This window comes from Schistocerca cancellata, chromosome 8 (genome assembly GCF_023864275.1).
Source record: "Schistocerca cancellata isolate TAMUIC-IGC-003103 chromosome 8, iqSchCanc2.1, whole genome shotgun sequence".
In the NCBI taxonomy this organism is placed as follows: Eukaryota; Metazoa; Arthropoda; class Insecta; order Orthoptera; family Acrididae; genus Schistocerca; species Schistocerca cancellata.
In genome coordinates, this window is record NC_064633.1 from 578,109,163 (window position 1) to 578,678,884 (window position 569,722).

Here is a 569,722-nt window from a genome sequence, read left to right on the forward strand (position 1 = left end):
GTATCGTTCGGACCCCGCGACTTCGATAGGCGATCATTCTTGGAAATTACCGAAGCATTATCCACGAACAACGAACCATACAAAATAGTTCTAAATACCGAAGCCTTACAAATAATTTTTAATGGTGGCTACAACTCGTTTTAAACACACAAACAACAACAAAAACTCATTTAGTAGGCAAACAAAAATCATCCAGACATAGGAAAGCCAAATACAGCAACGATGACATGGTCTATTAATTTAGACCTGTTGCTGATTTCGGTTTGCGGCTACAGAACACTTACAATGTAAATAGAAAGAAAAATCAAAGAAAGAAAGCATGTTTGAGTATTGAAACAAAGCAATAATTGTCTACTTAATTTCGTTATTATTTCTCTCGCCAGTTATTCTTGAAATACTGTTTGTTAAGCTACGCACGAAAATGCAGCAACTTAGCGTCTCCAGAATGCAAATAAGTTCTTGAACCGAGGCAAGTTTTAACATTTTCACATTACGTCGACAAAGTGTACTTCCTCGCGAACAAGTTCCACATTTTATGCTTCGTCTTTCGTTCTTTTTTTTTCGCCTTACAGTGAGACTAAGTACACGAGTAAAAAATTAAAGGCGGATTACTGTTAGAAACGTGATGGTATTTACTTACAGAATGCTGCGCTTTAGGAGCTGTAGAAATCCACTCTTGCAAACTGCTATTACAAACACGGAGGTCGATTACAAATCGCAAACACAAACGTTCATTTCATAGATTACATGTTCATTTACAGAGGCAGCGGGTCTAGTGAAGCAGGGATACAACCCGTCGGCTTTGACCAATGATGTCATACATTACTCATAAATAACGATGTCTTCACTTCCAGCCATAGATAATAAAACAGTTCTGTGTTCGGGATAAGGGCTATCATTGTACATTAAAATAATTGAATGTGATTTGAAAAGAGATCGCTACATCTTGCTCAAAATATTCTTCGTGTGCATTTATTTAAATAATTGGTTGTTTGCAATTCATTCGGTACTTAATTTCATTCTTAGTGATATTGAGGCAATTTGGACTATTAGTTTCTTATTTTAGGACAATTTTTAGTATCTCATTTTCGTTTGTAGGTATGGATTTTTCTATTCCTATGAACCTGGATGATTTGAGAGAGGCTGTGTACGTAGATATGTTGGCCAGGATTTGTTTCATACAAATTTGTGGTCTCGTTGCCTAGTATGTTCGATGTCGTGAGTGCGGCGAATATATGCGGCTCACAAATGTATCTCGTCGCCGTACTCACGACCTATTCTTATGGCGCTGCAGCAAAAATCGGTTGTGGCGGTCCATTAGACGAGGGACGTGAGTCGAAAAATCTAAGCTCGCCTTGAGATACATTATGAAAATTACGTACTGTTGGCGTCTGAGATATCCTGTGTGGCTGTGTGTCCATGAATGTCGTGTGAGTAAGCGTACAGTTGTGGATTGGTACTCTTTTTGTAAGGAAGTTTGTGGGGAATACATGAAATATAGGGGGCCGTTGGGGTAGGTGGGCGGGCGTTATGGTCGAAATTGACGAGTCGCATTTTGGCAAAAGGAAGTACAACGGGGGGGAACCTCCGGTGGGATTATGGGTTTGGGGGGCTGTAGTTTCTGGTCAAGAGTGTGACATTATAGTGTTTAAGGTAGTACCCAATTGAAGGAAGGAAGTTTTAGTCAGCTTAATTGAAGATCATGTTGCAAAGGGTTCTACTGCAATTTCAGATGGTTTTCCTTCATATAGGGATTTAGGGGAAAGGGGTTATCAGCATCACAATCACAATACTGAGTTCAGATCAGTATCCACAGGGGCCTGCACAAATAGCATAAAGGGTTATTGGTCAGGTGGTAAATCTCTTGTAGGGAAGGGGAAACGTTAGATTTCCACACTTCGAAGTCACTTAGGCGAATATTCGTGGAGGCGTAATATTCCACAAACATATTGCCCGTTCAAATGTTTTGTTACACGGGTGGGCAAATGTATCCGTCCGAAATATGTTAGCTAATTTCACATCAGAATGGGGGGGGGGGGGGTGAATGTGTGTGTCTGTGCGTGTATGTGTATGTGTGTGTGTGTGTGTTTGTGTGTATGTGTGTGTGTGTTTTCGTAATGTTTTGTGTTATGTGGGTATGTGATTTTTGTTGATGTCTGTCTAGGCGAGCTTCGGTTCTTTTAAGAAGTTCCCGTATGGTAAGTTCAGTTTTCCATTTTTTTTCTTTTACTGAATTCGACTCTTTTGACGTATTTCATTGTTGTATTACACCATTACGTATGTTTTCGTGTACTCCACTACGTAACAGAAATTTCGCAGCTGGCGTCCTATTTCGTTTCCCAGCACTCGTATCAGTACGATTTTTTCGAATCTGTACTAGCAATATTAAAGACCAAAGCGCGACACAACTAAAATTTGTATCCCGTCCTTCAGTTGACCTTTACACTGACACTACCTATTCGAAAAGAACGACATATGTAACATTGATGAGATTTACCTATACATGTCAACTGGAGAGCAGGATACAAATGTTATGTATAGGTAGATAGCTCAACTAAAGAATGGGATACCATTGTCACTGCTATGATCAAACCTAAAACTTTCAGTCGATACTATTAGCATCGAAGGCGAAAAAAAACTATACCCCATAGTGAAGTACGGGATCCAAATTGTATATGTGTCGTCTTATTGCCTCTTCACGTAGTTCAACTGAGGTACAGGTTGCAAATGTAACGTACGTCCATTTCTACGTCTTCGTTAGCCAACGGAACTACGGGATACAAATATTATGTACGTAACTCGTTCTGCCATCGGTAGTACTACTATCTACGCAAGAACAGACTTTGCAACTTAAGGTTCAAATGTTTTGCCTGCTACCTTTATTTAGAAGTTAGCATACTGTTTCAACATTACGATTTAGTAATGGAATTAAACCTACAAATGATAATTTTAGTTACTTGAAATTGTTTATCGAAAGTGTAGTCTGGTTAGTTTCGAAAATCGCTTTGGGTGGAAATATGAAACAGGCTGTTCCATATTACAAAGCCTTTTTTGTTTTGTAGGTGTCGCCATGCCAAGAAACAGGTTATGGCCTGAAAAAAGGGGAATGCGACAGAAATGGCGACCTGAAGATATGGTTCAAGCAATAATGGCTGTTAGGGATAAAACTAAAACTCTAAATGAAGCAGCAAGATGTTTCAATATACCAAAAGCTACTCTCTTTAGAAAGGTGGCTAGAAAGGATATAGATTTAAATACTTTAACACATGAAAAATTAGGTAGAAAACCTATTCTTCCCCAAGAAATTGACAAGAACCTTGTTGAGTATTGCCTATTGATGGAAAAGAAATTTTATGGACTCACTCATAATGACGTGAGGCGAACGGTTTATCAGCTGGCAGTAAGAAATGGAATCAGCAATCCGTTCACTGACGATATGGCTGGAAGTGCATGGTCCGACCTCTTCATGAACAGACACAAGAATGAGCTTTCAGTACGAAAGCCTGAAGGAACATCACTTGCTCGAGCCACTGGCTTTAACCGAGAGAGCGCCATGAAATTTTTTGATCTTCTGGAAGCCGAACACACTAAACATCGCTATCCTCCTGACCGGATCTTCAATGTTGACGAGTCTGATCTTAGTGTAGTGCAGACAAAAAATTCCACATGTAATTGGCATCAAGGGAAGAAAACAGATAGGAGCCCGCACTGCTGCACAGAGGGGAAGTCTGGTGACGATCATTGCATGTATGGGTGCAGGTGGCAACTTTGTGCCTCCAGTGATGGTTTTTCCACGCACCAATTGCACAGACAGATTAATGAAAGGTGCACCTTCTGGAGCTATTGGAAAATGTCATCCGTCAGGTTGGATACAGTCCTATTTATTCACTGAATGGTTTACCCACTTCGTTGAACATACGAAAGCTACAACTGAATCCCCAGTCTTGCTCATACTGGATGGACATTATTCTCACACCAGGAATATAGATGTCATAATAAAACAAAAGATAATCATGTGACCATTCTCTGCTTGCCACCTCATACTACACATAGACTAAAGCCCCTTGATAGGATTTCCATGTGCCCCCTAAAAACATACTACAGTGAAGAGATTAGGCAGACACTAAGAACAGGCGGTATGGACTAGAGATGTGCAAAACTGTTCTTTTCAGAGATTGGATCAGAACTGTTCACTCCCTGAAATGAATTAGCTCTTTTTCATGACTCACCACTCATTTACAATAGAAAATAAATGGAAGGCACATTGCCCTTTAAACTTGGTTTATTCCAGTACTATACCTGTATTTTCATCTTATTTGATCCTATTTTGAAGTAAAACAGATAATGAGTAAGAATTTTGTATTGTTTATTGAAATTTCCACGATATGACAAAGTTTTTGATTATTGATTTATTTTGCACTATCGTGGTTTTTTTGGTGATCGGAAAATGTTGTAACTTGAGATTTACATTAACAATATATTTGGCTATAATGTATTAAAATTTCATTAACCTCATACAAATACATCGCAAGCCATATATTTTTAAAGTGAACGTTTCCTTCCGAAGACGCCTAAAATCGCAAAATCCGTACCAGAATAAGAAAAAAATATATAAATTTGACTGTAAAACGAAAGTGCTGCATATAGCCTTACGCAGAATAAAACAAGGAAAATATTGGTGTATCACATTTTGCGTAACGTTTATCGGTTCGCTCGTAATTAAAGCGTAAATTCGAGTGCCCATAATAAAAATCCTATAGTAAGAGGAGTCATAAGGAACCTAATCTAATCAGTTTAAACAAATAAAAATAAAATAAAAACAATTGATGTATACATAACATAATAATGTAATATACATAGCGGTATTACTACGAAGAACAATATCCAGTGGGGACGAACTCTGATGCAGAGGCGCTGAGTCGAGCAGGTCGAACCGCAAGCTGTATTACTGCATGAGCTGAGACCGCAGAGACCAGAGTCACACCTGAGTCGCTTAGCTCAACGCTCTGGCTAGAGTCGAGACGGTGGGGTGAGCATTGAGTGGGCGAGTTCCGAGGGTGGGGGGAGCGGTGAACTCACCCGCTCCGAGACAAATCGTCCGTTCCCTTGCGAGCAGGTTTTTGCAAGTAGTTCCTATGTTATCCGCTAGGTGGCTCTCTGTCCTGTTGCTCGCATCAACTGCCCAGAGGGCAGGACGTGCGACTGAAACGATCGCCGACAGAGTGCGATGCGAAGTTAAGCTGCGCCAGACACTGCACACGGCAGACGACGCACAGAGACGGCACGGCATATGTGAAACACAAAATCCAATGGGGCACTGCACAATGCAGGCAGCCAAGGTAGAAGCAGGGCAGAGGCCGGCACTGGCTGTGTTGTGTGGCGTGCACTGTGCTCTGACCAGCAGAGGCGCTGCTGATATGCTCCGTCTCTCTCTCTCTCTCTCTCTCTCTCTCTCTCTCTCTCTCTCTCTCTGCCATGGGAAACGTTTGGAGCTACCGTTCTTTTTTTTCTGAATCACTGATTGTTCACTCCTTTGAAAGATTCAACTCTATGAATTAGTTCAAGAGCCGATTCCCCTGTCCATACTATGGACACCTACGACATTGCGGAGAAGTTTGGAAAGGTGTAACTCAGAGTTCAAAGTGGTGCAGTAGCAGTCAATGGATTCAAATGTACCGGCATTTATCCACTAAACAGAGGTATTTTTACAGAAGCAGATTTCATTGCAGCTGAACATGAAGCAGAAAAGGTGGCTGACAGTGGTGAAGCACTTTGTGACGATGGAGATGCCGGAGGTGACTGGAAGCAAGGCGATGGGGGGGGGGGGGGGGAGGGAAGAGCAGACAGCGGGTCCATCAACACCCGTAGGCTATGTAAAGCCACAACACATCTCTCCAGTCAAAAAAGAAGACATCAAACAGAGGTCGGAAAGCGCTTCCGGTTGGTTACTGTCCTAACCGGTTCACCCTATAAAAAGGCTTTGAAGTGTTTCATAGAAAAGAAACAAAACACTGAACTGAATCTACAGAAGAAAAAGGCATCAATTCAGGTATCTTCCTTTTATAGCCCTATAGATCAACCAGGAACCGCCAAAATATCAGACAGATCTACGAGAGCGAAGACTGTTGACACCGGTAAACGAACACTGTTCTCAACTACAAAAAGAAGTAAGGAAGAAAGCTGTAGCGAGGAAGAGGAAATAGAACTATCTTCTGGTAGTTCAAACCTGATAGAATCTCTTGCGAAAGACCTTCCCGAAAACGATGATCCAGACTGTTTGTTTCGTGGTGAGGCATTTAAAAAGTCAAAACCTGGAGAACTTTGGGTTCAATGTGTCATGTGTCAGAAATGGGCTCATATGTTGCGCAGTGGGTGTGAGACTTAAGTGTTCATTTGCGACTTTTGTTCATGAATAACTTTAAATTGTGAACCGGAATTGTTATCTATATCTCATAAAAACTATTTTACTACAGATTTTCATTGTAATTTGCGATTTTTTCCATGTAAGGTCAAAATACCATTTTATAATTTCATTAATAAAAATCTAAACTGGGACTGTATATTTTATTATTTATTTTAAATCTGTTTCATATTACCACCCTACTTCGAAGTGCTCATAATTTACAGCAAGTTAAAAAATCTATTGTAATTATTTATTATGCTCATTTTTCATCAAAATTATTATTCATCTTTTGTCATAGATATATAAACTAACACAGGTGACATTTTTGACGAAATAGCCACATTTTAAATTCAGTATTTTGCATTAAACAAAAAAGTGTTCCATATTACCACCCCTTCCCCTAGTACTAGCGAATGGGAAATAACGACATTTATAACATGCATATTCTGTACTTCAATTGACCTATGTATATCAATTGAAGAATAGTATACTAGTACTACGGAAGACGAAAATTAGCGCCACACATAACATTTATATCCTGTTCTTCAGTTCACCTATATAGGTGAATCACTTCAATGTTACATATATCGGTCTTTTCGTCTAGGTAGTATCAGTATCCCGTACTTCAGTCAACTGAAGTACGGTATACTAACTTACTTGTGTCGGTCTTTTCGCATTTAGTAGTGCTAGTATAGACCCGAAAAGTCGTAGTGCTGGGAAAGGGAAGAAGAGCAACAGCTGCCAAATTTGTATTACGTAATGCAGTTGACGAAAACATACGTAATCGTGTAATACAACAGTGAAATACGTCAAAATAGACAAATACAGTAAAACAAAAAAAATAAAAAGCTGGACTTACCACACGGAAACTTCCCCGCAAAAAAAAAAGAAAAAAACAAAGCTCGCCTAGAAAGACATCAACAAAAATCACATACCCACATACACAAGAAACACAACATTACGAAAGCACATACACACATTCGCCCCATCCCAATCTGAAATTAACTCAAAATTTTGGACGATACATCTGCCCAACACGTTTAAGAAAACACTTAAACGGGCAACATGTATCGGGTACACTATGCCTCCATGAATATTCATCTAAGTGATTCTGTAGTGTCGAAATCCGTCGTTTCCCCCTCCCTATAACAGATTTTATAGCTGACCAATATCCTTCTATGCTGTTCGTACAAGCCCCAGTGGACAAAGATCCGAATTCAATATTGTGATTAACAACAAGATGCTGATAACCCCTATTCCCCAAATCCCGATATGAAGAAAAACCATCTGAAATCACTACGTAACCCTCTGCAACATGACCTTCAATTAATGTGACCAAAACTTCTTTCGTTCGATCGGGTACTACTTTAAAAACTACATCTTCACATTCTTGACCTGAAACAGCACCCAAAACCCATAATCCCACCGGAGGTTCTCCCCCGTTGTACTTCCTTTTGCCAAAATGCGACTCGTCAATTTCGACCATAACGCCCCCCCCCCTCCCCCAACTGCCCCATATACTTTAAATATTCCCCACAAACTTCCCTACAAAAAGAGTACCAATCGACAACTGTACGCTCACTCACACGACATTAATGCACACACAGGATACCTCAAACACCAACAGTATGTAATTTTTATGATATCCCTTGTAACGGAACTGAAATGATGGTGGGCTGACAGTAATTTGGAGCCCGCGCGTCGGAAACGGGCGCGCTTGTGTGAGACTGCCAGGGAGTGCACCCTGATGCCATCTATTGGCGAAACTGGGAATTAGCGCTGTCAGACAAATCACTAAGCTCTCAGAGTCAAATGTATTCTTTTTCTTGGTAATTATAAGTTATTACTTTATAATTTAATGTTGTAAAACGCTAGTAGTAAATTATTATGACTGGTATGGACTCCAGGGTAGTAAATATAAATATTCTTAAATACTAAATGATTTCGGTAAAAAGGTGGTAGGGGAACGCCCCCACTCTTGGTGATACGAGCGTAGCTAGAGGTAGCTGGAGACCCAGGGACTGAACAATGAAATGGCCTGGGGAGTGTTGACGTGATCGGACGTGCGTAACTGTGCTCACACAAAAGTGATTGTGCAACAGAGAAGAGGCGAATATCGTCGCCGTTTTTGGAGTAAAACGCGACGAATGGTTGTTGAAGCCGCCTCTATGCCACTGGGGCTGATTGTAAGAGTTCCTGCGCCCAGATTTTATGGCGGACGTGCAGTAGCTTATACGAGTGCTACAGCTCGTAGTTCCAGCCGCCATTAAGGGCATGAGGCGTGAAGAGCTGCGTTAGCCACCGGCATCTCACCACCAGCACCGACACGTCTACCCAAGGCAAGACTGCTTGCAATTGTTAAGTCGAACTATGTATACATGTAAAAGGAGAATACCAGTTTTCTTTTATGCAAGTGCAGAGGACAGAATATAGTAATGAGTAAAATTACGACGCATGTTGTTCATTGTAAAGTGTAGTAACCTCAAACATAGTATAGTGAAATCAGACTGAGGCCACCATCGCCTCTTTCATTTACAATTCTTTTGGTTGTAGAATACTTTAGCGTATAAGAATGTTGAAAAGAGCAATGGTCACACCAGAATGAGTCGCCTATTTATAGTTACTTAGATTTTTCTGAGCAACCTTTTAAGTAAAATCACTTAACTAATTCTGTATCAATGGTCCAAAGAGTAATATCCAAAATCATTAAATAAGTTGAAGGATAGAATTTTGTTAACCGAAGTTGCATAACCTGTCTTGGTAGTAATTACCAAGCCACCTCACAGAAATTGAGAGAGTATTTGCTTTGTAGAATCATCTAGAATGATCAGAAATAGTAATATTCAGAATTAAATTTAAATTCAACTCAAGCCATTTCACTTTGAAACGAGCCCAAAAATTGATTTATTCTTTTGCTCCTTCAGAGCTGGCGACCGTAGTTATAAGTATTTTCAGGAGGATTCGACGGTAAGTCTGCTGCTCTCGTCGTGCTGATAGGATTATCCACTGCTGCTAGCAGTGGTGATTGGATACATAAGCTCACTACCAAGTTAAGTGGGTCAGGTAGGCAGTGTTACCGTGTGAACTGTAGGGCACTGTAGGCCGTGGATCGAACCCATTCAATCATCACAGCTCTTAGGGAAATAGTCCGGTTAGGAGTGTACTATTCATTAGGTAAATACTGGCGAGTAACGGTCAAAAATGTATACGCAAGTGAATTTAGCAAGGTCCACGTAGCACCTAGTTAATGTGGTGCAATGGCGAGGGTAGGAGTGGAGTAAAAGTGAGCTGAGCTTGTGGCAGCTGTGCTGGATTCAAATATTAACTACGTGAATTCACTACTGCCTCTTACCATTGGGACTGAGCTATTTACAGTTAAAATACGTAGCAGTAAGCGCAAAGGCGTGACAGCTACAAGTCCGTATTGGTTTTATACATACGGAATTGGGAAGTGGGTCATTCCGTCAGTGGAGGGGGTTAAAACAACCGAGTCAGTGGAGAACATACCCCATTTACTGATGGAAAGATTCAGCGGTTCGGTCGCATGTGGCGACCGTGACAGGACTAACCAAGTTTGTAGAATAATGGCTGCAATAAAAGTGTTTTATATAAACTTGTAGTTTCAAGAAAATTTTAAATTTAAAATTCTGTTGTAGACAAATATACCACAATTGGTAAGTTCAACACGACAACCTGCAAAGCAGCAAAAGAAAGTCCAATAGGAGGAGTTAAACAAGTAATACTTGGTTTAATAAACATTTCTATTAGGCACGAAATACAGCAGCATAAGATGGAGTCGAATAGTAACAAGCAAGACGAAAACATTACAATGTCAGACCCAGAATTAGGAACCATAGATACTGTTGTAGGGTTGGAAAATCTTATAGATGAATCCACACCCATAAGACAGGAGGAACGGGAAGTGAAACCAAAGGTAGTGAAAAGTGAACCCAATGTATCTGTGGATGCAAGTCACAAGTGAGAGGATATGGAATTAACAAGTTTGTTAAATAGGATGATGGCGCAAATTCAAGAAGGGAATGCTAGTTTGAAAGCAGAAATGGCTAGTCATATATCCCAATTGGATGAAAACCTATCTGGTAAAATAAAAGCCAATTTAGATATTTTGAATACGCAAAGCCAACGTATCACAGAGGTAAACAAATCAGTAAATAGCATTAGGGCTGAAATAACAAATGTTCAGAGAAAAGACACAGAAATAGAGAAAAGATTTGATACCAAAATTCAGAGAATAGAGAAATCAGTGGAACCTTTGGTTAGGGAAAAATTAGAACCGATAATTGAAAGTAAATTACAGGTGATAGTACCAGTTCTAAAGAAAGAGATTGTTAAAGAAACGGCAGCTGATATTGAAACACTGCGCAATACCATGTTGAGTTTTGATGCATGTGTGCAGGAGCAGGAAAATACACTGCGTAATGAGATAAAATTATTAAGTCAGCAAGTTCAGAATCAGACGTTTCTTAACTGTAGTGGTATCCCATTGGTAATGCAAAAATCGGAAATACTGAGTAGGGAGGAAAAATACGATCCTCAAAAGAAACAAGGTGGATGGCATCCAATGGATTTTATAAAAAATTGTGAACGTGTCTTACCAACAGACATGTCGGATAAAGAAAAAATTAATTTAGTAATAGACGCTTTAGCAGGTCATGCTAAACGTTGGGGATTGAATTTGGATATCGACAATTTGAAGTTTACAGACTTCAAAGAAAAGTTCCTTGAGGAATTCTGGAGCACACAACAGAGAGATAGGTTGTGGAGAGAATTCGTTGTCGCCAGAATGCCAGAACATGGGCGTGGGCTCGTGAAAGAATACTGTGAAGGATGGTTCAAGCGTTTGGAGTATCTTAAAGATCGTAGATCAGAATCGGAGATAGTGTGGGAGTTGTGGAAAGAGCTACCTGACGATTCAAAGCGTTATGTAGGAGGCACTCATCGAACATTCGATGAATTTTTAGAAAAAATCGAGAATGAAGATAGGTGGCGTGAAACTAGAGAGTTTCGAGGTTTCAGAAACCAGAATGGAATAGTAAAAGGTGGTAGGAATGAACCGCAAATTAACATGATGAGAGGAAGAGGTCAAGAAGGTAACTCTCAGCGAGGGAGAGGACACTATCAGGGAAACAGGATGCATTATCAAAATCAGGAAAACTAAATACCGCGCAGGTCAAGGGCCTAACGCGCGCGGAAAGAAAGAAATGGCCCAAATATAGGGAAGATCGGAGTAGGCAGTACTATAGTAGGATAGTGCGTCGTTCGCCTGAAGAGCAGTTACATAAACGAAACTTTGCGAAGTATAATGCAGGGATACAAACAGAAGAGAGAGAGCAGGGAGGAGTTATTAAGGGAAATGAAGTAGGAAAAGAATATCGGTCGGATGTGAAGGCTCACGTGAATGAAATAAGTACAATTCGCGGTCAGAGTGACGAATTGATGAAGGAAGAGTCAGAGAAGGCGTTGTTTGTCGGTAGGGATGGTAACTGTGCAGAGAGGCAGGGGCAAGGGAGGAGTGATGTGACTTATGGTAAAAGGTTCGTACGAATAGTCGACGAATCGCATCGAGAAGTAATTAAAGAGGAAAGGGTGGATAAGAAAAAGGGGCATAGTGCAGAGACGCATGCCGATTCAGAAATTACCTCGTATGCAGAATATGTACATCAGCTCAAAAGCCAGCCAGCACAATTAGAAAGATCTTCCACTCAAGTGATTAATTTGGACCCGAATGTGACAGTGTTAGAAAGCCATACCGATTATGATGTGTACCTAGTGACAGCAAGAGTACATGACTGTGATGAAGATTCTTTTAAAGAAATTAGAGAAAGTGTATCTAACCAAGAGAAAGAGTGTTGTGATCCCTGTAGTACTGAAGCAAATGAGTTGAGTGAGACTGGAATTCCATTAGTAGGGGAAAATAATGAAAGTAAGAGTGGCGAATGCACTATCCAACAAAGGGAAAGTATTGAAATGGATTATAATTTGCGAGAATTATTTGAACCCGAAGAAGGTCATATTTCTAAGGAGGAGGAATTATCGTCAGAATCATCAGAAAGCATCCAGGGAGAAAAAGAAATAGAGGAAGTTTCCGATTCCGCAACCGAGAGTTCAGGCATGACAGATTCGAATGAGAACGCGATGGCATTAAAGAGCCTAGACGAAGGACTATTGGAAAAAGTGGTGAAAGAATTTAGGATGAAAAGGAGAAAGAAACCTCTGGATGGAATGGTCAGTATAAAAACCGGAAAAATAATATGGCAAGACTTGGCGGTGGAAAAGGATTTATTATGGGAAGATAAAGAAAGTATGAAAGAGGACAATAGGATGCAAACAATCCTACCTATTAATGTATGTGGGTACGATTTATATGTATTGTTAGATACGGGTGCTCAAATAAGTGCTATTTCGCACGCATTTTTTGAGATGATCAAAGAGCAACGAGGAGTAGTCATGATGCCAGTAACAGGTGTTAAAGTGATAGGGGCGACAGGGAAATGTAGTAAACCTGTTAAACATCAAGTGATGATGGAATTTAAGATAAAAAACAAGCTATTTTCTAATGCATTTTTAGTAGTTCCAGAGCTCAGTGCCGAGATCATTTTAGGCATTGACTGGTTAATAAAACAAAAAGTAATTATAGATTGTGACAGAGGGATAATAGTTTGTAAAGTTGATAGTGCGGTATTAGAAATACCATTTGAATCATCTAGAGTAATGGAAGAGAACCAGCTGAGATGGGTAGAATTTAGAGATGATCATGATTCAGGAATAGGTCAAAAATTCGATTGGTTTCTGGTGAGGCAGATAGTTGAAGATGGAAATAAGGAGACACTCCTTCGAAATGTAGTGGATAAAACGGAAGGACTATCTGATGCCCAAAGGGAGGATCTATGGCAAATTCTGAAAGAAAATCAGGAGGTATTTTCGGACAAACCGGGACGAGTGATAAATTATGAGTACTGCATGGAGGTAGAGGAGCATGAACCTTTCTTTAAACCACCATATAATGTACCCTTGTCTAAGAAAGAAGCAGTTCAAAAAGAAATAGATAAAATGGTTTCATGTGGGGTCATTGAACGGAGTTCTAGCCCATATAATAACCCATTGGTGATAGTAGGTAAGAAGGATGGAAGTGTACGAATAGTGATAGATGCTCGTACTCTGAATAAAGTAGTGAAGAGGGAGTTGGATCGTCCAGAGAACATAGATAATTTATTGCAGAAGTTTAATGGTGTAAAGTACATGACTAGTTTAGACCTAACGGCAGGATACTGGCAAATCCCATTAAGTGAGGAGTCTAGGAAGTACACGGCATTTTTATTCAATGGCAAATGCTACCATTACACAGTGGTACCATTTGGCCTAAATACTTCCGTTTCAGTGTTCATTCGGGCTTTAGACAAAATTTTAGGGAGTGAACTTAGTTCGCTAATCACGGTTTATGTAGATGATTTGTTAATTGCTACAAGGACATGGGAAGAGCACATGGAGTTATGCGACAGGGTGTTCAAAGCTTTAATTAAAGGAGGAATGACCCTGAACCTGAAAAAATGCGAGTTTGTGAAGAAAGAAATAAAGTTTTTAGGTCACATAGTAACACCAGAGGGAATTGAAAAGGATCCCAACAAAGTCAAAGCAATAAGAAATTGTCCGGCTCCAAAGAATAAAAAACAACTAAAGTCGTTTATAGGACTTTGTTCCTTTTATCGTAAGTATGTGGATGATCAGGTGTTCAATAGTCCACATCTGAACAACCTACTTAAGAACAACAGTGTGTATATATGGACTGAGGAATGTGAAACAGCATTCAACTGGCTAAAAGACAATTTGGCTAAAAACATAAAGTTATGGCACCCTGACCTGTGTGAACCATTCCACATGGCAACAGATAGTTCAGATTATGGATTGGGAGTATCCATATTTCAGGAGGTAATGATAGATGGGGAAAAAACTCATAGACAAATAGCATTTGCGAGTAGAACCATGTCTAAGTACGAAAGAAACTATACAGTTTCAGAGAAGGAGGCTTTAGCTATAGTATGGGGTTTTAGGAAATTTCAACTTTTCTTATGGGGACATAAGACTGTGGTCCATACAGACCACAAAGCTTTAATATTTTTGAAGGACTGCAGATTGTTACATAACAGGTTGACCAGATGGGCGCTGTTTTTACAATTTGATATAGAGATCAAGTATGTTAAAGGGAAAGAACATGCAGTACCGGATGCTTTGTCGAGATTACCGGAAGGAGGTGAGACACTAGAAAGTGTAAAGAATAGGGAAGATGTTTTTAAGGTGAATTACTTCAAAAAAGCGGAAGGAAGAGAAAAAATTAGGGAAATATGTCGGAATATGCGAAGATATCAAAGTGATGATGATGCACTCAAGTCGGTAAAGGTCAAGTTTGACAATCTGGACGCAACTAACATAAGGGCTTCATATAAAATACATAAAGGTGTACTGTATCTTCAAAGATTAAATAATCCAGGGAAGTGGAGAGTATGTTGGCCGGAACAACACACTGAAGTGCTGATAGATTATGTTCACTTGGCATATGGCCATTGTGGTGCACGGAAGTGTACCGATAAGTTAGATGAATGCATTACCTTTAACAACATGGCACGAAGGGTAGCACAGAGGATAAGATCTTGTGATCTATGCCAAAAGGCGAAAGTAACAAATGCAACTAATCAAGGGCCCATGCAATCAATAAAACCTGATGAAGTATTAGAAATAGTAGCAGTAGATATCTTTGGACCATTACCGAAAACCATGGGGGGTTTTGTGTACATATTTGTAGCAGTTGAACTTTTCTCAAAGTATATAAAGCTTTATCCCTTGAGAAAAGCTACTACCAGAGCTGTGTATGATAAAATGGTGTGTGATTATTTTGTGAAAGTAGGGAAGCCAAAGAGAATACTATCAGATAATGGTGTTCAGTTTTGCTCAAAAATGTGGAAGGATGGGATAACTGAGAAACAGGTAGAAGTGGTACATATCTCAGCTTATCACCCATCAAGCAATCCAGCAGAAAGATATATGCGTGAGATAGGTCGGTTATTTAGGACGTACTGCCATAGTAACCACAAGAAGTGGGGCATGTATGTGAGTGAATTCGAAGAAATCATGAATTCATTAACAAACGAGAGCACTGGATTTACTCCAGAAGAAATCCTGAAAAAGACAAGAAGTAAAAGTCTAGTAGAAGACCTACTAGAATTTCCAAATAGAGTTGAATTAGATTATGATAGTAAAAAGAACTTAGTAAAAGACAAGATGAGAAAACAAGCAGATGCGAGAATTCGTCGTCACGACGAAAAAGTAAGGAATCCCAAATTCAAAATAGGTGATCTCGTTCTTGTAAAAACACATGAAAAGTCAAGTGAAATTAATAACGAGATCAGCAAATTTAAATATATATATAATGGACCATTTAAAATAGTGCCCATACCCAATGTGAATGCTTATTATTTAGAGTACCCATTAACAGGCAAACGCCTGGGAGTAAGAAACATAGTGGATCTCAAAAGGTATGAACCACGAATTCTACCAGATGGAAAATAAATATATAAATAAATATTAAAGTAAACCAATATGTAAATAGTTGTGTTTCTTTTGTTCTATGTGAAAGGTAAATGCTCACTAAAATATATTGCAGTATTCTAATGAAACTTCTAGTTTAAGTAGAGACTAAACGGACTGGGAAAGACTGAGCTTCTAAGAAAGCCTTAATAGATGTGTAAATAAGTGTTGTGGAAGAGGTAGAAAAGTGAGGAGGTAAAGTGAAAAGGACGGGCTACAAAGTAATAGGCGCATAACGTGTGTTTTACTTGCCTGAAATAAAAGAAGTGTATTTAAAACTTTGAAAAAAAAAATGTTTAAAGTGTACTGTGTTTAGAAGTAAGAAAATTGGAAAGAATATATGTAAATCATTTATGTAATGTTTAGCAGGAAAGAGAGAAAGAATTGGTGTTTAATTTTAAATATGTAATATAAGTATCGAGGTGTATCAGTAAGAAAGGGAAAACCCTTGGAAAAAGCTTATCGAACATTTCAGATTCATTATAGGAGAGACTTCTTATTGAATTATCACTGTAAGATAATTCAATAAGAAGTGGGGCATGTGTAACGGAACTGAAATGATGGTGGGCTGACAGTAATTTGGAGCCCGCGCGTCGGAAACGGGCGCGCTTGTGTGAGACTGCCAGGGAGTGCACCCTGATGCCATCTATTGGCGAAACTGGGAATTAGCGCTGTCAGACAAAGCACTAAGCTCTCAGAGTCAAATGTATTCTTTTTCTTGGTAATTATAAGTTATTACTTTATAATTTAATGTTGTAAAACGCTAGTAGTAAATTATTATGACTGGTATGGACTCCAGGGTAGTAAATATAAATATTCTTAAATACTAAATGATTTCGGTAAAAAGGTGGTAGGGGAACGCCCCCACTCTTGGTGATACGAGCGTAGCTAGAGGTAGCTGGAGACCCAGGGACTGAACAATGAAATGGCCTGGGGAGTGTTGACGTGATCGGACGTGCGTAACTGTGCTCACGCAAAAGTGATTGTGCAACAGAGAAGAGGCGAATATCGTCGCCGTTTTTGGAGTAAAACGCGACGAATGGTTGTTGAAGCCGCCTCTATGCCACTGGGGCTGATTGTAAGAGTTCCTGCGCCCAGATTTTATGGCGGACGTGCAGTAGCTTATACGAGTGCTACAGCTCGTAGTTCCAGCCGCCATTAAGGGCATGAGGCGTGAAGAGCTGCGTTAGCCACCGGCATCTCACCACCAGCACCGACACGTCTACCCAAGGCAAGACTGCTTGCAATTGTTAAGTCGAACTATGTATACATGTAAAAGGAGAATACCAGTTTTCTTTTATGCAAGTGCAGAGGACAGAATATAGTAATGAGTAAAATTACGACGCATGTTGTTCATTGTAAAGTGTAGTAACCTCAAACATAGTATAGTGAAATCAGACTGAGGCCACCATCGCCTCTTTCATTTACAATTCTTTTGGTTGTAGAATACTTTAGCGTATAAGAATGTTGAAAAGAGCAATGGTCACACCAGAATGAGTCGCCTATTTATAGTTACTTAGATTTTTCTGAGCAACCTTTTAAGTAAAATCACTTAACTAATTCTGTATCAATGGTCCAAAGAGTAATATCCAAAATCATTAAATAAGTTGAAGGATAGAATTTTGTTAACCGAAGTTGCATAACCTGTCTTGGTAGTAATTACCAAGCCACCTCACAGAAATTGAGAGAGTATTTGCTTTGTAGAATCATCTAGAATGATCAGAAATAGTAATATTCAGAATTAAATTTAAATTCAACTCAAGCCATTTCACTTTGAAACGAGCCCAAAAATTGATTTATTCTTTTGCTCCTTCAGAGCTGGCGACCGTAGTTATAAGTATTTTCAGGAGGATTCGACGGTAAGTCTGCTGCTCTCGTCGTGCTGATAGGATTATCCACTGCTGCTAGCAGTGGTGATTGGATACATAAGCTCACTACCAAGTTAAGTGGGTCAGGTAGGCAGTGTTACCGTGTGAACTGTAGGGCACTGTAGGCCGTGGATCGAACCCATTCAATCATCACAGCTCTTAGGGAAATAGTCCGGTTAGGAGTGTACTATTCATTAGGTAAATACTGGCGAGTAACGGTCAAAAATGTATACGCAAGTGAATTTAGCAAGGTCCACGTAGCACCTAGTTAATGTGGTGCAATGGCGAGGGTAGGAGTGGAGTAAAAGTGAGCTGAGCTTGTGGCAGCTGTGCTGGATTCAAATATTAACTACGTGAATTCACTACTACCTCTTACCATTGGGACTGAGCTATTTACAGTTAAAATACGTAGCAGTAAGCGCAAAGGCGTGACAGCTACAAGTCCGTATTGGTTTTATACATACGGAATTGGGAAGTGGGTCATTCCGTCAGTGGAGGGGGTTAAAACAACCGAGTCAGTGGAGAACATACCCCATTTACTGATGGAAAGATTCAGCGGTTCGGTCGCACCCTCAAGGCGAGCTTAGATTCCTCGAACCATGTTCCTCGTCTAATGGACCACCGCAACCGATCTTTGCTGCGGCGCCATACGAATAAGTCGTGAGTACAGCGATCGGACACACTTGTCAGGGGCATATGTTCGCCGCACTCACGACATCGAACGTAATCGGCAACAAGGCCAGACATTTGTAAAAATCGAATCGCGATCATCATGTCTACGCCCATAGCCTCCCTTAAATCATCCAGATTCATTGGAATAGATAAATCCAAAAATGAAAAACTAAAAATTCTCCTAAAATAAAAAACTATTAGTCCAAATTATCTCAAACTCAGTAAGAATGAAATTAAGTACCGATTGAATTGCAAACAACCAATTACTTAAATCAATGCACACGAAAAAAAATTACGCAATATCTAGCGCTGTCTTTTAAAACCACATCCAATTTTTTTAGTGTACAATGATGGCGCTTATCCGCAGGGGACAACCGATTTATAATCTACGGCTGGAAAGTAAAGACATTAACATCTATGAGCAACCTATGACGTCATAGGTAAAAGCCGACGGGTGGTATCCCGTGCTTCAGTAGACTTTAAGATAGAATAATGTACTAAATAGTTATTTAAAACATCCAAATTCCGCCTGAATTTTGGAAAAAAAACTCTGGATGCAAATTGATATGATCTCCATGGGAAGCTAGAAAGTGAATCAGTGCTTTTTTCAGATTTTGTCAGTCATCTTGTTGTTGCTGTTGTTGTTGTTGTTGTGGTCTTCAGTCCTGAGACTGGTATGATGCAGCTCTCCATGCTATCCTATCCTGTGCAAGTTTCTTCATCTCCCAGTACTTACTGCAACCTACATCCTTCTGAATCTGCTTAGTGTATTCATCTCTTGGTCTCCCTCTACGGTTTTTACCCTCCACGCTCCCCTCGATCCCTCGATGTCTCAGAACATGTTCTACCAACCGATCCCTTCTTCTAGTCAAGTTGTGCCACAAACTCCTCTTCTCCCCAATTCTGTTCAATACCTCCTCATTAGTTATGTGATCTACCCATCTAATCTTCAGAATTCTTCTGTAGCACCACATTTCGAAAGCTTCTATTCTCTTCTTGTCCAAACTATTTATCGTCCATGTTTCACTTCCATACATGCCTACACTCCATACAAATTCTTTCAGAAACGATTTCCTTACACTTAAATCGTTACTCGATGTTAACAAATTTCTCTTCTTCAGAAACGCTTTCCTTGCCATTGCCAGTCTACATTTTATATCCTCTCTACATAGACCATCATCAGTTATTTTGCTCCCCAAATAGCAAAACTCCTTTACTACTTAAAGTGTCTCATTTCCTAATCTAATTTCCTCAGCATCACCCGACTAATTCGACTACATTCCATTGCCCTCGTCTTGCTTTTGTTGATGTTCATCTTGTATCCTCCTTTCTAGACATTGTCCATTCCGTTCAACTGCTCTTCCAAGTCCTTTGCTGTCTCTGACAGAATTACAATGTCATCGGCGAACCTCGAAGTTTTTATTTCTTCTCCGTGGATTTTAATACCTACTCCGAATTTTTCTTTTGTTTCCTTTACTGCTTGCTCAATATATAGACTAAATAACATCGCCGCACGGGATTAGCCGAGCGGTCTGGGTCGCTACAGTCATGGACTGTGCGGCTGGTCCCGGCAGAGGTTCGAGTCCTCCCTCGGGCATGGGTGTGTGTGTGTGTGTGTTTGTCCTTAGGATAATTTAGGTTAAGTAGTGTGTAAGCTTAGGGGCTGATGACCTTAGCAGTTAAGTCCCATAAGATTTCACACACATTTGAACATTTGAACAAATAACATCGGGGAGAGGCTACAACCCTGTCTCACTCCCTTCACAACCACTGCTTCTCTTTCATGTCCCTCGACTCTTATAACTGCCATTTGGTTTATGTAGTCATCATGTAAGAAAAAAGTTCATAAAAATGTAAAGTTTCCTTAGGTCAGTCTTTATAAGGGCAACGGCAAAAATACCAATTTGTTACCAGGATCAGGATTTCTTGGTAGGTAGGACGCAGCATATTACTTTGGGTAGAGCGTCATCGAATGGTGTAAGAGTAACTTCAGGCGTACCTCAGGCTAGTATATTGTAAATTTTGTTGTTCATGTTTTACGTTAATCACCTAGCAGACAGTATAAACAATAACATCAGAGTTTCTACAAATGATGCGGTTTATTTATTTATCGTATCCAAGACATCACCATTTTACAACAACAACAAAATATATTACAATGCAACAGAAACAGTTATAATACAATAATACATGGTTATAAGGTAAATTAACTACAATAATATAGGAAAGTATGTAACATATAATGATAAGCGCTAAGGATGCGAAACAGAGCGATTTTCATATCCCACGTGAAGCCCAATACACTGCAGCTTGAATAGCCTTGTCATTTGCTTCAAATAGGTCTTGAGTCGAACACGGGTTGTTTAGTTTCCTGCAGACCAGTAGGTGTTGTGGGTCTCCACACTCGCAGGGCTCGTCTGCACTGATGTAGCCCCATTTTTCCAAGTTTGCTCTGCATCTTGATACGCCTGTTCGTAGTCTATTCAGGGCTTTCCAGGACGTATATGAGAGTTCAGAGCCAGCTGTGGGTTCTTCCCTGGGGCTATTCCCTGGTCTTCCTGGGTCCACATTGTACCACAGCTCTTCTCGTCATGCTCTAGGCGATAAAAGAGTTGCTTCAGTTGTTCGTAGGAAACCCTTGATTTAAGTTGGCGAGGTTGAAGATTGTATCCGAACATTGGATGCCTGGGATCTGTCTCCTGTTTATGTTTCTCGATTTCTGCGGCAGTCCTTCTTCTGATGTCTGGCGGGGCTATGCCCATGAGGTGGTACTGCTGCTTTGTGGGAGTTGGGCGAAGGCATCCTGTCACGATGCGTCCAGTCTCATTCAATGCTATATTTACTTGTTCAGCGTGGGTGGAATTTTGCCAAACGGGTGCCGAGTACTCCGCAGTGGAGAAACATAAAGCTAAAGCTGACGTGCGGAGAACTGTAGGTTGCGCTCCCCATCTGCTATTTGTTAGCTTGCGGATGATGTTGTTCCTGGCACTCACTTTCATCTTTGTGGCCAAACAGTGTTCCTTGTAGGTGAGTGCACGGTCAAGTTTAATCCCAAGATATTTTGGTGTGTCGCAGTGAGACAGATGTTGTCCCTTCCAGCTTATGTTGAGTTTCCTCCTTGCTTCCTTATTACGTAGGTGAAAAGCACAGACCTGGGTTTTTGCTGGGTTTGGTTTGAGGTGGTTATTATCATAATAGTCACCCAGCTTTTCAATCGCTAAAGTTAATTTACTTTCTACCTCTTCAAAGGTTTTTTCCTGGGTGGCAACGACTGTATCGTCTGCATAGATGAAGGAGCGAGCGTCCATGCTGATCGGTTGGTCATTGGTATAAATATTATACAGCAATGGGGCGAGGACGCTACCTTGAGGTAGGCCGTTTTTCTGGGTCCTCCATTGGCTCTTCTTCGACTGCATCGTGACATAATACCGTCTATTCTGCAACAGGCACTGGATGAATTGCGCCAGTCGGTAGTCTTTTGTGGTGTTATATATTTTTGATATTAACTTACTGTGGTTTATGGTGTCTTAAGCTGCTGTAAGGTCGATAGAGGCTGCACCTGTAATTTGTTTCCGCTCGTATCCATCTTCTATGTACTGTGTAAGGTTGAGGATTTGTCCACAGCATGACCTTCCTGGGCGGAATCCTGCTTGCTCTTTAATTATATTCTTGTCTACATGTTCTGAGATGCGGTTAAGGATCATTCTTTCTAAGACTTTATAGAGCTGACAGAGCAGGGAGATAGACCGAAAATTTTTAGGGTCTGTGGGGTTTTTTCCAGGTTTTGGTATAGCTACTATATTTGCCTTCCGCCAAGTCTTGGGGATTTTCATTTCAAGAACACATTTGTTCATCATATCTAGTAACCACCGTCTGGTAACAGGTCCGAACATTTTTATTTGTTCTGGGCGTAGATCATCTATGCCAGCGGCTTTATTAATTTTCATTATGGAGATGGAATCTTCTAATTCTTTCAGAGTAAAGGGGGTGCCTAGGTGGTCTTTTTCTTGAGTGCCTCTCTGTAGTTTCTTTCTTGGGTGCTTCCTGTTGGTTTTACCATTAAGTAGAAGTTGATTTGCTATTTGATTTGGTGTGACCTTATACAAATTTTGTGTATTAGATGAGGGGACATTATTGATGTTTTTAAGGAGTTGCCAGGCCTTTCGGCTATTCTGTTTCATGTCAAGGTTTGTGATTAGATTACACCATTTCATTGTTCTTGAGGCTGATATGGCCTGGAGGAGTTCTTCTCCCGCCATAGTTGTTTCCTCTGAAAAAGGGTTTTCTTCGAAGAGCTGTTGGTAATGTTCCAGAAGAACCTTTGAGTTTCCGTCAAGCCCAGGGATATAACTAGTTCTGCAGCCTCGGGAGATATTTCTTCGGGAGACAGCTTTAACTAATTCAATGAAAGTGTCATATTTTTCCGGGCAAGCATCAAGGTTCTGCACCTCTTTGTCAAGTTCTTCAGAGAATTTGTCCCATAGGGCACGTTTAAAATTAAAACGTCTTTGGAAATGGGAGGTTGCTGGTTTAACAACTGCTTCGACCAGACATAATATAGCTCGGTGCTGTGTATGTGGGAGGGGTTCTCCCACATCCTTCCTGGTTTGATGTGCTACGTTTTTGCTGACAAAGACGTTATCTGGATTGTATCCACGGTTCCACCTGCTGCTGTTGAAAGAATATGGGAGTTTGGGGTCGTGTATTAATTAGGCCAGTTGAGTCTGCCCAGGTTTCTAGGTCGTCCCCACTTTCGTCTGTGTGCCTGTACCCCCAGGCTGATCCATGACAGTTGAAGTCGCCCATTACTATTTTCGTTGGTTGTGAGTTGAAGTTGGTTGGCTCACTGAATCTGAACTCCCTGCTCGGTGGCTTATACAGGGTGTTTCAAAAATGACCGGTATATTTGAAACGGCAATAAAAACTAAACGAGCAGCGATAGAAATACACCGTTTGTTGCAATATGCTTGGGACAACAGTACATTTTCAGGCAGACAAACTTTCGAAATTACAGTAGTTACAATTTTCAATAACAGATGGCGCTGCGGTCTGGGAAACTCTATAGTACGATATTTTCCACATATCCACCATGCGTAGCAATAATATGGCGTAGTCTCTGAATGAAATTACCCGAAACCTTTGACAACGTGTCTGGCGGAATGGCTTCACATGCAGATGAGATGTACTGCTTCAGCTGTTCAATTGTTTCTGGATTCTGGCGGTACACCTGGTCTTTCAAGTGTCCCCACAGAAAGAAGTCACAGGGGTTCATGTCTGGCGAATAGGGAGGCCAATCCACGCCGCCTCCTGTACGTTTCGGATAGCCCAAAGCAATCACACGATCATCGAAATATTCATTCAGGAAATTAAAGACGTCGGCCGTGCGATGTGGCCGGGCACCATCTTGCATAAACCATGAGGTGTTCGCAGTGTCGTCTAAGGCAGTTTGTACCGCCACAAATTCACGAAGAATGTCCAGATAGCGTGATGCAGTAATCGTTTCGGATCTGAAAAATGGGCCAATGATTCCTTTGGAAGAAATGGCGGCCCAGACCAGTACTTTTTGAGGATGCAGGGACGATGGGACTGCAACATGGGGCTTTTCGGTTCCCCATATGCGCCAGTTCTGTTTATTGACGAAGCCGTCCAGGTAAAAACAAGATTCGTCAGTAAACCAAATGCTGCCCACATGTATATCGCCGTCATCAATCCTGTGCACTATATCGTTAGCGAATGTCTCTCGTGCAGCAATGGTAGCAGCGCTGAGGGGTTGCCGCGTTTGAATTTTGTATGGATAGAGGTGTAAACTCTGGCGCATGAGACGATACGTGGACGTTGGCGTCATTTAGACCGCAGCTGCAACATGGCGAACGGAAACCCGAGGCCGCTGTCGGATCACCTGCTGCACTAGCTGCGCGTTGCCCTCTGTGGTTGCCGTACGCGGTCGCCCTACCTTTCCAGCACGTTCATCCGTCACGTTCCCAGTCCGTTGAAATTTTTCAAACAGATCCTTTATTGTATCGCTTTTCGGTCCTTTGGTTACATTAAACCTCCGTTGAAAACTTCGTCTTGTTGCAACAACACTGTGTTCTAGGCGGTGGAATTCCAACACCAGAAAAAACCTCTGTTCTAAGGAATAAACCATGTTGTCTACAGCACACTTGCACGTTGTGAACAGCAAACGCTTACAGCAGAAAGACGACGTACAGAATGGCGCACCCACAGACTGCGTTGTCTTCTATATCTTTCACATCACTTGCAGCGCCATCTGTTGTTGAAAATTGTAACTACTGTAATTTCGAAAGTTTGTCCGCCTGAAAATGTACTGTTGTCCCAAGCATATTGCAACAAACGGTGTATTTCTATCGCTGCTTGTTTAGTTTTTATTGCCGTTTCAAATATACCGATCATTTTTGAAACACCCTGTATATAGACGTCACAGTGCAGGACTGTAGCTCTACAGTCAAGATTTCGATGTCTTCTTGAGATGTCAGTTCTGCAGATATAATACCTAAGCCCATTTTGGCGAAGATTGCGCTGCCATATTGCTCGTGTGGTCTTTCAATTACTAATTTCATTCCGTGGATCTTTGGTCTTCTATTTGTGGGGCCAATGTGGGTCTCTTGAATTAGTAAGAGATCACAGTTGTGAGTTTTACATGCTACAGCAAGTAGCACTTCTTTCTCATGAGAGAGCCCTTCAATGTTTATGGACATTATATTTAGCGCTGGCTTTGATAAAAGCCTTTTTGTGGTGTCTTGGTGTTGGTGTTGGTGTCAACACCAAGACCAAAAAAATGATGCGGTTATCCGTAATGAAATACGGTCTTAATAAAACTGCACAAATTTGCAGTAAGTTTTAATAACGTATCAAAGTGATGGAAAGATTGGCAATTGCTAAAAATGTTCAGAAATGAAAAATTGTGTGATTCACAGAACAAAGAAACTTAGCATCCTATGAATACATTGTCAATGAGTCACTAGTGGAATTAAAGAGTTCATACAAATAACTGGGTGTAACAATTTGTAGGTATATGAAATGGAATCATCATACAAATTCAGTTCTAGATAAAGCAAGTGGTAGATTCCAGTTCGGTGATAGCACAAAACGAAAATGCAATGAGTCTACAAAGTGGATTGCTTACAAACCACTCGTGCGACCCGTCCTAGAATACTGCTCGGTTGTATGGGACCCATACTAAATACGGCTTCGATTCCCGGGCGGGTCGGAGGTTTCTTTCCGTTCAGGGACTGGATGTTGGTTGTCCTCACATTATTATCGTCATAACCGACGTTGTTACTGAGATGGAGGAATGGGCACGGTCCGAAAACTAATAAATCGAAAAAATAAAGAGGCCTAGTGTTCACTACGTTGCATTGTGGCAAAGCTGCAACAACTTGTGACAATCGACATAACATGTAGCTTAATCAAAATGCAGAGTAGCTGACAGGGGCCAATGATTTTACATGGTGAACAATACTGCTTGTATACGTGAAGAACGTTTGTGATGCTTGGGGGGTTAAAAGTTACGAGAATCAGCATTTCCTATAGCGCGTGACTGTAACTGTGCGCTATTGTCACAGTGCCGTTTCATCCAAGTAGCTTAATAATAATAATAAAAAAATACTACTGCCGAGTAGACGTCTGTCGGTAACACGTCTTTCGCGGCAAAGTGTGCTTGCTACACACAGCTGCCGCCTAAACAGTTCGCTCATGGATAAGATTTTCACTCTACAGCGGAGTGTGCGCTGATATGAAACTTCCTGGCAGATGAAAACTGTGTGCAGGACCGAGACTCGAACTCGGGAACTTTGTCTTTCGCGGGCAAGTGCTCTACCAGCTGAGCTACCCAAGCACGACTCACGCCCCGTTCTCACAGCATTACTTCTGCCAGTATCTCGTCTCCTACGTTCCAAATTTTACAGAAGCTCTCCTGCGAACCCTGCAGAACTAGCACTCCTGAAAGAAAGGATATTGCGGAGACTTGGCTTAGCCACAGCCTGGGGGATGTTTCCAGAATGAGATTTTCACTCTGCAGCGGAGTGTGTGCTTGATATGAAACTGGCAGAAGGCAAAGGTCCCGAGTTCGAATCTCGGTCCGACACACAGTTTTAATCTGCCAGGAAGTTTCATATCAGCGCACACTCCGCTGCAGAGTGAAAATCTCATTCTGGAAACATCCCCCAGGCTGTGGCTAAGCCATGTCTCCGCAATATCCTTTCTTTCAGGAGTGCTAGTTCTGCAGGGTTCGTAAGAGAGCTTCTGTAAAATTTGGAAGGCAGGAGACGAGATACTGGCAGAAGTACAGCTGTGAGGACGGGGCGTGAGTCGTGCTTGGGTAGCTCAGTTGGTAGAGCACTTGCCCGCGAAAGACAAAGGTCCCGAATTTGAGTCTCGGCCCGGCACACACAGTTTTAATCTGCCAGGAAGTTTCAGTTCGCTCATGTTCAACAGGGAAGTTCTTGCTGCTTCTTCGCTACCATAATGAAGGTCGCCGAGCGGGTTCTGAAGCTATTTGGTGCCATTTGACTGAAGACTGATTTTTCTGGTTTTTGCAGACTAAGGACTGGAGGGAGATGAGACGGTGAAGGCATCAAACAAGGTAGGTGGAGAGGAAACGAAATTTATTTGACCCTCCAGCCAGTACTTTCGCTGCAACCTAGTTCTGAATCGTACGATATGCGGTACAAATAAAAAATAACTCAGGGTAGCCTTCCGCGGCTTTTAATATTATTACGAGAGTGGTTAATCGTTGTGCTTATAGACAGCTAGGCGCAGTTCATTCAACAATAAGGTGAACCCTTCTGTAAGCAAACGTATCCTCTACCATTGGTCATCGTTTGCGTTGCTCAAGCATATTTTGTAACACCAGTGGAAGTACGCCTTATTTATGTATGAGATATCCTTTGTTATTCAAAAAAATGAAAAAAAACGAAACTCCTCCCGAACAGACCATGAAGGCCCAACGGTACTGACCGGCCGCCGTGTCGTCCTCAGCACACAGGCGTCACTGGATGCGGATATGGAGGGGCATGTGGTCAGCACACCGCTCTCCCCGCCGTATGTCAGTTTCCGAGACCGGAGCCTCTACTTCTCAATCAAGTAGCTCCTCAGTTTGCCTTACAAGGACTGAGTCCACCCTGCTTGCCAACAGCACTCGGCAGACTGGATGGTCACCCATCCAAAGTGCTAGCCCAGCCCCTTTGTTATTCTAGCGAGAATTAAAGTGACACATGCTACAGCATCGAAAGCATGAAATTTCTTTGCTAACCCATGAAGTTACTAGCATTTTCACTCTGAAGCGGATTGTGCGCTGATATGAAACAGTTTTGATCTGCCAGGAAGTTTCATATCAGCGCACACTCCGTTGCAGAGTGAAAATGTCATTCTGGAAACATCCACAGGCTGTGGCTAAGCCATGTTTCCGCAATATCCTTTCTTCCTGGAGTGCTAATTTTGCAAGGTTCGCGGGAGAGCTTCTGTGAAGTTTGGAAGGTAGGAAATGAGTTCCTGGCGGAAGTACAGCTGTAACGAGCGCTCGTGAGTCGTGCTTGGGAAGCTCATTCGGTTTACGCTAAGACGAGTCGGAAGCTTCTGGCGGAAGTAGTAGGATCCAGTTAAAAATTATAAATAAAAGAGACGGTAGAGCACTTGTCCCCAAAAGGCAAAGATCCTGAGTTCGAGTCTCAATCCGCCACACAGTTTTAATCTGAATCGAAGTTCCATGTAGTTCTTGTATCAAAATTCAAGGTGAAAGCTAGCTTTTGTTTTTTAACTCTAAGTGTTGTAAAAATTTTGAATAACTTTATTTTACAGCAATTTTTCATAGCTACCCGACTCGAAATATTCAGCGTCAACGGATAAACTTTGGCAAGCTCAACGTTGATTCATTGACGTGTTCATGAAGGAAAGGTTAGTTAAAATTAGCAAGGAATTCTACAAAGGTAATGAATGCTCCGTGAAATTAGCTCCATCTTGTAGACGAACATTCGTGCAATGCAAATGTTTTTGCTATCTGTACTATCCGGACCTAAGTATCTACCAAAAATAAAACATTTAAACTAACCGTGGAGTGGAAAATATAATGTAAGATAGGAGCATAGAACGAGAACATTTCTTTTTGAATCAGAGCCGTTAATGGGATCAGTCATGAGAAGCCCAGTACTGCTCGTGAATACGCAAAGCCACTTGGTTTCATGCTCAGACAAAGAGACTGTTTAATGTACTGAAAAGACGAATACTCATTCTCTTGCAAAAATGAACAAACATTAAAGAACTTTAACTACAGGAAGGCAGCCCGGACGATTACAAACGGTCCCAGACTTTGCTTAAGAGCCATCAAATCCCTAGTTTCACAATAAGAACCGGAAGCAGTCTTTTTACTAACAGCTCTCAGAGACTGAATGCCGCGAATGCTCAAGAATGTGGGAAGCATAATTGGGCACAGTTATCTAGTGGGCCCATGTTTCCGGACCAGCAGAAGAGTCGGACAGTTTCCTCAGAATACTGCTTTTTTTTCTTTTTTAATTTCCGCAACAGGATTTCGTGAGAACCACGACGAATTCCTAGTACATATTCCCTTTTAAGTTTCTTCAGCATCTTTTCTACATTGCCGTAAGAGATACAACGATGTAAAACGATCGTTTCAGTGCTTCTCGTAATTATTTTTGTGTTCATCATCATATCTACTTGGTAAGAACACAAAACGCTAGAGCACTACTCTAGAAATTTAGAGTTAGTCGTAGTAGCGCCTTGTACGCGATTTCCATTGCAGAGCTTACTTGATCTCACCTCACAATATACATACATCAAAAAAAGTTTAGCATCACCTCGGCTCCGAGAGTTCCTGAACCTGTACAGAAAATTAGAATAGAGATCAAGATAAACATCATTTACGACCTTTTTATTGCTCATGAAAACCACACATTGCATATTATACCAACATACAGCAAGACCTTCAGAGGTGGTGGTCCACTCTGCTGTACACATCGGTACCTCTAATACCCAGTAGCACGTCCTCTTGCATTGATGCATGCCTGTATTCGTCGTGGTTTACTATCAACAAGTTCATAAAGATTGTCCCACTCCTCAACGGCGATCGGCGTAAATCCCTCAGAGTGGTTGATGGGTCACGTCGTCCATCAACAGCCCATTTCAATCTGTCCCAGGCAAGTTTGATAGGGTTCATGTCTGGAGAAAATGCTGGCCACTCTAGCCGAGCGATATCGTTATCCTGAAGGAAATCATTCGCAAGATGTGCACGATGGGGGCGCGAATTGTCGTCCATGAAGACGAATGCCTCGTCATTGTGCTGCCGATACGGTTGCACTATCGGTCGGAGGATGGCATTCACGTATCGTACAGCCATTACGGCGCCTTCCATGACCTCCAGCGGCGTACATCGGCCTCACATAATGCCACCCCAAAACATCAGGAAACCTCCACCTTGCTGCACTTGGTGGACAGTGAATCTAAGGCGTTCAGCCTGAGAAGGTTGCCTCCAAACACGACTCCGACGATTGTCTGGTTGAAGGCATATGCGACACTCATCGGTGAAGAGAACGTGATGCCAATCCTGCGCGGTCCATTCGGCATGTTGTTGGGCCAATCTGTACCGCGTTGCATGGTGTTGTGATTGCAAAGATGGACCTCGCCATGGACGTCGGGAGTGAAGTTGCGCATCATGCAGCCTACTGCGCACAGTTATTAGAGTCGTAAGACGACGTCCTGTGGCTGCACAAAAAGTATTATTCAACATGGTGGTGTTGCTGTCAGGGTTCCTCCGAGCCATAATCGGTAAGTAGCGGTCATCCACTGCAGTAGTAGCCCTTGAGCGGCCTGAACGAGGCATGACATCGACAGTCTCTCTGTATCTCCTCCATGTCCGAACAACATCGCTTTGGTTCACTCCGAGACGCCTGGACACTTCCCTTGTTGAAAGCCCTTCCTGGCACAAAGTAACAATGCGGGCGCGATCGAACTGCGGTATCGGTCGTCTAGGCATGGTCGAACTACAGACAACAGGAGTCGTGTACCTCCTTCCTGGTGGATTGACTGGAACTGATCGGCTGTCGGTCCCCCTCCGTCTAATAGGCGCTGCTCATGCATGGTTGTTTACATCTTTGGGGGGATTTAGTGATATCTCTGAAAAATCAAAGGGACTTTGTCTGTTATACAATATCCACAGTCAACGTCTATCTTCAGGATTTCTGGGAACCAGGATGATGCAAAACTTTTTTGATGTGTGTAGTTAATTTCAGTATACCGAACATCCTGACCATTTTAGAGAATAATATCTTACCGCCACAACATCTTCCATTCGAGTCCTACCCGTTCTACCACACAATTCGTACTGTCAGCGTTGAAGATGGTGTGAAAACCATCGAAATAATAAACAGTTACATACTGTATTACCTTTAACATAACTGCTTTAGGAAAGCATTTTGGAATTTAATGTGGCTATTGTAATTGTGGTTGTTAAATATTTTGTGTGATAACTTTTAAAATATTATTGCTGTTATAGAAATTTTATAATAATTCCGATGAAAGTTGCCTCTAGAAAATATAAATGAACTAGTAGATAGCACTCGACACAAAAATAAGAAAATGAACAATTTGATACCACTTCAGGAAAATAAATGAACTGACCGATAGTCCGTGAAAAAATATCTCACTCTCATGAAAACGGAAGACACACTGCGGTTTTCCGGGACGGTTGCAACAAATCTGTCTACCATTTTCGTTACCTATTACAGATTTTACCTATTAGTCTCATTTCATATCGCTTCTCAGTAATGGGTTGATGCATAGTTCATAGCGTTTTAATCGAGAAGTTTAATAAACATAACAGATACGCATAACAGAGATTTTAGTCATCAGTAATATATTCTCCTTCACTATTTGCAACAGTCTGCCAATGGTGGGATGATTTCTGGATTGAGCGACTGTAGAAATCACGTGTTTTGAGGCGAAGAACTTGTCGAGCCATGTTCAGATCGCATTTTCATCCGGAAAGGAATCTCCTTGCAGGTTGTTCGATAGAGAGCGGAAAAGGTGAAAATCTAAAGACGCAAGATCATGTGAATAAGATGGGTACGGAATGACTTCTCAATCCGACTTCTAAGTGTTTTTTTTGTTGTTTTTTTGTTTTGTTTTTAAAGACCGACAGAAATTCCGGTTTCGGCCAGTTTCGGCGAAAAACATTGCTTTCGGCCGTAATTCCGGTTTCGGCCAGAAATCAGCCGAATCTTTGGCTTGGCCGGAACTAGCTTTCGTGAACTCACAGATGAAGTTGGGTCGCGTTCGGCATGGATTCGGCCAACAATAGTCCTTAACCTCAGTTGTCGAGACACCGTTCAACTATTATGAGAGTCTTTCTGGTGTTTAAAAATTGTATTTTGTTGTTTACCACAGTATAATGTAATCGTATCTGATTGCCATATTCTTATACGAGTTGATGACAATTTAACTTACTCAGTATTTTACTTAATGGAATGGTTCATAGCACTGTTATGCTGTAAGGTGTATTAATGAGTTTTCTTGAAAGCGAGGAGCTTTTTTTTAATAACCAACATGGGTTTAGAAAACACTGATCATGTGGCACACACCTTTTCCGGTTCACTTTGCGTAAATTTATACTGAAAACAATCGTAGTGTTAGTCGGAACTGTGACGTTAATTTTTCCAACTACTTTCCGTAGCAATGACTGAAGTTAATTTACTGATTGTAACCAATATGCATTACGCAATTAGGAAAGACAAATAGGAGATATGTCAAGTTGTTTGTCGACTGCAAAACGGAAGCGAAAATGGCTATATGAAGCTAGCGCTTCCACAAAAGGAATTTTAACTGCGGTTTGTGGAAGGAAGCGAATTATTCCTTTCTGCGTGTTTTATATTGTAGTGTGATATGATATTAGACATACCCAGGCTATAGCATTTTGCAGTATGTACCCGATAGGTTTTTAGCGCGCCTGAAGAGGTGCGATACGCAGGGCTCTAACTTTTTAATATGATGTGGATTTTTTTGTTGTAGCTATATCTAGTTCTCTAACGTCCTTTAATTTCCTTAGGTATAAAATATCACAACAAAGAGAAAAGAATCGAATTTGGAAGCATTTTAATAAAAGTACCACCGATTTACCTAAAGGGCACTTGCAACAGAACACTTTCGTTGGGCAGCCAAGCACCCAAAAGGCAAACACTGTCTGGACTGAAGCAACCTTTATTAAAATTTCATGGCTCAGAATATACAAAGGTTGTAAAACGTCAGTCATAATTGGACGACACGAAAAATGGAACCAAATCAAAGCGGATGGACTCCAATGGATTCATAAGTCTTCTTGAGTACCGGTACCGAGAAGGATGAAGAGCACAGTCTAATTCAGTCAACCATTCTGAGTGTGACCATCAAATCTGTCCATTGGCCAGACGACCATGACATTACTTAAATATTATGGATTTAATAACTGTTGATATGCTGCCGTATTCTTTGATAGAGGGCAATGCTTGCCAACGGCTCAGTTTTACTGATCCACAAGCTGATCACAAATATCGGCTCAAATCTGAAAAATTCTTTAAAAAAACGTTGATGCCGCAGACCTATGACAAAGTGAAAGCCAAAGTAAATAATCTGATTGCGAAATACGAGTGGTTAAATGCCACAACCGACATCTGAATCAACGCAAGCAGTAATTGCTCATTCCGCAGCTTGACAGGTCATTTCATCATTGAACACCAATGTTTGATAGTTATAATGAGTGCAACTATGTCAGAACACGATCTTACTAGTCAGTATAGCGAACAGAGGCGGTTAATGAACAGAACGTAAGCGGCAAGATTTTTCTGATATTACGTGACAATGCACAGAATATTGTTTGTGCAGTGCATGGGCAGTATGAGTCTATAGGTCGTGTGTCACAATACGCTCCAATTGGTGATAAAACATTCCATGTTCTCAAATGAACAAACCAAAGTCATAACAAAAATTGCAGGAAAATCGTGGGTCAAAAAAATGGTTCAAATGGCTCTGAGCACTATGGGACTTGACTTCTGAGGTCATCAATCCCCTAGAACTTAGAACTACTTAAACCTAACTAGCCTAAGGACATCACATACATCCATGCCCGAGGCAGGATTCGAACCTGCGACCGTAGCGGTCGCGCCGTTCCAGACTGTAGCGCCTAGAAGCGCTCGGCCACCCTGGCCGGCAATCGTGGGTCACTTTCAGGCTGGGTAGTGTCGAGTTTACAGATAATGTATGATATTCGGAGGTGTTCAGGATGGAAGAGTAGGCTGGGGAATTTTATGACTTGGTAGTGGATGTGGGTGGGGGAGGGTAAGCGGATCCGAAAGGCCAGGCAGAATGCATGTTGTTCGAGGACCTGTAGGCGTGATAAAAAGAGAAAGAAGTGGAACCCCATGCCACATTGGCATAGCAGAGGATGGGTGGGATCAGGGCTTTAAAGGTGTGGAGGACTGTGAAAGAGTGGAATCCCCACATTCGGTCAGTTATCAGTTTTAGTAAGTTTAGTCTGTTGTTTTTCTGTCGAACGGTTAGTACATAGGTCTCCTTGTTAGTCCGAGGTATTTCTAGTGCGTTTGTTAACTGGCTAGGACGGTCGTAAATGGTAAGGCAGAAGCTGCGGGCGGTTTGGTCTATAATTGCTGCCTGCTTTTTGTTAGGGTTGATTTTGAGGACCCACTGTTTGCACCAGGAGGTGAACTGATTTGAGATGGAGCTGGAGGGATTTTGTGGAGGGTGGGATACAGAACAAGGAAGGCGGTCTCATCAGTATACTGGAGGAGATGAACAGGAAGAGGCGGCTTTGGGATATCAACAGTGTAGAGGGCATACAGGAGAGGCGAGAGGACAGAGCCTTGAGGCGCACCTGCAGTGGGATGGAAGATATGGGAATTAGTGTTGTTGATGGTGACATGAGGTGGGAGTTAGAGAGAAAGGATGCAATGAGGTGGCATAATTTATGGGAACTGAATAGGTCTGGAGCTTAAGGCCAGGCTCTCATTCAAAATAGTCGAAAATTTGATTTTTATTCTTGTATTCTTTGAAAGCTATAGGTGCCTAGTATGTTGGGACAAAAAGGTTTTTTAATCCATGTGTTACAAAAGTTTCTACAGTCCATTGTTCGAAGCAATGTCACAGCCGCCGTGGGACACATTCAATTGGAGATGCTGCAAGCTAGCCTATGGTGGCCACAGTTCTCCGTCGGCCAAATAATTAAAAAGTCGTAATCATCACAGCCAAGAGGTGCCACATTTGTTGATATCGCAAGGAAATCTGACATTAAACAGTGGTTCCTGTGTGGATCAGCCTTGAGTTGGCTAACTAGACATAAAATTAATTTAATTACTTCAAACCCACAACAAAATAAATGACATCGTAGGGAATTAGAATGGGTGTCCTTGAAAAATCAATAACAAGGACCTATGGTATCACAAAGAGATTTGAATCATGGTCAAGAGAGAGCAAAATATAAACAGAAGCTTCAACCGTGTAACATTTCATTAACACTAACTCAGGTTGGTTGGCAATGGACTTGGGAACCTAATTGGAATTTACGTGTAAATGAGACTGGCTACTGTGAGTGCAAGGATGCCAGTCTAGGCAAGCACACTCGGCTGTTTCGTTCCACTAATTGGTCTCTTGCATCAAGACACAATTAAGCATGCAATGGACACTGAGAGTGACTACTGCGAGTACAAGGCTGCTATGAAAAAAGATGGCCGTGAAAACGATTGATAGGCTTCTGAATTTGCAGAAGCTGCACAACGTTACCGATGTCGACAGAGAAAGACGAGACACCGTCGCCTGCGTCCGGATGCTGCTGAAGCATCGTACTGCGGGAGATGACCCCATGTCCGCCGGCGATTGTCTCACGCTCGTGACAATATCAAGCTACGCCTGGGTGTCCGGACAGCTTTACAACTAACTGCTCTCTCCATATAAATGGAAGAGCTCCAACGATGGTCGAGAAGCAACTCCTCCTCTCCCTTTTTCTCAAAACCTTCCGGAGAACAGCCATCCCCCCTTATGTTCTCGATAAAATCCTATCATGGCCCAGCAGTGGTTACTGTGCCAGTCATGTTTTCTGTCAAGGAGACCCGATATTCCTCAACCAATCACTGCACTGCAGTAAACATTCTGGTCTCCAAAAAGGCAGCACAAAGTGCCTGGAGGTCCTGCAACCAAGCCCCCGGCGCGTCTCACAAGATGAGAGAAGCTTCCTAGTGAAAACAAGCTCCGTCTCGTCCATAAAACGATTTATTGGGTGCCGTTTTGGCAGGGGGCGGCAGCATCTAGGAAACGCGACATCTGGAGAAATTCGTCATCCCGTCTCACAGGGTACGCTATTCCTGTAATAGACATATTAGCCGGGCACCAGCCCGACGCTGCTTTACCTGGACCCACACACGGGATAAAGAGACCAGGCTCCCACATCACGTCCAGTCACTAACAACGCAGTTAGGCCGGCTCCAGGGTTTCCGGCGCTGCCAGTTACTAAAGAAGTATCATTTCGCATTCAGCCACGGCGTTTTCACCCTCTTGCTTGGCCGCTAGCGGAACAAGGCCCACAAACCAGTCCCCTGCTAGGCCATGGTCCATTTCGGTGACTCCAAAGGAATCCTAGCAATGAGAAGTTCCCGAGAACTTGCCTGCTGCTCGGGGAAAGTTCTAAAGCTGCAATGGTCACCTCCAGCATCCAAAAATCTGTCTCTGTAGCCGAGTTTAATTCTGCTACTGCTACTCAAGTCATGCAAGTACTGTGAGATCAATTAGTAGTTTACACTAACTCTAATAGTCCTTCAGATTAATATCAATCAGGGAAAATTCCGATACACCAAAGGCGAATGAAATTGTATGATGATGACCGAAACAAAATGAAAGGGGAGGTGCTTGACAGATACTTCCATGGCAGTGGTCTGCCCGGAAGGCACCACCATCTTTCAATTCCTGGCTCAGGTAGAAAACTTGTCGTGCCGTGATGCACATTCGCAGAATAATTTATATTGCAGTATGCATGCAAACATATCCACCGAAAAAGTTCACGAACAATGTGTACAGGCTGCCGAATGCCGCATATCCACTTCAGCTAGATCGACCAAACGCAAGAAGGCCATTTGGCATCCACATGCAGCATGTGCTGGAGTCAATTGGTGTGCAGCAAGTACACCCCCAAATCCAGGATTTTAACTCAGTCACCCTCGTTACTGCTGGGGGCCAGGATAAATGTAGATTTGATGCGGTACAGGAGAGATTACACCCTGAATATTTTGTAATACATTATTTTATGACATTTTAAATGAGCACCACGACTCCACACCTGTCATTACAGATGGGTCAAAAGTGGGGGCTCTGTTGGTTGCTCTGTTGTTTCCCCAGGTCGTGTTCTTAAAATTCAGTTACCTCCAGAGTTCACTATATTTGATGCCAAACTGTCCATGATCTTCAGTGCACTGGAGCAGACGAGATGTCAATGCCTGCTACGTTCCTCGCCGGTTTCGATTCCCTGAGTGCCCTTCAGTCTCCGTAATGCTTGTATCCAGCTGATAAAGTCGTTCAGGTTATCCAGGATGCTCTCCTCCATCTGCAACAGTTGGGGAAGGAGGTGTCCTGCTGGGTGCCAGGGTACAAGGGAATTGCGGGGAACGAAAGAGCAGATGTAGCAGCCAAATGGGCGTGCCTTCATCCTCAGTAACTTCAATGTGCCATCTTCCTCCAAGCACTCGTCTTGCTGTTGAGGTACAGTGTCATGTGTTGATGGGAAGATGAGCGGCTGGAAGTGACTGTTAATAAGCTGCACACAGTAAAGCCCACTACTAGGCCATGGTGTACCTGCTTTCGACCACAAAAACAGGATAAGGTCCTGCTTACTCATCTTCACATATACCACAGTCCTATGACCAATGGCTTCTTGTTCTGGGGAGAGGATCCTCCAATGTGTGATAGTTGTCGTGTACAGATAATTATGCACCACATTTTAGTAGACTGTTTCATTTTCAGGCCTGAGGGCAGTGGCAGATTTGTTGGCAGCTCTGCCCTCTCTTTTAAGTGGCACTGATAGAAATGTGGTTAGAGTTTAAAGATTTTGAGATGTGGTTAGAGTTTAAAGATTTTGAGATGTGTCTAGCTTATCTCCAAAACTTTTGGGGAGATGCTCTTGATATGTTAACAGGGTCACCCATGTTTTTTTGCAAGTGCCCATTCAGTCACATTTTACTGTGCCTTTGTTTTAGCTCTTCTGTGGCTTTACTTGCGTTTTAAACCCAAGCACAGCACCTTTCACCCTTCCCTGTTGTATTAAGGCCTGTGAGATAGAATGATTGTGTGGATTAAAGTGAGTGAGGCGAGAATGCAGGAGAAGCTGTACTTTTATAGATTTCCTTCTCACTGTGTGACAGAAATTTTAGATGTTTTATCCACATTTATTTCTTTTGATGTAAAGCCATCCCCTCCCCCCCCCCCCCCCCCCCACACACACACACACACAACTGTTTATCCCTAGCTGCAAGGTTGTTACGTAAGTCCATAATACTGTATCTGCTCTCAGTTGTGATGCTTCAATAACCAACAATTGAACTGCCTCCTGACCAGCGACACCATACATCTGAGACTGTGTCATTGTAAACACTTAATCTTCAATGCACACTAAGTTACACAGGACACTCTCACATCAGGTCATATACTACAATACATTTACATCTTACGTCTTATAATCGAGCGTCTTGACTCTGTGTGTTGACTAGCCATTTGCTCATACCCACAATTAACGCAAATTACCATTACTGATTCTGGACACGGTGCAGGATACCCTAGTAAAATACACTAACCGGACCTCACCAGATGTAAATAATGCTACTTTTTATTTTCAGGCCAGAGGGCAGTGGCAGATTTGTTGGCAGATGCCCTGTCTTTCAAGTGATCTTCGAGAAAGATTAGCCATATCCACTTGCTGTATAAGTTTAACTATGAATTTCTGTGACTCCATACCCTCTACACGCAAAATGGGCAAAAATTCACAAAAACCAATAATCTGCTCACACACCCCACTCTGTGATGAAACTGTGTGTCGTGGGTGTGAAGCCATGCTATGTGGAGATCAGATGCACTGGCACCAGCCGCCATACAAGTTATATTGGTTATTGACACCAATTTGTTGGTACCCGGAGTGAGTGGGATCACTCAAGTAGACAAGGTGGAGTGGCAGTGTTTTCAGGTGGTAGTGCTGACCAGTGGTGGGTAGAGAAACTCAGCTGCAATGAGGAATGCCGTGGCATCACTCTGGACACGTGATGTCCGTGTCCTGCTTAACTGGCACTGTTTGCTTCACTCAGTGGGGCATGCCCCCGTTAATGTTGTGTGGCTGTGACTGAGGAGTGCTAGCGGCATGAACATCTGCTCAAATTCTTGTAGAGAGTCTTGTTACTGAAAAAAAAGCTCATCTCAGTGCAAGTGAATGGCAGTCATGCTGTCCCAGCTGTAAAGTGCTGCCCTCCAAAGCAGAAGTTGGCTCCTGCTGCTGAGTCTAGAGATGGTTTATCCATTCTACTGCTCCAATTCCATGGGTGTGAAATAAACAACGTGAGCTGGTCCGGTGGAGGTGGCTGCCAAGACTGGCATTGGCAGCTCGGTGGTCCATAATGTGATGGAGACTTGCGTGGCCCTGATGCCATGAAGGTTGCTGCCAGACTGCAGGTAACAGTGCTCCAGGAACTACAGTTAATGACCTTTGTAGCCTAATGTTGTGGAAACTCACTTCAAGTCAGTTTATATTTGCACTGCTTCCCTACGAAGTTGTCAGTATAGCACAACTCAAACTGGCTACATTGTGACAGGTAAACTTGCCCGTTTATGGAATTGTATAGCTGCACCTGTGTGATTGCCTCACATACAGCTCCAATGGAGCTGCTTTTCTCACAATAACACCCAGAATTAGTGATGGCATTACCTTATTTTCTTAGATCAGAAAGTTGTTTTCAGCTGTGCATAACAGTCACTTATTACCTGTTCATTTAGTGAATTTTTTTTTCTTAGAGCTTTTTTATCTCAGTGGCGAATTTGTTGTCAGGCAGATTGTACTGTTGCTGATCTAATTCATCCTGTTTCAACCTACGATGCTGGGAGCTCAGTAAAATTCTGTAATGACACGTTTCTCAAATAGTCGCACATGTTGACACATAGCAAACAAAAGAATCATCACATTTTTGACTGAGAAAATGATTTATACATTCTACAATCCATTGTTTGAACTTGATGGTGTAATGACGCATCAATATTGTCTTCATTGTATTGGGTTGGTAATAAGTTCGTAGTGTTTTCCCCTAAGTTTAATGAACACAACAGAGACTTTAGTCATCAGTAATATATTCTCCTTCACTATTTATAAAAGTTTTCCAACAATGGGGTAACTTTTAGATTCTGCGACTGTAGAAATCACGTGGTTTTGAGACAAAGAAATACTCAAGCCATGTTCTCATCTGAAAAGGAAATTCCTTGAAAGTTACTTGTCAAAGTGCAGATAGGGTGAAAATCGATGGTGCAAGATCAGGTGAATAGGGTGGGTGTGGAATATCTTCCCTGCCCAACTAATGTGTAGTGTTTTTTGTCAATCTAGCATAATACGGTCATGCATTAGTGTGGAGTAGCATCACTTCACACAGTCTTCCTGATTATTGTTTTTGGACTGTGTCTGCAAGACATCTCAGCTGTTGATTACAAATATCAGCATTGATGGATGCACCTTGGGGAAGAAATTCATAGTATAAAAAAATTGTTGCCGTTCCACCAGATGTATAACATTATTTTTTGTGGATGGATGCAACTTTGTACAGAGAATTGCTGCTTTGTTCAGGTTCAAACATTCCTTTATATTCCCTGTGTTAGCAAAAGGACACCATTTCTCATCACCAGTAATGATAAAGGATAGGAACAGTCAGAGTTGTTCACAAATCAACTGATGACGAGCAAGTCGAGATGTATTTATGATCATCCACTGATTTTGGCTTAGAGCCTGTGGTACCCATATGTCCAATGTATGAACCTTCCCCACTGCACACAAATATCACTCAATAGTGGAATGATCACAGTTCATCACATTTGCCAGTTTTCAAGTCGCTGACATGGATCTTCATGAAACCCCAAAGGTCTTCCTGAACTGGAAAGTCACCAATGTCAAAACAATCCATTTAAAATGCTTTTGATGCTCTGTCCAATGACATTATGCCCGTATGCAGCGCAAATATTTCTGGCTACCATCGTTGCTGTCATTCCTCTATTGAACTCAAACAGAAGAATATGTCGGAAAGATTCAGATTTTTCCTCTTGGCACTTCATTTTCTAATGTTCACAGCTTCACTCACTATCTCTAAACCGTGAAATGTGAACTCTAATAGCAACAGTCGACTACAAATAAAAAGTGACAATCGATAAATAAACCCACAGCAAACATAATACCAACATGCAAAACAAAAACGCTACGAACTTATGCACCAACTTAATACGTATGGTTCCCAAATTCATCTAGTCATAATATGTTCCAAGAAGTCCTTCGTATTATACATTTGCTTTTACAAACATGAATTTGAGCTTGTATTATTTTTGGAGTCAACAGGCACAGCACCCACGATACTCTGTTCTTTTTATATCCTAAGCTTCAATTTGCCACTTGGTGAAGTGATACGATATTGGACTTGTATGTGGAAGGATGCTGGGTCAAATTCCAGTTCTACCATCCAGATTTTTGTTTTCTGACATTTTCCTAAATGGCATAAGGTGGATGTTGGGATAGTTCCTTTCAAATGGCATGACCGCTTTCCTTCCTTAAACCAAGCCATTCATGCTAGACAGAGCCAGTTTACGTACCACAATACAGCCAATCTGAGACGTGCAATATCACAGAGAAGCAGTGCAACGATGAATTGACTTGAGCCAAGTTTCCACAACAATGGGCTACGAAGGCATTTGATTGTAGTTCCTGGAGCACTATTACATGCAATCTGGCAGCCACCACTGTGGCATCAGGGCTATGCAAATCTCCATTACATTATGGACCAACAAGCAGCCAATGCCAGTCTTGGCAACCACTTTCAAGAGACCAGCTCACTTGCTTAAGTCCACACGCGGAACCATACAATGGATAAGCAATATCCAGACTCAGCAGCAGTAGTCAACTTCTGCCTTGGAGGGCAGCAGTTTGCAGCCAGGAGAGTATGACTGCGATTCACCTGCTCTGAGACATCATTTCCTTCCAGTAATAACAACCTCTACAAGAATCTGGGTGGATGTTCGCGTTGCTAGCACTTCTCGGTCACAGTCACACAATGTTAACTGGGCATGTGTTGCTGAGTGTAGCAAACAGTGCCAGCAAAGCAGGACACGGACATCAGAAGTCCAGAATGGTGCCACGGCTTTCTGCAGCTGACGACGCAACTGGCAGACCGCGTGACTGCAGGGGACACATCTGAGGTGTCACAGCACTTCAGTCATTGTAGTACAGTACGGAATAAAGATGCTTTACCTTGCAGCTCAGTTCTCCTAGTCACCCCTGGTCAGCATTACCACCTGAAAGCCCTGCCACTCCACCATGTCTACACAATAGTGATCCCACTCACTCTGGGTACCTACAAATTGGTGTCAATAGTATTTTAGTACCAGTGGACCTAGTCTGGCAGCTGCTGCCAACAGTCAATCTCCAAAAAATACAGCTTCACAATGACAGCACCCAGTTTTGTCACAGAGTAGGGCAACTCGACAGATTATTAGTTTTTATGGATTTTTTCCTGTTTTGTGTGTAGAGGGTGTGAAGTCTAAATGTGAGATTCACACTTATATAGCAAATGGAATTGGCCGATCTTTCTCAGTTATACATTAATATAAAGTAGCATTATTTAAATCTGATGAGATCCAATAAGTGTAATTTATTAAGGTATCCTGCACTGTACCAAGAATCAGTAACGGTCATTTTTGTTAATCATCAGTATGAGCAAATGACTAGTCAATGCACAGAGTCAAGATGCTTGATGGTAAGACGTAAGATGTAAATCTATTGTAGTATCTGACCTGTTGTGAGTGCATTCTGTGTTACTTAGTGTGCATTGAAGATTAGTGTTTACAATGACACAGTCTCAGACGCATGGCGTCACTGGTCAGGAGGCAGTTCAATTGTTGGTTAACGAAGTAGCACAATTGAGAGCAGAGAAAATGGACTTGCACAACAACCTTGCAGCTAGGGATAAACAGTTTGTGTGTGTGTGTTTGTAGATTACGGTCGCTCAGTGGCGAGATCATCAGTGCCTTTACATATATTAAAAGAAATGAATGTGGAAATAACATCTAAAATTTGTGTCACACAGTGAGAAGGAAATCTATAAAAGCCATTCACGCATTCCCACCCACTCTCACTTTGATCCACACAATCACTCTATCTCAAGCTATGCCTCAGGTTAAAACAGAAGTAAAATCACAGAAGAACTAAAATAATGTCAAAGTGAAATGTGACTGGCTGACCACTTACAAAAACACAGGTGAGCCAGTCACCCACATTAAAAGCATCTCCCCAAAATTTTTGGAGATAAGCTGGTCATGTCACAAAATATTAAAGTTTAACCACATTCCTATCAGTGTCACTTAAAAGAAAGGGCAAAATCTGTCATTGCCCTCTGGCCTGAAAATGAAACACCGTCTACTAAAATGTGGTGCATAGTTATCTGTACACCACAATGATCACAAGTTGGAGGATCCTCTTCCCAGAACAAGAAGCCATGTGTCATAGAACTGTGGCCTATGTGAAGATGAGTAAGCAGGACCTCATCCCGTCTTTGTGGCTGAAAGTAGGTACACCATGGCCATGTAGTGGGCTTTACTATGTGCGGCTTATTATTAATCATTTCCAGCCACTCATCTTCTCATCAATGCATGACTCTGTACCTCAACAGTGGGACGAGTGCATGCAAGAGGATGGCACACTGAACTAGCTGAGGATCAAGACACACCTACACCTACCCTTTTGTTCCCCATAATACCCATAAATTCTGACACCCTCTTTCCTGACGAAGCAACGGTTGGTTGCGAAAGCTTGAATTTTGTGTGTTTGTTTGTGTGTCTATCGACCTGCCAGCACTTTCGTTTGGTAAGTCACATCATCTTTGCTTTTAGACGTATTTTTCCCACGTGGAATGTTTCCCTATATATATATATATATATATATATATATATATGGGAAACATTCCACGTGGGAAAAATACGTCTATCGACCTGCCAGCGCTTTTATATATATATATATATAAAATGTGACTTACCAAACGAAAGTGCTGGCAGGTCGATAGACACACAAACATACACACAAAATTCAAGCTTTCACAACCCATGGTTGCTTCATCAGGAAAGAGGGAAGGAGAGGGAAAGACGAAAGGATGTGGGTTTTAAGGGAGAGGTATTGTATACCTGTCCCTTTTTCCCCCTAAGGAAGTATTTCCGCTTCCGGGATTGGAATGACTCCTTAACCTCTCCCTTAAAACCCACATTCTTTCGTCTTTCCCTCTCCTTCCCTCTTTCCTGATGAAAGGGGGTTGCGAAAGCTTGAAATTTGTGTGTGTGTGGTTTTTATTGTGTCTATCTACCAGCGCTTTCTCGTTTGATAAGTCACAGCATTTTTTAATATATTTTTCCCATGTGGAAAAAAATATATATATACATTCAGAAAATAAATCTAATGGCATTAATGTTTATCAGTTAGTGTTTAAAACAAATTGATAAATATGTGGAAAAAATTGAACGGTGCATTTCTCATGTCTTTTCAGTATGCCTTTACAAACTGACAGATTTTTCATCAATGAGGACTTCCTTTTGTTTTTACAAAAAACAATAAAGGAACATTTGTTTGCTACAAATAATTCGTTTCTCAAAATATTTGGCTTCAAACTTGACACAATTTAACATGGGTTTGAACCAATTCCAGAAACATTTTTTCCACTCCAATATCAGTACCTCAAACAGGATTTAACAGCTTCTGAAGGAGATGTAAATTAGTGTTCATAGCCACTTTTCCCCCATATGGGAATGAAAAAAAAATGCTATGAGATAATTCACGTGAATGTAGGAAATGCTTCTATCAAATAAAAAAATTGTTTGATGTTCTGTGGGACACCTGCAATTGTCATAAAGAACAATGACAAGTCATTTTTGTTTGATTGTACTGGTTTTATTGATTACCTGTGGCAAACTAACTGTTGTTTATCATTCTGTATTAACTGTTCCTCTAAAGAAATAGTTGTAATATGTCCTGTGTAACCACAGAAACAAGCAAAAATTTTCTTGGACGTGCTTCAGAAAAAAAAAAAAAAAACATGTTTGTTAGTTTTGACTCATCTTGGAACATCTTGCTTAGTTTCTGGCACATGAAGTTTTGTCTGCTCTTGTGATGATGTATACAGATTTTGCATTACCTCAAACAAAATCTTTGAGCATTTCCTTACATCAACTTAGATGAGCTGTGCTTAAGATTCGGTTAAAACTGTGCAGTATCCATTGGGAACAAATATTTTATGAATCTGAAAGCTCACGCAAAATTGAACGTACTGCCATGTTTGATTCACTTGGTGGTACCTCATCTCACAGCAAGTCTGGTTGACCTTGTCGAAATTCATCACTGATGGAAGCATGATGACAACTAAGTTCTGCAAATTATCTGAAGGTGATTGATTATCAAATGATCAACAGAGTGATTCAATACATTGTTGACAACTTAGGTCTTGGTGGAAATAAAAATTAAAAAATAAATAAAAATTACCAAATGAAATTGTTCACAAAAAGTTCAGTTTTTAAAAAGAATTTTTGTTTAACCAACTACTCTGACAGTTAATGAGTTGCCAATGTTTGACAATAACAAATTTTGAAACAATAGTGACATATAGTGGTTGTTTATAAAGCTCAGAATGTGACACTTGTATTACCAACTGTGTTCAATAACTTCTCATAGAAAAGTCACTGGAAGAAAACAAATTTCTCAAGTATCTCTTGAAGCATCTCAAGGAAAACTGAAGTGTCTGCCCTCTCAAAGATAAGCACATAAAACAACGTACTTACAGCATAAAAACTGCTCCATACTAGTGTTGTTATCTAACTCTTCTGCCCTCTCTTGAATGAGCATGCAAAACAATGTACTGCTAGCATAAAAACTGCTCCATAGTAGTGTTGTTATCATGTTAAATCTAAAGCTCCGTTCACAGAACTTAAGTTAAGCCAGTGCTGATGTGATCTCAAAAAACAGTTGTGCTAACAGACCAGAAAGAATGGCAGTTCTCCATACATATACAACAGTTTTAAATTTGAGTTTTTAGTTTAACATGGAAAAAAGTTTATTTACAAAAATAAATGGCATAGAACTGAACTTAGCTAGAATGGTATTTACAATGTTTCATATTGGATAAAATTGTATTTCCTCTTCCACTGGACTAGGCTATGGTTTTTTTCTGTTAATGTGAAGTTCAACAGAACAGTTTTTACTGCATGCCCAGTAACATCAAATAAAAATAAGTTATGTAGATCACAGTTTCTTTTAATAATTATCAATAACAGCAATAGTAGTAGTTGTTGTTGTTGTCTTCAGTCCTGAGACTGCTTTGATGCAGCTCTCCATGCTACTCTATCCTGTGCAAGCTTCTTCATCTCCCAGTGCTTACTGCAACCTACATCCTTCTGAATCTGCTTAGTGTACTCATCTCTTGGTCTCCCTCTACGATTTTTACCCTCCACGCTGCCCTCCAATGCTAAATTTGTGATCCCTTGATGCCTCAGAATATGTCCTACCAACCAGTCCCTTCTTCTTGTCAAGTTGTGCCACAAACTCCTCTTCTCCCCAATTCTATTCAATACCTCCTCATTAGTTACATGATCTACCCATTTCAGCATTCTTCTGTAGCACCACATTTCAAAAGCTTCTATTCTCTTCTTGTCCAAACTATTTATCGTCCATGTTTCACTTCCATACATGGCTACACTCCATACAAATACTTTCAGAAACGACTTCCTGACACTTAAATCTATACCCGATGTTAACAAATTTCTCTTCTTCAGAAACGCTTTCCTTGCCGTTGCCAGTCTACATTTTATACCCTCTCTACTTCGACCATCATCAGTTATTTTGCTCCCCAAATAGCAAAACTCCTTTACTACTTTAAGTGATGTTCATCTTATATCCTCCTTTCAAGACACAGTCCATTCCGTTCAACTGCTCTTCCAAGTCATTTGCTGTCTCTGACAGAATTACAATGTCATCAGCAAACCTAAACGTTTTTATTTCTTCTCCATGGATTTTAATACCTACTCCAAATTTTTCTTTTGTTTCCTTTACTGCTTGCTCAATATACAGATTGAATAACATTGGGGACAGGCTACAGCCCTGTCTCACTCCCTTCCCAACCACTGCTTACCTTTCATGCCCCTCGACTCTTATAACTGCCATCTGGTTTTTGTACAAATTGTAAATAGCTTTTTGCTCCCTGTATTTTACCCCTGCCACCTTTAGAATTTGAAAGAGAGTATTACAGTCACCATTGTCAAAAGCTTTCTCTAAGTCTACAAATGCCAGAAATGTAGGTTTGCCTTTCCTTAATCATTCTTCTTAAGATAAGTCGTAGGGTCAGTATTGCCTCAAATGTTCCAACATTTCTGCGGAATCCAAACTGATCTTCGCCGAGGTCGGCATCTACCAGTTTTTCCATTCGTCTGTAAAGAATTCGCATTAGTATTTTGAAGCTGTGACTTATTAAACTGATAGTTCGGTAATTTTCACAGCTGTCAACACCTGCTTTCTTTGGGATTGGAATTATTATATTCTTCTTGAAGTCTGAGGGTATTTCGCCTGTCTCATACATCTTGCTCACCAGATGGTAGAGTTTTTGTCCGGACTGGCTCTCCCAAGGCCGTCAGTAGTTCTAATGGAATGTTGTCTACTCCCGGGGCCTTGTTTCGACTCAGGTCTTTCAGTGCTCTGTCAAACTCTTCATGCAGTATCATATCTCCCATTTCATCTTCATCCACATTCTCTTCCATTTCCATAATATTGTCCTCAAGTACATCGCCCTTGTGTAGACCCTCTATATACTCCTTCCACCTTTCTGCTTTTCCTTCTTTGCTTAGAACTGGCTTTCCATCTGAGCTCTTGATATTCATACAAGTGCTTCTCTTTTCTCCTAAGGTCTCTTTAACTTTCCTGTAGGCATATCTATCTTACCCCTAGTGAGGTAAGCCTCTACATCCTTACATTTGTCCTCTAGCCATCCCTGCTTAGCTATTTTACACTTCCTGTCGATCTCATTTTTGAGACGTTTGTATTCCTTTTTGCCTACCTTTCATCAAATAAATTCAATATTTCTTCTGTTACCCAAGGATTTCTACTATCCCTCGTATTTTTACCTGCTTGATCCTCTGCTGCCTTCACTACTTCATCCCTCAGAGCTACCCATTCTTATTCTACTGTATTTCTTTCCCCCATTCCTGTCAATTGTTCCCTTATGCTCACCCTGATACTCTGTACAACCTCTGGTTTAGTCAGTTTATCCAGGTCCCATCTCCTTAAATTCCCACCTGTTTGCAGTTTCTTCAGTTTTAATCTACAGTTCATAACCAACAGATTGTGGTCAGAGTCCACATCTGCCCCTAGAAATGTATTACAATTTAAAACCTGGTTCCTAAATCTCTGTCTTACCATTATATAATCTATCTGATACCTTCTAGTACCTCCAGAATTTTTCCATGTATACAACGTTTTTTCATGATTCTTGAACGAAGTGTTAGCTATGATTAAGTTACGCTCTGTGCAAAATTCTACCAGGCGGCTTCCTCTTTCATTTCTTCCCCCCAATCCATATTCACCTACTACGTTTCCTTCTCCCCCTTTTCCTACTACCGAATTCCAGTCACCCATGACTATTAAATTTTCGTCTCCCTTCACTACCTGAATAATTTCTTTTATCTCATCATACATTTCATCAATTTCTTCATCATCTGCAGAGCTAGTTGGCATATAAACTTGTACTACTGTAGTAGGCATGGGCTTCGTGTCTATCTTGGCCACAATAATGCGTTCACTATGCTGTTGGTAGTAGCTTACCCGCACTCATTTTTTATTCATTATTAAACCTACTCCTGCATTACCCCTATTTGATTTTGTATTTATAACCCTGTATTCACCTGACCAGAAGTCTTGTTCCTCCTGCCACCGAACTTCACTAATTCCCACTATATCTAACTTCAACCTATCCATTTCCCTTTTTAAATTTTCTAACGTACCTGCCCGATTAAAGGATCTGACATTCCACGCTCCGATCCGTAGAACACCAGTTTTCTTTCTCCTGATAACAGTGTAATAATAATAATAAGAAGAAGAAGAATAAATAATAAATGAGGAAGGAGGGTAGCTACTATGAATGCATATTGGATTCATTATCGTAGTCAAGACAGACACAAATCCAACAATCACCACACTAGTACAATTTATATGCCAACTAGATTTGCAGGCAGATCTTGAAAAGATGAAAGAATGTACAATCAGGTAAAACAAAGTATTTAAATAGTTAAAGGAGATGGAAACTTCATTGTGAAATGTGACTGGAGATCAGCAGTACGAAAGGGAAGAGAAGGAAAAATAGTAGAGCAATGTAGACTGGGAGAAATGAATGCAAGAAAATGGGAGAGCCCTAGGGACACTGACTGATTACATTAAGATAACGCAGAGATTTCAAAACCAGTTTTTAAACTGTTAGACACTTCCTGGGGCATTTTTGGACTCTAACCACATTGTTCTGTTTATGAACTGTAAAATAAAACTGCAGAAACATAAAATTAAAGAGAGGGCAGAAATTTAACAAATCAGGGGTGGTAGAAGGTTTCCAGAGGGAGCACTAGGCAACTCTGGACTGAAGCAGGGAAAGGAACAAAAACAGAAAATGAATGGATAGCTTTGAGAGATGAAATAGAAAAGAATCATAGGGCCATATAGATAAAATGTCAAGGTCTAGCAGAAATCCTTGGATAGCTCAGGAGGCACAGAATTTAACTGATGAAAGGAGAAGATGCAGCAAATGAACAGGTAAAAGGAATACACACACCTAAAAAATGACAGTGACAGAGAGTGCAAAATGGCTAAGCAGGAATGGCAATACGACAAGTGTAAGGCAGTAGAAACATGCGTAACTAAGGAAGAGAGAGATCTGTCTATAGGAAAATTGAAGAGGCCTTTGGAGAAAAGGTGAGCAACTGTACGATTATATCAAGAGCTCAGATGGCCGGTAGTATTAAGTGAAGAATGGAAAGCTGAAAGATGGAAGGAGTATATAGTGGGTCTATATAAGGGGCAAAAACTTGAGAACTGTATCACAGAATCTTAGAAGATAGGCTGAAGAAAGATAAATCTACATTTATATCATTTGTACATTATAGAAAGCTTTTGACAATGTGAACTAGACTGTACACTTCAGAATTTTGAAGGTAGCAGGGATAAAATACAGAGACTGAAATGTTATTTACAACTTCTACAGAAACCAGACTGCATTTATGAACTGAAAAACATGAAAGGGAAGCCACAGTTGAGAGGGGAGCGAGACATGGTTGTAGCCTATCCCAGATGTTAAATCTGTACATACAGCAAGCTGTGAAGAGATTTAAAAATTCAGGGAGAAGAAATAAAAACTTTACAGTTAGCTAATGACATTGTAATTCTGTCAGGGGTGGCTACAGACTGGAAGAGCAGCTGAAAGCATTGGACAGTGTCTTGAAAAGGGGTTACAAGATGAACATCAATGAAAGTAAAACAAGGGTAATTGAATGTAGTGAAATGATATTGGGCAGTGCTGAGGGAATTTGATTAAGAAATGAGACACAAACAGTAGTAGGTACATTTTGTTATTTGGGTAGCAAAAATAACAAATTGTGTCTGAAGTATGGATAATATAAAATGTATGCACACAATGACAAGGAAATCATTTCTGAAAAAGTGGAATTCGTTAACACCTAATATAAATTTAAGTGTTAGGAGGTCTTTTTTGAAGGTATCTATCTGGAGAGTCACCATGTATGGAAGTGAAATATGGACAATAGGCAACACAAAAAAAAAAAATAAGTTTTTCGAAATGTGGTGCCACAGAAGAATGCTGAAGCTTAAATAGGTATATCAAATAACAAATAAGGAGTTGCTCCTTGAATCATGAGCCTTCTGGCTGGTTTGACACAGCCTGCCACAGATCCCTCTCCTGCGGTAACCCTTTCATCTCAGGAGTAACACTCATACCATATGTCTTCAATTATGTGTTGTATGCATTCCAATCTCTGTCTCACCCTACAATTATTGTCCTCTATAGCTCCCTCTAGTACCATGGAGGTTATTCCCTGATGTCTTAACACTTGTTCTATCATCCTGCCTCTTCCTCTGTCAGTGTTTTCCAGACAACACTTTCTTAATTCTGAACTGCAACATAAGAAATTTTGCTATATCAAAACTATTGTATGGTTCACCCCCCCCCCCCCCCCTTTTTGTGCGTCCAGACCTGCAACCCAAACATAATACAGTAATTCAAATATTAAAATATGGAGTGGTATGAGTGGTTATTTGTGTGCATGAGTTGGAATCTAAAGGCTGGTGGGGGCGGGGGGGGGGGGGGGGGGGGGGGGGGGGCGAGGGCATTGTGATACATTTTTAAAAAATTGGGCATTGTAACATATTTACATTCTAAATGTGAGTGCAAAACAAATGTAACTTATCTGAAACAATGATACCTTAACATATCCTCTGTCACACACTGTATGATAGTTTAGGGAGTATACATGTAGGTGAAAAAAATTCTCTCTTCTAACAGGACTTGTTGCTGAATACTCAGCCACATGTAATGTAATTTGGTTTCCGTATGACACTTCCAAACAGCTGAAGACACTCTTGTTTCCTGATTTACATATGCTGAAAATCTGTGAAACAGCTTATATTCCTGTGGTAAAAGCTACCCTGCTACAAATAAAAAGAATATAATAATTCAATTTCCAGAAGCCTGGGACAAAATATTGGATGTATATGCATCAAACCTGACGGAATCAATTAATAAATACTTCCAAGGAGCACTACTTACGCCAGAGAAACAGTATATCTGTTTACAAAACAGCACTTAATATGACACTTTTTATGTACTCTGTCTACTCGGCCCCCCACCCCCCCCCCCCCCCCCATTTCAATTTTCTGCTTTTTTATGCTCACACTGTCACAGCAATTTATCTCCATATGACCATTAATGTCAAACTTTCTTCATACCACAACACGTTTGCTAAGTTTCCAGATACAGTCTACAAATGTTAGCACAGAGATTTAGCAACAGGAAATATAACAAGAAAAAAGAAAAAGGTAGACAAAGAGTTCGAATAGCTGATGCACTTCTAAAATGGATGCTTGCTTGAAGCTTTATTTCACGATTCGATGTTTCATTATTTTGCACTCTTCATATGTAAAATTGTACTTCGACATCTACAACCTGTGGTGCATGATTTTGTTAATACATTGACTTGTTGCCTACACAAGTTCCAAAGCTGAAATATCAGCACACATGAAGAAAAAAAGAAAAAATAAATAAAAAAAATAAAATAACATGCACTTCATGTACATGAAGGTACTGAAATAAAATCAGTCCACCCGAAGAAAATGAGTAACATACTTTTGTTATTAGTCATTCCTGCATTAGTGGAGCTACTAAGCTACTAGATGACGCCCAACTGCCTCAATGTATTTTGCATTTCATCTAATGGTGAATCATGCCTGCTGCTGTTGGTTGTATCTCACAATCCTTTCTCTCTTCCAGAATAAATTTTCACTCTACAGCAGTGTGTGCATCGATAAGGAATTTCCTGGCATATTAAAACTGCATTCCAGATAGGGACTCAAACCTCTGACACTGGTAGCTAACTTTTGTTGCTACCTCTGTTTGTGTCTCTGTCTGTTGGCACCTTCAAACCGGACCATTTCTGTGTCACTTCAGTATTTTAGTTTTATAGTTGTTAGAGACTTCCTACTCTGAACCACAGTTGTGAATTGAGTAGCTTTGTAGCTTTGCAAAAAATATTATCAAGAATTAAGTGCATGTTTCAGTTCAGATACAACACATACGATTTCTCAGAATCACAGAGCCAATGATATGTAATTTTGGGTATTACATCCACAGCGTTTGGATTGCACATGAAAATAAAAATCATATGCTTCAGCCTGCAATCTCGAATACCACTTTGATTAATAGGTCTAATTCACACATCAAACCACAATTTACATCTTCAGCATGTTTCCTGTTGATTGTAATCACAGTCTAATTCACAGGTAATAGCCATAAAAAGGTATGTTAATCTACATAAGTAACTTACCCGTAACTGCAGCAGTTTTCTTTTGCTTGCTACAGTTTTCTTTTGCTTCCTAGCTAGAATGAGATGGCATGCATGTTTGATTCTGATACACTATACAGCAAGAGGATAAAAAGCTTAGACAAAAAGCAGACTTTACATAACAAAGTCTGATCTACGAAGGGATTCTTTATGATAATCTTACACGAATAGAGGTGTAAGCTTCTCATTAACAATTTTAGTGTCACTGATCCATAAACTCTTTAATCATTTGCCAACATATCTAGCACAAAACCATTGTACAGACAACAGCAGACAAATACTATGGTGATACAGAAATTACATGTTACAAATCAATAAATGCAATTATTTATTTCTGAATTCTGGTGGACATTTTACAGTGCCTCTAATTTTTCTACTCTTCAATATAAAATAAATAACAGTCAATAAAAAGTACATGAGAATGTGCCAAATGCTGTGCCCACAGTAATGCTCGATTTTATGTTGCCCATGTCATACATAAACAGAAAGTCTGGGCTGTTTGAAATTTTGCGTGTTACATGACACTTGTCTACAATGCAGCCAACACATTCACATTTCCTTATGGAATGATTGTATCACATTAAACAATAACCTATGGCATTAGAATAAAACTTTTCATTGCAGAAACAAGTCATTTTAGGATTGATATATAAAGCACATATCTTTTTAATGTTTTATCGTATTTCAAGTTAGCCACAACTGACTGTATTAAAAATAACACATAATCAGTATCAGCTTTTTTCTGTGTCTTTCTTTTTTCACAAATCCTGTTGATAATACTGGTTTATAAAATGTGATCAATTGAGTTATATTTGTAATCCAGTGATAAAGTATGACACTTCTATGCCGTATGAACGCAGAACTAAGGTAACACAGTCTATCTCTCTCTCTTTCTCTTCCTTTTTACCAAACCTGGGCTGCATGTTCTTCGTTCAAGGATTTCATACAAAAGAAAGTAAAAGAACTGTAATGTCCATCAGCAAATAATTTTTTTCCATTTTGTCTGTACACATCCAAATTTTTCACAGAGCTGATAAATCCGTACACAGTACAGAAATTTTATTTGAAAGCTTATGTTCATAGCTATGTACATGACTTGTGTATCTACATTTTTCCAATAAATACTAGAAAAAGAATTGCACATCCATTTCCATGGCTACACATAACACAAATTACATAAAAAATGAGAAATAAATGGCATTTTCTGACATCCCAGGACTTTTATGTCAGTTAAATACTAAGAATGAGATGCCTGCATGCCTCTTAGGTCCACGTCATTAAGGAGGCATGAGGCATCCCGCACAGTCCAACACACACCATTCTTTTTTCACTGTTCAGCGGTTATCATAAATTATATTTCGTAAAAAAATTTCCAGTCATCGCACTAATATTATACATTCAAAGTTTTTACACAGTTATCTAGCTTCACTTTTAACAAGTCTATTATATACTCACTTTCCAAGCGTTTTAAACATTTGTACACTTCAAACATTTCACATACACCACTAAAACTCCTGCCCCACGATTAAAAAGGGAAGTATTAAAACGTGACAGCTGAGAAATGTAGAAGAGACAGTGAAGCTGGGGAAGGAAATAAATATGAGCTGAACAGATGACAGTGGAAAAGTCACATACTGCTGCTGCACTATGATGCTCCTAGATGGGTCACCTCTGGCCTGCTTGTTGATTCATGTCATACAGCACCTGTGCAATAGTTCGCGAAGATTCCACATTGCTTAGCGCTATGCCCGCAAGATGAGGCTCGTAACTGCGAAGAAACCTGTCAAAGAGACACAGCAGGAATTAAAATGATTTTGAAATACACTAAATTTATTTAGTCCCAGATTACAAAAACAATTTCGAATGTTTGAAACTTACAAGGACTATAAAATAAAAATAAACAACCATCAAAGGAGAAAACTAACAGCGAGATCAGAATTGACACACACGTCTTGTAAACTTAGGTTTCATGTATTGCAAATACAAATGGTCAAAATAATGTGCAATCTGATATGCATGTCAGTCAACATCAGAAACAATCCCCCTTTTCCTCCCTGAGGAAGAAATATATTCATTCAGAAAGTTAGGACTGTTATTTTCAACTGCAAGTGTTTCTATCAGCACTTCATCTCATGGAGGTTAGATTTAACTGGATTATCCTGTCTCCTTGTAATTTTACAGTTTAAAAGTTGTATCTGAGAGGCACAATCCAAAAGCCTTTTTCTTACTGTTGATGCCACAGGACATCACTTAATACCAATACTTCAGGTATACATGGTCAACCTGCTGTTGAATATTTCCTTTCTCAGTACCCCTTCAATCCAATGCAAATAAAAACCACACACACACACACACACACACACACACACACACACACACACACACACACACACCAATGTTTTATGACTTCAGCAAATTATTATTTCACTTTTGATGGTCAAATATAAATGTCAAGTACCGTATTTACTCGAATCTAAGCCGCACTTTTTTTCCAGTTTTTGTAATCCAAAAAACCGCCCGCGGCTTAGAATCGAGTGCAAAGCAAGCGGAAGTTCTGAAAAATGTTGGTGGGTGCCGCCACAACTAACTTATGCCGTCGAATATATGTAGCGCTACAAAGGCATGCTTTGTAGGCACAAAGATAAATACTGGGCACTAAATCCTCTGCGTCAGTAAATAAATAAAAAATAAATAAATAAATAAATAAAAAGGAAGGTGGAAGACCAGCTTTTTTTTCTCCGCCCCGAGTTTCGACCACTGCATTTTCATACATTATCCAACGAAGTAAATACAAATTCCATATTGTTCATCTTCGAATGTAGCAGCATTTCAATGTATTACGAAAATCCGACTGGCAAGACTGTTTGGGATGTTTGTCAATATGGCCAACTCTACATTCTGAATTTTTTCCTACCTATGAGAAGAGATGGTTGCTAATAGGAAATTCTATGAATTGTGAATCACATGCAGTATTCTCTTCACCATAAGAATAATAAGAATATAAACATTTTGCCATGTATTGTTATGTGTTTGTTGCTCTCTCATTTAAATCCTGTCTGCCTAATAAACTACGAAACTAGAGTGAGACAACAGCAAACGCGGAAGAATATACATATCATGTCATGTTTATATTCGTATTACTCTTATGCCTAATAGTGATACAGTCAGAAATGAAGCACAGCAATTGACTAGATTTTTAAATCTAAGATGACTCTAATTTCTGTGCAGAATGTAATGTACTAAAGAGGTGTTTGCGAAGATTTTCAAACAGAGAAGAATTTTTGCTAAACTCTCATTCAGAACATCTTCTATCATACGCAGTGTATTATTTGGTTCTTGTTGATCATTATCAAAGAAAGCAGCAGTGTAAGTAACAACAAATTGCAGTCTCTTGCCATTGTTCCGCTAATGAGACGATTCCTCTCTTTTGTTTGTTTTAATTGTAAGCAGCAGTAGTGCGCACAAAAGCAAGCCATGCCGCGAGCCGCGACAGGCCGTAAACACGCACTATCAGAATGCGACAAACAATGCATGACACAGTACAGTAATGCATTTTCAGCTTAGAGTGACGTAAACACCTATAACAAAGAAAACGGCGCTTATCAGATCAAAGAAAAGTAAGCAATCAATTCAAACCAGACGAAGCAAGTGAAAAAGGAAGGGTACCCATACAAATACGGACGGAGCGCCTGACGCATAGCAATGGCTAGCTTGGAAAAGCTAAACTGCTAAGGTTACGACTCGAACCAAACTACTGTAGCTGTATCGTCATTCAGTCGACCTAAATTGTGTCTCATATTACAATGGACCAACTTTGTTTCGATTTGGACATGCGGCCTAAAACTTTTCTCTCCCCTTGAATTTAGAGTCTCATATTTCAGGTGCGGCTTAGATTCGGGAAAATTTTTTTTCCTTGATTTTGAGTCTCATTTTTCAGGTGCGGCTTAGATTCGAGTAAATACGGTAAATGCCAATACCATCATGAAAAAGATCTCTCCAATACAAACCACTTAATGGTTCATCCAGAGTGAACTTCCTTGTAGCCCCAAAACTAACAGTATCCAGTCTAACACTTTGAGAAGTACAAACTGATCTTGAGCCCACTTCCTCAAACAGATCAACTCATCTTCTAATGTGAAATTCTAAATCCAAATTTACTTTTCTTCATGTACATGTTCACCAGTCTCATGGTTATTTTCACATACCTGTGCACACTAAGTTCATCAATAATGTTTGGTATCTTCATTGTCCCCCCACCCCCCACCCCCACCCCCACCCCCCTTGTAGTTTTAAGAACTGGTTACCATCCTTGTAGACTCGGATATTATGAGAAATAGAACTGCTTAAATGCAAACTATCAGCAAACATACTACCAACCTTGCAAATACTGTTGCATCCTGAAACTACCTCTGCACGAGCTGATGTGTAAATAGACCTCCCAACATACTCTTGCTCAAGCCAAACAAAATGTTGCCCACTAAGAATAAAATATAAATTATTCTGTTTATCATGTAACACCGTTGGAAACAACTTCATAAATTAGCTTCTATACTTAAGATATGATTTCCTCCAACTCTGCCAAAAATCCTGCAGTTGCCCCAGAGCAACCTTCCATTAGCCATTACACCCCCATTTTACACTCATCATAAATTAATCATACAAAATCACCCTATGGAAGTGCTGCCACTGCCAAACCTGCACCACACAACCAACCAGCACCACACAATGAACAATTTATTTCCTTCCATCTTTTACTTATTTATTTCTAATTTATAACATCTGATTTTGGCTCTCAAGTTTCATTCTTTGGCTAGCAAAAATCTTTAAAATCCGTATTAAATTAAAAACAGTCCCAAAGAGAAAGAGCCACATGATTGTTCAGAAACCAATCAATTTTCAATAACAGTATCTGCATAGAACTTTCATTACCTGTCAGAAATCTGTTACATTAGAGATTTCATTTTTTCCATCATGTAATCATCCTTAATACAACTGACTGAACACTTTTTGTTTCAGGCTGTGAGCCCTCAAATGCAAAGAAGAATTTCCTAGTAAAATATTATAAAAATTCTGCGATACATTATCACAAAGGAAGAAACACAAGATTAATAGAAGAAAAACCTGTTTTTATAATGAAGGTCTCATGTGATTACCTGACAGGTTATCAATGCACAATATGTATCACCCACTCAGTAGGGAGAGGTGGGAGGGAAATTGCATGAAAGCCAATTTTGTATTCTATCAATCTGAATGGTTCTTGTGCAAATACTGTTTTCAGCCAACAACAGTGAAAGCCTCTGCTTTGAATACATGTTCTTTTTCTAAATGCAGCCTCTTTCTGCTCACCTCTTGTGCCTACTTCTCAGGGGCACGGCATTTTCATTTTCTCTTATAACTATAGGAAAGACCAGGTAGCTCTTCTGCTTTTTTTTTTTTATGCTTGTCAGCAAAGCATCTCAAAATTTCTTTTCAAATTAAATTTATCAAAGAACAGCAACAAGGTAATTGCATTCTGAGAGTTGTTAAACATTTCAAGTTGAACAGTGTCTCTCTCATAGTCTTGGTACAAACTTATTTTTTTCCAATTTCAAATTTGTCTTACACAAAATACCAAATTTGGAAAGACACTTTCCCTCCTCTGACTGTACTTGTTCCAATATATTACTTCCTAGTTTTAGCAAATAAAAATTATACAATCCAGATTATAAATTAGACTCTGGTTTTACATACATTTATGATATGGATATTGCAATATTGCTGTAGTTTGTATGTTTGTTTGATTTTAGAACAATTTTCCTACATAAACATTCGTCACTCTTGTGAATTGGGAAAATGTAATTCAGGTGTTCGGATTGTATGCCAGTAGTAACAGAAAAACTGGAAGAAGATTACAAAATAATTTTACAAGCTCCTGCTGACTGATAATGGCGAGTTTTAGACCAACCCATGCAGCGTTATATCCTCGTGATGTTAGATCTTAAGAATTTTTAGCTCACTAAACTAAATCTGAAGTTAAGACACAAAAAAAGGGAAATTAAAACAAAACAATATATCACATGAACACATTGTTGACAGATGTAAAAATTACAGAACTATCAGTTTAATAAGTCACAGCTGCAAAATACTAACACGAACTCTTTACAGACGAATGGAAAAACTAGTAGAAGCTGACCTCGGGGAAGATCAGTTTGGATTCCGTAGAAATATTGGAACACGTGAGGCAATACTGACCTTACGACTTATCTTAGAAGAAAGATTAAGGAAAGGCAAACCTACGTTTCTAGCATTTGTAGACTTAGAGAAAGCTTTTGACAATGTTGACTGGAATACTCTCTTTCAAATTCTAAAGGTGGCAGGGGTAAAATACAGGGAGCGAAAGGCTATTTACAATTAGTACAGAAACCAGATGGCAGTTATAAGAGCCGAGGGACATGAAAGGGAAGCAGTGGTTGGGAAGGGACTTGTTTATTATCCAATAAGGGTTATCTGAATATTCTACTATGTTTACCCGCTGACATAACTGGAACTGGTTAACTTTCTGGAAAGTAGAAATGTTTGACTTAATTTTGTTCATAATAATCAATGTCCTTGGAAAGCCTGCTATTGTGCCACTCGTTATTTAAATAGACACACCACGTAAGTTTCGTTCATTATTTAAATAATTAAACCCCACACCATTTACGTATTTATTCACGCGTAGAATGATGCTTCACAGAATTTATTCGCTTTGCCAAGTGCCAATATTCAAGTACACATTTTGTGTGATTTTTGCATATGTGCTGAGCTGCGTCTCGTGCAATCTCGTCATCATTTTTTGCTTTCAATCACACACACACACACACACACACACACACACACTGTGTGTGTGAAACACAACACAAAATACTAATGTAAATATCAGTCTTTCAATGTTTAAACCACAAACATTTGAGAAATGCTAGGTGTCAACTAGTACTACAAGTGGCGAAACAACGACAACACGCGAAATATGCTTTTGAGCTGTCATGATGAGAGCAACAATCATGAAGTTGCACATGCACAGTTGAGACTGAAAACTGCTGTGATTGGTCATTATTCGAATGAACCTAGTTACTCCCACGAGCCACCTTGCCAGGCAGGAGTGAGCAGTGGAAGGAAATAAGGCACAAATTTTTCCCAACTTTTATCAATTCAGATTTCAGTCAAGAAACTTAAATGTGTAATGTTTGTAAACACTGCTTAAAGGGCAATGCCACATCTGTGTCATTTTATGACAATTATGTCAGCTTTTTCTCCACAAACATTATCTCATAATGATATTAAACACAAAATCTAATGCAAATTAACATTGTGAAAACAGGAAATTTGATGGGAGTGATAAAAAATTCGTAAATGTTGGGAAAACGTTAATTATGGGAACATAAAAGTGGGGTTATACTGTAGTTCTACATTTTCCTCAATTAACTTTGTGAGCTGTTATACAAAAATGAAGTAATTTGAAGCGTGGGACACACTCAATCGGAGATGCTGTAAGCTAGCCTACGGGGGCCACAGTCCTCCGTCTGCCAAGTGATTAAAAAGTTGTAATCACCACACCCAAGAGGTGCCACATTTATTGATAGCGCACGGAAATATGGCATTCCCTACTACAAGTCAGTACAATGAAACTGCAGTTTACACTTACTAGACATTCATAAAATGCCAAGGTATAAGGTACTGATTCCCAAGGTGAACAACATGATGAAATTTGCTGCCCACTCACCACACCCCTCCCCACATTAGTCTTAATTCTCAGCCTGCCTGTTGTCACAAGTTCATCCCTCCAAACCCTCCGAATTCTTCAAAATAAACAGTGCTGCGTCTGAGGATGACTAGCTGCTCAAGGAGTTTTCTTCACAGGTTGAGAAATCTCTGGTTCTGCTCAATCTTCCCAAACCCTATGATATTATGACTTCTGCTGGTACTATCTCCACAATGCGTCAAAGTGTTTTCACATATTATGGATGTATCCAAGTGTTTTCACATGCTATGGATTTTAATAATAAAAATAATCTGAAACACAGATTGCAATATCTTGTTGGGTACAGGCTGCATGTAACAACTGGTAGTAATAACTAGGCTAAATGAAAGATTGCAATCACGATTCAGCCCATTTCTCCCTTAACAGTTGCTTCTATGTTTGGAGTAATTTGCAGATGCTGTATGCAGTTCACATTATGACCAGACAGAGTTTCTCAGGTGTGTCCTACTACTTTTCATTGCAAAGAACAATTGTTCATAAACACACATGGAACTAAACACTCATATTATTGTGGCCACCTGTCTGTGGAAAGGAGAAGAACTATCCTGAGGTACGTGTCTATAGAATTCCAAGATGGTTTCATGTACTGGCATTTGTCTTTATATTTTCTATCGTACTGCAGGTCCGTAATTTCTAGGTCTAGTTACTGCAGGTCCAAAATTTCTAGTTCTAGATCAGAATGAATGAATATTTACTGAATATGGAGAGGGGAACAGATCAAAATCACTTTCTAGTGCCATCTGATCTTAGAACATCCCTTGCTCCCCACAATGCTGCACCTGCTCTGCTCACAAATACGAGCAACAGCAGTCACAAGTGCTCACACTCAAATTCTGCAGGTTGTTAAGAACTGTTTTATAGCTAACAGTGATGATTTTGGTTGTCAAATAGTATTTGATGTTGATTTATATGGAATATTTAATTTTAGTATCAGATTATGTGCTCGTAACTTAACAGTGGAATAAGAGAGATGAGAAGAGAAGAGTAAGGTCCAGTCATCCATTTAAGTTTAGAAGGTATTGTACAAACAGAAGGAAAAATTAAAAAGAAAACAAACAAAGGAATGAAAAAGCTAATTTGATGCAGAAGGTACAAGGCCTCGGATCTATATTAGGCAAAATGAGGTTGCTGCACCAATATGTATATCCAGAGGTGGCTATTGGGATACACTTTTCAGCACCACTGGCATAATGTGCCAAAAGATTACCCCACCTCGAGACTGGGAATTATCCTGGATTTACCTTTAAGATGAGCAATAGAGAGCTCAATCATAATAAGACAGATATCCTGAAATACAATCACACTGCTGCACAACTTTTTTTGCATGGAAATATTTCTATAGATTGATTGATACACATTTATTCATTCACTTTAAGACAAGATTACTGAGGGTATTTTATTTCACAATTAAACAGGGTGTATATGCGGACAGGGGGAAAAAAATCCCGGATTTTTCCAAAATACACTTTTTCCCCTGTGAAAATACACATCTTCTGTGTTAAGTGACAGTATATTCTGTTTCTGAACCATAAAACATATAAGTTGTTTGAATGGTTAAGGTTTTATACACCTGCGTAGAACTTGCCAGCACTTTAGAAAACGAAACCCAGGGGGAAGGGCATTTTGGAAAGACCTTTGATGTACAACAACATGTATGAGGCATATTTTTGTATTACAATATGCTGCTTACTTTCGCATTATGAAAGTATATATTCGAATTCCATCAAACACGGCATGTCAGTTTAAGTATTAAAAGCGAGAATGCAATGTGCTTTTGTAAGTCCATAGCTCATATCATCTCGCCAGCCGATGCCAGCAGATATTCAGAGGATAGGACACATGACGTAGTCAGCCAATAGCAAAACATGTTAAGTAGAGCAAACACACAACGAGAAAAAAATTAATGGTTTAAATGAATATACATAGTGTAGCTACAAGAAAACCTAAGCTTTCACATATAACATTGGTCTTTTCTGCGTGTGTTCCAGTTTAATATACATCAGATCAATGTGCCACAACGATTTTAAATAATCACTTAAATGACTGGTCTTCTGGGCTCGAAATTCTTCTAAGTGGCTAGCCCTCACAATGTTAAGCTTTAAATGAGAATCAAACACACTGTGATTTAAGAAATTCAAAGCACATTCGCACACGTAACATAACTTATCTTCGGAATGCAAATTGTCTTTGAGTACCAGTATTGTATTTTCTCACATTTGGTTCTTTATTATAGCATAACGCCATACGTGCCACAAGATAAAAATGTGCACTTTAAATTCAGCTAACAGTTGACACTATCCAACAGTGTTTCAAATAAACTGACTGCCTCTGCGAAAAAAACTAATAAAAGTCAAAATTTTTTTAGCAAATTGACAAAAATAATTTCACTGTTCTGCAAGACAATTAATGCCAGACTGCCAAAAACCTGGAAATAAAATAAACTGAGAAGACTGAGACAAATAACATATATTAGCCTTCCATAATTATGTGAATGTATTTTAATTCACTTGATAGCTCCTGGCCACAGAAATCTGTTTTGTTTTCATTTGACGTGAGCGCTGTAAACGAAGACAAACAACAGACTCACTAAACGTAAACACATATCACATGGAGACTACACCCCTCCCTCCCCACTATAACTCAGTCTCCTCTGCGCACCAAATTTTGCCGGGTAGCATCTGGCTGCTGGTTGCTACTGCCGATATAGCTAACATTTGCCCTTCAAGTAGCGAGAAAAGGGAGAAGGTATTGCACATACGCGACTCAACTGCGCAAGCACGTAAGCTCACTGGCAGCTGCTCAAACGAACCTAATGTAAACCGATGTAATGTCAAGCTCATTGGAAGCGGTTAGTCGTTATGAAGTATTGCGTAATCTTTGTCCTAAAGCATTTGACATATTTTGCTGTTAGCAGACGTTTGTGTGTGCACTGTGGTTTATTGTTGTAAATGGCGTATTTCCTTTGTTACCTAAGTTTTATTTTGGTTTTTTCCTCTCGTTTATATTTTACTGCTGCAGTAGTGGGATAAAGTAAAAAATGTAAATAAGAGTATCAGTTCATACCAGTCGAAACTAAAAAAAATTTAACTGAAAACTAAAACAAAGAAAAATTCCCACAATTCTAAAAAACTATCGGGTTTTTCCCAGTTTCCTCTCATTGTCCCAGGGCGTATACACCCTGGGAAACATTCACGACTACCCATTCACTAAAAGAAATGTTTTCATTGCAATCCTTTCCTCTATCTTTCAAGAGATTATATCAGAACTGCACCACAACTTTTTTTATTTTTTGAGGATAATTAGTATTGTTTCTTTGCACACTACAGTAAAATTTCTTTTTGAGGGTCTTAGCAACATCATACTGCCAAGGGGAAGAACCTCTGTGAAAAGGGCAGAACAACTCGGTGGAATAGGAGAAATCTGTCTAAGTCTAATTAAATAGGAAATCACCAAAAATTTAAAAGATGTCGAGTTTGTATTGTTGACAAAATGGAGATTAAAGGGGCTAAAGAATTATCACATTCAAATTATAAGAATATTCAAGATTTCCAAGTACTGAAAATATACTGCCACCTACAGGGGTTGGGCAAAAATATGGAAACAGTGTGAGAAATTCACACTTGAACATAACTGCAGATCCTAGCCATGGCTCTACAAGTTGCGCTATTGTATTTGACCATGGAGGGCTGCTTCACAATGTCCTAAATACATCGCGAGTGTCAGTTGTGTTCAGGACAGTGTTCCGGGTAGTTGTGAATGGATTATATCGGAGCTACTGAATTTGAACGTGGGCAAATTGCTGGTGTTTGTACAGTGAGTGCTTCCGTAACTAAGGTAGCTGAAATGTTTGGTGTTTCCAGTGATATCACATTAAAGATTTATATCACATCGGGGACAGCGGAAAAACATCATCGGCTAAGTCACAATATTGATGAAAGTGCTTTTTGAGTGATTGTGACAAACGGTCACTGAAGAGTGTTACGATGAAAAATAAGCCTCTTAACAAATGCAGAACCAGACGTTGGACTCGCAAACCCTGTCAGCACCAAGTCGGCACAAAGACAGCTCTGAAGCAGTGATTGGCAGGGAAGGCTGGAATTCCAAAAACTATCTGTCAGTGATGCATACACTTTTTAACATAAGAACTAGGTGCTGAAGCTATAAATCTGGGCTACAGAGCAGTGGAAAGAAGTTATTTGGCCGGATGAGTCTTGTTCTCACTGTTTCCAACTCCCAGGCAAGTTTAAGTCCAACGAGTAAAATACAGTGGGAGTACAGTGGCGATTTGGGCAGTCGTATCGTGGTATTCCACGGACATCATGGTTACTCTGCAAGATTATGTTACGGCCAAGGATTATGTGACCATTTTGGCTGATCAGGTCCATTCCGAGGTACAATGTTTATTCCAACATGGCAGTTGTGTGTTGCAAGATGACAGGGTCACTGATCACACAGCTCATATCATCCAGAACTAGTTTTGCGAGCACGATGACGAGTTGTCACATCTCCACAGGCAACCCCCAATCACCAGATATCAATATTATTGGGCCTTTGTGGTCAGTTTTGGAGAGCAGTGTGTAATCCTAGTCTACCTCCATCATCGTAACTTTTCACAATTTTGTATGTAGAATAGTGTAAGATTTTCCTTGAAAACCATACAAGACCTGTATTTAGCCTTAGCAAACTGACTGGAAACTGTTTTGAATGCCAAGGTTTTCATACACCTTATTATGCACGGCAATGCACTGTGTTTTTCATGTTTCAGTATTTTTGACCATCCACTATATATGGTTATTACCACAAAACAGAACAAGTTAGTCATATGATTCACAGAAAGTATCTGTTATTTACTGTGAGATCAGAGATCTACATGGGGAGATACTTTGTGTTACATATCACTCCTACATATCCTGCAAATGGAAACCATAAAATGAATTATTATAGCAGTGAGCACAAATATTTTACAGATTTTTTTACTTTATTATGTGTGAGGAGAAACGTGTTGAGGGACAGCGTATGTCCAAGATGGGATGAACTGTTAATGAAATGTAATTCTGATTCCACTACTCCTTGTACAAACTCGTGTATAGTGTTAGATATCCCAATATGACTTTTAATGTTATCTAAAGCATATTGCACAGGTTGCAGTCAATACATGGCTTGGATATACAAGATGTGTCCATGTATTTATTCAAGAAAAGCAGAACTTGCAGTGTCCACTTACTGCTAGGAAACAGAGAGCAAGGGCAAAATGCAATCTATCACCTTATCCAACCCAACAGCTGAATAACACAAGAGGTTGAGAATAACAATATAAAATCTGTATAAGTAATTCACAACTAACCTAACCAAAACAAAACAACATACAGTGCCGGACTATAGAAAAGCCCATTCTATGCATTAACATCCAAGTATGTATCCAAAGTTATATCAATACTGATTTCAAGTTTATCTTGTGTATTGGATGACAATCTTTATTGGTACATTGATAGGACTGAAATGTAAACACTATTAATAACTACCTCCTTCCGTTTGTAGAGTAGATGACTAGGTTCCGAAGAATGAGAGATGCAGTCAATCTTATGCTTTTTGTAACAGGGCCCTCATTATCATCCTGTAAAATAAAATGTCATACATTATATATGAATTTCTTGACTTTCTAGGAGGATAGCATTATACCAAAATTAAAGTTACACCTGTATCACAAGGCATAGATATTGCAATGTGACTCACTGTTTCAATATCTTGCTTTTAACCTCACTCTAAACAACAAAATATAAATGTGATTACTTGTCTGTTTACAACAATACCAATATGGGAATCTGAAGAAACATACATACTTGTCTTCTTAGTTAAAATGCACAGTTTGAACACATTCTTTCAATTCTGAATTCATGACATAATCACAATTAAATACAAGAAGTAGAAAGAACATTACCAGATGCACAAAAAGACCATAATCCCTCATACAGAACTACCACTCCTGACCAGCCAGAGAAAATTAACATACACACTGTGGTCTTCACTCAAGTTCAATAAAAGTAATGTATCAGTGCTAGCAACATGCAAGCAAGTGATACATGCACTAATATTTATAATCAATGTCAATAATGGTATGAAGTGGAAAAGTAGAATGTCTTTGCAGGCCATTCTTTGTTAGTGGACATGACATTCCTGTATGTATGAAAATAAATATTCTTGCTGTTCAGCAATAAACATAATCATGTATGTTATAATTCACATGATTATTGTTACTTATGCTGTTAATTAAATCGTCCTTCTGTGTGTTGTTGCACAATGTCTTACTGATTTCCTGATCACTGGGCACCCAAGTTCTTAACCTGCAGGAGTCAGTAGTAGTGGTCCACAATTAACATTAAAATTCTACCAAAAACTATGATGTATGTAGCATTTTAGTGATCATTACGGTACCCATCACTTATTAAGCTCATTTGTTTCTCAATATGAAAGGACATAATTCCAGATACATCAAGGGTGCTACCCGACTCTCCACTGAGATAGTTTGTTAAAGAGTGAACTGAGAAGAATAATTAACAATGCTGCCACCCAAAACATTTGAGAACAATTACTGAAAATTAAAACATCAATGAGGCACTTCTACAAAACATTTTTGCATTTTTCACTTCCATGTATGACATCTACTATCGTAAAGATGCTCAGTACAAAACACATGATGACCACCTATGTACGAAAATGGGCACATTGGAAAGCCCAAATGTGAAATAGAGTTTATCAGTTTTCAAACTGTGTGTATATAACTAATAAATGTAATCCTTGTTAACGAATATACCAGGTGTTTCAAAATAAATATCAAGGTTTTGAGGCTTTGTAGCATTTATGGCATTCAACTTACAATTATAAATAATACATCAAATAAAAGGAGCAGGTCAAAGTTTTTCTTACAAGTGTGAGCACCATTTGTCACGTCACACATCGAGTCGATGAAGATTTTCCCAAACATTAATCAGTGTGTTTCGTGTAATTGTTGAGACAACTGCTTCAATCCATTCCCGTAAGTTGGGTAGATCAGCTGGTAGTGGATGCACATACACATGATCCTTTATGATCCCTGAAATGCCAGTCCAGCAGTTGAGTTCAATGTCATTTAATCAATTACATAGTGAGTTACGCCGGTGAGGCAGTTCTCCATTCACTGCCAAATGAAGTTCGGTCGATCAGCTTGTTCCCACTGAGGAAAAGTCACAGTTCTGGTGTGTCAAGAAAAGAAACACCTGTTACAGTTGGTTCACTGGAAAAAGAAAGAAAGAAAGAAAGAAAGAAAGAAAGAACCATAGACTTTCCTGGTGTCTTGTTGCACCTGTACTATCTTGCAAGGATTTGCTGACCCCAGATGTGCACATTATGTGTGTTCACATCTCCATTTAGGTGAAACGTCAATTCATCAATAACGAGGACATGATCCAGAAAATCTTCGTTGTCATGCAGCAATATTTTGTTTGCAAAGTTGGCATGTAACCCATAGTCTGTAGGCTTTAAGCTTGTAACAAATTTACAAACAAATATCTTTGAGTTGCTCTTTCATTTGATGGATTATTTACAATTGAAACTTATATTAATAAATGCTACAAAGCCTTAAAACACTGATATTAACTTTGAATCACCCAATATTTTGAACACTATAATGCACCAAGAAAATAACATGTTTCCATTTTTACACATATGTAGTAATATGAACACATGTGTGTAGTATGTAACACAAACATTGATAGAAAATTTAATGAAACCATCTTGCTACAAAAACACGGTACAGTACATCATTAGATTTTTAATTAACAAATAAATATTAATGTTACTGAAAACATAAATATGTGATGTTCATCTTATAGCATCATAAATTACTGAACAAACAAACAACATTCAACACATTTTGCATGCAAATGGAAACAGCTGCAACACAGATTCTTCTTACCGAAAGTTACTCTCTACAGATATGCAAGAGCCACATGCAGGAAAGCACATTCGATATTCTACTTTACAAATATAAAAATAGTGTGTATGCAATAAATTACAATGTGTAATACATTAATAGGGAATAACTCATTAACTGTGTTCTAAGTGATAAGTGCATCAATATAATGCTGTCAAAATTCCCTGTCTATGATAATGGGACAAAACAACCTATTCTGCATTTCATGTGCTGTTAGGAGCGAATAAAATTGTGGACAATACAGGGAGAAACTTTATACACCTCACGCACTGCTGGTCAAGATGAAAGGTTGGTACAACTTGGGTATAAGGAAGAAACAACACATTGGTGCCCTTATGTGCAAAGCATCTTTCGGTACATTATCTTCTTCTACCATTAAACTGTTTGAATACAATATGGGAGCATTAAAACATCATCTATAAAATGGTTTGCAACATAGCATCATGCCACAATACAAACTGCCATAAGAGGACCAATTTTCACTCAATCTTTATGACAAGCTTCATAACCTAAAATATTCATTCAAGCAATTTTATCCAACTGATGTTGCAGGCAGTCGATTACGATACCTCTAATAGTTGTTAATCATACCACGTCGCTGATTAAGAGCAAAACACATCTCTACACTCGAGCCCCTGAAGTTAATCCATGTTCTTTAACAAATGTCACAACAGATAGCTTAGAAACAGAAAGTGACACAGTTTGTTATGTTTCAAACAATGACACATCATTTAAAAGGCAGGAAGAATATTTTTGTACTTTCAAATGATGAACAGAACAGATCTAGTGACTAAAAACAATTGCAGTTACATAAATTTCTCATCCTGAAGCTGGGCACTTTGCAAAACTCTTAAAACATCGATGTAAGTTGTAGCCAAAATTCTTTGCTATTTTACACAAGCAATGCCTGCATACAGAAGCGTGTGCAGCAATATACACACTGTATTTCTTTATTTGTCTCAAAAATGTAGAAAATGGGTTCCTGTAACAGTAGTGATATACTCTGATAATGAGCTTCAAGTTATTCTGGATTTCTGACTGTATGTTGTGTGACAGGACAGTTTCATGGTACCCAACAATAAATTATCCAAATTTGAAATTTCTTGGCATATTAAAAATGTCTGCTGTACCAGAACTCCAACCAAAGATGTCTATCTTATGTAGGCAATTGCTCTACTGGCTGAGCTATAAGAGCATGTATCACAACCGACCCTCACAGCCTTGCTTCTCACAGTACCTCATCTCCTACTTTCCAAACTTTGACTTATATAACTTACGGTACCATCAGTCCTAGAAGAAACAATACATGAGCTAGCCACAGCCTTCAAATTGTTTCCAGAATGAATTCTCTCTCTGCAGCAGAGTGTAAATTCATTCCGAGTCCTTAATACCCACACACAACACATGCATCCAATTTGGTACAGAAACCTATGATGAGGCATTATTAAACTGAACACAAACTTTACAGTGGAGTCCAATTAATCAACACTAAAGTACTATCAACAACTATGTGAAAAAGTTATTTATGATGAATGGTATGGGGGAAGAGAGGGGGGGGAGGGGGAGTGTTCCAGGAAATGGGAGCATCATACAGTGCCCCAGAGACAGTGACTTACTATCTATGTTGAGTGTGGATTATGTAACTATTGCTTTTTGGGTTCCCACTACTAACTTACAGTCAGCTCACAAACAGAGAAGGTACATTAAAGTGTGAAAAGAAGGACGTCTAGTAGTAGCTGTTCAGACAACAGCTACTGGTTGTCAGTTTCTCAGGTGACACCAAAAAACATTGCACATTAGAATCAACGTAAGTGGGTGAAAACATTACCAAAACAGAAGTACTGTATCAAACTATCACTGAATAATCCCAACAATAATACAAGTGTACGCTGACAGCAGTGCAATTAATTTAGGATGATCCACTTCCCCCCCCCCCCCCCAAAGTAGGTACTTCCTCACCTACCTTAACTACACATCTTATACTACAAAACATTAAAACTTTCCCGAAAGCGTAGCTTCTTCAAATGAACTTATGTAAAATGTTTCTTTTTGACTACTTCTGAATTCAAACTGCATTTACTATACTTTTATCATTCACAGTACACACACTGAAGCAACAAAAAATTGAGTGAACATGACATTTCATTTCACTTCAAGCAAAATAAAGAACAATATGACATATTGCCTTTCTTTGGGAAGGTCTGGCAAGCACTTACAAGGAAGGGGAAACAAAGGCAGAATAATACTGCAGTAACAGACTGCACAAGCTACCATGCAAACTCAGAAATTTACGTGCGAAACACAAGGAAAGAAAGATGTTGGTGGCACAGGAAAGGTTTACAAAACAAGCATTCCACGAACAAACAGATTGGGATATTCAAGGTCACACACGGGAACAATCTTACCTGCTCGGCCGGACTCGGGCCGGGTCTGGTGGGAAGCGGGACAGCTGTAGGGCCCGATCTGACAGGCCTCTGTGGAGATACAAACAGAATGCACACTCAGCTGGAGGATAATGAGGCACCAACAGTTTGGAAACGTCTCCCGTGATGTAACATATCATGGGATGAGTAATAATTAATCAACTCACAGCTGAAATGAAGGTAATGAAATCCCCATGATTCTGGCAGGATTGAAACCAAATTAGGTAAATGGCTACACAATGTAGCTGCACTTCACAGGCCACTATAAATTTTGTGGCAAAGAACACACCTGTATCATCCTTCCTACTCCTAGCACAGACTGTATGTGGAAAGAAGGGGGCTGTCTACACACATCTGTCAGATTTATGAGTCCTCTAATTTAAACATTGTGATCATTATGCACTATAGATGAGTGTGATAATACAACCCATTTCTCCTCCAAGGGGCTGTATTCTTGAAATATTCAAAAGGAAGCCTTTTGAGACCCACAACCAATTTCTCCAAAGCGGGATTATCCCGTACATCAGTGGTATCATCACTTGTAACTACACAAGCCTACAATGAACCGTGTAGTTCTTCCTCGAATCTTCTGTACCTCTTCTGTTAATTGTATTTGGTGAGGATCCCAGACAGGGAATCAAATCTGAAGAATGAGAGGGATTAGAGTTTTGGCAGCTACAGCCTTCAAAGATTAATGAAATTTTCTACACATCTTAGCATAAAATTTGGTTTTATGATCACTATATTTCTGCATCAGCACCACCTTAAATGTATTTTTGTAGATATTACAATAAACAACCCAATCGTCATATTTAGGTGCAGGGATTTGTGCTGCCACGTATACACTCTGCCTGGACTCCAACCAGACTGTGAACTATTCTCGGACTCGCACAATTATTTATAAGCAAGTTTGACCCCCAAAACCCACTATGACTTTGATTTTCTATCACAGCCCAAACTGATATTCCATAAAATGCACCATTGTGCTTAAAACAAGGAAGCCCACCATTAATAACATAAGATTTCCTTCTGCTAATATTCGCAATGTTTTTATGTTTAACAAGAAATAACACTGCGGTTAAAATAAAATACTACAGTGAACCCCCTCTTTTACACTTTTCAGTGGACTTTAAAGAAATGATGTAAATTATGGAAAATGTAAATGGTGAGAAATTACTTATTATGCACATATATTACTTTTATATTTAATGAAAACATTAGTAGTTCATACTTTTAGGTGAAAAAATCCTGAATTACATTTTTTAAATTTCTTCTGGTAATTTTTTCTACATCTTGTTTTTTAGTTCATAAATAACACTGAAAACATTTTGATCTCTACATCAAAAATTCAGAAGTTGTCCGAAAGTGATTAAAAGACGTCTATCTCTACTATTAAAAGTGCTATATGGAATGCAAGTTACTTTCTGAGTAATCCTCGTATCGTACGGAAGAAGTGCTGCCATAGGTCTTGTTTATTGTTGCAAACTTTTATTCCATTCGCACTAATACTGACACTGATGTTTCAGCCCAAAACAACACTTTGTTCAACAATGCAACTATGAACAACATACACATAGTACAATTATTGTTAGGTTGACAGGACAAAGCACTTGTGGTGCAAATTGTTCCAATTTATAACTTCCACAGATTCAGAACTACGGATTTCAATGTTACAGAGAGTTCATTGCATTATGTTTGTGAACGCTACCTGAATGACAACATCTTGTCAGAGTCATTACATCTCAATTACACGTTCTTGTTTTTGTTTCCTTCCAATCCTTGTCGAGTAAAACTTCACTGGGTAAGAGAAAATCATTTTCAGAGGAGATCATCTCCAAGAGAAGAATTACAGTATTACTTACAAGCGAAAGTGGAACAGAGTCAGTCTAGCTGTGAAAAATTCAAAACTAAGGCACACCCGTACATTAAACGATGTCAGCTTCTAATGGGAAAGCCAGAGTGGTCTTCATATAGGCAAAGTAAAAGTTGCAGTTGATCCTACTGTCTCAGCCGAAGAACTGAGAAGATACTTCACATTACCTACAATGACAATTGAGCCACAAATGAAACAGACTCATTGATTACTTCAAGGGGGTAAATGACTGTAGCCACAAAAAAATCTAGCATGTTGCTTGCAACACTGTCAAAAAAGTCATCATGTGTATCAGATCAGCATGTATTGGACACAATGGCATCACAGTCCTATGATGAAGCTTATTATTGAGCCAGTACTGCCCACTACAATAGATACCTTCCATCACTCCTTAACCACAAGTGTTTTCCGTGAGACCTGGAAACGGGGACTAGTTAAGCCACTACCTAAAAAGGACATTGCCACAGCACCCTCTGATTATCAATCTGTTTGCATTCTTCCTGCTCCATCCAAGGTTTTAGAATATGCAGTCCATGACCAGCTAACAAACTACCGAACTACAAACTGCCTACTAGATGAATACCAATCATGCTTCCATAAACATCTATCTTAATAAAGGTAACAGATGACCTGAAGCTTGTCATGGATGCACAAGAGGTAACTATCATGTGCTTCTTAAGCTTCAGCAAAGCCAGTGACACTGTTGACTTTAAAATTTTACTTGCCAAAGCAGCAGCCTAAATTTCTCGCCAAATGTAGTGCAATGGTTTTGCTCATACCTAATGTCTCACCAGCAATGCATCACACACAGCATCATAAAGTCACAATGTAAGCAGGTAGTATGAGGCATCCCCCTGGCTTTGGTACTAGGTCCTATACTCTTTTCATTGTATGTGAATGCTGTGTCCTCATTTTTGTCATACTGCAAATACCACAAGTACACCAATGACCTGTATCTGAGTGCGAAACCAACAAACCTGAACACAACTATCGAGACTCTCAATAACAACCTCTCTGCAATATCAAAAAGTGCACAAGATATAGGGTTAAAGCTCCCATCCAAAACTCAAGCAGTATTGGTTGCTCATTCTAGGCTCATTACCCAAAATATCAGGAATCATTACAGTCTTTAACTGTGTGGGACAAATATCAACTTCCCTCCTTCAGCAAAGACCTGAAAAAGAAACTTCTACAAACATTTATACTTCCAATTACTGGTTATAGCAATGTTATCCTGCAATGTCTTTCTCAGGAAAGTCCACGGCCCCTGGAACAGGTTATGAATGCCTATGTTTATCATATCTGTGATGTTTGACTTTTTGATCACATTGAATTACCACACGCACAGCTGTCCTGAGTGTGTGCAGACAAGTGCACAGACTTTCATGTCCTCTGTCTTCTTTACAGTCTTATCAATAAACATTTTCCATCATATCCCTCCTCAATCTTAACGCTCTTGTCTGAACAACATGCCAAAAGCACCCCATTCCCATCAAAGCAAAATCCTTTCTGTTTCCTTTTCAGTAGCACGAACCCGACTCTGGAAGAACCTCCCACATTATATTAGAGACTTAAATACCATCTCCAGTCTCAGAAGACAGGCAATGACATAGCTACTAAAGCAACAATGACGATTATCATTGTCCTTGTATGCACTCATTACCTTTGTACATTACTCTTTCCAACCTGATCAGCCTTATTTCCCAGCCCCCCCCCCCCCCCCCCCCCTATAGAATCTCGTTTGGCCAGAAATTGCTATATCAGAAAGCATCTATTTTGTACATCAATAAATCCTTTTCAAATCTCCCACTATCATTATTGTTATTATTGTCACATTATTATTATTATTATTATTATTATTATTATTACTACTACTGTATGTGTGAAACCTCAGTCCAATATAAGAGAGGGCATGATGGCCCTAATCAGATCAGGTTAAACAAATAAATAAATAATGTGGGCAGATCTGAAAAACTACACTTACTTGTAATTGGGAAATGTTTAAAATCATGGTGTTTTTTGAAAAAAGGAATGAACACTGCCAATCAAATGTGTGGAAAACAAAAAAGTGCAGATGGTATCCATTAAATTCAACAACTACATTAGCCATTTGAATAAGTGTTATTTTCATCACAAGAATAAAGTCGCAATTATTATTGATATTCGTTCAGAACAACCTAAATATACTTTTGCTTCCAAATTCCACTATTGTTTTACAGTCATATGATTTAGGTATTATATAAAACATGAAATTTCACTACTGAAAGCGATTTACATGGAAATATTTACTCACAAACAAAACAAAAGAATATTTCTCTGTTAGTGTATTAAATGCACTGCCTATGTTACATTCTGCTTGGAATTTCGTGGTGTTAAAGACAATCAAGACCTTGTTCTTTGGCACCTCAAGAATTGGTAGGTATTAAAACTGAGCAGACATCCAATGAACTTCAGAATGAATCATGACCCTGCAGTAGAGTGTGCACTAAAATGAAACTTCCTGGCAGATTAAAACTGTGTGAATCTGTGAAATTGTAGGAACCTCGCCAACCAGCCATGTTTGATTTTCTTCACTTTTACAGCTCTAAGGTTACTGGGCATAATTTCCCAGAGCAGTACAATGAAGTTCTCGAAAACAATCTAAGCAATCAACTTCAAAGTTATCCACGGGCTATAAATCAACTTCAAAGTTATCCACGGGCTATTAATTCCAAAACATTTCTATCAATCTAATCAAATCATGTAGCATTCTAGCCTTGTAATTATAAGATCACGGGTTCAATTCCCAAAAAATCCTATTTTTGAACATTTATTTGAATTAAATATCTGTATTACTAAGAGACTATTCCAGAGCCACATACTAATTGCAGCTTGCCTACCTACTTCTGCCAGTGGCAACAACAAATTAATTTTCAATATTTCGCACGATTATTGACCAAATGTAAAAATTTAAGATGTTGTTATAATCTACTCGCTAGAGATATAATATTACATTAAACACCTAACATAACTGGACAAGTATTACTGTAACACACTGGGTGAGTGTCTTGAGGCCATGTAAATGATAGTGGGCAAATATCTGGACTTTGTACATCCAGCGATTTAAAATGAGAGCACTTAGCAACAACCTTAAACGCAATTTCACTATTTTTCTAAACTTTTTCTCGTTTATATGCTTAATGTCAAATATTTAAACATTAACTCATTTGTAATTAGCTGACAGAAGCTGTTCGAAGCTGTTTCATACACATGATTAGATTCTTCATAGAATTAGGAGTTTACTGGTACCTATCTAACATGTAGGATAAAAATGCTTGAAATTAAGTTAGATGTTCCGCAAACAGTCATTCTCAAACATGAATTGCTGAATTTGTTATTGACTGCAAAAGTAATTAACATTGCTACATTAACTGTACACAAAGACAACATAATTCAATCTGTATCACGTACAACAATGACACACACACAACAGCAAAATAAATCTTTCTAGGGAGTAAAGGATGGTTGGGTAACTGGCTTGATTGTTTATGACACTCAACAGCAGCAATAATAATGCCCTCATTAATATTTATGAGACTTATGTATATTTAAAATAACAGACATTAATCCATAGACTGTACATTCATACTCTCCACATCATACACAAAATTACCCTCAATTCAACATGCTAAAAAGAAACGAACACTTTGGCCACTAGTGGCTTTCATTGGGGTGTATCATAATCTGATATGAAACACCATGATTGATTTCCTTAATACAATGTAATGTTTCCAACTACCCAGAAGAATATTATGAAAAAGGAAGCTATCTGGTCACAGGGCTCTGTCTTGTTCAATGACGTGTCAAGCTGACTTCATTAAGTACGGTATGAGGCACCGAAAGGCGTTTTGTCAGTGTCTTAATGTTGGCAGCGTCTTTTGTTTCATCTACTCACTCATTCATAGTCCTTTAGGATCATAACAGGTCTACTCAAAGATTTTATTACAGCATGCAGGAGTAGAGGGCACTAGCCTTCATGCCTATTTTACTGCAGTTAAGGCTGCCTTGTTCCCATATCTCCCACTACTCTATAGCAGGGCACAACCTTTTCTTGTTATTACAGCTATAGGACATGGTGGCCTTCTTTTAGTTACATGTATCAAAATGTTTGAAGTGCTGTTGAAAGTGGCATATTATGCACGCAAAAAAACTTGCCACTACTTATGTGGGCTATTGTGAACAGGTGAATCGCCAGGCATCAGCGAATGTCTCACTATAATTAGCAAAAGTACTGTTTGTAGTATCATTTATAGAAAAAACAGTAGTAATGAGATCCGCTTGTAGTTACACAAAACATTTAAGAGGTACGACTGCCAAGTGACACTTGTTTTTGTGTGAATTGGAGATTGCATACATCCACACTCAGCATCCTCTACAAAAAGTACAAAGTAGTTGTGCAGGGCATATGTGCTACTGCATGAAACAAGACAATTTACTACGAGCAAATCCCTCGAATAATTACAGTATATGTCTGCCACATGACTGCCCCCACATATTTTGTTATTTTTAAATGTTTCCCACAAGAGTAAATACAAGATACAATGCTTTAATACATTTTCCTCCAGGCTATTTCTCTGTATCAGCAATGTACATCATCTGGAAACAACAAGAGTACAGAATAGTTGTTTTTACCCACGAATAATAAAACCTTGAATACACGAGAACCACCATTTCTTTCAACACGTTCCTCGAGTAAATTTTATTCTTAATGTATTCTGACTAATCAAAATTACAATGTGTTTTGTTGTATAAAGTATCCGCCTAAAAAGCTAACATTCCATCTATTCCAAACTTATATAATTTACCGATGAAACCAATGAAAGATGAGAAAAGGGCAATGAATCTCTCTTCTTCACTCGTCACAAATTTGAGTGTTTTGTTTCCTGAATATGTGTTGTTGTTAGGCTGCTACTTAATAGCACAGCTCAAACTGCTGCAAGTGAAACAGGCAGCAATTAAATTTATAATCTTGTTTGTCGTAAATATTTGGTTGCTTCTTCCAAATATGCTGATATTTTCACATTGTGGTTAGTAAGAGACCTGAGAAAATACACATTTTTTTCTGGATATGTAGCTAATTTCACATTTATACTGATGTGAGACTGTGAAAATATTCTTTAATCTCTCACTTGCCAACATGTCGTCTGCTAACTGCTCTGTCATTGGCTGCATAGAATCAGTAGTTGATACATCCCATTTTGTTCTGTTCAGACCTTAGAGCACGTGTTGACAACATTGCTGCATGAAATATGTAAGTATTCCCCTGGTCCCTGCCTAGCCTTTCAACCATTTCCTACAAAATGTATGCTTTTGTTGTTGAGTATTTGTCCAATTTTGAAGTCAATTCATTCCCTACTACAAGTCAGTACAATGAAACTGCAGTTTACACTTATTAGACATTCATTAAATGAAAAGGTATACGGTACAGATTCCCAAGGTGAACAACATGATGAAATTTGCTGCCTATTCACCAGACCCCTCCCCACATTCATCTTAATTCTCAGCCTGCCTGGTGTCACAAGTTCATCCTTCCAAGCCCTCAGAATTCTTCAAAATAAACAGTGCTGCGTCTGAGGATGACTAGCTGCTCGAGGAGTTTTCTTCACAGATTGAGAAATCTCTGGTTCTGCTCAATCTTCCCAAAGCCTGTGATATGACAATTTCTGCTGGTACTATCTCCACAATGTGCCTAAGTGTTTTCACATACCATGGATTTTAATAATAAAAATAATCTGAAACACAGATTGCAATACCTTGTTGGGTACAGGCTGCATGTAACAACTGCTAGTAATAACTAGGCTAAATAAAAGATTGCAATCACGATTCAGCCCATTTCTAGAGTTTTTGCTCATTGAGTGATGTAGAGATGTTCGCTTTACTTAAAAGTCAGCGTAATTGTTTATGCATCCATACATGCCAGTACTTGTACAGGGCGTACACATGGACAAGTAAAAAAAATTCCCAGATTTCCCCGACATATCCTGATTAAAAGTATACTTCTTCCCAGGGTGGTAATACACTCTTTCTGTGTTAAGTGACAGTATAGTTTCCCTTGGAACCATAAAACTTATCAATCCTTTGAATGGTTAATGTTTTACACACTGTGTAGGACTTGCCTGCACTTTAGAGGGGGGGGGGGGGGGGGGGGGGGGGGGGATCACGTTTTGAAAAGTTTTGATGTACAGCAACATGTACACTGCATATTTTCGTATTGTGATATGCTGCATATTTTCGCGTTAAAAAAGTATATATTTGAGTTCCACCAAACACAACATGTTAGTTTCGGAAGCATGAAAATCGAAATTTTGATATGCTTTTGTAATCCAGTCATAGCTCACGTCACATATCGCCAGCCAATGATAGCAGATACTCATAGCGTAGTACACGTGATTTGGTCAACCAATAGCAATATCACTGTGAAGTAGAGCAAACACACAAATAGGAACAGTTAATGGTTTAAATTAATATACGTAGTGTAGCTACAAGAAAAGCTAAGCTTCCATATGTAGTACTGGTCTTTCTTGTGTATGTGTTCCGCTTTGAGATACATCAGACAAATGTGCCAGTGCAATTTTAAATAATCACATAAATGTCTGGTCTTCTGGGCTCCAAATTCTTCTAAGTGGCTGGTCCTCAAAGTGTTAAGCTTGAAATGAAAATCAAACGCTCTGTGATTTAAGAAATTCAAAGCATGTTCACACACTTAACATAGCCCATCTTGTGTAAAATGAAATTTACTTTGAAAGCAATGTTTTTCAAACCATCATTCAAATGGTTCAAATGGCTCTAAGCACTATGGGACTTAACATCTGAGGTCATCAGTCCCCTAGAACTTAGAACTACTTAAACCTAACTAACCTAAGGACATCACACACATCCATGCCCGAGGCAGGATTCGAACCTGCGACCGTAGAAACCACCATTCGCAGTGTCTTCCTGCAACCTGTTAGAATTGTTTCAGCAGTTGTCAGAGAGCGCCAGAAAATAGAAGTTACCGTGCGTGTGCAGCTACGGTGACATAGGAAGCCCGTAAGTTTGTAATTATACAGCATTAAGTGATCTTACATTACGTCATAAGCGAAACAGGACATCAGAGGATACTGCAAGAGCATCAGAATTTTGTAACCCATACTAAATTCCATAATTCAGCTTAAAGTGCACATTCATATGTCCAGAACACCAAAGAAGTACACTCCAACCTGATATTACACTTTTCAGTGAGGTTTTCAGGATGCAAATTTTCTTGGAAACCGAGTATTGAATTATCTCATGTTTCGTTCTTAATTATGGCATAATGCTCGGCAGGCCAGAAGATAAAAACGTACATTTGAAATTCAGCAAACAGTTGACACTAGCCAATAGTGTTTCAAATAAACTGACTGCCTCTGTGGAAAATATTAATAAAAGATAAATTTTTTAAGCAAATTGACAAAAATAGCTTCACTGTTCTGCAGGGCAATTAATGCCTGGCTGCCAAAAACCTGGAAATAAAATAAAATCAGAAAACTGAAACTAATAATGTATTTTAGCCTTCCAGAATTATGTGAATGTATTTTAATTCACTTGATAGCTCCCAGCCACAGAAATCCATTTATTTTCATTTGACATGAGAGCTGTAAACGAGGAGCAAACACCAAAATAACTAAACGTAACACAGGCCAAGTGGAGACTACCCCTTTCCCCTTTACAATTCGGATTGCTCTACGCAGGCATGAATCTGGCAGCTTGTTGCTACTGCTGATATTGCTAACAGCTGCACTTCAAGTAGCCAGCAGGGGGAGAAGGTACTGTTCATATGTGACTCAACTCTGCATGCAACTGAGCCCACTGGCAATTGCTCAAACGAATCTAACATGAACTGTTGTGATGTCATGCTCACTGGAAGCAGTCTGTTGTTATGAAGTATTGCACAGTCTTCGTCCTAGAGCCTTTAACACATTTTGCTGTTGGTAGATGTTTGTCCGTGCACTGTGGTTTGCTGTTGTAAATATTGCATTTCCTTTGCAACTTAAGTTTAATTTGGTTTCTTCCCCTCGTTTATGTTTTTTTGCTGCAGAATTATTCTGCAATAGTGGGCTGAACTAAAATTCTTCATTAGAGTATCAGTTCTTACCAGTCAAAACTACAAAAATTTAACTGCAAACTAAAACAATGAAAAATTGCCAAAATTCTAAAAAATTCCCAAGTTTTTCCCAGTTTGCTCCAGGATGAAAATATCCCTGGGTTTTTCCCAGTATCCCAGGGCATATACAACCTTTTGTACTATGGAAAATCATTACTGGAGATTTGTTCAATTACAATAAGAGTTTGTACAATGGTTGGAATTAATGCTATTCCCTTCTGCGTTTCATAAAACTGTCAATTTTTTAAGCAGAGTTACAGTCTCTTGTTGTGGCTAGTTCACAGTTTCTCACATAGCTGTTACACTAACACCACATGATTAAAAAGTCATGTGGTTGTTCTGGCAATACTCAATACTGCATCAAGCACTGTGGCGTATCAGGAAATATCAAGCATGTTCGAACACGAGTATCGTTTGCCTGGATCTAAAATTAAATCTGTGTGTCACCTCAACTGTCAAAGCTTCATGCACAAATGTAAGACGACCCCAAGACGACCCCTACATCAATTGATTACACAATGTAAAAATGTTCATTTCAGCAGCAATAGTTTAACCAGTGAATTTAAGATGACCGGGTTGACCACCTGGTGGCACTACATACATCTAGGCATGACACGCTCAATTTCAATGGCTGCTTCACAACCCAAGCCATCTGTATTCTTCCCTCAACCACCAGCTTCTTTGAACTATGCAGATGAGAGTTATCCTTGCAACATGCCCTTTATTCCTGTAATCATCCTGACCTCAATCTCCAGTATTCCACTGCCCCCACACACTCCATTCAACAGTTTCCCCTTCTTCTGTCCCATCACCCATTCCAATTCATATCTCCATATCATCTTCAACGTACACTCAATCCCACCAGGTCTGACACCCGTGCATCATATGCGTAGCCTGTGTACGTGTCACCCCTACCTCCCACATTCCTGTACCAAGCCAAAAAAAAGTGACGGCTGTGACAGAACTGAGATTATGCTGAGTGTCTACTTTGATTGCCAAAGGACTATGCATCATGAACACACAACTGTTGGGGAGACAGTAACAGAAACGAACTATCAACTAAAGAGACTGGAATCCACACGATCTCTTTGTGCACAGCAATCATTGAATACAGACAATGGAAGAAAGAACAGCAATCGATCATGACGACCATCTAGATCTGCTGTAATAACATGACAGATTTTACAGTCAGTTGCTGTTCTTTCCTGAATAGTCAACTATCAACTAATTCGCCACTGATTTCATGATGCTGTCTGGCATAAAATTGACCTTTGGAAACATAAACAGCTGCCAACCACATCACGACTGCCAACCACATCACAACAGTGTCCCAGTTCATTCATCACACCTGATTCAGATTTTATGGCAACAAATAGAATCGCAGTTGTTTGTTAAGTTACTCCTTCAAAAGGCGCAACCCCCTTGTTACTTCTGCTTGTTTGCAGAAGTCAAAAGATCCCACTGAAAGACTTCCACTTTACGTGCACACAGGAGATAATGCAGAAATGGCAAAACTGGAGACCACTCCAAATGACCACTTGCAGGAGTGTTTCTCCTGTAGACGAAGAACTGGTGGATTAAATGTGTCAGTACAATAAGAGACTACTTTGAGAGTGACTAACACTTAGCACACATCTGACACAATATTTTGGCAACTGCGTGAAATGGGAATGTCCAGCGACATAATATTACCTTATGCCAGTAATGATGATTTCCTGTAGTGTTGAATGTATCTACTGCAATCACTACATGATAATAGCTGCATCACTGGACAAACTCATCACTGTTGAAACCTTTGTTACACTCATCTGCTTTGTAGGTGTTAGCTGACACATGAATTATCTCTGTTTAGTGCATTTTGTGAGCTTTGGGTTGATTCCGAGTTCAAACTGAGCAGTGAAATGGGGAAATATTTGGAGCAAGTGATTTACCAAGTTTACAGATGATAAAAAAGTATTTGATGCCAATTAAAATTAGACACTGTCTGAAAATAATGGGAAAGTCCAAATCAGGCAAGGTTTGTGGTTTCCAGACTGGCAAAGGCAGTGGTATTTATTTATCGGGAGTAACCACCACAACCAAGATTTTGGAGGGGTGGGGCACAACATCACACTCTAGCTGAAAGTTTACATGCTGTATCTTCTTTCTGTTTCATAATGAACTACTAAATAACATAATAAGATGTCTTCAAGACCAAATCTGTAGATAGCATATTTATTCACCAACATCACATTTCCCGACATTTTACCACATAAAAAGACACATTCTGGAGAGAGTTTTAACACAGTGTATGTTACCTTTTCTGCATGCTTCAGGTTTTTGGTTCTAAATCTGAGACACACAATGTTTTGTGAGCACAATGTGGTATTTATGAGTTCTTATGATGAAAAATGTTTTCACGATGTCATGGGTCTTGTGTTGTGATTGGCTGACATGAGAAACTCAAGCAACCACTGTTTTACTTTACATGTCTGTAAAGCTTACATACCGGATTTGTCATGTTTAAATGTGTGCTGCTTGACATGGTCAAGTTGTTTAAATATCTCAGTATAACATTGAAAAACGAAATGAAATGGAATCAGCAAGCGAGACCTGTGGTTGGGAAGGTGAATAGTTGACTTAGTCTAAAGTAATGCTCGAGTGTTTGGGATCCATACCAGGTCAGATTTAAGGATGACTTCGAAGCAATTCAGAGGTGGGCTGCTAGATTTGTTACCGGTTAGGTTAGAACAACACATAAGTATTATGGAGATGCTTCAGGAACTCAAAATGGGAATCCCTGGAAGGAAATGCTATTGAGAAAATTCAGAGAACTGGCATCTGAAGCTGACTGCCAGCACCATACATTACATGTAAGGATTATGAAGGTAAGATATGAGAAATTACGAATCATATGGAGGCATATAGACTGTAATTTTTCCCTCACTCTATTTGCGAGTGGAACAGGAAAGGAAATAACTAGCAGTGGTACAGTGCAACCTTCGTCACACACCATATGGTGCCTTGCAGATTATCCATGTAGATGTATAGATGACGTCATCCAGTTCTGACATTAAATCTGCTAGCCCTCAAAAAACACCTGGGTTCATGGAATTTTCTGTTTCATGACAGCCCCTTAAGGCTCAAATTTGCCAAAAAATTTAATGCAATCTACCAGCTTACCTAGTATATAAGAGTCTTTTTGACACTTTTTCATTGTATGTCTTTATATTAAGGCAATAAGCACACTCTAGTTGACACACAATGTTCACTTTTGTAAATTCAATAAAACCATTTAAATGCTTTTCTCTGGAGTTGTTGGAATTGACCGAACATTGAAAGAGCCAAGTTAAAACAAGGCACCTAGAGTAGGTAACACTGCCTCGCAATTACTGAGGTCCTGCGGAAGATCAGCCATGAGAACACTACTCCGCCAGGCATGCAAGATATTTGAGACAGGTGAATTACTCTCAGGCTTCAAGAAGAGTGTAATAATTCCATCCCATAAAAAGTAGATGCTGACATGTGTTTACTTAACCAAACTTTTAATTTAGTAACTCATGGTTGCAAACTATTGAGAAATTATTTACGAAAGAATGGAAACACTGGCAGAAGTGACCTCAAGAAGGAACAGTTTCGGTTCCACGGAAATTTAAGAACATGTGAGACCATACTAACCCTACAACTTATCTTAAAAGACTGCGTCAGTTATTTCATAAATTTCAGATTCCATGGATAATTTGTATGATAAATCGTAATGGTATGGAACAAGCCACTTTACATTCATACCGCAAATTAATTTGTAAATGTGATTACATGCTGAACATTTTTTAAGTTTTTTGGATTTTTTTATTCTTTTCTATTATTATTATTATTATTATTATTATTATTATTAAATATACAGATTTGAGTTATTACACATAACAATAATTGAAATTCTTCTCCGTGTTGAGAGTTGTCAATGAGAAACTTATTTTGTTTTTGTTTTCAAATTTTATTTTGCTCTTTGTCAGACATTTTTTATCACTAGATGAATGATCAAGAAGTTTTGTTGTAGCATTGTGCAAGCTTTTTGTCCTAAAGACAGCCTTAATGTGGAGTCATGAATGTGACTTTTTTTTTCTTCTGGTATTGTAATTACAAAGCTTACACCACTGTTATTTCTGAATTGGAGTGGATTACTTACAACAAACTTAATGAAGGACTAATATACTGTGAAGACAGCATTACACAATGGTTGGCTACACAGTCAATCCCATTAAACTTCACTTTACCTAGGAGAATACTGAGATTCACACAGTCAAGCGTGTTAGGTAAGTTGCAGAAAATACCAAACAGTGCTATTTTGTTATTCAATATGCGTAAAATTTGGTGAGTGAAATCCAACACCCCATCCTGTACATTTTCTGCATGAAGCTGAGCCACTCTGTCTTTTCCTCTCCTATTTAGGTGTAGGCTGTGTCTTTTATATACCCATCTTCCAACTGTAGCAACAGGCATTGTACTCGTATGAGATTTCATTTCAGCCAGCAGCAACCTGCTCCAATGTGTTCAAATGCCTCACAGCAGTGTTAATACAGAGCTGGCCATAGTGCTGTAGGATCTCCACGGAACTCACATTTGTGTGTTTAGTTGCTACTCCCATTTCATCCAGGTCATCCCTAATGCTGAAATTACTGTCCCTAGCCAGGCTGCTCCCCACTCCACGAACCTGATCCTCTTTGTCTAAATATTTGAACAAATTCACTATGTCCTCTGTCACCCGGCTAAGGCTATCACTTGGCTTCACAATACTTGTGACCTGGAACCCTGTTCCTTATTTGCTCTGTACCATCTGGCCTTCACCCCTTCCATGGCTACTGTGACTTACAGCTGGACAAGACTCTTCACCTCCTACTTCAGGTAAAAAGTCAAATTTATTCAGTATTGTACGCTCAAAAGTTGAAGATCTGTTCCCCTTTCACTCAGCTTCTCATTTTACCTTTACCCGCCTCATGCAATCTTATACCCCCTTCAAACTGTTCCCATAATCTTTTTCCCCCTTCATCCTATCCAGTTCAAATTTGTGTTTTCTAATTCAGGCTTAAGGCCACAAATCTTTGCCTCCTATTCAGTGATTATCTTGTCTTTTTTGCAGACACTACAGTTCCAGTGGAGAGACTTGCTGAGTTCCCCATTCAGTTCCATGGATAAGGAAAGGCAAATCTACGTTAGAGCATTTGCATGGAAAGCTTTTCACAACATCTGAAATTCTGAAGGAGACAGGGATGAACTTACAGAGTTAAAAGTTATCTACAACTGGTCCAAAAACCAGACTGCTGTTACAAGAGTTGAAGGACATAGCAAAGGAGCAGCAGTAGAAAACCAAGCAGCAAAGGAAATCAAGGAGAAATTCAGAAAGTTCACAGAGGGAGAGAAAATTCAGGATTGTTGATGACAATGTAATTATTTCGGAGTTGGAAAATGACTTGGAAGATCAGCTGCAGTGTCTTGAAGATGGATTAGAAGTGAATATCAACAAAAGCAAAACAAGGCTAATGGAATGTGTTGAATTAAATCAGGTGATACTGAGGGAACTAAGATTAGAAAATGAGACACTAAAAAAGTAGTAGAAGAGTTCTGTCATTTAGGCAGCAAAATAACTGCCGATAGTCAAAAACGAAAGGATATAATATGCAGACTGCCAACAGCATGAAAAGCATTTCTGAAAAATAGAATTTTGTTAATACCGGATATAAATTAAATGTTTCCTGTCTTCTCTGAAGGTATTTGTCTGGACTGTAGCCTTGTACAGAAATGAAACATGAGCAGTAAACAGCTCAGGCAAAAAGTGGAAAGAAGTTTTTGAAAGGTGGTGTTGCAGAGGACTGCTAAAGATTAAACAGGTACATCAAGCAACTAATGAGGTGGCCAACATACACAAACAGACCACAACTTTTCCAGATTTTTGAAATCATTATACTAGCAATTGAAATTATTGTAACAATATTTTTTTCACAGAGCAATCACAACCCTGTTGGAGTGCATCAGTCAAAATGTGACAATCTGTTTTAGGAACAGATTCCTGTAAACGCAAATACAAATATACCCATACACATAAGGAACATCTTACATAAGGACAATCTAATATCAAAACAAGAGGGAATACTCAGAATTAATGAGAACACATCAAAAATTTTTAGTATCCACTGCATTTTCTATTGTAAAAGATATTACATAATTAAAGAATTTTTATAATATTGAACATAAGAACTTTACCATCATTTCCTTGGGGTTCACAAACTCAAGAGCGTGTCTCTTGATTGCATGAAAAGCTGCATTTGGGGCATAACCAGGATGAGGAGGCGGTGGTTGTGGGGGTGGAATCTCGCTGCGACCACTCTGTGATAGTTGCCGCCGCCGAACTGCCATCATACGAAGCACCTAGTACACACAACACATAAAAGAAATCCGTTTTTATCTGGTAAAGTTAATACGTAGCAAGAAATCTAGTGAGAGTAAAACTTTTAATAACAAGCAATAAATATCAACCCCTCCTCCCCCCACACTCTGATCAAATTCCTACTACGGAACGAAACTTGTTGAGTGACACACTAAACTTCTTCAAGCAGTTTACCAACTTGTATTTGTAAATGTCATCAGTTAGTGGCAAAGTTGATCACACACTCATGTCATGCAATTTAGCACATCTCTCAACCAAAGCTGCACACAGCTCACAACAACATTCTCAGTACCAAAGATCTTTCAGTTACGCTGCTGCTGGAGCAACAGCTTCTGGTGACTAAAGCTTAATGATACTACATGCCTTAAAGTCAGTGTGATGAGCTTCCACAAATGGTTCCATCCGTGCCCATACACTAAAATGACCTTTTACTGTGATTACTTGTTTCAGACTAGAGTATTAATGAAATCGACACACAATAACATATTAAATGACTTTACTACCATCTGTCAGTGGGTAGAGCCTAAACAGGCATTACGTCTGTCAATTTTCTTCTTTCTGCATTGATTCATTTGTCTTCTCTGTGCCAAAGCTAGCTAAGTTTCATATCTTTTGGTACCTTTAGTGCACTGATTTAAGTGAAGGTTTCACAGAATTATCAGTAGAAGAGTGTGAGAAGTGGCTGAGAAACTATAAGAATCAGTTACTGTCACACAACAAATGTAATTTCATGTAGTTCCACGTAGGTATTGTGTCCCTGAATGCCCTAGTACTAAATTGTTAAATAAAATATCAACTCCCCATTTAAACAGCACAGGATGTCAGGGTGTCTAGCTATTAAACATTTTCAAATTCAAGGTTTTATCAAGGGCTTTCAAGACATTTTTTTTCTGTTTTACTTTTTTAGTAAAACTGAGACTAAAACATCCTTTTTTCAAACCTCTATACTGATATAACAGAATATGCTTAATTAAGTACAAGTTATTTCTTTAGTAGTGTAAATCACAGACACAAATTAAAATATCTTTAAAATGTTAAATACTGTATTTTGATTTACAGGCAGTAAAAAAAAAATAAAAAATAAAAAATTACGAATCCTGTTTTTACAAACAGATATACAAGGTAACTCACTGACTACAGGGAACAAACTGTAGAAATTTGTCATGGTAAAAATGAATAAATCATTCCTTTAAATTTTCTATTCCCCCCCCCCCCCCCCCCCAACTTGCTTTCATTTCTTCAATAATCGCTCCTTCTTTTCCTTTCACCTTCCTTCGCCTTATGATTCATATAGTCTTACAAAATACACTCCTGGAAATTGAAATAAGAACACCATGAATTCATTGTCCCAGGAAGGGGAAACTTTATTGACACATTCCTGGGGTCAGATACATCACATGATCACACTGACAGAACCACAGGCACATAGACACAGGCAACAGAGCATGCACAATGTCGGCACTAGTACAGTGTATATCCACCTTTCGCAGCAATGCAGGCTGCTATTCTCCCATGGAGACGATCGTAGAGATGCTGGATGTAGTCCTGTGGAACGGCTTGCCATGCCATTTCCACCTGGCGCCTCAGTTGGACCACCGTTCGTGCTGGACGTGCAGACCGCGTGAGACGACGCTTCATCCAGTCCCAAACATGCTCAATGGGGGACAGATCCGGAGATCTTGCTGGCCAGGGTAGTTGACTTACACCTTCTAGAGCACGTTGGGTGGCACGGGATACATGCGGACGTGCATTGTCCTGTTGGAACAGCAAGTTCCCTTGCCGGTCTAGGAATGGTAGAACGATGGGTTCGATGACGGTTTGGATGTACCGTGCATTATTCAGTGTCCCCTCGACGATCACCAGTGGTGTACGGCCAGTGTAGGAGATCGCTCCCCACACCATGATGCCGGGTGTTGGCCCTGTGTGCCTCGGTCGTATGCAGTCCTGATTGTGGCGCTCACCTGCACGGCGCCAAACACGCATACGACCATCATTGGCACCAAGGCAGAAGCGACTCTCATCGCTGAAGACGACACGTCTCCATTCGTCCCTCCATTCACGCCTATCGCGACACCACTGGAGGCGGGCTGCACAATGTTGGGGCGTGAGCGGAAGACGGCCTAACGGTATGCTTAGCCCAGCTTCATGGAGACGGTTGCGAATGGTCCTCGCCGATACCCCAGGAGCAACAGTGTCTCTAATTTGCTGGGAAGTGGCGGTGCGGTCCCCTACGGCACTGCGTAGGATCCTACGGTCTTGGCGTGCATCCGTGCGTCGCTGCGGTCCGGTCCCAGGTCGACGGGCACGTGCACCTTCCGCCAACCACTGGCGACAACATCGATGTACTGTGGAGACCTCACGCCCCACGTGGTGAGCAATTCGGCTGTACGTCCACCCGGCCTCCCGCATGCCCACTATACACCCTCGCTCAAAGTCCGTCAACTGCACATACGGTTCACGTCCACGCTGTCGCGGCATGCTACCAGTGTTAAAGACTGCGATGGAGCTCCGTATGCCACGGCAAACTGGCTGACACTGACGGCGGCGGTGCACAAATGCTGCGCAGCTAGCGCCATTCGACGGCCAACACCACGATTCTTGGTGTGTCCGCTGTGCCGTGCGTGTGATCATTGCTTGTACAGCCCTCTCGCAGTGTCCGGAGCAAGTATGGTGGGTCTGACACACCGGTGTCAATGTGTTCTTTTTTCCATTTCCAGGAATGTATGTGCATTGCAAAAACAGCGTAGAAGACTTTTGTCAATGTTGAAATAGTCAATTCCATTTGCATCCTGGGCTGTTTCATATATGTATCTATGAGCAATATAATTCTGGAATTTACAGAAAAGCCTTGCTTGATAGAAATATTTCACGTAGGATTATTAAAATAATTTACAAAAAAAATCTAGAATTTGGACATGGATTTGAAGATAATTTGACCAAATTAACCCAGAATTTTTCAAGACTATTTTCACTTATCTTGTAGCATTTAATCTTGTCTTCAATTCTTTTTCCTCTGCAGCTCTCCACAAATTCAAGTATGACATGGTCTGCCTTTGAACTAGACATTCTTCCATCTGATACTAAAATTTCAAGACATATTGTCAACCATTTTTGAGCTACTTCCTGGTTTACTGCGATTTCTGGATTCTAGCAAGAAATCACACACGTTAACTTGTATTTGAAAGGTGATCTCTACTACGCCTGTAATGCACGTTTGTATGTTTTCTCTTAGCAACAATATTTCCTCTTTAGATACATCCTTAATTATTTTCAGCGCACTTCTTGTAGCCAGATTCAGATTGAACTGTCTTGCTGTTTGGAACTACTGCTCAGCAATGTGGTCGAACAGTATATGGCATTGTAGTAAGTAGCTATTATGCAGTGAACAGTCTCTTGTTTCAACTTGATCCGTGCAGGTGTGCAAGTGGAAAAATGATGAATGAAGAAGCTACTTCTGGCCCATCCACATCCATAACACCATCAACATAGGGTGAAGTGAGACTAATTATCATAAAGGTCATGTAATGTTGCCAACGGAAGAAAAAGCAAACAGCAGAGGATGTATTTTAAAAAACTGAATAATTACTTAATACTGATAATTGTATAAATGCTGCAAAATAAAACAATTATAAATGTCTAAAATGTCATTTGTCTCCTCCTGTTTGAATAATTGTGTTACAAGTCTTGATTTAATTTCATTGCTACTCAAAGTTATTGCCACTCCACTTGACGAAATGGCTAAGCAAGCATTCACAAGCCACAGATTTATAGGCACAAAATTGCAGATTACTCCACAGTAAAGCTGATGCCTAGCTTTAACTTCTCCATTCACAATATTATGTCAGTCTGTCGCCATCAAACAAACAGTCGTTCAGCACCACAGATCTGTCCGATACGTATCGATACACGTCATTACTCTTCACGACTGTGATGTCTTGTTTTTGACTGCTGCCAACTACAACAATCTAACAGCTGATATAGTAAAAAACCTACTCACAAAGCAGTGGCAGAGCAACAAACATATATTATAAAAAAAAGTTTTACTTGTGCAAGCTTTTGAAGCCAGTGGCTCCTCCTCCTGGCAGAAGAGTTGAAAGGGAAGGAAGAGGGATGAAGGGAAAGGAACTTGAGAGGCAGTCCCCAACAATCACTCTTTCCTTCTGATCGTATCTGGTTAAGTCTCCCCTGACCCTGTGTTCTGGTTGACTTTTCCAAACTCTAATCCCTTCCCAAACCCCTCCAGTTCCACTTCTTTCCCTTCACCACTCTTCTTCCTCCCTTCAACTCTTCTGCCTGAAGAAGGAGCCACTGGCTCCGAAAGCTTGCATACGTGAAACATTTTTTTTATACGTGTGTGTTGCCCTGCCACTGCTTGGTGTGTAGATTTTTTATCTATCCAATTACATTATATTGTCAAAAATTGATTACTTTAGTTGATATAGTAAGTATTACAACATGCTTAACATAATTTCGGACACTTTACTGAACTGGATATGAATGTCTCTATAAAATGCTATTAGGAAACTAATTTCTTTCATGTATTTCTACCACAGTAGCAGATCTGCACTTTACGCCAGAAGCAATAAGTTCTCCTGTCTCTCCCCCCTCTCACACGGTAGCACCAATCAGCTTCCTAGGATCCCTGCCTCATGTGACAGTTCGACGAGTATGAAACAGTTACGAATCACTGTGCAAACACTGGATCACCAACGGGTATTATGTGTATAATATGTAGACTACCCTTTGAATATTCGAATGGTATTTGAAATATCACACACGGCATAGCAAGTAGAAGAAAAAGTGTGCCGTCTCCGCTAGTTCGTAAGTTCCACCACGAGATGTCAGTTGCTCCGCTTGTGACCCATGGAAATACATGTTATTACGCCAAATGCTGCACACGAGCTTATTCATTCATAAAATTTATGTAATCATATGAAAAGTAGATGGATTTAATTAACTTACCTCAGTAGACATCAGATGTCAGCTAGTTTTGATAGATTCTGGGCAGTCTTGGAAGTTTTTGAAGACTTCAACTCCTTCCGAATTTGTTTAATGCCAGTGAAAAACCAGCGTTTCATATAATGAAGAATCAGCTTGGGAACGATGTCCAACATATGATCTTCACAGCATCCAATGTTAGATATTTCAACACTTATGTGGTCCAAACTATTGAGGCAATCATAAAAAATGTTGCCCCATAAAATGTCCTCACAGAGTTCTGCATAAGAACATTGAAGATGCCTTTCGATGGATGTGAGAGCAATGTCTTTTCTGTATAAGAGCCGTAATCTCTAATAGATGTAAGTAAAGAGAATGGGATGTCAGACGAATTTCCACTTAAAAGGTACAAACACTTATGGCATTTTATAGCTTTTCTTGCTTGATGCACCACGTAACCTGTCAGATGATAAACTAAACATTCCTTTCCTGTGGTTCTTTCAAGACTCTTCGGCATATGTTGTGGATTCGGATGAGCCTTTGTGAAGATATGAGGAAGACACAGCATTTTTTAAATTACATCTTCCATTTCTAGAACTCTGTCTCTGTTCTTTTGATGCAAATGTCTGGCTAAAGTCCGCATTTGGCACATATATGACATCAATGAAAATTCACATTTGTGTTCGCAGTTTCCACTGGAAGATAGGGCTAGTTTTGCAGGAATGTAAACGCACTGTAACATGTGCAAGCTCAAGAAGTCTATTACTGACGGGTGATCATTGTGACTCAGAGACCTGAATGAAATGACGTTCAAGTGGGTCCTGATTAAATTTTGCAGTCAAGACATAGCTGAAACCTTTTTCCCAAAAATATTCAGATATCTCCAATGTACTTTCAATGGTCACTCTTAGTGACTGGAGAGTTTGTTCGGAAGCAAAGCTGTTATTTTTATCGGCGAGAATGCTTTTTCATTTTATTAATGTTTTGTGAGCCTCTGAGTTTTTGTACAATTCATCCTTAGGAAACAAAGAATTAAGTGTGTCCACTAAGTTATTCATACATATAGTGAATGATTCCATTGATTCACTGCCTTTGAATCCTGTTGCTTTAATTTCCCTGAAGAGTTTTATGCCGTTGCCTACTGAGTTACTGAATAACTGCAGGGCTAATCTTACAGTCATTCATTGAAATGACACGAGTTCAAGTGGGTGGAAGTTAACTTGTAGCAAACTTTTAATCCAGCAAATCCTGGGAAATTATCTTCTTGACAGACACTGCGATAAAAAATTATAGTTGACGATCTCATAGTTAAAAAGGACTTCAGTTTTATCAAAGAAATTATTTCTTACACACTTTATTGCGTGAACAGTGTCTGAAAATGCCCAAACTCTTCTGGTTTCGTCAACAGGATTTGATATAGAGCAAGTTACATTTTTTTACATGGATAACCACTTGAATTAGTATCTGTGCAAGACGACGTCTCCTGGAGTTGCATTGCGACTTGCATACACAGCAACAGGTTGGATCCAGTTATGCAACGGAGGAACAAACATGAACACGAGAGCATGATTGGCAAGTTTATTCTTACAGTCGTATCGAGTATACGCTCCTAAATTGACAGAACCATCAACTTTCAGGGAATTGTTATCAAATTGCAGTTCTTCTTGGAGCTTTTTTCATCAAAAATCAGTACACCTAAGCGTTTGTTTTCATCTTGTTCTTTCCGAAAATAATTCTTAACGGCCTCCACAGCGCGTGTATTGATTCCATACGAGCATTTGAGACCCTTTACTAAATTTCGAAGATGTGCTTCAGAAGGAAGTGGCAACAAACCATGCTTCAAACAATGTCTGTATCCTTCGAGCAACTTAATTTTTAAGAGCTGTCCAGAAGAAACTCTTCATCATACCGCATTCCCTTAGTGCTTTTTAATTGGCATTTCTTTATCATAGTGTCTATTATTATTTTCTGTTTCTTACTCAGTTCAGAATGATCTAGGAGATTTGATTGAGCTGTCTTACACTTTTCGTCTGAAAGCTGCTTTTGCAGTAGATGGATTTCTGCATTCGCTGTTCTTAGTTTATTACGTAACTGCAAAACTTCCAGCTTCTTACACTTTAATGTTCTCTTTAGTGAAATGAATGCTGCATCCGGTACCTTCCATACAGTTTCCTCAACAGATGAAACACTGAGAAACATCAGAACTTCTTGCCGAGCGTTTTCTTTACAGCAGCTACTCTTTTGCGAGTGTTTTACTGGCGGTGGTTTTCTTTTGTGAATTATTTTCGACAGATATTTCAGTACATTTTGAAATAAATGAGGAACTGCCCCTGATTTTGTCTTGGAATTTTAACTTGTTTACCCTCGATGATAAACACGTCAGCTTTTATAATAAGTTCCTCACAGAAATGTGAATCACGTGAAACAATTGAGAGTTAGAATTGTGTTTAGCTTTACTTTCTTGGTAGCTAGATCTGCACGCTGGAACGAAACAAGTCGGCATTTTTTATCGGTCTTCAAATACAAATAACTATATCCCTAAACACCACTTATTCACCACAGACTTCAACTCTTCAACGTTCACTCACAACGCCATAAATACACTCACAAAATAAGCACAGACGATAGCAAAACACACCTTCGGATAAAGCAAAACCGCGCGAACCTGAGTCGCACGCCACCCGTCCTATGCTGCCTGTGTTAACGGGCGCGGAATCAGCACACTTTTTCTTCTACTCGCTATGCACACGGTTTAAACTGATAATATATCAATATGGGTACTGTACAGAATTTTTTTTTTGTTTAAATCAAGGCTTTTAAAGAAAATTTACGGTTTTCTCCTGTTTTCTCTCCTGATTTTGAAAATTCCTGGCCTTTTCCAGGTTTTCAAGATTTCAAGGTTCACTGGATGCCCTAAACGTATAACTCTCATTTCATCTTATGTCACTCCGTTAATTACATAAATTCTTCATGTTCACCAGCACTCCAATATATAGAGCTTAATGGACAGTAATGTAAAGCTAAAAACAGAAAAGGAGTAATAACAGTATGCTCATTGCCACCATATCTGCTTAAAGTTTTCATCAAAAAATCTGTGAAGATTTTGAAGAGGAAAACATGTGGAGCTAAAACTAAACAAAATTTCCATTCATTGGTTAAGATTCTTGGATGATGTTTCCTTAGTAGGTGAAAGTGAAACACACACACAGATTACACTTCCTGAATTTGTAGCAATTACGAAAAACTTTGAAATTAAATTTATGTAAAAATTAATACGAAAAAAAAAATCGAGACAGCAAGTAAACAAAAATGATGACTACTGGTATCAAAACTGGAAGAAGAAAGAGTTGAAAATTTTTGTTATTTAGGCACGTCAATTGTGGAAGACAACAAGAAATCGAACAAAGAATTGGTCTGTAAAGCAGTGACAGCTGGACTTAGTTGAAGAGAGACATAAAGTGCTTACAAGCAATGGAAATGTAGCTTTGGAGATGACTAAGCAGAATCAGCTGGACAAAATTAAAATCCTGTGAAGATGTATTCAAAGAAATCAATGATCAAAGGAACCAGGAACCCCTTGGCAACTATACAATAAAGGAAAACCTAAATTTTTGGATAGGAGATTCATTTAACCATAATAAGCATTTACCATATTTACTCGAATCTACGCCGCACTCGAATCTAAGCCGCACTTGAAAAATGAGATTCGAAATCAAGGAAAAAAATTTTCCCGAATCTAAGCCGCACCTGAAATTTGAGACTCAAAATTCAAGGGGGGAGAAAAGTTTTACGCCGCACCTCCAAATCAAAACAAAGTTGGTCCATTGTAATATGAGACACAATTTAGGTCGAATGAATGACGATACAGCTACAGTAGTTTGGTGCGAGTCGTAAGCTTAGCAGTTAAGCTTTACCAGATAGCCATTGCTATGCGTCAGGTGCACCGTCCGTATTTATACGGGTACCCTTCCTTTTTCACGTGCTTCGTCTGGTTTGAATTGATTGCTTATTTTTCTTTGATCTGATAAGTGCTGTTCTCTTTGTTATAGGTGTTTACGTCACTCTAAGCTGAAAATACATTATTGTACTGTGTCAAGCATTGTTATTCGCATTCTGATGAGTGTTTACGACATGCCACCGCTCGCGGCATGGCTTGCTTTTGTGCGCTACCGAGAGCTTACAATTTAAAAAAAGGAATCGTCTCATTAGCAAAACAATGGGAAGAGACTGCTATTTGTTTTCTTTGCTGCTTTCTTTGATAATGATCAACAAGAACCAAATAATAGACTGCATATGATAGAAGATGTTCTGAACGAGAGTTTAGCGAAAATTTTTCTCCGTTTGAAAATCTTTGCAGATGCCTCATTAGTACATTACATTCTGCACAGAAATTAGAGTCGTCTTAGATTTAAAAATCTAGTCAATTGCTGTGCTTCATTTCTGACTGCATCACTATTAGGCATAAGAATAATACGAATATAAACATGACACGATATGTATATTCTTCCGCGTTTGCTGTTGTCTCACTCTAGTTTCGTAGTTTATTAGGCAGACAGGATTTAAATGAGAGAGCAGCAAACACATAACAATACATGGCAAAATGTTTATATTCTTATTATTCTTATGGTGAGGAGAATACTGCATGTGATTCACAATTCATAGAAGTTCCTATTAGCAACCATCTCTTCTCACAGGTAGGAAAAAATTCAGAATGTAGAGTTGGCCATATTGACAAACATCCCAAACAGTCTTGCCAGTCAGATTTTCGTAGTACATTGAAATGCTGCCACATTCGAAGGTGAACAATACGGAATTTGTATTTACTTCGCTGGATAATGTATGAAAATGCAATGGTCGAAACTCGGGGCGGAGAAAAAAGCTAGTCTTCCACCTTTTTTTTAAATTTATTTACTGACGCAGAGGTTTTGGCTCCAGTATTTATCTTTGTGCCTGCAAAGCATGTCTGTGGAGCGCTAGATATATTCGACGGCAGAAGTTAGTTGTGGCAGCACCTACCAACATTTTTCAGAACTTCTGCTTACTTTGCACTCGATTCTAAGTTGCAGGCGGTTTTTTGGATTACAGAAACCAGAAAAAAAGTGCAGCTTAGATTCAAGTAAATACAGTAACAACTGTACCAGAAGAAAAATTCTGGTGAAAAACTTCAACTCAAGAGAAAAGAGGAGATCTGTTGAATGTAATAAAAAGTACACATTATGAAGAAATGAAGAGTATGGCACAGAATAAAGTATGGTGGCAAAGACAAGGCATACATAGCCTTTAAAGATGGAGAGCATGATGGTGGTGATGCTTAGACACCCATTTTGAACGAAATGTCCTCGCATTTACTGTCAGTAATTTAGGGAACCAACTGGAAATCAAAATCTTGTTAACTGGAAAGGGTTTGTAAGCACACTCCTCCGAGATGTGGGTCCAGTGCCTTAGGCATTGAAGCACCTTGTTCAGTTTATTTTTCAAATGTAATGAGTTTTCACAATCAGATGCTTGTCGCTGTTGCTGCTGCTGCTGTGGTCTTCAGTTTGAAGACTGGTTTGTTGTAGCTTTCTATCTTCTGCTACACACTTGCAATTTAAGTTAATTTGCTATTGGCAGTTTTTCACATCTTAAAACAGGACATCTTTGTCACTGTATCTCAAACGAAATATTGGCCTTCTTAAAACGCTGAGTATCACTTTAATTGGAAAATATAATGGAAAACAGAAATAAAAACTAATTGGTGCAGTGTAGACCTATCACAATAATAATGAAAAAAATTCATTTTGTAATTAGGATACCTGTTTTGAGTATCTTTAGATTTAAGACGAATTTAACACTGTTGTATCCTCTATTTTTTGGTTAAACTGAGCTTTACAGCAGTATTTCAAGATCACACTAGGTTCAAATGGTTCAAATGGCTCTGAGCACTATGGGACTTAACATCTGTGGTCATCAGTCCCCTAGAACTTAGAACTACTTAAACCTAACGACATCACACACATCCATGCCCGAGGCAGGATTCGAACCTGCGACCGTAGCAGCCTCGCGGTTCCGGACTGAGCGCCAGAACCGCTAGACCACCACGGCCGGCGATCACACTAGGTAATCATAATCAAAACTATAGTGAGGAATACAGATAGTGTTTCTTCATTGTTCTACCAATGGTCACAATATTGCTAAGCAGTCTTGTCATAGTTGTAAATCTACATGAAAGTAATGATGTTTCATCTAAAAACAATTAATTAAAAAGCAAATAAAGCTGCTAGCAGTTACAAAAAAGCAAATAAAGCTGCTAGCAGTTACAATGTGGTTTAGCATCTTCAAAATAACTGTGGAAGCAGTAATTTTTCTGACTAATATACAAGTGAAAGGTGTGAGACATTTTAAACAAGTGAACAGGGTAAGAGAATTAGTGTAAAAGCAAAATGATGGGAAAAAAATTGTGTTCACTAACACAGGGATGCAAAGTATTCCCCATTATTTATTTATGGGTTTTCCTATGTGTATTCAAGCTTTCAATTCTCTTTGCATATTTCCCCACCCCCTCCCGCCCTGAATGAAAATCATCTTCAGCACAAGTACAGACAATGTGGCACCAAAAACTCGAATTTCAACACATCTTGCTAAAAATACTACCAATATTGAAAATATTTTGGTTATGATGTTGAACTCAAGTTAGTAGGCGTTAATACATTCAGATTTATTCATAAATAAAAAACTAAAAGATTCTTAAGGTGTATTTTCGTAAAATTCAAACAATAAAATGTGAGTAACAAAATATGTCCCTATTTAACTGATGGAATAATAAGAACAATTATTACCTCTGCATTGCAATGCCTGTCATATAAATGAGTCATTAGTGAAAAGCGCTTCCTTTTCATGGCATCACAACGCTCCCACAAGCACTGAATTTCTTCACTGCCCTTTGGACAGTGTGCCTCACATGCATGCATGTATACTTGGTTGGCAGACTTGAAACTCCTGCAAAAATAAAGACAAAAAAATAACAAGGCTTTTATGAAATGTGCTTTACATTTAATGACATTAAAGTTATAAAGCTATAGAAATTATTGTTAGCAGGCTGCTTAGAAGAGTAAAAAATTAACACAAGAGCAACAAAATTTTTGTTTCCCTGGCTTATAATTTTTTGTGTCATAACTACCAATAATGGTATGTGGGTACACTTTCTGTCACTGTACTGTATAGAAGAAATGCTTCCTGTAACACTGTTTACATCAAAATTTATTTTGTGGCTTTCAGCTAAAAATCCAGAATCTTCACAAGTATATTAAATGAAAGCATACAAAAGTGCATAAGACATACTAGCGGACTATCAGTGTGGCTTTCAACCAGACAGAGAAACAGCTTATCAAATATTTGTGATATGACAAATGATGGAAAAGTTCTATGAATATGATATAGATCTTTCCTGACTTCAAACAAGCTTCTGACAGCTTCAACCGTCAAGAACTATACACAGTGCTGCAAGAGATTGGTATATGTGCTAAACTAATGAGACTAATCAAAATGACAATGACAGGCACAAGAGCAAAACTAAAGGTCCTTAGCAGAACAAAGGTGACAGTCTCTCTCCATTGTCCTATTCAATATAGCCCTGCATAGTGTACAAATAAAATCAACAAAAGAGGCACCATATTTATGAAAACTAGCCACATGTGTACACGCGCTGATGATATTGCTACAGTAGGAAGAAATATCAATACACTCCAAGAAACAAACATACCGGGCAATGGAAACAGAAGCCTTATTAAAAACTGGTCTCACAATAAATGAAATATACAGTGTTTTATAATTTTTTTTTTTTTGTAGGTTTTATTTGGCAAATCCAGATTTCGGCTACTGCCTAGCCATTATCAATGCACTATTTTCTAGTCTCGATACACATCAGTTCCCTGTTGTTTGGGCGTCAGTCACTGTTCTTTGAATACTACTGGATTTGCCAAACGAAACCTATAAAAAAAAGGACAGCTAATTGCTGCTTTCTATAGTTTATAAATAATATCACAGTTGCTGATTGCACCAATTTTCATAATGGAAGGTAACCCGATGAAAATATATGGTAATGTCACAATATGAGACCAGAAGAACTCCTAAAGACCTAAACATCAATGGGAAATGCTGCAAAGGAGTGTCCTCTTTTTAACTACTTGGGAGGCCTAAAAACAAATGATAACAGTATTGGAAAGGCTATAAGGGAAGGATACAAGCAGGGAACAGATCTTACTTTGCAAATATGAAACTTTTCAGAAATAGTCTTGTTACAAGAAAAACAGAACTGCTAATATATAACTCCCTATTCCGCCCAGTTATCACATACGTGTCAGAGGTATGGACATTGACAGAACATGATAAAAATGCACTTAGAACCTTTGAGCAGAAAATACTACATAAAATCCATGGCCCAGTAAGGGAGGAAGAAGGCTGGAGAATACGCTACAATATTGAATTACAAGAGTTAAATACAAGGTAGGGACATACTAAAATTTGTGAAATCACAGTGAATATGGTGGCTAAGACACACTGAGAGAACGGCAGAGGATAGAATTCCAAAGAAAATTATGAAAGGCACGATCCATTCAGCCAGGCGAAAAGGGAGACCTAGAAGAAGATGGACTGACGACATAATAGTGGATCTCACCAGTAGGTGGAAGATTGTTGTGGAAGCCAAGGCTCACCAAGGGATGTGCCGCTACAAAAGAAGAAGAAGAAGAAGAAGAAGAAGAAGAAGAAGAAAAATACAGGGCAATGCCTGAAGTGAATTTCTGTTTAGAATATAACTTCTTAACTGTGCATTCTTGTAAGTTAGCAGCACATGCCTTTTTTCGATGCTTATTGGAGTAGTTAGTTTAGGGGTTGTATTCCCTACAAAAATTCTTAGACACTGTCATAACATTCCTGTGTTACAGACGGCATGCCGTATTAAAATAGGCTTGTGGCTGATTACTGCTGGCAATCACATGGCACACACAATATAACAAAATAAATCAAATCAAATAAAACAATGGAAAATGCAGGATGGAATAATGACAATATTATGGGAAGGACTGATTGCTACTCACTGCATAGATGAGATATTCAGCTACAGACAGACACAACAAAAAGACTGCTATACATTTAAGCTTTTGGCCAAAAGGCTTCTTCTGAAGCAGAAAACACACACACATTCACACAAGCACAACCACAACTCTCATAGCTGTATACCCTCTCTGCAACTCAATGTCTCCTCTATATGTGGTGTAGCAATCTATCCTCAAGACATGCAATAAAATATGTATGTAATATAAGCACCAACAAAATCTGATGTCAATGTGTTCCTAAGCCACATAAAATCCATATACATATATTTTGGGGGGGGATGAAAAAACTTGAGTTAAAACATGTTCAAGGACTGAACACAACAACAAAAAATGTATTCTTTTATGAAGATGGAGGAGGAAATATTGTGGAATTTGCATGTCATCTGGTGGCAAACCCATGAAGACTATTTACAATTATTATTATTATTATTATTATTATTATTATTATTATTATTATTATTTACAGGAAACACTCAAAAGATATACACAAAGGCTCTGAAAGCCTTTCAGCTAACATGGAACCACTCCAACGACTATGCCCCACAATGTAGAACTACATTACAAAGGCAGTTGTTTTGCTGGAAGCTCTATTTGCACCCCAAACTATATTTCATTAGCAGAAACTGACAAGCAAGAACTGAAAATGATTAGGGAAATATGCAGCTCCAAACAAGGAAATGTAATTTGGGCCAAGAGGAAAACTGCACATTCTCAGTACATATTTACAGAATGAACTACGGACCTCAAAGTTATTCAAAACACTTATTTCCAAGGAGGTTATAATTAATTGGCAAACAGAAGTTACTAAAAAGGCTACAGGGAAATAATCATTCAGAAGACATCATAGGAATCCATTAACAGTCAGTGACACAAGTGTTCATGGAGAAACAAAATCGGAAAACTTATAAGAAATGGTAATAAGAATGGAAGTAAAGAAGACACTCAATTCATAAAGAGATTTTGGGAGAATAAGAAGGTAGATACCACCAACCCAAGTACGAGGGTAATCCCAAAGTAAGGTCTCCTATTTTTTTATAAGTACATAGACCTGTTTATTTCTACAATGGTTTACATCAGTTTACAGCTTGAACGTTTAACTATTTTTTGATATAATCACCATTTCTGTCGATGCATTTTTGTAGACGCCGTGGCAGTTTTTGTATGCCCATGTCATTACAGCTCACCGCCATGCTGTTCAGGAAGTTATGAACCTCTTCTTTCACATTGTCGTCCAAGCTGAATCGCTTTCCGGCCAAATGTTCTTTTAACCTAGGGAACAGGTGATAGTCACTGGGCACCAAGTCAGGACCATAGGGTGGGTGGGTGATTACATTCCACTGAAACTGCTGCAAGAGAGCAACGGTTTGCAGAGCGATGTGTGGGCAAGCATTGTCATGGAGAATGTGTACAGCCTTGCTTAACATTCCCCTTCTTCAGTTCTGAATTGCCTGTTTGAGTTTTTTCAGAGTCTCGCAGTATCTGTCAGCGTTAATTGTGGACCCAGCGATTCAGCTTCGATGACGAGGTGAAAGAAGAGGTTCATAACTTTCTGAACAGCATGGCGGTGAGCTGGTATGACATGGGCTACAAAAACTGCCACAGCGTCTACAAAAATGCATCCACAGACATGGTGATTATGTGGAAAATAGCTCAATGTTCAAGCTGTAAGCTGATGTAAACCAGTGTAGAAATAAACAGGTCTATGTACTTATAAAAAAAAATAGGAGACCTTACTTTTGGGATTACGCTCATAAAAACTTTGAGAACAAGGTTTTTGTTCAAATGAAGACAGGAAAAAATACAAAAAAGACTTGGAAGGGAGGATGGAAGTTTATCACCAAATTATTTGGCAGGTCTGTCTGTATCAGTCAAGTTGGTGCACAAGTTCATAGCATGCTTTGATAAGTTTAATAAACATAACAGATACTTCAATCAATAATAACATATTCTCCACCAGTATTTACAGGGTCTTACAATTGTGGGGTAACTTTTCGATACTGCAACTGTGGAAATCACGTAGTTTGAGGTGAAAAATTCGATGGGGCCATTTTCATCCGGAGAGCAAGTTCTTTTCACAGTTATTTGACAGAGAGCATAAAAGGTGAAAAACTGAGGGTGCAAGAACAGATGAATAAGGTGGGTACGGAATGACTTCCTAGCTCAACTCCAGTGTTGCAAAATGCAAGCGAGCGTTATCATGGAGTAGCATCACTTCACGCAGTCTTACTGATCATTGGTCTTAGACTGTGTCTGCAAGATATGTCAGTTGTTGACAATAAATGTCAGCAGTGATGGTTACACCTGGGAAAGCAATTTGTAGTACACCAGCACCATCGCTGTCCCACCAGATACATAACATTACATTTTGTGGATGCACGCAGGTCTTTTTTATGAGGAGTTGCTGCATTGTTTGGCACAATCATTCCTTGCTTTCCCTTATGTTATGACTTCATTTCTCATCACCAGTAACAATTCTGGATAGGAATGGTTGGTGTTGTTCACAAGCCAACAGAGGACGAACAAGCGGAGATGCACATATGGCCACCCATTGTTTTTTGTGATTTTGACTTAAGAGTACGCAGTACGCATACGCCCCATTTCTGAACCTTCTACACTGCATGAAAATGTCACATGATGGGGAATGACTCTGTTCACCATATTTGCCAGTTCTCGAGTACACTAATGTGCATTATTGTAGATTAATGTGTTTGAACTATCTTCACTGATGTAAAAACGATCCTCCTTAAATAATGAAAACCATTTTCTTGCCACGCTCTGTCCAATGGCATTATTCCCATACACAGCGCAAATGTTTCCCGTTTTCTCCACTGCGGTCACCCACTAATGAATTTAAACAGAAGAATAGATCAGAGATGTTCGAATTTCTTCACTCGATACTCCACTTTCTAGCCTCTATAGCTTCACTCCCTGTCTCCAAATGACAAAATGACAATACTCAAATTGTAACAGTGAGATACAAATGAAAAATGATAATTGATAAATAAACCCGTAGCAACCAGAATACCAACATGCAAAACAAAAATGCTAAGGATTCATGTAACAACCTAATACTTATACTCTGCCCCAAGATTACACAACAACATGGATGTCTAAAAGCATTATACATTTCAAGGTTAAGTGCTTGAAATTAAAATTACACTACAAGATTGTGGCACTGCCCAGTTGTAAACAAATTTTACAAAGATTCAACATCTTCAAGCCAAAAATTGTGTCCACTTATTCCTATAACAAGTAAACTAAATTGTTCAATGAACAACCATCATGCCAGCATTAGAAAATTTTACTCTTCACTAAATTATGATAAAAACTCTACAAAATAGCAGCTGCAATTTACTACAAAAGCCAAAGAAAACAAGTTTATGAATATGTCTCACCTCATGCACCCTCTCCACTCACAGAGGAACTGAGATGCATCAATAGTAGGAACACCCAATGGCTTCTGTGGAGCATTTGATTGAGTTGTCATTGTGCTGTTGACACTGACAACTGACCTGGCTTGTGTCATTACAGTAGAAGTCTGTGCCAAAGGAGGAAGGGATGGAGAAGGAGAAGGTGAGGGCGTATGAGGTCGAACCATTTCAATTATGTTCGATCCTCCTCCAGAACTGGTGTTGTTTGCAGTGGGCTGAACCGACTGCACCTGAGGTGTCCGCGATTCTACTACCTTTGCTGCAACTTGAGAGCTTGGGGCAAGGCTGGGACGAACTGTGGTAGAAACTGTTTGCTGGAAAGGAGGACGAGGGACGGAGACTGGTGGTGATGTCCTTGCCCTCACCACAGTTGTTACAGGAATAGCACCAGCACTACTGGACGGTGTTAGGGCTGGGGCAGGTCTGTGAACAGGTTGAGGTGCTGGCCGGACTGGAGGAGGAGACAACGAAGTAGCTGTTGAAGATGGCACCAGTGCAGGAGGTGGCTGTGGTGCAGGCCGTGGCACCTGTGTCACCACTACAGGCTGCCCCTGGGGAGTAACCATCACCTGTACCAACAAGAAAATGGAAGACCAACTCATTCATTGTGACAAAGAATGAAAATATTTTACACAGCACATAATGAATTCTTAATCTTTGTGCACAGGACTTTTGATGGGAAAAAAGTAGAAAATTCCATATATGACACAAAACTAGCAATTTAGTCTCAGTAAATCTGTCCTTTTACAACATAAAAATATATTGCGATTCCTTAGATTTTCCCGGCATATTATGTTTATGCTCTTCACGTGAATTCTGCCAGATATGACCCTTCACTATATGATATTTCGGTGATCCATCTGGCCACCATCTTCAGGTGCGATCGCACAGTACACAATCACGCCGGAACTGTGTACTGCATACTCGGGCGATCGCACCTGAAGATGGCGGCCAGATGGATCCCAAAATATCGTGTAGTGAAGACGATCATATCCGGCAGCATACCCGTGAAGAGCATAAACAAAATATATTGTTAGAGGTCCACCTACAAAATACAATTACTGTTTTATGTCCAAACATGTTTCCACAGAGTGTACCAGCCTCCTTTATAGGGACACGGTTTGAAAAATTATGGCTTGTCTCCACCATTCTGATACAGTGATGTATGCATGTAACTCAAAAAGGCTAACTGAACTTGGATTTCATCGTTTCTTCAATAACTGTAAACATATTTGCCCCAACAACTGAAACACAAATCATGCCATATTGTGATTATGGGTTTCAATTACTGCAGAGCCTGTATCTTCTCTTTGGATTTCAATAGCCCTTAACAGAATTCTGTACTTATTTTCTGTAAGGTGACAACCAATGAGCAGCTCTGTGACCTTTATTTATGTTTTGGACATTTGCACATCAATCGCAGATCACAAAAGCCTTCCAGAAGAGCCAGTAATGTAAGTGACTGCTGTCAGTACGATAACCAGCTTCTGCATTGAAAATTTACAATCAAGAAGTCATCTCAAAATTAACACAGTGCTGTTTGGGGTTAAATGTAATCATCTGGTGGTGATATACAACTATTGTGTTACATGGTTGTCACCACTGTATAATCCCTTACATGTTGTGTGATGTAGAAACTGGAAATGTGGACACGATTCATAATTTTTCCACATTATTTTTGTCATCCTGTTGACATGGAACATAAAACATCTTTAAGGGTAAATGAATACCTTTTGATGCTGCTGGAGAGGTATCTGGCCCTGGGAGTTTCCTGGTGCTGGGGAAGATGTCTGTGGTTGCAGGATGATTATGGTCTTGGTACCAGTACCCTGCTGCTGTGCTGTCTGTGCCACCAGCACAGTCTGTCCTTGACCTTGAACCAAAGCTGTCTGGGGCACAACATATGCCTGGCCTGCCTGAAGGTACTGTCCCCCAACACCACTCACGCTACCTGGGCTCAGAATCAGCTGACTACCACCTGCTTGCTGCAGTACCACCTGTATCAATGTTTGCTTGTTAGCTATGTTACAGTATCATGTGTAAAATATAGTTACATTTGGAACTGTTAAAATTCTTCTCTTTCTACATAGTAAAGTTAGCTCCATAGATATTCAATGTCATCAGCTAAGATGCAAAACTTCAACTAATTTTTACAAAATTTCATGCAATTCCCACACAGAATACAGTTTTGATTAAAACAGGTACGGATCATTGGGATAGTTGTACCAATTTGTTGTAAAATCACAACTGTACCAAATCATGTCAACTGCCATAAAACTGTTAGCTATAAAGAATTTGGCAAGGTTTCATAGAATACATTAGTAAATAATACAAATTTACATCTCAGATGGACACTTCAAAATGATTGTTAAGTAACATGCACCTACAAATGATTCAGGGGCTGTAATAAGCAAATAAATAGAAACAATAATGGACTCATCTGCAGAATTCAACAAATGAATGACATTAGTAGTAAAATTGATAATCACTGTTAAATCACATATCTATCAGATAATTACCAAACCACTTATCATGAGGTATGGTGCTTTTAATAAAATTTTCTGTTCACAGTTTCTTCCACCTCCAAATACTAGAAATAAACCATTGTCACAGAGAAAGAGTTTCACTCTGTTGTCAAGTTTAGTATCATTAGCAGAAAAAGGAAGGGAGGGGTCGAAAGGAGGTGTAATGGGAGGATGGGGACTGGGGGCCAGTCCTCAAAACAAGGAATTGGCACGAAACAAAGAGACAACAGATGACAAATCAATACAAATAATAATATGACAATCAAGAGGAAAAACCAACTAACTAATGTTTACGTGCGGTCTGATATACTGCCGAAGCCCTGCCTCCAGATGAATTAATGATCGCACACTTTTACTTGGCCCCTTAGCAGACGATGCTGGGAGTTGAACCTTCTGATTGGCTTGTAGCAACTAGGCTGCTGAGACAAGCTCCACCTCCTCCTCCCAGAACCATCAGCTTATAGCTCGTAAAAGAAATGAATGTGTAATGGGTTAATGGACCACAGAAGTGACAAAAAAGTTTATGGCAAGTCACTAGAAGGACCAGGTGCAGCCTTGTCCCTTATTTCTTTATATAACTTTAAAAATCACGACACACGGCACTACACACTGATCAAGCTATGTTCACAATGGTTACTTATTGTCACAACTCAGGTTGGCAACAAGCGTAAACATTCCAGTGTGGCATGAAATCAGATGACTTCTAACAATCAGAGTGCGAGCCAAGTAAATGTGCACGACCAGTACAATCTGGCACTATTGTTGCTAGAGAAGATAATCACTCTAATATTGCATCAGAAACAAATGTAAACAAGTATCACTGTCAAGAGAGCTGCAGGAATGCAAACTCTGCTACAGAATACCTCTTCGGTTCCTTAAATAGGATGGAACTAAATTCTGGGCTTTGTGGAGAATCTGGTTAACAAATCCCCCCGAGAATAATAAAATAATAATTAGCTAAGAACATGGCACTCCTGTTAGTAGGACCTGCTGAATTCATAGGGACAGGATAATGTAGCAAATTCGTGCGTATTTTTGTCAAATCCTCAATTTTTTTTAATGATTTGATGCAGAAATATAAAAGAGTGGCATGTTACATGACTGAACATAAGCAAAGACTCAGTTCTTTGAAACTGATCGATTTAAAAAAGTGCTGATTGGGAACTTTTCAACTGGAATGTTTGCTTTCGCAAAAACTTCGCTGGAATGTTTGCTTTTGTAAAAACTTCGCTGGAATGTTTGCTTTTGTAATAACTTCACTGGAATGATTGCTTTTGCAATAACTTCAACACTGTTTTCTTCCAAAATGGTCTTCGTTTTCGTTGTCTGGCTGTATTTAAGCTTTCAAAAATTACTGCTCTGTTGAAAAGCAGCAGCATTTTCCCACTAGTGAAATGACTGTGTCTCCGATTTAAGATGTTTCTGTAAATTATTTGTCTTTTGTAATCCAATTCGATGATTACAAAATCTGCACACTGTTAATTTCAATCTTACGTGGACATTCACAGTCATGCAACCCATGACTTACAATGCTACAAATAGAGCTGACATAACACTTAACGTACCAATAGAACCCAATGTACATTAAGTCTATTTTAAGGTTAAGGAAAGAATTTTGATGCAGTTAAAAAAGTTACAAGTTTTAATTTCCAGTTGCTATAGTGCAGAGTGGGAGCACTGCAAGCTATAGTGGCAGATAGTCACAAGCGTAAACAAACTAGAATTATGAGGGAAGAAGGCTGGTGCAGGGAAACAAACCCCACTTCCCCTTTACAGTGCAGCTGCCTACAGCAGAAATGACACATTGCCACAGGGACCACTGATCTCTTCTGGCCTTGTAACGGTCATAATCGAAATCCGTGATGGGCCAGGATCAGTCGCTTCACTGATTTCAAAGTAAGAAAAGAAAACAATGCACAACATAAAGCTTTCACAGACGGTTACCGCACAATTGCTTCTCGAGGTTAGTGGAGTATTGTTAATGACTTAGTTCAGGCCTGACCTCTAGCGGTACTTGACGCAACCACAGTTCAAAACATTCACCACATTATTTGCCACATTAAAAGTGTCCTCATTGTACCATCTTTTGACCTTCAGCTAATGAACAAACATACACAGTTCTTTGTTATAAAATGCTAGGTCCTATGGCTGAATACTAGGCTGCATTACGCCGCATGTACCATTCAATCACCCACAATTGGCATGGCACCAGATCAATGACGTTGATACACCATTGCGTTCGTAAACATCTTATTTTGCAAACACACACCTATGCAGATTATTTTTCAAAACTGAGTTTTGCCAGATTATGTACAATACCAGTAACTGACAATTGGTTTACATTTTTTTGTTTATATGCAGAAAATAAAGCTATTTCAAACTATCTCTGACAAAATAGTTCATCTTCATACAATTTGCTATGAAGTAGTATCTATTAAGTAAGTCCATGTTTTCGCATTTGAGGCAGTGTTCGAATCTATTCCACATTTATCGCAAAATGCAATTTTTTCAGTTCCCTATGAATTCATATTGGTCTCTATGAATTCATATGCTGCCTGAACTGTAAGAGAAATGTTGGTCAAAAACTATGGTAATGGAGTTAAAGCAAATTACTCGTTTTACACAATTATGTTTCTTTTCATGGAGAAAAGAGCCAAAAATACAGTTCTGTGAGATTTAGTGTGAAAATCTTCAATTTAATAGTTTTGTCAAAACATTGTCACTCAACAAGAAACTACGCACCTGTGTACGAGTGCCAGGAGTTCCAGTAGCTTGTGGCTTTCCACCTGCTATAGTGACATTGCCTGAACCAGTTGCAATTAGCACTTGCTGCTGTGCTGCCAACAGATTTCCTGCCTGGGAGACAATGACGTGACGTGGTGCAACAATTACCTGCTGTGACTGCCCACCCGGGCCATGAACTGTTGCAGTCTCAAAAACCTGAAAAATAAAATGTGTTGTCGTTGTCACTGTTCTCTTTAACAGCACTGACAATTTTCAATAAATCCATTTTGGCTGTTATGTAAAAAAATAACTAATTAATTAATTAAAAAAGAGAGAATCATCTCAATAACACAAAGACAATAAAAACAGATTCACCTACCCTATCATTGAATCACAACTTTGTCTCTACTATGTCTTTATTTTACTTGGTAACTGACAGTGATTCTGCACTATGCTCATGCAAGTGCAAGTGCTTCACCAGATCATATTAAAAAATGAAACACTGCACTTTTATTGTTATATAAAAGTTTAACAAACAACATGAATCAGAACAAGCTGGAAGCTTTCTCTCTCTACTCTTACTGTACTCCTAGAAGTTTATAAGAAATGAACCATCTGTTGCAATTTAGGAGGTGAAGCTGAATTTTACCAGGAAGTGTCAGTAAAGTAATAATTATGAGCAGCCACTCAGGCAGAGTAATTAAGTCTAGTGAATGCTCTGTTCAAGAATCACAAGAGGAGCAAATACACTTGAAAAAGGTCAGGAGATAAGGGAAGATTCCATTTAGTTTACATCAGCCAGAGATTCTGAAATCAGATGCTGGATTGTAAGACATTCCCAGGAGCAGATATGGACTCAGATCACAATTTGGTAATGAAGAAGAGTAGGCTGAAGTTTAAGAGACGAGTCAGGAACAATAAGCACACACAGAAGTGGGATACGAAAGTACTAGGAGCTGAAGAGTGATGTTTGAAGTGCTCTAAAGCTATAGATACTCTGATAACGAATAGCTCATTACGCAGTTGAATTGAAGGGGCAGGGGGGGGGGGGGGGGGGGGGGGAAGAAAGACACAAGTAAAAGAAACCATGGATAACAGGGAAAAAAAATACTTCAGCTGATTGAAGAAAGAAAGAGGTACAATAATGTTTCGGGAAGCTCAGGAATACAGATATACAAGTCACTTAGGAATAAAATAAATCGGAATTGCAGGGAAGCCAAGGCAAATTGCTGCACAAATAATATCAAGGAATCGAAGAAGAAATGAATGTCAGAACGACTGAATCAGCTTTTAGGTAAGTCCAAACAACCTTTGGTGAAATTAAAAGCAAGGTCAGTAACATTAACATTGCAATGGGAATTCCATTGTTACATGCAGAGGAAAGAGTGGACAGGTGGAAAGAGTACACTGAAGGCCACACGAGGGGGAGGAGTTGTCTGATGATGCTTTAGGAGGTGAGAAAAAAAAAAAAAAAAGAAAACCAAGAGTCGACAGGGAAGACAGGTGATCCAGTATTAGAATCAAAATTTAAATGAGCTTTGTATGACTTCAGATGAAATAAGGTAGATAGGATAGAAATTCCGTCGAATTTCTTAAACCATTGGGGGAATTGGCATCAAAACAACTATTCTCATTGATGTGTAGAATGTATAAGACTGATGATATACCATCAAGCTTTCAGGAACGCATCAGCCAGACAGCAAGGGTCAGGGTGTAAAAATTATCACACAATCAGCTTAACTGATCACGTGTCACGTTGCGGACAAGAATTATACACATAAAAATAGAAAAGCATACTGTGAAACTGTTAGATGATGATTAGTTTGGCTTTAGGAAAGGTAAAGGCACCAGACTGGCAGTTCTGACACTGTGGCTGATAATGGAAGCAAGAGTGAAGAAAAATCAAGACACATTTATAGGATCTGTCGACCTGGTAAAGTGTTCAACAATGTAAAATAGCACAAGATGACGGTAATCCCATAAAAAACAGGGTAAGCTATAGGAAAAGATGAGTAATATACAATATGTAAAAGAACAAAGGGAACAATAAGATAAAGGCCAATAACGAACTACACAGATTAAAAAGGATGCAAGACAGGGATGTAGCTTCTTGTCCCACTTTTCACTCTACAGATCAAAGCAGCAATGATGGAAATAAATGAAAGGTTCCAAAGTGAGATTAAAATTCAAGGTGAAATGACATCAACGATAAGATCTCCTAATGACATTACTGTCCTTAGACAAGTGCAGGATCTGTTGAATGGAATGAAGAGTCTAATGAGTAAAGAATGTGGGCTGAGAGTAAATCAAAGAAAGTCGGAAGTAACAAGAAGCAGTAGAAATCAGGACAGAGAGAAACTTAACATCACAATTGGGAAGTGAGAAGTAGACATAGTTAAGGAATTCTAACTAGGCAGCAAAATAACCCATGATGGACGGAGCAAGGAGGATATGAAAACTAGACTAGCACTGGCAAAAAGGGCATTACTGACAATGAGAAGCCTATAAGTATCAAATGTAGGCCTTAATTTGAGCAAAACATTTCTCAGAATGTACATTTGGAGCACGGCATTCTATGGTAGAGACTCACAGACTATGGGAAAATTGGAACAGAAGAGAATCAAAGCATATGAGATGTGGTGCTACAGAAGAATGTTTTAGGTGGACTGATAGGGTAAGGAATGAGGAGGCTCTCCCCAGAATAGGAGAGGAATATATGAAAACACTGACAAGGAGAAGGGGCAGGATGATAGGACATCTGTTAAGACATCACGGAATAACTGCCATGGTACTAGAAGCAGCTGTAGAGGGTAAAAACTGTAGAGGAAGATACAGATCAGAATATATCCAGCAAACAATTGAGAACATACGTTGGCACAGCAAAGGAATTCATGGCGGGCCGCATCAAATGAGTCAGAAGACTAGTGACTCAAAGAAATTAAGTGTAAGATGACCTTGTCATATGCAAACATGTCGACACTCTGAGGGATGATTTCATGACTCCTGGAATACGGATCATAGAATATTAGAAGAAGGCATTGTGCAAGTTCCTGAGAGTTTATCTGGTGTGCCAAATACTAGTGTTGTAAAAGTTCAGGAGAGTAGGGTAGAAGTGTCAGCTCCAATATCATGTGAAACTGTGGAGTCTGAAGTGAGTGTGTGTGTGTGTGTGTGTGTGTGTGTGTGTGTGTGTGTCAGATGAAGTAGTTGTATTCTCTGTGAAGTAAATAAATGCATGGATAGCTGCAGGGGTGATTCAGGTGCAGTAGTATCTATCCGATTGGGTAATAATGGGTGTTGATTAGAGGTTATGGAGCCTGGGCCAGACGTACAGGGAAGTACATGTGTCACCAATTTCTGTGTTGTTAAGACCGGAATTGCAGATGGTGAGCTTATTGTAAATACTAAGGGAAATGCCCAGCAGTTTATTAATAATGTTGCTTGTGTCGCAACTGTTGGGAGTAATGAAATGGTGCAGATTCATTTGTTTCCGAAGGACACAGATATGTCACTACCTGAGGTGGCACCACCTCCACACAAGCAAGAGGCAGGAAAATAATAAGGAAATGTGCTTGTAACTTTAACGCTCAGGCTATCAGGACTGAATTTGTAGAGGAATATGTGCCTACAGACTGGAATATCACAGTAGTGCAAGCAGCAGGTCTCATCCCCGTGGAGTTGCAGACAGCGCTGGTGCCGACACAAACAGAAAACTGTTTACAATGCAGCTGCAGTTCATTGTCCATGACAGGTATAATGTACGTGAAAGATTTGAGGCAAACCTGAGGGTAAGTTTTATGCCCAAACATCATGCAAAAATTGACCTTTGGCGACATACAGTGGAACTTAGGGACAATATTCCAGCTACAAGAAACTGTCACCAATGAAGAGCATTCACAAGTTTTATATATCTTAAGGGAAAAATCGGGTAAACCGTCACCAAACACACTTTGGCTTAATTCGTACCAATTATGCACCAGGAAATTACTTTGGGTGAGCAAGGGTACCAGAAAGATGTATGGTGTAAAGAATTCAATATAGGATTAGGACTACACAGGGGCAAATAGGGGAACTACCTGTCTGCATATTGTGAATGGCAGTATTGTAAACAATTCACGTGCAAGGAGAGTGTCAGGAATAACGTTTTCCAAGGAAAAGAAGGGCAACTGATGCCACGTACAAGAAGGATCATTGGATAAAGGAAAAGAGAAGCCAAGCATAAGAGATTAAAGAGGTCCAACTGTGTACTGTCAAAGATTATTTGTTAAGGATGGTTCACCAAGAGAGAAAGTGTTCCCCAGTGTCATTTTTAGTTTGTAGATGTAAAATGAAGAGTTAAAGAATTGTAACATATAATAGCAATAAGGAAATGGAATAGGTTTTCTCGTTTTTAAGATTTTTGCAGATTCTTTACTTGTCCTGATGTGACCATGGGCATGACTCCCTTAAGAATTTGTTGTGTGATGGCAAACGGCACACTGGAGGAGTGACGACATGCTAGCAGCAAGTTCGGTTGTGTAGTTCTAAGAGGAGTTTATTGCGCAAACTTGCTGTTAATTAGCTGTTACGTAGTTGTGAAAAAAGTGGGAACTAAAGACACTAACCTACTAGTTGTTGTGGAGATTTGAGAGGGGTTACCAAACAGATGCAGATGGAATGCCAGTGGGCTGAACTGTGGATTACATTCATTGCCACCAAACCCTCTGGTTCAAGCTGACTAGTACAGAAGGAGGGACTGTATACATTGTACACTATTGTTCATATTTGTTGAGTCTTTGCAGATTTATCAAAGACAGAGACCGAGTCCACCGAAAGAAGGAGGTATTGTAGAGTTGCCACTATTTTTTTGCACAACTGATTACAGCAGTACTGCCATACCTGATGCAAACAAGCTATTGACACTACACCAAGATCCAAACCACCACTGCATAAGATACAGCAACACCACCAGCTAGTTTCTACATTGGCAGGCACGCCCCATTGCTCACAGCACCAATGATGCAGCAGAGAGGTGGACTGACCACAGCAACGATGGGGTAGTTGCTACATCTAATGGCTGCTGCTTGGTTTCACTGTACTTGGTTAGAAGTGGTACATTGGCACAAAAAAATTAGCACCAAAGCAGTATAAATATCCATCATTTCTAGCCACAGTATTGATAGTATCTACTACGATGGGAGATCCATACTGGGTGACAGGATTCCACTCTTTCGCAGGATGCCATCAAATGACTCAGGTTCCACCACTGACAAGACGACTATTGGGATTCAGTCCAGTCCATGGCGACTTGGTGCATTCCAGGTAGTGGGCCACGTTGGGATCGTTTCAGCCTCAGCTGGACTCCTACCTTAAAGGGCAGCAGTTCACATACAGGGAAGTGTAAATGCCCAACCATCTGTACTTGTTCAGCCGAACTGTTGCTGCACACCACAACTCCCAGGGGCGGCTTCGTGCTAGAGCCTGTCTTCTGCTACAAGAACGTCAGGATTCCACGTCTACAGACACACCCTGCCCTTAACTGGAGAGAAACACTGGGTCTGTCCACATGCCACTGCACGCATCATGTGTCAGCAGTCCTACTCTGCACTAACATTAAGGCAGCTGCAGGCTAATTGCCACCTCAGCATCCACCAGTCTTGATGCCATTAACACAGCTCAGGGAGGCATAACCAGTGCAGGCTGACACTACAAGTGTTTTAACTTGAAACTGAATAAAACATTTGGCTACTGACACTGTACATGCTACCAACAGCCAACACCCTGATAACAACCCACTACTGCATCCTAACTCCGAAGTAGTGGACAACTACCCCAGTCCACTAGAATAAATTGTGTGTGTGCACATGCACTCATCTGTCCAAATCTGTAAAAATGTTATCCATGCCAGTTTGTTATTTGTGTGTTAATTGTCAATATGATGTAGTGTATTTAAATTTACTGAAAACCACGTAAACAAAGAAGAATTAATAACTGAAAATTTTGCTACAACGTGTAATAGTAGATTTCAACTGAGCTAATCCATAGTTTTGGAAATATGGACTCATTCTATTAAAAAGCTATGACTCCAGCCTTGACTGCAACAAGTTTTAATTTTTTGTAATCTAATCAACTTAGAAGATAATTGGTACTGAACTCTGAATACATACAAATTACTGTTGTCTTTAGACCATTACACTTGTTTAATTTCCAGGTTTGAATTTTAATTTTGTTGTCCTAAATTTTCTGGACTGAATTACATCTATCATCAAATAATTAAGTCACTACATAAAATAAAATTTGAATAATTTATAATATTTCAAATATGGTAACTGTAGTCATAAATACACAATTCCCTGCTGAGACACATATAATGGTTCTGTAATCCTTTGTTACTACCTAACTATTTACTCTGTAAATCAAATTATTGCCTGAACATACAGCTCATCCACACTAGTACATTTCAACCAAGTCTTTACGTAGCCCACCCCACGTAAAATCAATCAATTCGCAGCTAACCATTCCCATGTTAACATCTGTGTATTGAGTGCGCAGCTTGAGAGCACACAAGCAACATCTATGGCATCAAAAACCAAGTAAATGTGGTGATGCCTAAAAAGTATTCAGTTAACATTTTCTATGAGAATTCATGCTCATTCAGTTTGCATTATGCAATGAAATGTATGAAAGTCCATCATCATAGTTGGAACAATTGATATTATCACATCATTTCTCTTGTAATAACATGTATTCATGAAATATCCACATGAACATCTTTGGTTGTGGCAAGTATAAACTGTGCTTACAATACTGTACTTCATAAGCGTTTCTGTTATGCACCGCACTAAGTGTTTGTAGTGACTTTAATAATGAACTGTGTTCAACTGTCTGTAAACTGTTGATTATAAGATGAGTTTCATGATAAAAGCCACCACTGAAACTGTCACTGGACGGGTGGTCTACCATGGTTCTCCAGATATATGAATAAAAGTGTTAGTGAACTGGTGATTGTCCAACAGGTCAATTTAATGTTAATGTTAATAATTGTGTGATCTAATGAAACTAAAAGACAGTAGTGTTGCAGCTACTGTTGTATAATATAGTACAATAACTAAAAAGTTTTCTGTTTAGAGCCAACAATATAGTGTGCCACCGAGACAAGCAAGAAGATGAGGCTCCAGTCAGGTTACTATAGTTCCAAATACAACAACCAAATGGCAGCCTGGTCACTGACTGTACTGCTTCACTCAGAACATGTAAAATGCTTTGATAGTGGCCACTAAGCCAACATACATCAATGTGCTTAATGTGTCCTACTAAACTGTCTAATGTAATAATGTCTGACACTACCAATTATAATAAATGAAATAGACTGATGTGAATTCATTGTGGACAAAATGAGAGCAACGAAAGGTTCAATTATGTCAAGATATTGTAAAAAAAACTGATTAATAAACAGAATGATCTTACATAAACTGATGCTGGAAATATTAACTGTCTGAGACAAAAGTAAGATTGACTATGAAACATAAGAGTTGTTATAAAATCATTACTTATTCATACAACCGCTTTCAAAGTCAAAATAAATATCACTTTAAAAAATATAAATATACCTGAATAGCACACAGATAATTAAAGGCTGCTCTCATCTATCTGAACAACTAAAGTGTTAGAACAGGGAACAAGAAACAATCACTACGATTCTTCCTAAACTGAGAAGGAGGCGGTATAATATCTTTTTCCAAGTTACTGAGCAGTTCATCGTACCACCAAGTGGTTCACTGCACCAATAGAAAAATGTTCATCCTGAGCTGCATTTCCTACCAAGAAAGGTTCACTTATCTTTTGCATGAGATTAAACTTAAAACTAACGAACTACATATCTGAGGATGACAAAAGTAAGCAAACTATGTGTAATTATACAACATTATAAGATTGTAAGATGGGTGGCTGGTTGGCTCATCAGCACCCTATCTCAAAATTGTAGCATTGTTGTACGAGCAGCCACTCTTGTTAAAATGCAAAGGTGTAAGACCAAGGTGACAAAAGTCATGGGATTGAAATACGCACGTATACAGAAGGGGGTAGTATGCAATATACGTATAAAAGGGCAGAGCATTGGCAGAGCTGTCATTTGTACTCAGGTGACTCACATGAAGTTTCTGACACGAGTATGGTCACACAATGGGAATTAACAGACTTTGAACGTGGAATTGTAGCTGAAGCTATTCTTCAAGAGTGTGAAGAGAATATATATCAAGTTTCAGGCGTTAACTTTCACTATTGACAACGCAGTGGCCGACAGCCTTCACTGAATGGCCGAGAGCAGCTGCGTTTGCTTAGAGTTGTCAATGCTAACAGACAAGCAACACAGCATGAAATAGCCTCAGAAATTGATGTGGGACGTATGACAAATGTATACGTTAGGACAACGTGGCAAAATTTGGCAGTAATGGGCTGTGGCAGCAGACGACGACATTGGCTGCAGCACCTCTCCTAGGCTCGTGACCATATAGGTTGGACCCTGGATGACTGGAAAACTGTGGCCTGGTCAAATGAGTCCTGATTACAGTTGGTAAGAGCTAATGGTAGGGTTCGTGTGTGGTGCAGACCCCACAAAGACATGGACACATGTTGTCAACAAGGCACTATGCCATGCAATCTGGTGGTGGCTCTGTACTGGCATGGAATGCGTTTATGTGGTATGGACTGGGTCCTCTGATCCAAATGAACTGATCACTGACTGGAAATGGTTACGTTTGGGTACCTGCGAGACCATTTGCAGCCATTCATGGACTTCATGTTCCTGGACAATGATGGAATTCTTATGGATGACAATGTGCCATACCACCGGATCACAACTGTTTGTGATTGGTTTAAAGAACATTCTGGACAATTCGTGGGAATGACTTGGCCAGCCAGTTCACCCAACACAAATCCCATCGAACATTTATGGGACACTATCAAGCACAAAATCCTACACCAGCAACACTTTCACAATTACGGATGGCTACAGAGGCAGCAAGGCTCAATATTTCTCCAGGGGAGCTCCCACGATTCTGGAGTCCATGATGAGTCGAGCTGCTGGACTATGCCTGGCAAAAGGAAGTCTGACATGATATGAAGATTATCCCAAGACATTTGTCACCTTGGTGTATAGCTACAGACAAATGTAGCAAGCAGTATATACAATAATTTTAAGTCTTCTACAAGACACACCTGTCTTAGGCCAAGCTGTATGCTTCCTGCTGTTTGCTGCTGCTGCTGCTGCTGCTGCTGCTGCTGTTGCTGGTGGTGTTGCTGCTGTGGTGTCGGAGTTGCAGCCTGTTGAGGCACAGGAACCACTTCCAACTCTGGTTGGTCCAGTTCTCCCTCTAGAGCTGATGCGGCCAGTGCTGCATACAGATTTGCTGCTGACGAACTTGGAACTCCAGTGTCTGCAGATGCAGGTGATGGAGAGGGTGCTGGAGAAGGTGACGCATTACCATTAACCTCCAGGTGCGGGCGCTTCGTTTCTACTTCCACACTGGTGAGACCTGCCTCATCTGCTGGCCTGAAACAGAAAATTGTGAAATGAGGGCAGTGAAACAGAAAGAACAAGTTTGTTGCGAAGGAGCTAAATACAAAAAGCCAAGCTGGTTCCCAACAATACTCAATGGAGAAAATGTACTACACACCTCATTTAAGAAAAGTACTATTACTTCCAACTTTTTGAGATGCACATAACTGTGCGTCATTCTACATTAATTTGACAAATCGCTCATCAGTCTCCGACATCTAAGTACAAACTCATTAACTGGGATGGCATCACTTATACTGTCCGATACATTTAACATACTGCCCATGCGCAGCACAGCAATTTTCTAATGTGAGGGAGTGCTCTGGCAACATCTTAACTGAGAGTTACAACATATAAATAAAGTACAAATAAATAGATAATCCATCATGGAACGCACTGTATGTACATGACTATAAAATGACCCACTATTTTCAGACGGTCTTTGAGAAATGTTTATTTAATTTTACATATTCTGACTAATCATGTCTATCACACGTTTACTTCTGGGATTCAGCAAATGTAACTTTTAGAGAAGTTAATGTTTAGAAAAACCCTCAAATGCCCCAGGAATTACAGACACCTGTTAATGACTTCACCAGAAATATTTCATACAAACAGTTCACAGGAGTTGTCAAGAATAATGCGAAATTCCAGCTGACTTGCAAACTCGTGTAAAAAGGTTATCTGGAAATGTTTCAAGTACATGTGCAGCCTCCATCAGTACCATGGCCTAGCATTCATCAAGTAGTTTCTCTTCTGCTAACATCTAGCTGCTGCTAATAAACGTATCCGTACCCTCATTAACACAACCAAACCCTCAGTGAAATTTAACTTCCCACAGAAGTAGGACTCAGGCTAAATAATGTCTTATTGTACAATACAGTACAGTACACCGCATAGTACATGTCAGTATGATTGACATCGACACTATTTAAGCCATGTCTCCCAATCGCGAAGCAAAAAAAAGTGAATTCTCTTAGAATCACTCCTTTCGATCCCCCCCCCCCTTTTTTTCTTTCTTTTCTGCTATTCAAGTTTACCTTTTCCCCTCTTATGGCTCTGTGTGTGTCTTAACAAGTCTCCTTTTGGACATTAGTTCTTAAGTAACTACTGAAGTATTCATATACTACTAGCTGCTTGCTGCTGGTTTCTACTTAATCATAGGATCTCAGAGATTTGAACCGTTTTGTTTTGTGTCCAAGATCTATGCATCTATTTCTGTCTCCTGAACCCTCTTACTCCCAGAAGAAGGAATTGAAGCTTCAACTGTTGAAGTCTTTTTTTATGCTCTTTCGAACAGGAAAAACTCTGTCAACAATAACCATTTATAATGGATCAAATCAGATCTGTCAACAATTGCAGCAGGGTACTAAATATTTACACAAAATGTTAGGAATCAGTTGGGTATTTTAATCATTAACTATTTCAAAAGCTTTACATATTTTTACATCAGTCTTTCAAAGCAATAAAGTCACTGAGCATACTTGAACACATAGAACAGTAACTATGCTTAGAACCTCTATTGTTGATAAAATGTTCACAATGTTAAAGGGACTGCACTGCACTGCACTGCAGCAATGAAAATACAAAATTCCATGCACATTAATACCCAATACAGCAAGAAAGACAGTACCCACCTTTTTAGTGCATGCTGCTGATGTTGCTGCTGCATCTGATGCGAGTTTCCCTCCAGTGGGTGGGTCATCTCTGTACGATCAGTCACAGTTCCCACTGTTTTATACGGGAGTCCATCACTGCTGCCATTGGGATGTTGTGAAGCACTTGCAGCATTCTCTCTCCCTCCAGGCAGTTGCTGCTGGACAGTGGATGTTGTCGTATCCTTCAGTACCTGCATAGTTGTAGTTGACCAACATTCTCCTCCTCCCAGAGTATTTCCCATTTCAATATACGATTTCCAAAATTTTCACGTATAAAATGTAATAGTCATCAACTTTTTCAATGTTAAATGTCTTAATCATCTTTCCAGAAAGTGACAACCAAGCATATTCATCATCAGAGGCAGTGAGTAAGCATATCAATTAAAAAAAAAAAATCATGTTGGCATTCACACAACAGGTTTTACTAAGAATGGTCATACTGAAGGTTGTATAGCTTTGGTTACCTGCTCTACATGGACTGGCAAATGCAACAAGTTGTAGTAAAACACAAATATTACAAATCACACAGCAACATTGTACTTTTCACATGCAAAACACATCGTATGTTAAAGTCATTAACTGAAGGAAAAAATCTAAGAGAAAACCATAGAATAAGTCCTGAAACTTTGGATATGTACTGTGATCTTCATAACGAGGCCATAACATGTAGGTTACATGGAAGGAAGGTAAGTGCTTTCGTAGTATGAAATTTACGATTTCTTTTAAATAATCCTCCACGAAGAATAGATTATCAGAAAGTAAGAGAACAAATGAATTTGATGTAATAAGGAGTGACTAACGCTTATAATATTGTGGATCTTTTAGTGATGCAAGTACACATACCACAAACATCTACAGTTTGATACAAATTATACTCAACATTTCACACAAAAACAGAAACAACAGTATAAAATATCAGTACACATTTTCAATCGACTACACTTAAGCAAAACATTCCTCTTGAACTTTCTAAAAACAATCTGAACTTAAACTTGCATTTTAAAACTATATCTTAAACCTAAAATCACATTCATATTAAATGGCGCACATTAAATAAAAAAACTTATATTTTAGAAGAGATTTTATAAACTAGGACGGTAAGTAGCAGCTATTGAAAATTTTTTATGTTGTAACCTCTCTCCCCCTTCCTATCTCTCAAATGACATCCCCCCCCTTTCCCTTTCCTTGTCTGTTGACAATATAAGGAAAAGGATAGGTTGCTACTCACTGTAAAGATGACACGTTGAATTGCGGACAAGCACAACAAAAAGACTGATTTAGCTTTTGGCTAAAGCTTTCCTCAGAAAAGAAAACATACGCACTCAGTCACACAAACAAGCCACATCGTGAACATATGACCATCATCTCTGGCAGCTCAAACCAAAATGCTATCATGGTTGTCTACCTTTGACCACATTGTAGTACTATACATTGTACCTTTGACCATTGTGACTTTTGATGGCATCTATACACGAAGAGAGGAATCACACTCTAGTTTTGCCACAGGGGTAGCAGATGCTCATGTTTTTGTGGAGCTGTTTAAAAGCATATTCGTAAAATTTGAAGTTCTCAGTTTGCATCCAGAAAAGTATGGATTATACACATATTTTAAAATAATGAGCATATGTTACTTGTGGCAACACTAGAGTATGTGGTTCCTCGCTTCGTGTACAGATGGCAGCTAAAGTCACAGCGCTCAAAGGTAAAATTTAAGATATTATGATGCAGTCAAAGGTAGACAACCATGAAGGCATTTTGGTCTGAGCTGCCAGAGATGGTGGTCATGTGTGCGTGAAGTGTGCTTGCTTGTGTGAATGAATGTGTGTATATTTTCTTTTCTGAAGAAAGCTTTCGCCGGATGCTAAATCTTAATAGTCTTTTGGTTGTGCCTACCTAAAACTCAGCTCATTTTTACGGTGAGAGCAATCAATAATTTTCCTTCAAAAATTGATTACTTTCGTTGACATATTTTGACGTGTTATTTTATCATGTAAACTTGTTTAAATTTTAAATTATTCATTATTTGTATATAATATAGCAAATTTTGAGTAGTATTTGCAAAAAAGCTTAAGCTTAAAAAATTACTGAACATTTACATGTGGTTCTAAGTGAAAACCTTACCTCCAACCACTCATTTTTATGTATGTCTCGCAAGTCAAAGATACAATGTAATTTATATTCAGCCAATAATATTTTTTCAAAAAAATCAGAATGCTAAGAAGTAAAACAGAATTAACCCACAAAAATAGTGAAAGCAAGAGGGAGTAAGAGCTAATGCAACAAAATAGTTCAGCTTCAAAAAACCTACACTCTTTTTCCCCTGAAAACTGTTAAATGCATCTATAGAGGAAAAGTTTGTGTATCCACCTAACTTAGCTATGAAAAAAAGTTCTCAACGATGAGGGTATCTACTGTTGGTTACACATAGAAACAAAGCTGTCAAGATGCACCATGGTTTGAGCCTCACAATTCTAAGGCAACTGTTGTACCAGTATGCTGTGGCCAACAGTAAAAATTTTCCTCAATCCTGGAAAACACAAGAAAGCTGAATTTCAGTGATTAAAAGATTTTGGTAAGAGGTACTCCAATGAACTGTCTTTGTGAAAACTAACAGGAACCAGCGTTTCTCAGCCATTCCCTTCAATCACGAGACAGTGGAAGTTGTTTTACAGAACTACAAGGAAGTATTAAGACATCCTTTCCGGCCATCTAATATTTGGAGCTTGGATGAGACTGGAATGTCAACAGTCCGCATTCGTACCAAAATCCTAGCCCAAGAGGGGTGTAAGCAAATTGGAGCTGTCACATCAGGCTGAAGAGGCATGAATGTGACAGATGATGTTACAGTGAATGCTGTAGGGAACCATTTTAAAGATTTTATGTTGCATGGTGCGTCACCTGGGTTCATTGGAGGAGCATCTCATTCAGGATGGTCCAATGAAAAGGTTTTTTAACACTTCACCCAGCATGTCAAAGCCAATCAAGAAAGTGCTGTGGTTTTACTAAAGGGCAATCACAAAAGCCATTTTAGCATTACAGTAACAGCATTGGACAGGTGGTGGGAATTCATTATGACTTTTCACCTCATACAAGTCTTAAGCAGCAGCTTCTTGACAGGAGAGTATTTGAATCTTGTAAAACTTACTTTAACACTGCCATGAAAGACTGCTGGAAAAAAACACGTTACAGTACATAAGACTGTAGTACTTCTATGAATAGCCTTTCCAAAAGCATTTTGTCATAAAACAATGGTGGCTTTTGAGTTTCAGGGCTGGTTCCACTGTGTGAAAATATTTTTGGGGAAAAATGAATTGATGATGTAAACTTGAGCCGTTCAATTCAAGAAAACTCTAGGAGAACTGCTTCTTGAAGCACAACCTTCCACAGACTCAAAGAATCAGTCAGTCACTGAAGAAATGATGTGTCCTTTCCCAATAGCTGACACAAAACAAATAGCAAAGGCTGGAAGAGAGGGAAATCTGGAATAGTAGTCAACAACCGCCAAAAGGAAGAAGTTCAGAAAATAAAGAAGACTGTCACTGTGCTGAAAGAAAATTAACCTACATGTAGGCCTTCTGTCCCCAAGCTGAAGAAAATTAAAGCTACATCATGTTTCATCGACGATTCTTCTGACTCTGAAGCCATGAATCAAGTGACCTGTGTGAAAATGAATTAAATGATTCAGAAGACCTAAATAAAGTAGGTCTAACTAACAATTTTCTTCAACCTTACCTTGAGCTCAGAAAAGATTACATTTGGTTTATGGTGCCTACTGACACAGGAAAAGGAATTAAAACATTCTGCAGCTCAAAAAAGTAGATGGGAAAAAAAAGAGGGGTTTGAGGTGAAATTTATGAGATAGTACAGGAAGCATATCCACATTTTCAAAAAGCCACTTGTGGATAACATCAGTGTAGTGTCAAGAAGAGTAACTGCTGGCAAGTTCGCTAAACTGCAACTACAATACTGTGGACAAATAAAATTTTTGCAGTTTTTCAATCACATGCCACAACAACAAGAGGAACAAATTACATTTTTTTGTTAGTTTTTGGGTCAATGTTCTATTTTATTTGGATGGTCGAAGTTACAACAGGAGGTGGTCAAAGGTACAACCGTATCATTGTACCTTTAATCAGTTGCACAATTCTACTAAAAGTAATACTTCTACAAACTTGTTTCAGACAGTAGTATTATTGCAATGTGGGATAAGGTATGTGCTATAAAATTACATAATAAGAATACTGCTTAAATTATTTATGGTTCGTTTAAAAGTATGAAAAGTAGTCAAAGGTACACAACCTTCCCCTCTATGTATCTAGTGACTGTATACGACATGTCATGCAACAATAAAAAATCTATTTATTCTGTGCAATTACTTACCTTTTCTAGGTGGTTCTCAACTAGTTCAAAACTCTTTCCCAGGACACCATTTAGTACAGGTGGGTCCTTCCTTTCTGGTTTCTTTTCAAGGAGATCTGCTAACATCATGCTTTTAGCATTCTGCTGTTGGGACATAACTTTTGTTGCTACCACAGCAGTTGAACTGCGAGATGAATCTTTCGAATTTGTGTCGTCAGAAGCAACATCAATATCCAATGATGATGGGATGCCATTCAGAAGAATGCCTTCAAAACTCGATAAAGAGTTCTCCCCATCTTCCACAATTATTTGCGTGCCTCCTGCACCTGTTGAAACACAGGTGAACATAAAGATCACATGTTTAAAAAATTAATAATAAAAAAAACATTACCAGATTTTAAAAACCACTCTGTAACTTGAGATTCATACTGAAAGCCTATCACAGTGCTATTCAAATTGAAATGACGACGATGCAGGTTGACAATTATTGTTCCATATGAAATAAAATTGTCATAACTTCTGAACGGCTTGCATTAGGATGTTCAAACTGCACGGTTAACAGTGGGGCATGAAGGGAATTAGTACGCGCATGCAAATGCGCTTTGTTGTGTCGGCCATTTGCAAAGGAAAACGTCACGGTACAGCATACCTGGGCGTAAAGCACTTGTGAAGACCTACTATGTGAGCAATAACAGCCCAACTGCAGCTCCAAGGAAGTTTGCGACTGAGTGCAAGCTGAAGACGACCAGTCCAAGTGTGCTAAAGATCAAGAATTTGATTCAAAAGTTTGAGAGAATGGGTAGTATTCATGATGACAGTATCGGCAATGTAGGACCACCAAAAGGGGTGAAACAATTGAAAACATCGAGAAGACGCACACTGTGTTTCAAATCAGCCCCAGACAAGCTGCATAACAGGTGGGAATTAATCAAGAGACACTGTGACGAATTGTTATTTAAGACCTGCATCTCTTCCCACACAAAATTCTAACTCACCAGCCATTTAGCCCCAGGGCCATGAAACGCTATTGTCCACAGATTTGACGAACAGGACTTTGATGATGGTTTGGTTTAGCGACGAAGCCCATGTTCACTTGGATGGGTTCGTCAATAAGCAAAATCGGTGCATTTGGGAGACTAAGAATACACATTTCGCGATCGAGAAGTCTCTTCACCCTCAATAGGTCACTGTGTGATGTGTAATGTCTAATCATGGCGGCTACCAAATAGTATGTGCAGGTTCTGGAAGATGATTTCATCCCCATTATCCAAAGTGATCCTGGTTTTGACAAGATGTGGTTCATGCAAGACAGAGCTCAACCCCATCGAAGCAGGAGAGTGTTCAATGTCCTGGAGGAGCACTCTGAGGACCGCATTCTGGCTGTGGGGTACCCAGAGACAACTGGCATGGGCCTCGATTGGCCGCCGTATTCTCAGGATCTGAACACATGCGACTCCTTTTCATGGGGGCTATATTACAGACAAGGTGCACAGCAGTAACCCCAAAACCATTGCTGAGCTGAAAACAGCCATTTAGGAAGTCTTCAACAGCATCAATGTTCCGACACTTCAGTGGGTCCTGAAGAATTTCGCTATTCGTCTGCACCACATCATCGCCAATGATGGCAGGCATATTGAACATGTCATAACCTAAATCTGAATATCTGTAGAGATAATTAAATGTTGACTTAAGTGTGTGCATGCCGTAGTTTGTAACTAATTTACGCCCCCCCCCCCCCCCCCCCCATATAGTTCAATAATTGTCACCCTGTAGAAAGAAACGTAATAATAAAAAAATTAAATGCTTTGACAAATGATTTATATTTGAGTGGTCTTCATTCAGTCGTTAAACAATCCAATATTCATGTCTGGTATGGACACAAGAACTTAGAATGACAAGTAACCAAACAATCACTTAAATTTTGGTTATGAAAAGCAGATTAAAAGTGCAGGAAGGTAGGAAATTCAGGATATAGGATCTGGATAAGTTGAAAGAAGCAGAGTTGGGAGTTTCAAAGGGAGCATTAGCCAACTGTTAACCGAAACAAGGAGAAAAAAAGACAGTAGATACCTTCGAGAAATGAAATAGTGAAGGTAGCAGAGGATTAAATAGGCAGAAACATAAAGCAAAGTTGAACTTAAATGGATAACATGAGATACTGAATTGAATTTATGGTAAGAAAAAATATAAAAATAGAATAAATAAAGCAGACAAAATAGAATACATAGATCTCAAAATTGAGATTGACACAACATAAAAAATAGCAAAGCTTAGATGGCTAGAGGAGAATGCAAAGCAGTATAATCACGCACGACTACGGGAAAGATATGTTACAAGTAAGAAAATTAAAGAAACCTTTGTAGAAAAAAGCAGCTCTATGAATAGGAAGCAGTATTAACCAAAGAAAAGAAAGCTCAAAAGTTGAAGGAATGTACAGAAGGGTTATATAAATTCCAGAGCTGTGTATCTAGTGGAATGACTGCAAGCTTACTTCCGAGAACTCTAAAAAGCACCAGGCACAAATATCATAGCCATGCATTGTTTGTATCTAACATGTTGTGAAACTGAAGGTATGCTTATTATAGTGGCAATTATTGTAATTAAAACTACACTGAAAAACACACTGTGACAAAAATTTATTAGTATTCACTCATCTATAATAAATAAGGTAAGTGGTGAAAGCACTTTTTGTTGGCAAATTCTATACTATTAAAAATTCACCCAACAGATATGAATGAGTAATAGCATTGCTGGGCATTACTTACCTTCAGGAAGTAAAATGTGTGGTACTGCTGATAGACACACATAAAACTGTCACACTAAACTTGTTCTCACTACAGACGAGTCACTCTAATCCTGGGATCTGAGTGACTTTCCCTCCCTTTTTGATGTTCCCCAACTCATACCTCTCTCATTCCAGACAAATAAATTATTAGTTCCAAAAACTAGTATTGCATCACTTTTATATGTGTCTACTGGCAGTACTATTAATTTTGTCTACTGAAGTATGTCCTGCCAGCAATTTGGTCACACTATTTCGCGAGCACAGGCATTTGCCTGCAAGGGAACAGCGACCGTTAGAAATTAAAATTTTACAGCTGCCACAAGTTGAGTGTCACTTTTTTCTTTATTTTACATGTTTCATTCGAACAACGCGAGCGTCTTCAGAACTCCGCTGTCCTCGCGATGCGAGATGTAGTCCAAATCTGTATTCATGCATACTTTGGGATGACACCAAAGTTCTAAAACTGCTTAAGACTTTGTGCCACACAAAGTATGCATGAATACAAATTCAGAATACATCTTGCATCACACTACACATCGCGAGGAGAGCGGAGTTCTGAAGATGCTTTCACTGACAGAGTTTAACATGTACAATAAAGGAAGATCAAACAATGTACATTATTATGAAAAGGAAAGTTGCTACTCACCATATAGCAGAGATGCTGAGCCGCAGCTGCCAGAGACTGCAGTCATGCGTGTACGAGTTGTGTGTGTGTGTGTGTGTGTGTGTGTGTGTGTGTGTGTGTGTGTGTGTGTGTGTATTTTTCGACAACAGCCTCGTTTGCCAAAAGCTTATGTATGTCAGTCTTTTTGTTGTGCCTATCTGAGATTCAGCATCTCTACTATATGTTGGGTAGCAACTTTCCTTTTAATAATATTGTAAAATATATGTCTGCTTGTGTCTGGGTGTGTGTGTGTGTGTGTGTGTGTGTGTGTGAGAGAGAGAGAGAGAGAGAGAGAGAGAGAGAGGAAGAGAGAGAGAGAGAGAGAGAGAGAGAGAGAGAGAGAGAGAGAGAGAGTATACCTGTCCTTTTTCCCCCTAAGGTAAGTCTTTCCGCTCCCGGGATTGGAATGACTCCTTACCCTCTCCCTTAAAACCCACATCCTTTCGTCTTTCCCTCTCCTTCCCTCTTTCCTGACGAAGCACCCGTGGGTTGCGAAAGCTTGAATTTTGTGTGTGTGTTTGCGTTTGTTTGTGTGTCTATCAACATACCAACGCTTTTGTTTGGTAAGTTACATCATCTTTGTTTTTAGATATAAAATAAATAGAGAGTTACATGTGATTTGTGGTGACTCTACAACTTTATGTTTAACATTATAAATTTCTTGGCTGAATTTACCTTTGGTACAATGAACGAATAACAGTATTACTTAAACTGTACCATTAAAATACTGCCCATTTCTACTGAACCTTAAGATATTAAAGGAAAAAAAAATCCATTCATAATGTAATACACGGCAGCTTCAGGTCCTCACGCTCACTGCCTCTTCTCAGTTCTTCACATATAAACAAACATAAATTTTACACATTATAGCTTGAAAAGACATTCATAGAACATATTACAGACCTAGACTGGAGATTGAGCCTGTACAACTAGCACTGCCTGCACTCGATGCCAGCGAGCTGTTCCCTGTAGAGTTGGAGTCTTCAGTTGTAGCCAACAATGGAGGAGGTGGCGGCTGTGGTGGTTCACGACGCCCTCGCAATGCTGCACTTCCACTGCCTGGCCCATCAGAGCTGAGACAAGTGGTTGCCTGAATACCATCAATCTCAACAGGAACAGTTCCATTCCCATCTTTTGGTACATCATTCTGGGGATGAGAAGAAAACATCAAATGTACCAAATATCTCTATACAGGTCAGGTATTTACGAAGTCAATAACCATGAGCAGTGAATTAAACAGCAGCAAGCATATCCAAAACAACAGACACCACACAGAACCCACAGCTGTGATACATCATATGCTAATTGAAGCACCCGCAAAACTTCCAGTTAAAATTACAAACTTATTAATTATGAGAATGAAATTAAGACAAGTGAGTAACAGGTCAAATTCCCACAACTCAGTAACAAACAAAGTAATGCCTGCAACTAATTCAGGCTCATAATTAATTTGTGAATTGTCAATTTCTTTCCACACTTTGTACCCCTTCATTGCAGCAAAGTAAAAGGCATCCACTACAACATATTAAAATTCTTGCTTCCTTTAGTATTTGTAACTTCTACTGCTCTTTTTAATGACAAATTAAATTATTCTCAAGGTTCCAGAACTTTCACAGCTGTCTGATTCAGAGTTATTGTCATCAAATTTTTCCAATTTGAAGATTTACGTATTAGTATTTTCTGTTTGTCCATACCCTTACTTACATTTAGCTCTAATCTGACACTTCAAGGTCAATTTCTTGCATTGAACAGTTCACAGTGGCTTCTCCCTAACTCTGCTACGCACAAAAAAATTACTTTCTTTTCATTGCAGTATAATGATACACTTAATATTACACTAAATAACAATGTAACTGGTTAGCATAAAGAAGCTGTAAAATAATGGAAACAACTCTACAGTGAGCAACATTCAAGCACAAGTTTCCTCATTTACTGCAATTAATTACATATGGCACAACACCGGGAAGTAACTTCAACTATGCTAGGAACTAAATACCGTAAGATTAAAGAAATTTCACTGGAAAACATTAAAGCTATTAACTGTATTACCTTTCTACACAATTACAATTAAAATTTAAGAATTTAACATTTTCTTTAACTAGTCAAAAAATTCTGTCCACAGAAAATTCTGCTGCCCATCAGAGACAAAATCTTTGGAGTTTACTGGAGTCAAACTATTGGGTGAGATGAGATGAAAATCGTTTATAGCAAACTCTGGGCTTTAGAGTGTTGTACAAAAAAAGTCCCAATTGACTGAAACAACATTTCTTGTGTTTAGTCACACATCTGTATGAATGCAGCTGCAGTGTGTGTACTCAAAATCTGTTGAGAACAGTACATAACATTGTAGTGAGAAACAAGCCCTCTGAATCTCACCTGCCCTTGTAATTGTACTTGCTGCACTGGAGTTCTTACACCATTGATGCGAGCGGCTCGATGCCTGTCTGATGACAATACAGAAACTTTGTTTGAGTTGCTAGCAGATTGCAGCTGTGTACCAGCTGAAATTGGACCAACCAGCACTTTCCTGACCACAGGACTTGCAACAGAATGGTTTCCTGAGGGAGTGTCAGCTTGTAGTTGTTGCTGTAGTAATCTTTGTTGTTGTTGTCGCTGAGTGACCTGGAAATTTCAAATAATTTTCAGAAATCGATTTAATGGTTAAACATTTGACTGTTTGTGCATAAAACTGGATCATTGCTAATACATACAGCAACATGACAAGCAACAGATTATTGTATTAAATATGCCAAGTGTTTCAAATTTCTTACATCATTTTCATTTTCTGGAAGAAAGAGAGAGAGAAATAGCCACAGAAGAAAAGGTAAACCAATTGAATGGGTTGGGTGCACAAGAAAGCAACAAATGCCGATGATAAACTCCAGGACCGATGAAAGGTTGTGTAGAGTACTGGACAGGGATCATGCCGTGTTCCGCCATCACATCACCAACCTTAATTCTATTTTCAAGACACTTCGTCCAATTTTTTTTGACGATTTAAAACCTTTTACATATTTCATTTGTATGCAAATACAGGAGACTGCAGATCTTATTTGACATTTTCTTAACAGTATATTTTTATTATTTGTTAGAGACATAAAAAGCTACCTTCATTTCTTTTCTTTTTTTTTCCCCCCTCCATTCTTTACATTGACACCACCTCAGTACAGATGATGGATCTGATCACGTTGATCAAACTGTATTACAGAAATCAATTCACTTGGAGAAATACCTATATAACCTCTAGGGTTTTCTCACTGTGACTTTATTATTGATGTTCTTCCACTCTATGTGTTCTGTCGAGTTGTTTCCATTTTATGCACAATATTCCAACAACCAACCTAGCCGTCTCCTTCAGATGCTGAGAGTTTTCCTGTTCTGTACTCGCTGCATGCCAACTTGACTGTGAACAATTATTGGCCTCATGCCATTATTTAAAACCGGGTTCAATTCTTGATGCCCAACATGCCCTTTGATGCTCTTCTGTTATTAGGTTTCCTGACATTTTAATAAACTCTTTAATTATGTTTGCATCACAATACTGTTCTCGGGTTCGTGTCTATATTCGAAGGAGTGCTTGATGACAGCTGGTTTGGTTAGCTGATTCAGTTGGGTTGTCGCTCATGTTCCTTGCATCTCTCCTTGATTGTTCTGGTAGGTCTGCCCCACATAGGGCATGTCAACTTTCGCAAGGAGTGTGACACACACCTGTATCAGAGACTCTCTTAAACACTGCAAAGAAGACTTTTTATATTGGTTAAAGCAAGTAAAATATGCTAAATATGATGTTTATATAGGAGCCTACTGACCTTTCTGTTTTGTGGGCTAGCCTTAACCTCTTCCTCAGGCATTCTTGATTTTGATTGCAATGCTCGTTCAGTTTTGACGAACTGCGTATCCATTACTTTGTAACGCTATTAGTAGGTGTTTTAGTTCTTTGGCAGGCTTTCTTTGAAAGTGTTTGGGGTCTATGGGCTAGTCTTTAGTACCAAATATCTTTGTCACGGACAGTGATGGCTTGGGGAACGGAGGGAGGCAATTGATCCTCTTTTTTTTTTCAAGTTCCGTCATGAATTTTATATTATGAAAGACACAGTTTAAATGTTCCAGGAATTTTTGAAGCTTCTCCATCTGATGTGGCCACATCACAAACACGTTGACCACATACCAAAGGAAACAAGTTGGTTACAACAGCGCAGACTCTAGGGATTCTGCTTCAAAGTGTTTCATATATTGTTTCACAATAGGCGATAACAGATTACCCATAGCCACACTATCGGTTTTTTCATAATATTTTCCTTCTAACAGAAAATAAGTATGATGAGTGCTTCACAAATGAATCACAAGTTAGGCCAGGCAAACGATATATCACAAGAGAAAATCTTCTGTAAGACATTTCTGCCATACAGTCCTAAAAATGTGTTAGTGACTGCATCAGTTTAGTGACGTATGAAGGGGATTCACATGGAGTGCAACATCCAACAGATTACTAATCCATTTTTAGAGAGGTACCAGTGTAATAACTGGTTAGACAGATTAAAACCTCTTGATCACTGTAAATAAACAACAGTATAGGCCTGGGCAGAAGGGAACATCAACTGTGACTGACAATGTGCAATGAGTGCCAACAAATGTGTAATCATATTTTGTGATGCACAGTTTCTCCCAACAGTGAGCAATTAGAGTATGTTTGTATTTACTGGTCCAACAGCAACTACAATAGAAAATAACACAAGAAAGACAAATAATGTGGGATTACAAGACTGCAAAAATGTGATGATAATTACAATCAGGGTATCAACCAAATAATACACACAAAGTTTCCTGGCAAAAAACAGGCACAAAGATGTCAATATAATGAGTGTAAATAATGTAGACCTTACCAATAAAAAATTAAAGGACAAGAAAAAAGTGTCTAAATTCTTCCATTGCATTGTATACTAACTTACTGCATCAGAAGTTTAATAAAAAGTATTTTTTCAAACAAATACATAAATAAACCAAAACATTGTGTGACTGGAAGTAAGTACCTCAAATTAATCTCGACAGATCACTTCTGTTTTAACTAAAATATTTAGCACATTGTTCTCTTATTTGATTACTGTACAGTGTACTTCAAGAACATAATAAAAATAAAATAAAAATACTAATACTTTCATTACCTAATAAAGTAGCCATCATGCGGTTATGTATTTCATTTCATAAAATGAAACAAAAAAATCACTATGTATCAAACGTAAATTACATCACCACCACAGCACAAAATGTTAGTTAAGGAAGGCAATGTACAGAGTGAAGTTTGTTGGAAAGCAATGTCCACTTGCCATTTACATGCAACAAAGTGAAGTGACTAAGTCTTATCAGTACTCAGAACCCCCAACAGAAATGATAACATAAGGTAGTACAACTAAAACATACCTCCCAAGCATATCACGAAAAAGTGAATATATGAAAGTGCAGTTTTTTAAACTTAAAATGGGGAAAGTGGTGAATTTTCTGACAATGACTTTATTTTTATTGGGGCTATATACTGCCAGTGAAAAAATATACCCAACAGTTGGTTGTGCTGTTGCCAGTTTTCAAGTGTGAAGTGCAACTGGCTCCAGGCGAAACAACAGTTTTCTATAGAGCTGCAACAACATTGGGGCATTGCTTTAGAGACGTATACAACAGCGCATTACGTGATTGGTTGCGGTAGGTATGCGAAGTTGCTGCGCTGTGCCCACTTCACTGTCGTCCCACAAAAAGGAGCAGTCAATCAAACATCTAACCTACTGTTCCACCTTTACCACGTTTACCCATGAATGTAAGTTCACCAGTCTGCACCTGCTGCTGTAGCGATCACGCAATTTCCTGATGAAGATCTCAAACTTTCAGAAGGTATACGACAGTCAAAAAAGTTGATGTGGTTTTTGCATATGGTGAATGAAGCCAAACTGTCAATAGCACCTGTGTGGTTGTATTATGAACTGAATCTTAATCATATCAAGTAATCACAAGCTCTCTTTTTATCTTCATAAAAAATACATATAAATGGAACACTGAAGAATAAAATATGCAGCAGAAGAAAAACAGTAACTGATGAGAGAAATGCAACTACAATTTCAGCAGCAGTAATATGCATCACAACGTGGCAACTTTAATATGCAGGAGAGATCAGCCAATAGAATATTCTGCTAATTATACATTCAAATACATTTCATCCTTCCCACTTTATGCTCCATTGACAGCTTCATGGCAATGACTTTCAAAATCAACTACAGTTTTCTGAATGATGTTTACGAAAATCATAAACTGTTGCAGAGTTCCTATACAAGATTTTGTTTACTAATCAGGGACAAATCAATGTTTACAATAAGCACTACTGGTTAGCTGCAAATCTACACTGACCGAGAGAAATGTATGAACAACCACCTTTGTCTGTCAATATGTGGGGCAGGCATCTCAAGAACTGCATAATTAGTGCTCATTTGCCTTTGTGCATGGAACCATACACGCACATTAACCTGGGCCAGGGTGTTTAGATCCCCCTTCTCTAAGTGCACTTGGGTAATTCTCAGCTTGCAAGTGAAGACCACATCAGCAAGGAAGGCGAAGAAGATGGACTTCGGTGCAGCAGACTTGGCATTAAGTGGCACCTCATTCCCCGAAGAACCCAAGGGAGGGATAGACAGAGTCCCTGAGCCCAGAAAGGTAATCGTCTAGTGGTAGAAAACCACAATTAAAAATCACTTGGTCCTCCAAGTGGGGGGTTTAGGCATTGGACCTCCAGACCACCCTAACAAAAGAAATCAAAAAGCAAAACCTCCCAATTTAGCCTCGGAACGGAATGGATCAAAACGAAGACGACAACAGGCAAGAAAAAGGACAATGAGAATTGCAACATGGAATATACATGAAATTTCTACAAAGAAACGCGAAGTCTTTACTTCTTTAAAGTGCCTTGATGTCGACATAGTGAGTCAAAGAGGAACCAAAGTGAAAAGGCATGGTACGGAAGAGACAAATGATTACATATACATTTATAGTGGCATACCAAAGGAACAACGAGCCCAAAGTGGAGTTGCCATTGCCATAAAAAAAAACAACTCAAGAAAAACTTAACCAGCTGGGAATATGTCAGAGACAGAATTCTGCACAGGTGAAAATAAAGGACCATTCTGTGGTGATTATTTTGGTCTATTCACCAAACGACGATGCTGATGTAGCTAAGAAAGACTTATTCTACACTCAATTGACAAGATCTCTTGAAAACATAGGGAAACGCAAAGAAGTCATTTTACTAGGGGACCTAAGTGCCAGAACAGGATGTAAAGCTAATGACAACATAGTGGGACAATATGGTGAAGAAACCATAAATAATAATGGTGAAAGATTGATAGAATTTTGTATGTAAAATGATTTAAGAATTCTGAATGGATGGTTCAAGCATAAGGACATCCACAAATACACATGGATGAAACCAAGATTAGATTAGATTAGTGCTTGTTCTGTAGATCATGAATACGACACTTCGTAATGATTTGGAACATGTCAGGTTAATAAAAGGTGTGAGCTCCAGCAATTATTCTGATTACATGCTTTTGTGCAATAAACACTCTTTTACTCAAAGATGAGTTACCCCAGAATATGATGTCATAGGAAAGCAGAGAATGAAAATAGGTGTGGTAAGCTAATTTACTGAGATGTATATCGCCAAAATTTGCAATGACCCTAATAGCATAAGTAGCTGAACTTAAATGTTTCAGCAGATCTTCAGTGTGTTTTTTCCAGTTCAACCCCTCATCAATGCATACACCTAGAAATTTTGAATATTCTACCTTAGCTACCGATTTCCGATCGAAGTCGGTATTTATTAATGGTGTCATTCCATTTACTGTGTGGAACTGTATATACTGTGTTTTGTCAAAGTTTAATGAGAGCCCATTTGCAGAGAACCACTTAATGATTTTCTGAAAAACATTGTTTACAATTTCATCAGTTAATTCTTGTCTGTTGGGTGTGATAGCTATACTTGTATCATCGGCAAAAAGTACCAGCTTTGCATCTTCGTGAATATAGAATGGCAAGTCGTTAATATCTATTAAGAACAGCAGAGGACCCAAGACCGAACCTTGCTGCACCCCATTCTTGATTGTTCCCCAGTTTGAGAAATCACCAGTTTTTTGCATGTTATGTGAACTGCTTATTTCAACTTTCTGCACTCCTCCAGTTAGGTTTGATTTAAACCATTTGAGCGTTGTCACATTCATACCATAGTACTTGAGCTTATCTAGAAGTATTCCATGATTTACACAATCAAAAACCATTGAGAGATCACAAAAAAATCCCAACAGGTGACTTCCGGTTACTCAAAGCATTTAATATTTCATTAGTGAAAGTATATATAGCATTTTCCGTTGAAAAACCTTTCTGGGAACAAAACTGACATTTTGTTAAAACTTAATTTTTCCATAGGTGTGCAGCTACTGTACAATACATTACTTTTTTCAAGAATTTTGGATAAGGCAGTCAGAAGAGAGATTGGGCGGTAGTTGTTGACATCAGACGTATCCCCATTTTTATGCAGTGGTTTAACGATGGCATACTTCAGTCTATCTGGGAAAATACCCTGCTTCAGAGAGCTATTACGTAAGTGGCTAAGAATCCCATTTATCTCTTGGGAACAAGCTTTTATTATCCTGATGGAAATGCCATCAATTCCATGTGAGCTTTTATTCTTGAGAGAGTTTATCATCTTCCTAATTTCAGAAGGAGAGGTGGGTGGAATTTCAATTGTATCAAATTGTGTGGATAAGGCCTCTTCCATTAACTGCCTTGCTTCTTCTAATGAACATTTAGATCCTATTTTCTCTACAACATTTAAAAAATGATTATTCAAAATGTTTTCAACTTCCGGCTTGTTGTTTGTCAAGTTTCCATTCGCTTTGATGGTAATGCCGTCATCCTGTACTCTTGGTTGACCTGTCTCCCTTGTAATAATATTACAAATTGTTTTGATTTTGTTGTCAGAGGTATTAATCTCAGACATGATGCACGTGCTTCTGGACTTTTTTAAAAACTTTTTTAACGTAGCACAGTAGTTTCTATAATATTTGGCTGTTTCTGGGTTATTACTCTTTCTTGTTGTTAGATACAGTTCCCTTTTGTGGTTACAAAATATTTTTATTCCTTTAATAAGCGGTTTTTTTTTTTTTTTTTTGCATGGTTTCTTATAATTAGATTTAACTGCTTTCTTGGGGAAACAAGTCTTCAAATTCTCTTACAAGTGTATCATGAAATAAGCTATATTTTAAATTAGCATCGGGTTCCTTGTACACCTCATTCCAGTCTACCTGCTGAAGATTTTCCCTGAAATTTCCAATTGTTGAGTCATTAATTGAACACACAACTTTGGAGGGTCGTTTTGAATTACTGAATGGAGCTATGTCATATACTGAAACTAGCTGAGCACCATGATCAGAAAGGCCATTCTCAACAGGACAAGAATTTATGTTTTTAAACTTATCTTGGTCTACAAAAGTGTTATCTATCAATGTGCTGCTGTCCTTTACTACCCGAGTAGGAAAATTAATGACACATGTCAAATTGAAAGAACCAAGCAAGACTTCCAGGTCACTCTTCCTATTACACTCTTTCAGTGAATCAAAGCAAATAATAATTTGCTATCTGACTGATAGCACAACAAGGCATCCAAGTTTTCCAGGAATAAATTAAAGTTTCCTGAAGGGGACCTATATACTGTTACAATTATAAAAGAGCCCTCCTTCAGTTTAAGTTCACAGGCACGTGCTTCTATATGTTGCTGTACACAAAACTTTTTTGTATCTAAGCTTTTTACACAGTGATAACTTTTGACCTATATGGCAATTCCTCTCACCTTATTCTCTCTACTCATAAGTGCAGCTAGTTTATAACCACTGCTATTTACCTTTTCCATATCAGAGACAACGTGATGTTCAGACAGGCATAGTATCTCTATTACATTATCAGATTCAATGTCATCTAAACGAACCAGTAGCTCATCTACTTTATTCTTCAATCTCGGAATATTTTGGTGAAAAATGGTAACATTGTTTTTTACTTTACTTTTGTGAGAATCCACTTTTTTCTTTAATCCACCAATATTTTGGGTAAATATGGTAACATTATTATTTACTTTACTGTTGTGAGAATCTTGTGAGTTTTGGACCTCTTTAGCACCTGCCTGCCTGAACTTCTCGTTGAACACTGATTTTAGTCTAAAACAGAGGTACATCCATGAGTACTAGTGTCCACCCTTATGGATTTCACTAACAACCCTGCCTGTTTACCCTTCCCTTTCCTACTGAGGTGTAGGCCACACCTTCTGGAATCCCCCCTATCAACAGCCTCAACAGGAACCAATCCAATGCCTGACAGAGTGACCACCCTATGCAACTGATCCAACTCCATATTTACCCTCCTGACAGAGCGGTTCAACTGGGGCTGATCATGCCACACGAAAGCAGGCACCAGCCCAACACTGGTATGGGTCGTTGCAGAAGCTATATTCACCAGGTCAACACTCAGTACTGTACCCCAAGCATTACTCTCACGTCCATTATACACTATGTCATAATAAAACAAACAACAAAGATAATAGTACAAGATGTGAGGGCTATGAGAGGTGCAGAGTGTGGATCAGACCATTTTCTGTTATGTCTAAGCTATTATTCAAGTTTATCAAAGACACAGAAATTCAAGTCACAAAACCTTGACTGTAGTTCTACCCATTTCTTGTACCAGCAAAGGCTAGCAGAAAAACTTGCTGCCGTTGAAGGAACCTCTGCAGATGAGATGTACGAGAATGGTTTAAGAAGCCATCCATAACGTAGCTTATGAATCACTGGTAAAAAAAAAAAAAGAAATCCAAAAGAGTAATAGGATATGTGATGAGTGGTGGAACCACTCGGTCCGAGAGAAGGTAGAAAGTAAGAAGAAAGCTTATAATAAATCGTTTAACTCAAGATCAGAATGATTGACAGGAATACAGAGTGGAGAAAAGATGCACAGAAAACAATAATTAAGGCAAAAAACGAAGCCTGGCAGGAAACTGGTGATGAGAGAGAAAAAAGCATGGGTAATACAAGAGCAAATAAAGCTTGGAAGGTATTAAAAAGAATGAGAACACAGAATAAAGATAAAGCAGATATAAACGTCATTGGCATGCAGGAATGAGTGAACACTATCAAGGATTACTAATTCACTGAGAACCCACCAGACATTGAAATTAGTAATGAAAATATACCACCGATAACTACGTAGGAAGTCCAAAATGCAATTAATGCCATGAAAAACAGAAAGTCACCAGGCCCAGGATTAATTATATAGAACTGGTTAAAGCAACAACATCAAAACTCTTTGAGATATTGGCAGTGATTTTTGACAAATGCCTTAGAGGTGACGAAGCCCCACAGGAGTGGAAAAAGGTAATAATTACATCAATATTTAAGAAAGGCAACAGGAGAAATTGTGCAAACTATTGTGGTATTAGTGTGATGCCATCCATGGTGAGTCTATGGCCATATCCTAAAAGAAGAGGATAGAAGAAGAAATAACTGAATCTGAAGAACAAAATGGATTCAGATTGGGTCACTGTGCTGATGGAGTATTTACCCTCAAAAACCTAGTGGAGAAAAGGACAGCAAGGGGCCTTACGACCCAATTTGTCTTTGCAGACCTCCAGAAAGGTTATGAGACAGTTCTACAGAACAAGCTAAGGACAAGTCTAATTGATAATGGTGTGTCACTGAGCTATGTGAAAGCTGTCGGACTCCTCTACCAAGGTTGCACGGCAATGGTAAAAGTGAGAAATCAACTATCTCAAGAGTTTGGGGTGACAAAGGGACTACGCCAGGGATGCACAATCACACCTACACTCTAAGATCTACCTACAGAAGGCACTAACATCCTGGAAAAGGAAATGCAGAGGAATGGGTATCCCCATAGACGATGATATCTTGTTCACTTTATTTTTTGCTTACGACCAAGTGTTAGTAGCTGGAGACTAGGAAGATGCAAATTACATGTTCCGCAAATTAAGAGAAGAATATGAAAAATGAGGTCTTGTCATAAACGTATCTAAAACAGAATATCTGAAAGTGGGAGAAAATGCTGTTAATGACTTACAACTCGGTACCGATACTGTTGAAGGGTGTCATAATTTTATGTACCTGGGAGTGACACTGTCGTTCAATGGTACAAGTATGGACGATATAAACAATAAAATTGGCCAGGGCAAGTGAGCCATAAAACAACTAAATGGTATTCTCTGGAACAAAAACATAATGTGCAGAATAAAACATACCATCTACCACACAATTATAGAAAGTATCACAACATATGGTGCAGAGTTGTGGGAACTAACTCAGAGGCAGGAAGATCGCCTGCTGGCTGTCGAGATGGATTTCTGGAGACGGAGTTGTAGATATTCCAGGCTTGATCATATTAGAAATGATAGGATCAGAGAGGTTATGAATGTCAAAAGCACAATCCAAGACCACATAGAGAGGAAGCGCCTACTCTGGTATGGTCACTTACAGCGAATGTCAAACACAAGATGGCCAAAATGTGAATGGCAATGGACTCCATATCAAAGAAATATGATAGACCTCAAAGTCATATAAGGAATAGTCAAATGAAAGCAAGACAGAAGTAAGTATACTGTTTATTATTTCAAAAGTAATCGTCAAAACTGTTAATAAATTTGTCCCATTGAGAGACAAGATGGTCAACGTCTTCAGGGGAAAATGTCAGTGGTTGCCTGCAGAACAATGGCTGTACCTAGGCCTGCACCTCTTCATATAAAGCAAACTGATAGCCATGAATGTGTTTCTTTGGGGCTCAGAAAATATAGAAATCACATTTGAAGAGATTTTGACTGTATGGAGGATGTGTAAGGGCTTCCCAGCAAACGTTCTGCAACATTGTCAAAACCAACCTTTGTAATATGGGGGCAGGCATTATCCTGCAACAGAATGATGTTGTGCATCAACATTCCTGGCTGTCTGGATTTGATGGCATGCTTCAAATTCTGCAAAGTTGCCACATACTGTTTTGCATTAATTGTGGCACCATGTATTAGAAAGTATATGAACAGTGTGTTCTTACAATGAAAGGAAAAGGTAATCATGACTTTCCAGGAGCCAGCATGCACGGCTTTGGAATTTTTCGTTGGGTGGTTAATCCATGTGCTTCCCTTGTCAGCTCTGATAGTTGCTCTCCAGCTCAATATCCTGATGCCTTGTTTCATCTCCTGTGACAATAAGGGACAGGAAAATATATTCTTCATTACGATAAACGTTTCTGGTGCTGCAGAAATGTCGACATTCTGTCCAACTTCTGTTCTTCTGTCATGCTATGGGGAACCTATTACGAACAGATTTTCCAGAACTTCAGAAGCTCTGTCACGATGGTGTGAGCAGTACCATAACTGATGTCTAACATGTGCCAAATGTCATCTGCTGTCAGTCATTTCTGACAGCAGCATCCACCACAGGAGCAGGAACGACAGAAGGGGGTAATGACCCACTGAGCATGTCCTGGCTGACTGCTATAGCTCAACGGCATTATTCTAAGCAAATACACATGCACATGACATACTATACATGTCATGCACAGCACAAATGCAAGTATCAGTTTCACTTCCTGACAATCATTCCACAGTCAAAAGCCACACTACATCTCACTGTTCCTCTTTCCCAACCTCCACAGTGAAGTCAGCTGTGGACACGATTCACTGACCTTGCGCTGAGCACGGCAAATGGCACAGTGGTGAATGTGCTCCCTGCCGCCGTTGGATAAGCAGCTGCAGCAGCAAGTCGTATACTCCTAGCTCACTCATTTGTTACATAGTTTAATTCTTAATTTCTTTGCGTGTTTTTGGTACTTGCATTGTTTAATTCATAAATTTCGGGCGTATTATAGTATTTGAGAGTTGTAGCATCGCGTTTTAGTACCTGAATAGTGTAAATTCGCGTAGTCGTCTGTCAACTGTTTTTGTTTTGAACGGCCAGTGTCGGTTGGTCACAGTCAGTGTGCTCCCTGCCGCCGTTGGATAAGCAGCTGCAGCAGCAAGTCGTATACTCCTAGCTCACTCATTTGTTACATAGTTTAATTCTTAATTTCTTTGCGTGTTTTTGGTACTTGCATTGTTTAATTCATAAATTTCGGGCGTATTATAGTATTTGAGAGTTGTAGCATCACGTTTTAGTACTCGAATAGTGTTAAATCGCGTAGTCTCCTTCCGCCGCCGAGCAGTGTGTCAGCAGTGCACAAGTGGCAGCATTACTGCATTTACTAGGCAATCTTGTATTTTAATAACCGCTTCAATTTTGTGTCGTTTTGTTTGCGCTCTCTGTAGATTAGTTCAGACGTTCTTTGCACAGTTTTTAGCATGGATAGGGACTGCAACTGCTGTGTTCGGATGCAGGCTGAGTTGGCATCCCTTCGCTCCCAGCTTCAGGCAGTGTTGGCTTCGGTCACACAGCTTGAGGCTGTTGCCAATGGGCATCACTGTGGGGGTCCGGATGGGGGTTTGTCGGGGACGGCCAGCTCGTCCCACGCATCCCCCGATCGGACTACGACTGTGGTTGCCCGGGATACTGCCCGCATTGAGGCTGATCCCTCACCTGTGGTAGAGTGGGAGGTCGTCTCAAGGTGTGGCAGGGGGCGAAAGACATTCCGGAGGGCTGAACGGAAGGCCTCTCCAGTTTGTCTGACGAACCGGTTTCAGGCTCTGTCTCAGGCTGATACTGATCTTCAGCCTGACATGGCTGCTTGTCCTGTTCCAGAGGTTGCCCCTCAGTCTGCAAGATCCGGGCAGTCGCAGAGGGTGGGCTTACTGGTAGTTGGGAGCTCCAACGTCAGGCGCGTAATGGGGCCCCTTAGGGATATGGCAGCAAGGGAGGGGAAGAAAACCAAAGTGCACTCCGTGTGCATACCGGGGGGAGTCATTCCAGATGTGGAAAGGGTCCTTCCGGATGCCATGAAGGGTACAGGGTGCACCCATCTGCAGGTGGTCGCTCATGTCGGCACCAATGATGTGTGTCGCTATGGATCGGAGGAAATCCTCTCTGGCTTCCGGCGGCTATCTGATTTGGTGAAGACTGCCAGTCTCGCTAGCGGGATGAAAGCAGAGCTCACCATCTGCAGCATCGTCGACAGGACTGACTGCGGACCTTTGGTACAGAGCCGAGTGGAGGGTCTGAATCAGAGGTTGAGACGGTTCTGCGACCATGTGGGCTGCAGATTCCTCGACTTGCGCCATAGGGTGGTGGGGTTTCGGGTTCCGCTGGATAGGTCAGGAGTCCACTACACGCAACAAGCGGCTACACGGGTAGCAGGGGTTGTGTGGCGTGGGCTGGGCGGTTTTTTAGGTTAGATGGCCTCGGGCAAGTGCAGAAAGGGCAACAGCCTCAACGGGTGCGGGGCAAAGTCAGGACATGCGGGGACCAAGCAGCAATCGGTATTGTAATTGTAAACTGTCGAAGCTGCATTGGTAAAGTACCGGAACTTCAAGCGCTGATAGAAAGCACCGAAGCTGAAATCGTTATAGGTACAGAAAGCTGGCTGAAGCCAGAGATAAATTCTGCCGAAATTTTTACAAAGGCACAGACGGTGTTTAGAAAGGATAGATTGCATGCAACCGGTGGCGGAGTGTTCGTCGCTGTTAGTAGTAGTTTATCCTGTAGTGAAGTAGAAGTGGATAGTTCCTGTGAATTATTATGGGTGGAGGTTACACTCAACAACCGAGCAAGGTTAATAATTGGCTCCTTTTACCGACCCCCCGACTCAGCAGCATTAGTGGCAGAACAACTGAGAGAAAATTTGGAATACATTTCACATAAATTTTCTCAGCATGTTATGGTCTTAGGTGGAGATTTCAATTTACCAGATATAGACTGGGACACTCAGATGTTTAGGACGGGTGGTAGGGACAGAGCATCGAGTGACATTATACTGAGTGCACTATCCGAAAATTACCTCGAGCAATTAAACAGAGAACCGACTCGTGGAGATAACATCTTGGACCTACTGATAACAAACAGACCCGAACTTTTCGACTCTGTAAGTGCAGAACAGGGAATCAGTGATCATAAGGCCGTTGCAGCATCCCTGAATATGGAAGTTAATAGGAATATAAAAAAAGGGAGGAAGGTTTATCTGTTTAGCAAGAGTAATAGAAGGCAGATTTCAGACTACCTAACAGATCAAAACGAAAATTTCTGTTCCGACACTGACAATGTTGAGTGTTTATGGAAAAAGTTCAAGGCAACCGTTAAATGCGTTTTAGACAGGTACGTGCCGAGCAAAACTGTGAGGGACGGGAAAAACCCACCGTGGTACAACAACAAAGTTAGGAAATTACTGCGAAAGCAAAGAGAGCTTCACTCCAAGTTTAAACGCAGCCAAAACCTCTCAGACAAACAGAAGCTAAACGATGTCAAAGTTAGCGTAAGGAGGGCTATGCGTGAAGCGTTCAGTGAATTCGAAAGTAAAATACTAGGTACCGACTTGACAGAAAATCCTAGGAAGTTCTGGTCTTACGTTAAATCAGTAAGTGGCTCGAAACATCATGTCCAGACACTCTGGGATGATGATGGCATTGAAACAGAGGATGACAAGCGTAAAGCTGAAATACTAAACACCTTTTTCCAAAGCTGTTTCACAGAGGAAGACCGCACTGCAGTTCCTTCTCTAAATCCTCGCACCAACGAAAAAATGGCTGACATTGAAATAAGTGTCCAAGGAATAGAAAAGCAACTGGAATCACTCAACAGAGGAAAGTCCACTGGACCTGACGGGATACCAATTCGATTCTACACAGAGTACGCGAAAGAACTTGCCCCCCTTCTAACAGCCGTGTACCGCAAGTCTCTAGAGGAACAGAAGGTTCCAAATGATTGGAAAAGAGCACAGGTAGTCCCAGTCTTCAAGAAGGGTCGTCGAGCAGATGCGCAAAACTATAGACCTATCTCTCTGACGTCGATCTGTTGTAGAATTTTAGAACATGTCTTTTGCTCGAGTATCATGTCGTTTTTGGAAACTCAGAATCTACTATGTAGGAATCAACATGGATTCCGGAAACAGCGATCGTGTGAAACCCAACTCGCATTATTTGTTCATGAAACCCAGAAAATATTAGATACAGGCTCCCAGGTAGATGCCATTTTCCTTGACTTCCGGAAGGCGTTCGATACAGTTCCGCACTGTCGTCTGATAAACAAAGTAAGAGCCTACGGAATATCAGACCAGCTGTGTGGCTGGATTGAAGAGTTTTTAGCAAACAGAACACAGCATGTTGTTCTCAATGGAGAGACATCTACAGACGTTAAAGTAACCTCTGGCGTGCCACAGGGGAGTGTTATGGGACCATTGCTTTTCACAATATATGTAAATGACCTAGTAGATAGTGTCGGAAGTTCCATGCGGCTTTTCGCGGATGATGCTGTAGTATACAGAGAAGTTGCAGCATTAGAAAATTGTAGCGAAATGCAGGAAGATCTGCAGCGGATAGGCACTTGGTGCAGGGAGTGGCAACTGACCCTTAACATAGACAAATGTAATGTATTGCGAATACATAGAAAGAAGGATCCTTTATTGTATGATTATATGATAGCGGAACAAACACTGGTAGCAGTTACTTCTGTAAAATATCTGGGAGTATGCGTGCGGAACGATTTGAAGTGGAATGATCATATAAAATTAATTGTTGGTAAGGCGGGTACCAGGTTGAGATTCATTGGGAGAGTCCTTAGAAAATGTAGTCCATCAACAAAGGAGGTGGCTTACAAAACACTCGTTCGACCTATACTTGAGTATTGCTCATCAGTGTGGGATCCGTACCAGATCGGGTTGACGGAGGAGATAGAGAAGATCCAAAGAAGAGCGGCGCGTTTCGTCACAGGGTTATTTGGTAACCGTGATAGCGTTACGGAGATGTTTAACAAACTCAAGTGGCAGACTCTGCAAGAGAGGCGCTCTGCATCGCGGTGTAGCTTGCTCGCCAGGTTTCGAGAGGGTGCGTTTCTGGATGAGGTACCGAATATATTGCTTCCCCCTACTTATACCTCCCGAGGAGATCACGAATGTAAAATTAGAGAGATTAGAGCGCGCACAGAGGCTTTCAGACAGTCGTTCTTCCCGCGAACCATACGCGACTGGAACAGGAAAGGGAGATAATGACAGTGGCACGTAAAGTGCCCTCCGCCACACACCGTTGGGTGGCTTGCGGAGTATAAATGTAGATGTAGATGTAGATGTAGATGTTTGTGTAGTTTCTTCCTGATTCCCAAGAGAAGACACTTCTGTGGACACCTACCTGTGTCATCAACATCTGTGCGATGCTCATTATATAGTCTGCCTCATTTTCATTTGAGTGACAGTTCCTAACAGACATCCTGCCACATTTACTGGAACATTATCTCACTGGACATAACGGGAATTCTTGTAGAACCAAAATGACAATGTCCTGCCAATTCCGCACAGATAATTACACATCTCCTTAACAGACATTTGGAGGTTACTGGATCAGCCATTTGGAAGCCACAAGACATCCTGAACACACACAAAACATAACACCTCTAGACTTTTATCTGTAGGAAAAATCAAAACACTGTCAACAAGGAAACATGGATGACTCTTTAAGACATGAAATACCTCACAACGCAGGCCTGTACTGTATTAAGTCCAGATGAAATTCAATGTGCAGTACTGTTTGTTCAAAACTGTTTTACAGCAATGTAACAATGGTGAATGCTGACATTTTAGCACCTGATATGGCAGTCATAATAATGAACATACAAACCATCCGTAAATTGTGTGTCTGATTACAACTGGTACAGCAGGGCTGAAATGTGTGGTATTTCTTCTCCAGACAGGACAACAGTTGTCTTCAAAGGCTCTTCCCTTTGTAAAAACACTCCCATTAAAAAGTAATTTTTGAGAACATTTAAAAATGTGCTGTCTTAATCTGGCGGCTATAAACAATAAAAATTACTTGCACGTCAGAAAATTCACCACATCATCTGCTCTAACTTAGCAAAACCCACATCTCGATATATTTACTCTTTCTGCATATCAGATCAGAAAACTTTTGTATCCCTCAACTGTACATATTACTATAGTAATTGTTTTACAAAACCTTAAGTTCCCAGGTGTTAAGTTTAGCACAATAAAATATGCTTCAGGTTCTTTTTACGAATGAAATTATTGTTTTCTGTTGCATATACAGTAATTAATAGCATAAAATGTGTATATTTTATAATAAGTGTAGTGATTGAACATTAATGTATCACAACTTGAATGGACATTACTTTCTAATTAGTTATACGTTGGGAGTGAGCGAGTGGCTTTGTCATCTCATTATCTTCAAAGATCTGACAGTCTAATAATGTTATACATAGAAACATTTCACTTCCATAGGACATGCCTGAACAATTATGTACAATCAACACCAAAAGCAAATGACAATGGAAATTTGTTATAGTTTTTATGAAGTTATATTCGCCAGATTACTGCAAAAGCACCATATATATTCTAAACAAATATATGATTAAAAGTACTATTCACAGAATATTAGTTTTAATGTAACAATATTATGAAATGTTACTTTTCCTTTTTTCAGTTGAAGAGGAAGGCTGGAGGTACTGGTTGTAGAGGAACTTACCCAGAGAGGTTAAGGGAGATGCCATTAATTGCCAAACAACTAAAGTCAAATACTTCAGATAAAATATTTACACAAAATGCAAACAAAACACATGCAACACAAAATTAACCTTCCACCACAGTTGCGCCGCCGGTCAGTGTACTGCCCTAAGCTTAAATAGATCCAAATACTTAGGAAACTGGTATATGGACAACAATAAATGAAGAAACCACAGTAAGTGTTTTTTCTTAAATGTTAGTTATTATGGAACAAGTTTACTTCCAATGACCACAAACTTTTGTGAACCTAAGCTGCTTCAATCACTGCACTCACTATTTTATAAAAATGAGTACCCCCATGGACACAGTCTATGTAAAAGAGCAGGACACGCTATTACTCAGAACAGACGTAAGTGTGAGTCTTAATCTTTTTCATAATTTGGAAGCATTCAGGTCAACAAAGTGCTACTGAGGACACATTGATCCATTCACTCTGCAGTGACACCAAAGGAACCCATTACAGACTAGTTGATGCAAACAGTATTGACTCCTTTGTACAACGACCCCAAAATTCATTTCAAGGCTGTAGAAATTACATGGGACGTCAACACATGGATAAACCACAGGTCTTTCCAACCCTAAGTACAGTGTCTTATAGACTATGCTCAAAACAAATGAGAAATTTTACTTAGCAGCTACAATCATTACAGTGGTTTGGAACAAGCCCGTATATCTTAAGAACAACAAAATATTCAGTTTCAACTGAAGATATGTCAACCAGGTAATATAAGTAACAGAATAATCAATGAGATTTTTTTGTCAGGATCTAGCAGCTTACTGATTTCAAGTTCATTAGAGATGGAGAACAGTCTAAAAACTGCAGGAAAGCAGCCACATCACCACACGAGTAAATGTCCAAGCATTGTCTATAATAGCTGAAGATAATCTGTTAAGTCCTGGTCAGGATAAGCAAACCTGGGTTAGCACTGTTGGGCTGGGCTAGCACTTGGATGGGTGACTACTCAGTCTGCCGAGTGCTGTTGGCAAGTGGGGTGCACTCAGCCCTTGTGAGGCAAACTGAGGAGCTACTTCAACTGGCTCTGGTCTTGTAAACTGACATATGGCAGGAGAGTGGTATGCTGACCACATTCACATGCCCCTCCCTGTCCGCATCCAGTGACGCCTGTGGGCTGAAGATGACACAGTAGCTGGTCTGTACCGTTGGGCCTTCATGCCCTGTGCCTTTTTTTTTTTAGAAAAGCAATGTATTGATAATTTTTTTGTGCTGATATTATTAGGACACTCTGCATTAAATAAACAATACTATATTTGTCATACAATATCAATTCCTTCAGATGATACACACTGAAATGCATGCAACATGCCTCTGCAAAACTGCAATTGTAACAGAACTTTACATGCTATACTGAAGAGAGAAAATTTTATGATCACCTGCTCAATAGGGTTGGTCCACCTTATGAACACAATACAGCAGCGACTGTTTGGGCATGGATTCATAGGCTTGGTAGGCTTCCAGAAGTAAGTGGTGTCAGATGTCTACGCACAGCTCATGCAAGCCATGTAAATTATGCCCTGTGGTTTGTGGGCATGGAGATTGAACTCAATAACATACCCGATGTCTTCCATCCCCTCCGTGCATGCTACCTGTCCTGGTTTGTGAGCTTAATTTCCTGGTATCATGCTAATTTCCACACAATGATTGTTGCACGCTGGAATCTTAAGAGGGTTGCCATGGTAGCACTCATGTGACAAAAAGAATCTCTCCTTTGCCCGTGTGAACTAAATAGGCAGTTTGCATATGCTCAGCAGAATGCGTACTCCAGAAGTTTCATGTGTGTTTTGACATTTTTCTAATTAATGTTAAAATCACAATGTTATGGAATATCTATATGGCTGAGACCAGTCATTCCAGGTACACTTAATGACCTCCTTGTAATGTCGGCACTAACTGATTTCATCACTATCAATCAGGAAAACCAGTGGAGAGGTGGTTTGACCAATTCCTTCATAATGTAGTGGAAAAACAATTTTCCACAGCAGCAAGAAAAGTGGGAATTGTCAAATGGCTCATGCTGTGCAGAAGTCAAATATAGAACAGAAGTGGTTGTTTTCACACTTGTGTGGTGTGTTGATGTAAAGGCAGCGTAATAGTCAAGAAGAGAACTTTAAAGTTATGACAGTGCTTTCTTTTGAAATACTTTTCAACAGTGTGCAGATGCCAGGTTACTTCTCCTTTAATTGGTTTTATCTTTAGTTTTTTTCCAGTAATTTAAATACATGTGATCTTCACTGTTGATCAATATAATGTAATTGATAGGTGTATTTTCATTTTCAATATAATACTAAAAAGTAATTGCAAACAATGAACATAGGGTACTTCAAAAATAAACAAGCAGAAACTAATATAAAAACTGGCAAAAAGAGGCAACAAATAAAATCAAAGTTTGCAGAAAGTAATACTGAAGTTGTCAAAAATTAATACCGAAATTGGCTATAAAATAAAACGATTTTATATGTCCCTAATTATAACTAAAAAGAGTCACTTTTAAAACATTTCATATGTTTGTATGACAATATGATTACTGTAAAGTAAAAAGAATTTAAGCAGCAAAAGGATAGATTTCATACAACTTTTCTTTTTATTAGTATTATCAGCACAAGAAGAAGGAAAAAAAGCGTCATAAAGTAGATGTAGGAAGCAAAGAGAAAGTGCTTGAGATATCAGTTGTTAAAAACGTTATCTTGATCACACAGATGGAGGAGGAGGGGGTCATAAGGGAATACTATTCCCCCACTTCACAGAGAATAGGCCACAATTTGTCCAGGTTCCTGGAGAAATTTTCACTGTTACCATGATGAGCACTTGCAAACCACATCTGCATATCATGTGTTTTAAAATCATGGAATGGTCAGTTACCAATTAACAAACTTTTAACTTTACTTTTGCTTTTGTTCTGTAAGATTGCTCAGTTTTTGCAGATTTTACTTTCATAGCACAAAATGATTACATACGATCAATGCTTTTCAAATATCAGAATGCTACAATACTTCGATTAAATTCAATGCACAAAGAATGAAATAAAACTGAAAAGCTCTATTCCTGAGCACAGAGGGGAAAAAGAAACTCTCATCAAATATCTGCTGTGAATAAGCCCAGTCACCAAAGAACTTGCAGCAATGCACAACATGCACGCATTTGCGAAGAGCTTTCAGTATAAAAAGTGTAAGAAACTCATCATCCCTGCACAGAGCAAAGAACACAATATAAGACCACATGCCAAAAGCATAATGTAATGGCACAGTAAAAGAGACAAAACAGAAACAATGTCCAAGCACTGCCCATTTGAGCAAGAGGCAAGCCTTTCATTCCTGTTGGACTATGCAATATTTCATTGCAGTCAATTACTTCAGGCTAGGAAGTAAAGCGAAGATACTGAAAAGAAACCCAGCTCACAGTGAAACAAACTGTCTCGCATATAAAGACAGACACAAAGGCTATCAAGAGATACAGCAATTGTTGAAAATTTTTGACTGACAGTTTCTTAAAATCACAATTCCAACATAACACAACTGATTACCAGTTCCAACCGTTAGGGGCCATCTTCAGACCTAAAATATACAAAACACAGTGACTTTGCAATTTCTGTCCTTTTTTCCATACTTGTTGATCTGAAAAATGATCCCTAATGGCCAAAACTCTTAATCAGCCACATTGCATTGCAATTTTGATGGTATGAACTAATCACTGTCACTAACTTTTCACCCATAACTATTTTCACGACAGAAAAAATTTGACTTATCACCACCCTCTTAGACCAACGTCAATCAACACGGCGAGACCCTGTGGTGGCGGCGTACCTGTGCTGTCAGTCGCAGCTGGCTATCTGAGGATGCGGCACACACAGTGGCAGGTGCAGGCATCATGCAGTCCACACCAGGAGGTGTTACCTTAGTTGCCAGCAGGCTCTTGATGAGGGAGGAGCTGCTTGTACTGGGCGTATTACTGGCCTGCTGTTGTGTTTGCTGTTGTTGCACTGGCTGCTGCTGTTGCTGTTGTTGTTGTTGCTGCTGCTGCTGCTGCGGCTGCTGTTGGAGTTGCTGCGGCTGCTGCTGTTGAACAGAAGTGCTGACAGCACCTCCACTTCTAGTGTTGGAGCCAGTGAAGCCCTGGCTCACGTGTGGGTGTGACCACACATTTGCCATCACATAATGGTAACCAAACAATCTAACTACGGGAAGAGGCAGGGGCTGGGACAGTCAGAGAGTATTTTTGAAGAAATAACTTTCCTGCACATACCATTTCAATATTTTACACAATCTCGTGTAGTTATGATAATTACAGACCTAACATTCTATCATCAACCAGCTTAAATACAGTCATATGATTTCACACCAGAACTGTGTTACAACACAGTATGAACAGATTGCAAATGTTGTCCATACCACCATTTCCATGTGGTTAAAGTATGATGTCTACTATGAAAAGCGATCGAGTAAAGACGTCACCTTTAATATAATTAGTAATTTGCCTATTTCTTTGGCCTACTGGACTTTGACAGAATAATTCAATTATAGGATTGTGTTCCACCTGTTTCAGTAAAACACAAATTATTCTTACACCAGGCTTCTTGCGATGTGAGAGTTTTTTACCCAACAACTATACTGAAATTAACACTACAGTCAATGAAGGAGAGAAATCTGAATGTTAGATAACAATGATAAAGAGAGATTTATCCAGCAGCCTTACATAATTCTAAATACCATAACCATGAGAATAATAAATTTACAAGGAGACTGAGCATGAGACCAATACTTTACATCAGTAGGTGAAATTCTACATGCTGTACGAGTAATCTGTGTCAAACTGTATCACTAACAAATTAACAACTGTGTCTACCAACAGAACTGATAATATAGTCTCCTGAAAGTAAGAACTGACCACCCATTGTGTCTCCCTATAATTTTGTAGTTTTCCGAGTGAATTTTATTTTTGATTCTGATACTAAGTTTCTCTTCCTACTTTCAACTAGCTTTCCTTTTACACTGAAAGTTGCTTGAAAATCTATCCTTACCTTTATCATGATAAATTAAAAATGGAAAGAAATAATGGAATGCTGTGCCATGAATAACATTTGCAATCAATAAATGAATCAGTGAGATGTCTTCAATAAAGATGAATGAGGATATTACTACACTGCCAACTCCTTCAACAATGTGCCAGTTTGAGAGAGAAAATAGTCTGTAAAACCACAAAAATCATACTGAACCAGCCCGAGTTTCCACAAATTTTCTATTTATTTATATCTTCTTTGTTTATGTATTTTTACTTTGTTAAGTGCAGGCAAGTTGTTATAGAATTGTAATGTATACTAATGTAAAATCTAAGCATGCATAAGCCTTAAGGGAAAGGGAAAAAAATGTTTCGCAACAGCAATAAAATAAAAATTGGAGTAAGGGTAACCACTTATTGCACAATTGAGCACTGAGTGGTCTACACACACATAAATAAAATTTAAATTGTAGCAAGCTTTTGGAAAATGTCCTTCCTCAGTGCTATCTGATTAATACAGAGGAAAGAAACTGAAAGCTCTGGACCAATTTCAATTGGTATATGCATTTGTCGGCCATTCAGTGCCTGAACTTTTGGTTTCACTCCTTCGTCTATTTGTATTCCATTTAGGACTTTCTAGTTTCATAGTTGGGTTTGTGTATCTAAAAAGATCAGGTCAGGGTAATATCTTTGATATAGAAATAAGTTCCACAGAACACAAACTGGCAAAAATTAAGTGGCTAATTCGTCAGAATTTGGTCTGAAAGTGATATTTGATATTGTATCCAGTAATGAAAGGGACAGAAAAACCAACAACTGCCCTCAGATTCAAATTTCATTTTCAAAAGAGTTTGTAACTGTAAATATTGGGAGTGCAATTTATGGACTGTTAATATGACAGATCCCCTAGCTGAGCTTAAGAGAGCAGTACACACAAAGAAAAAAGATGGAAAGAAGAGAGAGAACAAGAAAGTTCCAAATGTGCACAAAAGCAATACAAAATAAGGCACACTATAAACAAAACTTGTACAAACATCTACACAAAGCAAATTCACAAAGCCAACGATACCACAAAGATATATATATTTGAAAAAAAATATCAACTTCACTAGGTAATACAAAACTCACTAATGATCTACAAGTTCATAATCTGAAAGTCTACATCTACATGCAAGCTTAGACCTACCTGACTCTTGGCATCTCCCTTGGAAGCTTCCCTGGGTTTTGGTGGAGCACTTAGCTGTGCTTTGAGGATAGGTGATGACGGGGATGGGGCATCCAGTGCCAATGACTCTGGGGATCGTACTGAAGCTGCAGGAGAGATAGAAGGTGATGGTGCCAGAACAGGTCGAGTTGGGACAGGCGATGGTGAGGAAACAGTAGGAGGTGGCGTCTGACAGGGAGCAGGCGAACCCACTGCAACAGCTACCAGTGGTGGAGTCTCTGTGCGGGGAGATGAAGTAATAGGTGTTGCTGTAGGAGAACACGTGTTGGCGCGCACCTTGATGCCCTCGTAAAAGGCCAACGCATTGTACTGTGCATCTGCGAGGACAGTCGATGTTCCTGGTGCACGTTGTAAATTTGGACCCACTGCACCACCAAATACGGACCTACGGAAAGATTATTTTTCAGTTGGCAATTCTGTAACATGTACTTCCAATTAAAAGGTATAATAAGAACATCATGATCATACACAATGGTGATACTCTGCAAACATAAATTTATTTCATGGGTGAATTTTTCATTCTGTGGCTGTGCAGGCACTGTTATGATACTTCTGACAGAAGAACTGCTTGCCTGATGAGAATTGAGCCTGGGCCCTTGGAATGTAAAGATAATTCTCTCTCTCTCTCTCTCTCTCTCTCTCTCTCTCTCTCTCTCTAACCAGCCACAGTAAAAGATAGTAAACTGAAGCTTAGTCAAATTGCATGAATTTCTTTTCCACGTATTATCAGTTTAGCACAATGTGTGGAATGAACTCTGGCTACAATCATACATCAATGAAAATTGAGCAATAACTTGAACTTGTGCCTCAGTTACATGGTTTATTGGTACACAATTTAGATCAATATAGTATCTGAGAAAGGCAAACACACATAGTATTCTAGTCTTTTAGTCTTTCTTCATGCTAGATGTTAACAAACCTAAACAAAGATCTTTCCCATTTGACTGAGTTTAGAAAAGTGCAGATGGATTTAATTTCAAGGTTTTAAATTTTATTCATAGTTTTTGTTTACCCAACGTATGTAAACAAAATATGACAAACAATCATAAACCAAATTTATAACATTGTGCCAAGCTTCACAACTACAAGAGGGAGAGGCAAAGGGAAGGAAGGGGAGATGGAGGTAAGAGAGAGAGGGAGGGAGGGAGGAAAAGAGAGAGAGAGAGAGAGAGAGAGAGAGAGAGAGAGAGAGAGAGAACATCATCAGCACGACATATTTTTAATACACTGCAGTTACTTTTTGTTTTCAACTTTTAGTTACACTTATTTCTCTCAATAGAGAAAAAGGGCAGCATAAATAATAAGCTTGCAGCTAAAACTACCTACAATGGTTCACTTTTAAGTTTCCAACAAATACTTACCGAACACAACGAGGAAAGTGTAGGGGAGCTATGACGCCACGTCGACCAACTCTTGCACAAGCTGTAAGATACTGTTTATAGAGTTCAGCCTGTTCTATGCGGTAAGTGACTGGTGCAGTCTCAAAAGTGGCACGTAGCCATGCCAGAGCAAACTGTTCATTTTCCTGGACTGCTTGCTGTGTTGTATGCTGCTGGTGAGGGGCATTTGGTTGCTGCTGCTGCTGCACACTGTAATGCTGTTGCTGCTGAAGTTGTTGCTGAGGTTGATGCTGAAGATGGTGCTGGTGCTGTGAATGCTGCTGATGTAGTTGTTGTTGTTGCTGCTGCTGCTGCTGCTGCTGTTGTTGTTGTTGATGCTGATGCTGCTGCTGATGCTGCTGCTGCTGCTGCTGCTGCAACTGGTGATGATGTGGCTGTGCTTGCTGCTGATGGTGGTGGTGATGGTGGTGTTGCTGTTGTTGTTGGTGTTGTTGTTGTTGTTGCTGCTGCTGCTGCTGTTGTTGTTGTGAGATGACTGTTGGCGCAAGTGTGACAGTAGGATGTGGTGGAGGTGGAGGCAGGTTTGCCTGGGACGTCATGAGTATTCCTGCAAAGGCACATCAAGGACACAGTTATTAGCAACAACAAAAAAACTTGTCTATGCAGGTAGGCCTATTCTGAAGTGCATTCAAATAGCACATATTACAATTTGTCCATAACGTGACGAGTTTACTGATGTTACAAGAAATGCAGGAAAACGGCACTAGTTGAAAGATATTCATTTATCTATGAGTGCTGCCAATGTTAAGCTGCCCCTAGAAGTGATAATTATTACTGTACAAATTCTTTTGGGTAATGGTGTCAGCAATGCAGCAAGTAGCCAATGTTGCCTTTTCCTAACCACTCCTCTCCTCTCAACAGTTCTAATGCAGGGAAAGTCATGCTTCAAACACTTCTGACAGTCAATGCACAAATCCTCAACTTGACATGGACAAACTGTATATAATTAATTCATTGACTGATAGAAAATAGCAATAAAACTAACATAGCACGCCAATCAAATGTAAATGATACACAATTTGCTTTCACTTACAGAGAAAAAAGTCTTACAAATAGGAAAGTGTTTTCAGAACAACTGCTAAGAAATACTTTACAAATGATAATCAACTACAGAAAGTGTCATTGCTACATGAATGGGTGTTTCACCCAATATTAGCAAAACCATATATGAAACATTTTGTAGATCTCCTGCTGGCATTTCTTAATGAAATTTGAGAAGTTTTGGGAGATCTTCCCAGGGCCAATGAACCATTTCCTGTAATAACTTTTGTACAAAAATCAAGCAAAAAGGAAATTAATTAAAATTTAGCCCCATATCCAGTAAGTTTCTCAAAATTAATAACTTTAATTTTGGTACATAGAATGTAAATAGACTCACTATGCTGTGTTGGTGTTGGCGACGGCCTGTGTGGTGTAGAGGTTAGTGATGGGCCCAAAGAATGCTGCTGCTGCTGCTGCTGCTGCTGCAAGGGTGTGCTGGAATGGCTGGTTGATGCTACAGATACAGATGGAGAAGCAGTACTCTGAGCAGCTGTTGTTGTTGACCCTTGTGCTCCGACACCCGAAGTTGAAGGTGCAATTCCAGAATGTGTATTTGAGACAGTTTCAACTAGCCTCATTAAAATGCATGCCTTTGGGCCATAGCTTTGTGCCTGAAGCAAGAACATCCTTCATTTAATCAAGGTGTTTTTTAAGATTTCTGTAATTATGTTTTACAAATTCTATAACACAACCACTGTCATGAAACAAATCTGTGCACAGCGGCACTTTAATATGATTAACATTCCATAAGCAAATGAATCTAACTTGGCTGCTGTCTTTGACAAAAAGAATACAAGAGGTGCTTTTGTTTTTACTGTTTTAGCTACTCAGTATAGTGGCTTTATGTTGCTAGATAGGAATGTAGAAAAGCAGAGTTATAGGATGGCATGTATTAAACAATAACACCACATCCTCAAGGTCGCACTTGCACAAAAAGTCAAGGAAGTGATCATATGGTGTCCTACTAAGAGCAATGAGAGAACAATGAGCAATAGTTTTCCTGCACACACTGTATTTATAATTATTTCATTTGTGCGAATTGCTACTTGAACAATTCAAAATGCAACATACCTCAACAGTGATGAGAGATACCAAAGTATCAACTGCTCCATGAACTCTGACAATACAATTGCATGCACGCTCTCCAAGTGATGACAAAGAGTAGAGGCACTCAAGGGTGTATATCAGCAGCATAATGTCTTGTAATGTAAGGAATGAGCAAATTTGATCATAAACCTATGAAGAAGCAAAAATATGATTATAAACAAACAAATGGTACAACACACAAACACCTTTCAACAGCTTTGAAATAAACACAATAAGATACTACCATGCAAAGTGAAGAATATTACATCCAAGTTTTATCAGTAAAACAGACGCTCAGTGTATTCAGCCAGCACAGTGTAGCAAACGTACGTGTGTGTGTGTGTGTGTGTGTGTGTGTGTGTGTGTGTGTGTGTGTGTTCATAATTTTTTTTCAGTATCACGTGCCTGTCAACGGCTCAACACCTCCAATACTCAGCGAGTTGTTGCCTTTATCTTAAATCATCTAGTCTACATCAAGATTGATCCAACTTGTCATTGGCTGCAGGTAACCTATATATTAAATACAAGAACTGTAACACCTATATATTAAATACAAGAACTGAAACACCTATATATTAAATACAAGAACTGAAACACCTATATATTAAATACAAGAACTGAAACAAGAACACAGATGCATACTGCTTTAAAAACATAGCAAATATGGTGTAACAACCAAATAACGATGGGGGCAGACTCTTCCACTTACTGTTTTCTTCCCTTGCTCTTGTAATTTGCACTCTTCTTTCTCCACCCTTCATTTTAGTTCTTTTATAGCTCTGTGTATATTACCACACTGCCCACCACAACTCCGAGTCAAGCTCTATACTGGGGGTGATTAACTCGCCTCTGTAAAAGTTCACAGTTACTACTGATTCCCAGTGAGTATCATGGACCAATCTCCTTGTCAGAATGTGGAGTGATTTGTCCCTCCTATTATTCTTTCTACCACTTTTGTAAAACAATTCTATATATTTCACTCCATTTATTAGAATTTCAGTAGCTGACACAAAGGTAATATTCTTGTACTTCTCTCATACAATTAAACTGCAGCTTTTGAAAAGAAAAAATAACAACCACACTTACGTTAAGAGACTGTTATTGTTAGAATGAAAATTTGTCAATATTATATTCTGTGTCCCAAAGCACACGGCTCTGTTTTAGGCTATAACAATAAATTTAAAAAGGAATGTTTAATCATTGCAACAAAAGGAGGAGTCATTACACTAAATCAAGTTGTTTAATCACACATAAAAACCTCCCATGAAACATTTTTGGTTAACAATAAACAATTCCGCTCCTTAAATACATTTTTTCTTTTTTCCATTATGTACGTAATACATATGCTATTGTTATGTAAAACGACGACTTTCTCATTCCATTCATATAATTCTATTGGTCTCCAAGTAACTTCTTGATGTCTAACAACACAATAATTAGTTTACCTAAAAACAATTTAAATAAATGGATATCTAGAACTTTCAGTGCATGCAGTACACATGGAGTTGAGATTTTCAATGAGCCAATAGCAAGCGGTTTATATTATACCTCAGTTGAAAACCTTCACACTCCTCATACTAGTACACATTTTATTTTTCCCAAAAGAACTCCTACTTAAAAAGTTATTTGCAATTAAAGTTTCCACCTCCCTGACAACAGTCCTATTATTTTAGCCTTTAAGCATGTGTAATTCCAGGAACTAATATCATTATTTTATTTTAATTTATTTATTTTGAGCTAATCTTTCTGACCTAGAAAATATCTTCAGTTATCAAAATAATGCATTAATTTCCTCTCAGATTTCATGAAGCTTGTTAAGGACCTGTAGAAGTATACATTGCAGTTACAACATAGTTCCTATTGTTTTGTTAATTTTCTCATTATACAACCATAAGTTGACTCATTATTTTGCCCACTGAAATATTGTACCCTCCAAATTTGCTATATTGTATGTCAATAACCAGTGTGCTTCTCCATATTTTGTAATTTAGTCTTACACTTGCTATAAATGTGAGTAATGGACAATGCCACAGACAGTCTAAGCTTAGCAAGCATCACATTAACATCTCTGCTTCAGAGTCAGCACCTGATAGCTAACCTGTGAAGATCTTTCTATCAAAGTTGGCTAAATAGTTAACACTTATATGTTGGTCAGTGACAGTTTAAATGTCTTTGTGGAGGTTCTTTGAGTCTGTCCTCACTCTGACACCCACTTGCTAACATCCACATGTATATGTCTCATTAAATGACATCAACTATTTCATTAATAGTATACAGCTAATCAATGATTAAAAGATATTCATTTCTTTGTCAAGTAACTACGAATAAAACATAACTTTACATACAGTAATAACCAGTAGCAAAGAGTGAAAGTACCAAAATTACGGTGCTATTGTCAAAATACTAAGTGGTGTAGTGAAATTACTGACATGCAATTAATGTACGGTACAAATTCTTATAGATAAGCTCATTATCAAGAATTGTGAATGATAATAAATGTGCACAAGTTAAATAACGCATTGCATACACCTACTGGCTTCTGACAAATGAGCTTGGTTCATTCTACTCTTATTTCATTGTTAGAATTGTTTACCATTAAAGTTATGAAAAGGATAAATTGCTACTCACCAAACAGCGGAAGCATCAAGTTGCAGACAGGCATGATGGAAAGACTGCTGAATATGTAAGCTTTTGGCCATACAGCTTCATTCAGAAGTAGAAAATGCACACATATTCAAATAAGCAACAACTCTAATATGCATGACCACTGTCTGTGGCTGCAATGGTCCAAGTGTGAGAGAGTTGAGAGAATTTGTTTTCTATTTACGAAGAAGGCCTTTTAGCTGGAAGCTTAAATGTTCAGCAGTCTTTTCGTCATGACTGTCTGTGACTCAATGCCTCCTCTACGCAGAGAGTAGCAATCTATCCTTGTCATTCCATCCCCAAATTTTAATTGTTAAATCAAACATTAAAGTACATACAAATATGGAGGTGGGTTCACTGTTGGCAACCAAACGTAGATATAGTTTCATTATACAGTTTATGCTTATGAGTGGAGACAGAACTGTATTAACAGGTAAGTTCGTGAAGTAGCACGACATTGCAATCACATACTGGTTGAAAGTGGTTCGAATTCCCTCCTGGCCATCCAAATTTAAGTTTTGCACAATTTCCTCAAATTTCATCCAGTGAATGAAGGAATGGTTCCCTTGAAAGAGGTATAGCAAATTTTCTTCTCCATCCTCTTCCAATCTGAGCTTGTACTCCATCTGTAATGTCCTTGTTGCTGATGGAACACTAAACCCTATTCTTCCTACATTTTTTTAACTGTATTAATATTTGTTGCATTTTTTGATATTAATATGTACAACAACAGAATTCCTACTTTTGGCAATGTTTCTACTCTCTACAATACGGTAGATTCCCATCAATGTTCTCAATCTTACAAAGATGACATGTGAAACTGTCGTAGAACTCACATAACTGTTGTATATCTGTAATATGCTGATCAAACAATGGAAACTCCAGGTAGGAATATCAACAATGCAGGAAAAAACAGATTGCACATACGGTAAAGAACCGGCCCAAGATGTTGGAGTTGGTGAATGTGTGTGAATGAGGTGTGCTTGCTTGTATGTGTAAATGGTGTGTGTTTGCCTTCTAATAATGGAAACTGTAGCCAAAAGCTTTATGAAAGTGTCTTCTAATGGTGCCTGTCTGCAACTTGTGTCTTCTTTACGGTAAGTAGCAATCTGTCTTTTCCTACATTGTTGTAATTTACTGATTAATTTCTTGTACATTCATGTAAATGGTGTCAGTATTTTGATAATATGAGATTATTACAAAACAAGGCAAATAGTTCTCAAACATTCGGGAACCTGTGTTTAAGGTAAATGTATGTGTGTCCAACTGCCAGAGCACCTTTCCAGCCTAATGAAACAACATGCTGAAACAAAGCCCATGAAAACTAATGAATTGTTTGTTGCAATAAATGAGGGAAGAAATACTTTAAGCAAACAGTGTTGAAAGCCAATTATATTTAGTAAATCCTAAATTTCAACTTTAAGCATGGAATAAAAGCTAACACACACAATGAAATTTGTATGAAAATGAATATCAAATGGTCTGAAAGTAAAACTACTAAAAAATTAACAACTTCATGTGAGAACATCTGTCTAACAATAAAATGGGAATATACAGCCTGGCTCTACAAATCTTAAATTGAATGATCATTAGTGGTTTCAACAGTTTTACAGACTGTGCAAATAGTTCAGGAAATTACAGAGTTTTGGAACAGAAGATTTCAAAGTTTATTTCAAGGAAACATGTAGATTAGATATGATTAATTACTAGTGAAACAGGACGTCTGGAGCTGACATGAAGACAAAGCTTGCCTATATCCCATCACTGCCACCATTTACAATGCTGATCAGACTGGTTTCAAGGAAGACTGTGTGCAAATCGCTACGCTGCAATTTTGAGGTGGGAAATAATTGGAATTAGAGTTGAATCAATTAATTCTATTAGCCACTGACTGACAGAGCTCTGTGGATGTGTATTAAATTACATGAAGAAATACAGCAAACAATAACTTTATTCATAGTTTTATTTATACCAATATATGTTTTAGGTTTTCACCTATTTTTAATTGGCACAATACATTTATATCTTCATCACTGCAACATTTCTGTGGACTGCAATGTCAACACTGCAGTTGCCTTTCCTCCTGAAAGTAGAAGCTGTTTTTAATGAGCATACACAATTGTCACTTCACTGACGCAGCAGCAGGGCATTTGCCGTAAGGCCTTGTGCTGTACCAGTGAAGTTAAAAATATAAATGCGAAAAAAGAGTAACTATTTACATAAAAAAGGGAGCTGCAGTGTTCAAAATGCAGTCAAAATTAATGTTGCACTGATGAAAATATCAATGTATTACATTAGTTGAAACTACGTGAAAGCTCAGAACACATGTTGGCATAAATTAAGCTGTATAAAAAGTGGCTGGCTGCTATATTTCTTCAAGTTATTTAATCCACTGGGAAAGAGCTCAAACCCCATTATCAAGGATAAATTAATGTAAATAAAAAGTATGAGAATTATTCCTTCAGAACAAATAATCAGATACAAGGAAAGGATTAAAAAGCTATGTAAAATGGAGTGCGGAAAACATGCACAGCAGAAGACCTTGATTAATATACACACAGTGGATTCTAGAAGTTATTGCTTCATTAAGTATCATGGCTTGAGGAGAACATTCGAAAAAGTAAATGTGTGTTACTTTGCATTGATTTACTAACAAAATGTTTCATAAAAGGAATGTAAGGAGTACGAAGAGTTCCCCCCCCCCCCCCCCCTATTCAGTTTTCACTAATTTAATTCTTACACCGCTGTGCAAGTCAAAGTCATCCATCTGTCACGAGCACAATCCAAAATTGAGTATTTGACAATTTTCTACAAACAATACACAACTATTCCAACATGACACCAGTACCACTTATTGTCTTCTTTCATAAACTACCTACCTTTTGATCAAGAGCTCTGAGCATAATATCTTCGTTATCTTCTCGCTGACTCAGCTTATTCAACAGTTCTAGGCTGGCGAGCACAATGGCACGATCAGTGGAGGCCAAACCCCTCGCTGCCACTGCCAATAGGCCTGCACTGAGTTTGTCTGAACCCGGTTCAGATAAAGGGACTTCAGCTGCTACATTTCCCAACATGTCTAGCCCAAGAACATGCAAACCAGACCATCTAGACCCAGCACAAAGTGCTGCAAAGCGAAGAAATGCACAACTTTGTCCCAACACAGCTGCATTATCTTCATCAAAACTGAGATTCCGTAATATTGTTGCTACCTGTGAGAGAACAACAGGGCAATAGTTAGTGTTTCAACACCAAAGAAATACAATAACATGTTCAAATTTAATGTATAGTAAATATCAACCAACCTGAAGGACCCTCTGTCCAAACCAATCACGTGTACCATAGGAACGACCTAAACAGAAGAGGTCACGGTCTGATTCTGCAATCTCAAGTCTGTGTGGCCCTTCCATAGGATGATCACAGTCTGATTCCATGTCATCATCAGGCCGAGAACTGCCTTCCTCTGCTATCAGCTGAGATGCCGATATTATTGCACTACGCTTCACAACTATTTCCAAGTCAACACCACCTACACAGATTTTTTCTGTCACAGTATGAGGATTGTCATCATCTTCACATGTCTTCGACTTGCCACGTCGTGGAAACTTCGTTTCATCTGTGAAATCTCGTAGTTCTGGCTCAGCGAGGGTATCCAACCAGAACTGGCGTAGCGGATTATTGCGGATAGACCCATACACCTCTTCAAATAGTGGCCGCAAGGATGCTGTGCAGCAGATGCCCACTGATAAAATTTATCTGCTTTGTACAGTCAGTGCATAAGCTACAAAATTTATAATTCCTACAAAAAGTCATTGCGAAAATGCAAAAGGATGGAACCAAATAGAACAGCAAAATAAAATTTTATAATCAGTATTATTTTAATAAAGGAAGTAATGCAGTAGTTCATATTCAATTACTGTGAGTATTTGTTGCCCAAAACACTGTCTAGACGTGGTACAAAATTGCTGCACAATAATTTTATATCTACAACAAAATATCCAGAATGTATAAATCTTTCTCTGAATGGCAACCAGCACTTCATTTAATGCTAACTTATTACCCACTGCATACAAATTACGTCACACTTCATTCACACTAATACACCCCCCCCCCCCCCCCCCCCCCCGAGCGCTTGACATTTTTATAGTTTCTCAGTTCCTTCTCATTTGTGTGTTACAAACTTGTTTTAATTTGTTAGTTTAGAATGCAAACATCTATGACAATTTAACTAGAATACGAGCATCTGGAATATGATTACTTTCTCTTTCATGGAAATTCTACAGCCACCTAGCACTTATGTAGTTGCCTGTAAAATCGTTATCCTGTCCGCTGTTCAGTGCCTCCTCTATTCCTTAAGAACAAATTTGCTGACCTATACACGTTGCTGTTACGTAATTTTTCAACTATACTGAAACAGGCTTTAAAAAACCTTACATAAGTTGTGAATGTCCGAGTTTTTAATTACTTCACAAACATGTAAATCTGTAAACCAGGTTATTCTGTTTTCACATGAATTCAGACAAATACTTTCTGTCATTTGCAAATGACAAGTATTGGTATAACATTTACATTCTATTCAAGCGCGTTTAAGCCCCAAAAATCTACTTATCTGTCGTTGCACAACTACCAACTTATATGAACTGTTTAATAACTGTGGTAAAATCCACAATTCAACAATGGTCAGCATTAAATATATTCATAAAGATTAAATACGTTATTTGTGACTGTGGCAATGACAGATCACAGTCAACTAAGCAATAAAATTATTTGCACAATGCTGTTAAATTATCTGTACTGGAGCAGGAATTTGTTATCAAATGACTGTTGCACTTTAATTAACAACAGCTAGCTTTTAACTTTTTGTAAACTATCCTGTGTACCTTATATTAAGTTTTAATCATGTAAATTTCATCTGTGAAATATTATTTACTTACGATGGCTGAAGACACCCGCATGGGCAAGCAGGAAATTGATGATTCGAGGACACTTATCAAGATGCAGAATATGCTTCCCTTCATTTGATAACAGGGTACAAACATTAATAGCAAAATCTTGCTCATTTGGTAGTGGTGAAAGCAATGAAAGAGATAAGCGCTCGTAATCAGATGCTTTGTACAGATCTGTTGACAGACCATTGTAGTTCCGGAGATTCTCTGAAACAGAAGCATCAGCCACATAAATTCTGACATACATATACATATGTCAATATTATAATTATCTGCTAACAAAAGCTCAAAATCTATGTTGTATCAAACCACATAATAAAGTTATAAATATGGAAATGAGAGAAGGGGTGGGACGGAAGTCATCAATGGAGCATTCAAGAAGTTAAAGAAGTGATGATTACAGATGCAATGACTACTCCGCGTAATACACAGTTAACATTGCAGGAACCTGCCCTATATTGAGGTATCTGCAGATGAATGTCACTACAAGATTTAAAAGACAGAACAGCAAGTTGTAACCTTTATAATACTCTCACCTACTCTCCAACAATTAATGCAGACCATCTCAATTAAATTTACACAAACACGAGTATATTTGGCTAGTCTTTATATAACATGTAGTGAAAATAGTAAATCTAGGGTAGAAAAAATAAACAAAAATGAGGACAAGTGTTTCATAACACACAGTTTCTTCCTACAGACATTTTCCAAAAACTTTTTTAGAAGGTGGTGTGTTCTTTAAGGGGCAGCCAAATGAAAACAAGACATGGACAAAAGTAAGTGAACTGTTTATTATTTCAAAAGTAATCATCATAACTGTTAATATATTTATCCCAACATGAAACAAGACAGTCAATGCCTTCACGAAGAAATGAAACTTCCTGGCAGATTAGAACTGTGTGCCGGACCGAGACACGAACTCAGGCAAGAGCACTTGCCCGCGAAAGGCAAAGGACGCAAATTTGAGTCTCGGTCCGGCACACAGTTTTAATCTGCCAGGAAGATCCACATCAGCATACACTCCGCTGCAGAGTGAAAATCTCATTCTGGAAACATCCTCCAGGCTGTGGCTAAGCCATGACTCTGCAATATCCTTTCTTCCTGGAGAGCTAGTTCTGCAAGGTTCGCTGAAGAGCTGCTGTGAGGTTTGGATGGTAGGAGACGAGGTATTGGCAGAATTGAAGCTCTGAGGACTCAGATGGTAGAGCACTTGCCCGTGAAAGGCAAAGGACCCAAGTTTGAGTCACGGTCCAGCAAACAGTTTTAATCTGCCAGGAAGTTCCATATCAGTGCACAGTCTGCTGCAGAGTGAAAATCTCATTCTTTCTTCATGAAGAAATGATTGTGATTGCCTACAGAAGCATGATTGTACCCACGCAGCTGGCTACACCATGCTCTGAACTGTGGCTATTCATACACAGGAGGTGCCATGTGAGGTCTAAGACTGCAACCTTGTAGAAAGATGACCATATGTATTTCGATTTACCACGTATGAACAGCTGCATTATAACATTGTTTACTGACGATGCTACTGTCCACACATGAAAATATCATCGTCACACGATGCTTAGGAAATTCAGAAATACTTCTATAAAATTTCCACTTGGTGCAATGAATATCGGCTCTCTTTAAGTGTACATAAATTTTGGTTAATGCCTATAACAAAGAGGAAAAACACGGTTAATGTCAGATTACAAGATATGTAACTAATATCTTGGCCATGCCACATACAGGTATTTGCGGGTAATACCAAAATGTTATTTGAAATGGGAAGATCATGTCAGCAACGGGAAGGGTTAATGAAGACTTTGATCTGTAGAAACGGTTCTGTTATATAGTGCAGGGCATCTGCGAAGGAAACCGCATACAAGGTGCTATCCCTACCAAGTCCTGAATATACCATCACCACATTGTTAACACCGCTTCCCATGCAATCACCGAAGTTATGCAATATTGGAACCAGCAGTAGGCGGAGGGGTGACCGGGTGCCATTGGATTTAAGGACATGCAAAACACTGAAGTAGCACGCAACTGAAAGACATGCCAGGCTGTGGTGCCACATAACATTTGTCCACCTCCAGGACAGAGCAGCCCGCGCGGCATTATGTCGTAGAGGGGTGCAGGTTCAATTCTCAGCCAGGTTGAAATTTTCTTCGCTCGGGGACTGGATGCCGTGTTGCCTTCGTCATAATTTCATGTTCATCAACACACAAATTGCCAATGGCGTTAAGTAAAAGGCTTGCACCAGGTGACCGGTTTACCCAATGGGATCCCCTAGCCACACACACATATTGTTTCATTTCACAGGGTGATTGTACTTAAACTTTTGCTACTTGAGCCAGTGTAGACGCAAAACTATTTACCACATGAGTACCAAACTTACAGGTACAAAGTTCAGACCGTGCCCTGCAGGATTGTGTTGTTAGTAGTGTTTTGTCACAACTTTTAGGTGCTGGTACTAGAATGGCGACGTATGGTTCAACAAACACAAGCGTCCATGTGCATTACAGCTGCAAGCAATCTAAAGATGTTTTATCAAACCAACAGCAATAGTGCTGCTGCTCTTCGAGAGTGCATGAAGGGAATATGGAGAGGTCCTCTTTCCGCACTGGTGAAGAAGAACACGATTCGGAATTACAAATTACGCTCGACTGGGAATTGCTCATGGGAGATACTGTGCAGCAACTGCGCTATAATTTCTTCAAGTCGTTACTCTTGCCATGACAGAATGCTGGACACAATGCGAGCAGTGCAAGCAGTGAAGTAGCTGTGCCACAACAGCATAACATTCCGTGGTCTGCATGTTCGGCTAAAGTGCAGCGAAAAACTTTGGAATGACATCAGCACAAACCTCACATTACTCACCAGCTTTTGCCACCTGACGCAGACATTCGAGTACACTTCGCTGCTATGTTTCTTGCATGGGTTGAAGTTGAAGACATGTGGCCTTGGCATTTTATTTTTTTTTATATTTTTTTTTTTTCCTTTTCCAAGTGACAAACACTGTACACTCCCTGGGGCAGTGAACCCGTTCCACCGCATAGTGTGTGGTGTGGGTTTAGGGCACAGTTCATGATTGTCCATTTTTCTTTGAGGAACTAGGATCCCAAGGGTCATGGATATACAAGGTGAACGTCAAGCGTTAATGTGATCTGCTTCACCAAAATGTGATCCCTGCTCTCCCAGAGAGCGGTGCTTTGGACATTGCTCTTGATGTCACTCGATAACTCCGTAACATATTTGGAGAAAACTGAATCATTGGCCGATTGTTCCAAATTGCTTGGCCACCAGGACCACCAGATTTGAACCCACATGATGTTTGGCTGTGGGATTACCTGAAAGACATGGTTTATCAATGGGGCACTAAAACATATTTGGACGTTAACAAATGTTACCCTGTCATGTGGCAATTAAAATGGGTCTCTTTCAATGGTTTATCCATCATTTCTCTTCCGCATGTCCTTGTAAATGTTTCCACAAAGTTCCATTGTCCTACCATCAATCATTCCTCATGGGGTGGTCTCTTAAGCAGCGAAAGTTTAATTACAACTATCCTGTATTTTCCTGAGTTTGCATGGCCAGTTTAATGCTGAAGCGGCTGCTTATGGGGGCCAAGCTGAAAGGAGCACTAGAGGTGACCCAGGAGCAAAACTTGTACATAGAGTTTATCATAATTAACAGTGAAAACATCCCATATTTGGGCTTTAAAGCTGACGTATGAAGGCAGCAGTACGAAATGATTGGCAGTTGTGTTGTGGTGAGGGACAAACAATATGTAGCATGAAACTTCCTGGCAGATTAAAACTGTGTGCCCGACCGAGACTCGAACTCGGGACCTTTGCCTTTCGCGGGCAAGCGCTCTACCATCTGAGCTACCGAAGCACGACTCACGCCCGGTCTCATATCAGCGCACACTCCACTGCAGAGTGAAAATCTCATTCTGGAAACATCCCCCACGCTGTGGCTAAGCCATGTCTCCGCAATATCCTTTCTTTCAGGAGTGCTAGTCCTGCAGGTTCGCAGGAGAGCTTCTGTAAAGTTTGGAAGGTAGGAGATGAGATACTGGCAGAAGTAAAGCTGTGAGACCGGGCGTGAGTCGTGCTTCGGTAGCTCAGATGGTAGAGCGCTTGCCCGCGAAAGGCAATATGTAGCATGTATGGAAACAGGTTGTCGAATCAGCCTTGAGCGTTTGATCAGAGGCGCGCAGCTAGGAACATGTCTGTATACCCCAAATGAATGTATAATAGGATTACTCGAGAAGGAGGAATTCTTTGAAGAAATAAGATACGGTTCCCGTGATACCATGCTGGATGAAGTTGAAGAACCTTTATTTGTGTAAGACTGTGTGCCATCATCGTATATATCATCTTGTGAATGTAATAGGTGATTAGGGCACCTATAGAGACACACAGGAGGTATCTATTCTTCGCTCAATGTACGAATGGGTCAGGGCAGAAAATTGGTGTGAAATACAGAATAACCATCTAAATGAATTTCAATGGCATGTTCAGGTGTCTGCGCACCAACATGAAGACGATGTCGTCCTAATGCCATTTAACATACACAGCCACAGTCTCTGATGGGATTCCTTCCACTGCGATTTGTTCAATGTAATGCCTTCTGTTGATTTGCCCACAAGCAAAAGGGAAAATGTGAACCTTTCTTTTTCCTACAATCCTTTGCTCAACACTTTTTGATGTGTATCATGAGAAAGATTCTGAACCACAACAGCTGCTTTTTCTTCAGATCAAAGTGATGTAGCAGCAGTGTTTGATCCACAAATACTGCTGTTTGACCTACTGGAACCGAACCAAGTATGCATCCATTAGACGAAACCTTTCCTTGACAGAATGGTACATACTGGCTGCAATCTTCCAGATATGAAGATCACAGGACATCTCTGATCCCTGGACTACCAATTTTTTTGAAAGACTTTAATGTACAGTTACTTTAATTAATGTCATAGTCAGAAGTAACAATGTGAAAGGAACATTTCCCGCTGTCTCATTTTCCAGCATGGGAGGGGTATGACACACAGGGTCATTCATAAGTACCTCAGAGTTTCGGAAGACAATCGCATAATAACTAAAAGACGCACAGGGAAGGGGGGGAAAAATCATCAGTGGACAGAGCATTTCTCTAATTTGTAAGTTATGTTGCAAGTGCACAAATGGGCTTCGTTTATAATGTGACAAAAGCACATGAATTCGTTGATACTGTGTGTTCGGGAAGACGTTACGGGAGCTCGCTGTGCAAATTTGGTAATTTGATTACTTATCTACGGCGCAAACTAATTTTCTGTGGCAATACAGAAATGCAGGCTAATAATGAACCCTGAGGACAGCACAACTTACAGGTGCAGACTGTAATTATATAATTCAGAAAACCATTAGCAAGACATGCTTTTACCACTGGCGCGTTGAAACATAGCAATAACATGCAGCAAATTCCCACCAGTTCTCTGATAACCTACCGTGGGAGACATATGTCCCGTTCGTATTCAAAGGGTTGAAGCAGTGTTTTTTAAGCATGCCAATCGTACTCCCTCCGTCTTTCTCCAATGGTGAACTAAGGTCTCTCCAGCGGTGGCTTTTTCTGGGTGTACAGACTGATTTAACTTTCTGCAGTAAAAGGCGGAAATTACAACTTCATAACTTACAGGTGACAATACTGCGTGCCGTGCGGCAATGACGGCATTTCCACCACTACTAATAGACACGTTGTTGAAACCTGCAATAATACATTGGTTGCTGGTCTTGTGCTTCTTCCGTGACAGCTTGGCTATGGATTAGTTCTTAGTTGATCTTTTATGTTCGTAAATGCCCTTCTTATACACAGGATATGTAAGTCATATGACGTGGTCACCTCTGATGTTTCACAACTATGGCAATTCACTAGGACAATGATTTTTACTTCTGATATTACGTTAATATCCGAGTACTGTGCGGTAAGTAGACTACCCAACGTTTATATCCAGCAAGAAACTGAAGCAATCATTTATTGGCACACATTTTAATGGCATTTGAGCAACCTTTAAAAGAAATGAAAGTTAGGATTTGGCATACAGTCAACAAGGTCATTAATGATTCGTACACCACTCCCTGATATTTAACCAATTCGCCGTCCCACTTGGTAGTCTATTAGGGGACTTTTATGTGAATAACTGTGGAAAAACCGATTTTTTTTTTTTTAATTTTTGTCTTGGAAAATTCTCTGTAGTTTTCTGAAAGAGAAAAAGTTTACTTCCAGGAAAACTGACCACAGAAAGTAGCAAAATTAGAGGAATTGAAAAGTGGCTGCACGCACCACGACGTCCCCATGGCACACAGTCGGCTCTGTTAATAGTAAAGTTTTTCTCTCGTTTGTTTCGTGTTTGTGACCAAACCTTATGCCGACACAAAAAATTGAAATGTGTTGGACACATCCAGAAAAGATTAGGTACAAGACTGAGGAACTTGATGAGGAATTTCAAGAGAAAGAAACTAGCTGATAGTAAGTGCATTAGTGGACGTAGTCGGCTTAACAGACGAAGAAACAGACAGGTTGCAGTATTATTGTGGGCAAGCCATAAGACAAAATAAAAATGACCTTGAGGGAATGAAAAAGGCAGTATGGGCTACCTCCTTTCATAAATCCTCCACAGATGACGATCCATGTCAGGCACTCTACCCACCTAGCAACGATTCATGGTGTTGCCACCAGAAGGCTGTTACTCAAGGTGAGATCTACAACCATAAGCATTCTTCGGCATTTGCTATAATGGAAGTTATAAAACCTATTTATACGGATCTTAATGACTATTAGAGAAATATTTACAAGGTAGGACTCAACATCCAAATGAAGTTTCAACAACTGTATATGAGAATGGCTACCAAAACTGTTCTAGTAGGACTAAATACTTTGAAAATAGCTGTGCTAGGTGCTGTTCTATGTTTCAATGACAGTGCAGTGTCAAGGCTGGATGTTATGGAACTGGTGGGAGTACCTGGTGGACCAAATATATGTAGAGCTCTAATAGCCATAGACTGAAAATGTATCTTCGAAGCAGAAAAATCAGCCACGAAAGAAACAAGAATAAGAAGTAGTGTGAAAAAGAGAAGGGAGGAAGAACAACACGAGACATGATGAATATGGACCTGGGATACATTAGTGCCATGCAAGTTTAATAGAAAAAGCAAGTTTTAACTTTAACTTGAATTTCCGGTAAGTTGAAATAATTTCATGTTCTGGTATACTTTGGCTAATAACTATTAAAGACAGTGAGCTGAAATTTTGTATACTGTCTTAAAACATGATTAACTGGCTTAACTTTGAAAATAAAATGCTCTTTTGAAGAAAAATCCTGAATTCATTTCCAAAATTTTTGATAATCACACTTAAATATTTTTGTATTACAAGTTATGATAGCCACCATCCTTTCAATAGTCTTGCTTTAAAGATAATAGTGTAAAAAATTTACAGGAAAAAAATAAACCTTATATTTCGTTTGTATTTTGAGTAATGTGTACCAATGATGTACATAAATTATTAGCATGGTTTATTTCACTTGCAACAAAAAAATACAATAAAAAAGTGTGAGATCTAAAGCTGTGGCTCATACATAAAAAGGCTTCCAAAAAATGATAAGCATTATATGAGCTTATAAATCTTATTCTTTGAGTTACACTGTTTAGAAGAGTGACAACTTGTTCAAGGTTTCCCCTGGTATTCACGGACCAGTCCCCTTAAAGGATAACAGTTATGAAATCACATTTGTTTAAAATTTGCGAAAAAACTTCACATAAAATGATAAGTCGCAAAATATAGTAAGTGTTGAAGCTCAAGACTACCAGCACGGTTTAGTCCTGAAAACACTGTGAATATGAGGAATCTGGTAAAACATCAAATCTCCGACATCGCTGCGACCGCAAAAATATCCTGCAAGAAGTGGACCAGCGACAACTGAAGAGAATCGTTCAGCGTGACAGAATTGCAACCATTCCGCAAATTGCTGCAGATTTCAATGCTGGGCCATCAACAAGTGTCAGCATTCAAACCATCCAACGAAACATTATCGATATGGGCTTTTGGAGCCGAAGGCTCACTCGTGTACCCTTGCTGACTGCACGAGACAAAACTTTACGTCTCGCCTGGGCCCGTCAACGCCGACACATGTTGCCTGGTCGGACGAGTCTCGTTTCAAATTGTATCGAGCGGATAGATATGTACGGGTATGGAGACAACCTCATGAACCCATGGACCCTGCAGGGCTCTGTAATCGTGTGGGGCGAGTGCGGTTGGAGTGACATGGGGACCATGATACGGCTAGATACGACTCTGACAGGTAAACATCCTGTCTCATCATCCGCATTCTCTCATGTACATTGTGCATTCGATGGACTTCGGCAATTCCAGCTGGATAATGCAACATCTCAGAGTGGCTCCAGAAACACTCTTCTGGGTTTGAACACATTCGCTGGCCACCAAACTACCCAGACATGAACGTTGTTGTGCGTATCTGGGATGCCTTGCAACGTGTTGTTCAGAAGAGATCTCTAACCACTCGTTCTCTTGGCGGGTTTATGACAGCCCTGCAGGATTCATGGTGTCAGTTCCCTCCAGCACTACCTCAGACATTAGTCAAGTCCATGCCATGCTGCTATGGTAACGTAAGTTTATTAGGCGGTAAACAGTCAACAATAACACCTGAGTCATCGAAGTACACGTCACTATACACTTCACTTCACGCTCTATGCGTTGTTGTTGTTTTGGTCTTCAGTCCAGAGACTGGTATGATGCAGCTCTCCATGCTACTCTAACCTGTGCAAGTCTCTTCATCTCCGAATAACTATGAACCTTACATCTTTCTGAATCTGCTTGGCGTATTTATCTCTTGAGCTCCCTCTCACACTCTATATACCTTCAGTAGATACTTCAAACAATACGAACTTGCACTCATTCGTATAATGTCTAGACAGACTAGTCTTATCAGATCGCTTTCCAAATGGGAACTGCCCGGGTTCTTCTGCGTGCCATGGTTTAAATAGTTCCAGCCCCGTACTAATGCAGAAGTCTGGTATTTTCTCGAATGATGGTGATAAATCTAGAAGGTGCTTGCATCATCGGTACAGGATACGCAACATGCAACGTCATCTATGAGACGACTTGTCAACATAAACTTGTTGACATAAATAAAACTAACTGAAGCTGCATTTACAAGTTAAGCTAACAGATGGCGTTACTTCAGTACTTAAGCCAGGCTCGTAAGAGTATTTCGCAAAATCGGAACAAGATTGGGTCTTGTCAGTATGTCGGGACAAGAAAGTCCGCTTTGGAACCTTCCAGATTCTGCGCAATTTTTCGGGTTCTGTATTAATGGAAGAGAGAGAGAGAGAGAGAGAGAGAGAGAGAGAGAGAGAGAGAGAGAGAGAGGGGGGGGGGGGGGGTCTTATTTTGAGGTTGTGACAACACAGAAAATTTTATCGCAATTGTAATACGTTATTTGTTATGTATACGAATATGACCATCAGCATAATAGAATCCTATAGCAGGATTCTGTTAACAAGAAATATTCATAGAAAACCTTTACTATCTTTACTATACTTTACAGCGTACACTTACGATAAAGAGAGGGCAGAAGTAGCGGTGCCTCTTACTTAACGCTATGTACCACAATTGCAAGATAGTACAGTCACCGTTATGGACTTCAAGTGTTCCAGCTAGATATGGCAACTCTAGAGGACGCATAAAGTTAATGTAAAGTGAATAGCTTCAGCTCTATCTAGACGCAAGGCCTCACGTGTGAAAACGTCATAATTAGTTCCGAAACATCTTCATTCCTGTGCACAACAATTTATTTGAAGGAATGCGTGCTGCAACAATCATTCTGACCTATGATAAACGCTGAGGTAGACAGTTGGCTTGTTGCCCGAGATACTTTACATCCACTGAAAGTTGGGTCACAATCATGAAATGACGGAGTTGTGAGTTGTTCATCATGCACACTATGAACAGAGATATGGCTGTAGGATGTCTGTAGCACTGCTGTTGCGACAAATTAAAGCTTGACAAGGAAAGAAAGAGCTTTAAAGTTTCGTAAAGGTGAGTGGCAAAGAAAAAAGCAACTACTGTTGGGTGAGATGTGGATCGCCTTATGTTACTTTCATGATCTTACTGCACGAATTTCGATTCATCTCTTTTTCTTCAGGTCACTGTTTCTGTTGAAACACACCAACTTTCTGGCGTGAAAACCATCCTACATGACTATCTTTGACTTAATTTAGGCATAAATACTCCTGAGAACTATAGAGTCCTGCTCTCAATCAACAACGTCAGGCTATACTATCAACGTCCTGTCGGGAGGGCCTGGCATCGAACGCCAACATCAAACTCTTGTTTGGGTTTCCCATGGTTTCTCCAGTGTCATCAAGCAAATAGACTGTTGATCGAACAAATACTCTCAATTGATTATTCTCAAATGAAATCATTGCCCCCTTTAGACTGCAAGTTTTTATTATTTATTTTACTATCAAGACTGTGGCTGTATGGGCACTTCCAAGTGCAAGGTGAAAAAGGTCAGTATCAGATACGTCATGGTCGAAATATTACAAAACATATGAGGACATATACTGTAATATTTAGACGACGGCGTTTCATTCAGGCATTTCTGATATTTACTTTTTTTCATCATGCACTTGAAAGTAATTGTACAGCTGAAATCGGGATAGTGAAATAAATTATTTATTATTATTACAGGATTAATCAACAAAGATTAATTAATAACAACATCCTGTTGTATTCCTGTTATCCTCCGACAATCATCTTTGCCGGCCGGAGTGGCTGTGCGGTTCTAGGCGCTACAGTCTGGAGCCGAGCGACCGCTCCGGTTGCAGGTTTGAATCCTGCCTCGGGCATGGATGTGTATGATGTCCTTAGGTTAGTTAGGTTTAATTAGTTCTAAGTTCTAGGCGACTGATGACCTAAGAAGTTAAGTCGCATAGTGCTCAGAGCCATTTGAACCATTTGAACAATCATCTTTATCTAGTGCATCTTCCCTGTCGATGCTCCAATGTTCCATTACTCCATTTACGTGGTCTGTCCAAGAACATCGCGGTCTCCTGCGCTTACGTCTGCCGGGTGGCTTTCATTCATAAACCTTCTTTGGCCACCGATGAGCTGGTATTCTCATCATATATCTGCACTATTTTAATGATTTTCTTTCAATTCTATTTATCACTGTATCATTTGCCTTCATCATTAGTTTTTCTTTCGATTCTTGATATTCTGGCACTCCTACGCATATAATCCATTTCCACAGCAATTAGTCTTCTTTTGAGATCCGCATTTAGTATCCATAGTTCTGATCTATAGCAGAGCACTGATTCAACCATTATCTTACCTACTCTTTTCTTATTGTTGTTGGAAATATTCCACCAAAAATAATTCATACACCCTAACTGTTTTCTGCTTTGTTGTGTTATACATTTTACTTCTGTATGGCCCAATCCATTTTTATCAAATGGTTCAAATGGCTCTGAGCACTATGCAACTTAACATCTGAAGTAATCAGTCCCCTATAACTTAGAAATACTTAAACCTAACTAACCTAAGGACATCACACACATTCATGGCCGAAGCAGGATTCGAACCTGCAACCATGGCGGTCGCGCGGTTTCAAACTTAAGTGCCTAGAACCGCTCGGCCACACCGGCCAGCCCATTTTTATCAATATGTGCCCGGAGATATTTAAATTTCTCTACCTGTGCCATAACTGCTTTGTCACTGAAGTGTAATCCAAATTTAGCATCATTATTCACAATTCCACGCCCACCACAGATACTACGTAAGTCAAATAAATAGGGAAATAAATAACTAACAAAAAGTTAGTCAAATTGCAGCAATGATTTCACTAAAATATGTATATCCGGTTCTTCTCCACCGACTTCTCCAGATGCGCAGACTCTACCAGTCTCGTTTTTAGCAGCAGGTTAAACCCAAATCAGACTTCCATTTAGCTATAGATCAATTCGTGCCGAAGAACCCTGACACGCGCAGTCACTGTGAATTTCAAATCACGTGCGTGTTGTGGAGGGTGGCGCAACAAGAGCGTATGGATTTGACTTGCGTAGTATCAGTGGTGGGAGTGAAATGGCGTGGTGAAGAGCCTGTTGTAGTTTGCTATCATTGAACTACGATCCGCCCTTTCAGCAATTCAATCAACTGGCAATAGTTTATACACATTTTATACGTACTTTTCAGCTGAGTAATTTTTCTGTCCATCGCCAAGAGTTGACTGCGGAAGGAGGACCTCTCCGTATTCCTTTAATGCGTCGGTACTCACTAAGAGTAGCAACAATACTGTTGTTATTTTGGTCGAATATCTTTATTCGTAAAGCCCTGTTCACCGTGTGCAGCCCCATGTTGTCAGTCTGAAATTTCACGCCGATGCTTGTGTTTGAACCCTCCGTCGCGCTACCACTACTGGCAAATAACGACAAGTCATGACAAAAAACGCAAAAACCTGCAGTGCACAATCTGAACATAATGCTTATAATGTAAATAGTTTTAGAAGCACCAAAAGGTTAGAGCATCCAATTTCAGTAGCAATTATGCAATGGACCGTGCATCATCGCATTTTCGCTGTTGAACATTACCTCAATAGTAATAACTCTGACCCCACACAGTTCAACGGCTTTTCCGCACACTCTTCAATGTTCTGTGAAATGGTTGGATACCTGATCGCAACACAGTATGGCATTGGAATGCTTCTTTTCGTACAACTGAATCAGTCGTGAAGCAGACGGTGCCTGGTCGGACTCGAACGAAGCAAACGCAGGAAAATGTCGAAAGAGTAAGAGGATGAGATATCCAAAGCCCTCGCCGCTCCACTAAGCGGCGTGCTCCAACTCTGGGCTTTGCTCGTCGCTCGCTGCAGGGTACCCTGAAGGATGAGTTATATTTTCAGCCTTACGAAATTATGATCGTACAGAGATTCACGACTGTGATTATGGTGAACGGGACATTTTTGTGATAGACTGCTAGATGTTCTTGCTGCTAATGCTGATGATCATGTGCGATGAAACACACTTTCAGTTCGACAGTACATCTACATCCATACTCTGCAAGCCACCTGACGGTGTGTGGCGGAGGGTACCCTGAGTACCTCTATCAGTTCTCCCTTCTATTCCAGTCTCGTATTGTTCGTGGAAAGAAGAATTGTCAGTATGCCTCTGTGTGGGCTCTAATCTCTCTGATTTTATCCTCATGGTCTCTTCGCGAGATATACGTAGGAGGGAGCAATATACTGCTACACTCTTCGGTGAAGGTATGTTCTCGAAACTTTAACAAAAGCCCGTACCGAGCTACTGAGCGTCTCTCCTGCAGAGTCTTCCACTGGAGTTTATCTAACATCTCTGTAACGCTTTCGCGATTACTAAATGATCCTGTAACGAAGCGCGCTGCTCTCCGTTGGATCTTCTCTCAACCCTATCTGGTACGGATCCCACACTGCTGAGCAGTATTCAAGGAGTGGGCGAACAAGCGCACTGTAACCTACTTCCTTTGTTTTCGGATTGCATTTCCTTAGGATTCTTCCAATGAATCTCAGTCTGGCATCTGCTTTACCAACGATCAACTTTATATGATCATTCCATTTTAAATCACTCCTAATGCGTACTCCCAGATAATTTATGGAATTAACTGCTTCCAGCAGCTGACCTGCTATATTGTAGCTAAATGATAAAGCATCTTTCTTTCTATGTATTCGCAGCACATTACACCTGTCTACATTGAGATTCAATTGCCACTCCCTGCACCATGCGTCAATTCGTTGCAGATCCTCCTGCATTTCAGTACAATTTTCCATTGTTACAACCTCTCGATATACTAAAGCATCATCCGCAAAAAGCCTCAGTGAACTTCCGATGTTATCCACAAGGTGATTTATGTATAATGTGAATAGCAACGGTCCTACATCACTCCCCTGCGGCACACCTGAAATCACTCTTACTTCAGAAAACTTCTCTCCATTGAGAATGACATGCTGCGTTCTGTTATCTAGGAACTCTTCAATCTAATCATACAATTGGTCTGATAGTCCATATGCTCTCATTTTGTTCATTAAACGACTGTGGGGAACTGTATCAAACGCCTTGCGGAAGTCAAGAAACACGGCATCTACCTGGGAACCCGTGTCTATGGCCCTCTCAGTCTCGTGGACGAATAGCGCGAGCTGGGTTTCACACGATCGTCTTTTTCGAAACCCATGCTGATTCCTACAGAGTAGATTTCTAGTCTCCAGAAAAGTCATTATACTCTAACATAATACGTGTTCCAAAATTCTAAAACTGATCGACGTTAGAGATATAGGTCTATAGTTCTGCACATCTGTTCGACGCCCCTTCTTGAAAACGGGGATGACGTGTGCCCTTTTCCAATCCTTTGGAACGCTACGCTCTTCTAGAGACCTACGGTACACCGCTGCAAGAAGGGGGTCAAGTTCCTTCGGGTACTCTGTGTAAAAAAACAAACAAACAAAACTGTCGCTATTGGGCAGCAGGTAACCCACAAGAAGTGCATCAAAAATCACTGCACAGTGCAAAAGTCAAAGTGTGGTGTGGATTGTCCAAAGGAGGAATCGTTGGGCTTTTTTTTCTTTTTAATTAAAAGAAATGTGGTGTTAGTGTAACAGTGGAATGCTGCACGTTATGTTGCAATGCTATACAATTTCGTGCGGCCACAACTGGACACTGTAGGGATGAACATGGCAGACATGTGGTACCAACAAGATGGAGTCACACCCCACATGGCTAATAATTCCACGGCAGCTGTTAGAGAAATGTTTCCCAACACGTGATCTCACGTGTCTGTTGGCCAGCTGACTCGCTTGTCGATTCGTGACTACTTCTTACGTGGTTACCTAAAGAGTAAACTGCACTGCAAGAAACCTCGTACACCCAATGACCTGAAAGCACAATACGTCAAGAAATTACTGCTGCTACACCTGACATGTTGACGTAATTGATGGCGAACTTCAAAGAAATACTATTAATGTGCATTCACGAAGAAGTAACTATCTGCCTGATGTTATATTTGAAACGTGAAAATTCATAAACTGGATACGTTACCAATTGTAGTGATGTGAGTACATTTCGTATGCATTCTTTTATCGTTTTCTTAATACCTCAGAGTCACCGTTTGGGGTTTTCGCTAGTTAAAAAAAGTTTCACGTTTTAACTTCGAAAATACAGTGCTATTACAATAAACCTTTCGCCATTTGAGCCAATGGAGATTTACCGTGTGGGTAGCAAGCTTTATAAGAATTATGTTCAGACTGTGCACTGCCGGACTTGTGGTGTTAGTGTCATGACTTGCCAGTACTGGTAGGGCGGTATAGGGTTCAAACACAAGCACCAGTGTGCAACTGCATTACTGTCGCACACCGTAAACATGGGTCTGCACACTGTGAGCAGGGCTTTACGAATAAGGATATTCTACCAAAATAACAGCAGTTGTGTTGTTACTCTTCTTGAGTATCGACGCATCAAAGGAATACAGAGGACCTCTTTCCGCACTGGGATTGAAGAACATGATTTGGAAGTTCGAAATAACTGACTTTTGGGAACTGCTCGTCGAAGAGGTCGACGGCCAATTCCGCCACAAATTGTTGAAGAAGTTACTGTTGAAATGGCTGAGAATGTTGGATGCTAAGTGCGATCTAAAGCGGTGCACGACCTGTCTCGCGACAGCTGAACATTCCATGGTCCACCGTTCGAAGAGTGCTGCGAGCGATTATGAAATGTTATCCCTAGAGCGGTTCGAGGCTGTTGTGTACGCAGGTTGTCATCACATTTGAGCAACGTTTGTAGCTTGGAACGTAAGCATGAGATGCACCTAATAAATGTTACCCTCTCATATGAAAATTAAAGTACGTTTCTTTTCATGGTTTCTTCGTTACTTCTCTTCCGGATGTCCTTAAAGATGTTCCCTAAAGTTTAATTGTCCTACGATCACTCGTGCTTCGTGGGGATGTTCTGAATTAGCGAAAGTTTTAAACTATAACCACGCTATGTAACAGTGAACCCTCGACGATGGACATAAAAAACTACTCACCAAAAAAGTGCATATAGAATTTATATGAACTATTGCTAGTTGGCTGAATTGCTGACAGGGCGGAAACGAGACAAACTCTTAGTTCAATGACAGTAAACTTCAATTAGGCATAACACAATTCGTTATTTTTCAATACATTACGGGAAATGCAGTGATAAATGTCTTACAAATATTTACTATTAAAAACAGTCTTGATCACGATTTATTTATCAAGGTGACCGGTTTCGACCACTACTGTGGTCATCTTCAGACCATTGAGTAGGAACCTCTTTCTGTGGGAGAATCACTACTGATTCTCCCACAGAAAGAGGTTCCTACTCAATGGTCTGAAGATGACCACAGTAGTGGTCGAAACCGGTCACCTTGATAAATAAATCGTGATCAAGACTGTTTTTAATAGTAAATAACAGAATTCGCCCTGTGAAGTTCATAAGCGCAGGTGCAGGACAATGCAAATGAAAATAACAGTTATTTAAAAAAAAAAAACACAAAGTGCCCTCCGCCACACACCGTTGGGTGGCTTGCAGAGTATAAATGTAGATGTAGATGTACAGTGAGAAATCTGATAGTTAACCGCAGCGCTCAAGCCCTGTCGGACGCGAGTGGCGTGGCGTGTTACGGGGAACCCAGCCGGAAGTGGCCTGGCTGTTTTCCGGCGGCGCTATCGCACTGCAGTCAGTTGATCCCAGGGTCCAACCATCAAAACTGCAGCATTAAGCAAAGATGAGCTAGGTACCACCAACTCTTCTCTGTGCGTTAACAGCCAACTGAGATACGTCGCACCTGACGATGGGGACACTTGTGAGTTAACTCGCACGAAACGTTATTTTACTTAAACTCTGTTGAGAGAACACACCTAACAACTGTGTACAACCTACACTTCGCATAGTGGCATCCAGAAGATCAGAAAACTGCATACACGCTGAGGAACAGGATTATCTCCACGTCATGTATAAAGCATTAACGCCCGATTTAGCTGCCGGCCGCGGTGGACGAGCGGTTCTAGACGCTTCAGTCCGGAACAACGCGACTGCTATGGTCGCATGTTCGAATCCTGTCTCGGGCATGGATGTGTGTGATGTCCTTAGGTTAGTTAGGTTTCAGTAGTTCAGAGTTCTAGGGGACTGATGACCTCAGATGTTAAGTCCCATAGCGTTCAGAACCATTCATTTTTCCGATTTAGCTTTCTTCCAAACAAGATCTGTCACACATTCCAGTGCACTGGGTACGTGTAACATACTTCCGTAACGTGCAGACTCGACAGCACTCCTTTCATCCGTAAATTAATTATTAAACTTACTGATTCTGACCCGCCAGGTTAGCCGAGGGCGCTAATGCGCTACTTCCTGGATTCGGGTAGGCGCGCCGACCACTGATCAAATCCGCCCAGCGGGTTAACTACGAGGGCCGGTGTGCCGGCCAGCCTGGATGTGGTTTTTAGGCGGTTTTCCACATCCCACAAGGTGAATACCAGGCTCGTCCCCACGTCCCACCTCAGTTACACGGCTCTCAAGCATTTGGAAAATGTTCGCACTATTTCAGGCTTACACTATACGCAGACACCTGGGTACACAGGAAGGGCATTTGGCCACCCTCTGACATTAACATCGCCAAATACATAGTAACAAGGCCGACTCCCCCATTGAAGTGGGGCAAAGGCCCAAAACAAATGATGAAACTTACCGATTCTAAGTCGCTCATGTTAACTATTTCTTCAAGTTTTCTGTCACCTAGATGATACTACCAGCCATTCTACGAGGATAATTAATAATAAAAACAAATATCACAAAACAACTTACGATGAGGTCAAACACTATTAAACAATGATATGGGCAGAGTTTACAAAAAATACTAGCGAGGACTGACTACTGGCAAGCAATTTCGTTGCTGGTGCCTGGATAGCACATTCTATTCTGTAAGCCAATAAAGAGGTGAATCTTCAGCGTTATTTTCCCGCCAAAACATTTTATTTAATTCGATGACGCAACAGGCAATAGCTAATGAAACAGGGCAAAACACTTATCAACAACTCAGTAATTTTCTTGGTCTCGCTCCAAGGTGTCACTGAGTGTTGGCGATAACAAATACCACTTCTTTATAATCTTTCGATTTATTGGCTTCTCTCCACCTGGATGACCGGAAGCTAACTTCTTCATTTTGATATAACTTGAGACTTCTGCACCGTGTATAATTTGTTTTAAAAATGCTACTGTGGTTTTTCCCCAGCATCCTTCCTTATAATGTTCCTTCTAGGACATTCACAAGAAACTGGTGACTGCTTTGTTGTTCTTTGGTATCATTCTCATGTTATTTTTTAAAAAGTCTTCTGAGGTAGTGCCAGTTTTATGAGTATTAAGCTGCTTTGTTTCTCGGTCTAATGCTTAAGGCATTTCACATGGGATGTTATCAATATCAGCAGCGTTCTTTTCTCTCAGATAATTTAACGCTTTTTTCGAATTTTTCTTTTGTAATCTGAGCCCCCATTTCCATTTCTTCTTCTTTACTTTACTTGGTTGTTCTGGCTACAGTACAGCTCTCCAATACACCGTTTTCTCATGTTGGCTACATCATTGGAGCGGACTGAACTGATGTGTGTTTTCGTTTTCCAAATTTTTATCTGATTGTGTGCCGTTTTTGTTGTTTTCATTAATTTTATGACATATAGCTTACAGACAGAAGTTCTTTTTTTACCTTTTTTGTTTCCGAGTGATTTCATCTAGAATCAAACAAGTCATGTCAACTCGTGGCCATGAATTTTTCTGGAAAACATATATATTAGACCTTTAAATCGCGTGTTAAAATATAAAGCAATTGAGTTTTATCTTCATTTTCGTAAATGGCACGGAGCTTTTAAAAATGAATATGTTGTAAGTATACTATTCAGACTGTAGAGGAAAGAAAAAAAAAGAAAAAACCTAATAGATCAAAAGTACTGGAAACCTGGCAGATGTTTTGCGTTACACGCGCACACTTATGGGCATCCTTTAACTTACAAATTTAAGATGAAAATATGAAACGTAAGTCAATTATTGGTCTTAAAAAATTTTCTGTCATATTATCACATGTTGTTGTTGTTGTGGTCTTCAGTCCTGAGACTGGTTTGATGCAGCTCTCCATGCTAATCTATCCTGTGTAAGCTACTTCATCTCCCAGTACCTAACCTACATCCTTCTGAATCTGCTTAGTGTATTCATCTCTTGGTCTCCCCCTACGATTTTTACCCTCCACGCTGCCCTCCAATACTAAATTGGTGATCCCTTGATGCCTCAGGACATGTCCTACGAACCGATCCCTTCTTCTAGTCAAGTTGTGCCACAAACTTCTCTTCTCCACAATCCTATTCAATACCTCCTCATTAGTTACGTGATCTGCCCACCTAATCTTCAACATTCTTCTGTAGCACCACATTTCGAAAGCTTCTATTCTCTTCTTGTCCAACTATTTATTGTCCATGTTTCACTTCCATACATGGCTACACTCCATACAAATACATTCAGAAACGACTTCCTGACACTTATATCTATACTCGATGTTAACAAATTTCTCTTCTTCAGAAACGCTTTCCTTGCCATTGCCAGTCTACATTTTATATCCTCTCTACTTCGACCATCATCAGTTATTTTGCTCCCCAAATAGCAAAACTCCTTTACTACTTTAAGCATCTCATTTCCTAATCTAATTCCCTCAGCATCAACCGACTTAATTCGACTACATTCCATTATCCTCGTTTTGCTTTTGTTGATGTTCATCTTATATCCTCCTTTCAAGACACTATCCATTCCGTTCAACTGCTCTTCCAAGTCCTTTGCTGTCTCTGACAGAATTACAATGTCATCGGCAAACCTCAAGGTTTTTATTTCTTCTCCATGGATTTTAATACCTACTCCGAATTTTTCTTTTGTTTCCTTTACTGCTTGCTCAATATACAGATTGAATAACATCGAGGAGAGGCTACAGCCCTGCCTCACTCCCTTCCCAATCACTGCTTCCCTTTCATGCCCCTCGACTCTTATAACTGCCATCTGCTTGCTGTACAAATTGTAAATAGCCTTTCGCTCCCTGTATTTTACCCCTGCCACCTTCAGAATTTGAAAGAGAGTATTCCAGTCAACATTGTCAAAAGCTTTCTCTAAGTCTACAAATGCTAGAAACGTAGGTTTGCCTTTCCTTAATCTTTCTTGTAAGATAAGTCGTAAGGTCAGTATTGCCTCACGTGTTCCAACATTTCTACGGAATCCAAACTAATCTTCCCCGAGGTCGGCTTCTACCAGTTTTTCCATTCGTCTGTAAAGAATTCGTGTTAGTATTTTGCAGCTATGACATATTAAACTGATAGTTCGGTAATTTTCACATCTGTCAACACCTGCTTTCTTTGGGATTGGAATTATTATATTCTTCTTAAAATCTGAGAGTATTTCGCCTGTCTCATACATCTTGCTCACCAGATGGTAGAGTTTTGTCAGGACTGGCTCTCCCAAGTTCTAATGGAATGTTGTCTACTCCCAGGGCCTTGTTTCGACTCTGGTCTTTCAGTGTTCTGTCAAACTCTTCACGCAGTATCTTATCTCCCATTTCATCTTCATCTCATCCTCTTCCATTTCCATAATATTGTCCTCAAGTACATCGCCCTTGTATAGACCCTCTATAAACTCCTTCCACCTTTCTGCTTTCCCTTCTTTGCTTAGAACTGGGTTTCCATCTGAGCTGTTGATGGTCCTACAAGTGGTTCTCTTATCTCCAAAGGTCTCTTTAATTTTCCTGTAGGCAGTATCGATCTTACCCCTAGTGAGATAAGCCTCTACATCCTTACATCTGTCCTCTAGCCATCCCTGCTTAGCCATTTTGCACTTCCTGTCGATCTCATTTTTGAGACGTTTGTATTCCTTTTTGCCTGCTTCATTTACTGCATTTTTATATTTTCTCCTTTCATCAATTAAATTCAATATTTCTTCTGTTACCCAAGGATTTCTACTAGCCCTCGTCTTTTTACCTACTTGATCCTCTGCTGCCTTCACTACTTCATCCCTCAGAGCTACCCATTCTTCTTCTACTGTATTTCTTTCCCCCATTCCTGTCAATTGCTCCCTTATGCTCTCCCTGAAACTCTCTACAACCTCTGGTTTAGTCAGTTTATCCAGGTCCCATCTCCTTAAATTCCCACATTTTTGCAATTTCTTCAGTTTTAATCTACAGTTACCAATAGATTGTGGTCAGAGTCCACATCTGCCCCTGGAAATGTCCTACAATTTAAAACCTGGTTCCTAAATCTCTGTCTTACCATTACATAATCTATCTGATACCTTTTAGTATCACCAGGATTCTTCCATGTATACAGCCTTCTTTTATGATTCTTGAACCAAGTGTTAGCTATACATATTATCACATACTACTGATATAATTATAAACAGTATCTTCTCTGCTCCAGCTACCTGTATTAAGCAAATATTTATTACTAAAAATGTAAAAAATTGCATTTTTACGAGTCTTTACGAATTATTTACTCGAAAACTCCCTTCCGAAAACTTCCGAGAATTACACAAAATATTGTTTGGTTAAAATTTTATTAGTCAGTGCAAACACATATTCAACGTTCTGCATATTTCGCATCACTGGATTTCTAGTGTACTGTATGGATGTTAGCAATGCTGTTTCCAGCGCTCTTCTGTTTATAATAAGCGAGTGATAACTTGCACATAAACCATTCTTCATCGAGTCTTGTGTTGGTTGTTAGATACAGTGACAGTGAGGAAATACAGTAGCGAAAGAGTGAGGTGTGTGGACTATGAAAAAAGACGCAAGAAGGTGGTGTTCAAGAAAAGTGAAAAACACTTCACAGTTGTCGGAAATCTGTCAGAGGTATTACAGAAATATCTTGGTCCTCAAGTAACAGCATTAGCATCACATCCACTGTGGAGGAACTGCTACTCTCACTACAAGAAGAAATTTAGTGGCAACCCACCTCAACGATCACCATCACCCGAGTGTGAAACTGAAGAAAACAATGCAGATGTTTATATTCTTGTGTGTGAAGTTGTTGAAGTGCTGAATGTATTTCTGCTCTAGCCCATACTATATCCTCCTTAAACGTCCAGAAAAGGTAAGGAGGATAAGAAAAAAACAGTTTGTAAAAACAAAATTGGAAGAAATTAAAATAAGTTTTACGCTAGCAACATCTTCATAACTTTTTGAAGCGTGTAATGTAAATGCACTTGATGCAGAACCTAAAGATAGTGATACGTGCAAAACATGTGATGTGTGGTTACGAAACACAAATACTGCCATCTCAGCAGCTACCTATACTGAGAAGGTAGAAGGTACAGTTACTGACAACGCTACCAGGTGACTACTCTAAGCAGCAGATACAGAAATACATACCCACTTCCTCACTTTATTTATTTTCAAAAGCTCGTAAAATAAAGAATGGGAACGGTATTCGGGCATGCCCAGATTTTCTTACTGTTCGCATCCATTGCAAAATAAGCGTACTGTTGCGCTGGAATATTGCCAAGCGATGACGAAGATTCCAGCAGGCAAACTCCTAACGAGGCTGATGTCATCTCTGTTAGCGAAAATCATAATACGGGAAAAAACATATATATGACGAAATCAATAACAGAAGCATATCTCCTAATGAAAAAGGAGAACCCAAATTTAAAAATTGGTCTCACAAAATTCTACTCCTTACGACCAAAATAGGTAAAGTGTCGCCATAAGCAATGTCACAGAAAAGAAGCGCACAGAGATGGTCCTGATGCTTTTGTACATATGTCAACAGCCGCAGGTGCAGGAGTGTGCAATGTGTGCTGAAGTGATGACTGTTGCAGCATCACACCTTCAGGAGACTGACAATGATGTAACCTATGCATTGTGGGAGGGAGCAAAGTTGGTGAAGAGGATAGTACAGCCAGAGAAGTATATATATACACACAGAGGTTAGACACTGGGTCATTGAAAGGAATAGCTCACCATCATATCCGGAGGATTCAATGACAGGCCATAGCAGAAGCAAAATCAGCCACATCCCAGAATACTGACACATTAGTTCTTCATTTCGACTTTGCTGAGAACTGGTCTGTTGCTTTGCAGAACGAAATTCAAAGTTACCACTGGCACACATCACAGGTATCAATATTCACATATGTTGTTCACTTCCTTGGAACATCACACTGTTTTGCTATTGTCAGTGATGATCTCACTGACAGCGCAGCACACGTGCATGCTATGTTGTCAACATAATAATTGATTACTAGAGGCCATGCATTTCCTAAACATGTGTATGTGACTGATAGTGCAGCATCTCATTTTAAAAACTGCTTTCAGCTTTATGAGCTTGGTCAACACTGTAGTACAGAAATTAAGACAAAAAATAGATATTTTCAGCAACAGATCGTGGAAAAAGCGTATGTGATGGGGGTAAGATATCTCTGTAAACATCTTACAACAAAATTTAATCTCCAGTATGAATCTGTTGATGCTATAAGACATGCTAATCGATTTGTACACACTGTACCAACATTAGTAACAAATATGAAACACTTAATTCTAAATGAAGGTACATTATAGGGATTCCGTTTAAAAAAAGAGAGTTGTCTCCTACGAAGCCTGTGGTAGGAATTCATTCAAGTCAGTATTGGGTTGCACTCCGGAGTGGCACATACATTGCAAGAATGGTTCTCCACGACATGCAGCATGTTACCGTGTGTGACATGCAGAGACCACATTATACATTAGAAGAGTTTGTAGAGAGCCACTTCATTTCTTTTATGACAATCAGTGGTGGGCGGGGCAGGTAACAAGTGTTTGTCTTGAGCGGCAAGGTATAACCGTCTCCTTTATGACACCTCATGGTCCTACTAATGCTTTCAAATTGCCGTAATCAAATAATCAGTGTGCAGTTCCCATTTCCCAAGTACTGCTCTTGTTGGATCATCTTTGTCCATGTGCAAATTCAGCTCTGCTCTACAAGTTCAATGAGAAGCAGATGGGAAAAAAACCTCTTTTCAACAGCACAATGTTGATTGTTACATTGTAGACAATTTTAATTCATGAAAAGTCATGAAGTAAAATCATGACAGAAGACAATAATAATTTGTGAACATCATCGTAAAAAGAAAAATGGGAAAATTATGAATTATTTTCCCACTCACTTATATAATGTTGTGAAACATTACACTACAGGCCATTAAAATTGCTACACCACGAGGATGGCGGGCTACAGACGCTAAGTTTAACCGGCAGGAAGAAACTGCTGTGATATGCAAATGATTAGCTTTTCAGAGCATTCACACAAGGTTGGCGCTGGTGGCGACACCTACAACGTGCTGACATGAGGAAAGTTTCCAACCGACTTCTCATACACAAACAGCAGTTGAACGGCGTTGCCCGGTGAAACGTTGTTGTGATGCCTCGTGTAAGGTGGAGAAATGCGTACCAAAGGTCGGATTGTAGCCTATCGCGATTGCGGTTTATCGTATCGCGACATTGCTGCTCGCGTTGGTCGAGATCCAATGACTGTTAGCAGAATATGGAATCGATGGGTTCAGGAGGGTAATACGGAACGCCGTGCTGGATCCCAACGACCCCGTATCACTAGCAGTCGAGATGACAGGCATCTTATCCTCATGGCTGTAACGGATCGTGCAGCCACGTCTCGATCCCTGAGTCAACAGATGGGGACGTTTGCAAGACAACAACCATCTACACGAACATTTCGACGACGTTTGCAGCAGCATGGACTATCAGCTCGGAGACCATGGCTGCGGTTACCCTTGACGCTGCATCACAGACAGGAGCGCCTGCGATGGTGTACTCAACGACGAACCTGGGTGCACGAATGGCAAAACGTCATTGTTTCGGATGAATCCAGGTTCTTTTTACAGCATCATGATGGTCGCATCCGTGTTTGGCGACATAGCGATGAACGCACATTGGAAGTGTGTATTCGTCATCGCCATACCCGGCGTGGTGGTATGGGGTGCCATTGGTTCCACGTCTCCATCACCTCTTATTCGCATTGACGGCACTTTGAACAGTGGACGTTACATTTCAGATGTGTCACGACCCGTGGCTCTACCCTTCATTCGATCCCTGCGAAACCCTACATTTCAGCAGGATAATGCACGACCGCATGTTGCAGGTCGTGTACGGGCTTTTCTGGATACAGAATATGTTCAACTGCTGCCCTTGCCAGCACATTCTCCAGATCTCTCACCAACTGAAAACGTCTGGTCAATGGTGGCCCAGCAACTGGCTCGTCACAATACGCCAGTCACTACTCTTGACTAACTGTGGTATCTTGTTGGAGCTGCATGGGCAGCTGTACCTGTACACGTCATCCAAGCTCTGTTTGACTCAATACCCAGGAGTATCAAGGCAGTTATTACGGCCAGAGGTGGTTTTCTGGGTACTGATTTCTCAGGATGTGTGCACCCAAATTGCGTGAAAATGTAATCATATGTCAGTTCTAGTATAATATATTTGTCCAATGAATACCCGTTTATTATCTGCATTTCTTCTTGGTGTAGCAATTTTAATGGCCAGTAGTGTATTTTGATTCGTAAATATCAGTTTTGCATGACATTTACTTAAAATCAGTGATCAACTTCAATATTTAAAAGTCCATGATTTTTTTAACCTTGAGAGTAGAGCCAGGTCTACCTAAAAAATTCTGACATTTTGTAAAGGGAAGTACAGCCCACTCTTGCCTGTACATTCCCTAAGTACAGTGACCAACTAACATACCATGAAATTTTTAGGACATCTAGGATGGGGGGTTTTGGAGAAAATAATTTCTAAATAGCCAAAAAATTTCAGATTCATCTTTGTTTACAACTATTTTTACAGTTTCACACATCAATGTCATAGCTGACAGTTTGCAGTCCTACCACTGTATCATTTCAGACATTCAATGGCTATACATATTTTTAATACATAATTTTGAAAATCGCTAAAAATTACAAATTCTCATAATTTAATTAAAAAAAATTGAATAAAGCTCAAAAGTGTGTATGTATTAATCATGTCACATAGTATTGGGAACGAAGTATTTATTGAAAATAAATTCAGATCTTTATCGCTATTGGTTCCTTTACTACAATTTTTCAAGTTTCGCTTTCGTTACGGCATTTTCGCAAATACTGTTATTTAGAAAGGGGTGTAGCATTTTAAAAAGATCATTAGAAAATCAAAATACTGTAGTTGTTGAGAGATATCATGAGCAAACTCATCACACATTTCTTTTTTTCAGTAAACTCTGATACAGTGACGTGACACATTCACTCTTGACCTGTATGATTTGAGATGAAATTGCCCTTCTCTTTGAACCAAGTTTTTTAGTCTATTGTATTCTGATTCATTTATCACTTTATATTTTCTTCTTTTTTCCATTAATTCTATTGTGTGATCATTTACTCCTGGTTTCCTGGATTCGTTTTGTGGGAGACCAATTGTTTCCCTTACTGCTGCTTTAACTGCCTTTTCCAGACTTTCCCATGTTCCCATGTGGTTTACTGCTGACCCTATACTGGCTTTCTGTTGTAACTTCACCAAATTTGTATAGTTTTTTCTACTACTCAATGTTTTTAATTTCTCAGATGCCCTCGCTCAGGTATTACTTCGAATTTCTAATTTCTTTTTGGTTGTAGTTTATGCCTACCTGCAACTAAGTTGTGGTTCATAATAAGACTTACTTGGATTGATTTGGTTTTTTTTGTTTCTTTCTGACCACAATATAATCTATATGATAGCGTTTGTATCACCTGGTTTTATATATGTATTGTATAACGCCTTCTCGGTGGTTTTGAAATATTTGTGTTCACCAGCTCTTCTTCTGAACAAACGTTAAGAAGTCTTTGCCCTTTCCCACTTTGCCATCTTCGCATGTCTGTTTTCTCTACGGTCTATCGTCCATACCCGGGAGGCATTCCCGTTTCCGCCACCTGGAAAAGGCACCAGATGGAGGAGAAAAGTAGCAAAACTCCTGTTGTTTGTAGGTAGTCTTGATTAAAGGGGACAAAACTGGAGTCCCTGTGTGGTTATAAGCTATATGGAAAGCACGAAAAATACTCCGTGTTCGTCTTTATCATAATATGCGATACTAAACACAGAGAGCAACGATGATCTGGATAACACCTGATGTTTGTAATGATCAAGTCTAAAAATGCACATGAACGGAGATGTTGGCTTTAAACTGTCACTCCACCTATCTCAGACCTTACAGTGTATAGACATAGAACTCGTGCAATATTCTGTAAGAGGATTTGGCTGCTGCTTCGAAACTATTATCTAAGACTTCAAAGCCCAAATTGCTTATTCTACATGGTGTCCCAGGGGGAATGATCATTATTTAGGGATACGGCAAAGGCGGTCATTTGAAGCCTACTCCGAATGGTTTCCAAGATAGAACTCATTTTACCACAGAGTACAGCTCAACCGCATTTACCCTAATAGCTGGAATGGTCATGCTAGTAAAATTGACTGGGCACCAGGACCGCTAGCCCTTACACCATTAGATTTTTGGTTATGGGGTGGGATGGAAGTATAATACATTCAAACGAAAGGGGAATACGCGAGATGGACTGCTTGGTCGCATCGTGGACGCTGCTGCTCTCAATGAGGAATGTGCAGAAGGGCTCTGACAAAGAGCACGTGTTCTCTCGTAAGTGCACAAATGCGCTGAAGTTGACGGGATATTCTAACATTTATTGTGAACTGTACTACAGCTGTAATGCGACTTATACAACAATGATCAGACGGGAATGTGTTTAAAAAACTTATTTTTCAGCCGATACTCTGTAAAATGCATGTTGTAATGTTCCGTAACTATTTACAGATGTACACTGTATGGAATAATACAGAAAATAAATAAATGTCATCTATGTCGAAAACCATTCAGAATACGGCATATGCTCATATAAAGTTTCTTGCTTCAAATCATCGTGTTCCTGTCATATTCCTTAATACTGACAATTCCTCCTGAGAATACATGTATGTTGTCAAGAAGATGATATCAATGCAGACGACTGCCAGTATTTACAATTCACACACGACACACTTAAGCTTCTGCACACAGCAAGAATCGGTATGAAGATCATACCATGTTCTGCTACGTTACTGGTTTCGTTGAAACTGCTATGAGAATGATATATAATTCATTCGTGCCGTTTGTCACATGTAGCATCTGTCCAATGAGCATATCCCCTGGCGTTCAATTAGCATCGGGAGCGGTCCCAAGTGAATTCATAATCTTCATCCTTATCTGGACATTTACAACGTCATTTGAAGCTCACATTCAGTTGTTGGATTACATCTCACTGTTTATGAACAACGCACCACAGCATCATGCATGATGTACGTCCATTATGAAATTCTTTTAACTCAGCTAATGCACATGGATTATATTGTGTCACTGCAGTAGTCCAGAGCTCGCTGAAGAACGCTCAGTTCTAGCATTAAAAGTCCATATCTCAATGAGGTAGGTCAGTATTTGTAATACAAGAAACATCGAAATAATAGTTTTGAACACTTAACTTAGAAAGGCAGCGGCCTTTCAAACCCTTTTTTTTTTTCCCCTGTTCATTCTTCTGTAATCCATCAAACAGCCTGTCTTCAACTGTCCCACATTCATACGGTTATCAAATGATTCTTTTAATTTACTGTTAATTTGTACTATTTTCTTATCGACATATTAGTTGTACATTATTTTTTCATTGTAACTGATTTTTCAACACTACTTTCAATCTACTGGTTGTGAGCTGCAGATTAAAACCGAAGAATTCGCAGAAAAGTAGGTTCAAATGGCTCTGAGCACTATGGGACTTAATTGCTGAGATCATCAGTCCCCTAGAACTTACAACTACTTAAACATAACTAACCTAAAGACATCACACACATCCATGCCCGAGGCAGGATTCGAACCTGCGAGCGTAGCGGTCGCGCGGTTCCAGACTGCAGCGCCTAGAACTGGTCGGCCACGCCGGCCGGCCGAAAAGTAGGAAATCAAGGGCACAGGACCAGGAAAAGTTGAAAGAACCAGAGGTTGTTGAGAGTTTCGGTGGTAGCATTAGGCAACGGTTGACTGAAATAGAGGAAATAATACAGTAGAAGGCGAAATGTTAACTCTGAGAGATGAAATAGTGAAGCCAACAGAACAGGATGAGGAACATAGCCGCATGACGCGAAGCATTAAAACTAAGGGGTCAACAAGTATTAAATCCCTCACTGCAAAACGTAACTGTCCCTGCAATTGCTCAAATACCGTAAACATGTACTTCTGAGATCAGTACAAGATTACCAACGCGCTGCGGACAGGGCAGCGACGTGAGCCGCCGCACTTAAATCTGCACAGACGGACAGAAACGTCGCAGCAGCAAGGATTAGTTGGGTGACATAAACGAAAGATGATAGACGTGTTCCTACATTTGAAAGACGATATGTATTCAAATTTCGCGCCAGTCGCATAATAGTGGCGCTAGAAGCGTCGCTATTAGGATGCAAATCACGTTTCTTTTAAATAAACGCTGTAGTGGTCGTGAGCATTAGTTAGCTTTGAGATTGGACGTGGTGAGTTGACGTTAGTCGAGGAAGCCTTTAAGGCGACAAAGATGCAATTATCAACAAGTCAATGAGTTCGAACAAGGTCGTGTAATAGCGTTACGAGAAGCTGGGTGTTCCTTCTGCGATATTGAAGAAAGCCTTGGCAGGAATGTAGGCACTGTACATCACTGCTAGCAGCGATGGTCACGAGAATGTAGGGTCGCAAGACGCCCACGTGCCACTACCGAGACGGAAGACCATCGTGTTCGGCGTATGGCTCTGTCGCATCTACTGCATCTGCAGCAGCATTCTGGGCAGCAGCTGGCATCATTTTGACACTACGAAATGTTACAAACAGGTTGCTTCAAGGACAGATCCGAGCCAGACGCCCTGTAGCGTACATTCCACGGACCCCAAACCACCACCATTTGCCATTTCAGTAGTGTCCAGCAAGAACTCACTGGAGGGTAGGGTGAAGGTTTGCTGTGTTTTCTGATGAAAGCTGGTTCTGCCTCGGTGCCAGTAATAAGGAGACCAGTTGAGTGCCTCAACCAAACTGTCTGCGTGCTAGACACCCTGACCTACGCCTGGAGTTATGGTCTGGGGTGCCATTTTGTATGACAGCAGCAGAACTCTCGTGCTTATCCCACGCACCCTGACTGCAACATCGTACGCTAGTCCGGTGAGTCAGCATTCCACGGGGTGTTTTCCAACAAGATAACGCTCGCCCACATACAGCTGCCTGCCGGAGTGGCCGTGCGGTTCTAGGCGCTACAGTCTGGAACCGAGCGACCGCTACGGTCGCAGGTTCGAATCCTGCCTCGGGCATGGATGTGTGTAATGTCCTTAGGTTAGTTAGGTTTAATTAGTTCTAAGTTCTAGCTGACTGATGACCTCAGAAGTTCAGTCGCATAGTGCTCAGAGTCATTTGAACCATACCGCTGTTGTAACCCAACATGCTCTATAGAGTGTCGACATGCTGCATTGCCCTGTTAGATCACCTGAACTGACTCCAATTGAGCATATATGGGAAATTATCGGGCGACAACTACAGCGTTATCCACAACCAACATTAACCGTCCCTGTAATGACTGACCAGGTACAACAGGCATGGAACTCCATGAGACAAACTGACACCCGGAAACTGTACAACACAATGCATGCACTGTTGCATTCAACATTCTGGCGCTTACATCTGTTACTTATGTACAAGCATCTCACATTTGCAATGGCATATCTTGCGCTTACGTTAATGTGTGATCTTATAATATTAATCACTTAAATATGTTACCTAGATAAATGTATTCCCTAAATTTCATTACTCTACATTAATAATATTTTTGTGTTGCGTTTTTTTCCCGCTAGCATATGTACCTGCACTCAAATGCTGTAGATATTAAGATGGTATCTGAAAGCTTCATCTAATGTTGTCAAATCTGAGCACAAATCCTTCTATTCACGACGATTGGTGACTGGTGCCGTCTCGTAGTTGAACAGTCAGTGACTGCTTGCGTCAAACAGGAAAGAGTGCAGCTTATGTCGGGTTCCTCTTCTGCTAAGGGAACTCATCCCCTGAAACGCCGAATGTGCTGTAGTGCGGAACCCCCTACATTAATACAGCGTTTCTGCAGAGACAGGCATATTCGAAACGGTGCACTTGTGCGCCGACGGAAGCAGCCCGAGATCCGCTCGCTAGCACTTGCCCCTCCGGCGCTTGGCAGTTGGCTATTGCCGGCCGCAGCAGTTGGCTTTATTTTTGGCGGAGCGCGCGCGCTGAGGTCCGAGGACAGAAATAACGGCGGCCGCCTCATCCGCCTCTCTGCACCGCGTGAAAGTGAGAGCGGGCGGTGCTGCTCTCGCAGAAATATGACGGCGGCGGCTGAGCCCTAGAGCTGTAGCTATGTCGCCAATGAGATCGCCGTAGAGTGTGACCTGTGTCTCGCGAAGTAGGCCGCCGAAGTGGTGGGGGACACCTGCCTGTGATTCATTCAGCGAAGACTGCAACGGAGCACACTGCTGTACCCAGTCACTCGGCCCGCGCTGCGCTTATTTGTTTACTGTCGTCGGCACTCATTAAATGGATCGCGGTGACACAAATTAAATAATTTGTTTAGTAAATTTTGTTTAGTAGTAAATTGTTTAGTAAAGGACCTCGCAGATTAAAAATGCAAGCTACAAGTTGTCGTCGTCCTACTAGTCGTGATCATTTAGGCTCTTTTGAAAATACATCGGTATCTTTCATGATATTGACTGGACTACTCTTGAACTTCGTAATTTACGATGCACGATTAAAAGCTCTAGGTGTTTCCAGCCGAGTGGCAGTTCTAAGATAGCGCGATAAACGAACACAATAACGCTCGTATTTACTTTCCAAAACCTAGTAAGCTTACAATAATTAGTCCCTTTGACTCTCAAAAGCAAAATATTGCTGCAGCCAATCTAAGCCCTTTATTCGGACGAAAAAATAATGTCCGAAAACTTCTAATGCAAAACCCTCCAATGTGTGCGTCTTTCCGAAAGAAATCAAGAACAGAAACATTAACAAATCTCAGTATCGAAGAAAGACTTTATTTTTAAATAATTGTCATTTCTTTTAAAAATAACTGGCCTTTCGGACACACGAAGGACTGATGACGATGTTCCACATATAAAAACCAGCAATACGAAAAAGAAAACAACTTTATGGCGTACCATCATCAGAAAACTAGAAACAAGCCTGTTTCATAATAGCGAAACGCTGTTTTTGTGCATGCTTATAGTATTCTTAAAATACAGTGTAGTTACAGGCACATAAAATGAATGTACCAATTACAACACGAAATTCTCACTCCTGTGAGAATTTTAAGAAACTGAGAAACATGGTACTCTAGCTAGAACCGTCGTAAACTGATGGTAGAAAATTTCCTATGTGGTCTCATTTAAATTCGCTGATAAGTGAAATTCGTGTGCCCCAACTTAATACGGGTGACCGCTGCCACTAGTCATTTAGTTTACGGATATTCATAAGGGCCAGTAACCGCAGGACCTGTTCATGGAAGGTTGGAACTTAAATTACAATGAATATAATCGGTTTAAGACCGCCATGTTTTCCTTTAATAAATCTCATTCTTTGAAGACGTACAAAAATTATTTTGTAATCGTCTTAGAGCTTTCGTATTGCATGACAGACAGCTTGCAGGGGTTCTCGAATGTGAGGGAACATCTGTAGGCCGACAATGCGTGCTTGCAGTTATAAAATCTTTCTTCGTTTGTTGTAATACTGAAGGTTGTACTTTAATATGTTCCTTTATTTCCAAATACGAATCTAAGAAATCGATACTCCAGCTCCGGTATTTCACAAATTGACATTACGTTTGGTACAATATCGATATTTTTATTTTAATACTCAAGATATCAAAAAGAGCAGCGGCAAAAGCAAGGGCTGGGGCAACGGAAGAGGCATATGAAGAGCTGGAAAAAAGACAGGACGGCAGGTAACTCCTACGGATTGCTAACGCAAGAGATAAAGCGACCAACGACATAACATCAATGAGGCAGATAAAGGATGAATCAGGTGTAGTATTACACGACCTTGAGAAAATCCTGAAAAGGTGGTGGCAGTACTTTGAAAGGCTATTGAATGAAGAAAATGTACGAGAGAATTATGAGGATGGAGATATAAATGAAGAAATGGCCCAAAGTATACGAGGGGCGTTTGAGTGCAAAAATAAAAACTACTTACGTGTTTGCGGTAAATCTTTTTTTTATTTTTGGACATAAGTCTCCTTTTAGACTTATACACTTCGTCCGACGTTGTTCTAATTTGTTGATCCATTCCGAATAATAGGAATTGTCCAAGTCTGCAAAATAGCTATTAATTACTGCAATCACCTCCTCGTTTGAATAAAATCTTTGTCCTGCAAGCCATTTCTTCAAATTGGGGAACAAACAGTAGTTCGAGGGAGCCAAGTCTGGAGAATAGGGGGGATGTGAAACAAGTTGGAATCCTATTTCCATTAATTTTGCGACCGCAACTGCTAAGGTGTGTGCTAATCGCCAGCATTTTTCTTGCAGCTCGGTTTTCAAACGGTCCAATAACGATGAATAATATTCGCCTGTAATAGTTTTCCCCTTTTCCAGATAGTCGATGAAGATTATCCCTTGTGAATCCCAAAAGACAGTCGCCGTAACCTTTCCGGCCAAAGGAATGGTCTTCGCCTTTTTTTGGTGCAGATTCTCCCTTGGTAACCCATTGTTAGGATTGTTGTTTGGTCTCAGGAGTATAGTATTGTATCCACGTTTCATCCACAGTGATGAAACAACGCTTAAAGTCCTGCGGATACTTCCTGAACAGCTGCAAACCATCCTTGCAACACTTCACACGATTCCCTTTTGGTCAAGCGTGAGCAATCGCGGAACCCATCTTGCGGATAGCTTTCTTATGTCCAAATGTTTATGCAAAATATTATGTACCCGTTCATTCGAGATGGCCACAGCACTAGCAATCTCACGCAACTCTTCTGTCATCCATCACCATATCGCGGATTTTATCATTGATTTCTGGGGTCGTAACCTCCACAGGGCGTCCAGAACGTTCAGCATCACTTGTGCCCATATGACCACTCCGAATTTTGAAACCATTCATAAACTGTTCTAATCGAAGGTGCAGAGTCACCATAATGGTTATCAAGCTTCTCTTTAGTCTCCTGAGGCGTTTGGCCTTTCATGAAGTAAAACAATCACCACAGGAAATTCTTTTTCGTCATTTTTTTGACAATCACTCGACTTCCTTGATGCCAAACACAAAGTAATAGACCAATATGGCTGAAACTTGGTGTGCGTTCTTCCCAAAGATGCTACTAACTAAACATGACATCGATACGCGCCGATGGTGCCATCTCTCGGACTTTGCACGGACTTTTCAAACGCCCCTCGTAAGTAGGGAATAAGTCGAACACACGATGAAGAAAATGAATAATGGGAAGGCCCTAAGGGCATGGAAAAGTCTAGGAGAACAGGGAACTGATATTCTCTGGGATCTAATGCAGAAGATCTGGAAAGGAGAATGAATGCCGCTTGCATGGAGAAGCAGTATACTGGTTCCCACATATAAGGGGAAAGGGGATATCCAAAACTGTAGCAATTATAGAGGGATAAAATTGATGTCCCACACAAGGAAGATCTTGGAAAGGATAATTAAGAAGACGCTGCGTCTACAAACTGAAGTATGTGAAGAACAGTTTGTATTTATGCCGGGAAAAAGTTTGGTCGTACGTAAAATCTATGACACTACAAATAATTCAATACCTTCTCTTGCTGAGAGTACAGGTAATGTAACTGATGATGATAAGCAGAAGGCTGAAATCCTAAACCTAGCTTTCAAAAACTCGTTTACGGTAGAGGACTGCAGCACCATTCCCCCTTTCAATTATCGAACAAACGAAAGGATGAGTGACATAGTGTTTAGTGTATCTGGGATTGTGAAACAGTTAAGATCCTTAGACGCCAGGAAGGTATCTGGCCCAGTCGGTATCCTTGTAAGATTTTAAGTTGACTATGCTACAAATACAGCACCATTCTTATCTATCATCTATCAGAGATCATCGGAACAGAGGAAAGTTCCATGGGACTGGCAGAAGGCCAAGGTCATAGCAATCTATAAAAAGGGTAGAAAGTAAGATGCACATAATTACCGTTCAATTTCACTGACATAGATTTGTTGTAGAATCATGGAACATATTTTGTGTTCAGACATAATGACCTTTCTAGACAGTGAGAAGCTCATCTGCAGAAACTAGCACGGTTTTAGGAAACAGCGGTCATGCGAGACACTGCTGGTCCTCTTTGTGCATGATACACAAAACGCTCTAGATACCGGATTCCAAGTTGATACTTTATTTCTCGACTTTCGAAAGGCGTTCGACTCTGTTCCGCACTGTCGCTTGCTGCAAAAAGTGCGCGCTTACCGATAACATATGTGGTAGGATAGAAAGTTTTCTAACAGACAGGGAGCAGTATGTAGTATCACACGAAAGTTGTGAACAAATCAATGAGGATTTGCAGAAAATAAATGCGTGGTGTAATGACTGGCAGTTATCTCTCAATATTAGCAAGTGTAACCTACTGCGTATAACAAGGCGAAAATCCCCATTAATGTACGAGTACAAAATAAATGCCCAGTCTTTGGAAGCGGTAACATCCGTCAAGTATCTGGGTGTGACTATTCGAAATGATCTCAATTGGAATGATCAGATTACACAAGTAACGGGTAAGGCGAAGTCTAGATTGCGGTTTATTGGTAGAATCCTGAAGCGCTGCAGTCCTTCAACAAAGGAAATAGCTTACAATACGTTAGTTCGTCCAGTCTTGGCGTATTGTTCGTCTGTATGGGACCCTTACCAGTTGGGTCTGATTCAAGAGATGGAAAAGATCCAAAAATTAGCGGCAAGATTCGTGACTGGTACATTGCCATCGCGAGAGCGTTACAAATGTCAGAAAGTTTGAATTGGGGCACACTTGCGGATAGACGGCGCGCTAAACAGAAGGGGCCGCTCACTAAATTCCGAAATCCGATGTTCACCGAGGATGTAGAGCATATATTATTACCACCAGCTTTCAAATCGCACAATGATCACCATTGAAAGATAAGGGAAATAAGAGCTCGTACAGAGGCGTTCAGGCAGTTGTTTTTCCCTCGCGCAATCCGCGAGTGGTACAGGAGGGGGGGGGATATGACTTTGGCGCCAATTGTTCATTCCAGTTTCTGCTATTTTCTTGCGTTTCATTGAGGTCCTTAATAAAATACAAGCAAATAGCAGAAATTGGAATGAACATCTCTGAAGAATGAGTGGAGAAAGATTACCTCTCCAGACAGAATATTTAAGCCAGTTGGGAAAAGAAGGCAACGAAGACCGAAGAAGCGAAAGGTACAACGCTTTACGTTAAGATGATGATGATAATTGTTGCTTGGTCTTAATTTTCTCCAATTAGTTTCTACGGTGCTCTTTCAGTACCTGGTCAATGTTATGAACATAAACAAGCTAATAGTATAATTACGGTAAAACCCGTTTTCACATTCCCAGATTTGAAAATGTCAATATTTCTAAATCACGTGTATAAGGGGAGGGGGGAGGGATGTCTTGCCCCTACTGACATGAAAACCACCGGGCGCCCCAGATTCCGACAGCCAGTGCATTTCACTTGGGCGCTTTGTGTGTAACTGTGAACGAGACAATGCTGCTGTTCAGCCTAACATGCCTCGAAGGACGAATTTCACGTATGCGACCAGAGTCTCTTTACAGCAATGATGATGATGATGATGATGATGATGATGATGATGATGATGATGATGATGATGATGATGCTGATGATGATGATGTCCCATACTCTGAGGAGCGTAGGAGACGGTGTGGGAAACCCGCACCGCCGCACAACGCAAGGTCCTAGCGGAGGTGGTTCTTCACAACAAGATGGATGGCAATACGGGTAGCTGTCCACCGATTGGATGTGCACCGCAGCGACGCAGTTCGAACACACTAACTATAGCGTGTGCCACATAACGCTGAAAATCTCCCTCATAGCAGTCGCCCACAGCAACAACACTTAGTTGATAACCGCCACCTACAATTAAATTTGTCTCTCTCAGATACCCCCATGGACAATAGAACAGAAATGCACGCTGCCTATCTGGAGGCAATTGGGAGAGCTGAGCAGATCCAAACAGTACGCAAGACGGGGCAATATGGCTTCTGGGCGTCCCTTACAAACAATGTGAATTCTCCAGCATCTTGGCATGCGGTGATTATTGGTAAGGGAACATTTGAAACTAGCTCTTGGGTCAGTAGCATCGAATTCTCTTCAATGACAAGAAGAAGATTTATCTGACATCTGATGAGTGTAGTTGGAGGGAGTGTGGAGGCAGCATACTACAAATGACTTCTTTCCCCTCGGCCATAAGCATTAGAATAACAGCAGTTTTTAAACATCGATAATTAGTAAGGAATAATATTCATATAAAGAACAGGTTTTGAATATTAATTATTTTAAAATTTGCGATTTATAAAAAAAAAATCAATAGAATTCAATTTCAATGCCAGGTTAAAAACACAGAATCCATTTTGATCTCATGAAATTAGAAAAATTCCGTGAGATTTCCCTGACTTTTCCAGATAAAACGTAATTCCCTGATAATTCCAGGTTTTCCAGAAGAATCGCCATCCTGGATCGAGAGAGTGGAGTAACAGGGTACTGAATGTTAACCAGTAGCAAATTTTGATTCCACTTATATGCGTTTACGCACAGACTGTTCAAAAATGGTTCAAATGGCTCTGAGCACTATGGGACTTAACATCTTAGGTCATCAGTCCCCTAGAACTTAGAACTACTTAAACCTAACTAACCTAAGGACATCACACACATCCATGCCCGAGGCAGGATTCGAACCTGCGACCTTAGCGGTCACGCGGTTCCGGACTGCAGCGCCTAGAACCGCACGGCCACCAACGCACAGACTGTATTTATTTTGGGCATTGTTTCGTTTTTATTTTACAGCAAAGGTTTTTTATTATATTCGTTGTATCTTGAGGGTTATTTTCTGCTTCCCGGCACCACCAGCCTGTATGTGTACGCAGTTATGCAACTAATGGATCAATTTTAGCTGTGTGTGTCTATGTAGCGACGGTAGTTCAAAAACCTATACTCGTACTACAAGCGGGACCTAAACTCACTACCTCAGCTTTTCCAGCCCGAGAAGCTGCACCGAGACCACGGAAGCCTGCTGCGGTTCTGAGATCCTGCCAACTGGGAGGAGTCAGAAGTACGAAAGCTGCACTCAGACTCGTGATGCAACAGCAACTGTGACAGATACAAATAAGAAGCAACAGATATCCGTAAGTGAAACAGCTCAGTGGTACACAGGCAGAACATTTTACAGCTTATAGTCTTTTACTAGAGAACTGAGGAACCTTAGACCACTGCGTCTTTCACACCGATGTTTGCTACACTGGTACACGTCTGTCACAAAATAATAACGCAATATTAAAAACATGGCGAACAGAAACACAACGAATAATGACATACTGCTTGTGGAATAGCGAATACCACGAGTGGTTGTCTATCTCTTGGAAGAGGGGTAGAGGTTGGGGAGAGATAAGATTAACAGATCAAACGAAATGCTCCGCCAGCACTGATAAACACTTTCGCGGAGCCCGTGGCCCGAGCGCAGACGACGCGGGAAGCGGCGCAATCGCTCACGCGCCATCGATTGGCAGCGGCGTCGGCTCGCGCCATCAATCGGCACAGGCGCCCACAAAAGTGCGAGTCCTAGGCATCAGCAACAAGGATGGCAGCGAGTACGTAGTAGCTCTGGACATAACACTTCAATCGAGGCACAAGGATGGCAGCGAGTACGTAGTAGCTCTGGACATAACACTTCAATCGAGGCACACAAATGCACATAATGGATACAGCTGTGTAGAAATGCTTGAGGCGAAGTAACACAAACACTCTAGTTTCGTACTATATGAAACGCTATCTACGTAAACGTGTTAAGTGTGTTGTTAAACATATTTTCTACGACATGAGCGTACCTACTGCCATTTTATCAAATCTGTGGTACAAAGACACTTGTAATAAGGAACTGAGGAATACTTGCAAACTCTTGCTTTCCTGTCGATAAAATATAAATTTCTGGCATATTCGTCTAAAAATACTGAGTTTCGAACACTTAGCTGGAGAATTCATTACGATACAAAAACAGAAATAATTAAAAACATTTTTCAGTTACACTGGAATTATACGGACGTAACGTGACATTTGAATGTTTTATCATTTATTTTTAGAAAGAAACATTATGATGGTTGTAAGCAGCATTATTTATCTACGTCACATGCCTCTACCTGCATTAAATCACGGGGAAAATCTCTTCCCATCCGAGAAATATTCTTTTTTTTATTTTTATATGAAATGCTTTAAAGCAAATTCGTCTAGACACAAAGCATAAAATAAGATTACTTTTTATATGTTTTACGACTGAACAACCCTGCTGGGCAAAATCTACATCTGCCCCTTGGTCCGTATTCAGGCCAACGACCGACACTGTAAATGCACACATTATGAACTGGCACAGGAGCAGTAACATTTTTCTTGTGAACTGATTGTGCAACCAGGTATTCATGGCTTCCTCTTTCTAGCAAATATCAAACCGTTTGCTATGTTCTCACGGAAATGTTTCAAAGACCTTCCATTGTCTTTCAATCTCACGTATACAAAAGCGATAAATTAGAGAACGAAGTCTTTCGCTACGGCACTGTTGTACAAAACGTTCTCAAACTTCTTGCTGGGTCAATTCAGGGTAAAACCTCGAGCTTTCGACGATTACCTCCATGACTATCGAAACTTCCTGATTATCGAAATTGCTGCTGTGGTAGCCTTTTATACCCCACAGACGGCTTCTGATTGGTCAGTAATTACGTAATGCTATCACAGATGGTGTCAATGGCTGCGCTGGTGGCGCCATCGCTCCCGTTGTCCCGTAAACATTGCGACGAATCTCTCTGCCTGTTCTCTGTATCGAGATCTCGCTTCCATGCACACTGTAAAAGCGCACATCATGAATTAAGCGTGGGACAAAACTTTTATTTTGCAGATTTCCCCAGTTCTAGATTTTTTAATACGCCGTTGACGTTCCGCACAGCGCTCGGAAACGGTGCAGATGCACTGAACGATGTAGATGCTTCGGCACTCGCAAGTGATGTTATAAATCCCCACGTACTTCAGATTATTAATTTCGCAATCTACGTGGTCCTCATCGCAACAGTTTTTGCTCTGTGTTCCAATGTATTTAAAACTGCTCTCTCCTGAACTGGATAATGAAAACTCTGGGTGTTAAGATACAAATCAGTGTGCGTCCGCTCGCGGTACACTCAGTGGCCAAGAGGTCCATCTGATTTTCGGTGTACCAAAACAACTAAAACTGGCAGCTTCCCTTCGTTCTCTGTCTCGACGGTTAACTGCATACTGTTCATATGTTCAAGGAAGTGCTCAACAGCTCCTACGCCGTGTGGCCAGACCACGTTTATACGTGTCGCCAACATACCGATAAAATGGAAACAAACGAAGGGGAACCAAACGAAATTTACGTTCCTCAGAAAAGCTAGCCACTGCAAGAGACAACGAAGAACCCTTAGCCATTCCGTCCATCATTTCATAAAATTTACCGCCTTACAGGAAGTAGGTGAGCATCATAACACATCGTAACAACTTTACAATTTTAGGAGGAAAATGATACGCCAACAGCTTCCATGTGTCCTCCACAGGAAATTATATAGATAGTGATACCATATACAGGTTGACTAAAATATTATTCGAGCCAACTCCAATCTGTGTAACTTTCTCAATGAACAGCTGAGCTTTTCTGATGTGATGTTCGCAGCAGCCAGCTATTGGGGTCATCAGCTTAGTTAAATATTTGGCCAGCCTTCTGGTGGAATACTTTCCTTGTGGACTTTCGTACAGCATGGGAGGTCTAGGAGCTCGTGCTCCAACATTTTTGATGATATCTTCTGGTAGACCAGAATTCCTCAGAAGATCCATCATTTTTCAGTCGTGTCACAGAGTTGGGTCCCATTCCAGGCATTTCTTAATATCAAAGAATATCACAACAAAGTGACATCGCTGCTGGAAGATAGCACGTACAAATACCTAAAACGATCCAACTCTGTCTTGACAGCAGAAAATAAATACTCACTTAAATAACTCCGCTATATAAACACGAGCTCGGTGAAGTTATTTTATCTAATCGGATGAGAGAACAGGACAGGAAATGCTGTGGAGGTACTGTCTCGGGAAGTTGCCTTTCCTATAAGAACGCTGCAGCTGCCGTGCAGGATGACTAAGTATCAATTTCCCCTCTAGCAGTGTCGAACGGTGTGCAGATATTTACGTAGAAACTGCCATTATGCGTTTCTGGCGTTAGTATTAACAGTAAATCGTATCTGTATTCCATGTAATGTTAACGTACTTTGTGGAAAATACACGCGCCCAGGCAAGTCAGCTGTGATTCATAAGACGATCTGTAGAACGAACGGCGAACTTTCTGAAACACCCTCTTGTTGCTCTTTGTGGCGTAGTGTGTAGAGTAAAATGGGGAATCGCCTGCTCGCTCTTCAGTTTTCAAACCTACAAAGGAGGGAAGTGCATGACCACTATCCGGCGACCTCCTTTTCCTCACGCTGTTAAGCCCCCTCCTTTCTCCCTCCTAGTTTCGATCCTGTTACACCCCCAGAACACAATTTATTCCTTAATACGGTACTCCCGCACTTAGATGTGGCACACATTCTTTTTTATATGTTCTTAAACCTACTTCATTTAGCAATAAACAATTTTATACCATTAAAATGCTATTTTTTTTAACAATCTGCGATTTTTAAATCCCTGCAACGCGCAATACGACTAGTTCTACAAAAAGTGTAAACAGAAACTTTGCTGTGGGGAATTTAACGCAGTTTAGTTTTGTACTGGGAAACTTCGCTAAGCAGCAGTCCTTTTTGAGATATTCCTGAAAAACGTAAAAAAAAAGCCAGCCTCCACATCCTCACGCTCATAGCTCATACCCAGCCCGTCATGATTATCATCATATTATGCTGTTCATGACACTCACTTCTACCGCCGAACAAAAAGTTGCGACTACGTGAATTTTGCCTTAATTTTCTTCGTGGACTGGACTCTTTCCGATGCCAATCCGACAACTATAATCGAGCGGTTGGCCGAGTGTCCGAAAAGTGAAACCAGCCCACTGAGTTTGCCCACCGAGACACTGGCTTGTTATTTTCCGATATTACAAAATGTCACAACCATTGAAGCCATGTATCTTACTTGGAAGGATTTAATTATATCACTCGCCCTTACAGCATACATATTTACAAGAGTGATTAGCACTGTCCTAAAAGATACGTTTGTCGTACGTCCCACATTGATTTCTGCAGTTATTTCACGCGGGGTTGCCTGTCGTTTAGCACTGACAACTCTACGCAAACGCCGCTGCTCTCCGTCGTTAAGTGAAGGCAGTCGGTCACTGCGTTGTCCGTGGTGAGATGTGATGCCTGAAACTTGGTCATTCTCTCTTTTTGGTACAGCTAAAACTGCTAGTCCGTCCCTAGTTTTATTACTTGGGCAGAGTTTTATCTTTGTTTTTTGGATGCGCTGCCATGTTGATCCATTTTTTTTTATAAATATCCGTTCAGATAAAATCGCACCACTGTATTCCAGTTTCGTGATGGGAATTTAGTGTGCTCTTTTATAAGTTAAGCATACGATAATGCCTTAAACATCCGAAGCAAATTGTGGAATGAATAAGAAGTCTAAAGTGGGAAAATGCCGCCATTTGACTCTCAGTTATTGGAAAATCGTTAACAGCAAAGTCATGTGCACCAAATTGGCGAAGTGTGTCTACTAACGAAGCAAGCTAAGGAATTCCGGTCGAAAGCAGGACAGTACAAGGAAAGCGGTGGAATGGCAGAGCGGAAGAGGCTCGGTCAGTTTTAGCGGCCGAGCCTTTTAAGACACGTCTCCTCAAAGCAATCGTGCGCCGCTTAGCGCTGCACTTGAGGGACGGTGGGTTGCGGTGACGTGCGGCCGCGCTCCGGGGGTTGATGGCGCAGGCGCGGGCGTGCCTCGCGTGGCGGCCGGAGCCGAGCGCGGCCGGCGGCGGCCGAGCGGCCCCGCCGGCGTCCCGGGCGCCCGCCCGGGCGAGTCAATACCCGCGTCCGCCGTGCTAGCGCCGGCCCGCCGCCGCCGCCACGCCACGTCGAGCCGAGCCGCCGTATTGATTGAGGGGCAGTGGCGCCGGCGCCGGCTGCCGCCCGGACGCCTTGCCTCCGCCGCGAGGGTCGCGCCCGTTGCCTCTGTTTGTACACCGAATCGTGTCCACACAGCTACTGACGCTAGTAAATTTCGCGCGCGGGAAACAGAGCGTACAAAACTGCTCTTAGGCGCTTCCTACTAGTTAGTTTTCCCTGCACCAAAACCTAATACAAGTAGAACAACGAACGGTACACTCTTTATTCTATTCTGGTACTTCCGTTAGCCCATTAAAAAAAAAAGAGCAGATCAGAAATGTAAAAGCGAGGAAATTAAATTTACGGAATTTTCTTAGTCCTGCCATATAAACTGAAAGTGATTCACGAGATGTGTGAGAAAAGTAATACGATTTTTTTTTATCAACCGTAGTATTTACTTTTTCAAACAACGATATTGCCCCTTCAAAGTAGTTCTCTTCGGCAGCTATTCACCGGCGGAATCGTCGTACCCAGTCTTGGTAGCACCGCTGAAAGGCTTTATTTGGTGGGGACTTTTTAACATGCCGTTCACGTTCTTTTCAATGTTCTACACAGTCTCAAAACTACTTTAAGCCAGTTTTCAATATCGGCAATCGAAAAAAGTAACAAGAAATCAGATGATGTGTACAGAGGGCTATGGAACTACAGGTATGCCTTTTGACGTCAAAATTCAGTGATGAAAGTAGCCGTGTGACATAGGGCATTATGATATAGCATCTACTTGCCTGAATGTCCGGTCTCACTCAATTCACCCTTTCCCTGGCCTCTCAAGGGCGGCTTTGTAAAACACTTGGTTGACAGTTTGTCCTGAAGGAAAAAATTCTTTACGCACGATACCGCTACTGTCAAAAACGCAAATCATCACTGCTTTTACACTGAAGCGCCAAAGAAACTGGTATAGGCATGCGTATTCAAATACAAATATATGTAAACAGGCAGAATACGGCGCTAGGTCGGCAACGCCTATATAAACTGAGGAGCCAAAGAAACTGGTACACCTGCCTAATATCGTGTAGGGCCCAGCGAGCACACAGAAGTGCCGCAACACGACGTGACATGGACTCGACTAATGTCTGAAGTAGTGCTGGTGGGAATTGACTCCATGAATCCGGCAGGGCTGTCCATAAAGCCGCAAGAGTACTAGGGGGTGGAGATCTCTTCTGAAAAGTACATTATGCAAGGCATCCCAGATTTGCTCAATAATGTTCATGCCTGGGAAGTTTGGAGGCCAGCGAAGATGTTTAAATTCAGAAGAGTTTTTCTGGAGCCACTCTGTAGTAATTCTGGGCGTGTGAGGTGTCGCATTGTGCTGCTGGAATTGCCCAAGTCCCTCGGAATGCAAAATGGACACGAAAGGATGCAGGTGATCAGACAGGATGATTACATAGGTGTCACCTGTCAGAGTCGTATCTAGACGTATCAGGGGTCCTATATCACTCCAACTGGACACGCCCCACGCCATCACAGAGCCTCCACCAGCTTGATTTTCCCGTACGACCATTTCACGAGTGTACATCCTGCACGAACGGGACCAACGACGACTGAAGTGAATCGTTCAACGTGCAAAATTGGAACCCTTCCGCAAATTGCTGCAGATTTAAATGCTGGGCCACCAACAAGTGTCAGCGTGCGAAACCATTCAACAAAATATCATCGACATGGGCTTTCGAAGCCGAAGGCTCACTCGTGTACCCTAGATGACTGCACGACACAAAGCTTTACGCCTCGCTAGACCCCGTCAACACCGACATTGGGCTGTTGATGACCGGAACCATGTTGCCTCGTCGGACGAGTCTCGTTTCAAATTGTATAGAGCGGATGAACTTGTACGGGTATGGAGACAACCTCATGAACCCATGGACCCTGAATTCCATCAATGGACTGTTCAAGCTGGTGGAGACTCTGTAATGATGTCGGGCGAGCGCATTTGGAGTGATATGGGACCCGTGATACGTCTAGATACGACTCTTGACACCTGCCACGTACGTAAGCATCCTGTCTGATCACCTACATCCATTCATGTCCACTGTGCATTCTGACGGACTTTGGCATTTCTAACAGGAAAATGTGCCCCCCCACACACAAACAGACACGTCAAAATTACTACATAGTGGCCACCAAACTCCCAGGCATGAACATTATTGAGCATATCTGGGATGCATTGCAATGTGCTGTTCAGAAGAGATCTCCACTCCGTCGCACTCCTACGGATTTATGGACAGCACTGCAGGATTCGTGGTGTCAATTCCCTCCAGCATTACTTCGAGTCCCTGCCACATCGTGTTGCATTTTGCATGCTCGTGAGGGCCCCACACGATATTAGGGAGGGGTACCAGTTTCTTTGGCTCTTCAGTGTACCTTTGATTTGCTAATTCGAAATTTTTTTGCTTCGAGATGACTCAGTGTGCCACTCTTTATTTTGGAGGATTCCACTGACTCATCTTGCAGAAAAGCTAATATTTCATCCGCCGATTCTTTCTCACTCTGTGATATTCCTTGGTTTCCTTTCTGGCTAAATGTCAACTTTTGAAACTGTTGTAGATATAATGCAGTGTTTGCTATGTTTATCGTCGCCACTGTTTGCTTTGCATCAATACCACTAGCACTGTGGCACTGTTATGAGTTGCTCGTTGACTAAGTAGTTCAACTATGCACCGTAGCCTAGTCTGCGCTCATCATCGGATACCTCCAGTTCCACCCCCTTTAACCATCAAAAGCCAATATTGATGTTGAATGGTAGACAACATGTGGGGAGTCGAATGCTGTAAATATCATCGGCCGTATTGACCTCGCATTCAAAGAGTTCCTTGTAAGAGACTAAACATCCGTCGTCGTACGTTTTTACAATAGTCTAATTTGACACGACACTATTATTCTAATTTTTCCTCAAGCATTCAGCATTTCACGCCGCCTCGGAGGTGGAACACGGAGTATAATTTACAATAATGTCAACGACGGGAGTAGAACCCATCACTCTGATAAACAGAAGCTCATCTTAAAAAGCACGTCTAACAGCACAGGCCGAGAAAGCAGTACACACCAGCGCAATGAAGTGGAGAAGCACGTGATCTCCCTGGTTTCTTCGGCGCGATTGATTAACGGTGTGCTTCCTGGTGTTCAGCTGGGTTGTTGTTTCCATTTTATACACAATACTTCGACGACCGACCCATCCATCACTTTCAAGTGTTTCTAGTTGTACTGTTGTGTGTACTCGTTGGCTGGGCTCCAACAACAAAACACGACACGTAACACCTGAAGAAGAAAACTCGGCCGATCGCCTAACAATGCGCACAATATGGAAAAAACAACTCGACTAAATATCCGTAGGAACACCACTAAGCATGCATGGAAACTTCTGCATCTACACTCTGCAATACACTATGAAGCATGTATCAGGGGCACTCTTTAATGCATCACGTATTAAGACTTCTTCCCTTCCATTCATGGATTGAACGTGACAAGAATAATTGCTTGTAAGTCTTTGTGTAAACTGTTATTTGTATAATTCTATCTCTACTATCTCAACGCGACGAGATGGCAGGAAAATACTAAAGAGTAATGAAAAAAAAGGGGGGAGGCTATTTGCTACCAGCCATGACCGCTAGTTTTACGCGTTAACGCAGGTTTTCAGGCTTTCGCTCACATTCGAGCACAATTCACAAATATCATTGGCCCAAGGCACATTACAAAGTCCGGAACAAACATGTAAATTTTGTAAAACAACACTTTCTGCAAAGCTGTATGCTATCTGTAGCTACTAGATTTTCGCAAAACCTATGATGGAACGAATATACACATATTCACTACGAGAATGGTAAGTCGGTGTTTGATCGAATCTGCAGCTCATCTAAAGTCCAGAAAAACCGAATCAACTTGGTTACCACTATATATGGTACTTCAGATATCGTATGTGAACAGCACGAATTGACTTTCGCACAATCTATGTTTCCGCAGTCCATGCTGGTTTCGAAGTTGTCAACTGGGAGAAATACAGGTTAGTAATGTAACACGATAGATGAGTGGACTAGTTTTGCTGTTTTTTGTTGATGGGGTAACCTGTGCTTTTTTCAAATCTCTGAAGACATCTCTCTGCTCAATGGATCTACTTTACAAATCATGTGCAGCACCTCACATACTACGGAAGGCTCTGAGAATCTCATCACGTTTTGGTTATTTCGTCTGACATTATCTTATACTTTGTCTTAGTTCGATCCAATCTGATAGGTCTTACTCTTTTTTAAGGAATAATTTGTCACGCAACGTTATGAACAAGCAACAAGAACTGAAATACCCACAACATTCTCTTGGCCGAGCTTATTGCACAGGTTACTACTACTATATTTTTAATTATTTTGTCCACAATTGCTTACTCGCAGAACTTTTGAATTATACGCGAATTACATGATTTAGATTGCGTTATGTGGAACTAGCTCTAGGAAATGTTCAGTCAATCTGAAGAAACAAAATCTTTGATATTGTTAAAAGGTAAAAAAAAAAGAATAGAGCTACTATCGTAAACGATCGCCGAAGATTCGGCTCCTTTTATTTGCCGGCGACGTGTCAATACTTACAGCGTACAGCAACGAAACCTGTTGATTGGAGTAAAATACTGCATATTTATTGTTTTAATCCCACTCTTTCGTGTTCCTACGTAACTGGAGGATTAAAATTCCACATTTTTAAAATGATATCCGGCGAATTACGCCCTGTACTATCAATACAGATTTACTAGAATTCTTCAGGTCAAGTCGAATATTTCGTGCATAGCAATGGGTATGAGACTATTGTTTGGCCTTCTAGTGTACAAGGGTCTTTTCCTGATCGGTGTACACTATGGATTTTCGATAGCCCCGTACAAAACAATAATAAAAAATGTCTGGAGAGGCTAAATCAGGCGAGAGCGCCAACCGCGGAAGGTCACTCCTCGAGATCCGGAGCCCAGTCAAGTTTTCTCGCTAACCACGCACTGCAGTCCGCACTGTGTGCGCCGTGATCCCACCTTAAGCCGTCTGTACACCGAAGCGAATGAATACCAACGAATGAGAATTCTCTGTCGTGTAAACGTTAGGCGCGCGTGAGCAAACGGTATTCGGTCGTGTTTGGTTCGCATTAGTTTGCGTTCGCTCGTGTTCCATTGGTTGTCCGTCTTTTAGCGAACCATCAAAGGAAGTTCGCGTGCTCTTCGTTTCGGCGTTAGCAATACCGAAAACTTTCGTCTGCTATTTTGTCTTCTTTTGTTATTGTTGTGGTTGACATGAGTTCCGCGAACGATGGAGATGTCCGGAGAGAGTATAATGTTGCTGAGTGAAGAATGTATGTCATACGAGCTCCTGGGATCCAAGAGATCCACAGCACAAATGCAGAAGGAAAAAATATATAAATGGTAGAAAGTTGCAGAAGCACTCAAAGATCTTACTGAGAAGTATGAAAGATGATAAATTCATTAGATGCTTTCATCAAGGTAAACAAGTGTGAATATGGATCTATTTACGCTGATTTAAATGAGAAATATTAGAAAGGCCTGATCATTCTCGTTGCTTTCGTTCACGATATCTGTAATGACATGGCTGATGTATCACTGTTACGCTAAAGATTAGAAAAGATAAAATGGTTCACTCGGGATCACGTTATCTGCCCTCTAACATGCTATGTAACAGATTATACCAAGTATCCAATGTGACATGTCGTATGTATATTTTACGTTTTTTTAATCATATTTTATTGACATTATCTTTTTTATCCGTATTTAACAAAATCCTTGAAATGTTTCACACCTGTCACGGCATACATCAGAAACTATCTAATACACAGCAGATGTTTTGTAGGGGGTTGAAGGGACCAGACTACAAAGGCCATCGGTCCACACAGTAGATGCTGAAACGCGAAACAACTATTGGCGATGTGGTATTAATGCTAGTTTTTCTTCAGATTATGTTTGTTGTCAGTAATTAGTGTTCTGCTTTTAAATTTCCTTCTCCATTGTAATGAAGGGCAGCGAAAAGAATCAATCTACATACGGGCAAGGTTGTGCACTAATTTTAATGAAATCTGGAGCTGCAATTCAGTGTTGAGTGCACTACATCCCCGCATTTCACGTTTGCGTACAAACTGACACGTATTAAGTCCTTCCCTTCCTATACTATTTTGCGCACTTCGGCAAAAACAGCACGCTCGTCATGCAAATAATTTCATAAGAGTATCACAGTTTTATAGCGGTGCTGTAACTACATAGCGTTGTATCCTGCGCGCCTATTATCGGCACACAAAACAATAACGCAGCGTTCATGAGTTATATTCCTTATCTCATGTAGTGAACACTGGCGAATTGTTTGCGAATGCGTATTCGCTTCCGTTCGCTCCGATGTAAAGGGAGCATTGCTAAAGCCACACATCGCCAATACATAATACATACACATAATTTTGATCAGGACTGGTCAAACCTCTCAACAATACACATCACTCCGTTACACGTTCTGAATGAACGGACCTCTCATTAAATTCTGTATGGGATTGTCAGAGCTCATGTTGAACATGTTTTACTTGGTCACACCCCCAGACAGATGAAAGTGTGTCTCGTCACTACAGAATTCCTGCGCGTTTGCAAGCAATTCTTCACATGCATTCTTCCCAACAAAAAAATCGCGCTGACTGCGTTTTTGCACCAATACCAGACTGGCTGGAAGTGGAATTCGTCATGGAGAATTCGCCTCACAGAACGTTCAGGAAGTCGAAGGACGCCTGCTTGCTTGCAAGCAGCGCCGAGAAAATCGCCAAAAAAGTCAGCCTTACTGTTTCCGATGTTTTTTGGTGATCTCAAGAGATATGGTACCCCATTCTTCTTCTACGCACATTTCCAGTTGTCTTGAAGATGTCCACGCACGAAACAATAGATTGCGGCTCAGGAACAGAATTTTGATGGGAATACTAAAGTGTGCACGAGTTGCACGTTGCGTGATGACAACTGACCGGCCGTTAGAAAAGTAGGTCTCTACTAAACACGAACATAGCTCATTCTGCCAATGCATTGTCTCTACTGACGCAAATGGTAAACAAACTTCCTACTGACAGACCATCCCCACCCTTTGTCTACCACGCCTACCTTCACGCCGTCCCATTTAAATCAGCAAGTTTCGTTACCACACCCTGTGGTCGCAAAATGATCTAGCAATTCTTACAATTTCAATATAGTTCACGCAATAAGGTCAGCACTCGATAGCTGTAGTGGCGGTATTTCGATTGACATAGGTGAAAATAAGCAATGTGCTCCTTGCTGACGATACAATTCTACTCGCTTGCTTTGACGACGAATTGGCAAGACTCATGCGAAAGAGTAAAGACGGTTAGTTTGTTCAACAGATCACACTTTAACACGAGGAAGACTGTAACGAAAGTTAATCGTTATAGAAAATCAAATACTACTCACACGTCGACACACGGAACTGTTGTTGGTTGAAACTAATGCGGTATTCTTCGTTTCATCTCTCGTAATTCGTGAAACAGGATGGAAAATTACAGAATGGCAATACCGTATCTGGCTTGAAAACAACACTATAAAAAAGAAACAAACCAGACTTCATGCATCATTGGTTATCTCCATCTTTATGTACAGGTGTGAGAGCCAGACTGTCTTAGTCCTGACAAATCTACAATTATCTCTTCAGGTTATATATAGTCGCCGCGCAAGGAGAGACTAGTTTCAGTTCCTTGGAACACATCAAGAAAATCCAGAGGAAACATCATGCAAGATAATATTGTTAGAAAATGCCACGTGGTTGAGCATAAAGTGAATGGTTAGTATAAACACATCACCGATCTGTCTCAAAAACATGATAACACTCAGCACCGCGACGTCTCTCCATTACTGCAATCCAATCACTAAAACATAGAGCCATAACGTTTCGTAATGAGTAGAACGTCCGAAGTGTGGTTCCAGGGTGATTAGTCTTTAGTAAACTATTTCATAAGGCTGCTGTTGTGGTCTTCACACTGTCGGCTGGTCTGAAGTAGCTCTCAACGCTAATCTATTCAATGCAAGCCTCTTAATATACGTTAACAACTGCCATCTACGTCTATTTGAACCAGCTTACTGCGATTGGCCTGAGTAGCCTACAGCCTTACCACCACCTCCTCCTCTTCCTCCTCCTCCTCCCCCCCCCCCCCCCGCACACAGCAATAAACAGTTCCACTATCAAACTGACGACCCCTTGATGCCTCAAGATGTGTCCTATCAGCTACTCCTTTCTTTTAGTGGTCGAAGAAATTATTTTCTTCTCAATTCGGTGCAGTAACACCTCGTTAGTTAACGGATCTTATCTGCAGTATCCCTCTGCAGCACTACGTTTAAAGAAATTCTATTCTACTCATTTCTTAAGTATTTTATTGTCCATGTTTCACTTCCGTTCAACACTGGCTGCACTCAAGACATAGACCTTCAAGGAAACCTTTCTATGACTGAAATTTATATTTGACGCTAGGAAGTTTCACAGTCTACGTTTTATATCCTCTGTACTTCTACCATTGTTAGTTATTTTGCTCTCCAAATAGTAAAATGCGTGTACTACTTTTAGGATCTCTTTTCCTAATCTAATTCCTTCACCATCGTCTCATTTAATTGGATTACATTCCAGTACTTTACTGTCGTTTTTGTTAATATTCATCTTATAAGCTCTTTTCGAAACACTACCCATTTCGTTCAACTGGTCCCACCAAAGGAGGGCACTGTGTGCCATAGATATCGTTCTATTTTTAATTTGGTTAACATCACTTGTCTTCACAGGTGTGTTAGTTTCATGTCCCATGCACCTTTTTACACATAACAATAGCATTTCTTCTGTGGCAATGGAGATGTCAAGGAGAAACTTTTTCAGAGTGTTTTCAGATTTCATTTTGCTGTTTGTCAGACATTTTATATCACTGGATGAGTGATTGAAATTTTGGTTGCAGCAATGTGCACCTTTTTTGTGCTGAAGATAACTTCAATGTAAAGTAATGAATGTCATTTTTTCTTCTAGTATTGCAATTATGTAGCTTACATCATTGTTCTCAATGAACAGCAGTAGATTACTTACAACAAATTTCATGAGGTAATTAATGTACTGTGAAGCAGTAGTTAAAATGTGCAACTCCTTAAACAGGTATCAATAACATGAATGGATTTGCAGTGATATAGTGGAACTGCAGGTAAAGATTCTTCAAGATACTTGATTCAGTAATAGTGTCATAGAATATGCTGATGACATAATGGCGATTTTCTCGGTTGCACAGAGATCATCCACCAAAAATGCCTGACTTTGCTGGCAGGAATGTCACCGTGAAGGAATCATTAAAAGAACACATGCTTACCGAAAAACATCGACATTTTATCCAAAATGTATTAACATATATCGATGCTACTTTTTCATCCGATATATCGTTATTCAAGTGGGAATATGGAGTGGCGATATTTTTATTTTATACTATATTTCTTTCGCAATGTTCGGCATATATTTGAAATTGTTCTTTTGTAATTGCAGTAGAACGTAATGTTGAGCTTCCATCACGCCCAGTCTTTCTCTTGGAGTGTGCAAATTAAGCATAGGATTGGTGGCACAAAGAGTAAGTCCGGCTGCATTGGAAGAGATTGGGGGGGGGGGGGGGGTGAGAATGGTATAACAAGATTTCCGATGTGAAGAAATAACACACAAGATACGTTAAAAACCATATTTCATGCAACCAGTGCGCTATTTCTTCACTTGAGCAGTCGCTGAAAATGATGAACAAAAATCTAAATGACAAGACTGGTCTTCGCGGTGGGCGGAGACATATGATGGGAAATACTGATGTAATCACAGAAACCGCAACGTAATTTTGACACTACAACTGCTGTGTGTCTGAAATTTGCATAAATGAACAAACCAGTCAAGTCGACATGAAATGTTCCGAACAAATCCGATATGTGACGAAATCGAACGAGAGACCCATCGTACTCCTTTCATTACGCCACTTACATGCAGTAACCATTGTTACCAATGCGGTTATCGCCATGCGTTGAACGTGTATCGCTTTCCTTTCAATTCGTGTTCTGAGGGGGATAAGCTTGTCGATGTACATAATATCTAATAATGAACCAATACTTAAATATGGTCGGCCACTTAGTTTTTTAATTTTTTAACAGCAATACATAAACAACGTATCCAGTATGCAACAGATTTTGGTATTTTTTGGGATCTGCTGTGAGACATCTTGGACAGTCGGCATCGTTTTTCTGCTCTACACATATCTGGCACAGATAGTCAACGGGGAAGAGAACATTCTACGGCGATAGGAGCTCATTTGTTCCAGAGCCTTTAGCTGCCGTATAATTCGACACCATAATTTAGTTGTTGCCCCCGGAGGCGAAATCCGAAGACGGGATCAGAGAAGACAGCTGAAGAACCAAGTATATTCTCCCGCTTCAATCAATCAGTATATACAAAGAGCAGTCAGATTGTAAGAGTGAGTAAAGTGTTCATTGTTTCAAAAGCCATCATCATAACAGTTAATACATTTATCCCACTGTGAGACACGACTACGGAGGAGAAGTTTCGCTGGGAAGCTCTTACACATCCTCCACACAGTCCCGATCTCTCCCCATAGGATTTTCATATTTTTGGAAGAACCCTGAAGAAAGACATTTGTGGCTGTCAATTTGCTTCGGGCGAAGAGGTGCACGGTTGGGTACAATCTTGGTTTCACAAGTAACCGCAAACATTTTTCCACGAAGGCAATGACCGTCTTGTATCCTAGTAAATGTATTGACGGTTATGGTGATTACTTTTGGTGTACCTTATAATCATTTTGACACTCTGCTTGTTGGAGTCCTGGCAGTGACTTACCAGACACGTTGTGTTGGTTGTGGTTGTAGGCGAGCGGCACGGAGTGCAGGGCGCGGGCCGACCAGCGCCGGTGGCGGGTCTCCTCGTCGTCCGTGCCGTCGCGGTCCACGTCCTCCCCCAGGTAGTGCCGCTTCTCGTACCGGTCCAGGTACCTGCGCACAGCAAAAGACATCGTAGCATGAGTTACCAAAAACCACTCTCTCCTGCATACCCAAACACCACGATACTCCTTTAAGAAAAACTTCTTCTCTTAAACTGAAAACGTCTACCGTCAGCGCGCGCCGCTGCTGGGAACAGGCCGTTTACTGCTGTCAATGTTTAGCATGTACTGCCGATTTAAGTAATCGTGTAGTCCTTTTCGGTTGTTGGGGCTGTTTGAGGGAAAGAGACCAAACTGCGAGGTCATAGGTCTCATCGGATTAGGGAAGGGCGGGGAAGGAAGTCGGCCGTGCCCTTCCAAAGGAACCATCCCGCCATTTGCCTGGAGCGATTTAGGGAAATCATCACGGAAACCCTAAATCGGGATGGCCGGACGCGGGATTGAACCGTCGTCCTCCCGAATGAGAGTCCAGTGTGCTAACCACTGCGCCACCTCGCTCGGTATCGTTTTCGGTCATTTCGGTGTCAGTCCAAGTTGCCTTCCTTCACAATTTTTCCGGGGCGAGAACACGCACTTCTGGGGCCCTGTGGAAAACGTAGCCGATTACCACGCCCGTTTACAGATATACTTTCTGCATATTATTTCCCCCTGCAAACTTCTTTATATTATTCATAATAACTGACATGAAATAGTTTTACGACAGTGGGAGGTAGGAATATGAATTTCGATTCTCTGCCACGTGGATCCGGCTGTTTACGAACAGAGCTTACCAACTACGTAAAAAATAACTATTGCAAGTTCTGTTTGAACCTCTTTTAGACAATGCAGCTGGCTATAAACTATCTGACATGATCAGGATTACAATAATCGCACAAGAACTAGAAGCTAAAATCATAAATGAACAAACAGATCAAAGCACACAAAAATAAATGGAGATATTGATATCACAAGAATATATAGACGAATTGATGGGGTTAAAGGGACCAACTGCGAGGCCATCGGTTCCTAGGACCGGAAATAGTTACCAGAGAAAAAAGGCACAAAGGCAAATCTCAATGGATTCGATCGTATCCGAGAATCAAGAAAGCCAAGAGACAGAAGCAGGTAGAAGTGTGAGAGGAGTAAAAGGATGAAGATGAGAGAGCTGACCCGCCCAGAAAGCAACTAGAGACCCCCAGAGCACGTTATGCGACCGGAGACACACACTCTGCATCCGACCTGTGCTACTACACCCTCCATTTGCACAAGTAAACCTGCTACGCGGACAAGATAAAATCTCATGAAAGAGGACAATGAGAACGAGTCTGTCAACCAACGACAGCTGTAAAAGAATAAGAAGATTTAAAAAGATGGGAAGGACAGGAGACATGCCGGACCACCGTGCAAGGGCGGTCCCTGGGGTCAGAGCAGGCGACGGGTCACCCTTCCAATCCCTCAACTGGCCGACGAGACTAATTTAGTCCACATCGTAGAGAGGAGTAAAAACCACTTTCACGGGAGAAATGCAAAACCAAGTCAGTCAGTTTGGTGTCGTCCGCTAGCATGTGAGGTAGCATGTCAGCACGTTTAAGGTTTCGCTGCAAGGCGGGCAAATTTGGGCAATTATAGGACAGTAGTTCGCAATTTATTCAGTGAAACCACAGCACACCAATCCGCATTCCAGGCCTCTCACATCCGGTTCCGGTACCCCCATCTCCAAAGTCGGCATCCTGCAGCAAACTCGGTCTACTGGCCTGCATGTTTATTCCCTGGGTTCTCAACTTGACCCGGGCTCCATACAAAGACGACCAACCGTCCAGGACAGTAGAGGTCATACAGGAGACCCTGGATAGTCACAAACAGTGGTAGCACTGGTCGACAGCCTGAAAACTATTCAAGGGGTCATTTAAGAGTTAGAAAGACTCGCCAGTGCAAGAATCAAGTTGGCTGAGGGCTCAAGTAATGGCCACCAATTCTGCAGTGATTACACTGCATTCGTTGGGCAGGGACCGTAGTTCACTGTATCTTGCATGTGTGAAGGCAAATTCGGTTCGTCCATCGACCATTGAGACATCAGTGTATACCATGTCTGAGCCCAGAAATGTATCAAAAACGTTCAGGAACAGGTGGCGAAAAACCACAGGTTCTATGGCGAAAACCACAGAATTCTATTGAGTCTTTCGGTCCAAACGAGAGAACGAGGCAGATCTGAGGACGGAGTACACAGCATAAGGGAACAGGGAATTTCTCCCTGACAAGGGGCGACAGTTGGGGAGACTGCATGCAAACAGCGATCGTGACTCCAGACCTCGGCCCCTGTTACGGGAGGTTTATCTCCCTACCATGAGAAATGACACAGCTGTTCGGACGCTCAGGGCGCATCTAATGTGTATTGCATACTTGAGCAGCAGCCTGATCTGTAAGGGAGGGACACCAGCCTCCGTCAGCAGGCTGTTCAAAGAGCTGGTCCAAAACGCAGCCGTCATAGGCCCCACAAAAATATACTGAGTCCAGCATCCACAATACCAGAAAACGTGATGGGATTTTTGTAGAGCCGCAATGTGTATACAGCAGTCTGCCCCCAGCTTGTGTTACTAAGAAAGCGAAAAGTACTTAGGTGTGACCAGCACGTCTATTTAAGGTGGCCAAGATGGGGAAGTCATGTGAATTGGGTATTGAAGACCAGTACCAAAAAATGATAAGACTCCATCATATTGAGCTTTTGGTCATTGTGGTACGCGTTCTGGTCAGTACAATACAAAACCAGGCAACTAGTGCATGACACATGTCTTGGCAGCGGAAAACCAGAAGCCATTAGTGAGAGCCCAGGACTGCACCTTTCGTATGGCACCCTGCAGTAGGCATTGAAAACCACCCACAGTTGAGGAGCAATAGTCGTCAGCATACAGGGAGGGTAAATAGCAGACTCCTGGCAGAGCAAATTGTCAGCCTTGGCGAAAACTGCTCTGGGACAGAGCCAAAAGACCTCAAGACTCAAGGTAACAACGCAGCTGTGTTCGAGCACCTTGCAGAAAACGTTAGGCTAACTAGGCAACAGCTGTCCATTTCAAGGGGGCGTTTACCTAGTTTCAGTACTGGGACTATTATACTTATCGCTGCTGATATGGGAACTCAACCTCTAACAGCAACGACCATTTTGCAGGCCCACCACAAGGCACTGTGATCCGACAGGGGGATCACAAGGAAGATTGGATCACTGATTTAATTTCCAATAGAATGGCTGAAGCTGTGCTCTGGACAACCGCACTGACACCTCCATGTGGTATGGCGCAAAGAGTGATGGCAATGGTGACAGTATCCAAACAGCTTTGGAATGTGACCATCTGAGTGGAGGCCCAGCCGAGTGATATTGAGGGAGGGGAAAAAAGATCGGAAAATGATCACTCTCAATCAGGTCATCATGAAATCTCCAACGGATGGATGGGAGGAGACGTGGACTGAAATGGAAAGGTCAATCGAGCAAGGCATGGCAAGGCAGAATCGAGCAAGTTTTCGACAGCTTTACTGTGGGCAGTGGTTGTAGTTGCATCCCACAAAGAGTTGCAAGCATTGAAGTCAGTCAGTATTAGGATGTGTGGAGGGTAACAAGAAAACAGGCAACCCATTCTGGGACACTTCATCGTCAAGATACACATTACAGATGGTAAATTCTGGAGATGTCTCCACAGGAAGAGGCACAGCCTCCAAACTCATACTGAGAGACACATGTTCGCTGTCCACAACAACATATGTGCAAGCACCATCTGTAGATCTTCCATAGTCGGTATGATCCTTAAAATAGCCTCGATAACTGCAGAGGGTAGGAGCCCACATTGCTGGAAAACCAGTTTCCTGGAGGACGATGAAAAAAAAAAAAAAAGACGGGGAAATACACAAAAGACATTGTAGCTCAGCGAAGTGGCAGTAAAAACGCTAGTTCCACTGGAAGATCACGCTATCAGGATCCTGTAGGGGTATGAAGAGACCAAGAAGGCAAGTCACGCCTCAGTTTGACGTGCTGTCATTGGTTGTGAAGAGACAGCAACAACACACATCTGTTCTGTGTAAGAGTGCATGGGGGTCATAGAAACGCTGCCTATCGGATTCTTCCTCTTTTTAAAAGAAAACTTCTTGGCCTTCTTGTCCTTAGATGATATTCTGAGAGGGCTTGTCAGCCCCAGATTGTGGGACAGAGGAGGAATTCGAAGACTGCAACCTGTAGCTCCTTGAGCAACTGGCTGGCATCCGGTTGCAGGTCTGCAGATTCCTGGGAAGGGAACATCCTGAGGAACCTCTACATAGTAAGGGGTGTCGGAGTAGGGTGTTGCCTCTCCGGCTGGGGGATGGGGGCTGACGTCTCTGGCGAATACGGAGTCCACGTTCCCAAAGGAGTTGTGGGGGAACCAGTAGGAGGAGGATCCCCAACCACCAGGGGAGCGGGTGTAGTTGGGCGCAACAAAAGCGAGATGCAGAAGACGCTGAGGGTGATGTCAATATCACTAAAGAGGACGACATCGTCACAGCAGTAGCGTACATAGTTTCCATATATGTTGGGTGTAGGCAATATTTTTCTTCTTAGTCTCTTGATATGTGAGGCATCATGGGTCTTGTATTCCTGGATTTTCTTTTCATGTTTGAAAACAACGCAGTCTGGTCAACATGGAGAAAAGTGCTCCTCACAGCTGACAAAGATGGGGGAGGGGCACACTGCCACTATCCCTAAAGATGGGACTGGAGTTGTATCGCAAATATGTGTGTCCAAATCACATGTTGTTGTTGTTGTGGTCTTCAGTCCTGAGACTGGTTTGATGCAGCTCTCCATGCTACTCTATCCTGTGCAAGCTTCTTCATCTCCCAGTACCTACTGCAACCTACATCCTTCTGAATCTGCTTAGTGTATTCATCTCTTGGTCTCCCCCTACGATTTTTACCCTCCACGCTGCCCTCCAATACTAAATTGGTGATCCCTTGATGCCTCAGAGGATGTCCTACCAACCCATCCCTTCTTCAAGTTGTGCCACAAACTTCTCTTCTCCCCAATCCTATTCAATACTTCCTCATTAGTTATGTGATCTACCCATCTAATCTTCACCATACTTCTGTAGCACCACATTTCGAAAGCTTCTATTCTCTTCTTGTCCAAACTATTTACCGTCCATGTTTCACTTCCATACAAGGCTACACACCATACAAATACTTTCAGAAATGACTTCCTGACACTTAAATCTACACTCGATGTTAACAAATTTCTCTTCTTCAGAAACGCTTTCCTTGCCATTGCCAGTCTACATTTTATATACTCTCTACTTCGACCATCATCAGTTATTTTGCTCCCCAAATAGCAAAACTCCTTTACTACTTTAAGTGTCTCATTTCCTAATCTAATACCCTCAACATCACCCGACTTAATTCGACTACATTCCATTATTCTCGTTTTGTTTTTGTTGATGTTCATCTTATATCCTCCCTTCAAGACACCATCCATTCCATTCAACTGTTCTTCCAAGTCCTTTGCTGTCTATGACAGAATTAAAATGTCATCGGCGAACCTCAAAGTTTTTATTTCTTCTCCATGGATTTTAATACCTACCCCGAATTTTTCTTTTGTTTCCTTTACTGCTTGCTCAATATACAGATTGAATAACATCGGGGAGAGGCTACAACCCTGTCTTACTCCCTTCCCAACCACTGCTTCCCTTTCATGTCCCTCGACTCTTATAACTGCCATCTGGTTTCTGTATAAATTGTAAATAGCCTTTCGCTCCCTGTATTTTACCCCTGCCACCTTTAGAATTTGAAAGAGAGTATTCCAGTCAACATTGTCAAAAGCTTTCTCTAAGTCTACAAATGCTAGAAACGTAGGTTTGCCTTTCCTTAATCTTTCTTGTAAGATAAGTCGTAAGGTCAGTATTGCCTCACGTGTTCCAACATTTCTACGGAATCCAAACTAATCTTCCCCGAGGTCGGCTTCTACTAGTTTTTCCATTCGTCTGTAAAGAATTCGTGTTAGTATTTTGCAGCTGTGGCTTATTAAACTGATTGTTCGGTAATTTTCACATCTGTCAACACCCGCTTTCTTTGGTATTGGAATTATTACATTCTTCTTGAAGTCTGAGGGTATTTCGCCTGTTTCATACATCTTGCTCACCAGATGGTAGAGTTTTGTCAGGACTGATTCTCCCAAGGCCGTCAGTAGTTCCAATGGAATGTTGTCTACTCCGGGGGCCTTGTTTCGACTCAGGGCTTTCAGTGCTCTGTCAAACTCTTCACGCAGTATCGTATCTCCCATTTCATCTTCATCTACATCCTCTTATTGTCCTCAAGTGCATCGCCCTTGTATAGACCTTCTATATACTCCTTCCACCTTTCTGCTTTCCCTTCTTTGCTTAGAACTGGGTTTCCATCTGAGCTCTTGATGTTCATACAAGTGGTTCTCTTATCTCCAAAAGTCTCTTTAATTTTCCTGTAGGCAGTATCTATCTTACCCCTAGTGAGATACGCCTCTACATCCTTACATTTGTCCTCTAGCCATCCCTGCTTAGCCATTTTGCACTTCCTGTCGATCTCATTTTTGAGACGTTTGTATTCCTTTTTGCCTGCTTCATTTACTGCATTTTTATATTTTCTCCTTTCATCAATTAAATTCAATATTTCTTCTGTTACCCAAGGATTTCTACTAGCCCTCGTCTTTTTACCTACTTGATCCTCTGCTGCCTTCACTACTTCATCCCTCAAAGCTAACCATTCTTCTTCTACTGTATTTCTTTCCCCCATTCCTGTCAATTGTTCCCTTATGCTCTCCCTGAAACTCTGTACAACCTCTGGTTCTTTCAGTTTATCCAGGTCCCATCTCCTTAAGTTCCCACCTTTTTGCAGTTTCTTCAGTTTTAATCTACAGGTCATAACCAATAGATTGTGGTCAGAGTCCACATCTGCCCCTGGAAATGTCTTACAATCTAAAACCTGGTTCCTAAATCTCTGTCTTACCATTATGTAATCTATTTGATACCTTTTAGTGTCTCCAGGGTTCTTCCATGTATACAACCTTCTATCATGATTCTTAAACCAAGTGTTAGCTATGATTAAGTTGTGCTCTGTGCAAAATTCTACCAGGCGGCTTCCTCTTTCATTTCTTAGCCCCAATCCATAGTCACCTACTACGTTTCCTTCTCTCCCTTTTCCTACACTCGAATTCCAGTCACCAATGACTATTAAATTTTCGTCTCCCTTCACTGTCTGAATAATTTCTTTTATTTCATCATACATTTCTTCAATTTCTTCGTCATCTGCAGAGCTAGTTGGCATATAAACTTGTACTACTGTAGTAGGTGTGGGCTTCGTATCTATCTTGGCCACAATAATGCGTTCACTATGCTGTTTGTAGTAGCTTACCCGCACTCCTGTTTTTTTTATTCATTATTAAACCGACTCCTGCATTACCCCTATTTGACTTTGTGTTTATAACCCCGTAGTCACCTGACCAGAAGTCTTGTTCCTCCTGCCACCGAACTTCATTAATTCCCACTATATCCAACTTTAACCTATCCATTTCCCTTTTTAAATTTTCTAACCTACCTGCCCGATTAAGGGATCTGACATTCCACGCTCCGATCAGTAGAACGCCAGTTTTCTTTCTGCTGATAACGACATCCTCTTGAGTAGTCCCCGCCCGGAGATCCGAATGGGGGACTATTTTACCTCCAAATCACATGCATATGTATAAAACACGAGAAGAAGCATATACGGCTTGACAGCACAGTGCTACAAGATCACCTTGATCTTCTCATGCATCGAGTCACCTTCAGAGACCAAGATGAATGCTCTGGGCACGATGAAGTAAATGCACACCTCATCAATCCAAATTAGCACGCTACTCGTCATCAGCCTGTGAAAGATCTCTGTGAAAAATTATACCTTGTGCCATATTCAGACTTTTTGGGGAGTTCCAGAGACATCAGCATCGCCCAACTTGTCAAAGGTGAGCAGCTGCCGTGACTACACAAAGGAGGCCACTTTAAGCAGAAATCAGAAGAATAAATGGTAGTAGAACGCCCAAGAAGGTAATCAATTATCCACCAATAGGGAAAAGATCAACAAGAAGACTAAGAAGGAGGTGGAAAGATCAATTAGCAACTAATCACAGAGACGCCGATGAAGAGGACGTAACAGCAAACATTCCAAACTCTTTAAGAAAGAAAAGAAGCAGGATCATTTGACGGCTTTGGCAACAACACAGAAGACGCAAGGCAAGCTTCACAATTCTACTGCTATATGGATACTAATATCAGGCCCATTTAGGAGATTTTTGAAAGCCACAAAGCGTCTATTCAACATCACTGCCGCCGAGACAAAAAAAAGTAAGTCTTTAAGGCAACTCGCAAAGCAAGTCTTTACGGAATATCCTATCTGTGCCGCGAGGCGATGGGAAACATTTTTTGGTACATTCAGGAATACAGTAGTGGAACTACTAACGTAATTCATCTTTTTTTTTCTTTTTTGCTAAATTCAGTTCCTGAAGACTGCATCGTCGTTTCCAGATTTCACGTTCATTGATTATGCACCCGGTGAACGAACATAATATGGGAATGAACATACGGAATAGAGCTGTTACGTTCGTGCACATAGGATGTAAGAGGCTACAGAAGAACGTGTGTAGACAAAACTGAATCCCGCAAGTTTTCACACGAAAATATATCCTCGAAACACTATGCAAGATGTGCAGCTCAACTAATAAATATCCTCAATATTTATTCCGACAACATGGAGCGTCCATTTTAAATGTCTACAATATTTCTTTCGTAGTGCTATGCTTAATCAAGTCATGCTGAGAAACCATTCATCCCTTCCTCGTTAGTAGCGGGCTAACTGTGACGTGGCACCGCAAGTAGCAGCATTTTTACTGCCAAAAGCAGATCTTTTTCCCACCAAGGTTGACCACGTAGGGCGACGATACCAGACGGAATGTAAGATCTAACGAACAATCCAGCGCCCAATATCGTACGAATAAATTAGCATATAAAGGCTTTTACATTAAGATTGATACTTTTTACAATTGTAAATTTCGGTTCCTAATTTATTTTTTGTAAGCTACCAGATGTAAAACTATCCACTACAATTCGCAGTTTCATCATGCGGCGACTTACACTTCCTAAATCTTTTTAAAAAATCGTTAAAAAATTTAACAATGTGGCAGCTCAATTATGGTGGCTCATGGTTTGTTCGACAGAGAATTGGGTCAACATCGTCGTTTCTCCATTCAGGCTATACGCCGCACTATTGCGAAGTTTGAATGGGATTTCGCTATACACGACAAGAAGCCACAAAGAAGACAATGTAAAGTGAGGATTGAGGACAATATCGCAGCAGTTGCGACCACTATTAGCGAAGAGCAGACTATGTCAGTTTCAGACCATCTCAACAGTTACGACTGTCTGAAACATTAACTTGGCGAGTCTTGCGAAATGATTTGGGCCTGCATCCACACACAGTTCTACTGACTCAAGAGTTGAAGCCAAACGATCACACATTGCGTAGCGAGTTCGCTGATTGGACCGTACAGCAGCTGGAAACCGATCCTGATTTCTGTGGAAAAATCACCTCAGACGAGGCTATTTTCTGTCTTCGTGGCTTCGTCGATACGTAAAACTGTCCTTATTGGAAAGAGAACCCACAACTATTGCACAAGGTGCCATTACATTAAGAAAAACTCAGTGTGCTGCGGTTCATCGCGTGGCGTCGTTATTAGACATTAATTCTTTCGAGATGACGAGAGCAGAACAGTTATCTTCAACGGCAACCGCTGGAGATCTATGTTATGCGAATTTCTGTTGCCAGAACTTGAGGCCACAGGCATTGATAACATGTGGTTCCGACACGATGCCGCTACATGTCACGCAGCTGATTCTATGCTCGATTAGCTGAAGCAGAAGTTTGGCGACCGAATCAGCTCAAGAAATGGATTTGTTAATTAGCCGCCACCGTCGTGTCATCATACACTCATGGATTTTTTTCTTTGGGGCAACATCAAAGCCCGGGTTTACACTGACAAACCACAAACTTTGGCACATTTGGAGGCGAACGCTCGTCCGATTACCGCAGACACAACACCATTAATGTTGGGCATAGTGATTAACAATTGCAGCCATAGTGTGCGTCATTGTGTTCGCAGCTGTGGTGGACATTCGAGCCGGCCGGAGTGGCCGTGCGGTTCTAGGCGCTACAGTCTGGAACTGAGCGACCGCTACGGTCGCAGGTTCGAATCCTGCCTCGGGCATGGATGTGTGTGATGTCCTTAGGTTAGTTAGGCTTAATTAGTTCTAAGTTCTAGGCGACTGATGACCTTAACTTAAAGTCGCATAGTGCTCAGAGCCATTTGAACCATTTTTTTGGACATTCGAACGAGACTTTGTTCACAACATAAATGCGATGTCTAAGCTACAAAATAAAGCATAATTTATCACCATTAATGGAATGTCCTGTAGTCTGGAAATGTTGAATTCTCGAGCACACACACGTTAGGCCTTGTTTTGTTCCTTTATTCTCCCTCTCAGAAACGTACAAAGAACCACCCTGCGCTGAGGTGAATCAACACGAGATTTTATTTATCCAACTTATCATGTTCTGAACAAGGCAATAAGTAAAAGCAAGTATTTTTAACCATTAGTATTCGAGATTACATAAAGACGGTAAGTAAGGAGTAAATGCTTCCGATACGAGAGTGAGCGTGTGTCACACTTTTACCACGTCAAAGATATTTCTCTCCAATCACCTGAACATGTCATCCCGAACGGCAACTTTCGAAGATTTATCATAATTTCAGCAGTATCAATGCAAGCGTGTTAACTAGTCCCGTCAACAAACAGGAACGCTGTGCCACGTTAGTACAGCACCACTAAACATTTCGCATATTATATATCAACGATGAGCCGCGAGTTTCGTAACGGAATCGGTTAGTCGACGCCGTAAGGTGACTTGCGTATTATCTATGTATATGTAGATGTTGGGGACTACTGTAGCTTCTCGGTCTAGGCTCCTTAACCTATGCTGTGTCACTGTCACAGAACTGTATCGGGCATTAACTTTGCAGCAACTACTCCTTCTCGGTTTGTGTTCAAGCACTGCACGTTACGGTTTACACAGACAAATAGACAACAAATTGTATACACTTGCTTTGAAGTGTAATTGTAACAAAATCCTTTCTGCATTTATCAGACGTTAGGGTGTCCTGGGTCAAAGCAGTCCTGGAATCCTAATATTTCAAAACCATAAGTGATGGAGGGCAATAGGCCGTAAGATGCAGCTTTTTATATTTTCAAGACACAGTTACTAAGTCACAAACGTTTCATGATACCTTCTTTTATGTTTTATTTTCCCACAAACAGGTAATATCTAATCAACTGCAGAATTCCCTCTGGTGTTGCTATAATTTGAGCCGTACGGGTTCAAAAGAATTTTGAAAAAAACTGCAAAAAACTCCAGTAACTTGAAGAGACTTATCAATAACTTGCTATGCAGCTTCAAGAATGCACACACTGTCCTCATGTTTACAGTACCGATACTAGTAGGTTGTCGGTATTAAGACGGCGTTCGAAAACATCCCAAAGGTGTTTTATAGGATTCATGTCAGGATTCTGTGCAGGCCGGTCCATTACAGGGATGTTACTGTCGTGTAACCACTCCGCCACAGGCCGTGCATTATGGACAGGTGCTCGATCGTGTTGAAAGATGCAATCGCCATCCTCGAATTGCTCTTCAACAGTGGGAAGCAAGAAGGTGCTTAAAACATCAATTTAGCCTGTGCTGTGATAGTGCCACGCAGAACAAGGGTGCAAACCCCTCCATGAAAAACATGACCACACCATAACACCACCGCCTCCGAATTTTGCTGTTGGCACTACACACGCTGGCAGATGACGTTCACCGGGCATTCACTATACCCGCACCCTGCCATCCGATCGCCACATTGTGTACCGTGATTAGTCACTCAATACCATGCTTTTCCACTGTTCAATCGTCCAATGTTTACGCTCCTTAACCCAAGCGAGGCGTCGTTCGACATTTACCGGCGTGATGTGTGGCTTATGAGCAGCCACTCGACCACGAAATCGAAGTTTTCTCACCTCCCGCCTAATTGTCATAGTACTTGCAGTGGAGCCTCGTGCTGTTTGGAATGCCTGTGTGATGGCCTGGATAGATGTCTGCCTATTACACATTACGACCCTCTTCAACTATCGGCGGTCTCTGTCAGTCAACAGACGAGGTCGGCTTGCGCGCTTTTGTGCTGCACTCGTCCCTTCACGTTTCCACTTCACTACCACATCGGAAACAGTGGACTTAGGGATATTTAGGAGTTTGGAAATCTCGCGTACAGATTACGACACAAGAGACACCCAATCAACTAACCACGTTCGAAGTCCGAGTTCCGCGGAGTGCCTCATTCTGCTCTCCCACGATGTCTAATGACTGCTGAGGTCGCTGATATGGAGTACGTGGCAGCACAATGCACCTAATATGAAAAACGTATGTTTTCAGGAGTGCCCGGATACTTTTGATCACATAATGTAGAAACATATGTAAAACATATTCCTAAAACACTGCGTGTAATGCTAGGAAGACTGGTAATTCTGTGACGTGCCCGTTAACTGAAACTGCTATAAAATCACAAACACTAAATGAAGCAGTGGATTTGGATGATGGAACCATGGTAACCAATGAATTAAGACAAGGTATCTTATATCGTGAAAAAGATTGCCTTTTAACTGCATATCGCGTTTCGAAGTCCTACTTAAAGGAACTTAACGCTATAGCCACACTTTATTGTCCCAAGATATGAAACAACTAATTAATAATTCACTAGCTGCGAACATTACAGCTATTGATAGCTGATGGAGAAATAACTTTTGTCCTTGTCTGCGTGTACATAAACTAAAAATAGCCAGCACTGTGCAACAAAATTAGTGTCCGTGGATTTTGGCATGTCTACAGGATACGTGAGTGCACTCGGATATAAAACTTCATTTCTGAATAATACATCACTCCCATTCAACTGGCTTCGTGGGTGTGCTGATTAATCGCACACCGAAAATACATATGCCAGACGTTAGATTACCAGTTGGCCCTAGGACCTTTCTCCTGACGGCCGAAAATAAATAAGCAGCAAATAAAGAATATGACCGATAGACAAGAAAAATCCAGCGTAAGACTACCAATTTTTTCTGCAAGTTATATGTTCTCACTACAGCCTTCGTTTACCTAACGTCTGCGTACAATTTCGTAGGTCGGGGATAATCGGTCGAGTCGTGAACTCACCAGCGCAATATGAAGTATGCCATAAATATGGGATTGTACGCTCATATTTCTCACAGTTGCAAGCTTAACGTTGTTACAACATTGGAGTGCGGTTACAGACGTGTCAATTTCTGTGGTGGCATCTACTGTGTATGCATATTGATCTGCAATGAATACCTTCGAACGAGTGTCGCGTTGCTATGGACTACGGCGAGCGCTGCGTGTAGCAGCCAACAGCACATACCCTAAAGTCAGCGGCGAAACTGGAGCCGTGGTCAGGGCGGCTGGAGAGTATGCACATTGCGGTTAACCTCTACACTGAGCACGACACCATAGAAAGGAAAGCTTTAAGTGCCCTCAGCGGTGCACTGCCTTTAGTGCATCCTTAAAATGCTGCACACGAATAGGGTAACATTAGTCCAAATGTTGCAAGCAACGTAAAGAATATTCTCTGAGCGATACATACACTGATGAACCAAAACATTATAACCAACTGCTTACCGGCGTACCTGTGCACCTATGGAACGCAATACAGCAGCAGTTCAGCGCGGTGTGGATTCGACAAGTCCTTAGTATGTTTCCAGAGCTATGTAGCACCAAATGTCTACACACAGGTGAGGCAATTCTCTTACATTACTGGCGGTCGTTTGTTTAGGCGGAGCTTGCGTCCGGTAATCTTCCAAATGTATTCCATGGTGTTCCGATCACGCTAATTTCGTGGGCCAGACTTTAACTTGAGTCCGCTATCGTGCTCCTGAAATCACTGTGGCTCGATTTTAGCCTTGTGACACTGGCAACTAGCCTGCTGGAAGTTGCCATCGCCCTCGGGGAAAACATCAACCATGAAGAAATGCTGTCGTGGAGCCTTCGACTGTCACCCCAGGTCCCGTGGAAGCGCAACTGAATGTCGCCCACAGCGTAATACCGCCCCCACCGGTCTGCATCCGTGTCGTGGCGCATCTTTCGAACAGCCGTTCGCCTATACGACCTGGTATAACAAGGAATGAGATTCGCCCGAGCAGATAACACGTTTACAATTTATTATTATTTATTTATCTTGTGGCTATTTGATATATTGACAAAAATTACAAAGCGTAGAGCACAATATTTACAATATAAAGTTTTGTAACAAATATGTGAAGCTTTTTTTTCCTTCGACTTTCGAGTCGTCAGGAGGAAGTCTTATTGTATAACTTCGTGTGATCTTGTGGGTCACTCCTCAGTGACGTGTTGATGGTCTACGTTCCTCCGCATCCGGGATGGTTGCTCTCTCTCCTTTATGTAAAAAACATGGGCATCTGCCATTTTGAGTCTTTAAATTGCTTAGCACTGACCTCCTTTTGCGTAGCAAGTCAAATCTTGCTGATTTCTGAATAATACACGGTATATAATTATTTTGTTGTCCAGTCCATTCTGGAGTCTACACATTAGCAAGGTTGAACTCAGCTTCCACAACGTCCTTTGTTGTCGTTGGCAGTCGTCTAGAGCGGAGTCAGTCATGGTTTGTATCATCGATATCTTGACGCATTGGTAGATTTTTACCATCTATGATCTTTTTGTATTCGTTCGTGAGAGCACTTATACGTCGTAGTTGAGGGGTGGAATATGGCCTAGTATTAGCAACCAGTCCGAAGGTGTTGATCTGATAAAATCAGCGATCATTCTCACGGCGTTATTTAGTTGGGCATTATTTTTTGAGCATCTAAGCTGATTAGTCGTACTGGGGCACAAGAAGAATCTAGGGTGGGTGCTGATGATTCCCAGGTTGTACAACATAGCTTTTGAATGATGTTCCTTGTTTTCCATTTTTCGGCTGTCTGCGTCGAATCCCGTCTGAAAGAGTTCCGTCAAAATTTACCCCCACGTTCTTTGATGTGTCATTACAAGTGCAGTGTTTCAAAACTGTATTTTGAGTTTTATTTCACCGAGTCTATTATTTAGGTGTATCAGAAAACCATCGGTATCGAGCGTTTGGTTGGAGTTTACGTTTGAGAATTACTCTCCCACTACGTCTGGGTCCTCCGTTAGGATTTCCTCTGGCTGTTCAACTGACGTACCTCTTTTTGCAAATACCTAGCTGCCGACGTAACCAAGCTTCCTCGATTTTGTGATCGGCATGCCTGCAATATACAAGCTGAAGAAAAGTGGAGCAAGGACTGATCCCTGTAGCGACGGCCTTTTAATTTTTTTGCCATGACTATTTGGAACACGTGTACCCTGGGAAACGCTAAATGTATTACCAAATCCTGGTGGTCAGACAATCTTGCGATATCCTGGCCATAAGACGCATTCTACGTTTACATTGATCTACAGTCCAGTCTCAATGATTCCGTGTCCATTGTAGTTCTAATTGACCATGCTGGTGGGTCAACAAGGGAAAATGTACGGGTCGTCTTCTGCGAAGCCCCATGTTCAACAGTGTGCGCTGAATGGTGTGCTCCGACACACTTGTGTCTGCACCAGCATTCTCACCTAATCCTAGTTTACAGAGCGGGCAAGCCTCAGACCCCCATGTTCTACAATGAGGCGTGGACTCCATCGCATTGTCGCCTAGTCGTGGTTTCACCATCAGCTTAGTAATTTCCAAGGTGCTCGTTGGAAGGCGCAGGGCCACAGCAATCTGCCATTTGTCAAAGTTGCTCTTGTAGGTAAATTTCCCCATTTGCGCCTCGCACTGTCGCTAGAATGACTTCCCACTGGGCTCTGCCCAGTATATACACTTTCCTTAGCGCATTACCACACGCAGAGGGCAAAAGCCATAATGTTTTGGCTAATCAGTGTCTAGCTTATTCCCTAGCCCGCCGATTCACGTAACACCTCACCCGCTAGCCGTTACCGGATTTAGTCAATCAGCGACTAGGGTGCAACATTCGCCCACAGGATGTAACATAATACTTGCTGATCATGCTCGTCCTGTTCGCAATTGTGGTCGTTTGAGCCGGGGAGGCGGTATCTGGAAGACAGGGGCTCTGTCCAGACTGGTAATGGCCTGATTTTTACAGAATCCTATAAATGTCTTGTGACTGATTTCCGTTACTGAGGTCGAAAGGGTTAAGTTAGCGGAGCCGCGGGGAATTCGCGAAATCGAGAAATCGGCCGGTAGCCCTCGCAGCGCGTAGGAGCACGTGAGTGCCTCCTCTAGTTTTGTGTTGTGAATGTGTTCGGTACGTAAAGGCTTTACGCCAGTGACAAGCTGTATGTGGTGTTCGACGAACGAAGCAGATGTGACGAGGTTTATTTAAAGCCAATTAATTCCATTTGTTTACTTCCATTTGGAAAACTTGATGTGTCGTTTTTTATGGAGCTTTTAACTATTGGCTTTGAATCGTTTTCCTCTTTAGATGTCGCGCAAATTATCGGTGGAAGCTGCTGGAAGCCAGCTGGCCTGTACAGTTGAACAGAACCTGTACGGTTCGGCACCGTCAAGTACAAGGGATGGCAATTCAGTGCATGGGAACTTGACCGTAGAAGGATTTTGGACAATAAATGTTGTTAGATTGCTTTGTAAATTTTATCTTTTTTATCACCATAGACGTGTGAATTAAATTTAAGTTTTTTATAAGTCCAACGGGCGTGATTTATAAAATATTTGGTATAGACCTTTTTGAATACCGTGATAATGTACAGGCATCCGAGGCAGCGTTTTTCACATCAAAGCACTCAGCACGCGTTTTAGCCTTGTCCGCGGCTTTGGTGCGTGCCGCCGCAAACGAAGCCTGTCGGCGTCAGGTGCGCTCGTGTCCTAGTTACAGCGACGCACACAAGATCCCGCTTCCAGCGCGCCGTGCTTTGCGATTGCTCCCGGCGGTCCGGCCTTTTGCTGCTGCTGCTGCTGCGTCAACAATGCCTGTCAGAGGCTATCAGTCGTGCTACGAAATCGCTCTCGATAACGCAAGCGGGCAACTTCACATCTTCATTTTACTGAGCGCTGTGACGCATGTAAGAGTGTAAGCTGACGAATGAAATGTTCATCAGCACAAATCAAGTAACAGAAATATTTTCCTTTCCTTCCCTCGTCCACTTTTCACTTAATTTATAGGAACCGTTTTCTTTACGAAAAAGCCAAGCGTCCTAATTTAGCCAATGGCTTGTGGGTAGACTTTTTCCAAATGTTTTGGAAGAGTAACTATCACATTCAAATGGAGACTCTACTCTGCAGCAAACAAATACCAAACTTCATATTTGACGTCCTCTGTTAAATGCACCAATAACTGATATTGACAGAGGTGACTGAGATTCTATAAGGAAGTCATAACGCACGACATGCATTTCCACTGCATCTGAAACTGAGCACAGTTCTAGTGCTTCCACAAAAGATCTTGTATAACAACTCAGCTTTCTAGTTCCGTTCGTCATGTTGAATAAGCTGTAGTTAATAAATGTTATTAACTCTACAGCAAACCAATGTCATAATTAAACATACATCTGGCCTACAGGCAACTAAAGTACGAAGAATGCCTTCGCAGTGGCATAGTCAAACATTGAAGCTTTTTTTATTACCCGGCGTTTCTTCCGTCCTTCCCGAGCTCGGTTACTGGTTAATAAATTTTCTCTCTGAAGATAACGCAATGCTTGTTGAGATTTGCGGCGTTTGGCGTGATCCTCTATGTTAGCAATTCGTGCCACCTGATTCCCGGTACTTCTGGAACAGCGCTTGCAATGTTCGATACATTAGTATCTTCCTTTCCAGAGCAAGGTGCTGATCTACGCACACCACGATTTGCGTGGAATATATTTCTGAGGTAACAGTATGAGGAAAAACTTGTTCCTCTTCTAACAACAGTCTACTGTAGGTCGTTCGTGGAACGAAACGTCTCAAGTGATTTGAAAAATGCGGTGGTCATCCCAGTTTTCAAGGGAGTTCATCGAATAGAGGCGCGAAACTTGAGGGCAGTATCTGTGACGTCAGTTATACGTACAAGTTTGGAACTCGTTTTCTCTCGGATAATATGACCTTTATGCAGAGTGAAAGTTTCCTCCGGAGCTCTAGTAATGTGACTTTATTGAAGAGTTTCAGAACACAGCATGTCGTCTTAACAACCACAAATCTTCAGATGTATAATCAGCTTCGGGCTTACCGCAACTGAGTGTTAATAGCGTCATAACTATACACAAATGACATAGTGGATACCATCGGGAGCTCCAAAAGGAAGTTCGCGGGTGACGTCGCACTGGAAGAAAATTGTAGCGAAATTCAGGAAGACCTATATAGGATCCACAATTGGTGTAGGTTTTGGCAGTTGACCCAGAAGATAAACAAATGCAAAGTTTTGAGCACAAATACAAGGAAAGAGCCACCGATGTTTCGTTACGCGACTGCATAATAAATAATCGAAGTAAACAGTCAGTTCCTTCAAACATCTGGAAGAACGCGTGCAGAGCGATTTCAAGTGCGGCGATTACGGAACATTCATCGTAGGAAAAAACAGCTGCGACAGTGAGATATATCGGAAGAAGCCTCAGAAAATGTGGTCCACCGACGATTGGTGCATCTCTCAATACCTTCCTTCGACAATGCTCCTCGGTCTGGGAGGTTTACGAGGTAGGACTGACGGAAGAAGCAGAAAAATTCAAGTAGGGCTAATTTCATTACAGGTTGGTTTGGTAAATGCGAAAGCGTCGAAGAGATGCTCATCCAACTCAGCGGCAGACGCTACAAGAGAGGCGTGGTACATCACGGTGTGGTTTAGTGTCCATTGCTTCTTCTGAAGTTGTTATGCTTGCGACACAGAGCGAGCCGTGTATATTTCCACAGCCTCGGACCTCCCCGGAGAACGGGACCGCCAGGCGGCGCTGAGTCACCGGCCGCTGTCGCCCGCCCGTCCCTACGCAGCCGCCGGCGGCCGATGCTCGCTGCTCTGCCGCCCAGCAGCGACTGTGGGGGCGACGGCGCAGCGTCCGCCTTCTGCCCCGTGGCGTACCGTCGGCCGTCGGGGAGGGCCGCGCTGCGCCGCGCCACGCCGGTTCCCCGCCGCGGATCAACCGGCGTCCCGGCACTGCGCTCCTCCGTTTACTGGGGCACGCGACAGTCGCAAAGCGCAGACTAGTGCTGCACTCCCGTGGCTGAGTTTGCCGCCGAGCGTCGGCAGATCCGTTAGCCGCCACCAGTACTTTCAGATTCCTGTTAGCTGACGCACAGCGAGCCGTATTCGTCGTTCTGAACAGCACGTTAGCCTAGGGGCTTTCTCCTCGAACGTTACAATGATCACTACAAACTTCAAGTGACCTCGATTATCAACATTTCGCTACACCAGCCCCTACGGCGGCTAAAAAAAATCTTGGACCATAGACTCTCGAACAGGTGAACGAATTCTGCTATCTAGGAAGTTGATTAGATAAAGAACGAAGATACAGAAATGCGTGGTAGCAAGGAACGTGCGAGGCAAAAATGTTATCAGTGAAAATGAACGCCAACTAACTCCCAAAAATACCCTGCCCGACAAAAAGAAGTCAAACATCTAGAAGCGGAAGACGAAATGAAACGAAACTTCACGGGTTGAGATGAGAAGCCATCTTGTTTCAAGGATCATATAAAGGTGTCAAATTCACAGACAAACTGGCCCATAACTGCTGTAACTATTCCTGGAGATCCTAGATACTGGCGCTAGGACGGAGCTATCGTCTGACCTGATCCTACAATGTTCTATCGAAGGCAGATCTGTGGTGCTTGCTGGCCGAAGGGGTACCTCGACATCACATTCTGTCGAAAGGCACAAAAAAATGGTTCAAATGGCTCTGAGCACTATGGGTCTTAACATCTGAGGTCATCAGTCCCCTAGAACTTAGAACTACTTAAACCTAACTAACCTAAGGACATCACACACATCCATGCCCGACGCAGGATTCGAACCTGCGACCGTAGCGGTCGCGCGGTTCCAGACTGAAGCGCCTAGAACCGCTCGGCCACACCTGCCGGCTGGAAGGTACACATCTCACGCATGGAGAAGTATTGTTCTGTTTAACAATGGTACACGAGAGGTAATGCACGAGGAAACAGTGTGCGATAGTGACCTACCGCTGTGCTGGCAGATTTCCATCAATCACTACCAAGCGTGACTTGGAAAGTCATACCCGATGGTTCCCCATTCCATGACGCCACGAGTTACACCACTGTTCCTCTGCAGAACATTGGAAAATTACGATTTCCCCCACGCTGCCGCCATACTCGTCGACTATGATCATCCGAGGTAGTTCAGAACCGCGATTCGTCGTTAACATAATACGACGCCCATTCATCAGTATTCCATGCTTTCCGATTACAGCACCACTGCAAGCGCAGCCGTCTGAGTTGGGGTGTTAATGGTAAGTAGCCTACGTATGGGGCAGTATTTGCCTCGTGTGACTGTTAGTCTCCGACCAATGGTGCGAGATGACACAGAATGTCGCAAGGCATTCATTACTACTTCTCGGATGACACATATGAAACCGTTACGATGTGCTCAGTGCATAATAAGGCGGTTCTCCCTTGTGAGAGACCATGTCTTCTGGGCGCTCCACTTTTATCAGGCTCTTTACGTTTCATCCCTACACATTTCACGTGAAACAAAGTTCTGTTCAGGAGCGAAACATGGAAAATGTGTTAAACGTAAATTGAGCTATAAGAACCCTTCGAAATGTGATGTTACACCGTATCTTGAAGATGTGATTGATGGAGTCAACGAGAAAATAATTCCTAAAGAGAACAGAGTGAGTCAAAGAAAGAGAATGTGGAAGGAGCCTTTCATCCACAGAAACAAATTTAATTTATCGGTATCAACAAGACGTCACCAATTTGCAATCGCCCTTTATAGACTATTTAATAATTCTCTTGGATACCGGACTAATGAGAGAAAAGGGGTGCGAATACATCCAGATACGTGAACTGGTATTTGATCCTACCGTATGTCTGAACCGACTTACGCAGTTTCCTATGGTTATAGGGATATATATTTGACAATACAATTTCTTCCAGTATCCGATAATATCGAAGGACATCTTAATATAATTCAGACTTCCACGTGGAATTAATGGCGACCATTCGCGTACTATTGCGCGCTCTCTCTCTCCCACTTAGAGCTTTCGATGCTTTGCAAATATACGGACAAAACTTCTAAACCTAGAGGAACGCTTCCACCACACTTTGTACTACTCGAAAGCTTAATAATGCAAATACTTTAATAACTTAAACTTTCTCAGGCACTGGGGCCGCACAGCCCGTCCATCATCAAATGCCTGCGCCTTCACATCTAAACTGCTTCTCCCCTGTCTGCCCATGCGCGCGCGATCTAATAGGGGACTTCCCCGCCTGTTCGCGGTAACTGTTCCTTCTAGAAGGCCTACGATATGGTCTCAACCGGAAGTACGTGGTTGTGATCCAATATTAACTGCAACACTCGTCTAGAAGCCCTAGAGTTCCCCAGCGCACAGGAACGCGCTTTACAGTAAGCGTACGCTTTCCTAAATCCCGACTTCCGAAATGATAAACACTTTAAAACTCAATACGCATCTCCAGAGGACACACGATTTCTCTCCTACTCTCCACGACGGTGTCAGTCGATCCCCGATTTCGTTAGCTCCAAAATAACTCCAAGAAACTGTTTTAAGATTCAGGCATTTCTGCTTCAAGAGCCGAATGAAGGCCTATCAATGGGTCATTTCCTGCTCTCACCTTTAGCACTACTCTGCAAAATCCTGCTTTTTGCAAGGATTTTATAAAGTTTTCTTTTTCCTATATGTACTGGAGAGTACCAGCTGTCAGGGAGAAGTCACAAGTCAGCAAGGTCCAAACCACAATCCCCTTAGGATTACAGAAAAAGCCGACCCATCACCTCCAGACTGGATATATGCCCTAATCAGCCTGCAAATGAAATGTTACAAATGGTCGAGCAGATATTACAACAGACACAGCTGAAAACTGTAATTGTCGTGATGGTGGGGCGAAAGAATCGCAGGGGCAGGGATAGATGTGTGTACAGCTGATGATTCCTGATTTGGAGTACAGCAGTTATGCTAGTATGTAGTGTACAGCTGGCAAACAAAACAGAAATGCTTCAAAGCCAATCTTGGCACTGATGATCAAAATCCCAATAAGAAAATATTGCCGTAGCATTCTTCCATATTATTCGGCGAACGATTTATGAATTCTCCCAAAAGAAAAAGATCAGAAAAACACTGTATTCGAAAGCGACAATAAAAAAAAACTTGCAGTTCTTGTAAAGGAGGACTTTATAGTTCCACTCCCGATGGTTAGGGACGTTTGATGTATGTACAAGGTCTATGGCCTTTTATTTACATATCAGCCACGCACACCAGTCTCATACTGGCCCACAGTCAAAAGTATTAATCGCTGTTCCCACTGAAGAACAAAAGTAAATTTCTTGCCAGTACATTACCTGTCACGTAAAATTACAGCGTCGGATAGCAGTTTTCCAGTGACAAGGAGATGCTATGATTTACTGGTCAGCAACTGATAACGCACGCGCATATTTTTTGATGCACGAGTCGTTTTATTACTCGGAGTTCGGAATTCTAACTGGCTTTTCGCTAATACTTGTAGCATGTGGTGATCACGCTGATAGGTGTGTGAATTCCTAAGGGAACAAACAGCTGAGGTCATCGGCCCGTAGATTTACACACTGCTTATGCTAACAACAACACACACACACACACACACACACACACACACACACACACACACACACACCCATGCCCGAGCGAGGATTCGAACCTCCGGCGGGAGGGGCCGCGCAATCCGTGACAAGGCGCCTCAAACTACGCGGCCACTCCGCGCTGCCTCTAATAGGTTTAAGATGTATCATTTAAATTAATCTATCGAACACTTGGTCATTAACTATCTTAATCATTTATGAACTTCCCTGCGTTAGAAAGGGTGTCCCCGGAGGAATGGTCAATATTCAGGGATACGACAAACTATCATTCCAAGCATAAAAACTCTATTTTGAGGACGTAGTATGTACCAAAACAGCAAAAGAAACTGGCCAGCAAAACGAAGTGCATACGTAATGAGCTATGAGCACATCTTCGCTAATCTGAAATACATCTCTTCAACTGTGCAAGTTACTCATAGCCGTTATGATACCCGTTTTAGAGCCGATGTTCACTAGATCTTTTTGCTTCAGATATAGTTCTTGTCATATCCCACAATACTGACCATTTCTACCGGGACACCCTGTATAGAGCTACCTCCAAAGAGAGATTAAGAGGAGAAGACAATCTTTTAGGATCTCACCCACTCAATAATGCTGTACATTAACGCTTCCCTTCTCCCATATTTTTCCCCCCCCTCATTGGGAAAGCAGTGTTACAGGGTGCAACGACAGGTAAATTCGGCGGGTGAGACACGACAGGCCATTCCACTGTAGTCCAGGAGAGGCAATGACTTGTGGCAAGTTTTTTGTCACTTACAAGCCGAGAGTCACTGTGTATAGAACAACAGCTGACAGATGAGTAATGAGACGACACTTTTCTCCCCATAGCTGAGATTCTTTTATTTGGTGGGCAGGAACATCGTCATTACCTCACTATTTTTCCTTATAATGACTTTGTCCAATCTCTTAATGTTTAATATACTAGCTTAGCCATTCTGTTTCACGGTCTGAGAATTCATCGCAAAGTCATATTTTCTTACCAGTTCTACAAATTTTTACAATCGGTTTATAAAGATTACTATCCGTCTAGCGGTTCCAAGCACTGTAACAGTTTTAAGCCGTGTGAAGTCACCCTCTGTGACTAAATTTTTTACTATTTAATTGAACTGCTGCCGTCGCTCCACAATGTGGCGAGATGTCATAGGTATTCTGCCTCACGCCAAATTAGTTTCGACTTTTTCTGGCGCTGTTCACAGGAATCTTTTCAATATTGCCGTTAGTTTCAAACGTCAAATAAATGTAAATATGATATTCACTGATTACGTGCGAAAATACTCGTAAAGTTACTAACCAGCATTACCTTATAACTCTTTGAGCACGTACTATCCTATATTATTCTTCTGCTAAGGACTGCTTGTTTGACTTCTATGCTATTAACATTATGCTATTAACTAAATCTTCATTATAACAGTATTGCTATCAATACCGCAATACCTGCGTTTAGCGTCGGAAGATGTTCAAATATCACTCACACAAGCACTTATCCAAAGTACATAAACAGATGAACAGCATCAAGATTTCCAGCTTTTTCTTCCTCTTTCAATTTCAAAGCAACTTTTATATTCGGCGGACAAGATGCTCTTTTTTCATTTTAAAGAAAAATATTTACGAGATCAGGATCTAAAGACTGTAACAGTTTAAAAATCTTGAATGCTTTCTGTTCCGCAGCGTGTAAGTATTTGCTAAAGGACAACTTCTAAGGACCAAGGGCTGCAATTATTTTAATAGCGACACCGGTATTCCTAACCGTCAGTGGCATTTGACGCAGTGGACAGCAAACAATTATATGTACATCAATATCTACAAAATGAAAATCGTATACATAAGGTAGAAAAATATATGTGCTCACGTTATGTATCTCTACATAAATGATATACATTACTGACAAAGTAAGTCGTTTGTTTCGAAAAACTAAGTTGCAAACTGGCTGGGACAGAACACTGTAAGATCACATATTATACACAACGTAGGTGAGAGCCAAGCATATAACACGCCTGGAGATAGTAAAATAACGTGTAGTGAGTGTGATAAATTTTATGTTGCACAAAGAGGGAGAAACTTCAAAACTAAATTTAGAGAACGTATCCACGTTAGTGAAGCAAATCCTTCAGCATTCAGTGCTCATTTAAGGTAATACAAGCATTTAGCTAATGTAATAAAAACATCACCAATCTTCATACAAAAAAAAAAAAAAAAAAAAAAAAAATGGTAGAGCACTTGCCCGCGAAAGGCAAAGGTCCCGAGTTCGAGTCTCGGTCGGACACACAGTTTTAATCTGCCAGGAAGTTTCATATCAGCGCACACTCCGCTGCAGAGTGAAAATCTCATTCTAAAAAAAAAATGGTTCAAATGGCTCTGAGCACTATGGGACTTAACATCTGAGGTCATCAGTCCCCTAAGAACTACTTAAACCTAACTAACCTAAGAACATCACACACATCCATGCCCGAGGCAGGATTCGAACCTGCGACCGTAGCAACAGCGCGGTTCCGGACTGAAGCGCCTAGAACCGCTCGGCCACAATGGCCGGCATTCTTCATACAGCAGTAAAAGGTCGATTTTTAAACATTCTAAAAGAAACTGAGATATAAATTCATATGACAACGTAACTAATGAACAAACAGAGTTACGAAGTAATATGTGTACACAAAACTTTAACAGTGATTTAAGGAGTAACTTCGGTTTGGAGTCTCTGCATTTCCTCCATAAAAACTGTCTGTTTTGACATGATATGTCGTATCATCAATAAATCCAAGTTAGAACTGACAACCTCATTACCCGATGGACACAGATTTTATGTTAAGGCCAAGATGTTTAATGGGTAGTTCGTGACAGTTAACATCAGTTCTATTTTTGTATTTATTTTACTATTTTTTGTCTACTCTACTCTTACATTCTAACTGTCCAAATATGGTATTTTACACATATGAAGTTATGTCACTGGTGCATACAAATATGATCTCAGAAATAACAAGGGACTTGTAATATATATTCTTTTGCCGGCCGCGGTGGTCTCGTGGTTCTAGGCGCGCAGTCCGGAACCGCGCGACTACTACGGTTGCAGGTTCGAATCCTGCTTCGGGCATGGATGTGTGTTCTGTCCTTAGGTTAGTTAGGTTTAAGTAGTTCTAAGTTCTAGGGGACTCATGAACTCAGATGTTAAGTCCCACAGTACTCAGAGCCATTTTGAAACTTTAATCGTCGGATCCGTATTATTTGTTGTTAAAATTTTCTCATATAATGCTTGTCTGGTGTTCAATGATGGTAACACGGCAAGATTCAGAACCCTTAAGAGAATAAGATTTGATTCAGTTTGCTTCACTGAAAACCTATTCAAGAAGACTGATGATCTGCGTATTTCTAATTCTGAAATGTCAATGAAGGATATCGCCAAAAGGGTACGCAAAAATGATCACACTAGAAGAAAAGAGCTATTGATGACCCAAAGCACAAATGTACAGTCATGGTGAATATTAAGGGTCTTGTTTCTGGCATAAATACTCATCCTTTTTCCTGTATTTCCCACACGTTTCATTTTTCTGTGTAAAAGGAACATTTTCTGTTGAATCATTGCAGGTCAGAGGGCGAAATTTGCTTAAGACTTTGTACATACTGTAATAAATCTTTCCGTCGTACAAAGTTTTTTAGACTGTCTTACTGTCAAATTTAAGTTTTTAATAAAAATTGCTACGTCTCAAACAGGTAAATTAAAAAAAAAGTTGCGAGAGTTCTAAATTTGATATCAAGAATCTGGTGTGCAGATATGTTTATCTAATAACAAGAATAACCTACTACATTTCGAAAGTGGTAAGTGACCACTGAGAAAATGTTCCTCTCGTGATGTAATGTGTTCTGACCGTATCCAGCAACGTCCTGATCAAATTATTTGGCAAAAAACTGAAAAGTTCAGATTATAGGCATTCATATAATGGCAACATGTACAAAATTTGGTTTAAATGTCTCTGAGCACTATGAGACTGAGGTAATCAGTCCCCTAGAACTTAGAACTACTTAAACCTAACTAATCTAAGGACATCACACACATCCATGCCCGATGCAGGATTCGAACCTCCGACCGTAGCAGTCGCGCGGTTCCGGAATGAAGCGCCTAGAACCGCTCGGCCACCGCGGCAGGCTGCAAAATTTTGTTCAATTATCTATCCAACAGTAAAAGTTACGTTAGCTTGTACAGCGATCAGCCAGAACAGTATGACCCATGAATGTTAACACCACGACATCGGCAAATACGACGAGATGGGCACGTGACCATCGATACTCGACATTGGGGCAGTCGCAGAGCGTTTTATGGCCTAATTAATCCCGATACCTTCACCACAATGCCGATTGGAGGATGGGAATCCGTCTTATTCCAGCGCAACAGGTCCTTAAAACCTGTACTGCGGGACGGAGATAAGCTGACGGCGGATCCATTATGCTCTGGGGAACATTCACGTGGGCATCCATGACTCTAGTTGAGCTCCAAGAATCACTATGACGGAAAAGGAGTAGCGTACACTGGTTGCAAACCACGCACATCCCTTCATGACGACCACGGTTCCCGACGGCAGTGGCATTTTCCAACAAGATAATGCGTCATATCACAAGATCAGGAGTGTGATGGACTGGTTCAAGGAACACAGTGACGAGTTCCAATTGATGTTCTGGCCCCACAACCCGCCAGATCTGGTAGCCGATCGAACGTGGCGTCAGAGCTCACCGCCCCCCGCTCATAATGTTCTGGGTGATCAGTGCATGCAGCCGTGTTATTTTCCGAACCCCCCCCCCCCCCCTCCACACACAATCGCAGCCCCTTCAAGTTACGACTCAGATAATAATTTCTCCGAAGACGTAACCTCCCAAGCTGGAAAATTTTGAATTACACCCCCACTATACGCTTTCTTATTCTCTGAACAAATTTCCAGTGTTCGGTTACCGTTGTAGTAGCGGAGACTCTTCGAGGTTGCTATTGAGCAATCCCTCAGATCTGTTTTGTCGTTAGCAGGACTAACGTACCGGCCATCGGCCTTAACAACCGAGAACGAGGCTTTCAGTTGAAATCCGTGGACACGCGCTGGGTAAATTGTTGAACGAGACGCGCGCGCGAGCCCGGTTGGCCTGGGGGAGGGCGGTGGCGACATCGCGAAGACAGCTCCGGTATCACAGCGACGTGTGCGCCGGCAGCGCCAGAGGTGCGCGCCGAGGGCGGGAGGGAGGAGAGAGAGGGAGGCAGCGCCGGCATAGCGCGGCGCCGGCGCTCAGTTGGGCGCAGGGAGGCTGCCGCGGAGGAGCGGCCCTACAGCGGCGATCCGCCCGCCCTGGCCACGCCGCCACGCTCACAGCGCGGTGGCGGCCCCCTCTGTTCAAGCCGTCTTGGAAGGGGATGAAGTCTCGTACACTCTAACTCTCCGGACAGCGAACGAGACATGCTAATGGATCAGCAAATGAGACGTCGGTATAGCCCACACAGGGTGTTACAAAAACAATGACCTAATTTCAGAACTCCAAATTTATTGATAAAGACATACTACAATCATGTTTATTAACAAAAATGATACGCCTACAACGGTCCTTAGGATCTTGCTGATTGTGTAGCTACCACTTTCGGCGCTTCAATGCACCATCTTCAGGCCTGTATGCATAAATAGTAATGAAAGCAATGTCAACTTATCAACCATGCCATCAAGTATACTTTAACGAATTTCCACTCTATACATTGTACAATTATATTATTTATTAATAACTTCGTTAAATAACTATTCCATGATTTTTATTGGCCAGTCGGATATACATTATCTGCATAACCCTGAAATAACCTACTGAAAGAGAAAATAATTTTAAAAGATGATAAATGTATGAAGGAGGCAACAACCTCAGAAACAAGTGAAGCGAAGAAACATGATCTATGTGTCGACTCAAAGTGTAAAACGCTGAGTTTTAAGCATTTGAGGGGGTACTTATGTCATATACATAAAATGAATATCCAAGACGTGTCAGACGACCAAACATACACCTCTCAACTGTTTATAACTCGGCATTTTATATAGTAGGCGGACACTATCGCCTGTCCTGTTTCAGAGGAAACCACTCAGCCTGCAAGACCCGGGCAATCGAAGAGGGTGGGACTGTTGGTAGTTGGGAGCTCCGACGTTAGGCGCGCTATGGGGCCCCTTAGGGACTTGGCTGACAAGGAGGGTAAGAAAACCAATGTGCACTTCGTGTGCATACCGGGTGGAGTCATTCCAGATGTGGAAAGGGTCCTCCCGGATGCCATGAACAGCACAGGGTGCAGCCAACTGCAGGCGGTTGCTCACGTCGGTACCAATGATGTGTGTCGCTTTGGATCAGAAGAGATTTCAAGCGTCTAACAGAAGTGGTAAAGGCTGCCAGTCTTGCTTGCAAGATGAAAGCAGAGCTGACCATTTGCGGAATAGTCGACAGGACCGTTTGCGGGCCTCTGGTACAGAGCCGAGTGGAGGGTCTGAATCAGAGGCTCAGTTTTATGCATACAGTCCTCAAGATGCCGCACTGAAGCGCCGAAACTGGTACCTACAGAATAAATAAGGACGGCCGTAGGCGTTTCATTTTCTTACAATAACTAACAGCCGTGGTTCCCAAGACCTCCAGTCAAAAGAATGGACATACAAATACTACATACATGAGTTACACTTCAAAACACTCACAATTTTTTTAAGTTTCAGCTATACTGTCACAAATGCTCTAGGCGTCCACCACCAGCAGCACGTATGTCATCTAGGCGATGGCTAAATTCGCCATAAACTTTACAGAATGATTCTGCCTATGTCACGAGATATAGGGGAGAGTAACACGATTTCCTTAACATATCACCGCAAGAAATAAATCGCATGAGGTCATGCCTGGCGGTCTTGGACTCCAAGAATGCGGGGCAGTGTCTCGGGCTTCCGTGCGCCCCATCCAGCGATGAGGCAGGGTGTGATGAGAAACTGGCGGACGTTGTTGTGCCAGTGTTGTGAAGCTCCACGCTGTTAGAAAATTAAGTCATCGGAGTCCTCCTGAAGTTGTGGAAAAAGCCAATTCTCCAGCATCTGAAGATAGCTCATTCCAGTCACTGTGATTTACCTAAAAAAATACGAGACCATACAGTTTTTCATGAGAAATTAACAAAAACGTTCACTTTAGGTGACACTCTTTCATGCTTAATAATGTCATGAAGGTTCTGGAGTCCCCACATGTGCACGTTACCGCTAACATGAAGCGTTGTTTCATCACTGAAAATTAACCGTGGTAAGTAAAAAAATGTTGATCGTGCTGCTGCTGGTGGACACATAGAGCACTTGTAATAGCATAGCTGAAACTTCAAGATTCTGTGAGTATATTGCAATTAATCCCATTTTTGTTTTACACTTTTATCAATAAAAATGGACTTTTGAAATCGGGTCATTCTTTTTGAAACATCCTGTAATACCACATTCGATATGCTATTTTGTGTCAAAATCTAAAATTTTGGTAACATCCCGATAATATCACAAAAGTATCGATGGCGACTGAACCGCAAGATATAGGCTGATTTAAACACCGCAGTACTTTACTAAGCATGGTCCTATTGGAGTTACTATGTCCTTGTCTTCCTCTGACCTTTGAATTACATACCCAACTAGTTAATGGGGGACTTACAGTAAAATACAATTCGGTATTTGTCACGTTAACGAGCACTGCCAGAGTTCATTACTGGCAGAAAAAAAATCTTAGTACTGACAAGAACACGAAACCGACAGCTTTTGTTTTCCAGTTTACACACCACTACTGATACACAAATTTTAAGCTAGTCCCCCACGGGGCTACTCCCCAGGTGGAGGATCGGTGAAAGCCTCCCGGATATATGTGCCACCGCGGAAATTAAATATCCAGGACGAACCAAAATTAGCAACGCGAGCGGGGTCTGTACTCTTGTGGAGTGGCCAGCCAAAGGCAGCTCATGATAGTGGCGGCCGGGGAAATTAGATGGCAAGCGTGGCGATTATGCTTCGAATCTTCAACTCTTATTTGTTGACCGATGGTAACGTAAAGATTACAGATTTATTCCCTAATTACAATATCTCCTGGAGGATATCTTACGCTTTGTCCATACAGAAACCTACAAATGCTCGATATACCAAACCCCGTACGTCTGCACATACACTTTAACACAAGAAAAAAACGACGCACCAGAAAGGAATCATTCGAATGGGATGGAAAATGGTAGCCGTGAGACCATTTACAGAGTAACAAATGATTATAATTTCAGAAAAACTGTATTATTTATTCAAGATAAAGAGCTTCACAAACTGAATAAGTCAATAACTAGGGTTGCCACAAGTTTCCCAAAGAGAAATTCCTTTATATCCAGACAAGTTTTAGCATTTTTCCCTGAAAAATTTTGAGATGTCAAGGTAGAGTAAACACACAGGTTGACAAAAAATGTAACGCCTTCTGTATTTCCAAACTTGTGAGCAAAAATCGTGTACTAACATCAACATCTTTAGTAATGAACTGCTTTTAGGAGAAGAAAGCAAGCCAGATGGTATATGTGTTTCATTAAGATTACTTATGTTATTTCATTTCAATAAAACGAAAGATATTTGGTGACACAAATATGCATTTCCTTGGAGTTGCAAGACAGATTTAAAAAACCTTCACTGATTTCAGAAATAACGTCAGAAAAAAGTAGGCCTCTTGAAAGAACTGTATAAGACGGGGATGAGTTGTGTAAACCAACACTATAGATGAGCACCAATAAAATGTTAGTTCTACTATGTTCGTTATTGTCAGTTATTACCCACTGTGCTATGTCTACTATTTTACAGGAAGTGTGTGTTGGCCTGCTTACCTGAGTGGTAATGTATTTGTCTACCATGCAGTGGGCCCGGGTACGATTCCCGGCCGGGTTGGAGATTTTCTCCGCTGGTGGACTGGGTGTTGTCCTCATTATCATTTCACGATCATCGACACACAAGTTGCCCACTGCGGTCTCACCTGACCCAAGAACTTCCCCGGATGGGGCCTGCCGGCCACCAATGCCAAACGGTCGTTTCATTTTACAGGTATAATGTGATTTTTCTTTCGAGAAATATACGAGTAAATAGCGTACAAACCTCCAGTGATTTCCACAATTTTCTTCTTCTTATCGCCCATACTTTCTAATGTATGAACTACTTTCAAAGTGCCAAAATGTACTGGAATAAATAAAATAAAACGCCGCACTGTACAATGTCCTTGCGTTGAGACAGTTGCAATTCTTGAAATCCAGCGCCCATGACCTCTGGCCTGCCGAAAAGCACCGCAGTCTCGGATCCATTGATAACCATGAAAATCTGCTACATTACGCCACACTCAAACAGACCCGGCCTGCGGGCAGATCAAGACTAGATCCGACGGTCAGCGCCAGCACATCAGTGGGAAACGATGGGTTTCAGATCGGCAGGCCCGATCCATTAGAGATACCCGCAGAAATGGCCTGCGGGTTTGGCCCACCGTGGAGGTCTACTTGTGTGGTCAGCTATTCACGTGTCACAGACACCAAGTTGATGAAATGAGACCGCAGTGATCAATCCGTGCAACAGATAACTTGTGCGAATACTCGAAGAATCAATACTATGAGGACAGGTAACAACTCAACGTAGCGAGCCGCAGATAGGCACGTTGGAAAGACAATCACACTCTCACAAACTAAATTTTCAGCCACAGCCTTTCTCAGAAAACTCAACAATTTCTGAGAATCAGATCCAAACAAACCAGTCCTCACGCCTCCCTGCTCCTCAGTGGCAGCTGCTAGTCTAGCGGCAAGAAGTGGTGGCAGCACTGACTGCAAGCTGAGGGGAGTCGTAGGAAGGGAAGAGGCAGTAGGAGCGAGGGAGCAGCGAAGCAGTGCATGTACTCAGCTGCGCCCACCAGCCTGCGACGACGCATGACATCTCAGTAACAAACCATTTCACCGAGATTTTCCCTTTTTTTTTTTTTTAAATTCCCTGATATTTCCCTGACTCACTTTAAATTCCCCGATTCACAGAACTTGTGACAACCCTCGTAACGCCTTGGCCCACCACTGAGCTTTATGTAAGCAGTTATTCGGCTTGGCAGTGATTGACAGAATAGTTGGGAGTCCTGACGAATGTCGTGCCAAATTCTGTCCAAATGGCGAGTTAGATCGTCAAAATCCAGAGCTGGTTGGAGTGCTCTACTCATAATGCTCCAAACGTTCACGACTGGGGAGAGATCCGGCGATTTTACTGGCCAAGGTAGGGCTTGGCAAGCACGAAGACAAACAGTAGAAACTCTCGCCGCGCTGAAACGTAAGCTCAGGATGGCTTGCCATTAGAGCAACAATACGGGGCGCAGAATATCGTTGACGCACCGCTGCGCTTAAGTATGAAATTAAATGGCACCCCATACCACCAAGCCTGGTTGTAGGGCCATATGGCCGGCGAGTCAGGCTAGTATCCCACCACTGTCCGGGGCGACTCCGGGCCTGGAATCTCATTAAGTGGAGTAGAACTGTCTTCAGTGATGAGTCCCGCTTGGCGAGTCCCGATGGCCAGCGACTGCCACTATCATGACAACGATATAGCGCCATAATAGTTACGCTCTGGTACACTTTTTATGCAGAAGGATGAAAAATTTGCCAGACACTAACTTGTAAGGCGATATTCGTTCTTTTTCCACTTTTATCTCACGTGGCGCACCGCTAGTTGAAAAATTAACAAGTATATGCGTTGGACTATTTAATACAACCACAGAAAGATGTTTATATGTGCAAACTAATGTCGGGCCTCTGATGGTGCTTTTAGGAATCCAAACCTAAGCACGTCTGGCGGAAATACACGTTGCATTTACGGTTGCGCAAGTGGCTATACCAATACCAAAATAATTGTTAATGCATGACAGAGATCTTAACACGTAAAAACATTCATAAATACAGGAGAAAGCCCAAATATGGGATACCGTTCGCTTTTAAGCATTAAAATTTTTCTGGTAATGATTAAATTCTTGAGAAAACGGTGAAATTGTGCTGTAGCATGTACACTTCAAAGTTAAATAAAATGGAAATGAAGTCCCATGCTTCTTTACGGAGCATAGGGGAACGATGCGGGAGACCCGCACCGCCTTACTAGGCAAGGTCCTAATGGAGGTGGTTTGCCGTTGCCTTCCTCCGACCGTAATGGGAATGAATGATGATGATGAAGACGACACAACAACACCCAGTCATCTCGAGACAGGAAAAATTCCTAAACCCGCCGGGAATCGAACCCGGGACCCCATGCTCGGGAAGCGAGAACGCTACCGCGAGACCACGAGGGGCGGACACTTCAAAGTTATGGAGGATTAAATAACGTAAAAGCGATCCTTTTATTTAAAATAGTTTATTCTGAAAATTATTACAAAAAGCCAAACTTTTTCTTAGATCAGAATATGTGCTACCAAAATGAAGTACAAAAAATTTAAAAAACCTGTTTAAAGTTGCAGTTTATTTGCAATAATCACAAATGTAAACGTCGTTAGCACACTCAGTATGCGCTCACATACTGCACTGGATATATTGAAGCCAAGTTATTCCGTTGCCGTCCGCTGAAAATAGCCTGTCACAGAACATGCACAACCCACCTTTACCAGAAGGCGTGCGGTATTCAGAAAACTCAAAATTGCTTTCCTCGTCCTCTAGGAGAGGTCCATCCTCATTACAAGATTTGTCAGACGAAGGCACTTTCTTCTTTTTCCGTAGATTTTGCTGTTTCTTTCACCTTTTTTCTTTAATTTTTCATTTCGTTTCATTGTTTCATGACAAAAAGTCGGCCCTTTCTTCCTCTTCACTGAACTTTCCAATGAACATGCGAGCTATTGATTGTACGGTAATAATGTAATCAAGCAAGCTTCTCTAGCTTTCCGACCTCTGTTGGATGTCTTCTTTCCGACTGTTGGTGGTGGGGAAATGTCAAAAGGTCTGACAGAAACTCCTGGGTGGGCCTTTGATGTGGGAGGAAATAGGAACTTACCACAACTTTCCAATGGACCAAACTGCTGAGGTTTTCAGTCCCTACGCTTACACACTGTTAAATCCAACGTAAACTAAGTTACGTTGAGCAGAGGAACTTCTGACGACTTTCCTGGCTGAGGAGAGTATAACCGTTAATAAAGCGGTGCTGCTGGAGATCCTGTGATAAAGGCGGTGATAGGTTGTTGCAAGACTTTTGGACTTCCTGCTGAGCAGCTAGAAAATCGGCATCAGTGAGGAGGTACTTGTTCTGCGCATAAATCCCTGTCGCTTTAAAGCCACTTTACTGCAATTCGACAAGTTTGAGCTTTCACATAAGCTCTCCCGAACAGTTTCATTACCTCATATGCTGTAAGATGTTTCGAGGCATGCACCATACAGTGTCTTGCTTCATCACTGTAGTAGGCCTTAAAAGGTCCACTGCGAGTTTTACCTAGGGGTTGGAGTTTGTGTGTTAGCTGAGGTGGCCATGAAATTATCTAAGCGCGGTTCATCCTGGCCTTATCAATCACTTAAGGGTTGCGAATACGGGCGTAATGCCCGTCTACAACGAGGAGAACAGATGAATCTCCTGACTGGATTGACCTTTTCGATGAAGTGGTCGAACCACTCTGCAAACAAGTCATTTTGAAACCAACCAAATGGATGGACTCTGACGATACATCCTGGAGGCGCTCCATTCATCAACTGGTCTGACATTTTAGACAGGGAAAAATATATGGAGGTATAAAATGTGCCGATGCACTCATAAAAGTTATGACTGTGACAGCTGAACCGGTTTCTGCAGACGTAAGGGCTGCAACCCGGTGCTTTCCATATTTTGCAACTGCTTGGGGTAGTTAATTCTGCACAATACTCAAACGTGTCTTATCACAGTTATAAATGCGACGTGGAGAGTAGTGGTGTTTACAGCTCGTAAAAAGCCGTGACGCTTTCTTTGTTGAAATACAATGCTGTTGAAAAAGTAGTGCCACCCGGCTTACGAGTTGATGGCCGAGGTGAATGATGATTCAGAAAAAAAATCTGCCAAACACTTTTATCAGCACCGTTAGTGTAAAAAGGTGCGTTAATACCTTTCCTCTGAACTAAAACACAAGCCACCCGTTTCCAATCGGATAAAAAAAACTTTCGTTCCATGATCAACCATTCCAGACGTAGTCCTAAAACACAAGGTCTACCTAGCTTAGCGCTGGCGGCAGCAGCAGCAGCAGTAGTACGCTCTGTTTTTATGCTTCAAGTTGCAGTATAGAGCAAGGTACATAATACATTTGTGCAGAGTTCAGAGATCCCGTTTTCTTCATGGCTTCAGCCATCTTCTAAGGGTCCCACGCTGCCTTTTGCCCGTGGACTGGTATTGTGGCTTGTTACGTGGCACCCCGAGACAACAAAACTAGTGCACCTTTCAATTACAATGATAGGAATACAAACTGGTCTACGTAAGGGCTAGGCCTTAATTAAAACTCTTATTGTAGCCCATATTTGGACCACACTGTGATTCCCACAAAATGGCCATAACAGTCGTTACGAACTGCAGATAAAAGTATGGAAACTAAGGAAAGCTTGTTTAACACGTCAGTAAATTAGTTCTACGAACGAACTGCATACAGAAGTAACGGTCAAGTACATACCTCTCGATAGATTGCAGTCCGTAAAATGGTTTTTCCACGCTCGAAAATTTCTGCACTCAAACAATAGAAGTTCAAATAATCAAATGTTTGTAGCCATCCTCAGAGGTAGTGAGGAGTTGATTCACACATTCCCCGAGCAGGTAGTAGAACCTACTGGTCCCCAGGCATTGTAGCACATGTTTAGACCATAATTGGATCTTCTCCTCTACTCCAATATTTCCAAACGAAATCAACAATTGCGTCGACCATAGAAACCAGTAAAAATATTGGAAATAAACAATATTTGAGAATAAGAACTAACTAAACACGCGAGACTTCAACATTAAATTCATTAAAGGCATATGTGCGAAAATTAAAAAAATTAACAATACACACTGACAATGTGGAGGGAGGTTGACGGAGTACTAAAAGCTTCAAACAATAGAGGAACCAGTGGTATCGTTGGCCGATATTATAATGAAACAGCAACTTAGTAACTTCCAGAATGTAGTCAGCTTCTATGGTGAAATCAGGAGCGAGAGAAACATAACAACAAAGAAAAAAAGAAAATTCTGAGTAAGCGAAATTCCATGGATCCCTCGTTGCATCGTGCGTCGCGGCATCTATAACAATGACTTTAATGAAGCCGTGCGACCTGGTCGACAAATGAAACGAAACTGAAAAGTGGCACCTGTACTGGATTGAGAACCCTTTGATTCACTCTTTGGAAAATAAATAAATATAAATCCTCTCAGCCTATCTTGTGGGCCAGGCTATAGCTAACGATAAACGAGAAATAACCACTGCAACAGCTTGTTTCCGTGTCCCCTCGTTACCCATTAATTCTTATTATCACTATACGAAATCTATGTATCTGGGTCATCATCAATGGTTGAAAATGTTTGAAGAGACACGAGCAACTAAAATGAGTATTCTACAAAGGCCCTCGACCGGGTTCGAAAATCAGTCACGTGACGTTCCCCGCTCGCTGTGTGGTGCGATCTTCGACTTGACTGCCGGATTTACGGAAGCGTAGTCGAGGACTCGATCGCAGCTAAGCAAGGAAAGAAATGTCACTGTTGCTCATTTCACTCGCAGCAGATTAAACTGTGCTTGTAGGTTCCTGCCTAATACTACCCTAGGGTACACCCCCTGAGGTGTGAAACGAAAATTTCTGAGGGATAAAAACTAAACGATTCGATTCTGTTTCAGTCACAAAACTAAATTATTTTCAAATGATCATTACTATTATCACAATTTTGTAAGTCTCTAGTACTGGTTATGTAAGTTATCAATAAATTACTTTTTCTGAAGTGTTGTTGTTGTTGTTGTCTTCAGTCCTGAGACTGGTTTGATGCAGCTCTCCATGCTACTCAATCCTGTGCAAGCTTCTTCATCTCCCAGTACTTACTGCAACCTACATCCTTCCGAATCTGCTTAGTGTATTCATCTCTTGGTCTCCCTCTACGATTTTTACCCTCCACGCTGCCCTCCAATACTAAATTGGTGATCCCTTGATGCCTCAGAACATGTCCTACCAACCGATCCCTTCTTCTGTTCAAGCTGTGCCACAAAGTTCTCTTCTCCCCAATCCTATTCAATACTTCCTCATTAGTTATGTGATCTACCCATCTAATCGTCAGCATTCTTCTGTAGCACCACATTTCGAAAGCTTCTATTCTCTTCTTGTTCAAACTATTTATCGTCCATGTTTCACTTCCATACATGGCTATACTCCATACAGATACTTTCAGAAACGACTTCCTGGCACTTAAATCTATACTCGATGTTAAGAAATTTCTCTTCTACATAAACGCTTTCCATGCCATTGCCAGTCTACTTTATATATCCTCTCTACTTCGACCATCATCAGTTAATTTTCTCCCAAAATAGGAAAACTGCTTTACTACTTTAAGTTTCTCATGACCTAATCTAATTTCCTCAGCATCACCCGACTTAATTCGACTACATTCCATTATCCTCGTTTTGCTTTTGTTGATGTTCATCTTATACCCTCCTTTCAAGACAATGTCCATTCCGATCAACTGCTCTTCCAAGTCCTTTGCTGTCTCTGACAGAATTACAATGTCATCGGCGAACCTCAAAGTTTTTATTTCTTCTCCATGGACTTTAATACCTACTCCGAATTTTTCTTTTGTTTTCTTTACTGCTTGTTCAATATACAGATTGAATAAAATCGGGTCCGCAGCTCGTGGTCGTGCGGTAGCGTTCTCGCTTCCCACGCCCGGGGTCCCGGGTTCGATTCCCGGCGGGGTCAGGGATTTTCTCTGCCTCGTGATGACTGGGTGTTGTGTGCTGTCCTTAGGTTAGTTAGGTTTAAGTAGTTCTAAGTTCTAGGGGACTGATGACCATAGATGTTAAGTCCCATAGTGCTCAGAGCCATTTGAACCATTTGAATAAAATCGGGGACAGGCTACAACCCTGCCTCACTCCCTTCCCAACCGCTGCTTCCCTTTCATGCCCCTCGACTCTTATAACTGCCATCTGGTTTCTGTACAAATTGTAAATAGCCTTTCGCTCCCTGTATTTTACCCCTGCCACCTTTAGAATTTGAGAGAGTACTAGTTAGCATTAATGCATTAGTCCACTCACTACATAGTTGTGCTTTGTCCCGTACATCGCTGATGATAAAAGTGAGACATAAACGCAACAAATGCTAAATATCTAAAGAAAATGTCTTCTCCGTGCTGTAGATAGTCTAGAAACTGCTTCATTACTCGTTTCTAAACAGATAAATGAAGTGACAGAAAGACACGGCAGTAACTACATAAGAGCTTACTATAGTGCTGTAAACAGTTTCCTACTATTACTACTACTACTAGTGGCTACGGTCAGACGCAAAGCATTAACAGCCTGAAGTCTTCCAATTTCTACCAGGTCAGAAGTAAGGAATGCAGCAATCAAATTATTTACGAACAAGAAAGGTTGGGAACCACTGCCCGTTGAAATCGCGACATGTTCGGAAAAAGTCATACCAACGTCATATTCTAATGTCCAATGTGCAATGTCGCTTCAACTTAATCTCTCGGTTTTTAAGGTTTTTTTTTTTTTTTTTTTTTTTAAACATTAGACTGAAATAAAATCGAACCAACTCACTCCTGAGAGTGAGAGCGCTCATATATGTAAATAACACCGAAAATTGTAGAACATAATTCTATTACAAACGCGAACTAGCTTCCTTCGACAGCGTTAACTCCACGTCTCTAACGCTAGATCACGGTGAACACAACTTTCAACAAAAGTGTCCTTCACCTTACGTTCTTCTGAAATATTTTACCGCGCATGAGTCATTAACTGACATTTATTTACAACAAGTGGTATCAAGGGAGACGGGTTCGTGATAAATCTTCAATGCGCTATTTTCTTGCAATGGGATACTGTCATAACGAGCGATTTTTTATAATATGAAAAAAAAAACTAAATCTAATGCAGCGTTCCCAAGGTGACAGATTCCCGATTCGGCCGAACGTCATTGAGCGTGCGCAAAGTGATAGTTCATGTACATTAATGTAACTCCGATCGTGTAATAAGTGGGGAAACACGTCTGGTGATGAGCGAAAATACGCATTTCAATATCTATTCATGCACACTCGCGTTTAGTCAGTGCTTCAGTCAGTACCTTAGTTAAATAGTGTTACTTTTCTATTTTGCTACAGCAATTTATTTCCATCTGTCCACAACGTATCAAACTACGATGTTTATTACTATCAGACTGATAGCTTTTTGTAATGTCCTAATCACAAGTACTCAATCGTAATATCAATCAAAAGTCTTGGGTACCTATGCATCACTTTTACAGTCAGACCCTTCAAAGGTATCTGCGTAAGTGTAAGAATCAAATAAAACCTAACATAAAGACCAGAGGGAACGAATCTTTCAATCTGTAAATGAGTGCCCGCTATGCAAAACATTCTGAAAGATTAAACTTCGTACTACACACTAATCCTGACCACTAGTTTCGATGGGCAACGCTCTGACGATTTAACTATCCAAGGCCTTGAACTCGACAGTAATGCCAGCAGCGCCCTCCCACTGTCCAAGTATTTTGTATGGAGCTTGTCTACCGTGACCGGCGGTGTACGATCTGGATCAGTTTGGAACGTTCTCAGTAGGTTTGGTCGGAAGTTCTTTACAGTGTCACTACTTGTACGATCCAAATGGCCCAAATGTGGTCGCACGATCGGCGCAAAAGGTCTCCGGTGGCGCTCCACGCGTGCTTTATGGCATACAGTCCATATAATTCGCATTAGTTAAATATGCAGACCACCCACTTCGTGCGATGTCCTCACTAAGGGTCCCAAGTCATTTCTGCGTATGTCGTCTCCTACACATCAGGTCATGAGCAAGGTCGCTGATATAAATGACTTTGTCGACAGTGGGACGTTATACTGTAACACATGTTTCACTAAATGAGGATAATCTGAGACTATCCTCCAGGCTCAGTGCCGCTGGTCCTAATATCGTTATATCTCGTAAGGCTGTGGTCGCCAAGTCATGCAACGTGTCAAACTGGCTTGCCAGCATGCAGGATCACAAACAGCAATTTCCCTCATTTCTGGAAGAAACATGGATGTTTGAAGCGTTAGGGAGGTCTCAACTCATTATAGGAGGAGTAATAGGAATTATTTTTTGCGCAAATCGACATATGTACTGGTCTTTCGACTGCAACAGCGTTCTGTCGCCAAATCACGTTTTCCTATTCCATTCCGATTCTATTCGATAAATTTGAACCCATTTCATGCCAAGCAACTGTCCCTCTACGATTATATTCCCTCAATGAAGCTCTGAAACCTTTCATCACGTCAAATATTTCGAACTGCAGCAATTGTTTCCACCTACGACGATCTTTCGGGATTGTAAATTACAAACAGCCTGTTCCTAGTGGGCTCTCACTTCTCTGTCAAGTGGGCCACTAGAACAGGTCGTTATGTCAGTGCCCTCCACCATCTAGTGACGAAATGTATACGAGAAGACGCACAGAAAGTACTTCTCGTAGCTGAAAGTTGATCTGTAATTGTAAAATTGAGTCCTGTAACATTTCCCGTAAAACTTACCGTCCAAAAATTAGTAATATTGTGGTATTTCACGTAACGTCGTGGGTTGATTTAGTGTCTCACACAACTGGAATTTGGAATGTTTTGACACTGTGTATGCTTTGGAAGTTTTTTGAGACACTAGTAATTACATTTTCCGTCTTGGAACATCGCTTTGATTATTGCTGCACATGATGCTTCATCCCTGAAACTCGTGCCGAACTATTTAAGTCCATGAACGTTTGTATGTGAAGGGCAGCCAACATCTACAGTCGTCCCATTGTCTTGTCTGGGCCTGTTTAATTAGGAATTCAGTCTCGCATAATTTTTCCACTGTCAGGAGAGAAAAACTGGTGACAACAATCTCCTTGCCTTGACACCGTAATCATACCACTGCACTATTTAATGCATTACAGTGTTTCGCTTTACCCTGTGTACTTCAGGGACCAATCACACCATACTGACCCACTGGATGGGCACAAAAAACTCTTTTGGACAACTCAAAAGGTTTTACCGATAATTACAGTTAAATGTCTTCTGCAGGGTATCTGAGAAGTTCCCGTTTCCTACTTGATTTTATGCAATCTTAGGAATAGATTTTTATTGGTATCTATTCGCAAAAGAACACCTGAACTTCAAATATTGTGGTTAACAATGCACGACCACATAAAGAAATTTAAAATGAAAGGTTTCAGGTCTATGTTCGTGAATGAATCCTCTGACAACTACAAGGAGTAGCGATTTGCAAACCGTCGTGTTTCGTCGACATAATTTTGTAACACCCTCTCTCGCTCAAGAGTGTTATTTTATGATCATTTTGAGATATATCACATGGCACGTATGTCGTCTTCTGGTCTAATGATAATGCTCGTTACGTGCAAGGTTTGGAAAGGAACAGATCTCTTCTTGTTATGTGGGCCAGGGTGGCATCACGGTACCTCGATTGGACCACATTTTGTGAAAGGGTACGTGAATGTAAATTTTTAACGGGGCATGTTGCAGCTCAAACACAAGGGAGTTATGCCAAAACATTATGACCAATGCCCTCAGCGACGTTGGATGCCGACCGGTGGCGTTGCGGGCAAAGCCTTGGTGGCCGAGCGGTTCTAGGCGCTACAGTCTGGAACCGCGCGACCGCAGGTTCGAATCCTGCCTCGGGCATGGATGTTTGTGACGTCCTTAGGTTAGTTAGGTTTAAGTAGTTCTAAGTTCTAGGGAACTGATGACCATAGATGTTAAGTCCCATAGTGCTCAGAGCCATATGAACCATTCTTCTTTTTTGCGGCAAATGAAGCGATAACGAAGCGGAGTAGACAGGGATGGGGTATCGCCCTAGCGAAGATATATGGTGTGCAAATTGGAAAATCCATTGAGATACGCGACTTCGACAAAGAGCAGATTATTATTACGCAGAGCCTGTGAACGAGTATCTCGAAAACGGCAAAGCTGGTCGAATGCTCAAGTGCTACTGTCGTGATCATCTAAGAAAAGAGGCAAAAGTACAGCGAAACTACCACTAGGCGCTAAATGGTTGGACGTCCACGACTCTTCACAGAACGTGGAGTTCGGAGGCTCGTCTCTTCTGTAAAGTAAGACAGATGGTGATCTGTAGCATCTCTGCCCAAAGTACACAATGCCGGTGGACACGCCAAGTGTTTCGGAGGACACCGTTCATCGTAAGCGTGGGGCTCCGCAGCAGACCACCCCTACGTGTTCGCATGTTGACCCAACGACATCGTCAATTACGATTGCAGGGGGCACGGGACCATCGGGATTCGACCGTCAATCAAAGGAAACGTGTCAGCTCCTCGCGTGAATCACATTTCTGCTACACTAGGTCGATAATTTCCTCCACAAATGTGATCATCGAGGTGAACGGCGACTCAAAACGTGCAGCGCACCACGAAGGCAGGCTGGTGGGAGCAGTATTATAATGTGGGAGACATTCTCCTGCGCTTGCATGGGACGTGTGGTAGTAGTGGAAGACAGCCTGACAGCTGAGAAGCAACTGTTATCCACTCATGCTTTATATCTTCCCCGACGACGTCTTTTTTCAGCAGTATAACTTTCCGTGTCTTGAAGCCATAACCGTGCTACAGCGGTGTGAGGAGCATTATCGTGATGTCACGTTGATGTCTGGACGACCATCTTCGCGTTACGAAAATCCTATGGAACCCATTGGTTCGGTATCCGGCGCAATCACCGCGTGCGCGTATCAGCAGCGCTTTATTTACGCGAACTGCATAACCTGTGGATAGATATCTAATGCCAGATACCTCCACAAACCATCGGATCCTTGAGACGGAGAATCAGTGATTTATTTCGTTCCAAAGATGGACACACAAGTTACTAAGCTGGTGACCATCAAGTTTTGGCTCATCAGTGTGTAACGTGTGGTTACAACAGGACGGATTTCCAATGCACATCGCTACTCTGGTGTTACAGAATTTCTCGATGAATAATTCCGAAGGCGTTGGACTGGGAGTGGTTCACCAGCACTTTTGAAATAGCCACCAAGAAGAATGAACCGAGTGGTTCACCAGCACTTTTGAAATAGCCACCAAGAAGAATGAACCATATCACGATAGACAAGTTGTAGGGGTCATAACCAAGCTGTATGTGGCTCAAAATCGGTACAATACTAATGAAGAATTCCGCGAAAGTGATGAGGAACTCTTTCGAAGCACAACGCCTGAGGTGCATCGCCAGAACGACATGGAGACACGTACATATCTATGCAAGGCACGGTGGTACACGTACAGATCCTCTGGATACACAGTTTCTATAATTATGAATTTCTCAGGTAAGCAATATACTATTCTGACCCAGCGGTAAGGTCTCTTCTTGGACACACAGTAGTAATCTACGAACTGTACATGCAAATCTTCGGTAAGTTGCCACATCTTCTCAGTAAGCTGCTGACCTATATTACACAATATGGGCTACAGTGGATGGTCCGGTCCAGAATTCTCCCTGGTATTCAACCATAATATCTTCGGCTACCGGCCGAATCCTATCCAAAATACACTTTGACATAAGATGATGTAGAAAACTCTGAAAAAAGCAATTTGAAGTTGGTCGAACAAAATCCTGATTTACTGCTTTATATCTTCAAGCGTGCTGAGCTGTCCCGAGACAGGCTGAGCATAAGGAGCGAGGGGACTGCCGCTACCGGTCCGAAGCTGGTGAGCGCACGTGCACGCGAAGCTGTGCGCATGCGCGAAGCGCCGACAAGCACAGGGGCGTCGCGGCGCGGCGTGGCGGCTGGCCGACGGCACAGTCGGACACACCGTCCCGGCCCGGTAGGGTCGCCTTGCCCGGCGGGCTGCGAGGAGCCGGCAGCCGCACTGCCAGCCCGCCAGGCGGCGCACGCGACAGAGACTTCGTCGAAACGGCCTCTCCAGTCCACTGCCCTCTGGGCGGAATGATTTGGCAAACCACACTCGATACAGTTCAATGTTGCCTTCTTACTAGACTGCTACACACCTCAACACGAAACACACTTCCCTTCCCGTGAACCTTCACAATCGCACGGTTAATGTCAGACGAGAACCAACACACGTGTTTGGCACTGAAAGTGAGAATTATGCTGTTCTAGGGGAGCTCGTGATGATACCCTTTCCGTTTCTTCCGAGCACGATGGAAATATGACACTGTATCAGGGAATGGGAGCAAGTAAAATGATGAGGTGAACACTAAGAGAGATGAGGAGATGGAGGATGGTGCAACTCTCCAAAGACGAGAGGCATTTCACAGTAAGAGCGCTGACAACGATTTGGTTGGAGTGGGAAGTTCACGTGTTGGTTTCGCCCAGAGAAATACCGATCCCTGTGATTGACAGAATGCTTTACGTCAGAGGGGTGTTCGCAACGCGCCGGGCCGCAGGGAGAGCCCGGAACGTACGGGTGGGCGTGAGCGCAGGTAGGCCGGTGTGACGGCGGGTCCCGAGGCCGAGACGCAACGGAGGCGGCTGCGGGCGCGCGTCTATGCGCGGCGGCGGCGGCGGCGTTGCCCTGGGTCAGTACCGGCGGGAGAGGGGCGGACGCGGACGCGGCCGGCTACTGGTAGGGGGGAGAGACACATCCCGGCCCACCAGCTCATTCACTCGTTCCTCCCGAACTGGGTCAATGCTAGGCGCCGCAAGGGACCCTCCAGTTGTGCCCGCGTGTGCACGTCAACAGGTGGCCCACCGTCTCTTCTTCCTCCACACAATCTCGCCTCTTACGAGAGGAACCTGATACGACGCACCTCGGGCCCACGTGCGACCCGAGTGGCCGATGTATGCGTCACAAATCCACCGAAGTGCCATAGCTGCCGGCTGCAGTACATTCGCCCGAGAAACGCATCACCAACTTTACAGGAAACTGGCCCATACGTGACGGGACAATGTGCGGAATGGAAGTACTCACAAAGAAATCTGCCCCTGAAAGGAATATGAAGTGCAGAACATTGGCAGAAGACATTCTCCTATGCATATCACGAACTGAAACCCATAAATTTCAAGACCAACTTAAACAGTCACAATCCTGCATTGTACCGAAAAGTCAGTCCATAATCGGAATAGAAGCCATTTCCATTCCTGCACGAACTACTTTTGCAGTACCAAGCGCAATGGCGCAGCAGTTAAGACAATGGATTCGTATTCGGGAGGTAGGCCGTTCAAACCCCCGTCCGTCCATCCAGATTTAGATTTTCTGTGCTTTCCTTGACTCACTTAAGGCAAATGTCGGTATGGTTTCCTTTTCAGGGCACGGCCGATTTCCTTCTCCATCATCTATCGAACCTCGTGCGTCGTCTCCAATGACCTCGCCGACAACGCAACAATGAACTAAGAAATGGTTCAAATGGCTCTGAGCTCTATGCGACTCAACTTCTTAGGTTATCAGTCGCCTAGAACTTAGAACTAATTAAACCTAACTAACCTAAGGACATCACACACATCCATGCCCGAGGCAGCATTCGAACCTGCGACCGTAGCGGTCGCTCGGCCCCAGACTGTAGCGCCTAGAAACGCACGGTCACTCCGGCCGGCAACAATGAACTCTGATCTTCCTTCTTCCCTTACTTTTGTAGTTGAGTACGCGGTACGAAACGTCCAACTGCCTCTCTTCCAACTTGTACACAAAACAGGGTGTGGATGAGTAGTGTCACTAGGAAGAGGAGAGGTGCACAGGAAGCATGTTTTGTAACAAGTGTCTACCCTCTTTTCTGAGAAGGAGTTGTAGGTAGCACTAGCGATGCATTGAAAATTGCTTCGTCATTCCATAAAAAAATAATATTGTTACAAATAAGCAGTACCAATTGTCTCACTGAATCATTAGTTCGTAGTATAATAAAAATACCCAAAAAAACTAAATATCATTTACGTTCCGTCGTTTTAACAATAAAAGTACCCAAAGAAAATTCTTTTCCCATTGTAAAGTATAATTAGGTGCCACTGTTATCAATGTTGTGAAGGGGGAGGGGGGGGGGGGAGAAGGGTACTAGCTAACATCTGATTCCATTCGAAAGTAATGATCTCAGAAAGGTTGGGAACAACTGAATTAGAGGGAGGGATGCACAGGTCATTCCTACCAAAATAACGATTTTCTGATTTCTTCGACTGGAAAGAGCATATGATATCACCTGGAGACATAATCATCCATCACCTGCATGAATGGGGATTTTCTGGGCGTCTCTCAACATTACTGCGGTCCTTCCTTGCTGATAAATATTTCCGGTATCGAGTCGGTGCTGCAACATGCTCCGACCAATTCCCTCAAAGGAATTGTATTACTCAAGGGAGTGGTCACAGCGTCACCCTTTTCACCATAGCTATCAATATTATCGCAATAAGAAGCCCTGTCAAATATTCCTTCTTTGTGGATGACTTCGCAGTATTTTGCTCTTTCCCCGGTCTCAATAATACGACACGTCAACTAGTTTTAACCCTTAAGAGGCTGGAGATTGGACCGATACAACCAATTTTAAAATCTTTGCGGAAAAAACGTTTGTGTGTATTTTAATCGTTCGTGTCAATCCATGTACCTTCCCAGAACTATGGATGAGGGGCACCACCTTGGTTTTCAAGACCTCATCGTGGTTCTTGGGCCTCATCTTTGATCAGAGGTCAAGATGTCTAGCATACCTCCATGATCTAAAATGTAGGTGCCTGGAGGTACTAAACATCTTAAACTGTATTAGCAGTAAGAATTGGGGAGCAGATCGGTCCAGTCTGCTCATATTCTATAGAACCATTCGTCCGCACACGACTTGAATATGGCAATGCAGTGTATGGCTCAGCTTTAAAGATACTGGAATATGTCCACCATGCAGTCATTAGATTGGCCATTGGAGCCTACCCAACCAGTCCCATTCCAAGCCTCTGCGCAGAGAGTGCGTGGCCGCGTCTTACCGTCCGACGAATATTCCCCAAGGTGTGGCATTTATAGAAGAGACGTCCATCACCGAATGTTTTGTCGGCACTGGGCTGAACAGTCCCTCCAACGAAAGTTTAATGGTCACCTTGCAAGTAACGCTTTTTCTGTCGATGAGAAAGTCTACTTCGAGCAACTTCAATTCTTAAACAGGGATGAAGCAAGTATCCTCCCTGGATGATTGACAGGTCCACATTGACCTGGACGTGAAGTGTAGCAAGATTAGGACTCCACTAAAGTTTTAAAAAGGGATTTCAACATAATTTTACCGGAGTATCGCGAGCACACGGTGATTTTTACCGACGGATAAACGCAAGGGGATAATGTCGAATGTTATCTTCCTTCACTCTATCATTAAATGCCACTCCCACATCACTTCTGTGAGTACTAAGCAAAGCTTTGGGCGGTCATGAGACTCTGGCGCATGAAGTCTCTTATCTGCGTGGACACACTGAGTGCTGAGAAGACCACTCAGCAATGTTCCCAGAAGATAGTCCAGGATACTACACACCTCTTGCAAATGTAGAAGAAAGTGGTGGCCTTCCATTGGATCCCAAGGCACATAGGAATCGAGGGTAACGAGAAAGGTGACAGAGCAGCGAAAGCAAGTCTCCCAAGAAAAACCACAGTTCACCTAAACGTCCCACTACATGCTATCGTGTCTTGTGTAGCGGTTTTGGATGATTGGGAAAGGCAGTGGCTGGCGGTGGCCACGTAGAAACTGCGTTCGATCAATCCAAATACTCGATTATGGCGCACTGCCCAATGACACATACTTATCTCTTGGGGCATGAGGATCCACCAGAATACAGCGTCTGCACTGTCATACTCAGGCGGCACGTTTTAACGTCATGTGTTTTGTATGCTGAAAGGAGGGAATGTTTTTGTCTACCGAGGGATTTACCCTCAATTGTAGGCGATGACTCACTAATAGCATGGAAGCAGTTGAAACTGTATTGCGCCAGGACGACAGTTTTAACGTGCTTCTGGGTGGCTGGCTCATCCTATTGCTTCCGCGCTCAACCAGCCATCTTAATACCATCTTTTGTTTTATTAATACTATTAACGTATGCCAATGGTATGAACGGACACACTGGAGGTTGCATGCGAAATTTTTTATGACTGTGGCTGTAGTTGTATGGCATTCGCTTTTCGTTTTAACAAGAGTAAACTGCTCATACACCAGCGCTACGATCTTGATAACAACGCTGTTTATCGCCCAACAATTAAATCCATTCAACAACTACCTAGCGTATCTAGTACAGTACTGCCAAAGCTATTTCAAGAAACGTCGGAGAGAGATACGCCATCTACCGAAGCAAAGTACGCTGACTTTATTACTTTTCTTCTTCTTTGTTTTCCGGTCCATTTTTTCCGAAGTCGTAGTTATACAAGTTATATAGGTCGCAAAAACGGTATTTAACCTATATAACTCTATTTTATTACCGTATGGTTGCCACTAAAGATGAAAATTGCAAGGCGCGCACAACATTGCTGTTGAGGTCTGCAAGAGACGTACAGCAAAGAGGGGATGCGCTGTCCATGTAAATACAATGGAAGCCAGCAACAATCTGTTCTGAAGTAAACTATATCATATTGGAAATTCAAAGGGCCAAAACCTTGTTCAAAATGCAATCGAACTCTTAACAAGTTAGAACAGCGACGGATCTCGAAGAAATAGATAATTCTTTAATTTTAATATCTTACCAATGATACACAGTTTAGATAAATTTTTAGCCTCCCGCCATTATACATACTATTGATCACGGTCTTACTCCAAACAACAACAAAAATCTTTGTGGGGAGGCTCCAAATAGGGTCGTTGTCGCAAGCGCAGGGCTTCCTTCAACTGCAGTTGCAGGGATTCACTGCAAGTCCGCACCACACGCCGCAAGGGAGCTGCCAGTACAAATAGCACCTACCGTAGCACAGCATATATTCCTTTCGTGTTATTCGCGTGTCATACATCTCTACGATTTTACAACTAAACTTTTAAAATGTTTTATTCATTGTACAGATTTTTAACCCTTGTCTCCTTCAAGGCAGCTCCTCTTCTATTCAAACACTACACTCAGTTGTGTTTACACTTAGTCATGCAATCAAAAATGGTTCAAATGGCTCTGAGCACTATGGGACTTAACATCTGTGGTCATCAGTCCCCTAGAACTTAGAACTACTTAAACCTAAGTAACCTAAGGAAATCACACACATCCATGCCCGAGGCAGGATTCGCACATCCGACCGTAGCGGTCGCACGGTTCCAGACTGTGGCGCCTAGAACCCCTCGGCCACCCCGGTCGACGGATAGCAGTTGTGATTGACTGTTTAATATGGAAGCTACAATTCGAAATGTAGTTCCTTACAAACTTTAATTCGATGTTCCTTCTGATCTTTGGCCATCAAACGACCAAAAAACTTTGCTGCAACTCTATGCACATTCAATTTTTAGATTGAAATACCATATTAACAACAAATAACAATATCAAACTTTTCTGTCAGTTCTTTCACAGGTCGTCACCCGTTAGCGCACACTAGGGCCTTCGCTTTCTGTACTGAGCGCCACTAGTTGATGTCGAAGGACTTTTTGGACGAAACTATCTTCAGTAGATTGACACCACCACTGAATCAGAAGAACCATTCAAAACATACTTTCGACCTAGAATATCAACTCCGTAGGATTGCTTCACGGGCTGACAAGTTTCTTTAAATCTTTTTCCACCTTTCAAGTAATATTTCATGTTCAAAGATTGGACACGTAAATCAGATATTGCAATCATCGCTATGAGCACTGTACTACTCACCACCTAAATAACAATAAATTAGTGTGAAGTAATGAAGTTACTTAGGATTTTGTGGCTAATGCAGTAATGGCAACGGCACGTGGCAAGGACAGGCGTCAACCAAAAAGACTTGCAATTACGGCGGCCGAACTCCGAAGGGGCTATCACGGCCAATAAATGCCATACGATCATTTCATTTCACAAGAGTTGCTGCAGCACCTTTTAACATAATAGTCAAAAAGATTAAGCGATGACTCAAGGTGTCATGAAAGTACGGGAATGTCGCTTCTGGGTGAACCGGCATTCGCAGCTGACAGCGAAACAATTCTACTACTGCCAGCGTACAATTCGCGGAGGGGCCGCGAAGTCAAGATAAATTATGGCTCGTACGGAGATATATAGACAGTTTTTCCCTCGCTCCATTTGCGAGTGGAGCACGAAAGGAAATGATTAGAAGTGATACAAGAAATCCCCTGCCTTGCACCATACGGTGGCTTGTAATGTTTCAGCAACGTGAATTAACAAAATCTGTAATACCGAGAGCCAATGCTAGGATGGAAGACGATCAGTCACATCATGGGTAGCGGATACCATTAACGTGTTTTACGGCTTAATTTCAAGACAGGGGGAGGGCCAGGACTTCTACGTGGAGAAACTACCAGAGACAGTCATAACTACCTGTTCTCAGTGTATTCACTGATTATTTCATTGAACCAGTGCTACTCCAAAAGTGAAACATTGGTGGATGTTACTGATGAAGAAGCATCACACCAAGGGCTCGTTTGCGTCCAAGTTCTTTCATTCGTGTAAAAACTGGTTGCTTTACGTCCTGAGCCACAGAGAATGGATCTACAATTCATTTTCCAGCATATTCTGCAATAACCTGAAAATATGTGGTAATATTAGTTTTAGTAATGGGGAATTTTGTCTCCTATTTTGAACAGCGAGGATACTGTAGACCTACAGCAGAAAAGGTTGGAGACAGGCAAGTCATTACTAATGGTGCAGGAAAATGGCCATGGCCTAGTTAAAGACTCACCAAACTGTAATTAACGGATGTAATTCTCACAGATCACGGAACGCCTGTACCTGTGTGGCCTCGAGAAGATTTCAACCACGCTCCACCCGAATACTAATTGAGAGTCGTAACCACTGTAACACGTCGCTCCGATTACGCCAATGTGTTGCGCAAATGAAGACGCATCATTCAAGAGTGTTTTCCAAACATCAGAATGTTTTTTACTGGCTGATGTAATACAACAATAAGTGAACAAAATTAATTCGTTATATATGACGCTAATAAGACAGCCCACTTACTGTTTCACTGTAGCAGAGCTAAGGTTTTGTGACAACAATGAAAGCATCAACGCTTCGGCTGTATCGTATGAAAGGTAGAATGAAATATTAATAAGGGGTCGAATTAAACCAGTCTCTCGCGGTTTAGCGAAAAACATCCAGGATAACACATAAAATGGAAATTTTACACGTATTATGCGACAGTTGAAGGTCACAAAGTGCGCCTTATTTGAACAACAACGAAAAGACAAATAAGGCAATTCTCTTGCAGTTACGTGCATTGCAGGTAGTCGACGTGCAGCAAGTCTGTGAAACGTAAAGTTTTATGGGGCTTGCACACGTTCAATATGTACTGTAGTTTGTCATATCATCAATATATTGAAGCGACATCACACTACCAATAATATTTACAAACACTGTCAGTAGGCAACGCGATTTCACGAGGGTAAGATGTCGAATGCCCAGAAGAATGCGTGCGCTGTAATTAAATTAGCTGTAGCTTGCAAGCAACAGAGAACAACGAAAATAAAGAAATGAGCCCGAGATTGGTTAAAAAAAGGAGCCACTGGTCACATGGTAATTTACTGACGGAAATCGATATCACTGACCCAAAAGATTATATATATAATTTTCCGTTGAGTTCTGCATCGTATGATAAGTTATTAGTGTTAATACGCGATAACATAAAAAAGCAAACTACGTTAATGAGACAAGCAATCGCATTCGACAAGAGTTTAGGAGTAACTTAGAGAGATCTGGCTACTTAAATGTCATTCTAATGCTCGAAGTTTAGTTCTGTAATATCAGCAAACACAAATTCTACGGAAACCTATGAAGCAATTACATCTGCCTGACAAGAACCTGTTCAGGAAATTAACGTCAAACTTTTTGCGGTTTGTGATAATTTGGAGAAACTAACACGCATTTTACAGACATCGTACTAGTCACTGGAGATACATGGTGTATTTTTCGAAATGGGAGTGTTTTTCAAAACTGCTATGTAACTCAACAATCTTTACTACAGTTTCAAATGAATGAAGTGGGCAATGTTATAGAGAATCTTCCGTGAACCGTCCTAAAGTGGCATACACAATGATTATTCTTGCATACACCTATTAAAATTCTTGTGTGTTAAAAGAAACTGAATCTAAGGTATGATATACACAACGGCGAATTGAAAAAATAAATAGTGCACATTAACGCCACCTGGCTGGCTCGTGAAGCTCTGGCAACATCTGAATGGACGATATTGGCAGACAGTCAATATTAGACCTCACACTTCAATGTGTAGTGACAATATTGAGAATATTTTGAGGTCTATCGATAGTGCTCATCAATATTTCTAGGGCTGACTATACGCCAAAACGCGCCCTCAGACGGTCAATGTATTGACAGTTTGATAATATTATTGAACGTGTGAGGGTCGCTTTACGCTTCATGGGACATTCTAAAAACTACCATTGCGTCTCTTACTCGTTATCATAACGAACCCTCAATATATTTCTGCCTTCTTCAGTACGTATATACGAGCCAGTTCGATCAACAATGGCTGTATTTATTAAAACAAACGCCAGGCAGTTATTAACAGTGTAGCTGACATACAAATGAACGATGAAATACACAAGGCAACTCGTACCACTGGGGTTTCAGACGGCTACTGCGCGAAAACTACACGACATACAGCGTGCAAGACACACACAAAAATGACACATATCTATGGATACAATTTGGATCCGTAAATTAACAATCAATGGTTGGCAGAAGAAATTCCAAGAGACTGGCCGCTTAGGTGATGCGACGAAAATACCCCCAGGGGCCGTCAGCAGAGATGTGGACCACGTGCGGGAACCATCCGTCAGGATCCCGACGAAATCGACCATACGTGGGAGCAGAGAACTACAAATAGCGCAGCCAACTGTCTGGCGCATTCTACGCAAACATCGGCGTGTGAAGCCGTAATGGCTGCAGTTGTTACATGCGAGACAACGAGCTCCGTTCTGATTTTTGCAACGATCTGTACTGGAGAAAGATGGTTCCTCATAGAAATTGGTTTTCAGTGAAGAAGCCACGTCTCATGTTTCTGGAAAGGTGAATCGTTATAACGTGCGTGTTCGGGGCACAGAAATCCACACGAAACTGTGGACATACCCGTGATTCACCAAAAATTAACGTCTTTTGTGCCACGTCCTGTTCATAAGTTTACGGTGCGTTTTTCTTTGGGCAGAAAATTTTGGTTTCATATACCGGGGCATGTCGCAATAATGGCTTATGCCACAATTACAGTAATACAGCGCAGACTTCATTGTGCAACTAGAAAGTGCGCCAAGACACTTTCTTTCAGACGTTAACCATCATATCAAAGCCGAACTACGTCAGTCTTGTACTGGACGTGCTTCCCATCATGATTCTCACTTCTTCCAGTGTTCCTGCAGACAGATGACTGAACGCCAAGTGATTTCTTCTCATAGTGTTATGACCAATATCGTGTATTCCTGCCTCCACTGCTACGGAATTTAGAAGAGTTGCAATGAATGATGATAAATTAATGCATTCACTGATTTCGACGGTGACGTGTTGGGACGTGTATGATTATCGTATTGGCATTTGCCACTTCATTCACAAACGGTGCCCAACTTGTAGAGATAATCTATTCGCTGACGCGTGTGTTTTTCTGTACGTCTCATAAGTCCTCGCATTCATTTTCTGAATCCTCGCAGGTACTTGTGAATAAACCTATACATTCACTACCATACCTTGCGCACAATACCGCTTGAAAATAATTCCAATGCGAGTTTGTACACCAGAGATAGGCACTAATGAGTAATTATATTGTATAATACAAGTTCGCTCATCTTAACACAACTCTGTCTGCATATGGAGAAGGCAACCTGCAATTTGAACTGTGTGCCGGACCGCGACTCGAACTCGGGACCTTTGCCTTTCGCGGGCAAGTGCTCTATCAACTGAGCTACCCAAGTACGTCTTCGCAGCTCTACTTCCGCCAGTACCACGTCTCCTATCCTCCAAACTTCACAGTAGCTCTCCCGAGTTCGAGTCTCGGTCCGGCACACAGTTTTAATCGGCCAGGAGGTTTCATATCAGAGCACACACCACTGCAGAGTGAAAATTTCATTATGGAACTTGCCATTTTCTTATAAGCATTCCCTGTCTCTCACCCCCCCCCCCCCTGCTCCCTTTCTATCCACTACATATACATTTATACTCCGCAAGCCACCCAACGGTGTGTGGGGTATGCGTCAACAGAAGGAAATCTATCAGCCCTTCCACGGTTCTTCTCTACACTAAATCATAGATACAGCGACAACACCTATTACCCAAAAGTGCATCTGCACTGGAGGTGCTGCCGCCACTGGCTTCCTGTTAACAGGCGTCCAGCAAAAGACCTACGCGCGGTGAGGTCCAACTCTCCACCGCGTTTTTCACAGCGGTTGAGAAATAGTTGGCAAAGAGTAGCAGTTGCGCCTGTAGCACACATCTAACTAATTCATCTGGTAGCTCGTCTCTGCCGACACCGTGCAACACTGTATTTCGCGACAGAAGTCCTGCAGCTGCCGGTGTCCTCCAATCGATTGTGCCTACGCTGTGACAGTACACTAAAACGAAGACTGAGGAAGAGACCACGACACGCAGAGCAGCAGTGGGAAGACCGCAGGCTACGTACGAGCGGACAACGGAGAAAGCGCCGCCGCGGCCACACTTTCACCCGGTCTCGCACGCGTCCGCCGCACTTTCAATGCAGTCTGGTCCTGGCACACCAGCTACGCGTCCAGGCCGGCTACGGTGCGCTCCTGTCGTCGTCCCACAGGAAGAAAGTGAACAAACTGAGAGCTTGTACTGTTGTTGTTGTTGTGGTCTTCAGTCCTGAGACTGGTTTGATGCAGCTCTCCGTGTTACTCTATCCGGTACAAGCCTCTTCATCTCCCAGTACCTACCGCGACCTACATCCTTCTGAATCTGCTCTTGGTCTCCCTTTACGATTTTTACCCTCCGCGCTGCCCTCCAATACTAAATTGGTGATCTCTTGATGCCTCAGAACATGTCCTACCAACCGATCCCTTTTTCTAGTCAAGTTGTGCCACAAACTTCTCTTCTCCCCAATCCTATTCAATACTTCCTCATTAGTTATGTGATCTACCCATCTAATCTTCAGCATTCTTCTGTAGCACCACATTTCAAAAGCTTCTATTCTCTTCTTGTCCAAACTATTTATCGTCCACGTTTCACTTCCACACATGGCTACACTCCATACAAAAACTTTCAGAAATGACTTCCTGACACTTAAATCTATTCTCGATGTTAAGAAATTTCTCTTCTTCAGAAACGCTTTCCTTGCCATTGCCAGTCTACATTTTATATCCTCTCTACTTCGACCATCATCAGTTATTTTACTCCCCAAATAGCAAAACTCCTTTACTACTTTAAGTGTCTCATTTTCTAACCTAGTTCCCTCAGCATCATCCGACTTAATTCGACTACATTCCATTATCCTTGTTTTGCTTTTGTTGATGTTCATCTTATATCCTCCCTTCAAGACACCATCCATTCTGTTCAACTGCTCTTCCAAGTCCTTTGCTGTCTCTGACAGAATTACAAAGTCATCGGCGAACCTCAACGTTTTTATTTCTTCTCCGTGGATTTTAATACCTACTCCGAATTTTTCTTTTGTTTCCTTCACTGCTTGCTCAATATACATATTGAATAACATCGGGGATAGATTACAGCCCTGTCTCACTCCCTTCCCAACCACTGCTTCACTTTCATATCCCTCGATTCTTATAACTGCTATCTGGTTTCTGTACAAATTGTAAATAGCCTTTCCCTTCCTGTATTTTACCCCTGCCACCTTCAGGATTTGAAAGAGACTATTCCAGTCAACATTGTCATTGTCAAAAGCTTTCTCCATGTCTACAAATGCTAGAAACGTAGGTTTGCCCTTCCTTAATCTAGCTTTTAAGATGAGTCGTAGGGTTAGTATTGCCTCACGTGTTCCAACATTTGTACGGAATCCAAACTGATCTTCCCCGAGGTCGGCTTCTACTAGTTTTTCCATTCTTCTGTAAAGAATTCGAGTTAGCATTTTGCAGCTGTGACTTATTAAACTGGTAGTTCGGTAATTTTCACATCTGTCAACACCTGCTTTCTTTGGGATTGGAATTATTATATTCTTCTTGAAGTTTGAGGGTATTTCGCCTGTTTCATACATCTTGCTCACCAGATGGTAGAGTTTTGTCAGGACTGGCTCTCCCAAGGCCGTCAGTAGTTCCAGTGGAATGTTGTCTACTCCGGGACCCTTGTTTCGACTCAGGTCTTTCAGTGCTCTGTCAAACTCTTCACGCAATATCGTATCTCCTATTTCATCTTCATCTACATCCTCTTCCATTTCCATAATATTGTCCTCAGTGGTTCTCCTATCTCCAAAGGTCTCTTTAATTTTCCTGTAGGCTGTATCTATCTTACCCCTAGTGAGATAAGCCTCTACATCCTTACATTTGTCCTCTAGCCATCCCAGCTTAGTCATTTTGCACTTCATGTCGATCTCATTTTTGAGACGTTTGTATTCCCTTTTGCCTGCTTCATTTACTGTGTTTTTATATTTTCTCCTTTCATCAATTAAATTCAATATTTCTTCTGTTGCCGAAGGATTTCTACTAGCCCTCGTCTTTTTACCTACTTGATCCTCTGCTGCCTTCACTACTTCATCCCTCAAAGCTACCCATTCTTCTTCTACTGTATTTCTTTCCCCCATTCTTGTCAATCTTTCCCTAATGCTCTCCCTGAAGCTCTCTAAAATCTCTGGTTCTTTCAGTTTATCCAGATCCCATCTCCTCAAATTCCCACCTCTTTGCAGTTTCTTCAGTTTTAATCTACAGGTCATAACCAATAGATTGTGGTCACAGTCCACATCTGCCCCTGGAAATGCCTTACAATTTAAAACCTGGTTCCTAAATCTCTGTCTTACCATTAGATAATCTATCTGAAACCTGTCAGTATCTCCAGGCTTCTTCCATGTATACAGCCTTCTTTTATGGTTCTTGAACCAAGTGTTAGCTATGATTAAGTTTTGCTCCGTGCAAAATTCTACCAGGCGGCTTCCTCTTTCATTTCTTAGCCCCAATCCATATTCACCTACTACGTTTCCTTCTCTCCCTTTTCCTACTACCGAATTCCAGTCACCCATGACTATGAAATTTTCGTCACCTTTCACTATATGAATAATTTCTTTTATTTCATCATACATTTCTTCAATTTCTTCGTCATCTGCAGAGCTAGTTGGCATATAAACTTGTACTACTGTAGTAGGCGTGGGTTTCGTATCTATCTTGGCCACAATAATGCGTTCACTATGCTGTTGGCAGTAGCTTACCCGCACTCCTATTTTTTTATTCATTATTAAACCTACTCCTGCATTACCCCTATTTGATTTTGTGTTTATAACCCTGTAGTCACCGGACCAGAAGTCTTGTTCCTCCTGCCAACGAACTTCACTAATTCCCACTATATCTAATTGTAACCTATCCTTTTCCCTTTTTAAATTTTCTAACCTACCTGCCCGATGAAGGGATCTGACATTCCACGCTCCGATCCGTAGAACGCCAGTTTTCTTTCTCCTGATAACGACTTGTACTAGTAAGCCATAATACTGCGTCCACTTCTGACTGAGTATTTATTTCAGGAACTTCAACAAAGCAGTAGTAAATCTAGGGATAAAAAAATGGTTCAAATGGCTCTGAGCACTATGGGACTTAACATCTGTGGTCATCAGTCCCCTAGAACTTAGAACTACTTAAAACTAACTAACCTAATGACATCACACACATCCATGCCGGAGGCAGGATTCGAACCTGCGACCGTAGCAGTCGGGCGGTTCCGGACTGAGCGCCTAGAACCGCGAGACCACCGCGGCCGGCTCTAGGGATAAGCCTCTCATCGATCCTCTGACGTGGTGCTAACAGCCTGAGTTAAACACCACTCGCCTGTTCACTTAAGCATAACACAGAACTCTAAGCCGTAAGGAAACTAGCCTGAATTTGTAAGTGAGTATATCCAGGAAGTAAAGATGATATCAGGGTTACGTTTAGCAGAATCTTCGACTATTGTGAACATCATCAAAAAGGAACGAAGGAAGATCGGGGTTTTAACGTCCTACCGACTACTAGGATATTGGAGATGGAGCAAGAGCTAGGACTAGGGAGGTATAGAGAAGGAACTCAGCCGTTCTTTTTCAAAACAATAAAATTAAAAAAAGAAACAACATTCCGGCATTTGCTTTAAGTGATTCTGAGAAACCACGGAAAACCTAACCCTGGATGGCCGGATAAAGATCTGAACCAAAACCCTCCAGAACGCGAGTCTACTGTCTGACGTCGATAGGTAACACAGAAAATCACTACGCAATCTATGTACTTTTTGCCTCTCACTCATTAACTTTGGTTCTCTCACTTAGCAAATGAATCTTTAGCAGCCATGGAAGTGGAATGTAGTTCCAACTCAAAATATTACCACATGGTGACTGAATTCTCTACTGTTCCCACTTGGCCTCTCCAGCAGAGCAAAGCCAATGAATGAACTAATTTAACATTCACAAAAACTGAAGACCACGAGCTGCCGTAATAAAATGCCTCCGCCTTAAAATTTAATACACGTTGTCTCTTCCCAGCTCGTTCAGCCATTGTAGTATGGCAATTTGAAGTGATATTCAATCCATGGCATCTGAGGGCGCAGTCCTCGGTAATTCTTGCAACCCTAATCGTATACTTCATCTCTTAATTGTAAAATTGTACCGTTTATTAGAGCTTTTTCCTGTTCCATTCGCGTATGGAACACGTGGAGAATAATTGCTTCAATGCCTCTCTGCGTGCTGTAATTAATCTTGTCTTCGTGGTCACTATGGGAGCGAAACGTAGGAGGTTTCAGTGTATTTCTAGATTCATCACTTTTCAATTTGGTTTTCCCGGGATAGCTCGCGTCTATCTTCAAGCGTCCGCCAGCGCGGTTCTTTCAGCATCCTCGTGACACTATACCATGAGATAAAAAACCTGTGACCATTCGTAGTGCCTTTCTTTGTATCCGTTTAATGGCACCTGTTAGTCCCATTTGGTACGAATCCCACACACTTGAGCAATATTCTAGGGCGCATTTCACAAGCAAACTGCAGTCTGCCACCCGCTTCACCCACGACTGAGCCTAAGTGATCGTTGCACTTCATTCCCCTACAAATTGTTACACCCACGTAACAGTACTAGTTGACCGACCCCAAATGCGACTCAATGTTATTACGACCTTAGGATATTACGCATTTTTTTTACGTTTTGAGGAAAGTCCAGCTAGATATTTCTGAACATTTAAAGCAAGTTGCCCATCTCTGTACCACTTTCAATTGTTATCAAGCTCTGACTGAATATTTATGTAGTTTGTTTCAAACAGTAATTCACTATAGATAACTGCATCATCTACGAAAAATGTGAGTTTGTTGAACAAGATCATTCATATACCACATGAACAGCAAGGGACCCAACACACCTCCCACAGGTACACCCGAAGTTACTTTTACTACTATAGATGACTCTACATACAACATATGATACTGTGTCGTCCCCACCGAGAACCATTAATCCAGTTACAAATCTCGCTTGAGGCTCCATATGATCGTACTTTCGATAACAAGCCTAAGTACGGTAGTGAGTGAAACGCCTTTCAGAAGTCTACACTGCATCTGGCTGACTGCCTTATCTATTGCTTCCAAGATCTCTTGTGAGAAAAGCGCGAGTTTGGGCATTACACGATCGATGTTTTCGGAATCTGTGCTGGTTGGCATTACATCTGAGCTCAGAATATGTTCTAAGATTCTACGAAAAATAGACGCCAAGGATATTGGAAGCTAATTTTGTGTTATCACTTTGCTACCCTTCTTGCAGTCGGGTATGACCCAAGCTTTCTTTTAACCAATGTGCATAGTTTTTTGTTGGTTGGTTGGTTTGATGTTTAAGGGGACCAAACCACGTGTCGTCGCTCCCTTGTTCCATTGAACTAAATCCATGAGATAAAACGAAAAAAAAAACAGGACACACCACAGAAGTTCAAGATGGAAAAAAAAAACAAAAAACTAACAAAAAACAAGGCTGAACACACTAGGTACAACAGCAGACAAGAAAAGCACAGACATACAAGAAAAAGGCAGAAGAGTTTAAATCAGTAGAGCAAATGTCCTGGGCTGACTGATCACGAGGATAAAGGAGGATGAGCCAGCCACTCTAAACACACATTAAAATCTCTAACCTAAAACTACTAGGGTAGACAGCACAGGGAGACCAAGTGCAGGAACAAACACTTAAACCGAAGAATAAAAACCAGCGTCACGTAGAAAATGTAAAACTAAGTCAGCCGTGGAGGCATCGTCTCCTAAAATCGAAGGAAGGGAGTCAAGGAGATTAAAATTCCGTCTTAGAGCGGCTAGATGTGGACAGTCCACCAAAAGGTGGACCACTGTCAAACGGGAAGCGCACCGACAACGTGGTGGGGCCTCAAGCCGGAGAAGATGCCATGAGTCAGCCAAGTGTGGCCGATGCGAAGGCGGCAGAGGACCACAGAGTCCCTGCGAGAAGCCCGCAGAGAAGACTTCCACTCAGTTGTGTGCTCCTTGATAGCGCGGAGTTTATTGGGCGTAACTAAGCTGCGCCTTCAGCATCCCAAATCCCGGGAACTTTGCGGCGAAACACCGATCGGAGGTCAGGTTCGGGTACACCAATCTCCAGTAGCGGCTTACGAGTGGCCTGTTTGGCCAGTCTGTCAACGAGCTCATTTCCCAGGATTCCAACATGCTCTGGGGTCAATACAAAGACTACTGATCGACCAGATCGTTCGAGGGCATAAACCAACTCCTGGATAGTTGCTACCAGAAGATGGCTTGGGTAGCACTGATCAATGGCCTGTAAACCACTCACCGAATCACTGCAGAACAGGCAGGACACACCGGGGCGAGAACGAATATGCTCAAGGCCACGATAGATGGCTACCAGCTCGGCAGTGAATACACCGAAGCCAGCCGGCAAGCAGCGCTGTTCGATATGCGCCGAGTGAGCATAGGCAAAGCCTACGCAACCATCAACCAGCGAGCCGTAGGTATAGATGACTTCAGAACCATGGGACGCGTCAAAGATCGATAAAAAGTGACTGCGGAGTGCCTCAGGAGGAACGGAGTCCCTATGGAACTGCGAAAGGCCCAGCCGTAGTTTCGGCCGAGGCATACACCATGGAGACGTATGTGTATGGACACGCACGAAATGCTGTAAATGAAATGACTCGAGTTCAAACAACAGGGAACGGACACGTACAGCGATCGTTATCCCTGACTGAGGTCGCCGTTCCAGGAGAAGAACCACTGTGTTCGGGAACGGATGCTGAGGCGAGCTACGGATTAAGTTGCATAGTGGGCGAGCAGTTGGCGGCGCCTGGTGTGCAATGGGCCCTCTCCACGGGCGCCATCCAGCCACAGCAAGAGCCACCTGGCAGGAGGACTGGCTACCGTGCTGGATATTAGGTGACAAGTTGTCCATGGTCGTCGTCAGTGCAGAAAGCGACACTGCACAGTGAATGGTGAAAATCGCACCCAGGAATGGTCTGTGCCCAAAAGATGGAGAGCGGGCAGGACTGCAATGCAGGGACGAATAAGCTGGCTAAAGGTCTCAATGCACAATGGACACAATACACCAAGTAAGGCGCCCTTCCCCAATCGCCTCGCTCTTCGGAATAATTTTGAAATACGATGGTCAAACCCGAGAGGGGACTATCACATAAGGGCCGAAACGTTTGAGACTCCTTTTAGTTGCCTCTTACGACAGGCAGGATTACCGCGGGCCTATTCTAACCCCCGGACCCGTAGGGGGGAGTTTTTTGTTCGAGTAATCTTCAGTAAATGGTGGTGCAAAGGAGGTTTGTACAGTTTTAATGATTTCAGTTGTTTCTCAACGAAACTGACACTAATATCTAAATCACTCATCTTTGGAGTGGTAGTACAATTAAACTGTGGCATCACTCCTGGATTTTCCTTGCCAACAGAACATTTGAAAATGGAATTACGCACTTCTGATTTTATTATGCTGCCCTAAATTTCAGCTCCTGTCTCATTCACTAGTCAGTGGACGCTACCTTTCATGCCACTAACACCCTTTACATACGCCAATAATTTATTTGGGTTTTGCGAGATATCTTGCGACAATATTCTGATATCACAGTAGCTGTAGGCTTCACGCATTGCCCTCTTGACAGCCAAACGCGTTTAATTCAGCACGTACCTGTCTATAGCCCTATGCTTTGTTTTACGCCTATTATGCAGTAATCTCTGTTTCTTTTAACAGTTTCTTTACAGCGACTGTATACCACAGAGGATACCTCCGCAACAAAAACTGATCTATTGGGTGCATATCTATCCACAATTCTTTAGAACTTGAGCCCTAGTTCCTCTAGATGGTCCTGTCCAGAGCTAAGGTTTCAAGTCCCTTATACGACACTACTCCTCCCTTTTCTATTTTGCTGAACAGATAAATCTTTCTAATTATTGTAATTGCCCTTTGTTCTTTGGTAAACATTGTTGCTACAACTGCCTCGTGGTTACTGATACTAATTTCAATGTGGTCATCCCCAAAGAGGTCAGGTCTGTGACTGCCTTTAGGTATACTGTATTTCCTATTGTGCGCCCCACGTGGTCTGTGGTTGCCTTTAGGTATAGTGTATGTCCTATTGTGCGCCTCACACACGCGTTCAGCTTCTTCCATAGACGCGAAAGCAGACATTGAATTATCATCTGGTTTGTTTGTTTTCGTCTTTTATAAACCAGGAAACACGACGCATCACTATTCTTATGCAGTTAACAATTGATTCAAGTTAATATTTAATTCTTCAGTGACGCTACTTAAAGCCCTCGTTTATGAGCGGCAGAACCTAATCAGTTTAATAAGAAGTACAATGAACCATGACGGGGATATTCAGTTTTACCCAAGTTTAGCCGAAACGGCAATTTTGGCGTCAGTTTTATGGTTTCTTCTCGTAGCTCTTCTAAACGACACAGCTTGCTGGTAAAGCCAATTATCGAAGCTATTCAATGGCACAAATAAGTAGTGTCTATCTTATCTGCACCAGTCCCATCTCAATGACTCGTTGCACTGAATAAGGAGGAGGAGGAGGAGGAGGAGGAGGAGGAGGAATGATATTGTCTGAAGTTTCAATTCTGCGCTAAACGATACGGCCATTTCCGACATTAATGGGCATATTGTACACCTTGTGCATATAATAATTATTCGTCGTCTCTATGATAAATATTATGCAGATTTCTTACATTCACCAGCGCGGGTGGCCGAGCGGTTCTAGGCGCTACAGTCTGGAACCGCGCGACAGCTACGGTCGCAGGTACGAATCCTGCCTCGGGCATGGATGTGTTTCATGTTCTTAGGTTAGTTAGGTTTAAGTAGTTCTAAGTTCTAGGAAATGAGACACTTAAAGTAGTAAAGGAGTTTTGCTATTTGGGGAGCAAAATAACTGATGATGGTCGAAGTAGAGAGGATATAAAATGTAGACTGGCAATGGCAAGGAAAGCGTTTATGAAGAAGAGAAATTTGTTAACATCGAGTATAGATATAAGTGTCAGGAAGTCGTTTCTGAATGTATTTGTATGGAGTGTAGCCATGTATGGAAGTGAAACATGGACGATAAGTAGTTTGGACAAGAAGAGAATAGAAGCTTTCGAAATGTGGTGCTACAGAAGAATGCTGAAGATTAGATGGGTAGATCACTTAACTAATGAGGAGGTATTGAATAGAATTGGGGAGAAGAGGGGTTTGTGGCACAACTTGACAAGAAGAAGGGACCGGTTGGTAGGACATGATCTGTGCCATCAAGGGATCACCAATTTAGTATTGGAGGGCAGCGTGGAGGGTAAAAATCGTAGAGGGAGACCAAGAGATGAATACAGTAAACAGATTCAGAAGGATGTAGGTTGCAGTAGGTACTGGGAGATGAAGAAGCTTGCACAGAATAGAGTAGCATGGAGAGCTGCATCAAACCAGTCTCAGGACTGAAGACCACAACAACAACAAGTTCTAGGGGCTGATGACCTCAGAAGTTAAGTCCCATAGTGCTCAGAGCCATTTGAACCATTCTTACATTCCTCCCACAACTGCTCTGCAAATTAATCTGCCATGTCCAAATCAATCACGAGGAGCGGATCTTCTTATTTCTAGATATTTCTCATTAGACACTCCACGTGGTGTTAACGTTTCTCCATAGTCTTAAAACCCTCGTGTCCCTGTTTCCATTTCAGCTGTAAATGGCAGACTTCGTCGTCTGCTAAAAAGACTGTTGGTATCTAATCTTCAACACATGTCGTTAACTTTGATGAAGTAACTTCGTTGTAATGTCAACGTGCAATTCTAAGCAGATGTTGACGTAGGGTAAAATGTAATTAGTGTACATTTTTCAGTAATGGGCTGGCTTAAAGCTAGAAGAAAATTCACTCGTTCCTTGTTCAACGAAATTAGCAAGTTTTACGTTTTTTCAATGTTTCACTCCACATATCAGATCACTTACGAAACTAACAAATAACATTACGGTGTATTGGTCTTGTTCCTTTGGTAATGCAGATCTGGACGGTGGTTTAACTACTATGTAAGCAACACGTCTCAAAAGACAAATCTACAATACACAGAACGAACATTAATCCCGAAGGGTAATAGTGCTATAAAAGACGCCCATAATTCTGGCACAGATAAGCTTCTCGTATAAATTTCCGCTGCTCAGACAGCTGAGCGTCCTTCATCGTGCATACTGCTTGAGACCTTTCAGTCTCACAGATGCCAGTGCACTGCCCGTAAAATCTGATCGATGATGACCACCAGTAAACCGAAACTCGCAGGAAGGTATTCGAATGACGGATGTATGAATACTACACTGACGCTTTGGGTGTGAACACTGAACTTGCAGAACAGCAGCAGGAATCGGTGTCACAGTCTACTCGGGAACGCCGAAGATGACGCTGCACTGGCTTACTGAAGCACGGCGCTTGCGCTAGTGCTTGTCGGTTAACGGTCGTTATGCAACACGATTTATCGGTGCCGATTACGTTATCACGACACGAGGTCAACACACTACTATCAAAGACCTTTGGAAACAACGGCTACTTATCGCGTCTTTTCCCGAACAGTCTTTTCGGTGCCGCCCTCAATTTTTCACACATAGTGTTGCCGCTGTTAGAAGCTTGAATATCTTCGTCTTTTCGCTGCTCAATCTAATCTACATGAATGACCCTTCGCCTGCTATTTCTGTTCCATTCACCCACACCTGGAAGCTCGTCACGCGTCCCTCCCATATCGATAACTTAGCATGGCTGGGATTCAAGGACACGTAAAAAATGTTAAGGGACATCATGGTCGCCTTATTACCTTTAGCATGTTGTTCTCGCTAACAGCCTCAGTCGCCATTAACCCAATGAACTTGTGTAGCGGCTTGATATAATTTATGTAAAAGATGATAATGTTAAATATCTAGGAGAAAATGAATTACCGTTTTTCGAGGCAATCTACTTTGACGTCTGTTTTCTTACTCTTCGTTCAGAGCTTTGCTACATTTACATGTCACGTGGTATTATCCTAGCAGCTGTGATATTAACAATGTACAAGGGAAGTATTTTACATAAAGAGAATTATTCGCTTCCCGGGAAACATTTCTCTCTTACGATTACAGTCCAAGACCGATCAGTCTCTACTTCAGGAGATGTTGAACTCTCACGACGTTGTCTGTGCTTTTTACGCTGCTGATAGCTCTATCGAGAAAGAATTATCTTCAACGGAAGGTAAGTATCACCACTGTTTATTTTCTCAGTTCTTATCTCTTGGGAGTTGAGCCATGGAGACTTACACGAATCTACTAAGTCATAGGATGAATAACAGAAGCTGCGCGTGGCAGATAATAAAGTACACTCTTGAGTAACACCCGTACTAGTCCTATTGGCAACTGACAAATGAAGGTGGTCTGGAAACCAACACGAGATTCTTTTGCTTTATCCTCGTATGCTACGGGTGAACCGTTCCTTCCACTGTGAGCTGCTGAGAATTTTCACGACGATGTGTTAATATGAAAGCCCCGAAGCGTCGCTTCTAACCACAACTGCACCACCTGCTCACAAAAAATCTTTCCAGTCTGAAAGAACAGATATTCTGTTATCCATGTTGCTTTTACCGTCTTAATAACCTTCATCCAGCAAGGCGGTTGCTGTTAGCTACTACTGATTATAATATTCTAATACATCATACCTAATACCTCATACATTTCATAAAAATATGAGTACTACGAGCTAAGCAAGATATTTGATCCGAACTATTTGCCACCAAAATCGGGATTAGTGTACGGAGCTCGGAGTTTACCAGGGACACTGAATTAATCTCAAGTAACGCATCAAGACAATGCGAGTGGCGCGAAATCATTGTCGGCCTGTATGTTCCAAACTTGTTAACTCACTCTCATATCCTGGTGTACAAAACGCTACAACTTACACTGCTCTGTGCACCGAAGAAACGTCCCACCTTTATTTCTGAGACAGAGCACACTTTTCCTTCAAGAAACCTTTACTCATCACCCCCTCCCTACCACCGAGCGAGGTGAAAAAGCAACCAATAAACAGTGTAACCTCCATTAAAAGAGCAATGTATTTTCTCTTTAAACACACACGCCGTGACGCGAAATTTCGAAGATACACTCTACCCACAGTTGTTCAATATTATCCTCCCTCTTCTGCTGCCTCGAGTGATAAATTTCGATACGTTCCGAGCCAATAAATTACGTTCTTTTGTCTTAGAGTTTTACAATCACTAATGTATAGTCTAACCGAGCTGCTTTCCTTACCTCAGGTAGATCTGCTTGAGAGCAACGCCACTGTTCACACATTGTTTCGGAAGTGCAAACTGTTCCAGCAGAGTCTCCCATTCTGAACGGCTGTTCACCTGTGAACATAAGAAAATGGTGTCACATGAAAATAAAAAAAAGAATGCGATGTTATGGAGCGTCAGCACTGAGTACCACACCAATAACTATCAAGTTCTCAACTGAATCGGGTTGTCAGAGAGTGAGCACAATCTCGTATTGGGCAACTACGCAGAAAGAAATCGGCCCTGGACTTTTCATTCGAACTATCAAGGCATTTGCTTTATGCTATTGAGGGAAACCTGATCTCGATGGTCGGGCAGGAAGTTTAATCGCGGTCCTCACAAATGCGAGACCAGTGCTGTGCGCCACCTGGTCAAAGTTCGCCGAAGGAGAAGGGTTAGCATGCAGCTGAAGTATACCACTGCAAATTAGTACGACTCTTCTCTTTATCGACGAGTTCTGCACCACAAGGTATAACAAATGTGTCTAAGATTTTACCAGACGTACTCATCTTCTATCTGTCTAACTTTTGGAATGATTGCGCCAGAGCATTCAGGATAGTAAGTTAGGTGGTCGCTGAAGTCTGAATTTGTTACTCTGCATTTGTGAACAGATGACTCGTCTTTTGCATTCACTTCACTACTACAGAGCGGGAAGGAATGTTACTTTAGAACTACGCTCGTTTATAGGAATAGTTGGAACGAAGATTTACAAGGGAAGTCATAAAGTAAGGGACTTCTGCAATTTCTCGCCATTGGACTTCGTAACATCCAGGGCTAAGTTACTGTCTTCTGCAACCGTTCTATACAACGTGTCACTCTTATTCCCACGTTAGTCGTCGTATTGTAGCAGACCGCGAAACATGGCAACTCCATTGTCGATCTGCACCAAGGAGTAAATTAGGGCTGTGATTCGCTTTTTGTTTTTGAAAGGTGTTAAGCCTGCATTATCGAATGCAAGCGCAGTATGATGACAGCTGTTTATCGCGAAGTATGATCTACGAACGGATAGGGCACTTCAAACAGGGAAGAACTTCTCTCTGTGACGAGGAAAGCTCGTGCAGGTCATCGACGTCAACAACTGACGACAATTTGGAAGTCGTTGAGGGTATGATGATGGAAAACAGACGAATCACAGCGGAAGAAATCGCTAATAATTTACTATTAGTCACGATTCAGCGTAATACACCTTAGACGACAGGTTAAATATTCGGAAAATGGGTACTGACATAATTGTCAGCGGAGCATAAGACGCGAAGGATGGATATCTCTCGTAAACATTTGGCCCGTTTACCATCGCGAGGGAGATGGATTTTTACAGCAAACCGTTACTGTAGAAGAAAAGTGGGTACATCTTCACGAATCCGTATGGCTGCGAGCATGGTTTGAAAAACACCAATCACGACCAGAAGTTAAATTTAAACTTCAGCCATCAGCTGATAAGATTATGCTAACACTGTTCTGGCTCTTGGGAGGTGTGGTAGCCGTTCATTTTACCCCAAAAGGCGAAATTGTGGACAGTGAGAACTATTGGGATGTGTTGGGAACTAAGCTGAAACCTGCAATTAGTGCCAAACGTCGCAGGAAGCTGCGAAAAGGTATCACCCTGCAGCAGATAACACTCTGCCATATTTTGCCAAACGGACGGCCGAAACAATAAAGGAGGTGGGATTCGAATTGCTGGAACATCCGCCATGCAGTCCAGACCTGGCTCCGAGCGATTTCCATATGTTTGACCAATGAAGGAAGCGCTCAGATTTGCAACCGATGCAGAAGTCACTGATGCGGTGCAAAATTGGTAACAGGTGCAACCAAAAAACTTTTTTCCGACGGAATCAAAAAATTTGTGAAACGCTGGACAAAGTTCAGGGACGTTATGTAGAAAAATAACGTATATTTAAGTTTTCTACTATCAGAATAAATATTCTTTTTATCAAAAGTCCCTTTACTTTTTGACTTCCTCTCGTATATCTCTAACATTTACTTTAAAAGCGACCGTGAATCTCCCAAAAAAAAAAAAACTTGGTTGTAACACAATAACTGGCGTGTTCGTCATACAGACCAACAAAGTGCTTGGCCAAATATGAGTTGTCTCGTGTTAGAATATTATCAGTGCATGGAGTGGATAGCACCGTCTTCATGTTGACTAGTCCTTGGTCGACGTTTTGCAGCTCGCAATTCACCCTGGACTTGTGGCGAGAACAGTTTCAAAGGATAGTGGTTTTCCCCCCTCTGACGCCATCACATGTCAGGGTAGCCGAAATGATATATTCTGTCACAAAGATACTATTTCTAAATTTTGAATATTTCAAATATATTTGTCTTTAAAAACTAAATTCTTCGTCTGCATGTGTGTTGACATATTTTATTTATGCCACGTCTAGCAAGATGTGCGGCAAGCAATTACATATTTGGTTTGGTCAATAGACATCGTAAGTCATGCTCTTAAATTAATTCGGTTCCTTGCTTTTGTTTCCACTGCTACCACAGTCTGAAGCCTTACTTCCCCATCTGTGAATTGTATGAATGGAGTCTGCATTCTAATGATAGTCCTTACCATTGTCATGGTTACTGGCCGCCGACATTTCGCTAAAATAGTGGCAGTTTTATTTCATCAAAATTTGTTTTTAATGTGGTATCTTCACCGGATCCAAGAAATTTGTCTTTGTTTCGACCATCACTATACAAAAAACTTCCTTTGTTCACTGAAATCGAACTGTTTATTTGATATTAAAATTTATTACTGATGACACGCATTGATTTCTGCCAATGGATGGGTACCTAAATAAACAAAGGAATAAAAATGGCCCGCAGTGTTCTCCTTAAATTAAATAAGCCTTCAATTCGTCTGAAATGTGACAATCAAAGTATATTACCAATCTGGACATGTAACAAGAAAACTATTCGAAATTTGAGGCTTTCTCAATAAACAATTCAGAAGGGAATTACAAATTACAAGGACAGTAAAAAAAGAAAAAGAAATCAAGAAATTGTCTAAGTGGAAGATTTCCAATAATGAAACTGTTTTTGGTAAGACATGAAAGCAAGCGATTGAAAGGTACCTCGTCAGTGGAAATTCTGTGCTGGATTCCAAGAAGTAAGAAATGTCGGAGACGACGGTCTGATGATAGGCGGACAGATGAATCAGAAAACATGCAGGAGCAACACGCATATTTAAAGTCCCGGAGAAACCCTTTATACAGAATTAATGTAAAACTCTGGGTAATGCTGCTGCTGATCTATTAAATTGGATGAGTCGATACCTGAGATTATGATAGAAAAATAATTTGGTGGTCATTAAACAATATACGAGCTTATTTGCTCATAGGGTCCCCCACAGCCCAATGCTCGAAACTAAAAATGTTGGAGCTGGAATTAACAGGAGTGTCGATAATCCCTGCTCCAGTTTTCTTCGCTAGTATAGAGTGTAAGTGTCGAAACTTTGAATGGTGAAACACTTGCGAGGTTCGCATTGTAGAACCGGAAATACAAAATCTATCACCGTTTTGGCCAAAGTAGTGAAGGAAGTGACTGGATTGGCCGAGCGGTTCTAGGCGCTACAGTCTGGAGCTGCGCGACCGCTGCGGTCGCAGGTTCGAATCCTGCCTCGGGCATGGATGTGTGTGATATCCTTAGGTTGGTTAGGTTTAAGTAGTTCTAAGTTCTAGGGGACTGATGACCTCAGAAGTTAAGTCCCATAGTGCTTAAGGCCATTAAGGACACCACACACATCCATGTCCAAGGCGGGATTCGAACCTGCGACCGTAGTGGTCGCTCGGTTCCAGACAGTAGCGCCTAGAACCCCTCGGCCACACCGGCCGGCAAATGTGGAAACAACACATAACTAAAATGCTTTATTTTCACAGTAACAATTGTTAAAGTAAATTGCAATAAGTAACAGGTAAAGTAATAATTGTAATAAGTAACACAAATTTATATTGGAACCGATAAATATCAGTTTCACTGAGTTTGCGAACTATGTACGGCGATTGAAAATATTCTCTTTTATCTATAGTTATTTTCTTACTATTTTCGCTACAGTTGGAACTCTATGACGAAAAGAAAACTATAACCTTCTAAATGACTGGTAGACAAGCGTCTGAAAAGGAACTGGAATTCTGTAAAGAATATGCATCTTTTTCTCTTTAATTCATAGAATAAATACAGTAACGCAGTGTGCCATCCAAGACTAACGCATTGCCAAATGCACGTAGCTTTCTTTTTCGGCAATTGTAAATTGAAAATCGTACAAAATAGCCACACTGTTCAGTAATCAGTCTACGCTGGTATCAAAGTTCCGTCATGAATGTCTCATAAAAGGTAAGAGCAACACTTTACTTTTAGTCGCAATTACCTTCGACGCTGTAATCGTTTATCGCAGCTGCAACATAAACATAAGCTCAGGCGAGCTGTTGCCAAGTTGGTAGCGCCAACTGATCGGCCAACTCGCGCGCCGCCAATCCAACAATGACAAGAAGGACGGTACTGTCATCTAGCCTTACTGCTCAGAATAGTAATTTACAAGGCACTGTTCCAGCTCGTGCTAGCTGGTGACCAATACTTCCAGTCACCGGGAAGCTTTCTAAATTGGTTTCCGACACTGGTTCCCCCAGAAGCTGCAGCCGTGTCACCATGTGGAGCGCCTCAGCGCGGCGCGCCGGCTCCGCAGCGCGCGGGCGCGGTGTAAGGTTACTCGGCCGTCACTGTTGCCAAGTCTGGGCGGCAGCGGCGGCGGCGGCGGCGGCGGCGGCGGCGGCTGCTGCTGCTGGCTGGCTGCGCGCGGCGGGAAAGCGCCCAGCTCACTCAACGCAGCGCAGCCAACACTACTCCGCATCACTACATCAAGCGGCAGACGCGTGCCACTCGGCGCTACCGTGTAATACACTTGAAACCCGACGCGCACCTGACATCGGGTGCAACTGTTCGCTGCCCATTACAACTGCTATTTCTGGGCCCTCTTGGTAGCCCCAAATAGCAGCCCGCCGTGTTTGTCGAAAAAATTATGGGAACTTAGGTCCACCTATTATGAAAGTTGTTTTGAACACTCAAAACATGTTTCAGCATCTTTCTGTCGTATTAGAGTGTAAATTGATTGAGTTTGAAGTAATAACTAGTGTTATGAAATTAGGTCTAAAAACATGTCTGTAGTGATTATTTTACCCATTTTCTAGAATGCTGGGTTTCGTTGGACATACTTTACATTATTGTAGATATAAGGGAATGACGTTATTTTGAGTTTGTTTGCCGAGTTCACAAATCACTTTCTCTGTAAACGTACTTCTGTTTAGCGCAGACAGCAAGCTAGACAATAATGGAAAAGAACAACCTACAGATCCAAACATTCGATAAAATACGGTGAGGAATCACAGAAACATAAAAAAATTTTAGGTCTAGTTCCATAACAAAAATAGTATGCATTTTACAGAATTGTGTTAGAGTAACCACTGATGATAGCACAAAGGGGTGGTAAAACATGTTTGAAAATTTCAAATAACAAGGTGTTTGCATAATAGGCGGACCTAAATTTCCATAATATTGCAGTTCAATTGCAATGTCTCTACATTTCATTATGAAAAGAAGTTTTCAATACACGACACATTTTCACTGCAATGTATGGTGTCAGTAATGTCATTTCTGAGTAATATTTTCTGTACAGAAAAAAACGGTAGACCACATTGCTTTTCATCAAAATGCGTACATGTTTGAACGACAATACCTAATTTCTGGGCCTGTTTAGACAAAACTTCATTTGTTAAACCTAAAATCGTTTCGCTGATAATGTAGCCATTGCTATTTCGCTTTTACTTTAAAAGCACCGGAGTTCCACTACCTGCACGAATTCCACGATATTATCCACTCACATTTCTTTCCCCCTAAATATCACATCGCTGTTAAACGTTGTTTCCACGTAGAACATATCATTTTCAACACGAGCACCTGTTGTTATAGTACACTGCTTTGAAGATAACTTTTTATGTTACTAAACTACAAGCTTTCGCTTTCGCGGAGTTATTTGATGACTTTTGAAAATTTTATCACGCTTAAAAATATGGCTACTCGACCACTGTGAATGGATCACTATAAGTATGACGATCAAATATTCCCATGCCTAAGTGATCATTTTGTTTTGTTTACTCTGGTCGAGTTTCCTTTCCTCTAAACGTTACCGTACACACTGTTTCACAGAAATTCACATTTAATTATGTACCCTGACATGGTCTATCGTTACATCATCTTATTTATTTCACGATTTATAATTTATGAATCGTTAACTTTGAATACTGACGAGATTATGGTGATTTGATTACAACGGCGAATGATCGGAGTGTGCTTCAGAATATGTAGATCTGTTTCACCATTTGCTGAGTAGTGGTTCTCAGTTATTAAAAATTCTGCAAAAATAGAGTAAGAGCTGTTTCTTCAATGACGGCAATGTGTATAATTTGCTTCTACTCTATATTGTTATTTGCTCTGTCGAGCATTGTGTTGTAATGAGTGTACAAAACTCTGTCAAACATTTTGTTTTCTGTGATTGTGGGTTAAACTCTTGGGTTTTCTTTCATTCTTATTTTGTGGTGAGTTTGTTTATGGTGTTTTTGTATTAATTCTCCCTACAGTAAAGAAGCAGTAACATCAGAATGAATGCCGGCGAGCTCGGTGACTTCCAACGTAGACTAGTCATTGGATGTCATGGGAGTGACAAATCAACCAGGGACTCTTCAGCCCTTCTAAAGCTGCCCGAGTCGACTGTTAGCGATGTGAATGTGAAGTGGCAACGCGAAGGAACGATCACAGCTGAACGAAGACCAGGGAGACATCATGTACTGAAGACGGACAGGAACCATCGAGCATTACGAAGAGTAGTTGTAATAAATTGCATGAAATCAGCGGATCACTCATGAGTTCCAAAGTGTTACATCAGTCCAGATAGCACAACGATTGTGTGTAGGGAGTTAAAAGAAATGGGATGCAAAAAGAGCGACGCTGCTGGAGAGTGGATGAGTGGAAAGGAGTTGTGAATCACGCCTGCAGAACGTTACCTGCCATCACGTGTAACGCCAACAGCGAAGTACAGAAGAGCGAGGTGGCGCAGTGGTTCGACACTGGACTCGCATTCGGGAGGACGACGGTTCAATCCCGCGTCCGGCCATCCTGATTTAGGTTTTCCGTGATTTCCCTAAATCGCTCCAGGCAAATGCCGGGATGGTTCCTTTCAAAGGGCACGGCCGACTTCTTTCCCTGTCCTTCCCTAATCCGATGAGACCGATGACCTCGCTGTCTGGTCTTCCCCAAAACAACCAACCAACCGAAGTACAGAAGAGGTGACGTTACGGTAAGGGGATGGTTTTCGTTGTTGGGTGTGGTACCCAACTGCGCTTAAGCAAACGCTTTATAAGGAAGATTACAAACACATTTTATAGTACTGTGTACTGCATACAGTAGATGAACAGTTTGGAGACGATGATTAATTGTATCAGCATGACAATACATCTTGTCATAAAGCAACATCTGTGAGGCAATAGTTTGTGGACAACAATATCCCTGAAGTGGAGTGGCCTCTTCAAAGTACAGGCCTGAACCCAATGGAACACCTGTGGGACATGATGGAACATCGACTTCGCTCCAGGCCCAGCATCCAACATCCAACATCACTACCGCTCTGGTTTCGGGTCTCGAGGAAGAATAGGCTGCGATTTCTTCGAAGACATTCAGACACCCCACTGAAAGTGTGTCTGGCAGATTCCAAGCCGTCATAAAGGTGAAGGGCGGACACATCCCGTATTAATGTTCACTAATTGGTGTACGGATACTTTTGATGGGTTAGTCTATTTAAACAACACTTAAATAGTGAAACACTGAAAGAATTATTAATTTTCGATGAGAAAATAAACAGTAACTATAGCAATTTTTGGCCCGATACAAGAGCAAGGAATCTCGAAGAAGAGACCATTTTCGATGAGAAAATAAAAAGTAACTATAGTAATTTTTGGCCCGATACAAAAGCAAGGAATCTCGAAGAAGAGACCAACACAGAATTATATAAATACACAGACAGGATTACGGATACAATAAGGAAAAGAAGAATGCAGTTCTACAGACATATCCACAGGATGAATGAAAACAGAATTTCAAAGCGAATTCTTAAAGTCATCAACTCAGGCAGGGGAAAAACAAAATGGATAAAAGAAGTTGAAGAGGACCTCAGACAAGCACACATAACAGTAAACGATGCAGAAAATAGAACTGAATTCAGGAACATCATCAAAAAACATAAATTTGACACCACAACACAGAAGAGACCAGGATGCAAATGGACAGCGGAGCGAAAGAAACAACACAGTGAACACATGAAGAAAATTTGGGTCCAGAAAAAACATAAACAATCATCATAAAGGAATTCAAGTTCAAACGCTCTCTTAAATGGGAATAATCGAAAATAATAATAATATCTGAGTATACTATAAATCAGGAACAAAATAAATAACAATGCAAACAGTACACAAAAATTAGTGCTACGGGGTTTATACAAGACAAATTCTGAAGGAGGACGTCACCACATTTCTCAGTCTTCCAGTCCACATAACAAGAGTATAATGACCTGCTGTACTGGGGACAAAGCACTGTCGTAAATCCATTTATACATACATACGAAAAACGTAAAAGTTATTACTCAGACACACAAATTCCGCTCGGGTTCCCGGGTTCGATTCCCGGCGGGGTCAGGGATTTTCTCTACCTCGTGATGGCTGGGTGTTGTGTGATGTCCTTAGGTTAGTTAGGTTTAAGTAGTTCTAAGTTCTAGGAGACTGATGACCATAGATGTTAAGTCCCATAGTGCTCAGAGCCATTTGAACCATTTTTGAACACAAATTCCGGCAACATATTAACACCACCAATCGACAAAAAGAAAATGTATCTGATAACAGATTCGCAGTAGCGTTTCACATTTGCGTCAGTTCGGCACTACTGTTCATAGTGTGATTGTATAGACGGAACTAAAACTGAAAACCCTTAATGCCTCACTGTTGACCCTGCTCCTACGTTCCTTCATACGGTAATAATTATTTGGGATCTTTTTCTATCAAACGAACAGAAACAGACAAGAGCATCTGCAGGATTATCTTTTCGGTTTCTTTCTTAACCAGCTACATGGTGAAATACTGATAAAATGCGACAATTTTTAACACGCTCAAAAATCTGACAAATATTACTCTCTTCGCCCCTATTCGTTTCCTTCCTCCCTCTCCGCCGTAAGCACAATGCTTTCCAATACACTTGCCAATGTATACAATCAGCGAATACAATCAGCAAGAACATGAAGTTGAATAATATGCATGCACTTCTTTAGTTGCATAGCTCGCAAAACACTGTATCAACTGGAGCACGACAAAGAAATGGCTGTTGTGCTCGCACATCATCATTCACGTAGACAACTATGAAAGATGCAGAACCAACAGACTTTATAATCGCCGGCCGTCGCAACTAGGCGCACGTTGCCTTCAACTTAGAAGCGGCCTCGCGCTCGCGGGGGCCAAGCTGTGACAGCACAGTTACGTAACCTTTGTGGATGACGTCACGACGCCGCCTCCGCGGCCAGCGTGACCTTGCGTGAAGCGACCTAAGTATTTCAGATGCTCTCTCACGGGCTCGATGCCAAGGAAGAGTACTTCCGCCGCCAATACGCTGTCGTATCTCCCCTGCAACTCCCTTCCAAACAAGCCACGCTTGTTATCTGTCCCCCGCCGCTCCGTATCCGTTACCTTATCGCTCACTTGCTAACGAACACCACAAAGATGCGGTACAGTGGTCTCCAAATAACTGTTTTAAAACTTTTACTGCTCAAATACTTTAAATATCTTTTCTTAAAGATCAAACAATTTCTTAGTAAAAAACAACCAACCCCCCCCCCCCCCCACACACACACAGAGAGAGAGAAAGAGAGAGAGAGAGAGAGAGAGAGAGAGAGAGAGAGAGCTGAGAAAAATGAGAAAAACTGTTTCAATTTACAGTAACTTCATACTGACATCTTTATTGGCACTGTTATGTTATATGATGAATTTTTTTTCCCCCAAACGGAGATGGTATCTCTAATGTTATGTTCTGGTAGAGTGATTAATAATTAAAAGCTAGAAACCCATGTGTTAAAAAAATGATGTGAAAGATACTGAAATTGCACACTTCTTTTTATTCACATTATCTTGATTGCATATAACAAGCGCAGTTCTACATTTCACACTACTAATGCATCATTCTAAAACAATAATCAATATTTGATGGCCCATTCATTCGTAGTCCTAGCAGTCGTTCTTTACAGCCCACTTCAAAATTTCTTGGCAGAAAGAATGATACGAGTTCGCCAAACAGATAACGTTTTGGAATTCTGCCACGTCCTTGATTGCATTGGTCTTAAATGGAACCTGTCCTGATAGATAAGGCTACCTCTTCTGGTGCAGCCAGTGGGATCTCGTTGCAAGTCCACGAGAAAAGTGTGTCTAATCAGTCCATCGACCGTAGCTGAAGCTGTCATACAACTCTTTCCTGTATCATCAAAGACAAAATGTTGAGTTTCTTCATTAATTCTTTTCTTCCTGTTCTACGCCTTCCACCACAACTTCGAGCAGTAACGTCTCCTCTAACAAGAAATTTTTGTAAGAATTACTTGTGTGGCGTCACGCAAAGTAAACAATCTGCCCTGTTTCCTTAGTACCCTTTTTATAATATCGAAAGCTCTAACAAAGGGTAAAAAAAACTGTATCCTCACTGGAAAGCAACGTTGAATTTTGTTGAATCTCCCAGAACCGGTAAGCACAACAGAAATCTGCTGAGAATGGGATTCTTATTCTCAGTTGGGCATTTGTCTGATAAAAGACGAAGATCAGTGCATTCTTGTGGTACTTCTTTATACAATCATTTATGAATAAGCCCATTTCACTTCGACTCTTGTTGCTTTCAATCCTCATGATAGACACATATCGTGCTTCTATGTGTTCATATAGTGTAAGCAATCTGAGAGTAAGTTGCTGTAGATAAAACACAACTAGAAAGACATTTTGCATGCATTCTACACACAAAGAAAGTCTAAATTGTCGGCTTCTGTATTCTCGCTTTGAAGAGCTGTATATAATTTCTGGTCTTTCGCTTATGAAGAAACATGTCACAACATTCCCGTTGTTTAGTTTTTTTTTCAATTACAACATAGCTTCTTAACACTGCTGACAGTATTACACAGAATCCGTAAAAACTAATGACAACCTATAATGCTATGCACGCTTAACAACATGGATAAAAAACAAAAAAACAATGAACAACACTCAGCGATAGCAACGAAACATTTGCCTATCATCAGCACTGGTAATGTCAATCTAGGGGTGCGAGTAAAAAGTATTAAACGATATGCAGCATCGTCAGTGCTGTTATCTAAGTTTTATTTTCAAAGGGGCATGAGTCACGACTCATGTCTCTTTGCTCTGAACAGGACATGAGTCATTCACTGATGCGCCTACTAAAATAACTTTTTTTTTCAGAATCCTGTACAATGGACACTAACTGAAGGACCTTTACCCTCTTTAATGTCAGTTTGTGCATTTACATCTGACGCCATAGCAAACTCAAAATGACCATATTACAGACTGGTGCCCGTTAAAAAAAAAAGCGATTCAATTGCTCTCTTCTGTTTTCAACACCAATTCCCTGCATACCACACCAGCAGCTGCCATTACACACTCATGCCCGAGGGAGGACTCGAACCTCCAATGGGACGAGCCGCGCGAACCGAGACAAGGCGCCCAAGACCGCAAGGCTACCTCACGCGGCACTGTTTTCTGCCTGTGGCCATTTTCACAAGCGACTTACTTTCTATTTAGGATATGTTCGGAGTGGACATTTCTAGTTATATTGTCACACTTTAATGTATTTCAGTTATTTATTACCCAGAATGATGTGATCCACGTGACAATGATTGTATACAATGGAAAATTTTTATCATTGGATTATGCTATGTGAAATATGTGACATGCCTGCTTTGTTTGAATATTAAGTCCGCACCTTTAGTCAATTTGTGCCATAAATTTATTTTATCGTAACATTCAGCTGAGTTCATCTTCAATGGTTATCCGATGTACCAATTTAATTCTCAGCATTCTTCTGTGGCAACTGATTCCAAAAGCTTCTATTCTTTTCTTTTCTAAACTGTTTATCGTCCACGTGTCACTCCAAGCAAATACATCCGGGAACGATTTCCTAACATGTTCGATGTGAAATTTCTCTTCTTCAGGAACCATTTTCTTGCTTCTGCTACTCTCCGTTGTTTATCCTCTACTTTTTGCCCACTACTAGCAAAACTCTTCTGCTACTACCTTTTGTGTCTCATTCCCAAATCTAATTCCCCTCTGCAACACCTAAGTCCATTCGATTACACACCAACACCTTGTGGTTCGCTGTTATTAATGTTTATTTTAAAATCTCTTTTCGAGATATTACCCAGTCACTCAACAGATATTTCGGGTTTTTTACCGTCATTTAAGTTTTCATTTCTCATCCCTGAACTTTAATTCCCGTTTCAAATTTCTCCTTGATATCCTTTACCACTTGCTCAATGGTCAGAATGAATAACATGGTCTTACTCGCTTCTGAGCTACTGCTTCTTCATGTCCTTCGACCCTACGCTTCAGAACAAGTCGTAGATTATCATTCGGGTCCTCTGTTTCATTCGCGCTGTCTTCGGAATAGTAGATTCCAGTCAACACTGTCGAAAGGTCTAAGTCTAGAAATGCAATAAATTTAGTTTTTTCACTGTTTTTACTTTTTTCTTCCTATTCCTACGATAGTTCGTAGGGTCAAGTACTGCCTCGCGTGTTTCTACATGTCTGTGGAATCCAAACTGATGTTCCCCGACGTCGGTTTCTGCTAGTTTTTCCATATGACCCGGCAGCACCTGCCTTCCTAGACGGCCTGGCCAGCCCGGTGTTTTCCCTTTGGAAAGCGACAGTCCCCGGGGCGGCGCGCATGCGCACGGGCCGCCGCCGCCGCTACCGCTGGGAGCGGCGCCGTCGCCGCGCCAGCGCAATCGATAGCCGCCGCCGGCCGCCGCCTGGCCACACCTCGCGCCTCTTGCCGCCTCTGGCTTCTGCCGCCACGGCCTCTCTCCACACCACAGCGCCGCCACGTTTCAATCACTCAATCCGACTTTGTTCCACGGCGCACGGACGACAATTGTCCACTTATATCACAACGCTGGCGATGTGCTCCCAGTGCCATATAAAACTGACCCATTACCGGAAATCTACTGATCCGTTCGGCTAGAGCGTCGAGCATGCGGATTCGTCTGACGCGCGACAGAACGTCGCTATAAGCCCATTTGGAGGCCAAATTATTGTTACTTATCTACTTACGGCCCTGTGTCCATTTACATGAATTGTACGAAGGGCTATACAGCACGAGTTGACAAAGCTACCAAAGACAGTATACACACACTATGGACCAGTGGACCTTGAAAGGAGCGGCGAAAACTCTCTCCAAATGTTGTGTATCATAAAAGCAATACAGTTTACAGAGAACATTAGACGCAGACTCTTTTGCAAGAAATTCACATTCCACATCGTCCGTCCGAAACAGTTTCCCATTTTGCCCAAAGATTCTAAAAACGCACCGCAAGAGTGTTCAAGATACTAATACAATCAACGTAGATGTACAATCAACGTAGATGTCGATGCTTTACTTGTCACCATACTACTGCAATTGGTGAGTCGTTTTACTTCTTCCGAACTCAGACCCGATGTAATCAACCAGTTATAGTACGGCCTACACGTAAACGAGAACTTAAACAGTGCATGTGGCATTGTATACATTCGGTTGGTATATCTAAATAATCAGTAACCAGCTGCATACAAGAAATTTAATTTCTTAACCAATTTCGGGCATCTAGTGCCACCCTTAAGAAGGTTATACCTAGAATAAGATTTTCACTCTGCAGCGGAGTGTGCGCTGATATGAAACTTCCTGGCAGATTATAACTGTGTGCCGGACCGAGACTCGAACTCGGGACCATTGCCTTTCGCGGGCACGTGCTCTACCACCTGAGCTACCCAAGTACGACTCACGCCCCGTCCTCACAGCTTTACTTCTCCCAGTGCCTCGCCTCCTACCTTCCAAATTTGCCCGCGAATCGCAAAGGTCCCGAGTTCGAGTCTCGATCCGGCACACAGTTTTAATCTGCCAGGAAGTTTCAGGTTATACCTATCTTATTACTTGCGAGTGTCGACAATCAGATGTATAGAGCAATATGCGGTGGTCATGTGGTACGAAAATTGTATAAACAAGCCAAACAACAAGCGCAGACGTGCTAGGAAGGCACTATGAATCACATGACCATGGCAATTTGTTGGTTGGTTGATTTGGGGGAGAGGACCACACAGTGAGGTCATTCGTCCCATCGGATTACGGAAGGATGGGGAATGAAGCTGGCCGCACCCTTTCAAAGGAACCATCCCCGTATACGCCTGAAGTGATTTAGGGAAATCACGGAAAACCTAAATCAGGATGGCTGGACGCGGGTTTGAAACGTCGGCCTCCCGAATGCGAGTCCAGTGTGCTAACCACCGCGCCACCTCGCTCGGTAGGGCATTTTGTTAATGCGTCTTATTGTCGACACTCGCCAATAATGCGATAGGTATAACCCTCTGAAGAAAGACACTTAAGAGCCCGAAACCGCTTAAGAAATTAAATTTACTTTATGCAAATTGTTGCTCATTATTTCGATGTATACAACTTTACAGGCCGCGCATGTGGCTGTGCGTTCTAAGGCGCCTTACAACAGTTAGTGCGGCTCCACCCCGTCGGAGGTTCGTATCCTCCCGTGTGTGTGTGTGTGTGTGTGTGTGTGTGTGTGTTGTCCTTAGCGTAAGCTAAATTCAGTAGTGTGTAAGCCTAGGGACCGATGACCTCTGCAGTTTTGTCCCATAGAACTTACCACAAATATCCAAAATATAACAACTACAGTTGTTGAGGATGGATAAAATGTTAAATATTAGGTTAGTACATACGTTAGTAGCGGTTTGGTTTTGCATGTTGGTATTCCGGTTGTTATCGGTTAATTTATCGATTTGTAGTTCCACGGATGCTATTTGAATATTGTGAGTGGAGCTGCGAACGCTAGGAAAGAGAAGTGCCAAGTGGACCAATCGGAAAGTTTCCGAAATAATCTTCTATTTGCGTTCAATAGAGGGATGACAGCAGCGGGGTCAGCCAAAACATTTGCGCCATGTATGGGGATAATGCAGCTGGGCAGAGCATGGCAAGAAAGTTGTTCTCGTTTTAACGAAGATATTGGTGACACTCCACGTTCCGGAAGACTTTCGAGATTTGATGAAGAGCCTTTAAACGGATTAATCCACAATGATCCACGTCAGTGTAATCGACGACTGGCAAATGTGATGAACCGTAATCATTCCACCATCGCGCGACATTTACATGCAATAGGGAAGATTCAAAGATCAGATGTATGAGTACCACATGCTCTAAGCCACAACTGCAAATAGCAGCAGGTGGCCAAATGTGCATCTCTGCTTGCTCGTTATCGCCATTCTAACCCTGTATCGCTCCTGGTGACGAGAAATGGTGTCTTTATGGTAACGTAAGGAAAGGGAAGTAGTGGCTGAGTTCACACAAACCAGCCACTCCCCGTACAAAGAACTGCGCGCATCCACAAAATATAATTTTACGCATCTGGTGAAACAGCGATGTTGTTGTGTACTACGAATTGCTTCTCCAGATACACAGATCATCAACGCTGTTATTTATTATCAACAACTGAGTCATGGTTCAAATGGCTCTGAGCACTATGGGACTTAACATCTGAGGTCATCAGTCCCCCAGAACTTAGAACTACTTAAACCTAACTAACCTAAGAACATCACACACATCCATGCCCGAGGCAGGATTCGAACCTGCAACCGTAGCGGTCGCGCGGCTCCAACTGAGTCATCTTGTAGGCACAATCCAAGAGCAACAACTAGGTAGATTGCATGCAATGATGTTATTCCACGATAATGTCTACACGCATTCTGCTAGACTGACAAAAAACACTATACAACAGTTGAGCAGTGAAGATATTGCACAGTCGCCTTATTCACCTGATCTTGCGACCTCGGATTTTCATTTTTCCGCTCTTTATTGAATAACCTTCAAGGAACTACCTTTCTGGATGAAAATGCGCAACGAACACGGCGCGAAGAGTAGTTCGTTTCAAAACCACGCGATTTCTACAGTCGCGGAATCGAAAAGAGACCCCAGCGTTGGCAGACTGTTGTAAATAGTGAAGGGGAATACTGAATTACTGAATTATACGAAATAAAATCGTCATAACTTCTGAACCGTTTGCGTTAGGACGTTCAAACTGCACGGTTGATCGCGGAGCAGGATGGGAATTAGAATGGTTTGGTTTAGCGACGAAGCCCACTTTCACTTGGGTAGGTTCGTCAATAAACAAAATTGGCGCATTTGGGGTACTGAGAACCCGCATTTCGCAATCGAGAAGTCTCTTTACCCTCAATGGGCGACTGTGTGATGTGCAATGTCTAGTCAAGGTGCGATATTTCTTGATGGCACGGTGACTACTGAACGGTACATTTCGACGGTTTCGGAAGATGATTTCATTCCCGTTATCCAAAGTGACCCTGATTTGGTCAATATGTGGTTCATGCAAGACGGAGCTCGACCTCATTGATGTAGGAGAGTGTCTGATGTCCTAGAGGAGCACTTTCGGGACCGCATCTCGCTCTGGGGTACCCAGAGGCTACCGGCGCATTCTCCGGATCTGAACACATGTGACTCCTTTTTGTGGGGCTATATTAAAGACAAGGTGTACAGCAATAACCCACAAACCATTGCCGAACTGAAAACAGCCATTCAGAAAGTCATCGACAGCATCGATATTCCGACACTTCAACATGTCATAACCAAAATCCGAATATCTGAAGAGACGCTTACATGCCGAATATAGTGTGTGAACGCCGTAGTTTGTACTAATTTACGTTTTTTTTCTTATAGTTCAATAACAGTCACCCTGTATTATTGATTACTGAAGTCTCTGTTACGTGTACCTGCTGTGTTTATTAAAGTTATAGAGAAACTCTACGACCTTGTGCACCACTCTCCTGTGGGTCGTCACGCGCGTTTTCTCTGGGTTTCGGCAGACATTTGCAGTTTAATTTTTGCAGGGTGTAGGTAGTCAGTCCAAACGAGTGCTGTTCATCACGTCTTTCATGCGACGCCCCTGTTGGTGGATATCATCGGTTTGTTTGCCGTTACGAGCAAAATGATTTTTAAAGCTGAACCTTAGGTGCCCATCCGACTGAGCTGTGCGAAATGTGTGCAGTGAGATGATCGTTTTATCGATACGTATCAACAGGAACAGTAAAAAACGAAGAACAACCAGGACTGCAGCCGCGATAGCACCGCGCAGGCCCGTGCTGGCTGCTACCGCCGTTTGACTGCGTTGTCCGTTCCCTGCTGGAATATGCGTCATTCTTCGTGATTTACTGTTCCCTGCTGTCCGCCCCGGGTAGCTGAGTGGTCGGCGCGACAGAATGTCAATCCTAAGGGCCCGGGTTCGATTCCCGGCTGCATCGGAGGTTTTCTCCGCTCAGGGACTGGGTGTTGTGTTGTCCTATTCATTATCACTTCATCCCCATCGACGCGCAAGTCGCCGAAGTGGCATCAAATCGAAAGACTTGCACCCAGCGAACGGTCTACCCGACGGGAGGCCCTAGTCACACGACAATTTTTACTGTCCCTGATACAACAAATATCGTACTAGACTCATTTGAGACCAAGCCATCGCTTTAAAAATAATTTTGTTCGCAACGGCAAACAAACCGACAGTCATCACTGTCTGTAGCATGAAAGGCTTGACGAGTTGTATTTGTTTGGGCTTATTTTAGCTACACATTACGAAAACTAAATTGCAACTATCTGCCGAAACACCAGATAAAATGCGCCTGACGACTCTCAGGTGTGTGTGTGTGTGTGTGTGTGTGTGTGTGTGTTTTCTCTCAAAAACAAGGTAATTATTACCACCCTTGCTAAAATTGTTTGAGACAAATGTGGCTATACAAATGAAATTAAAAATGGATAAAATGTAAACTCATTTGGAATCACAATCACTCTTTCCCATTCTCTCACACATTCACCTGCTCAGTTGCACTCAATATTGAAGAATGTAAAATTGCATACTCTGACAAAGTTAAAAAATTGCTTTTAAGTCCATACATGATATAGTGAATAAAGGCTAAAATAAAAATTAGTGGTTGTGTGGCTGGCTGACAACTTAAAAAATATAATAATAATAATAATAATAATAATAATAATAATAGTAGTAGTAGTAGTAGTAATACCGTATAGAGGACGAGACCGCCTCCCTTACAATACATTAAAGCCTTCTCTCTAGTAAATTAGGGAGTAAGTCAAATATTTCATAGTTTTACCGTATTTGTCTCATTGTCAACTGGTAAGAAAAGTGCCCTCTTATCAGAACATTAAACACATGCAGTTAAAATGTGGCCTACTAAACATGTACGCCACAGAGATCACACACTGCAGGGTCATCCCGCGCAGACAAGCTGCTATGCGTCATTCGACTGCCCACTACCGAAAAGAAGGACTTCATCTCGCCTCACTGACTCGAAGATGGTGCGCCACGGCCGAGATCTTGATTCTGTCCGTCACTTCTAGCTATTCTTCTTCTCACCGACGTATGATCCGGTATCTCAACGGCGAGAATATAGCATGTAGTGGACAGCACGTTCTGCCACATTATTTAGTGTACACGTTTCCTTCGCGGCACATCCGCTAAATTATTTACCTTAATCTCTACATGCCCTGGGAACCAGTACATTGACGCCTGCGCCAGACTCTATAAGTGGAGGAGGGGTATATTTGTTTGCTGGGTACAAGCGTCGTAGATTTATAGGACTCTGGGAGTCCGTACAGACGATGAATTCATTAACACGACCACAGGCAGTACCCTTAAGGAAGCATGCAGTTTTGTGTTAAATACAGGAATTTCGTTTGGTATAAACATCTTGAAGGCACGCTCGGGGAGAACCACAGAGCAGCCAAGAGATTTCCCTTGCTTAGATCCATCTGGAATACATTTGCGCTGCTCAGTTAAAATCTAATGAAACATCATTTAAAAACACAAATTGTTTTGGATCTCTTCAGTAGCCAAGGTGGCAGTCGGCTCCCAACATGGGTTAGATCTGGTATTTGCCCAACTCCAAGTGTCACTAAGTAATGGTTTGCACATATGCTGATGAGCCTCGTGGTCGGCGGACGACTGTTAAATAGGCTGCTGATTCCTTCGCACTTTAGTCGAAAATAACTTTGGAACGTTGCCAGCCATTTCAATTCGCATAGAACCTCAGAAGTATTGGAACTTCAACAACATTCTTACTCTCATGAGTCTGAAAAATTTAAGGTGAAATAAGAAGGCGCTCGAGTTATCCTTGAAACTGTTGTTGCAACAAAAATTCGATGGTACTGGGATAGTCGAGTTTCGTTTATTAGTACTACTTAGAGCTACAGGGTGTAAATAGTCGAGAAAGGCTCTAGAAAAAGAAATTCGGAGAAAAAGAGTGGCTTTCCCGAAGCCACTGCCCGAGCTCCCGCAGCACTCAAAAAGAAGCGGCCTGCGACCGCAAATGGCAAACAACAACACGCGAAGCGGCAGCGAAGATGGTGGAGGATTCAAGGGCGAGAGCGGAACGCAAACCGGTTTCGGCCGCCAGCGCTCGCCCGGTTCAGATGGCCCCTCTACATGATTGTAAGTACAATCAGTGGATAAGCGCACTCGGGCAATTATTTATACTGGGACCCAAATTATAATCCAAGATTCAGCAATTACTCTATCACGGTCTCACCGTGCCTTTCAATTTGATACTAACTGACTGCAGGCCCTATTCTATCGGAAGATCTTTGGCGAACTTAGATCCCCCCCCTATGTAGAATACCACAGATAGCTTTCGCGTTCTGTGCATTAAAAATAGAGCTGCCCCTTTCATTTTTGAAAGTGAGTGGATTTGCAAAGACGATTTCTTTTATAGACTCAAAATGCATGAATGCTCTAAAGTATGACATTTACGTTAAGGCATCGTTTGTAAATGACTTTTTCACCTTCCCAACAGAGCATCATCAGCTAATTACCCATACGTCAATACTGTGATTCTCAATAAAATGATCTTGGCTCTGGGGCGGATTTTAGGCTGCCTCCGTCCTACATACAAATGGCGCTATCAAAATCTATGTAATTTTTCCGTTCGGATGAAGTTGTGAAAGGAAATGAAGCTGGCAGAAATAATAGAAATTTAGCTAACGGAAATGTTTACAGATCTAAAAGATCACTGAGTTTTGGGATACTTACTGCCTTGTGATATCCGTGACATTCATACCGACAGTGTAAGGTGACAAGATGTCCATCAGATTATGAGCCTGTAATGGCTCGAAAACTAGTTAACAGTACAATAAATCTGAGCAAATCCAATAAGCGACTGGTTGCCTATTTTACCTTCATAAGCCACCAACATAAGTACTTCGTGAGACAAACTCATTTAATGGGCATCTGACTCGCAGATGCCTTATACTTCCTACAGAAGTGCATTTTCAAATCATTCCGCACAATCCAGATGATGCTCCATCTGGCCGTTGTGGTGACCGTCGAAACTTACAACTTCACAGAAATGAAAAGAGGTCTCTGGTTAACACGTTTCTAGTGACTAAGAAGCACTGACCACAAGCAATTTGCGTTAAGAACGACAAGAACTGCATCACCTCTCACGAGACGAGACTGGCCATTTCTGTCATGCTGGCTGCACGAGGAAAATCTGCCAACAGGTGCATCCATATTCGAGATTGATCACTACCTCATAAAGGCGCACGCCAACAGGTGTGTACTACAATTATTGTAGGCTATGTCGTCAATGCCGAACGTAGGCCGTCTTTAACATGACGACACGGTACATTATACAGCCACTGGCCTCTACACACAAGCTGCCATAAAGGATACAAGACGTGGACAAACAACACATTACCATGTCTTACACGGTATAGGAAAACACATGGCATTCAAAACAGCTTTCAATCGCCTCGGAATGGATCAATACAAGCCCTGTGTGGTTTTCGAAGGAATTTTATACCATTCTTCCTGCAAATTAGTGGCAAGTTCAGGTAACAATGACAGAAGTGGATGGCGGATAGACCACGAGAGCTCCGGTAGCCAGGGAAAATGCGACGTATCATCCCCGTGAACACAAAACCAGTCCTGGACGATGCGAGCTTGTCGTGTTGGGAATAAACACTGCACCATGGCGCTCATCGAATACCACGGTATTGCTGCCAAAATCATCACTGAACCACCGCCATGTCTTCCGTCTTGGGTCGTAAACTCTGCCAGAAGTTGGAAACAGCGTGAAACAAGGCTCATCCGACCAAATTACTTTCTTCCGTTGCTCCATAGTCAAAGTTTTATGGCTTCGGCAACGCTTTTTCCTGATACGGATATTCGCAAAACTGATGAGGGGTTCTGGAATCCCAGCTTGCCCTGCAGTTCCCTGCTTATGGAGCTCCTGTCCTGTTGTTCTGGTGCTGACAGAGACAGTGAGTGCGACATTCACGTCTTCAGAGACTTTTGCAGCTGTCTATCTCCTGTTTTCCGTCACAATTCTCTTCAACGACCGTCCGTCATGATCTCTCAATACACACTTTCGTCCGTGCTGTGATTTGGCAGATGACGTTTTACCGCTTCCCCTGTATGCTATATAAAACTTCGATACGGTACCCCTTGAAACACCAACACGCTACCTCGGGTACGGAAGCACCCACCGCACGAGAACCAACAACTTGCCACGTTCAACTTCCCACTTAGCTCCGATATGACGCACTCAACAACACGGAACACTGTTCTGACCAAGACTGACACATGCAACATACTGGGGACACTGTACGGGTGCCGTTCGTGGTCAAGTACAACAGCGCATCCTGCAGACCTGTCGATCATTTGTAGCCGGCCGCTGTAGTCGAGCGGTTCTAAGCTCTTCAGTCTGGAACAGCGCGGCTGCTACGGTAGCATGTTCGAATCCTGTCTCGGGCATGCATGTGTTTGATGTCCTTATGTTAGTTAGGTTTAAGTAGTTCTAAGTGTAGGAGACTGATGACTTCAGATGTCAAGTCCCATAGTGCTTACAGCCATTTTTTGAGCATCTGTATTTACGTTCAACCGCGCACTTCTCGCGATATTCCCATAGTTTTGTCCAACCCCTGTATACGCACGCCACAGCAACACGAAATTGTTCACACCATGGGTCTTCACTCTTCTTGTTGCACAGAGTCCCTGCATGGCGTGTTAAGTCTTAAGACAATAAGTCTTCTTGTGTCAATCGTAACTGCTAATGATAGCTGCAGCATTTGAGAGGGAGCCAGTAATTGGGAGACATCGCTGCCACAGGAACAAGGCAAATTCTTTAGTTTTTAACGACCTAATATTCAGTGAAATAAATTATCTTACGCCGTCTTACTGCACGGTAGACTACATTTCGAAAAGAGCAAAAGCTGATCAATAAAGCCAGCACGAGCAAAAAAAATGGCTCTGAGCACTATGGGACTTAACTTCTGAGGTCATCAGTCCCTAGACCTTAGAACTACTTAAACCTAACTAACCTAAGGACATCACACACATCCACGCCCGAGGCAGGATTCGAACCTGCGGCCGTAGCGGTCGCGCGGTTCCAGACTGTAGCGCCTAGAACCGCTCGGCCACAGCAGCCGGCTTCCAGCACGAGCACTTTCAGTGAATATAACAAAAGCGAATGGTATACAAAAAATATACTGTACCTTATTAAGGAAGAGAGGCGATTTCATGGAGAGTTAATCATACAGTAATTATTTTCCGATTTATAGATTTTTACCCACACTGTGAGATTCGTGTATTGACAAAACGCGCAGTAATGATTTCCAGGTGGCGTTAGATTAATTCAGTTATAGGACATTCTTCTGCAAATACCCCCACACTGATAAGGAAGCAGCTTTGAGCGTTATCGATCCTGTAAGTAGTGGTCCGAACATCCCATCACAGCGACCGCTAAGTCATCAATTGGTCCACCTCGCTAGTGTTCACCAGAGAACTTTTATTCGGCATTACGTAGTAGGCATCTCGCTCCTCTCCTTATGATCTGCCATACAAAAGTTGCCATGATGGAACGGTTTATGATATTCAGTAACAGATGCTTCTCGCTGTTTTGATAATTTGGCATAGTATCTCCTTTGGTATCCGCGCCTACCGATATGTCATGGCAACAGAGGACGCGGAACCAACGATAACGGCAGCCAGCGAACTGGCTACTGCGGCAACCGACAGAGGAGCGCCCACGCCGTGTGTACTGGAGAGAGCCTCTGTTTCCGAGGCGCAAAGTTAGGCGACCGCCACTGAAGTCAGCTTTGTGCTTACTAGCTTAGCAGCTTGACGTGCGAATATTCAGTCACTTATATATTTGCGTGATTAGGGAAACCTCTTCTGGTTTGATCTCTCGATTACGTGCGCGGTTGACGTCCTGGCTTGTGTTCTGGTCTTGGTTTTAGCTCTTCGAACGTTATAATTCCGCCTGTTGGAGCCGTGGCGCGGTTAGGATAGGGTAGTAAATCGCATTTGCTGTAAGATTTTCTGTGAGGATTTTTGCAGCTGGCCTCTGGATCTCTGAAGTGCCGCGCCTACCTCTCTGCAGAACTCTGCTCCTTCAGGGAGCACGCCGCCTACTAAGTTGACCTGACCACTGTTGGATGGATGCTTTGGCAACATGGTGAATCGTATTGGCAAAATGATCTACTCACTCCTGGAGGGGACGAGAGGGGAGGGGGACAACGACTCAATATTCAAACAGTGCAGACTGGCTCCGTAGTGCCGACGGCAGGCCTATGTCTGGCCTCAATTCACCTGCCACGGGCCATACTCTCAGCCTTTGATCTCCTGTGAACTGAAAAATGGAGGTACTTGAATGTCAGTCCAGCCTGCGGCCTGGAATATATTCGCGAAAATGTTTCTCAAATGTTACAAAAGAAAAGATCCCGCCAACAGAAAATTGAAGTTAGTAAAGTGATTCAAGCTGTAACATATTATTTTATGTAGATTTTCACAGGAAATGGGCCTTGCAAGAATTTCAACCTTATTTGCAGGTAACGAGATTTCAGTGGCCTTATCAAAAATCGATCGATGTCGTTCCAAGTAATCGTGTAGACACCAAGCATCTTTTTTTTGGTCCCTTTCATATCTGACGGTCATTTCTGAACTTGAAAAATGCCAAATTCCGCCTGAGTTCGGAGTCCATTTTAAACTATAGGTCCCCCTACAGCTGGAAGGGCAGTTAGTTGAAATTCGGAGGATACAGACTAGTGGCGCACTGTGGTATTCAAACCTGCCTTCAGGTTGATGACAGCTTCACACGACGACACACATGAGAACATACGTACTCCCACAGGTTTTACCCTACAAGAAACTATTATCGGGAGTAACAGTAACTATCATGACATTTTATTGTAGTTTAGTAACCAGGCGCTAGTAACTACAACTACTACACCATATCACCTACTCAACCCAATACTGGTGGCGCAAATTTCTTGATCACTAGAATTGGAACTAGCTAACTCTAGGTCGAAGACCACAGAACTATCGCCAGTTTTCAGACTCAGCTCATAGAGGCGCTTGTAAAATAGTTACGAGTTGTTTGCTTCAGTCAGATAACTTTGAACACAGACGCATGAACATGGTTCTAATCAGGACCTGTGGCACAGTATGATGGGAAAGGTGAAGAGGCGATGGGGAAGCCAGGTGTTGCATGAAACACACACACACACACACACACACACACACACACACACACACAGAGAGAGAGAGAGGGGGGGTCATTGACATTGTTTTACGCTTATCTCAAGAGCTCTGACCTATGGATTATACTTGTTTAAGGGGCAGCTTAATTTCTGTCTTACACACGAAAACGTCTCACTGCATCTTGAACATAAGAACCACTCGAATACAGTTCAGCTCCACGAAAACTCATCGCAAAGCACTCATCAAGATGAAATGATTTGGGCACCCAAGAAACAAGTAGTTGATAGCCTTTCTCGGCATTTATACAGGGAAGACGTATGCTTGACGAATATAATGGCGGTTCTTCTTGAAGTGCCCTTTGTTTGAGCTAACTCGCTAATTCTTGCGATATTCGCTTAAATAAATGGTCGTAAAAACTGCTTATCACCATTCCAATTACAAGGCGGAGGCTATGAGTATATTGCTGCACATTCTCGTCCTCGGATCTGTGAAGTTACTGGTCATTCTTTGAGCAATGCATGTGTGTCTTCGGATCGCAAAATTATGTGATAATGTGTAGATGAGATTGCTCCGTGAACTCTTGTTCCACCACTATCTACCTCTTTCGTCACGGTATCTGCCACATTACATTGACTGCGATGCCAAAATAAGCCTTCGTCTAAACCATACCCTCTTTCTTTTGTTCGTTATAGGAAAGGGGAAGTAGTTTCATTATGTCGTACGCGATTCGATGATTGCTATGTTCTCTTTGTACGTGCTGTAAAGAGTGTGAAAGCCAGAACTGACTCAGACACAACCACTGCACGTTCTGTTCCTTTACAGTAGTGCACCGTAGCTCATTTAGGGTGGCAGTAGCTATCTCCATCATGACTGTCATATGAGACAGGAGTTTAAATATCTATTCACACCAATCTGCAGTCTCCCAAAATGCGTGTCCACATTCCTTCTCGCTCCCTGACCCACCGGTGAATACTTTTTGCGAGTTATTTTAGTGTGACATATTCTTGCCGAGCTAAAACGTGGACGACAGTCCTAGAATGCACGACCCGACACGACATTCACCTTCAGAGGCAACATGATGTTTGAGACTACGTGATCATGTCCATAAGCACATGGAACAGAAAAATAAATAAATACGCAAACAAAAATTTGCTCATGCGTAGGTAACATTCTGCCAACAGCGCGTAACGTGGGCACTATAGCTGAGGCGAGGTACTGCCATACAGACGTTTACAAAATCGCGGTACGCTGCTCGTTGAGGTGGGCGAGCGTAGCTGGCGCACCCAGCCCATCAATTACAGCCTTGATAATGGCTTCTACTTAGCGCGGAAAATAGTGCACCTGTTTCTTCAGATATGCTTTATCCTACTGAAGCCAATCTTTGATTATAAGATCCCGTACATCTACCAAACTACGGGGATGTCGACTGCTATGTTTCACAATCAGTTTCAAATAGTCTGTCACATTTTCTGTGAGATTACTATAGGTTGATCTAGCGACCTTGTCGAGCTGCGGAAGGGTGCCTGTATTTCCTCTGAACCAGGAACGTGTACGTGCAGCAGTGTCTACTATCACCTTGAAAGACAGGAGTGTGCAGTGTACACTGATCATGAAGATGTGAAAGAAGGGGGAATACCTGACCACCGATCATGAGATAAGCATCATGCTTCATACCATGGTAACTTGAATAATTGGGCCCAAATGACTGTACGAAAACCACACCTAATACATCACAAAACCAACCTCTGGCCCGAATCGTGCCGCACGCCTGCAGTCAGGCTACTGTCCAGTTTGTGTTGCTTAGCCTACTGTAGACGAGCAGTTGCGACGTTCATTCGGAAATACTTTGAGATTGTCGTGCATTCACTGACAGCAGCAATTCCTGTAAGGTTTTAAACCGATTGTCACTGACCAGGGTTGACCCTCTTCTACGGTTGAGATACGTTTGACGACCACTGTTATTAGCCATATTACGTAACTGCCAGTGGTAATACTATTCCTTACAGACGCGATGGACGGTCCGCGTTGATACACCAACGAACACGGAAACTTCGTTCACGGTATGGTCACGGTCAAGTCCAAACACGATAGCTCCCTTCTGTCATTCTGCCACATCTCTTCGTCGACTCGCCTTACTGCGCCGATTCCGTACAACCGACTGCCCCCCCCCCCCCCCCAATCCCACTACATTGCCACGACTTACGTCGGCGGTGGACGCTGATACGAATTCTACACCATCTGACGGGTGGACAACATTAATTTGTGTGGTGAGCCTACGTCCGGCGACGCACAGGCTCCTCCGGCGGGCCTCCGGGCACCGGCGCCTCCACCCGGCCGGCCGGCGGAGGCCGCGCTCCGGCCCCCGGCCCGCTGCGACGCGGCGGCCGCCCGCGGCACGTCTGGCTAGGCTACCGCACCAGCCGGCGTCTGCGTCCGCGTCTGGCCACAGCATCGGCTGGCGGCTGGCGTCTGCGTCCGCGTCAGTGAGGACCACGTGGTGAGCGAGGGCGGGGCCTGCCGGGGGCGGAGCGGAGGGGGCACCACGTGCTGCGGAGGCAGCAGCGGCCCGCCGCCCGAAGACCACCGTCGGTTTCGACGAGGTGACATATCGTAAGCGGCACGTGATCCGCATTTGGGACTCAGACCGGAAATACAACGAACCGACCGCCAGGATCGCGGAAGTGTCCGCTGCGTCGACGCGTGGGAGTGTTCCTTTGAGAGGGCGCTCAATGGTCGTGGTCGTCCATTCTTCATCCGGGGGATAGACTTGGAATGTCAAATCCAGCTGGTGGAATCACACACGTCAACATTATCAACCAATGACATCTGTTTCCAGGACAACATCACGCAACTGTTGTTTTTTTTTCATCCTTTGGGTCTGAATTGAAACAATGCAGCATCTTCGGGTTCATATGAAAACTTCAGAACCACCTACATTACTGCGAACGTTTGCACGGAATGAAGGAGTATGCCTCCTGAAACACCTGTACAATAAAGGACTTAAAATCTATACAAAGTCTATTAGACATGCACATCCATGGACACAATCAAAATCTACTCCTGCGTAACTTTCAACAGTTTGTTGCTTCTATTAGTGCATTAAAACTTGCTTGGATCCGCTTGGAATGCTGATAACAATGTGATCCGACACGTCGCTGCTTAAGCAAGTCGCACTTTTCGATGCCTGCCTTCCAGAGATCTTCCAAGTGAGAGGTGAAAGATAATCCAAAAGAATTAAAGAAATCATTACCATGAGACCGAATTGTAGAGAATAAAATAGAAATACGACCCATGCGACGATACATTGCAGGTTTAACAACTGGTTCCAAATATGTTCACTTGGATCACTGTCAGATGATAAAGCAGACCATTACATTTGGTTGATTCCTGGAAAAAGGTGCCCAAGACGTGTGCACTGTGTGCTCGTGTGTTATCGTCTTGAAACACGAACCTACCGCTAAAACGTTGACTCTGCAGCTGGATGTTAGTTAGGACGATTCTGACCCAATGCTGTTGCCCTTGTTCTATGATACACATACAGGGTGTGCTCCTGCATTATCGCGCCTTGAAAGACGACCCATCGCCAAAACGTTGACTGTATAGTTAGACATTGGACTGGACGATTCTGTCCCAATACTGATGCTCTTGTTCAATGAAATGTCTCTGCGACATCTTCCATTATATCGGCCGAAAACAAGAATGACCCACCTCCCAGCTGAACACATGGAATTGCAAGAGTCGTATGTGCATTGGTATCTGACCACCTCCACACTCTTTGACGACGGTTATAGGGTAAGACAAATCGTATACTCGTTAGTTGTATTCCAAGTGGACCCTAGCGCACTTTCTCCGTGAACCACATTTTTGGGGGGCTATGTACTGGTGGTACTGGTTTCAACTAATGTCTGAGGCCAAATTATTCGCGTGGAGACGGTTGATTACCTACTGGGTTAGCACAGCCCTCCCAGTTACCTTCAAACAGATAGCACTCAGTTCATTACGTGGGAACCATAATTTGTCGGTGCAGTCACCAACCAGTGCTGTCGAGCAAGGGCATCCACAAGACAAATTTTCGATGTTTTGTTTATCACCGTTGTTCGCTGACGTCGCTGTCCTGTACGCCAAATTGGCTGGCTACTTCACATGCTGGTGGAATACTTCCTGCAGTAAAGTGACAAAGTGCGTGAAAGAGCCTTTGAGGCATATTGACAGACTGAAAAGTTATATAACCTTCATTATTTCATTCATGTTTGTAGACACAGAGAGTTCTACTGAATTAATGCAGGTTTACATAGATGGACTGTACGTAGAGATTTCCTGGGGCCAACAGGATATTGAAAAAGTCGTTTCCGATAGAAAATACCAAAACATACTATGCAAGTCACGAGGGTGGTTCAAAAATTTGCTTTCGCTCTTTAGTTTCGTGAATCTAAAATAGACTTACAGAACCAGGACGGCGCAGTCAGTGAAACCGCACATTGCTAAAGCTGCATCAACAGGGCATGTTTATTTCACTAAAGGAAGATCTTATCTTCCTATACTATGTGACTGGCCCCATTAAAGCAGAGGTTTGTAACATGCACCTCTTAAAATTTTGCCTGGTTCCTGACTCAGCGGTCTCTGTATGATACCGATATGGCCTGACGTACGTTTTTTCATGTGTGAGGGAAGAGTCACTTTCTGTCTGGCCTCGAAGCCGCTCGTGTGACCAGAATGAGGAAGTCCAACGTTTGCCACATTGCAGCAGTAATAGCAATAAACAACTACACAATAGTGTGACTCTCTGGCCATTCACAAGGTGCGGCAAGTAGAGTCATGCCGTGAACCGCCACATATCTACTAGTGATAGGCAGTTTTCAGAAGCGCGACAACCGCTAACCAGGCTATGAACTCTAGACGCACGCATTTCGTAGTAATACTGAAAGTGTGGTACACGCTAAAAAGAACTCTTTTTGCGAAAACTCATCCTACAGAGAACCATCTCTCAGTTCGCAATTTTCGACGTTGAAGTCATTTCGAGACTACTTAAGTTTTTCACACATTACGAATGATAAAAACACGACACTGGTGTAACATCCTACAATAGCGTATTATTACCCCAGTGTAGTTTGTTTTTCATTCTTAAAGGTTTAGATTATTCTAACAAGAACCAACTGAACAGCCAATCAACGCTGTTTCCCAAACAGTTTGGAGCCATATTTATGGAGCAATTTGTGGTTACGACGCTGGGAGATGGCCCGTAAACAGAAGTCATTATCTACACAGGATTATTTCTATTAGCCGAAGAGGGCACTAAAAATTTTGACTGGCGAGTGCAGTGGTAGGTCGTTATGCAAGACAAAGCTGTACAACAGGTCTAGATCGGTATCTCGTTGTGACACTCCTAAGTTGGCATATGATCTTAGTTATAAGGTCACAAGCACGTAACGGAATTAAGACAGTGCTGTGATACAGGGTAACTAATATTGCTTTCACTCCAGTGAAGCAACTTGGACAATGGTCCTACAGATTATCACACAAGTTTCTTTTTAAGTTCTACAATTGGCCACTAAAAATGCGACGAAACTGGAGTTTAACCAATTGCAGTTTTAACCATTACGTGTCTTTAAATGCTACAGGTATTTAAAACTCTTAAATGGTTTCTGAACTGTATATCTATTCTAACGTTAACATAATGCCTTGATATACATGTAAATAAATAATGGCTTGTATTGTTTCTGTGAAAGAATACTGTACGACTGTGAACTGTCAGTTTGCAGACTGAGCACCTTCACTATCCTGGTTGAAGATAAACTTACAGCCAAGGGAACTGTACCATGTGGATTCGTTTGGCCAATTTACAACAGTGGGTTACGAAACGACTATGTTGGCAGGCACTGAAAGAGATATCTCGGCTGCCCCAAGAGCAGCTGCTAGTTAAACTGCACGACTCCATAATGCTCGTATAAGCATAATAAGCTTAAATAAACGCGCCTAAGACAGACACTAACCCGCTTCCTCTTACATATGAACTAATAGCTGAAGCATAAACATTTGACACAGCAGGCGGAAAAATTAATTCCCTTTAGTTACAACTGCACACTAACACAATTTAGGTACGTATACAACCGCACAAGGTTTCGCATGTATTGTAAATGAGAACAGGCCGTCTGAGAAAACACGCAATTATACACGGTGTTACAAAAAGGTACGGTCAAACTTTCAGGAAACATTCCTCACACACAAATAAAGAAAATATGTTATGTGGACATGTGTCCGGAAACGCTTAATTTCCATGTTAGAGCTCGTTTTAGTTTCGTCAGTATGTACTGCACTTCCTCGATTCACCGCCAGTTGGCCCAATTGAAGGAAGGTAATGTTGACTTCGGTGCTTGTGTTGACATGCGACTCATTGCTGTACAGTACTAGCATCAAGCTCCTGCACATTTCCGTCGAAGTGTTCGTACGCTTCTCAACAACAGATTCGGTGACCGATGGATTGGTAGAGGCGGACCAATTCCGTGGCCTCCACGCTCTCATGACCTCAACCCTCTTGTCTTTCATTTATGGGGGCATTTGAAAGCTCTTGTCCACGCAACCCCGGTACCAAATGGAGAGACTCTTCGTGCTCGTATTTTGGACGGCTGTGATACAATACGCCATTCTCCAGGGCTGCATCAGCGCATCAGGGATTCCATGCGACGGAGGGTGGATGCATGTATCCTCGCTAACGGACGACATTTTGAACATTTCCTGTAACAAAGGGTTTGACGTCACGCTGGTACGTTCTGTTGCTGTGTGTTTCCATTCCGTGATTAATGTGATTTGAAGAGAAGTAATAAAATGAGCTCTAACATGGAAAGTAAGCGTTTCCGGACACATGTGCACATAACATATTTTCTTTCTTTGTGTGTGAGGAATGTTTCCTGAAAGTTTGGCCGTACCTTTTTGTAACACCCTGTCTACGTTACGTTTAACGTCGTTCAAAGGCTCTGTCCCATAAATCCACTCAAATATCTATAATGCGATTAACATCTACGCTATGCAAGCATCTTACGGTGGGTGGCAGTTGGTATTTTCGGTGCCTCGATCTTTTTCCCTCTTCTCGCTTTTCCATTCGAATATGGCACTAAGCGTGCGATGGTGTAAGAATGAAAGTAAACCTCAAATTTCTATTGTTGTGGTCACTTCGTGAGACGAACGTGGGTGAAAGTAACTTGTTGACCGACTATTACCGAACATGCGCTCGCAGAGTTTTTTAGCAGTTTACCTTTCCATGACGCACAATGTCTTTCTTGTAGAGTCTACCACTCGAGTTTTTGAGCACCTCCGTAACACTCTCGTACCGACTGAGCGATCCACCATTGTTTTGTACACCACTTCTTTCGTAGATGAATTACATGAGTCTCAGCCGGGTACGTAGTTCTCCTACAATTTATTTATGTTATAACAGCTTAGGTCATTTCGAGTGGTTAAACCTAGGTATTTTGCTGTAGTTACTGTTTCCAGTGATTCATTGTTAATAGTGTAGTCAAAAGGTAGGGGTTTCTTCTCCTATTTATGCGCAATAAGTCTCTATGTTCATGGTCACCGGCCAATTCCTGTACCAGATCTTCCCGCAATTTGCTGCAGTCTCCTGGCAGTGCTGCTACCTTCCGCAGGACAAAAATATCGTCTGTGAACTGCCTCACGGCGCTCCCGACGTCATCCATTACATCATTTGAGACGCTGAGAATCATAAGAGCCTAAAGCACGGTATCGTCGATTTCATGACTGTAGCATGTTTGCAAGCTCCTGACATTTGTTGATCTTACGCTGAACCAAGTTTATGAGTGCTGTACCCCTACACTCTACATATAATCATTTGCAAAAAGTTGTCTCGCCGATTTCTCTGATGTTCACTTCCAAAAGCGCCTAACGCCCAAATTTTCTTTTCCGTAGTACGCCCACTGGCTACACTGGCGCCCATTCCTTCATAAATGATAGATGCTCTTGAAGAAATGCCCCATCATAGCCTCATATTCCACGGATACAACATCCCAGTCTGTAAAATGGATTGCTCATGATTTCAGGACCTTTAAGAGTGTTAACGGCCTCACTATCAAACCAAATGCTGATGTTCGTGACAACAATGTACATTTCAGAAATTTTACAAAGACGAAGTTTACAACAAAATGCCATGACGTACTGTTTAAAGTAACATATTCTTTATTGGAGTCGTGGGAGGCCACGATTTACTTCATTTCACATCGAAGGAGACACAATTTGTCATCTCCCGACAATTTGTAAATGCCTTGAAAAATCTAGTCCCCAAATACCTATGCGGCAGACAAGCACGAACCTTGAATTGTGTGGGTGGTGCATTTAGTATCTGCTGTTTATGTTCTGATTCTCGTTTCACATTAATTTAAAACTACACAACACTCGACCAACACCGCTAGCCTACGCACGAAAATTTTTTGGATTAATAATAATAATAATAAATAAATAAATATTAACTTAAATTTCGTAGTATAAAACGATACACGATTTCATAGCAAATATAGGAAGTTAGTACTTGGTTAAAAAATAAGTTAAATGGAGGAGACTGGTAGTTTGCCTACAAATCTGATTTTCTCGGGCATGTATTTTTCTCAATGCTTTGTTTCTTTGCTTTGGGCCCTTACGTGTTTGTATACGAATACACTTAAAGAGTAAACAGTCCAATTACACTTCCTTGGGGTATCCCTGAATTTACTTTTACAGTTGCTAATGTTTCTCCGTGAAGAAGAAAGCGCTGAGCCCTACCTGCAAGCAAGTTCTGAATCAGTAGCACTCGCTATCACTATTGAAAAACTAGTGGCGATTGGTCTCAATATCGTCGATTCAGGAGTCATAAGACTGAAAACCACAGCTATTCAACAGACACTTATCTTCAACTACACGTTGCATTGTTTATGATCTACCGCTTTATACAGTATGAAGTACGTGAATCCCACACGAGCTGATAGACGAGCGGACACAAAACTCTCTCCCCCTCCCCCTTCCACGGCTCAACCGAAAGCAGTAACACACGTCCAGCGTCGGCTCGTCTCGTTTCTCAGACAGGCAGAGGGCAAAGAAAGCAGACAACAGGGGCCGCGGCGGCCCATCAGCCATCATCGCGGAGATCGATGGGGCGGCGGCCGCGGTAGACGCTGTCACCAACCCACACAGAATCAATACAGCTCAGCAGTCGACCCCTCCCGTAACAGATTCCACACGCTCACGACTCAATGCGCACGCCATTCGCCGAATGCGTGACGCATACTATTCTGCTCGCCTCGGGGCCGACGAGCAATTATCACCAACCTGAACATGCGCTGTCTGTACGTCTACATCCCAGAAAAGTTCACAGTGCGCTACCAACGTACAAAAACTTACAAGCAGTTAGCCTTGTGTCCAAACGCCGCAGAATTGTGTTCTGTGTATATGACACTATACACGTGCACTGCATGTTCAAAGCCGATAGTGTACTAAGTAACTTTCTCAGAAACTTCCACTCCGGTCGCCCACGCGGCGTACGAGGAGTGTAGAAACTTCTCTGATCGTACAGCGCGTTTGCAGGAACCTCACAAAAATACCAATTTAAGGAAATCGTAGCAAATACGACAAAACGAGTATGAACCAAACATGATACAAAGCGTATCACAGAACACACAAAGCGGTTAAAAAGAAAGAAAGAAAAAAAACAGACCAGCCATTCACGTCGGAGGTGCTGAAAGGTTAGCAAAAATACTACAGTGGAATGGTTCAAATCGCTCTGAGAGCTATGGGACTCAACTACTGTAGTCATAAGTCCCCTAGAACTTAGAACTACTTAAACCTAACTAACCTAAGGACATCACACACATCCATGCCCGAGGCGGGATTCGAACCTGCGACCGTAGCGGTCGTGCGGTTCCAGACTGCAGCGCCTTTAGCCACTCGGCCACTCCGGCCGGCACAGTGGAATGGAGAACGGCTTACAACACGCACAGGAAGGTCTACAAATTCACACAAAAACTTGATGAACTGTGACGTATCATATCGAATATTTGAATTAGTGGGGAATACAGCAAACAAATAAGGGAAAACACGACATGGGTGGTATGAATAAAGTACAGGAGACGCTTTTCTTTCGAATTTTGAAGCTTATACTTCGATATTTATGAACAAAATGTGAAGTAAAAGCTTTAGCTCTTGGGGACAAAACAGAGAAAAACGTTTTTCTTCGTCTTGAGCTCTGGGTTTGGCATTACATAAACTGTATGAATAAAGAGAAGCTTTGACTTCATTCTGGAAGCAATGGCTTAAAAATGCGAAGGCTGCTCAACAGTGGACTCATGCTTGCAAAATGCAGATATGGCTCAACTAGCAGCAAATTATGCTAGTATAAACGGACAGGCTACGTGTAATGTACAGGAACAAACAGTTCACTAGCGTTGAGGCTAGCTCTAGCTCGTGTCGGGACATGGCAATCGAATATGGAGAAACTCAAGTGTCGAAGTGCGAATTGAATTAAAAAACTCCGTTCTTCTGATTGATGAAGACTATGGCCTAAGAGCCCTAGTGGATGATCCCCCATCGCAATACAACACAGGAGAGCCATAAATCATTCAACAGGCTTTTAAAAGAAAGAGGATAATGACAGATCGTGGTTTTGGTCAGCTAAGCAGACGGTTTCCTATTTTACAGTTTGTGCGCCTAGAACCACTTCTTTTTTTCTCATTTTATTCGTTGTTGATCGTTGTGTTTGGTCGTTGCGGACGTCACATGACATCCGTTAGAGTTCGCTTGTTGATCCTTCCACTCAGTTTTATATTACAGAGGCCAACCGGCTTTCTGACCGAACACGCTGAGCTACCGTGCCGGCCTCGGCCACAACAGCCGGCTATTGGTAGGTGCTATGCCAGCTCATAACTACGTGATACGTACCAGAAAGAGAAACATCCAAACGACCACCAACTCTCTTCAAATTCCATATCGAATTTCCTTGCTATGATTAACGCCAGGTGTGTGTGTGTGTGTGTGTGTGTGTGTGTGTGTGTGTGTGTGTGAACCGCAAGAAGTCCATAAATATACTTCTGCTGTAATACGAAGAGGTTCATGTTATCTATAGTGTGTTGTCTATCTCTGTCACGAAAGTCCGTCTCGCTGCAACGAAGAACTGTAATTTCTAAATTATCTGGATGGGAAAAAAGATCGTATGTTAAAATAAGAGCACGGTTTGCTAAAGGCTGTTAGCACAAAATCCATCCTAATATGTAAAATTTGTCTATTTTTGTTCTAAATACATACGAAAGAACATCAGTCCCAGGAATTTTGTGTCTCGAATACAGAGTGACGACGATATATTTCAAAAGTAGTTCTCTAGTCGCGCTGGTAACAATACTCCTCACTTCCGAAGTGACGGCATGTCTTAAAAATCTAATCGAGAAACAATCCCGACCCACCAAACTGTCCAATTACGGTAATCACGTAACTCCGTGGTTCTACTTACCAGCATTTTTCCCCACCAGCTATCAGTCTGGCTTCAGCTGCCAGAGACTACGGTCGCATGTGTGCACGCGTTTATGAGTTTCATTTATTTTCGACAATGGCCTTGTTGGCCGACATCTCACTTTCTGACTGTCTTTTTGTTGTGTCTATCTGCGACTCAGCATCTCCGCTGTATGGTGAGTAGCAACTATCCTTTTCACAATATTGTTACATTCAATACTGGGTTTTCCATTGTTTGAGCATTATATTTTTAAATTATAGTGTTAATTGAGACCAAAATTCATTACCTAATTTAATGAATATGAAGCAACGCTTCGTGAATATTATCTTCGTTGATTGCAAGTTGTTACTTAATGTTACGAGTCGAATTAGGGTAAATACGTATAAGCCTAAGCCAATATCTTGTTGTTGTTGGCCTTGAAATAATTACATAACGAAGAATCTAAGTGAAAAAGTGACACCTACTCTGCAACTGAAAGAGTTAGTATTGCAGATTACCGGTACTTCAAATTATACGCAAGCACATCCTACAGCAGTTCTTAACCAGAAATCGCGATTCCCAATTGCAAGAGATGCACATTTTGGTAAGAAAGAAGAAAAAATATCTTTTATCCGGCAATAAAAATGGCTGATGCTCACGTTGTCGAATGCCCCCCCTTTCCTGAAAGCAAACAAGTAACTAGATGATATTTTTACTGATCTCGACGGAGGGTACAGGGCACAGATCGTATAATAAACAGTCTGGTCATCACGATTTCTGCCTTTATTCCTAAAAGTAAAGTCACTTTCATGGCCAATACTTGCTGCCCGCATCAATGAAGAAGGGGGATAACTAAAGACGATGAGAAGTCTTGACTAGCATGCCAGAGGACTTTACGAGTACAAGATTTTCGTTGGTCATCCGTGGAGCAGTGAATGTATATGCTCACAAATATACTGTATTTCACCTGAAACTGCAGTGACTGTTTGTTCATGTCTCCATTTCAATTTGTGGGCTACTAGTAAGTAACCTTGTAATTTATAATAGCATTCACTCTCTAAGCGACACACACAATCAAGTTATTCTTTCCTCAGAGCAGCAAGGAGGAAAAATAACTGTCGATTTGCAGTGTGGTTCAGATATTAATTGCATGAGGTCACGTACATATTCATTCAATTTCAAATCAGTATTTAGCAGCAGAATAACTAAAATGGTCCAAATGGCTCTGGGCACTATGGGACTTAACGTCTGAGGTCATCAGTCCCCTAGAACTTAGAACTACTTAAACCTAACTAACCAAAGGGCATCACACACATCCATGCCCGAGGCAGGATTCGGACCTGCGACCGGCCGGCCCCGCAAAATAACTGCAAAACAAAAAGTCGTTATGAACAACAGTGCTGATATTCTAATGCTTATACCAAAATTTATTTTTGTCTCTAGGTAGCATATAAGATGTGAGTGTATTTTGTAGTCTTTAGACGTGATACTGCCATTTAACTACAGGAACAGCACGATAAAACCACTGTAAATCTTACACGTTTAAATTTGGCTGTAAGCATCATCTAGGAGACAAAGCACTAAACGTTTTCCAAAACAAGATGACATTAATGTTGTTTAGTCCTCTCGGGGTGTACAATCATGGCGCCAGGAATAAAAGCTCACATAGTGGTGAGTTGGTTTGTGAAGGTAGCGAGGGATAATTTCCAGCGCGACACAAAACTGTAGACAATCAACGTTTCCTTGCGGCCCAAATGTGTGATCGGCCGAGTCACTTTCGAACTCTTTGCCTGAGCGATATGGCACACTGTTTCAAGTGAAATGTTGTTCGGAGTCCCAGCAAAGCGCAAACAAATGTTGTGTAGACAGTCTCTTCCATAAGCCATATCCCACTATTAAATCGACTTGTCGCTTGCTTTACCAACAACCGAGTCTCGTGAACGTTTATCTTCCATTCACATTCCTGCGCACTGTTACTGTATTTTGCTCAATTTTATGGCCAAAGGTTACTACATTTTTTTATTTATTTTGATTTTTCTACATTCAGAACTGGTTGTAAAACTTTTCACTTGAAAGATATTTTGTCATGATTCGATTGTATGTACTAGAACTACAACTGTCCTCGTCCGAACAATGACTTGTATGCCGCGACCTCATCAAAGTATCTCTCCCATGTTTCCAATTTACAAATACAGCTCTCCAAGTGAATCTGTTCATATAGAATTAGGTCAACAGACAGTTCTTCAGTGTGGATAATTCTTCTCAAAAGACCAACTGCAGGGATTAATTTTGGTTAATGAACCACAACGATAGGAGACTATGCTACAGTCGGCGCGAGATCGCACTGTCCTATTCGTGAGGAAATGCAGCGGCCAACAGGTGAGGCGCGAAGCTGGGCGCGGCGACGTGGCAACGCCGCGGACAGCACACAGCCCGCACCGCCAGCCGCCCAGCCTGGCTGGCTGGCTTGCTTACACTGCTGCTCTGTCTCCCCTGCGCAGCGCGTTCAAAGTACCAATTTATTAGATCATCATCCCGCGCAACACCTTATTCCACACTATCTGTGTGATGAACGAATACTTCATGTAGCAACTAGCGTTTCTTCTCGGGACTCAACTGGATTGTTTCGCTACTGTACGTCATCCTAACTACAACCACTACGGCAAAACTGTGCTCAAGGTTACTTCCTTAATTTTCTTTGCACAAACTTGATGCGCAACACAGGGGTGTCTCACTACGCTTTTCCTCCTTTCTGAGGTTCTCTTCACACAAAAAGCACTTCGTAAATTACCTAAACCACTTATAAAAAAAAACCAAATGATTTGCTTTGCATCTTCTAGTCTCAACGGAGTGGAAAAACTAAGGCACTGCAAAACAACAGGAGAAAATGGTGCCCTCCTTGTTACCACTAACTGCGTATAAGTTTTGTGAGCTCAGGCATAAAAATGAAAGGTGAAGTAATCGGATAAAGTAACTGAGAAACATATGGATACTCTCACCATCATGGAGAGCCAAAAACGTCATACGTAACGCTTGTCGCATCTGTCGGAACAAATCATGGAATGACAATGTCGAAAAGTCCGTTTTGATGGGCTACATTAGCGACGCAATGAAATCGTCAATGCTTCGAGCACGTGCAATTAAAAACTCTACGAAACAATGTTGCAAGAGACGTTAAACGTTTATTTCTTTACAACCCTACATAGATTGAACTTTACGTGCTACGCGATCAGAAAATATTCCATACCACGAAAACGAGTAGAGTAGCACCATACGCAATTGGTGGTAGTGATGTGTCTAAAGCTCCTTGAATTAATTTCTACTAGGACTAAATACCTCTATCATGTCAGAATACAAATATAAACATCTTAAGCAAGGGCAAAATATAAAGACTACTAATCTTACATAACTACAGACCAGAATTTGACATGCTCAAACATATTGAGGGTAGCTTTTGTTGAGTCTTACATGTTACACGAAACTGGGCATAGGGACATGAAACACAGAAGCCACAAACTGAGATTTCTGGAAATTAGTTACACCACGACAGATGCCAGACTGCCCATTCTTCTGTGTGATCATAGTTCTTCAAGCGTCAACTGTAATTCAAAATTCTACTTTGAAGCAAAACCACTTGTAATCCCGTTTGTAGTGATAGAACTGAGAGTTACTCTAATGTCACACGGGGAACGGTTCCTGGATTTCAATTGTGAACGTGCTGCTAACAATAAAACAAAATGATTTCCAAGTGTTATAACTTCTGTCTTTTCTACAATTACTTCCCGTCGAATGACGGTGTTAACTTCTCCAGAGCGGTTGGCCGTAGACAGCAGTAAACGTCGACTCCTTTTGTTTGGTATGTTGTGTACGGTTTATTTCACGTGGCATCCGACGACTGATTGGAAACATTGCTGCACCTATGAAATGAGCAGATGGACATACCCAAGCACAACTATCAGTAAAAAGCACACATCTCCATATGGTTGTTACATTTTACTTAGTTCAGTCAGGAACATATACAAAGGGTCAGTAAATTTATGATTTCAGGTAATGAAACAGAAGCAACTTACGCATTTACACACAAAAACTGAAATCAAACCGTTTTGCCCAGAAACGAGCAACTGCTACAGCATTTTCTTGTGACGTGAACAACTCCCAGTTGATACAATCTGAAAAACATGTTTTGCTGTCTGTTCTCCACATTCACATAGTGTTGCCCCTTGTAAGTATCCCCATTTCATTAGGTTGTCCTTACATTTGTCAAGGCTCGTTCGTAAACTGTTCAGTAATCATGTGATTCAATCCATGTCTTGGCTAATGTATTTAGTGCAGATGTTGAGTATCAAAAGCTCGTTCTATGTTTCAACATCGCTCTTGGTGAAGTATGTCCATGCAATGGGTGTAACTCATTTCCTTTTACTATCTTCCTTTCACAGCAAACTTTAACCATAAAACAACGCTCGTGTCCAGTCAAATAAAGGTGTCAAGAGTATAAAACAAATAAACAAAACAAAACGGCCACAGCCAACAAATAATCTCGTTTACAACAACGTTAACTATCGAAATATGGCAGAACAGCTGCTACAATAACGCATAACAATCAAATCATTAGACAGTGACAGCACCAATCGATGTTTTGGGGATGGAAAAACAGCTAGACGGACCTACTATTGTATAATCAGCCAATATTGTCAACAGTTATACAGAAGAATAGAAACAAAGTCTAATGAAAACATGTATTATTCGCACGCTGCTAGAAAGTGGCCGAAATATGCCTACCGCAAACCAAGGAATACAGCACTTCATACATTAAACGTAGCAGCGAACTAGATTTCTCTACTTATAGCGTTTCTGCAAGACATGTCGCGCAGTGGGACCTCAAGAAAGAAAGAACGAACGAACGAACGAACATACACACACACACACACACACACACACACACACACACACACTAAGTAAGTTCGTCTCCTCACTTACAAAAGTTTTATGGCGAACTAATGGTCAATATTCTGTTACTGTGCTACTTAAACTACCTGATTATTGGAGACAGGCTTTCCAATAATACATTTTAGGTCAATCTCTAAGTGGTTGGCTGGCTACTTAGCGAATTGTTGTTACCGCTGAAGGCCCACTTCCAGGTGCACAGCCGCAATGGGTAGCTGTGCGATCTTAGGCGCCTTGCCACGGTTCGCGCGGCTCCCTCCGTCGGAGGTTCAAGTCCTCCCTTGGGCGTGTGTGTGTGTGTGTGTGTGTGTGTGTGTGTGTGTGTGTGTGTGTGTGTGTGTGGTAGTTAGTGTAAGTTAGTTTAAGTAGAGTGTAAGCTTACGTACCGATGACCTCAGCAGTTTGGTCCCATAGAACTTATCACAAATTTCCAGCCGGCGCGTTTTTGGCCGAGCGGTTCTAGGCGCTTCAGTCTGGAACCGCGAGACCGCTACGGTCGCAGGTTCGAATCCTGCCCCGGGCACGGATGTGTGTGATCTCCTTAGGTTAGTTAGGTTTAAGTAGTTCTAAGTTCTAGGAGACTGATGACCTCAGATTTTAAGTCCCATAGTGCTCAGAGCCACTGAACCATTTGAACAAATTTCCAACTTGCAGGTGCCCCTGCAAGAGAACTCTATTAACAGCTGGCATGTCTTTGACTCTTAAACACAATAATATGCACTCATAATAATGAGGTATGCCAAATAGAATGATCTCCGCCATGAAAACCTGCATGGATTCAGAAAACATCGAACATTTGAATCGCGACTCACTTTTCTCACATGACATACTGGAAGCTTCGGATCAAGGCAGTCTGGTAGATGCAGCATTTCTCGATTTCCGAAAAGCATTTGATTCAATGCCACACCTACGCTTGTTGTCGAAAGTACGATCATGTAGAGTATCAAGTGAAATTTGTGTCTGGATTGGGGACTTTTTGGCAGGGAGAACGAAGCATGTCATTTTGGATGGAGAGTCATCATCACATGTAGAAGTAAGTTTGGGTGTGCCCCAGGAAGGTGTGTTGGGACCCTTGCTGTTCATGCTGTATATTAATGACCTTGTGGTCAATATTAATAGTAACCTCAGACTTTTCAGCAACTGCCTTGCTGCAGTGGATACACCCGTTGCCGTCAGATCACCGAAGTTAAGCGCTGTCGGGCTTGGCCGGCACTTGGATGGGTGACCATCTGGGTAGCCATGCGCTGTTGCCATTTTTCGAGGTGCACTGAGCCTTGTGATGTCAACTGAGGAGCTACTCGACCGAATAGTAGCGGCTCCGGTCAAAGAAAACCGTCATAACGACCGGGAGAGCGGTGTGCTGACCACACGCCCCTCCTATCCGCATCCTCATGAAGATGACACGGCGATCGGATGGGTCCCGATGGGCCACTTGTGGCCTGAAGACGGAGTGCTTTTTTCAGACTTTTCGCAGATGATGCAGTTATCTATAACGAAGTACTGTCTGAAAGAAGCCCCATAAATATTCAGTCAGATCTTGGCAAGATTTCATAGTGGTGGAAAGATTGGCAACTTGCTGTAAATGCTCAGGAACGTAAAACTGTGCAATTCGCAAAACGAAAAAACGTAGTAGCCTATGAAGAGTCACGGTTGCAATCGGTCAATCATACAAATACCTGGGTATAACACTTTGTATGGATATGAAATGGAATTATCACCTAAGCTTATAAAGTAGGTGGTAAATTTGGTTTATTGGCAAAATACTGGGGAAGTGCAATCAGTCTACAAAGGAAATTGCATACAAATCAATTGTGCGGCCCTTTCTAGAATACTGCTAAAGTTATGGGACCCATACTAAATGGGACTAATAGTTCATATTGAACGTATACAGAGAAGGGCAGCACGAATGCTCACAGGTTTGTTTGACTCGTGGGAGATTGTCATACAGATGCTGAAGAAACTGAGCTGGCTGACTCTTGAAGATAGACGTAAACTATTCCGAGAATGTCTAGTAACGAAGTTTCAAGAACCGGCTTTAAATGATTACTCTATGGATATACTACAACCCCGTACATATAGTTCACATGGGGAACCACATAGGAATCGTGAGGCCGTGATTAGGACAATTACAGCACGCAGAGATGCATTCAATCGATCATTTTTCCCGTGCTCCATACATGTGTGAAACAGGAAGAAACCCTAATACCTGGTACAATGAAACGTACCGACTACCACACACTTCACAGTTATCTGCAGAGAATAAATGTAGATGACCAATCGGAACACATACACAGCATATTTCCTGATTAGACAATTAAAAATCCCTCATGCAACCCTGCCGAGCCGGCCGAGCGGTTCTAGGCGCTTCAGTCTGGAACCGCGTGACCGCTACTGTCGCAGATTCGAATCCTGCCACGGGCATGGATGTGTGTGATGTCCTTAGGTTAGTTAGGTTTAAGTAGTTCTAAGTTCTATGGGACTGATGACGTCAGAAGTTATGGCCCACATTGCTCAGAACCATTTGAACAAACCCTGCCGACGCATAATAATAATGTAAATTCTGTTTTGTGACACTGTCAGATATTTTTTACGCTTTTTGTATCTTAAACTTAACCCTCTGCATGGGGAAACTTTTTTCATGCAGGATACTTTTCATTTCGCAAAACTATTTTGCAGTGCTTGTTTAATCAGAATATTGTTAAGTTCCCTTAAACCAGTGGTTCCCAACTTTGGGGTAATTACCTCCTGAAGGGTAAAATGAAATTTTCTGAGGGGTGAAAACAAAAGGGTTGGATTGTGTTTCAGTCACGAAAGTAAATTATTTTCGAAAGATTATTACTACTGTCATTGTTTCATTAGACTATAATACTGATTACATTAATTACCAATAGTTCCTTTTTTTCAAATACTAGCATTAACATGTGACAATAGGATCCACCACCACCACATAATTCACCAAACATACACATACACATACGTGTAATTTGTATGAAGCATCTAAGACAGTAAAATTTAAACAGACGCGTCAAACATGCTTAAAAATTTCACGAAAATGCTTTCTTTGAGTTCTAGGTAGTTCACACAATGGACCAGCAATTGCTTCCATTTTTGATTTCGGAACAGATAAGCGAACTAATTGACATCACAATACAATATTACGAATGTAATGGCTACTTACACTGCTGTAGGGCTAAATTATTACCGTCATCCCCGATGTTATTCAATCTGCATATTGAGCAGGCAATAAGGAAAAAAAACTAAAAAAATAAAATAAAAATAAAGAAGCAGAATTTGGAGTAGGAATTTAAGTCCAGGGAGAAGAATAAAACTTTGAGGTTTGCCGATTACATTGTAATTCTCTCAGACAGCAAAGCACTTGGAAGAGTCTTGAAAGGAACATTCAAGATGAACATCCACAAAAGCAAAACGAGGATAATGGAATGTAGTCGAATTAAATCAGGTGACGCCGAGGGAATTAGATTAGGAAATGCGACGTTTAAAGTAGTAAATGCTATTTGGGAAGCAAAATAACTGATGATGGTCCAAGTAGGGAGGATATAAAATGTAGACTGTCAATGGCAAGAAAAGCGTTTCTGAAGAAGAGAAATTTGGTAACATCGAATATAGATTTAAGTGTCAGGGAGTCCTTTGTGAAAGTATTTGTATGGAGCGTAGCCATGTGCGGAAGTGAAACATGGACGATACGTTTAGACAAGTAGGAAACAGAAGCTTTTGAAATGTGGTACTACAGAAGAATGCCGAAGATTAGATGGTTTGATCACATAGCTCATGAGGAGCGCGGAACAGAATTGGGGAGAAGAGAAATTTGTGGTACAACCTAACTAGAAGAAGGACCTGTTGATGGGACACATTCTGAGGCGCCAAGGGGGCACCAGCTTAGTGTTGGGGGGAAGCGTGGAGGGTAAAAATCGCAGAGGGAGACCAAGAGAGGAATACAGTAAGCACAATCAGAAGGATATAGGTTGCAGTAGTTACTCGGAGATGAAGAGGCTTGCACAGCATAGAGTAGCTTGGAGAGCTGCATCAAACCAGTCTTTGGACTGAAAACCACAACAACAAAATTATTACCATTTGGGTGGCAGTAGTCAGACACAAAGCATTGATTGCTTGACGTCTTCCAAACACAGTCGGTCCAGATGAGAGGAGTCCTGCAATCAAGTGATTTACGAACAATAAGTGTAGTGTAAACATTTTAAATTGGCTGATTCTGCAGGGAGGTGCAGGGTATTACTGAATCTAGTGTCACTAGGAAGAGGAATGGTACGAAGGAAGCATGTTTTTGAAGAAGTGTGAACCCCAGCTGTCTACACACCAGTAAGATCGTATGGTGATATAGTGCCTAAAGTTTGTTGGATTGTAACTTAAATGCACTGAAGATTGCTACTTAGAGCCGAAATTTAGATGTGCAAGGGTAATAAAAAGTAATGGGATTTGCGACTGATTGCTGTGTGCCGTTCCCCCCCTTGAACATAAAAGTGTTCAAATAAAACTATTTTTCATTCTAAATTTTAATTAATGGTGATGGTGGTGAAGGGAGGAGGGAAGAGGTGGGGGTTACTAGGTAATATCTGATTACACTAGGGGTAATGGTCTCAGAAAGGTTGGGAGCTATTGCCTTAAAGCGTTGCGGAGAGCATATGGACGTAGACCAGCGCATTCTTCTCTGATCCTATTCGAAAGACATCGGTTTATGTTTTTTTCTTTTTTTTTCTTTCCTCCTGTAACGACCTCATAAACAAATCACAGAACAGAAACGCAAGGCGAGCAACGTTCACCGCAACGCACCATCCCATGTCCAACTAAACGCAACATACAGGTATAGATTTTGGAACTAGCACACGCGGACCATGTAATAAGCATGACTGATAATCTTTTTTTAAGAAGTGGTGGTTAAGAAAAAAAAGCAAGGTGGCCAGAACGCCAATTCGAACTGTTGGAGTGGTAAACTGCCGCGAAGACAGTCAAAATCGGTGATTGTTGTGACAAATGGTGTGGACCAATTCCCTTAGTAGAGCTTTTTATTTTTTTGGATTGCTCTGAATTTTACTTCAGACGAGCACGGCTGTCCCCAGACACAGTGGCAAATAGTTTGATACTGCCTGTGCCAAACGAATTTAAAACCCGGTTGAAGAAAGGTGTAATTTATAACTGCATAGAAAGTGAGAATACCTCAAAGTCAAAGGAGCGACAGTACCGTTCAAGATACTTCTCGTGCAGAACTATAGACAGTGCGTGTAGAGAAAACCTGAACAATATGGTCAATCTTCCACCATCTTTTGACAGCAAAGTATTTTCCACCTGTTGCCCATTGCTGTTGGTAGTTCTGTGGCTTATCAATATCGGTGGTCTATGAAACTAATGTAACTGCTTCACATATTTTTATTCAATCTCGTAAGGAATTGCTGTGGTCTTAATGATTCGCCCGCATACTTCGGGGTGGCTGCTTCCAGTTTTTGCTTTCAAAACTTCCACGCAAAACCGGATGGTAAGATCAACCTTCTGCATAAACTGGACGGGTCTAAATGGTGAGCAAATACGGGGACTTCCATCGCAAGCGCCCTTGCATTTGTTTCTCAGCTGAAGAACACGGCAGCGCAATCCCCTGCCGTTCAGGAACAGCACTGAAGACCTTCCCCTATAGACGACGCCCATACTTTATCCAATAAGAGCGGGCAGCAGCACCGAAAGCGTACGAGTCCTCAGAACCTACAGTGTTACGATGCTCGAAATCCACAGCACGTACACCAGCAACCAACAAACGAACAGGAATCTGGATGTAATCTATTATCGTTCAGCGATGATTTCTTAAGTAGCAACTAAGATGAGAACATGTATACTTTTTTAAAAAAATTCCACCTCCGTAACCAGCTGTTACCCAGGTTGTACCCGGCGAACAGCACACTCCAAAGCATTGTTAATGCGTTTACGTATAGTGGACGATCTTATTGAAGCAAGTTCACGAGACCTGTGTCTAAAGTTAGACCTAGTAAAAAATATTTTGTGTTATTCAGTTTGCCGGCCGGGGTGGCAGAGCAGTTCTAGGCGCTACAGTCTGGAACCGCGCGACCACTACGGCCGCAGGTTCGAATCCTGTCTCGGGCATGGATGTGTGTGATGTCCTTAGGTTAGTTAGGTTTACGTAGTTCTAACTTCTAGGGGACTGATGACCTCAGAAGTTAAGTCCCATAGTGCTCAGAGCCATATGAACCATTTTTTATTCAGTTTGTGTAATATTTTATTATACATTTGTAATTGTTCTACATCTATTTTTTCAGTGTGTTTTCATTCGGTTATTTATGAAACATTCAATATAAAGTAACGGAGTGAACATTATAGTTTTGTCGACATGTATAGGATGTTACTTGTTGATGGACAATCACAGAACCACCGCGCACTCTCAAATGAAAGGAGATTCGGCGGTGATCTGACAAGTATTGGCAATCTATGGCAGTATTGGTAAAACTTAATCACGTATCAAAAGATCCATTCTACATGTGCAGCCGTTGCCGCAGCTGAGACAATCAACGCACGCTCAGAGCCATCCGCCCCATCCGGACAACGCCTTTGTCTTGGCAGTCGCGTATATCAGCTCTTATTCCTCTCCATTAGTTCGCATAGGCGCGGATGCACATGAGCCGCGCGGACAAGTTCAGGCCATTTATCGGCAACCGCTAGGCGGCCTTCATCCGGAAGCGTGATTTCAACAGCAGCCGAGGCGAGGCGGCTGGCGTTTGACGAGGCTGCAAGCGGCTCGGCAGCGCAGGCGCGCCACGTGGCAACGCCGCATACCGAGCGAGGGCCCGGGCCCTGGCCCGGCCGGCAGGCGGGCGAGCAAGCAGGCAAGCGGGCTCGGCTCAGCGCTGCGCAGCGCAGCCAGAACACGCCGCCTCGGTCGCTGCCGCCGGCGCGCCGTCGCCATAGCCACGCAAACGTGTGCTCGCAGCTCGGCGGCCGGCAACAGACTGAGCGCACGGCACTACGGGCGTCTGCTGAGCCGGCGGGTTCGTTGACCCAAATACCGGCCCCGCAGCCCCAGTGATGTCACGCGGCGCCGGCGACTCGCTGCTACGGCGCCCGTTGACCGCACCTTGCAGCGAGAACTACTTCCCAATGACACCCGAGATAGGATTGCGTCCAACGGGAAACTCTCCTGCTCTATAATGGCTTCAAGTTCTACTCCAAAGTTGACTACAGGGCGTCACACTCCTTCAATACATTAGACCACCCTCTCAAGTCTGTTGCACCAAATCTCATTAACTGCGCTAACTATAAATCTACATAAAATACAATGTCTATCTTATTTCACATACTGCAAACTGCATAATTTACCACATGAAACGAGGTACTGAAATATTCGTTACGTGATTACACTAACGCGCAAATCGATGAACATTGTCACCACCCTACATTTACTTTTGTATACAGAGTACTTAAAGGATTAGGCAATTCCTAACTTGGTGGTAACGTTTCCTGTTCGACTGCCGTGTAAAAGAAACTGACTACATAACTTGTGAAAAATAGCAAGCTTGCTGCTTAAATTGTCTCTCTGAGACTAGCCTGACCATGCACCAACATTCTGACGCTTTTCGCGACCAAATTGGTCAGCAATGGTGGCTATGAAAACTGTCACATAAAGAAAAAGAGTTCTTATTGGGAGCCCAAGTGCTTAAGATTAAAATCTCTCTCTCTCTCTCTCTCACACACACACACACACACACACACACACACACACACGACTAAAGGTGAACTAAGCTGCCATCATAACAACTCAGCACGGTTATCCTGTTATTAATGATAAAATATTTGAAGCTACATATAACGTAACTTCTTCGTTGGCGCATTTCTATAGCAAATAAAGGAGCGCCACCCAACCAGTGTTTCCAGCAAGGGCAGAATAGCTCCATACGCTGATGCAAAACGACTATATAATAGTACACTGCCTCAAATGAATGGAGACTTTTCACCATAAGTGGTGAAAATACAGGACATAATATCTCCAACCCTAATTACAGTTTCCATGTATCCTGTCCGCAGCTCGTGGTCGTGCGGTAGCGTTCTCGCTTCCGCGCCTGGGTTCCCGGGTTCGATTCCCGGCGGGGTCAGGGATTTTCTCTGCCCCGTGATGACTGGGTGTTGTGTGCTGTCCTTAGGTTAGTTAGGTTTAAGTAGTTCTAAGTTCTAGGGGACTGATGACCATAGATGTTAAGTCCCATAGTGCTCAGAGCCATTTGAACCATTTCTTCCATGTATCCTACATTGACTACTCTAATGAAAAGGCTTTTTTCGTAGGGCCTCTAATACTTTTTTCTTCAACGCACACCCTTTACTACTCGATCAACTGAACAGGAAATTTCAAAAAAGAACATATCGGGATCGGACGCGTTTGGATGGTCAGCGCCTACACAGAATAGAAAGCAAGAGCTGCGCGAATGACCTTGCCAAATACAGCTCAGTATTATAAGGCAAAGTCTTCGTTCAGTATAGGTTAGCAGCTTTTCTAATCTTGTATGTTCGCTGTTCACATCTGTTGACATCGTATCTTATCGCAACGCGGTGAAAATCTAACTCTTGAAGTAGTCTTATTACTTAAAGCTCGAGCGAAGAATAAAATAGGCTGAACGCAGTTTGACGATTTGAAGCAATAATATTTTTTTCCCACAGTTTTACACCAAATGACGCGGAACGACTTACTGAAGGCAGCTGTGTCGAAGTTTGCTGCAAAACCATGATCCTTCTTATATTGCATATGAAGGTTGTTATAAATCACTCTCGCAACGGGCAACCGAAGGTGAGTTTTATGTCGCAAGGAACGGTTAATCAACTTTTTATGTATAGACACAATAGATTATATTCAGTACAAATCAAGTTCTTGTAAAACTACATGAGGAAAATAATCCAAACGTCTTTCAACCTCTACGACATCTCAATGTTGCTATCGCCATAGAGTTGGCAATTTTCTCGGAAACTGCGGAATTGTTTGTGCTGAGGGGAAACAAAATCTTGCGAGGCTGGCGGAAGGATTTTCGTGTCACCTACACGCTTGAAGAGGCGCCGGTAAGTGCACGCCACCGTCACGGCTGCAACGTGTGTGACGTCACGGTGACGCAATAAGCGACGACGCCAACTCGTCTCGGCTTCTGCTGTGCGGGCAACAGCGTCATCATGCTGGTCTCTGGCTCAGGCCACTTTGCGCCCACTTCACCGCTGACGTCGCAACTGCTTCCCTCAGGCTGTCAGCCAGCTTCACGTAATCTTCCCTTTTCCTTTACTTACTTGCGTATATTTTCAATGCTTCCTTCACGCACTAATCCAACATGAAATACCCTGGTGGCCAACCAAGAGCCCTCTGACTCGATAGATTTATGTATGGGAAGCTGGGGAACTAATCTCTGTTACACAACTGATGCATTACCGCAATTCAAAGTGCTTAAAAACAGGTGCGCAGTGTCATGTCATCAACTTGGATAGCGACAGATAGATGTGCCGCCTGTCTTTTTTCAGCGAATATACCTTGGTGCAACTACGCTGCAGATTTTCTTCTACAGATATAAGAATTTAGCTTTTACGTTCTTCAGAGATGAGCTGCAGCTTTCACTCATTATTCGTTAACTGTTAGATTAAAAGCAGGTCCAGGAACTGAATGTGAATACCTGTCTTTCGACAAATACCGCCTAATTAAGCCCCCCTCCCCCCCCCCCCCGACTTTTCGTAGATCAGTCTTCTTCTAATCAATCATGTCACCATTCCCCGGATTTCTTGTGTTAAATCTTCTTCTTGTGAATACAACTTTTAGATAGAGTTGATAATAGTGTAAAGACATAGTTTTATTAGATTAAATAAACGTGTCTTGGCTGCCATCCCAGATGGCCGTTACCGATGCATTTTAATATATGTATGGTAATGCGCTTACTGAAGTGGTACTGATCGACTGTATTGAAAATCGTGAAAGAAGGATAAACACTTTCTTTACGTTCTTACTTATCATGGTTTATACAGTTAGCACGTCTACTCCACTGACGTATATGAATGAGTCGTTCTTTACAAGAAATGTCTGGTCGCTTGCTGTTCCACAATGCCCCTCCGCACATAGAAAGTGCGCTTCTTTCACCGACCAATTAGAAGTTAGAACCCCGCACCTCCAGAAAACGATTTTAGTGCCAACGGCAGCGCATTCTCGTTCCCTGTTGAACCACAGGCTCCCAGATTCCGTGTCCAGCGTTCGCAGCAGCGCCGCTTCGCTCAGTGACTTCCTGAACCGCCCCGAATATGCAACGGAGGGTCCACAATGTGGCGCATGCGCCTTACATCTTGCGCTGTGCCAGTCAGCTGATCACAACAAGGAGCTCGTGGTGGGGATGCCGGCAGCAGACCTGCCACCCGGGCCCAAGTTAACACTCGCGACGCCTCTGACGCGCGTCCTTCCTATGGACGAAAACGTCTGCTTGATCACTTCATCCAAAGGCTGCTTCCGCAATGTCCCTTATGTCTCACAACACGTCTCAAGATCCCTAAACGCAAATGTTCTTTCCATCAACCCCAAACTCCTAAGCTTAATTCTCCAGTGAAGATAACGTAATTAGGTTCGGAAACCGAGCATCTGAAAGTAACGGTCAGCGTAGACATGGCTGTGCAGCCATCTCCATTAGAAGCGCTTTATTTAAAAAATTATGGTCGTTTAACGCATATGTGTCTTTTACACCCACATCATTCACAACACTTACATAGTATTATCAATCTGACTTTGTTGGCATAAGTGGAAGCAGAAAAACTAGCTTTCTTAGTTTGTAAAAGGCAAAGGGCAAAATCTATGGCGATTTCTGAGAAGGAACATTCGTATGAAATTATCGGAGTAAAATCAAAATCACAATGGATTTGTTTGGCTCGGCATTTCTCCACCGTATTAGTCTCCTCGACAAATTCTGGTTAAGAACAATTAAGACCGTGCATGGCTTCCAAATCATGCTGTGGGAAAAAAAGAAAGAAAGAGTAGGGCTCGACAGAAACGAACGTCGATTCACAATACGTCATTTCTTCCCTTTTAGCTTAAAATATGGCTTAAAGAACCGTTACTGGTGTTTAATTCGACAATTTCGGTTCTCCGAGCTAAAATCTGTGTACTTGTGAAGATTTTTAATAGAATTTCTCGATTTGTGGCTTGGGACTTGCAGGCCACCAACTAAGACAGGATGTAGCTACTGATATGGCGTGTCTGACTCCTGAATTATCTACTGCTGACATGGAGGCCACCACCCTTCTGGTTGTGTGCGTTGTGCTGCTAGCCCTAAGCGCCCATTCCTTATGGGTGCACCAGTACCAACAAAATACGATAATTTGTTCATTCTCATCTAGCACATCTGCGTTTATCCAATAAGAAGTACGACACTTCCAAGTCCTTTCCAATATTTTTCCATTGGAACTTCTAGGGGACTGATGACCTCAGAAGTTAAGTCCCATAGTGCTCAGAGCCATATGAACCATTTTTTTATTCATCCATATTTTATTATGCATTTGTAATTGTTCTACATCTATTTTTTCAGTGTTTTCATTCGGTTATTTATGAAACATTCAATATAAAGTAACGGAGTGAACATTATAGTTTTGTCGACATGTATAGGATGTTACTTGTTGATGGACAATCACAGAACCACCGCGCACTCTCAAATGAAAGGAGATTCGGCGGTGATCTGACAAGTATTGGCAATCTATGGCAGGAAAAGCGATAAATGTTTTACGCGCTGTTACAGTCTCATGGGGTGGGGAATCCAACTGGACGCATCATTATCATTATCATCATCATCATCATCGTCGTCGTCGTCGTCGCCATCAGCAGCTCGTGGTTTAGTGGGTAGCGTTGGTACCTCTGGATCACGGGGTCCCGGGTTCGATTCCCGGCTAGGTTGGGTAATTTCTCTGCCTGGGGACTGGATGTTTGTGTTGCCCTCATCACATTTCATCATCATCCTCATTCTCATCATTCGTGACAGTGGCTAGACTGGACTGTGAAAAAATCGGGACTTTGTACGGGCGCTGATGGCCGCGCAGCTGAGCGCCCCACAAACCAACCACGATGATGATCATCATCATCGTCTACTACTACGTGCTGATGCACTTTGTAAAGTGGTACGTAAGTTTTCTGTTTGGAAATATCTAAATACCTAACAATATTTGCCATAAAACTAAGTATACTACCGTATCTGACTGACGTGTCAAATCAACTCCTGCCCTTTTAAAAGAGAGAAAAAAGAAACTAACTAAATTACGCCTCCTGATACCCGAAGAAAATTATGAAGTTTTCACTTCAAATGGGTGTTGCCATGGCCAAAGTCCAGTGTTTGACAAAAAAGAGGAAACCAGAATTAAGTACACGTACTCCACTGTTAATGAAGGGCTACTGTAGTCTGATATTCATATCTTCTTTGATACGGAACGGTCAAAAGTTATCTTAATTCAACGAAGATTATTAAACGACAGTCTGCCAATATGCCTTTTCCTAACATTCAGGTTTAGTCAACAAATAACCGTTAATTATAGTGTAACGAATTACCCGAAAAACGGGTGGCCATATTTCTGACTTTCTCCACATTTCAAGGAAAGAGGCGTTCGGTGTGTTCGCGCAAAGAAAACCACTGAAGATCTGGAAGGTACCAGACTGAAACCGTTGCTCTAGGACTGTTCAGTAAGTAGATCAGTCACATGACATTCTCGGGACTTCAGTTCTAATGTGTCAGATGCTGTACATATGTAGGCGCCATCTGCGTACTGGAGCACCTGATTAGCGAGACGAAATGTTTTTGCCAGTTCTGCTACCAATAAAGCGTGTAAGGCAGAACTAAGAAAAGAACCTTTACGTATTCCCTCCAGCAAAATGGTTCAAATGGCTCTGAGCACTATGGGACTTAAAATCTGAGGTCATCAGTCTCCTAGAACTCAGAACTAATTAAACCTAACTAACCTAAGGACATCACACACATCCATGCCCGAGGCAGGATTCGAACCTGCGACCGTAGGGCCCTTCAGCAAAAAGAAGTGTGCATATCAGCAGTCGCCTTTGAGTCTGATGGAAAGGGTTCTGGGATGCAAAGAAACAAGAGAACGTCAACAGTCATGTGCTTCAAATATAGCCACGAATAAAACTGTAAGATAGCCTTATAGGGAGCATCATGACAGATACATGGATTAGTGATCACAAGGTTGCTGTAACGAAACTGAGTACTGTTCAATCCTAACCCACAAAAATAAACCTCAAATACATTTGTTTAAAAAAGCAGATATGAATTCGCTTGAGGTCTTCCTAAGATAAGTCTCCATTCCATCCATTCCGAATATGTAGACATAGGCCAGATGTGATTTAAATTCAAATAAATAGTATCGACGGCTATTGAGACAAACATACCATATAAATTAATAAGAGATGGTACTGATTCTCCATGGTACACATAACAGGTCAGAACACTGTTGCAGAAACAATGAAAAAAGCATGCAAAATCTAAAAGAACGCAAAACCCTTAAGACTGGCGAAGTTTTACAGAAATGTAGTGCGGACTTCGATGCAAGATGCTTTTAATACTTTCCACAACGAAACACGCTTTTCGAAATTCCTTCACCTAAGACGAAGAAGTAAATATTCTTGAGTTGGAAACAAGGACAACTGACAACATGAGTAACTTACAAGTAGATATTCTCGGTGTAGAAAAGCAGCTTAAATCACTTAAGAAAGGCGATGCCTCCGGTACTGATTGAGTGCGAGTCAGGTTCCTCTCTGAGTATGCTGATACAATAGCTCCATATTTAGCAATCATATAAAACCGATCGCTCCTTGAAATATTCGTACGTATGGAACGTACAGTTGCAAATGTCACGTCATTACCCAAAAAAGTAACAGGAGTAATCGGCTGAATTACATACCCACATCGCTAATGTCGATTTGCAGTTCGAATATTATGAGTCATCTCAAAGAAAATGATTTATTGATAACTACCAACAGGATTAAGAAAATATCATTCATGTTAAATACAACTTTCTCTTTATTCTCACGAAGTAATGAGTGCCATCTACAGGGGACGTCAAACTGATTCCATATTTTTTTATTTCCAGAAGGGTTTTGACACCATGCCTCACAAGCGACTTCTACATTGCTTGCCTATGGAGTATCGTCTAAGTCGTGCGTATGGATTCGTGGTTTCCTCTCAGAAAGAACTCAGTTCATAGTAACTGACAGAAAGTCACTGAGTGAAATAGAAGTATTATCTGGTGTTCCGCAAGGAAATGGTATTTTGATCCTCTGCTATTACTGATGTACATAAACGATTTGGGAGACTACCTGAACAACCCCCCGGGCGGAGTGGCCGAGCGGTTCTAGGCGCTTCAGTCCGGAACCGCGCGACCGCTACGGTCGCAGGTTCGAATCCTGCCTCGGGCATGGATGTGTGTGATGTCCTTAGGTTAGTTAGGTTTAAGTAGTTCTAAGTTCTAGGGGACTGATGACCTCAGATGTAAAGTCCCATAGTGCTCAGAGCCATTTGAATCATTTGAACAAAAAAATTGCTCTGAGCACTATGGGACTCAACTGCTGTGGTCATAAGTCCCCTAGAACTTAGAACTACTTAAATCTAACTAACTTAAGGACAGCACACTACACCCAGCCATCACGAGGCAGAGAAAATCCCTGACCCCGCCGGGAATCGAACCCGGGCGTGGGAAGCGAGAACGCTACCGCACGACCACGTGATGCGGGCGAACCATTTGAACAACCCTCTTAGATTGTTTGCAGATGGTGCTCTCATTCACCGCCTTGTAAAGTCATCAGATGATCAAAACCAACTGCAAAACGATTTAGACAAGATACCTATATGGTATGAAGCCTGACAATTGACTCTTAACACTGAAAAGTGTGAAGTACAAAAAGGAGTACAAAAAGGAATCAACTAAAATTTCGATTACATTATAAATTACACAAATCTACAGGCTTTGAATTCAACTAAATACTTAGGGATTATATGACTAACTTAAGTTGGAACGACAACATAGATAATGCTGTGGGTAAAGCAAACCAAAGATTACGATTTATTGGCAGAACACAGACTGCCTACACTACGCTTGTACGTCCTCTTCTGGTATACTTCTGTGTGGTTTTAGTTTCCGCATCAGATAGGTTCGACGGAGGAAATCAAAAAAGTTCAAAGGGGGAAGCTCGTTTTGTACTATTCCGGCATAGGGGAGGGAGCGCCACGAATATAATACGCGAATGGAGGTGGCAATCAGTAAAACAAAGGCGTCTTTCGTTGCGGCATGATATTCACCAACTTTCTCCTCAGAGTGTGAAAGTATTTATTTATTTATTTATTTATTTTTTTTTTTTTTTTGCGTCCACCTACATAGAGAGGAATGATCATAACAATAAAATAAGAGAAATCAGAGTTCGCACAGAGAGATTTAAGTGTTTGTTTTTACCGCGCGCTGTTCGAGAGTGGAACGGTAGAAAAATAGCTTGAAGGTGTTTCGATGAACCCTCTGCCAGACGACTGTGAACTGCAGAGTAATAATGTAGCTGTACATGCACTTTACATATCACAGCGAAGATTTTTACGTATCCATCATCACGATATTTATGGCCGACGGTGCTCCTACGTTTTCTGGAAGGCATATTGTTGTGACAGAGCCAATATTTTATAGTATTCGAGGTGCACAGAAGTTTCTCTAAGCACGATGACAATGCGACTGGACGATATGCTTCTGTTGATGAAAGATCTTTACCGGGCTTTAACACAGGTACAATAATTTCTGTGGTCCATTCTCAGAAAATTTCGCTAAGTGCCCAAATTGGGCCAAGAAGTTACAACATGTTTTGACTACATCAGTCAAATGAAAATCTTAGGAAAATTTATTTCATCAAGTTCGGGTGCCGTGTAACTGGAAAATGCTAGTTTTTGGATTGTAAGAGGTTTTGTAAGTCTGGTATACTCCGTGTTTATCATGTTTAAAATGTTGCATTGCATTCCTGAGGAGGAGGGTAAAATTGCGTCAGCAAGTCTTCCACCGGTCAACGGATTTTGGCGGTGGATGTTCACTGTTATAACTCCATCGCATCGTCGGTCGCACTTTTGAGAGAGGGGTTGTCTTGCAATCCTTTCACAGCAGTTTTTTCAATGTGAATTCTTTTGTAGTTGAGAAATTTTTCTGCGCGCTACCGTGCTTGCACAGCGAAAATGCTAATGGGCTAACAGCCGTAAACGCTCATGACAACAGCAGGGATCCACATTTTGGGGTCTATTTGCGCCACATTCTGAGCGACGGAAGGTGACGCGGCTACATTTATCAAACTTCTAAACTTACTGTATTCCGCTTACTACTGCAACCGTCTGACAGGTCGAATGTGTTACAGTCCAAGTCTCTGTGACTTTCATAACTAGTCCAGTTTGCTTTACTTAACGTTCCATTTCTGTTTTGGTTTGTAACATTAATTGGACGCATACATACTAGTATTTCAAGTGGGACGTGATCGGATCCCAACTGATATGTTTTAATTTCCCACTCGATGCGTAAGGTGGTGATGAACGTATGGACAGACCAACGGCCGATTTTCGCCAGCGTCAATTTCCACCTAATTTATTTCATAGGCCCATGAATAATTATGTGCATTTAAGTCTCTACATATTAAAATGGCGAAACAATGTGTACCATTCTGCCATTGTTTTAGATAGACAGACAGTACATTGAGCCAATAGATATAACTTCCGGTGATATACCCAATACCGAGAGAGGTTATGTATGTTGCCTTAATACACGGTACCTTTTAAGTTCAAAAGTTGATTGGTGGAACGATGTTTTAAAATATGCTACGATCGCAAAGATTACATTTTCATGTTCTACAGATTGCTTATTTTGGAGTACAAAGCGGGCGCTGCAGTGCAAATGTTCTTAGTGGAGTTCGTACCTTTTCTTTCACTGGCAAGATAAAACTCAACCAATCGCTTGTCGAATAACTAATGGGTATATTAATTCGGAGTCCCATGACCAGGATTGTCTTATAGATCCAGCGATATATTCACAAATACACTCCTGGAAATTGAAATAAGAACACCGTGAATTCATTGTCCCAGGAACGGGAAACTTTATTGACACATTCCTGGGGTCAGATACATCACATGATCACACTGACAGAACCACAGGCACATAGACACAGGCAACAGAGCATGCACAATGTCGGCACTAGTACAGTGTATATCCACCTTTCGCAGCAATGCAGGCTGCTATTCTCCCATGGAGACGATCGTAGAGATGCTGGATGTAGTCCTGTGGAACGGCTTGCCATGCCATTTCCACCTGGCGCCTCAGTTGGACCAGCGTTCGTGCTGGACGTGCAGACCGCGTGAGACGACGCTTCATCCAGTCCCAAACATGCTCAATGGGGGACAGATCCGGAGATCTTGCTGGCCAGGGTAGTTGACTTACACCTTCTAGAGCACGTTGGGTGGCACGGGATACATGCGGACGTGCATTGTCCTGTTGGAACAGCAAGTTCCCTTGCCGGTCTAGGAATGGTAGAACGATGGGTTCGTTGACGGTTTGGATGTACTGTGCACTATTCAGTGTCCCCTCGACGATCACCAGTGGTGTACGGCCAGTGTAGGAGATCGCTCCCCACACCATGATGCCGGGTGTTGGCCCTGTGTGCCTCGGTCGTATGCAGTCCCGATTGTGGCGCTCACCTGCACGGCGCCAAACACACATACGACCATCATTGGCACCAAGGCAGAAGCGACTCTCATCGCTGAAGACGACACGTCTCCATTCGTCCCTCCATTCACGCCTGTCGCGACACCACTGGAGGCGGGCTGCACGATGTTGGGGCGTGAGCGGAAGACGGCCTAACGGTGTGCGGGACCGTAGCCCAGCTTCATGGAGACGGTTGCGAATGGTCCTCGCCGATACCCCAGGAGCAACAGTGTCCCTAATTTGCTGGGAAGTGGCGGTGCGGTCCCCTACGGCACTGCGTAGGATCCTACGGTCTTGGCGTGCATCCGTGCGTCGCTGCGGTCCGGTCCCAGGTCGACGGGCACGTGCACCTTCCGCCGACCACTGGCGACAACATCGATGTACTGTGGAGACCTCACGCCCCACGTGTTGAGCAATTCGGCGGTACGTCCACCCGGCCTCCCGCATGCCCACTATACGCCCTCGCTCAAAGTCCGTCAACTGCACATACGGTTCACGTCCACGCTGTCGCGGCATGCTACCAGTGTTAAAGACTGCGATGGAGCTCCGTATGCCACGGCAAACTGGCTGACACTGACGGCGGCGGTGCACAAATGCTGCGCAGCTAGCGCCATTCGACGGCCAACACCGCGGTTCCTGGTGTGTCCGCTGTGCCGTGCGTGTGATCATTGCTTGTACAGCCCTCTCGCAGCGTCCGGAGCAAGTATGGTGGGTCTGACACACCGGTGTCAATGTGTTCTTTTTTCCATTTCCAGGAGTGTATTTCAATGTGAGATTCACAAATATCCAATAATTTGTTTCTTGCTTGAGAAGACAAAAAAATCCATTGTTTGTGCTTGCCTCTGGTGATGTGGCGGAGGCAAAGTGATGTATGGATTTGCTTCCATGGACCCTAATGCCAATTATCTTTGCCAATGAAAGAAAGAGATGTTAGCAAAGGTTTAGCTTGCAGCCGAAACAACTTGAATGCTGTAATTCTCCGGTGTTGTAAGTTTGGGCTGGGTTCGCACGTCTTCTAACGGCAGCGATGTACGGTCTGCGATGGACTAAATGCACACATCAACAAAAGTGTTGCGTCACCCTAATATGTCGTGTAGATGGTTGCTATTGTGCCTGTTCCTGTACCGATTGGGAGGTAAACCCTGACGTTTTGTAAGCACACACACAGTTGTCATGAGCGCTACCTACGGGTAGAATGACGCACGCACATGGAAACAGCACTTCAGCCGAAAGTAAAGCATCACCAGGGACGCGTTAGAAACATCTGCGGAACAGTACGGTGAACATAAGGCAAGAAGGGCAAACGCGATCAATGATCGGTCTGCATAATCCCATCACGCGAAGAAGGCTTGTCAACCCGGGCAGCTGCTCGACGTATGCACCGGGGTTAAAGTTTTTTTGTGGTGCGGACACGGAATTGGTAGTATTAAGGACCTACACCGCACAGGCCGCCCACGTTCGACAGGTGCAAAGGACGATAGATATCTACGACTTCTGAGTGGAAAGAACCGTGGGCTGAGTGGTTCAAAACTCAATTTCGCGTTCCAACAGGCTAGAGGACGTTGTGTACCGCATCAAACTATTAATGGACGATTGTATAGTGCGAATCTCCATCATACACCACACCATAAACTCAGTTACAGATGGGCAAAAAGTCATGCGAAATGGTCGCGTGCTCGCTTGTGTGTGTGTGTGTGTGTGTGTGTGTGTGTGTGTGTGTGTGTGTGTGTTGGGGGGATTTTAACGGGCGCTGAACGGCGAACGCCCTTACAACAACGAATGTGGAGATAATCCCCAAAATTGTTGCACTCGAAATGACACAGTCACTATCTCACGTGTGCTGAAAAAACTTGGAAAGGGGAAAAGTAGCTATAAACGAAATTAAAACTCTAGTAAAACGATAAAGGAGCTAAAAGAAAAGCACAAGGAAATGCCACTGTCTGACCACTTAAGCATGCCAGTCACCCTGTTAACACATTAAAAGTATCTCCCTCAAATCTTGCGAAAAATGTTGGACAAGTAACAAAATTTAAAACTCAAACAACATTCGTCTGAACGTTAGTTAAAATAGACGGTAGATCCAGCGGCACATTCGACACGGCCCGCTGGTCTGAAAATAAAACAGTTCAATAAAATGTAGCGCCCAGTGATATGTACGTCACAAGCGCCACACACTGGAGGGTCCTCTCACCGGGCAAGAAGCCATGCGTCATAGCGCTGTAGCCTATACGAAGACGAGTAAGGAGGACCTCGTCCCGTCGACACGGTTGGAAGGTGGTACATCACGGCCGCCGTTGTGGGCTCCACTAGACAGAGCTTGTTGTCTGTCACTTCCATCCACTCATCTTCTTATCGACGCATGACTTGTACCTCAAAGGAGCGGTGATAGCACGCACGGCATGCAGGGGGATGGCACACTGAAATAACCGATGATAACCACACGCCTCCTCGGTTGCTAGATCCCTGCTTTCGTTCCCCGCAATGCCCTTGTGTTCTGGTAGCCACCAGAACGACACCTTTTTCCCAATCGTTGTAGTTAGAGGAGGGGGCCCTGGACTACTTTATCTGCTGTGTACAAACGATGAAGAGAGTGAAGGTCAAGGGAATTGGAGCAGACAAGAAATTTAGCACTGGAAGAACTTATCATCTGCTCCTGTGCCCGTAAGATCGCATATAATTCTGCGTCGAAGACAGTAAATTCTTGAAGCAGTCGGACGTTGAGGACAAGATCCGGGAAAACGACAAAGCAACGAACCGAGGTCGTTTTTTTACACCAATCCGTCAAGGGAACTATATAGTTGCGGTGCTAATATAAAATGTCAGAAAATATAGCATTAAAACTCGAAACAGTAGTGTAATCTCTCCTGCACTGCACTAAAACTAAAATGACGCTTGGCCTCTGCAGTAACCAGGCTGGCAGACGGTAATAATAATAATAATAATAATAATAATAATAATAATGGCGTGTGACGAGGGCCTCCCGTCGGGTAGACCGCTCGCCTGGCGCAAGTCTTACGATTTGACGCCACTTCGGCGACTTGCGCGTCGATGGGGATGAAATGATGATAATTAGGGCAACACAACACTCAGTCCCTGAGCGGAGAAAATCTCCGACCCAGCCGGGAATCGAACCCGGGCCCTTAGGATTGACAGTCTGTCGCGTTGACCACTCAGCTACCGGGGGCGAACGGCAGACGGTTAACGCCCTGGATTTGCGGTTATACTTGCTCCACTCCAAGTGACTCCAGTACATGCCGCACGCGGATCCCAAATGCCCTTGCTGCTCGTGGACAATGGGAGAAGGCGTTTCAGAGGGGAGGAGGAACAGTATGGTATGCGATGAATTCGGAGATGAGAAAAACTTACATGCCTCACACACCACGAGGAGTTGCCACCGAACTGTAAGTGGCGCTACTCCAGCTTCAGCACGGAGAATGGGTATGGGGCTGGTCCTACGAGCACCCATGGTCAGCCTAATCCCCCTCATGGTGGACAGCGTCAATGATCTTCAAATACGAAGGCATCGCCAATCCATATACTGTGCACCCGTAGACTAAGCGCGAATGCACAAAAGCCCTATAAAACTGGAATAGCTGCGCCCTGTCCGCTCCCCAAAGACCTGTGGCTAAGGCACTTTATGATACTCATGCACCCAGGGTTCTGGCTTTCAGGTCCCTCAGGTGTGGCAACCACGACAATTTGGAGTAAAAAATAAGGCTTAGAAAACTCACAGAGTCTCTAAAGTGTAGAATGGTGTCACACACACCGACACCTGGAGAAAAGTGAAAACCCGTCTTTGTATCCCACTCCTCTAACTTCCACACTGTACGCTGCAGGTCGTTGTTGCAACATTGGAGGAGGAAGAGAAAACAGCAAAATTCCACAAATAAGGAGCACTGTACAGGACTCCTTGCCGTATACGTGATATTGTTGATGGATATGGCAAAGAGGGTGACACTTAAAAACACTCCTTTTTTATGCTCTGGACATATTGCAAATGAATATATACGCATGCATCAGTGCCAATTTTTGTTTTCTGTGCCACATCAATTTTGAAATAAAGTGGCGATGTAAAACCTTCGGTAATGTTTGTAATTGTCTTCAATGTTTCATACGGCGTGCCCTGCTGTAAGTTTAAGCTTCACGAGGAACACTTGTGTATTTACTCAGTTAAGGAGCAGGTGTTATGAAATAGGAAGTGACGTTTTTTACAATTTTATATTACAAATGTAAAATTTGAATTTAACGTCGCATCGCGTGTCCTCAAAGAAATCATACTGGAATTCGCCTAACACGGTTTAGAAACACCCTGGAGTAACTAAATCTGAATGACCGGTTGGGGATTTGAACTCAGCTGTCCCAAATTAGTCCAGTACATTAACAATGCAATATTTCGAGCAAAATGATGAAATATCGGTTTGAAAAATGAAGACTGCGTAACAGCACGTAACAGACTGCAATGTATTAATCATCTGCACTCTTACGCTGAGTTGACGAAGGCTGTCTATGAATTTTTAGCCACAGGCAGCAAAGCAAAAACTCCACTTTGTGCTGGCGTATTTATTATATCTTTCTTTTCCTCTCTTTTGACAGAAATGTCACACAAGACGGGTTAATTGTCTAGTCGCACTGAGTTTAGATTTTCTGTAAGACCGGAAATTTTTGCTATGCCCTTACACAACAATGATGATGATGAGGTCTCATACTCCGAGGGGCGTAGGGGACGATGCGGGAGACCCGAACCGCCTTATTAGCAAGGTCCTAGCGGAGGTGGTTTGCCATTACCTTCCTCCGACCGTAATGGGGATGAATGATGATGATGAAGACGACATAACAACACCCAGTCATCTCGAGGCAGGAAAAATCCCTGACTCCGCCGGGAATCGAACCCGGGACCCCGTGCGCAGGAAGCGAGAATGCTACCGCAAAACAACGAGCTGCGGACTTACACAACAAAGGTACAATATATATATATATATATATATATATATATATATATTACTTTAGTGTAGTGTGTCATCAGACGATGCTTGCGGCCAAACATTCTGAGTTACCTTCGCGTTGGCGGAGGAACAGACCGGTCTTCTGTTTTTCTCTCTTCGCTTCCCGTAACTTAGTATAGTGGACAGCCACAACTGTTTGTACTATTATACTAGTTTAACCTAGAAATCTTAGAAGAGACTCGTTTTAGTTTGCAGACACATTTACGCAGGAAAACAACGATTCTCTCGGAAAACAGTAACAGCGTCCAAGCTTTTTGAGCATTTAAGGTCTGGCAAGAGCTGGAAAATATTACAAAGAGAAACTTTCTTCATATTACAGCAGCGTTTCAGAGTAAAAAATAAGCTACCCTTTTATATGAGAACTGAGGTGATATTTCGGTCTGCAGTTATGTACCCCAGTAAGGAAATCGAATTATCTAAATAAAGTTCAATCGCGACAAGCCATGTTGTTTCCCAATCAGACGGTTATTAACCCGAGAATACTACTGGCAGTCGATTCGACGAACACATTCTCCCCCTACTGTTGTGGACGGGAGGGGCGCGCCGCCCTCGCAGCAGTGCCTGGAGGATCAAGTTGGCTCTGTGGTACCGCCGGCGGAAGTGACCTGAACCATATTTCGTCCCGAAGTTAACAGCGTCGAATCAATTAAGGTATAGTTGTGCATGTAAATGTTAATTCGTTTAAACGATAACGTGTAGTATTCACGAACAAAATGGACTCGTCGATTCGACTAATTTGCTATTAATATTTTACTGGAAGTTTGTTGAAAAGAACGTTTTGGTTTTAAGTGGGTTGTGGTACCTATTCCATAACTTTCATTTTCTTTTCAGGTTCTGGCGAACTACCGAAAACAGTGAGCTATGGATTCAACGGAATCAGATCTCGACATTCTGACGAAGAAAACAGCGTCAAAAAAGACGATATCGTTTCCGATTACACTATCGACTGTGCATCATATAATTGCAAGAAACACTTAACGCAACGGTGGCGCAAATTAAGAAGGAAGCATCTGTTGGGAAAAACAAAGAATGGGAAAAACAGTCAACTATTTGCCCCGAAAATATTGGACTGAAAAATGAGCAGAACGCAAGTAACGACAATGATTCTAAGAAGACGAGTTCCTCAGCAGCTTCCATTGTCAGCAACAATGTCGTCCCCTGGAGACAACTTCCAGTGCATCTTGGTGCCATCTAAAAGCGAGCAAATGTCAGACAGGAATGACCTGGAAAATAAAAGTCAGCGTGGAACCACTGGTAAGCCATCAGCAATGAACATAGTCCATATTCGTCAAGGACCGACTGTTTCCAATAGATATACGCGTGACATTCTAATTTTTTTTTCAGTTATTTTTCTCAGATTGCATTCTTCTGTTTATGTAACTATTGTATTTACTCAATACACCTGGCACATGACCATTCAAATTATCGTGTAAGAGCTAATGCAATGTTCTTCTCGGTAGGCCTACTTACTCCACAGCGTTCCCGGCGGGCGAAAATCTACGCCCTTTTGTTTGTGATCCTATGCGATGGAGTTTTTGTGATTTATTGCAATGGAAAAAAAAAGTTCAAATGGCTCTGAGCACTATGGGACTTAACATCTGAGGTCATCAGTCCCCTAGAACTTGGAACTACTTAAACCTAACTAGCCTAAGGACATCACACACATCCATGCCCGAGGCAGGATTCGAACCTGCGACCGTAGCGGCCGCGCGGTTCCAGGCTGAAGCGCCTAGAACCGCTCGGCCACAAAGCCGGCTGCAATGGAAAGCCCGTGGAAACAGTGAGACGTAGTTTTCTTTAAATTTCCTACAATAAAGGGTATATAATTTTACCCTTGCGTCGCTTTTGGTAATTTTCCTGGCCAAACCTAGATGTGGTAGTAGAATCGACGAAGGTAATATTTTTGGCACTTTTCTGTCTGCACAACAATCAGCGCGTTACAGTACCTACGCTATTCTGATTAACATTGTCAGCTACAACAATGACTTCGATTGTTTGCCAGACATTTGAAAACAGCCTGAAAAGTAAGGGGGGGGGGGGGGGGGAACACATGTAGAAAGACAAATAAAACGTGGCTGTTGCACTGATTCATCGATATGTAATGCAAGAAGTTCAACAGCAAGGTAATGTCAGCATTAATAAGTTGATAAAAATTAAAACCACAAAGACCATTACATACGGAGAACTGGTTTCTGCCCAAGCAAGGCTGAGAGAAGAAACCAGCCACAAATTCATTGGGACGGCTTTCACCGAAGCAATATGTAAAAATCACGTAAAATCTGAACAAGATATGATTGCTACTGAAACAATTTTCCTTTCCGATACCAAACAGCGAAATTAATTCCCTTTCACTGCGAATAACAAAGACTGATAACGCGTGGGAGGGACAAGGTGCGGTAAGGAGATTACTGTACTATACCCCTCGCCGCTTGAGAAACGACTATGACCAAACACGGTCTATCAGGAACACTCAATCACGAGGAATGGAACGCATTTCTCTGGTGTGATGGAAATAATTTCATTAAGCTACAAAATAAGAAGTTACCCATATGTTTCTCTCTTGGGATGTTGCGTGCTTGTATTTCTGTATTAAACTGATCACCCATTGGTACTATGTGGGTCGATTTTGATGAAACTTGTCAGTAACGATAACGTCAAGGGTAAAAGTTGCGCAATGCATAAAACATGTCTGTAGTGCGAGGGAAAACGGAGTCACTTTTTACCTTATGGGTATACGTTACGTAAAATTCTTCACCCAAACTTAACCTGCAACACTAAAATGTATATTCTTTACGCAACTGAATTGTCACATTTGGAGTGAAAAGATACAATATATCGTTCTCTCTTTCTTTACTCATGTGAAGCCAGTTGGTTTTGCAGGCAATGGTGCACTTAGGTTATTTTCTTTTCCAGGAAATAATTCTCGAGTAATGCGAGCAGGTCCATTTCTTTAGTGTTGCTGTAGCATTGTGGCTATGATTTGGATACCTTTGGCTCCACTCAATGTCGTTTCTTTTATGCATTTGTTAATGACCTTTCGTAGAGCATACGCCATCAAACTTAACGTCTTTGTTCCACGATATTAGTTTTACGCCGCCGTTACCCTGTTAAGTGTGAATTTTTCTGACAATTGGCGGTACTCTCGACGTAGTTCATATTCAGCTCATGGCACTTAAAGGAGCGCAGCACGTAACAGCATAGTCACATCCCCTGCATTGTTTACAATTCGAGTGTATGTACTTGGCCGCGCAGCACGAATTGACTAGCGGAAAACGCGGCCGCAATCGGCTAGTACGGCTGACGGAGTGACAGTCAGTCATATCTTGGGTCCAACATACCACTCAAAATTATATCGCGGAGAGCTAAATTTCTCCCGAGCCATTTTATAATACTGAAAATTGTTCACATCTTCGTCCGTCACATCGAAAATTACGAGTACGGAATTCTACAGGGTCATATCTTCTGTTGTAGATATTGTGTATTAAAAAGTATTTCCTCCTCCTTTTCCTATCTTGAACAAGCAGCACGCGCTCGGTGGCTACGTGCCAGATTACGAAGCCAAAGATCTGGGTTTCAACCCTGGTTATGCCACTTCTGTCGCCCCTGGAAATATTTATTCATGTGAAAAATATCGAGTTGCACCGTGTCTCGGAATTCACCTTGAACTGCAAGTCCTCCTATAGTTGGCTGTGTACGTCACTTCTTAAGTCCGAGGAAGGCAATAGATGGCCCCATGCATTGTACCATGCCTAGTAAAGAACTGTGATGTCCAGGAAAAAGTCCTGTGGCACGCCCCAATGAACGCTTACCTATGGGAGCGAAATGGCTCTTTGCGACGAGACTTTGTATTGGGTAGTTTGGACGGACTTATCGACGATCAGAAGTAGGAACACTTTGGTCCCACTATTTCAGAGCGCCTTTGCACCTGTGCACGTCGATCTGCACCAATAATACCTATTGCTACCACTTAACTGGTCGCTTTTCAACTCTAGTAACAAATATCACTCACCATTCCTCATAGATGTAACAGGGCGTTTGTTTTCCTAACAGATAACGAATGAAGCCGGGCGTACTGCGCTCTAATGGTCCGGCCACGCAGGCTTCTGTGATTGACACATTTCCAAGTTTACGTTGTCGTGTGACGTACTACATACATCTCAGAACTGGGGTTAAATGGCTACATGTCAGCAATGAGTGAAGTGAGTTGTTCTAACACTACGTAAAGCATTTGCACAGAATTACTTCAGAACGTTGAACCACGTCTCAAGCAGTAAACGAGAATTATAGTGCTATATTCTGGAAGCCGTGCTGCTTGAAAACCGCAAGGAAAAATGATTGTTATCAGAGTTACTGAGAATGTTACACATCTCTTACGGCAAACCCAATTTGTTATCCGTGTATCATCTTCTATCAGTTTAATTTCTCACACACTAGACTAGTTCAGCACGTTTTGCCACATTTATTATACCTCTGAGAAGTATCCAGGGGAGGGTTTCTAAAACTCTCGACATTTTTCCTGCTGTGTCCTCAGCTACCAACGATCTGCTAGTTAAAAATTGCAGAGACTCATTTACAAAATTTTAAATCTTAACATATTCGTCACTAGGTGAAGGCATAGCAGAATACGATTGTAAAGTGAAGTCGCTGGTTCAAATCTCACTAGTGGGATATATTGCTTCTTACTTGTATAAACATGGGAAAGATAGATACTGCCTGTAGGAAACTCAAAGAGACCTTTGAAAAAAGAGAAGCAAATGGATGTGCATTAAGAGTTCAGGTACTAAGCAGAGAAGGGAAAGATGAAAGGAATACATAGAGGGGCTGTGGGAAAATGAACTTGAAGATAATATACAATGGTAAGAGAATGCAGATGAAGATGAGATGGGAGATACGACACTGAGAAGAATTTGACAGAGCACTGAAAGACATATACCAATACGAGGCTCCTGAAACAGGTAATATTTCCTCAGAACTACTGTTATCCTCGGGAGAGATGACATGATAAAATTATTCCACCTGTCGCGCAAGATGTACGAGACAGTGAAATATCCACAAACTTCGAGAAGAATGTAATATTTCCAATCCCAAAGAAAGCAGGTGCTGAAGTGTGAATATTACTGAACTATCAGTTTAATAAATCACGATTGCAAAATACTGACACGAACTATTTACAACAGAACAGGAGAGCCCACGACCTCCGAAAAGATCAGCTCAGGTTCCGCAGACAGGCAGGAATGTGTCAGGCAATTATCTCGGAAGATAGGTTAAAGGAAGGTAAATCTCCATTTATAGCATTTGAAAACTTAGAGAATGCTTTTGTCAATGCTGACTGGAACACGCTCTTGGAAATATGAAGTAGACAGCACAAAAATACAGGAAGCAAAAGTTTAAACACAAATTGGACAGAAACCACAAGGCAGATATAAGAGTTTAAGGTCGTGAAAGGGAAGCAGTGGTCGAGAAGGGACTGAGAATTATAGTTCAGGAAGAAGAAATAAAAATTTTCAATTTTGCCGATGACACTGTACTTCTGTCAGAGACAGCAAAGGACTTGGAAGAACAGTTCAACAGAATGGACAGTGTCTTGAAAGTAGCATATAGCTAAGAACAATAACAGCAAAACAAGTGTAATGGAATGGAATCCCCTATGCATCACTCACACGGGGATTGTAAAGATTATATAAACACAGAGGTATTCAAACAATTATTTTTTCCACCACTCCATGTGTAAATGGAACATGAAGAAACCCTAATAAATGGTACAGTGAGATGTACCCTCTGCCACGCACCTCACAGTTTTTTGTAGAGTACCGACGTAGATGTAAATGGAGTTGGATTAAATCAGACAATGCTGAGGGAATCTGATTAAGAAATGAGACACAAAAGTTGTAGATGAGTTCCGCTATTTGGACAGCAAAATAACCAACAGAGTACAGAAGATATAGAATGTAGACTAGCAAAGGCAAGATCGGCATTCTGAAGAAAAGAAATTTGTTAACATCGAACATAAAATTAACTGTCAGGAAATCCATTCTCAAGGTATTTGTCTTGAATGTAGTCTTGTCCAGAAGTGAAAGTGGATTATAAGCAGTACAGGCAAGCAGATAATAGAAGCTTTCAAAATGTGGTACTACAAAATGCTGGAGATTAGATGAGAAGATCATACAACTATTGAGAGAGCCCTGAACAGAACTAGAGAGAAAAGAAATTTGTGGTTTAAACTGATTAAAAGAAGGGATTGGTTGATGGGACACATCTGACACATCACAAATTAAATATTGGAGGAAAATGTGAGGGCGAGAAATGGTAAAGGGGGAGCATGAGAGGAGACCAGTAAGCAGGTTAAAATGGATATGGGTAGCAGCAGTTATTTGGAGATGAAGAGGCTTGACAAGATCGTGTGGGGAGCTGCATCAAACCCATCTTCTGACTGAAGAGCACAACAGCAACATTAAAATACCATATTTATCAAAAAATTAAAACATTATTAACAAATATTGAATCATAATTTTAATGTAAGTAACATCTTTTCATTTTAATTACAATAAAATGGGAGTAATAGCAATAAATTAAAATTTGGTAGATAAATACAAAATGTCAAAGGGAAGATAAAGTATTTCTTTGTTTCAAGAGACTGAACAGTATTACCTGATGGATGAAATTTTTTAACAAAAAGGCATCCAGAACGTCCGCGTGATATTTTAATTTATTTTCATACGACCAATAGCTAAAACGATGCTACTTTTATTAAAATTATTAAATTTATATTTTTAACATATGCGAGATTTAATTAAAATTGAATGAAATTGTACCACTAACAAATTCGTATCAGTGGCTTTGTCCGACTACAATCCTATTATACCATGCATGATCTTCAAATCCTGTAAAGTATTAACAAAATCAAAAAGACAAGTCTATTAACGTCCCTTACTTTGGTAAGGTACGAGGAAGGAGAGGCGAGACGGAAAAGGTTTCAAATAGCAGACGGCAGCACATAAAGCAGAATTAAGTAGGAAGCGATTGACCGCCTGAAAGAGAGAGGCAAATGGCCTTCTACCATAGCAGAAAAATTGATGATCGTGAGACGGAATTTCCTTCGATGTAGATTTTAATGCTTTTCCATTAATTTATGGATAAGTGTTGATACGTTCTGTTCAATGAACTTTACAAGCCACATTTACGCTAACCGAATCTCATTATTTAGAATTCGCGCATCATCTAAGATGAGATCTGAAGATTATCAGCAAACGCTTTCACCAACCTACCACGTTGCTATTAATTTTAGTTAACTTAAATCCCTCGCCGAGCTCTTGCGCCAGGTAAGTCGTAGAGTCGGTATTACCTCGCGTGTTTCCACATTTCTCCAGAACCCAAACTGAATGGTTCCGAGGTCGGCTTCTACCAGTTTTCGATTCTTCTGCAAATAATTGGGGTTGGGTTGTTTGGGGAAGCAGACCAGACAGCAAGGTCATCGGTCTCATCAGATTAGGGAAGGAAGTCGGCCGTGCCCTTTCAAAGGAACCATCCCGGAATTTGCCTGGAGCGATTTTAGGGAAATCACGGAAAACCTAAATCAAGATGGCCGGACGCGGGATTGAACCGTCGTCCTCCCGAATGCGAGTCCATTGTTGCAAATAATTAGTGTCAGTATTAATGTTAGTTAACTTAAATCCCTCGCCGAGCTCTTGCGCCAGGTAAGTCGTAGAGTCGGTATTACCTCGCGTGTTTCCACATTTCTCCAGAACCCAAACTGAACGGCTCCGAGGTCGGCTTCTACCAGTTTTCGATTCTTCTGCAAATAATTGGGGTTGGGTTGTTTGGGGAAGCAGACCAGACAGCAAGGTCATCGGTCTCATCGGATTAGGGAAGGAAGTCGGCCGTGCCCTTTCAAAGGAACCATCCCGGAATTTGCCTGGAGCGATTTTAGGGAAATCACGGAAAACCTAAATCAGGATGGTCGGACGCGGGATTGAACCGTCGTCCTCCCGAATGCGAGTCCATTGTTGCAAATAATTAGTGTCAGTATTTCGCAATCATGACTAATTAAACTGACGGCATCAAGCTTCCCATTAATTTCTGCAACATAATAGATGCCATAAACCGAATGAGCTTAGGCACTAATACGGAACCATTTCGATTATGTTTCTGATTCCGAGTGATGTTATCTTACCCACGATAGAATACTAACCCCCCCCCCCCCCCCCGTCTTTATAATTTCCTCTTCCTTTGTAACTGGTTCACATACTAATAGTGATTTCGAGGTGTGTCTGGAGCAGAAGATTGATCCGTCAGCCAGATTCACAGCTTAAGGTATCAGGTGTGATGACTAAGTGACCGTGTCTTATGGATGGGATTTTCAAAATCTATACTAGTTAACATGGATAAACCAGTGATACTCAAGGAAAATAATTTTAATGTTTGTGCGTTTAGTAATTCATATCAAGCCGCACCGTGATTGTAAGTTCACGGTAAACTGTTGGCGCCCTAAATGGGTAAATTAGTTGAAAAGTCTGAGAAAGCCCAGGGCACACCAAATCAAATAGGACCACGCCCAGTAAACCAACCTTCTGGTTGGTGACATCTTTATCTTTTAATTCGAAGAAGTTGAAGACAGCGACAAGAGGCTTTAGCAACGCAAAGACGTTGATATTCTTTTTGTAAACAGCCGCGTCCAGAACACACAACACTAAAGGAGAACAGAGCCGAAGCGATTTCGGCGGCACTGCCAGGGCCGGAATTGAACTGAGTTGTCCCATTACGCAATGGTAAGACTTCATTGTTTCCAGTTGCTTGCAACTTCAACAATGGACAATGGCAATATTGGGCGTAAATGAAATGATTTTAAGAATTTATGGAGTGAAACCTAACATTACTTACAGGGTGACAATTATTGAAGTATACGAAAAAAAAACTAAATTAGTTACACACTACGGCGTGCACACACTACATTCAACATGTAAACGTCACTACTGGTATTCGGATTTAGGTTATGACATGTTCCACATGCCTGCCATCATTGGCGACGATGTGGTGCCGACGAATAGCGAAATTCTGCATGACCCGATGAAGTGCCGGAACATCGCAGCTGTCGATGACCTCCTGAATGGCTTTTTTCAGCTCAACAATGGTTTTGAAGTTATTGCTGTACACCTCCTTAATATAGACCCACAAAATAAGAGTCGCGTGTGTTCAGATACGGAGAATACGGCGGTCAATCTAGGCCCGTGCCAGTGGCCTCTGGGTACCCCAGAGTCAGAATACGGTCCCCAAAGTGCTCCTCCAGGACATGAATCACATCTTGTGATCACTTTGGATAATGGGGATGAAATCGTTTTCCAAAATCTTCACGTATCGTTCGGTAATCACCGTGCCATCAAGGAATATCGCACCGATTATTCCGTGACTGGACATTGCACACCACAACAGTCTCCTGTTGAGGGTGAAGATTCTGTCTCCCAAATGCAATTTTGCTTACTTGGCAAGCCCATCCAAACGAAAGTGGGTTTCGTCGCTAAACCAAGCCATACAGTTCATACTAATTCCCATCATTCCCCACGGCCAACCGTGCAGTTTGAGCGTCCTACAGAAACCGTTCATAAGTTATGACGATTTTATTTCATACAGTTTAATTATTATCACCCTGTATTTTACCCACAGAAACAGAGTGTTATGAAACTGTCAGCTCTTAAGGCTAATAAATGTTAATCTGGCACCTCCTAGGCGCTTCCCCGCAATTGTGCTGACATGAGCTCTGGCATTCTGAACTATTTACGTCCAGTCATACAAATCAATTACTTTAAAAAGTGAACCATTTACGAAAAAATTCAAGATCTCACTATAGTGCTTACAATTAAGTAGAACTGTTTATCATCAGGATTACATTCCTTATACCATGTATCCCTAGCCTCTGAATGGTGTAAGTCGTGAATGTTGGATTTCCTAAAATACATGACACCACCAATATCTTATAGAATCTGGTTACTGTTGGATCAGTAATGTGATTCTATTACGCGATGCCTCCGACACAAAATGTTCATCTGAATCGTCATAGTTTACAGCTGTTCCAATTGCAGAAATGAGCTTTTTCAATTTACGGAATCTTCGATGGCTCTAAAAGCAAGCCATCATGGCGACGTATCCACTCAACTTTAGTCGGCGAAAAGCAATTTCAAAATGATACGAGGTACAGAAATAAAACTGTCTACGACTTGGCGCTATTCATCTTTTGACAATGGTGTTTAAATAAATGAAGAACAGCAAAAACGTCATTACGGAGCAACCTTGAATGTAGGGTTCGTTTCGTGGGCAAAGAAGTCACAGAGTAAGGAGCGAACATTGAATTGCCAAAATCACCAGCTGCACACTTCTGAAGACACGGAGGCAACGGGCTGCATGCTCGCCCGCGCGCGCGCAGAAAAGGCGCCAAACCTGTTGGAACAGGTGTGCTAAGACAGCGTGCGCGCGCGCGCTTGGAAATGCATCAAACGACGTAGACGTTTTGTTAACTGGCAAACTGTACATTCCAAAATGATGCTTTGTTTAAGAGACACGTCTCGCTGTACATAAGATCATATGAGTTACGCAGTTCTCGACAAGCCATGCAAACGTACTCGTGGTTGCATTCAACATGTTATCAAAATAACACACAAATAGACGAGAACTTAACTGGGTCTGCCGCGTGAGATACCCAAGTCTGTTCTGCACTGAAAGCATATTTTCTGTTGCGAAAAGATATCTTCATGCCTTCAAGCTGGCTTAATGTACGCTGAGATATTATGAAACTGAAATGTCAGACCCTTATCACAAACAAAAGCGTCGTTTCAGATAAGATCTTGGCCTGTGCAACATGGCGATCAGATCACTGTCAAATTAATGATATTATGTCGCAGCTTTTCTCCGGAAAGAGAGAGAGAGAGAGAGAGAGAGAGAGAGAGAGAGAGAGAGAGAGAGAGAGAGGGGGGGGGGAGGGAGTGAGTGTTCAGGGAGTGAGGCATTACGAATGCATGTGCGATCCCAATTTCTTACTGATGAGCACAGGTTTGGCTTCCCTGTATCACTTGAAGTGAATGCAGGGCAATTACCTCAGCCATGTCCTGATCAGTTAGTGGTTCACATGTAATAATCTTGATCGAGATTTTAAGCTCTGATCTTTCTTCCTTACGATTACTGCTTTTGCGAAAACGTGTTTCACAAGAACAACACGAGGAAAAAAGCAGCCTGAGTTCCATATTTAATACAATCAATGATGAGTAGTGACTGTGGGGTGACATTGGGCTGGAATAAACTTATTAAAAATGTCGACGCTATGTAAGACAAGAGAAGAGACGCATCAGGACGTAAGTAGAACAGAAGGGTTGGGCGGAGTACGAAAGTTAATTTTGCCTAAATTTCTTTATAATCAACTTTCCCTCAACAGGCTGACGTATTCGACAGAAGACGCCCATCCTTCTATCAGTGCACCCAGATCCGAGCTGTTTCCTATTTATGTCCACGGTCATCAAATGCGTTTTCGATGCGCTTTAGGTAGTGGATGCACCGTTAACACAGTGAAGGGAAATCTTAAAGGAAAAATGTCTTTTGTGCTCGGACTGAAGTGCTCAACACCGCTTCAGTCCCTAGCCAAAACTTGTTTTGGGACTGTCATTTCTTATGGAACTTTAGTCTTCTGTGTATGCTAACTAGTCTTCCCACTCCTGAACGTTAACCAGGAATCCCGCACGCAAACGGACCACATCACATACGCGCCTGCTTCCTCAGTCACCCGAAGGGTGGGGGGCGCGGGAGGGGCGCAGTGTTGGTGGTGGGAGGTGAACCATGACCTTGCGTCACTCCACCTTCAACAGTCAGTCGGAGGGGGAGGGAGCACGTGGTGGCGAACACGCGACCACCAAAAACAACCCCGCAGCGCTGTCACACACAGCTCTGTATTCAACAGACGCCAGCCTGGGGATAGACACAGCAACATCCATTACCTGCTTCGCATCCCTCCAGTTCACTTTTGCTGTGAGATCTAGTCCTCTATTATGTAATGATTCCAGCTGCAAATAATATCAATTCCATAATCAATGCCTTTTGCAAAGGCAAAACGTTTTCCGAACTTTAATCCTGGATCGGTTTTAATAGCTGGGTCGTACAACAGCAGCCACATAAGTTTACGATCTTTAGGTAACAATGACAGCTTAGAACGTTTCTACAGGAAGTAAACTAACTTTAGTTTGCTGCCAACTGGAATATGAGGTGAGATTACTCTAATACACACGATACGCCATGTTTACGGTCTGGGTAGAAGTACACCGAGAGTTTGTCAAACGATTTATCTAAAATAATCTTACAATAACTGATCTTAATAAAAATGTCCCGTAATTACGGCCATTCTAGCTGAGAAACCAAATATTTCTAATTCCACTACAGCATAAAAAAAATGCATCTGTACCACGTTCAGTCAAAATATACATAACTCAAGATTGCATTCGCTACAACTTTTGAAACAGAGAGGGGAAAAAACTTAAATCTTTTTAGTATTACAAACGCTGTATTCTACACACGCTGCAAGTCCATGGGCCACAAATACCCAATTAATTAAAATTCCCGAACAAGTACGACCTTCAAGTTAAAATTTGAAAAAAAAAAATAAAATCAACGAAACGAGAAAATAAAAGGAACAGTATTCAGAAAGCAGTACCTACTATACGGCAGTAACATCAAACACGAAATAATTTAAAAATATCACACATTTTAAGCACATTACTGCTATATAAACACTATACCACACTAGCCAAAACAAACTGATGATCAATAATAATGCATCGAAACAACGGAAGTCCGCTTCAGATATGCACCGCAAAGTAAATACAAACACAATGCCACGTTCTGCTTAGTATACTCACCTTTATCCATCCTCCGTGAGCTGTAACCAGTACATAAAGAAGATATAAGTCTATTTCATGGCCGTTAATCTTCGGTATTTTACGAAATGGAGTCCTGAAAACAACAAGACATTATAATGTATTACGATGAATAACTTAACATAGATACATGCGAAACCCAAACAAACATACAAAGATGTTTAATAAATTTTAAATAAAAGTACACTTACCCACGGCTTTCGTGGAATTGCCTAAGTTCTCGAATGAAACTGTCACGTTCCCGTTGGTATGTGACTGGGTCCTTGTTAAGAATTTTGGCCATATTAACACTGAAACACTCTTGTTTATTGCACCACACGTGTTACTACGCTACGTGAATCCATTTAGAGTCCCGATACGCGTGACGTAGTCGCAGCGAAGAGCAGATACACCACGGTAAGATAGCAGTTGGGGCTCAACCGACGAAGGGTATTGTTCGACTCCCGCAGACGTAGGGTTGACTGGATTTCCAACTCCCAATGTTGCAACTTACTTCTGTCCGATATTAAGCACACAGCACGAGTCCAGTACACAGCACAACCACTCACACGTTGTCCGTAACTTTTCCATGGCGCACAGTTTAGTACTTTGCACCAAAATAATCACAAATATGCACCAAAAATGTTACATACACGTAACGGCACGTTTCTTCCTATGTGTAATGTCACTGCAAGCCAAAATGGCGTCGGCCATTACGCCCAAAGACGGCGGATAGATACTCAGATACAAGTTATTTCTACTTTAAAATGTAGTTTGCAATGAATCTGTGTTACAAAACTTGTCTAGGTCTAATTAAACCCCACCGCTAGTAACGCTACGACATCAAGCAACGCGTCCATAACGTCGATTCCCGTCTCGGCGTACAGAGCGCGATGAAATTATAGTTCGTACACTGAACACAGATGTCAGTAGCAATTATAGCCTCTGTGAAGAGTTACTGATTTTGTGAATTTTTGTGATATCGTCAGACACGCTGAAGTATTTCGAAGCCAAACAATGACTTATAAAAGGAAAAAATATCATAAAGGCGATACACATTTGAAGAAGAAATGGAGAACGAAGCGCCGAACGAAAGACCTTGATGAGGTTAGTAAGCGTCAGTTTGTCTTTTAAGGTTATTGATGGAAAAATGACTATTAAAAATTAAACCATGACACGTGGTTGTAATTGCAGATTGATGAGGATATGAAAGAAAAGAATGCAAAACTGATGCTGAATCAAGAAATAGATTTGGATAAACCTGGAAATGCACAGTTTTATTGTTTGCATTGCGCGTGAGTAACATTCTCAGTAGTTGCATGCCGCTAGAAATGCCTATTGTTTAGAAGATCAGTAGATTTTGTATTGCAGTTTTTAATGTGTACTCAGTTGAACTCAGATGACTGAAATGTTTAAAATCAAACAACGAAGTTGCTATGCTTTTTAAGTCTACAAGGTTGCGAAAATTAATGTGTAATATGGTAAATTTTGGCTATCTTTGTGTATGTTGTAACCAAAGTTGAATGGCATGAAGATCGTATAGTAACTTAATTACTATAGTAATTTAATTACCGATGTAAATATTGTCTTAAGAGTGCCCAGAAATTAATTTCCATCAGTCATCATCTCCATTGTTATTGTGAAAAATGAAAAGGCAGAAATAGAGTAGCAGGTTACTCAGAAGTCGTGTAGCTGATTTCATATCAATGATTGAATACATATTTATTTATCCAGTGTTAATTTTGCAATGATATAAGATTTGTCATCTTAGGAGACTGAAAATTAATAGCATAAAACACACACACTAATAAATCACAATATACAGGTATGCTTTTATGAGGTTAGGGCAGTGCTTTGTGTATAGGACAGGTGGTCAGGCACAGCACTAATGAAGAATCCATTCCAGTAGTTTCCAGATAGATTTAGGAGAACCAAATCAAGGTGTCTGAACAAAGTAACTGAAACCTACTAAATATGAGGTCTTTGTCTGAACAACTGCACAGTCTTACTCTGTTGGCTCCTATTGTAAAACATTATCTGAGATACACACTATGTGCTCCTCATAACTAACATAGTTTTGCTCTGCATTACCGCACACATCCAGGACACCTGCTGCTGATTCCTAAACCATTTCCCCACACCCGCCTCCCTGAACTAATGGTACACATTCTGCTTGATAACTTATTTGAGCAGGTTTTTACATGATGTTATTAATTGAACTTCTTACACAAGCTAAAAGTGCACTCTTACAACTTAATTAGGAAGTAATTATTTGATACCTATAATGAAGAGTGCTGTGTAAACAACCTTAGATTGCTGTTGTATCTAGAGGAGTTAGTGACAGTTAAGTTTACACTTAATTATTAATGGTGGGCATACTGCTGTTATGTAACGCTTTTTTCCCCACCACTGAGAAATAAATAGGGGATTGGTGTCCTCTTGAACTAAGTTCAGTGACGTAATGATTATGCCACTTCAGACAGCAGGTGTTTTCAACTGTTCAAATATATAAATTAAAAATAAATAGGAAGTACCTATATTACGTTCATACTGTAAGACAATTTTTGTTTGAATATTTAATTCTCTAATTGAAAATCGGTAAGTGTCTGTAGTGTTCTGTATCTTTATTGAAAAATAACGCTATGTGCCATAGCATTATAATAACCACTGTTGTATATAATGACCCATTTCAATGTTTTGTATTAGTGCTAGAATGAGTGATGAAGCAGTGCTCATGTCCTCCTCATACAGCTCAAGGAAAAGCTCTATGTATACACATGCTAATTAAAGTAATGAATATATTACTGACACAATGAAAACACTTTAGTATTGGAGTTATAGCAGTATTCTAAAAAAATGTTCTTGATGACTCCAGAAGTACTAGAGGACAGGTAGTGGTTGTGAATATATACATAGAGATTGCTAGTCTCTTTCCCTGATCGCCCTCATCTGTGCCATTGTGGTATCAGATTTTGTGGTTTCCTCCCATTCCAATCATGATTGGAGTGTAGAAAGAGTCACTCCTTAAATTTCACTATAAAGAAAGACCGTTTAAATGCCTCGGTGAATGATAAAATGAGTGTGATATTGTCTACGCATTTCCTGCAGGAACAATATACACTGGGTGACAAAAATCACGGGATAGCAATATGCACATATACAGATGGAGGTAGTATTGTGTAGACAAGGTATGACAGAGCAGTGCATTGGTGGAGCTGTTATTTGTACTCGGGTGATTCATGTGAAAAAGTGACTGATGTGATTATGGCCATCGAGCGGAATTAACAGGCTTTGAACGTAGAATGGTAGTTAGAGCTAGACTCTTGGGACATTCCATTTCGGAGATCATTAAGGACTTATTCAGAGATCCATAGTCTTAGGAGTGTGCAGAGACACCAAATTTCAGGCGTTACCTCTCACCGTGAACAACGCAGTGGCTAATGGCTTTCAGTTAACAAGTGAGAGCAGTGGCGTCTGCGTAGAGTTCTCACTGCTGACAGACAAGCAGCAGTGTATGAAATAACTGCAGAAATCAATGTCGGATGTATGTGAACACATCCACTAGGACAGTTTGGTGTTCAACCACTGTGGCAGCTGACGACTGATGTGCGTGCCTTTGCTAACAGCACATCATCACCTGCAGTACCTCTCCTGGGCTTGCGACTGTATGTGTTTGACCCTAGACAACTGGAAAACTATGGCCTGATCAGATAAGTCATTATTTCAGTTGGTAAGAGCTGATGGTAGGGTTCGAGTGTGGTGCAGAAACACGAAGCCGTGGAACCGAGTTATCAACAAGACACTGTGCAGGCAGGTGTGGGCTGTGTTTATGTGGAATGGACTGGGTCATCTCGTCTAACTGAATGGATCATTAACTGGAAATGGTTACGTTCAGCTTCTTGAAGATCATTTGCAGCCATTCATGGAGTTCATGTTACCAAACAACAATGGAATTGTTATCGATGACAATGCGCACTGTCACTGGGCCACAGTTATTCCCAATTGGTTTTGAAGAAAATTCTGGACAGTTCTAGCAAATAATTTGGTCAGCTAGATTGCCTGACACGGGATGTAATGGAGAGGCCAGTTCGTGCAGAAAATCCTTCACGGGCAACACTTTTGCAATTATCTATTGTTATAGAAGCAGTGTGACTCAGTATTTCTACAAGGATCTTCCAGTGACACGTTGAGTCCATGTTATATTGACTTAGGCACTATCCCAGAGAAAAGGAGGTCCAACACACTATTAGGAGGTATCCCGTGCTTTTTGTCACCTCATTGTATAGGATGATGAAAATAGCTCTAGATTCTACACTCACTTGGTAAGTAGGCATCCATGGGATAATTGCCATCTATCTTCAAGCATCTGCAAATTAACATTTTCCTACGTTTCCATGTTGCTTTCCGATGAACCGAATAAATCTGTGGCCATCTTGCTGCATTCTTTTGTATATATTCAATGGCTCACCTGTTTGATGTCATATAGCCGACTCTCAACCAAACTGCCGCCTATCATCCTAACCACGACTTCAGGCTCTGCTGCAGATTAGCCTGTCACCACAACATACTTCCCAGAAACTAATACAGGTGCAAAAGAAATATTGTCAGTGTTCTAGTCTTTTTCTGTTTGCCACATAAGCATTACATTATGTGCCACATCATCATTACATTACAGGATGAAGTAGGGCTCCGGTATTGGTTCATCCTGTTAACTGTGTCAATATTACATCATAGTCCTATTTGGTTTAGGTCCCAAACAATTGAGCAATATTGTAAGGTGGGATGCACAAGTGATTAGTAAGCAGTCTCCATAGTAGACTGACTACATTTTTCCAGTATCCTACCAATGAATCAAAAGTTGCCATTTGCCTTACTTACAGTTGAGCCAGCGTAATCGTTCCATTTCACAGCCCTACAAATTGTAATGATTAGGTATTCATAGGAGTTGATTGATTTGAGACATTCAGCTAATATAGCAGCAGCCCAAAAATTTGCTTTTAATTTATTAAAATAAAAACCACCATGACTGGTTTTGTGCTTCAAGACCTCTACATTTATAGCTATTACAGGCTTATATCTTGCGGCATTGTATTGTAGTTGTCTGATGTCCTCAAATTTGTTGTTCATCTGAACTTGGATTTTCAAACCTGCTGACCATATATCTGTGTTCCGTGAGATATCTCAATGATTTTGCAGCGATGTCAGAACATGGTTATTCTGTGGTTACGTCTTGATAAATTGTAATTGTCAACAACTTTCTTTTAAGGCAGAAAAGTTGGAAGCCTTTGTATGTATTATTTTATTCCACAGTTAGTTACTTGGTACTGAATGTTATGTAAGCTACAATCACATTACCTTTATTATCATTATTATTATTAATTATTATTATTATTATTACCACTATTATCGTCTACTAATTTCTTTAGTTGGCCACCTAAGGACTAAAATAAGCATATAACCTTTATGACAGCTGTTGTCATTTATTATTTTTCTTTCTACAGGCTAGTTGTTTTTCATCAGCTGGCTATGTTTTATGTCTCCGTATACATTATTACTCTGTAATCCACCTTACAATGTGTTGCAGAGGGTATTTTATGACCACTGTCTCTTCCACCTTTCCTATTATGGAGTGCAGTCAAATTAAGTCAGTAGATACTGAGGGAATTAGTTTCGGGAATGAGGCATTAAAGTAATAGAAAAGTTTCACTATTTGGACAGCAAAATAACTGACAGTGGTGAAAGTAGAGGGGATATAAAATGTGGACTGGCAATAGCAAGAGAAGAACTGTGGTGGTAAGCCTCCATGCGAGCTTGAATCTCTCTGATTTTGCCTTCATGGTGTTTCTATGAGATATGTAGGAAAAAGCAGTTGGTTGACTCTTATTAGAACGTAAGTTCTTGAACTTTAACAGTAAAACACACAGTGATGCAGAATATACCTTGCACGTTTGCCACTGGGGTTGGCAGAGCATCCCCTCGATGTTTTAATGCTTATTAAATAAGGCTGTAAGAAAATGCACTGCTCTTCTTAGGATCTTCTTATTTCCTCTATCAAGCCTTTCTGGTATGGATCCCAGACTGATTGGCAATATTAAAGTATCGGTGGAATTAGGGTTTTGGAAGCTACCTCCTTTGTGGATGGACTGCACTTTCTGTGGGTTCTCCCAACGGATATCTGCCTTGCTTGCAAAATAGTTTTTGTGTATTTGTTTCACTTTAAACAGCTGTGCATACATCATCGTATATTTAGTGGGTGTGCTTTTAGTGATTGCACAGCAATTTTCTAATCATACAATAACGGATATTTTTGTCCATTTATGTGTCATATGTTATATTTGTTTATGTTGAGGATCAACTGTCAATCTTTGCATCAAGTGTCAACCCTTTGAAGATCTTCCTGCGTTGTACTAAAATTTTGTACTGTTGGGACTTCTGTGCTAAAAAGCATTCAAGTTTCAGCAGCTCTTGCATTGTGTATAGATGTTGACTATTTGTTGACGTTTGTCATAGCAAGAGATAGTATACGGCAAACAAAGAAAATTGCTGGATCTGTTTTATTTTGGCAGAAAATAGATTGTTTACACTGGTTTTTAATATGGAGAGTGCCCGAATAACTTTTACTGTGCTGGTTGTTATGATTTTTAAGGTTGGTTACTGATTTTTGTATTTCTTTGGTGACTGAAAAAAAAAAAAAAAAAAAACTAAATGTGCTGACACTAACTTGTAGCGTAGCCTGAGTACTGGGTTAGTTTGGAATGTAATAATTTGCTGGAGCATTGGTGGAGCCAGTGAATTTCAACATGGAAATAAGTTTGCTAAAATTGATTGATGTGTACCGTAGCCCTAAGCCAAATATTGACATGCAAACGTTCATTGTATTTTATCACTTTATAAAGCATAGTCAGATTTGGTTAGGCCTAAATGAAACATTTAAGAATTATTTACTTGTGCCTTTAATTCCACTCATTGGTTATATTGCAATAAAAAGATTGATCTTAGTTATTTTACAATGCTTCTATCCTTGGAGATGTATTATGTGGATGGTAGAAATTCCATTCTGTGCTCCTCACACATTCTCCTGTAAAAGAAGGGAGAAAAGGTGAATTCATCACTTGGATGTATTTACAGCATGCCATCACAAAACAACCAAAAGCTGCTGTAATGTGTGTTTATTTACAGAAATTCAGTTTTCATTTAGTGACTATCTCTAAATTGTGTGCACAATAACAAAGATGTATAAAAAATAGCTTTGTGGAACTAATTCTGGTGAACTATTGTGTGTAGCAGATACTTACGGGTGTCACTATAGCATGGTAAAAGAAGGTTCCGTGGCATAAAGTACATAATTGTTATAGTTATCTAAATGGTACGGCTAAAAATACAATAAGCATAAATATATTAAAAACAATAGTATACATATGAAGACAGATTTTAGGTGTACACAAAAGTCACATCACATATGCATGTTTCCAGTATTTCATACTTTTATTTGCTACAATTTTGGTGAGACAGTATGCTGAACAGTGCAATGCACTGTCAGTTTGTGCATGTATGGAAAATGCATATAATTATAATTGATGCATGTATAGTGGCAGGTAACGATATCATGTATACTGTGTTTTTAATGTCTTTGAACATTTTGTATTTTCACCTAAATCATTTAGATGCTGTAACTAATAATAATTGTGTACTTGATGCTGTGGAACCTTCCTTTAACCTGATATAATGGTACCCATGAGTATCTGCTATATACAATGGTTAAAGTTAACTATTTTGGAATATGCTTTTCTTATACATTTTTCTTATGTAAGTGACTTAAAGATGGGCACAGGACTGATACTAGTTACCCATAAAAAAAAATACACATTACAGCAGCTTTCGGTGATTTTGCGATTCTGTTCTTAAAACGAATTCATTTTCTTTAAAATTAGTAATTGACCACCTGCAGGGAAATTTGCCAATTCTTGTTTGAATTTACAGTCTTTTCAATGCTCTGTATCATCATTAAAAAATGCTATGGTACATGTATAAAACACTTGTAACTTCTTCTCTCCTTTGTTTTTAATGTTATTGTCGTCGCCTTCAATTTTTTTCACAGGAGGTATTTCATTGATGAATCTGCACTGACTGATCATTTCCGGACGAAAGTTCACAAGCGTAGGCTGAAAGCTCTTGAACTGGAACCGTACACGGTAGAAGAATCGGAGAGAGCTGCTGGCAAAGGCCAGTACCAACCTCCCAAGAGAAGGAAGATCGAAACACAGAGTACAGGAGATGATACCTATGTTGAATCTGGTGACAGAATGACTGATTAAAATGGTCATTTCTGTAAACACTTTATAAAAATAATCGAAAATGATATTTGCCTCCCACTTAATGAAATCTGTATGTGGATGCAGTATGTTATTACGAACATACTGCAGCTCAACTTTATTTGTTACGGGTAATAAAGCACATAAAACTGCATCAATTCTGATTCCACATCTTGATTGTGAGGAAAGGTTTCAGGGTTTAGAAAATCTGAAGAGAAATGTTATGTTACGCAAACTTGATCTTGATGTTAATAATGTCCATCAGTTATGGGAAAAATTAAGATCTGTTGAACAGACAAAAGAGTGTATGGAACAGAAACGCGTAGAAATAGCCAGTATAACAAAAGCCTTAAAGAAAAACAATAATTTCCAGGAAATAGAGAAGCTCAAAGTGCAAGGTAGGTCATTAAGAGATGATATTAAAAAAGTAACTAAGAAATTTTGGGAAATGCAGGAAAAAGCGATTGGGCAGTTTTTGTCATTGCCAAATGATTTAGACCCTGATACACCTGAAATGGAAGAAAAAGTTTTGTATGAATTTGGTAATGTACCTCAGGACCCCTCAGTATGCCACACTGTGATAGGAAACAAACAAGATTTGGTGAGATATTTTAGTCCAGTTTGTTACTATTTAACTGGAGCTGCAGCAGTTTATGAATTAAAATTGCTCCAGCACTTTGCTGATTCACTTCACGAAGCAGAATTTGCGGAGACATGTAATTCTGACTTTGTAAGGAGCATAGTAGTTGAAGGATGTGGAATGAAGCACATTAATTCAGTATCAGTGTTCACTATAGAGCACAGTGACACGGGTGTATCAGATATCAATAATAGGCTTCACTTAGTCGGAGGTGCTTCTTTGCCTGCATACTGTGCTTGTCATGCAAAGACCATTGTCACAGGTTCTCTTCCAGTTAGGTATTTTACAATAGGTCGACAATATAGTCCCATACAAAGTAAAAGTTTGCCAGGATTATTTCACACTTGCCAGGCATCATGTGTGGAAGTGTTTGTGTTAACTTCAGACACTCTGAAAGAACTGAAAGCAGAATTCCAACGGACATTAAAAGCTGTTACAGGCATATACAGGAGCCTGGGACTACCCTTCAGAATTGTGCTTTTCCCTGCCAACTCACTCAAGCAATGGGAAAGTTTAAGAGCAAGCATTCAGATGTTTTCTGTACACAATAAGTCTTTCATTGAAGTTGGATATCTTTCATTGTGTAATAATTACATAAGCAAACGTTTGCTTATGTATTATGAAACACCAGAGAAGGATAAAAAATTTGTGCAGGTATTGTCAGGAACTGTGCTATCTGTGCCAAAGTTTCTAGGCTGTGTGTTAGAAAATGGACATTTTTCAGACTTGAATATTTAATTTAGACTGGAGATACTGAGAATGATGAATAGTAAATTATTTAAACAAAATGCAGAAATGTGTTTTTGACTAGTAATGTATGTAGCTGTTACTGTTGTTATGTGTAAATGAAAATGTTTTCAGAATAAAATGGTAAAGTTCGTTTTTATTTTACGTGTTCAATTAATACCTTCTATTCATCATAGCATTACTGAAAACTATACCTTCCCTCTGAGGAATTATATTATGTGCAACTGTAATTTGTCAGAAACAACTTAAAGATGTTGCTAGCTGTATAGATCAAATCTACACCAATTTATATAATTGTAGAGTTGATGCAATACATTGTAACTCCTCTCATCACCTTTTCCAAACAATTGAAACACTAATTATGTATGATTCACTCAGTATGCATGACATGAGGGAAGATACATACATGGTGTATCATAATTAATGGTGTAAATGAATACAGTTGAAAGTACACTATACTAGAAGCAAAAAAAGTCACAGTAAACGTGTGGTCGAAAATGCACACCTTAAGAGCTACACACAGTTTTTCATCTTTGATACTGTGAAAAAAATCTCTTCTACTGCAAGTTCTTTGCTTTCCATATTTTGGGAAGTGGTAGTGTGGACCAAAATAAGGAAAAAAAGTCCATGTGCTCTAAAGCGCATACCTTAAAAGTTACGAGTACATGATCATTAGAAGAGTTGTGTTTCAAAGTAGCAAAGATGAGCAAGTGCTCGTAGCTCTTAAGGAATGGATTTTAGTGCACGCTTACAGGACTTTTTTTTTTCTTTTTTTGGTCTATAGTACCAGTTCCCAAAATATGGAAAGCAAAGAACATGAAGTAGAAGAGATTTGTTAACAGTATCGAAGATGGAATGCTTGCTCATAGCTCTTGAGGTATGCATTTTCGACCCTGTGTTTACTGAGACTTTTTTTGCTTCTAGTATCGTGTACGTTTACACCATTAATTATGATACACCCGGTATAAGTGAAATGTCTTTGAGAACTGGTTAATAACCAAAAGTCCTCCACTGCAATCTGAGACTTGGAATGATGTGTTTGGTGCTGAAAAATTTGGAGACAAATGGAATAACTTCAAATCCTTCAGATATTTCAATGTAACATGTCCTATTACTTTCAAAAGAAAAAAAAAAAGTTAGAAACTGTCTAAGACTGGCACATGATGTGAAACAACTGGAGGAGTGATCTGGTCAATGCAATATTAATAAAATTGGATGGCAAAGGCAGGGCGGCATGTTTGTATCAAATGCAGGCAATATATCCAGAAACAGTTTCTCATGAGCTGGTACTTACTAAACTGAATTACAGAATATCAAGATGCACAAACTGAACACAAAGACAACTCCTTCCTAGCTATAGGAAAGTGTGGTGTAGCCCATTGGTCAGTCCTGGGACCCAAGCACAAAGTTTTTCTTTTTCGCCATCTAATGCAGTTCTGTGGCTATCAGAAAGAAGCCACAAGGGCAAGTGATATAGGAATTGGTATATATCTAATAATCCATCAAAACATTCAATCAGTATAAAATAAAATACAGCAATTTAAAGTTGAACTCAAATCTTTAAACTACACAGCAATTTGAATCGGCACACAGTTTTGCAGATAAACAGAAACCCTGATATGACAGAGCAAACTATTATTGTAGGACACCCATAAAGGGGGGAAAACTTTGTGTACCATATCAAAAAGAGAACACAGTTTAAACTCGCATGTACCTTATGACACTTTGCAATGAGAAATGCTTTGAAATATCAGGTGTTTAACTAAGAGCTACTGCCATAAAAAACAGCTCTTTGTGAGTCTATTTACCTATTGCAAATAGACAGAAACTTTTTAGTAAACTGAGGTCCCGGACAAAGTTTTAGTGCCCAAGTACAAGATAATCTTAAGTGGAGACATAAATGTAAATACAAATACCGTGCATAAAACAAATAACATTCCCATTCTGCACAGTTTTGATATGTTTCAGATGGTTAACAGTGCAACAATGGCAACAAAAACCTCAGCATTAATAATCAATCATGTTACAGATATAGGCAAGGAAACTGCATTGTAGATGTAAAATATCTTGGACATTCTTGATAATTCCTGCCCATTAAAGAAAGTAAAAGCTGCCTAAGAGAAGTCCACCCGACTGCACGTCTACAAAAGACCTTTTCAAAAACCCAAAATTCAAGAATTTTCTACCGTATTGTTAATCTAAACTATGATGGAGTGTATATGGAAAAGAATGAGAAGGATAAGAAAGTCCTAAAAGACCTTCAAATGTTTCAGTTCCATAAGAAAATCTCATAGTGAGTCAGAATTTGTGAACTGTTACCAAATCTACACTCCTGGAAATTGAAATAAGAACACCGTGAATTCATTGTCCCAGGAAGGGGAAACTTTATTGACACATTCCTGGGGTCAGATACATCACATGATCACACTGACAGAACCACAGGCACATAGACACAGGCAACAGAGCATGCACAATGTCGGCACTAGTACAGTGTATATCCACCTTTCGCAGCAATGCAGGCTGCTATTCTCCCATGGAGACGATCGTAGAGATGCTGGATGTAGTCCTGTGGAACGGCTTGCCATGCCATTTCCACCTGGCGCCTCAGTTGGACCAGCGTTTGTGCTGGACGTGCAGACCGCGTGAGACGACGCTTCATCCAGTCCCAAACATGCTCAATGGGGGACAGATCCGGAGATCTTGCTGGCCAGGGTAGTTGACTTACACCTTCTAGAGTACGTTGGGTGGCACGGGATACATGCGGACGTGCATTGTCCTGTTGGAACAGCAAGTTCCCTTGCCGGTCTGGGAATGGTAGAACGATGGGTTCGATGACGGTTTGGGTGTACCGTGCACTATTCAGTGTCCCCTCGACGATCACCAGTGGTGTACGGCCAGTGTAGGAGATTGCTCCCCACACCATGATGCCGGGTGTTGGCCCTGTGTGCCTCGGTCGTATGCAGTCCTGATTGTGGCGCTCACCTGCACGGCGCCAAACACGCATACGACCATCATTGGCACCAAGGCAGAAGCGACTCTCATCGCTGAAGATGACACGTCTCCATTCGTCCCTCCATTCACGCCTGTCGCGACACCACTGGAGGCGGGCTGCACGATGTTGGGGCGTGAGCGGAAGACGGCCTAACGGTGTGCGGGGCTGTAGCCCAGCTTCATGGAGACGGTTGCGAATGGTCCTCACCGATACCCCAGGAGCAACAGTGTCCCTAATTTGCTGGGAAGTGGCGGTGCGGTCCCCTACGGCACTGCGTAGGATCCTACGGTCTTGGCGTGCATCCGTGCGTTGCTGCGGTCCGGTCCCAGGTCGACGGGCACGTGCACCTTCCGCCGACCACTGGCGACAACATCGATGTACTGTGGAGACCTCACACCCCACGTGTTGAGCAATTCGGCGGTACGTCCACCCGGCCTCCCGCATGCCCACTATACGCCCTCGCTCAAAGTCCATCAACTGCACATACGGTTCACGTCCACGCTGTCGCGGCATGCTACCAGTGTTAAAGACTGCGATGGAGCTCCGTATGCCACGGCAAACTGGCTGACACTGACGGCGGCGGTGCACAAATGCTGCGCAGCTAGCGCCATTCGACGGCCAACACCGCGGTTCCTGGTGTGTCCGCTGTGCCGTGCATGTGATCATTGCTTGTACAGCCCTCTCGCAGTGTCCGGAGTAAGTATGGTGGGTCTGACACACCGGTGTCAATGTGTTCTTTTTTCCATTTCCAGGAGTGTATATAAAGGTTTACAGGATGGAGTTGCTTATAGAAAAAAGAAGAAATAAGCAAATGACAAAGCAATACTTAAACACACTGGCTGCCGCACATAGTGATGGTTATTTCAATGCCAGGCCAGGCCATGGTGTCAGGCATGAGACTCTGCTGTGGGTGCCGCTGGCCACGTGATATCAGGCATAAGGTTCTGCTGTGTCCACTGGTGGCCTTGTGACAGTCGGTATGTTAATGCTGAAAATAAAGCACAGGATGGTTCGTAAAATAAGAAAACAGAGGTAGGTCGAGAAGTGATCCATGGAAAATAGAAAATGATGTGAATTAATATTTTTCAGGTGAAGTAGATAATCACAAAAAATTCCTAAAATCAGAGGTTCCAATAAAAAAAAATTTGGCAACAAGTACAATGATGATGATACCCACCACAGAGTATGCAGACAGAAAAACTTTACAAAAATTAAAAAATAAGTAGTCAGCAGATATAGATGAAGCACTATTGTCTGTACTTAAAGAATGTACAGGGTGTATGGAACATTTCTCCCTTTTTATTAACAGAGCCGTGGAGGTTTGATGCTTCGTGGAGATATTAGCACTTAACACCAACAGGTGGCGCTAGCTGTATGACCTTTATGATAGTCTGTATTACGTGATGAATCATAGCGAACAGATTCTCACTGCTGGCAAGTGTTGTTGTGGTAGAGCACATCTTTTAAACATGTCATCTTCAAAAATTTAATGCATTGTTACTTGGTTCATTAGTGAAAATTTGCCATTCAATCTTTTTTTTTTTCGTATTCTAATGAAAGAAAAGAAAAATAATTATTGTCTCTAAATTTTAACAAGAATGATAAAAAAAGACAGTTTTGTAAAATTTTAATTTCCTTCAGTTTGAAGGGTTTACCTATCAATTAAATTCATTTGTATTCTATAGGCCCTGGGAGTAGACAACATTCCATTAGAACTACTGATAGCCTTAGGAGAGCCCATCCTAACAAAACTCTACCTACTGGTGAGCAAGATGTATGAGAGGTGCAAAATACCTTCAGACTTCAGGAAGAATATAATAATTCTAATCCCAAAGAAAGCAGGTGTTGACAGATATGATAATTACCAAAGTATCAGTTCAATAAGTCAAAGCTGCAAAATACTAACACGAATTCTTTAGACGAATGGAAAAACTGGTAGAAGCCGACCTCGGGGAAGATCAGTATGGATTCCATAGAAATGTTGGAACACGTGAGGTAACACTGAGCCTAAGAATTACTGAAAAGACAGAGTTGTAGCCTATCCCCGATGTTATTCAATCTGTATATTGAGCAAGCAGTAAAGAAAACAAAATAAAAATTCGGAGTAGGAATTAAAATCCATGGAGAGGAAGTAAAAATTCTGAGGTTTGCCGATAACATTGTAATTCTGTCAGACAGCAAAGGACCTGGAAGAGCAGCTGAACGGAATGGACAGTATCTTGAAAGGAGGATATAAGATGAACATCAACAAAAGCAAAACGAGGATAATGGAATGTATTCAAATTAAATCAGGTGATGCTGAGGGAATTAGATTAGGAAATCAGACACTTAAAGTGCTATATGAGTTAGCTATTTGGGGAGCAAAATAACTGATGATGGCCAAAGTAAGGAGAATATAAACTGTAGACTGGCAATGGCAAGGAAAGTGTTTCTGAAGAAAAGAAATTTGTTAATGTCAAGTAGAGATTTAAGTGTCAGGAAGTCTTTTCCAAAGGTATTGGTATGGAGTGTAGCCATGTATGGAACTGAAACATGGATGATAAATAGTTTAGACAAGAAGAGAATAGAAGCTTTCGGAATGTGGTGCTACAGAAGAATGCTGAAGATTAGACGGGTAGATTATGTAACTAATGAGTTACTGAATAGAATCAGGGAGAAGAGAAATTTGTGTCACAACTTGACTAGAAGAAGGGATCGCTTTGTAGGATATGTTCTGAGGCATCAAGGGATCAGCAATTTAGTATTTGAGGGCAGTGTGGAGGGTAAAAATTGTAGAGAGAGACCAAGAGATGAATACACTAAACAGATTCAGTAGGTTGTAGGATGCAGAACTTACATGAAGATGAGGAAGCTTGCACAGGATAGAATAGCATGGAGAGCTGCATCAAACCAGTCTGTGGACTGAAGACCACCACAACAACATGTATTCTGCTCTTTGTGTTTTTCAACTTTCTTATGGCTGTCATTAGGAAATGGGACCAATATCTGAACATGTTAATTCCCAGGTTCAAGACCTCTGTGGCAATGGAATGTCAACACCAAAATTCCTCAATCATTGTGCATTGACCCAAAAACAGTTTGATTTTGGGTTAAGAGAGGCAGTGGTAATGGTAGCGACAGCAGCAGAGTTGGACAAGCAACGAAACTCTCACAAAATGGTAAAAACAAACTCAGACATTTGGTAAAGGATGAAACTGGCACCAGGACTTGAGCAGTTGCCAAATGTCTGAATTTCTTAGATGACTACCAGAAAAGACGGAAAACCCCAGTATGATAACTGTAAATGTCCTTATTTGTAGACAATACTGGGGAGAACGTGCCCGTGTCCAACCAATAAAATCCATGCTGCGAGGGGGAGGGGAGGGGGATTCAGATATTCTGTGAAAGAGTAATATCTGACGCTTTTTGCGATTCTGACCCTGAAGGAAAGAAGAAAAGGATGCACAGTTTGCTTACAGACAATTCTCCAGTAGGGTGTCATTCAAAGCCCAACAATCAAAATGCAGAGTCTGTTCAGATGAAACAAAGAAAATTTCCCATGTTCACAGACCATAGCAAGGATTGAAGATGATTGTCAGTGGCAGGTTCTGTGGCGATGGAGAAATTGAACTGCATATGGTCGATGCAAAAAGGACCATCAGTGATGATTATGGGAAAGGATTGTTTTTTTACCATCACCAGTCTCAAAAATAAAAAAAAATCAATTTTGAAAGACAAGCTAATGAATTACTTGAATAAATATAACATTCTCAGGGAAGTACAGCGACGTTTCCAGAGTAGAAGTACAGAATCAATCTTGTAGAGTTTACAAAAATTGTACTTGATGCACTAGACAAGAAAGAGTGTGTCACAGGTATCTCTTTAGATCTGAAATAAGAGGAACTGCTATATTTTGCTAGAAAGCAACATTCTTAAAAAACATTTATCAGAGGCAAAGTATACTCATATAAACATAGGAGTCCCTCAGGGCAGCATATCAGGACTTCTGTTGTTTTTTGTATGTACATCAATGGCCTGCCAGACATCAAAGAATGGGAACTCTAGAATGGAGTAACATCACCACCATCTGATAATTCCAAGTAATCATAACTATTAACATAAATTGACTTCAAAAACAGCAAGAAATTTAACTGGAACATCAGTGAGAGGCAGTAACACTGAATGGAAATGAACAGTGAAATAAAATTTTAAAAGATACTTATCTGTGGGAGCACTTAAGTAATGACAGGGTTTTTGTGTGTAAAATAACCACACAGCTTTGTAAACACATTCTTGTAGTTATTTATTCCATTAACACGGGGTTGTAATAAGACTTTTTATAGTTTCTCTAATAGGAAATAGTTTCAAATCCAAATGAGCATTAAAACAGGCTATAACTTTCAAGAGCTCACAAAAAACTCTGTTTATGACTAACTTGGCATAACGTCAGCTTTATATCGTAACTTGACTTTCCAGACATAGGGAAAAATATTGTAATTACAGATAAAACACCAGATCCTTGCAGAGAAAGCAAATATTTGATAAAGATGACACATCTGATATCATTTTGTAAATGTTCGGTGGGTGAATGGACTGATAACTGACTATGGATCTGTGTGGGGCCAATATTAATGTACTAATGCAGTGCTGGAGCAAAACTAAGCAGTGACTATTGTTGGGGCCGAGGGTAATTTCACATTTGATGGGTAAGACTATATTGTTTTCTTAAGATTAAATTTTATAGTATTTAGAATTATCACAGAGATGAATCAAAGCAACGTGACACCTTGGTCTCTTCAAACTTTTCTCCTGATCATGTCCTCAGAATCAAGCTTACCAATGAATTCAGAATATTTGTTGCTGGACTTGCACTATTCTGAGGAGTGAATTCTAATTAGGCTCTGACTTCATCTGTTCAGATTCCTTAATGTTCTGCAAATGATCAGCATTTATATCCAAAAAATAAAATAGTCAGTATTAAGAAAGAAACCCTTCTCCAGTTGCAAAATCACAGGAAGGAGACATCATTATGCTGTGTGTCATTACCGAGGAGGCTTGTTAATGTGCTCTCTGTGTGCTGCAATGTTGTTGTTGTTGAGGTGTTGTGCATCTATGATGGTGGTGGTTCCCAACCTATCTGAGACCACTACCCCTGACTGCAATTGGACATTAGCTGGCAGCCCCCCCCCCCCCCCCCCCAATTCCCACCACAATCATCAGCATTACAGCCAAACTAAACTTTAAAATGGAAAATAATTTTCTTTGAAAATTACATAGGATAAATGATAGCCTGCATCCGCATTTAAAACTAACTAACTAACAACAACAACAATTAAAATGTGTGCATTATACTTAGGGCTACTGTTTGTATATCATTTGACTGCTCGACTCCATACTTCTGAACTACCAGAAATTGGGGACTATACTGACAATGCTTTGTCTGGTACCAGTATGGCCACTAGTGACTTTCTAGGTCACTTGGAGGCAGTTTATGCACTGACAGTTGGCGATGAGCACATGGGGCGGCCACATTATCTATTATCACAGTTACTGATTTTGTAGCTGATTTTCTACTTGAATGAATAGTGCAGCCCAAGACTTATATTTATGGCTGATTGTATAATGGACAGATAGTATGAACTTAGTCATCAATAAATAAATGTTATTCTTTTCCAACGCAAGAAAGTTTTCAAAAAGGTATGGGATAATAATAATAATACAGTTTGGGCCCTACAGTAGTATTGTAACCATTACATAGTTACTCTTGTGGTGTGCTGTTAATTAGTTCATTTAGTGTTGCCAACTGAATAATGATATACCTAATTCCTTCGTGGAATGTTTCCTTCTATTATAACCAACTGAATAATGAATAACTTCTGATCTATGGTGGGAACTACCTACAACTCAGAGAAGGCATTTTCATCAGATATGGTGTGTGTGTGTGTGTGTGTGTGTGTGTGTGTGTGTGTGTGTGTTATTAATGCTAGTATTTTTTTTAATATTGGGAATTTATGTAATCAGTAGTACGTTTTTATGAAATACTGATAAGAGTAATGATCTTTTAAAAATAACTTTATTGCATGGCCAAAAACTTTTTGTTTTTACCCGATCAATAAATTACCAGGAGATAATTACTCCCAGGTTGAGAACCACTGGTCTATGAGATAAAAGAGTGGGCGGATATGGTGGTTAACAAGCTGTGTTTAATAAATAAAACCAACTTTAATGCTCTGATGCTCCTTCTCCCAGACACACAAGTGTGCTGAAATGATTGTGACAAGTCTCTGCATGGGATCCAACGCTATAACACACGGCTTCTTTCTTTGATGTTAGGACTCACCAATATGTAGTGCTTACAAGCCACATACAGTGACATGCCACAGTGCAGCCAGTTTCAGATATCTACTCTATTTTAAATGACATTTGAGGTAAATGTTGTAAAATTATATTTTATCTGACTTTCTACAAAAACTATTGTGAAGAATACTATCTGTTGTGAAGCTATTGTATGACTTGAAATGTAGTCCCGAAACATGTTTTGTTAAATAAATAACTTTTTTCATCAACTGGTGCATAATAAACTTCATGCTGATATTGTGAGAAGATTTTAGTGTGGTCTCATGATGCCTGGCTATGCCATTTATCGTGCAAGAGATCTGTTGGTTACAATTTACTGATATCCTGTTTTAGTATTTTGTTCTGTTTCTCGAATTTGTATTTTAATAATTCATTTTAATATCACTGCTATTTTACAACTTCAATTTTTTGTGCTTGAGACGGATGTGTCTATGAATGGGGGAAAAAAAAGAGAGAGATTGATTTCAACTAACATTTTGTGCCACCATTTTTTAAATTTTAAGTATTTTAACCACTTTCGTGATATAGCAGGTGCTACTAACTATGCCAAAGACTACTCTAAATAAAGCACAGGACAACCCAAACAACCAATGTGGAACACTGTGCTTACTCATCATCACATGCAAATGCCTCAAATAGTCGGAAGTGCTGTCACTTGGAACATGGTTTGTCATCAAGAGTATTATGGCCCACAGCACGGTGATAATGCAGTCCTTGCAGTATCTTCCATGTAGCTGAACATTTTCCCTTTAAATGAGGGAATTTGTTTGGTGTTCTGTACAGTTGGGTGGCGAGGGTGGGGGGGAGCAGTGTTTTTCCTGAAACATGCCCTCAATTATGATGTATGGCATTGAGGTTATTTGTCCATCAGTTGCCAACAATTCATCTAAAAAGTTGTTCACAGGAAATTCTGTAAAATAGGACTATTTGGACACTCGTCAAGTGTGTTTTTTATGTGGCTCGTTAGATTCTTATTACGAGGATTAAAAAAAAAAAAAAGTGCTGTGTACTGACCTAACTGGTAATCTAGCTTAGTTCAAATTAAAATTGGAAAATAGTGAAACAAAAAGTAGTTTTGGATTTCCAAGTAACCCTGTATTTGGGACTACGTGAAAACTCCTTGCTTTATTTTTTATGAAAATGAGTTATAAACTTGAGAGCTGCTTCTGTCACCACATAAGTAAGTAAAAAGGCATCTGGGCTCACTTTAAGTATTCTCGGAAATTGGTTAATGAACAAACAAAAATAACAAAGAATTATTAAATACACTGGAAATAAAATAAAGTTGTCATACACAAATGTCGCATGAACTGAGAAACAATACATTAATAATATGGGGAAACCATTTAGAAAAACTAATACCTATGAAACATTAAACATAATTCCAAGGTGCATTCAATCTCTGTGTGTGATTTATTGGTATGTAATCTTTTGCCACTATCCTCCGCAATTTCATCATCTGAATGCTCACAATGGAGGCAGTCGTAAGATGTATCAATACTTCGACCGCTGCATGGGCCACAAATTTGCGGCATTTTTCACATTCGATTGAATCAAATTTGCCTCTGTAGTCTTTACAGTTTATACAACAAATACTGCATGTAAGTCTGTCTACAGTTATTTTGTGACTTACACAAACATGGCCTACATATGCAAAGCTTTGATTATACAAGGATCAGAGTTCTTTTTGGCAGACTTACATGTGGAAGATGCATTTGATTCTGGTGCTACCATATTTCCTTGCTTTTGTGTGTTCTTCTCACAACTTCATCGATGTTCCTTAAATGAGTGTACCACATTTCTTGCTATTTCCTGACCGTCACCATGTAATCCATCAAGAATTCTCTTCAACATCTCAATATGGTTTGGTGGATGCAAAGTGGTAGCTACCAAACTTACTACTAAATGTTTGCTCACAGTTTCAATAATCTGCAACTACACTTACATACATACTCTGAAAGCGACCATACAGTGTGAGGCAGAGGGTACTCTGAATCACGACTGATCATTTCCATTCCTGTGCCATTTGCAGGTAGAGTGACTGTGTGTGTCCGTACCAGCCCTAATTTCTTGTATCTTATCTTTGTGGTTCTTATATAAAATGTATATTGGTGGCAGTAGGATTGTCCTACAGTTAGCTTCAAATGCTAGTTCTCAAAATTTTCTCAGTAGTGTTTCAACTCCATATAACTTGCATGTTGTTCAAACCTACGAGTAACAAAATCTAACAGCCCGCTTCTGAATTGCTTCAGTGTCTTCCTTTAATTCGCCCTAGTGCGGGTTCCAAACACTCAGGCAGTACTCAAGATTAGATCACACTAGTGTCCTATAAGCAATCTCCTTTACAGAGAACCACACTTTTCTTAAAATCCTCCCAATAAATGGAAGCTGACCATTCGCCTTCCCCACCGCAATGCTCACGCGCTTGTTCAATTTCATATTAGTATGTAACATTGCACTTGGATATTTAAACGATGTGAGCACATCAACCAGGACACTACTAAGGCTGTATCTGAACATTACAGGTTTATTTTTCCTATTCAACTGCATTAACTTTCATTTTTCTCCATTCAAGCTAGCTGCCATTCATCACACCAACTGGAAATTTTGTCAAAGTCAGTTTGTATCCTGTTACAATCATTCAACTTTGACACCTTCCTATATACCACAGCATCATCAGCAGACAACCGCAGATTGCTGCTAATCCTGTCAGTCAGATCATTTATGTATGTAGAAAATAATAGCGGTCCTGTCGCACTTCCATGGGGCACTCCTGACAATACCCTTGTCTTCAGTGAACACTCACAATCAAGGAAAATATCCTGGGTTCAGCTACTTAAGAAGTCTTCGAGCCAGTCACATATCTGGGAACTTGTTCTGTATGCTCGTACCTTCGTTAATAGTCTTCAGTGGGGCTTTGTGTTAAATATTTTTTGGATATCTAGGAATACGGAATATGTATGTCATCCTTCACGTATAGTTATCAGTAGATCACCTGAGGAAAAGGCAAGCTGAGTTTCGTAAAGGCGATGCTTTCTAAAACTGTGCTGATTCGTGGACATAAGCTTTTCAGTCTCTAAGAAATTTGTTATTTTCAAACTCTGAATATGTTATAGAATTCTGCAACAAACCAATGTTAAGGTTATTGGTCTGTAATTTTGCGGGTCCAGTTTTTTCCTCTTCTTATATATAGCCCATAATCTGTTTCACAAGACAGGTCCCTGTTCTTTTGGAATACGTCCAGGGTACCTATTCTTTCTGTATTGGTACAAAATTTCCTTCCATTTCCTTTTCATTGGGGCAAATACTGCAGCACTGATGGCTTGCATTTGGTGGGAATGGAGTGACATAAACTTTGCTATGTCTGCATGCTTCAGTCACTTCAGGAGAAAAGTGAATAGCAAGATTGTCTCATAATAATATCACTATGTCTCTAGGGTCACAAGTGGCTTCAACGTGAGGCAACAAAATTTTGGAGAACCACACTTCGAAGAGATTCACCAACTGCTTGGACTGCTGGCATATTTTATACCAGCTGGTCCAACTTTAGTCCAATTGTCATACATATGCTGTAGTTTGTATGCAACCATAGGAGGAAGTAGATCTCCATTTGTGTTCCTGCATACCACCAGGCTAATTGAAACTTCAGGGTGCTCTTTCTGCTTTTTTTGTGTTTCTGGAAACCAGAGTCTTTCTGGACCCATAGTCATCTCTAAAGTTGATCTTACCATAACTGTAGAAATTTGTACTTTTCACTCCTTGAAGAGCAAGTCCAGTATTATTGAAAAAGTTCAAAATTTTCATTACAATTGACAAATGTCAGGACTGCTGTTTATTGGATTCTAATGGACAGGTTGTTTCGAGCTATGAATGAATCGAGGAAATCCGGACCAGGTGATATTGTCTTTGGAGACAGGTACTACTATTCCCTGTTTATCAAGGTATTTTTTGACATCATTCTTCATATCTGTCCGTTCTTCATTTTGCTGAAAACATTTGTATGTCCAACATGCCCAAGATACTTTCCAAGCAACCTCCTTACAAGCTTTGGCTGAGGAACTTTGAATTTTGCTTTAGCCACCTTCTTTGACATTCCTTCCTTAATAGCATGTATGGCCATTTCCATATCCACAATAAAAGAAAAAGAATAGATTTTCCTTGCTGTCATTTCGGTCTGAGCTGCTGGAGATGGCAGTCGTGTGTGTGACGTGTTCTTGCTTCTGTGAATGAGTGTGTGTGATATTCAAACCTGGAGTTTCCATTGTTTGATTTTTCCACGTCTTCCTTGATGTGGTCTTGACTCAAGCGTTTTTTTCATTTCTTTTCACCATTTCTGATGACTAATTATCTGTAACAATGGAAACTATAATTTACTCAACCAAAAAAGTTAATGGAGGCCAAATACTACAAATGAAATTATTATAATGTAGTATACTTAGTAACTGATCACACCCAAGTGAGGCATATAAAGAAAAGAGTTCCAGTGGAAGATTTAGAAGCAAGTGTGCAACACATGTGACATTTACAAGACAAATATAGTGGATGAAGAATTTAAATGTGTTTCTTGAACACTTCTTCCACACAATCATGAGTCAGCCATTTGAGTTACACATCTAGGATTACAGTATTGTGCCAGAAATTTTACACATAGTTGATTACTAAAAATCAGGCAGTAAAAGACAGTTACCAATCAATCATACACCGAGGTGACGACAGTCATGGGATAGTGATATTCAAACATATAGATGGCGGTAGCATGGCATACTCAGTGTATAAAAGGGCAGTGCACTGGGGGAGCAGTCAGTTATATTCAGGTGATTAATGTGAAAAGGTTTCTGACATGGTTGTGGCTGCACGACTGGAATTAATGTGCACTGAATGCAGAATGGTAGTTAAAACTTGATGGTTAGGACATTCCATTGTGGAAAATGTTAGCGAATTCGATGTTCTGAGATCCACAGTGTCAAGAGTATGTCAAAAATACCAAATTTTAGGCATTACCTCTCACCACGGAAAATGCAGTGGCCGACTGCCTTAACTAAACAACCAGGAGCAGAGGTGATTGTGTTGTCAGTGCTAATAGACTAGCAACACTGTGTGAAATAACTGCAGACATTAATGTGAGACATACGTCGAACATATCAGTTAGGACAGTGCAGCGAAATTTGTCGTTAATGGCTATGGCAGCAGCCAACCGACTGGAGTACCTATGCTAACAGCACAACATGGCACACAGCGCCTCTCCTGGGCTTGTGACTGTATCAATTGGACCCTAGATGACTGGAAAACTATGGCCTAGGATGAGTCCCGATTTCATTTGGTAAGAACTAATCATAAGCAGCACACCTGTGGATATTTTGATTAACTAATCATAAGGTTCAAGTGTGGCAAAGACCCCCACAAAGCAATGGATCGAAGTTGTGCACAAGGCACTATGCAGGCTATTTGGGGCTCCATAGCGGTGTGCTCTGCGTTTAGATGAATCATTGACTGGAAATATTTATATTCAGCTACCTGGAGACTATTTTCAGCCATTCATGGACTTAATGTTCCCAAACAATGATAGAATTTTTATGGGTGACAACGCTCCATGTCACTGGGCCACAATTTTTCGTAATTGGTTTGAAGAACATTCTGGAACTTTCGAGCAAATGATTTGCCCACCCAGATCACCTGACATGAATCCCATGAAACATTTATGGGGTGTAACTGAGAGATCAGTTTGTGCACAAAATCCTGGATCGACGACACTTTTTTAGTTAGGGACGGCTATAGAGGCAGCATGGCTCAGTGTTTCTGCAGGGGACTTCCAGAGACTTCTCGAGCCCATGCCACGTTGAGCTGCAGCACTGCGCTGGACAAAAGTATGTCCGACACAATATTAGGAGGCCCCCGCTGACTTTTGTCACCTCAGTGTATTATCTTAAACTGAGGAATCGCAACCACCATAATAGTGGATTTGGCACAGAAATTTGGGATATAAAAGAGGAAACCACATTAAATGCTGATGCAATCTTTGCTCATTATCAGCAGTGTTACAAAGTTGTAATTTTAGCAACTTTTCATCAAGTTTACTTCTTATGATCTGCTTGTGAAATGGCAGTTTCTTGTAGACAAATCATTTGCCTCTGAAAAAGTATCTTGGCTAGTAATAGAAGTCCAGGCATTGAGCCCTATTGCTTTCTGTCAATTCCATCCACTGCCTGCACTGCTCTGAGGTGGCAGATTGGATCAGATCAAATGTGTGCCTTTGGTGGTGTGTCTCCTGGCCAGTGGTGGAGGGTGTGCGCACCGAGTCATCACTTTACTTGTCCATTCCATCCACTGGCTGTACTGCTCTCAGCCAGGAATATTCTTACTGAATTTTCACTAAAACCTGATGTCTTCTTTCATTTTCTTCTTGCTTTTTGGCTGACACAAACATTTTACTTGCACCTCAGAGCAGCTGTTCTTGTGGAGGGGTTCTCACCTGTGCTGTGGCTCAGTAGCCAGTCTCTTCTGGGCACAGGTGGCTTGCTTTCTGTACACAAGGGTGATGAGGACAGTATTGCATTGCAGAGTTTGATCCCAACTTTTAATGATTAGTTACAGGTATGTATGTGTTTTCTTTGTGCAACTGGAATGCTCCAGTGTACCATCCAGATTTTTCTTTCTTTTGTTGTTAACTTAATGTTGCATTATGTGCTGTTGAGGTGTTATGGGAATCCCATGAAGGTTTCTCCACAATGCAACTAAAGCGAAGTAGTCTTGCCCATATACGTGCTGCAAGCACTCTGGAAACTGAGTTGCTTTTTACAAGTACTGCATATATAACTTTGATTGTTTTGGATTCCGTAGTGACCATCTATTTGTTTTTAGAACTAATTTCCAGAGGGGATTAGAACTAATTTTCAGAGGGGATGCTGTGTTAGCACAGCTCTATCAAGAACGTTTCTGGCCGAGTGCTCAGGTAGTAAACAGAATAGACTAACAGCATAAAAGGACTTGATGCCCACACCCTCAATCACTGACTAATAAACATTATTCTGTAGAGATGTGATTGGACACACCTTGCTTCTTTGACAGAGGACTGAAGGAATCCAGAATGTGTAAAAGATCAGATCTTACAGGAATCCAGCACTCAACATGATAAGTGGTAAACTTGTAGAAATATTATTGCAAAAGTAAGCTGTTTCTCAGCTGATAACCAAAGAAAAGTTCATCAGTGAAACCCTGCAGTCCCATACACAGATTCAGATTCTTTATTGGTCATTCAGCATTATTACATGCAATACACTTCGTCAGTTCACTTAACCTATTTTACAAAATAAATTTTTACATATTTAAGTTGATATTGGGCGTTTCTAAAAATTCTTCTAATGAATAGAATGTATTAGTTAACAAGAAGTTATGTACATTTTCTTTAAATAATTTGTCAGGCTTGATTGACACATTCTTAGACAATTTGTTACATATTTTAATTGCCATATACTTATGACTGTTGTTAGTTTTAGCTAATTTATTTTGTGGCAACAGCAGAGAAGTACAGGTTCTTGTATAGTAGTCATGCCTTTGATTTGTTACACTTAAATTATGTAGTTCAGCAAGTATGTAGTTAACACTGCCAAGAATATATAAATTAATAACTGTTAAAATTCTATATTTAATGAACAATGGTTTACAATGTGTCCTATTATCTACCTTAGCCATTACTCTGATTGCTACCTTCTGGGTCACCATAATTTCATTTTTTTTCTGCTGTTTCCCCAGAGTATTAACCCATTCCTTAAAACAGATTGAAAAAAGGCAAAGTATGCTGTCCTTACGTACTCAAATGTCACACAACACATCAGTCCCTTCAACAAATATATAACTCTTGACAACCTAACCACTATGTGATCAACATGAGAGTTCCATGTTAGACTGTTGTCAAGTACGATACCTAAAAACTTTGCCATTTGTTTTTCTATTTCTGTAGTCTTTGATAGACTGAACCACATATTCTGGCTCTTTTCCTCATTTAACAGTAGACCATTTGCATTAAACCATGATGTTGCATTTTATTTTGCCAATTTTATACCACTTACAAGGTAATCAAATACATGGTTTACAGATAGAAAAGTTGTATCATCTGCATACATATACATCTTTACATCTATATTTCCCGGTAAGTCATTTATGTGTACAAGGAAGAGAAGTGGGCCCAATTTAGATCCCTGCGGCACTCTGTATTGAACCTCGAGTGTGTTTGACCGATAACTTCTTGAACTCACCACCTGTTTCCCGTATGATTTGACGAGTTTTAAAATTTTATCACATATTCCATAGTACTCAGGTTTAGAGAGCAAAAGTGAGTGGTCAACACAGTCAAAGGCTTTGCTCAGTTCACATTTTATCACATATTCCATAGTACTCAGGTTTAGAGAGCAAAAGTGAGTGGTCAACACAGTCAAAGGCTTTGCTCAGTTCACATAAGGTTACCTGTGTGAGAGCATGGTCCTCGAATGCTGCTAAAATGTCTCTGACTAAGAGCTCTATGGCATGTATGGCTGACCTTCCTTTTCTGTAACCAAACTGTGATGCACTTAACATATCATTTAGTTAGGTACTCATACATCTGCTGATATATTATGCCTTCAAAGACTTTTCCTAGTACTGGAATTAGTGAAATTGGTCTGTACTTTGCAGGATCAGATTTGATACCCTTCTTAAAGACTGGAGTCATCTTGGATAGTTTGAGAGGATCAGGAAAAACCCCTTCTATGAGATACAGGTTTATAGAATATATAAATGGTGCTGCAATGTAATGTATGATTTCTTTCAATGTAATGTATGATTTTGTATGATTTCTTTCAATAGATTGTTTGACATTATCTGTACTGTATGAATTTTTCATTTCTTTGACTATTTTAAGAACTTCATGTTGGTGTACCTCTTTAAAGTGTTTCAATGATGATCTTGCCCTGTTATGATTTAGGTTTACACTCTTAAGATAACCTATATATGTTACATTGCGTTTACTGATCAACTTTTTGATACTGTCAGCACAGCTTACAAAATATTTGTTGAATGGATCTCCTGATATTGGGACTGTTTTGTCAAAGTTTCTGACTTCACCTTTAACAGTATTAATTATTGAACAGGCTGTTTTGCATTGGTTTTTACTATTTTTTGTGATATTTGTGTTGTATCTTTGTTTCGCCAGTTGTGACTCTTTCTTATACAGTTTCTTAGTGGTTTATTTTTTTTTTTTTTTTTTTTCGAGATCCTTAATTTCATTAGGATTATTTATTTTGCCAAGGCACTACAACAGCAGTAGTTTATTTTTGGATTCTCCATTTCTTTAGTGTACCACAATTTACCCTTTCTTGTTTTATGATATTTCTTTTGAACAAGATGGGCTTTTAAAGTACCTATTAAGTAATTGTGGAATGTTTCATAAACATAGGAAAATTATCAAAAGTGGGTCAAACAGTAATACATAACAGAGACTAAAGCAATTCCATTCTTATGATACCAGAGTAATTTTTGTAATTACACTCCTGGAAATGGAAAAAAGAACACATTGACACCGGTGTGTCAGACCCACCATACTTGCTCCGGACACTGCGAGAGGGCTGTACAAGCAATGATCACACGCACAGCACAGCGGACACACCAGGAACCGCAGTGTTGGCCGTCGAATGGCGCTAGCTGCGCAGCATTTGTGCACCGCCGCCGTCAGTGTCAGCCAGTTTGCCGTGGCATACGGAGCTCCATCGCAGTCTTTAACACTGGTAGCATGCCGCGACAGCGTGGATGTGAACCGTATGTGCAGTTGACGGACTTTGAGCGAGGGCGTATAGTGGGCATGCGGGAGGCCAGGTGGAAGTACCGCCGAATTGCTCAACACGTGGGGCGTGAGGTCTCCACAGTACATCGATGTTGTCGCCAGTGGTCGGCGGAAGGTGCACGTGCCCGTCGACCTGGGACCGGACCGCAGCGACGCACGGATGCTAGCCAAGACCGTAGGATCCTACGCAGTGCCGTAGGGGACCGCATCGCCACTTCCCAGCAAATTAGGGACACTGTTGCTCCTTGGGTATCGGCGAGGGCCATTCGCAACCGTCTCCATGAAGCTGGGCTACGGTCCCGCACACCGTTAGGCCGTCTTCCGCTCACGCCCCAACATCGTGCAGCCCGCCTCCAGTGGTGTCGCGACAGGCGTGAATGGAGGGACGAATGGAGACGTGTCGTCTTCAGCGATGAGAGTCGCTTCTGCCTCGGTGCCAATGATCGTCGGATGCGTGTTTGGCGCCGTGCAGGTGAGCGCCACAATCAGGACTGCATACGACCGAGGCACACAGGGCCAACACCCGGCATCATGGTGTGGGGAGCGATCTCCTACACTGGCCGTACACCACTGGTGATCGTCGAGGGGACACTGAATAGTGCACGGTACATCCAAACCGTCATCGAACCCATCGTTCTACCATTCCTAGACCGGCAAGGGAACTTGCTGTTCCAACAGGACAATGCACGTCCGCATGTATCCCGTGCCACCGAACGTGCTCTAGAAGGTGTAAGTCAACTACCCTGGCCAGCAAGATCTCCGGATCTGTCCCCAATTGAGCATGTTTGGGACTGGATGAAGCGTCGTCTCACGTGGTCTGCACGTCCAGCACGAACGCTGGTCCAACTGAGGCGCCAGGTGGAAATGGCATGGCAAGCCGTTCCACAGGACTACATCCAGCATCTCTACGATCGTCTCCATGGGAGAATAGCAGCCTGCATTGCTGCGAAAGGTGGATATACACTGTACTAGTGCCGACATTGTGCATGCTCTGTTGTCTGTGTCTATGTGCCTGTGGTTCTGTCAGTGTGATCATGTGATGTATCTGACCCCAGGAATGTGTCAATAAAGTTTCCCCTTCCTGGGACAATGAATTCACGGTGTTCTTATTTCAATTTCCAGGAGTGTATATAGGTAGTACTACCAGCTATTTTGTAAGAGTGTTCTTTCAGTAGTTTATGTATCTGCAAGTACTACAGTGACGAAAATTGTGTACAGGACTTCAAATCTATGGAAAATAGTGTTGTGAGCTGAGTTGCATGCAGTGTGGCATAGTAATTTGTGTTGTTGGCTTACATGTTGTGGGGTCACCAGTTCAAATTCAACCACCAACATTTTAGTATTTTTGAAATATACCATTTCTGTATATTCTGGATTATTCAATGTTTGTATAAACAGCAGCAGTCTGGAATATTTGATGTTTGTATAAATAGCAGCACTTTCCATCCAGGGGTTCAGCTCTGTTCTGGCTATACATTGGTGTTCATAATAAACAAGCTTTCAGTGCTAAAGTGGTCCATTTCACTGATAACCCTGCATTTGGATTTGGGTGTAATTATGATGTGACATTATACTGTGGAGATTCCAGGCACTTCAAAACATCTACCTCACCATGACTCGTATTAGACAATATAAAATCCATCATCTGTGTGGGCATGAATGTCATTCCTATAGTTCATATATTCAGTAGACCAGTGGATTCCAAGCTAGCAATAAGTCGGCTGCACATCAGACATCCAGCAGTGTTTTCCGGAGTTGCTGAACAGAACGCAACAAAACGGCTGAAAGGTTTTGACCACATCACCCAATGCAACAGGTGGGATGATATGTGTTTGGCAAATGTGTACATTTACTTGGGCAGCACAGTCCAACAATGGTATGCGCAATAGCTGGGATAAATTCCAGGTCAAACTGATGAAAACTTTTGGTGATAATCAGCAACAAGACTGTTTAGCAAAAGAACGACTGAAGAATAGGGCCCAACGTAATGGAGAAACGACTCAGTCATACATATGGAAAGTTTTGGCCCTCTGCCAAATTGTAAATCTGAATATGACAGAAGGTGACAAAATCTCACATTTGATAAACGGAGATGAAAAAAACATCTACATCTACATGGATACTCTGCAAATTGCACTTAAGTGCCCGGCAGAGGATTCATTGAACCACCTTCACAATTCTGAGCACATGGAAAAAATGAACACCTGTATCTTTTGTGCGAGCTCTGATTTCCCTTATTTTATTGTGATGACCATTTCTCCCCATGTAGGTTCTACACCTACATCTACATTTATACTCCGCAAGCCACCCAATGGTGTGTGGCGGAGGGCACTTTACATGCCACTGTCATTACCTCCCTTTTCTGTTCCAGTCGCGTATGGTTCGTGGGAAGAACGACTGTCTGAAAGCCTCTGTGCACGCTCGAATCTCTCTGATTTTACATTCGTGATCTCCTCGGGAGGTATAAGTAGGGGGAAGCAATATATTCGATACCTCATCCAGAAACGCACCCTCTCGAAACCTGACGAGCAAGCTACACCGCGATGCAGAGCGCCTCTCTTGCAGAGTCTGCCACTTGAGTTTGCTAAACATCTCCGTAATGCTATCACGGTTACCAAATAACCCTGTGACGAAACGCGCTGCTCTTCTTTGGATCTTCTCTATCTCCTCCGTAAACCCGATCTGGTATGGATCCCACACTGATGAGCAATACTCAAGTATAGGTCAAACGAGTGTTTTGTAAGCCACCCCCTTTGTTGATGGACTACATTTTCTAAGGACTCTCCCAATGAATCTCAACCTGGTACCCGCCTTACCAACAATTAATTTTATATGATCATTCCACTTCAAATCGTTCCGCATGCATACTCCCAGATATTTTACAGAAGTAACTGCTACCAGTGTTTGTTCCGCTATCATATAATCGTACAATAAAGGATCCTTCTTTCTATGTATTCGCAATACATTACATTTGTCTATGTTAAGGGTCAGTTGCCACTCCCTGCACCAAGTGCCTATCCGCTGCAGATCTTCCTGCATTTCGCTACAATTTTCTAATGCTGCAACTTCTCTGTATACTACAGCATCATCCGCGAAAAGCCGCATGGAACTTCCGACACTATCTACTAGGTCATTTATATATATTGTGAAAATCAATGGTCCCATAACACTCCCCTGTGGCACACCAGAGGTTACTTTAACGTCTGTAGACGTCTCTCCATTGATAACAACATGCTGTGTTCTGTTTGCTAAAAACTGTTCAATCCAGCCACACAGCTGGTCTGATATTCCGTAGGCTCTTACTTTGTTTATCAGGCGACAGTGCGGAACTGTATCGAATGCCTTCCGGAAGTCAAGGAAAATAGCATCTACCTGGGAGACTGCATCTAATATTTTCTGGGTCTCATGAACAAATAAAGCGAGTTGGGTCTCACACGATCGCTGTTTCCGGAATCCATGTTGATTCCTACAGAGTAGATACTGGGTATCCAAAAACGACGTGATACTCGAGCAAAAAACATGTTCTAAAATTCTACAACAGATCGACGTCAGAGATATAGGTCTATAGTTTTTCGCATCTGCTCGATGACCCTTCTTGAAGACTGGGACTACCTGTGCTCTTTTCCAATCATTTGGAACCTTCCGTTCCTCTAGGGACTTGCGGTACACGGCTGTTAGAAGGGGGGAAAGTTCTTTCGCGTACTCTGTTTAGAATCGAATTGGTATCCCATCAGGTCCAGTGGACTTTCCTCTGTTGAGTGATTCCAGTTGCTTTTCTATTCCTTGGACACTGATTTCGATGTCAGACATTTTTTCGTTTGTGCGAGGATTGAGAGAAGGAGCTGCAGTGCGGTCTTCCTCTGTGAAACAGCTTTGGAAAAAGGTGTTTAGTATTTCAGCTTTACGCGTTGGGTTCAACAAAATATTTTTGCATTCAGAGGAGAAAGTTGGTGATTGAAATTTTGTAAGAAGATCCCACCACGATGAGAAACGACTTTGTTTCATTGCTGTCCACCCCAAATCCTGTATCATGTCTGTGATACTCTCTCCTCTACTTCTCTATAATACAAAACATCCTGCCTTTGTTTGAACTTTCTTGATGTACTCTGTTAATCTTATCTGATAAGAATCCCGCACTGTGCAGCAGTACCAAAAGAGGATGGACAAGTGTAGTGTAGGAAGTCTCTCAAGTAGACCTGTTGCATCTTCTAAGCGTTTTGCCAATGAATCGGTCTTTGGTTCACCTTTGCCACATCATTTTCTGTGTGTTCTTTCCAATTTAAGTTATTCGGAATTGTAATTAGTAGGTATTTAGTTGAATTTACAGCCTTTATATTTGATTGATTTATCATGTAACCATAATTTAATGGATTCCTTTTAGCGTTCATGTGGATGACTTCACATTTTTCATTATTGAGGGTCAATTGCCAATTTTTGCATCGTGTAGATATCTTTCCTAAATCGTTCTGCAATTTGTTTTGATCTCCTCATGACTTTACTAGACAATAAATAACAGCATCATGTGTGAACAAGATTTGATGGCTGCTCTGATTGTTTCCAAAATTGTTTATATAGATAAGGAACAGCATAGGGCCTACAACACTATCTAAGGGCACACCAGAAATCACTTCAGTTTTACTCAACAATGTGCACCAAGCTCTTCTGGTAAGGAGTGTCACAACAACCAAAGAATTCATCAAGTTTTGCCAGCACATAGAAAAAAAAAATGCAACAGAAAAGAACTGGATGAAAGAAGTATGAACGACTTCCAAATGTGGTTGCTAAGACAGTTGTGGTTGACCACCATGACCTCACCTTTCTCATATGAAAGGTAGTAAGGGCAGAGATACAGTAGTTTATGGCAACCATAAATGTTGGACTAAGTACACAAGAGACAGTAACTATAAATGTCAACACCATACAAACGGAAGTAATACAGGAAAACGTTGAAGAAGAGGTGTACTGATCTTTAGCACCATTCTGTCACCAGTCGGATGCACAATGAAGAAAGGACTCAGCCAGCTTGAATTTATGCCACATTCATCAAATGACAACCCAGCATCAGACAAATACAATACAACTAACCCCTCTGGCAAGTATAATGCCCCATAGAAGAACAGACATTCGGGGGACAATGGGCAATACACAGGCCTACTTCCACTGTGAATGCACTGGACACACAGTATATATTTGCAGAGAAAGAAGATAAGTGTACAATGACTATTACACTTAATGATGTCAACCATCACAACAGTCCTATTCATCGCATTCAACTGTAGATGAATCTAGTCGACCTGGGACACAAAGTCCATTGTTGTAGCCTGGAAGCAGCCATTACCCGTCCTTATACAGAGATAACAGCTGCTCACCTAGCGGAAAACTAAGTGAAGTGACCATTTACAGAGGTGAGGCAGCCACAGATGAAAATCCTCTGTGAATGACAGTTACAAGGATGTCAGTAAATCTCATCAATATCAATACTTTCTGGGTGCTAGTCGACTCGGGCTTCTTTTTCCATTATGTCAAATGCTTATCATCACCAGCGAAAAAAGATTAATACGAGGTTGGTTGAAAAGTTCTCGAAACAGAATAGAAAAAAAAGTACTTACATCACTGAGACTTTTTCAATGTAGTCTCCTTGTAGATTAATGCACTTGGTCCAGTGATGTTCCAGTGCCTTGATCCCATCTCGAAAATGAGTTTCCTACAGGCCTGCTAAATAGTTGTCTACTCCAGCTATCAGTTCTTTGTTTGAAGTTAATCTTCATCCACCAAGAAAAATTTTCAGTTTTGGGAAGAGATGGAAGCCTGACGGAGCCATATCAGGTGAATAAGGCAGGTGTGGCAACCATTCATATCTTAGTTCACGTAATTTTGCCATGGCGACGGCACGTGTGCAGGCGCGCATTGTCGTGATGGAAGAAGACTTTCTTCCTTGCTAAACCTGGCCTTTCTTCGTGTATATTTGCTGCAATTTGTCCATGGGGTTAGCTTAGTATTCTCCAGTCATTGTTTACCCAGTTTGGAGATAATCTATGAACAGAATCCCCTTCACATCCCAGAACACTGATGCCATGACCTTTCCTGCTGAAGGAATTGTCTTTGCTTTCTTCGGTGGCGGAGAATCAGCATGTTTCCACTGCTTTGACTGTTGTTACGTCTGGTGCATAGTAGTACACCCAAGTTTCATCTGTGATCACAAACGGGTGCAAAAAATCTTGTTCGTTTCTCCCAAAACAGTCCAAACATTGTTCCAATATGTCCATTCTCATGTGTTTCTGATCCAGCATCAAGAGTCGCGGCACCCGTCTTGCAGATAATTTTTTCATTTCTAATTCTTCATTTAAAATGTGATATATCCTTTCAGATGACATCTGGCAAGCATGAGCAATTTCACGCACTTTCGATCGGCAATCCTCCATAACCATTTTGTGCACTTTTGCAATGATTTCTGGAGTAGTGACACATCTTGGCTGACCACTGTGTCGATCATCATTGAAGCTCTCCTGACCAGATTTAAATTCATTTGTCCACATGGCAAGAGTTGAATATGAAGAAGCCGAGTCTCCCAGTGTATTCTGGAGTCGGCATGAATGTCCTTTGCTTTCATACCTTTCTTGATGAAGTACCCCTAATCACTGCTCAAATCTCAATTTTTTCCATCTTCACAAATCACTACGCGGGATCAACAACAGAGCCACGTCACCACCACAGCTCTCTTCCAAGAGCAATGTTGTGGCATGTGTTTACAGGCAACAGTCCAATGACTATCATGTGAACAACTCATTGCGCTAGTGCTGACCTCTCATGGTGATTACAAGAACTTTTAAAACCACCCTCATATGAAAACAATTGTGCTGAAGGTCACAAATGGAAAATATGTCCAGTCAACAGGAACATGTACTGCAAGAGTAACTATCAATGACAGAACACAGTGTTTCGAATTTGTCATTTTCAACACAATGTAGCCATGATGCTATTCTCGGATGGGGCTTTCTGCAGGTAGCACAAACAGTCACAGAACTTGGAAGATCAGTACTCTAGACTGACAAAGCTGTTCCAAAAAGCACATATAACAAAACTGCTCTTGGTGGTTGTTTGCTATTGAAGGCGACATTACCCCACCATCATTAATGGGATGAGTTACAGGTATCAGTCAAGATCTTCAGTTAAACTGTGAAGCTTTTATTGATTGCAAAAAGCTACTCAGACTCACAAAAGGAATCTACATGCCACTGATGATTGCAGGTGGTCAAGAATATTGCAGGTGGTCAAGAATAACTTTAGATCACTAATTGTCATACAGAGCCACAATTCACCCTACAGGTATGTGTTTAGGGACAGCTAAACCAGTCCAGATAGGGCAGCTTAATGCCAGTGATGAAGAACCATTCTCTGCTACCACTACTGCCAATGCAGGTTGGGGGGAGCCATTATCAAAGTGACAATAGGATATGCCCCGGCGGAGGAACAATGTTGGGGTGTACTAGCTGCTCTGTGTCATTTTTTGGATGCTTTCAAATCAAAAGACAGACCAAGGGGCCCATCCCACAACACTGTAGCAACACAGAGGCTCATCTCCCGCTCCCCCTAATTAGCCGGCATTCGTACAGTGTCTTACCAGCTAAACAAGGGATAATCTTGCAGGAAGTGGAGAATATGCTGCAAGATAACTTCACTGAACCTTCAGACAGTCCTATGGTCCTTGTCAAAAGAGATATTGTACACGACATTTCTGCATCAACTACCAACTGAACAAAATCATGAGGAAATATGTCTATCCACTGCCATGCATTGAACCCTAGACTACTTTAAACAAACAGAGTGTTTCTCAACTATGGACATGCAGACAGGCAACTATCAAATTGAGATTGACAAGGCAGACGAGGAAAAAGACTACCTTTGTATCTCCTGATGGCCGGTATGAGAGTAAAGTTAAGCTGGTTAGACTGTAATATTCCAGCCGCTTTCATACTATGATGGACAACCTACAACAAAACCTTAAATGCACAATGTGACTATGCTGTCTGGTTGACATTGTCATTTTTGCGAAGACATTCGAAGAACATCTAAGCCACCTGACAACCATGTTCATGCATGCTCAGATTGCAGGCCTTCACCTGAATCCCAAAAAGTGCCTCTTCACTGCCCAAGTAATAAAAATATTGGGCATCTAATGAATGGTGATAGAGACTGTCACAGTCCAGAGAAAATAACAGCAGTCATAGATTTTTCTGATACTCAGCAAATTTGTGATGTAATAAATTCTTTTGAATGTGAATCAGCGAGTCATAAAGGACTTCTGCACCAAGGCACATCCATTGCAAGATCTACTGCAGGGAGATGCTGAATTTTCCTGGAATAAGGCACAAGAAAGATCTTTCCTTGTCCTGAAGCAGGCACTAACAGTCTCTCCAGTCCTAGCCTTGTACGACGAGAATGCTGAGACAGAGATTCACACCAACATTAGTGGTCATGTGATAGGTGCACTTCTAACACAAATTTGGGAAGGTGCTGAAAAGGTGATAGCTTATGCTTCCAGAGTACTCTACATCTACATGTACATCTACATCTACATCCATACTCTGCAAGCCACCTGATGGTGTGTGGCAGAGGGTACCTTGAGTACCTCTATTGGTTCTCCCTTCTATTCCAGTCTAATATTGTTCGTGGAAAGAAATATTGTCGACATGCCTCTGTGTGGGCTCTAATCTCTCTGATTTTATTCTCATGGTCTCTTCACAAGATATACGTAGGAGGGAGCAATATACTGCTTGACTCCTCGGTGAAGGTATGTTCTCGGAACTTCAAAAAAAGCCCGTACCGAGCTACTGAGCGTCTCTCTTGCAGGGTCTTCCACTGGAGTTTACCTGTCATCTCCGTAACGCTTTTACAATTACTAAATGATCCTGTGACGAAGTGCGCTGCTCTCCATTGGATCTTCTCTATCTCTTCTATCAACCCTATCTGGTACGGATCCCAAACCGGTGAGCAGTATTCAAGCAATGGGCAAACAAGTGTACTGTAACCTACTTCATTTGTTTTCGGACTGCATTTCCTTAGGATTCTTCCAATGAATCTCAGTCTTGCATCTGCTTTACCGACGATTAATTTTATATAGTAATTCCATTTTAAATCACTCCTAATGCCTACTCCCATATAATTTATGGAATTAACTGCTTCCAGTTGCTGACCTGCTATATTGTAGCTAAATGATAAAGGGTCTATGTATTCACGGCACATTACACTTGTCTACATTGAGATTCAATTCACGTCAGTTGAACTACTCTGCAACCGAGAAAGAGTGTCTTGGATTTTTTTGGGCCTTCATCAAGTTTCGGCCATACTTATTTGGCAAACCATTCACTGTTGTGACAGATGATCATTCTCTATGCTGGCTGATTAGTCTGAAGGATCCATTGGGTTAACTTGCAAGGTGCGCACTGATGCTTCAGAAGTACGACATAATATTGGTGTACAAAAGTGGATGCAAACAAAGCAGCGTGGATAAAATCTCAGTTATTGCTGGATTAAATGACACTGCTGCTGAGCAGAGGGAAGAGCCAGCACTTCAGAAAACTTGAAGGAAGAGGAACCGACCAAAGGGGAATTCCTCCATTTAATAAATGGAACATTGAATAAGAGGAACTACGATCCAGTAGGCAGAAATGGTTGCTAATTAGTTATTTACATATTGCATACATCATATGAACAATTCTTTTATCAAATTATGTGGAACAAGTCAGTTTATAGGATTAGTCTTAACGTTAATGAACATAATGCCATTTTAGGTCCTAACTCATACAGCTACACTTTCTCGTTTTTTGTTACTGGCTACCAGTTTTTAAATAAAAATTCGCCAGTGGAACAGGAATTGTCCTGGAGAAATGATTTAAGATGTTATTTAAAACTTGGTTTGCTACATGTTGGACATTTTATGTTTTTGAACAAATGAGCAATAATTTTGGTTGTTGTTTGTTGAGCTCCTTTCTGAGCCATTGATAGCTTTAATAAAGGGTAATAAGGGTCAATTTTTCTTCTAGTGTCATGTGTATGGATATTACTATTATTCTCAAATTGTGAAGTATTATTTTTGATGAATTTCATTAGCGAATATATGCACGGCAATGGTGCAGTTAAAGTGTGTAACTCCTGTAAAAGGTAACTACACTACATGGTAATTTATTTCGTTAGACATTATTTAGTAGATTAGATTAGATTAGATTAGATTTACTTTCATTCCAATTGATCCGTAGTGAGGAGGTCCTCCAGGATGTGGAACATGTCAGAAAAACAACAATACATGACAAATATTTACAACTAAAACAAATAAGCTAATGTACCATTCCACAGGTCCCAAGTGGAATGATCGTCATTTTTTAATGAACACTAAGAGTCATTTTACAAATACTAATGCACTGAATTTAAAATAAAAAAGTTTTTTATTTATTTATAAGGTAATAAACATGTAATACAACTACTGTAATACTTATTTACAATGAACACATTACGGCACTGAAATGGTGCAGAAGTTAGATTATACTTACACACACACACACACACACACACACACACACACACAGACACACAAATTTTCAGTGAACACATTACTGCACTGAAATTGTGCAGAAGTTATGTTGTACTTATATACAAATCAGTTGGTTTTACTAAGAAATTCATCAATGGAGTAGAAGGAGTTGGCCACCAATAAATCCTTTAGGCTTCTCTTAAACTGAATTTCATTGGTTGTTAAGCTTTTTATGGCTGCTGGCAAGTTATTGAAAATGTGTGCTCCTGAATAATACACACCTTTTTGTACAAGACTAAGTGACTTTAATCCTTGTGAAGATTATTCTTATTTCTAGTATTGATTCCATGAATTGAGCTGTTGGTTTGAAAAAGTGATATATTTTTAATGACAAATTTCATTAAGGAATAAATATATTGGGAAGCTGTAGTTAGTATCCCTAGTTCCTTAAACAGGCTTCTGCAGGATGTTCTTGAGTTCACACCACACATAATTCTTACTGCACGTTTTTGTGCCCGGAAAACTTTAGCTTGGCTTGATGAATTACCCCAAAAAATAATCCCATATGACATTATGGAATGAAAGTAAGCATAGTATGCCAGCTTTTTCATTTTTATATCCCCTATGTCTGACAAAATTCGCATTGCAAACAGAGATTTGTTAAGACGCTTCAGCAGTTCTGTGGTGTGCTCCTCCCAGTTGAATTTATTATCAAGCTGTAATCCCAAGAATTTAACACTGTCCACTTCTTCTATCTTCTTGTCATCGTATGTTAGGCATATACTCTTGGGACACCCCTTACAAGTTCTGAACTGCATGTAGTGTGTTTTTTCAAAGTTTAGTGACAAAGAATTGGCTAGGAACCAGTGATTAATGTCCACAAATATTTTATTGGCTGATCTTTCTAAGACTACACTTGATTTGCTATTTATTGCAATGTTTGTATCATCGGCAAACAAAACAAACTTGGCATCTGGTAATGTTACTGATGAAAGGTCATTGATATACACAAGGAAAAGTAAGGGCCCCAAAATGGAACCTTGTGGGACCCCACATGTAATTAGTTCCCAGTTGGATGATACCTGATAGCTTGATACATGTCTCTTTCCTAATAACACCCTTTGTTTCCTGCCAGAGATATAAGATTTGAACCATTTTGCAGCATTTCCTGTTACACTATAATATTCTAGTTTACTTAAAAGGATATTGTGATTTACACAGTCAAATGCCTTTGACAGATCACAAAATATACCAGTTGCCTGCAATTTTTTGTCTAATGAATTAAGCACATTTTCACTGTAAGTGAAGATAGCCTTCTCAATATCAGAACCTTTTAGAAATCCAAACTGTGACTTTGACAGTATGTTATTTGAGATAAGATGGTTATAAAGACAACTGTACATTACTTTTTCGAAAATTTTTGAGAATGCTGGCAACAGTGAAATTGGACGGAAATTTGATGCTATTTCCTTATCTCCCTTCTTAAACAGTGGCTTAACTTCAGCATATTTCAGCCATTCAGGAAATATTCCACTGATAAACGACTGGTTACACAGATAGCTTAATATGTTACTTAGCTCAGAATCACATTCTTTAATTAACTTTGTTGATATTTCATCATACCCACTAGATGTTTTTGATTTTAAAGATTTTATGATGGACATTATTTCTGTTGGGGTAGTGAGGGTCAAATTCATATTATGGAAGTTACTTGAAATGTCTGGTCTAAGGTAATCCATATCAGCATCTACCGAATCTGACAACCCCATCTTTTCAGTAACAGTTATAAAATGTTTGTTAAAAAGTTCTGCAACACTATACACATCTGTCACCAATGTATCATTTACTCTTAATGCTATTTGTTCCTCTTCATGTCTGGTTCTACCGGTCTCCTCCTTCACTATATCCCATATTGTCTTTATTTTGTTATCTGATATGACTATCTTTTCCTTGTAATATATTTGCTTTGACATCCGTATTACAGTCTTTAATATTTTGCAGTATTTCTTATAATGCGCTATAGCATCAACATTGGAAATGTGCATAATATGTTAGGAGGTTGATTAGTTTGTTTCCAGCACTAGCAGTTATATGAAAAGCAAAAATAGCTGAACATAATTGTTTGAGAAGCTCTTCTTCCTGTTCAAGTTTTCATCCATACAGTATTGTACACCCAGTGACTCTCAGGTAAAATAGTTGATGCAGCTTTATGAATGAAGAAATTCCGTAACAACAATGCATTTTATATTTATGTTCATTTGAATGAAAGGTGTTATTTTCAATTCTCTTCTATAAGATGAAATCAAACTGCAGCACAGAAGTCATGTTTTCATCATGACAGAAAAGAAGACACTTAAAAGCCCAGCTCGAATGTAATGATGGCTGCAGCTGCAGATGGCACTCCTCTCTCTCCATATATGGTTTATAAAGTCAAACACTTGTACCCTTGTTGGTGTGAAGGAGGGATCCAAGGTTCAGCATTCAATAAAAATTCAAGTGGCTGGATTGATTCGATAATATTCAATGACTGGTTCAACAAGAGTCTCCTACCTTATGCAAAGAGAAAGGATGCGTGTAAGGTCATTATTGGTGATAAAATATCAGGCCACATGTCCATTGATATAATCCATTCCTTTGAAGAAAATAACGTAAGTTTTGTGCTACTTCTGCCAAAATCAACACATATTTGCCTGCCCTTTGACATGGCTTTTTTTTTTTTTTTTGCCTTTTGAAGGCTGCATGACAGAAAGTTTTGAACACTTGGAACATGAAGAACAGAGGACCACTGCCAAAGATCAAGTTCAGCCTTCAATGAAGTTGGTACCAGAACTCAAGAAAATGTGAAATCTGGATTTCCTGTATCTGGTATAGTTCCTTTCAGTCCAGACAAGGTGTTACATACAATTCTTGACAGCGAAGGAAAGGGCAGCTCTGCAGACTCTTCCGTGTTAGGAATCTTTACTGAGCATTTACAGAGGACCCGAAAAGAAAACACATCCACGAGGGGGGTGGGGGGGGGAGGTTAAAAGTTGTTCAGTTGTTCCTGGAAAAGGTGTTGTAGCTTTTGATGTCAAAAACAGAGATGGAAGAATTGGTAGCTCTCTGTGCTTGGAACCTGATGAAAATCATGAGTTTTCAGAAGCAACAGGTGAAGGACGCAAAAATTTAGATTCCAGTGAAATGGAAGGAAATCAAGAGCTGCAGAACAAAAATGTATATGGGGTTGGGAACTAGGTTTTGGTCACATTAAAAACAAATGGCAGAGACTGAAATAAATCTTTCGTTGGCAAAATAATTGCAATGACAGGAGATGAAATCACTATGAGTTCTCTGAGGAAGGTCACTCCCAAAGGAACATATTTTGTCCACCCCACATCAGTTGATGAAACAGTTGTCAACCCTCAAGTGATATTGTGACAAGAGTGGCAGCCAGGGACATAAGACGAGGAAGATTTGAACTCATTTCTAAACTTAATTTAAAAGATGTTGAAAAAGAAAACCTTTCTTTGTGTTCGTTTAATTTCCATAAACAGCCATTATCTGTTAGTATACTGTGTGAAGTATCAGCAAATAACATATTTTCTGTTCCTTTTATTAATGACAACACAAGGTAACTGCACTTCAGTCATATGAATAACAGTTTTAACAGTGTCCTCCTGTGAAATAACGCCTCCCGTGACCCTGTAGAAATAATACCATAAATTATTTATGTCAAAGGAAAGATATATTTTGCGTTAACTGCAGCGATTATGTAACGCTGATTGTCTGAGTGTTAATGCCAAGCTTACTGTGATCGGCGCGGCATTTTAGCCTCTCGAACTATCAGATTCTGTCTTGTCAGACATTTTAGTTCTAGTGAGTTCTGTATTCTCTCTATTTAATAAGATTTAACGTTCTTTCAAGTAAAATATAAATATGTAAGTTATATATTAATCGCGCACAACTGTGTGGCCATGATTTATAGTATATCTTGCAATTTTGTGAAAACCAAATTTCTCTATATCTCGTATGAAAATTTTATCCTTTTTCATACTACAATCTGAGGTACTCCATTACGAGCTGCTGTGATCAACAACTCCATGTATTCGAAACACAAATGAATTTTTTATTTTTGCTCTGTCAAGCTCGCAGTTTTTTCTTTAGAAAAAAATTCATTTGTTGCTCATTAGAAGTCAAATCGTAGTTAGAAGTACTATTTATTAATTAGTGAATTTTGGAAGGGAGTACTAAGGAAAATCAAAATTTTCAAAAGCGACGCAAGATTGTTTATTCGTGTGTAAAAGGGAACGCGAAATGGCCGACTTGGCCGAGCTGAGCGTCGCATCGAGGAAAATTAATTTATTCATTCTTGTGAGTTGTTATTGCTGTGATTATTTTGTGTTAATTTTAAGAGCAAATTTTCGTGTGAAGATTTTTCTGACTTTGAATCATTTTTAGTTATGGTAAAAGTAGGAAAGACAGATAATTTTTTCAGCAAAGCCGATTCGTGTGGCCGAGTGGTTCTAGGCGCTTCAGTCTGGAACCGCGCGGCCGCTACGGTCGCAGGTTCGAATCCTGCCTCGGGTATGGATGTGTGTGATGTCCTTAGGTTGGTTAGGTTTAAGTAGTTCTAGGTTCTAGGGGACAGATGACCTCATCTGTTAAGTCCCATAGTGCTCAGAGCCATTTGAACCATTTTATCACTAAAGGGGTAATGGCTTCGTCTGTTAATATTGATAGCGAAGCAGAAAATAACAATGATTCTTTAATAGATCTGATCTTTGACCCATTAGAAAACCCACTACTTGATTCGGACATGGAAGCAAATTTAGAAAACGCACAGCCAAATGCCGACGCTAATATAGGCGCCGAGCAGAGCGAACGAGATGAAAAAGACGGAATCTCAGTCGTAACGGATGCAAGCATTTCGCTAGACCCGCTTACCGCTTTCTTACAAAAACTTGAAATGCGCGATCGCAAGCAGGAAAAATGCGATCGCGAAATTAGAGTCGAACTAGGCACAATTAAATCCGAGCTAACTACAATGAAGGCAGCTTACGCTCCAATTTTAAATCAAGTCAGGAAACTTGATGTGAGCGAGTTGAAAACTTCTCACGGCGAAGTAAAGACGAATGTGGAAACTTTAACCTCTGCAGTCGTCAACTGTAAGCTCAGCGACCAGAAAATCGTGGACGAACAAGTAGGAAGTCACAGAAAACAATTAAATAAAGGCATATCCAATTGGATAGTGGACAAGGAATCTGAAATGGATTCTAAAATAAATGTAGCAGTCAACAATGCTGTGCAGCGCGTACGCGTACGCGCTGAGACCGACGTAGAAGATCCTATGTGGAAGCATAAGGAACCTGGAAAGGGTTATGTCAAGTGATACCAGATCGGAAAATAATTTTCCATCACATTGTGATAATCCTATCATTGACACTAAACCCTCTTACGGGAATGAAAAAATATTTCAGCCACCCGATATAAAGCACGTCAAAGCTAAACACGAAAATGAACCGTGTGCTAGCACCACTAAGATAGAACAAAGTTTGTTGAAACATCGTCATTTCCAAACTTTTTCCGGAGACAAGTAGTCAGTTCACCCCATTGTCTTCATACGAACGTTCGAGAACATCTCACCACGATGTTGGACGGAGCATCAGAAGATACAGTTCGTTATGTCGCACATCACAGGTGATGCAGCCAGCGCCGGCTTTAGGGTGGGGCGACCCGGGCGGTCGCCCAGGGCGCCGGGGCCCAAGGGGCGCCGCATACTAAACGCATGTAAAAAAAAAAAAAAAAAAAAAAAAAAAAAAAAAAAAAAAAAAAAAAAATATTACAATTTACAATCACCCATTTCGCGAAACTAAAATATTATTCAGTCTCATTCAACATACGTCGCTAATCTCACGAATGCGCGATGAATTCGGGGTAGCAGAAGAGAAATCATGCTGAATGCAATCTTCGTATTGTCTGCAACCATCCATGTTAGACGCGGGCTAGCACGGGCTCTACCAAAGCACCTCTCTTATTTGTTTCAAGAACTGCAACAAGGAAGAGCCCATGCAGCCGCACCATCTCTCGTTCACAACAGAAACTACCGGTCGCTCCAAATAAAAGAAAATACAGACTGTGAAATATACATTACATTATGATTTAATTAATACGAATGTATTTATATCGAATATTTGTGACTTAATGACTCATGTACATTAATTAATAGATCATGCAATGTGTGCACTGCATTCATAGAGAATTCTCCCCTAACGTACTGAAATAATACAGCGCCACACAATGTTTGTTAGACTGCATATGTTGGCAGCGCTACGATTTGCACCCGCATGTCAGTAATTGTCAGTAAGAGTCGGAGGCAGCGGTCATGTTTTCGTGGCGGAATAATTGTGAGTGAAACGAGTGTCGTGACTGTGTCAACATTTTAATTTTCTGGTAAGTGCGAAAAACATTTTTATCTTTCAGTTCAGGTTTTTTTCTAGTTACGTCTACTGATAGGTGAATTTCTTTATTTGTTATAGATCGAATATTGTGGTCGCGAAATAGAGCAGTGTCCAAGCAATAATTTGTCAAATTATTAAATCATGCCAGAAGAGAAGGAAATGATTAAAAAAAAGCTTTCTGGTTCAGAAAATCGGAAAAGAAAAGCTGAAAAAGAAAAATTTCTTGAAGAAACTAAAAAGCACATGAATATTTATAAGTACCTTAAAGGAAATTCTAAGTCAAATACTTCAGATATTGAATCAAAAGTCCATGTATCAGCAAATATTTCTTCAGACTGTGAACAATTATACACAAAAAATATACAATCACCTAATGAAGGTGATCAAATTGACCAGCGCAGTACATCTTTGCATGAATCCTCTGATATTTCTCCAAGTCAAAATCAACACATGACATCTGTGGTCGATGAAAGTATCAACGTTCTTGCAATAAAAGAATACAATGTTTCTGATGTAGGTACGTGGCCAAAAGTACTTAATGCTAGAGATATAGATCGCATTATAATATGTGGACCCTCACAAGTATGTCTAAATAACTTTCCAAAAGATGAAAATGGGCGTCATTTCTCTTCAACTCATTACACAGGAAAACTATCAAACGAAGAAACTATCAGACGACGGTGGCTAGTTTATTCTGTATCAAACGACAGTGTCTTTTGCTTTTGTTGTCGACTGTTTGATTTAAAGTCAACTACTAATTTGACTACCACTGTGGGTTTCAGAAATTGGAAACATTTAAGTGAAGCTCTGAAACTGCATGAAAATAGTCCTAACCACAAAAAAGCATTTACTCAATGGACTGAAGCTGAAATCAGGTTTAAAGCTGGATTAACTATTGACAAGGAAGAACAAAAGCTAATTTCTAAAGAAAGTTTACGATGGAGCAATGTGCTTCAAAGATTGATGCACATTACTTTGTATTTGGCTGAAAATAATATGGCATTCAGAGGGTTATCAGATAAATTATTTACCCCAAATAATGGAAAATTCTTAGGTCTTGTACAGTTATTGGCAAAGTTTGATCCAATCATGGAAGAGCACGTCAGACTGGCATTGAATGGTGATTTGGCTGACCATTATTGCGGCAAAAATATACAAAATGAATTAATAGAACTCATGGCATCACACGTTATGTCTACAATCGTATTCCGCATAAAGGGTTCAAAGTATTATGCAATCATAGCTGACTGTACTCCAGATATAAGCCACAAAGAACAACTTTCGATAACTTTAAGATGCGCCGACATAACAGAGGATGGCGCAAGTGTAAAAGAACATTTCATCTCATTTCTGCAAATAGATGATACAACCGGTGAAGGTCTCACAGAAAGCATTTTAAAAACATTGAGTGATCTTGACCTTAACATTAATGACTGCAGAGGACAGGGCTACGATAACGGCGCGAACATGAAGGGGAAAAATAAAGGCGTCCAGAACAGAATTAAGGAGTTAAATCCACTAGCTTTTTTTGTGCCATGTGGATGCCATAGTTATAATTTGGTATTGTGTGATGCGGCAAAATCATCAGTAAAATCCGTGACACTGTTCGGAATATTACAAAAAATGTTTAATCTATTTGCTGGATCGGTAAATAGATGGAAAATTTTGACCGACCATTTGAAGATATACACCCTGAAAAATGTAAGTGACACACGCTGGGAAGCTCGAATTGATAGCGTCAAAGCGGTTCGTTATCAATTATGCGAAATGCATGACGCTTTGGTTTCCTTGGCCGATGCTACTGAACAAAGCGATGCTGCGGTGTCACACGAAGCGACAACACTAGGAGGACAATTAAAAGACTTCAGCTTCATTGTTTCTCTCGTGACATGGTATGATGTTCTGTTTCAAATTAACGTTGTGAGTAAAGCGAGTCAGTCACCCACAATCAACTTTGTCGAGTTTATGGGAATCCTTGACAAATGTTGCTCTTATTTGGAAACATATAGACAAACAGGTTTCGAACAAGCTATTGTAACAGCAACTGAACTGGCTTCGGATCTTGATATGCAGCCATTATTTAAACCACAAATGCGATTAAGACGTATTAAACGCAGGCCGGGTGAAGAGGCTGTTGATGATCAAATAACTGACCCAAAAAAGAAGTTTAAAGTAGAGTTTTTCAATGCACTGTTGGACACCGTGCACATATCCATGAAAGAAAGATTTGAACAGATGCAAGAATTTTCTGCGACATGGAGTTTCTTGTTTGACATTAAAAAAAATCAAAATAAAGAAGAACTAATACAATGCTGTTCTAAATTACAAGAAAAGTTAACTGTGAACATGAAGTCAGATATTGATGGAAATTTGCTGTGCGACGAAATTTTAGGCCTGCAACACTATCTCGAAGACAGCCAGCCAACGCCTATTGAAGCCTTAAACTTCATAAAAAAGCACAATCTTCAAGAGTTATATCCCAACATCTGGATAACGTTACGTATTTTGCTAACAATACCAGTGACTGTCGCAAGCGGCGAACGCAGTTTTTCCAAACTGAAGTTGATAAAAACATACTTGCGGTCTACAATGTCTCAAACAAGACTAACCAGTTTGGCCTCACTGTCCACTGAAAATGAAGTTGCAGAAAACCTGGACTTTGCTAATCTGATCAGAGACTTTGCCGACAGAAAAGCGAGAAAAGTAAAATTTTAGTTGTAATTGTTTTTCATTAGGCATAATATGCTTTGTGTTCAGATGACTGACAGAAAATATAGGTTTATGGCTTACAGTAATATTAAATTCAATAAAAATATGGTACACAATTCAAAATTAGTGTTTTTTCGTTATACATATTACCTCCTATATATAAAAATCAATTGTTGTGTGTTAGTCTCACCAAAACAAAGAAATGGCTTGACCAATTTGAATAATTTTTGTTTTGTTTTGTTCGCTTTAGTACAGGGGTGCTTCAGAAAACAAAAGAAATATTTGGGATATACGAGCCTGTTTCAACCACATTTTACGCATCTTTTCTTTGTTTGGAACACGCAAAAACGATTTTCTGGAGTTTTTGTAGATGTACAGTGCAGTACTACGCAATATTTTTAGACAATTTCCCAAAACGTGAATGCCCAAACAATATATCACTGCTATACTGACTGTTACGGCAGCGACAGCAGCATGCTGGACTGACGTCACAGGCTACACAAGACTCACATGGAGCGTCTTAGCGGGCTTTCAGATTATTTGGATTTCATTTCCATTTAAAAAAATAAAATACTCAAATTTACGATGGAAAAAACCGTGTTATGATCATAAGATGACGCCATTAACCACTTAAGACGATTTCTAGAAAACAGTCAAATACCGTGTTGCAAAGCACTGCCAGGTTCGCTATTTATACAATAAAGGGCGCCAACTGGACGACTCGCCCGGGGCACCTGGATGGCTAAGGCCGGCCCTGGATGCAGCTGTGTTGGCGAGCGAAACATCAGAAGTTTGTGACACACTAGCAGATTTTGAAAGAGCGTTTCTTTCTAAATACTGGTCCGCGGGTATTCAGGAGCGACTGCGCAAAGAAGTGTTTTCCCCCGATTTGTACAACCCGCGTAAGGGAAGCTTGCGGAAAGATATATTGCAAAGACGAGGTATTGGTCGGAGTCAATCTCTCACAAAGAAATGCTCCGCATACTAAAGGCAAAACTTCCTATTCACCTAAGAGAAAAGTTGATTAATGTACCGGATGAGGACTTTGAACAGTTTCTGTCCGTGATCGACTCACTCGATCTCATCCAAGAAGACGCTAAGTCGTATCAGGCTTATTCCAACAGTGGCGTAGCTATCACAATAGTGATAACACTAACGTCACTGACGGTAACAAACAATACCAGAGTGCAAAAAACCAGTACACAAAAGTGAAGGCGGCTGCCTATAATCAAAATAACCACTCAGCAAATGAACCAAACACGAATTACGGAAATAATAATTGGAATCATAACAACGGTAATCCGGCAAATACTTCCAATAGAAAACGGAAGAATGGTAACGGAAATGGATACAATGATTCCAACCACGATAGGAAAACACCATGGAAAAACAATCGGGAAATTCCTGGAATAATAGCAGTAATGTACCGCTCCAGCAAGGGGCAGATGACAGGAACAACGCATAATCAGCGAAATCCTAATCATGGAAATGGTTAGCCAAACCAGTAGCCAATTTTATGGTCTGGGAATCCAAGGCAAAACATGATGCAACCCATGCTTTTTATTCTGAACCCGAATAGTTGCAATAACCGTGACAACAGCTGCCCTACAACGAATCGCGTATGCGAAGTCGTAGAGCAGGATACCAATCCACAACAGTTAAACTAGAACCGACCGATATAAACAGTTTTCCTAGTGTGGTCGTATTCCAAAGTGGAGGCAGCTTTAACTCTGACCTGAACACATTGAGGTACAACGACGGTGTGGATATCAGGGAAGAACTTTTACAAGAGCCGAACGCATGCAAACATACGGAAGATTATGCTGTGCAAGCTGCAACGGAAGTTTCAATAAATTGTAGCAGTGTGGAAGCTGTAATAGACACAGGAGCAACAACCAGTGTCATGAATTACGCATTATACGACGAAGTAAATCGCATAAGGAGACTTCCCGTTCTGCCTGTGCAAAACTGCCGCGTTTCGGGGGCATTGGGCGTTTCTACACAGTGTGTGAAGCAACAGGTGCAGGCCGATTTGATAGTAGAAGACGAGCACATACAATGCCACAGGATTTTCTGCCCAGTAGGGACGCAATGATCGACCTACGGGCGGGAAAATGTATAGTTGCAAATGATGGTAAAAGAATTGCACTGCAGCTCATTAAAACTCCGAGCGTGCACGACCGACACTGTCGTAACTTTGTTGTAAAATTAGTAGGTCCACGCATACTGCATATTGTGGAACAATTTGAGAAGACAGAATCCCTGCACTCGAATGATTCGGAAGCAACCATACGCAGTAATCTTGCCACTATCAAAGCGAAAGTATCAGAATCATCATATATGGAAAACATACAGATGGAAGAGCTGGCGAATCTCATTCAGGAGTACGCTAATGTTTTTGCGGAGAAATCCGGCGTAATAAAAAAACTTTGAGTATAACATGGAAGTTGCCCCACACCAGACATTTCGCAGAACATCGTACGCCGTACCATGGACTAAAAAGGAGGCTGTAAAGGCGGAAATTCGTCAAATGTTGGCGTCAAATTGGTGAGAAGGTATTAGTAAAAAAAAAAAACACCGTAAGTCGTCACGTCTTAAAAGACTGAATAGAAAGTGGCAAAGTCATTTTATTGGACGCTATATAATACACTAATGGCCATTAAAACTGCTACACCACGAAGATGACGTGCTACACACACGAAATTTAACCGGCAGGAAGAAGATGCTGCGATATGCAAATGATTAGCTTTTCAGAGCATTCACACAAGGTTGGCGCCGGTGACGACACCTACAACGTGCTGACATGAGGGAAGTTTCCAACCGATTTCTCATACACAAGAAGCAGTTTACCGGCGTTGCCTGGTGAAACGTTGTTGTGATGCCTCGTGTAAGGAGGAGAAATGCGTACCACCACGTTTCCGACTTTGATAAAGGTCGGATTGTAGCCTATCGCGGTTGTGGTTTATCGTATCGCGACATTGCTGCTCGCGTTGGTCGACATCCAATGACTGTTACCAGAATATGGAATCGCTGGGTTCAGGAGGGTAATACGGAACGCCTTGCAGAATCCCAACTGCCTCGTATCACTAGCAGTCGAGATGACAGGCATCTTATCCGCATGGCTGTAACGGATCGCGCAGCCACGTCTCGATCCCTGAGTCAACAGATGGGGACGTTTGCAAGACAACAACCATCTGCACGAACAATTCGACGACGTTTGCAGCAGCATGGACTGTCAGCTCTGAGACCGTGGCTTCGGTTACCCTTGACGCTGCATCACAGACAGGAGCGCCTGCGATGGTGAACTCAACGCCGAACTTGGGTGCACGAATGGCAAAACGTCATTTTTTCGCATGAATCCAGGTTGTGTTTACAGCATCATGATGGTTGCATCCGTGTTTGGCGACAGCGCGGTGAACGCACATTGGAAGCGTGTACTCGTCGTCGCCATACTGGCGTATCACCCGGCATGACGGTATGGGGTGTCATTGGTTACACGTCTCGGTCACCTCTTGTTCGCATTGGCGGCACTTTGAACAGTGGACGTTACATTTCAGATGTGTTACGACCCGTGGCTCTACCCTTCATTCGATCCCTGCGAAACCCTACATTTCAGCAGGATAATGCAGGGCCGCATGTTGCAGGTCCTGTACGGGCCTTTCTGGATACAGAAAATGTTCGACTGCTGCCCTGGCCAGCACATTCTCCAGATCTCTCACCAACTGAAAACGTCTGGTCAACGGCGGCCGAGCAACTGGCTCGTCACAATACGCCAGTCACTACTGTTGAACTGTGGTATCGTATTGAAGCTGCATGGGTAGCTGTACCTGTACACGCCATCCAAGGTCTGTTCGACTCAATGCCCAGGCGAATCAAGGCCGTTATTATGGCCAGAAGTGGTTGTTCTGGGTACTGATTTCTCAGGATGTATGCACCCAAATTGCGTGCAAATGTAATCACATGTCAGTTCTAGCATAATATATTTGTCCAATGAATACCCGTTTATCATCTGCATTTCTTATGGTGTAGCAATGGTCAGTAGTGTGAGATGCTTCACTAAGGTAACTATTTGTTAACAGTGCCATTTACAAATTAAGTTAAAGGGTTATATAACCACATGGACCTGAGAAAGTACTATGAATGATAAAGTGTACATTGAAAAACAAACATCTCCTACACTTCGTGAAGTGAACTTTTATTATTGAAATGTGATTCATTTGTATGATGTGTATATAGTGTACATAGCTAACGATCTCTGCGTAGGCATAACTTGTTTTTGATAAACTTGTTTTTGATAAACTTAGAAGTTAAGGAAAGAAATACGTAGATCTTTTGTTGTTCTTTTAAAACCAATTATTAGTATTTAAAGAGTTTTGATGGTTCTTTAGATTAGATTAGTTTTTCGTTCCATAGATCCGTGCTGAGGAGGTCCTCGTGGATGTGGAACATGATGAAAGTTTTCAATTTCTATAATCATTTAAAAGTATATTCTCACTTTATGGTGACGTATAGTTCTAAGTATGTTTTGTATTTGTCTTAGCGTAGGGAAGCCTCTATGGAGAATCAAAGGAAATGACTTCCTTTTTTTACTTATCAGAATATACACGTTTCACATGTGTATGTGATAGCCAGTTGGCTTTTCCTTTCTTTATTTTTGCTTTCCGCCAGTAGGTATAAAGCCGCGAGTTTTTTTCTCTCTCTTGGCTGAGCAAGGGAAACTTCATTTGTGTGAGGAAAGTTATGCTTTCTCCCGTAAATATTTATATGAGTGTAATCCTCAAATGACTGAATTTTGTAAACCTCTTGTGTGAAATTCGTGTTAGTTCTGGACAGTAATGATGGTCTAATGTTCAGCGTTTGTTACTGTAAAACTTGACGATGAGACCTCCATCGTGTGGGTAAATTTTGTGCACAGCAAGGGACTTTAACGTGGACTGTGATAACTAAACTTTCAGTGGAACTTATATGGGACAATTCACGATGAATGCGTCAATAGAGACTTCCACCATAAAGCATGTTGGCGTATTTTCCTGTGGAAAAACGTTCTGATTCCATGAGAACTTTACAATAAGGCAAAGTTTATCACAACTACCAGTGTATTGTGTTATAAAAGTTTAGGACTTGTGAACAGTGTAATCACGCTTGGTTTTGTGTGGTGACATTTCTCCATACATTGCTACGTGCAGACTGTATTAAGTGCTTGTTTCAGTGAGCAAGGACTGTGTGAAAACCAGATACCGCTCTCTGAACCATGGACGTTAGTGTGACAAGTATGATCATTGGACATAATCCGTACCGGGACTGCAATTTCGATCTACTTGTGAAAGACTATGTTCCGTAAGTGCATCGGAACATCGAGACGACATTTTTGCTTCGGGATGAACATTAACATATCAACCGCGGTCTGCATCGGGAGAACCATTATTGACAAATTACCGCAGCGGTGCGCGGGGCAAACCAATATTCGCCGAACCGCTTATAGTGCATCTCTGTGCGTAACGGCAGTCTGTCGCGCCTCGCGTAACTTAAAATGCACCGCGAGGATGACGAAGTTCAGAACTCTGGATTTGTTTAACCACCTGACTTACCTTACAGGACACTAACATCTGAAAATAACAATTTTTATAATATGTGCCCGACCTATTTCATGTACATCGCCACCGAGCTGACATCCCTCCTTAATGGGCCGCGATGCAGAGAAGTGCAAGAGTCCCAGTCCATTCCGAAGTAAGGAAGGTTGCAGCCGGAAGCCGAGGGTGGATTGCAGCCGAATTATCACCACCTATCCAGCAGCCGGGGGGCAAATCCATCTTTAGTACTTTTATATGTAGGCCCCTCGACGACGATTCTACGCTTCATAACCTTTGTATCAGCACTGCAATCAACATCCTACAATCAACCAACGCCATGAAGACATCAAGTATGCTTTGCATTATATAGAGTCATTCTAAAAATCAAACTACATCTAACCAAAAAGCTGTCTATAAAGTAAACTAACACCTAACACATATTATGTAGTTCACACGCGGTAAAATTCAGGAACGCATTTATTCGACAAAAAAAAAGACGAGTATCTTGTGTAACAGTAACACCGGTTCTAATAATGTTTTTGCATTGTATAGAATACCTGAAATATTTAAATTTTCTTTCTTGAGCCGTAATGAACTGTCGCATATATTACTGTTTAGCAGTACTAAATTGAAATACTTAGGTAAATTTTTTAAGTTATCTTCAAATTTAACCGAGATATTAGAGAGTTGTTGTTGTTGTTGTGGTCTTCTGTCCTGAGACTGGTTTGATGCAGCTCTCCATGCTACTCTATCCTGTGCAAGCTTCTTCATCTCCCAGTACCTACTGCAACCTACATCCTTCTGAATCTGCTTAGTGTATTCATCTCTTGGTCTCCCCCTACGATTTTTACCCTCCACACTGCCCTCCAATGCTAAATTTGTGATCCCTTGATGCCTCAAAACATGTCCTACCAACCGATCCCTTCTTCTAGTAAAGTTGTGCCACAAACTTCTCTTCTCCCCAATCCTATTCAACACCTCCTCATTAGTTACGTGATCTACCCACCTTATCTTCAGCATTCTTCTGTAGCACCACATTTCGAAAGCTTCTATTCTCTTCTTGTCCAAACTAGTTATCGTCCATGTTTCACTTCCATACATGGCTACACTCCATACAAATACTTTCAGAAACGACTTCCTGACACGTAAACCTATACTCGATGTTAACAAATTCCTCTTCTTGAGAAACGCTTTCCTTGCCATTGCCAGTCTACATTTTATATCCTCTCTACTTCGACCATCATCGGTTATTTTACTCCCTAAATAGCAAAACTCCTTTACTACTTTAAGTGTCTCATTTCCTAATCTAATTCCCTCAGCATCACCCGACTTAATTTGACTACATTCCATTATCCTCGTTTTACTTTTGTTGATGTTCATCTTAAAGATGCAATCTATAATAAAAAAGGTAAATTATCTTCGTGAGATGTGCGTTCCTCGGCTCACGGGGACGGTTTTTTTTTCTCTCATATCCAGTTTTGTTTTTCCCGGTACCCCCTGTGCCAAATGGGTGAGCCCATCCTGATAACAAAACCGGCAAGTTAATATGAGGGCACACATAGTAGGAATGAGCAGCCTATGAAGGCGCGTACGAATAAGTGACTGCTACCGTGAACCGGTAGAAATAATAAATTGTTTGTCTAAGGAAAGATGTATTTTGCGTTAACTGCAGCGATCATGTAACGCTGATGAGTCTTAATGCCAAGCTTACTGTGATAGGCGCGACATTAACATCTGTTACTACTATAAATTACGATGCGTGACCGATTTTGCGCGCTCTATTGTTCTAGCGCCTTTCGGTTAGCCTCTCGAACTTGAAATGGTTCAAATGGCTCTGAGCACTATGGGACTCAACTGCTGTGGTCATAAGTCCCCTAGAACTTAGAACTACTTAAACCTAACTAACCTAAGGACATCACACACATCCATGCCCGAGGCAGGATTCGAACCTGCGACCGTAGCGGTCGTGCGGTTCCAGACTGTAGCGCCTTTAACCGCTCGGCCACTCCGGCCGGCTAGCCTCTCGAACTATCAGATTCTATCTTGTCAGCTAGTGAGTTCTATTTCTTAATATTGTAATTATTCCTTGTGTCTTATGACGTACCATGCATCGCAATTACTGCAATATTATTATTTTCCACGATTGTTTCCTCTGCTGATGAGCATTCCAATTTCTAAACTTTGTAAACCATCACTAATTTTCGCAGTAAGTTGGTAAATTCCATTGTGTTTTCTTCGTAGAGGATATCTGCGATGAAAATTGTAGATGTACGAAACATTTTTTCTAAATAATAATCTGAATTATTGTGGAATAAAAACGGGATGGTTTTCACAAAATTATTTATTAGTTAGATTTCCATAGTCTCAGATATACTGTATTTCATCGTTAGTCGACCCCACTTCTGGACACAAATAATAAAAAATATTTTTCTTAGCAAAGTTTTACCCTGCTCTTTAGAAGCTAGCCGTTCAGTACACAAACTACAAAGGGTAAATTTCATGTTACTAACTTATAAAAGTTTGTTTACTGTCAATAGAAGTCGTCGCAATTATAAAATATTCTCTCTATTTAACAAGATTCAACATTCTTTCAAGTCAAATATAAATAGTAAGTTATATCTTACTCCGTATTAAAACATTCAAGTATTCTTTTTGTATGTGATTTTAATTAAATAATTAATAAAGTGTAAATAATGAAACTTACAAAATACAGATAACTAATATATTTATTCTTTTTTTATGTTTACTAATCAGCTTGCTCTCGTAATATTCTAAAGTTTATTTCCCTTTAAATTTAATCAGTGATCAAATTTACCCTACTTAGGTGGGTAGCTTCGATCAAATTTAAAGCAAAAAAATGACACTCTTTGAAAAATAGCAATTCTGCTGTTCTTAAAAGGCATCTGATAAAGAATTCTGTAATAAAGTATTAAATGTCTTATCATTTGACTTTGTAACATATCCTCAAAAACCAGTACAAAAATTGTAAAATTTGATTGACTTTCCCCTCATTACAGTTAAGGATGTTTGCTGAAAATTCAGGAAGAGTTCATTTGTAGCGAACCATGTGATAATTGTTAGAAAAAATAAATTTTGTACTTTCTCTCTAATTGGATTTATTATAACACTGGTATCCACAAAAAGTAATAATTCTAGAATGAGATTTTCACTCTGCAGCGGAGTGTGCGCTGATATGAAACTTCCTGGCAGATTAAAACTGTGTGCCGGACCGAGACTCGAACTCAGGACCTTTGCCTTTCGCGGGCAAGTGCTCTACCAACTGAGCTACCCAAGCACGACTCACACCCCGTCCTCACAGCTTTACTTCTGCCAGTACCTCGTCTCCTACCTTCCAAACTTAACAGAAGCTCTCCTGCAAACCTTGCAGAACCAGCACTCCTGAAAGAAAGGATATTGCGCAGACATGGCTTAGCCACAGCCTGGGGGATGTTTCCAGAATCTTATTTTTTCTGCTGCATTTAGAAAGCAATTGTTAACAAGACAAACAACTTTTGAAGTTGAGTCACAACATGTCATTCAATTTCGTTGTAGTGGTATCTTCTACACTGACTGATTGTTGTGTCTCCCATTACACTGCATTAATAATTCCTGTCAGAATGTGCATCCTTCTGGACATTTCATTATTTCCCTTAAAGCATTGAAGTATTTTTTTGTGAAATGCAATTAATGTCAGTATGTGGCTTATTCTGGCCTCTATATAAATTTCCTTTTTTCTCTTACATGAAATTTTAATTCCTTTAACAATATTATGAAAAGGAAAATTGCTACTCACCATATAGCATACATGCTGAGTCTCAGATAGGCACAACAAAAAGGCTGTCACAAATATAGCTTTCAGCCAGTAAGGCCTTCGTCAAAATTAGACGACACACACACACACACACACACACACACACACACACACACATGACTGCAGTCTGACTGACTGCAGTCATGACTGAGGTATCTTTCAATTTTGATGAAGGCCTTACTGGCCAAAAGCTATATTTGTTGTGTCTATCTGCGACTCAGCATCTCTTCTATATGGTGAGTAGCAATTTTCCTTTTCATAGTATTATTACATTCTGTCCTGGATTTTCCTGTTTGATTTTAGTCCATTTACATATCGTGGGTTGCTTGTTTTTTCAATGGAATATCTTTATAATTTTTTAAGGAAAGTTACTTTCAAATGTTGACACATATTTGCTATGGAATGTATTTAATTTCACATTAGCATCTCTCTCTCTCTCTCTCTCTCTCTCTCTGCAGGGTGAATCAGGAGGGAAGATATCTTCTTTGGAAAGGGGGGGGGGGGGGTTATAGTATTAGTGAGCCTGAAAAAAAGAAAGAAAAAACAGATTATTTATATGTCCTGTTCTTAAAAGTTTACAAGGAAACTAATGAATACAGCAGGGAAGAGAACAATGCATGTGATATAAAATGAAGCATTGTGATCTAATGATTTATTTAATTCAGTACATTTCTTCATAAAAGGGGCTCAAAAAGTCCACCACGAACTGCAGTACTATTCTGATTGTAGAAATATAGCACTGTAGCAGACTGGTGCAACCATTGTAGTACTGAGATGTAAAGTAAACATGTACAGTTGCAGGACTCGTAGTCCCACTTTGTGCAAGTTAAGTGTGCATTGAAATGGTCAGTAAAGACAACACTACATAGCCTAATGTCACTTTGGTTGTATTCACATGTGAGTGGTAGTAAAGAACATGTGACTGACATCTGTGATTTCCAAACAGCTGTATTTCAGATATGGTTAAGAAAAGGGCATATATTCATCTGAAATTTTTTGTTCAGTATCACCAATACTATCATGCCTCAAACCATGTACCTTTCCTCCTAACTCGCCCTCTATTCAGCGTGTCCCAGGAGGAATGACCAATATTTAGAAATATAATAGGAACTATCATTTGACATAAAAAAGTCTAATAAACAGGTTCTCTAAAATGTATTCCTTAAGAGCTATGAGCACTACATCTTCGATACTGTGAAACAAATCTCTTATACTGCAAGCTCCTTGCATTCTATATTTTGAGAGGTGGCAGTATGGGCTAAAACATGAAAAAAGGTCCAGCAACATAAGCTCTAAAGTGCATACCTTATGAGCCATGAGCACTAGTTCGTCCGCACTATTCTGAAACACACCTCTTCTACTGAACAGGTGCTCTTAAGTTATGCACTGTAAAGGCCATGTTTACTACACTCTTTTGCTTCAAAGGACTGTTCCTGCCATAACCAAGAATACTGACCATTCATCCTGAGACACCTTGTATATACCTCACCCCGTACCACCTCCTTTAACTTATGCTTAGAACGATGTTTCATCCCAGCTCATCTATAGCCTACAATCTTGAAGTATTCACACGATACTCCAACATCTGGTCATCCAGGATCTGTGAAGACCCCAGACAGAATCAGATGGGGTTGATCAGGTCTCTATGAATCCATTAGACACTACGTGAGTCAATGTAAGGAATGCCAGCAACGGAAGTACATGCCACAATTACATCCAGGTTATATGATACCAATCTCACATGCAGCAGGGACATTCCATTGAGTTGGAATCAACCTCTTGGGGAGGTGCCCAAAGTCTGTGCTGACTGCCAAAAACTCTAGAAATTGCAAAGTTCCTTGTAGGAGACATAATTTTGAAGAGTGGAGCTCCAAGTGTGGTGTTCTCTGATCGCAGAAAAGTTTTCCAGCTGAGACTAGAATCAGAGGTAATTTCATGTTGCGACATTACCTATAACATGACAACTGCCTACCATCAACAGATGAATGGTCATGTGGAGCCCTTTAATGAGACATTGGCAGATATGCTCTCAACATACAGTAAGGTCGGTCAGAGAGACTGGGATATAATACTGCCTGCCTGCCTGATATAATACTGCATGCAAACAGTGAGGCAAGACACAACAAGCATCACATTGTTCTTTCTGCTCCCAGGTCATGAGGCCAAAATGAGTTGCCCTTTCAACTGGACGGTACTCAGGGTGATTAGGTGAAACATGTCATCACCAGGACTGAAGAAGCAAAGCAGGTGTCTCATGTATGGACCCTGGATGCTAACGAGAGCTTTAATGCTGAGCACTGACCAGTGAGATACAGCTCGGGTGACTCTGTATGGATTTTTATACTAGTGTCGAAAACTAAAGCGCAACATTAGGCCGTTATCATATCTTTCTTTGCATGTCAGACATCAAGTATGGAGCTGAGTATTACGACCCTCATCAAGAAGACCACGTCCTTAGTACGAAGCCCAAGAACAGTGCTCAGACACAGATCAACAATCGTAAGTTCAAGGAAACTGAACAACTACTCAAAAATTCAGAAGCTTCAACAGGATGGGCTACCTTTGATGCTCATGATAGAGAAGAGGAGTGACAACACAACCAGAATGGGAGGATTTGCCAGCACTGCCATATAGAGTACCATTGACATTCCTGTAATCACCTCCAGTGATAACTTCTGAAACTGTGAGTTGCTGCTCCTGGAGTGGGAGCAATGCCATGAGCTATGGTGCATTAATTGTGGCATTATGGTTATTGTTGCTGCCTGGCATGATGCGGGTCAGCTGTTTAAACCCAATCACCACAATTATAAGGGGCAATCAAATGAAAATAAGGTAGATGGGAAAAGAAGCAAGTAAACTGTTCTTTATTTAAAAAATAATTGCCATAACTGTAAATACGTTTATCCCACTGAGAGACAAGATGGTCATTGCCCTCATGGAAAATATTGGTGGTTGCCTGTATGATCCTGATAGTACCCAGGCATGCACCTCTTTGTTCACAGTAAATCGACGGCCACAGATGTGTTTCTTCAGGGCTCCAAAAACATGGAAACTGCATGGGGAGAGGCTGAGACTGCATGGAGGATATATTGGAGCTTCTGAGTAAAATTTTGGCAGTGTTCTTGAAACAACTTAGGCAGGTAGTGAGTGGGCCCATGGTGCATTGCATTGTGTCAGCTTAATTGGGAGTGCAATTTGAAAAAAGGCATATGTATAAACAACTTAAGGGAATGCAGACAGGTGATGTAGTCGACAACTGCCGATATTTCAACAGGTGCACACCATGTTATTTCCAAGCTAAAAGCACTGCAATTAAGCACTGTGCAAGGGAATTTAAGACATTAGTTTTGTTTGTCAATTCCAGAAAGGTAAAACAAGCAAACACTCTCTCTCACTCCCCCCCCCCCCCTCTCTCTCTCTCTAACAAACACCCAATCTCTGTAAACATTAGCACCACCACACAACCAAAGAGGGCTTCAGAAGTTATCAATATTGAGAATTAATAACCAACGTGTGAGGTAGTATGAACTCTGTCCATCTGTTTTTAGACAGAGGAGAGAGAGCAGGATTCCATGCAGAATCTAAGCAAAACCTCCATCTGTTTTTAAAAGGTTACCTGTTAGTTTAATTTTGACTGCTTCCTTAATAACATTATTCCAATAGCTAGAAATGCCAGCCAGAATCTCTGTTTTTTTTTTTTTTTTTTTTTTTATATTCCGTAGGATGAGAAGAGTCAGGGCAATGTTCTGCAGTAGCAGACTAGCTCAGCTGATGTAAGAGTGTGTGACACTTATGCTCAGTATACTGGTCCTCTACATTCCTGGTTGTCTGACCAATATGTGACATGCCACAACTGCAAGGAATACTATGGACACCCACATTACACAAGCCAAGATTTCTCAAATATAAAAGCTCATCTGGTTCTAAGATGTTTCCAATAGAGTACTAAAGATTTGTTCCCATATAATAAGGCCAGTATTATCTCTAATATGTAATGCATCTCTAACTCAAGGCACTTTTCAAGAGAGAATGAAATATGCCGTTGTTAAACCTCTCTTTAAGAAACGCGATAAGAAAGATGTCATTAACTACCGAGCTGTTCTACTGTTGACATCATTTTCCAATTATTTTGAGAAGGTCATGTATTCTTGAATGGTATCTCACCTTAGCAATAACAATAGCCTCAGCAAATCACAGTTTGGGTTTCAGAAGGGTTCCTCTATTGGAAATGGCCATTTACATTTTCGCTCACCGTTTTTTGCAAGCTTTAAATAATAAAATAGCGACAGTTTGTTTTTTCTGTGACCTAAGGCATTTGACTGTGTGAATCACAGTATTCTCCCAGATAAATTGAAGTTTCATGAGACTGATGTATAGCCAACCAATGGATAATGTCCTATCTAATGAAAAGAATGGAGAAAGCTGTACTTAGTAATTCAACCAATATAGTCTGGGGACATAATTCTCACTGGGGAGAAATCACGTATGTGGTTTCCCAGTGTTCAATCTTAGGTGCACTATTGTTTCTCATATGTGTGAATGTACATCTAATGTACAACAAGCAGAATTAGTTCTTTATTCTGGTGACACCAGTATTATAATCAATGCAAGCATACATACACAAGCAGAAGAAACAGTAAACAAAGTTCTTAAAAGTATCATTGATTGGTTTTCTGCTAATGGTCTCACCATCAATTTGAAAAAGACACAACATATTCAGTTCTGCACATCTAGGGATACTACATCAGTGATAAGTCTGACACACAATGAGGGTAGAAACTTCATAATTCTTTGGTGTCCATATCAAACAATGGAAAATCCAGGATGGAATGTAGGCCTTTGTCAGCAGTAGACACACACACACACACACACACACACACACACACACATACACACACATGCAAACGCAACTTGCACACACGTATGCAGTCTCAGAGAGCTGGCAGTGTGGTTTCAGAGTCATTCAAACACATTTCCTCTAATCAATTAAGAAATCCACCAAGTTCTTAATATAATACTTAAGCTAACCTAACTGTGGGTTTAACAAAGTAATAAGGTGCTTCACTACACAATATGCTGTAGCATCAATGCTATCCACAACCGTCCGAAGAGGAACCCCTTTCTTGCAGACCTTTGGAAGGCCATGTAACCTTGAGGTGACAGCATTAAGACTCTTGAAAGTGTCCTGCGATAAGGAAATTTTATTCAGGAGGCTGTTAGTCTTTCTCTCAACACACCTTGTTCGTTCAGCACTGACAGGGTGTGCATGTGTTGAAATATTGACAGTTGATGACATCAGCCAGTTTCTGTAAGTTATTTGAACACCATATATGCCAGGTGAAATTCTGGTCTCATAAGGCACAAATATCATAGCAGCAGAACATAGATTGCTCCTAACTACCCCTTGGATTAGTATTGTATTACTTGTGGTATACACAAAAATTGATTAAAGATGAATAGGGACTATGCCTGGTGTGTATGGATGCAGGGGGATTTGACCTCATCTATAAACTGATGGAAACCGTGTTGGCCATGGTTGAGAGGCTTATGACTGCAGTGGCATTGGAGCACCAGAGTAGAATGATTTGGTACCTCTGGAGCCTGTAGCATTACCCGTGGTCCCTGATGTCACAGTACCTTCAGCTTTGCACATCCTGACTGGCCGACACTTACCTGGTGGTGAATGGCAAACAGTGGCGGGATTATGAATTTTTGGGTGGAAGGCAAAAGTTGGTACTGGCTGCACAGCTGTCCACATATGTTCTAGAAACAGGTCTGAGGTATTTCCCACTGCTGAAAGTACATCTGAACCAACATGGTAAAACTCACCTGTTGGGACAATGGATGATCTTCCTGAAAGTCCCAAACACGTGATTGCTTGCCACTGGAAGCTCCAGTGTTAGGCAGGTGATTAAGGAAATTGTGGACAAGTCAGGAAAGAATGTCATTGTCCACTTTGCTAGCCAGGGGGTCATGTCTGAGATGTGGAGGAGGCTCTGCTGGCAGCAACCAAGTGTACTGTTGCAAATTGTGGCTCATGATGTCGGTACACATGACACCTGTTGCTTGGGTTCAGAGGCCATCCTCAGTTCCTACAGGTGGCTAACTGCTTTGGTGAAGACAGCTAGCCTTGCTCTCAGGGTGTAAATGGAGCTAACATTGTGCAGTATCACTCTGAGTATCGATCACAGTCCTCTGGTTTGGAGCTGGGGAAAGGTTTAAACCAGAGGCTCTGATGATTCTGTGATATACTTGTATGCATATTTCTTGACTGCTTTTCAATGGATAGTTGTAGGACACTCCTTAATAGCTCAAGTGTGACTACACGCTGGAAGTGGCTATTAGGCTAATGGAGAATGTGAGGTGTGCACATGTAGGTTTTTTAGGCTACAGAAATCCCTCTGCAGACCTGATTAGATACATTCGGATTTCAGATGGGGAAGAATCCTATACCCATTAATTAGAGTAAGTAGCATTTGTCATGGAGTATTGGAGAAAAAATGTTAGTATAGTGTTAGTTAATTATAGGAGAACCTATGAAAAGGTCCCAGAACTATGACAATGTAAATTCCCACTGGAATGTAGAGGGACGAAAAGATGGAAACACTAAAAGCATAACACATTACCATGTCTAGTATGGCACAGGAAACCATTGCATTCTAAATACACTCCTGGAAATGGAAAAAAGAACACATTGACACCGGTGTGTCAGACCCACCATATTTGCTTCGGACACTGCGAGAGGGCTGTACAAGCAATGATCACACGCACGGCACAGCGGACACACCAGGAACCGCGGTGTTGGCCGTCGAATGGCGCTAGCTGCGCAGCATTTGTGCACCGCCGCCGTCAGTGTCAGCCAGTTTGCCGTGGCATACGGAGCTCCATCGCAGTCTTTAACACTGGTAGCATGCCACGACAGCGTGGACGTGAACCGTATGTGCAGTTGACGGACTTTGAGTGAGGGCGTATAGTGGGCATGCGGGAGGCCGGGTGGACGTACCGCCGAATTGCTCAACACGTGGAGCGTGAGGTCTCCACAGTACATCGATGTTGTCGCCAGTGGTCGGCGGAAGGTGCACGTGCCCGTCGACCTGGGACCGGACCGCAGCGACGCACGGATGCACGCCAAGACCGTAGGATCCTATGCAGTGCCGTAGGGGACCGCACCGCCACTTCCCAGCAAATTAGGGACACTGTTGCTCCTGGGGTATCGGCGAGGACCATTCGCAACCGTCTCCATGAAGCTGGGCTACGGTCCCGCACACCGTTAGGCCATCTTCCGCTCACGCCCCAACATCGTGCAGCCCGCCTCCAGTGGAGTCGCGACAGGCGTGAATGGAAGGACGAATGGAGACGTGTCGTCTTCAGCGATGAGAGTCGCTTCTGCCTTGGTGCCAATGATGGTCATATGCGTGTTTGGCACCGTGCAGGTGAGCGCCACAATCAGGACTGCATACGACCGAGGCACACAGGGCCAACACCCGGCATCATGGTGTGGGGAGCAATCTCCTACACTGGCCGTACACCACTGGTGATCGTCGAGGGGACACTGAATAGTGCACGGTACATCCAAACCGTCATCGAACCCATCGTTCTACCATTCCTAGACCGGCAAGGGAACTTGCTGTTCCAACAGGACAATGCACGTCCGCATGTATCCCGTGCCACCCAACGTGCTCTAGAAGGTGTAAGTCAACTACCCTGGCCAGCAAGATCTCCGGATCTGTCCCCCATTGAGCATGTTTGGGACTGGATGAAGCGTCGTCTCACGCGGTCTGCACGTCCAGCACGAACGCTGGTCCAACTGAGGCGCCAGGTGGAAATGGCATGGCAAGCCGTTCCACAGGACTACATCCAGCATCTCTACGATCGTCTCCATGGGAGAATAGCAGCCTGCATTGCTGCGAAAGGTGGATATACACTGTACTAGTGCCGACATTGTGCATGCTCTGTTGCCTGTGTCTATGTGCCTGTGGTTCTGTCAGTGTGATCATGTGATGTATCTGACCCCAGGAATGTGTCAATAAAGTTTCCCCTTCCTGGGACAATGAATTCACAGTGTTCTTATTTCAATTTCCAGGAGTGTAGCTTCCAATCATTTTGGAATGGATAAATGAGGCCCTGTATTGTTTTCCAGGGAGTCCAATATTGTTCTTCCTGCAAAATTCCCCACAGCTCCAAACCAGAGGACCGTGATCGATGCTGAGAATGATGCTGCACAATGCTAGGACTGGACAGTGGTCATGCATCTGTCTACATCTACATTAATACTCCGCAGTCCATACGGTATGTGGCAGAGGTTACCCCATACCACTACTAGTCATTTCCTTTTGTGTTCCACTTGCAAACAGATCAAAGCAAAAACAGCTGTCTATATGCCTCCATGAGCCCTGGTTTCTCATGTCTTATCTATGTGGTCCTTATGCACAATGTATGTTAGAGGCAGCAGAGTCAGTCTGTAATCAGCTTCAGATCTCGGTTCTCTAAATTTTCTCAATACTGTTCCTCTAAAAGAATGTCACCTTTCCTCCAGGGATTCTCATTTGAATTCCCAAAGCTTCTGCATAACACTTGTGTATTGTTTGAACCAACCAGTAACAAATCTAGCAGCCCGCCTCAGAATTGCCTCAATGTCTTCCTTTAGTTCAGTTTGGTGTCGACCCCAAACACTTGAGCAGTACCCAAGAAAAGGTTGCACCAGTGTCCTATATGTGGCCTTCTTTACAGGTGAACCACTGTTTCCTAAAATTCTCCCAATAAACTGAAGTTGACCATTTGCCTTCCCTACCACAGATCTCACATGCTCATTCCATTCCATATTGCTTTGCAAATTTATGCTCAGATATTTAAATGACTTGACTGTCAAGCAGGACACTAGTAATACTGTATCCGAACATTACAGGATTTTTCTTCCTACTCATCCCCATTAACTTAAATTTTTCGACATTTAGAACTAGCTGCCATTCATCACACCAACTATAAATTTTGTCTAAGTCACCTTGTATCTTCTTACATTCACTCTACTTCAACACCTTACTGTACACCACAGCATCATCAGCAAAAAACTGCAGATTGCTGCCCACCCCTGACTACCAAATCATTTACGTAGATAGAGAATAATGGTGGTCCTATCACACTTCCCCGGGGCACTCCTGATGAAGTCCTTGACTCTGATGAACACTCATTGTTGAGGACAACAAAGAACTTCTCTCCAAAGTAGACTACAAAGGTCCAATAATATTGTGATATAGTGACTATACTGGCCACACGAGACATGATAGTTCAACCTCAAGTTCAAAAAACCAGTCCTGGTTGATGTGAGCTGTGTGAAGAGGAGACCTGTCATATTGGAAAACAGTATCACTATTAGACAACAAACACTGTGCCATAGGATGCCAAAATGGTCATGTAATCCTTGGCTGTAATGCGACCTTGCAGAGTAACCATGGACTCATAGAATAAACCATGATACGGCTGCCCAAATCATCATCGAACCTCCATCAAGTTTTACTCTTGGGGAGTAAACTCAGAGCCAGAAGTTGGAAACAGGATGCAACAAGACTTATCCGACTAAATGACTTTCTTCCATTGCACCATACTTCAGGTTTTATGGTTTTTATATCACTTTTTACTATTAGGGGCATTTTCATGATTGATGAGTGGTTTTGGAATTCCAGCTTGCCCTGCAGTTCCCTATTTATGGAACTCCCTTTGTGTTCGTTCGATGCTGACACTAGTTTGCAACATAGTTCTGCAGTGACTTTATCAGCTGTAATCCTCTTCTTTTCTGTCACAATCCTCTTCAGTGACCATCTGTCATGATCATTCGACACACACTTATGTCAGTGTTGTGATTTAGCGGATGATGTTTCTTTACTTTCCCTGTATGTGGTGTAAATCTTCGATCAGTTGCCTCTTGAAACACCAAACACATCGGCTCCCTCGGTTATGGAAGCACCCACCATATAAGCACCAACAATTGAAGATATGTGCGAAAAAACTGGCTAACCCTCAAATGTAAAAGCTTAGAGATAAATATTGCTATCTATTGCTGGGTACAGGAACTATCAGAAATGGCACTGGTCTCACCCCTGAATATCACATTAGGATATTTAGGGGTGAGACCAATGTCAGCTTTGATAGTTCCTTGTCTTCAATTTCCGCTTGTTTGAATTACTTAGCACTGACATAATGCACTCAGAACTGCACAGGACTCTTTTCTCACCATGACTGACAATTGCAACATGCTGAGAGTGTTGTACATGTGCTGTTCATGGTTAAATACAACAGTGTAACCCACAGGCCTGGCCAGAATCTGCACTTACATTGAACCATGCATTTTACATCATGTTTCCACATTTTTGTCCAACCCCTTGCATTGCAAATGGTGAAGACATGTTTACAGATGTAAAAAGTACAACAATATCTAGTGAGATTAGTACACATTCCGAATGTGAAATAGTTTGGGTGAAGATAACCCTTAACTGTGCATCAAACATACGAGGTGCAACAATAAAGTAATGAGACTGAAGTGAAAAAAAAATATTGCTTACCGTTTTAGTCAAGTTCAGAGTTGTCTCCTTCAAAGTAGTTCCCTTCTGATTGCACACACTTTTTCCAGTGCTTCTGCCATTGATGGTAACATTTCTGGAACTCATCTTCTGTAATATCCTCCAAGACGCAGCTTTCTGGAAATCTTGTGTTGTTTGAAAATGGTGTCCCTTGACTACTGTTTTGACTCTTGGAAATAGAAAAAAGTCACAGAGCAATATCTGGTGACTAAGGTGGCTGTGGTAGTACTGAAATTTGTTTTGAGGTTAAAAATTGCTGTACTGACAGAGCAGTATGGGATGGCACATTATCGTGATGCAGAATCCAATTATCAGCAATGTTGGCAAGGACATGAAGAACTCTTTTACGAAGTCTTTCTAAAATTTCTTTGTAGTAATATTGGTTAACTGTTTGTCCAGGAGGCACCCACTCTTTATGAACAATTCTCTTGGAATCAAAGAAGCACACAAACATGCATTTAATTTTTGACTTTGACATGCGAGCTTTTTTTGGTCTGGGTGATCCCTTTGAGCACCATTGTGAGCTTTGGCGTTTTGTCTCTGGATCGTGCTGAAAAAACCAACTTTCATCACTAGTTATAACACAGCTCAACAATTCTGGATTGATTTCTGTTTGGTCTAACAGATTGGCTACCACATTTTTCCGTGTTTCTCGCTGTTGTGGTGTGAGATTTTTGGAGACAATTTTTGCACAAATCTTTCCCAAACCAAGATCTTCAGTTATTATTGGATGAACTGTTTCTCGATTGATGTTCAGTTCTTCTGCAATCATTTTCATGGATAATCTTTGATCAGATCGTACGAGTTCATGCACCCTGGCCAAGTTGACATCTGTCCATGAGGTTGATGGTTGTCCACTGTGGTCATCTTCAATATTGATTCTGCCTTCACTAAACATTTTATGCCAATGAAAAACTTGAGCTCGTGGCATAACCTCCTGTCCAAAAGCCTTCTGAAGCTTACCGTAAGTTGTCATTGTGTTTTCACCCAATTTAACGCAAAAAGAAAAGGCATACCGTTGCACAATATTATATGGTTCCATTTCCATGACAAGAGACACAAACACATGTTAACTTATTACAGCACAACTGACGACTGAGCAGTTGCATCGATGAGCCGCTTGGACTAGAAGCAGCTTATAGGCCAAGGTCAAAGATATTGTGCCTATGCAAGCCTGCAGGGTTGCCACATCTTGCAAAGAAAATGAGTCTCATTACTTTATTGTTGCACCTCGTAGCCACCAGATACTTTCATAGACCACCTGTCTCAGGAGCATTGTGGTGTAACATTTGAGGGAAAACTAGGAGAACATTCCATGCAAATTTTCTGTTCATGTTATAACATTATGTGGAGATTTCAACTTACCAGCTACCAATTGGGAGACTCAAGTGATTAAGGCAGGGAATAAGGTTAGGGAATAATGTGAAATTGTTCTAAATGGCTTATATGAAAATTAGCTTGAGCAGCTAATGAGAGAACCATCTCATGATGACCACATATTAGATTTTCTGGTTACCAATGTGCCCAAACTTTTGCACTCAGTTAGCATGGAAAAGGGATCAGTGATCATAAGACCATTACAGCATCACTGAATATGGCTGTAAATAAGAATATAAATGAAGATGGGAAGATATTTCTACTTAGCAGGAGCAATAAGAAACAGAAGTCCGATTACCTAAACAGTCCACATGAAAATTTCATTTGCAACGCTGATGATGTTGAGCGTCAATGGACAAAGTTCAGCAGTATTATTGTTATAACTTCAAGTTGAACAAATATATTTCAAGGAAGACGCAATACATGAAAGTCACAGATCAAGTAAACAGAGTAAGACGTGTGTACACTTTAACAGTCAAATCATAACTGAGTCCAAGTCTAGCAGCCACTGGCTGGCTGGCTGCTTAGGTGGCGCTGCTGCTGCATGGCTGGCAGACAGCACCGCATGTAGAGGACGTGCGTAACTGCGCGGCGGCACTTTGAAAGATCGGCGAGTCACAACACTTTTTCCCCCTTTGAATTTTTTGCACAGGTCTTGATGGAGGAGGCCTGTAGATTGCTAATGTCCATAGGTGTTGTTTGACTGGCCATAAAGTCTCGAGGAGGAGGCTTCCCGTACGGACAGAAGTGTTCCCGATGATAACGGGTCAAGATGACAGGAGACGTGGGGGTCGAATCTGCTGGAGCACCAATCTGCCTGTTGCAGCAAGTCCGGTTGTTATAACAGGAGACATGGGCAATGTGTCCGCGTCCGTAGGAGAAGGAGGTGAGTAGAGTTGCTCTGACAGATGATGGTCATCTGGTTCCTGCATGGGCACGTCTCCTGGTCGCGTCAGTTCTTGTGCTGGCACCGATATGATGGTGAGAGGACTGCATTGTGAGTAATGAGAGATTCCAGTATCCCGAGTGTCAGGTAGAGCCGAAGGTGGTGTAGCGGCATCCGGAACAGGCGTTGCTGGCACATGAGGCCGAAGCTGGTCCGAATGACGCACTGCAACACCTGTGTCCATCTGGATTTCATACAGGCATCGACCACAGTGTCGTAAGATGCGGCCAGGACTCCATTTTGGCCACCTGCCATATCCCCGTACCCATACAAGGTTGTCGGCAGTGAACCGGCCAAGCGAAGGCACCCGCAACTGTGAGGTGGAAGGCCGCAGAAGATGGAAGTAGCGTGCGGGGCTGTTGGCCACATAAGAGTTCAGCTGGGCTGTGGTCGCCCATGGGGGTGAAACTGTAAGAAGCCAGAAATTGGAGAAGCGCATCATCAGCAGCAGAAGAAGTCAGGAGTTTCCTCATCTGAGCCTTAAATGTGCAGGCCAGTCGTTCAGCCTCACCGTTTGACTGTGGATGGAACGGAGGGGCCGTGACATGCATGACGCCGTGACGGGCACAAAAATCCGCAAAATCGGAAGAGGCAAATTGCGGACCATTATCAGTAACAAGAGTAGAAGGAAGGCCTTCCAAAGAGAAAGTGCGAGCTAGAACATTGGTGGTTGCTGCGGTGGTAGGCGACGTGCAACAGACAATGAAAGGAAAGTTAGAGCAGGCGTCAATAATGAAAAGCCAATAAGTACCTAAAAAAGTCAGCATGAATACGCTCCCAGGGCTTCTCAGGCGAAGGCCACGGGACAAAGATGACTCCAGGGCGGCGGCCTGTGACGCACAAGGGCCGCAGGCAGCGACCATGTGTGCGATTTCAGAGTCGATGCCGGGCCAGTACACATGACGGCGTGCCAGAGATTTTGTGCGAGAGACACCCCAGTGCCCTTGGTGAAGGAGGCGTAAGACCGAAGCATGCAAAGATGCAGGTACCACAACACGCGGCGAAGCATTTTTGGTGGAAAGGAGGATAACACCATCCCTAGCCGTGAGGCGGTAACGCAAAGTGTAGTAATTCCACAACGGATCAGAAGTCTTAGCGGATGGGCGATCTGGCCAACCCTACTGAATACAGCGTAAAACCCGGGAGAGGGTAGGGTCAGAACCCGTAGCAGCCGCCAGCCAGTCCCCGGTGATGGGGAACCCGTCCACAACGTGCTGCTCGGCAACATCCAGGTGGAAACGCAAAAGTTCGTCCCTATCGAATGCTATATCAGGACCCATGGGAAGGTGAGACAGTGCATCAGCATTCGTATATTGAGCCGTCGGCCGGAAATGAATCTCATAATTGAAACAAGACAAGTAAAGAGCCCAACACTGGAGGCGGTGTGCAGCCTTGTCGGGAAGTGACATTGATGGATGAAACAAGTGGTTTGTGATCTGTAACAAGATGAAATTTGGATCCATAGAGAAAAACACCAAACTTATGAAGAGCATAAATAATAGCCAAACTTCTTTTTCAATTTGAGAATACTTTTGTTGGGCATCTGTGAGCGTTTTGGAGGCATAAGCAATGGGTTGTTGAGAACCGTCAGAAAAACGGTGTGCTATGACTGCACCGACCCTGTATTGTGGGGCGTCCATGGCAAGAACAAGATGTTGGCCAGGTCGATAAGTAGCCAGGCATGGGGCCTGTTTCAGCATAGTGTTCAATTTCTGGAAAGCCGCATCGCATGACGCGGACCAGTGAAAAGGCACGTTTTTATGCAACAGGCGATGCAACAGCTGAGCCACCGAAGCAGCAGGCAGTAAAAACTTGGGATAGTATGCTATTTTCCCCATGAAGGCCTGCAGTTCCTTAACAGATGTAGGGCGAGGAAGGGCATCGATCGCATCAACAGTTTGCTGAGGCGGACGAATACCACCCCAAGAGAGTTGAAACCCCAAGTACGTGATAGATGCCTGAAAAAATTTTGATTTCTGAAGATTACACTTTAGACCGGCAGTCTGTAAGACATGAAAAAGTGTGCGGACATTTTGAAGATGTTCGTCAGTGGTGGAGCCAGTGACAACAATGTCGTCCTGGTAATTTATACACCCAGGGACAGTGAGCAATAATTGTTCCAAGAAATGCTGAAAGAGAGCAGGGGCACTGGCAACCCCAAATGGCAACCGATGGTATTGACAGAGGCCGAAAGGCGTGTTAAGGACCAGAAACTGCCGGGAAGCAGCGTCAAGAAGTTGATGATAAGCTTCCAAAAGGTCAAGTTTAGAAAAATACTGGCCTCCAGCAAGTTTAGTGAACAATTCTTCAGGTTGAGGCATAGGGTAAGTGTCGATAAGGCATTGAGCATTTACAGGGGCTTTGAAATCGCCACAGAGACGAATATCAACATTTGGCTTAGCAACGACAACGACAGGAGAGGACCACTCACTGGAAGTGACAGGAGGCAAGACCCCTGAAGCAGTGAGACGATCCAGCTCCCATTTGACCTGATCACGAAGCTTTACGTTAGGAAATAGTTTCACACTTCATTCATATGCTCCAATTTCTCAAGTATGAGATCGAAAAGTAGTAGTATGAAATTTTTATAAAAACTTGGAATTGTCATATTGTTCAGCACCAGCATCGCCACCGACCGTTTCCGATCCCCACACCACGATCACAACACAATGGGGACAACACCAGGGGAAGAAAACACAAGAAAAGGGAGAAACAAAATGGCACAGAAGACCAGAGAAAATGTGTGGATGAAGGGGGGAGGGGGATCCAGCTGGTGTGGAGCAAGACCAATGCCTCCATAACCAACACCAATGCTAACACTAAGGGACTCCAATTCCAGAGGGAAATTTGAGGATTTAAACATGGGAGGAAAAACCACTTTCATGAAGAAAATCAAGGAAAGACATAACCATGCTATGGTTGACCACTAACACCCAGGACAAGGAAGCTGGGAGGGCATAATTAGTGGGGGAGGGACAAAAGATGGGTGGATTTTATCACTGTGAGGGGGAGGGGGATTGCAACTATAAAAGGGGAGGGGGAGGCTCACCATGGAGTAATGGGTCAATCCAGTACGATGGCAGAGGATGACAGATTCCTGCCTGGAGAAGTGAGGGAAGAATGCCACATGGTGGGAGTCGTTTGGACTGCACGAGGATTATTAGACAGGAGGTTAGCCCTCCAAGAGTCCTCCAAGAGTCCGCCAACAGTTGAGCAAAAAAGAGATTTGATATAAAGCTGAAAATCTGCACTTGGAGGGGTAATGGAGAACGGGTGTAGGCGCTCATCCCTCCATCCAGACAATAAGCAAGTTCTTTACCCGGGATACCCACATGGCCGGGAACCCAAAGGAAATCAACTGAACAAGCAGCATTGCCATGATTGGCGAGAAGGTTGTGGATGGCAGAGATCAAGGGGTGGTGCGACAGTCTGAAGGCCACTCATTTAGTCCATACATAACAGACCTTGGGTGAGGGAGGATCGTTCAATAAAGTAGAGGGCTGACAGATGGCTGGGTGTTCCATGCCAATGGACACATGAATGCAGTGGGGGAAACAAAAAATGGAACACCATTCAATCGATGGAGGCTTTTGGACGCTGGAAAAGATGTATCTAAATCTGGGGCTGACGACCTACCAATGCAGGTGGTAGGGAGGGAACATGGGGAAGAGAACACAGAGGGGAAGATGGAAATTGTGGCGGAGAAAAGCAAGGGGGAGCCCAACCATTACACCTACCCGAGGTCAGACAGTGAGCGGATAATGTCCCGTAGCCACAAGGTGGGCAGGGGAAGAGTGAATAGTAATGGCATAGGAAATCAGGAGCAGAGACCGTTGAACCAAAAGTGGAGGGATCCCAGCATCAACCAGAAGACTATTGACAGGGCTAGTGTGAAAGGCATTGATGGCTGAATGGATAACATGATGGTGAACTGGGTCCAAAAGGTATGGAAGGGGCAGCTAATAAATAAACTTGACAACCACAGTTCAGATAAGACAGAACTAATAACCTACAAAAGTTAAACAATGGAAACTCCAGGTAGGAATATAAACAATGTAGGAAAAGATAGATTGCTACTTACCATAAAGAAAACACACAAAGTTGCAGACAGGCACGATTAAAAGACACTCACTCACAGCTTTCAACCACAGCCTTTGTCAGCACGCACGCACACGCACGCACACACACACACACACACACACACACACACACACACACACACAAAATCAAGCACATCTCACACACACATGAACACTACCTCCAGCATCTTGGGCCAGACGCAAAATCGCATGGGGTGCAAGCAGCAGTCTGGAGGGGTTGGGAAGGGGAAGGGATAGTAGTGTATGGAGAGAGAGAAACACTATCTGCTGGACTATGCAGGGACTAGACTGCTAACAGGCACAGCGTCAGGAGGTTGTGGGGCACGGAGGTGGGGAAAAAAGGAACAAACAAGGAGAGGTGGGGGAAAAGATGAGCAGATGTATTGGCAGAGACTGCAAATAAACAGGGTGGGAGACAAGACTAAGGAGGAGTGATAGCACAGAGGATTTTGAAACTGTTGGCTGGAGGGTGTGGAGACAGTATGCTACCGTAGGTTGAAGCCACGATAATTAAGGAAGCGGAGAATGCGTTGTAAGGATAACTCTCATCTGTGCAGTTCAGAAAAGCTGGTGTTGGAGGGAAGGATCCAGATGGCTTGGGTAGTGGAGCAGCCATTTAAATCAAGTGTGTTATGTTCAGTTTCAAGTTGCGCCACTGGGTAGTCTACTTTGCTCTTGGCCAGTTTGGCGATAGCCGTTCATCCTGGTGGACAGCTGCTTGCTAGTCATACCAATATAAAAAGCTGTGCAATGATTGCAGCAGCACAGGTGAAGGACACGACTGCTTTCACAGGATAAACCTGTGACAGGACTAGAATAAGAAGTGCTGGGTGAGTGGATTAGGCAGGTTTTGCACCTTGGTCCTCCACAGGGATATGACCCTTGTGGCAAGGGTTTGGGATGCAGTAGGATGTTGTGGAGGCTGGGTGGGCAATTGAACACCACAAACCTCAATCCTCCAACTGCCTCCAAAAACCAGCCAGAAAGGAGTTTCCCCTTCATTACCCAGTACCACACTAGACTTTGCTAGGGCTTTTCTGATTACCTATCATCGAGCTCTGAAATGAGGGACATCCTACCTGAGGTAGTTCCCACCCAACCCAAACTCCACAATATCCTAGTCCAGGGGTGGGCAAATAGCGGCCCGTGGAGGGGTTTTGTGTGGCCCACCAAGACATTAACAAAAATCATAGGAAAAACAAAATTTCCCTTCCCCGCACGACTAAAAAAAAAAAATCAACAAGCGTCTGTGCTTCTTGGTACTGCTGCGTACTACTGACAGATGTCTCTACAGTCATGCAACCAACCTAGCCGCATGTGGGCACGGTGGATTATGGGAGCACTACCATCAGCCACCACGGGCACGGAAAAAAGCACTGTGCATCCTGCTATTGGCGCAAATTTATGCTCCACACGGTGGCTGATGCAAGTGCTGTATTTCTCCTGCGCGGAGTGAATAGTACGACGTTCAGAGCGATTTTCTTCTTTTTTGGGTGGTTTAGTTGTGTTTTGTCTGTGCAGCAGTACAACGCAATATATATTTTTACTTCAGTGCAATCATGACTCCTAAGAAGAAGCGTAAAGTCAGTGATAAGTGCCGTCTGTTTAATGAAGACTGGATGACAAAATATTTCTTTATTGATGCAGGAAATAAAGCCGCATGCTTACTATGCCATGATACAGTTGCTGTATTTAAGTAGTACAATCTGAAACGACATCACGACTTTGGCTGCAAACTTTCAGATGAAGAACGAAAAATAAAAGCAGCGGGGTTCGTGAAACGCTTGAAGAAGCAACAAGCGTTATTTACGAAGCAAACACCGCTTCAAAATAGTGCTACAGAAGCAAGTTTCATGGTCGCCTATAACCTAGCAAAACGAAACAAACCTTTTTCAGATGGCGAGTTATTAAACAGTGCATGGTAGAGTGTGCAAGTGTAGCGTGTCCTGAGGTTAAAACCAAATTTGAGAGAATTTCGTTGTCAAGGAGGACTATAGTGCGACACATTGATTTAATTAGTGACGAACTTGCAGACCAGCTAAAGACTGTGAGTGAAGAGTTTGTTTGGTTTTCACTGGCAATGGACGAAAGCACAGATATTGAAGACACTTCACAAGTACTCATCTTATCCATGGAATTAAAGAACATTTCCTCATCACCGAGGAATTATTTGGTATAGTATCCATGAAAGATAGAACCACTGGTCAGGACTTGTTAGAATGTGTTGTTAATTGTGTGGAAACAAGTGGCTTATCCTGGAACAAAATGGTAAGCATTACAACAGATGGGGCCAGAGCTTTCTGTGGGAAAAATATAGGTATGGTGAAACTTTTAAAAAACAGGTTACAAGCCGAAGACACAGACAGTGATATTTTGGATTTTCATTGTATTTTAAATCAGGAAAGCCTCTGCAAGACTGCACTAGACTTAAAGCACATGGTAGATCCTGTTGTTGGTGTTGTGAACACAATCAGAGCAAACGGCACTCCATCACAGACAATTCAAATCTCTTCTTGAGGAGGTGGGGCAGAACATGAAGATGTAATTTACCATAACAGTGTGAGGTGGTTGAGCTTGGGCAAAGTATTAAAAAGAGTCTGGGCATTACAGGATGAAATTATTTTATTTCTGGACACTAAGGAGATCTCATGATTCTGTTGCAAAAATAGGATGTGAAGAGTGGAGATATGAGATTATGTTTGCAGCTGATATTTCTGAAAAACTGAATGAGCTGAATATGACATTGTAGGGAAAGGGGTTGTTTGCTCATGAAATGTGGACACATATCAAAGCATTTAAAACAAAACTAGGTCTGTTTGCAAGGCAAGCAAATGAAGGCAAATTTTGTCATTTCCCTTTACTATGGAAACAGGAAGTACCTGGAAGTGTTTCAGCTAAGATTAGGGATTATATGCAGAGTTTACTAAAAGATTTCAGGATTTTAAGAAAATTGAGGCTCAATTTAATGTTTTATCGTATCCCATCACTGCTGATATTGACACTGCACCACAGAAGCTGCAATGTGAACTGATTGACATGCAGGCAGATCACACAGTGAAAGAAATGTTTAGTGCTGTAACTTTAGTTGACTTTTATAAATCTTTGTCAGCTAAAAAATTTCAATGTATCAAGAAATTTGAAGGCAAAATATTCTCAATATTTGGATCAACGTATATTTGTGAACAAAGTTTTTCTTGCTTGAAAAATCAACAAGAGCAAATACCGAAGCTATTTAACAGACAGAAATTTGCAGGCTGTGATGAGAATATCAACTAGCAATCTGACTCCTGATTTCAAAAAAATTGTGCAAAATTGTGATAGGATGCATTCTTATCTTATTTGAGGATGTCAGAAGGAAAGAGGTAAAAGTGACTTTAGTCTAATCAAAATTATAAGAAGTATACTTATACCCTTTTGCTTCCGACTCTCATTTATATCTAATGATGTTTATGACACCTTTTATGAAATGTAAAGCTAACTAATCAATGCATTTTAACACTTTGACTGCTACACCCGAAATTGCAACTCTGACTAGAAATAAAGAAAATTTGCATTTTCATAAAAATTTTGGGAATACTGCATATCTGAATCCTTTCCTCCACCACCAGCTTTTCTGAACTGCACAAATGGGAGTTATTTACAACACATTCTCTGCTTCCGTAATTATCCTGTTCTCAACCTACGGTAACATACTGTGCCCACACCCTCCACCCAACCCCTCTGTCCTATCACCTCCTCCCCATTCTCATCTCCCATCCTGTTTGTTTGCAGCCCTCTGCCAACACATTTGCCCATCTTTCCCCATCTCCCTGGTCCACAAGCTCCTGATGCTGCACCTGTTGGCAGTCTAGTTCCTGCACAGTCCACCAGACAGAGTTTGTCTCTCTCCTCACCCACACACTACAATCCCTTCCCCTTCCCCTTCCTCACTCCCTCCAGACTGCTGCTTGCATCCCACCATGTGATGTTGCATTCTGGCCCAAGATGCTGCAATTGACAGTTGTGTTTCATGAGGTGTGCACAACTAAAAGACACTCACATATAGCACACACACGCATGCGCACTCGCACGCACGCACTTGTGCGTGTTTACTGGTGAAGGCTGTAGCTGAAAGCTATATGTGAGTGTCTTTTAGTTGTGCCTGTCTGCAACTTGACAGGTCTTCTTTACAGTAAGTAGCACTGTATCTACATTGTTAATGCCTGACAATAGTGGGGAAGTGTCAAATAAGCTGTGAGCAAGGAAGCAAAGGACATTGAGTTTATGAAAACAGCCAACCTTCAGAAGGCGGATTTGGGGCATCGAAGTAAGCTTGTAGTCAAAAAGAAGATCCAAGAAATGGAATTGGCCACAGTCTGGTATTGGGTATCAAGGTATAGATCTGAATCATGATGTACTGTCATACAATGACAGAAATGTATCACACTCTATGTAAGGTGAGATAATTGAAAACTGCGCGGAAAATCCACGTGAAAGCATGCCAATTGGTGTCCTAGAACTGTCATTCCACAGAGGCCATTGAGTGGGAGCTATCCCAAATACAGAAATCATCCACATACAGAGCAGGGAGTCACCAACAGTCCAGCGGTGGCCATGAGTCCACTAATAGCGATGAGAAAAAGAAGGGCACTTAATACGGAGCACTGTGGAGCACCATTCTTCTGGGTCTGTTGAGAGCTGAGAACAGTGCCGCCCCAAACACTGAATGACCACTGGGACAGGAAATGGCGAGTAAAGGTCTGCAGGGATCTTCAAAGACCCCACTTGTGGAGTGTAAGTAGGATGTGATGGCGCCGAGCTGTCATAGGAATTACAAAAATCGAAGAAAACTGTGAGAAGATGGTGGCGCTGAGAAAAGGCCTGCCAAACTGCTGTTTCCAATCAAAGCTCAATTGGAGACTGTTCCTCTGAAAGCCACACTGGTAAGGCCCGAGATTCAAGGACCCAACTGAGCTGATGAGCCATTATCCATTCTAGTAACTTGCAGGAGACATTGCAGTGAAAGGTTCACGGTAAACTTCTGTCTGATATGGGGTAGAACAGAAGTGGGAAGCTTCAGCTTGCTGTTTCTGGATGAGAAAGATGACTGGATATGAGGCCGATGCCGATGCTGCCACAAAATGGGTTGCGAGATGTTGAATAGAAAAGTGTCGCTGACAACCTAGGAGATTGCGGAGTGTAGCCCACACCTGTGACGAAGGGACAGAAAAACCTAGGGAGGAGACTAAGTGTTTTCAACAGACCCACTTCCTCTGTTTTAATATGTAACTTGCTTTGGTGCGAAGATGTTTAAAGGTAATAAGACCAGCAGAGGACAGGTACTGCTTAAGATGTGATGAAAATCGTAGATAGTGGTAGCAATGGCCATACTCCACCATTGAACTGGCCAGTGGTGAATGGGGCTCATCACACAGGGAACAGTGCCTGCAACACAAATTATCTTATCGTACAGATCACGAATGACTTCATCAACACAACCTGACAAACAAGTGTAAACATGACGTGGGAGGTATAAAGACACTAATCAGCATGATGAAAAGCCCAGCAGGGTATTCGGACCACTGGGAGGTGGTAAGGGAATGAGAGATTCATGGGAATTGGTCACTGTTGCATAGGTCATCATGTGGCGACCAATGTAAGAAAGGGGAGGGGACGTGAGCAATATATCAGTGGCAAAGAAAGTGCCATATGCAGCAATAAAATGAGTAGAGGAACCATCATTAAGAAGGCAGAGGTTGTGGTTTGCAAGAATGTTCAATGAGGAACCCCCGAGTAGAAGACAATGCAGAGCCTCACATATGGTGAAGGGGGAGGAAGAGAGGTTGGGTGTTGTTGAAGGAGGGCATTTAGGACAGCAGCTGTAGGTGGCCTGTCAGGAGGGATAGAGTTTGTAAACCATGACCTCAGTGTCCAAGTAGACCTGGATACAACTGCTACCAATGTGGTACGAAGAGGGATTCAGGTACTAACAACGTTCGTATAGACCAATGTGCAAATGCAACCAGAAGCCCTCAAAGGGCTGACCTTGTTCTGTCAAAGCAAGGAACCCACAAAGGGTCGGTGAGTGAGCATAAGTAAAATGGCGTTCCTGGAGAACGACACAAGCTGCTGAGTGAAAGGAAATATGAGACTGCAAATCTGGGAGGAAACAGCAGCATCCATTAAAGTTCCACTGAATAAGCACAGAAAAGGGATCCAAATCGGAGGTGGACAGGCTGGAGCCGATCACTCCACTTGGTTACCATCCATCAGCAACAAGGATGGGGTGGCATCCATAAATAAAATAAGAGGTCAGAATCAGGCTTGCGAGAGGGCAGATGATACCTCCAGGGGCACTGGGGGGGGGGGGGGGGGGGGGATCATGTGCCAGACCCTTGTTGTCTTATGTAGACATTGCTGAGTGCAGCAATGCCTTATTCTGCCTGTTCACATATATGTGTATTTGAATAAGCATGCTTATACCAGTTTCTTTGGCGCTTCAGCGTATATGAAATTTCAATTGTAAAGAAAAGATAATGACAAATTATTATACACAGATATTATGACTTAAGAAGAACTAATGAGTTAAAATCCATATGGTCTTTTGACTGAAAGAAAAATTAGGAGACTGACGATAAAGCTTAATAATACCAATTCAAAAAATTAATACTATGTTTCAAAAGCAATCCAAGAATGGTACGGATGTTTCAAGTAGATTAATAATTGTAACTTCCTGGCAGATTAAAACTGTGTGCCGGACCGAGACTCGAACTCGGGACCTTTGCCTTTCACGGGCAAGTGCTCTACCAACTGAGCTACCCAAGCACGATTCACGCCCCGTCCTCACACCTTTACTTCTGCCAGTACCTCATCTCCTACCTTCCAAACTTTACAGAAGCTCTCCTGCGAACCTGCAGAACTAGCACTTCTGAAAGAAAGGAAATTGCAGAGACATGGCTTAGCCACAGCCTGGGGGATGTTTCTAGAATGAAATTTTCACTCTACAGCGGAGTGTGCGCTGATATGAAACTTCCTGGCAGTTTTAATCTGCATGTCTCTCCATGTATATGTAACTATTGCAGCTACATCCTTTTCAATGTGCTTAAATTTTGTGAAGCCTTTTTGTCCCATAAACTTATATTGCAAAATTAACTATTCCTTGATGCCTCAAGAAATATTCTGTAAGAAGCTCTCTTCTTCGAATCAAATTGTGCCATAAATTTATTTTCTACCCCATTCAATTAATTAGTTATTCAGTCTAACCACCTAATATTCAGCAATCTTCTATAGCACTACATTTCAAAAGGTTTTGCTGTCTTCTTGTTTGAACTGCTTATTGTCAGTGTTTCACTTACAAGGCGACAGACCGAACAAAAAGACTTTTCTGAAAGAATTTAATATTAAAACATATTTTCAGTGTTTACATATTTCAATTTTTCAGAAATTCTGTTTGAAATCTGCATTTTGTATCCTCATTACTTCTACCTTCATAGGATTTTTGATCTCCACACAGCTGAATTCATCGATTACTTTGTGTCATTTCTTCATCTATCTCCATCAGTGTTGCCTAATTTAATTCCACTATATTTCATTACCTTTGCTGATACTCATCTTATAACCTTTTTTAAAAGATGCTACCCATTCCATTTAGCTAATCTTCCAGGACTTTTGCCATCTCTACCAGAATAAAACCGCAAGCTATGGTGCATATGGTGTAGCGTAGTGACTAGACATTGTTATTAGATTCGCTGGCTGGCTTACTGATATTGGCATTTCAAGCCTGTCCACCAGCATTTATTGGTTAATTAGCAGTTACGATTTCTGGATGTTTCTTGAAATATATTCTGTATTCTGGAGTATTTGATGTTTGTATAAATTACAGCATTCTAGAATAATTGATGTTTGCATAAATAGCTGTACATACTATCAAGAAGGTTCATTCCATTATGACTGTGCATTGGTGCTAGTAATAAACATGCTTTCAGTGCTAAGTGTTGTATTCTGGTAATGATAATGCCTTTGGATATAATGTATACATTTACTTGGATGGCACAGCCCACGAACCACACAGAACAATAAAGAGAAGCTCAATACCTGGAACAAATTGCAAGCATTTGGAGGAAAGATGATGATATGTCAGTGTGTTTCTACCGTGGATGCCCTGGACACAGAGAAAGAAGGCAAGTTTTCAGTGAATACAACAACACCAGACAATAAATATCACAAGTTACATTCACAATAGTCAAAAAACAAAGATGATGTGACTTACCAAATGAAAGTGCTGGCAGGTCGACCCTGCCAGCACTTTCATTTGGTAAGTCACATCATCTTTGTTTTTAGATATATTTTTCCTTCGTGGAATGTTTCCTTCTATTATATTCACAATAGTCAGTTACAGATAATCACAGTTGATCTGTGGGATGAATCCGCTCACTGTACCATGGATGAGGTCACTCCCTAACATGACACAGCCGTTCCCTGTTGCCATATAGAGGTACCAGTAGCTCGCCTGGCTGCCGACTTCAGGTAAATTAAGCAAGGTGACTATCTACTGAGGTGAGGTTGCCACAGACACAAATCCTCTAAAGACAACAGTCATCAAGATGTCACGGAATCTTACTGAAGTCATCACTTATGGCCAACCTGTCCGAGCGTTAGTCGACTCGGGCTGTCTTTTCAGTAATGTCACACCGTTTTCGTCCTCAGTGAAAAAATAATATGTTCCATGATACGAAAGCTATTGTGCTTAAAGTAGCAAATGGACAATACTTCCAGCCAACAGGAACACGTGTTGCAAGACCAATTATCAACAAAGGAACACAGTCCTTCGAATTTGTCATTTTAACTAAATGTAGTCATTATGTTATTCTCAGGTCGCACTTTCTGCAGGCTTTGCAAGCAGTCAGAGCTCCAGACTGTCAATGCTATTCCATCATGAACATATAACAGAAACAGTTCTGGGCGGTTGTTTGCTGCTGAAGATGCTGTTAACCTGCTATTGTCGAGATGTGTTCCAGCGTCAATCAACATGCTCACTTAAAACTGTGAAGTTTATTTCGACTGCAACAAGTTACTCACACTCACAAAAGAACACTACATGGCAGTGACTATTATAAACATTGTAGGTGGTCAATGAGAATTTTGAATTTCTAACTCATAAGCAGCCACAACTCGTCCCTAAAGCTCAGTGGTTGCCTTTTTCTTGTTTCACATATTCCTTACTGATTTATGTAATGCATCACTGGCACACAAAATTTTTCCAGACACATAAAAAGGTGACAAGAAACACTTAAGTAATTATCATCCAATTTACTTACTGACATTTTCCAAAACATTCAAAAAGTAATGCACTAAACAGTAGTCTCATATTTTAAGAAGAAACAATTTACTTAGCACAGATAAATTTCGGTTCCATAGAGTACTCAATTGAGAATGTAGTCCCCAACCATCAGTCTTTACTTCTCATTTCATCCGGTAAGCCTCCCCTGACACCGGGTTCTGGACGACTTTTCCAAACTCCCCCCACTTCCGACACCTCAACATCCCTTTTCTTTGAAACTTCCTCGCAGATTAAAACAGTGTGCTGGACCGAGAATTGGACTTGGGACCTATGTCTTTTGCAGGCGGTAGAGCACTTGCCCACGAAAGGCATAGGTCCCGAGTTCAAGTCTCGGTCCAGCATACAGTTTTAATCTGCCAGGAAGTTTCATATCAGTGCACACTCTGCTGCATAGTGAAAATCTCATTCTGGAAACATCCCTTTGCTTTCATCCCTCTTATTTCCCCCTTCAACCCTTCTGCCAGACTCATGCACATTTCTTTAACCTTTATATGCATCTTCTCATGCTGCTGCTTATGAACAGTTTTTTTACCAATCAAATTTCATTGCAGATTTTTTTTTTCTTCACACACTATCAAAAGACTCCATTACAGCAATTAACAGATGAGCACGACATTACTTACTGCAAATCACTTGTCAAAAACACACTAACAAGAAATGTGCCAAACTATTTGACAAGATTATTTCTGTGTTATTTTAGTTAATTTTACAAGCTATGTAAAGTTATTGAGGGGGGATAAATAATTAGATGTTACCTGTCTGCTTACACCGTCTCATTAAAACTTCTTTGGACTGTGGTACTAAAAACAGTGTACCTGTATTTAGCCTGCTGATTTTAAGAGTGTAGACTTCATTAACTTCTTAAGAGGAGAGCATAGGATGCAGCATGCAATAGGAATGATTATCTTTTGACAGTTCACTATCTTAACAGAAACAAATATGTGAAGTGTGTTTACATAAAATGACCAGGACTACAGATAATCACATGTGACTGCAAGTACAGCTTCTTCAAGGCAGACTTGGTAGTTTGCACTAAGCAAACTATCAAGTTGTAATGTGAAATATTTATTTACATGCTTGAATTAACAAAAATAAAAACTTATTAATACAAGGAAAAACTACACAAAAGACATACAGATAACAAACATATTTCATACCGAGCAATGAATAACATTAATTAGATCGTATCTTCACTGGGGCACAATCCACTGATATCTGTATTTACTCCACTTTTAATTTTGGTATTTGCTTCAAAAAGAATAATTTCACCTACAATTTTCTGTACAATGTCGAATAACTGGCTTATCATAATGAGATTTCTTCTCTATTGGTTCTTCACTCTCATTTTCAGATGATGATTGATCAGAATAAGAAAGTAACAGGCTTTTATTCTTATTTCGTAATTCTGCATGCCTCTTCCTTATGGTCAAGAAAGCTTTTTTCCCACTGGTATCGTACGGGTCATCTTCAGCTTCTATCTCGCTTTCTTCCTCTACAAAGAAGGGAAAACAAAATGAATAACAAATAATTAACTCTTACTTTTATCTTAAATGTACAGAACCTAGAGTTCAAAAGTAGTTTAAATAATTCATGAAGATGACATTTTGCCTCACAATATTAGCTTACTTTCAGCATTTTAGAATGGAAGGATGACAACATTCACATTAAGAACAGACATAATAAATTTGCACATCATTATACGCTGATGAGACAAAAGTTATGGGATACCTCCTAATATTGTGTTGGACCTCCTTTTTGCCTGTCGCACTGCAACAACTATGTTGCATGGACCCAACAAGCCTTTGGAAGTCCCCCGCAGAAATAGTGAGCCCTGCTGCCTCTATAGAAAGCCACAATTGTGAAAGTGTTGCTGCTGGTGCAGGATTTTGTTCACAAACTGACCTCTCAATTATGTCCTATAAATGTTTAATGGGATTCATGTCAGGTGCTTTGGGTGACCAAATCATTTGATCAAAATGTCCAGAATGTTCTCCCAACCAGTCGAGAACAATTGTGACCCGGTTACATGATGATATTGTTTGGGAACATGAAGTCCATGAACAGCAGCAAATGGTCTCCAGATAGTTGAACATAACCATTTCCATTCCATGTAAAAACAGCCCACACCATTATGGAGCCACCACTACCTTGCACACTGTCTAGCTGAAAACTTGGGTCCATGGTTCTGTGGGGTCTGCACCACACTCGAATCCTATCATCAGCTCTTACGAACTGAAATCAAGACTCATCTGACCAGGCCATAGTTTTCCAGTTGCCAAGGATTCAACCACTATGGTCACGAGCCCAGGTGAGATGCTGCAGGTGATGATGTGCTGATAGCAAAGGGCCTAAAGTCGGTAGACTGACGTCAGAGCCCATTAACACTAAATTTCACTGCACTGTCCTAACAGATATGTTCTGTGGTTATTTCATGCAGCGTTGCCCGTGTGTTAGCATTGACAACTCTATGCGAATGCCGCTGCTCTCGATTGTTAAGTGAGGCCGCTGGCCGCTGCATTGTCTATGGTGAGAGATAATGCCTGAAATTTGGTATTATCGGCACACTCTTGACACTGTGGCTCTTGGAATATTGAATACCCTAATGATTTCCGAAATGGAGTGTCTTGTGCCTCTAGCTCTAACTACCATTCTGAATTCAGTCTTAATTCCGGTCATATGGCCATAATCACTTTTGGAAACCTTATCAGATGAATCACCTGAGTACAAATGCCAGCTACCCAATGCACTGCTCTTTTATACCTCGTGTATGCGATACTACTGCCCATCTGTATATGTAAATATAATTATCCTATTACTCATCTCCTCAGTGTATGTGTAACATCCTATCAGTAACAGGGGCTTGAAGCGGACACATTATGTATTGGGTATAGCACTATTTGTACATGTTTATGCATTCCAATGAGTAAGAATAAATATGAGCAGACTGAAAATCTCAACCTGTAACTAACAAGTTATGTGCTGTACAAAGGAAAGAAAGAAAGGTAACCACTCACCATGTAGCTGACACACAGACAGGCCACAAAATGTGTGCAGCAAACACTTCCACATGGCTACTTTAACTTGCTTCTGCAGCTAGACAGGGTTAGGGAATGTGTCAGATGGGGCGGGTGAAAGAAAAGTAAGGAAGAGAAGGAGCCAACATCCCATTAACAATGAGGTAAATCGAGACAGAACTCAAGCTTGGATCAGGGAAGGAAATTGACAGTCTCTCTTTTGATGGAATGTCCAGGCATTTATCTCAAGTGATTTAAGTACCGGCATACAAAAGGAACCTAAATCTGGAGAGTTGGGTGGTAGTTTGAACTGCTGTGCTCCCAAAAACAAATCTAGGTCAATCTGTTTTGGGTGAGAGCAAGAGGGACAAGGTAGAGGGGAGGGTGGCACTAAGTCGTTTCCCAGTTTGTTCATAATATTTGTGGTCTCACTGAAATTTGGTCTGGAATAATGTCTAAAAGAGATTTTATGAATCATTTGTGAAGATCCCATCACCAGCACGAGGGTCCTTCAAACACTATTTTTCAAACCTGAAAGTTGATCCACAGTAAATCATTAAAGTGAGAACAACTTCAAGAGAAAATTGATTTGTGGGCCTTGGTGTGAATAACTATCAACACTACATCATCTGCTGAATAACAACCACCGAAGACACAATCAAAAGTGTAAAGTGGTTTGTCAAAGGTGGCCAGAATCATCATTCACTGATATGAAACTTCCTGGCATATTAAAACTGTGCATCAGACTGGGATGCGAACTCGGGTTTAAGTTTCATATTAGTGCACAATCTACAGCAGAATGAGAACTCATTCTGGAAACAACCACCCAGCCTCTGTCTCCACAATACCCTTTCTTCCTAGAGTGCCAGTCCCACAAATTTCACAGAACTTCTGTTAAGTTCGCCAGGTACGAGATGAGGTGCTCGCAAAAGTAAAGCTGTGAGGAAGGACCACGAGTTATGCTCAGGTACCTCAGTTGGTGAGCACTTGTCCGCGATACACAAAGGTCTTGGGTACAAGTCCCAGTGCGGTGCACAGTTTTAATCTGCCAGGAAATTTCATATCAGCCCACACTCTGCTGCAGAGTGGAAGTTCACTTTGGGAGCATACAAATATTAATCTGAAACAATTTTGGCATCGGCAATTTTGTGCATTTTGCAGAAATCCCCTGCAGCTAATCAACAATGTAGGCAGAATTTTGTCATTTGTCAGCTGACATGCCTACACTGCACAGCCTTTTACATCGGTGTGACGACAACTAAACTGGCTGAGTGCATGAACGGGCATAGGCGAACTGTCTGCCTAGGAGATGTCCAATAGCCAGTAGCAGAGCATGCCTTCCAGCATAATTCTAGGGACCTAGGAACCTGCTACACTGTACGTGCCATTTGGCTTCTCTCACCCAACACCAGTCCCTTGGAAATGCAGAGATGGGAACTTGCACTCCATCACATCCTTTCATTCTGCCATCCCCCTGGACTGAACCTACATTAACCAACCTCACTCCCATTTACTCTTCACTCTTCTCCTTTCTCCCTCTCCTCTTTAGCCATTCACGCATCTTTTCTCCCTACATAGTTGTGTTTATCTTTATACTATATACCTCTTTACTTCTGTATGCATCCTCTTTGGTCTGAAGCTGGCACAGTACTTACAGTAGAATATCTTTGGATTCCCTCTGACGACCATGCCTCCATCCTTACTACCCTCCCTGTTGCTTCATAACCTGGGTTGTGAGTAACTGAATCAACTTTCCCTTCTTCCCTTTTTTCCCCCTCTCTCCTCCCTGATGAAGGAACAAAGTTCCGAAAGCTAGGAATGTAAATTTTCTGTTCTGTTTTATGTATCTATTAGCTGTACTGAGCTGAGGTAAGTACTGGCCAGCCCCTCTATCTCTTTGTTAGTATTTGTTTCATATCCTTAAAGACTGTCATTTGTCATCATTGTAAAGATATCAATATTTGCAGAAAAGGTGAATGACTGCAGACCTGATTGTGGAAATTATTGTAGAATTACCTAAACTGCTTTGCAACCACTGTTGTCTGTTACGTAAAAATGTGATCACCCAAAGACAACACACCTGCCTCCTCCCCAAAGATGTTACACCATACAATGCGTTTATACAAAATAATTTTGAAATAATGTTACCTACACCAGATGTGCATTACCCAACAGTTATGATAGTTTGACAGGCTACATAGTGTAACATTGAATTGAGTTCATGAAAACCACCTAAAGCATTATACTGTAGTTAGTAAAAATGTTTTAATTGCTGGATGAATACAGTACATAATATCCACTAGCTGTGAACAGAATTATTCTTACAGGAAATAAGAATATATAAATAATATTGTTAGATTCCATCCTGGGCTTTCCATTGTCTTCTATGAAGTAGTGTGCTACTGAAGAAACAGTTTAGTCTACACAGAGCTACTATAAAGAATCAATTTTATACTGCCAAACAGTAGGAGATATCCTAATCTATTCTACTTAATCTAAATATTCAACAACAGCTCACAGAAAATGTTGCAATAGTTTCTCAACATAAAGGTACAGCTCATTCCCTTCACAATATAGTTTGCTACCTGCCTCCATACACATACCCACCACCACAAATACCACTTCTTTTTAGTTCTGAAAGTGATGGTATGTTACAGGATTTGTGTAACTAGCATTCAATTATATTCTTAAATTTTTTGCAGATATATCATCTCTCCTCCCGAACAAAGAAACACTAACAGTTCTGGAAGATAAATAACATTCCCTTTTACTTTTGTGTGTTTTTGTGGTACTATACATTTAGCCACTTGAAGTTATGTATCAAATTATTATTTATTCTTCATATTCATTTAATATTAACAAGCAGAACATAAAATTTCTGATAGTTTAAAACTGTGTGCTAGTGTGAGAACTTTGCTTGCAATCTTGCAGTCAAAGCTCTTGACCTCTTGACCCTTTTTCACAACACTTCTCTACTCCACAGAAGATGGTCGGCATAGATAGCTGGACTAGTACTCTCAAAATTAAGGATATTAAATGTTATTAGTCAGGCAACACAGTTTGAATCTGTCTGGGAGTTTCAGAGTAGTACATACACTGCTGCAGAGTGAAATATTCATTCCTAAAACAAGCTTTGCCCTTGTGGAGGTGCAAAATTTGGCTACATTAAATTCAGAAATTTCCCATAGGCATTACAGCGTGAAATTTTCTGTATCCTGGTTGTCTATAAATGAACAAGTGTATGTAAAATTAGTTTTGTTACAGTTGTAGTAATTAAATTGGACCAAAGTAGTCCCAAAAGATGTTACTTGTTTCTAGATGATATCATAAATATTTTCAAATATTGTTTCATGTTTTTATTATTTGTTCAAGGTACTTCTTGGGAAGTGTGCAGTGGATGGAGTTTGACAGCAGACATCTCTACATCACAGAAGGTACTACATGGAGCGTTGAATTATATATGGAGTGCCAGGGAGGATCTCCAAGTACTTCATCCCATAAATGTGAAAAACAATGTAAATAAAAATATGAATTTACGTAAAGCCGGTATTCAGAGTATAGCCATTGCTCTGTATTTGATCTCAATACCTGTACTCATGCAATAAAAGTTCATCATTATTTGAAAATTTTGTAATCTATTTGTAGCACGCAATGACAGAAGATAATTAATTCACTACAATAAAGAGTGCCTTTTTTCTTTAAACTAGTTAAAAATGAAAAATAAAGCTGCAGTATTCAGATGAATGTACTAAAGAAACATGAAGACATTCAACTTTGATAAATATTACATGGTTGTTAGTTTTTGAAAATTCAGAAAGGAGAAGACAATTACTGAAAAGCAAATCCTAATTACTTTCATTCTGACTGATTCACTGCGTTAATTTTTTACCTTTCACCCTGTCGCTGAAATATTTTCTTTCTGGAGTACTAGTCTAGCGAGGTGTGCAAGAGAGCTGCTGAGAGTTTGGAAAGTTGGAGAGGTGTACTGATGGTAATGAGTTATGTGTGAATGCCCAGTTAGCAAAAGGCAAGGTTTTGGGTTTGTGTCCCAAAGCAGCACGCCACTTAAACCTGCCACAAAATTTGAAACCATGCATTTTGCTGCACAATGATACATTCATTCCATAAAAATGCTATTAATCAGAGAGTGTTATGAAAAGAATAGACTGCTACTCACCATATTGAGGTGGTGTTAAGTTGCAGACAGAAACAACAAAAGGGTTGTTAAACAAGTGAGCTTTCAGCCACAAAGCCTTATTAACACACACACACACACACACACACACACACACACACAAACTAATGTTTCTGGCCCTGGCCACCGAGGTCAGACTCAGAGGTCATGTATGAGAGTTACTTTAGAAGAAGGCCTTTTGGCAGAAAGCTAATTGTTTTTAGCAGTTTTGTGCCTGTCTGTGAATCATCTCCACTATATGGCGAGAAGCAATCTAACCATTCTTATTATTTTCATTATTCCAGCTTTGATTTTCAATTGTTTCATTAATCAGATAGTTTCCCATAAGCTCTGCATCAGCAGCAGATCTGCCAGTGGCATAACAGAATTTAACTGCTGCTTTGCCTTGTCACGATTTGTTATAAATTCAGAGTAGTAGTTGTCTTCAGTCCGAAGACTGCTTAGATTCTGTTCTCCACACTTTTCTATCCTGTGCAGGTCTCTTCATCTCTGCATAACTACTGCAACTTATATAGGGCTGCCAGATGTCCTGGTATTCCAGGACAGTTCTGGTTTCAGATTAAAGAAATTGGTGTCCCAAAAAATATTTTCGGGGCGGCAGTTTGTTCTGGATTTCAGACTTCAGAGAAATATGACAGCTGACTCAGGCCTTTAAGGAGTAGGATTGTGTGGTAATGCTGCTGAGTTCCCATTATTGTGTGTTTGGCCGGTATTACACTCTCATATTTCCTTGACAAAGATTTGATCAAAGGTATGATCAAATTTGTTTGACAAAGATATTTGATGTGCCACTAAAAAGGTGTATTACACTCTCATATTGTTTGTCAAAGTTCAACTTGTTATTATGCGCAGCAGTTGCAGGTAACACAATTGCAATGTTTGCGCATTTGGAAGAGAAGTGGGGGAAAATAGAAATGTACCTGGGCGAAGCCATGGGTTTTACGATGAGACGATAAAAGCATTCAACAAAAATTGTTACATGAGCTTCTACTGGAGGATGTCAAGTTGTACATAAATTACTTAAGAATGGATGTGCATACATTTCAGTATTTGCTCCGTGGAGTGTCTCATCATATCACAAAGCACAATACTCACTTAAGAACTGCTATATCTGCAGAAGACAGGCTCACAGTAAATCATTGATTTCTTGTTACACGAGAGAGTTCCTCTAGCTCATAGTATAACACTCAAATACCACAGAGCACATTAACTAAAATAATACCTGAAACGTGTGAAGCGATTTACAAAGCACTAAAGGATCAATATCTGAAAGTAAATAAATGCCCAATACACTTTATGTTCATTAAGAACTATTTTTATTGTAGATCAAAGTAATAATTACATTTTGTGTTCCACAACTATAAAATTAATAGAAATGTATGAAGCTGATGAGGCACTTAACAATGTGAGGCATCCCGAGTACAAAAATAGATTAAGAAGACTGGAGGGCTCAGAATACATATACATAAAAAGAAAAAAGTATCGCAAAGGTCGATCTTGCATCGAACAGATATGGAACTTAAAAACAATTTTGCAAAAGAGAAGATGTAGAAATATTGTGGTAACTTTTATCGATTTTAAAATGGCTTACGATTCAATACATAGACAAACATTATTTCACACCTTAGAAGAGTTCAGGATTGACAGGAAAACCAGGTCAATTATTCAACAGGCATTAACAGATACAACCTCCAAAGTTAAATTCACGGGAGAAACATCAGAAGCATTTCATCTCCATACTGGTGTTTGTCGGAGAGATGGAATGTCCCCTATTATATTTAACATGGTTCTGGAAAAAATTGTGAGGACACGAGAAAAGGAAATAAAAGGAAATCGGCTTGGGATTAAAAAAGAGCAGTTAGGGTGAAGTGTCTAGCTTTCATGGACGATCTTGCCATTCTAACCAACAATGGAGTGGAAGCCAAACTTGAATTGGAAAAACTACACAAAATGTCAAAGAAAACTGGGCTACAAATCTCCTATGAGAAAACACAGTATATGGAAAACAAACCTGTAGATAATCTCCCCATTACTACTCAATACAGGAAAGTGGCACAAGTTGCCCACTTCAGATATCTGGGAGAGATAATCCAACCATCAGGACTGAACTCAATAGCCAATAAAGATAGAATCTCCAGATTACAAAGAGCATATAAGCTCACTTGGAATCACTATAATAACAAATCTATTTCTGTCAATGCGAAACTAAGGCATTGCAACACAATAGTCCTACCAGAAGCACTTTATGCTGCAGAAATTACAATGATTCATGGTCATACTAAGATCAGAGAGACTGAAAAGCAGGAAAGAAAAATTCTGAGAAACATATATGGACCAGTGTTTCGGGAAGGAATTTGGATGAAGATGCCAACGAGAGACATTTACAAAGACATAGAAACAATAACAGACACCATTAGAAAGAGGAGGATGAAATTTTATGGACATATCAGCATGATGAATAAAAGCAGACTCACAAGACAAATCGTTGAGATAGTAAACAAGAGCAAAAACAAGACAAAGTGGATCACTAAAGCAAAAGAAGACATTAAAGAACTGGGGATCACACAAGAGAACATAAACAATACAGAACAGTTTAGAATCATCATACAGAAACACACACTTAAACAAGAACATACATAGAACAGAACGGGAGAAAGATGGTCAGAAGAACGCAAGAGAGAACACAGTGAACGTATGATGAGAATTTGGGAAGAAAGAAAAAGAAATCATGACTACTCAATTCATTTGCTCTCTCAAAAGGGAATAATCGAAAATAATAATAATAAAATGAAATAAGTATGTCGATATGTACTTTTTCTTTATCGTGAGAGTTGCGTCAGTGGAGGGCTTTATTTTTCTTTTTTACATTGTCAGACGTGCACCGTGCACATCAGCCATGCACCCAGCTGTATCTCAAGGCTAAAGACATCCATAATTTATTTTTTTTGTAACTCTCCATTCTTCTTAATCTATTTTTGTACTCAGGGTGCTTCACATTGTAAAGCATCTCATCAGCTTCATAAATTTCTATTAATTTTGTAGTTGACGGCAAACACGAATTAAACTTCGCAACTACGTTTACAAACACACTGCTAGTGACAGAACACAGCAGCGATGCTAGTGTTCCAAGTGGTAACATTTCACATTGCAGTGAACAGAAGACAAGATACTTTTATGATCAACTCTACAGCGAGGCCCTAGATTTGATCATATTTATTTGATGACAGGTGAGATTTGACAAAGTTCCCTATTACACGGTCAAGTTTCTTTGACATATCAACTTTAACAAAGAAATATTATAGAGTAATACTGGCCTTATCTCCATTAAGTTTAAGTTTTGTATCAACATGGTTCTCTGTTTCTCTGTCCACGTCTTATCACTTAATTTGTTGTCTTATCACTTAATTCGTTATTGAAGGTGTTTGTTTCATGTGAACTCGAAACACGAAAGAAGAAGTGTTCATTTCAACAAAAATATTCAGAAGAATTATCATTCATAAAAAGAGGGAGAAGGGACTTTTCTGAGTCATCATTCTTCTCACTGGTTCAATGTGGCCTGCCATGAGTTGTTCTCCTGTGCCAACCTCTTCCTCTCATAGTAGCACTTGCACCCTATGTCCTCAACTGTTTGCTGAATGTATTCAAATTTCTGTCTTCCTCTATAGTTTTTACCCTCTATGGATTAGAACATGTAATTTTTAAGTATTATGTTTCCACTGCAAATGTGGCAAGAGCAGATGTTAAAGATCATTTAGCTAGTGTAAAGCACAAATCAAATGTGTAGTCTGCAAGCATTTCAAAAACAATGGACAGTTATTTTGTTTCATATTCATTCAAACAGGACAAATTAGTAACGGCTGGACATTTAGCAAAGTGCAGTCATACCATTAAAAATCATATGTCTTTGAAATCAGTCGTCTACTTCTGGGCTAAGCTACAAACTTTTTAATAATGCCGAAGCAGCAAAAAATATGATGTTGGGCAGAATGAAATAAACAGCTGTTGTGAAATCAGTGTTAGTTCCAGATACTACCAAACAAACATGAATGATCTTTCAAAGGTAATTTATTTTGGTATAGCTGAAGGAATTTGCATCTCCCAAATGAAAGGGAAAATTTGCTTCCACCTTTCACTTTTTTTAAGTTTAAGAGAAGTGTCCCTGTTTGTCCCGATTTCTGCTTCCAAAATTACATCCATTTTTAGTCAGTTTAAGAGAAATGTCCCAGTTTGTCAAGCAGAAATTATGGTGATCCTAAACCTACATCCTCTTGAATGTGTTTATATGCAGAGAAGCTTTGTTCCACATCAGAGTACACAAACACCATGAAAATTTGCTCTGAATTATCTATTTTTCATCAAAGTGCACAGTCCCTTAAGAACAGCTCAAAGCTAAATTACAGTCTCTGAATAGTAAGGTGATAGGCATTATGGAGCACTGGTATAGAGATGACAAACTGCAGCATGTAGTGCTCTCGTTATATGAATGTGCAAGTAGCTACTATAGAACTACCTTAAAGGATGGGTAATCACGTACTTATATCAAATGTGGCACATATATTAAAGCTAGAAAAGATCTGATCACAATTACTGTAAATGAACATTTTGAATAGGCAGCCACAGAACTAACAAACATCCGTAAGAAGTCAATCATTCTGTGTGCGTATTGTTCAGCTACTGGCAATGTGGACACTTTCTTTGACACATTAGCTGAAGTCTTGGAAAGAGTCTCACTCCCCACAAGTATCATCATGATATGTGGGGACATAAATAATACCACAAGTGTTGAGGGTGATATCAGTAATAACTTCCTAAATATATTGAACACTTTTGACGTGGCAAAAATGGTAAACACTATAACCAAGTTATTAAAAATTCAGCATCAGCCTAAGACCTATACTTACAAACACCAACAGGGAAAATTGTAAAATATTTTTAAGATATCTTGGGCTTTCTGAAAATTACTGTCAGATAATAATGCTACAGACAGGCTTGGTAAAACCTACAAAACTGCTGCCTACAAAAGGATCTTCTTGGACATGACATACATAGTTTTTCTAGAGCATTGACAAATCATTTCTAGGACGAAATGTATATGGGAAACAATGTAGATGTTAAGTCCTCCAAATTCTGTGCACTGTTTATATTAATTTTAGAGGAGATATTTTCAAAAGCAGCCATTCCTATAGCAGCAATTAAGGAACACTGATGGATAACTGCAGGTATCAATTTGTTACAAAAGCACTGCACTAATCTACAGTTTCTAGATTACTATCACAGGTATAAAAAGATAAGAGAGGGCTGCTTGCCGGAAAAACTCATTCAATTAAAAAAAAAAAAAAAAAAAAGTACTATGTAATGCAGAAAACCAAAGCAAAGTTTGGTTGGTTGATTTAAAGGCGGGAGAAGGGACCAAACTACGAGGTCATCGGTCCCTTGTTCCTAATAAAACAAGTGTGAGAATAAAATGGATGAAACATATAACACAAAACGGAAAGAAAGGAAAAGCCAGAAGAATGAAGGGAAGGCAACAAACACTAAAAGGAACAAAAGATGACAAGAAAACAACAGAGAGACACTAGACACAGAAGAGAGTAAAACATGAAAGCAGATTACAGTGACTGGCCAACCACGAGAATAAAAAGGGAAAGCCAGCCACTCTGCAACACATTAAAACTTCCACCCTAAAAGCACTAGCGTGGAGGACCACAGAGGGACAGAGGACATGCACTAAAACCTACATAGAAGTATAAAACCCACTCTCACGGATAAAACGCAAAAACACCGAAGGCAGGGTGCTAGGAAAGTTAAAAGTCTGCCGCAGAGCAGCTAAAAGTGGGCAGTCCAGCAAGAGGTGGACGACTGTAATTTGGGAGCAACGGCGACACTGAAGGGGGTCCTCGCGATGGAGTAGGTAACCATGCGTTAGCCACGTATGGCCAATGCGGAGCCGGCAGAGGACAACTGATTCCATGCGAGAGGCCTGCATGGAAGACTTCCACACATTCACAGTCTCCTTAATGACACACAGTTTGTTGTGCATGCTGTTATGCCATTCCGTCTCCCAAAGACGGAAAACCTTGCTGTGCAAGACAGAACGCAGGTCAGCTTCAGGGATGCCTATCTCCAGAAGTGGTTTCCGTGTTGCCTGTTGGCAAGTTCGTTGCTGGGGATTCTGACGTGTCCTGTGGTCCACACCAACACCACGGAATGGCAGGACCTTTCCAGGGCATAGACGGACTCCTGAATGGACGCTACCAGAGGGTGGTGAGGGTAGCACTGGTCAATAGCTTGTAGGCTGCTCAATGAGTCAGTACACAGGAGAAATGACTCGCCAGGACATGAGCGGATGTACTGAAGAGCACGCGATATGGCCGCCAGCTCTGCAGTGAAAACACAACAGCCAACTGGTATGGAGTTCTGCTAAATATGTTCTCCATGAACATATGCGAAGCCTATGTGACCATCAGCCATTGAGCTATCAGCGTAAACCGCTTCAGAGCCCCGGAACACGTCAAGAACCAAGAGGGAGTGACAGTGGCAAGCAGCGGGGTTAGTGGAGTCCTTAGGGCCATGCAAAAGGTTCAGACGAAGCTGCGACCAAGGCATACATCATGGAGGCATACGTGAATGGACCACAAGTAGAGGTGGTAAAGCGAAGGACTCCAGTTCGGATAAAAGGGACCGCACGCGAACCGCAATTGTTAGCCCCATCTGGGCCACCGATGGGGAGATGGACTGTGCGAGCAGGAAAAGGAGATGGTAATTCGGATGCTCAGGGGAACTATGAATGTGTGCTGCCTAACTGGCGAGCAGTTGCGCACGTCTGATCTGCAGTGGAGGGACACTAGCCCCCACCAGTACGCTGGCCACTGAACTCGTCCTAAAAGCTCCTGTCGCTAATCGAACCCCACAGTGGTGCACAGGGTCTAGTAAATGCAATGCTGAAGGCGCTGCCTAACCATAAACCACACCCCCATAGTCAATTCGGGATTGGACAAGGGCTCTGTAGAGCTGCAGCAGCGTAGAGAAATCTGCACCCCAATTGGTGCTGCTCAGGCAACGGAGGGCATTGAGGTGCTTCCAGAACTTCTGCTTAAGCTGACTAAGATGAGGGAGCCAAGTCAATTGAGCATCGAAAACCAGTCCTAGGAATTGATATGTCTCCACTACAGTGAGTGGATCGTCATTTAAGTGCGGGTTCTGGATGAACGGTATGACAGCAACGGAAAATGCATGAGACACGACTTTGCGGCTGAAAACTGGAAGCCATGGGCTAGAGCCCATGCCTGCGCCTTATGGATGGCTCCCTGGAGGCACCGCTCTGCAACAACAGTACTGGAGCAGCAGTAGAAAGTGCAGAAGTCACCTGCATACAGAGAAGGTGAGATGGAGGGTCCGACAGCTGCTGCTAGACCGTTAATGGCCACTAAAAATAGAGACACACTGAATACAGAGCCCTGCAGGACTCCAGTCTCCTGGATATGGATGGAACTATGGGAGTCACCAACTTGGACACAAAAAGTACGGAGTGAAAGGAAGTTGTGGATAAAAATCGGGAGTGTCCCCAGAGACCCCACTCATACAAAGTGACAAGGATATGATGTCGCAAAGTCGTGTTGTATGCTTCACGTAAGTAAAAAAAGACAGCAATCAGATGTTGCCGTCTGGAAAACGCTGTTCGGATGGCAGACCTGATGGACACAAGATTATCAGTAGCCGCCCTGACATGGAGCCAGCAAACCACGTGACTCCAGGACCCAACCCAATCGCCGACATACCGTATGTTCCAGCAGCTTAAAAAGAACGTTTGTGAGGCTGATGGGCTAATAGCTATCCACATCAAGTGGGTTTTTACTGGATTTGAGCACCGGAATGACGGTGCTCTCCCTCATTGTGATGGAAAGACGCCATTGCACCAGATCCTATTGAAGATGACGAGAAGATGTCGCTTGTAGTCAGATGAGAGATGTTTAATCACCTGACCGTACATCCGATCTGGCCCAGGAGCTGTCTCGGGGCAATGTGCAAGGGCACTGAGGAGCTCCCACTCTGTAAATGAGGCGTTATAGGATTCACTGCAGCATGTAGTGAATGAGAGGATGTTCCCTTCCAGCCAACATTCGAGTGTGCGAAAGGCTGGGGGGCAATTCTCCGATGCAGAGGCTTGAGCAAAGTGCTCGGCAATCGCATTTGCGTTGGTATAGAACTCATCATTTATGTTAACACCAGGGACAGTTGCTGGGGCCTGGTACCCGAAAAGATGTTTGATCTTTGCCCAGACCTGGGAAGATGTGTTGCACCTAATGGTGGAGACATATCTCTCCCAGCACTCCTCCTTCCGTTGCTTGATAAGGTAGCGAACACGGGCACAGAGTCATTTAAAGGCTGTGAGCTGCTCCAAGGAAGGGTGCCGCTTATGCCACTGTAGAGCTCACCGATGCTCCTTAATTGCTTCAGTGACTTCCAGTGATGACCAAGGGACTGCTTTATGCCTGGGGCACCCTAAAGAGCGAGGGATCGCATTTTCACAATTGTGCTAGTAACCTGCTCAATCATCACATCGATGTTACCATGTGGGGGATATCCAGCGGTGACAACAGAAGTGAAAGTTCCTCAGTCCGCCTTGTTCAAAGCCCATCTGGGCAGGCGTCCATGCACCTCACGCTGGGGCAGTTACAGGAAGATGGGGAAGTGGTCACTACCACACAGGTCATCATGTGCTCCCCAGTGGATAGATGGGAGAAGTCCTGAACTGCAAACTGATAAATCCATGGCAGAGTAACTACCATGAGCCAAAATGAAATGTGTGGCGGTCCCAGTATTTAAGAGGCAGAGCTCGAATTGCGACAGTAAAGTTTCGACATCTCTGCCTCGGCCAGTAAGCATGGTACCACCCCACAAGGGGTTATGGGCATTAAAATCCCCCAGAAGTAGGAAAGGTTTAGGGAGTAGATCAATCACTGCAGCTAATACATTCAGGGGTGCTGCACCATCTGGAGGAAGATATACATTGCAGACAGTTACTTCGAGAGGGGTTTAAAGGGGCACATGTTCACTACAGACCGAGTTTAGGACATAAACGCAAACTTCACCTGACACTCGATTATAGTTGCTATGGTTCCTGTAATATCCCTTATAGCTGTGGAGGGCAGGTGTCCGCATTGCTGGGAACCAGGTTTCCTGGAGGGCAATGCAGATAGCAGGTGTAAAGCTTAACAGTTGCCGTAACACAGCCAGGTGGTGGAAAAAACTGCCGCAATTCCACTGGAGGACGACATCGTGAGACTGGGAAGGCATAGAACATTCAACGAGGCTGTTTACACCTCATTGTCACCTGCTGCCACCGATTTATTGCCTGAGCAGTCTATATCCATTGTGTCTTGGGTTCTGGCGAGATCTAGGTCCTCAGCAGACCCCAAAATCTCCACCCCACCCCATCCTCAGCCACAGAGCTTGTAGGTAACGGCAGTGTGGGTGCCACCGCACCACCGCAATTTCCTTGGTCTTAGAGGTATTCTTTTTGGTTTTCTCTAGGGGCTCCTTGCGTTTCCCTTGCTGGGAGGTCTTCACTGGCTCAGTCTCCGGGACTGAGGATGCGAGTGAAGCCCTATGACTAGCTGCTTTTGGGCTCTTCAGCCACTGACGGGTGTCGTCTTTCCCACTAGAAGACTTAGGCTTCTCCGGCTTAGAAATGGGGACGGATGTCCCCGGTGGATTGAGCGAGGGGGGGGGGGGGGGGGTTTGCTCCCGAAGTAGGTGGTGCAGGAGCAACAGGGAGGGAAATGCCCCCACCATCAAGGGGGCAGGTGTAGTCTACCAGCTCTGAGAGGTGACCTGGGTTTTCAGAGCGGTGGCGTAAGATGACGTCATACGCACAGGACTCAGGCGTTCAAATTTTGTATTAGCCTCAGTGTAGGCCAGTCTGTCCAGGGTCTTGTACTCTATGATTTTCCTTTCTTTTTGAAGAATCCTGCAGTCAGGCGAGCAAGGCGAATGATGCTCTCTGCAGTTGACAGATGGGAGATGGGGCACATGGAGTATTGGGATGTGATGGTCATCTGCAATCTCAGCATGTGACACTGGAAGTACAGCGGGAAGACATATGGCCGAACTTACAGCACTTAAAGCACTGCATTGGGGGAGGGATATATGGCTGACATCACAGCGGTAGACCATCACCTTGACATTCTTGGGCAATGTATCACCCTCAAAGGTCAAGATGAAGGCACCAGTGGCAACCTGATTATCCTTCGGACCCCGGTGGTCATGCCGGACGAAATGTACATCTCGCCGCTCTAATTTGGAGCGCAGCTCATCATCGGACTGCAAAAGAAGGTCTCTGTGAAATATGATACCCTGGACTATATTTAAGCTCTTATGGGGGGTGATGGTTACAGAAACAATCCCCCGCTTGTCACAAGCAAGTAACTCCCGTGATTGGGCAAAGGATATTGTTTTTATCAAGATTGATCCAGCTCTCATTCTGGCTGGACAAGCCCTCCACCTACCTGAACTTCTCCTCTAAATGCTCAACAAAAAACTGAAGCTTCATTGTCATGAAATATTCCCCATCAGCTCTCGAACATACAAGGTACCGGGGTGAATAAGATCCACTGCCATCCTTAGCCTGACGTTCCTCCAATGGTGTGGCCAGGGAGGGGAATGATTTGGGGTCGTACTTCTGTGTGCTGAATTGAGCTCATGATCGCTTAGAGTCTGCTGGTGTTTCTCCACAAGCAAGAGATGATGGACTATGCTTCACCATGTTGTCATCCGCCCTGATGCCACCCACTCTGACCAGGGGCCCTCCCCACGGGCGCCACCCAGCCGCAGCAAAGGCCAACTGGCAGGATGGCCATTGCCGGGAGTCCCAATGCCACAGGGCGGTAGGCATCTACCCCTTGGCATACGTGGGGAGTTAACGACGCAGGCATCAGCAGAGCGATCCCTGTGTGGTCAGGGGGCTACAACCAACAGGGTACATTGTAGCCCCACTAGAACGGACTGGCTACTGTGCTGGATTTCAGGTGTAAAGAAGTCCATGGTCAACGTTGACACAGAAATCGACACTGCATAGTGCATGGTGGAAAACGCACCCAGGAACATGTCCTTGCCCAAGAGATGGAGACTGGGCAGGACTAAAATGTGACGATAAGAAAGTTGGCTGAAGATCTCAATGCACAATGGACACGATGCACCTTGTAAGGGGCCCTTCCCCAATTGGCTTGCTCTTCGGGAAAATTTTGAAGAATGGAAGTCAAACCCTACAGGGGACCATCACATAAAGCCCGAAACATGCGAGACTCCTTTTAGTCGCCTTGTACGACAGGCAGGAATACCTCGGGCATATTCAAACCCCCAGACCTGCACGGCGGCCAAAGCAAAATAGTGTGGGATGTCACACAACAACAAACTGGGAAAGGCAGGCTCAGGTATAACAGCATGCAAATCAATGGCGGAGGTAGAATGATAGCAAATCCTCAGGAATTGACAAATTTTGTAAATGATTATTTCTCTGGTACAATGGAGCAGTTGCAACAAAATCTTTCTAAAACAAATTGTTGCACCCACAATGACTTACACAGCAAGTAAAATGATTTTTCCGAAACAAGTCTAGAAGGCAGAAAGACAACACAGAAATTAAGGAGTCAGCAGGTAAAATTTAGTTTTCAGTCTGTTCTGAACATGTGCATAGAGAGCATATGACACCATGAATGAACATAATAAATGAGTCCTTTAGTCCAGCTACTTTCCCTGCGAATCTAAACCATGCACGAGTTGTGCCCTTACTAAAGAGAGGCAATGCAGTAGTCCTGAAAACTACAGGCCAGTTTCATTACTGTTGGAACGGTTAAGTACATCTTGTCACATTACAGTGCTGTAGTACTTTAAAATAAAAATCATTTGATAAGATCTACAGTGCATGAAAGTAATTTCTTGTCTTTTCCTGAGTTCAATATCTCACTCTTTGTCGGTGGATGCTAGCTTAGTTTCCTACATAGACTAAAGGGAGTATATGAAGATGTGCACGACGAGTAACCACCCATAGTGTGTGTGCAGTGTCAGTGTAGGGAGGGAAGAAGCATTGCAAAACTATTTTCCAAACTATAACTTATCTTGTGCATATTGTGTATGAATGGAAGAAAATTCTACAATAGGATTCATGATTTCCTGTTAGAAACTATACAGTTATCAATGCAAAATTGAGTGAAACAGAACTGATATCTGTCATTCCCCAACAAAGTGTTATAGGGTCTTTGCTGTCCCTAATCTATACAGGGTGGTCAGAAATAGTCTGAAAATCTTGTTACAGTGTTGCAAGAGACACTGTGATGAGAAATAATTGTTATGAAAAAAATTCATTTCCAAGTCATTTAGTTCTGAAGATAGCCAATTAGTTCATCATGTGTGCAAATTCGGACACTTGCATGCACTAATGCATTGACATCTGTGGGTCCATTGGTTACCACTTGTTCAAATGCTCATTACCAGTTAAAACGTGTGTTTCTAAAAAGTGATAAATTGAATTTAGCAAGCCAAACAAAGAACATTTTTGGCACTGAAGAGGGCAGGGGGGGGGGGGGGGGGGAGCAGGGAAGGAGAAAGATGGGCAGGGGCAGTGGCAGTGGCAAACAGTGGAACAAAAAGAGGGTATGGAACGAGAATAGAAAGAAGATGATAAGATACGGGTGGTGGCAGCTAGTGGGTGGAGGATGCGGGTACAGTAAGTTGCCGTAGATTGAGGCAAGGATAATTTCAAGAGCAAAGAATGTGTTGTAAGGATGCGTAGTTCAGAAAAAGTGGTGGTGGAAGGGAGAATCCAAATAGCTTGGGTAATGAAGCAGCCACTATAATCAAGTATGTTATGCACAGCTGCATGTTGTGCTGCAGGGTGGTCTACTTTGCTCTTGGCCACAGTTTGGGTGTGGCTGTTCATCCTTGTGGACAGTTGGGTGGTAGTCATACCAATTTGAAGAACTGCAATGATTACAACAGAGCTGGTATATGACATAGCTGCTTTGGCTTTGAGCACTATGGGACTTAACATCTGTGGTCATCAGTCCCCTCACAGATGCTTTCACAGGTGGCCTGGCCTCTGCTGTGGTAAGATAAGACCGTGACAGGACTGGAGTAGGAAGTGCTGGATGGGTAGATTGGGGAGGTCTTGCACCTGGGACTTCCACAGGAATATGATCACTGAGGCAAGGGTTTGGGATTGGGAATGGCATAGGGGCATAGGGATGAACTAGGATGTTGTGGAGCTTGGGTGGCAATGGTACACCACTTCAGGAAGAGGGGGGGGGGGGGGAGGGGAAGATCTTGGATGGGGCATGATGATAGGTAATCAGAGGCCTCATGAAGGGTGTGGTTCAGTTGTTTCAGTTAGGAGCTGTAGCGGGTTACAAAGGGGACACTCCTTTGTAGCTGTTTCTTGGGAGTAGTGGGAGGGTTGGGAGTGTATGGGAGAAAACAGGTTGAAAATTTGTTTGCAAACTAGGTCTGGGGGATAGTACCTCTCTGTGAAGGCCTTGGTGAGACTTTTAGCATACTGGCAAGGGAGTTCTTGTCACTGCAGATACACCACCCCAGATGGCCATGCTGTTTGGGATGAATTTCTTGATGTGAATTGGATAGAAGCTGTCAAAATGCAGGTACTGTTTGTGGTTGGGGTGTTTAATGTGGATGGAGCCCTCAGAGAGTCAACGTCCACGAAGGTGGTATGCTGTGTTGAGGAGAACAAGGTGAAGTGAATGGGAGAGGTGTGAGGTTGTGAAGGAATAAGGACAGGGTGTCTTGGCCCTGAGATCAGATCTTGAGGATATCATCAATGAACCTGAACCAGACTAAAGGTTTGGCTTTTTGGTAGCCTAGGAAGATCTCTCTAGATGGCCAGAAGGATGACATGCAGGTGCTCCTGGCTGTGTTGTGGAGTTGTTTGTATACGTTTCCTTCAAAGGAGTAATAGTTGTGAGTTAGGATAAAGTCAGTGAGGTGCATGAGGAATGAGGCAGTGGGTTTGGACTCTGAAGGATGTTGGGAAAGGTATTTTTCAATAGGCATTAGGGATGTTGGTGTACAGGTAAGTAGCATCAACAGTGATGAGTAGGGATCCAGGAGGTAAAGGAGTGGGGATGGTGGATAGTTGTGAAGGAAGTGGTTGGTATCTTTGATGTGGGAGGCTAGATTACAGGCAATTGGTTGGATGTGTTGGCCAAAGAGGGCCAAAAGTTTTTCAGTGGGGGGAGGGGGGAACAAAAACTGACTACAATGTGCCATCCAGGATTGTTGGGTTTGTGGATTTTAGGAAGCATGTAGAAGGGGTGTGTATGGGGTGTTGTAGGGTTAAGGATGGAAATGGATTCAGGGGAGAGGTTCTGGAAATGGCCTAACCCTTTAAGCAAGGGATTGGAGTTTATGTTAGCCTAATGGGATAGGATCACTCTTGCTGAGTTTATAGGTGGAGGAGTCAGATAATTGGCAGAGGCCTTCTGCCAGGTAGTCACTATGGTTCTTAACACCAGAGGTGGAACCTTTGTCTGCAGATATGATAATTACATCTGGATTTGTTTTGAGGATATTTATGGCTGTCGTTTCTTTTACTGGAAGGTTGGTATCCTGGGGAAGGATGGTTATGCCAAGTTGGAGGTAAGGAGGTGACCAGCAAATAATTAGGTCAAAACGCGGAGGATCGAAGTTGGATTGTGATAGTAACTGCGAGAGCAGAGTTCAATGTTGGGATTAGGTTTTGGCTGGACGCATTGGCAGCAAAGAAATGTTTCCATTGCAGGGATTGGAAGAAGGAGAGTAGGTCTTTGACAAGTCCACCATGGCGAAATTTGGATGTACGGCTAAAGGTGAGTTGAGGCTACTGGACAGGACGGAAACTTCTGTGGGGCTGAGGATTTTGGTGGAAAAGTTAACAACAGCATTATGGGAACATTTTGGCTCAGGATTTGCTGGAGTGTTGGTGGCAGTTTTGGGGATTTTTTCCCAACCCACGCACACTCCCATACCTCATCTACCCCACTCTGGATCCAGGGCCAAGACACCTTATCCTAATTCCTTCACAACCTCAAAACCTTCTCTCACATACAGTTCACCTGGTGCTCCTCAACCCATATGCCACCTTCCTGGACAATGACCTCCTCCTCTCTGATGGCTCCATCCATTCCTCTGTCTACGTTAAACCCATCAACTACTAACAGTAATTGCATTTTGACAGCCGACATCCCTTCCACACCAAAAAATCCCTCCCATACAGTCTGAGGACAGCATATCAGCAGTGAAAAGAACTCCCTTGTCCAGTGTGCTGAGGGTCATATCAACGTCTTCACTGACAGGCGCTATCCCCGAGATCTAGTTTGCAAACCGATCTCCCATGCAGTTTCCCTGCACACTCCCGATCCTTCCACTACCCCCAGAACTAGCCGCAGAGGAGTGCCACCTTTGTTACATAATATTATTCTGAACTCGAACAAGTGAACCATAGCCTTCGTCAGGGTTTTGATTATCTATCATCATGCCCTGAAATGAAGGATATCCTACCAAAGATCCTTCCCAGGCCTCTTGAAGTGATGTTTCATCACCCATGCAAGCTTCACAACATCATAGTCCATTCCTAGGCCACACCCAGTCCCTACCCTTTGGCATAGGAATCAAGACCTGCTCAAACCATCCACCTTACTCCAGACCAGCCATAGGCTTTTCCTGCCCTATCAGAGGATGGGCCACCTGTGAGGACCCAGGTGCAAGACCCGCTCAAACCACCCACCCAGTACTTCCTACTCCAGTCCTGTCACAGGCATTTCCTACCCCATCAGAGGATGGGCCACCTGTGAAAGTGTCATATACCAGCTCTGCTGCAATCATTGTGCTGCCTTTTATATTGGTACAACTACCAACCAGCTGTCCACTAGAATGAATGGCCATTGATAAATTGTGGCCAAGAGCAAGGTAGACTACCCTATAGTACAACATGCAGCTGAACACAATATGCTTGATTTCAACGGCTGCAGTCATTTGTATCCTCTCCTCTAACAATAATTTTCCTGAACCACACTGATGGAAGCTACCCTCACAGCACAATCTCTGCTACCTACATTATTCTAACTTCAAGCTGTGACAACCTACTGCTCCCACACCCACCACCCAACAGCTTCCACCCCCTCTAAATAATCACCTCTATCTTATTCTCATCCCCCACCCTCTTTGTGTGCTGACCTCTGCCAATGCATCTGCTCGTCTCTCCCCTTCCCCACTCCTCCTTTTTGCTCCCTCCCCCCTAGACTCACAGACTCTGGATGCTGCACTTTTGGTGGTTGTCTCGTCCCTGCATGCTCCTCCTCCCTGCCGCCCCCCCCCCCTCCCCAATCTGTACGCTGCTCTCCTTCTTCCCCACCCCCTCGAGATTGCTGCTTCTGTTCTATGTAACAGCTACATTCTGATCTGAGCTGCCAGAGGTGGTGGTCACACGCTCGTGAGGTGTTCTTGCTTGTGTGAATGATTGCGTGTGTTTCCTTTTCTGAAGAAGGCTTTGGCCAAAGGCTAATGTGTAACTGCCCTTTTGTTGTGCCACTCTGAAACATCTATCATCTTATAGTGAATAGCAATCTATATTTTATTTATATTGATGATATTCCTCTCTGTATAAACAATTTACAACACAATTTGAGCAGCCTTCGTCGACTGTTTGCAGATGATGCTGTCATTTACTGTATAGTGAAGTCATCAGAAGATCAAAACCAATGGCAAAATGATTAAGACAAAAATATCTGTATGATGCAAAAAGTGGCAACTGTCTTTGAATAAGGTGAAGAGTAAGGTAATTCACAAGAGTATGAAAAGAAATCCATTAAATTTCAGTCACATGATAAATTTGGGAATTGGAAATTTGTGGTAAGTTCTATGGGACCAAACTGCTGAGCTTACACACTACTTAATCCTACTTAAACTAACTTATTCAAAGGACAACACACACCCGTGCCCAAGGGAGGACTTGAACCTCCGACAGAGAGAGCCATGAGAATCGTGGCAAGACTCCTCAAACCACGCAGCTACCCTGCGCGGCAGTTACACGATAAACCACATTACTTTAAAGGCCATAAACTCAACTAAATATCTAGGAATTACAATTATGAACAACTTAAATTGGAACGATCACATAGATAATGTTGTGGGGACAGCAAACCGAAGACTGTCCTTTAGTGGCAGAACACTTAGAAGATCTACTATAGGGACTGTCTACACTTCGCTTGTCCGTCCTCTGCTAAAGTATTCCTGTGCAGTATAAGATCCTTAACAGATACAGTTTATGAGGGACACTGAAAAAGTCCAAAAAAGGGCAGCTCATTTTGTATTAATAGGGAAGAGGGTGTCGTGGATATGATAAGCAAGTTGGGATGGCAATCATTAAAACAAAGGCATTTTTTGTTGTGGTGAGATCTTTTCACAAAATTTCAATCACCAATTTTCTCCTCTGAATGTACATATATTTTACTGTCACCAACCTACACAGGGAGAAATAATCATTGTAATACAGTAACAGAGATCAGAGTTCAAACTCAAAGATCTAAAGTGTTCATTTTCCTCATGCACTTTAAGAGAGTGGACTGACAGAAAGTCTGAAGGTGGTTCACAGAACTATCTGCCAGCCACTTAAGTGTGAAATGCAGAATAATCATGTAGATGTAGATACCAACCAGTGAAACAGTGCAGTTGTTAAGATGCTGACCTCATGCTCAGGAGGATAGAGTTTTTTCTCTGTCTGATCATCCTAATTCCAGTTTTCCTAAATCATTCAGGCAAATGCTAGGCCAAGGTGACCAATTATCCTATCCTAATAAAACATACTTACATATTCTACATGTGTATACAGTTTTGAGCTTTTATTTTCATTGTATTATGATGACAAATCCAGTGTTATTGTAATAAGATACCTGGATAAATAAATGAAATTAACAGACCTATCGGTGACTCAACACATATACCATTTGGTGAGTTATTACCTTTAGTCATTTCATAACTTCAAATAAGTTTTATGGTATTCTGTCTACACTCTTATCATGTTAAAACACATATCACATATAATGTTATCTTATCTTACCTACATCCACAATGTTGAACATGTGTTTGTTGTGCCTCTTCACAACGTATATTGTTGGATACTCAATAACAGTCTTCCCCTTCAAATTTTCTCTCAAACTTTCATGCGGGTCAAGTTCAAAGAACTGTGTTTCCTTCTTACGACACAGCTCTGCCTTTAGAAGTAACAACAGCCCTGGAAGTCCTATTGCATAATAAGACTGCAGTTTCTGTTGATCTGACAGTGGAGTGTTGTCACGTACCAAGAAGCTACGAGTGAAGTGTGACAGAAGTTCAGTCTCAAGGCACCTAAAAACCCAAATTTTTTTTTTTGGAAAAATTCTTTCAAATATACACAAAGAAAAGAGAACCAGTCACAGAGTTAAAATAAATGACATATAAGATAATCCATAGTGTGATATGTTTACTTCTTCAAAATGATACAAGAAAAAACTACAGTAGTGATACCATTCTAAGTATCCTCCTGTGCGTATCAGGTCAAAACCTATAGTATCTATCACATCACACAAAATACTGTACACATCTGAGGTATATCTTCATGTGTTTTAATGAATTTTTAATAAAATCCAGCTTTTTAATATAAAGTAAAAAAATAAAATCTTAATATATACATAATAAAATCACATGGAGGTAAGATGCGGGCCAGTGCTTTCCTTTAGGAGCCAAAAATGGTAGTACTGCTTATAAACACATCGGAAATAACATTAACTATTCCTAACTCTCAGAACTATCAGTTCCTTTGTCAGGAAAGTTGCAAAGAAATGCCAAGCACTCAGACCACAGCTTAAGGGATACCCATCTGTTTGAGAATAAAAGGAAATATAAATGGAGGGAAGCATGATCAAAGATAGCTGGAAGTCAACAACAGTACTCTGGTTAGCGCTATAACAGCTGCAGCTAGAGAAGTGAGAAGTGGAATGAACAGTGCAATTGCAAACTTCCTCTAAATCATCTCTGGATTGAAACCTGGTCCATTACTTGCCAGACACCAACTCTGACCCCTTCTCCCTAACACCTCCCTATTATACTTACCTTCCCTTGTCCTCACAACAGGTGAGCCCATCTTGACCTCTGTCTGAGTGACCAGCTCTTCCTTCAAAAAATAACCCACTTTCATCCCTGAGGAAGGAACAAACAGTTCCAAAAACTAGGAATAGTTTTTTATTGGTTAGTTATTCATGCTCCTTGAAGGTTTACATTTTTCCCAAATGAATTTTTCTTTGATACAGACATTGTGCAAGTGCTAGTTTTAAAATGGTGTACTTCAATTTAGTTTTTTCAAAAATTTACTTATACTTAACTGGTCTGATGATATTTTCAAATTATCACACTCAGGAAATATCCAGTCTATTCTCCATTTTATTAGTTGTGTTTTCCAATTAAAAAATGTAGTGTTTTCCTTATGTCGCGTAAAACACTGAGGCAAGAAACAGAGATGAGTACCCCTCCTGGTGGCTGCAGCTCGAAGTTTAAAAAGGTGCTGTAAAGGAAATGCAGAAAGTACATACATGCATGCATGCATGCATACATACAGACATACATACACAACATAGCATGCAAATGGGCATCTTTAGTAAGAGTGAAAAATAATATGTACTACACCACAGAATAAGTGCAAAGTTGTAGAAAATAGAATGTTTGTTATGAAACTTCTCTTACGTTCAACTACTGTATAATGAAAAGATCAGATTTTAAATACTTCTTTCTGACAAGGTTAATCCTCTGTCCTAATATTTTCCTGAATTCAGACTGCCATATGATTACCATTAGTTGTCATAAATTTGTACTTTCTGTACACACTGTGATCATATAAAGTGATAACAATGTCTTATACAAGCTGAAACAATCTCACGGAGTTCAATTATGTATTGTACACCATGAAGCATTTGTCCATGTGAAATAGAACTTTACATCTGCTGCATTTAAAGGATGATTCTACAAGTTGGCATTATCCCTAGCAGAACTTACTGAATATCGTCTTTGACCAGTATTAGTTATAAGATAGATGACACTAGCACTGGGTAGCAAACAGAAATAAACCATCTTAACCTGCTAATAAAGGGAGTACTGGTAAATGATCTCAACAAAGTTGAGGTTTTGCCTGGCTTGGATGATGTAGATGTGAGTCTATGTGTTAGCTCTGAAAAGGGGCATTATCCAAATGAGCAGCAACAATTTCAATCTCGTACAAGTGCCTGTCAGCTGTTCCATATGAGCTAGAACACACACACACACACACACACACACACACAAACACAAACAGGCAGGCTACCTGTGGATGCCATATTTACAGTAATAAGAATTCCCTTGCCCAGTTTCCTAAAGGTCTCACAAGGGGGGCCTTCACAGGCAGGCACTATCCTCCAAACCTACTCTGCAAACAGATGTCCTGTGCCCTATCCCCTCAAACCCTTAATTCTCCCACCATTCTCCAGAACCAGCAGCAACAGAGCACCCCACTCATAATCTAATATCACTTGGAGCAACCAACAATGGCCTTCCCCATGGCTTCAATTATCTATCACCATGCTCTGAAGCAAGGGACATCCTACCCATAATTCTTCCTGCCCCTCTTAAAATGATATTCTGCCGCACAAGCTAACTATACAACATCCTGGTCTGTCCCCATGCCACTTCCACTTTCAACCCCTTGCCAGTGGAAAATCATATTCCTGTGGAAGACCCACATGCAAAAACTGCCCAATGCCTCAACCCAGAGCATCCTACTCTAGTCCTGTGAGAGGGTTACCCTTTCCTATCAGAAGTAGGTGTACATGTTGCAATTTCTGCACAAAATTTTATGTGGGCATGACCACCAACCACCTGTCCACCAGAACGAATGGCCACTGCCAAATTGTGGCCAAGAGCGATGTTGCACACCAGCGGCAGAACAACACTGCTAACCACAACATGCTCAATTCCAATGGCTGCTTCACAAACTGCTTCATCGGGACCCGCATCACATTTTCTGAGCTACATAGATGGGAGTTATCCTTGCACTACACCCTTTGCTCCCATAATCCTCCGGGCCTCAATTGCTGACACTCTGCATCCAAACCCCCTGCCCAACAGTCTGACCTTCCTCTCTCCTGCACCACCCTCTACTCCACTCCTCCACATTGTAATCAAGGCACACTGCACTAACTCACCAGCTCCACAGACTGTGTGTCACACTGTTATCTCATGCAACTGCTGACCTCACCTTCCACAGACCTGCTGCCTCAATCTGGCCACAACCGCACTTTCTCACCTCTTCCTCCCAATTTCCATCTCTTTTCTGCTTCTACCCACCCCAACTGACAACTCCTAACGTCAGTCTACCTGCTGAACTCCAGCCCAGCATTGTGTGTTCATCTGGCACAATGTAGCTGCACAGGTGCAGGTTGTGTGTGTGTGTGTGTGTGTGTGTGTGTGTGTGTGTGTGTGTGTGTGTGTGTGTGTGAGAGAGAGAGAGAGAGAGAGAGAGAGAGAGAGAGAGAGAGATGATATCAAGCCTAGGGAACCGGCCATTTGTGCCATTATTTGAAGTGTTACTGGCACATATGTAGGTGTAATACACACTAAAAGAATACCAAGCCACGAGATTTTGTTTTAATATTTACCTTAGTTCTTTGATAGATTATAAATATTAAAATAATGATTACAGCAAGTATAATTATCCCCCCCCCTCCCAAAAAGTGGGAGATGAATTACTGAGCAATTTCCTCCACTTGAGCTTTAAAAATTTCTTGCTCACTCAACAAACATGACATATTTGTAGCAGAATTACAGCAAACTGCAAAAACTAACGAGTACACATACAAAATTATATTAATGCGATAATATTGGCTCTGTTGTTTGCGACAGCAACTGTTACATTTGCTAATGTTTCTTTCAAAATAATTCTAGAAATTGACAATAGAAGGCAGCACCACTCAAAAGACACATAGCGAGGTGCCCATACATCGTTCTCATAGGCAATGAGTCTAGTTTTCAAGTGACAGATGGCTCATGCGCTGAGGAATATATTCGGATACATTCTTTTTAACGCGAAGTTGTGGTGCACCCTACGCTTTGGCGTGGTCTACAAAGTATTAAAGGATTCATCCAAAAGCTAGCAAAGTTTTCACTTTTTTTAGGTCCCTATCGGCAGCTCAACACCTCTACTACATGATGAGTTATCCCTTTTATTCCTAAATTACTTACATTCCACCAGAACGTTCCTTGCCATATTTACACAAAGACTGGTTAGCCCATGACTGCAATTGAGGGCTCCATTTCATTAATTTACAATGCCCCCTGTTGGCACAACTAAAGTGCAGTTGTGAAGATTCTCGGTTAAACATGGAGCTACAACAGCAATGATTGAAAGAAGTAACAGACTTGCTGAATATTAAAATGAACCAAATCAAATGTGAACTATATTTCACAACCACCACCAGAATAAACTAATCGTCAGTGGCAGGATTTTCCTTAGCTTAGGTTGGGTTGGAAATATATAAATATCTTTAATGGAACTGCCACATAATTAAAATCACAAAGGTTGCATGCTCTTATTTCAGATCACCTATACTCTGTACGTATATGGCACAGGATTTCCACAGATTACATGCTACCACTCTGATGTCAGCTTATATTTCTGGTTATTCCATGTGACTCAGAAGTGTGATCTATGCGCCAGTCGCTAATCTTTTGTACCCCCGAATGTCCTAGAACAAAGATTTTCTTACAGGTACATATCTAATACAAATGTTAAGACTACAAGTAGGACAACCATCTACCTATTCCAGCATTCAGGAAGCTGGTCAAATTTTATGAGATATCACAAACTTGGCTCTAGAGCTACAAAATATTTTTAGTGATGGAGCCAATGATGTTTTTTTTTAAGATAAAAACTGACCCTCTTAAGCCACAATAATGAGCAAAATATCCCCCTGTGCACCACATAAATCACTCACTCATCTCTGCTCAACCTTTTAGACTATCTAGCACAGTCTGGCATCAGACTATGGCAGCTTCAATACTACGTAACATTTTGACTGAGTGAGCTACAAAAGAACCAATAGCATTTTGATGACTATACCTGCCATTGTCTTTAGAACAGACAATGGCAGGGGTAAAATACAGGGAGTGAAAGGCTGTTTACAATTTGTACAGAAACCAGATGGCAGTTATAAGAGTCGAGGGGGCATGAAAGGGAAGCAGTGTTTGGGAAGGGAGTGAGACAGGGTTGTAGCCTATCCCCGATGTTATTCAATCTGTATATTGAGCAAGCAGTAAAAGAAACAAAAGAAAAATTCAGAGTAGGTATTAAAATCCATGGAGAAGAAATAAAAACTTTGAGGTTCGCCAATGACATTGTAATTCTGTCATAGACAGCAAAGGACTTGGAAGAGCAGTTGAACGGAATGGACAGTGTCTTGAAAGGAGGATATAAGATGAACATCAACAAAAGCAAAACGAGGATAACGGAATGTAGTCGAATTAAGTCGGGTGATGCTGGGGGAATTAGATTAGGAAATGAGACACTTAAAGTAGTAAAGGAGTTTTGCTATTTGGGGAGCAAAATAACCGATGATGGTCGAAGTAAAGAGGATATAAAATGTAGACTGGCAATGGCAAGGGAAGCGTTTCTGAAGAGGAGGAATTTATTAACATTGAGTAAAGATTTAAGTGTCAGGAAGTCGTTTCTGAAAGTATTTGTATGGAGTGTAGCCATGTATGGAAGTGAAACGTGGAAGATTAATAGTTTGGACAAGAAGAATGCTGAAGATTAGATGGGTAGATCACATTACTAATGAGGTGGTATTGAATAGGATTGGGGAGAAGAGGAGTTTGTGGCACAACTTGACTAGAAGAAGGGATCGGATGGTAGGACATGTTCTGAGGCATCAAGGGATCAGCAATTTAGTATTGGAGGGCACCATGGAGGGTAAAAATCATAGAGGGAGACCAAGAGATGAATACACTAAGCTGACTCAGAAGGATGTAGGTTGCAGTAGGTACTGGGAGATGAAGAAGCTTGCACAGGATAGAGTAGCATGGAGAGCTGCATCAAACCAGTCTCAGGACTGAAGATCACAACAACAACACCTGCCAATGTAGGCACTGGGTTGAACTGGCACAGTGCTTTTCCAATTGCCACATCAACAGACTCTTAGATTTCTGATGAGGTACTATTTTAGTGTGGAATGTGAATGTAAGGTTGTTCAAATATAAAATAAAATATAGCTATGCCTGCAGAGGTCAATTTGTGAACCAGTCTTTCAGAATGTACTTACCAAACAACCACAGGCTGGGGCTCAGGTTACAGGACAAATGCATCATGGGCTAAGGAGACTTTGCGTGTGTGAATGACTTATTTGTAGTGTTAGCAAAAGATTTCAAATACATACTGGAGGAAAGAGCTTTCCCAGCACTGAACTGTATGCAACAATGGCATTGTGAGGGTGGCATTAATGATTCCCTAACCAGGGATTGACACAGCAGGTCATTTCAGGACAGTGTTTCTACTTTTAGATACTTCATCTTTTTCATGGCAAAAGTCTTCTTATCTGTGGTTTAGGGCTATTATTTTTTGACGGAGATTTAGGAAAATTTGAATTAAATCGAACTTCAGGTGGCAGTCCTTTTATTTATAGTAGGCACCACTCACAAGGAACCCCTTGAGTGCAGGGTCACAAAAGGCCAATGATGTTTACAGCATTCGATGCCCCACGTGTTTTCTGTGACCATGCAACCATAATATTGACTTCCAATGGTAACAGGGGCAGGACTGGAGGTATCCAATGATGAGCACACCACTGAGGTTACAGACTGTAGTTGAACTACTTGGTCACCAATTAACTCACAACAATACTACATCACTGATGGTGTTGATACAAAGCAGAGCAATGGCATAAACAAAGCAAACATTTCATTGTACCTACAACAGCAGTTTCTGAAGTTGACATTTTGTTAGAATGGAATCCAAAATTTCACAGAGTGAGAAAGGAATGGCAGATGAAATATTAGCATTTATGCAAGATGAGTCAGTGGAATGTGTGGTGTCATATGTTAGACTGTGTGGACAATGTACACGAGGAGTACAATGATGACAATACATACTTAACCAGAGAAAGGGATATTGAAACCGGTGTCGAACAATTTAGTTCATCATCCTTGTCAGACAAGGAGGCACAAATTCTGTCTCTAGTGAAATGTAGTAAAGGACACACACTGTCCAAGAAGCAGGTACTAAACATAATTGGGTACATGGAAGATCATCCATGGTATAGTACAGAAACAATTATGAACACATTTTGAATAAGTCCACAGCAATATGATCATAAAGTGCATTAGAAAAACGAGGATATTCAAGGGAGGACAAGGCACACTTGTTACAAAAACTGGTGTTGGTATGTGTCAAGGATGCTCAATACAATTTACAGGATGTGCACGAGCGTGAACTACTATGTTATGCACTTCAAACAGTGCGCAACATAGATTACAGCGATTTCAGGGGCAGCAGTGGATTCTCACATAACTTCAAACATTACTACAGAATTGGAAGATGTTAGATGACAATTTTTTTTTCAAACAAAGGGTCAACTTGACAATGTACAGCAAACTGTAGAAACGGCCCGAAAATTTGTAACTAAGATCAACAAATTTATCTCATCGTTCAGTAAGGAATGTGTTTTCAACTTCGACCAATCAGGATTTCAAGAGGGAATGCATATGAAAATTGGAGGTACCAAGAGAGTTGTACCAAGATCAACTAACATCAATGCCTTAACACAGTCATACACTATGCCAATTGTTATGTCGACTGTTAATCTGGAAGAAGGAAAAGCAGAAAGGTGGAAGGAGTATATAGAGGGTCTATACAAGGGCGATGTACTTGAGGACAATGTTATGGCAATGGAAGAGGGTGTAGATGAAGATGAAACAGGAGATATGATACTGCGTGAAGAGTTTAACAGAGCACTGAAAGACCTGAGTCGAAACAAGGCTCCGGGAGTAGATAACATTCCATTAGAACTACTGACAGCCTTGGGAGAGCCAGCCCTGACAAAACTCTACCATCTGGTGAGCAAGATGTATGAGACAGGCGAAATACCCTCAGACTTCAAAAAGAATATAATAATTCCAATCCCAAAGAAAGCAGGTGCTGACAGATGTGAAAATTACCGAACTATCAGTTTAATAAGTCACGGCTGCAAAGCACTAATGCGAATTCTTTACAGACGAATCGAAAAACTAGTAGAAGCCGACCTACGGGAAGATCAGTTTGGATTCCGTAGAAATGTTGGAACACGTGAGGCAATACTGACCCTACGACTTATCTTAGAAGCTAGATTAAGGAAAGGCAATCCTACGTTTCTAGCCTTTGTAGACTTAGAGAAAGCTTTTGACAATGTTGACTGGAATACTCTCTTTCAAATTCAAAAGGTGGCAGGGGTAAAATATAGGGAGCGAAAGGCTATTTACAATTTGCATAGAAACCAAATGGCAGTTATAAGAGTTGAGGGGCATGAAAGGGGAGCAGTGGTTGGGAAGGGAGTGAGACAGGGTTGTAGCCTCTCCCCGATGTTATTCAATCTATATATTGAGCAAGCAGTGAAGGAAACAAAAGAAAAATTCAGAGTAGGTATTAAAATCCACGGAGAAGAAATAAAAACTTTAAGGTTCGCCAATGACATTGTAATTCTGTCAGAGACAGCAAAGGACTTGGAAGAGCAGTTGAACGGAATGGATAGTGTCTTGAAAGGAGGATATAAGATGAACATCAACAAAACCAAAAGAGGATAATGGAATGTAGTCAAATTAAGTCAAGTGATGCTGAGGGTATTAGATTAGGAAATGAGACACTTAATGTAGAAAAGGAGTTTTGCTATTTGGGGAGCAAAATAACTGATGATGGTCAAAGTTGAGAGGATAGAAAATGTAGACTGGCAATGGGAAGGAAAGTGTTTCTGAAGAAGAGAAATTTGTTAACATCGCGTATAGATTTAAGTGTCTGGAAGTCGTTTCTGAAAGTATTTGAATGGAATGTAGCCATGTATGGAAGTGAAACATGGACGATAAATAGTTTACACAAGAAGAGAATAGAAGCTTTCGAAATGTGGTGCTACAGAAGAATGCTGAAGATTAGATGGGTAGATCATACAACTAATGAGGTGGTGTTGAATAGGATTGGGGAGAAGAGAAGTTTGTGGTGCAACTTGACTAGAAGAAGTGATCGGTTGGTAGGACATGTTCTGAGGCATCAAGGGATCACCAATTTAGTATTGGAGGGCAGCGTGGAGGGTAAAAATTTTAGAGGGAGACCAAGAGATGAATACACCAAGCAGATTCAGAAGGATGTAGGTTGCAGTAGGTACTGGGAGATGATGAAGCTTGCACAGGATAGAGTAGCATGGAGAGCTGCATCAAACCAGTCTCAGAACTGAAGACTACAACAACAACAGCAACAATCTGGATGGTCAATTGGGTGAAAAATTATTTATTGGGCTGCAAGAGATGGAAGTGCTCTGCTCCCTGAGATTCTTTCTTGCAAGGGCATTAGGGAATATTTATGCCACAGACAGCAAGAGTACAGTAGTAGCACAGCTCTTGGCCATGAGCTGGTTAAAATAACTTGCTTTTGCTTGATTATCGCTTTGCGTATACGAATTATACTCCTTTAGAGCAAAGTATCCCTCCTGAATTCACTGCAATTCATCCCATGTGGAATGACTGGGCATATTCAGCCTCTGGATGTTTGTTTCTTCCGTGCCTATAAAACATAGTATCACACCATCTGCAGCTATGCCTTAAAAGTCAGACAGATAAAAATAAAATCTACTCACCACACAGCGGCATGGGACGGACACACACACACACACACACACACACACACACACACACACACTAAAGGATTTAACTTTTAAAAACTTTCAGAGTCGGTGGCTCCTCCTCCTGGCGGAAGAATTGAAGGGGAAAGAAGAGGGGTGAAGGAAAAGAACTGGAGAGGTCTAGGGAATGAGGTACAGTTTAGAAAAGTCACCCAGAACCCCGGGACAGGGGAGATTTATCAGACAGGATGAGAAGGAAAGACTGATTGTTGGGGACTGCACTGGATGAGATCTGAAAACCTGAGAGCTTAAAAGTGGAAGACAGGATGATATGCAAGAGAGATATTACTACTAAAACTTCATGCACGAGTTAATAAGAGTGAAAAGCTAAGTGCATTGTACATAACAGAGGAGGGAGGGGGACAGTGAAAATTAAAGTCCCATTGACCAAACAGGGCACCCACAGTTTGCACTGTATGTGCCAGTGCATTGTCGTGCAAAATGATGGGTGGGTTGCTCAGAACTTGTCGCCGCTTCTTTTGCAAAGCTGGTCACAGGTGATACTCCCCAGACTTAAGTCCTTGTGACTTTGATTTGATTCCGAGGAGGAAGGAACCACTTCGTGGCATTCACTTCAGAACTGTTCCAGAGATTCAACAGGTAGTAGACCCCTCCATTCGCACCATCAACAGAACAGGCTCTGCTAACGGTATACGATGCCTTCCACATCGCCGGCAACAGGTTCTACACAACACTGGTGACTACTCTGAAGGAAAGTAACAAGTGCAAACATGTAACTCTTTTGTATCAGTTGTGAACAAGTAGTTGCCACTATTTAAGTTTCAACCCTCGTATAACGATAAAAAATGCGTTATTTCTCTGGTCACATAGAAGATATCAAAATAAGTAACTGAAAAATAGTTTGAAATCCATGAAAATAGCAAAAAAACTGCTCAGAATGTTTGTATGAAATGTGAAATTAAAGTATGAGTAGAGTATTCTTTACTATGTGCTCAATGTATCACTGGATAGTGAAACTCTTACGAATAACAGTATTGACAGCAGCCCAGAAAGCTGACTGCATAGTACTGACAACACATAAAGGGTTAATTGGCAAGTGGCAAGTATTTTCCCTCTCTGTCTGCACAAAATGCTTTACTCAGATGCAGTCATACCTGCACCCCAGTATAGTCATTCCCTTTCATGTTCCACTTGCAAATGGAGCAAAGGAAAAATGACTGTCTATACACTTCCATAAAAGCCCTAATTTATCTTGTCTGATCTTTGCAGTCTTTACGAGAAATGTATGTTGGCATCAGTAGGATAGTTTGGCAGTCAGCCGCAAATGTCTGTTCCATGGAGTTTCTCAATAGTTTCGAGAAAAGAATGATGTCTTCCCTCCGGGAATTTGGTTTCTTGGAAAATTTCTGTAACACTCGCATGTTTGTAAAACCTACTGGTAACAAATCTAGTACCGCACCTCTGAATTGTTACAAAGTCTTCCTTCAATGCAACCTGGTGGGGATCCCAAACACCCAAGCAGTACTCAAGAAGGGTTTTTCTAGTGTTCTATATGTGGTCTCCTTTACAGATGACTCACACTTCCCTAGAATTGTCCCAATAAACTGGAACTGACCGTTCATCTTCCCTATCACAGTTCTTATGTATTAGTTCTGTTTCATTTAACTTTGCAACATTATACCAAGATATTTAATCGACAGAGCAAGCTGCCATTCGGCACATCAAATATAAATTCTGGCTATGTCATTATATTTCCTCTTACAGTCACTCAGAGACAACACTTTCCTGTACATTACAGCGTCGTCAGCAAATAGTCATATTGCTGCTATTCCTTTCTGTCAGATCAAGCAAGTATATAGAGAACAAGAGTGGTCCTATCACAACTTCTCTGGAGTGCTCCTAATGATGCCTATGTCTCTGATGACCACTCATTGTCTGGGACAATGTACTGAGTTCTGTTAATTAAGAAGTCTTTGGGCCACTCACATATCGGACAAGTAAACATAGTCAAGGAGTGCACTTTCATTTTGATAGGCTTCGAAAATGCTGTAGTGTAGAGCAAAATAAGAGGTCTTTTTTTTATACATAGCTGTACAGCTGCTAAAGGGGTGAAACATCACTTTAAAAATTGAGTTTAATATTTCTAAATTAATACTGCTGAAATGTTAACAGATATGGAAGAAAACTTCAATTACAATTTCTATAGTTTTTAATGTATTTTTACAATGGCACATACAGATTTGACAAAAAAGTTCATTTTTTTCCAACACCCCTCCCCCCCCCCCCACTACTTTGTTTTTCATTTCAACATTTGACTAGTAGTAAAATGCATAGCATCAATAGTACCCTATTCGGTCATATATGATGAAGTGGTATTCCAAGGATGCATTTGCCAGAAATAAGCTTGAAATATATCTGCATCACTGTATGCACGTCCAAAGTCTATCCGCCTCAATGCCAATTCTTATGCTGGGTTGTTCGATAAGTCAAACCTGGATGCACTGTTGTTACATACATTAAAAACCATAAAACTTTTACTCAAAGTTTTTTTTTATATCTATTACCATTTCATTGGTACTCGTCTGGAAATATTTAACTCCTTTTTTTTTAATGGGGCGTTTCACCCCTTAACGACCACATGGGTACGTATAAAAGAACGTCTGTCTCTTACTTTGCTCTACACAACAACATATTCAAAACTGTTCAAAATTAAAGTTACCCCTTGGGTAGATTTACTTGTGAGAACCTATCCCATACAATCGGACTTTTGTTGACAGTCTATAGTGGTGTATTTTGTCAAATCCTTCCCTGAAATCCTGCAATATGGGCTCCCTGTTGCCTTTATTCACAGTTCACAGAACATTTTGTGAGAAAAAGGCAAGCTGAGTTTCACACGAGCAATGCTTTCAAAATCTATGCCAATTAACTGCTTTTATGCTTCAAGTGCTTAGAATATACTCTAGAATACCACACGAAACCGGTGGTAAGGATATTGGTATGTAATTTTTTGGGCTTGTTCCTTTATCTTTCTTATATATAGGCATCAACTGGTCTTTCTTTCAGTCACTTGGGGCTCTGGGCTGGGTAATAGATTTGAGATAAATGCAAGCCAAGTACAGGGCCAATTCCGAAGCATACTCTCTGTAAAAATGAATTGGGATTCCTTCCAGGTCTGGTCCCCCCTCCCCAGCTTCTCCTCAACGTCAGATATGCTTCCTTCTACGTCCTCTGTACAGAAGTCTGTGTGACGGTCAAACAATAGCATATCTGATAAAATTCTAACCATGAGCTGAGCACTGTTCGGCCACTGCCAAGTGGTGACTGTCTTTTGGTTGCTGCTACCATCCTTACATAGCTGTGTGGCCTTCTGCGACGTCACTGGTGGTCATTACAGTGCAACATAAGGTAATGTTTTAGTTGCGCACCTGCTGCACCCACTTCAAGCTTCTGATGGCTGGACCCCAAGCTATGCTTAGCTGCAGGCCACTATCATTATTGAGGGTGCTGTCACAGACTTTTATCTCACTAGCTTCCTTTATTATGCTATCCCCTGAAACCATTTATCTGTTTAATTACAGATGTACTGTCAAATGCAATACAACGTCTGTTTTCTGGAACAACTGATTTCTCAGAGTATCTAAGGCAAAAGCATCTTTCATATTCTACACAGCACTGTTCAATAGTATGTACAGTCTGTTGAACATAAAACTGTCCACACCTACATGGTATTTTACATACTACTGGTGTTCTGATACCTACATCATCATCTACAGGCCTCATGAGTTGTGGAATTTTTGCTGGGGCTCTGAAGAGTGAATCAATTTTATGCCTCTTTGGGAGCCGGCTAATCTTTCCTGTTACTGAGTCACAGAATGGCAAAAACACAAGCTTCTTCGAGTCATCCTCGGGATCCTTCTGCTTACGTATTTTTGGGATGGTGGCTTCCAAAATCTGGTGGTTTTTGTAGCCATTTTCCTGGAATACTTTCCACAAGTGGCTCAGTTCCTTCGGCAGGCTTTCAGTTTCAGACAGCTTCCACTTAATGCACGAAGTCTGTGATAGATAGTGATAGCTGTTGGAATGCAAATACCATTCCGTATGGGTGGGTTTCCAGTAAACATTGTGGTGCTGAGACACCCATTTGCTTTACGGTGGATGGGGAGGTCAAGGAACAGCAAGGCATCATCTGTCTGTACCTCTGTCATGAACTTGATATTGTCATGGATACTGTTGATGTGATCCACGAATTCTCCCAGTTTTCGCATCCATGAAACTAGACACTGAATGTGACATCAGCATAGTGATAAAAGCAACTACACTTTGCAGCAGCCATGTCCAGGGTGATTTCATCAAAGTACTCCATAAACAGGTGGACTATAACTGGAGCTAAGGGGCTCCCCATCGCAACACCATTCATACGTGATAATAGCCTAAAAAAAGATGGCGACCTGCAGCTAAGCACGGCTTGGGATCCTACCACAGGAAAGCTGAAGTTGATACGCAACAAAAACATTACCCAATATGATGCTGTAGCGAGCACCACCAACATTACAGATGGCAGTGTGGCTATGTAAGGACAGTAGCAACCAGAAGACACTCATCACTTGACAATGTCCAAGCTTGGGGATTTTTAACCATTTGACGCATCTGGAAGCTAGAGAGAATTTTATCAGTGGACACTGCCGGGAAACCACGCACTCAGATAGAAGATCTGTAAGATTCTCTTGCATGAATGATATATTTAAAATGCAGAATTTAAAATTTCAGCTTCCCTTTTGGTGTCTTTTACTGTCACACCATGCTAGTCAATGATTAATTTAATAGAAGGTTCTGACCCACTTAGTGATTTTATGCAGGACCAGAATTTTTGCAGTTTCTCAGCAATATCTTTTGCCAACATATGACAGTGGAAGTTGTCATATGATGTGTGGAACTACCCTTTTATAGATGCATAAAACTGTAATTCCCTTTCAGCTACAGCTACAGCAACAAAGGGATCACCTAGACAATACCTTCACGAGTTGTCTTCTACAGCAAACAGCAACTCTGATTCTTTAATGAATCTAACTCCCTTGTAAAAAACTGTTTGAAATGTCTGACAATTTTACAAATGAATTTAATGTGTTAAATATTTTCCTTTAAGCATATAAGTGAGAAAAAGTTTAGAGAAGATTTGAAATTACACTTGAATTTTGTTGGAAGTCACCAAGTGCTCTCAAATATTGGGTGAATGAAGTCTGGGTAATGGTGTATCATCAGCCATGCTGCCTCAAAATGAATCACAGTTTCTAACTGTAATATTTGTCTTGTTGTGTTAAATTTTTAACATAAGATTTTACCTCTTAATAAGTAGATTGTGACAGCTTTCTGATTTTTAAATTTTGCTTATAATTACAGAAAATATTAAAAATTGAATTTTTGTTGATCCTAAGCTGCATTGGTACCGCATTCTGCAATAGCATTTTAGTAATATAGACAAGTGTAGTATCAGCAGCAGACATGAGAAAATTAAAGTCAGAGCACAGAGTATCTCATGCACGAGACACTCATTCTCTAGCGAAATTTAGCAGTCATAACAACAGTTTAGTATATATGATTCCGCATTAAAGTGAAGTACACGATACGTGAATATTTTGTATTCAAAAGTTTGTCTTCCTGACAGTCTGACATTTCAATATGCTAATTAGTAATGGTATAACAATTATGAATGCAAATGAGAGGTTTTTAGCTTATTTTAAAATTTCTTAACATAAAAGTTGTGAGTTAGTTATGTTATGTTACACAGTGATAACCAGGTAATGGATAATTCGCCGTCTAAACATGAAAACAATGTCAGCTGAAAGAAGTACACTAAGACATAAAAAAAATTACCAAATTATACAAGGAATTGTCACGACCCTACATAAGTAGTAAACACCTGTATCACAAATATAAAATCAGTTAAAAGTAAAATTCATTTATTAATGTAAAAAGAACAATTTTCATGAAAGTCATAGGAAAGTTCTTGTAGAATGTAAATACAATAGGATAAAAGGAGACCACTCACTGAACAGAAGTGTTTAGTTGTTACTAACCATTTCCGTCACTGACTTTCCACCATCCCCACCCTTTTACCTCTTGGATCTCTACTCACTAATGCTGATTCCACCTCCCTACACAGCAACGTCCCTTATGCCCATGGCCTTGTCTCTATCAAACGCTACCTCTCCTAATGTCCTTCGGACTCCACACTCACCACCTCATTTCTTATACGCCTTAGCACCTATATCCTGACCCAACTTCTTTCCCTCTGAAGGGAAGGTTTACAAACAAATCTGCGGCACAGCCACGGGCACTCGCATGGCAATCTCCTATGCCGACCTGTTTACTGGCCATCTAGAGGAAACTTTCCTAACATCCCAAAACTCCCAGCCCTTAGTCTGGTTCAGATTCATTCATAATATCTTCATGACCTGGACCCACGGCCAACACACCCTCTCCACATTCCGTCACAACCTGAACACTTTCTCTCCCATCTGCCTCACCTGGTCCTCCTCTACCTAATGTGCCACTTCCCTGGACGTCTACCTCCACACCTCCGATGGCTCCATTCGCACCTCTGTCCACATTAAGCCGACTGACCATCAACAGTACTTACATTTCAACAGCTACCACCCCTTCTACACCAAAAAATCCCTCCCATACATCCTAGCCACCCATGGATGATGTATCTGAAGTGAAGAGAACTCACTAGCACAGTATGCAGAAGGTCTCACAAAGCCCTTGACAGACATGCAATACCACCCAAACCTAGTAAATTAAAAGATTTCCTTTGTCATATCCTAACACACCCCCAGGAATTAGCTACAATGGAGCACCCTCCTCGTTACATAATATCACCCTGGACTGGAACAACTGAACCTTATCCTTCGCCAGGGCTTTGATTATCTCTCGCTCTGCCCTGAAATGAGTGACATCCCACCTACGATCATTCCCGCCCCTCCTAGAGTGGTATTCTGTATCCCACCTAACCTACACAAAGTATCAGTCCATCCCTATGGCAGACAAAGTCCAACATCTGCCCAATCCACTCACTCAGGACCCCCTACTCCAGTCCTGCCATGGGCTCATCCTGTCCCAACACAAGCCAGGCCACCTGCGAAAGCAGCTATTTCATATACCAACTCTGCTGCAAACACTGTACAACCTTTTACATTTGTATGACTACCAACCAGCTGTCCATTAGGATGTATGGCCACCACCAAACTGTTGTCAAGAAAAAAGTTGACCAGCCAGTGGCACAACATGTTCAATTTCAGTAACTGCTGCACAACCTGAGCCATATGGATTCTTCCCTCAACCACCAGTTTCTCTGGACTACGCAGATGGGAGTTATCATTGTAACACATCCTCTGCTAACATAATCATCCTGACCTCAATCTCAGGTGACCCATTGCCTCCACATGCTTCATCCAATAGTTTCCCTTCCCAATGCATGTCCCCACTTTGCCTTTAGCATGTGTCACTTCAGTTGTACCAACCCATATAAATGCCACCCCTCCTTCCCACAGTCTTAGCTGGGAAGCCAGCCGCCTCCCTCTCAGACAATACTCACCCACCCTAGTCTCTTCCTCTATCCACCACAACCAGTGCACCTGCCGCAAAATAGCACTGGCACTGTTAGCCTAGCAGGCACTGTGTGTGTGTGTGGGGGGGGGGGGGGGGGGGGGCGCGTGTATTTTACGCTCTCACATCATAGGGTAACTCTGAAAGCTAGCCAGTTTTTTCTTTCTTTTGTGTGTGTGTGCGCCTATCAATAACTAACACTTCTGCTTTTCAGTAAGTGGCCTCCTTCAGTCCAATTATTTTCATGAAATATCTGTATGTTACTTATCATGAAATGAAACATTGAATAATTCAGTATGAGAAGTAAATTACAAAATTAAAATTAACTGAAATTGTTTGTCAACTGTTAGAACAATATAAATAATTTTGTAGTGGAGAGAGCAGGGCTTGCTTTGTTGTTAAGTTTTGTCAAGGCTGGCTATGTAACTGCACCGCTTGCAGTCTGAATCAATGTGAATATGATATTAATATTTCTAAACATTTGTAAGTGAAAGAAATGTTAAAGGGGGCATCACCGATATTGCCAAATGCAGACAGGGTTCCCCAGATGCTGTTCTGGCCTGTGTTTCACCCTGTGGTGTTGGTGGCTTATCAGTTTTAATTGAGAATGAATTAGATGAGTTAAGGGGTGAGAAAATTATTCAGCCACTTTGCTCTTCAGACTGTTTTGTCAGTAGTATTAGCTCAGAGAGCTGCGCACAAACTTCAAAGTGTGATATCGCAAGGTAATGACTGTGCATTGACTGATCAATTAAGATACTGTTGGTTAAGTCAGTACTGCAACTGTCTACCAAAGTCTAAGCATGATAGTAAGAACGCTCCTGAAGTGCATAACAATGCCTCGGCATGATGTAAAGACAGGAATGTGGTGTGCACATAGTGCAACAGAAATTATTGGACTGATCTTTTTCCACAAATCCTTTAATTTCTGATAGGTATGTTAACAATATACTGCAAACTTTTTTGAAGACCTAACAATTGATAAAAACATCTACATTTAGTTTAGCATGAAGCAATCAAGAGCACACACAGTCAGTCAGTTGGTGACAGTATTAAGAGGTAACAATTTTCTCAGAATCATCATTTAATACTGTCATAGGTGCAACGATTAGCAATATTTCAAGTCTTATTCACTTTATTTTTCTGCACTCTACATCTACAGCGATACTCCACAAGCACCTTTTGTTGCATGGCGGAGGGTATCCTGTACCACTTCTAGTCGTTTTCTTTCTTGTTCCACTCGCAAACAGAGCGAGGGAAAAACGACTGTCTGTATGCCTCTATATGAGCCCTAATTTCTTGCCTCTTATCTTCATGGTCTTTACCCCCACAGTTCTCTAAATTTCCTCAACAGTGTTTCTCGAAAATAACATCGCCCTCCCTATTTTAGTTCCTGAAGCCTCTCCATAACACTTATGTGTTGTTTGAACCTATCGGTAACAAATCTCTCAGCCCGCTTCTGAATTGGCAAAAACTATAATTTAGGAAATACATCATTTTAAAGTACCTTAACACAAATTGAATCCAACAATGTGCTGTCATAAAATCTATACTAAAATTGAGTAAAATTATAGCAGGTGTCATTTCAAAGCCTCCCAACTAAAACTATATTCACAAAAATAGAACAACTATCACACGACATGTAAATGCATTTTAACTCAGAACTGTGCAATAATCTTACCGGAGGCAATTCTGTGGCCAAGCGTGTAAACCGTTTTGTTGGGTCTCTTGAAAATGTTTCAACTGATCTTGTCATTTCTTCTAAAAGCATATAATCTGTAATTAGAAAAAAAAATTGCAAAAAACACATTTTTCTTCAATTCTGAGAAGATAATATGATAAAAACAGAACTAAGATATATTACGCATTTGCGACTATACTGTCCTACAGGAAAAAGTCGACTGCATCAGACCTAACATTTTATATATTAAGAAACTGCTACATCCAAACAGCTGGATAAAGGAGAGAGACTCCAGTTCTTTAGTTGTAAATGGAACCTTGTGTCCACTGCTACTGCCTACAAACTGGCGATCATAAGGACAGAAAAGGATAGCAATTACTACTAATAAAAATACACTATCTACCATTAATCATGAAAGAGTGATTCTTCCATTTGAAAATGGCATAATCTCTCAAAAGTCATTATCTTGAACCTTCCCTGTCTCCTAGCGTAGTAAATGAGAATTTTTCACTTATTTCTGCCCAGACAGGTGTCTTCCTCCACAATCTGCTGCAAATCCAGACCTTGCCCTGCTCGATCATTTCTGATCTATCAATCAGTCTCTTGTAATTTCTCGGGTTTCCTTGGCACGACTGATTAACCCCTTAATGTACTGATAGCAGTCCCCCCCCCCCCCCCCCCCATGGACATAAATTTTGGAGAAGCTGGCTGGAGCACAGTGGACCTACTTATCTCATACCATTGGTGAGCACTTCTCACTCATCTGATCACCTGATGAACTCAGGATCACTATAGCCATTAATTTTTGCAAGCACTGCCTACACAACAATACAGAAGAGAGCCTAGAAGTGAGCGGTTTGTTGCCAAGTTTCCAAAGCTGCACAAAGTAAAGGCGATAGTTAGTGGCAACCACTTCAACCAAAAAACAACAGCAGGCTACAAATGTAGGACCTGATGCTTTCTAGCAGCTGAACACTTAACTATCAGTGCTGAAACAGATGTAAGTGGAGTTTAATTTTTTTCGGTCTGTTCTTAAGTGCCTGAGTGCACCAGGGATTTTAGTTTCTGTCAAAATAATAAAAACGAGATAACTCGGGCTTTTATGTTACGGTGTTAATGGTGTGCTTCCAGGTATTTAGCAGAGTTCTTGATTTCATTTTTATGCACAATACTTCATAGTCTGGTTGGAGTCCAGGAAAGAAGTACTCGTAACAACACAACTCACAGTACTGAAAGAAGATATTGTGCATAAAAATGCAAACAATGCAACTGAACACCCGAAAGCACACCATAAATCCATCTCTCTCTCTCTCTCTCTCTCTCTCTCTCTCTCTCTCTCTCTCTCTCTCTCTCAACATGTTGTCTTCAATATCTTCTCAAATCATATTCGACACAGTCTCTGAGAGACCATCTTTTCGACACAACTAAACCATTTCAGTCAGGTTTCAATGCACTGCCTACAAGTTTCCTTCCTATTTTTTATCTGGTCCCACCTCAGTTTCCAAGTCATAATTATTAAGAGCTTCATCCTCAGTTGTTTTAGTTTTCTGATATTTCTTTCGGTGCACGTTTCTAGAGTACTATTATGTGGTAACTCTTACAAAGAAACTCTTCTCTCTTTTGGAAGTGTGACAATATTACCATATTTCCCTTGTAAACAATACAATATCAGAACTGCAATGGTGTTTATGATTGTAAAACAGTTAAATAAAAAAAAATATCTTTTCAGACAAAATGTATTTCCAATAGAATGTACAACTGTACAATGTACATAGTGCAGTCACCTAAGTAAAATTCGAGCAAAAATTGTGTTAGTCACAAATTTTTGCATGGTGCTAGCAGGGTATATCCTGAACAACATACTAAAAATCCTGACCATTGTGGTGTGAGTGTTGGGGTAGAGGGATGTTTAAAGGTACTTTGAAAAGTTTTTCTCGAATAACTAAAACTGCGGCTCCTAACGAAAGTATCTGCCAGTACAAAATTAAAGTACATTATATTTCCAACAGAAAAGGTCCTATTTGTTTTCTTCTCTTCCACTAATTGTTTCTGCATTACATAGGATGGAAAAATCAGTTACAGAGGCTGAAAAAAGTCACAGTCTGTTAAAATTAGTGTCTTAATGGCTTAAAATTACTGTTTACTGGTAAATGAAATGGGTTGAAAAAAATATTATGTGTGTGTAACATGCCTAAGTATAGTAGATCCATGTCACAGGATAAAACACATTCCTCCAGAGGTGAAACATGGTGAAGGGAAAGGGGGGGGGGGGGCAGGTGGGTGGGGGCAGGGGAGGGGGAGGTTCCAGGGAGGTGGAGGGGGGGGGGGGGTCGGTTAGTGTGGGATCGAAGCGTGAGGGAATATGGGTCACTGGGTTGTGTTCTTGCACTGCCCTCCTTCATAGGTCTGCGAACTGAGCTTGAGGTTATATAGTGGAGTTATTTTCAGGTTATTAAGTGAATACTTATTTGCAGTTATTAAGTGACTTATTACATAAAAAAGCTCAACAACTGCAAGTGTCAACTGTTAACCACACTGAAGAATCTGTCCCAAGTGTACATGCTGTCAATACATATTTGACAATGTCAATTTCATGATTTGCACTATCGCTGTCGCAAATACATTTCACAGCGTGATTGGTATCAAATGTATCACCACATCCTTGGCTCCCAACATCTGAAGAGGCCTAGAGACTTAAATGTCTCCCTCTGCAACAGAACTTGAGATACTTCAAAGCAAGACAAGCAATGCATTACAGGAGATTACTGTTCTAAACCTGAACACGATCACTTCCATTCCATCAGACGTATTGCACCAACTGTGGGAGATATACTGTGTATATGTGGTAAGTGGTTCCATTTATTGCAGCTTACTCTACAAGTGCCATCAATTCCTGACTGGAAAAGATTTATGCAGTCTATCTACAACACAATTAATAGTGCGAGAAGTGCAGTAACTTTCTGGTTGTTCATTAATTCACCACCAAGTGACAACAACACAATTGTACAGCTTCAAAATATGCTGTCAACAATAGACAGCAACAAGTTGTCACATTTACCACCAATCCAATTACTTTATCCCCTACACTACAAAGGTTGCTGACATCATTACTGTTATAAATTGAACACTTCTCAGCCACTGATTATAGGAATGTATTTTACAAAAAAGCTCATTTAACAACTGCAAATAAGTCCTCACTTGTTGTTGTGGTCTTCAGTCCTGAGACTGGTTTGATGCAGCTCTCCATGCTACTCTATCCTGTGGAAGCTTCTTCATCTCCCAGTACTTACTGCAACCTACGTCCTTCTGAATCTGCTTAGTGTATTCATCTCTTGGTCTCCCTCTATGATTTTTGCCCTCCACACTGCCCTCCAATGCTAATTTTGTGATCCCTTGATGCCTCAGAACATGTCCTACCAACCGATCCCTTCTTCTTGTCAAGTTGTGCCACAAACTCCTCTTCTCCCCAATTCTATTCAATACCTCCTCATTAGTTATGTGATCTGCCCATCCAATCTTCAGCATTCTTCTGTAGCACCACATTTCGAAAGCTTCTATTCTCTTCTTGTCCAAACTAGTCATCGTCCATGTTTCACTTCCTTACATGGCTACACTCCATACAAATACTTTCAGAAACGACTTCCTGACACTTAAATAAATACTCAATGTTAACAAATTTCTCTTCTTCAGAAACGTTTCCCTTGTCATTGCCAGTCTACATTTTATATCCTCTTTACTTCGACCATCATCAGTTATTTTACTCCCCAAATAGCAAAACTCCTTTACTACTTTAAGTGTCTCATTTTCTAACCTAGTTCCCTCAGCATCATCCGACTTAATTCGACTACATTCCATTATCCTTGTTTTGCTTTTGTTGATGTTCATTTTATATCCTCCCTTCAAGACACCATCCATTCTGTTCAACTGCTCTTCCAAGTCCTTTGCTGTCTCTGACAGAATTACAATGTCCTCGGCGAACCTCAAAGTTTTTATTTCTTCTCCATGGATTTTAATACCTTCTCTGAACTTTTCTTTTGTTACCTTTATTGCTTGCTCAATATACAGATTGAATATCATCGGGGATAGGCTACAACCCTGTCTCACTCCCTTCCCAAACGCTGCTTCCCTATGTCCCACGACTCTTATAACTGCCATCTGGTTCTAAAATGTAGACTTTCACAGCCGGAAATATCATGTCCATTATAATTATCCGGGCTGTTATGCCGTGGTCGGTTGATGAATTCTGTGTCAATTCCCAACGTTTCGTCTCCGACTGCGGGAGACATCTTCAAGGGGGTCCGTCGCTCAATGGAAGGTCCAACACACCCACTGGCTTGCAGTCAGTAGCGAGCCAGTGGGTGTGTTGGACCTTCCATTGAGCGACGGACCCCCTTGAAGATGTCTCCTGCAGTCGGAGACGAAACGTTGGGAATTGACACAGAATTCATCAACCGTCATGGCATAACAGCCCAGATAATTATAATGGACATGCCATCTGGTTTCTGTACAAATTGTAGACAGTCTTTTGTTCCCTGTATTTTACCCCTGCCACCTTTAGAATTTGAAAGAGAGTATTCCAGTCAACATAGTCAAAAGCTTTCTCTAAGTCTACAAATGCTAGAAACGTAGGTTTGCCTTTCCTTAATCTTTCTTCTAAGATAAGTCGTAAGGTCAGTATTGCCTCACGTGTTCCAATATTTCTACAGAATCCAAACTGATCTTCCCCAAGGTTGGCTTCTACTAGTTTTCCCATTCGTCTGTAAAGAATTCGCGTTAGTATTTTGCAGTTGTGGCTTATTAAACTGATTGATCGGTAATTTTCACATCTGTCAACACCTGCTTTCTTTGGGATTGGAATTATTATATTCTTCTTGAAGTCTGAGGGTATTTCGCCTGTCTCAGATGGTAGAGTTTTGTCAGAACTGGCTCTCCCAAGGCCGTCAGTAGTTCTAATGGTATGTTGTCTACTCCCGGGGCCTTGTTTCGACTCAGGTCTTTCAGTGCTCTGTCAAACTCTTCACGCAGTATCGTATCTCCCATTTCATCTTCATCTACATCCTCTTCCATTTCCATAATATTATCCTCAAGCACATCTCCCTTGTATAGACCCTCTATATACTCCTTCCACCTTTCTGCTTTCCCTTCTTTGCTTAGAACTGGGTTTCCATCTGAGCTCTTGATGTTCATACAAGTGGTTCTCTTATCTCCAAAGGTCTCTTTAATTTTCCTGTAGGCAGTATCTATCTTACCCCTAGTGAGATAAGCCTCTACATCCTTACATTTTTCCTCTAGCCATCCCTGCTTAGCCATTTTGCACTTCCTGTCGATCTCATTTTTGAGACGTTTGTATTCCTTTTTGCCTGCTTCATTTACTGCATTTTTATATTTTCTCCTTTCATCAATTAAATTCAATATTTCTTCTGTTACCCAAGGATTCCTACTAGCCCTGGTCTTTTTACCTACTTGATCCTCTGCTGCCTTCACTACTTCATCCCTCAGAACTACCCATTCTTCTTCTACTGTATTTCTTTCCTCCATTTGTGACAATTGTTACCTTATGCTCTCCCTGAAACTCTACAACCTCTGGTTTAATAAGTTTGTCCAGATCCCATCTCCTTAAATTCCCACCTTTTTGCAGTACTTAATAATCAAAGTAATTGCACTTTATAGATGTGTGTTCAGTTATTTTGTCTATCGGCATAAGAGAACTGGACAGGAAATGCTGGGGAGGAGTAGTCTGTCGGTGAATTGAATAGCAAGCAGCACACATGACTGGAGATGTTGCCTTTCCCAGAAGAGCACTACAGCTCCGCAAGACGATGACTAGGAGTCAATTCCCCCTCTAGCAATGTAGAACGTGTGCAGAGATTTAAGTACATGTTGACCATATGCATTATTTGTGTTAGTATTATTAGTAATTCGCATTAGCATTCCATGTTGTGTTAATGCAATTTGTGGAAAATAAAAATCGCTTAGTCGCGTCTGTGCAAAGAGTCATCAGAAATTCATATGATACATTGAGCAAGACTTTTCCCCTAATCGACCTGGTCTAAAAGGAGAACTATCATATCTAGTATTTGCTGGACTAAGTCTTTGCTAAGGAGCTGCTTCTTGCTGTGTGTACACAATGTTAGGGTATGTTTATGCTGTATCTCACAGCTGGCACTTCACTGCTCACCAGTAGCCTTGTCACATTTTTGCACCATCCTCCCTGATTGCTGGGAGTAATTACCCTGCAGCTGTTCACAGATAGCAGAGCCAAACATGGCACTGGTGGAGTACCCTCGACGCACCCAATCATGGTTCAAGTTTCAGGACATATGGCGATGGTTGTGGTGCGAAACACGAAGCTGCTCGATATCAGTGCTTGGTGAGCAGTGATGGTGAAGGTTAAATGGGCTGGTGTGACTCAGTGGTCTTGCTGTGCAATGCCAGTGAGCAGCTAGGTGGCAGCATAAACACACCCTTACATTCGCTCAAAGAAAGGCAGATGTACAGTTGTTTGAAGTACCAGAAGAAAGTATGATGGCATCTGCTACAACAATTTCTGAATATTTCAAACTGTACAATGTTTTGGGTATAAACTGATGAATAAGAAATCTTGTTGAATGGTCAACTCAGGAACATTTCAGTATTATATAAATGTGAACACTGACTACAAAAAGGGCTTGAAGGTACGGCTAGTGTTTTAGGCCGTGATCTGGTAGGCAAAAATAAAAATGTGGTGGAGTGTGCATGTATGTTAGGGCTGGAATAAAAATAAAAAGAAATTAAAAGTTAATAAGGTGAAACTATTGAACAAGACCAATTATCTTCTTCATCGTCCCATCACATTTCTCTCTCCCCTGTGCTGAGTCTTCACGTCTCTTCTTCACATATTTTTTTTACCTCAATGATCCATTTGTCTCTCTCTCTTCCCCTAGGTTTCTTGCCTTCTACTATCATTTCATGGGCCTGTCTTGATATTCAGTCAACTCCATAGTAAATCCTATTCTGTTTTTCCCTAAATTTGATCTCGCAGGCCTGCAACCTGCTGACTTGCCATTTCTTCATTACTCACATTTCTGATGCTATGTGCTATGCAAGAACTGGGGCATAATACGTCTGGTATAACATTTTCTATTTTCTGGTGATACTCCTTTGCTACAGATAACGCTTCTTACACTCTACAGGAAATCAAAGACTTGCCTTCCCCTTTCATTAATTTCGTTATCGTTCCGTACACTGTCTTCTGTTACATTTCCCAGGTACTTGGAACTTACCACTTTCTTTAGAATTTGATCTCTAATATTTACATCCATGACTACTCTTCTTTTATTCCTCTTTATCAGTCACTTCATACTTCTTTACATCAAATTTCAATTCACACTGTTTCTCCCAAACACTATCTGAAAAAAAACTATCCCAACATCCCTATATAACGTGGAATAGATCACTAGATGGCACAAGAGACAGATCCACAAGTATAAAAGGAGACAGGTAGTATTGTGTTGTCAGTAGAGAACCTGTAACAGCAGGTCAGGACAGCTTAGTTACTTCAAATATGGATTGTTATTTGATGAAATCTGAGTAACAATACATAAGGCAAACTCTTCTAAAGCTACCCAAAATTAACAGTTGGTGATGTGACAGCGAAGTGCATATGTGAGGCTACAATCAAAACTAAACCAAGATACAAGAGTAAGAGAAGCAATTTCATTATGTTCGAATACAGCACCAGTAGTGTGCTGCTTGACACAGTCACACTGATTAAATTTCTAGGCTAATGTTGCAAAGTGATATGAACAATGGTAGTGAGGAAGATAAATGGTCGGCTTCAGTTTATTGGGAGAATTTTAGAAAAGTTTAGCTCATTTATAAAGAAGACTATGTGACCCATTCAGATTGGATTAACGAAAGACATTCAAATGACTCTGAGCACTATGGGACTCAACATCTGAGGTCATCAGTCCCCCAGAACTTAAAACTACTTAAACCTAACTAACCTAAGGACATCACCCACATCCATGCCCGAGGCAGGATTCGAACCTGAAATCATAGCGGTTGCGTGGTTCCAGAATGAAGCGCCTAGAACCACTCGGCCACACCGGCTGGCAAAGGAAGACATTGAAGCAATTCAAGAACGTGCAGTTAGGTTTGTTATTGGTACGTTCGATCAACAGACAAGTATTACAGAGATGCTGCTTCATCTCAAATGGGAACCCCTGGAGGGAAGACGACATAATTTTCACGAGACACACTTAAGAAAATTTAGAGAACCAGCATTTGAAGCTAAGTGCTGAATGACTCTACTGCCACCAACCTACTTCTATATAAGGACCACAAAGATGAGAAAATCAAGGTATGTATAAGGGCATATAGACAGTCATTTTTCCTTTGCTCTATTCGTGAGTGGAGCAGGAAAGGAAACGCAGTGTTACAAGGTACCCTCCGCCATGCACCATACAGTGGCTAGCCAGGATATGTACGTAGATGTACTTATCCTGAGTGAGTATTGCAGATGATGGTTGTAAAAATCACGAGCTATCAGTGGTAGCAATCATTCCAGAGTTCCAAAGCGCTACCAGCAGTCCAGTTACCACAATGAAGGTGCGTAGGAGTTTAAAAAGAATGAGTGTAAAGGCCGAGCTGCTTCTTGTATGACACATTTCTGTTGTCAGTGCTAACCGACATTTGAGGTGCTGCAAAGAGCGGCACCACTGCAAACAAATGATTTAGTGTGATTAATCTTGCTATACTTTGTAGCAATCAGATGGAATGGTTTTGGTTTGGTACATGCCTAGATAACATGACCTGCCACCATGTGTAGTGGCAAAAGTGAAGTTCGGAGGAGTTGGCATTAAGATAGGGGGTGTTTTCCATGGTTTGGGTGTGGTCCCATTATTGTAATACGAAAACATTAAATGCTGAAGGCTAAGAACACATTTCACATTAGAGAAACCAGTCAGAGACATCGCTTGTGACACATCTCCAGGGCAGCAAGTTACATATTTAGCTTTTCCTGTGTTTTCTTGGTAGTATATATTGCTTAAATTTCATACAAGTTTTAGTAGTTAAGAGATTTAATCTTGTGTTTTGTAAATGTGAATTCAGGCACAGTTCACTAAAGTATCAGTGTCCCTGGTGACATGTCAGGAGGATAACAAATTGCATATCTAGGTTTGTGTCAGCTTTTATACTTTACATCTTCAGTCAGTCTCGCTAGGATGTGTGCACACCGTGTGTGGACACGGAGCTGGTTGCAGTCTGCAAAAGCTCAATGTGATTTTGGTTACAATCAGCCACTTCAGGCTGCTGCCTCTGAGTGTAGCGGTGGCGGAAAGTCTGGAACACTGCATGGACACCTTAAGTGTTGCTTTTTTGCCCGCACGTTCAATGCCAAGGCACCTCCCTGTGCATGTGACACTGTGGATCAGCCCTCACAACAGGGTCAGTGGCGGGATGTAATGTGTTCCCATCACTTGAGGTGGGGGTCAGTGTGGAGGCTGGGCACCTGGTCTCATCTATCTGCGCTGTGAGTGAACAGGTCGCCGTTCCTTCAGCAGGGGCCAAGCAGGCGCACATAGGCAGGGTTTGCTAGTTATCGGGAGCTCCAACGTTAGGCAGGTTATGGGGAACCTTAGGAAGACGTGTTCATGGCTGGAGAGAAAGCTAATGTACACTCAAGTATGTCTGCCAGAGGGGGCCTCATCTGAGATGTGGAAGCAGCCTTGCCTGTGGCTTTCAAGCAAGCAGGGTGCTGCTGTGGCTAATGTCAGCACCAACAACACCTGTCACATGGGTTCTGAGTCTATCCTCAGTTCATACACGCACTTCATGGAGGTGATGAAGGTCGCTGGCCTCTCGGGCAGGGTGCAAGCAGAGATTGCAAATTTGTAGCTTTGTTTCCAGGGCTAATTGGGGTCCTTTGGTTTGGAGCAATACGGAGCGTCTCACCAAAGGCTTCTGCAGCTCGGTGACAGTCTAGCCTGCAGATTCCTAGCCTGCATTATTGGGTGGGAAATTGCAGGACTCCCACTGATAGGTGAGGATTACACTACACAAAAGAAGCACCTACTCAGGTAGCAGAGTACCTATGCAGTGCGTATGGTTTTTTTAAAGCTAGGTGGTAGTTTGAGGTACTCTGATGAACACTCGCCAGTTGATATGCAGATAGGGACATCAGACCGCGTTCAGAGTAAAGGCACTTCGACTGTCACAATTTTATCAGTAAATTCACGAAGAATAGTTCCCAAATTTACCACTACCCAGGAAAGTTCTCACGCTCAGATTATTCTTGGGGCCAAGAGCTGGCTAAAACCTGAAGTAGAAAGCTCAGATTTGTTTAGCAATGTCATGGAATGTTTATTGGAAGGGCAGACTACATGTCATAAAAGGGGGAGTGTTCCCTGCAGTTGATAAAAATACTGTCTCTCTTGAGATTGAAACTGAGTGCGACAATGAAGTTATCTGGTATCCACATAACAGGTCTAAGTAAAACCAAGTTACATGTTGGACATTTTTACTGGCCACCCAATACCAATGTGACAGATTCAGAAACAACCAACATCTACGGTCAGGAGCTTGTAAATATCCAGATCATGCAATCCTAGTTGGACATGTCTTTAACCTATAGAGTACAGACTGGAACATCTGTGGATTTTTTGCAGGGGCGCAGACAGACAGTTGTCCGAAGCACTTTTGAACATGTTTTCCAAAAACTGTCCTGAGCAGCTAGTTTGGCATCCCATATGCAACAGAAATATCTCAGACCTTGTAACTACAAAGAGCCTGGAGCTTATCGATGGTGTCAGTATAGTGACAGAGGTTAGTGATCATATCATAGTGACTATGGTTGCAAAAGTTAGTAAATAATTCAAGTAGGCTACGAGAGTTTTTCTGCTAGAAAGAGCAGATAAGCAGTTGTTAGCATCTTACTCAGACAACGAATTGCAATCATTTACTTCCAGTATAACGGACATAGAGGAATTATGAGCAGAGTTTACACAGATTGTAAATCATGCTCTAGAAAAGTACATGTCTAGTAAGTGGATTAAGGATGGGAAAGGCCTACTGTGGTTTAGCAACAAAATTCGGAAAACGCTGAGGAAACAAAAGCTGTTGCACTCTCGGTTCAAAAGAGAACACACAAGTGGCGACAGGCGAAAGTTAGTAGAAATTAATGCATCTGTGAAAAAAATCTATGCCTGAAGTGTACAATAACTATCACCGTCGTACCTTAGCAAAAGATCTGGCTGAGAACCTGAGAAAATACTGGTTCTACATAAAATTGTTTGCGAGTCTAAGGCTTCCATCCAGTCACTTGTTGACCAGGCCAGTGCGGCAGTTGAAGAGAGCAAGACAAAATCTGAGGTTTTAAATTTTGCATTTAAGAAATCATTCAGGCAGGAGAGTCATACAAAAATACTGCTGTTTGACCATTGCATGGAGTCCCATATACACGACATAGTAATAAGTAGACTGCGGATTTTAGGTAAAAACCTTTTTTGTTCCTGAGTTCCTATTTGCATAAAAATTTGTACTTAAGCGTTTCATGACTATTTACACTTAATAGCGTTAATTCTATAGGACCTAAAAAAGCCTATTTCGGCTTTAATATCCTAAAAAGTGCCTATTTCATCATATAAGACAGTGGCTCCAAGTTTTTCCACACTATACAACAGATGGAAAAAATATTTTCTGCCCAGTGTGCAGCAAGGTGGCTAGTTGATATGCGCTCATGCTTCGTATTTGCCTAACACTTCGGTCTTTTTTTATTTTTTTATATCGCTATTCCTGTTAACACCAAATACTCTTTATAGGTGTTTTATGATTCATATGTAAAAAATAGATCACAGATCTTTAGGTTAAAACCTATTTTTTTCCTAAGCTCCAATTTGCATGTAAGTTGGTACTTACGCATTTCATGACTAACTAAACCAAATACCGTTAGTTCTATAGGACCTAAAATTACGTATTTCGACGTTGATACCTAATTTCGCCTATTTCGGCATCAAAATACTAAAAAGTACCTATTTCGTTAATCTGACAGAGTTCTTTTGTTTTCAAAGATTAGAAAAAGGAAGTAAACTTAGGGCTTTACGGCTTGTCGAAGGCGAAGGTTGTTAAGAGACTGTTTACAATTCCTTTGCTTGCCTTACTACCAACAACACTCGGCACGGTTGAATAGTCATCCATCCAAGTACGCGCCAAGCGCGACAGTGCTTAACTTCAGTGAGCGAATGGGAACCGGTCAAAGATTAGAGTTACACATTAGAATCTAACGTGGGAGTACTTAATGTTATATTTGAAAATATTTCGTTCGTAGGATTCTGGCCAGCTGTGCACGGATTAAAAAGTCACAATGTTAATCGTAGACGCCCTCTATAGCTAAATTACTGCCCTTCGCGCATTTTCTCGCTGTTGCCTACAGGAAGTCCTATCAAACTACTCTGTTTCGTGAAAGGTATTATACGTGAATTTTCCGGTTCGAAAAATAATTTGCCAGTAGTGAGATGTTTTCATCTGAAGCACTGGTTGATTCCAATTCGCTTGTTCAGAAGGGACGGCCATCTGTCAGGTGCAATATGTCCAGCAACGAGTACGGTACTTCCCCTAACGCTCCCATGCATCGCAGAAAAAAAAAAAACTACACAAAAAAACAGGTCATCGTTCACTTTTTCCCAGCGAAAACAAATCAGTACATTGTGTAGAGACCGACGTGTTAAGTGTTACTGACGTTCTAAGTGCAAAGTAAGTTCTAGTTTCTGTGTGAGAATAATACGACAGGCCGAAAACAGCTAGTTCAAAGTCTACTCATATAAGGCAGTGGCTGCAAGTTCTGCAGTGATTTGTGTCATGCACTTGTGGCAGCAAACATTCCCTTTCGGAAACTAGAAAACCCTATTTTCAGAGGTTTTCTTGAGAAGCACTGCCATCAGTCTATTCCTGCAGAGTCAATTTTACGTAAGAATTATGTGGATTCAGCTTACAATGCTGCATTGCACAGAATCCGAGAAGATGTTGGAGAATCTTGTACATGGATTTCTGTGGATGAAACTACTGACAGTCTTGGCCGTTACATTGCAAACCTGATTATTGGCAAGCTAGATCCAGATGCTCCATCCAGGGTTCATTTGATTTACTCAAAACAGCTTGCAAAAACAAACCAACAAACAATAGCACAGTTTGTGAACAATGGACTTAAGGTGCTATACCCAAACGGAGTGGATGAGAATAAGGTGCTTCTGGCCATCACTGATGCTGCTGCATATATGATAGCAGCGTTTCAACTATTAGAACTTGATGCTGCACGTAACTTGTGTAGTGCATGGGATCAACTGCATAGCAGAGCAAGTAAGGCTACAATTTCCTAAAGTAAATAACGTAATATCTACGGCGAAGAAAATTTTTGTTAAGGCACCATCAAGAATACAGGCATTCAAAGAACAGCTTCCAGATGTCCCACTGCTGCCAGAGCCTGTTCAGTAGAATACTATGGTACGCATCTCTCAGCTGTCCAGAAGGTGGTTGAAAATATACCAGAGGATGGTGCAACTGTAACTGCAGCAATGGAGTTACTCAAAGATTCTTCTTTAAAACGGGACTTATCTTACATTAGGGCCCACTACACATTTATGGCAAGAATAATTTCACAATCAGAAGGCTCAGGGAGACCTATCTACGACAATATTTCTTTGCTTGAAGAAGTCAAAATGAAAATTAATGAAGCACCAGGTGAAGTAGGGTAAAAAGTGCAAGCAAAAATGCAAACGGTTTTGCAGAACAATACTGGCCTGAAGGAGTTGTGTGCCGCTGCCGACATACTTAGTGGAAAATCCAGCACTCCTGACTGCAGCATTCCTGTCCAACATGTGCCGAAAATGAAGTACGCCCCTGTCACATCTGTTGATGTAAAACTTTTTTTTTTTCTTTCTTCAGCGTATAAATTGATTCTGACTGACAAGCGCCACAGTTTTTCACTAGAAAACCTAAAAAATATTTTGGTTATTTATTGTGAAGCCAACTATGGTCAGAATATGTGAAACTACGAATGTATTAATTACACCATTGCCACATCTTATTTACGGAGATCTTTATCTTGCAGGAACTCAAAAATATTTGGAGTTATGTTCAACATTAATGTTGTAGATTTCTGTGCTGTGTAACTGTGTAAATATTCATTCTCCTTGTTTTAATAACTAATAAGATGTTCATACTGTCAACACTGTGTATTTTTCTTTTCTCTGCATCATTTTTATTAGAGCCTATTTTAGGTTTGATATAACCTCAATGAACTACTGAAGGAGCCTATTTTAGGTGCCTAAAACACACTTTTTTTACGACTTAAAAATCCGTGGTCTAGTAATAAGCATCCCTGGCTTAGGGAAACAATTGAAAGAGTTGAAAATAAGTAAGCTGTCAGGTCCGAATGTAATCCCAATTTGGTTTTACAAAGAGTACTTTACGGCATTGCGCCCCTAGCTTCACTTGCACTTATCATGAATCTCTCACCCAGTGCAAAGCCCCAAGTGAATGGAAAAAGTGCAGGTGACTCCTATATGTAAGAAAGGTAAAAGAATAGCCAACAAAATTACAGACCAATATCCTCAGTATCAATTTGCTGCAGAATTATAGAACATATTCTGAATTCAAATTTAATGAATTTCCTAGAAACCAAAAAGCTTATGTCCACAAATCAGCACAGTTTTAGAAAGCATCACTCGTGTAAAACTCAACTTACCCTTTTCTCAAATGCCATGCTGAAAACAATGGATGAAGGGCAACAGGCAGATTCCATATTTTTACATTTCTGGAAAGCGTTTTAGATAGTATCCCAGTGCAGACTGTCACCAACGGTGTGAGCATGCTGAACATGTTCCCAGATATGTGTGAGTGGTTCGAAGATTTCTTAAGTAGTAGAATCCAGTATGTTGTCCTCCAGGGTGAATGTTAATCAGAGACAAGGGATCATCAGGAGAGCCCCATGAGAAGGTGTTGAAAATGAGTGAATTTTGGATGACACAAGATGACGTAGATAAAATTTTTATTTGATGTGATGAATTTCAGAAGGTTCTAAATGTAGAAAAATGGAAGTTAATGTGAATGAATAAGAAAAACAAACACATAATGTTGGGTACAACATTAGTAGTGACCCGCTTTACCACAGTCAAATCATTCAAACATCTGGGCATAATGTTGCAAAGTGATATGAAATGAAACGAGCATGTGATCAGAATGAGATTTTCACTCTGCACCGGACTGCGCGCTGATGTGAGACTTCCTGGCAGATTAAAACTGTGTGCTGGACTGAGACTAACTCGAGACCTTTGCCTCTCATGGGCAAGTGCTCTACCATCTGCAAGGTTAGCAGAAGAGCTTCTGTGAAGTTTGGAGACGAGGTGCTGCCAAACTACGAAGTCATCGGTCCCTTGTTACGAAGGAAACAATGCCACAAGGGTGAGAACAAGACAATGAGACTTACAACACAAAACAGAATGAAAGGAAAAACCACAACAACGACTGAAGGGCAACAAACACTTAAATGGACAAAAGAGCACAAGAAAACCACAAAGACGCAAGAAGCAGATGGAAGAGGTTAAAACAAGAAAGCAGGTTACCATGGCTGGCTGACCATGAGGAGAAAAAGGAAAAGCTAGCCACTCTGCAACACATTAAAACCTCCACCTGAACGCACTAGGGTGGAGGACACAAAGGGACAAAGGACATCCGGTAAAACTTAGAGCAAATGATAAAACTCACCCACACAAATAAAATGTAAAACTAAAGCTGCTGTTGAAGCATTGTCACCCAACACCGAAGATTGGGTGCTGGGAAAGTTAAAAGTTGGCCACACAGTGGCTAAAAGTGGGCAGTCCAGCAAGAGGTGGGCGACCGTCATTTGTGAGCCACAGCGAAACCAAGGTAGGTCCTCGCAACGGACGAGGTAACAATCCGTCAGCCACGTATGACCAATGCGGAGCCGACAGAGAACCACAGAGTCCATGCGATAGGTGTGCATGGCGGTCCTCCACACATTCATAGTTTCCTTAATGGCACGCAGCTTCTTGAGCGTACTGAGGTTATGCCATTCTGTCTCCCAAAGCCGCAAAACCTTGCGGCATAATACTGCATGCAGGTCAGTTTCAGAGAAACCGATCTCCATAAGTGGTTTCCACATAGGTAGGCTGTTTGGTCAGCCGTCGGCAAGTTCATTGCCTGGGGTTCCGTCGTGACCCAAGGGTCCAGACAAATACCACTGGATGACTGGACCGTTCCAGGGCATAGATGGACTCCTGGATGGTCACTGCCAAAGGATGACAAGAGTAACGCAGGTCAATAGCTTGCAAGCTGCTCAAGGAGTCAGTACACAGGAGAAATGACTCACCTGGGTATGAGCGGATGTGCTCAAGAGCACGAGATATGGCTGCCAGCTGTGCAGTGAAAACACTGCAGCCATCTGGTAAGGAGTGCTGTTCTCCACCAACACAGGCAAAGCCAATGTGACCATCAGCCATCGAGCCATCGATGTAAACCACTTTGTGGCCCCGGTAAATGTCAAGAATCGAGAGGAAGTGACAGTGGAGAGTCGCATGGTTAACTGAGTCCTTACGGCCATGTGAAAGGTCCAGGCGAAGCCGCGGCCTAGGTGTACACCATGGAGGTGTTCGGGAATGAACCTCAAGCATATGTGGTAAAGGCAAGGACTCCAGTTCAGAGAGGAGGGATCGCACACGAACTGCAATTGTAAACCCTGAACTGGGCCGCCAATGAAGGAGATGAACAGCCGTGGGCGGGAAAAGGAGATGGTAGTTCAGATGCACAGGAGAACTACAAACATGTGTAACATAACTGGAGAGCAATTGGGCTCCCTTAACCTGCAATGGACGAACTCCAGCCTCCACCAGGATGCTGGTCACCGGACTCGTCCTAAAAGCTCCTGTCACTAGGCGAATGCCACAGTTGTGCTCTGGGTCAAGTAAACGCAACGCTGAGGGTGCCGCTGAACCATAAACCACACTCTCATAGTCAAAGCGGGATTGAACAAGGGCTCTGCAGTGCTGCAGCAGCGTAAAGCGATCTGCAAACCAGTTGGTGTTGCTCAGGCAGCGGAGGGCATTGAGGTGCTGCCAGCATTTCTGCTTAAGCTGATGGAGGAGAGGAAGCCAAGTCAACCAGGCATCGAAAACGAGTCCTAAGAATCGATATGTCTCCACTACGGTGAGTGGATCGTCATTAAGGTAAAGTTCCGATTCTGAATGAACTGTATGACGCCGATAGAAAGTACATAACACAAGACTTTGCGGCTGAAAACTGGATACTGTGGGCTAGAGCCCGTGACTGCACCTTAAGGATGGCTCCCTGTAGGCGCCACTCAGCAACATCAGTATTGGTGGAGCAGTACAAAATGCAGAAGCCGTCTGCATACAGAGAAGGTGAGACAGACGGCCCTACAGCTGCCGCTAGACCATTAATGGTCACTAAAAATAGAGATACACTCAATACGGAACCCTGCAGTACCCCACTGTCCTGGATATGGGGTAACTGTGGGAGGTACCAACTTGGATATGGAAAGTATGAAGCGACAGGAAGTTGTGGATAAAAATCGAGAGCAGGCCTCAGAGACCCCACTCATATAATGTGGCAAGGATATGATGTTGCCAGGTCATGTAATACGCTTTTCATAAATAAAAAAAGATGGCAACCAAGTGTTGGCATCTGGAATCGGCTGTTCGGATGGCAGACTTGAGGGACACAGGATTATCAGTGGTAGAGTGACCCTGGCGGAAGCCGCTCTGACATGGAGTCAGTAGGCTACGTGACTCCAGGACCCAACACAAACGCTGACGCACCACATGTTCCAGCTGCTTACAAAGAACACTGGTGAGGCTGATGGGCTGATAGCTATCCACATGAAGTGGCTTTTTACTGGGTTCAAGCACTGGAATGATGGTGTTCTCCTGTCATTGTGATGGAAAGACGCAATTACACCAGATTCGGTTGAAAGTGATGAGGAGATGTCACTTGTAGTCATATGAGAGATGTTTAATCATCTGACCGTGGATCCGATCTGGCCCAGGAGCTGTGTCGGGGCAATGTGCAATGGCACTGAGGAGCTCCCACTAATGTGTCGTTATAGGGTTCACTGTGGCGTGTAGTGAACGAGAAGACTTTCCTTTCTACCTGCTATTTGAGGGTGCGAAAGCCTGGGGGGTAGTTCTCCGACGAAGAGGCTCAAGCATAGTGCTTAGCAAGGTGTTCAGCAACTGCGTTTGCGTCGGCAGATAACACGCCATTGCTGTTAATACCAGGGACACCTGTTGGTGTCTGGTATCCAAAAAGACGCTTGATCTTCGCCCAGACTTGCGAAGGTAACGCATGGCACCCAACACTCCTGTTTCCGTCTTTTGGTAAGCTGGTGAATGCAGGCACGGACCTGCTTAAAGGCTATGAGGTGCTCCAGGCAAGTGTGCTGCTTATGCTGCTGTGGAGCTCCCCGACGCTCCACAATTGCCTCAGCAACTTCCGGCGACCACCAAGGGAACGCCATTTGCCTAAAGAGCAAGGGATCGTGTTTTCTGCCACAGTAACAATAGTTGTAGTCACCTGTTCAACCATCACATCAATGTTACCACGTGGGGGAAAGTCAAACGGTGACAGCAGAGACATAAGTTTCCAAATCTGCCTTGTTTAAAGCCCATCTGGACAGGCGTCTATGGGCCTGATGCCAGGGCAGCGACAGGAAGATGGGGAATTGGTCACTACCACACAGGTTGTCATGTGCTCTCCAGTGGATAGATGGGAGACGTCCTGGGCTGCAAATTGATAAATCAATAGCTGAATAACTCCCTCAAGCCACAGGGACCCCTACATTCAGGGATACTACACCATCTCGAGGAAAATATACAGTGCAGACAGTTATTTCCTGTGTCGTCCTTATTCCGACAGCTACAGCTTCAAGAGGGTTTGAAGGGGCACAGGTTCACTACCGACTGAAGTTAGGACATAAATGCAAACCCCACCTAACACTCAATTACAGTCACTACATTTCCTGTAGCATCCCTTATAGCCACGGAGGGCAGGGGTCCGCATTGCCAGGAACCAGGTTTCCTGGAGGGCAATCCAGAAAGCAGGTGTAAAGCTTAACAGTTGCCGTAGCTCAGCCAGGCGGTGGAAAAAACCGCTGCAATTCCACTGGAGGATGACATCATTGTGAGACTGGAAAGGCATGGAACATTCAATGAGGCAGTTTACCCCTCAGGGTCACCTGCTGCCACTGACTTATTGCCTGAGCAGTCTATATCCACTGTGTCTGCGGGTCTGGCGAGATCTAGGTCCTCAGCGGATGCTAATATCTCCACCCCATCCTCAGCCGCAGAGCTTGTAGGTAGCAGTGGTGTGGGCGCCAGCGCAATTTCCTTGGTCTTAGAGGTTTTCTTTTTGGATTTCTCTCGCTGCTCCTTGGCTGGGAGGACGTCCCCGATAGGTTGGGGGAGTGGGGGAGGGGGGGGGGAGTGTTGCTCCGGAAGTAGGTGGTGCAGAAGCAACAGGGAGGGAAATGCCCCCACCATCAAAGGGGCAGGTGTAGTCTTCGCTGCTCCTTGGCTGGGAGGACGTCCCCGATGGATTGGGGGAGGGGGGGGGGGGGGGTGTTGCTCCGGAAGTAGGTGGTGCAGAAGCAACGGGGAGGGGAATGCCCCCACCATCAAAGGGGCAGGTGTAGTCTTCTAGTCTTCCGGCTCTGAGAGGTGACCTGGGTTAGCGGAGCTGATGGTGCCACAACTGTTGTAGCAGCAGCAGCGTAAGACGATGTCATACGCACAGGATGCAGGGGTTCAAATTTTCTCTTAACTTCAGTGTAGGTCAGTCTGTGCAGGGTCTTTTACTCCACGATTTTCCTTTCTTTCTGGAGAATACTGCAGTCTGGCGAGCAAGGCGAATGGTGCTCTCCGCAGGTGACACAGATGGGAGGCGGGGCACATGGAGTATTGAGATGTGATGGGCGTCCACAATCTCAGCATGTGACGCTGGAAGTACAGCGGGAAGACATATGGCCGAACTTACAGCACTTAAAGCACCGCATTGGGGGAGGGATATATGGCTTAACATCACAGCAGTAGATCGTCAACTTGACATTCTCCGGTAAGGTGTCACCCTCGAAGGCCATGACGAAGGCATTGTTGGCAACCTGATTATCCCTTGGAACCTGATGGATGTGTCACACGAAATGGACACCTCACCACTCTAAATTGGCGCGCAGGTCGTCGTCAGACTACAGAAGAAGGTCCCTGTGAAATATGATACCCAGGACCCTATTTAAGCTCCATGGCGTGTGTTGGTCACAGAAACATCCACTAACTTGTTACAAGCGAGTAAAGTCCATGACTGGGCAGAGGATGCTGTTTTTCTGAGGATGCTGTTTTTATCAAGACTGACCCAGATAGCATTTTGGACAAGCCCTCCACCTCCCCAAACTTGTCCTCTAAATACTCTACAAAAACTGTGGCTTCATGGAAACAAGGCAGTCCCCATCATTTCTCGTAAATATGAGGTACCGGGGTCCGGGGTGAATAAGGTTAGCTGCCATCCTTAGCCTGACGTTCCTCCCATGGTGTGGTCAGGGAGGAGAATGATTAAGGGTCATACTTTCTTGCGTTGTACTGAGACTTGGAATGCTTAGAGACTGTTGGTGTTTGATCATCAGCAAGTGATGATGTGGTACACTTCATCGCGCACCATCTGCCCTGATACCACCCACTCTGATCAGGGGCCCTCCCCATAGGTGCCACCCAGCTGCAGCAAAGGCCACCTGGCAGGATAGCCATTGCTGGGAGTCCCGATGCCCCAAGATGACGGACATGTACTCCTTGGCATACGTGGGGAGTTAATGGCGCAAGCATCAGCAGAGCGATCCCTGTGTTGGAAGGGGGCTACAACCAACAGGGTACATGGCGAACCCACCACAATGGACTGGCTACCATGCTGGATACGAGGTGGAAAGAAGTCCATAGTGATCGTTGGCGCAAAAAGCGACACTGCGTAGTGCACGGCAGAAAACGCACCCAGGAAGGCATCCTTGCCCAAGAGATGGAGAATAAGCTGGACTGCAGTGCGACGACAAGAAAGTGGGCTAAAGATTTCAAGGTACAATGGACACGATGCACCATGTAAGGCGCCCTTCCCCAATTGGCTTGTTCTTGGAGAAAATTTTGTAAAATGAAGGTCAAACCCTACTGGGGACCATCACATAAAGGCCAAAACATGTGAGACTCCTTTCAGTCACCTCTTACGACATGCAGGAATACCTCGGGCCTACTCTAATACCCGGACCCACAGGGGACGGGGGAGGGGGGGGGGGGGGGGCACATGGTAATCACAGTCGAACTTATTGACAAGGTAAATACAAATGTTGGCAGTGACGGTAGGGGCCACAGTTGGAAAAGTGTGGACAATTGTGCATGACAGGTTGGATTACTGGAATGTGTGCACAAAGTGGTTCTGAAGAAGCTTAACGAGCCCCAAAAGGAACTGTATATGGGTCTAGCACTACAACACCTGTTCCGGTATCAATTTCCTGTAGCTGATTGTTACCGGTGGTGATGAGAGATGGTTCCATCACTTCATACCTGAGACTAAGTGGGACAGCATGCAATGGAAGCATATATCACCTCCCTCAAAAAGATATGCCCTCAGCAGGCATGGTGATCCTCACTGTCCTTTTGCGACGTCAGAGGTTCGATACTCATTAGATTTCTCGATCACAGAAAATCATTAACAGTGAAGTGTACAGTAAGATATGCAAGTCCATCAAGACTTGGCTGCTCACGGAGGGAGTGACTGCTCCATGACAATGCATATCCACATGTCTCCAAGGTCACATGAAGTATAATGGCCAAGATCAAGTAGGAGCCGGTTGAGTATCCACCCTACATCCTGGACATGTCGCCCTGTGACTTCCATGTGTTTCGTCTGCTTAAAAAAAACACACACACACACACACACACACACACACACACACACCTCAAAGGGTAGCACCTCAACTCTGACAATAAACTGAAGAACACAGCAGAGAACTGGCTTCCACAGGAATTCTGAGAACAGGGAATCCTTTGGCTCATCAAATAGTGGGATAGTTGTGCTCAGGCCTCTGGTGATAACTTTCAAATAAAAACTTCAATGATACCCGAAGTGTTGTTTCTGTGAGAGTTTACGGGTTGCAAGCAGCTGTATGGTACGTAGCACATGCTCGCCAGCTGGCCTGTCTGGAATGCTGACAATTTGCTTGGTCAGCACATGTGTGTTCAGACGCAGTGCGGTGCAGCAGCAAGGGACTGGCCGCTGTCCCCAGCACACAATAGTAACTACTGTGGCCTCGGGTGCGAAGATGTCTCTTTTCTTAGCTCACCATGGAACCTTTCGATACGACCATAATTAGGATGTCAGACACAGTGATGATGGGTGCGCATAGCGTGCGTGTTTTATCATAAGCCTTTGTTAATAAAACTGTTCAAATTTACTTCTCGTGTCTGTGTATTGCCATACCTCAAGGACCCACTGCTTACAAATACTGACAAATATTTCGCCTAATCATTATCCGGGACAATAACACAAACAACCCCTTATAGAAGTTGTGTCAGCATGGGGATAACTATGGATAATCTACAGTCCTGAAGAGGTGCAGCACAATGTGAACTTTGAGCAGCAGCATGAACATCTTCTGACTACGTGGGGACATCCAACGCTGGAATTCAGGTTGGTCTACTCCAGTTTGGCTAGAACACGAAAGGCACAGATGGATTTTTATTTTACATTTGAGTGACTCGTTGGCGTTAAATTAGACAAAATGTCGCAATCCAGTCAGACTAACATTGTTGATCTACAAACTGTTGTTATTGAACTGCAAGAAGAGATTGGGCTGTTAAAAGCAGAAAGAAGCGAGTATAAGATTCCGGAAGACTTGGCAAATGATATTTCATGCAGTACAGGTACAACTACAATAAAGAATTTTTCATTATTGCCATCAGTATCAGTGTTTAGTGGGAAAACCGGAGATGATGTGAAGGTGTTTTTTTCGTAAACTTGAAGGTGCCGCCCTGTTAGGATCATGGACAGATTCTCATAATAAGCTAGTGTTTGTCAAATTAAGAATTCAGGGTGCAGCACAAGATTACATTACCTCAGAGCCTACTTGTGTGAAAACAGAATATTACAATGAGTTTAGAATTATTGTTGTTCAGAGATTTAAACGTAAAAACGGGATCAGATTTTACAGAGAGCAGCTTCACAGTTTGCGAATGCGACGAAATGAATCTATTGAGCAGTTTGCCAACAGAATTTGAGACATCAACGTTCAAACGTACAAGTTAGTAGAAGATGAAAATGAAAACCAGATTCGGTTGTTTGAAGCCGACCAGAGAGCCTTGGACACATTCATTCATGGGTTGCATGGAGAGGACGTAAGCAAAGCTGTTCGACTGGCGCAATGTAGAATGTTTCAGGAAGCAGTAGAATCAGCTGTTGGTTTCGCTGAAGCACTAAGACGACCGAATGAGATGCAGAAACAAGAACGCAACAGAACAATGCTACAGATGCAATAAGCTGGGTCACAAGTGTAAGAATTGTAAAGAGAATCGAATCTGCTATCATTGCGGGATGCAGGGTCATGTTTCAAGAGATTGTCACAACAAGAAGAAAGGTAATGCGAGCAATAGACAATCTGCCAGATCTTTAAACAAGTACGGGGACATACGGGTTGCCACTCCGTCTGCTCCTTGCCAGAGACAGTGATTCCTGTTAGTTCCAGCAAAAATCAGACCGAAAATGACTGTGATAGGTGCTGTATGTCATGGGAGAAACATCAAACTACTTTTTGACACAGGAGCACAGACCTCATTAATATGGTGTGCATAGATAAACGGGATAAACTGAAACCGCTGCTATTAAAAGTGCGAGGGTTAAATGGAGGGGAGCTACATAACAATGGAGAAGTTGACATAGAATTAATTCTTGGCCAAGGCCAAGATGAAGGTTAAGGTAAAGATAAATACACAGCAAGGCTGCAAGTAGTTTCAAATAATGAAATGCTTACGACGGTGTACTTGGATTTGATTTCTTGTCCACTAACACGGCAAAGATATCTGTCGCAGAAAGAAAGATCAGACTAGGCCGTAGCAACTACAACCTAGGAAATCGTTCTTCAGATCGTACTCAAAGGAGCAGCAATACTGACGTCGTGGGAATGGACCGCCCGAATGATGCATCAATTCAAACCGTCCGATTCGATGTTCAAATTGATCAGCCTCAGCAAATTCCCAAGGAAGCAGGAAAGACAATCTACGTTGAAGTTAAGTCACCCCAATGCAAGGAAGGAACTTTGTTATTAATTGAGCGATCCGAGAAAAGTGAGTTGCTGGATACAATGCATTGTTGTGTTGCTAGAAGTGTAGGTATCACTAAAATGGTGAGACAGGATGTCGCAAAAGTCCCGGTTACAACAAGGAATATGAGCAATTAGGATGTTGTTTTGCCATGAGGAACAGAGGTCCCTGAAGTGTCAAGCATAAGTAAAAGTGACGTAATACAGATTACAGATGAGGTAACAAATGCTGCAGTTATAAACACAGATTTTTGTAACAGTACCGCAAAATTACAATGAGGAGATGAAGTTAATAATGAGCTGAAGTGCAAGATTTGGAAGAAGATAGAACATTTGACAGCTGATGAACAGAAGATTTTAGCACCTGTTTCGTTGGAGTATGCAGATTTATTCCTAGAACATGCAAATTTACCTGTCACTCATTTAGTTCAGCATCATATTCATACAGGGAATGCAGCCCCAATCACACAGAAACCTTACAGAATACCATTCAGTCAAAGAGAGTTGGTACAAGACATGGTTAAAGAACAATTAGAAGCCGGAATTATAAAACCAAGAGATCCTTCAGGCCCACCATGGTGTTCACCTATTGTAATTGTAAAGAAGAAATCAATTTCTGGAGAACCACAGTTCCGTTTTTGTGTTGTTTATCTTTGAATGCTGTGACCACACCCGACATTTACCCCTTATCAAATTTAGTGGAAACCTTGGATTACTTGGGCAGATGTCGAATTTTTTCAGTATGTGATTTAACAAGTAGTTATCACCAGTTAACAGTGCATCCAGATGATCAAGCAAAAACTTCATTTGTAACAGCAACAGGAGTATACAAGTATCATCGTATGCCATTTGGACTTTGTAATGCTCCAGCTACATTTCAATGCCTGATGGATTCAGTTTTACGGGGGCTCACCCCAACACAAGCACTTGTTTACCTTGATGATGTAGTAATTTTTGGTTAAAACATGAAGTAGCATACTGAGAGACTACAAGCTGTTTTTGAGCGTATAATAAGCGCAAACCTGTCTTTATCAATAGATAAATGTCATTCTGCATAAAGTAAAGTTAACTATCTTGGTCATGTTATAGCCTGCGAAGGTGTTCAACCTCAACAGATGCATCCAATTTTGCCATAGGTGCAATCGTGTCTCAAGAAGTTGATGGTCATGAACATCCAATCTCATTTGCTTCCAGACAATTAAACAAAGCAGAATGCAATTATACTACCACTGAGAAGGAGCTTTGTGCTTTGGTATTTGGTATAACACACAAGAGATCTTTCTTAACAGGAAGAGAATTTACATTTATTACAGATTATGCCACACTTAAATGGTAATTGAGCTTAAAGGAGCCAAGTTCCAGATTAACAAGATGGGCATTAAGACTGAGTGAGTGCCAATTTAAGGTTATCCACTGACCTGGTAAACAATATGTGAATGCTGATGCAATGAGTCGAAAAGTCAATGTTTGTTTTACAATAAGTCGAGAAGAAGAGTTAAAGGCAGCTCAGGAAGAACATCCACAATGCAAATTATGGAAAAATGATCAACGTTTTGTTGAAATAGATGGATTATTGTACAAAATCACTAGTAAAGGAAACCGAAAGCATGAAAGAGCAAATCATGAGAGAACAACACGATTCTTTATTATCAGGACATTGTGGTAAAAAACAACAAACATTAATATAGCTCAAATGTTTTGGTGGCCAAGGCGCAAAGCTGACAACTTCGAGTTTGTTTCACAATGTGATTCCTGTAACAGACGGAATAATGTAGGGAAAAGTAGAGCACCATTGCAAGAACTGCCAGAGACAAGAGAACCATTTGAACGAGTAAGACTAGATGTCGTAGGACCGTTGCCTAAGACTAAAGATGGAAACAAATACATATTGACAATGTTGGATCATTTCTCTAGATACCTTCTCATTATACCAATACCTGATCAGAGTGCTGAGACTATAGCTAAAGTTTTTGTAAAAGAATGGATTCTTAAGTTTAGATCACCATTAAGTACAATTAGTGATCAAGGAATGAATTTTATGAGTGAATTACTTAAACAGACTTGTAAGCTCATGCAAATAACTCAGTTAAGGACGACACCAGCACACCGTGAAGGAAATGGAAGAGTAGAGCGAGTCAACAGAACAATTATTAAAATGGTTAGCCATTATGTAAGCAGCAAACACGACAATTGGGATGTCTGTTTACTATACTTGGTACGTTGTTACAATGCCAAAATGCACAGCTCAACTGGCCTAAGTCCATATGAGATCACCTACAGAAGAAGAATGTGTCCACCCTTGGACTTTGCACGACTGACTGCCGGAATCAGCAATGAACACGTAAGGGATCTAGCATGCAAGCTAAAGGAAGCATGGAGGGGAGTGAAACAGTGATATGATCAATCCTTTCTTCAGCAAGCAAGACAACACAACTGCCAAGCAGCAACACCACAGTATCGAGTTGGAGATCTTGCGTATCTGAGCAACATGGTGTTAAAGAAGAGTCATGTCAAAAAGTTTAAGAAGTTTTGGAAGGGACCATATCCAATCTTGGAGGTGTTGTCGCCAGTCACTCTTACACTCCAACTGCCCTTTCGTTTGATTGTTGTTCATGTCAATCGTGTACGGCCATTTCTGGGTAGATTTCTTGTAGTATCGCAAGACGACGAGGACCGACCAAGAGGCAGACCTGCTATTCTCAAACCCAGGAAGTGAGAATCGCAAGCTTGCAGTCCAGACTTCGAGGCTAAGACATCACCACATTCCGAGCAATCCTGTTCCAGACACCCGTACAATCTGCGTAAATGTGTGTAGAGTGTGAGAGTGCAATGTGTGTGTTTATTCCAGCCATGTGCTTATATGAATGTATTGTGAAAATTTAGTATTGAAGCTATTGCATGAGTGCAGAATTACTCTAGTATTTAGAACTAATTACCCATGTTCATTTTTATTCTAGTGTTTGCTATGATAGCGTATTCTACTAATGCTGTAGTAATAGTACCACAGAGTACAGGTGTTTTGTTTGAAACAAAACTTGTCCTCAAGTACAATCTGAGTGAAATCCAGCAACAGTTCAATTCTATAATGAAGCAAATTGATCTCATCCATTCTGTTAAGGGTAATGATACAATTTTGGAAATGGGCACATCTTGGTATAATAACTGGATCACAGGCAAAATGCAGGTAGAGTCTACATTTGCTAATTATGAACAAGATATTTACTGTTTCTTAAAGCTTTTGCCACACAAAACTTTAATTGGGCGTAAATGTGCTTGGCTTGATTTTAGAGGGCGTATCCTTCGTACTGTATTTCGTACTTTAACTAATCAAGATCTACTGAAAGTTAAAGGCAAAATATTAGCTGTTGAACAGAGGTCCGGTACAGATTCAACTTACCTCTCTAATAAAAATATTGTATTAAAGAATATGCAAATAACCATTACTAGCCACACAGTTTTCATTGAACAGAATGTGAAGCAATTTATCTCACATTTCCACATAACTCGTAATGAAACGAATGCAAATATCCAAGAACTATTCCAAAGATTAAATGCTGTGAGTGCACACTTAGATTTAAACACTCTTTTGTTAAGAATTACTGATAGTTTATCAAATGCTGGACTTGGTGCCCTTAACTTAAGAACAGCCTTAGAAAGTAGTTCAAATGATTGTTTGAGCAGCGTACTACTACATCCAGAACAAATTTTACAGATCCTACTGTCAATTGAAAGCAAGCTAGGTGCAACATATATTATGATTTACCCTGTTAACTCTTACAATTTATATTCTTACTACAAGTTAACCACCACACACTCTTTAATGATTGCAGATGAATTAACTGTTATTGTTTCTATTCCCATTGCTAGATCAAAGCATAATTTTGAGATGTATAATATTTATACTTACCCTGTGAAATGGAGACAGGCAGACATTCATGTAACGTATGTACATGAATGATTATCTACTGTTAAGCAAGGAGCGAAGATATTTTGTGTCCCTAAATGAAAATGATTTGCATCTTTGTACACATAGTCGTAAGTTAATTTGCCCTGGATCGGCAGTATTCTTAGATAGTAGAGTGTACAGTTGTGAGAAAGAATTGTTTATGAATCATCCCCCAAGAGATGATTGCCCTAGAATTTTAACACATCTTTATCATCCATTTCTTAAACGATGTTCTGAAGGTATAATTTTCTCATTTAACTCCACTCTTGATGTCACATTTACATGTAAACATTATGATACACCTGAGCTACCCTTTACACTCAAATTGAATAATAGTGGATTAATCTTGAATGCCACACATTGTGGTTTATCATGTGAACTATTTGATATGCCTAGTGTATTGCCAACTACATTTCATGCAACTAGACATTTGCCATTAACGAGAATGTCATCTGTTTATTACAATGATTCATACATATTAACATATGGAAAGCATTCCTTATCAAGTTTTTCTGGAGACAATAATTTAATTAAGGACACACATGAAAATTTAATTTCTTCCAATAACGAGTTAAATTTAATTGAAGCAGCAAATAGAATTAAGTCCTTCAATTCATACAGTAATGTTAATGCATACTTGATTGTCAGTATCGTGTTTTTATTTCTTTTATTAATTTGTCTTTTGTCAACAGCATTTGTCATGTATGAAATTGTCATCCTGAAGACATGCTTCTCTGTACTGAATGTTACTTTGTCTGCAAATGAAATACATGTTGCAATGCCTTCTGATGCCACAAATGGTGAAACAGATTCATAACACCCAGAAGGTCGTTTCGAGCCATCTGTGGTTGCTCTTTTTCTCTGGGGAGAGTGATGTAACGGCCTACGGATTGCGCACAGCCGTACGGTATGTAACACACACTCGCCAGCCGACCTGTCTGGAATGCTGACAATTTGCTTGGTCAGTACACATGTGTCCAGCCGCAGTGTGCCGCAGCAGTAAGCGACTGGCCGCCGTCCGCAGCGCGCAATAGTAACTAGTGTGGCCTCGGGTGTGGAGATGCCTCTCTTTTTAGCTCACCATGGAGCCTTTCGATACGACCATAATTAGGATGTCAGACACAGTGATGATGGGTGCGCGTAGCATGCATGTTTTACAATCAGCCTTTGTTAATAAAACTGTTTAAACTTACTTCTTGTGTTCGCATATTTCCGTACCTCAAGGACTAACCGCTTACAAATCCTGACAAATATTTCGCCAAATCATCATCCAGGGCAACAACACAAACAACCCCCTTATATTTCATACCTTTTCTTTTGAACACCCTTCAAGTTTCAACCATTCCTCTGTAATTACAATTTTTATGACAATGTCTTACCACTTAGGGTAGTCAAACAATGCACAATAAGAAAATCGTCCTATACATTAGCAAGGGAAAGTGTTCAACTAAAATCATATGCTAAACACAAAAACAAGTAGAGCAGCAAAAGGTTAAACAATTATACGCATATTGTATTGTTTCGAGAATTTCTGAGTACAATCTACAACCACTCAGCCTTCTACCATCTCCAACATACGGTATTTTAGAAGTGAGTGTGGGATGAGAGAATCCTACATACTGCGTGTCACATGTTTGTGTGTGCAGGTTTGAAATTCAGTCGCGAGAAGACTGTAGATGCGTCGGTCGAACGGCAACGACAAGTACTTGTCGGACGATCCATGGAAGTTTTAATGAAAGTGTATGGCAGAACCATGGAACTTCTATGTCATTCTGTGCTAATTGTGTCAGTGACCACTGTTGTTATAACGAGAACAGTTGAGAAGGTACTCTTGAGAAAAACGTTTGTCTTAGCCTTGTTGATGGGAAATGAAATTGCTATGTCTACTTATTTGTATAAGTAGAGAGTGTCTTAAGAAATTCCTGTACCTACCAACATACTTTGGAGAAGAAAGTGAAAGAGAGTTTGCAGTAGCAGGGTAACTAGCAAGGAAAGTCGGTTGAGCATGTCAAATAAGTCATCTCGTAAAAGAAGCGCAAGTTAGTATATTTACTTTGCACTTAAATTGTCATCCAAAGCCATTAGGATATTAAAAGAGGTATTGATGAATTTGGAAAGTAATAAAGATATGCGAGGGCAAAGTAAAAAACAATGAAATACCCTACAGATTGCAGGGAGAAGTACTAAGGATACAGTGTAGATTTCTACAACATTTAATGAACACTATAGGAATGTAGCCAAAACTTGATTATAAATCCACAGGATTTCAAATACTAACACAAAAGTTTACACGAAGGAAAGGAATATTTGTATTTCTGCATCCTATAACACAAACAGAAGTAAAAGATGTTGTCTGCAAATTAAAAACAAAAAGTCATACGAATTGATGGTACACTAGACAAAGCAATCAAAAATAGACTTAGCACAGCAAACAGTTTCACTCCTTGCACATATTATTAACATACCATTTTACATACAAATATTCCCTGGAGATCTCAAATAATCTGCATGAAAAGCTCTTTTTTTTACTCTTCCAAAAAAAAAGGATGAAAAGTATGATACAACAAAATTACAGACCAGTGTCTGTATTATCTGAACTCTCAGAAAAACTGAAAGACTATCAGGTTTCCTGAATAAATATACTGTCCAACGCGCATAATGACTTTAGACGAAAAAAGGTCCACTGCAGCTGCAATATATGACTTTCTGAAACTATGGGCAATGATGAACAAAATGGTGGACTGTTTCTACACCATTCAAATGCTGATGTCAGCTGTCATGATCTGTTACTCAGTAAGTTATACTGTTAATAGGTCATATAGTTACACAATTGTTTTCCCAGTGGCAGTAAACACTGCAATCAGGAATAAAATGACCACATACAGTGTGGTTATAATTAAACTTTCACTACTTGAGCCAGTGTAGATCAAAAACTATTTACTGTATGGGCACTCAACTTTATAGAAATGACATTCAGTCTGTGTGCTGTAGGATTTGCGTTGTTAGTAGTGTTAGTGTTCTGACGTGCTGTTAGGCGCCAATAATGATATGACAATGTACGTTTGCAACAGAAACATCAGTGTCAGTGCATATTACAACTGCAGACATTCAATGCGAGTCTGAGCAACACGAGCAGGGATTTACTGTTGAAGCTGTTTTATCAAAACAGCAGCAATAGTGCTGCTACTATTCACGAGTAGTGACACAGTAAAGGGAAACTGAGTGGTCCTCTTTCCACATTGTCGTTGAAGAACATGACTCAGAAGTTCAAATTAACTGCTGATTTGGGAATTGATCTTGGGAGAGGCCGATGGCCAACCGTGCCACAAATTGTTGAAGAAGTTACTGTTGCCATGGCTGAGAATGCTGCATGTAATGTGCAATATTCAAGTAGTGCATGAGCTGTGTCATGACAGCTGAACATTCCATGATACAACGTTCAGAACATGCTGCAAGCAATTATGAAACGGTAACTGTACAAACTTCACATCACTCATGAATGCAGACGGTGATGTTTGAACACTACATCATAAGCATGGTACACAATTAACAAATGTTACACATATGGGAATTAAAATGTTTCTTTCAATAATTTATTTATTACTTCTCTTCTACAAGGCATTATAAATGTTTCCACGAAGTTTCATAATCCTATGATCACTCATTTTTTGTTGTGGGCCCTCGAGTAGCGAAAGTTTTGCTTTGATCACCCTGTAGACATGCAAAATGTTTACTTGTGCAGATACTGCATGCACCATCAACAGACATTGGTTTCAAAAATACAACCCCTAATCAGACTACAGAATTCATTAGCACACTAAAAAGTAGTAATTCTGCTGGCTAGACTGTGTTTCTGGAAGAGTATTAAAATCTTGTGTTGATTTGATTATTTCAGCTAGAAGGTGTCCCATATAAAATGGGATGCCTCACATACCAGTTAATCATCTCTAGTCGAATTGCTTTTGAAGCGGCAACACTGTCTCAAAAGTTGGCTACACTAAATTTTATTGGAAAGTGAGTAGTTGTGTGTTCGTGCATTAGTTGTTATGAGAAGCTCGTATTGTTGAGTTGTTACAGAAATGGGGCAGTTTGCATTAGAAGAGCGAACTGATATTGTGGAGTGTTACATAAAGACAGGTTCCATCAAGGAATGTAAAGAAATGTTTCAGGTGGAGTACTCTGGACGGAGACTCCCCAGATCTGTACAAGAAATGGAAGGCTGTAGGATGTGTTCTGAATGTGCAAAGGAAACGGCAACCAACCGTCAGTACTTTAAACTAGACAGAATTCACATGGACATTACGAGAAGTCACCCAAATAAGTAAGGATATTATCGCAGCAGGTTGGTGTACCTTGTAAACCATATACTAAAAAATTTGCAATTAAAAGCCTATCGGGTAAGTGTGATGCATGAGTTGAAATTTGAGGATCATGAAAAGAAAGAAAGAGGTTATGCTCGCAACTGGCTGGTAACATGGACTGCTAATGGTTACTTGGACCCCTCGCTCATATGAGACCTGGTTTCATTAATTAGGTTTTGTAAACTCCCAGAACTGCAGATACTGGTCATTGGACAACCCACATATTTGGTATTAAGACTCTTCTCCACTCAGAGAAGATAAGTGTTTGGTGTGCATTTTCTGATATGCGCATTACAGGCCCCTTATTTTTTTAATTATAACTTAAAGAGTGCCAAATATAGAGAGATCTCTTGAGACTTTCTATGCACAATTAACAGATGTAAAGAAGCTGTACACAGTATTCCAAGAAGAAGGAGCAACTGCTCAGACATCCAACCAAGGTATAGCCCACATCACCGTGTTCTCTGAAGACAGACTACAGTAGAGACCTCTGACCCCCTAACATCCTGAACTTAGCATTGTGTGATTTTTTTTATGGGACACACTAAAAAGCAAAGTGCGCATTGACAATCCTTACGTTACTAGAGAAACTAACATCATGCCTTAAGAACTACAGTGTATTCCTCGTATCATCACACACAGTCAGCAATGCCTGGATGCCAAGGCCACCACTTCCAACATCTCTTATAAACAAGTAACTATGTTTCTTTAAAGTTACTATTATCTATTCTTTGTTTGCTAGTTCGTTGTTACTGTTCTGATGTGAGACACACTGCATCCTTGTAATCAATCAACAATTTGATGCACTTTTTCTGACAGACTTAAAGATGTCGTAGCACCACCCTCATGCAAAACGGGAGTTTAACAAAGCACCTCTAATTAAAGACCTATATTATTCCTTTCTACCTTTTCCAAAGTGATTTGGAAAGCCTTTGGTAGAATAATGAACCATTTAACTAAGCAGAACTTATTAGTTTTCTTTCATTCTGTCCTTTGTAACAGATGCTCCACACAGAATGCACTACCAGAGCTTAAAATACAGTTCTGGCAGAGAGGGGGAGAGGAGGGGGAGAGGGGGAGGAGAGGGGGAGAGGAGGGGGAGAGGAGGGGGAGAGGAGGGGGAGAGGAGGGGGAGAGGAGGGGGAGAGGAGGGGGAGAGGAGGGGGAGAGGAGGGGGAGAGGGGGGGGAGAGGGGGTGGTGGGGGTGTGGAGGGGGAGGGGGAGTGGAGGGGAAGAGGAGGGAGAGAGGGGGGAGAGGAGGGGTAGGGGGGAGAGGAGGGGAGAGGGGGAAAGGAGGGGGAGAGGGGGAAAGGATGGGGAGGGGGGAAGGAGGGGGAAAGGAGGGGGAGGGAGAGATTGTTCGCATATTGTGTAACCTTGCCAATCCCATTGTTGTGAGCATCACCAATTTCTATTTTAAAAAAACCTGTGTTAAAACATTAATGACATCATTTCTGTATGGATGGAATCTTACATTCATAACAGGAAGCAGCGGGCTCACTGATGGACAGTGCCTCAGGTGTGAAGCTAACATCAGAATGGGGGAATATAACATGTAGAGTGCCTCAAGGATCAGCACTGGGTGCACTTTTGTTTGTAAACTACATAAATGATCTAACGACTTTAAAGGACAATTTAAAAATTGCAATATTTGCTCAACACAAGCATGCTAATCAAGAGCCCAAAATCAACTTCAACAGTCAGACGAGAGCTGAATATACTTACAAGTTGTTCACAGCTGGCAGTTTAAGTCTTAATGTCACTCTCACATTATGCAATTTCAAACAAGCAATGATGACCTTTTATCACCAGAAACTGACAATAATAGTCATGCACTGAATGAAGTGCAGTATGTAAAATCCCTCGGGGACTAGGAGCATAAAAAGTTAAAAATGGAATCAACATATAGTAAAACTAATTACAAAACTCAGTTCAGCAAGTTAAGCCCTTAAAATCTTCTCTCACTATGTTGATCTAAAGACAAGAGCCTTAGCTTCATTTGCATGTTTCCACTTTCTACTGTCAGGAATTATATTATACTGCAAAGTAAATAAAGTGTGTATTCAGCAGCATCATCAGCATCAAGCTGATGTTGTCTAACATAGATCAGCCACTCTCTAGCAGGAACCTTTTTAAGAACCACAGAAGTCTTACACTCACTTCCCACTACATTTGTGCCATAAGTTTTTGTTGCCGACAAATATCACTGACAGATTAACTGCGATTTACAGTCACAAAAATAATTTGCATGTAGACTTCACATCCTTCCCTAGGGTTTAGAACAGAGTTGAGTAATCTGATGGGAAGTAACACAACATAAACTAACAAAATTAAAAACATACTTCGTCAACCACTGCTTCTACAAATTATCTGAATATCTGGGTTCTATAAGTTACATAGAAAGTAGTACTGTTTGTTGTAAAGCTATATAAGTAGTTGTAAATAGGTCTGTCTTGACAGACGTAATTTATTAGAAAAATACCTTTGCAATCAAGTAAATAGTAAGCTTTTAAAAGCCGATAAGAGCAGCCTTATAGTATACCTGAGGAGGCAGCAGATTTTTTAAAACCAGTATCTTTCTTTGCAATTTACCTGATTAAATCGAGATGATATACGTGTGAACAGCATCACACGGTTATTGGCAATAAGGTATGCAGATTTTTTCTATGATTTTCTTGTCTAATGTACACCTCGATTCGTTCCACACCCCTAGCTAGAGATTCTTTTTCTTGATTGGATCTACACAGCATGATGAATGAATAGCAAACAGCCTATTACTGGTTAAATTCCTACCTGATGCACAGGTATTGGATGCTAGAAGTCTGTATTGATCATGGAACTTTTGTTCCAGCATAAAGAAAAATTGATTGCATGACTACCTATGTTAGATATTAGGCCCTTTACTGCTCTTGGTAGTTATAAACAAAGTTGGCAAAATTTATTTGAATGGCGAATACAAATAAAACTACTTGTAAGTGAATAACAAGTACAAATATTTATTCGAAACATTATTCAATCATACAAACAAAAATAGTTATTCAACATCTGTGAATAATGAGCATCACAAATAACAGATAAACTTGAAATCCCTCAGTCTTTGTAATTTATTAAACAAATCTAGGGCTACTTTTTGTTGCTTTCAAATTAGTTTTCAGAACAACACTCTTTCAAATATCTCATCCTAAAATTTAACTGATTTCTGAAGAGTTGTCATTGTGGTACAATAAAGAAAATATGTCTTACGTATGCATGAGGACCACAGTGTGCAAATCCCCTGAAATACTCTTCACTTAAAGATAACAAACCTTGAAAATAATGATCTTCAAAAATTGAGAAATAATCAATTCTGCTCAAGTTTTTGACAAATAACTTTTTGTTGGAACTCCACATTATTCTTTGATATTTCTTGGGTGTTATATGTACATAATTTGTTGTATGCTTCCCTTGGCCATGGAGAGCAATACAGGTTAACTATTTGTCTTTAAATCATAAGTAAGAAACAGCTCCAACAGTTGCAGGCGAAAAAAGTCTTCCAATATTCTCGACACTTCCTCAATAAAAAAGTTGCCAGTTTTTGCTCCAATAGTATGAACTCTTAAGTACTTGAACCCAGTCTCTCTTCTAAAATTGTTCAATCCCAATCAGCTTGAAAAAGTATTTCATCTTCTAAAGGAAAGCTTACTCAGAGTTTGTCTTAATACATTTTTGGATGACTCTGGATATTCACCAGCATTCCACAAATGTTTTATGATATTTTATATTTAAAGCCTGTTAATGTTAGTCATTAGTGATCACTTGCATTTTTACTTTGTTGACTCTTTTTGTAGCACACCAAATACAAATGTACTGCGTTATTATATACACAACACACAAATATTCGATGTTGTTACCTATCTTGGTAAAATGAAGGACGGTACTGCAGATTTAAGAGTGTCTGTTCCTTGCATTTTCATCCTCTGCTACTTACATAGCATACAAAGCATTTTTATATTACATTTGTTATACTGTGAAGCAAGATAGTCTATGTTCAACATAAAGGTTGGTTTCTGCAGACAAAGTATTTCCTTCATTGACATTAGCACTGTGTACAAAGAAGAAACAGAAACCAAGACGCTGGTCCAGGAAATGTTTGAAATTGAGAGTTAAATATGTTCACGAAAATCTCATGAAAGTTCATTAGAATCACAGAGCTATGATTATTTAGTTATTTATTTTATTGTAATCCCATTTTTATGTTGAGCAAATTATATTGATCTTCTTATTAATAATTTCCTGCAACATTTCTACCATTTTTGTAATTGCCAGATATCTTTTGTTTTTATAAGGTACTCTTATTGGTCACACTTTCCACAGTTAAATAAACTCACAATACAGTGAGAACAGCTTTCTGATTCAACGTACAGTGAAACATCAACACAAACAACATTCAACGTCTTGCCAAATCGGCAATCAATCAAAACTTCTCTCACTTACATTCAGTGTTCGCAAAACATGTCAAACTATGTCACATAGGCCTACTGCGAAATAATTTGACAAACACGCCTGCACTGAGCCAAATACAGTGGTATTCAAAGTTATTTTTTATTTAAGCTACAAAAAATAAATAATTATTTGTATTCACTGAAAGGAAGTGTGACAGGACCGTTATTGTTTACAAAATATGCAAATGTTCCAGTAGAATGCAACAGAAGCCCTTTAAAATTGTTCGCAGATTGTGTGACTTTGCTTTCTATAAGAAGGTAGCAATGCCAGAAGATAATTTGCAGAAGGACCTACAGACGACTGACAAATGATCCATGTAATAGTAGTTGACCATGGGTGTAAATAAATGTAACATATTGCACAAACATAGGAAAATAAATCCAGTACTCTATAACTACACTATTGATGACTAATTGCTGGAAAGAGTAAACACTATAAAATATCTAGAGGAGCAATCTTAACTGACATGACAACATAAAACAAATAGTAGGAATCACAGATGCCAGACAGATTTACACGTAGAATCTTAAGGAAATGCAATATTAACAATTTAAGAAGTGGCTTACAAGAGACTTGTCTCACCAATTCTTGAATACTGTTCATCAATCTGGGATTGGTACCAGAAAGGACCAGAAGAGAGAGAGAAGGCCCACAACGAGCGACATGTTTTATCAAAGAACTGTTTAGCCAGTGCAACAGATTTACAGATATGCTCAATGAATTCCAGGGCCAGACAATACAAGATAGACAATGTGAATCACAGAGAAGTTTACAGTTGGAATATCGAGAGAGTACTTTCAGGGAAGAGTCAGACAACATATTTCCTCTAACACGTTTCACGAAACAACAACGAGAGTTTCCCTGACAATCATTCTTCCACCACATCATATGCAAGTGGAACAGGGAAGGAGGGCTCAGTATCGTACCCTCCGCCACGCACTGGCAGGTAGCTTGCGGAGTTTCGATGGAGGTGAATCATCTATTTATTTGAAAATTGCCCATTGCTGATTAATGATTTTCCACCACAGTTATCAGCAAAAGATGCAGTGCTTTTTGTAGACAATAGCACTTCCTTTTCATTTAAGGATTAAATGAAAAATCTGCAGCAAAAATGTAGTAACACTTCGAGGAAAATGATTCAGTGATGATTGATTGGTAGTGGATGACAAAAAAACAAGGGAGTATGGACCAGAAGCATAAAAGCAATATAAAAATACTAAACAAAAGGTTAAGTAAATGTCACATGTTAAGTATGCTAACTCACATTCAATTCTGGGGTAACTTAAGTATGAAAGATATTCATAGGCAAATGCACAGAATGGCCACATATAAAGAAGTGTGCCATATCAACTTAAAAATTTATTCAGTACTTTGTCTCTGTGCAAAGTGAATTTCATAAGCACGCAGGTTTGCAGAACTAAAAAATAGTGTGGCAACCAACAGCTTTTATAGCACTGTTGAATACAGGATGCACATGCACAAATCAGATAGTGGATGCACACACTGGCACTTGTATTCTCCATTGTTTATTCACAATGAATGTTCCTAACGTGCATCAAACTAGTTGTCTATGATCCAATACATCTATTCTCAAGTTGTCTTTCAGTTTTTAAAATGAGAAGTATGTTAAATATAGTGTGAACAGTAACATCAGATTACACTACAGGCCAGTCTGTTACTTGGCTTCCAAATTCACTGGCTTCACTAACACAACCAAATCATCTTCCAACCTAACATAGACCTAACACTACTCTCACAACTGACAAAATTTCAGAGACGTCCACTACCATGGTTAAACATATTGATCAGCATTAAATTAAATCCCATGAAAAGTATGCATCATTTTCCCAGTGACAGTTATGGCACAGTGATAAATGATATAAATATAATTTTTAATTCCTTTGCATCAAATTATATGTATATGCTGGCGAGCATATTGACACCGTAAATCTTGCCTATTCCGACAAATTTTCTTGAAAATATCCTTATTCAGTATTTTGGTAACATGCGTACAAAATATACAGTAACGGTTGCTCCCTTACCGCTTTGAAGATCCATGTTGTTGAATTTTGAAAGTGGTTTATAATCAACTCTGTTTCTTACTCCATTACAATTCAATTCCTTCTTATGTATATTGACACATTTCAAACAACAAGTCTTAACTTCACACGCCGGGCACGTATATTTGGCATCCTGAGAGTCACAAACTTCGCACCTCCCAAGCCTGAAAAACGTACACATAACACGAATTAATGAAATACTTTCGCTCCTGTAATTTGTATGTCAATAGAAAATCTTTTTTTCCTTCAGATTTTCCCTACCTGCTATTCGAATCATGTTCTGCCGCCATTGAACCAGACGCCAATGCAATTTAATCAACATAACCAAGATCTCAGCAACAGATACGAAATATCGTTGGCCTAGTGACATCACATCTGCGCGCCGCAGACAGATTGTTGCGTGTGGACAGAAGATTTGCACCAACCTGAGGTGTGTGCAAAACTGCAAGTTGGAGTTGTAGGTTTGAGCGAAACCTCTCAAATCTGTGGGTTCAAACCACATCTGCGCAGACAAGTTGGAGCATGTGGACAGGAGATCGCCGCAAATCTGGCGCGAAACAGCTGTTTGTTCAGTCTAGTGTTTGTATTTGTGCGCACAGGGCATTAAAATGGCTGATCTCGTCAGTGTTCTCGAGAGTTTGTAAGTGAATTCATTGAAATATATAGAAACCACACATGTTTGTGGAAGATTAAAAGTAAAGAATACAGTGACCGAGACAAAAGACAGCAGCATACAATGCTCTAATTAAAAAATTGCGGGCAGTTGACGCCTCGGCAAACAGAGCAACAGTAAAAAAAAAAAATTCGTTGCGAACTGTTTACCGAAAAGAGTTATCCAAAGTTCAGAAATCTAGATATCTGGTGTAGGAGTAGATCAAGTATACCAACCAACGCTATGGTATTTTGATCTGCTTGGCTCTCTTAGTGATCAAGAAACACCAAGACCAAGCAGGAGTACAATTGAAGATGAAATTGGAGTGTCAATGTGCGAGGAAATGGAACACGAGGTAATGTAAAACAATATATTTCACATACGTTTATCAAAAGAATATATTTGTGTGCAAACATAATAAAAAATTAACTGCTGTTATAAAAAGAATTCATCCTTCAGGACAACGTAAATAGCTTCACATGCGTTGGGTATTATTTCGCTCAACGCTTGTTTCGATATTGCAGTTGAAAATTCCAAATCCTTGTAGCTCCTTCCTGTTGCTAGAAATCTTAATGTTGCCACCAGCCGTTCATGACGAGAAATTGCCCTTCTCATACAAGTATTTTTTCTCATAATATGAGGGGTTACAAGCTTTAAGAGATAATTATAAGTTTCGACATCCATCTGCAAATAATTTCGCCAGTTGTTAGGTTCGCCCTGCAACTCTCGCAGTAAATTTACGTGAGAAAACTGCTTTCGCTTTAGCAGCCCTGTCTACACCATTTTGACCGCTTTCTATGTTTCCTGCGGTTGGTCTGAATGTTTTTTGCAACACAAGTTGCGAACAAGACCACAACAGAACTTGCTCCATTTCTATATTTCAAAATAACTGAATTAAATTTTTGACGTTTACGGGGAGCGTAGTCGCTTGCTACTGATTTCTTATCTACACCGACAGATGGTAGGCCAGTAGTAGATTGGGGTTTGTGTCGTGTGAACAAACCGCATTTGCAGCGATCTTTTGCATGTACAACCATCTGCGCCAATGTCTGCGCAGACCGATCGTTGCGTGTGGACCGGGCTTTAGGGTTCGATGGAAAAGTTTCGCTTGGGGTACGGTTGCAACCGTCGTTGGGTCAGTATTGCCTCACGTGTTCGAACATTTCTACGGAATCCAGACTGATCTTCCCCAAGGTCGGATTCTACCAGTTTTTCCATACGTCTGTACAGAATTCTTGTTAGTATTTTGCAGCTGTGGCTTATTAACTGATAGTTTGGTAATTTTCACATCTGTCAACACCTGCTTTCTTTGGGATTGGAATTATTATATTCTTCTTGAAGTCGCAGGGTATTTCGCCTGTCTTATACATCTTGCTCACCAGAAGGCAGAATTTTGTCAGGGCTGGCTCTCCCAAGACTCTCAGTGGTTCTAATGGAATGTTGTCTTCTCCCGGGGCCTTGCTTCGACTTAGGTCTTTTCAGTGCTCTGTCAAACTCTTCATGCAGTATCATACCTCCCATTTCATCTTCATCTACACCCTCTTCCATTTCCATAATATTGTCCTCAAAAACATCGCCCTTGTATAGACCCTCTATATACTCTTTCCACCTTTCTGCTTTCCCTTCTTTGCTTATAACTGGGTTTCCATATGAGTTCTTGATATTCATGCAAGTGGTTCTCTTTTCTCCAAAGGTCTCTTTAATTTTCCTGTAGGCAGTATCTATCTTACCACTAGTGAGATAAGCCTCTACATTCTTGAATTTGTCCTCTAGCCATCCCTGCTTAGCCATTTAGAACTTCCTGTCGATCTCATTTTTGAGACATTTGTATTCCTTTTTGCCTGCTTCATTTACTGCATTTTTGTATTTTCTCCTTTCATCAATCAATTTTTACTTCCTTGATCCTCTGCTGCCTTCACCATTTTATCTCTCAAATCTACCCATTCTTCTTCTACTGTATTTCTTTCCCCATTCTTATCAATCGTTCCCTAATGCCCTCCCTGTAACCCTCTACAAGCTCTGGTTTAGTCAGTTTATCCAGGTCTCATCTCCTTAAATTCCCACCTTTTTTTTGCAGTTTCTTCAGTTTTAATCTACAGTTCATAAGCAATAGATTGTGGTCAGAGTCCACATATGCCCCTGGAAATGTCTTACAAATTAAAACCTGGTTCCTAAATCTCTGTCTTACCATTATATAATCTATCTGAAACCTTCTAGTATCCACAAGCCTCTTCCATGTATACATGTATACAAGAAAATTGATCAACTTTCTCATTGATGTAACACAAGTTTCGTTGCTGATTGATAGTACATTGCAGATAATTAGTACCATTGTTGATAAACAACAAGACAGTAAATGGCCAAACATTACAAATGCCAGAAATTATCTAATTTGAAGAAATGTTATGTTTGTAGGGAGTGGCCACAATTTGTCCACAGGTATGCAGCTTAATTTCACTAATATGTATGTAACAGCACAGAATGCTTATTTCTGTCCACGCCATCTCCACTCTAAAGCGAGCCAACTTAATGTGCGCATGTCATTTATAGCAATGAGTATAGTAACTGACCGCCAATTATCGGCTCTTGTGATCGGATCCTTCTACGTAAGAGAAATGATTTATTCAATTTTAAAGTGTCGTTAAAGAATAATCAGATTATTTTGATTTTCATAACTCACACTTAATATATGCAACACATTTCTACAGAAAAACCCCTCAAGGGAGTAAAATTACGTTAGAATGTTTTAAATTTTTCACAAATTTGAGATACACAGTTCCTTTAAAAGGCTAGTAGGAACATAGAACTTCTTCTCTGTCGACAAGAATGCTATGAAACATCACAAAAAGTTCTGTACATGCTGGCGCTGATCTCTTTGAGGCAGCCTTATTAAAAGCTTTAGAGCAAGTCAGAAGACTTTCCTCTGATCAATCGAAACAGGGTGCAACTGTCCGTTGGTCGCAACTCATACAGGTTTCACCTAGTCACAAACCACAGGAACTGGGAGAATGCCTGTTTCGAACGCATTCACAAGATTGCAACTGTATCTGGAACGAACCTAATTCTTCTGACTGGCTCCAAAGACTTTAATAAGCCTGCTCCAAAAACATCAGCACGAGTACGTGCAGAGGTTTTTGTGTTCAATATTGTAGTATTCTCATTGAAGATAAGAAATTCTAGGCTCCTGCTAGGCTTTTAAAGTTACTGTGAATCTCAGACTTCGACAATTTAATACATTGTAGTGTAATTTTATTCCCTTGAGGGATTTTTACGTAGAAATGTGTTGCATATATAAAGTGTTGGCACACATTAAGTTGACTAACTTTATAGGGGAGCTGACATAGACAGAAGTAAGCATGCTCTGTTGTTATACATACACTATGTAATCAAAAGTATCTGGACACCCCCAACTGCATACGTTTTTCATATTAGGTGCATTGTGCTGCCACGTACTGCCAGGTATTCCATATCAGCGACCTCAGTAGTCATCAGACATCGTGAAAGTGCAGAATGGAGTGCTCTGCGGAACTCTCGGACTTCGAACGTGGTCAGGTGATTGGGTGTCACTTGTATCATACGTTTGTACACGACATTTCCACACTCACAAACATCCCTAGGTCCACTGTTTCCGATGTGATATTGAAGTGGGAACGTGAAGGGACACGTACAGCACAAAAGCATACAGACGGATCTCGTCTGACAGAGACCACCGACAATTGAAGAGGGTCTATCCAGACCATCACACAGGAATTCCAAACTGCATCAGGGTCCACTGCAAGTACTTTGACGGTTAGGTGGGAGGTGAGAAAATTTGGATTTCATGGACGAGCGAGCCACACATCAAGCCGGAAAATGCCAAACGACGCTTCACTTGGTGTAAGGAGCATAAACATTGGACAATTGAACAGTGGGAAAACGTTGTGTGGAATGTCAAATCACGGTACATAATGTGCCGATCGGATGGCAGGGTGTGGGTATGGCGAATGCCCGGTGAACATCATTTGCCAGTGTGTGTAGTGTCAACAGTAAAATTCCGAGGCGGTAGTGTTATGTTGTAGTCGTCTTTTCATGGAGGGGGATCGCACCCCTTGTTATTTTTGGTGGCACTATCACAGCACAGGTCTACATTGATGTTTTAAGCACCTTCTTACTTCACACCATTTAAGAGCAATTTGGGGATGGCGATTGCATCTTTCAATGCACCTGTTCATAATGAACCGCCTATGGCCTATGGCGGAGTGGTTACACGACAATAACATCCCTGTAATGGACTGGACTGTACAGAGTCCTGAACTGAATCCTATAGAACTCCTTTGGGATGTTTTGGAACGTCGACTTCGTGCTAGGCCTCACCGATCGATATCGATACCTCTCCTCAGTGCAGCACTCCATGAAGAATGGGCTGCCATTCCCCAGAAAACAGCACCACCTGACTGAACTTATGCCTTCAAGAGTGGAAGCTGACATCAAGGCTAAGGGTGGGCCAACACCATACTAAATTCCAGCATTACCAATGGAGGGCGCCACGAACTTGTAAGTCATTTTCAACCAGCTGTCTGGATACTTTTGATCACATGGTGTATATTAGTGAAATTAAGCTGCATACCAGATTCTTAACACATTCAAGCCACTCACTACCAACTAAATCGACGATAATGTTTCTTAAAATTAGATAATTTCTGTCATTTGTAATGACTGGTAATTTACTACATTGTTGTTTATTAACATTGCTGCTAATTTGCAAAATTTGTGGTACCAAAATCAATGAGGCAAGCTCATGAAATTTTTTCGTCATATGCATATAATCAAGAGACGTAATAGAAAACAGGATGTTTATATGGAAAGTGATATCAGGAGTAATTAAGAACATCTTCAGTTGACATTTCGTATCATTCATTCTCCAAGGAGTGCCGACCACAAGTGGGAAGCATAAATGTTTGATTCAATTTCATTCACCGTATTTGGAACGCCTGCCACTGTTATTTATTCTTTAAGTACAGTAATGAAACACTGCAGCACTTACGCATTTTTAATGCTTCATACGACACATTCCAAAAATTTCTCATCATGATCAAATATTTACATTAGTATTTTTATACTGTGCTCCCTGTCTTCCACTGCGGCCATCTTTTTGTGTTTTTAAGATATTGTGCCTTCTTCATTATACAGAAAACAAGGCACACGCTAACCTTCATTCACACTGTGAAATTTCACAGAGTGCTCACGCATGTTTTTTTTCTGCATAATGTAGTAGGCACAGTATGGTACCTTAACCTCAAAAAGACGACGCAATACAATACAAGAGAGGCACAACATACGTACAAACAGCATTCAAAATATTTATATAAATATTTTCACTTGACAATGACAATAAATTCTCGAAACACATTGTGCTAAGCATGAAAAAATATGTACCCAATATATTGTTTCATTATTTCAGTCAGAAACATTTGAGCACTGCCATACCACCTATGACATTAAGAAAGTAGAGGTGCGCTACAGGTGGTCAGACAACGAAATATGCAAAATACTCATTCGAGTAAAATCAAAGGGTTCTGATGGTCGAAACCAGAGATAGTTTGAAAATGGCTGCACTCGCTTGTGATAGTGTTACTCGTACCTCTACTCTTCATCCAGAGATTGGTGCCAACACAGACATGAACATGGTGTGCTGTCTCCTGGCATATTTTTCCTTGTGAATATACTTGAGAAAGCGACCTAATATTTTTCTGTAATATGTGGAAAACATTGACATTTCTTCATGTTAAGAGCATTGAGTGAAAAGGACAAAGACAATAAGCACGATTTATTATCTGTCTAGGCAATGATTAAAGAACACAATTTATACTCTGTTAATTTTCATATGTCTGATAGAAGATATTGTACGGTTTCGAGAAGTACAGCTGACCTAGCAAGGCATACTCTTCCTACATTCCATGTTAAAAAGTCTCTAATAAGTGTAATAATTGTTCATTTATCTAAATCGTCTTCAGAGTACAATATGTTATTTGTTACTATTGAAACAATTTTTTATATATAGGAGAATTGTGTCCTTTACCTGAAGTTACTGAATGTTTTATTACTTACGATCTTACCCTATCGTTGTCCACCATTACAGTCTGCACAACTATTTTTGGTAATTGTGACTCTTTTAGCCCAGATATTATTGAGAATACTTATACATTTTATGAAAGTAGTAAAGTATCGTCATCATTATTTTCATTTTCCAATACAAATTTTGCCATTCTGGACACTAATGTTGTGTACATTATTTTTCAAGTAGGCACTATTACAGAGAAAGATATAACTAAATATGCTTCATGCAATTAAAAATTAAAAACCAGTACGTTACAAATAATTGTACATATAGAACCCTAAATTTTCAAACCCTGAGGCCAAAAGAGATCATGTTCATATATTGCTTCTGCCTTGGTTTGCAATAATGTATCAATATGTTCATGTAGCTTCAATATAAAGAAATAATTATAATCAGATATTTAGCACATCGATGTATTGGGGTGTAATAAACCTGTGTTAACAAACTTATAGTTTAAAGGGTTGTACTAACTGTAATAAAAATAATTAACAAGTATCTGAAAGACAGCTTCATGCAACATGTTACAGTTACGCTACACACAGATCATTCATTACATTTACACACACACACACTTTTATATATATATATATATACACTCCTGGAAATGGAAAAAAGAACACATTGACACCGGTGTGTCAGACCCACCATACTTGCTCCGGACACTGCGAGAGGGCTGTACAAGCAATGATCACACGCACGGCACAGCAGACACACCAGGAACCGCGATGTTGGCCGTCGAATGGCGCTAGCTGCGCAGCATTTGTGCACCGCCGCCGTCAGTGTCAGCCAGTTTGCCATGGCATACGGAGCTCCATCGCAGTCTTTAACACTGGTAGCATGCCGCGACAGCGTGGACGTGAACCGTATGTGCAGTTGACGGACTTTGAGCGAGGGCGTATAGTGGGCATGCGGGAGGCCGGGTGGACGTACCGCCGAATTGCTCAACACGTGGGGCGTGAGGTCTACACAGTACATCGATGTTGTCGCCGGTGGTCGGCAGAAGGTGCACGTGCCCGTCGACCTGGGACCGGACCGCAGCGACGCACGGATGCACGCCAAGACCGTAGGATCCTACGCAGTGCCGTAGGGGACCGCACCGCCACTTCCCAGCAAATTAGGGACACTGTTGCTCCTGGGGTACCGGCGAGGACCATTCGCAACCGTCTCCATGAAGCTGGGCTACGGTCCCGCACACCGTTAGGCCGTCTTCCGCTCACGCCCCAACATCGTGCAGCCCGCCTCCAGTGGTGTCGCGACAGGCGTGAATGGAGGGACGAATGGAGACGTGTCGTCTTCAGCGATTAGAGTCGATTCTGCCTTGGTGCCAATGATGGTCGTATGCGTGTTTGGCGCCGTGCAGGTGAGCGCCACAATCAGGACTGCATACGACCGAGGCACACAGGGCCAACACCCGGCATCATGGTGTGGGGAGCGATCTCCTACACTGGCCGTACACCACTGGTGATCGTCGAGGGGACACTGAATAGTGCACGGTACATCCAAACCGTCATCGAACCCATCGTTATACCATTCCTAGACCGGCAAGGGAACTTGCTGTTCCAACAGGACAATGCACGTCCGCATGTATCCCGTGCCACCCAACGTGCTCTAGAAGGTGTAAGTCAACTACCCTGGCCAGCAAGATCTCCGGATCTGTCCCCCATTGAGCATGTTTGGGACTGGATGAAGCGTCGTCTCACGCGGTCTGCACGTCCAGCACGAACGTTAGTCCAACTGAGGCGCCAGGTGGAAATGGCATGGCAAGCCGTTCCACAGGACTACATCCAGCATCTCTACGATCGTCTCCATGGGAGAATAGCAGCCTGCATTGCTGCGAAAGGTGGATATACACTGTACTAGTGCCGACATTGTGCATGCTCTGTTGCCTGTGTCTATGTGCCTGTCGTTCTGTCAGTGTGATCATGTGATGTATCTGACCCCAGGAATGTGTCAATAAAGTTTCCCCTTCCTGGGACAATGAATTCACGGTGTTCTTATTTCAATTTCCAGGAGTATATATATATATATATATATATATATATATATATATATATATATATATATATATATATATATATATATATATATCTGTGTGTGTGTGTGTACAGATAATTACATACACTGGCACTCCATAATGTGGGGCCAGATAAACAAAATTTATCTGAATTCTCTATCTATACAGTTATAAACTGTATCATATTAATGAATATGTAATTTCTTTTGATGTGATTCGACATTTAAATGAATTGAGAGGAAATAAAATCAAATTACCTAATAAATTGGAGTGGGCCACTTATAATAAACTGTATCACAGTATTATTCGGAGAAGCTATCACATGTGTTCACTTTCAGGTCATTTACCAGTAAGCTTATGCTACATGCTATAGATAAATGTAGGACGAGTTAAGTTCGAAATATGAGCAGCGAGACAGTCTTCAACTGTTGCAGCGACTTTAAGAGCAGCTGATAAACAATTTTCTGCAAATATTTATGTTTAGTTATATGTTCTTTTTTGTATTCTGTGTAATTTTTGTGTATTGTGTGTGAAGTTTAATAACAGTTTAGCACAATGGTTAGGCCAAAGCGAAAGGGCATCCCTGATGCTGAGCTGAATGACATGTGCAGGAAACTGACAGAACAATTATTCAGACTTTACCCACAGATACAATACCCTCATGGGAAGCACAAACCCAAATATAGATAAAAGTATTCCTGATCTGGAACAGGATGTAGTAGACGAAGGGAATATGTTTACTACTTCCAGTAGCGAAAATGTTATCGATATTTCTTGGGAGGGAGAAGTGTCAGCTGATACTCTAACACAGAATGTACCAGGAACAGATTTAATTACTATCCAGTTGCAAATCTGGCTTTATTAGAAAAAGAGCCTCATGAAAAATATTGTCACACAACCTATTCGAGTCCCTGGATCAAGAGAGAAGCCATAAGCAAAAAAATCAAGAAAATGCTAGAGTCGGGAATAGTAGAAACATCCTTATCTCCTGTATTACCTGAAGCCAAGCCAGGGGGTGGTTTACACTTAGTTCTGGATGCACGAGCAATCAATAAGGTTATAATACCTGTTAGAACAGATTTACGAAATTCCTACTGGCATTTTACCTCTGGAATATTTTACCCAAGAGGATGTCATCTTCATTTAACCATACAGTAGAGCTGTATGGCTTCCCCTTGCATTCAGCCATTTGCAATACCAGCACAGCAAGACTCTTTTGGTTGATGTTACAAGGCCAGATCAGTCAATCATCGCGACTGTTGCCCCTGTAACTACTGAAAAGGCTGCTGCCCCTCTTCAGGAAGTGCACATTAGTCTGGCCTCTTCGTTGTGGCCGCACCTATGGTATGGCTATCTGTATCGATGAAGCATGCAAGCCTCCCTACCATCGCCAAGGTCCATGCTTCATGGGGGGAGGGGGGAGTACTTTCACTATAATAGTATAAATAATTGTGGGTAACATTATTAATTTTAGGATACAGTTCCCAATAACTAACATTGTGTGTATCTTTCAGACCTTTTCCAATCAGACATCCTTTGAAACAGAATACACAGATTCAGTGGCAAAAGAATGAGCAGAAACACCTGCCAGTACCAAACGCCATAGACAACCAGAAGCAGAGCATGCCAAAAGACAAATGGACCAAGGTGTCTCAATTTCGAAAGCATATCAGAAAGGAAAGAACAAGAGCCTGATAAGATTGAATTGTGCTGCCAAATGCTGGCAAAGAAAATAAAAAAAATCATGAATGGGAAAGGGAGAACATTATGCATGCAATAGACAATTTCTTATACGAAAAAAAGCAGTGAAAAACCCATACATAACAATGCAGGTGACAGCCAATAGGTGCCATATTTGCAACAGCTACAGAGCTCTGGTTGGGGAGGAAACAGGAGGTGACTGCCAACAAAGACATAATGAAAATAGCAATAATTTTGTGCAACACTAGTTACTGGTCTTTCTTTTTCTTTTCTACTTAGTTTTGTAGTAAAGTGTCCTTTATCCAATGAACAAATGTTTTCCCACATACCTACAGTCTGTACATTACATTTTCCTTAAATTGTGTAGTGAAATTTTATGGTGTTTAAGGGATGTAGAACGGAAAAATTATATATATCTCACTTATAAACACACATGGGAAGTATTTTATTTTTTAAATATAATTGCACCGGTTGAAAATAAAATAAAATAATAAAATCGGTAATTTTTTATATTGAAGGCTGTGGATTGCTGTGTCATAAAGGTTAAATTACGTGTTTGTATTGGTAGCACTGTCAAAAAGAGTGTCATCTCGTTTCATAGTATAAACACGTGTTTAATATTGATGTGATAGCATTTTTCCCACGAAAAGTGATGAATAGACTGGCAAATCTCTCAAAAAGTAAAGTATGACGCCAAAACGAAGTTGTTTTAAGAAACGCGGTAATAGTTTTTCGAATAAAGGGAAACATTGTGTCCAACATATTGCGTGTGAAGTTACAGACAGTGAAATACAGGCAAACTCGTCAGTATCTAGAGAAACACTTACTAGTGCTTCGAAGATTAAAGTAAAACATTGTGATACACAGTTTTCTTAAAGTGAAAGTGAAGTAAATCGTAGGTTAGGTAATATTCTCGTAGATTTACACATCCTAACAAGGTTTTTATGTGAATGTGTGAGTTGTAAAATATGTGGAGGGCCATTTAGTTTACATGAAGACAGTGAGGTATCAAATGGACTAGTCAGGAAACTTATCATTAATTGTGCCATTGTGCCAGTTGTAAATACATCAATTCATTTTGGAATTCTGATAAGTATAAACATAATTATTTTGAAGTAAATGTTAGGTGGTTTTATGGATTGAGATCTATTGGCAAAGGACACACTGCAGCAAAAACAACGTGTGCTGTGATGAATATTCCATGGTCACCTTGTGAAATCGACAAATATGCAGGATTTGTTGGAGCTGTTGTGGAATCTGTTGCATGTGAGTGAATGAAGGATGCTGCAAACGAAGCTGTTGAAATAAATGATGGTATGACTGACATACTGGTAGCTTTTGATGACACTTGGCAGAAGCGCATCTACAGTTTTAAGAATTCTGTTGGTACGGTGACCAGTGTGGGTACTGGAAAGGTAGTACATTTCCAGATTTTAACCAAGCATTGTTATAAGTGTAAATCAGAGAAGGGTGTATCTGTGACAGAAATTATGAAGGAACAAGTGGTGGTATGGAGGCCTCTGCAGCTACTGAAATTTTTAGTCTATCTGTGAATGAGAGGGGAGTGTGTTACACTAAGTTCTTAGGTGATGGAGACTCAAAAGCATATGACTGTTCGTCCTCATTGGCCCGGAGGCCCTTGCGGGGTAGGTCCGGCCTCCGTGTGCAGGTCTTATTACATTCAACGTCATATTGGGCTACCTGCATGCCAGATGGGGATGAAATGATGATGAAGACAACACAACACCCAATCCCTGAGCAGAGAAAATTCCCAAACCCAGCTGTGAATCGAACCCATGCCTGTAGGACGGCAATCCGTCACGCTGACCACTCAGTTAGCGGGGTGGACTCAAAAGCTTATAACAGTGTAGTAGCCACTCAGCCTTATGGTGAGAAGGTTATCACAAAATTGGAATGTGTTGGTCTTGTCCAGAAGAGGATGGGCACCAGGTTGAGGAAGCTGAAACAAAGTTTGAGAGACAAGAAACTTTCTGTGGTAAAACCATCAGAGGCAGGCTCACAGACAAAATAATTGATGAACTGCAGCAGTATTATCGGATGGCCATTAGAAGTAATACAGAGGATTTACTGAAAATGAAGCAGGCAGTATGGGCTACCTTCTTCCACAGACTATCAACTGATGAATAACCAGTACACCACCTTTGCCCTGCTAGACTGATACATGGAGCAGTTAGTGGAGTGCCCAGTACTCAAATAGTTTATACAGCCATTCCCCCAGCAGCAGTCATGGATATCATAAAGCTTTAACAGAGACCTGGCAAATCCTGAATTACTGAAGAAGTGTCTGCATGGTCAGACTCAAAATCCCAGTGAGTCGTTAAATAATTTTACATAGACTCACTTACTAAAAAATGTTTTTGTTGGAATGAAGTCACTAAAGTGGGGGGGGGGGGGCGTGATGCTGTTATTGTTTTTAATGATGCAACATTGGTAGGGTGAACGTGCTACAGTGTATGGGAATTAATCCTGGAGCAAACTGCATCAGATAACTTGAACAGATGGACGAGGTTCGCATTGATAAAGCAGAGTATGCAGCAGAGTTGTCCACTAAGGAGTCCAGAAAGAATAAAAGAAAAAACTTGGAAAAATATCAAGAGGATGACATACATCATGATGCAGGGTGCTTCTGAGTGAATAAAAACGAAAAATGAAGCATATATTAAGTGAGTTACAGTCTTTTGAAGCCTTAGAAGCCGTTCCTGAAAATTTACATTTTCTGTTGCACTTTTCCCTAAATCTCAGTGACCACTTCGAGTAGAGTATTCAAACTTTCATGGAGTAATAACATACATAGCCTCAGTCTACTGAACTAAAAGAAGAACATAATGTTATATATAATTAAAGTTATTTAGGATAACATTCAAAACAGTACACAAAATTTTAACCATGTAATTAAAAATTGTATTTCTAAAAGAAGTGGGTGACATGCAATTATTGTAGTTCAGCAGACTTAGAACATACAGTTTAATGTCGGCTACAGTGGTTCCTGAAATACAAGGAAGCCAAGTTACTAAATTTAACAATGTTGGGATAGGGTGTTCCATCTCCCCTTAAAACACAGACTTTCCAAACTTAAGGCATTATCAGAGAAATTTCTTGAATGGGTATATGAGAAGGATAGATAGGCTTTTCAACCGTCATGGTGCCTTTGACACATGTTGTTACTGGATGTAATTCGAAAAGTAGTCATTACCTAACTTTATCTTTAAAGGCCTCACATATTGCTTTGCAAACATCAGGCATTGACACTGATATCACCCGAATGGATATTTTAAACAGGAAATGTACATTTCGTTGCAAGAAATCGAACTGTCACAACCAAACGAACTTTAGCTGTTGTAGCTTCGCTCCAAACCGTATTTTTCTTTTTTATTTTGGATTCGATCATTTGCAGAAGTAGCTCAAAATCAGTCGTTCACATATGACAAAAGTTATTAAACTACCCTGAGGGTTCATGCAGCATGTGGCGTAATAGCTGATGTCCATCATACCAAGAACTATAATTATAAATAAAATCAAGCTGGTAGAATTTTCATTATGGTAACCGATAGCTTATACTCATTCGACACTTATTGATTTCTATATGTGTGAAATGATATAGCCGATCGTCTCCTTACATGTTGTTTCCTTTTTTTGTTATGTAATGACAAAATATAATCACCCACACTCTAAACCACAAATGCTCTGGCCGCGATGTGTGCGTCAGACATGTTGACGTTGGCCCTATACGAATTGAACTGAATGTTGGCTCCAGTGTGTGGGGGCTGTCCCATAAATATAGGCCAATGTTAGCGCCAGCTTTGTCACCAATGTGTGGACGAAAGGTAATGCTCGTTTCACAACAATTCCCACAAATGTAACATCATTTTGACGTTAGGCGCAACATCGACGACCGCATGATCTCCTACAGACTTTGCGACGACGAAGAATATCAATATTATTGCTCCTTGATTCACTCGCAGCAATATCAGCTATCCTCTCAGGTTCCTGCTAAACCACATACTCGGAAATACTAAATATTTATTTCATCGTTCGTTTTCAGATGAGACTGAATGTAACTAACATCGAATATTGCAGAACATACTTGTATTACATTCATGTTAACAAAGCTAACATGAAAAGAAATTCATGTAACCGGATGCAAACCAACGACTTACGACTAGAGAAACCACGATATTATTCATTACGCTAGCACTTACCTATGTGATGTTTAAAGGTCAATTCAACTGACTGTCACATCACGTCCCGTCCCATCAAAACATTCTGCAGTGTCCTTCAAATGGTGGCTTCCACACTGCCCGTTCCATCCCATCACGTCACGGCATCGTCGAGATTTCTCTGTAGGAAAGTTTTGATGGCTGACATCATCCATCCAATGGTGGTAACCTGACCCACAAGCTCATTTCCACCCGATATAAGGCCATGGGCAGATTTTATTTCGTTGTGGTTTTTGTCGTTGATGTCGGTGGTTCATTGTCTGTTATTTGCTATAAATGGTTTCGTTCCATTATTTCTGTTGTTAAAATTTATTATAAATGCTGATAGATTAATTGAAGCAGTGAGAGAGCAGCCTGAATTTTCCAACATGAGCGTACTATATTACTTGTCCTCTACTACAATTTTAAATGGATTTTTATAGGTATCAGTCCGTATTTAATATTTTACGACGAAAAGGATTGCAACAGCGCTGCAACTTGAAGTGAAAAATGTGCTGTGGGTAGAAGCACGTTGATCAGTAGGTAGAATTTATTTGTATGTTATGACACGTTTTAAGTGTTACATCAAGAAATGCACTGAAGGCTTCAGACATTGCAACTTGTTTGGTTAAATAAGTATTTGTGGTAGACCTCCTTTTTGTTAAGCAGCTGTCTGAGTTGTGTGATACTGTTTTGCAAGCATCAGCGGTCAGTATCTACGAGGTTTCACTAGCTAACCCCACTTGAACTACTGAAAGCCAATTACGACATGTAAAGAAAACTTATATATGTTGAAAATAAAAGGTATTGAGGAAGATAGACTAATGCGAAAAATTTGCATTTGAATAGCAACTAAAGATAACCTTAAGCCAAATTTTAAGTGGATGCGATGGCAGCTCGTAACACTGTGTTCCTTTTCTTATTTGACGTAACAAATGAAAAACTGCTGTTTCAAAATATGCAGATTCCTCTTCCTGAAGCTCCTCACATTATGTGTGAAATTCGCCTTCTGTACCATGTAACAACATTTATTCGAACTCACTTTCATTGTGAGGGTTTGCACTTCTGTCTCCCTTTTCTAAAATGCGAGCTACCCTTGTGCCCTGTAAATCATCTGAGTCCAATAAATGTCATTTTCGTACAAATGTGGACTCCAACATGCACTCATATAAGCTACTTCGCTGTGTATGTGCGCCTCAAACTTAAAAACAGTTTAAAATCATCTTGCGACTATCCCATTTCCCGCGAAAAGAACAGTTGAGGACAGCAACATGGGTTGCCATCACTTGACTTGAATTGACTTGATGTGCCATGACGTGACAGACATTGTGAATACACCTTGACGTGACGATGCTGTGATGTGACGGTGCCATGACAGACATTGCGAATTGGTCTTTAATCTGGTCTTGTTTATCATGTTCTATCTTGAAGGCTGGTATCTCTGATGCATTATTAAGTGACATTAAATGATAATGGTGATGTGTTCATGATAAATTTTCAGTGCTCCATTACACTGAAATGGCATGCTGCAAATCATGAAATAAGTGTGTTTCAATCTTAATTTTTAGATTATTGATAATAACAACACACTCCTAAGAGAGCACTCGTTATAGAAGGCATTAACGATCGATACATCATTATGTGATATTTTATTATAGCAATAAATATAATTAATCATTCCAAGAATGATGTGTTTTTGTCAGTCTCCAGCATGCACAAATGAAATCTTGTCAGAGGCTCGTATTGAATGCAACCGAAAGTCGTTAGCCGACCATACGGTCGTCGATGTTGTATGTAAGGTCAAAATGACGTCACGTTTGTGGGTGTTGTTGTTAAATGAGTGTTACCACATTAACACTGTACATTATTTATATATTTATTTATTTGTGTTCTATTGTTCCAGTATACAAGAGAATTGCATGTATATGGAATGAGTTGTAATTATACATAAGAGCAATATGCTACTTATAGATGCTAATAGATATAAATTGTAACATGTGTATGGGAACAAAATATATATTAATAATTACAAGTTTAGGGATTTCCAGCATTGAGCAGAGGTATAAAAACTCAAATAATAATTTACAATTATTCCACATTACAAGTTACAGATTTGATACAACTGAAGAACGTCATTAACTTTTCTGTGTCAATGTAGGTTATCATGTACCTTTACATTGTTGTAATAGCAAGTATTACAAGTATAATGTTTCATATCTAACACACAATACGGAAATGTTTACAGTAAAGAAATCATTAACAGAGTAAAAAGAGTTTTCCAGAAGATAATATCTAATTTACTTTTAAATTGTGGTATCACACGGGTAAGATCTTTTATGGCTAATGGGAATCCATTCAAGACCTTTATACTGGAATAGTGTACCTCCTTTTGTACAAGACTCAAGTTTTTCTATCAACATGCAAGTTGTGTTTGACTTTGCTTGTAATTGTGAAACGCATTGTTGGTTTTGGGTAAGTGGTGGATTCTTAATTAAATAGATCATAAGGTGTAGGATGAATTGTGAGGTCATTATTAATATTTTACATATTTTAAAGAGATTTATGCATGAATGATTAACTTTACTTAGAATTGGCATTGCTCTTTTCTGAGTGACAAATACTTTATTTGCTCTTGTTTACATGGCCATCTTTTGCAGCAGCTGTTAAAATCAGTTACTATTGATTTTTCCATCTTGAGCATACTGAAATTTAGTTAACTATAATTGCACTAGACGCATTTAGATTTTATTCATAATGCATCTTCTATATTTATTCTACAAAGTGGATACATATGTTTGCATATTTTTGGTTGTTTTAGATTAAAAACATCGTTTTGTTTATAAAGTTGGAGAGCAAGTTACTTAGGGTGTTTTTCACATATTCTCCAAACCACTACTTCTTTTCTCCTTGTTAGCAGCGGCAGACGTCGGAAAGCTACCTTTCACATCTCTGCTTGGCAGTTTCTGCCATTCTGCAGCATTTCGTGCTCTGTATTTTGGGCTATTTACACTTCACCTTTGTAAACTGAACTGAATTATTTGTGTTTCTCACTCTACACAGTATTACAGCGTTTATGTCTGTCCATTTGTTTTCATGCAGGTTGCGAGCATTGCTAACCTGTGAAACTACTTTTTCCTTTTTTAATTTGTATGCATGTGTATGTTTGTTAGTGTAAACTAGTGAAAAATCTTATATGTTTGGCAGAGATATGAGAGGATATGGGGGAGGGGAAATGCAAGTTGTACTTTTTTGTTCCTGTTTTGGGTGTGAGAATGATTTCTGATTCAAATGCTTTTCACCCAAAAATATAATAACTCAGATGAAAGAAAACAGAAGAAACCAAAACAACACAAGTTTCATAACTCTGACAAAACTTAGACAGAAACTATGGGAATGCAATACTATCATCACAAGGGCAGATAAAAGAAACACAGTTGTTCCTGTGGATAAAGGGCAGTATATCAATAAGAAACAAGAGTTCATAAAAAATTACAAAACTAAATTCAGATCCAACTAACAGTTTCCAAATGAAGTTGAGAAACAAACTGAAGGTCATTGAACATACAGTAGAAAGCAATGAAAAAGAAAATTACTACAAACAAATCCGAGTGCATCTTCCCTCCGAAGCCAACAAAGCTATACAAGTGAGACCTCCCTGTCAGAGCTATTGTGAATTATAGACACACACCCACTTACGCACTTGCAACATACATGCTGAAAATCATATCAGAAAACTACAACTTACGAGGGAACAGAACAATAAGAAACACCACACAACTTATTCATTACATAAAAGACATACAGGTTCCAGACACACCCACCATCCTGTCATTTGATGTAGAAAATACGTGTTCCAATATACCAATAAACATTACAGAACAAAATCTTAAGGCACACTCTACATGTCCACAAGAATAAATCAAAGAAACAGTCAGGCTGCTAGATCTAATATCAGCTAGTTCAATAATGAGTTCTATTTACAAAGTGAAGGATTATCAATGGGAAAATATTTGGAAATTTGTGGTAAGGTCTTATGGGACCAAACTACTGAGGTCATCGGTCCTTAAGCCTACAAACTACTTAATCTAACATAATCTAACTTATGCTATGGACAACACACACACCCATGCCTGAGGGTGGACTCGAACCTCTGACATGGGGAGCCGCACGGACCGTGACAAGGCGCCCTAGACCACATGGCTACCCTGTGTAGCTATCAATGGGATCTCCAGTGTCTAGAACCACAGCAAACATATTTGTAAACTGTGTAGAACAGATTATATTTAAGAAATTACTGCCAAATAGGTACTAATTAGTGCCAAATAGGTACAATATCCTGTACTGGCTTAGATATGTGGGTGACATCATGTGCCTGAAAGGTGAACCAAGCAATGAAATTGACAAGTTATACAAAGACATAAATTCTGTTCGTGACAAGATAAACTCTACAATAGAGAAAGAACAAAATAAACAATTAAATTTCTTGGACTTCACCATAAAGCTTCAAAACAACCAACACACATTTGATGTACACTCCTGGAAATGGAAAAAAAAACACATTGACACCGGTGTGTCAGACCCACCATACTTGCTCCGGACACTGCGAGAGGGCTGTACAAGCAATGATCACACGCACGGCACAGCGGACACACCAGGAACCGCGGTGTTGGCCGTCGAATGGCGCTAGCTGCGCAGCATTTGTGCACCGCCGCCATAATTCAAATAGCCACAAACACGCACTGTCACAAACACAAGGACAGAATATCACACAGATAAACACGCAAAATACGAGAACAGGAACAACAGGAAGTGAGAAAGAAACAGAAAACAAAGGATCCAACATGCTACTCCAGGCAGGTATAAAATGCATGTGCGCAACGGAAAAATATTGAACGCTAAAATGATGATATGGCCCTGCCTGACTACCCCTTGAAGCAGATCTTAGGAGCTCTTAATTCTCTTTAACACATAAATTTCTACCTCTATTTAAATGAATGATTAAGGAAACTAATACTACTATGTGATAAACATTTCTTATTATACATTTATTGTAGATTGAAAAACAACCCTTTATATTACAATTGCCTATATTTCCTGACTAAAAATTGCTGATAAATTGCCCAACTCTGCCCCTTTTTTGGCCACACGATCTAACATAAATAATGGGAAATGACTGATATCACCTACATACCAAACACTAGAAGACACTACTTTCAAAGATGATCTACAGTTGTGTGGAACCTCAGAGGAAATAAACTAGCATGATCACAGCTGTTTAGCTTTATAGACCTAATAAGTCAAAGCAGTTAGCAATATCGCCATATGTACTGCGTCCATTTCATTGGAGTGATGGTTCTCATACACGTCTGGTATGATAGAAGAACTCCAGCCACAAAATAAAACTCTTTCAAACAATTCGACGGCAGAAGGCGGTCCTCTGACTAATTTACTCTAATACTGTCTTCTCCTCTCTGTGTTCTACAGACGAGAAACGCGAACTCCCAGCCACAATGACAGAGTTCAAATAATGTCTGAATTTAAGTATAGGCAGAAGAAGTGCTCTCAATCACTGAATGCTGCATACTCAACGACGACTTCCAACCCGGAGGCGAAGTACAGAATCGTATAAGTTCGCAACAGGACAGTGCCTAACCGTTAAAACCATAAACTCTCCTGAGAGCAAAGCCAGCAAGTCCGCTTGTACCATCAAAGCTGATACTGAGCGACAGTCACACACGGGTGCTCAAAAACCGAAGACCGCTTCTCTCGACTGCTGGCTCCCCAGCAAGGCTCGGCTCCCCACCCTCGTAACTCAGGAAACAAATCATCTCCTCGAAACCATGCAATATTCTCCCTCTCTACAGATTCTTCCGAACGCAGACCAACCATATTTTAGTCTTTTGTCGTCCAGCGCGTAAAGTTCTCGAGGAAATACCTATACTCATACAATGATACGCTTCTGGGTAAAATTCGCGTGAATACCCCAGCCTGCAAGACTTCCACTCAGCTGCATCCAAGATTTTCATAGTTTCTGAAGTATAATCCTCCTGTCCTAGCTACAATATCGGCCAGCCGCAGCTGTATAGTGTTTCCACACCGGTGTGTACAGACTGTCTGTCTTGGCACTTACTGTGTCAAGCAGGACCAGCATACCTGTGCAGGCTTTTTCCACCCAGGGATCGAGTTCCACCTGCCACTTCGTCTCCACTGGAGTTCCAACTTCTACAAGTATAGGCAATCATTCATTACGCCATTTTGATAATAAAGACACTCTGTCATCTTTCCTGCAAAAGCGTTAACAATTATTTACAAGGCATACGTGACAATGTCAGTCTCTTTAAATATATTCGTATATACGATGTACAACCTAACAAATGATACCTAATTGTGGTTGTAGATCACACCAAAGTATGTAGATGAGTGCTTGTCAGGTGCGAAATTATAGTCCTCCTACAAAGATGTTACACAATACACGCAACTGCAAATAAACATACAGGATATCCAATGTTTTCAAAAAACAAGGCATTAAAAATAGCCCAACAAACCAACAATTAAATGCAAAAATACTTCTCAAAACAATAGAAAAACGGATCTATATTAGAAATAAAAAATATACCAACTGAAATGCAACACATGTGATGGAAGATACATAAGTCAAACAAGGAGGACATTTGACACCAGATACAAGAAACATGTAAGAGGGTGGAAGTACAGGACAAATCATAAACTTTTGCAGAACACTTAGACCAACACCAACATAAGATTACCACCAGATATACAGACATGGAAATCATAAGGATAAATAACCTTACAAGGAAACTACCACATTCAGAAAACCATAACAGCAAAGGAACAATTTATAAATGATCAGATTAACGTGGTACTCTTTAAACTGGTTGACCAAATAATATAACATTAAATATATGCATGTAACCACAGACTCCATTTAACACTACCATCTTCTTCCAGGTTCTCTACTATAATCATCATCCAGCCACCCCTCCCCCAAAGAAACAGAAATACTACTTGCATTTCGCCTCCCCCCCCCCAAATATCGTCTGCAACTCGTTGTCTAGTGGTTACCATTACTGCCTCTGGATCATGGGGTCCCGGGTTCGATTCCTAACCAGGTTAGTGATTTTCTCTGCCCGGGGACTGGGTGTTTGTGTTGTCCTCATCATTTCACCACCATCATTATCATTCATGACAATGACTTATTGGACTGTATAAAAATTGGACTGTCAGTATTTAGACTTTGTACAGGCAGTGATGACTGCGCAGTTGAGCACCCCACAAATCAATCATCATCGTCAACCCCCCAATCTCCTCTACATCTCTGCTGAATATACAAGACATTGCCCCATCCTTCAAATCACTGTCTCTGTCTCTGTCTCTGTCTCTGTCTCTCTCTCTCTCTCTCTCTCTCTCTCTCTCTCTCACACACACACACACACACACACACACACACACACACACAGACACACACACACACACACACACACAGAAACACACACACAAATGACATACCAATTAAAAAAAGTAGTTTCACAGGTTGGCAGTGCTTACAACCTGGACAAAAACAAACGAACAGACACAAACAATGTAATACTGTGCAGAGCAAGAAACACATATAACTTCTGTTCAGTTTACAAAGGTGAAGTGTAAATAATCCAAATACAGCACAAGAAATGCTGTTGAATGGCAAAAACTGTGAAGTATATCTGTACAAACATATGTATCCAATTTGCAGGTTAACCACAGAAGAAGCTTGTAAATTAAAGCGACACTCGTCTGCTGTAATCCTCCTTAATTAAATTGCGTAAGCTCAAGATAGAAAAACAGTAATAACTGTCTTTATCTGCCATTGACAAATAGGTATTTGGATATAATATTTTATGTATTTTAAACAGATTTCTGCATGAATGATTAACTCCGCCTAGAATTCGGATTGCTTTTTCCTGAGTGACAAATACTTTATTTGCAATTGGTTGGTTACCCCAAAATACTATTCCATAGTATAACAAAGAATGAAAATAGCCAAAATAAGAAACCTTAACAGCATCAGTATTAGCAGTTGTTGCGATAATACATAAAACATAAGTTGTTGAAGTATAAGTCTAGAAGGTGGCAAACCCCATTTAGTTTATTGTCGATGTGGAGGCTTAAAAATTTTGAAAAATAAACTTGCTGTATATCATGATAATTACAATGATTAATTACCTCCTGAACTTTCTGAGACACATGGAAGTGAATGTACCGGTTATTTTTTATTTTATTTAATTATTTATTATTATCCCAATGATCACATTTGTGATATAGAATTTCTCAGGGTACATTTTAACAACTATATAATATGTTTTCAAAATTTTTATCTGTGCTGAATTCATATGAATCTATCTTATGTTTAATACAAGATACAACTAATAAGTGTTTTTATAACATAATTTCTTATGTGCTTGACAGACATATTCACTGATGTAATTTCATTTGTCACATTAACTTAACATAGATTCTTATACAGTTACACAGAGATATTCACTTATGCTGTAATAACATTTGTCAAGCATGTGTTTCTTTATAACAGTTTTAAATTTATCCTCATTTTCTAGATCTTTGATATGTTTTGGTAGTGCATTAAAAAGTTTGATGCCTTGATTACATAAATGTTTCTGTCTTCAGGTCCTTGTTACAGCTTGTATCTGGAGATATTTACATTGCCGTGTATCGTAATCATGATAGGCTGTTTTGATTTTCATTGTCCTGAATTCTTTAAATCACCAACAGACATTTCAGAATGTATAATGATGGAATTGTTAAAATTTTTAATGCTTTAAAAAGGGACCTACAATGTGTTTGAGGTGGGCTCTGCGTTATTGTCCGAGTAGTGCGTTTTTGTAATTTGAAATTATCATTTTGATGACAATTTGTTTTTCCCCAGAATACTATCCCATAAGTTGCAATGGACTGAAAATAGCCAAAATATACTAATCTGGTACAGTCATTACTACAAACTCTTGAAATTATTCTAAGTACAAAACATGCTGAATTTAGTTTTAGTGCTAAGCTCACCACATGGTCCTTCCAGTTAATCTTATCATCAATGTGCATACCCAGGAATTTTGCACACTGTACTCTTTCAAGTTGTTTGCCCTCCATGGTGGGATTTAGGTCGTCTTGTTCATTTATTTTTCCATTTTGCACATAATTAGTTTTTTTGCATTCAGTGTTACCTTGTTAGCACTAAACCACTTATGTATATCTTGTAGGACATGGTCCACAGTACTGTGCAATGACTGCTTCATATCACTAACTATTAAACTAGTATTATCAGCAAATAACATTTCTCTCTGACACCTGAATATCATTAATGTAAATGAGGAACAGCAAGGGGCCTAATACCCTTCATTGGGGTACTCCTACTGTGACCTCCCTTGGATCTGATCTTAGTTTAATTTTTTGGTTAATATTTGGTGCTGTAATTTAAACCACCTGCATCCTCTTTTCCAGATAAGACTCAAACCACTTTTTTACTGGTCCTCTGATACCTATATCTTCAAGCTTTTCCAAAAGTATGCTGGGGTCAAGAGTGTCAAAGGCTTTTGACAAATCTAGATTTATCCCAACTACACTTTTTCCCTCTTCCGATTTAGTGATTATTTCTTTTGTGTATTCCAGTACAGCTGTTTCGGTACTTCTCCCAGCTTGAAATCCATGCTGATTACTGTTTATCAGATTGTGGATATTAAGGTAATGTGTGACTCTATATTTCATTAGTATCTCTAAAACCTTAGAGGAAGTTGAGAGAAGTGAGACAGGTCTGTAGTTTTCTGTTTTAAGCTTATCCCCCTTTTTCAACAGGGGAACGACTTTAGAAATTTTCAGTTTCTATGCAAACATGCCCTCAGCCATTGACAAGTTTGCTATGTGCGCCAATGGCTTCGCTATTTGATTAGCTGTTTTCTTTACTAGTATTAAACGCATTTCATCTACTCCAGCTGACATCTTGGACTTGAGACGTTTAATCACTTTTAAAACTTCCTTTTCGTTTGTTGGAACTGCCATCATACAGCTGGCTGCCTTGGGTGCTTCCATCTTAATCTGCTCCCCAAAATTCCTGCTTAATGTCTGGGGTACATTTAAAAAGTAATTATTTATATTATTAGGCATGGCATATTTATCTACCATTTTATTCTCCTCATATTTTAGAATAATTTCCTTGTCTTTGATAGGTACCCCGGATTCTTTTCTCTTAATTTCCCATGCTATTTTAGTTTTATTTCTGGACTGTTTTATTTCCATATCATTACTTAATCACTTTGCATTTGCAATTACTCTGCGGTATATTTTCCTATACCGATTTACATATTATATAAAATCAGTATCTGTACGCTCCCTCAACTCTGCATTCACTTTTTTCATGTTTTCACATGATTTCTTAATGCCAAGAGTCATCCAAGAACTTGACTTTATGTGTCCAGTAGACTTGATTCTGGTCAGTTTCTTTGGAAAACACATCTCTAAGTTCATCGTATAAATCGATGCAAATACACTATATGCCTCAACTGTACTTGTTTGTTTCATAACATATAACCAATTTTCATTTTCTAAGATACTTATAAACTGATGACAGCTGTCCACAAAGAAGTTTCTTTTGTAAATATTATTTACACCTTTATCTTACTTTGACCTTAAAGGGATTTCAGTGGTGAGAGCATTGTGGTCAGACAATCCTAAATTTATGTTTGTTACCTCTATGTCAGTTGCTGAAATATTTGAGAAAATGTTATCTATGAGGCTATTGGAGGTGTTTGTTATTCTAGTTGAATTGTTTATGTATGGTGACATGTTGAAACTCTTTAATATGTCCAAAAATTGCCTTTTTTGTAGACTTTCAACTAGAAGATTAATATTGAGATCACCACAAAGAATAATCACAGTTTCTTTTTTGTAAAAAGTATTTAGCAACAATTCTAATTTATCAAAAAAGACTTCTATGTTTCCACATGGTGACCTATACACTGCTATGACTATGACTTTTTTCATCAGGCCATATAGCTGGACAGCACCTGCTTCAAAAAACTTTTCAATTCTTGAGTTCTCTGCTTCACATCTCTTTTTATATTCTAACTTTTGTCTAAGGTAATTACCGACTCCACCACCTTTTGTAATTTTCCTACTATAATGATTTGCCAGTTTAAATGGATTAATATGAATACTACTAATTTCATGGTCCTTACACCAATGTTCAGTAATACACAAGACATCAGGTTGGGTGTTACTCACTGCTATTTCAAGTTCACAATATTTGTTCTTGATGCACTGCACATTTAGAGTCATAATCTTTAGAACAGAGGAGTGAGCACTGATGGTATTTCTCATTTCGTTTAACACTGTTAACTTGGAGTTTTATTTAGTATTATTTTTTTAAATTTAAAGTCTGGTCATTGCAGCTGAACAACTTATGGATATCATGGAACACAAAGTTGACACACACTGCAATGTCATTTTCAGGTGTTTGTTTCAATTCAAAGAGATGTATCATCCACAAGGAGAGTAAATTTGCTAGTAGCTTTTGTGCAAAGTGGGAGATCATTAATGAAAATAAGAAAGAGTAGGGCGCCTAGAACAGAATCTTGCATTACTCCTGTGCTTAGTGTTCCCCAGTCAGATGAAGCTCTTATGCCATCTCCATGATTCAGTGATACCCTCTGCTTACTATCAGTGAGGTATGATGTAAACCACATTCACATTCTGTCACTTACATTGTAATAGACTGCTTTTGAAAGGAGGATTTCATGTTCCACACAGTCAAAGGCTATGGTTAAATCGCAAAATATGCCAACTGACGAAATCTATCGTCCAGTGCTTCTAAAACATTATTTGTAAAGGAAAGGTTAAGGGTCTGTTTGGAATGAGAACTGACAATGGCTAAGAGCCCAAACATTAGAGCCAACATTCAGTTACATTCATCTACAGCCAATGAAACATGTCTGATGCACAGCTCGCAGCCTGTGCATTTGCAGTTTGAGTGTGAATAACTATATTTTGTCACTACAAAATAAAAAATGGAAAATATGTAAAAGAAGATAGTTTGCAACATGTCGACATTAGAGCCAACATTCAGTTACATTCATCTAGAGCCAATGAAACATGTCGATATCAGGAACTTTTTAAAATTTTATGATTTATCAGTTACAATTACTAAAATTTCATCAGCTTGATTTTATTTATAATTATTCTTGCACCTATGATGGGCATCAGTTATTAGGCACTTGATGCATGAACCCTCGCACAATTTGATAACTTTTGTCATATGTCAACTACTGAGGTATACTAATAGTTAGTGTGTAAAGAGCGAGAGAATATGAAATCTTGCACATGGCGTTTGGAGGCGTTGTGGGTTGCCGAAAACTTATGGGTATTCATTGCGAAAATCTAGACATCTGTCGGCATTGAAGGGTAAAATGTGAAACAAGAATCTGTTTTTAAATATCAATTCAAGTGATGTTACTGATAGTGCCTGCAGTATGCAAAGCAATGTGTCGGACCTTGAAAGACTATGTTAAGATAATGTCCACTTTCAAAATTACATTCAGTAACATAATGTGACAAAAATACACTCCTGGAAATGGAAAAAAGAACACATTGACACCGGTGTGTCAGACCCACCATACTTGCTCCGGACACTGCGAGAGGGCTGTACAAGCAATGATCACACGCACGGCACAGCGGACACACCAGGAACCGCGGTGTTGGCCGTCGAATGGCGCTAGCTGCGCAGCATTTGTGCACCGCCGCCGTCAGTGTCAGCCAGTTTGCCGTGGCATACGGAGCTCCATCGCAGTCTTTAACACTGGTAGCATGCCGCGACAGCGTGGACGTGAACCGTATGTGCAGTTGACGGACTTTGAGCAAGGGCGTATAGTGGGCATGCGGGAGGCCGGGTGGACGTACCGCCGAATTGCTCAACACGTGGGGCGTGAGGTCTCCACAGTACATCGATGTTGTCGCCAGTGGTCGGCGGAAGGTGCACGTGCCCGTCGACCTGGGACCGGACCGCAACGACGCACGGATGCACGCCAAGACCGTAGGATCCTACGCAGTGCCGTAGGGGACCGCACCGCCACTTCCCAGCAAATTAGGGACACTGTTGCTCCTGGGGTATCGGCGAGGACCATTCGCAACCGTCTCCATGAAGCTGGGCTACGGTCCCGCACACCGTTAGGCCGTCTTCCGCTCACGCCCCAACATCGTGCAGCCCGCCTCCAGTGGTGTCGCGACAGGCGTGAATGGAGGGACGAATGGAGACGTGTCGTCTTCAGCGATGAGAGTCGCTTCTGCCTTGGTGCCAATGATGGTCGTATGCGTGTTTGGCGCCGTGCAGGTGAGCGCCACAATCAGGACTGCATACGACCGAGGCACACAGGGCCAACACCCGGCATCATGGTGTGGGGAGCGATCTCTTACACTGGCCGTACACCACTGGTGATCGTCGAGGGGACACTGAATAGTGCACGGTACATCCAAACCGTCATCGAACCCATCGTTCTACCATTCCTAGACCGGCAAGGGAACTTGCTGTTCCACCAGGACAATGCACGTCCGCATGTATCCCATGCCACTCAACGTGCTCTAGAAGGTGTAAGTCAACTACCCTGGCCAGCAAGATCTCCGGATCTGTCCCCCATTGAGCATGTTTGGGACTGGATGAAGCGTCGTCTCACGCGGTCTGCACGTCCAGCACGAACGCTGGTCCAACTGAGGCGCCAGGTGGAAATGGCATGGCAAGCCGTTCCACAGGACTACATCCAGCATCTCTACGATCGTCTCCATGGGAGAATAGCAGCCTGCATTGCTGCGAAAGGTGGATATACACTGTACTAGTGCCGACATTGTGCATGCTCTGTTGCCTGTGTCTATGTGCCTGTCGTTCTGTCAGTGTGATCATGTGATGTATCTGACCCCAGGAATGTGTCAATAAAGTTTCCCCTTCCTGGGACAATGCATTCATGGTGTTCTTATTTCAATTTCCAGGAGTGTAGCATTCAGTTCGAAAAGCTTACCTTTCCTTTTTAACCCTCGATTGGGTGCACCTATGTATAAAGTGCGCCAACCACAGGCAATATTCTCTCAATTCCATTATTGTTTAGCAGTTGTAAGGCCATACCTATTCTTTCATCATGGCTTCAGCTAACACAGTGACAAGCTGTATCACCACACATCCAAGTGAGCAGAAGTAATACAAAATAAACAGCGAGCTAGGTCAGAAAAAATTTACGATCTGTGAAAGAAAATTACCCAGATTCCGAGCGAGCAGCTCAATTCCGCAATGAGGCAGTTGTCCTCAACATAATTAGTAATTGAATAAGTAATTGACAGGAATCTGATGCAACTACACTGTTTAATGCTCTGACGGGGTTGTTACTGTTGGGTAACACTTGTATGCTGCAACAGAATGATATAATGGAAGTTTATTTTATTATTGTTCAATTAAGCAGTTATTTAGCTCATATAATTATAGTTGATTTTATCGTTGTTACAACAAGATTAAACTGTGATTTTGCCCAGACTTGTTCTTTACATATGTACAAAGTACGCCGTGCGCCTACTCGTTTTACGAAAATCGGTGCGCCCGCTCGAGGGGCAAATATCCCCTCAAGTGATGTCACTGAAAGTGCCTGAAGCTTGTAAAGCCAATATTTCTAGCACTATACGATTCCAATATACAATTTAAGGAAAATTTTAATTAGAGGCACTACTTATGTGGAAAAACATTTGTTAATTGGATAAACAGCACTTTGTTTTGAAATGAAATTTAAAGAAGTTACAAAATAAGTATTATTTACTATTTCCAAAGATCAAAAATGCTCTTTGTTTCAAGTCTGTTGGCAACAGGCATATTTGTCTCTTACTAAGACCTTCGTTTTGTGCCTGGTGCATGTATTGTAAATACTAGGTCTCAGCAGAACTTAGATGAACTGTTACATATTGCACTGTCTATTTAATGCATGATTTCTTCTCTACCTTCTACATCAACTTTTTAATTTTTTAGCAATTGGTAATACAAATCCACATCATCAGGCACTGACTCCTTCCCTTGTTATAATGTTTTTAAAATAATACTGCCTGATCAGTTTGCCTCTTATCTAGTTCTACTTCTGACAGTCTGTGACGTATGTATTTGACTGATGTTTCTGTGGTCTCATGTTCCACAGATTCAGTGTCTTCATTTTCACACTCATTTTGATTGAAAAAGTCTGAAAGAAACACATAATGTTAATAAACCAACACTATATCTTATTAAGGTACACCACAGTTATTTTGTACTCCAATAGCGAAAGTGTAATGTGGCGGTACAGTTTTGCCCCTTAACATACTATTTTAAATACAAAAAAACGTTAGCATCAGGCTGAGGAGTTTGATACCACACATGCCCTATTTGAAGTAAAGTGCTACTAATTTGCCTAATACGGAGAGTAATAATTCATACATGGCTGACATGAATTCGATACTAACACGCATTCCCTCTTTTTCGTGTTAATAGTCACATAGTATTGCAATTACTTTGAACTAAAATGGAGGCAGGGAGTTCCCAGCCATCGACAGATGTAGAACATGGAACACATTTCGAGAGGGGTTATAAAAAGCAGACCCTTTGCATTGGGGAGGCAGGCACCATTAGCGCAGCCTGAAGCTGGTCGTATATGACAGTGCACAGCTAACAATAGGCCACACCTGTGTGGAACGGAAAGAAACATCTTCGCATAGCAGGGGTCCACGTGTCTTCTCTTAGAGGACCAGTACACAGTATTCGGATTTATGAAAAATGCTGAGTCGCACAAAATAAAGTTAACAGCGGGTCAGAGACGACTGGACAGAAAAGACATAGAAAGACCACACCTGATGCCTGGGAAAGCCTCTATGACAGGAAAATTTTGAGAATCAGAATGGCAGGTCTTTGAAAAGCACAAAAAACATTGTCGCTAAGTTTCTTATTTGAAAATAACTAATACAGTACTATAGTAATATAGTAATACAGTACTAAACTAATACTAATATTTCGAAACTGAAAAATTAACATTATATATGTATTTAATTCTCTATTTTTTAAAGATTTTTAATATTGCTCTAAATGCCATTATTAGGGCTAGAGTGTCTTTAGAAAGGTGTTAATGCTGACCGTCTGACTGAATTACTGAATAGAACTCGTTGATGACTGGTCGGATATCCAGTTCATCCAAAACATCTTGGTGGGCATGAAGAACAGTCAAGTTATTCAATCGCTTCTGTCTCATTGTTGATCAGAGTTGACTTCAGACGTCTAAGGGTGCTGTCGTGATTGGAACTACTTAGAGAAGCTTAATGCACTTCACCGCTTCACATAACATTTGTCCAACTGCAGGCTCTTGTGTAATGTACTTTCTTACATCACACATGTTTCTTAAGACCAGCTGCTTTTTATTAACGATATTGGCTAACATATTCAGGGGTAAGTGCAGTCTCTCAATGTCTATATCATTTTTGAAAAACTCAGTTGATTTTTCCAAATTTGTTACACCTCTGTTTACTAAAAGCAAGCACTCTTGTTCAGCTGCAATGACCTGTGTGAGTCCAGTTGAAGCAACCCGCTCGTAATGCAAGATAGAACCATTTCACAAATTTCAATGTAAATAGCTTTGTAGTATTATTTTGGGGTTTTGAAAGTGTTCTGTGAGCTGGCTTCGTTGTTTTCATACTTCTTTGGTATACTTCGATTCCGAGGAAGCGAAGGATCATCAACTTGTGAAGGTTGTTCTTTTAAACACAATTCCCAAAAGTATTCAAAACTATCATGCCTTCCATTCAATATACAAATCAAGTCCTCATATATTTTTTTCCAGATCAGCATCATTTAGATGAGGGCACTGAATTTTTTCATTGACATCTTCTACTGGGTTCATTGCATAGCAATAAAGATGTAAAAAGAAATAAGTCTTTAATTGTAACATTGACTCAAGGTAGCCTGCACATTTCTAACCTGCTTCTGTTTTGTCCTCTGCAGAAAATGTTTCAAAAAACTCTATAAGTTTTTCTAAGTTTTTCAATATTCTCAAGATACTAGAAGCTCGCATAGTCTATCGAATTGGGCAAAGGGGTTGTAGACCAACTTAGTCGTTGGCGCTCTCACAGCATATGCTTCTGAAAAGTCCCATCCTTTTATTGGATTCCAGTATGGTGTTTATTAAGTCGTTGGCTAAAGCCATAATATCCCTCATAGGCGTAAGGTGGCAGAGACTGTCTAGACTGCCAAGTTTAAACTGTGAGCAATGCAGTGCACATAAAGACCTTTTGGTTGTATATCCAAAAGTAACTTTTTTAGTCCTTTGAACTTACCTCTCATATTCGAGGCACCATCATAGCACTGTCCTCTTAAGTTATCCATTGACAAATCAAGACGAGCAAAAATGTCTTTTAAAATATTAAACACAGTTTGCGATTCAGTGTTGGGGGTCTCGTATAAGCCAATAAATTCTTTGTTGATGATTAAGAAATCATCGACAGTACGAATCGAAGAATCACTGGTTTCATCAACCATAATAGAAAAATGTTCAGTCTCCTTGATTGAAGCCAATACCTTTCTCGACACAGACTTTCCTAGAAGATCAATGATCTCGTTTTGAATATCGTGGGACATCCACTTATACCCCAACTGTTCCAACCAATATTTAAACTCAGGTATTCAGATAAAAAATGCCAGTAAATCTGAAGAAAGCAGTATTTGATCAATGCATTCTTCCTGTGATGACGTACGGATGCGAGACATGGACACTGAACTCATTCACAAAAGGGAAACTTAGGACAGCACAGAGAGCCATGGAGAGATCAATGCTGGGCTATACAAGAAAGGACAGGAAAAGGGCAGATGACATCCGGTCTGTGACGAAGGTTAATGACATCTTAGAGAGAGTAGGTTCCTTGAAATGGCAGTGGGCTGGCCACGTCGCAAGAAGAAAAGACAACAGATGGACGAAGCTAGTACTCGAGTGGAGTCCGAGGGAGCACTGGAGGCCTAGAGGAAGACCACCAGACAGATGGGACAAGGACATCAAGAAGATCGCTGGTAACACCTGGCAGAGAACTGCCCAAGACCGTCCCACTTGGAGAAGACTGCTGAATGCCTACCTGAATCCACGACTCGAAGAGGCCACATCATCTAATGATTGAATTGGCTGATGATGATGATGATGATGATGTCATTCTTTCGGAGTTACAACAAATGAAAAAAGTTTGAGTTTACATCTTCATGCCCTCTAGTCCTTGTTGGAATAGAAATTACACGGTAGTAAAAATTGTCTCAAGAGCTAAATGGCCTTTCTTCATATCACTATCTAACTGTTCATTCAATTGGGAGGCCACACTTCTGTTGGTGATAGAATTTAGTTTCAGAACACCTTTACGTGTAAACGTATTTTCATGAAGAACGGAATTTTTCCAAGGCCTTTGTTCCAGTTAGAAAACTCTATGGAACTAAATGCATCTTCTTTTTTAGAAGAAAATTGTAATAGATTTTTAGCATGTCCCTCTTTGCAGGTTTTAAAAGACTTTTTCGGTAGATGCTTCATATTCTAGCCATGTATATCTGATCAACCAAGACTTCTGAAATGATCTTTCCTTACCAGATTGTCCTGGTTTTGGCTGTGAACGGTTCTAGCCTGAAGATGACGAAGCAATTGACGACACAATAATTGTTGGAGATTGACTTGCAGTGTCATCAACTTCCAAGCGCGCCTTTTTGGTAACAAATTTATCCATTGCAAACTTAATTCACAATACACTAAGAGACTACAGTAAACGAATAAAATATAGTCATATAAAATAGTTCACTGGACACTAAAGTCGGAACACTAAACGTGTCTGTAACATGCACTGAATGAAAATATCCATACCGAATGACTGCAACAGCAGTGTGGGCTTTATATACCCGCGGCGTCGTAATGACTCAAAGCGTCAAGGCGATGCATGGCGGAGGGTTCCAGGCGCTTCTGCTCCAGTCCTTTTGATGTCGCCACGGCTGCAGCGCTGGCCCGCCGGCGCTAGACTTTACTCGATGGTTCGCGCACCGGGACAAATTCTAAGTGTGCCCGCAGCACTGTAACGCTATCATGATTCACAGCAGTCGTTTTCAGTTAACCTGCTTACTACCATAATAATATTTGTTTTAACTCATTACTGAGTGTATTTTAAAAGATAACTATCGTCAAACAAGGAAAATAAAAAATTCCATCATAATTTTATGATTTTACAAAGCATAATGTAACAAATAATTTTCTTAAATTATTCGTTGGCTTCTCCCCGCCGCCCCAAAGCTCCCCCCCCCCCCCCCGCCCAACCAAAACAAATGTTTGAGGAGGCTGGGCCCCCCTCAGAACCCATGGAGTCGGCGCCTGTGCAGAAGAACATAGGACAGATCAAAGCCAAGTGGTAAACGAGATGTAAGGGGTGGAACTGTGTCACAGGCAGAACAGTTGCATGAACAGCACAACATAGCAGCCACAGCGTCACGTCATGAACATCATGAAAGTGAGACAACTTCTAGGCACTCACATCAAGGAACTCATGATGAAAACGGTGAAGAGGCAGATCAAGACAGAGACTTAATTTCAGATGATGCCCTGGTTGGACTATCTCGAACCGTTTGTGATCGTAAGCGACCAATTGTCACGTGATAGGACGGAAAGAATGAGTGTCAGTGCACCTATAATTTTTTCACAGATTAAAGAATCGGTACAGGAGAGACAGGGAAGGGAAAAGTTGAATCAAATGGCTACCGGTAAAGATCCAAATTTATCTAATAGTTTGTTCGAAATATTGCAATAAATGATCCAACAAGGTACACAAACGAATGTGTGCATGCTGAATCTAAGCGCAGAAACGCCTTTGAATATGCAGAACCTGAGTGCAGAAACGCATTCGAACATACAGAACCTAGGTGAACAGACAAACAAAGCCATACGAAAGTTAGAACAAGGGCGAGATCAGATTCGAAAGTAGGCCCAAGGATCACGAGAGGTGACTGGAACTCTAACACATGCGCACAGATACTGACGAGGTACAGAAAGATATGGCAAAGTTACGTGACGAAGCTCACCAGAGTTGAGATCTCTTTACGACAAATACATCTCGAAAAACACAGCAGCTCACTGAAGAGTTGACAGTTCAAAGAAGGGTTACCAAAGCAGCGTTAAAGAAGATCGAATCGAAAACCAAGAAACAGTTCCAAAGACTGAGAGCCGAATTATTGCAAAAGTATCGAAGGTCGTGGTGACAACGACTGTGTGTGTTCAGAGTCAATTACGGTGTCTGCGTCCACGGTAAAAACGAATAGGCACGCTATGAATATCGCAGGAAGGTCATCCGGAGCAGCTAACGAGACGGAAAAAGATCGCGACAACGTAGAAAGACGCGCTTGTAGCGGCATATCTGAATGCACAAATGTGCAATGTAACAAAAAGGGCAAAAAATAAATAAACATTTCGATGCACACAGTGGTTTCAAATAGGTTCGAAATGAATGTAACAAGTGAACAGACAGAGTATACCTAATTTAGAGACGGAATTACGTGTAGCACATCAAAACCCAATACATCAGGTGTAGAATATGATGTACGGTGATCAAAATTTAAGAAAACAGTATTCTGTACCGCAGTATGTCACTCAGGTACCAGCAACTTCTTATGCAGAACAGTACAGGCTATACCAAAATCCGAAGCCACTGGCAAGAATGGACACAGATCTGTAATCTACAGTATGTGCCACAGTAAAAACCAGTTACAATGACGGAGAATGTAGGTTATAGGGCTCAACATGAGGTAAATAACTGCATACCATTGCGAAGATTTGATACTCATTTACATGATAGCAGAAGTGTGCAATACCCAATGGCGGTAGAGAGCACAAACGAATTTGACAGAGGTATGATTGGAGGGCGTAGTGGCATAGAACAAACACCGTATGGTACGATATTTGGCAGAGACCACTTTCTAACAAGAAGGAAATTTCGACACTGCAAAGAAGATGGAAATTTCTTACATCCAAGAACGTTTATTAATCAATTTCAGGTCAGTTAACATGAACACTGGCCATTATCTTACAAACTAGATTTTATTTGTGTACATATGGATGGAGAAATTGCAGAAACCATGTCCAACTCTAAGTCGTTGGTGGAGTTTAAGTTTTCATTTCTGTCGCGATATTGGTCGCCTGAAGCACAAAACAGAAATAAATATGAGTTTCTTCAGAAGACAATGTGCGACAATTCGGAAGATAAGAGTCCAGTTAAGTTATTTGAGAACATGATCAAGAGGAACCAATGCTTAGACAATCCGTACAGTGATGGAGAATTAATATGATTGTGCACAATGAAACTCCCATTAAGGTGTCAACAATCATTAGTGGGTAGAACAGGAGATAATGTGCAAGCCTTTAAAGGAATTCTTCGTGAATTAGACGCACGAAAAAGTCGAAATCAGCAGGACAACAATTGTCATAGGCAGAAGTTAGGAAACGG

General features: G+C 41.2%; 4 protein-coding genes and 1 non-coding gene across 13 annotated transcripts; 2 read left to right on the forward strand and 3 right to left on the reverse strand.

Annotated features, from left to right (window-relative positions):
• Positions 1-53,159: 53,159 nt before the first annotated feature.
• LOC126095132 (AT-rich interactive domain-containing protein 2) lies at positions 53,160-366,271 on the reverse strand. Of its 9 annotated transcripts, none has more exons than XM_049909846.1 (25): positions 365,880-366,271; positions 365,671-365,764; positions 288,755-288,852; positions 220,676-220,827; positions 166,375-166,593; positions 164,746-165,164; positions 164,320-164,652; positions 158,783-158,947; positions 158,049-158,322; positions 156,632-157,217; positions 155,232-155,655; positions 152,854-153,105; positions 131,683-131,928; positions 130,210-130,453; positions 125,879-126,183; positions 121,478-121,653; positions 119,501-119,834; positions 110,324-110,521; positions 106,787-107,053; positions 105,021-105,625; positions 99,349-99,508; positions 87,409-87,573; positions 71,120-71,188; positions 66,268-66,359; positions 53,160-54,745 (listed from the first exon to the last, which is right to left on the reverse strand). In XM_049909846.1, exons 1-25 carry the CDS (start codon positions 365,969-365,971, stop codon positions 54,631-54,633), a joined length of 6,084 nt encoding a protein of 2,027 aa, XP_049765803.1. In that variant the 5' UTR covers positions 365,972-366,271; the 3' UTR covers positions 53,160-54,630. The 9 variants fall into 9 exon arrangements, with proteins under 9 accessions (XP_049765803.1, XP_049765801.1, XP_049765802.1 ...); XM_049909844.1 differs by having other exon boundaries at positions 121,478-121,680; XM_049909845.1 differs by having other exon boundaries at positions 121,478-121,656; positions 365,880-366,270.
• A 186-nt stretch (positions 366,272-366,457) lies between these two features.
• On the forward strand, positions 366,458-373,982 carry LOC126095134 (zinc finger protein 593 homolog). The gene is made up of 3 exons (XM_049909853.1): positions 366,458-366,774; positions 366,862-366,962; positions 373,766-373,982. The coding sequence occupies exons 1-3, from the start codon at positions 366,685-366,687 to the stop codon at positions 373,980-373,982; spliced, it is 408 nt and encodes a 135-aa protein (XP_049765810.1). The 5' UTR covers positions 366,458-366,684.
• Positions 373,983-374,022: 40 nt separating this feature from the next.
• LOC126095133 (serine--tRNA synthetase-like protein Slimp) lies at positions 374,023-375,505 on the forward strand. The gene has a single exon (XM_049909852.1). It carries the CDS (start codon positions 374,023-374,025, stop codon positions 375,355-375,357), a length of 1,335 nt encoding a protein of 444 aa, XP_049765809.1. The 3' UTR covers positions 375,358-375,505.
• Positions 375,506-447,287: 71,782 nt separating this feature from the next.
• On the reverse strand, positions 447,288-447,362 carry Trnas-uga (transfer RNA serine (anticodon UGA)). Its single transcript has one exon. It is a non-coding gene; the product is annotated as a tRNA-Ser (tRNA).
• Positions 447,363-450,256: 2,894 nt separating this feature from the next.
• Positions 450,257-533,894, reverse strand: LOC126095073 (box C/D snoRNA protein 1). The gene is made up of 6 exons (XM_049909755.1): positions 533,757-533,894; positions 533,478-533,659; positions 494,292-494,386; positions 476,489-476,667; positions 475,189-475,475; positions 450,257-451,368 (listed from the first exon to the last, which is right to left on the reverse strand). The coding sequence occupies exons 1-6, from the start codon at positions 533,783-533,785 to the stop codon at positions 451,142-451,144; spliced, it is 999 nt and encodes a 332-aa protein (XP_049765712.1). The 5' UTR covers positions 533,786-533,894; the 3' UTR covers positions 450,257-451,141.
• Between the last annotated feature and the right edge of the window lie 35,828 nt (positions 533,895-569,722).

Coding starts and splice junctions, on each gene's coding strand:
- LOC126095132 (XM_049909842.1), bottom strand. CDS start 365,971: ATGGCCAAAATTCTTAACAAGGACCCAGTCACATACCAACGGGAACGT. Junction 158,323..158,782: donor TATCTCTCATCACTGTTGAG/GTATGTTGCATT, acceptor TTCTTGCTTCAG/GCACAAAGCTATGGCCCAAA. Junction 54,746..66,267: donor TACTCTACAAACGGAAGGAG/GTAGTTATTAAT, acceptor TCTCTTTGACAG/GTTTCTTCGCAGTTACGAGC.
- LOC126095133 (XM_049909852.1), top strand. CDS start 374,023: ATGATATTTGCCTCCCACTTAATGAAATCTGTATGTGGATGCAGTATG.
- LOC126095134 (XM_049909853.1), top strand. CDS start 366,685: ATGACTTATAAAAGGAAAAAATATCATAAAGGCGATACACATTTGAAG. Junction 366,775..366,861: donor GAACGAAAGACCTTGATGAG/GTTAGTAAGCGT, acceptor TTGTAATTGCAG/ATTGATGAGGATATGAAAGA. Junction 366,963..373,765: donor TTTTATTGTTTGCATTGCGC/GTGAGTAACATT, acceptor TTTTTTTCACAG/GAGGTATTTCATTGATGAAT.
- LOC126095073 (XM_049909755.1), bottom strand. CDS start 533,785: ATGGCGGCAGAACATGATTCGAATAGCAG. Junction 476,668..494,291: donor TGGCCACAGAATTGCCTCCG/GTAAGATTATTG, acceptor TTTCCTTTACAG/CACCTTTTTAAACTTCGAGC. Junction 451,369..475,188: donor GTTCAACATTGTGGATGTAG/GTAAGATAAGAT, acceptor CCTTCTTTGTAG/AGGAAGAAAGCGAGATAGAA.